Source organism: Lemur catta, chromosome 16 (genome assembly GCF_020740605.2).
Source record: "Lemur catta isolate mLemCat1 chromosome 16, mLemCat1.pri, whole genome shotgun sequence".
In the NCBI taxonomy this organism is placed as follows: domain Eukaryota; kingdom Metazoa; phylum Chordata; class Mammalia; order Primates; family Lemuridae; genus Lemur; species Lemur catta.
The window spans coordinates 31,372,007-31,948,722 of NC_059143.1; the positions used below are offsets into that span (position 1 = coordinate 31,372,007).

Consider the following 576,716-nt stretch of genomic DNA (forward strand, 5'->3'; position numbering starts at 1 on the left):
AAAAAAACATTCTGTTTCGTGTTATATTTAAATATTTACTCAGTTATTAATGTTTTCTCATTATTTTACTTTTAAGGCCAAATTACTTTGTTGTTTCACCTTAGCAAATTGCCATTTGTAAGCAGAATGTTGTTTTGAAAGGTCAGTTTCTTTCTTCCCTTTTATTGCAATCATTTTGGGTGAGAATCCAGTAAATATAAACTATATTAGTTTTTGTTTGTTTTTTAGAAATGGTAAAAAAATTATTGTTGCTTTCAGGTGACTGATTATATACATAGAAAACCCAAAATATCTTGTAAGTTATTCAGAGTAGTAAAGTAGCTAAGTTATTGGGTACATGACCACATGACCCCCTTGTTCCACCATAAGGCAACATTTCTACATGTGAGAAAAAAATATGGGGAAAAGATTACATTTAGCAAAGGAGAAAAAGCAATAAAAAGTTTGCAAGTGACTCCTACAGAGCATCGTTCTCATGGTCATTGTTGCAGAGGTATGAGTTCCCATCCTGAATGTGTAATAAGGGGGCAGGCCCCAGCTGGGAGTGCAAACCCACCTGACTTAATACATAATGAGTGTCTTTTCATGACCCAGCTTTCCTGGACCTCATCTGAAGTCTGGTGGAAACAGTAAATTGCTCATTTTCATTGCTGACTAGAATTCTATTGAATGACTATCCAATGGTTTGTCCATTCTACCGTCAATGGACAAATAGGCTGTTTTGTTTTTGTGGCTATTGGGTTAATATTTAGAATTGTGAGGTCACATGTAGGTGTATCATGCCTAGAATTTGAAGTTGTGTAATTCCTTTCACTACATAGAATACCTGGCCTAGGGTGAATGATTTGTTTCTAGGTCTCTGTGGCTCCATCTCCTCAATTGAATTCATGAAATCATGGATCACATATCCTACTATGTTATTCAGAGATTTAATTAATTAATTGGGGTAATAACTTTGATCAATTTGTATATCTGCAAAGCTAGAAATTTCTACTTATCTTCTTGAAAGACTGTAAAATTAAACTTATATTTGCAGTGAGCTTTGAAAAATTGCAGTGCCAAGGAAGTGCTAAGTTGTATTATTATGCAGGAAACATATTTGGAGCTGGTGTATAAATTGTGATAATCCCAGAATCTTTCAAGGAACAGAGGGGAATGGATAGATCTGTTTTTTAATTGGTTTGGACAGCTGTCTACACAGCTGCATCCTGGCTATTTATCTTTACCCAGTCACATGGCCCAGGACATCTGTCTGTGCTACTTCCTACCCCTGAGAAAACTAATGAGGTCGTCAGATACACATTTTAGCCAGAGCTGGAGAGGATCAGCCAACACTGGGATGACTGCTGGTCTGTTTTTTTTATTACATTGTAGGCACATGTTTTGTAAAATATCTCATTATTTTTAGAGTGGCAATTCCAGAGCCTATGACACGGAACACATCTTTTGTTTGGAATGAGCACAACATTTGTTTCTCAGTTAGCCTCAAATGTTGGCTACTGCCACTTGAAAAGCTGAATTTTGACAATGAAAGCAATTGGCTCTCCCTCTACTGGAAAGGACCTCCCTTGTGAATTGGTATAAATCTGCTGGATGAAGAGACCAGGGATGCCTCCTCCAATTTGCAATAGCTGAAAATGCGGCATGCTTATCTCCACTCCGGCACCAAAATCCTGACCCTTAGAAATTAATTAATATCTGCTTCCTTTGTTCTCCTCACCTGCAAAATGTATCTCCCTCTACCCCTCTTACCCATATTGCTGGCCTTGGTCCATCAGCTCTTCCCATCTAAATCCTGTTCATCCTTTACAACCAGTCAAAATGTCACCTCCAGTTTTGAGCCTTGTCCATTCCCTAAAGTATGTTCATACTCTTTTCCTGCAGAGTTTCCATCGAGCTTTGTTTTCAGTAATTGCTATTTGTGTTGTGTGCCCCCCTTCCTTACTAGCAAAGAATGCTGAGATAATGCCTTATTCATCTTTGTGTCTGACATGTTATAGTATCAGTGAGTAACAAAGTCCTGATATTTGTTGAATTATTTTATATTTCTGAGTGACTTATGGAAGAACCCACTAAAATCATTACGGAAGTCCTTTGTGTAAATATCCTGAAAATATATATAATTTAATTGTTAGAGTATTCTTGGGCAGATAAGCACACTAAATATTGCCATCTGCAAAATAATTATATGATTATTATAAATCTGGCAACTGAATGTAATCCTACTCCATCAACACCAGGGACAAATTTTAGACTTAGGCCAGGAGATGAGCTGCAGAGGCACAACTCCAAAGAATATAAATGCAGAACGGCATGTTTCTGGAAAAAATTTATGATCCAAGTAATGTTGCAGGGACAAGGTGTTACTGAAAGACTTTCCCTAGGTGTGTTTCTCTGCATATTTGAGCTTATTTGGAAAAATTCATTCAGATGGGTCTTTTGGTTCTATCCAAGTTTTCTGGAATGGAGATGGTCTAGAAAATGAGACAGTAATATGTTCTTCATAATTATATAAACAGCTATCATCATTGGAGCAGGGTGACATCTCAATGGAATCAATGCTAGGATACCCTTGAAGCAGGCTGTAGAAAGTAGAATGGATAAAGGGGGGGTTTCCTCCTTGTCAGAAATAAAAGAGGTTTGAGGGTCTATATTGAGAGTGGAGATGGGGAGATGGTCAAACATGCTTCCATGTGTTGAAGATAAATTACCTCCCCCCACATGCACACATACCAATCAAACATATATAAAATATCAAACTATATGGTGACAAACAGGAGGGCAAGGGAGGAGAAGGCCAGGAGGAAGGCTTTGGTAGGGAGAATCATGGCCAATGGACTTGGAAACAGTGTTCAAAGATACCCAGTTCATTTCTTTTTCTTGCATTTTATTTCCCTTATTCCACCCCCCAATGCTTTAGAAATCTTTGCTAGATTTTCAGTCTAGTGTTTACTGTTCTGGGTGGAATAAAGGGAGGAGCTTGAGATGAGGGGAGAAGGGAGACCCATAGCAATGTGGACCAGGAAAGCAAGAGTGGTCCAACAAGGGAGGCTGATTAGAGAGACCAGAGACGGATAGCCAGCATGAGTGCTCTGTTTGCTGAGTCGGACTCCTACCCAGAAGTACCTGGGGATAGAGCTGCCTGCAATGAATCAGTGCTGGGGCTTGAATGATAGTGACTGGGTGTTAAAAAGAGGATGATATGAAGGCGGGGCCACAAAACCAGAGCAGATAGAAAGACAAAACTCTGGGAACAATGGCCATCCACTCCTTTTCTCTTAAATAGCCAGGCCATAAGTAGGGAGCCTGAGACCATTCAAGGAGGAACTAATATGATAATATGTTTTGTTGACTGCAAGAGGGCAGGTGACATCTCAGTGAGACTGACATTGAAATAGACTGGAGAATGGAAAAAAGGGGAAAATCGGGAATATTTTTCTTTTTGGTGGGTCTGAGAAAACATTAGATGAGCTATGCCCCAGTGAAGATATCTTAGCTCTTATGTGGGGAAAAAAATCAAAAAAACAGCAACAACAAAAACTCATCAAATATTTAGGCAATATGTAATAAGAAGACCATTTGCTTCTTCATTGCCCTGTTCTGGAGGATCACATTTTTTATCGTTTGACCTAAAGCGGTTGTTGGATTTGCTCAATTGAGTGGGAAAATCTCTGAGAACAGACTTCCTCCTGGCTCCTACGGTGGCAAGCCACAGCTCATGTGTGACCTTTGCGGTTGTATTGTGGTGCTTCCAGCACAGGCCCTGGCTGGGGCTAGCAGGCACAGATGCTCTCTACTGAAAGCACTCAAAAACACAAAGCAAAGATGGGCCAAAGCAAGAGGCTCCTGGCTCTGCACATGTTAGCAGGATGAAGGTGGAAAATTAGACATAATTGCCTCCATGTCATCCAAACTCAATGACATGAAAAAACTACATACAGATTTTGTTTCCCTTTTTGATTGTTACGGTTTTCAGAGGCATCTGTGAGCACTTGTGGATATTGAAAGCAGGATACCATGGTGCAGTTTTGTAAAGATTTTGTCTTCTAGTAAAGCACTGAGTTTGGAGTCTGGATACCAAGGGCTTAAATCCTGGGTTAGAGTGCCATTTCTGCTTAGTAAATGTGTTACCATGGACAAATTGCCATAATTTTGAATCTCAGTTTCTACAAATGTAACATAAAATAGTAATATATTTTACAAAACAAACCAATGCTGTTGCTCATGTTCTCATGATCAAAACACTTCAAAACCATCAGGCACCTCCCTGCCTGTAAGACAAAGTCTAACATCCAGTGCTGAGTACTGGGAACTTTCTGGTCCTCTCCTTCTCTCTCCTATCTTGTTTCTCACTCCTTTTCCATCCCTACTCCTCACAATGCCCCTCTCTCTCCAGCCATCTTTCCTGCTTTCACCTGACACCATCATGCCACCCTGTTTCCTGCCTCCTCCCATTTGTTTCCAGGGTTCTCTGTGCCTACAGTGGGACTTTGCTTCCATTTTCCTTGGCCAACTGGATAATTCCAGGTCTATTTTGGAGCCTCAAATCTTACTTATTTCATTAAGTAGTCTCTCCACATTTGTTTCAAAAATTCCCAAATAGAAATAACCACTTATTTGAGTTCCTTGTAACTTAAGAGTTTTTGTGTTCTAGTGTATAACACAGAACTTAGCACAAATAAAATGCTTCATGCTTTTGTTGAATGGTTGGATCAATGAATGGGAAGTGAGAAGCCATAGGATCATATATTCATGATACAGAAACAAGTCGTACTGTTCACCAGTTGAGCACCACCCTCATGCCCTGGCCTTCCACACTCACTATAGCATTTTCATCAAGATTAGGGAGCTGGCGCCATCAGGAATGCTAAGAGAAAATGTGGGGCTTGAGTCAGTCCTTGAAGGATGATGATAGGTGCAAGGGGAAGTTGAGGGAGATCATACAGGGATGCCAGCACAAGTTCACATGAAAAGTCACAAAGATACCAATCTGGATTTGCTTCAAGGCAAAATTGTCGTTTGCTAACTCACAGACCTCTGGCTACTTGGAAGTGCCCATCAGAGTTCTGGCCACTGCTTAGATGAGGGGTACAGAGCCTGCCACTCACAGAACCCTCCATCCCTCACATTCTTACTCTTTTCAGGACACTGCCATCCATTCTTCCCTATTGTAGGTGAGAGCACTTCTGTTCCTAGCTAACTTCAACACCTCCTCCTGCAACCCCAGCTCTTTGGTCTGTACATTAAGGTGCATGAAAATGTTTTCTTTTGCATGAGCTATGAATGTAACAAAATTGCCCTCTCCTCACACAGAGGGAGAGAACAGTCTAGACCAGAGGTAAGCATAGCAATAGTAGGGCAGGGGGTTGAATAATGCCCACTTTCCCCCCGCCAGCCCTCCCCTGGCCTATGTATACATACGCATCCATGTCCTGCTCACTTTAACCATGTGCATTGCCTGCCTGGCCCTAGAAGGCTTTGGAGATTTTATTTCTGACTTAGAAGGTTTGGATATTGTCCTTCCAGGAAAATAAAAAATGTTGGAGAGGAATAGGTGATACATGAAGGAAATAAATTTTTCATGAGAACAAATAGATATTGTGAGTATAATGTTTTTGTTACCATTTACACAATGTTCAAATATATCTTAATTGAAATTTAAATGCAAATGTTAGAAATTCCTGCTACATATCTTTGGAACTCCAGATTCTAGATATCAGAACCTAAAATCTGGTTATTATCTACACCATCCCACTAAAATGAACTCAGTGCTTCAGAAACAGACCATGGACAATGTAAAGGTCTCCACCAGTGCACAATTCCATTTTCTAGGATTTGTAACAAATCCTTGTTAAAACCAAGGCTATCTTTTTACAAAGCCAAAACAACTATTCAAGTTAATTTCCAAATACATCAGTTAAGATATTTGCCTTACAAATTAAAAAATCAACTTTTGATGAACATATTTGAACCTCCCCTATCAGCCTTTTGGGTATTACATGGACACATCCTTAGGAAAGTGTGTGCATTAAAGGAAAAAATTTATTCTTGTAGCAGCAATTTATCAGACCACGATAACAGCATTGGGATTCTTGACAAAAAATATCTAACCAAACCCGGGAAACAAATGATGCATGAAGCACAGTGAATTCTCCAGAGGTCTCAAGTATTTGGAAGTATGACCTTGTGTGACCCACATCATACTGAATGTCTGTTGGGGCAATGTGCACTTCTTAGTTTTATTTCTGATATCTAGAAAAGAAAAACACAAATCCATCTCTCAAAATCCAAAAAGCAGTCATGTGTATAAGACAGGATGCTTCCATTACCAAAGTGTGCTTTCTTATTCAATGAAAATCTCAGCTATATTTTAAATTATATTTACTCTTACAGAAGTAAGGAGTGACATACTTCCTTTCAGACTTGGATTTACTTTCATATGGTGAGAATAGATTTTTGGGTTTTTTTTTAACGTGAGAGTCACTGAATGTACTCGGCAATTTATTTTGGTCAGGTCCATTTGCCTGTCGTTCTTTTTCCTTGAAATGAGTGATGTTGGGGATTCAGACAACATATTTCAAGCTGTAACCAGGTTTCACAATGTGACTTTCCGTGGTCTAACATAGACTATGTGCATACTTCAGTTTTAAGTAGCTTGTTTCAGAGTTGGGGTGCCAGCCCAAATACCATATGTTTCCTAGATTCCTACTTGCCCACTGTTTGTAGAGAACAAAGATATTTTTGATTTATTTAAAGAGTAAAAACTGGCTTTGTGTAAATATTAAAATCTAAATCTAGAAGCATATTTTATTGGTCTGTTACTAGTAAAGCAGTTAGGTGTCAGAGGTCCCCAGTCATTGGGAGGAAATTAATTTAGAGGGGAAAAAGTGCATTCTATAACTCTCTAAAGCTGGATGTTCCATGAAGAATGGGAATTGCTTTAAAGGGCTGATGGAAATATTCATGTCAGGGGTTAAAAATACTTAAAACTAGAGTTTGGAAATAGAAACTGTATGCCTGGGGTGATCTCATTCTACTTTTCTCAGCTACCGCTTGGAGCTGGAGCTCTTACCTCTGAGTGGCCTCTGTGTTATATTTCCTTGGATTCCTTACTCCTGGGTTTTAAACTCTAACATTGAATCTGACTGCCCAATACATCTCTGTGGGTTTTTTTAGTTTTACTTCCATGTGCAATGGAAAAGATACCAGGCCTGGAATCAGGATTCCAGGGCCATCCCTTGACAGTGTGTGATCTTGGGATGTTACTCAGTTTTTTAAGTATGGTTGTTGTAAGAGTCGAATGAGTTAATGCATGTAAAAGCATAGCCTACAAAAAGGTGGAAAATATTTAATATCAATATTTTGGGGCCAAGAGCAGTGGCTCACACTGGTAATCCCTGCACTTTGGGAGGCTAAGGGGAAAGGAGTGCTTGAGGCCAAGATTTGAAGACCAGCCTGGGCAACATAGTGAGACTCTGTCTCTACAAAAAACAAACAAAAAAGGCTGGGCGTGGTGGTGCATGCCTGCAGTCTCAGCTACTTGGGAGGCTGAGGCAGGAGGATCACCTGAGCCCAGGAGTTCAAGACTGCAGTGGTCTATGATCACACCACTGCACTCCAGCCTGGGAAACAGAGAGAGACCCCGTCTCTAAAAAAAATATTTTGGATTGCAACACCCTGTGATAGGGAGTGGGTGAAGTTCAGTAAGGTGACACAGAAAGGAGGCATAGTCAGTGACTTCTAAAAAGTGGGATCTGCTTTTTCGGTTAACATTCAACCTAAAGGTTGTTTTCTTAGTGCCACAGGTCAAAGTTATGACAGTGTTTCTCAAAATATAGTCCACAATCCCATAGTACCCAGAATGGGTAGGACAGCAATCCCTACAAGTGAAGTTATAAGAACAAGTATTTCCATTAGCAGTGGTCACTTTTTACAAAAGGACACCTAAAACTATATTGCTCCATAAAAATGTATGGCAATGTTAGAATAAACATGAATTGTTTCTTGACTCTTACTTTTGAGCCAATGGCATTAATGTAACCTCAGTCCTTCCCTGACACAAGTGTATCCTTTTATTAAGCAGAAAATTATTATGAACACTAAAGAACTAAAAATATGATTGCATTTTCCTCCATTTTTCATGATTCCTTTCAGCTGTCAAATTTGTCATCTTTGCATTTCTTATATTGACTTGGCTTTTCTGGGAGAGGAGGTTTGCATCTGCTTCTGTTCGGGAGGAACGATGTGCAGGCACCCCTGCTTGGGACAGTCCATCACTCAGACTGTGGCGGGGCTGTTCTCTGCCTACCCTTGGGCTTACCTGTAGGAGAGGAAATGACTAGGCAGCCTCTCAGTGGCAGTGGTACTCTGTCACCTGCTCTGACATAAGTGTAGGAATGCTAAATTTCAGAGCTAAATACTGTAAAGATGAGGCTCAGCTGTGTCAGACAACAAAAGGCTGCTTTTGTGCCGGAGTGAAGCCAGGGAGTGGCCATTTCACGGTCAGGTTCCTCCAGTTGTCTTAACCACTGAATTGTTGCCAACTTGCAAAGATAAGATGAATTGCTAGGAGGCTGACTTGCACATAGTCAATCCAGTCAGCCATACAGACACAGGCAGTGTAAAATGGGAGTCAGCGCTGCACACTCAGCTGGCAAGCGATGGAGGGTTCTGCAGCTCCAGGTCATTTATATGAAATGAGCCCCACGGTGAAGGGAAGAAGAAAACTGCTTTTCAGTCAAGAGCACTGACATCTGGAATTTATAAGGATTTTAAAAGGAAGCTTGAAGAATGTCTTGTCCAACTCCTTTCTGTTATATAAGGAAACTGAGATAAAGGGAGATTAAACTGGCCAGCATCACTAGAGATAAGGAGAGAACCAGCACTAAAATTCAGGATTCCAACCTCCAGTTTAGTGCCCTTATTGTACCCAAGGAAAGGTGCTCTGCATTTCCTTTCAAAATTTTCTTTTCCTAAAGTTGCAGCTGAGGAGGTCTTATATTCTACTCTACCCCAAAGCTTGTGTGACTCGATGAATGTGTACATAAGAGGTGGAGGAAAATGTCAGCCTCACCCGATATCCATGAGACAGTCATAAGAGGGGTAGAATGTTCCCCTCTAGATGGGAGGGACGCTTAGTCATTAGTTTATAGTTTAGAATTAGTCTCCATTGTACACATAAAAATGTTCTCAAAGATAGTTTCACTCATGTTTACCACTGAGAAAGATAAGGTTTCAAAACTATCATGGATGTCATGTAGTTTTTATATTAATTAATTGTCACCTAAGTGATATTCAATGCTAATAATATTTCTGAACAGTGGACTTCATGATGTTCAGTAGGTAGAATTGGGAAGTGGATGATTCTGCTATTATACCAGGACTAATTAGACAGGAGGAACATCCTCCACTTATAGATGAACCCTAGTCCATCACTTCATAATACATTTGCAAAAGAAAAAGCTTTTGCCTTTGCATGTTTATTCCTATAATATTTTACTTACATAATCAGAAAATAAGAAACAAAAACAAAGTCGAACATATGAACAAAACAAGTAAAAAATCCCTAACAAAGTAAATACTGTATTTTATTGGCCACAGACATTTTTTTTGGTAATTATGCAATATGCAAACTTCCCTAAATTTTTTTGGGTTACTTGAAAAACATTATAAAACATGAAAATATTTGAAATCGCATTTATTTTTCTTTACGTCTATGTTTATCAAATCATTGGGTAAAACAGGTATGATTTTAACTTCTAAAATCTTATGATTTTGATTTCTACTTACCTATTTAACAAAGCTACATCCTCCATTATATTTAAGTTCTTCACATTGTCTAAGAACCTTAATTAAAATTTCACAAAGGAATCAGAAAAATTGATGAATACCTATAAGAGAAAAGTTGTACTTTCTCCTGATAACTACTACCATAAACTTGGGAGTTTTTAAGAAGGGGGGGAAACCCAACCAAACAAAAAACCAAGAATGACTTTTCTAGCCATGCTGCTATACCTGCATTTATCATAAGTGTCAGAATGCTATCAGCGATAATGTCTTACTGAATAAGCAGGTAGCTCACCCAATCTCCATCTCCACAGCACTTAATAGATTTTGCAGGCACACAGATAAATCTCATTTTATGTTATGTTTGGTCACAAAAAAGAATTAGATTGTGTTGTTCTAAGGGGCATGAGGATATATATCCATTGTAATCATCTGTAAAAATTACTTTAAGTTGAGCCACTATGAGCTTGTTGGGCACATTCAAATTCTGGGTAGCATGTTTTGGCCCATTTCATGCTGAATTGAAAAAAAAAATTTATACCTCTGGATTATTTGCCACCAGACCTTTAGAAATGAGACAAATTTGTGGATTTTCTTCCTGAGAAGCATATTGCAAAAGAGAAGTATTGATTTTATTTCATTCAGGCAAAATTGGTTATTTATTTTTACTTATGACCATTATAAAACAGGGCTGAACTGCCTTGTTATGATCAAATAAGAATGATCTATAATGTTTTCCTGAGTATTGAATAGAATCCAAACCATATTGAGGTCAGCAGTGTTAGACAATTTCCCAGCATTGAGAGGTGGCAATAGGATGAATGTAGCTTGTGGACAGCATGTCTGAGTCAGAGAAATAAACTTTAGCCATGCATGCACTTCTATTAGGAGCACAAAAACATCAGGAGCCTCATTTCTGACATGATAATGACATGGACTTAGATGACCACAATAAACTTGTAATTATTTTTCAGTCAATTGGTCTATTTGATGATTCCTGGAATGAAACACTATCTGCTGGCTCTACATTTAGCAGACACAACGCACACAGGTGCAACTAAATAAAGCAGTATGTTAGTGCCAAATGCTTTTGACTTTTGATACCCCAAAGTAGCAGTTCCCAATCTTTTTGGAACCAGGGACCAGTTTCATGGAAGACAATTTTTCTATGGACTGGGGGTTGGGGGTGGGGATGGTTTTGGGATGATTCAAATGCATCACATTTATTGTCCAGTCAACCTCTCTGCTAATGATAATCTGTATTTGTAGCCACTCTCCAGCGCTAGCATCACTGCCTCAGCTCCACCTCAGATCTTCAGGCATTAGATTCTCATAAGGAGCACAGGTTAGATCCCTCACATGCACAGTTTACAGTAGGGTTCACTCTCCTATGCGAGTCTAATGCCACTGCTGAGCTGATGGGAAGCGGAGTTTATGCAGTGATGCAAGCGATGGGGAGTGGCTGTAAATGCAGATGAAGCTTCACTCACTCACCAACCTCCTGCTGTGCAACCCAGTTCCTAACGGGCTACTGACCAGTACCAGTCTGCAGCCCACGGGTTGAGGATGGTAGCTCCAAGGGACAGCAGATCTAAAACTATGTAAAATAAAGTTTCATACAGATTCATCAAATATTTATAGAATATCTGATTTTATAATTCAATACTGTAATATTAAGGATGATGGAGCAGAGGCCTATTACTAAGTCTATTATTTTTCCCAAGTCCCAAATCAGAACTCCAGCCACTAAGCAATACTGGTTTATTCCTGGGTCTATTGTAGATATCGTGGGAAATGACTCAGGGAAGTCTTTATCCACATTGCTCCTTCAATCTGGTTTGGTTTTACTCACTCTGTTCTCTCATTTTAGGGATCAGTCTCAGTGTTACCCCTTAGAAAGCTGCATTGATGCTCTTACCATCCATCTCTCTATTACTATTTATTATAGCATCCTGCCTATTTTTCTCCCAGCATTTAGGAAGAACTCTAATTATTTTTCTTATATATTCATCTTCAGGTTTATTTCAGTCTTCCCACCATTGTGAAAGTTCCCTGAGGCAGGGTCCTCATCTGTGTTGTTCACTGCTCTCTCTTTAGAACATGAACAGTGCCTGCAGCCATGTAGTGGCTACACTTAATATTTGATAATTAAATAAAAAAGAACTGGGAAGAAAAAAGAAAAAAAATTAATAGTGTTTAAAGTTCAAAGGGGAAGAGGTCAAGGATGTTCATTGGGATAATAGTATATAGGCTATATATTTACCCCATAGAGACATAAAAAAATGCTTTGGTGGTGGGGGCAGGGGTAGTGGATGAAGGAGAGATTGAGAATACTTGGATGAAATCAGAAAGGCTTGATCAAAGAGGTCTGTGGTAGGCTGAATAAATGGCTCCCAAAAATGTCTATATCCTGATCCCTGGAACCCATAAATGTGTTACTTTCCATGGCAAAGAAAACTTTGCAGACATGATTAAGTTAAGGATCTTGAAATAGAAATGTTATCACCATTTATCCAAGTGGGCCCAAAGTAATCGCAAGGGTGCTTATGAGAGGGAGGTGGAAGAGAGTGAGAGGAGGAGATGTGATGACAGAAGCAGAGAGAGAGAGAGAGAGAGATTTGAAGATGCCACACTGCTTGCTTTGAAGGAGCAGCTATGAGTCAAGGAATGCAGGTGGCCTATAGAAGCCAGAATTTGTAAAGAAATTAATTCTCCTTTAGAGCTTCCAGAAGTACCGTGACCCTGCCAATCCATTTTGGACTTTTAACCTCCAGAACTGTAAGATAATAACATGTGTTGCTTTGAGCCACTATGTTTGTGGTAATTTCAAGAACAGGAAACTATTATAGGATCCTAGTAAAGATGTGCCTTAAAGGATAGTTCCTTTTCTCTTTTTAAATTAATGTTTGAATAAAAATAATACATCCTCATGGCAGAAACTTGAAAAATGCAGAAATATATACAAGAAAGTAAAATTACTCTTTAATCTCATTACCCAGATAAAGAAGTATTAACATTAGGTGCTTTCTTTTCATAAGTAGACTTTTGATCAAGGAAGATAGGGAAGGAGAATATTAGAGCTGACACTAAAAGCACTTTGCCGTGTTGAAATACACACTTAGTTAATTTTTAAATTATGTCATATTTAATTTGGCATTACATTCTTAGCCCTAAATGTGATAGAAGTCAGTGTGATAAAGAAAAAGTATTAGGGAAAGCCCATATCTACTACCTCCCATTTACCTGGATGAAAATCCCTTAAGAAGGCTAAGGTATAGCGGAGAAAACATCATCTACTTTGTTCACTTACCATGACGTCCAGTTTCAGGGGTCATGGTGACCATCAGCCCAGATTTACAGATTGCAGCCTACAGGCTTGGTGCCCTGCTCTGTCTGTAACAGGCCGTGTGACTCACAAGTCCTTTCTCCTCTCTGAATCTGAACTTAGCCACAAGATGTGTGTTAGCTTATTCTCAAGGCCTTTTCTGGCTCTAACTTTTAATGCCTCCATTTAAACCTTTCTAAAAACCTATGTTCTTTCAATTTTTGTTGAACTCATTTTGTTTTCAAAGAACTTTAATGAGTACTCTTCTGTTTCCTCAAACCACATGGTTGGTGGCTTTCATTTCTGAAAGAATTAAAGACAGAAATCATAGCTTGTGGGGAGACATTGAAGAGATTGTGAAGAAAGGTTTACCACAGAAATTTATCAGAGTCAACATCTTCATCTGATTATGAACTGGATACATTTTCAAGTGATCCTTTATTTCTTATGATTTTGTTCAGAGAGAGTCAAACAAGTCAATAGATTGTTGAATTTGGTGATAATGTCTCCTCTATCTACTATAGCATTTAATTTACAAGCCTGGGTGTGGCAGAAGAAGCAAAAACTACAAATCTACAGTAATCCCCACTTACCTGTGAGGGATGTGTTCCAAGACCCCCTGTAGATGCCTGAAACTGCATACAGCACTGAACCCTGTATATACTATCTTTTCTCCTACATATATATATACCTATGATAATGTTCAATTGATAAATTAGGCACAGTAAGAGATTAACAACTACTAATAATAAAATAGAGCAATTATAGCAATATACTGTAATAAAAGTTTTATAACTCTCTTTTTCTCTCAAAATGTCTTATTGTACTTCACTCACCCTTCTTGTGGTGATGTGAGATGACAAAATGCCTGTGTGATGAGAAGGGAAGTGAATTACATAGGCATTGTGACATAGTGTTAGGCTATTCTGGATGGTCCTTGACTGACAATGATTTGACTTATGATTTTTTGGTTTTACCGTGGTGTAAAAGCAAAGCTGTTCAGTAGAAAGGTGTACAATACTTTTTTGCAATGCTCGGCAGCTACAGTGAGACATGGCTCCCTGACAGCCATGCCACCATGAGGGTAAACAACTGAGCCTCTACAGTGTACTGTGTTACCGGATGATTTTGCCCAACTGTTGGCTAACATAAGTATTCTGAGCACATTTAAGGTAGGCTAGGCTAAGTTATGATGTTCAGTGTTTTAGGTAAGCACTGAGCTAGAATTTGAAGACACACTGCCATTGGGAAGCTCACAGTTTAATGGTACCACAGCCACATAATAAATAAGAGCATTATAATATGATAAGAACCAAAGACAAACATGGGTAAGGCACTATGGATGTATGGAGGAAGAATTAAATAATGGCATATGGTAAATTCAGACAGCATTGCATATGAGAAGTGATACTTGAGCCCTACTTTGTATGATAAATTGGAGTATTCTGGAGGAAAATTATTATGGGAAGGGGTTTAATCCTAATAGAAGCTGAGTTTGTATGTGTTTCAAAGTAAGTTTTGCAATCAATTAACGGTGTACGATTTTATTCATTTAGTTGTTGGTGTTCATGGAGTTAGGAGAGAAATGGAAGGGCATACATTTGGAAAGGAGACAAGAGCCAGATTTTGAAAGACATCTGTGTTCCAGTGTAAGGACGATGGATTTAATCCTTTAGGCAGCATGCAGCCATTAAAACTTTAAAGACCAAGGAGGAATGAGATGATGATACACTTTTTCAAGTTTTAGAGAGATCACTGTGATAGCATTGTTGATGGTGAATTATAGGTGAGAAAGGCTATTTTTAAAGGAAATGCATAGGAGGCTGTTTACTTCAAGTCCAAGTGAGAAATGGAGAGAGTTTTAGCTAAGACAGCAAAAGTGATGATGGAAAGGAAAATGTAAATCTGAAAGGAGAAAGTTTAAGTTCACAGATGCATGTGAAGTATAAGACAGACAGAGATGTCAAGAATGACCATATTGATGGTTAGAACTTGGATTAACTGTTTTAATTACTGCTGTTATTAATCAAGGTAGGGTATATAGATATGGCTTGGATTAGGAAGTGGAGAGAGACATTATATTCTGCTTTGGAAATGATGACTGTGAGGTGGTTAGCTTACCTACATGAGGAAAGTCATGTGCCAAGTGCTATTATAAATGAGAGACTAAGGGGAGACGTCTTGCATGACCATGCTTGCCTGGGGGTTGGTAGCCTACAGGAGTTAGATGCAACCTAGATAGTCCACATACTTCACTGGAGGTAGACATAAAAAGAAGGTTCAAGAAGAAAGCCTTGTCTTCCATTAGTGGAAAGAAGTACCTAGATGCTCCACCTACATTTAAGTAAATGAAAAAATAAATGTGATAAAATATAAACAATTGATGAATCTCTGGAAAGAGTATACAGGAGTTCCTTTTAGTTATTCCTAAAATTTGTATCCAAGTTTGAAATTATATCAAAATGAAAATGTTACCAAAAAAATACTCCATAACTATGTCAACAGAAACACTACCAAATAATTACTCATGAATGATTTCAAATTTAAAATTTGTATAGGGTGGAGCAGATTGACCAGGTTGATGAAATATGCTTTTTTTAATTGAATTCATTTTGTTAATGTTGCCAATATAAGATTTTACCTTCAATCAGTTTTCTGATATGGATTAATGGAAATCTACTTAATTTTGTGGTACTGTGAAATTTCCTAGTCTTCTAAAGTGAAGAATTAAGCGAATGTGTTTTTATTTCAGTAAATGGATTACAACCAGACTTTCTTGTGAAAATGTACGAAGGAACGGAGGGCACAGGTAAGCCAACCAAACTGAGGAAGTACAGCTATGGGAATCTAATTTCAAGGCTGTAAGTTTGACAGTGTTAGATGAATGTTCATATTAACAGAACTCAGCTCATTTACAATCTGTGACTTGGGGCTCTTACTTGGTATATGCCATAAAAAATGACATAGCCCATTTTTTTTTTGGTAACAATTTCCCATTTCCTTTAGCTTGAGAAAATGTATTGGAGCCCAAGGGCTTAGAGAAGAACCACATTCTTATCTGTTTTCTTTGGGAGGACATGTACAGAGACAAGTTATTTTAGTTCCCTGAATGTGGCCATAATGTACCAGTCAGAAGGGTTTTTATGGGTCTTCCAATATAAGATAAAGTGGATTTTGTTATTAGAATATCGGTTCCAGTAAAGATATCTCTTAAAGTTAGCCATTTAAGATTGTCCTCTGCCATTTGGCCTTTAAACACAAATATATATTTGAAAAAAATCCACAGAATTAATTTTTAATGAACTAAAACATCTGAAAGAACATTTTCATTTAAAATTACTGAGTTTTCAAAGAGAATTTTAATAATAAAAATTTTATTTTATGTGAAAGAATTTACATAATTTATATCAGACCTTATATTTCTACTTAATAATCTCATCTTGTGGTTGGCTGTTTGATATAATTATTTTATGTACAGATTTTAGTAACGTTGGCAGGTTGCATAGCCCAACAGTGTTATTCTCTTAAGTTACATGGCTTTGTGTGAGTTATGGAATCATTCTAAGCCTCAGTTGCCCCCAAGTGAAGACAGTAACAGAATGTATACCGTCAGTTCATTTTGAGTATTGAATGAGATATGAATGAGATAATGCATGTGAAATATTTAACATGATGTCTAGTCTATTCTAAATGGTGAATATATGTGTTATTATCTTCAGATGAAAGCTTTAACAATTTCATGCTTTCTGACTCATGTATCTATTAATTTTGTGGCACAGTAAATCAAAATAGTCACATTCATCAATGGTCTGAACTGAGCCTTTTTTATTATTTGGCCAATCTAATTAAATTCATAATGTCATTTTGTATACTAATCAATTAATCATATAGAAATTCAGTATTTGTTTTTGAAAACCTCCTGTATGTCTTCTGTCTTAGCCATTGTAGAGGATACAATATTTATGTTTCTCCCTTAAGGTTATTTATTCTTTTAGCTAGGAACTGAAAGCATGGGTACTGTATGAGTGGTTCATGATGAACTTATTACCTTTCTCAATTATTTCAATTCTATTTAATTCAATAAATAGATTATGTTCTATTTTCATTTGTGGGGATATACAGATTATAAGGCTCAGACTATATCCTTAAGAGTCAATCTTGTGGGGAAAACAAATAAATGATCATAGTATAGTGTTCTATGTAACACAATAAAAGAACATAAATGTTAAGACGTAGCAGATGGTAATGGAGAAAAAAAACGATCTGTTATATCTAGTAGTTTGAGAGGGCTGGAATGCAGAGCTTGAACTAGGATTTGAGGTATGTGTGGCTACTCAGACTGGAATTCCAAGTAGAGGGAGAAGCCTATGTAAATGCATGGAAGAATGAAATAGCAAGCATGTGCAGAAGAAGAGCTACTTGTTATTTGGTTGCAGAAGAAAAGTATTAAGTGGATGAGGAAAAGGAAATGGAAATGGAGGGTATAGGCAGAATCACACAATACAACTTCCATTGCCACCAGATTTCTTTATGGGAAATCTAGTTCTCTTTTCTCTCTGGACTTATAATAAAATACAAACACTTTTTCCCAGCTGTTCTTTCCCATTCCCCATGAGATGATTACGTATGTATTCCATCATGGGTGATTTCCTTGGGTGGAGGGATTAGGGAATGGAAATCTCCAAGCCATAAAGCATCCTTTTCCAAATGTTCCACTGCTTATCCCTAATGGAGCTTCCATTCATCATTCCAAGAGCTGCAATGACTACTCCTATAGGACCCTGAGGGTTTCTTATCCCCTTCAGCAATTCCAAGTCAACTCTTGGTTTTTCCTCAAGGGGTCACTGAGGAGCTTCAGGTGGTAGCTGCTTGCTACCCTGTCATTATTATTCAAAACTTCTTGTTCTTTCCTCTGAGAAATTGGCCCATGCTGTCACACTCCTTATACTCCTTGTTGATGTTTAGGTTTTGTTTTTTTGTTTTTGTTTTTTTTTTTCATTAGTAGCTTAAGGAAAGTTCTAAAGTTATCTAGAGGTGCCTGCTAAAAGGATGACTTCTTAGCAACACATAAATTCAGTGTTACAGGGTGCCTAGCCAAAGCACATGGTTCACTTGTAAATAGTAGTTCCTCCATTCACAGAGGGCATAGAAGCATCTGAATAAATACCTGGGGCAGTCCCAAATTTCCTGGCTTTCCCTGAATTGGACAGAAAAACAAATGTAGATTTCTGGGCCTCATGCTTGACTAACTGAATATATTTCTCATGTAGGGGAAATGGATTTGCCTTTTAAACAAATGCCTAATCTATAGTGATTATTTTTCTTGCTAAAATTTTAGGAGCTCTGATATAAAGTAAAACATTTGAAGATACGGTTTTGAAAGTTGTGCTTTGGGAAGATTAACATGCTAGCATAGTACAAGATAGATTATATCAAGCAGAAACTGCAGGCCATGATGGACTTAGAAAGTTATTGCACTTCTAGAACAGGTCTATGGGCACAGGGACAGTTATTAATCTGGAGTTTGGGTGAATACGTGGCTCTAAATCATGGTAATGAATAGCGAAGATTGTTACACAAATGTGTTATTTTGAAGTGCTTAAAAGACATCCTCTAGCATAATAAACCCTGCCTCATCATTAAGAAATACTGAAGAGATGGGCATGTACCTTAACTTAAAAGGGCCAAATGTTCCCCATGAGTGTTGACAAGAAATTGGGAATTGAATATGACCATCCAACTTATCCAAGAAAGATGTGCACTGAATTAGTAACATAGAGAAAGCTCACTCTTGCCGTAGTTGTGAATGCGACCAGATGGCCAGTCACACATGCCACCGAGAAACACTGAAGTGGTTTTGCTTTTTTTTTTTTTTAACCAACTAGGTTTTGATTATTCCAAGATGAAAGCTATTATGTAAAAAGTTCATTGAGTTCATTGACAATAAAACCAAGAGAGAAAGCACAAACAAATAAAAATTAGGGTTTCCATGGGGATAGGCACAAAGACAAGACGGTGTACAGATCTGCTCTAATTACTCAGGTAAATGTGATTTTAGGATACAAAGCTGAAAGGGCCTACTGAGGCTCCACTGCCTTTCAGTATTCAGAAAAAACAATAATTTAGAGAGGTCAAGGGACTGTTTTTTTAAGTTTGCAAACTAGTTAATGACAAAGCCAGAATAAATGCTTCATTTCCTGAAGGCTTTCTTGTGTCTTTTCACCTACATCACAAAAGTATTCCTATTTTCTTCAAAACTAATACATGCCATGCCAACCTAAACATGTGCATGTTTTCTATATTATTGATTTTTTTAAAGTAAACTTTTCACCAAACTACAATAGATTCAGAAAAATAACACCCAAATTTTAAGTATTCTAGCTGGTAAATTTTCACAAAATGCATTATGTAAAAATGATGCAGTGAAGACACGGAATATTATCAGTAATTTAAAATTCTTCTGATCTTCTTTCTCATTGTCTATTCTGTTCTCTCAAAGGTATCTATTATTCTGATATTAACAACAAATTAATTTTCATCATTCTTAAGCCTTAGGTAAAGGAATTACACAGTATATATTTTTCTTTAATTTTTTTGTATTTTAAAAAATATTGTATTCATGAGATTTTTTTCCCAGAAATGTGTAACTGTATTTCATCATTTTCATTGCTATTCAATGTTTTTATTAGATAGATATTTTTCCTAAGTAAGTGCGTACAATATATTTATACATTCTACTATCAATGGTCACTTAGGTTGGTTTCAGTTTTGGCCTATGAAAAGCAATGGTGTTTTGAAATATTTTTATGCATGTCCTTTATAAATATATATCTTTCCCTATTGGCTATATACCTAGAAGTGTAATTTCTAGAATGTAATCCATGAATGCACTTAACTTATTAGATTCTACTAGCTTCCTGGCAGATACTTGTATACATGGACATTTGATTTAAAATAGAACTAGCACCGCAGAGCTGTGAGTCAAAGGATAGTATTTTAATAAACATTATTGAAACAGTTTATACACACACACATACACACACACACACACAGGCATACACATTTTTTAAATGAACCTTGATCCCTACCTCATATTTTATTCAAAAAAACACCAGGTAGATTGTAGTAAATATTGAAGTTTAAGAAATAAAGCTTCAAGAAATTATATCGAAGAATATTGTCATGTATGGCCATGAATTCTGATGAGAAAAAAACTTTTTACAGATTGATTCACTGTAACCATACTAACTCTAAGAGCTTCTCTAAAGAAAATAGAAAGGTAAGCCACAGACTGAATGTATTTACAATATGTATAACAGAAGAAGGGAATAAATCCAGAATGTTTAAAATTTCCTACAACTCAATATAGAAAAGATAGCCTATTAAAAATTAGGCCAGAGTCTGAGTAGGCATTTTATGAAGGAAGATACCTCAATGGCCAAAACAAAAAAATACAAAACTAAAATTAAACCCAGAATTAAATGCCACACTATGCATACACCAGATTGGTTAAAATTCATTGAACAGAAATAAGAGCACTGTGTTCTCTCACACACTGTTGATGGGAGTGTTAATTGGCACAACCTCTTATAAAATCTGTTTTACATTATTTACCAAAGTTATAAAGACTATCCTGAACCTACACCCAATAACATGTATCTCATGAGATAGGTCCTAGAATGCTCACAGCAGCTTTATTTGTAATAGTCTCAACATTAGAACAGCACAAATGTTTTATCAATAATAGTACAGATTAATAATTTTAGGTATCAAATTATAACAATAATTAGTATAGAATGGGTTAGCAGGGTTAACAAACTTTTTCTTAAGGGACGGTGAGGAAGTCATGAGAAAGAACAAACTTTGGGGATGGATAGGGATTGGTGCAATGTTTCTTTCTCTGGATGGATGATGTTTATCCAGTTGTTTGCTTTGTCATAATTCATTGAGCTATACACATATTCTGCACACTTTTCTGTCATAGATTAAACTTCACAGTGAAAATGCTTTAAAGCAATAACAAACTCATCAGAATGTGATAAAGAATTCTTACATTGGAAACAGGTGGGAGATATGGTGGGGTGGAAACAAAACAGAAACCAACTGTAGCTCCAGCACTCATCAGAGTACTTTGAGAAATCTGGTATGAAGTTAAATTCACATGTTGTTTTCATGATGCCTTAAAGAAATCACTCTAATGTCCTGAAAAAATAATGAGAAGTAAATAGAATTAGGGTTTTGGAAGCGGGAGTTCTCTCTGCAGGAAAATATTCCTTACTGATAACAGAGCTTGGCTTGGACAAGGGGTTGGGTGGTGGGAGGTTCTTTTTGAATGGAAATTCAAAAGACTAAGAGTGTCTGATGTTAGCTTTTCTAAGCTAAACCTGTCTTAAATCATAATCCCTCTCTCCATTTCTTAAGGTGGCAGGTTAATTTCCAAAGTAAGAAAATACATAATTAAATCAGCATTATGGAATATTCCTTCTTCTACTCTTAGGAGCAATGAATCTATTCCTAAAGGTCATTCACCTGCCTATTAGTGATCTTTAGGACAGGTTCATCCAAAGCTGGCTAACTGGGACTTGAGGAGGACTACAGTTGAGACTGGGGCAAAGTAAGTTCAGCATCAGGAATATTCTTGCTGTGGACTTTCGGAACCTTTACTGATGTCTGGCTCTTTCTCTCTCAGTCCCCGGGCACATCTTCTTTACTGATTATTTTAACAGGACTTTTTGTCATTCATCTTTCTCTGCAGCAGTCTTGGTTGTTGACCATTTTCACGGACAATTGACTTCTGGACTTGCTCTCTTCTTTGTGTAGCCTCATCCTTATTGTTTTCATTTTTGTTTACATGGCCTCTGGTCTGTTTGTTTCATGTGTACTCAGCTTCCTGTATCTGGCTTCTCACTTGTCATTTAAACTCCTGTCTCCCCTAACTTAGCATGATCACTATAAATGAACATTTATATGCATGTGGCAAACATTAAGTTTGGAGATACTGGTTTTGTAATAAGTAGCAGAGAGAGACAGGAAAGAGGCAGGAAAGGACTAGGGATGAAAATGGCCAGAAAAGAATGTGAATAAATCATGAAAAAAGTGAAAGATACTAAAAAAGAAAGTTGTTTAGAGATGTGATGGAGTGAAGAGTGCTCTGGAAGTGTTACTCAAGAAGAATAGCTGTGGGAGATGAGAAGAGGGCGTTAATTAGAGCAACAAGTGTTAGCAAGGACAGTTTGTAGAAGGGTTATACCAAGAACAAATATTTAAGGATTAATACATTCGTCTGGTGTAAAGCCCAAGTTTAATTTCTATTAATAGCAGAGAATGTACTTTTGTCCTGAAATTAAGCTGGACTTAGGACCCAGAAATAAATGGCAATAAGTCCTCAAACACCAGGGTAAAGCATCATCCCATTGTACACTGTGTGTTAAACTGATTCTAGTATATGCAGTAATGATGTTACAATCAATAATAGAAATTGAGAAAGAGATACAGGGTAGCAATTTGATAACAATTGTCCATTGGCTAGATGATATGAGGAGGCTTGCTGGAGATTAAATGAAAGGACAGGTTGTAGGCTGTTCATGGCAAGCCAAAGCAAAGAATCAAATTGAAATCACTGTGTCACCCTTGACATCCCTAGACTTCATGGGGAGTGGTCTTCTCTCACTCCACTATACCATCACCTGCATGGCTCAATATCCTTGCCTTTGTCCCTTTCTCTTTTTCTTCAACAAATATAAAGCTCTATACTTAGATATTGAGGATATACACAATGACTGCAAGCATAGAACCTACAGTCAGGACTAGTGGTGACACAAAAATCAAATACGTAATTGGTCAATTCATTGCATAAGTTAGCTCTATGAAGCCAAAGTGCAGCTTGCTGAGGAAGTGTATTATTGGAGAGCTAATCTGAACTGGGAATTTGAGGAAGGTAAATATGAATAGTGAATTATGCTTAAATCAGCCTATCTTAAAACTATTAGTGCATACAAAGTGACATCCTTCTTCCATGTCTTCCCAGCCCTTGTTTATACTGTTCCCCACCTGGAACTTGTCCTTTAGCTCTCATCATACATTGCCTGGTAACTTTCTTGGAATGTTTGACTACATATTCTCTGAACAGACTAGAAAGCTGCACGTCTAAGTCACTTTTTTATCTATTCCATGAGAACCCACCATTTATTTTGTGCTCTTGAATATATCACATCACCTTAAAGCAGAGTGTTTTACTAAAAAAAAAAAAAGTTAAAATTAAAAAAATTTGCAACACAATGAAAGATTTGAGGAAGAGAAGATTGAGTATCATCTATTACAGTCTCCAGTGTGTGGTCTAAATAGACTTTAATAGCTGCAGCTAATGTAATTAACAGTGAATTCTGAGTATTTTCTCATTGAAGAGTTATCCAGCAAAAATTATCTGTCCTCAGAACTATAGTGATTATTCAACAAGACTAAGGAAACAGCATATGCAAATTATGAGATTGAATACAACATACTCAAAGGGTGTTAAAAAGACTCATCTAGACTGACACTGTGCACCATCTCACTGCAAGGAAAGAATAAGGCAGTATGATGGTGTTGCAGTTGGGAGACTAGACTTATGATGCAGTAACCTGGATTAAATTCTGGCTTTCTCACACTACCAGCGTGAACTTTCACAGATTACTAACCAACTTCTGCCTCAGTTTCTCCATTTGTAAAATAGTGATAAGTATTTTGCCATGATAAGATTGCTTTGAGAATTTAACGGGATATTACAAGTATATCACTTAGAACAGGACTATACTAATGCACAATATTCTCGCTACAAATGATTGAAACTCAATTTAAATTGGTTTAAATAAACAAACAAGGGGTTTTTTTGGTTTAGATAACAGAGCAGGACAGAGGTGGGGATGGGCTGCAGGTCTAGTGAATCCAGGGAATCAAATTGTCCTTAGGACCACCTCTTCATCGCTCTCCTCTTGCTCCACTGAGTCTCAGCCTCATTCTTCCCTGCTGCAGACAGATTTCTTCTGTTTGTTTCTGTCACGTTTCATCCTACCTTTCCACATCGATGTCAATGGTTAGGAACTACTTTACACATCCATGCTTCAGCAATATACGGATCTCCAGAAGGACTTTGTTTCTCTAATCTTGGTGCTACAGGTCCACACTTGTGGCAGGGGAATTTAGATTGGAATCCCTAGCAAAACTACACAGTTGGAGTGGGGGAAGAACAGTAGCCCCCAGAAGGAGCAGAGAGGTGTAGTCACAGGGAGGAGAAAGCAGCAAGATTGAGGAATTATATATAGTGCTAATAATAGGTGAATGTTAAATAGATGCCAAGTTTCCATTATGGCAGAAACTAATGACAAAGTCTAGGAATCCTTGGGTTAACAAAATGGTGCTTATGGATGGCTTCTTTGTACTAGAAAGGGGAATGAGTGAAGGGAGAAACCCAAGCCAGTTTAGCCATTCTTACTTCTCATTTCATAATTCAGAATTTTCCCAAAAAGGACAGGTGAGAGAATACATCTGTGGTTGGCAGAATAATAGTCCCCCAAAACGTCTGTGTCCTAAATTCCCACAGCACGTGACTATGTTGCCTCCTATAGCAAAAGGAACTTTGCAGCAGCAATTGAGTTAAGGATCTTGAGATGGGAAGATTATCCTGGATTATCTGTGTGAGTCCATGTAATCACAAGGGTCCTTATAAGTGAAACATGGAGCAGGGAGTTAGAGTCAGTAAAGGAGATGCAATGAGGGCAGAGGTAGGAGTGATACAGTTGCTGGCTTTTGAGATGGAAGAAGGGGCCGTAGCCAAGAAATACACATAGCCTCTAGAATCTAGAAAAGGCAAGTGGATAATTTTCCCCTAGAGACTCTAGAGGAGCGCATACTGCTGACACATTGATTTTAGCTATGTCATACACATTTTGGACTTCTGGTTTTCAGAACTGTAAGATAATAATATTTTGTTGTTCCAAGCCACTAAGTTTATAGTGATTTGTTGCAGCAGCCACAGGAAACTAATATAAGATTCATACACGTATTATAACTTCTCCTTTTTTTCTCCCACTCTTCTTCTCTGTCACTCTCCCCAATTTGCTAGGTCTTCCCTATAGTTTGAAGTCTGATGTCCGTTGGCTCATATTTCCTTAGAGTGTGTGGTCACAACTTTGAAAATGAGCTATCTCTGAGAACTCAGGAGAATAAACTAGTCTCTTGTGCTGTTTTTCTTTTTATACCTATGAGCAGTGGGCTTCTCCTCCTTTTAGTAAACACATCTAGTCAAAACCCAGGTTAAAGACAAACAGTAGATGATTTTATATTCTCAGGTCATGCAGCTTAGATAAATAAATTTATTGTGAGTTTTCATGAAAGTTTCTCCCGAAAGATTTGAAATCAGAGGAACCTGTGGGAGGGAGAGGATGGTCCACTACGGGCAGAAGGACGGCACAGAGTTACCATGGAACGAGTTGCAAGCATTCGTGGAAGATGTGGGTTCTTCCTCACTTTCGTCCATCTCCAGCAGGCTGCTGTCAGAGTGATCACAGGATCTCTTTACGCCTCTGTTTGCTAATTTGTATGTAGCTGGCGTGTCAAACAAACAAGGTTTGTGAATGCAATCAGAGCACAAATTTATTTTCTTCTGTTGTCCCAGTTACTTTGCCTAGGAGGTAGGGAGCTGCTTTTTCCCTTACTCTGGAGGAAAACTCAGGCAGATCCATAACTTTTCTGATATCTTAATGTATTCAACATCCTACAGTCAATTTGAGTCGCAAAACACATTTCAGGACTCAGAATGGTCAATTCCATGGAATAGTCAGATTTATTCATAGTTATAGCTACTTTATCTACTTCCCCAGCTGGAGATTGCTGCAGTTGGTGATAGAGATGTGGCAGGTTTTGTTTCTTCTTTTGATCCTAATAAACTTGTAATTTATGAGTCCTCCAGGGTTGAATCTTAGTGAAGGAGGAATGGTAACAGAAGAAGAAAAGTTTTTACTCGGGTGGTATATTTACATGTTGGTTTCATGCTCTCTAAGTTTGGCCAATGTCCAGTGCTAATGTGGGTTTCCAGATAAAGTAGAGGATGCCTGGTACAATTTGAATTTCAGATAAACGGCAGATGTTTTTAGTATACTTATGTCTCATGCAATATTTGAGACATTCTTATGCTAAAATATAATTTGCTGTTTATCTAAAATTCAAATTGACCTGGTATCCTGCATTTTTATTTGCTAAATCTGGCAACTCTATATTTTTAGGGGCTTCCCATTATTATGGGAGATATTTAACTACAGTTCCTTTGATGTGGGTGATTCTTTCTATTCTGACAGAAATACTTTGGATATGATGCTGGGATCTATCTTGCTGGCCTCTGTAGTACCTTATTGGGTAAGATCTAAGACAAGTTCACCCTGCTATTCTGTCATGCTTGGCCCACATTTGAGCTCTAAGAAGCGGCCATGCAACTCTTGCCCTAGTTAATGCTGGGAGTGTAGGTCACTGATTTAGCTACCTCGCCTTTGTCACATTGAAGTTCCACTCCACCAGCCTGAGGAAAGTGGCACAGGCTCCTTGTCTCTACCCCGCTGGGGAGGGATTCACAGCAGAGAAACACCTCCTTCCAGGGAAGAGTTCTCCAAATTTTCTCGATCTCCAATGACCAAATGCTCTTATTCTCTGCACTTCTTTGACTTTTTTGTTTGTTTGAAAATTTACATTGTGTTCTGGTAGCTCGCTTTAGTGCATCTTATCTGTTGTATCTCGGTGCTTTCAACAAAATTCCTAACTTTATATCCTATCTACATAAGAGAAGAGGTTGGAGTACATGATTTCTAGAGTCTCTTTTTGCCCTACTTTTCTACATTACCTTGGGACTCAGTTTCTCCTGTCCTGTTCTGAGTCATTTTTTTGTCCTCTTAGATGTTAGATATCTCATGTTTGCTATACAAATTGGTTCTGATTGTGAAGTTTCTTAGCAAATGTTCTTACTAGAATGTCAGAGTTCTCACCTGAGTGACTACAAGAGCTACAAAGAAGCAAAATTATTTTTAAAATATGCAAGAATATGTGTATCCAACAATGGTGTATCTCTCTAAAAAATTATTTTGTAAAAATATAACCCTCCTTAAAATTCTCTAAAGCTCCCCACTGCTTACCAGATAAAGTATAAAATCCTTAGTAGGGCATTCTTACATTCTATGATCTGGCCCTTGCTGACCCCTCTCATTTTTAGCCTGTTGCTCCTCAACATGTACCTTATTTTTGGCCATTATATTTTCAAAGAAATTAAGCTACTTCATGACTCCATGCCTTTGCTTATTCTGTTCCCTTGTCTTAAATGCCTTTCTTGGACTTACCCAAGTGGCAAAAACTATTCAAATTTTAAGACACAAGTTGAAAAATCACCTGTTCTACATAGCTTTTGTTGAGGTTCCATCATCCCCTTCCCCCAGAGAACTGCAGCACCCTCTTCTCTGGTCATTCTTCTGATGATTCTTACGTTTCATGAATTCTTGCAAACACTTCTGGAATGGCATTACAGAAGAATGATTTTAACTATTACTTACTCCTATTTGATTATAAAGTCCATCTCCCTCCACTAGACTGTAAGTTCTTTGAGGCAGGACCATTTTTTTTCTGCAACCGCTGTAGCTGGTTCAGTATCTTGTACATGGCATGTTCTCACCCTGTGTTGTTCAGAGAGTAAATGAATGGTGTGCGGGATCCGCCTCTGTGTGGTCAGCTTGGGATTGAACACTATGCTTCTGTTAATATTGGCAATAGCTAAACTCTTTAGGGAAATCCTATTTTGAAACTCAGAGTCATTTCATAGCCATACAAGGAAGCAGCTTTTGTTTTTTTATAGTTTTTGGTTATTGGAAATAAAATTTAAAATACTAGAATAAAATAAAATAAAAAAAAAAACCCACCCAGAAGGTAAGGATTGCTACTTTTTGAGAAGATTAAAAACAAGCATTCAACAAGAATTGTTTGAAAAGAAGAAAATGCCAGAAATGAATATATCTCTATAAAGACAGTGTTTTACATTATCTATTAGACCGTTAAGACCATTTTTACAGACAAAAAGGCAATCTTTGTTACTATGATTATAGAGTCCTGATTTGATATTTTCTTCTATATTTTTTGAGCAATGTTTGCAGAGTATCTTAAAAAGTTCAGCGCATTTCCCACTAGGTATTATAGGCTCTGAGTCCATTCTAACATATTACCATTTTTTCTCAATGAAATAATAAAATCATCTCTTTAAAATTTTTATAGAACTTAACAGATTTTATTCTTATTTGATGATTTCAATGTATAGTAGAGGCTATTATATACAAATGGAAGAGTGGCCACACCACATATAAAAATAGGACTCTGACCCACAGCCTGCAGAAATATGCCAAGAAAACCACCCTATATCTACAACAAACAACCCAGAAAGTCAACCTGCTATAAATCAGACTTGCAGGAAGCCAGATTGCTATGTCGAGCAACAATCCTGGAAGCTAAACAGAAGTTCTATAACAATTGGCCCCACGTAGCCAGGTCTTGATTAATAACTGACAACTTCCCTAATTTTTGTCCCTGTTTCCAACTTAGGACCAATCATAGAGAGCCGTATGTGTATCCCTAACCCTAGCATATAGGATGCTCCACTTGTATTTAGCCTGTCTACAGTTTCCTCATGCCAGTAGCCTCCGTCAGGGCACACCTGAAGCCTCCCCCTTTGTCCACTATAAAGCTCTCCTACTCCTGTACCTGTCTTTGAGTCTCTGCCAGAACACAAGTGATAGTGGCTGATTCCCTTGCTATAGCAAGCTCTGAATCAATAACCTTTGCCTTTCTCATTTATTTGGTTTTTATTAATTTTTATAAATGTGGTGCTCATACTTCTTTTTCCCCCTCAGAACATGATAAATATTGGATACCTTAAAATTACTCTACTTTTTTTGCTGTAATAAAGCAATGTGTGGAATTGTGGCCACAATTAGCAGGGCAGTTCCTTTATTTTTAGACTATGGCAGACTATATTTAGAATCTGGTTGGATTCTAATTTAGCGTAATAACTCTTCCCAGTTTTGTCTCTTTTATTCTTCCTGTTCCTGATTACTTAGTCATTAATTGCAGTTTTAATTATACTCTCATCTCTTCCAAAGATCAGGAAACTTTTTGAAAGGAGATGAAAATAAAAGTAGTTAATTGTCTGTTCACAAAAGATCCCCTAATATATTGCATTTTTATGAATCAGCAGTACCCAGTTCTTTCTTTGCAGACCATGTTTGAAAAGTTGCCTGACAGATGAGGAAACTGCAGTACAGACTGTTGAACACGCAAGGCACTAGTGCTGATAGATGGGAAACTGCACGGTAAACTGCTGTGATTTGCAATCTGCAAGCAGCAATAGAATAGAATGCCATTCCAACTTAATTGTTTCCTTGGTAGGTGATGCCCTTGGGATGCTACTATAGCTATTTTGGAATCACCCTAGTCCTGGGAGTTATCATGCGATCTTTTCACTGCTAGTCTGCTGACTTGTATATAATGTTTGATCGAATGAAATGCTCTAAATGCTAGCTAGATTGAGTACTCCAGGCTATTTATACTGAATTAAAATGCTGTGTGAATTTTTCTTTTTCTTTCTGAAAATGTATTTAAGATAAGATGAATCTTCTTTGAATTGAAGTTGTGTGGCAGAGTAAGACCTACCATGGTGCTTGGGTTATACTTCATTATGGTTTGCCCTTGAGAAGCTGATGTAGGCTATAGTCAACAGATTTCATTTAAAAAGAGAAAAAAGAAAAGAAAAGAAAAGAGGGAGGGAGGAAGGGGGAAAGAAAGAAGGAAGGAAGGAAGAAGGAAGGAAAGAAGGAAAGAAAGAAAGATAAAGGAAGGAAGAAAGAAAGGAAGAAAGGAAAGAAAGAAGGAAGGAAAGAAGGGGGATAAAGCAGATATCTAATACTTCAATTGCAAATCAATAATTTCCTAGTTTTGGCAGTGTGTCTTTTGCTATTTCACATCATAAAGGAATTGAAAGAAGCTTACACTTTGAAGAGCGAAGACACATGCAAATGCAACAAAAATAGAGGATTCTATACTTTGTGTTCACCATGTCCCTTCTTCCCTTTTAATTCTTCAAAACACCTGCACGTGCCCTCCAGAAACAAGCACCTCTCTCTCTTGAGGTCTTTACTTCGTTGATCTGGCTACTGAGTCATTCAGCTCTCTGATCACAGTGCTCCCTCATGGGCAAGGCAACAAACCCTAAACCTTTTCATCCTTCTCCCCAAACCCAAACTTAACACTTTCCATTCCGTGGAGACATGACCTTATGAATGTGGTTCCAAATCAGTTTATACTGAAGTGTTTAGGGGATAATCCAAGTTTTACTCATTACATATTAATTTATATTTTAACAGTAAACTCTTGAGAAAGGCTATGTTTCCTCTTAATGGGAATTTAAAGCCCTATTGAAGGCCAGAAAGGGAGAGGCTGTTCTAAGAGGCTGTTGGCATGCCCTCAAATGACATTATGATGGGCCTTCTATGTTACCTGTGCAAAGCCCATCCTTGATCATAACCTCATTCAGAACCAAATATGATTCCAGAAAGTCTGAAAGGTTTGTTTCTCAAAGCTTTGTCTGCTAAGAAACCTATAGAATGGTGAGAACTGTGGTTTGATATATTCATATTCTCTCTGTTATTTCCTTCCACTCCATCTCTCGGTATTTCTTCCAAACACTATAAGTCCTTCCAAAAAGGGACTCTCTGAACACACTCATCAGGAGCTAAAATCTTGTCTGTTCCCTGTTCTAGACACATTTGGGTGAATACTGGCTCACCCACCCCTAGCATGGTTTATAACAGAGGGCCTAAAGTCTTGGTTGTAGAATTAGGACTCAATTTCAGTGTTTCTGAAATTTCTGATTTCAGAATCTAATGTGGGTTTCCAGATAAAGTAGAGGATGCCCAGTACAATTTGAATTTCAGATAAACAGCAGATGTTTTTAGTATATTTATGTCTCATGCAATATTTGAAACATTCTTATGCTAAACTATAATTTGTTGTTTATCTAAAATTCAAATTGACCTGGTATCCTGTATTTTTATTTGCTAAATCTGGCAACTCTATATTTTTAGGGACTCCCCGTTATTATGGGAGACATTTAACTACAGTTCCTTTGATGTGGGTGATTCTTTCTATTCTGACAGAAATACCCTGGACATGATACTGGAATCTGTTTGCAGGCCTCTGTAGTACCTTATTGGATAAGATCTAAGACAAGTTCACCCTGCTATTCTGTGATGCTTGGCCCACATTCGAGCTGTAAGAAGCAGCCATGCAACCCTTGCCCTAGTTAATGCTGGGAGTGTAGGTCACTGATTTCTAGAGTCTCTTTTTGAACTAGTTTTCTACGTTAACTTGGAACTCAGTCCGTCCCTTGCTATGTTTGCAGTGTGCACTGCACCTGTCTGGGAAATCAGGGTGAGCTTTCAGATTCCTCCTGCTCCCTCTCTGTTCTGTTCTCTGTCCTTCTTACCCTGCACCAGATCTGTGGGATGCAGATCTTCCTTTCAAGCTACGGTTGCTGCCACATACTCTGTTTTGACTTTGAGTCATGAGCAACTGAGGTCTAATCATAAATCTGCAGGTTCATTGTATGACCTGGGCTAGTAAATTACTTACATTTTCTCAGTATTATTTTGTGGTTATTTATCTTCAAACTGGAGCTAATAATACCTACTTTATAGGGTCTTTGCAAATATTGAAAGCGTTGTGAAGTGCATAGTCTGCTGTATATGTTTGGCATTCAATAAAATTGTTCTTCTGGCTTTGCTTTGTATCTTGCTGAGCTCTTTGATTCTGAAGACAGATAAAATTAACAAAGCATCTTTTTTTTTTTTAAGATTGAACTAAAAGTTTACAAGGTTAAAAAGCATTAACAAATTATAAAACTGGGTCAAAGAACTACTCTGATTTTTCTGAGTCATTACTGAATGACTTAGGGTATTTCAATATGCTATGATTGGATTTATAGGTGGTGCCCAAAGGATAACTGGTCTTTCAAAAGTGGCAGACTATGTGTGTTCGATTTTGAGGAGTAAAGAACGAACCACTTGATCCAAAGTTTTTCCTTTACTGACTGTGAATCAGCTAGAGTCAGGAGTGGGTGGACTCCTGATTTATTGGCTTCAAAGTTTTGAAATTGGTGAAGTTTGTCTTTGATATCCTGGCCTCCTCTTTCTGATTATTTTTTTCTGGCTACCCTTTCTTTCTTTCCTTTTTTTTTTTTTTCATATGTTCAGTGGCCTCATACCTCTTCTCTTGCTTCTTAAAAACTCATTAGAAATTGGTAGCAGTTATTCAAATACTATCCATTATAAATCACTTGTTTCCTTCCCTCAAGGATATTTGCATTTTTAACTTTGTGTGTAGGAGTAGAAAGAAGATTTGTCTTTGATTGAAGGGATTTGAGCCATTTTCAAGCAGGGCAAGAAAATGTTTAGAGTAAAAGAGAAGCCCTTTTCCAAATCCCCGAAATAAGCCATCAGTAATGTTCAGGTTTGACATTTCTTTTTTAAGGACGTGGATTTTTGAATCTGTTCAGTTGAAAAGATTGGAAGATTTGGATCCAATCATGGATGCTTTAAGAGCTATACATACCCCTAAAAAGACCAAAAGAATAAATTCCAAGACATGTGGCAAAAACATACTGTTATGCACAGCATGTCCAGATACAGAGCAGCACAGCTGTGTTACAGTTTCAATAACTGTAAAATTAGGGTAAAATTATTAAATATGAAAGCATAAGACAACAAACATAAATATGATTGAAGAGCATGTCATGCCTATGGGACTGAAGCAGGGGAAGTTTCATGAATCAGTTATCAGCATGTCTTCCTAAAGTATGGACTTTTGAGGACGTAAGAATAGATCTTCTTTCTTTTCACTTGAGGGTAAGTGAAAAGAAAATAGCTTGCGTTTTGCTGCAATAAATATCATTTGTTTGGGTAATTTTGGCAGTAAAACTACACAGTCGCAATAAATGCTTTAATGACCCACTGTAGTTTTTTTTGACACAAAGAAATCAATTGTTTCCAATAAAAATACATTTAATAAATAGAACTCAGTATTTTTAGATGAGCTCATTTAGATGAGTTTGTTTACAGTATTTGGGACAACCCCTCCCACATGCACATAAAATTGCATCAGTTATTGTTAAGGATAAAATTTGTATACTGAAAGGATAAACCCTCAATATGATTAAATGGGATTTACTTGTTGATTTTTATTTTAAAGCCTTATTGTTGGTTTAAGTGTAGTCTTTTGCTTTGATTGGAATTGTGCTTATGTGGATATATCTGGTGCATATGCTTATAGGTATGCAAATGAGTCTTAAGAATCTCACTTAAATTTGAAAAATGCAAAAGTACTTTTATTTATAAATGTGTGTAGCAATAAGTCAAAGTTTCTTAAATAGATAATTAGCCTATGGAGTGGAAATGTAAGAATATGAATATTTATATTAAATCTCTAATTCTTTCCCTGCTATAGGCATTTGGTCACTAACCCCAGGTAGCCAAGACAATTTCTAAACTCTATATATCAAAGAGGTACAAATGTGGGAATTTTGATTTAAGACAGCAGGTAAGGCTCATTATGAACTCAGGAGATTTTAAATATTCTACTCCGTATTTGTATAAACATCTCCACAAGTAATTGTTTATATAAAGAGAGGGCATCTTAGTCCATTCCTGCTGCTATAACAACATACCACAGACTGGATAATTCAAAAGCAACAAAGTTTATTTTTAACAGTTCTGGAGGCTGGGGAATCCAAGATCAAGGTGCTGGCAGATTAAATGTCTGGTGAAGGCTCCCTCTCTGCTTCCAAGATAGCATCTTGTCACTGTGTCCTCAAATGGCAGAAGGCAAAAAGACAAAAGGGCATGGCAGGTTCCCTCCAGTCCTTTTATCAGGGCATTAATCTCATTCATAAGGGCAGAGCCCTTATGACCTAACCATTTCCTAAATGCCGCACCTTCTAATACCATCACCTTGAGGTTTCAGTTCCAATATATAAATTTTGGATGGCACATACATTCAAACCTTAGCAGAAGGTTAGTCATTCCCTTATTTGATATGTATTGAGCACACTATGAGCCAGGCACTATGCCAGGCATTCAGAAGACAATGGTGACTAAGACCTAGTCTCTGACCACAAGGGGTGCAGGATTTAGGGAAAGACTGACAAGAAAGTGGTGGTTACAGAAGAGACGGATGTTCTGTGATGAGGCATCATACATCATCAGTGCAGCTATTGTGGGGAGTCGTGGAAGTTATCCAGGAAGAAGGAAAGGTTAAAATGAAAAAGAAGAGGACAGAGACATTGGAGTTATGGAGAGGGGTTTAGACAGAGGGAAAGGATATGCAAAGGCCCAGAGGCAGGGGAGAATACAACAGATGCAAAAAACTGGGTAAAGTTGAAGGGCCGATGGTAAACTGAAGCTGATGGGGACAATAAGGGCAAGGTCATGTGAGACCTTTACACTGACCTAAATAGTTCAGACTGCATGCTGAGGCAATGGAAATCATTGAAGGACATTAAGCAGGGAAACAATCTGAACAGAATGGGCTCTTAAAAGAGCACTCAAGCTGCAACATGGAAAATGGATTTTTAGGAATCTGAAATTAGAGTAGAAGATAAACCTCTTTGAGACTGTAATTTGGGAAAGAGTATTTTTAGCCTAAGATAAGATAGTCCACTATTAGTGCAATGAAATGCACACATTTCAGAGACACTATACATGAAGGTAGAATCAGAAAGTCTTTGTGAGAGTTTGAATGAAGGGAATAAAAGAAAGTAAAATCAAAAATTGATGCTCAGGTTTTTGATTTAGGTAAGTGGGTTTATAGTGGCATTATTTATTGAAATAGGCAGGTTTTAACATAAATTATTCATTAGTCAGGGTAATTATCACATTGACTGCCACACTACAAAAAAAATTTTCCTTGGGGCCATGGTGTTTTGTTATGAAAATAGAATAAAAACTTTAAAAACAAAATAATCCTTTCTGACTTAATGAAAAAAAAATTTTTTTTATTGTTTTCTGTGTGTGAGTTATATGCAACTTGAAAAAATAGTTCTTGGGGTTCCCAAGGTAAAGAGATGTGTGAGTTACTTGTGCTACACAAGGCCCCAGGCTCAGAACTAGCATGAGTTAAATACTACTCACATGGCAGTTAATGTATTAATGCTAGATGCTATTTTAAAAAAACCCAAAACTCAATGGCTTAACAAAATGGAAGATTTTGTGTTGTTCACCTCATAGTTTGAGGAAGAAAAGAAAATTTACCTCAAATTCACTCAGGGATCTGAATTCCCTCTCTCATGTCATTATACTGTCTCAGGGCCTTTCAATTCCATTTGCATTAGGGGAAGACAGACGTGTGTGTGTGTGTGTGTGTGTGTGTGTGTGTGTGTGTGTGTGTGTGTGTGTGTGTATACTTTAAATTATTTTATGCCACAATCTTTTAACAGAAGATATTGTTATCCTGATGAATACAAAAGTGGGATGCTATAATTAAAAAAAAAAGCTTAAAACATGCGGCAAGTATTAGTGATGAGGCAGCAAACAGAGAGAAATCTGGTATCAAGAGATTGGGAAAAAATGCCTCTACATGTTATGTGGTAGCAAAAAGTTTGGAAAAAGGCTGTTTCCTGCAATAGCTTGAGAAGCAGACCGTGTACAAGTGAACTGGCAGCTTTAGGTAGAGTGGTCAGTTGTGCATGCCTGTGCTTAGTGGCTGCCTGGGGCAAGGTGGTGAGATGCAGAGGAGACCTTGGGAAAGGCTTGGCCACATTTTTTAGCAGAGAGAGAACAGAGAGAGGCCAGTAATTTGGGAGCTTGCAGGGTTGGGGAAGTTGACTTCTTCTAGACCCCCAAGTAATAATACCTAAAATTTCAAAAGGTATTAACAACAAAGGCTCAGTCACATTTCACAATTGAATATTCATGGACTCAGGACAAAGGTCAGATTAAAGATGTGGGCTGCTTATTCAGGGCTGATGCCTTCAAGGTGATCACCATTAAGCTGAGAGAAAGGCATGTATGTAGCAAAGAAAGCAAACATATGAAGCAAACCTGAGAACTATGTTTCAGAAAAATCTTTTGGTATAATTATTGCTACAAGGAGAAGACTGGAAGCAAATTGATTTTTGAGAAGAAATTGTTTTCTAAGAAATGAAAAAGCTAACATGGGTGTATACATGCATAATGAGTGCGATGCGTACCATCTATGGGATGGACATGCTTGAAGCTCCGATTCGGGGGGTGGGGAAGCAAGGGCAATATATGTAACCTAAACTTTTGTACCCCCGTAATATGCTGAAATAAAAATAAATAAATAAATAAATGAAAATCCACCTGTTTGCAACATAAATTATCTTTAGTATTCCTACTTTCCAGGAGAAGAAGGTGGGTTTTTAAAGTCCATAGAGCACCCAAGTATGTGAAAAGGGAGGAGACTTTTGGACAGGTGGAAAAACCACATTTTCCCCTCCCCATTGTGTCCTAGTGGGACCATGTGACTGAGTTCTGGCCGCTGGAGTGTGGCCTGATTCAGTTGCCAATGTAACTAAAAATTAAAGACCACAGGATAGATGAAGCTTAGAGTGGGAAAGCAGTACTAAAAGAAGAGCCCGCCCTCTGGAGTGGCTAAATAACGTTCACTGACTGTGATGCACATGAGCAGAATATTTCCATGTGCTAAGCCACAGGTGTCAGAATTTATCTAATACCACAGCATCATTCAGCTTTTTCGATCTATAGGTTTAACAGAGAAAATGTCGCTTTCAGGTTAAAACATTTCGAATCTGTAACCCATCTGGGATGTCCAGCATCCAGCATGTAGGTATATTTGAAATTGCAGGAGTGGACAGCATCACCCAGGAATTGGGTGTGCAGTGAGGGGGAGAAGGGAGTCATGGGTTTGACCCCCTGAGGAACTCTGTCATTTACAGACAGCCTGCGAAGGGTGGTCAAAGGAAGCTACTAAGAGCTGGTCATGGATATAGAATGAAACCCAGAAGCCTATGTTGTCACCAAAAATATGGGCAGCAGGTGCTTCAAAGAGGAAGCTACCCACCATGCAAAACTTTGCAGAGATGTCAAAAATGGTAAGAGTTGAAAAATACCCATTTGGTTGAATGAAGCTATTATTGATGATCTTTAAAACCAACAGTTTTATAGAAGTACTGAGGTGGCTCCAGATTTTGGAGGGCTGCAGCCTGAGTGGAAAGTAAAGAAGAGAAAATGTGTGAACAGTTTTCAAGGAGCTTGGATAAGGGTGAAGAACAAGGTAATGCTGTAACTAGAGGAATGTATAGGGAGGGTGAAGGCAGGGTTTTAATACATGAATGGCTAGGAAATGGGTGAATGATCGACAGACAGCTCCTCATCTCAACAGGGGATGATAGGGAATCCCGTCTTACACACATTCTAACTCTAACTCCATTTTTAATCCTAGAACAATTTTTACACTTTCCCCTATATGCCTACAAAGTTAGATTATAAACTTCTTTACTTCAGGGGGTATCTTCTATCTCTGTGTGTTCCCCAGGGCTAAATGGACATTGAACACACAATAAGAGTGTAATAAATATTTTATTGAAACTTAACCACAATAGACATTGAGATTGCTTGATGGGAAATGAGATTCTAAAGAAAACTCATGATATTACATTTCAGAAATAGGAATAGGATAGAAATTAGAAAACACAAAAATTATTTTCAAGAATTGTAATGGAATAGAGAAAATGTTTAGAATATTCTTTTGTAAATATTTTTAATGTTATTAAATAGTTTCCAGGCCACTAGCAATTCCTACAGTACCAGAATATAAAACTGCATAGTAATATTATGTCATAAAATACTTATATATTCTTATAATTGTATTTTTCCATGTTACCTTTTTAATTTTTTGTTTCATCTATTAATCACATTAATGCTAATAAACTATTAATACTAATAATAAACTATTAATGCTAATAAACTATTAATAAGAGCACCTTCACTTTTATCATGTTTAACTTTCACATTAGGCATCTAATCCTGATACAGCCCAGGAAGGTAGGCCAGGAAGATATTATACATTTATTTCTACATAGTGACAGACTGAGATTAGAATTCAATTTCTCTTCTTCCCAGTCCAAGGATTTTGCCCTATATAAGCTGAATAAATACGTTTGTGCCATTTACGTCTCAAGTATTTGGTTGCATACAACCTTGCAGGTTTTGTGTTTGCCTTCTTTTCCCTGGTTTCTCTGAATTTTGATATGTTTGAAATGAAAGATAATTATTTCATCTAAATAGAAATTACTGTTTAACACACCCAGCAAACATCTGTTTGTTAGATGGCTTATAGATAGTGAAGATTTGAAGACTACTTCCATCTGAGAAGCCCATTCAGGTTGTTTGAAACCTTTTTCACTTCACAGGGCTAGCACTTAAGGTCTTGGCTCTGTGTCCAATCTCAGGGACGTGAGTCTCAGGGAACCACACTGCATTTGCTGAATCATAGAAGCACGATGGCTCTTATTAATAACCTTGTTCAGTGGCTAGGTGGGGACTAGTAAGTAGGGTAGGGATACTCTCTGTACCCCTGAAATCAACTGATGCTGCTTGTTGTCTATAACTGTAAAGCTTCTCTGGTTGTTCTAGCCACAGAAGAAAAGTGACAGTGGTAAAAGTAGTGGATCAGGAAGACAAAAAAACTTCAAACTACAGGAAATTTTAATCTTTAGAGATTGTCTCAAAATGGATTTAGTTTAAAAGAAGATGTCAGGTCATGCTACTAGCTAAAGTGATAATGTGGTGACTCTACTGGTACTATCTTAGCACTGGTCAATCTGCATTTTAATTGTCTGTTCTGTTGTCAAGTTGTAATTACTGACCTGTCCTTCTCATGAAGATAGAAAAAAATATGCCTTTGGAAATAAACAGAAAAGAACATGGTCGAATGAGAAATTCAGATAAGTGATACAGAGCTGATGAGCTTGCGCCCAATACTGTACTGTAAATGGCCTATTCTTGGTAATCAGATATTTTCAAAAATTATTTTAAAATTATGAAAAAAGATAATTAGTTGTCAGCTGGAGATAGTTCAGAGTTTTTCAAGGCAATTTTGAACTAAGTCTTGTACACAACTTCAAAATACTTTGAAACTATCCTTAAATTCTAGAGTTAATCTGTCCCAGAGAATATTATCATTAAGTTTCCAGGAGAGGAATGCCCCTTAGAAATATAGCCCCTGGTTTCCATTAAAGAGATCTGGACTGATTAAAAGTTGTGTGTTTTACAATTAGATCCACCATCAGATGGCTATATATACTTTTGAGAGGAATCATTGAACTTTTCCATATGTCAGTTTTCTCACTTATAAAATAGGAAAATAATACCTGTGCTTTTTGCAGGAATCCTAATGTGTGAAATGTACATTTTCAATGGAATAAATATTTAGGAAATATACTATCATTCAATGATTCAAAGTTTATCCTTATTATATCCTTATATATAATTATATATTATAATTCACTAGCCATTGTGGACCCGTGGTACTTTGACATGTGGTACACTTTTCTTTTCTTTCTTGTTTTTTAGATTCTATTTTCAAAATTGGCTCACAGCTTGGATATATTTGAGTAAAGCAGCTCTTCCTTATGTCCCCAATCATATGGCTCTTGAGCATATAGGGAAGAGTGTGAAAGGAGAGGGTGGGAAACATTACATTAAAGATTCAAACTCCTTAGAGTTTTCTTGGTATTTAGCATTATTTTTAAAAAGAAAAAAAGGAAAAATTGTCAATTAAAGCATCTTCTGTGGTCAGATTTACCTCCCTGAAATTTTTTTTAACTTTCCTAAATTGCCACTGAGGAATTAGGTTAGATTAAACTTTATTAATTTCTCCTGAGTTTTGATTGAGTTTATATACTCAGTCTGAAGTAGGCACTTGTCTTTAAAGAGAAAAGGCCCCCCATCCATGCTTTGTTTCATTGGTTGCCCTGTTTCAGATTCTGTTTTGCATCTATGTCACCTGTTAAATGTGTGGACTCACAGAAATGATCGTTGAGGGAACGCACCCTGTTTGGGTGTAAGTATCTGAGGGAAGCAAACGTACCAAGTGGCATTTGGTTTCCTAGATAATGGTGCCATCTTCTTGGCACTGATGGAGGCAATGAAATATTCATGAGTCTCTTAAAGGCTTTTGGAAAGAATGTGTGCTGGAATGGAACATTAATGAGCCAATCTCTTCTGGTTTCATGCCAGGCAGGGGGCTGTTAAATAATTAAGGTGTGACAAGCCAGAGTCTACACAGGAGGAGGTGGAAAGAATCAGTCGTTCAGCATTGGAAATGTTCCCCTGCCATATTGAAATGAACACCCATCTGGTCCAAATTCTTTTATGTTCCTTGGAGTATTCTCTTTAAAAACCTCTTAGTATCCAATGCACTGAACTGTTTTGATAAAAACCTGCTGTGGGAACATTGAACTACTTCTAACATGTTTGAAAATCATTCAATTAGCCTTTATTGAGTGTGATCAGCATTGTCTTATGCACTGAGGTGAAAAAACAGGACAATTGTACCTCAAGACTCCTACCTTCCAGTGTCCTCAAACTAGTTGGAAAGCTATGGAAAAAAATACTTTGTGATCAATTGTTAAACTTTTTAGAGGTTGTAATGATTTGGGGAAAGACACATTAAGAACTGTTAAGTCAAGGAAGTTTTCATGGAAGATGAAAGATTTTGGGCCTTGGAGAAGATATTACACTTGCATGAACAGAGGAGAAAATAAGGATTTATCTTAAATAAGCAAATGAGGAAAAGTATAGTGAAAGGAATGCACAAAATGTGAAAAATGAAAATATTCTGTGATATATTATCCATAGCCCTATAGAAAATAATGCCCCTGTTTTTCACACACTAAAATATATAAATGACACAAGCATATGTCCTAGAGGAAATTTTGAGCTGATTGGGTGAAGTGTTAACTCACCAGGGTGTAAGGACTCTGAAAGGGAAGGTGGTTTCCCAGCAGATACTGACTCAGTCTTTCAACAAAGTAGACAAATTGAAGTCTGAGGAGATTTTATGTGTGTAGATCTTTCATATCAGGTCATGAAAGCAGGCATTTTCACAGTCTTGCATTAATTATGCAGTACCTCATGGTTCTTTCATAAGTGAAAGTATTCACGCTGCTTCCCTTGGTCACTCATGTTATCTTCAGAATTGTTAGTCTCTGGTTTTTTTTTTGCAAGGCTGGGCTTTTCAGATCTTTAATGATTACATTTGCCTGTTTATATTTCTGCTTTCATTTAAACAACTGCTACTAGGCACCTACTGTGCATAGAACGCAAGGTTTTCAAAACCCATCTCTCTCTCTCTTTTTCTCTTTGGCTTACAATCTAATAGTTTACAGAAAAATACAGGTATAAAAATTTATAAAATGTCACCCATAATCTTATTAAATAAATCATAGCTAATATTTTGGTGAATTTTCATTTAGCTTTTTTATCCTATATTGCATGTATAGATTATTTATTTTTTACTTTCTAAAATTGTCATCCTTTCTTATGTACAGTTTATGTTCTAATTTTTCCACCCTTGTGGTAGATTAAGAATGTTTTCAAAATATACCTAATTGCTACATAATATACTATAATTTATTAAAATATTTCTTATTGAATACTTATATGTTTATATTTTATTACTGCCATTAACATTTTGATAAATATTATTTCAGTATATCATTTACTTATTATTTTCTCAGAGAAAATTCCCAGATGTGAAATATCTGTTTCAAAATGTATCGGTATTTGTAGTGATTTTGGCACATATTACCAAACTTTCCTAAAAATACCAATTCATCGTCCATCCAATATATAGGAAGGCCCATCTATTTCATAAAGGATTCCTTGTCAACGTGAATATGATCTTTTGAAAAGATCTTTGCCAATTTGATAAGTGAAATTAATGACATTGTTTTTGCTTGCATTATTTATAAAGTTGAACATTTTCTCATTTATTTCATGGATTTTGTGGGGGCTTTCTATTTGTATGAGTTGTTTCTTCATGACCTTTGACTACTTTTCTATTTTTATAAGTAGGATTTACTAACTATTAACAACAATGACTGTTTTTTGAAGTCCCCATAAAACTTCTAACAAAGACCAATTTGATTTGAAGATTAATGAAGAATTATAGCCACAGCTTGTTTATACCAAACTGCATGTAATATAGGAAGAAAATTAAAATCTCATGACTTTTCCTTTTTTCCACATTTTAAAACAGGTTCAAATTACTAGGCATAAACTTTAGAGCCTGATCATTTCTTCTAATAAGTAGGCGTTTTCTGTTCTAAGACAGTTTTGTCTGTCACCTGGGCTAGAATGAGGTGGCGTCAGCCTAGCTCACAGCAACCTCAAACACCTGGGCTGAAGTGATCCTCCTGCCTCAGTCTCCCCTTCCCGAGTAGCTGGGACTACAGGAGCACACCACCACACCCAGCTAATTTTTTCCATTTTTAACGTAGAGATGGGGTCTTTGTCTTGCTCAGGCTAGTCTCAAACTCCTGACCTCAAGCAATCTTCCTGCCTTGGCTGCCAGAGTGCTAGAATTGATTACAGGTGTGAGCTGTCTTGTACCTGGCCAAATAAGTAAGTTTGATTTTCAAACCCAAGGTCCATGTTTATTGGCCTTTATTGCTTTATAGCACACAACCTACCACCTGGTAAGAGCTGTTGAAATTCAGAGAGACTTTTGGGAGGAAATGCCTGTTTTTGTGTTTTTTTGTGTGCGTATTTTGTTTTTTAAAAACAATAAAAGATACATTTCATTATATTAAAAAGGGAGAATTTTTCTTTAAATGCATGGAAATATTTACTAAACATAATTCTAACTTGGGGTCTTGAGCTTGCTCATTCATCTCCCTGTGTTCTACAAGCCAGAGGCAAAAGCATCATTCCTTATAGGTATAATCTTACTTCTCCATTGCATTCTTCCTCTTCCCCCAAAGTCATCCATAGCTTACAGTCCATTTTTTTTTTTTTTTTTTTTTTTTTGCTGATCCTTCAGTATAAAAATCCTATGGTTATCTGGTTTTTTTTTGCTATATCATTTGCAGCTTTAAAAATTATTTCCTCAAACAAGAGAAAGGGGTATTCTGCCCTCAAAATACTTTGCACACTTTCTTAAGGGCATCTAATTTGTAAAGTTAGGAAGAGGGAGTCTTACTCTTCTAGAATGGCCCAAATCATTCAATATAATGTGGCAAAGAAATTCCAATTTTACCCTCTGTCTAATTGTCTAGAAAAAAATATATACAAGACAATAGCCATTTGCAAAGTTGCCAGATGATCAATTGGTAAGAGAGGTATTTTGGGGGTGATGTATCTATTTATTCTTATTCCATGTCATTCCACTCATTAAAGCAACGTAGAAGGATAAGAGAATGAAATCAGTAGTGCAGGAAAAGAGACAAATAGAGACAGATCAGGAAAGGATGGAATTAGCTCATGTAACTGCAGGCTGAGGTTGCACATCTAGCTTTAATCATCTCACTGCTAAAAGCAAAGCGGGAATATGGATCAGCTCAAGATTCACAATGTCCAAGAAATCAAACAAGCTGATCCAAGAAGTAGGGCTTTTCCTGATGCTGAGATATAGCACATCTTGTGTTGATGGAGCTCATTGAAAATATCCCTTTTCTATATCTATTAACAAGAAGACTTGAATAATAACTTGATGCCAGGTGGACACTCTGACTGCAGGCAAAATAATTGGGGATACCATGCATATGATTTCTTATGATTCTACATTTTCCCTTATCAAAGACTTTTCACACTGTAAGTCCTTGCATAGTTTCCTGTTTTCCTTGCCAATTGGTATACTCCATGATATCTATTCAACTATTCTATCCTCATTGCCTAGTACATAGTATGGCAGTAATAAATATTTGAGAACAAAGAAATGAATGAATAAATGATAAGATAAAAAGATAAAAGACATTTTAGGATGTTAATGGGCTGAGACATGGTGCTTATTGGAGCTGGTATGAGTGACCCAGGAAGGTCAGCACCAGGTTTGGTTTAATAGTGGGTATATCAAGTTAAAAAGACAATGGGAATATTGAACAAACCTCAGTTAATCAAATGACTTTCTACTCTGTATTGCAAGTTGGGCCAGCTCAAGGGCAGTTCTGGTTCTAAGGGTCAGTAAATTGACATGGCACAACTTAGTGAAGCAGTTAAAGTTAATAAGCATTGTTCTTAAATTCTAGAATTCTTGGGCACACTAATATGTTCCCATTCCTGGGTGCTGCCTATGCCCAGAAACAGTGCCTTTAGGCTTAGCGTGAGTGTCTGAACCCTAACCCTCAATTTTGTCCTCTGCCTCACTTGAATTTTGCTCACCTTTATTTATTATTCCTTTATCCAGAACCTACATTTTAGCAAGCATTTTCTGGATAATTGAAATAAAGTGAAAGAGAGATCTGCCCTGCCCTCACAAAGCTTGAATTCATAGGGAAATAGACAAAGTTGAAGAACTGAAACTTTCCTATAGCATATGGGATAATTTCTTGGGAAACCTAGTGGGCTTCTAGCAGTTGCCTCTTTACAAGGCTGAGTATTTTTCCACTTTGCACTGCTAACTCAAACCAGAGCCTTACTTGCCCCTAATTGAACTTGTCATGCCAGGCTTTCTGTTTCTTGCCTTGAGAATCAGCCTTCCAATCAAGTGTCCTACCAGTCTGAGGATCATTTCCAGCATGCCAACCACTGTCCTAGCGTAGGTCATTCTCCATCCTCTTGGCCTGTTCTGTTTTATTGCTGCCGTAGACAGTATGGTTTATTGCACTTGAAAGCTAAGAAGAATTCAGCAGAACTCAGTTCTGATACTTATCAGGAGTATGACCTTGCAAAATTATTTAACCTTTCTGATCCGAGATCTGTGAATAGGAATAATAATGCCTTTCTCTAAAGATTTCTGTGAAGGTCAAAACAGATGAAATATTATTCTATCCCAGTGCCTAGCATAGCAGCTCTTGTTTCCTTTCTCAGTTTCTGAGAACATAAGTCTAGCCAGTAAACTATGCCTGAAGGAAGGAAGTAGAAGCCTAGGAAAACTGAAAAAGAGTTCAGAATTTGTAAGCTGGAATGATTTCCCTAGAAAGTACCCTTATATAATCCATTGAAAGCTGTAATTTATTAGTAATGTTTGGGATAGAGTCACTTATCCTTTGGGAAATGTAAATGATAATGTAGTTCGCATAATCATCAGTGTTCATTTCTTGTATTTATTTCACACTTCAAAATACAGCAACCTAAACTCTATAGTAACAAAATTATAATAACTAATAACCATGATTATGAATTGTTTTGAACTAAAATCTATCAAGATCCTTGTTAGCCCATCTCTGCATAGCATTCATGTAAAATATTTAGCAATTAAATACAAAATTTCAGGGGACAAAAGCTTTGCCCCAAAGGAGAAAAAGATAGTTTCCTCTCATTTTGGGGGGAATTATGCCAATTTCTGTGTGTATGTAGTTTTGAATAGCACTAAAGTTTGGGGTGCGATTGCACTCTTGTACTCTTTAAGTGTTGATTTGCATTTGGAATCTTTCAGCTGGTATAGTCTAAAGTGGCAATTTAGTTATATTTTTATTCAATCAGCTCCCCACACTTGCTCACACTTGCTGTTCCTGGGGCTATGAGCCTTTATTAAGGTTATAAAATGCTTCGACCTTCATCAAAGGCACAGTGACTTCCCTTGAGGTCCAAAGCATTAATGATGAGGTGAAATGCAAAATCATTATCTGAGGGCAGCATCTCCCCTACTGCAGAAGCTATTCAAATCATCCAATTGAAAGGCAAACCTATCCAAAAGCTAATAAAGAATTCTCCCTGGCAGTTGAAATATTGGACAAATTGCTTTTCAGCCTATGATAGGATGTTAACTTGGTGACAGCCAAATGATGCTGCTGGTTCCCTATATTCCACCTTTTTAAGCTGGGTAATTGATGGTCTTTGGGTCCAGAGGTCAACAGTTGTTGGTGAGTTTGCAGTAAGAAACTTCACCATGGAAATGGGCCAGTGGTGAGTGTTTCTGACTTGCCATTGTTTCAGCATCAAAGCCTCTAAGAGAACAGCCATGCTTCATTTAGGGTTACTGTTACATTTGAATTTAACAGTTTATGAAAATGTGTAAGTGCATTGGTAGAAAATTAAATGCTGACAACATGAGAAAATGTCACTCATGTGAAAATCAGTTTATAAAGACTGGGTCTCATTTTCTTCCCTTCAAAAACAAAGCAGTGTGCACCAACGTATGTAATACTCATGGGTGATAGTGGTGGCAAATATGTGTCTCTAGCAAAACCAATCTGTTTATTTGATCCCAGATTTGAAGACTATAGTAAAAAGAGGCCCGTATATTTGAGAGCTAGATAAATCATCAAAATCAATTTTGACCAGCCTTTATCCTGCCTTGATATATATCAACTTACTCAGTTGTTGCACTGTAAAAGAAAAGAAGGTTGTTTATGAATACATCAAAATTCAAATTCCTTACTGTCAGTTAGCATGTTTATAGCTAAGCAGGTGTTCTTGGGCTTCTATTGCATAATACAATGATTTGATATGTACTGTCAGAAAGACAAAGAATGTCCTAGTTAAAAGGGATCTAAATAAACAACTACTTTATGGGTACTTATCTAGTTCAGGGGTCCATGAGAACCTGGATCTATATAGGCAGAAATGTAGGTTGATAATTATTTTTATCATTTCATAAAACTTGCTAGAAATCATACACTTACTGATTGATGTAAGGATGAACTTTATTTTCTTTTAACACTGTTATCAGTGTTCTCAGTATTATCTGGCAGCTCTGATTGTCAGTAAAGTAACTTATGGGAAGTACATAGAACCTGAGTTTTCTGTTCAGGCTAGAGAACTAACCTTAACTCTTAATGATTATGTAGTTCCTGATACTGCCAAAACATTTTTGCATATAAATTAGGAAATAAAGCATAATGCATAGAACACTGGACTGAGAATCAGAAGACCTGGCTTCTAGGAATGACTCAGACAGTTATCTATGACAAATTTTTAAAGTTATTTTAGTTGCCTAGGTTCTTAAATTTTCATCATACCAGATAACCACTAAGGCCTCTTCTAAATTTGAACTTCATGATAAAATTACATTCTTTGTCACTGAATGTGCATATTACACACAAGGAAGACATTAGACAGGCATGACCCTGGAATTACGTACACTGGCACTTTGGGCATATTGAAGGTAGGAGATCTGCTTCCTAAAGACTCAGCAATCTGTTTCCTCACTTTTGGGGGAGTAAATATTTTTAAGGGCACACATGAAAAAATTACTAATAAAGAGAATTTTAAAGTAAATTGATCTTGAACCTACTTAGACTGTAATTCCCTGTGAAGACTTAGGGATAGAATTAACTACAGACTGGGCAAAATTTTGGCAATGCCTTCTTAAGACTACTTCTTGCAGGGAGCGTTTGAATTCCAGTTTCTCATGGAAAAGAGAAGTGAAAAGGGTAGCTGAAGGACTAGTGGAGCTTATGTCTGTGTCCCTCAGTATTTCCTACAGGATAATCCAGAAAAGAAAGAAAGAAACAAAACTACCCTTGAACAATGCACTCAACATACTTGAAGATAGAGGCTGGCTTAATTTCAAAATAACTGTAACCAAAAAAGAAAGAAAAATGAACACAAAAACATCAAACCCCTAGCAAATGATCTCTTCTGCTCCTGCCATTGAAAAAGACGTTGAGGTCAAGCAAGAGCAGTCAGAGGAAAAGCTCAAGGAAGAAACAAGAGGGAAGCTGTAACGGGACTAAAGTAGAGCCAGAAACAAAGACTGGAAAGAGTAAGTAGTTCAACGCTAAAATGAATCTTAGTAGAGCAGAGCATAGGTAGCGGGAAAAGAATTTAAAAGCACATGTCAGCCACTTGACATGGCAGTGCCCAGGAGCTTCTGGGGAAGAAAAAGACCAAAAGTGAGAGAGAAGCACCTTTTGACAGTTTAGTGACAAGAGGAAAAGCAAAATGGGAAATCTTACGGCTCTACAATATGAAAGGGAACAAAAAGGAAAGTGGAGGACATCAACCATAAAATCAATAAATAAAAATAAAAATCAGTAAATATTCTGGACTTTGATACCCTGATAGAAGAACATGCCATTGTAAGTATTTATTAATTTTATGAACCACTCCAAATCTACAGAATAAACAGAAAAAAGATGAATAAATCTATACAAAATTACTGTAACATATCAGAAAACATGATTTATCTTACTTCAGCTGATAAAGACCTTTTTCTCTGTAAAAACATAAAGCCATTCTTTCAGTTTCTGGTTTAACATGTAAGAAACTTGGAAGCTGCTGAAAAATCAACTCTCCTTAGATCCAGAAGAGAAGTAAGGTCACTGGGCAAACCACTGCCCCCTACATTGAAGAGACAGACAGGCTGGATACAGAGAATCAAAACTTCAGAACAGAAACCCCTGAACAGAAACCTCCACTAAAACCAGTGTAGGGGTAGAAAAACATGAAGTGTAATTGATGAATTGCTGGAAGTTCAGTGTAGAAGTAGAAAGTAGAATAAGCTGGTTGATTATTATATAGCTAATAGATTGAAAAGATACTATCAAAAACTAACAAACCAGAGAGGAAAGTGTCAAAATAAGAAAATAGAAGACAAAGGAAATGGTAAAAATAGAAGTTAACAAGTTAGATTATAGAAAAACAGAATTTGTGAGTGTGTGTGTGTGTGTGTGTGTGTGTGTGCACAGGAGTGTGGGGGAACATGCCTGTGGGAGGTGGTTCAGTGAGAACTGGGCTGTGTCTTCCTTCAGACTTGAGAAAATAGTATGGAAAACACAGGTATCACTAATATAGAACAATTTTGTGTGTGTGTGTGTGTATACACACATAAATTTTTCTCTGTCATTCATTCCTTTACAACTTGAAATTGAGAACATATGTGATTTTCATTACATGAGTTGTGATTACTTACACTGAAATGGCAAGTGGAACTAACACTGTGCAAAGCCCAAGCACAGTTGTGTTTGTCTCTGTAGTAGCGATAATATGATTAAGGGAATATAGAATGTGTAATATATGGGCTAGCCACAGTGCTGGTGGCAATAGGAAAAGAAAGGACATTACTCTTGAGAAAATGAGAGATATAATCAATGCTGAATTTCTTCAGCTATGTTTGGGTTTTAGAATTATATTCTTAGAGCTTTCTTAACACCTACTATTATTAAAATTCTTTCAGGGGAAAACACTTCAATATAGTGAGTCTGCAACACTTAGTGTACCCTCACACACCCTTTTCCATGAAGCACTCTCATAAAATGCTTTATTATCAAACCATTACATCTTAGCGGAACAAACATTTTAATTGGATGAGTTGACAAAAGGTGAGTTATTATCTTATAGAATATTTTCACAACCCAATGCTGTGCACAGTTGCTCTTAGGGTTGAGATTTTTATCTTACATATCAGAGCCCTGCCTGTCCCAGACTTTCAAAATATCTAAAAAATAAATACAACAAAGAGTGAACAATTTTTCCTTTTTAACAGTTTTTATGTAGATGCAGTTTTTCCTGCTTTCAGCACATTACAGGTTGTCAATTCCCTGTGTTGTTTACATCTCAACCCCCATGAACAAAGGAATATACTAGTTCTACAGGGCTAAGTTTAACTTATTTTTTCCTAGTCAGAAAAATAGTTTAATTATTTCATAAACTTTTCTCATTTAAAACAAATTTATCCTCTGTCTTTGATGCTCACCATAAATTGCAACCATGTTTCATTCTAATATATTCTATTACTGTTTGGCTCCTCAGAAGATTTAAAGGATGCCAATTTCCTGTACAATTTATCAGAAAATATTTAGCAATTCTGTTTAGAGCAAACTTATAAAAATACAACTTACAAAAGATTTATCACAGTGTTTGCATTTTAGCATGTTTCCAGAAATGGTAACCTAGTTCCTTCTTGCCTTCTTTCGACAAAAGTAAGTTTAATATTAAATATTAACCCTCCTCCCCATGAAAAGATAGATATTATTTATTTAGGATGGATCTGTTATAAAATTATTTATAGATTTCATATTTTCTACAACGCCTATATAAGGATCATCCTTCCTTATTTGATTTGTCTTTCCTTATAAATTTTATTTAGTAGCCCTGTCACCTGCTCCTGCCAGAAAAAAAAGGACACTTTCCTGAGTGGGAGAGGGAAGATGCAGCTTTCTTTTGGCATCTCTTTCTTTGTTTCCCAAGGAAAAGATATCTAAGTAATTTGTTGGGACAAATCCCAGGGCATGCACATCAATCAGATGAAGACCAGTAAGAGCAAAGACTGAGATTTCCAGAAGACTGTAACATCAAGAAGACTCAACACTGTAACTTCCACTCTTACCTGAATCTTCAGTCTCCCAACCTACTCTATGGATTTCAGACTTGTCAGCTCCTGTAATCACTTAAAATCCTTACAATTCCTTAAAATCTCTCCCCCTCACCCTTTCTTTCGCTCTGGGTATATGAGGGCTATCCAGAAAGTATCCAGCCATGCAATATGAAAAATAGAGACATTTACTGAAGAAGCTGTAAGATACAAGAAACATTGTACATAGGACAATGATGCCTCAGTACCCTTCAAAGTAGGCACCTGGGAACCTCACCTGGTTCTCCCAGCGTCTCTTAACCTAACCTGTACGCGTTCAACATTCTCAGGTATTCTGCTTGTTGCAGGCTTTCCCCAACATGGATCACTTTCAACAGATACTCGACCATCTTTGAAGCATTTGTGCCACACTTTTATTTGCACTACATTGACTGCATCATCCCTGAAAGCCTTCTGAACCATCCAAATAGTTTACGTGCAGGAATGTTCAAGCTTAACACAAAATCTGATGCAGATTCCTTGCTCTGCTCACTCAGTCATTTCGAATGCCACGGCCACACAGCACACATGCTCACTCAGTGGCGTCCAGCGCCCCACTGACTGGTACAACAAAGTTGTCATTGTTCGCATATGCGTATTACAGTCCACTCGCCTTGGCTGCCAGGTTACATCCGTGTCTCACAAACTTCTCCTTATGTTAACAATGGCTGTATAATTTCCCGACAGCCTATATATATATATATATGTATATATATATATGTATATATATATATACACACATATATATATATAAATAATCTATCTATCATCTATCTATATATCTATATATCCTATTGCTGCTGTTTCTGTGGAGAACCCTGACAAATACCCTTGTTAATGGCTGTCTCCTATTTTCTCCTTTAATTTGTCTTGCCAGCCCTTTCATTTATATTCTTTTTATCTCATCTTCTTAATTGAGTTCTCTACCAATAACGATCTGGATTTTCCCTCAGAGGGAAGGAATCCCAGGTTATGAGTCCAGAGACTCCAACGTTGAGTCTCATATGTGCCTGGCTAAAATAAAGTGATCCTCCTCCTGGTGTGTGCAGCTCCCTTGAAGCCACAGGCCTCTTTGGATAAAGCCAAATATCATCGAGTAGACCTTTGTGTCCTACCTGACTTGCCAACATATCCTAACCCTTAAATTTGTTGGGAGTTGAGAGGGGTCAGCTCTGTGTGGTCTTAAGCTGTATAAATCTGGTTCCAACACAAGATGGGACCTCCCTGGGCAGAAGATATGGAAAAAAGCAGCACAAAATCTCCTCTGCTGATCGCTCATATTGTGCCCACCACCATGTTGTGCTCACTTTATTATATTGTTTAACATCATTAAATTTGCACCACAACCCTGTGAAGTAAACATGGTTCTGAGAACACTTGAGATAACACAGCTTTTAAGTGTCCGAGCTGCAACAGACACCCACTCCCATAAAGAAACATCCCCCTCACAGTTGTCCCTGTTGGTTGGTCTAGTGGCCAAGGTAATAGGGGACCCACAGACACATGAGGAATGAGGACTGCCCTTAAATTTTAAATCTCTGCAGGTATTTGTATTATATTCTTCTAAAAATGTATATACTTCTAAACACATAATAAGGGAGACCGACGTCCACTAAAATCCATGTTCTTTCTGAATTACAGAGTTGGGTTGAGATTCATCTGTCTTATTGGGGACCACTTATTTCAGCCCTCTTTGCAACAAAGCATTGCCACGTAAATTAATTCATACCTGACTTCATAAAATTTAGATGTCTTGCCATAATCTTTTCTATCTTTTTACTGGCTAAGATGACCAGAGCACGGCTGCTCATGAAGCCATTTTCTGCTGATGGAAAAGACACTGTCCCCATGTATCTCTGAATCATGGCAAGAGGGGAGCAGCCCACCTGCCAAGAACATCTACCTTGGACTATTACATGAGTAAGAAATAGACTTCTTTATTTCTTAGCCACTGAATTATTGTTGAGTTTCTTGCTATAGCAGAATTCCTTAGTCCATCCCAACCAAAGTGTATCCTATTTATATTTTTAGTTAAATTAATGAACATATAGCATTTTACTACATACAAATATAGTATCCTATAAATAAATTTGTTTCATTGGTGAACTTATCCTGATGATTAAGTTGATATCATTATGCATAACCAAAATTAAATGTCAAGAGAATAAATTGAAGGAAAAAAGATTATATCCAGTTGGTGGGTGGTCAATGTGTAAAAAAAGAAACTGGTAATTTTTAACTGATTTTTTTCCTTCCAACTCTATTTAAAACTAATGTGTGGACTTAATACCAGCTCAGATATTTACTCACTGCATACAAGCTGGAGTATTTTTATTTCTTTGCTGCCCTTCATTGTAGCTATGTCTTAAGTTTATCTCAAGCAAATTATATTTCCAAAAACATTAAGAATAAAAAAATTGAAGACAAGCATATCCACCATTTTCTTGTTTATTTAATTTATATCATTTACTCAACTTCTCTGATGGCCTTTAACATAGCAGACCTTCTTGATTAATGATCAAGTTGGTGAAGGCTTGCTGAAAACTGGGCAATGGGATAGATGAATTATCATAGGCATTTATAGCTTTATTTGACTGTGACACAGTTATTTTTATGAAAAAATATTACAGAAAGATGTCTTTCCAAACTTAACTATTTTTTTACTTCCTCTCATAACAGATTAATTTAGTGTCTCAACAATCCACTTAAATTTGTTTTCATGATCTTAGAACAGGTGGGCACATATTAGGAAATGTCAAACTCCATCAGCCTGACTGAATATAGATGTTCCATGTGGTGATTTTCCACATAGTGGGAGGGAAAAAAATTGATCTGGCAAAATAGCAAAGGCAGTAGTGAGTAATTTCAGTCTTCATCTCCCACCTTACCCCAACTACCCACTTTTTAAAAAACTTATATCCTCTACTTTTCTCTTTTCATGGTCCCTGAACTCTCGTCTGTGAGATATAATTTGTGAAAACATCCATTGGATCCTATTATATTTTTAATGAAAACCCATTGCACTTGAAGAAAAAGATAAAAAATCCTCAAATTGGCTTCCAATGAGCATGATTTGTCCTGTGCCTTCATAACCTCCAGCTGTGGTTCTATACATTATTATCATTCCTAAGCCACAGTGACCCTTGTGTCGTCAGTTTTCTTAGGGCTCTGAGCGCTTTCCTTCCCTAAAGCCTCTCACATACTGTGCCCTTGGCAGGAATACTTTTTTCTCCACTCTACGCTATGCTTCAAGCTAAATGACACTTGCTCAAAAAGGCATTTTGCAACCTTCTAATAAGTTGCTCTGTTATAACTGAGCATGTATCAGGATTGTAATTTATTTTTGTGTCTGATATTAGTTTAACACTTGTCAATTTCCTGCAGTGAATACCTATTGGTTTGTCTGCTCAGTATTCCTTCCTATTTTCTTTGAGCAGAAATACCTTTGTGGAAACTTCTTCCCCCACTCCACCTATGTGATTGCTCCCAAAGATGTCTTTTGTATTACACAATTGTATTCCCACCCCAACTACAATTGTCTAGTAGAGTGATGGGCACCTAAATCCGAGCACCTTCTGCTAGTCACAGCTGGTTGAAATAGAGGCCAATCGGAATTTTTTCCATAGGATTTTTAAAAACTGTAATTATCATAGTAGTCAAGCTTTCCTCAAGTAGAACTCTGGTGCCATTAGCAGCCTTGTTCCTACAATTTGGAGAAATAGTAGATGTAGACAATGGAAGAGAACAAGGCTAATATGCAGAAAGAATCAGAGATTAGAAGGGAATTGAGAGTACCAGCAGTGTTTGAGTGCCTGGGTCTAGTTCTTTCAGAAGCCAGGTTATAACTCTGATGTTACACATAGACTAGTTTTATGAGATACTCTAGTGTCTAGTTAGTTTGATTTGGATTGCTGTTACTGATAATCAAGATTGCTGATTATTAGTTGGTCTTGGGAGATGTATGTTTGACAAAGTCACCATTTGTGTGTCTGGACAATGTGCCCAACGTTTCTTTTTCTTTTGGAACAGACATTTTTGTGTGATTTTGTGAAGGAAGCTCTATCTACTGAGAGCATATTAAACTACAAAGGATCCATATACTAATAATCCAATTTTTTGTTTCTTCATTTCTCTCTAGACCTTGAATGTTTGTATGAAGGGTTTTTGGTTGTGTTTTAGGTTGAAATATGGAAAATATCTGGACTGTAGGACTTTGTTTAGATACCTTGATTAAAGCCAACCATTCTAGATTTTTTACCTTGTTATTTTTCTTCTATCCTCCCAAAATGTAAACTCTTATTTTAAAAATATGTTGAAAGAATATCTTTTTAATAACATGTCTGTTGCTGATTTGCAGCATTTAAGATTTCCTAAGTTCTGTTATCTTAGGTATGGGTAACATAAGAAGCCAGTTATTTTGGTATTTCTTTCTGAGATTATCCTGCTAATGGAGGCTTCAGGGATCCAACTGGGTAATGTAAAAATGTAGGCTCCCTGTGTCTCAAAATTTCCACCCTAGGACCATACTCTTGCCACCTCACCATATGCTTAGAATATTTCAGGGAGTAAAGACAAGTTGGAACAACATTTCCTACAGTTTCACCATGATTGTTTGTGCAACAGATGCAGGCAATCCATCAATGCCAGGAGAAACTGAGAGGAAAATGCTCTCATGACCATAGACACCAAAACACAATCTTAAAATTCACTCTTAAGGCACTTACAGTGTGTGCCAGTGTGCTGGAGAGAGAATCTGTGTGCCCAGAGAGGGAGAGTGAAGTGATTGGGAGACTTTGCATTGGAACTCAGGGCCACCCTGCCACAGAGGAACAGAGCATAGGGCAGAATTCTTTTGGCACCCATGGAGGGATCAGCCCAGCCTGGCCAGAGGGAAATCTCCTGCCCTAAAACACAAATTCAGGCTAGTCCCACCACAAAGGCTGCAGTACTTGGGCAATTCCTGTGGCTGTGCCAACTCAGAGCCAGTGGACTTGGGGGTGCATGTGACCCAGTGAGACATCAGCAGCAGTGTCCAAGCCTGTAACTATGTTACCCCTCCCCCAACTCCAGGCCATGCAGCTAAGGGAGAGTCCTCTTCTATGTGGGGAAAGGAAAGGAAGAGGTCAGAGGACTTTGTTTTGCAAGTTGGGTACCAGCTCAGCCACGGTAAAATAAAGTACCAAACAGACCCCTGAATTCCCTGATGCCAGGCCTTAGTCCTGGGTGGCATTTCTAAACCCACCATGGGCCAGAAGAAAACATGCTTCCCTGAGCCCTTGGGCTTTGAATGAACATCATAGGTAGCAATGCAACAGTCACCACGGGCAGTGGGTGAGGCTAGGCTGGCTTCATGTGTGACTTGGCACAGTCCTACCTGTGGTGGCCACAAAGAAGTGCTCACATCAATTTTCTGGCAACTCCAACAGACCAGCACAGAGACTGAGTGAAGAGAGTAAGAGACTTTGCCTGGTAATCCGGGGAATTCTCCTATACCTTACCCAAGTCCACCAAAGTGGTACCACCAGGAGCCTGCAAGAGTCATAGCATTTCTGGGCGTGGAGCACACCCAGTGCTGTTATGGCTGCAGTGACCAAAGACTTAGATCCCAACACTCAATTCCCTTTGAGTATCTGGAAAGCCTTCTCAAGAAGGACATATTCAAACAAGCCCAGACTGTGAAGATTAAAATAAGTACCTAATTCTTCAATGCCCAGACATCAACAAATATCCACAAGCATCAAGAACACCCAGGAAAACATGACCTCACCAAATGAACCAAATAAGGTACCAGTGACATATCCCAGAATGATGGAAATATGTGAACTTTCAGATAAACAATTAAAGATCACTGTCCCGAAGAAGCACAATGAACTTCAAGACAACACAGAGAAGGAATTCAGAAGCCTATCAGAGAAATTTAACATAGAGATTGAAATTTTTAAAAAATGCAGAATTCTGGAGCTGAAATATTCAATTGACAAACTGAAAAATGCATCGGAGTCTCTCAGCAGCAGAACTGATTAAACAGAAGAAAGAATTAGTGAGCTCAAAGACAGGCTATTTGAAAATACACAGGCAGAAGAAAAAAAAGAATAAAAAAGTAATGAAGCATGCTTACAAGATGTAGAAAATATCCTCAAAAGGGCAAATCTAGGAGTTATTGGAGAAGAGAGAGAAAGATTGGGGTAGCAAGTTTATTCAGCAAAATGATAACAGAGAACAATCCAAACCTAGAGAAAGATATCAATATTCAGGTACAAGAAAGTCATAGAACACCAAGCAGATTTAGCCCAAACAATACTACCTCAAGGCATTTAATAATAAAGCTCCCAAATATCACAGATAAAGAAAAGGTCCTAAGAGAAGGAAGACAAGAGAAAGAAATCATGTATAAAGGGGCTCCAATACATCTAGCAGCAGACTTCTCAATGGAAACCTGATAGGCTAGGAGAGAGTGGCATTCAAATCCACTTTGACAGCTAGCACTCTACCAAGCAGGGGAAAAGACCATCCCTATAGCTCAGGGGTTTACATCTTTGGATGTTGATGTCTGGGAATAGTTTAAAAGACTGAGCAGTTATATAAAATTGAAAGGTGTTCAAGGTATACGCATTGACCAAAAAATATAGAATCACTTCCACCTTTGTGAAAGCGGAACATACAAATCCAGTGAAATTAGTAGTCTTTTTTATTTTATTTTAATAGATTTGGGGGTACAAGTTGAATTCCATTACATGTGTATATTGGTATAGCGGGCAGTCTGGGCTTTTGGTAGTCTATTTTAGGGATGGCACTTGAGACGGTCCTGCCACTGGTTTAAGAGAATGAATAGCTGCCTAATGTTGCTGGTAAGAGTAACAGAATCCTACCTCTGGAACGATGTCCTGTGTGCCTTGAGTGGATCTTTCAGGCAAGATGGTGGTCAGGGCATCAAAAAAGCAACATCAGAACTACAAGTTTACAGAACAAATGCAAGCAATGGTTTTGTGCCTGCTTACAAATAAAGGTGTTTTCATTATTTTTTTATTTTTTAAATAAACATTGTTTATGAGGCAAAATATGGTAATAGACTGGTTCTCAAGGTAATGCTGATTTTAAGATTGTGAGTGGAGCTAACTGTCATGGGCCTTCATGTATTTCAGTGGCTCTTACTGTCTTCAAAAAGAATCCACGAGTTAGACACAATCAAATTGGCTTCAGTAAGTTTCCAACACTTATGAATGGTAACTTTTAGTTTTCTAAAGACTTTAGGTGACCAAGATGAGAGAGATTTGGAGGAAGGGATTTTCTGCTACTTAATTCAGAGTTTGAAGGCAGTCTGCTAAAGGCATGTACCCCAAATGTGTATGCAGAGCTCACGCTAAAAATGTTATGTTTCTTCAACAAATATGTAGAGTTGAGGATGGGAAATCGAAGGGCAATGACTAAGAAAAAAGGAGATGTTATTAAATGAGAATATGGATTTGAGTAGATAACAGTAAAGTGTTTTTGAAGCACTTTTGAGAAGCTCCTTTTTGTAGGAGGAATATCAACACCTGGGAAAGTGGCGTTAAATAAATAATGCTGCCAAAAGCACATCAGGAGCTTAGATGCACTATGAGCACGGAATTGCAGAGCTGAATTAATGAGGACATCTTGTATTAAATCATTTGACAACCTGGATGCTATTTGTCATTGAAATGCAACTTAATATACATTTTATATGCTATAAAATGCTCACCTTCAGATAGAGTATATTACAATGTGAATATATATATATGCATGTGGATATGTGTGTTTTTCTCAGCCTAATTCTCAACGGGGATGTGCGCTGTCAGAAGGATTCACCCTTAGATGTTGGGCAGAAAAGGCAGAACAATTATAAGCCTCCTGCACGTGGCACCTGGCAAACTACTAAAGAATTCCTACTGATGGGGAAGGCAAGAGGGCTCCTTTTGTGGAATATGGAACCCCTTTAACCCACTCCCTCCTCTCCACCTGTCCATCTGAACACTGTTGCCAGATTCATCTTCTCCAGTTTCCAGATTTATCATATCTTTCTCCAGTTTATAACCCTGCAACAGTTATCTGTTTCTCACAGATGAAATTTAAATACCTACACCTGGCAGTTCAGACCTTGCAGGGTATAGCCTATAGAAGGCCTTTGCCCTGTATAAACTAGGGATTTTGATGTTTGCTACACTTGCCTTAAACTTGCTTGGCTGTGCTTTTCTCAAGCCTTTTCACTCTGCTTTGCAAAATTTAATTCTGAAAAGAATTAAAGATTTGTGTGTGTTAAAGAGAGAGAGAGAGAGAGAGAAAGGGAGGGAAGGAGGGAAAGTGTGGCTCTTAGTTCCCAGTTTCTGGAAGTAGTTTTAGGAGAAAAGAAAGAACAAAACTATAAAAACCTTCCTTTCATAAATAAAAATAGCTTGCTCACAAACTCTGTCAAGGCATTCAAACGCAATTTATATAATCAACATGGATTCCAATTATCACTGTGCTCGATTACATTAGATAAAAACAGTTTGCGCAATATAAATTCACTTGGCTCTCCCTACTTCCTATTTATAGTTAGGGAAAAGCTCTCTTTACCTTAAATGGAAAGTGGATGTTCTAGTATCAGAAACTTTATCAATGTGCCAAGGAAGTGACATTGTAACTTACTCCTCCTGAAATGATCAGTTATCCAGGCCTCAGTTGTCCCACTGCAGTGAGAAACATTTAAAGGAAGAACTAAGAGAAATGTCCAAGGAATGGAGGGAAAGAGATTTGTGCAAAGGAGGTTGGCACTGTGCCCCGTTCATGGTGCCAGCTATTCCATCTGTGGCCAGGCTGAGTTAAGGTAGGATAAAAAGTCTGTGCTCTGAAATATGTGCCTGTCAATGCTTCTCTTTCCTTATTTTTCTAGTGAGAGATGAATTGCAATCTCAGACTAAGATGACAATGTTTTTACTCTATCTAATCTAATCTATAATTGGGGAACACTACATTTATGGAGGTTTACTATGGTGGCATCAGCAAGAAAGGCAGCTTTGAGCTCAAGAATGAGTCTGGGAAGCAGAGGTAGAGAGAAATGAAAAGAAATGGCATCTCACTCCTTACTTTCCCAACCAAGGATTTTGTGTGGTTGGAATTGCACACCTGGCCAGAGGGCTGCTGAAGAGCACACCTGAGAGTTATTTCTCTTTTTTCATTTAGTACTTCCAGTTTGTTTCCTAAAATCTTGGGTTATTTCCACATTTCGCTTCCCTCTCCCCCACCCCCTCAGGAGCCTTGGTAAACATCAGACACTCAGTGGCAATGGTGGCAGAGAGGAGGAAGCCATATCCAATCTCATGTTACCCCATTTCTCAGACCTTTCGTTATGGCATTCTCAGTGGCAAGATTTGGAAGGCCACACTTTGGTGATAGATGTGGCATTTGCTCATGAGAGGTAAGAGTGTGAGGCCTGAGGGAAAACAACTAAGATTCAAGCAGTTTAGGAAGACACTGCAGTTTGTTTGTATTTGTTCAAGTCAGTTTACCAGGTTAGGGAAGAGGACAGGACCTTTAAGTAAACACTGATATAAGAATAAATCTTCCTTTGGCCAGTCAACTATCGAAATCTCTTATGAGGATGTAAAACTTTCACTTAACCTTTTCCTATTCATCTCTAAAGGAAAAATTAAAGGAAAAGAGTTGCTAATTTTTTGGGTCAGAAGATTCCAGAACACTGAATCAATCATGTTTTCTAATGGGTGAAGTTACTTTTCCTTCTTTCTTTTTTTTTTTATCCTATTACATTTACTCCAGAGAAAGAAATTTTTTTTGTGTTCTCTCACTCTCTCTCTATCAGAAGAGGCATGATAGTGAAGAATATGTAGTATATGATGCCAAATAATGTGGTCCATTGCTTTAGGATAGTGGTCCCACACTTTGGAATGTCATGAATCAGTCCTGTCTCAGGGACTCACACTTCCTGATACTATTTTGCCAACTCAAATATATACCTATATGCAAATAAAAATAAGCATACATGCCATCTATCATCATCATAATTTGACAAAAGATATTTTACACCAGAAAGGTAATAAAACACTCAGGGTTTTAAAAAATAATAAAATTAGCTTTTAATGAAACCTTATTACCAAATTTCTTCTGGTCAGGTGAGGATGTCATCATTTTTGTAGTAGAAGGTCTGAAAAAGGGAAGCTTATTATTTACTGGTGTTGACCCACTTATTTAAGTCTAACTCTAAATCATGTTTGGCATGGAGACTGGGGGGGAAACAAGAACGGCTGTTCATACCAAAGCTCTCTACGTCATTATTATTTTTTAACAGTTATGTTGAGGTATAATTGCCATACAACAAACCGCCCATATTTAACAGGTACACTTTAGTAAGTGCACTTTGACTTATGTATACATCATGAAACATCACCTCAATCAACATAGTAAACTTACTAAGCCAAGATATTTCTTTGTGCCCCTTTGTAATTCGTCCCTTATCCCCAGGCAACCACAGTTTTTTCACTGTAGATGAGTTTGCGTCTTCAAGATATTTACATAAATGAAATCACACAGTGTGTACAGTACTCTTGTCTTTTGGTTTGACTTCTTTCACTCAGCATACTTATTTGGGATCCTTCCATGTGGCAGCATGTCTCAGTAGTTCATTTTTTATGTTACTGAGTAATATTCCTTCATATGGGTAAACTCCGTCTTATTTATATATTCATCTGATGAAGGGCCTTGGGTTGTTTCTATATTCTGGCTATCACTAATAAAGCTGCTGTCAATATTCATGTACAAATCTTTGCATGGATGTGTGCTATTTTTTCCTCTCCAGTAAATACCCAAGAACAGATTGGCTAGATTGCATAGTAGGAATATGTTTAACTTTTTAGAAACTGCCAAACTGTTTTTATAAAGCGCTTGTACCATTTTGCCTTTTAACCAGTACTATACAAGAGTTCTATTTCTTCACTTCCTTGCCAGCCTTTGGTATGGTCAGCATTGTAAATTTTAGCTATTGTAATAGATATGTCATATTTATTATGGTATTAATCTACATTTTTCTATGAGTAATGATGTTGAATATCTTTATATATGTTTATTTGCCATGCTTATATCTTCCTTAGTAAAGTGACTATTAAATCCTTGGCAGTTTTTTTGAATTTGGTTGTTTGTATCCTTATTACTGAGTTTCCAGTATACTTTATATACTTTTGATAAAAGTTTTTTAACAGGTACATGCTTTACACGTTTCCTCCCAATCTATAGCTTATCTGTTCATTCTCTTACCATTGTATTTTTTTCCATTTATTTTTTATTTATATATATTCATGGGGTACAAGTGCAATTTTGCTATATTGAAATATTGTATTGTCTTGAAGTCAGGGCACCAGTGTCCTTCAAAGAGAAGTTTTTAATATTGATGAAGTCCAATTTGTTGATTTGTTCTTTTATGTGTTGTCTGTTAATGTCTTATCTAACAACTCTTTGCCTGATCCAAGTCACACACACACAAAAATCCTATGTTTTCATCTATTTGTCTATCTTAATACCAATATAATACCATTTTAAGTATCTTGAAATCAAATGGTGTTAGACCTCCAAATTTGCTCTTCTATTTCAAAGTTATTTTGGATATTCTAGGCCGTTTGTATTTCCATATGAATTTTAAAATTAGCTTGTTAAAATTTGCACAAGATGTCTGCCAAAATATTGATTAGGAATGTGTTGAACCTCTACATCCAGTTGGGAAGATTTTATATCTTAACAATAGTCAGTCTTCTGATTCATGTATAAGTTCACTTCATTTATTTAGATTTTCTTAATTTATCTCAGTAATGCTTTATAGTTTTCAGTGTGCAGGATTTTTATATATCTTGTCATATATTTCCCTAAATATTTCCAATAGTTCGATATTATTGTAAATTACATTACTTTTAATTTTCAAGTTTTGATTGCTTGTTGCTAGAATATAGAAATGTAATTGAATTTTTGTGCAGTTACTTTGTATTCTGAAAATTTTACAAAGTCACTTATTAGTTTTGTAGCTTTTTAAAAATAGATTCTCTTTCTTTATCTAAATAGATAATATGGTAAGTTAGGTTTGTGTCTTTCAAAGGATTCATTCATTTAATTTGTCAAATTAATTGGCATAGAATTGTTCTGATGTCCCCTGTCACTTCTGATATTAGTTATAATACATTGTTATTTATTTAAGTATTTATTTTACTTTTGGCTTTGTTTTGTATCAGTGGCTTAACTGTGTATTCCACCCCTCTAAAAACAAAACAAAGCAAAACAAAAAAACCTTACACGTTAAATCCTTAACACTCGATGGCTTAGAATGTGACCTTATTTGGACTAAGGTCCTTGCAGATGTAATTAGTTAAGATGAGGTCATACTGGAATAGTGTGGTGGGCCCCCAATGTAGTATAACTGGTGCTCTTAGAGAAAGAAGAAATTTGGGCACAGACATGCACACAGGGAGAAAGTTATGGGAAGATAAAGAGAGAGATTCGGGTGACAGCAGAAGCCAAAGAATGGTGATGATTGTCAGCAAACCACCAGAAGCTAGGAGAGATTCATGGAATAAATTCTACCTGACAGTCTTCAGAAGGCACCAACCAGAAGGCACTGACACCTTGATCTTGAACTTCTAGCCTCCATAACTGTGAGATGATAAATTTCTCTTATTTAATCCCCCTAGTCTGTGGTACTTTGTCAAAGCACCCGTAGCCAACTAAAAAGTAAAGTGGGAGAGTAAATCCAGTTCTTATTAATCTACCTTGAGCAGAAGCAAGTATTGATAATTAACTCTGATTCAAAACACACAGTCTGGATTTAGTAAAACCGTGCAATTTGTATAATCAACCGATAAAAGTTAGTTAACAGACTCAAGTTTGGAAGAATGCCAAATTGAGGTTCACCAATTCCTTTCTTATAGATAGCATTCAAAGGATTCTGCCTGAATGCAAGGATCCAATGCCAGAATGCTTGGAATGAAGTCTGACTGAGGAAAGTTCACAGAGCAACTATATGCAATGTGATGATGAGACAGGGAGAGATAGAAAAGCATTGCTCCAAAATGCGAGGAAAAAACAGGTAACTTGGTTTGCCTGTTAGAGTAGGGATTTCAGGAAAGACCCTAAATGATAAATGGGAAAATAGAAATAAGTTGTACCAAAAAAAAAAAAAAATCAAGATCCTTGATCTGGTAATGATGAGCTGGAGAGTCCTTGTGAAGGGAGACTGTCATCATCTTCCCACTATGAAGAGTGGCATGCCATGGATATTATCCCTAGGGATTGGGGCAGATCCTCAAGCTACAACCTAGAACCTAGACCAGGAGCTATGAAGAAATTACCTTTAGGAATATTTCTATAATGCAGGATTATTTCCATAATTCCACAAATTATTTTATCACTTTGTAGGAGTTTGCTAAGTGGTTACCATTTGAGGTTTAAAGAACAATTAACTTAGAAAGATGAATAAAATGGGCCAAGTTTTGAGTATTCTGTAACAAAGTCCTGTTTGATAATGCAGCACACGTTTCATGAAAAGATAAACACTTTAAAATTAACCATTTCTTCAAAAATCCATGGTAATTCTGAAATTAATTGTTCCAGGTCCTCCTTTGGTCTCATTTGTGCTGCAACTCATGGTTGATTAATCTAAGACCCTTGCTTTCAGTTGTCTTTTATTTTCATGTGTTTTTAATAGTAATATTTATCTAATAGAATATTAAGCATGTGATGACAGGCTGATATAAACAGAAAACTTCACCTTGCCAAATAGATCCATTGCATGCAAACCACTACCTCCACATTTTTAATTCCTTGCAAGGACGGAGTTCATAGGTTAAAAATGATGAGTCCCTAGAAACATTAATTTTAGTTTCTTTTTTTTTTTCAGCTAATTGAGGCAAATGACCCAAGTGTAAAATTTGCGAGCAGCATAGGTTTTATTTAATATAAAAAGCTTTCTTATCTATAGAGAACAGCAAAGAGAGCCTTTGGCACACACATTTGTCTATGAAGCAGTAGTTCTTCATGGGCCTTGGCCTTTGGGGAGTAAAAAAAGCAGAACAAAGAATAGGCATCTTGAATTTTGAATAGATACACATTTAGTTGCAGTTGTAGGTTACCTACAGGCAATGCGTCTTTAATTCTTTCTCCTTATAAATTCTAATTTGTCCTCCTGGGATTAAAATAAAAAAAGGATTAATGAACATTTTCAGGGAAGGAGATGAGGCATACTCCCTTACCATCTTTTCTTGCTATCACACATAACCTCTCAGCATCTTTCTCATATTTTCTGGTTAATTTAACCTGCTAATTTTTATTAACGACAAAACCCACTGGAGAAAAATGCAAATAAAAGGTCAGAGCTTTCTCTACTTTGTTATAAAGCCATTTTCACGATGTATTGTTTTTCTTGGGCATTTTATTCTGTTGAAATTAGGTGTTTAAGTTTTGTCAGTCTCCAAAGGGAATGAATGTCTTGCATTCATCTCTACAAATATTTATTAAGTGTCTGTGTGCATCAGCTATGTACAAAATCTTGGAAACACTAAGATAAATAAGACATAATTCACTGCCTCAAGGAGTGCTCATCCTAATTGAGGTGACAGATATGTTTACCATTAACAAAATGTAACAGAGAAAGAGCTTTGTCCATGGAGGGGAAAAAATGCTGTGAAAGCTCAGAGAAAGAAACACTTTTTCTTTGTAGCCTTTGTATTCCAGTTCACCACCACTTAACAACAACAAAACACAATCTCATGAGTAATGAACTTGAATCTAAAAGACAGCTTTAGAGACAGTGAGTTGACATTTTACAATTTGCCCCAGGAAGATACCCTGAGTTTGATTTAACCATATTTTGAAGATATAGTCAGCTCAGCCTTGAAGGATTCCAGAGAGCCAGTGCAGTTGGGAGTCTGAAGTTAGCCTCAATTGTAGGCTAAAACACTTTGTTCTGCACACATCCTTGCACCTATATAACTTGATACAACTTTAGAAAATTTATTATCTGGACATTATCAGAGTTGCTCTGGGAAGAAGTTTACTATGAGTTTTTGAGAGAAGGAGATATCGCAATTGATGACAAATGACTAGAGAGAAGATTTTAATCTACTTTATTTGTTTCTTATATACCCTTTGGAGATGGTTACGTGAGTAAAAATGCAGGTGAGCAAATATACTTGTTTTTGGTGCTCCTTCAGGTTTATTGATTTTTTTAAGAAACAGGCAAGAAAGAAAAACATGGCTAGCTAGTAAATCCTTTGTTTCTTAAAGATATTTTTACATACAACATTTAATCTGTTTAAATGCATCCAATTTAGATTTAAAATAACAGGGTAATTTCTCCTGTAATTATATGGGATTTATTGATGAGTGGGGATTTACAGAGTTTGGTAAGGTATTAGAGCAATGATTCAGGGTACAGAGGCATTTTATAGTAACAAATGCTCAGAACCTTACTAATAATGATGATATTATTGTGGTTGATGTATGAGTGTTTTTATAAGAATTTCTTTAGCTTCATCAAATTCCTCAGAGAGAAAGTAAGGACTACTGCATCTGCAATTGTTATAAAGTGGGTTGTTTTAGCAATATTCTTCAACTGCTTGCTTTAAAAGAATTTCAAAATCACAGAAAATTTATAACAGAACAAAGAGCTCCTTTATACCCTTTACATAGCTTTCGCAACTGTTAACATCTACCACATTTGCCTTAGTCTTTTCATTCAAGTCTCAATGATATTCACAGTATCCTGAATCATATGTTGCATTTAGTTGTCATGTCCCTTTGATCTCCTTCAATATTGAATAGTGCCTCAGTCTTTCCATATCTTTCATGGCATTGCTATTTTTGAAGAGTGTAGGCCAGTTGCTTTGTTGAATTCCCTGTAATTCAGATTTGACTGACTGAATCCTCCCATGTATGAGGCAGGTATAGTAGGGGGAGAGAATAGAATGTCTTTGCAGGAAAAGAGGGAAGCTTTCAAAGATCAGGATGGTCACATCAAAAAGACAAAGATGCCAGCTTGAAAGAGGCTCCATGGATTTCCTATTTGCTGTCTCCTCTTTCCCCCATCTCAGGCTAAATATTTAACCCTCAGAGATACCTTTCTTGACCACCCTGTCTGAGAGAAGCCCCTCTGTCTGCCCTCCCTTCCAGCAACTATCTGAACTATCTGGCATACTATCTGTTTACTTGGGAACTTGTTTTTTAAAAAACAATGTGTTAGCTTTAATAAAAAATATCCAAAACAGCTGTAGAAATCTGTTCAACATTTGCCGAAGACCACTCAAACCTTAAACCACCTATTCATCTGACATTAATGCATTCATGCAAGCAGTTACCTTATTTATAAAATTAGGAATTTAAGTAACTAAATAAGCTGTGATGCCTTTTTTTAATTTCAGAATATTATGGGGGTACAAACGTTTTGGCTACATAAATTGCTTTTGTAAAGTTATAAGGGTGCCTATCCCCCAGATAGTATGCATTGTACTGTTAGGTGTGATTTTACTCATCCTCTCCTCCCCCTCCCACCTGCTTGATTTCCGATGTATGTGTTTTCCATTCTTTTTTTTTTTTTTAAGCATATTACAAGGTACAAATGTTTAGGTTACATATATTGCCTTTGCCCTACCCGAGTCAGAGCTTCAAGTGTGTTCATCCCCTAGATGGTGCGCACCGCACCCATTAAGGGTGAATATACCCATCCCTTCCTCCCCGCTGCCACCTGCCTGACACCCGATGAATGTTACTACTAGATGTGCACTTAAATGTTGATCAGTTAATACCAATTAGATGGTGAGCGCATGTGATGCTTGTTTTCCATTCTCATGATACTTCACTTAATAGAATGGGCTCCAGCTCTATCCAGGATAATACAAGAGGTGTGAGATCACCATTGTTTTTCGTAGTTGAGTAGTACTCCATGGTATACATAAACCACATTTTATTAATCCACTGGTGTATTGATGGGCACTTGGGTTGTTTCCATATCTTTGCAGTTGTGACTTGTACTGCTATAAACATTCTAGTGCAGATGTCTTTTTTATAGAATGTCTTTTTCTTCCTTTGGGTAGATGCCCAGTAATGGGATTGCTGGATCAAATGATAGTTCTACTTTTAGCTCTTTGAGGTATCTCCATATTACTTTCCACAGAGGTTGTACTATTTTGCAGTCCCACCAGCAGTGTATGAGGGTTCTTATCTCTCTGGCATCCATGCCAACATTTATTGTTTTGGGGCTTTTTGATAAAGGCCATTCTCACTGTAGATAAGTGATGTCTCATTGTGGTTTTGATTTGCATTTCCCTGATGATTAGAGATGTTGAGCATTTTTTCATGTTTTTTGGCCATTTGTCTTCTTTTGCAAAGTTCCTGTTCATGTCCTTTGCCCACTTTTTAATGGGGTTGTTTGATTTTTTCTTGCTATATAGAACTCTTTCTGAGTTAACTATATAATAGTTCTATATAGATTCTAGTTATCAGCCCTTTATCAGATGTGTAGCATGTGAATATTTTCTCCTGTTCTGTAGTTGTCTTTTTCTCTTGTGATAGTTTCCTTGGCTGTGCAGAAGCTTTTTAATGTGATCAGGTCCAATTTATTTATTTTTGTTGTCACTGTGATTGCCTTTGGGGTCTTCTTCATAAATTCTTTGCCTAGGCCAATGTCTTATTATAAGAGTTTTCCCAACATTTTCTTCTAGCATTCTTATAGTTTCATGCCTTAGATTTAAGTCTGTTATCCACTGTGAGTTGATTTTTGTGACAGGCGAGGGGTGCAGATCCTGTTTCAGTTTTCTGCATGTGGGTATCCAGTTTTCCCAGCACAATTTATTGAATAAGGATTCTTTTCCCCAGTGTATGTTTTTGTCTGCTTTGTCAAAGATTAGATGGCTACTTCACTTAGAAGAATGGTTTCCAGTTCCATGCAGGTTACGACAAGAGGTATTAGTTCACCATTTTTTATGGCAGAGTATACTCCATGGTACACATATACCACATTTTATTAATCCACTCATATATTGAAGGAATTCATTATTTAACTCACACTGCTAGAACACATCTGCCTGAGGGGAGAGGTCTTGTTTGGAATAGTTCTTGACCATAGGACTGGCTACACAAGTTCACATACACTTCATAAATAATGAAGGGAGCATGACAACTTTGTTTGGTACCTCAGTTTTCTCCTCTATTACGTGGCCTAATAATTAATGCCCTACTTACCCCAAAGCATCATTATGAGAAATAAATAAGATATATAAATGGGAAAGTCTATTCTGGCATGAGAATAAGGTATTATTTTTATTACTATTGTTACCAAAATCACCATCGTAGTTGTTACCATCATTGCAAAACCAATTAAAGTCACAAAATTCATTTTTCTCCTCATTCTTGTCAGCATCATTTATGTGAGGTGAATCATGTGGCAGCTGGATGCTGTAATCATTTCTAATGTTCTGTCTTTGGGGATATAGATATACCATTCGATACTTGCCTGAAAACCAAGATTATTACTGTCATATTTTCCCACCACTGAGCTATGCCAAGGATGTTTATGTGTGTTTTGTTGCCTTGTAAACAGATGAACAGATCCAAAAGGAGAACTGCAGTGGCTGTGCTGGGATGAAGGGCTGGCTTGCTTTTTAAAAGCCATCAGTAAGAAATATGGGGAAGCACGAGAACTGGTTGTAAATGGAATACATCTGAGACAGGAGCAATCTGTCCTTGAATGAGGCAGGCTTCTGTAAACCAGCAATAAGAAGAAATGGGTGCAAGGCACAGGAGACACATCCAAACATTAAGTTTTAAGAAAGTTGGAACAATCTGATCTTTAAAAAAGATATTTAAAGGATGAGATTATTCTAAAACTTTTCTGTTTGGTCAATGTGGTATGAGTTTCTCATGGCTCAGTTATTTATTTATTAACTTAAATAGCAACACTAATGATGTATGCAATAGGTACCAAGTCTTGATTTCAGTGTTCTGGAGGCCATGAGCACAATCAGTCATACATCAAACTTCAAGTATGAAAGATGGCATAAACATTTTGCATATACGATTAAGTCCTTTGTATTAATAGTTTGCAGAGTGGCTTTGTGTAGATTACCTTATTGGACTCCCAGAACAAGTACTAGAGGTGTACAGGATAATAAATCCAAGGCTATCTAGGCAAAATGACTTCCTCATAGTCATTTAGTTGGTAGGTGGTGTAGTCTAGATGTAAATCAGGTCATCTGCCTCTCAAACCAGTGTGCTTTCCACTCCATCACACAGGTGCTTGTTGTCTCAAGGTGGGTGGCATGAGTAGTCAAAACACAGACATGATGTTATGTCTGCCATGTGGCAGGTGTATATAGTTTTGTGTCCTGTTTTTTTCCCCACCTAACAATTTTGAAAATTGGAGTGTTTTATGTAACCCCAAGTGTTAAACTCACCTCTTTCAAAGTCACCTTCTTCTAGCAGACATTTGTGCAAAGGAGAGTTTGCCAGAGAACGGTGACTGAGTCAATCCATTTTACAGATACTGCTTCTTGCACATGCTTGCTGCCCCCCTAGTGCCAGCACTTCCTGTGCAGAGGCTCAGTAGCTGGAAATCCAGGGCAAATCTCCCCTGATGCAGTGCAGCCAGCACTGTGCTGACCTCACCAAAGGGGTCATGCAGAGAAGGGCGCATTTCTTGACCCCATCTGTGAATTTTCCTTCCCATTGCACAAAGGAGACTGTGCATGTACAACCCACTTTACTGAAGGTTCAGAGGACAGGGGGAAGGGTGGAAAATAACCTGGATGTGGAATAAGGCAATTCCCAGAATCTAAGAGAAAGAAGGAAAACTGAAAAGCTTCATGTATTCACCATTGCCCTGATTTGCTGCACTCTCCTGAAGTGTGCTCTCCCCAAGAAGGACACAATACCTTAAGGCATCACATTTCCCAAGGTCTGTGCTCTTCATTTTCAGAAATGCACACATTGAGGTTGGGTGAAGGGTCAGATGGAGCTTGGAGGGGGCAGTGTGTATTTCTCAGGAGACCAGTCATGCCCAGGGGTGGTGAGGCCTCTGTCTGGTCTCCTGGGAAATCTTTGCTAGTGTCAGGAAAAGAGAAACCTTTTCATTTCTCATCTTTCTCCAGCCTTCAAGTGGAGAAAATTAGATCAAACTCACCTAGATACAGTTATTCATGTGAACATACACTCATGCACAGACACACAGTACAAATAATAATTCTCACATTGAAGACAATGTAAACCAATTTTATAATAAAGAGGCATTTCTTTTTCCTAATGCGAATAATACACACAGCTTCCTCTACCCATAATGTAGCAAAAGCTTTACATGTTCTGTAGAAGACTATCAGATATAATTTCTTCTTTGCACATCTTTCTCCACTTCAAGACAAGTCCAGGGCATACTGAGTCATAAGAAATGCAATTTAATAACTATACTCTTGAAACAATAGGCCATCTCTCCTGAAATTACAGTTTTTCTTTACCTTGAGACAGAAAAATGTCTAAAGCATGATATGTTTCCTCTCCAAGTGCCATTATTTATGTAACCATTTACCAATTGTTGGCTATTTATGTTGTTTTCATCTCTCTTCCTTATAAACATATCAACCTTTAAGAATTCTTTCACTAGCTTCACAAAGAAACAGACATATCAGAATTAATAAATTAAATGGCAAACATAATGAACAAGTTTTCAACAAACCTGAGTTCTGATTTTTACTATTTCATTAACTACCTGAGGAAGTGGATTTTGGTCTTTTGGAGTCTTACTAATTGAGGGGAGGTATATTCAAGGTTAAGAGGTTGGCTTTTACTAAGAATTTGGGTAGTATTCCTAGAATTCGGTTTCCTCCCATTTTCATACTTTATGTGGTTGTCTCAGAACTGTCACAGCAATTTCAAGGGCGGAGAAATTTTAAAGCCACAGTGTCAATCATATTGTAATTAGCCAAAGTTCTTGTAAGGGAGCAGAGATAGCTGAGAAGCCAGGTGAAGCTGGTTCTTGCCTGTGGTTATCAGCCCCTCTAGTTAGCTTCTGCTTGAGGGTTGTTTACTTTAACACCTGCATCCAATCTGCAAGCCCCTGCATCCAGTCTCAGCCTTGCCTCCTACTCTCCTATTCTAACAAGCCTAAGCCTCAATAGCTCTTGTATTGCTTGTCCCATCATGGGCAAGGTACCTGTTCTGAGTGACCTAATCTTTTACACACCTCTAAGTTATTGAACTATCTGACTACATCTTGAAATGCTGACGAGTGAATTTTGGCTTCTGACACTAATTCTTCCTTGAAAGTCTTCTGGTTAGTTCTCAAATTTCATCCTGAGAGAAGTAATGAAAAATGCCTTCCAATATGCTAACATTCATTTTTGGCTCCTATCATCCCTCCCCAGTCTTTTCCCAAGCAAAGGTTACATAAGTTCTGATATTCACATTGGAATCCAGCCTGTGGATGTGTGCTACAAAGCAAAGTTTAGCTGTGCTATCATTTCCATTGGAAATTGAACTATTTCCAGACCACCATTGTCCTCACCAAAAATGTCACAGTGAAAATTATAGGAGCAATAAAGTAAAGTTAAAATAATTTAGAACCGAGAAAGATGAAAAGAGAAATCAATAGTTACAAAAGCACATGAAATGACAATGTGATGAAATGGAAACAGATACAGATTCTAATATCTAGTCAACTGTTATTATAGTACTGCAAGTTATGTGAATCATTTTACATTTTGCACTTTAGAATCTTCAGCCATGAAATCAAACAGTGGGATCAGAAAATTTCTAGTGTCTAAAGAGATCTTGCTGGTATTGTTTAAGCAGCTTATTGAGATCAGGTGATTCCTGAACTTTTCCAGAGCCACAGTTCTAAACCTCTAGAGACAAGAAAGCTAAAATATGACTGAATCTCTTTTTTTAAGGACAGGATGTGCCTATATAGTACATACAGGATTTTTCCAAGTCCCTGAACAAGGAAAACACAGCCTAAGCTTTTGAAGTAGGGGTGTCTTGACTCTCAGAGGAAAAAAAATGACAGTTGAGAAAGGTAGTTATGAAGATAACAGACAAAAAACAGTCTGGATAGTTATTCATCTAATTGAAAGGCAGGGAGGTTGCGGTGGTTTAAAAATTATGTCCACAAATTATTTGATACTTTTACCTTCAAGAATAGAATATGACAGGATTTATGGTATGTCTCTTCTGATTATAAAAAGATTGAGTCTCTCTCTCTCTCTCTCTCTCTCTCTCTCTCTCTCTCTCTCTCTCATCACTTATTTTGTGGGAAGCCAGCTTCTATGCCAAAGCTGATCTATGGTGAGGTCCTTGTGATGAGGTTTTGGCCAACAGCCAGTGAGGAAGTGAGTACCTCAGTCCAACATCCAGCAGGGACCTGATGCCTACCTACCAACAGCCACTTGATTGAGCTTAGAAGTGGATTGTTCTCCAGTCAAGCTTTCAGTTAAGGCTGCAGCCCAGCTGACATCTTGACTGAAACCTCATGAGAAACTCTGAGTGCAAATCACCTATATAAGCCACTTGCAGGTTCCTGACCCATAGAAAATGGGAAGTAAAAAATTTTATTTTGAGGTGCTAAGTTTTGGAGTAATTTGTTATGTACCAATAGGTAATCAGCACAAAAGTGAACCACAGTCCTTCTCAAAGGTGCCTTCCATTTCTTTGCTATCTCCATTTGCTAAAAAGTAAAACCTACAACTCCAGGTCTGATCTCCAAATTCAATTTCAACCTATTTTTCCAAGCTTGTCATACATTTCTATATATACCCTGAGTTGCCGTCTAACTGAAACTAGACTTTTTGCTGCAATTATGCTTTCAGGCTGCTGAGGCTTTTTATGTGGTTTTTCCTAGGATGAGAAAATAAAAATAAAACAAATGAAAAACCCTTCCCACTGAGCTAGAGCTATCCAGAGTTCAAAGCACATCTAATTTGCAGTATGTCCTAGAGTTTAAATATGTTGTCCATATCAAATAAAGCTAAATTTGAATTCTAGCTCTGTTCATTGAAAGTTGTATGATCTTGGGCAGGGCTCTCCACCTATGGTGAGTTGTATAATTATTTCATTATATATTACAATGTAATCCTAATAGAAATAAAGTGCTTAGTAAATCTAATGCGCCTGAATCATCTCAAAACCATCCCTCCCTCCTGAGACCATGGAAAAATTGTCTTCCATGAAAACGGTCCCTGATGCCAAAAAGGTTGGGGACCACTGATCTTGGGCAAGTAACACTTTTACATCTAAAAATATGGATAATACTACCTACATCAAAGACTTGATGTATGGATTAATAAGATAGTAGTTGTAAAACACTTAGCAGTGCTTGAAGTATAGGCATTAATTAACTGTTTCTTATCAATATTATTGTTATTCTCTTCCTCATTATCTACACAGGCTTTTGTGTTTGCTGAATTCAGATACAATCTCTTCCTTTTTGAAATATGATTGGACTTTTTTTTGCTTTTCTTTAAGGTAACTTATTAGAATCTTTTCGTTACAATTATTTTTACCTCCTGCTAGTTGTGCATAGGGATGGTATCTTACCTCTCTAATACTTGATGTGACTTACATGTAGTAAATAACTACAAATAACTCCATACTACATGTATTTGTTGAATTGAGTTGGACATTAAGCTTTGAAATAAATTTTAAAAATAATATTGGCTCCTAAATATTTTCAAATCTCTCTGAAAATGAGATCACTCAAGGCAGGTGGGCATTTTATATTCTTAAGATCTGTATTGAAAGATTTTTTTCTCTTGCTACCAAGAAAAATGAGCATAATAGACTCTAGAATTACCTAACTGTGAAAGAAGTCAGGTCAGTCAACTATTTGAGCACAGTTTCTTCAGCTTTTATTTCAAGATGTTTAAATTCCCTTTCAATCTGACTTCTGAAAGTTAGACTTTCCTTATATATCATCTGTCTTTTGTTTAGGTTCAATCTGTAGATAGAAAATGAGACTGACTTTTTAGTATTTCAGTTATTTTGTACCTTTCTGGTCTGTATTATAAGAAAGCATTTTCTTGTGGGCCAAATAAAATCGACTGTTTAAAATGTTCGATTTGATCTCTTTTCTTTGATTTTACAACATGAGAAGTCTGGCATGCGGATTTAATGATTCAGATAAAATCCTAGTGTATTCATACAAAAACTACTTTTATGTGTGTTCTGGTTCCTGAGAAGACTGAAAGCTTATGTGCTACTCTGAGAAACAAAGGGGAAAAAGCCATTTGAAAGGTAGTAAAGGTTTATTTTATGTCCTAGTCTCATTTATGCCACTAGCTGTGATTACCTTAAAATCTTTATATATATATAATAATAAAACGCAAAGAAAAAAATGGGTTTTTTGTCCCTAGCAAATTGTGCTGTTTATTAGCCACATAGGTGTATTGACAGAATATATTAAAATCATAAATTTTTTGAGAGCTGGAAGAGAGCTTGGGGATTATCTTATCTAGTGATTCCTAATCTGGGGTGCCTAAAGAGCTATTTTAAAATATTTTTAAAGCCTAATATAAATTATACATTGATCTATGATATAAATATACACAAAAATACAATTTCACAGAAAATTCAGACCAGAGAAGTAGGAATAATAATCGAAGAAGTTTGAGCTGGTATTTTCTGGTCCTTTCCTTTTTATAGATAAGGAAATTAAAGCTACATGTTTTAATTATTTTCTCATGGTGACTCAGGATGCTGGTATCAGGATTCATAAGCCATTTGCTAATTTTCATTCTGTATTGTTTTCATGTTATCTTCTCAGTACAAACTATCCTAAGATTGAACTAATTCTTTGTGGTCAAACTAGTCAGAGCCTTATGGGCTCTATACATGGGTCAAACAGTGCCCAGGTTAAAGTTTTCAGAGAAGCAGACACTTATTTTAGTTGCTGGCTTCATACCACCATGTTTATAACTCTCTCTGATGGTCATTTCCATCTGTTTTTTTAGTTTTTTTTTTTTTTCTTGGTCTGACTTCTTTAAATTTCTGTGTTATACCTTTCCTTTCTGTGCAGGTAGAACCTGCCCAGTCCCTGTCTCACTTATTCGCATTCAAGATTATCATTATTATGGTTTTTATTGTAATCATAAAATATTTACTAAACATCTACTATGTAATAGCCATTTTATTAAATACATTAAACACATACTTCTTTGGAAGCTAATAACAATTCCAAGAGGTTCTGGGAAATAAGTTTTATACAAATTAAGTAGCTTGACCGAGCTCACTTAGCTTCTGAGTATCTGATTCAGTGTTATTCAGTCATTCTGCTTCTAAAGTTGATGGATTCGCCGTCCAAAATGCAAACAACTTGGATATAAAAAATCATTTTCGTATCAATATCAAGCTTTTCAAAATCATAAAGTAGATAGAAATTGTTTTTTGTCATTCTCTTATTCATCATTTCCTCTCCTTTTATACCAATTTTGTGTTCACTACATCAAGACCTTGCCTAAGCAAAGTCCTACCTTTCCATCATGGCTTATCTATTTCTTATAGCTTTAGAAAAACTCTCATAGCAGCAGTCAGATTGAAAAGGATCTAACAATTTAACAATGTTTAACAATAGTTTAGCAATTAATAGCTTATGATAACTTAGTGCACCTTTCTTAAAAGGCTATCTGTATGTTAAAAAAGATATGGCATTGATTCAGAAGGATTACTGTAAAATAAATTTGTGTGGGATAACATTATAGAGAATTATATGTCAAATGGGGGAAATAATTTACAGTAACTCCAAGTCACATGACATAAGCAGTTTTCTCATTCATGCTTCCAGCCACATATATATGAGGTATTGCAGAGGGAGGTGTATATTAGGTATTAAGAGAGTTTCATCATTGATAAACAGATCACTGGGTCTGTAATTAGGTGACTTGGGCTCTGGGACTTAGTTTTTTTGTTCATTTATTCAATATTCTAGCATTTGTTGATAAACTATAAAGAGGTGAACACAGTCATGGCCCTTGTGTTCACAGATCACATAGTCTCAAGTGGGAAATAGAGATCAACTGAACACTTACATATGTGAAGTAACTCAGAGGTAGCCTTGTCAAGTGAGTGGCTCTGAAAGAATAGACCAGAGGAACTTAACCCAGCCTGGGGTGGTCAGGGAAACAATGGGAAGCCATTGAAGGGTTTGACCAGATGAGTGACAAGGGCTAGAGATTTACATTTTATTTTAGATGTATGTTCTCAACCAACACCTTACTTATCCTTTTCTCCTGTAGTCAGACTGCCTTAGGATTTTTTTCATTACAAGCTGATTTTTTCTTAATTCTCCATTTGCCTTTTTAAACATTTTGTACTATGAAATATATCATACACATAAAATTATGTATATAAGATCAACATAAAAGTTGAAATATAAAGATGGCTTAAAAAATATTAATTACCTCTAATTTAGTATTCTTTAGTGTCTTTGTCTCTTCCACTTCCTCCTTACCTCCTAGATGAAATAATCCTGAATTTTATAGTAGTCTTTTGCCTTTCTTTATACTTTCACTACATATAACTGCTTCCATAAATAATGCAGTGCATATCTTTGCCTATTTTCAAGCTTTTTATATATGTGTGTGTGTGCACATATGTGTATGTATGTGCACACACATGCATATATGGCCATGGGCAATACAACTCTGAATGAGTTTAAAATTCTAGAATAGGCCAGGTATTGTGGCTCATGCCTATAATCCCAGCACTTTGGGGGACTGAGGCAGGAGGATCACTTGAGGCCCGGAGTTTGAGACCAGGCTGGGCAATATAACAAGATGAAAAATAATAATAAAAAATTTACCTGATGTGGTGGGACACTCCTACTCGGTAGGCTGAGGCAGGAAGATTGCTTGAGCCCAGGAATTCAAGGCTGCAGTGAGCTCTGATCACACCACTGCACACCAGCCTGGGCAACAGAATGAGATGCTGTCTCAAAAAATAAAAAAAAAATAAAATAAGATAATAGAATTATTTTGTTCTCGGATTACTTGCAAGTTTTTTAGATTCTCAGACTAATCCATAGACCTTCTTTAAGAAAACAGGTTTATAGCTTACATCAAAAGATTGGTAGATAGATGTGATATATGTATATAAACTGAAATATTACATTTAGGTGTATATAGCTTTTTTATTATCCTGCTTTAGCCCCATTTTTTACTTCGTTTACCAATTATCACATAGGATGAGATATGCTATATTATAAATGAATAGAATTATTAGCAGCTTCTCTGTTTACCTAGAAACTAGCTTAAAAATTGTGGTTAAACTGTTATGTTATGCTGTGCTATGGCATGGTATTAATGTGTTGATTCTCTGTCTCATAATTTTTCATTCTCTGTTACTTAAATTATTACCAGCTTATTTTTTAAAAAGATTCTAATTATGCTCTAAAGCACAGTAGAAGTTTATTTATCTAGAAATCTATAGACCAACTTCAGGATAGCCATGAACTCCATGAAATTATATATGACATGTACAAGTCTCTGTCCCTGTAGGCATAGTTATAGGTATAGATGTACGCACCTGTATTTCTATAAGTATAATGGTAGGTGTAGTTGTGAAAAATGAATATTGTTCTTGCAACTCTGCTCTTTGTTTTTTCTTCCTATTCTGCTAATTCTACGTGATCCCTCTAAACATGTTATTACCATTTCTCCTTCCTCTTCCTCCCCTCAACAAACCTGATTATCAGATATTATGATTCACAAGACTTAAAATATCCAAATCAAACCTGTCATGATCTCAGAACTTGTTGCATCTTTCCTCTATGACAATAGTAAATCTCCCAACTGTTCTCCTGTCTGTTTCCTCTCCCCCTGGTGCTGCTGTCTTGCTTCAGCATTCTCATAAAACTCCTGGAAATTTACATGAATTTAAGAAATATCATACAAAATTTTCCCTAATGAGATAATTGTATTTTACTTCTTTTTTTACTTCATATTCCTTATCTCACTTGATCTTCACAACAAGAAAATTGGTAGGGTTCACTATTCTAATTTTTAAAATGAGGACATCAAAGCCCAGAGAATGTAAAATGTTTTCATGATAAAAATTTAGTTTCTGATATACCTGAAAATATACCCCACATCTCTTGACTATTAATCAAGGCCTAACTGCAGGCCTCTGTTTAGCTTAGGTGGTGGGGTTAAACCAAGTAATCTATAGTACTAGAAAAGACAATGTACATATAATAAGAGAGCCTAGATTTAAGTTTCTGCACTGCAACTTACTAGATTTTTAATTTCATTCAAATAACTTCTCTGGATCTCACTTCTTCATTTGTTTTTGTTTTGTTTTTTTTTTTAATTTTCTGGAGACTTCATCAATTATTTCTCAGGTAATCAGTCATCATATGCATCCTTCTTTATTTGAAAACAAATACCTTTAATATTTGGTTATTCATTGACTCTACTCCTCTGCTAGATGAGAAGGTAGTCACAATCAGAGAAGACAGATGTGTGAATAACTCCGTCCTGCTCTTTGGCATTGTGGGTAAGAGCATTTGTACTTCCCTGAAAGAAAAAAAAGGAAAATCTCCCACAGAATATGTTTCTAGGCCTCATTCTAGCCTTTGGCTCATATGACCCTGCATGTAACAGCATTCAGATCTGTAAGGAGCAAAGGGAACCGAATGACTTGGAACAAGATTTTGACGGGCCTGTCTTCTCCAATCCCCGCTAACTGCTGATGCTGTTTTCTCCTTGTGAATCCCTCCGCACTCATTCAATTGTGCCATCGCCAACTGCTCTCACTGGCAGGGCCCTCCGAGGCTTCGCAGGCCACTGCTTGTAACGCTATGCCAAATGGATTGCAGGACGGATGATTGACGATCAAATAAGCATCCTGCCTTGTGGCAACACAAACCATAACTGTTATTATTATGTAGGGAGCCTTTCAAAACACCATGTTAAATAGCCCATGTGAAAGGAAATTAACACCAAATTACTATTAGGAGCTACTTTTAAAACAGATAAATTGAGGGGCCATGAATGCCCACTTCTAATCAATCACCAAGGCTTCTCATTTCTCTCTCTTCCATGCCTTGTTTAGTGTAGTTACTTATCATTTAGTCATTAAATTCCTACAAAAGCATCTTAACTGGATTTTTTGCTCCTGGTCTTGTCCATTTTCCACACTACCGAATCTTTCAGGAAGGTTCCCTGTATCCTTCACAATAAAATTCAATTTTCTTGGCATTACATGAAATATCTTCCCTGAGGCAAGCCCTTCCAAACTCTGCAGCTTCATCCTTTTTCCCATTCCACTGCTCACCTCACACACAGCTTTGTCAGTCTATTGGTAGTTTTTTCAATATCTACATCTTTGTTAACAATGAAGAGTTAAATGCACATTTTTAATGAAATAAATCATTTTCCTTGCAGAATTCAGAGTTAGGTATTTTGCAGGAGGTTAATTTTTGGTTAAGCCTGAATGTGTGCAGTTGCTTTCAAGCATGAAGCACAACTCATGGAGAAATCATGTATATTGAGCACTGTATTGGGCTAAATGGTGAAGCCAAAAAAAACATATCCATGTCCTAATCCCCAGAACCTGTGAATATTAGCTCATTGCAAGAGTAAATATTCCCGTATGTCTTAGTCAGTTTGGGCTACTAAAACAGAATGCCATAGACTGGATGGCCCCAAAAACATAAATTTATTTCTCACAGTTCTATGGCTAGAAAGTCCAAGATAAAGTTGTTGGCAGATAACATGTCTGATGAAGGCACTCTTCCTAGTTGGCAGATAGCTGTTTTTTCATTGTGTCCTCACATGACAGAGAACACAGAGAGAAAAAGCAAGCTCTTGTGTCTCTTTTTATAAGGACATCTGTATGGTCTGAATGTTTGTGAAGCCTTCATGAATGGGATTAGTGCCCTTATAAAAGAAACCCAATAGAGTTGCCTTGCCTGGACCACCATGTTGAAACCATAGTTAAAAGATGCCAACTAGGGGCCAGGTGTGATGGCTCATGCCTGTAATGTTAGCACTTTGGGAAGGTGAGGCTGGAGCATTGCTTGAGGCTAGGAGTTTAAGACCAGCCTGGTCAACATAGACAGCCAGGTCTCTACCAAAAAAAAGTAAAAAATTAGCCAAGCATGATGGCACATGCCTGTAGTCCTAGATACTCAGGAGGCTGAGCCAAGAGGATAGTTTGAGAGCAAGAGTTTGAGGTAGCAGTGAACTACTGTGATCATGCCACTGCACTCTAGCCCAGGCTACAGAATGAGACCCTGTCTCAAAAACAAAAACAAAAACAAAAACAAAAACAAAAAAAAACAAAAACAAGACAACCAAAAGCCATCTATGAAGGAACAGGCCCCCACCAGACACCGAATCTGCTGAAGCATTGCTCTTGGACTTAGCCTCCAGAACTGTGAGAAATACATTTCTGTTGTTTAAAACCTGCCCAGTCTATGGTATTTTGTGATAGAAGCTTGAACAGACTAAGCTAGGCACTAATCCCATTCACGAGGGCTCCATCTCAATGATGTAATTACCTACTAAAGGACCCACCTCCTAATACCATCACAATGGGTGGTAGGATTTCAATACATGACTTTTGAGAGGGACACAAACATTCAGCCCATAACACTATATATAATAAAAGCTGTGATTAAGTTAAGGATCTTGAGAGGAACCTCTTATCGTGGATGATCCAGGTGGCCCCAACTACAATCATATGTAAATTTAGGAGAGAGGCACAGGGATATTTGAGACAAAAGAGAAGAAAGCAATGTGACAGTGGAGACAGAGGTTGGAGTAATATGACAAGCCAAAGAATTCCTGGAGCCAGCAGAAGCTGGAATCCAATGAATGGCTTCTCTCCAGGAGTTTTTAGAGGGAGCATGGCTCTGCTGACACCTTGATTTCCAATTTATAGGCTCCAGAACTTTGTGAGAATAAATTTCTGTTGTTGTAACCCACCACGTTTGTTCTAATTTGTTACAGCAGCCACAGGGAGTGAATACAAGCACTTTAGTGAGATGCATAGGTAACTAAGAGTGCACAGAATCAAGCAGGCAGGATCAACTGAAGATCTGCAAAGCATTTAAATGATTTCTCTGATGTCAAATTATCATCCTTGCATTAGAGGTAATTTAAAGATCATTTAATCACACATTTTATTTAACAGAGAGGAAAGCTGAAGACCACTGAGGTTTAGTGGCTGCCCAGAGCTGTAGTGTGGTGAGTGGCAGAGCTATGGTAAGAGTTTAGGTCTCCTGAGGCCCCTGACCCCCAGGGTTCTCTTCACCAGTCCTCACTGCCAGTTGGTTGAAAATGGCACCCTTGTTCAACCTAACTCTATTTGCAATTATAAAATGTTGAAATATGTCTAAGTCTCTAACAAAAGAAAATTTGTTTAGATAAACTACATTATATCCAAATGATTAGATATACTGGTAAGCATTAAAATATTCCAGTCATTCAAATGGATATAATGAAAATTTAAGAATGTACATGGAATTGAATTCACAATATATTATTAGGGAAACAAGCAGTTCACAAAACAGAGTCCTGGGTACAATTTCACTTTTGTAAATAAATCATTAAAGAAATATACAAAATATATATTTGAAAAATTATATACCAAAGTGTTGATTGTATTAATAGTTGTCTGTGATCACAGGGTTTGTAGATGACTTTTATTTTTCTTTATATTATTTCATTTCATAATTTCTCTGTAATAAATGCATTTTGATTTTATAATAAAAAGGTTTTTCTTCTTAAATTTCAAGGAATAGCCATTGTGTACCCATCCCTCAGGTGCTGTTTAGAAGATCAGAAATAGACAGTTGATCTATAGTTTAACTGAAGATTAGGTTGAGGGGTTGGGATTCAGCACTATCTCAAGGCAAGAGGTGCAAGAAGAATGAACGACAAAGAAGCAAAAATAAATGTGAATGGTAGATGATGAAGAGGGGATGCGACCAGGTACACTGGCTAGAAGATGTCAAGTTTAAGGATGGACCTTGGGTCTCCTCCTTGTTAGCTGGCTGAATTTCATGATTTGTGTTGTCATTATTAATTCTAACAAACAGATTCTTTTGAAAACCCAATTTTTTTCTCTAAGTCAGATCTCAGACTAAGTAGTCTGTAGAGCATCCAGGCAGCATAGCCTGAATGTCACAGAGATGAGCCTTCCATTAAGACTGGAGTCTGCTGAAGCCTGACTCGGCTCACTAGGGAAGGGAGGCCTGCAGTGAGAGTAAAGAGTTAGGAGAGGTTTGACCTGAGCACAGGAGAAAACTCAGGCAAGAAGCAAAGGTGTGTGCAGGTCTTTGTCTGTATTTGTGTGAACTTCAGTCCTTATACCCTACTGGCCTTAGAAATGTAGGGAGGTTAATTTTTCAGTGAGTGTTGACTTTTGAAAGGGAGAAAAAGGAATCAAAAATACTCCAATCTGAGATTAGAATGATAAGAAAAGTAAATCCTTTAAGAATATAGGATGCTTTATGTCTTGCCCTGTAGCAAATTCTAGCTGTACTTATGGCTGAAATAAATTATATTCATAGCACCTTTTGGGGAGTATAAATTGATACAATCTTCCTGGGAAATAATTTGATATATTTAGCAATTTGTCGTAACATTTTGAGGAAATAATTTGAAAGACAGATAAAATTGTGTATAAATATATCATCCCTATGATATTCACAATATTAAAAACCCAGAAACAGATTAAATGTCTAAAATTAGATGAATTATTAAATAATATATGGTGCTTACATATGAGAGGCTATTCCACAGTCATTTCGAATCATATTTATAACTAATTTAAGTAAAAAAGGCAAGATATAATGTTACATACATTATGTTAACTATCCATAGTTTGTAGACATACATGCATATAATATATACAAAATACTTTGAAGGACACTTTTTATTCCGTAACTTTTTAAATGAAGTTATGTATGCCACTTTTCAAGAACCTATTTACTGTATAGTGAGATATATCAGTACTATCATATGCATCTTTCTCTTTGCAAAGTAATTAACATCTTATTTTTTCTATATCAAAAGTTCAGATTATATTGAACATGAAGTTACAGACTAATTGGAAAAATGTGGAAGAAAAAACATCAAAAAAACAAATTTTCTTTTTTTATTTTAAAAGAATGGCATATACAGATAGACCTCACTTGTTTCCTCTATGTTTTAGCAACACATTGCATATTTAGTATGGTGATAAATTATTATTTATAGGTAATTCTATGAATGCTAGGGTAGTTATGTGTAATTCTTCATCCAAAAGAGACAAAAACTGAAATACAAAAACACCCTAGCTGGTCTTTCTTAGGGGGATGATTTAATAGTCATGCGCAAACTGAAGTGGTAAAGATTTACATCAAGTACCTACATTACAATTCCCCACATTTCAGATGATAATTTAAATCTTTACCTTCTCATGGAGTCTACTAGTATAACATGGAAGTACTTGGGCATAGAGAATGTTGCTATCATTGTCAGTGGCCTGCTCAAAAGCCATCTTTCTACACTGACACCAGCTCTCCCTTGCTAAGAGAACTCTGATTTTTTTCAAATAACCACTCTCTTCCATAGGATATATACTTTTTAAAAAAGGTTAGACCAGAAAGCAAATCTTGATTTGCCCAAATCAATCATTGTGATAACATTCCCTTCACCAATGACATGTAACCCAATTCTGATCGATGAGATATAAGGGTGAGTCTGCAGATGTTGCTTCTGGGGAGGTTTCTTAGCTCTTAAAGTAACACGGAAGGAATAGTCCTTTTTTTCTTATGGATATAGACATGAGGAGATGTGTTGCCACAGCTATCTTGCAATTGGGAGGAAGCTGGTTGAGCATTAAGGATGGCAGAGTAAAAGCTCAAAAGTATGTGAGTCCTTTAAGACACTTTTTAAGATACTGAATTAACCATATAGGAGCCACCATGGAGCCATCCTACCTAGTACTCTTGGTTATGTGAGGTAACAAAGCCATTTTACGGTTTAAGTTCTTCTGAGTTGGATTTTCTGTTACTCAAAGCTAAAATCATTTCAACTGATACAATAATGGAAGGTAAAGAAAATGTTTGTTGAATTGAATTCAGTGAGAAATATGATGTTAGGTCTGTGTTCCACAAATCGACACAAAGGGCTAGAAGGCAAGTTAAGAGAGATGGTCATAGGCCTGTTCACAAGGAAATTTAGAAACTGCATTAAAGCTTTGCAGTCATATAGAATCATATTTATAAAGAATTTAGTAAAAAAGACAAGATAGAATGGTAGACTCCATGAGAAGGTAAAGATTTAAATTATCATTTGAAATGTGGGGAATTGTAATGTAGGCACTTGATGTAAATCTTTGCCACTTTATTTTGTGCATGACTGTTAAATCATCCCTCTAAGAAAGACCAGCTGGGGTTTTGAACAAGGAACTGATGAGATTGGATTCTGTTATTTTTAATTCATTTTTTATGCCTCCAAAATTATTTTCTCTAGCCTACTTGGAGTTAAAACTTTATACATAATAAAGCTGTTTTACTTCCATTCTTTCTATCTTTTCCCTTAGCCATTTGTCTTCTTATTGATCTTCTACAAGGCTTATGATCTTAACATTAATCCTATTAATTCAGCTCTAGACGTTTGACCTTATTTCTATTCTGTTCTTTCTTCTATTTGCCCCTTGGCTTTGGCTATGCTTTTCAGGGCTTTTAGTCTCTCCAGATATTTTAAATGTATGAGGGGTCAGCTTGAAGGCTGCATTTAACAAAGTGAATATGAACGTAATTGAAGAATCCCTTTGCAAAGTAAATAATTAGTCTTGAATTAATTTTGCATGTAAATTGAATTTCCATACTTGGGATTAACTTTTAGAAAGGCTACTCTACAAATAAATGTGTTGTTTCCCATTTTCAGTTGTCTTAATCTCTTTTTCATAATGTGAAACCCTTCGATTCTTCTCTGAAGAAAAAAGAGTTTCTTTCTGTCCCTGTTTTAAGGACCATAAATTATCTTCATTTTGTTTTGTCCAAGGAACCATGGCTGATTGACTTCTAGAAGGTAGAAGGATAATATTTGTTTTCGAAACAGACCTATGTGTTCTCTGCCAAAACACATATCTGTACAGTTATGGTAAGACTTCCCTATCTTTCTAGGGAAATCCCAGAGCACAGTGGTATTACTTCAACAACACCATATAATTTACATACTAACTTCTTTAGAACACACTAAATATATCATTCTGTGATATATTTTAATGTATATAATCTCATTTATTCTTCATACCAATTTTTGAAATAGACATTAATATTATGCTCACTTTACAGATTAAGAAATTGAGGCTCACAGCTCAGAGAGTCTGTAACTTGCCTGACCTTGTACTGCTTATTTGGTTGTTTAAGATTGTTAAGACTATTCATTCTGAAACCAGTGAACGTCAGGTGTTAGGCAGTTTTGAAAGAACAAAATGAGGAAAAGAAAACACCCAAAATGGAAAGAGAGGAGTCCCAGGGAACATTAATTTTATTATCTTTCCACACCCTGGCTTATGAAGCAACCTTTCCCAAGAGCCATTCTCTGTGCAGTCTTTTCTTCTGCTCAGAGAAGAAGGTGCTACTTGGAAATCTACACATCCAGTTTAGAGACAATTAACACTCTTACTTTGTGGAATTATCCAAATCATGAACATGGTTTGTCTCTCTAATAATTTAGGTTTTCTTTGATTTTTCATCATCATTTCATAATTTTCATTAGACAACTTCTATGTGTGTGTTGATAGATTTATACCTGTTTCATTTTGGGGGAACATTTATAAATGTTTTTTTTTTTATTTTTTTTATTTCAGCTCATCATGGGGGTACATAAGTTCAAGTTATATACAGTGTCCATGTCCTGCCCATCCCCCTGAGTCAGAGCCTCAAGCGTGTCCATTCACCAGACAGTTCGCCTGGCACTCACCATGTAGTCATACCTCCATCCCCTCCCCCCCCACCTCCCCGAGTCAGCACCCTCAAGCATGACCATTCCCCAAATGGTGCGCAACGCACTCATCATGTAGGCATACACCCAACCCCTCCCTCCACCCCCCATCTCAATCTGATATCTGATTGGTATCTTCCCTGATGTGCATTTAGGTGATGATCAGGGAAACCAATTATCTGGTGAGTACATGTGATGCTTGTTTTTCCATTCTTTGGATACGTCACTTAATATAATGGGTTCCAATTCTCTCCAGGAGAACCAAAGAGATGTCGTATCACCGTTATTTCTTATAGCTGAGTAATACTCCATGGTATACATGTACCACAGTTTACTAATCCGTTCGTGGATTGATGGGTATTTGGGTTGTTTCTACATCTTTGCAATTGTGAATTGTGCTGCTATAAACATTCGGGTACAGGTGTCTTTGTTATAGAATGACTTTTGTTCTTCTGGGTAGATGCCCAATAATGGGATTGCTGGATCGAATGGTATGTCTACTTGAATCTGTTTAAGGTATCTCCATAATGCTTTCCACAGGGGTTGCACTAGTTTGCAGTCCCACCAGCAGTGTATGAGTGTTCCCGTCTCTCCGCATCCACGCCAACATGTTGTTTTTTAAATTTTGGTTCCCACTATTTTGTATATGCAAATAGGATTGATTTCTGTGTGTTAATATTGTATCCTGTGATGTTACCAAACTCATTTACTAATTCTAATCTTTTTATAAATTTCTTGGGGTTTTCTATGTAGAAAATCATGTTGTCTTCAAACAGAGACAGCTTTATTTTTTTCTTCCCGATAATAGGCTTTTATTATTATTTTTTGTTTTGTTTTATTGACTTACTGCAGTGGCTACAACATCCAGTACTATGCTAAGTAACATCGACAAGAGTATATATATATATTCTTGCTATATCCCCAATTTTAGAGGAAAACAAAAAGGCTTTCATTATTAACTATTATGTTAGCTGTAGGTGATTGTAGATGTTTTTTTTATCAAGTTCAGTGTTTTTTTAATCATGAATTGCTGTTATTTTTTGTTAAATATATTTTTCTGCATCAATTGATATGTTTATACAATGGAATACGTTCATTAATTTTTTTGGTTGTTGCTTTACCAGCCTTGTGCACCTGGAATTGTTCCTGCTTGGTCATAGTGTAGAATTATTTGTATACATTTCTTAATTTGATTTGCTAATATTTTCTTGAGGATTTTTGTGTCTAAGTTCATGAGAAAATTGTTATGTAGTTTTTTGTGATTTTTTTTTTTTTTTGGTTTTTGTATCAGGGTAATACTGAACTTAATAAAGTGAGTTGGGAAATGTTCCGTCTATTTTTAGAAGAGATTGTATGAGATTGGTGTTAGTTCTTTTTTTTAATTTTCTATTTCATCATATTACAGGGGTACAAATGTTTAGGTTACGTATATTGCCCTTGGCCCACCGGAGTCAGAGCTTCAAGTGTGTCCATCCCCTAGTCGGTGCACACCGCACCCATTAGGTGTGTATATATCCATCCCCTCCTCCCCCATCCCATCTGCCTGACACCCAATGAATGTTATTACTATATGTGCAAGATTGATGTTAGTTCTTATTTGAAGATGTGAAACAATCTGGGTGTGGAGATATTTTTCCCCTAAAGTTTTTATATTACAAATTCAATGTTTTAAATTTTTATAGGACTGCTCAATTTATCTATTTCATCTTGGCTAAGTTTTGACAGTTTGTGATTTTCAAGGAATTGATCTACTTCTAAGTTGTCAAATTCATGAGCATAAAGTTGTTTGTAATATTCTTTTATCCTTTAAATGTCTACAGGATCTGTTGTGATATCAACTGTTATTCCTGATATGGGTGATGTGTGTCTTCTCTCTTTATCTTTGTAAATCTTGCTAGATGTTTATATTATTGATTTATTTCTGAATAACCAACTAGCCTTTTGCTTCATTAATTTTCTCTATTATTTTCCTATTTTCAAATTCACTGATTTCTGCCTGTAACCTTATTTCCTTTCTTCTGCCTGTTTTGTGTTTACTCTGTTCTTTTTCTGTGCTCTTGAGGTGGGAGCTTAGTTATTGACTTGAGAATTTTCTTCTTTTCAAAAACTTGCATTCAGTGTCGTAAATTGCTCTCTCAACACTGCTTTAGCTGTCCACACAAAATTTGATATGCTTTTTTTTCACTTTTATTCAATTTAATGTATTGTTGGACTTTCTTTGGGACTTCCTCTTTGACCTATGACTTATTTAGAAATGTGTTGTTTAGTTTCTAAGTGTTTGGAGATGTATTTGTTATCTTTCTTTTATTGATTTCTAGTTTGATTCCAGTGTACTGAGGGAACACACTCTGTATAATTCCAATTCTTTTATACTGATTAAGGTTTGTTTTACAACCCAGGATATGATCTACCTTTTTGAATGCTCTCTGGGCACCTGAAACTAATGTGTATTCTACTCTTGTTTGGTGGAACCTTCTACAAATGTTATTTAGAACTTTCTGGTTAATGGTTTTGTTGAATCCTTTCACACTCTCACTGATTTTCTGTCTAGTAGTTCTATCAATTGCTGAGAGTGGAGACCCTAACTATAAGTGTAGACTTGTCTATTCCTCCTTTCAGCTCTAGCAGTTTTTGTGTCATGTTTTGAATCTCTGTTGCTTGGTAAATATACATTTAGGATTGCTCTATGTTCTCAGTGGATTGATCAAGTTATCATTACATAACGTTCTCCTTGTTCCTAGTAATTTTCTTTGTTCTGAAGTCTACTTTATTCAATATTAATATAGTCACTCCTGCTTTTTGATTAAGGTTTGATATCTTTTTCCATTCTTTTATTGTTAACCTATCTACATCATAATGTTTGAAGTGAATTTCTTATAAATAGCATATATTTTTTTGTTTTTGTGATTTTTTAAAATCCATTCTGCCAACTGGTATATTTAGACTATTTACATTCAAATAATTGTATTAATTTATTTGGGCTGCCATAACAAAGTACCATAGCCTGGGTGGCTTAAACAATAGAAATTTATTTCCTTACAATTCTGGAGGCGAGAAGTCCAAGATCAGCAGGTCTGGTTTCTTCTGAAGCACTTCTCTTTGGCTTTTAGATGGCTGTCTTCTCACTGTGTTCTCTTTTCTTTCTTTTTTTCTTTTCTTTTTTTTTTTTTTTCAGTTTTGTTTGTTTGCTTATTCCTGTTCTGGATTGTCGACTTCTACAGAAACCAGTCTAGGGATATATGAGAGATAATAAAAATACCCAGAGAACTTATCACATTGTCATTTCTCAGTTCCTTAAGTTCCTAGCTATCCTCCTCCTTCTAGCTTTTAGAGTCTCTTTATCAATATCTGACAAAGAATTTTCAGGATATTTTATATTTAGAGGGGAACATTGGGGAATAGCAAGTCTATACCGGCTTGTTCTAGAAACAGAAGTCTCCCCAAATCCTTTTTAATCAATACATGTCTGTTGAGAACTATGCCTTTCCATCCAAAGTTTCTATAATATGGGTCACCATTAGTTCTTATAATAGCTGTTAAGAAGTAACACTAACCAACCTTATTTCTGTCTCTGCCTTAGTGTACTGTTTTAAAAAAATCTGTGACTTAGCCCCTTTTTCTGGACAAGAAGAGATTATAAAGGACATGAGAATAGGGAATAGGAAGAACCTATTATAAATTGGGAACCTCAAACCTGTTGAGAAAGGGAATACCTACTGCACACCTAGGAAGGGGTTAGTTTTATAGGATGTTAACCCACCCTTTCTGAGCACCGCTGTATTATTTAGCTTGTATTTGTCATGTATTTTGTCTGTTTTTGTTTTCTGTTCTCCCTCAGTATTGTAAAGGGATAAGGTTCTCCTGGAAAATATCAACCCACCTAGGCCATGCTAAATTACAGAACTAGAAAAGAAAACATAGAGACTGAAGATACAGTGAAAGATTAAAACACTCACTTTTCTTCCTTCTGCTGAAATCAACAACAAGGTCAAGCTAGAAGCTCAAAGAACTCAGAGAAAAAAATCTCAAATGCCAAAATCTCATGATTTTCACAGATGTGATTGCTATGTCCCCACCCACCTCCTGCATTCTATGCACAACCTCTTATGGGTTGCTGCCCTTTTGTCTCTAGAACAATGGTCTGCTGTCATTGAGCGAACTCATCTTATTTCCATGAATGAGGTTTGATGTCTTTATCTTTTCTTCTCCTTTCCTTGTCTCTACAAGCTTGACTGGCTTCTCTGTTACAATAATGCATAACATCACATAAGTTAATATAACACAAGGAAGTAATCTCACCTTGGTCAGTTTCTGCAATTCTGTTGATTCTCCAAGAACGTGACCTCACTGAATGGGGGGAGGGTAATTGAAGTCAGATGCCATAACAGGCAAAGGATTGATCTTTGGAAACCCAGAATATTAGGAAAAACTGCCAGAATGACCAATCAAATTGTGATAGACTGTAGCCATACTTCCCTAGATATAAATTTAAAAATTCTAAAGAACTTCTTGGTCTGAATAAACTTGGTCTCTTTAGAAAAGGGCTTTGTAAAATTCTCTGTAAAGAGAAAGGGAAAAAAATGTGTGGTCATTGCTGTAAAATGAAAGCATCACATTTCTCCAGAGAGTGACCAGTTCTTTTAAATTTTTATTCAGCTAAGTAAATTATAGGTATTAAATTACATAATTGCTAATAAAATAAAATAGAATCATTGTATTTTACTCTTTTCTCCTTCCAACCTAGTCTCTGGAGTCAGAATTGCTATTTTAAAAGGCAAATAATTATTATTTCATCCCACGGTTTGAGTCTCTTTTAACAGCCTCTCATTTCTCTCAGGGCAAAGACCAAACTCATAACCCTCACCCAAATTGACCCACCCTGTTTTATTTCCAACTTTCCCCTCTCTTATCCTCATGTCACAGAGCCTTTTTCTCCTTTCTGTCTCCATAACTCTGCTCCTTCCTACTACTCATGCCCCCACCTGGCCAGGACTGATGCCCATGCCAGTCTTACTGCCGGAAACAACAAACACCTTCCCTCTCTCCTTGGCTTAGATAAGTGATGTTTTTGTTTGTTTGGGTTTTTTTTGTTTTTTTGTTTTGTTTTGTTTTGAGGCAGGTTCTCTGTCACCCAAACTAGAGTGCATTGGCATCATCATAACTCACTGCAGCCTTAAACTACTGGGCTGAAGTGACCCTCCTGCCTCAGATTCCCGAGTAGTGGGGACTACAGGAGTACACCACCATGTCCAGCTAATTTTTCTATTTTTTGTAGAGAGGGGGTCTCGCTTTTGCTCAGGCTGGTCTGGAACTCCTGAGCTCAAGGGATGCTCCCGCCTCAGCCTCCCGGAGTGCTAGGATTACAGGCTTGAGTCTGTGTCCAGCCTCATTCTTTTTTTGCCAATTCAATCCTCTTGTCTTCCGGGAAGCCCCTGACCCCCTCAACCAGGTCAAATCTTTCTATTGTGGACAATATTTATATCCCATAACTCTCCTACATAGCTGTGACTAATTACAGTCCCAATTTTAAAATTACAAATCTAGTTATTTCACTATCATATTTCTCCCTGTTTAGACTGTCAACTCCAAGAGAGAACCATAACTGTTTTAGTAAAATTTTGTCCCCAGAGCTTAATGCAGTATTTGACACAGAGTAGGTTTTCAGAAAATGTTTTCTTAATGTATGTACAAGTGATTTAGTTCATTACATTGATTATTGAGGCGTTAAACAATACCAAGTAGAGTGTGTGGCACACAAGAGTTCCGAAATATCAAGTGAATGATACATGAATAAATGATTGTTGAATTATCTGTGAGTCAATTATTTGCTTGTGAATTTGTGGGTTATTTATCATTGTAGTTTGACTTTTAGGGCCGTATATTTACTATAATAGAGTTCCATTTTTACTTCCATTGATAGCTGAAAGTATACAAATAATTTCTATTATTAGCCTATAAAAACCTAATAAACTCATAAGATATGGTATATAATAAATTATACAGTGTGTGCCAAAGGCCTAGCTAAACCGTTCAAAGAAATGTCCATTTTCTGTGTCCTGATCCCAGCCCTATTTTATATAGAAACTGCTGAGTGCTCAGAGAGGTGAGGGACTTAACTGACCCAAAGTTACAGAGTCTGTCTGTGATTCAGGCATAATGTGAACAGAAAACTCTTGACTCTATAATTCATGGTTGTTTTGAGCTTGCTAGAAATCTCCAGGGTATTGGCACAGTGATAGTGCTTTTATTTCTCCCTTTACCTCTTTTACATCCAGCATTTCTCACCAATGCTAAACTAAAAACCTTTGGCAAACTCCTCTTAATTGTCGCTTTTTCTCCCTTGTCTAATGCACTGTCCTGGAGGGCATGACTTACAATGGCATTGCTTTCAGTGTCCCATTTGCCTATCCTAGAAAGGGAGGTAAACTGTCCTCTTATTTTATATACTTTAAAGAGACACCATGGATCTATTCTGGAAACCATATTTTTCATTTTATTTATTAGCTGATTTTAATTACACCTCTAGAGAAAGCTGAATGATGCCCAAATTGCAACACAGACAGTACACAGCATAAATTATTGTTGTCATCTTAGTGGCATAATGGATGCACCAGAAAAATATTTTTTTCCCTTCTTTTGAGATCACATTTACCAGAAATGGAAGACATAGTCATTCTAGCAAAATTTGGTGTCTGGAGTTTCTAACATCTCTTGAGCTTGAAGTTGTCACATGTCTTTCTTCCTTCTGCCTCTTCTTTGAGAGGCAACGAAACATCGAAAGAACAGTTTTTCACCACTGGCATTTTTACATTAGTTTTTGACCTATTAAGTCCCTAAAGAGTAGTGAAGGGCACTTAAAGGATGACCAGAATGAAGGTGAGGAGGCCGGACTGACCTCGCACACCTGGAGACTTCTTTCTCGTCCTCAGTTTTTTCATCTAGAGGAGAAGACTGAATTGTTCTAATTTATATGGTTTCTTGAAGCACCGTTAATCTATTATTTAATTTAGCTTTTTGTTTAAGATACAAGGTTAATTACCTTGGAATTTTAAAAAAGTGGATGGGATACAAATCGCACTGACATTATCGTTAAAACTTGAATGAGGTTTTTCAGGGCTGAAATGTTGATTTATTAATGTGCTTTTTTCATAAAAATTAATGATTTGGATCAGTATTTTTGAAGGAAGACAGCTACAGCAGGGGTGTATGTGTGTGTGTATGTGTGTAAAAATATGGGGAATTAGAGGCTGAGCTAGACTGAAGCAAAAGGATGAAAGAAACAGGATATCATGTATCCAAGTGAATTTTATATTAACTCTTGCTTCCTACCCTGCTTTGGTGGTCAATATCTATTTATTCCCCTTAGTATCCTTTCATCCTATGGCCTCCGGTTCCTTTGTTCTGTCCTGTAAGTCCGGAGTTCCCAAGAACAGTAAACTACTTAGATCTATTTACCTCCAAAATGCTGTATGAATGTTTGGTCTAGGTTCCCTTCTTCATCCTCAAAATTCACATATTCTTTGTCTCTTCCACCACAAGCCCCACTGCTCAACTTTTAAAAGCAGCAATTAGATCATATGACAAATACATTTATGTTGATATTTTAATTAGATGACTAAATTCTCTACTTTCTTACATTTACATTTAACATTGGGTAGGTGGCCTAAAACAATGGCTGCACTTTTGCCATCTAACCCCAAGCAGAAACTCCACTGGGAAAATTTCAAGACAAGTAGAAGGGTTTAAGAGCAAGCTGAAAGTAGAGAGGACTTAGGCCAGGGAGTTTTGGGGCTCCATCTTAGATTATATAAAGATCCAAAGAAGAAGAACTATGACTTTAATTCATATAAAGATAGAATGCTTAATGTTAGATGTTACATGTGTAATGGGGAGCATTACATTTTGAAATAATTTTAGATATATTTCCATATCTTGAATTTTTTTTACCCATCGTCTTTTATATACATATTTTACACACACACACACACACACACACACACACACACACACACACACACATAAACATCTTTATTGGCATGGGGTTTCCGTCTTTTGAAGAACAGAAGCCCCCTAAAACAAAAGAGTCATTTCACATCTTTGACTATCCCAATTCTGTTTTGTTTGTTTGCTTATTTGCTCATTTTAGGTACCAGCATGCTTGTAAGGTTACTTAAAAGTCTGCTCCCCATCCAGCAGATGGCTTGTAGAAGAGAGACAGTAATAAGGCAAGCAGGTCAACATATTCTTCCTAACTCCCCACCCAAAGCACTTCAGACTGAATATTGGTGTGAGGTTGCTTGTAACAACCACAGGGAAGTTTGAGAACACTGAGGCTACTGATCAACTTCCCCATGGCTATGGACACACTTGGTGTTTACAGCCAGTCTGCATTCTGACTGATCTGTGCTTGTATGTCACTTTTGCCAAGAAATACTAGGAGTGATCTGGACTTCTTGGGGCATCTGCACATGAGATAGACACAGGTAAGAGAAGAGAGCTGGAATAGCTTCACTGAGGCACTACTCAGGAATCCCCATGGCCTCTTTGTGTCATGCCAGGTATCCCAAAGAGAGGCAGAGGTGCTGAAAGAGGTGGACAGGAAGGACCTTGAGTCAGGATAAAGAGCCTGTGTTGGGAAGGAGCTCAAAACCCAAGGCAAAAGGGCAAGTTCATGGCCTCCAGGAGAGAGTGCCTGTTCATCACGGCCCATTTGCCCATTCCTGACATACCTCAAAGTCAACCAGTCCAATAAATAGAATCAGACCAGACCTTTGATTAAAAAGATCATAGACGATACAGAGGATACTGCAGGGCTTAGAAGAGGAGGAAACTACTGCCATGAGGTCACGTAAACCACACCTTTCCCCTATACTCAGATGCAATTTTGAAAAGGAGAATAAAAAGAGCAGAACTTTGAAAGATCAAACACTGCCCTGAGTATGCCAAGCAGACAGAGATTGTGTTAAAGAGATTTCTTAAATTATTGCCTTAGATTAGCAATAAATTACTGGCCTGAGCTAAAATGTAATCCCTCCTGCCACCAGTTACCCATTAGTCAGGGGCTCATGAGAAAGAGCAGATGAGTTATAGACAAATAGAGCACCTGTGTGTTCCTTGCACATCTGAGCATGCTGTGAATGATGTGTGGCTCAGCTGCCCATGATCTTTCTTCACTGGTATTTTCTACAGAAGTTCCCAGGTTCAACTAGTGCCAACTGAACACAAAATAGGATATCTTAGAATGCCATTTGTCTCTGATCTGACAAATTATTTTATCATGGTGATCTATAGGATAAGTTAATGAAAAAATACTGTATGTAGATAGATGATACATTTCTGAAAGGCAGAAATTGTATTCATGCTTACCTTTTGGTACATAGTAGGCATTAGTCACTGTTTAATAAATTGTATTGGGTGACTAGACATTTGTCTGCAATGAACACTGATGCATATTGCTCAAAAGTTTCTTGTCACTTGCTTGACAATGCAAGCATATGTACATTGTAGTTCTTTGAGCTTTGGGGAATTAGATGTCCTAGTTCTGGTTAGAATTTTCAGGGATATGATCAGAAACAAGATCCTGACATTTTGGTCTTATACCAAAGACAATGATTCAATAGCCCTTGGGCAGAAATATCTAGGTTTTATTATGGAACATTTCCTTTTGGTTCATCCATCTAGAAAAAGGACCGGTTTAAAATAATGCTTGAAGTCTGCTCCTGTCTCTGCTGGTGATAACTATGTCAAATTCTTTTAGCCTGTGGGTAATAGTTTACAGACCTCCTTCCTACTACAGAATAAAATGGTTGAACTTGGTAACTGGTCCCTAATCCAAATCTCACTGAGAATTTCTAAACTACATAAATTATTTACCAGGATTCGGGGAGTATAAAGAAAGAGATTGAGTAAGGGAGAAACGAGATACAAGACTCTAGAGCCAAAGGCAGACAAGTTGGCAATGAAAGATGAAAATTAAAATTTGCAAAGACTTGGTTGTATTAGAAAATGTACCCCACACTATCATTTAGGGATAGGGTAATCATCAGGTTTTTGAAAATGCAGGCTGCTGACAGGAAAATAGGTGCCAAATACCACGTTTCCTAGCTTTCGTCTTTTGGCAAACAGGAGAGTCACTGAGGTAAGGCAGCATTCTCAGGGCCTTGCCAGGCCTGGAAGGGTTCTGGGAGTCAAGCAAAGAATGTATTGGAGGTGAGTGTGCCAATTTTATGGGACAAAAGCAGAGGATTAAACATTCTGAACCAAAACAAGAGGAAGAAGCAGAGACCGGCTCTAAGACTGTAAGAATCTTGTTAGTTTTATATTATCTCCATGTTTATTCTTTTTTCTTTTATTTTGGCTTTTCTTCCTAATTTTAAGGCTTTAGAATTAACAAAAGATATAGTGGATTTGGTTTGGGAGCAATAAGGGGGGGGGGGGGGAGAAAACTGGCTAGTTTGTGCCCTACTCCATAGAACACTTGGTTTGAGAAAAACCCTAAGGGACAGAGTGGCTACAGTTACTAACAAAAGATAATTACAGGCCAAGTTCTTTGATCCTAGGACCTAGCAGCAAAAAAACAAAAGAGAAGTCTATGTGGGTTTGAGAAAGGGCCCTCACCCCAAGCAGTAAAAGGACCCACAAGTATAATATTCTGAAAGTCTGATTTTTAGGCTAATAGCTAAAAATCCATAATCTCTAAATTCTCTTCCCACTGGGTCTATATCAGTATGTAAAATGTGTCTCTCTTTCTCATCTGAGATTTTATAATCCCATTGTTCTTTCAGTAGAGTGAAACTCCCAGGTAAATGTTAAGCTATAAGGAAGTCAGGGCCCGTGTCTGAGCGAATCTGTTCTACATTCTCAGAGGTTAGCAAGCACCAGAGGCATTGTGAATAAAAGAAGTGATTGAATATTGAATGATAACTATGCCCCTCAACCCTCTTATTCCTTAATTTATGATAAACACTGCTCCAACCCAGGAAGATTGGTTGGATGGATTCCATCTCATGGTTTTCCTCTTAGCACTTGTCTGTTAAACACTCAGAACTGTCTTTTCCTGTAGTGTGTTTTCTGCGCTTGAATTTAAATAAACCAATTCACACAATGGGGAAAGTGAATGAATGGGCAATTTCATTCTACATAATGATCCATTGTAAAACAAACAAGAGAAAAGCCTCTAACCAGTTGGCATTTCATGTAAGGGGAAAGAGGAGATTTTGGCAATATAGGGAGAACATAGGGTCTCTGGAGTCCTCAAGGCTTGTGCACTGCAGATGGTCCTGATGCAGGTGAAGTGATCCTAAGAGAGATTCCTCATCAGGGAGCAGGGTGCCCTTTTATGAGTATATGAACCACCAGTTCATAGCAGCTGCTCTTTTCCTGTTACAGAGACAATATCCTTTTGCTACAGCCCGGTGACTTCCCTGTGATAATTTTGCCAAAGCTTAACAGGGGCAGAGCACTGTAAATACAGAGATATTTTATTTCAGCTCTCCAATGACCCACAACCCATTCTTATTATTAATAATTCCTCTAAATTTTATCTCTGGAGCATTCAAGTAGAAGCATCATGACTTCTACACTTAAGGAATGACCAGGCTGCAGGTTCCTGTTCTGAATTGTTTCCTAAGCTTCTTTGTTATTTACTGAGATTCCTGAAATGCAAACAACCACAGTGTTATCAGGCAAAGGCAGATCCCCTGAGCCTTTTATCATTCTGGCTGCAATTTTGCATATTTCCTTTATAACCGGACAGCATACCAAATGAAGCTAGACTCTTTAAAGGGAAATGAGGCAATTGGAACGTCAATTTTATTTAGTCATATATTGTAAAAACTAAACAGCATATCCGGCTGATTGACAAAATCCATCCAACTGTTAAAGGCAAAACAAAACTATCTCAAGAGGTACAGTTATGCAGATCTTGCTTTTACCTACTGGCAGAGATTTAAAGAGAGACAGACAAACAGAATATTAAAGCAGAATGCTACATCTGGAATTGTCCAACTGATAAAATTCAGAGAGAGAGAGAGGGAGAGTGAGGGACCCAAATGCAGGGATATCATGTCATATTTTCTCTCTTCTTCTTCTTCAATGAGCCTTTTAGCTTCTTCCACAGGCTGTCTTTTCGCTTCAGTTTCTTTTCCATCAAGGATGACATGGACTCTTTCTTGCGGATTTCCCTCACTAAGCCATGAAAGGCATCATCGATACAGAATCTGAGGGCTGCAGAGGTCTCAAAAAAACCACAGTTATATTCTTGGGCCAGACTCAAACCTTCTTCTGTAGAGACCTAAGGGAAAAAGAAATGATATTAAAAAGAGACAAAGGAAGAGATACTTCAATTAAAAAAATATATATTCTCTACTAGGACTGCAGGCCCCCATTACATAAAAAATGTAAATGTGAGAATTTGTTTAAGGAAGATTCCTAGAATTTCTGAACTTAAACAACAAATGAGAAATTAGAATCTCTAGAAAAGACAGCTGATTAAAACTGATTATGAATGAAACTAGAAATTAGCCCTCCAGACTTCAAAAAAGCAATATAGTATAGTGGTCAAAAGCATGGCTATAGATTAAAACTAGTTTGTTTCACTACTTCAACTACTTTTTAGCTTTGCAAATTTGAGTGAATTTCCTCGTAGTCTCAATTTCCTCATCTGTAACAGGTCATAATAATACCTAACTCAAAAGCTCTTTATTATTAGATGAGATCAACTGTAAAAGGTACATGAACAAGCCGGACACATATTTAAAGCTCTACAAATACTATTATTATAGTTCAGAGCTTTCCTTTAAGAATAATGACAGGGTAAAGTTGTTATAAAATTTTAAAAAACAATCTTCTAGCAAAAGAAAACAGAAACAAAACACCACCATTATGATAAATAAGCCTTTCTCTAGCCAACCTCTCCAGAGCAGGCTTAAAAGCTCCATGAGTCTTTTGCAGCACTTAACCAGGTTGTGGTTGATGCTGTTGTAACAGATCTTCTAGAGATCATAAACTGACTGAGGTCAGGAACATGCCTCATTTATCATCCCTTTAGAATCTACCATAGCTCTTGATGCCTAAGTCACCATTAGAGATATTTGAAGAATTAAAAGAATGATTAATAAAATTGCCCAGGGTTTAATAAGTATTAACTAAGATATCAAGATAAATTACACATAGTTATTTAAACAGTGAGTGGATTATATGTCACTGAACTGATGCTAATATTCCCATGCTCCCATAAAGCCCTACTGGATTATCAGTCTGAAACCATGAGTGACTAGGACTCAGACTACAATGAGTGGAACTCCCAGCCCACCTATGTGGAATATGTGGCATAACTAAGAAAAAAAAATTTATTCTTTTAAGCTGTTGACATTTTGCCACTGTTTGTAATTAGAGCAGAAACCAACTTTCTTAACTGATGCACCACACTATATGGCTAGTAAATAGCTGAGCTGGGTGTAAAAATCTGTCAGGTCTATCTGATTTCAAAGATAAATCCTCCACTCTAGTCTGTGATAGATTAACCTCACCAAGGGCTGTTAAATAGAGATGAATAATTGTCATGTTTTAACTCTATAAGACACATAGTGCTTGGACTCTTTGCTTTTTCTTTTATTCCTGCTGGTAAACACACCTATCCTTTTTGGAGCTCATTTCTATCTTATAGTAACTTAAGAAATGCAGCTAAAACAAGTAACTAAAGCTTTTAAAGTCTGTCTTACCAGCAACTGAGCAACGATACAAGTTTATGAAGTAACTTGACTGATTTTTCAAGTTATCACAAGTGATAATCTTACCACATAGTTTGATACCACATAATATGGGTTACCATTTATTTTTTGGTTGTCCATCAGAATTTTCCCCACCCAGAAGCCAGTGATGTGTATTTTACATTTTTCTGTAGCAACACAAGATTTCTGGAATCATTCTCTACTAATCAGCTTTCATGAGGTTATACATAAACTAAAATAGCCTCAAAATCTCTGTAGCTTACAAAAATACTTGTTTTTTGCTCACACTGTTCCTTAGTAGCTGAGGAGTAGACTATGGCTTCTCAGCTCTAGGCTGTTGGTTGGGTTCTGGTTTGTTCCTCCTATTCTCTTATTTTGGGACTCAGGCTGAAAAAGCACCTCTTATTTCAGAATTGATGTTGCCACGATAGAGGCAGGTGTACAAGAAGCAGTGAAAATTCTACCCGCTTCCCAATGGCTAAATGACATGTGGGAAAACCTAAAGTTGATGAGGCAAGATGTATACTCAGCTCACATTGAAGCATGGCAAGACTGGAGAGAAAACAAGGAATTATAAAGGAAAAATTGAACCTATCACAATCAATATAAATGCAATATGCTCTTCAATTTAAAAAGACAAAGATTGGCCGGGCGAGGTGGCTCACGCCTGTAATCCTAGCACTCTAGGAGGCCGAGGCGGGTGGATCGCTCGAGGTCAGGAGTTCGAGACCAGCCTGAGCAAGAGTGAGACCCCGTCTCTACTAAAAAAATAGAAATAAATTATCTGGCCAACTAAAAATATATATACAAACAAAAAAAAAAATTAGCCGGGCATGGTGGCACATGTCTGTAGTCCCAGCTACTCGGGAGGCTGAGGGAGTAGGATCGCTTAAGCCCAGGAGTTTGAGGTTGCTGTGAGCTAGGCTGACACCATGGCACTCCCTCTAGCCCGGGCAACAGAGTGAGACTCTGTCTCAAAAAATAAATAAATAAATAAAAAAAAAAAAGGACAAAGATTGCCAGACCAAATTTTTCAAAAATCACTTTCAGTTGCAACAATTTACATGTGAGGAATAGAAAGAGTGAAATTTGAATGGAAATTTATACAAAAAGAAAGTTGGTGTAGTGACATAAATATCAGACTAAGTAGACAGTAAATAAAAACAACCATTAATTAAAGGAAGGTATTTTATAATGATTAAAATATCAATCTGTTAGGAAGGTATTTTACTTATAAACTTATATGTACTCAAAAATATAGCCTAAGTTTATATGAGGAAAGAGTTGATAAAACTAAAATCCAAAATCTTAGTAAGATATTTTAACGTATCTCTCTTAGCAATTGAAAGAATAAATAGGCAAAAAGTCAGTAAGGATATAGAAGATTTGAACAAAACAATGAACAAAATTGATCCAATTTACAAATATAAGATGCTACAGCTAACAAGTGAAAAAGTTATATTCTCTTCAAGTAAACTTAGAGCATTTATAGAATTGACTTCATGCTAAGGTCAGTCTCAAAACATTGTAAGGAATCAAAAACAAACAAACAAACAAACAAACAAAAGAATCAAAATCACAGCATATTCCCAAATAAATGGAATTAAGCTAGAAATTAACTTAGAAAACCCTAGTAAATTCCCAAATATTTGGGGGAAAGTGTGTTTATAAATAGTCAATATGTCAAAAAAGAATTTATAGGAAAATTTTTAAAATTTGGAATTGAATGATAATGAAAATGCAATAAAACTTGTGGGATTATCTAAAGCTTTGGTCAGAATGATGTTTATAGCATTACATAAATGTTTCAGAAAAGTATACACACTCAAACTTAATGATCAAAGTATGAACTTCAAAGAGTTGCCAGAAAGCTCAGTAAATTAAATTCACAGAGAGTAGAAAGAAGAAAATGATAAAGACAGAAATAAATAAAATAGAAAACAGTCATGAATAGAGAAAACTAAATACAATATGAATTTTTTTGTAAGGATGTCAAAATTGATAGAGCCTATTCAAGACAGATTAAGGGTGAGGAGAGTGAGGGGGGAAGGGGGTAAAACCTTACCTATCAGGTACAATGAACACTATACTGTGTTGGGCACGCTAAGTGCCCTGACTTATTTATTATACAATGTATACACGTAACAAAAACATTTCTATCCCCTTAATACTTTGAAATTAAAAAAAGAGAAATAAGTCACAAATAATATTAAGAATGACAAAGTGGGCAGGGTACAGTGGCTCATGCCTGTAAACCTAGCACTTTGGGAGGCCAAGGCAGGAGGATCACTTGAGGCCAGGAGTTCAAGACCAGTCTGAGAAAGAGAACCTCTCTCCTCAAAAACTAAAAAAAAATAGGTGGCGCTAAGCACATGCTTATAGTCCCCACTACTTGGGAGGCTGAGGCAGGAGAATTGCTTGAACCCAGAGTTTGAGTTTGCAGTGAGCTGTGATGATGCCACTGCACTCTAGCCTGGGTGACAGAGTAAGACCCTGTCTCAAATATAAATAAATAAATAAATAAATAAATAAAATAAAAAAATAACAAAGTAGATATAACTACAGAACCTACAAACATAAAAAAGATAATAAAAGGACATAATGTTTGTCCTAATAAATCATAAAAATCAAAGGACAAATTCCTACGAAAACAAAAATTTTAAAAACTTAACACAAGAAAAAATAGAAAATCTGAATTATCTACACATTAAACAAGAAATTAAACCTTTTCACAATTAAGTCTTTATGGACAGAAGCTGCCTTTGATGAATATGTATAGATATATGTACCAAAAGACATTTACATAATTGTTCATAGCAACATTATATACAATAGCAAAAACAAGCAAAAACACTGAAAGCAACACAAATGTTATTAGTAAACTTGATAAATAATTTGCTTTATATTAATATAATGGAATTATGTTCAATGTAAATGGCTGACACACTATTATGTACAACTTACATAAATCTTACAAACATAATAATGTTGAGTGAAAGAAGTCAGATCTAAGGAACATTGTTAAGAAATTTTTTTATTTTAGTATTAGATTTTTTTATTTTAGTTTCAGATTTTCAAAATATGGCAATAGAGATTTTCCGTACACCCCACACCTAGTTTCCCCTATTGTTATATAAATGTGCCACATAATTACATTTTTAGAAAGTTTAAAAACAGAAAAACTATTCTTTAGTGTTAGGAGTTAATATAGTGTTTCCTTTGGGAGGAGACACAAGGTAGTCTTCTGGGTGCTTTTATTAATATTTATCTTCCTTAATCTATATGCTAATTTCAGGTGAGTTCATGTTGTAATTTATAAAATTTTATACTTATAATTTGTGTACTTTATCTGATACTCTAATTAAACACTCAATTACACAATACATTGTATAATGTGCAGCACCCCCTTTGAATTCAGGGCATCACTGTCCTCAAGTACAGTGATATTTCTGTAGCTAAATATTGTAACATACAGGGTATGTAAAATCTCTAAATAGACTCAGATCATCAGATCATGTTTTGTCACAAAATGAGTTGAGTTTGGTTGGTTTTGCAAACAAATTAAGAAAAACGTTTTACTTTTCATATTAGTATAGATTTCTGCAATCTGTTGATTGTGGACTACTTGTATTACTTTTCGGTGAGAAAGTTCAATATCAAAAAGATTATAAATCATTCCAAATTAGTGTATAATTTCAATGCAAATGCAGTCAAATCCTGAAAACTTTTGCATCATAACATGTCATACAGGGACACTAAAATATGTAGGGAAGAATAAAGGTACAAGCAGGAAAGAAATATTTGAATTCTAATAAGGAGGTGAGGAGAAGAATAATAACAATGATGTTGGTCTCCCCTGATTGAGGCTCTCCTTAAAGCTATAGTGGTTCAGGCAGTGGGGCATTAGTTAGGGGCTGCAATAGAGAACTTAGAAACAAGATCAACATATATATGGGAGCTTGATGTATTATTGGGGTGGCATTCCAAGTCTGTGGGGAAATGAAGATACCGTCAATGGTGCTCTGACATTGAGTTATCATTTTGGATTATTTTTGACCAAGATGTATTGGGGTTATTTTCACCAGCACAAGAAGGTAATTTTTCTTTGGGGAGAGTAGAAGTAGAAAGGGTTTGGAGTTAAGTTCTTAGCTACATCTATACTATTTTTTACACATTTGAAAAAATATATATGTTTATGTGTATATATATATACATATATATATGGATAGTACATTTAAACATGCATATGTATATTTCTCTATATAAACACATACATATATTTATGAAATATTTCCTAATTATAAAAAATGTAAGCATCACAAATAAATCATTAGAGACATCAAAATTCAGTTAAAAGTCCAATGTAATAATCAAGCTCAATCTGAAATAAAATTAGCAAGCATATTCCATGTTAAGATTCTTATTGGAATGATATACAACAAAACAGCATCTTTAATAGATGGTATAACTGCATATTTTAATATTGGTATGAGGCTGAAGTATATTTAAATCTGTGCCTACTCATTACTTTGATAAGTAATGTAGGAATCATGAACCTTCTGATTCAAAGCATGAAATGTACTTGCACATAATCTTAGATTCATTACCAGAATATTAATTCTATGTTATCTAATTGAAGACTGACTCAGTAATTTTCACATTTGTCATAATGAAATCTAAATGGAAATTAAATATAGTAAAATATTTGATCTCTTCTCTATTTCCTTAAAAAACATTCTTATTAGATAAGTGGCCTAAAATTTTTATTTTTTAAAGAAAAATACTAAAGTGAAAGCATCCTTTAACAATAAATTTCCACGTTCCAATACAATTTCATCTCACCCCAGTATTGGCAAACCATACATTTGTCATCCCTACCTTTGTCCTTGAAGTTTATATACGATAAATTTAATGATAGAACTTGAGTCCAAACATGGGAAAAAAAAAAAAAAAAAGAAAAGAAACAAGCTCTACAAACATTAATATTTACAGATTTCTGAGTTTTATGTTTAGTAATTATGGTCAGTTTGAAGGCCATAAATATTGTGGCAGTATCATAGGGAGTAATTTTTAGAACTACGGCAGTCTGCTCTTGGTGCCTGGTGTTCCGACCGGTTCAGAACCAGAGTGTATGACAAGAAGTAACAGCTTCTATGCTAGGGTTTCAAACCAGGGTAATTAGCATATTCTTTTAATATATCTTGTCTCTCCAAATATAAAGTAAAATTAAATACTTTAAGTCACCAATATTCATCCACATGATATGGTAACCATTAAGAAAGAAGCACAATGTTATTACAGAAGAGAATTAGATTTTCTTATTTTTCATATGAGGAGTTTCAGGCCCAGAAAGGTTAAGCAATGGTTAGAACATGGTTTAAGGTCACACATCTAATTAAGAAAAACATCCATCAAATTCTACACTCTCTCATTAAATATTGCTTCCAGACCTTGCTGTTTCTCCTGGGGTCTTTCCAATTCCCTTTGTTAATATTCCATGTATATATGTAATTGATTATTCTGATGTGAGCTTTTATAACTTAATTCTTCAATAGTCAACAAATGGCATGTAATATTTTATATTTCCATTTACATAAAAAGTAAATTTTAAATACAGAAACACTGGGGGAAAAGAAATGTTACGGGAAGATTATTTTAGGGCTAGGGAGCAATTGATGCATCTACCATTATACTACACGGCCCCTCAATTGCAAAGAAGGAAACTTTGTGATTCAATGTGCCACCTGGAGGCCTTAGAGAGCAATGGCAAGAGAGAAGGAATAAAGAAAAATGTTTCATACGAGTAATAGAAAATTTCAATAACCCAGGGGTGCCATCTTTTTAATATATATGACCTTTTTCACCGAGGAAGATCACCATGTAATAGGCCAGGTGCTCCCTGAAATGCCATTTTCCATCTGCCAGAGGAGGCATTAGAACTCAGCCACAGCTGCGTGGGGGGTTGATGAGGCTACTGGGGCAGGAAGGCAAGCAGGGCCTCTTCTGGTCCAGGCCAGCTGCTTGTGGGAAGCCGCAAGCATGCTGGCCAATTAGAGCTCCAGTCCCAACAATCTGCTGACTTCAGGAGCTTCCTAGCTCTCTACATCTTTTTATCTTTTACCTGAACTCAGTAAAAATAAAATACAATAAATTAAATTAAATTATTGTAAAGGTAGTCGGGGTGGTTGCCTAATAAGCTATATAATTCTTAACCGCACAAAAGGAAACTCAGACTGCTCTGCTATAATTGGTAACCTTGAGTGAGGAGAGATTGGCAGAAAGATGGGTCTGGCTCTCCCAGCAGAAGCTTTGCAAGCAAAATGTGTTAGTGGCTAAGTCCACTAGGCGCTGTTAAAACATTTAGTGTACCGAGTGAACTCCTTGGAGTTTGTTTTATATTTTTTAATATCTTCTTGTCAGTGTTTCATGCCATTCTTTCCCATGGAGCTATTAATTTTCATTATACAACCTACATCATCAAAGTAGCAGGAGTCATAGTGTCCTGGGAAATCCGAGACCAAAACATCTTACTTGTTAACTTGAAGGAAAAGCAGCCCAAACTTAGATTATTCGATTTTCATTTTGTTTAGTTGTATGATTGATTTTGATCAGTTTTAACGATACGAATGGACTTGTCAGTTTTCTTGACCAGTGCTAATGAAAATGCTATTGATTTATTTAACTTGATTTCTTCACTTATCTGATCTGAGAGTGATTTTTTTCAAGAGATCATCTTTCTGTTTAAAGGTAAGTGCTTACATATCACCTCAAAGCCCTTAGGGAAAAGCAAAACAAAGCAAAGTGCTGGCAAGATGTCCCACCGGTAGCCAGTAGCTGCAGTCACTGACACATGGGAAACCTTTCTTGACAGATGAGAGTGTGCTTACATGTGTTCCTTCCCAGTGTGCTCTCTCTGCCCTGCTATTTTCCCCCAGTTCTCTTTCCTAGATGGGTGAACGAGTCTGTAGTATTAAGCTGAAGCTAAACTGGAGAAGAAACGTCAGTTTCTTTTTAGTGGATCCCTCTAATTTTTAGAAGAGATTATGTTGGAGCCTCCTTCCTGTATATTATCAAGGAGGAGGACAAGAATCCTCCATCCCTTCTTTGTGGTAAGAAGAAGAAAAAGTGCTCCCAGCCTTGGCTTAAAGAGTCCAGATTCTCACCTGGGTTCTTAGACTGGGACGGGGTAGGGACTGGGGAAGGTGAGGGTACGAGTCAACAGAGACAGTCTGGTTGTACATTTGTTTCTGGCTCTCTTTGGAATGTGGAGTATATTTTACACCTCAGGGACCACACACCTCCACACGGACCTTCCCATTTTCACACCTTTGCATATTGCTTTTTTCCCATTTAGAAGCCTTCAATTTTTCTTCTTTACCTCTTCCAGACCTACTCAAGGCTTCACAAGCCAAGGCAGTCTATGGTGATCTTGGTGCTCTCTGCTTTGCTGGACAACTCATCTATGAGGGAAGTTCACAGGCCTTACAATTTAGTTGTTTTATCTCACCAACCAAACTGCAAGGTAGTGGAACAGAAAACATATTTTGTCCTTCTTTTACCTCATTGTGCTTATAGTCGCAAACTTTGCAGGTGGTAGGTACTCATTAAATATTTAATTTTGATGATGGTGGTAATGGACATCCCATAAACACTCATTGGTCACCACAGAGTCCATTATAATGAGTCCATTAAACTACAATTCCAGAGGCCAGGATATGGTTTTCAAATTTATTTTTTCTCTAATGTAGCCTTTAGCAAATGCCTGACGAAGTCTTCCCACAGTGGGTAAGAGTATAGATTCTGGAATTAGCTTACCAGGATCCAAATTCAGGCTATACCACATTTTAGCCATGGGCTCTTGGACGGTTGCTTAGACTATCTGTGCTTCAATTCCTCATCTATACAATTCTACCTTATAGAATTGTTAATAGGATTCAATGAGCTGTTACTTAGCTTTTCATAACACATAGTTCCTGGCATACTGTGTACACCCAATAAATGTTTTTTTTTTTTCTCAATGTTTTAAAAGAAGGCAGACCATCTAAAATTCCTTTGGATCACATTTTGGCCCTGTTTAATTTTTTTTCTACTTCTCACTATGACCTACAAACCCTACATGATGTGACCTCTGTTCACTTCCCTAAGCCCAATTCACACCACTGTCCCCTCATTCCTGACACCCCACCGTATACTTCCACACATGCTCAGTGCAATCTTCCTGCCTTCAAGCGTTTGCATATCTCGTTTCCTTTGCCTGGAATGTGATCCCTCCAGGGTCTCCTCCTGCTGTTTTCTTCATGTTCCAGCTCAGATGTATCACCTCCACGGAGAAACCTTGCCTAACTGTCTCTCAAAATCTTTCTTCCACATCCCCAGTAATGCTACCCCATTACCCTGCCTTATTTTTTTTTTTTTTTTAGGGGGAGTACACCTAATTACTCTCTGAAGTCATTCTACTGATTTGTTTATATGTTTATTTTCCACCTCCTTCCAGTGTAAAGTAAGCTTAGTCATTGCAGGAAATGTGTCTGTCTTGTTCACCTCCGCAGCTGGTCTCCAGCATAGTGACTGGCACTTAGGAGGCACTCACTCTTTGTGGAGTGATCCCACTGGAACCCAGGCCGTGGAAATACAGCTGGGGTTACAGTAAATAGAGGAGCTGGTTGTCAATTGAGGCAACAGAAAAAAACGCAAGGAAAATTCAGATCAATGAAAGTGGCTAGCACTGGGTACAGCACTATGGTGGCTTTTAAAAGTAGTATCCAGCCCTGTCCTAGTGGTTCTCAGCTTCCTGAGGGAGGGAGCCTTAATCTGAGACCTGAATGACAAGTAGTAATTATCCCGGTTAGAGGGAGGACGTGGGGTGTCTGGGGAACAGAAAGGAGTCTCAGGTAGAAGGACTAAAAAAGGCCTAAGGCAGAAGTGATGGTGGCACTTTTGTGGGATCATCAGTAGTTAAAGTGGTTTAGACCAGAGCACAAGGGAGAAAGGAGTGCATAATAGCACAATCAGAAGAAATTAGTGAGCTTAAATCTCTAATTTACTTAGATCCATATGAAATTTGTTAGGAACCCATCAATTGAATAATCAAAAAAAAAAAAAAAAGCCTATTTCTTGAGTGCCTACTCTGTGCAAGGAAATGTAATAGGTTTTCTCTCTCCTGCTGTTCTGGAGAGATATTGATTGAATGGAGAGAAAAGCAGGACATAATAAATTAAATGGTGTAGCCAGTCTTTCTGAGGCACGAGATGGTAACGGCTCTAGGGTAAAGGGTTTAGACTGCTTTGTACAGGAGACATTTGAAGTCTCAAAGGCCTTGTGCTTTTCATCCGAGAAGCTCTGGTGTGCTGGGGGGAAAGGTTGCCATGGCAGCCAGTAGTTGCTATGAAGGAAAAAAAGAGAAGGTTAATGCTAAATATTTTGCTTACAGCAATATCTGGCTTTCTCTTTGAATTTTTCTCCTAAAGACTTTACTTTTACAATATCTTGTTAAAATTATAAATCAATAGACTTAGGCAGTATGTATAATATATACACACACACACACACACACACACACATATAAATGCAGGAATATGCATGTGGAAGTATACATATATGCATGTGCACGTCTAAGGATATTTCCATATATTTGCACTAATAAATAAAATAAATGTATTTGATGTATATTAAATCAATGGCTCTCTTGAACCTTCAGGGAATTGCTTATAATGAATAGTTAAATTTTCCAAGTGGCCAAAAAATTTACTCTTTAAACACCAAAAAATATTTCAGTGGTTAATTTATTACATTACTAAAGTTATAATAGGTAAAAATAGAAGGAGAGAACTTATGTATTATACTTATAACACATATAATAATTATAATTAATAAATTCTATAACTGTATGATGTCTGGATTTCCTGGAGAATATATGACTGTGAGGGCAAGGAATATGGCATTGCCAGCAATACCTCAGTGCTTGGCACATAAACCTTACTCAGTAAACATCTTTCCTATTTCTCCATTGAATGGATAATGAATAAATGGATAGAAAGATGACCTAGGAGGAAACAACTCAGAAGCTGGAATCTCACTTGAATTGCTGAAGGTTTTAAGTTATTTCCATTAAAATGTCCATGCAATCATTTCAAATGTCAAAGTGTCAGATTGTATATGCTCTCAGGATAGAACATGTGCCCTGCAGAATCTCTAGACACGAAAAATAAAAAAAGAAGAAGAAGAAGACAGGGTCATGATGCTGGCTTGAATGGGATCTAGGGATCACGGTGGCAGATGACTCTGATAAAGTCCGAAGGAAAGCCCAGGGCCTCTTATATCTTTTTGGATCTTATTTGGGAAAAGCATGCCATGAAAAGAAGGATGAACCAGAACAAAATAAGTTTGACATAAGTTCTAACCCCGCCATCGACAGAAGGCAAAACTAAAGCAATGTTCGTTATTTTCTGATCTTACACACAGGGAGCTGGACTTTTTGAAAATGTATATGCCTGTGCTTATTGGCACCACTATAAATTTAGATTTCAATCTTAGCAAAGCCATCAGTGCTCTTTTCAATCATTTTACTTATGATCAGCCAGTGCCCTTTCCTATTCCTCATTTAGTTCTTCAAAGCCTTCCCTTCTTATCTCAGGTCCCTGACCCCATCCTCATTTTCAGCAGATGTTTGCACCCTCTTACTTCACCTCACTGAGGAAATGAAAGCATCCCCAAAGAATGACTTTAACATCCTAGACTAGCACCTAGAAACTCATCTGTATCATTAGACATCTTATCCTGTTCTTTCTCCTCTCAAAGAAAGGTTACTTATTTCTGTCAAATCTGATACCTCCATCTGGGCTGAGTCACCTTTTTTATCTACTTCAATCCTGCACCATTAGATGTCCCACTTCTGTCCCATATTTTCAGCCTTCCTCTCTAACAGCCCCTTTTGTCTTAGAAAAATATTCAAGTCTCATCTATTTTTAGAGTCAAGTTCAGTTACTTTCTTATATCCGTCCTCCCATTCACTATCAAATGTAGATCATTTGGGAAAATATTTCTGTAAGGTTAAAACAAGACAAAATGGAGCTGGGACAGGAAAGTGATTGGGAAAAGGATGCACAATTTCAAAACAAAATACATTGTAAATTTATTTGCTGGTTTCTCTTAATCACTTCTAATTTGCACATCAAGGTTCACAATTTGTACTCTTCCCTGCTCATTCTCCTAACATGGTTTGCAAAGGTATAAATACTATCCTTGCTGCTAAACCCAATAGATGCTTCCAATGATCTTTTACCATCTGCAACATCTAACAAATTGACTAGTCCCTTCTTTAAATTCTTCTGACCAGGCATGGTGACTAATGACTGTAATCCCAGAACTTTGGAACTTAAGAGGTCAGATCACTTGAGGCCAGGTGTTTGAGACCAGCCTGGGCAACATAGCGAGATCCTATCTCTACAAAAAATAAAATAAAATAAAAAATTAGTCAGGTGTGGTGCCATGTACCTGTAGTCCCCGCTACTCAGGAGGATGAGATAGGAGGATCCCTTGAGCCCAGGAGTTGGAGGCTACATGAGCTATGATTGCACCACTGAACTCCAGCATGGGTGATAGAATGAGACCCTTTCTATAAAATTAAATAAATAAAAATTAAAAAATAAGGTCTTCTCCTTTGAATCGATGACTCCTCCTTTCTTGATTTTCTAACCTCTTTCTCCTACCCTTAACTGATGCATTTTGTAATTATGTGCCCATGGATTCTGTCCTGGCCTCTGACCAGGACTTACACCATCAGCTCCCCTAGTTGTCAGGCCTTCAGGCTTGGACTAGAGCTACACCCACCAGCTTTCCAGGGCCTCCAGCTTGCAGACACCAGATGTCACCTTCATAATTGTGTGAGCTAATCCCTCATAATAAATGTCTTTCATATATCTGCATATATCCTATTGGTTTTGTTTCTTCAGAGGACCCTAATACAATCCTAAAATCCAAAGAGTTCAAAATTGCAATGGCCTTTAGGGTCATCTTCAAACCACCAAGTCATCACCTATGTCTCTTCTACAACATCTGTCAAGGGCTACCTAGTGTCTGCAGGCACATACTTATTGCACATTCCTCTGTAAAATGACCATTTCTGTCAAAGTTTCTTACATTTTCTGAGAAGAAAATTAAAATTTTAGCACTGAAATTGTTCCTGGTAATCATGCACTTCAAATTGCTTCTTATATAAATTAAGTAAACTAAAACAATTTGGGAGTACCCAAATTTCCAAGATTATATAGTTCTTTAATATTGGAATTGGTGCTAAAACCCTGGACTCTCTCTGTACCTCCTTACCTGCCTCTTTGCCTAGAACACAGAGTCAGTGGGGCTGAAGAGACGGTGCCTGGGACAACTGCATTTTGGTGAAGAGAAAAATGGAAGAAAAGTTGCAGAAAAGAGACTTCCTAGGACAATCAGACTTTTATTGAGATGCGGGAGGCAGGGATAAAGACTGCTGCCATTTTTCCAAGTTTACTTGGAAAGCAGCCGAGGACCCTGGACATCTGGAGCTGGGGCTTTCCCTTTGTTAAATCCAAGTTTACATTTTAAAATGTACATTCTTTAAATTTCTTTTATAATAGAATGTATATTTGCACGTTTTCATCCTTTTGGATTTGGAAGATATGATATATAGATTCAAGTGGCTGCACAGATGACAGCTTACCCCTCTGTGGCCTTAGAAACTCCTTCCATTTGTTGCTTCCTAAGCCCAGTTGCCTGATCATTCCCCAGGTGAACAAAATGACCTGCCTCAGTGACTGGGCACACAGCGTGCCAGCGTAAGGAAGGTGATCTTGACAAGTCTGTTAAGAAGCAGCAGCCTGAGACTGCATCTCCACTCCGTGACACCTGTTTTCTCTTCCAGATTCTGGTCATGTCAGAGCACCTGGCAAACAACACTATCACTGCAATGACTTGTCAGCTCACTGACATTATCTATGCTTTATCCTCTGCAGAAGCAGCTGAGAACATAGCCTGCATTAGTCAAAACAGCAGGTCTCACTGAGATACAAAGGAGAAAAACATACTATTTAAAGAGGGTGGTTTCTGAAATCATATAACCTGAGTTCTAATCTCAGCTCTGCCATTTACTAGTTGAGTGACCTTAATTGAGTTACTTAGCCTCTATAATGCTCAATGTTTCCTCATCTTAAAATGAGGCTTATTAGAGACAGGATTGATATAATAAACAGAAAGTCTTTTGCTAATTGCATGTTAAATGTAATATTATTTGCACTTTTTGATTGTTTATTCCTTTAATACATATGACTCGCTTGTCCCCACATATAAATCATGCATCTTGATATGAATGAGAAGTTTGATTCTTGTCTTTCTGACCACCACCAGAGGGAGGGGACTTTCTGTTACCAGATATTCTGATACAGTTGACTCTGTTACCATACCTGTCCTCAGAGTGGTTAATCCTCCTTTGAGTATGTTTTATTGAATGAGACAAAAAGCATTTTACTAAAATCAAAAGCAATTACAGTAACGTTTAATCGTTGAAAGCTGAGTCACCTTTTTCCTTCAACCCGTCGAAAGCCATAGATAGATAACTGTTTCAGTTTCCCTCTTCGTTTTCCCTCAACTTTCTCCTGCATTTCCTTTAAAATTCCTTGTTCTCCTCCATTAGCCTATTTTATTCTTTTACCTTTTCTTTTTACTCTTTATGTCTTCACTAGTCAACAAATATCCTGCTAATCCTTAAGGCTTGTCTAAAATGATTCCCTGACCCCACTATGTGAAGTGTTTGTTGATCCTCCGACTAGGTATGATTTCTCCCTCTTTATAAATCCCTAAGCATTTGGTTTTTATCACTTGTCTTTTACTACAATTAATACTTTTGTTATTCTTACTAAGGGTAAATTTCATGAACACAAGGACAGTGTTATTTCCGTTATGTCTCTTGAAAATAGAATAACTGTCAAATTGACTTGAAAAACCTGACTCCTGTTATGTCCTAAAACTATTAACTAGCTAACTAATTGTTTATAAAGTCCTTCTCTTCTCCCAATTAATGAAACTTTTTTTCTTAGGAATTTCAATTCTTCTTAGTTTATCCCCTCTCATAATATGTAACTATCAGAGCAACCTGAATTTGCTCTTGAGATCAGATGTTGGCCCTTCACAATGGTATCTGATCAGCAAAATCCCAATTCCCTTGACAAATTGTGATTCTCTGAAGTGAAAACCATGCTGGGTAGAGATGTCAGCCAGGAAATCATGGAATCATAGTCATTAGAGACAGCACTATAAAGTATACCAGACATCATTGTTTCCAAAACATTCCTGTGAGAGGGACATCCAGATCTTTCCTATGGACACTTCAGTAATGAGTTTATTCACATATGAGAGAATTCCAGGCCACTTGTATATAGTGTTCCCTGGGAGAAAGTTAATAATTAAGAAAAAACTTTTCTACCTAAATTTTCTACCTGTTAGTCTTATTCTAGCCTTTATAAACACATCCAGAATAGCTCTCCCCGCCATTTCCTTCTGTATGATAACTCTTCTAATATAAAAAAAATGTACATTATGTCTTATACTCATTGTTTACCACTGAATTGTATTCAGAAAATTGTTCTGTCTTCTTTAAGAAGACAGTTTTCATCCTGCAGAATTTTAAATTAAAAAAATATGACTTAGAAGACAAATAAGTAGATGGCTCCAATTTTGTTTGTTCTTATAGAGTAATGTGAGACCATAAAAAGTATCTATCTATAAAAAATAAATAGTAGCAACAACAATAAAACTTTAATTGCAAGATTATTACTTTTCTAACCACAGAGGATGTATAACTGCTTGACCACACCACCAGACATTAAGGGTTTTTTTTTTTTGGACTATCCTTACTACTCTCTCTGCTAGGATAAGGGTGAATAGTTGGGCCACTGACCTTTAATTTCTACATTAAATAAAAAAGCAAGAATATAGGACTGAAAAATACCCTTGTGAATGTCAATAGCAGCACTATCTGCTTTCTAGGAAATAACTTCCTTCAATGACTTACTTCAAATCGATTTTCCCTAGGATGTAGGTTCTTATTAACATTGGCAATGTTTTTGTTGATCTCAGTCAACCAACATGGTATGTATGTAAACAGTAGATCCTCGATAAATATTTATCAAACTAGAATAGTCCAGATGAACATCAACAAGATGAATTTCATAATAGTCATGTGTCGCTTAACAATGGGGATACATTCTGAGAAACGTGTTGTTAGGTGACTTCATTATCATGCAAATGTCATCGGGTATACTTACACAAACCAAGATTGTGTAACCTACTACATACCTAGGTTGTACAGTATTGCCTATTCTCCTAGGCTGCAAACCTATACAGCATGTTACTCTACTGAATACTGTAGAAATTATATGAAATTAATGGTAAGTATTTGTATATCTAGACATGGAAAAAGTATAGTAAAAATATGACACAAAAGACAAAAAATGGTATATACCTGTATAGGGCATTTACTATGAATGGAGCTTACAGGACTGGAAGTTGTTCTGAGTGAGTCAGTGAGTGAGTGGTGAGTGAATATGAAGGTCTAGGACGTTACTATACACCACTGTAGACTTTATAAACAATGTACAATTAGGCTACACTAGATTTATTTAAAAAAATTTTTTTTAATAGTAAATTAACCTTAGTTTCCTGTAATATTTTTACATTATGAACTATTTAATTTTTTCTAACTTTGTGACTCTTTTGTAATAACACCTAAAACCCAAACACATCGTATAGCTGTACAAAAATGTTTTCTTTCTTTATATCCTTATTTTAAAAGCTTCTTGTCATTTTTATTTTTAAAATGTTTTGTTAAAAAAGGAAAACACAAACACACAAATTAGCCTAGGCCTACACAGGGTCAGGATCATCAAGACATCACTAGGCAATAGGAATTCTTCACCTCCATTATAATCTTATGGGACCACTGTTGCATATTCAGTCCATTATTGACCAAAACGTCATTCTTTGGTGCATGACTGTATATCTGCTTTTTCTGTATCTAAAGTGGGTGGCAATAAATTGTTGGAGGAAGGAGAAGATGATCTAGATAAAATAAATAATGCTACAATGATGAGGAACACAGTGGAACTCAGAAATGACTTTTACACACAAGTTTCATTCTAAAGGAGGTAGGCTAAGTTGGTGCTCTGCAAAACGAAATCATAACATTGACTTGGGCCAGTTTCCTTATCTACTTGAGATAAAGGGAGAGGACTAAATGATACTTAAGGTTACTTCTACTGTGAGCTTTCAATGATTTCTCCAACTTGTCATTCTTTGCTTCCCTCTGTGCCTGTTTACTCTCTCCTTTTGAATCAATCTTTTTATGTTTCATTTGCAGGCATAGAATCAACATTCACCCAGATGGTAACCACTCCCCACCCTCTGTACTGTATGCCCTAGCCACTTAAAAGTATTTGCACTTTCCAGAATATATCATTACGTCTGCCTAGATACCTCTGCCAGGAATGTACACCATCTCCTAAAGATTTAACCTCCACTTTCTTTGAAGTGAAACATTGTCTTCACTCTTTACCCATATATATTCCCAGATACCTTATGGATTATATACCCTTTTTTACCCATGAGCAGCAGTTCTTGAGAACAGATACTATCATGTTCACTTTTTATCCTCAGACTTTAACCATAGCAGGGTTTTAATAAATATTTGTTGAATGAATTGAATTTGAAAATAAAATCATAGCATATAGCATCACTAATGTTATCTTCTCATCTGTAAACTTGTATAAGGGATTTTTGGGAAAATTTTATTTTTTTTAAATTTATTTATTTTTATACCTTGTATAATGCTTAAGTCAGGGTCTTTGGTGTGCCTGTCACCAGAATAGTGTTTATTGTACCCAATAGGCAAGTTTGTATCCCTCAATCCCCCTCCCACCTTACCCCCTTCTTGGTTTCCAGTGTCCATTATATCTCTTTGTGCCATGTGTACCCATCATTTAGCTCCCACTTATTAGTGAGAACATACGGTGTTTGGTTTTCCATACCCTAGATACTTCCCCTTAGGATCATAGCCTCTAGTTCTATCCAAGTTGTGCAAATGACACTATTTCATTCTTTTCATGGCTCAGTAGTACTCCATGTGTGATGTGTGTGTGTGTGTGTGTGTGTGTGTGTGTGTGTGTGTGTGTGTATGTGTATAAACACTTTATCCACTATGAATCGATGGGCACTTAGGTTGATTCCACATTTTTGTAATTGTGAATTGTGTTGTGGTAAACATTCAAGTGTGGGTGTCTTTTTCGTAAAATGACTTCTTTTCCTTTGAGTAGATACAAGCAGTAGGATTGCTGGATTGAATGGTAGGTTTACATTTATTTCTTTGAGGAATTTCCATACTTAGAGTTACTAGATTTTCTACTAACCTTATATCACTAAATATGTGCCATCTCTGAAAAAGCTATGAAGTATTAGCATAAATAATTAAAACAAAAGCTCACTTACCAAACTAATTTGCAATGCAGCCTTATTTAGTTTATAGTGTTTACTTGCTAGCTGATTTGAGAAATTTGAGAGTCCATTTATCTAGCTATCTTAAAAAGTCATTATTGCCTTAATATTTAGGGGCCCTCAGTCTAGCCTTCACCAGTAAGCTTCCCTGAGCCTATATTTCCTTCTCAATGGGGGCTTGGAATATCCATTAATTCTGACATTAGTTTCTGTATCTGATGCTTGGAATGCATAATGAATATATTTGCAAATTAGTGGGGTGAATATTTTGCAATTATAGAAGCAATTAATATTTTATTGTGTCAGAAGAAAAAAAGTCTTTCAAGAACCAGGCATACAATAATAAGAAATGCATGTCAGTGCCTAAGCTGTAACTATATGTATAGAGAATCATTTCAGAACAGTAATGCAAATGACTCAATTCATGGACAATTTAAGTATAATAAACTTTAACTTGGAACATGTCTTCATCTTCTCTGAGACTAGTTGACATACAGCCTGCCCTCATGAAAAAGGAAATATTTACTGTCTCCCCAGGTATTTTACAACATTAAAATTCTGTTTGTGGCTTTTGTAAACCTCCCCTGGAAAATTACAAGTGAGATTAAAAGAAACTCCAACAGCCTGCAGAGGAATTGATAGATGACCTGCCATATTTAAGACAGCCGACTTTCTGCTAAGGTCAACCCTCACATACTGAGAGGACAAAAGCAAAACACAAGGTCTAGGGAGAGCAGAGAAGCTGAAAGAACAAAGTGTGTTGACACCAGTGATTTCTAGCCCTAGACTAAGGGGAAAGACTATTCTTTTATGTATGTGTATATACTTAGACACATAAATGTTTACTTGCATATTTATTTATATACATACATATGACATATGTATATATATACTAATAATATATGATATATGTATTTATACTAATAATATATGTAATATAGTATGTAGTATGTGCATATATAATATAACCTCATGACATAAAATGCAATGATTATTCCATGTCTTTGACTTATCTTTATAAATTTCTGTTCCCCACCCTCACTGATCTAGCTGAGTTTGGATATTGACCCTTCCAAAAGAGTTTGTCACAGTGATACTGGGATCAGCCCAAGACAGACTTTAGTGGGGAGTCACCATTAGCAAAATTATCTAAATCAGGATGGCAGGCCCAAGTGTTGGTCTTGAGATGGCCTAGCAATAAATTGCCCTCTGGTTGCCAGAGCCTGCCAACCAGCAGTCATTAGAAGTTCAAGGTTTCCATGGATACCTCATTCTGGGCACAGGTGAAATAACTCTTCAGAAGCTCTTTGCACAAACATGATTGCCGGGAGTTCAGTGGAGGTTAGCCTAATTAGTTACTACAATGAAACACGTTTCTATGAACAGTTTCCAGGGCTCACTTTAATTATGGGACAAAAAGGAATGAAGAAATGGAATTGTGGAAGAAAGTAAGATTTTAAAACTCATGTCTGATTTTATTGCTCCTCCAATGCTATTGATTAATCCCCTGTTGTCTAAAAGAAATTTCCCAGATTTTTGTTTTTCATGGATAAGGTACTTTCCAAAATTGGGGGTAGGTTGAATTGGATTCTACAGACATTTCAATGATAGATATGTATTATTTTTGCCTGCCCAGAAGGCCCTCTCTCCTCTTTTGAAATAATATCTCAATTTCTCTTAGGACCACTACCCTTCTCCATTTCTCAGCTCAATAGTTTTCATGGGATTGACCCTATTTATGGCTTTGGAGGTAGGCGAGTAACCCAGGCCTGGCTATTCAGAGAACTACATCTCTCTATCCAAATGTTGGTTGTGACATTAGCAATAGACCTAAACAAGATAATGAGAGCCCTCCCTGGGAACCTTGCTAGCATTCTTAGGAAATAGTCATGTTCCTTGACAGGAGTAGCTAAGATTGTGAAGTGTAAGTGTTTACCTAAGAATAAAGCCAATAAAAAAGTAAGAAGAGGAAAGAGAAAGAAATATTTTGATGATATTGAAGTCTGAAGCTATTAATAGTCATGCCTGAAGACAAGTGAATTGAGTTTCCCAGTTATAGGAGATAATAAATTCATATTTTGTGACTTTTCTTTTTGTTTAAACTGGTGCCTGTGGGTTCTGTAACAACTGTATAGGTTCTGACTAATACAGTTGTGAAATTTTCATTTCAGAAAATAATGTACTATGATGTAAAACATTGCCAGAAACCCCTTTCTAGTTCACTAGGGTTGTCAACTGCAGTAGGCATTACTACAACTACTGTAGGCATTATTGTGGAAAGATCCCACAGTTGAAAACAAAGAAGATAAGTTTCCAATGGCCAGTTCAATGGTGGCCTGATTTGTGGCACTATATCTTCATATTTTGCATCAAATTTCAAGGACTGGCAAGGTATTATTTAAAACAGAAATGTTTTAAAATAGGCTAAAAGGAAAAAAGAAAATATTTTTCTTGGCACACCAGAAATTGGTGAGGAAGATACTGCACTTCACTGTACCTTCCCATCTCATATGACTCAGAGGGCGACTCTATCTGTGATTCCTTGTAAATATGATTATATCTGTAAGAAGAGTATGCTGTTTCCTAACTGGATACTGGATGTTTTCTGAACTACAGTATACACATACTACCTTGCCCAGAACCACTGGACTCTGGGGAGTAAACCTTACAGAAGGAGCAGAGTGTCACAGTGGCACAGAACTTCAGTACTGGTTTCCACAGATCTCAGACAGTCATGGCTGAGATTCAGAGGTTTTCTTGTACCCTAGCCCAGAAAGTGCAGTTTTTGGCTGTTGATTCAGAGACTGCCCCAGAGAGCCAAAGATTGAGGTGTAGGGGGTACACAGAGAGCACTGGGTAAGTAAAGGAAGGAAATGAAACTGCCTTGTGGTTTCTTTAATGTTAGAAATCATTTGGGCCACCTCCTGAATGACCATTGTCATTGCCAAAGACCAGTTGGTAGGGCAGTCACCAGAGCCAGCAGAGAAATCACAGTGATCTAGAAGCAGAGCTCACTATCTGGGTAGAAGCAGATAACAATCCCTTCTCCATATCCTCCCTTTTTACTACGCACATATATGCAACTTCTGCAGTGATAGAAGGTTGATGGAACAGGAAGGGAGAGTGAGAAGAAGGTGAATTAGCATGCATCGCTTTGTTATGACTCTGTGAAAGCTCAGCCCAAGTTCTTGAAGATGGGCCTCTGAACTAGAGAGTGGCACAAATAACACCTAGACTTGGTTAAATACTTGGCAGAAATGGAACAGCCTTAAGCTGGAACAGACTAAAAATACAAAGGGTGTGATTAATATTTTTTTGAAAGAGATAAAGATTTTGTTAATTGGCAATATTAAATTTCCTACTTTTCCATGTCTGTTCACAATGGGTAGGTAGGGTCTTAAAAGCACAAAATAGATTTCAGTTATGTCTGTGAGTTGAGATTGCTCAATACAATCTTCCCATCCAAGCACATGCACTCAAGGAAAAAAGGAAGGAAGGAAGGAAGGAAGGGAGGAAGGGAGGAAGGGAGGGAGGAAGGGAGGGAGGGAGGGAGGAAGGGAGGGAAGGAAGGAAGGGAAGGATCAATCCATTACTACCATCATTTCATTTAAAAAGGGGACATTTGCAAAGCAAAACATCAAATGAAGAGAAAAGAACTATCCGTTTATTTTCTATTTCATGGCAGAATGGCATAAATTTCATCATGGACCAGCATTTGGACATAAAATACGAGCTTTCTCATAGTGCCTCTATGATTCACAATTATTTACCTTTTCGGTACCATCTTCCACTTTGCGCCATACTCTTGGCTCAGACTACACCAAAATATGTGTTTATTTGTTTGTTTATTTTTATGTGCTTTGCTAGTTTTTCCTTCATTGTTTTTGTACTTGCTTCTCTCTTAGCTAGAATTATCTTTTCTTTCTTTTTGGCTTTAACAACCAATAATCATATATCAAGACAGGTGTGAAACATGAGTTTCATTGTGATATCACTCTTGACTCCTCCAAGACAAGTTAAATGCATTCTCTTATGTTCCTTGTGCAATTTTCTATGACGGTATTTATCACATTTTTATTTAATATTTGTTTTCATATTAATTTCTTTAACATAAAATTAAGCTCCTTGAGGGAAGAGAAGACACATACAGTCATGGTTAGAAGTATGAATTCTTACGCCTACAAGTCATAATGAAATCTTATAAACATGAATTCAAATCCCTGTTCAAATCCTGGCTCCATTACTTACCGATTATGTGGCATTAGGCAAATTACTTTACCTCCCTGAGCCTCAGTTTAGCTCATTTTTATCTATTTTTACTCAGAATTTAGTATTACCACATAGTATATATTTAATATATGTTTGATTACTAATAACATGAGTGAATTGATTTGGCCAAATACATTGAAGGTGTTAAGACAGCCTGTATCTATCATAAGAGGAAGAAGTCACCGACTTAGAAAAATTAGAAAACTTAGAAAACTTTCTTGTTTCTTTTCCAAATGCAATTATGTTATATCTGTTGTGATGCAGCCTAATAAATAGGGTTTGGTGCTTACTGACTGGTAGCAATGCAATTCAGAGTATTTTCCTCTGTCAAATATGAGCAATACGGGAGTGCAAACAATCGCATTGACCTTTCAGGTGAGGCAGGAATTAGAAATATTGACACATTGCCCTTTGCAAATTTTTGATGGCTGTCAGTCCCTGTATGACTTGTTGACATGACATTTATGCCAGGTCCAAAAAAATATAAAAGAGCTATAATAAGGTCACCACTTAGTGATGGCAGAAGCAACTCAATGCTGCTTCTTGAGTTGCCAAGAAGGGGGTTGGTCAATGACTTAAGAGACTGAAGGGAAGTTGGAAGTTATCCAGTTACAGGACTAGGGATCTCCAAAAGTTAAGTGCCTCACCCTAGGTCACACAGCAAATTAATTACAGAACTAACACAAGCCCCCAGGTCTTCTGATACCATGTTCGATGCCTGATGGAACACTAGAATGATGTGGTGAGCATTTCCTCTTCCTTTAGAATTTCTGCTTGAATGTCACTGTCTTTGGCTGCACAAAATACCTGGCAATGGCACACATTTATTTACTGTTCTCAATGAGAGTCTTTTGAGCTTAATTTTTTTTTTCAAGGCAAGTATCTTTCTCCTGAATTTACTTTCTTCTATTCCAAACATGAACCTCTTGCTTAATTATAGCAAGAACTCCCTCAGCAGCACCCTCAAGTCCCCAACCTTTTGTTCTTTCGTACATGAATCCAACAAACTTCTAGGCTGCCTTGAAGTATATAAATCCTGCTTATGATACTGTGACTTGATTAAAAATATATATTTGGTCTATACTCCCAGTTTCTGGCACAGAGCTCCTTAAAACCCTTGTAATTTCCTGAGCAATTGAGTGCCAGGTGCCTCTTTTGTTCTAGTATCTGTTCTTTGACCTTGGTTTCTAACTCAGTGCTCCTAATGGAATTTCCTCAGACATAAGAATGTCTTTTGTTCTAATGAGATAACTCAGGGGCTCTTGGATCAGGTCTTGTCACCAGAAAGACCAAGCCATGATTAGAAGCTCGGAAATTTTAGTCCCATCCTCATCCTCTGGGAAGGGGAGAAAGGCTGGGATAGTTGGAAATAATGCTGTCATTACCTTTGGGAAGTTCTCTATACATGCTGCTGTTGCCACGCACCAGGTCTAGTGAGACCTTGGAGAGCCATGGGTCTGGGAGCAGGGTTGAGAGTGGAGACAGACATGTGTATGTTTAAAATTCTCCTCTTGCTTGAGACAACTTACCCTCCAGTGAGAACTACAGCTGTAAGCAGTATTAAAAAGGCCTGTTTCTTTACACACTATAAATATCTATTCATCCAAGGAAAAATAAAATTGTTTTTAACCCCCTTTTGTGCACAGCAAAGACTAAATATTGGCGTTTTCTTAATGAACATTTATATGCATGCAAATAAAGGAAAAGTCTTTAAAACTCCTGATATTTATGAACTTATCATAAAGTTTGATGCCTAACTGGCTTCTGTGATTCACTAGAAAACAGATTGAAAGGAAATCAATTCAAACCAAAGTAATGGAAGGAAGCTCTTTGCATATGCTTGGAATAAACAATAGAAAGCAAAGCAGTAGCATTGAGAAACAATTTAAGGTAAAAATATCAGGAATATAAACTGATGAATGATAAAAGCAATTTCTTTTCGAGATCATGGATGTGGAAGACTAAGGTATTAACAGCAGTGGATTTCAACAGTTATCCCATACAAAGACCAGCAGACTGAAATATGCCCCCCTTTAAGCAAATTTGTTTTAAATACTTTATTTGGTGCCAGGTCTGTACTTTATACTGGGTGAGCAAAATCAAATATAATCCCTGTCCTCAATGAGTCTATAGTTTAGTGGTAAATCACATAGTAATTAATTATTGAATTTAACATAAAATAGCAACTACAATAAGTGCCATGAAGGATAACCACAAGAAGCATTAATGAACATGCAATTTTGAATATATGCAAATCGAGTAAGTCAGAGAAAAGATCCTGAGGATGTAATAATTGAGCAGAGAGATGACAGATAAGTTGGCTTTAACTAGATTTACCATGTCTATAACACAACAGCTGAACTGCCCCTGTATTTTCTTCTCTAAAATAATAATTATTTAAAATGATTTACAGGAAAATGTCTTTCTCTTTCATTTCACTTGGTTTTTCTCTAAGTTCTAAGTGCAGCACAAAAGAGGCTGAAGAAAACTTTGGACCTCTCATGAATGAGATTAATGGAATTGACAGTTTTACCAATTCTGTGAAAAGCAATTAATCAGTGTCATGAGGAGCCAGTAGCTTAACACTTTTGTTGAACAAAGTTAAAAAGATATTTCCAAACTTATAAAAGTTCAGAGAAGAAAAGCAATTCAGATCATTTACAAAATACTTTCTCTCTCTTAAAGTCTCATTCAAGGCCAATTTTATTTTAATGTCTATATATTTAAATGATAGACTCAGTGGTGGTTTCTGCTCATTCCTTTTCTTTTTTTTTTTTTTTAATTTGTCTTTTCTTTGCTCCCCTCATTCTAACTGCAAGGGTGACCTAACAGGGTCATTTTTCCAGACAGTGGCTAATAATTTGACTATCGGGGAAAATCTCAAGCCAGAAAGAGGTTTTTCTCTCCTTCCTTAAAGAGCAGCGTATTCTCACACTGCACCTCAGATGGACAGTATTAATTAGTTCCCTTTCTGTGAAAAACTTATCCTCAGCTAAAAATTAAGACAAAGCATAGAAATGCCACAATTTCTTTTTCCCTAGACTGTCTATGTGGCACAGAGACATCTGGTTAATCAGCTCGTCACACATTTTCTCTGCACAGTATCAAGTGTTTACATTGACTAGATTGTTTTTAACCAAACCACATGAATAATTTGACAATATGGAGTGATAGTCTCACTAAATTTGTTTATCCGCTTTAAATATCAATATTACCATGAAATATTAGAAGGAAAACTAGATTTCTAGCTAGGAGTCATTTTATTCTTATCTTAGTTATCTCACAAGTAAAACATGTTTTAAATGAGAAGCTTAGACTAGATTCTGAAATTCCATGATCTTTAATACGTAGTGACAGAAACAGGCACCATGATGACCATGTGTATGTTCTTCTAATGACACTTTATATGTAACAGTATGATAGCTGACATTGAGACTTACAGTTGTATTATGTCTTTGAGCACATGGCATGTTCTCATTTATATTTTTCTCATTGCAAAGGAAGTAAGAGGAGTAGAAAATGATATTTTTGATGAAAATCTCAATTTATATGTAAATCAGGGTAGGCTAGGTTATGTTAAAATAACAAGGACTCCAAATCTTGAGAGCACAACATGACAAAAGTTCATTACTTACATATACAATCTTCATTACAGATTGGCTAAGGGCCCTGCTCATTGTGGCCACTCAAGAATACATCATACTGGAAGAGCCACCATCACCAATAAGGCTAGTCACCATGCTAGAGAAGAAAAGAGCTCTGGAGGACATTGTAGTAGTAATTAAACACTTTCACCCAAAAAGGACACACATCATCTTACTTACAATTCACTGGCCAAAACCAAACACATGACTTCACATAATCGTAAGAAAACCATGAAGGGTAAATCTACTATGTGTACAGAAGGGAGAGAGCCAAGTATATTTTGGGTACAGCATTAATAAATGCCATGCCCTCTTAGAAGTAAGCAGTGACTTCAGCACCAAAATAGATTCCCAAGAGCCACCTGTGGATTTCCTCTGTGCTAGATTTTCTAAAGCCATTTCTGAGGGCAGAAGAAACTACACACACACACACACACACACACACATTCTATTTCTCCTTCCTAGTACTATTCAGTAAAAAATAAATAAATACCAAAAATCTGTCACAGAATTTTGAGACCCATTAAAACAAAGTTTAATGAGAAAAGAAATATAAAAAAAATAAATAAATGAGAGAAGTTTAACACTTAAGGCAAGAAGTAAATGGGATAAGAATAGGAGCAATGCTTTAAAAGCTTGAACGTGGGTTCAATTTACTTTTGTAATGAAAATGGACAGCTGCCAGTAGTCTGGGTTTTGGGTCTAGAGTATAACAGTATAGGAAAAGGGCATGAACACAAAGGAAAGACTCAGTGTTAAGACTAATGAATTCTGAAGAAAGGTGTCTCCAGGTCTTAGGCAAGTGCAAACATGTAAACAGTTAGAAAAGAGATGATTAAAAGGACCAAAACATATGAGGATAAGTATAGCTGCCAATTTTTATTAGATTCATTCATTCTCTCTTTCTGTCATTCATTCAGCAATTATTTACTGATGCCCTGATATGTGCTAACCCTATAATTGGCTCTGGTTACAGAATATGCAAGATAAACCCAGACCCTCTTTTCATGGAACTCCTAGGCTTAAGGGAAAAACATTAACATTATCATAACTAATCTTTAACCTTCATTGAGTACTACTACAAACTGATGAACTCTGTGTTCATTGAAAATTATAAGAATGGCCAAAAAACATATCAAAAAATGCTCAACATCCCTAATCATCAGGGAAATGCAAATCAAAACCACAATGAGATACCACTTAACTCCGGTGAGAATGGCCTTTATCAAAAAATCCCAAAACAACACATGTTGGCGTGGATGCGGAGAGACAGGAACACTCATACACTGCTGGTGGGAATGCAAACTAGTGCAACCCCTATGGAAAGCAATATGGAGATACCTTAAACAGATTCAAGTAGACCTACCATTTGATCCAGCAATCCCATTATTGGGCATATACCCAGAAGAACAAAAGTCATTCTTTAACAAAAACACCTGTACCCGAATGTTTATAGCAGCACAATTTACAATCGCAAGGATGTGGAAACAACCCAAGTGCCCATCAATCCACGAATGGATTAGTAAACTGTGGTATATGTATACCATGGAGTACTACTCAGCTATAAGAAATAACAATGATACGACATCTCTTTGGTTCTCCTGGAGAGAGCTGGAACCCATTATACTAAGTGAAGTATCCAAAGAATGGAAAAACAAGCATCACATGTACTCACCAGAAAACTGGTTTCCCTGATCATCACCTAAATGTACATCAGGGAAGGATACCAATTGGATATCAGACTGGGATGGGGGGTGGGGGGAGGGGATGGGTGTATGCCTACATGATGAGTGCGTTGCACACCCTCTGGGGAATGGTCATGCTTGAAGGTGCAGACCCGGGGAGGTGGGGGGGGAGGGGATGGAGGTATGACTACATGATGAGTGCCAGGTGCACTGTCGGGAGAATGAGAACGGACGCGCTTGGGACTCTGACTCGGGGGGATGGGTGGGACATGGAAAATGTATATAACCTAAACTTATGTACCCCCATGATGAGCTGAAATAAAAAAAATATATATAAAAAAAATAAATAAATAAAAGACCTCTTTTTGAGAAAAAAAAAAAAAAAAAGAAAATTATACAAAAAAGTAGAAAGTACCAGTTTTAAGTACTTCTTAACTATATCAATATTAAATATCTTATTAATTCTCATTATAAAGAACCTCATGAAATAGTACTAGTACCATGTCCATTTACAGACAAGGACACTGAGGCTCAGAGAGGATTAACAGTTTGTCAAAGTTTCTGCAGTAGAGTCTAGATTCAAATCTAAGAATTCTGACACTGTATCTCATAGTCCATTATTGCACTACAAAAAAAGTAATAAATAAGTCCTATGTGGAAGTTTCAGTGTGATGAGAAGTCATGGGGAGGGGATTAAGAAAGGAAATAACATTATCAGAGTTATATTAATATTTTCAAAATGCAATGATCAATATGTATATAGAATACTTTAGGAAGTCTAGAGTAGAAGAAAAGGAAAAAATAAATTATTTAAGTATTTTAAAAATATATACTAGTGGATTGGATTAGAATAGTAATAGAAGAGGTGTATAAAAATGGCCAGATTCTGTACATACTTTGAAGATGTTGTTCACAGATTACATGTAGGTTGAAGAAAAGAGAGGAAAAATTGTTCCTAAGTTTGTGGCCTGATCAATTGGGTGAGTAATGTGCTATTTACTGAAATGGAGAAAAAAACATTTAAGGAGAAGTTTGGGGTAGGGAAAATAAAAAAATCTGTTCAGAAATCTTTCAGTTTGAAATGACTTTTTAAGTATGCCAATGGAGAAGAAGAAACTTAAGTCTGGTAGTGGCAAATACATGTTTGGACTTTAGAAAAGAGAAACAAGGCTGGAAACATAAATTTGGGATTGAACAGCATATAGGTGGTGTTGGTGTGTGAGTGTAAATAAATCCCTGGGATTTTCAAGATTTCCAGATCAGGAAAAGGGAGAAAAACCAACAAAGGAGATCAAGAAGCAGTGGCCAATACAACAGGAAAATAACCCGGGGAATGTGGAATCCTGGAAGCCACTATGGAATGCTTCTAGTTGCAAAGGAAAAAAAAAGTGATCAACTGTGTGAAAAGTTGCTGATAGGCCAAGTAAAATGGGATTTAATATGATGGAATTCATTGGCAGTATTCATATTGTCATTTAGTTAAAAGGCATCCATCACCTCTGATTTATTGGAGACTTTAGATACATAGCTCCTTCCTACAGTCTTATTCTATCTATGGAAACTGCTGTTAACAAAAAATTGAATTTTCAAGACTTACCCCATTGAAGAAGCTGGTTATATTCTTCTAAAATCATATCCTTAGTTTAAATAGCCAGCAGCAGATAAGCAGTGGTGTCTGGAACTTTTAACTAGTATGAACTATATAATGTTTTGCTATGTAATAAAATAACCATAGATAGGTAAAAATGTATTTCACAAAATGATCACCAATAAATAAAGAACAGTGGCACCATTCTAACTCCAACTTTACCCACTATTTCTCTTATTGATCCTCACTTGCAAATTGGTTTTCAGGAAAACTTTTTGTTGTTGTTGTTCTGTTCTGTAGCTACCATCAGGAACTTTGCTATTCAAAGCCCTCATGCTGCCTATGGCTGACTGCTGTGCTTTTAGAGCAAAGGCACAGAGAGGGACTGATGTACCCATGTACTCTAAAATTGTATCATCAAGCTCCTTAGCTAATTAGGTCTGGACTACTCCCTTCAGCAATCAGAACAGGAATTATATGCTCATTTCCTCTCTCATAGTGTCACCAAAAGAAAAAAAAAATCTTTACAGAAAATATGGCAGCTCCAGATGGTGACTTTCCATCAATTAAGCGAACAGATAATTTTAGTTAACCCTTGGAAATCTTACTGTCATTATTTTTCCTCTCTTTTTAATCTGTTAACTGTGTAAAAGATCTTAGCATACCATCACTAATGATTGCTTATGTATGAATATCTATAGGACTTTTCACAAGGATGTTATTTCAATATAAACTTACACTAAATATAAAACTGACACTTAAGAAAGACCAAGACATTTTCCTAGTGATCAATTTAAATAACTTTGGAAAGAAAAAATTACAAGCTATGTACATGAAGTTATCTGTCATTTTTAGAAGCCATTCTATTCTAGGGCTCTGCCCATCAGCACCAGGCTGGTGACTCTGCAGTCAGCGTTACCAGCTTTCTCACCCTCCACACAATACCTATGTCCCTTCTCTCAAGTCCTAAGTGCTAAAGATTCCCTGTAGATTGACACATTCCAAATATCTAAGACTGAATAGCCAATTTCTTATTTTACATATTTTTCTTAGCTATTTTGTAAGCATCTAAATGCTCTTGAGCTCTTCCACCAGATAATGAGCAAAGACAGCACACATACACGAAGAGGCAATCCATTTGACTACTTGTCAGTTGCAGCACTGAAAAATCTATTTCCCCCTGGACAACAGATTGGTTATGATTCATTAAACTCATTGACTTACTATGAACTCTTTTTGATTTCCCTAGGTAACCCTCTCCCCCACAAAAATGTTAATTGAACCAACACATTGTAAAAATCAGAAGTTCGATGAAGATCTTTTTTGATTCCAAAAAATAATTTTAATGATGATACCATGTTTTTTCAGATTGACCAAGACAGCCTAAATAAAGTTCCCCTTAGCTTGACTGAACTTTAGAAGGGCTCCCTCCTGCCTATAAGTCCCTGATCTCCTTTTCTTAGAGCATTCACTTTAGAAAACTTGCAATTGTTAAGTTTTTTATCTACCCTTTTGAGATGTAAATGTTCTACAACCCAGAAATGTCTTTTTTAAGAACTAGTGAGCTATCCCATTGAAATATAATCATCAAAAAAGATAGGGGAGGGGGCAGAGCAAGATGGCCAAATAGAAAACTCCGGTGATCATCCTTCCCCAAGAACAGCCGGAACATCAAAGTCAACAACTATCCATGCAAGCGATCACTTTCAGAAGAACTAAAAATCAAGGGAGCAATCATACTAATACTTGTTTTAACATTATATCAAAGAAAGAGGCACTAAAGAGGGCAGAAAAGACAGTCTTACATTGCCTACCCCAACCCTCTCTCATCCCCTGGCAGTGCCACACCAGCATGCCAAGTGGAGAGAGAATCTGTGTACCCAGAGGATGGAGAGTGAAGCAATTGTGAGACTTCACATTGAAACTCAGAGCCGCTGTGGCACAGGGGAACAGAACACAGGACAGAATTCTGCTGGTGCCTACAGAGGACTTTCCATTTTTAACAAGTATCCGGTGCAATTTTTTACAGTATCAGAGAATGAGCTGGGAAAGATTTAGTAACAATATAAATACAATTCTCATCCTACAGAGTTCACAATCTGTTCAATAAATAGAAATGAAAATGCCACAGAATTAGTGAAAAAGTAAGGGTAACAGAGGTTCTACGAAAGGAGAACTCAATGTGATTTGGAAATGGTCTATAAATAAGATCATCAGTTAACACTTTTGTGAAACCAAAAGTTATATTGTACAAAGAGCAACTCCGACTTTGCTACAGACTGCTCCGTGACCTTGAGCAGGTTACTTAATAGCCATGTAACTTGGATTTTTCATCCATGAAATGGGGAGAATAGTTGAGTTTACTTGGTGATAAGACATAAGAATAGCCAATAATTATAGGGTACTTTTGATGTGACAGTTGTAAAATGCTAAATGTTTTACATGTGCTAAATCAATTAATTCTCACAACAGCATTAGGTGGCATTATTGTCATCCCTATTTTACATATGAGGAAACTGAGGCAAAGAAACTTGATCAAAGTAATCACCTCATAAGTGGCTGACCTACAGAGAAAGTAGTCCAAGCACTAGACTTTACTGCTTGCTTCACTAAAATATCTGTGAAAGTGCATTCAAACTGAAAAAAAAAATCAAATATACTGGAAATAAGATAAATATAAAAAGAAATGAATGTCCTCTATGAAAAAAATTAAAACTGGTTGACTTCTGAAATTTCTGATTTTATGTATTCTGGTATGTAGGCGGTAATAAACATAAACTGTATAAATTATGTTTTCCTGACATTCCTTGCAGTTTCTGCATTCTAAAAGATCACATATTTGTCTCCCCCCTTCCTACTTATTTGAAAACTCTGCTTAAATTTCTAGATCAGAAGCATAATCTCTTGATGAATGTTTCTCTTATAATGTTAAGAAGGACAGATGGAAATTTGTGCTTTTTCTCCACTGAAAGCAAGAGAGAGAAAAGCTAAGAGCTGTGAACCTTTCCTTTTGTTTATTCTGCCTGGCCACTGGCCCATAGCAGCCTCTCTGATTTCTCCCTGGGAGCCTCAGCCGCAGCTACTCTGAAGGTCAGGGCTGTGCTCCACACATCTGTCACCATATTCCTCATGATTTTTAGGCAGCAGAACCCAGAGGGATGGTAGAATTGGGCTGGCATATTGATAAATATTGATAGATGTGTAAAAATATACTAGTGCTTATCATCTAGTTCTGCTATTTTGAGATTTCTGTTCTCTGACTCTCTTCTCTCTTGCCCATTGCTTTCCAGTTATTTGCATAGCTGTTAACACTCATCCTGAAAAATAAGCAAGGATAAGAGAGTTATGCAAACTTAAATTAATCCATTCAGTTACAGTTGAATGCAATGGTCTGATGGGGCAGAGCTGGAAACTACAGACATCTGCCATCTGACTTTTGATCCTAGAACAATGGGTAATTTTGCTCTCTTTTTTGCATTATTCTATTCTTAGCATTTTTTTCTACTGAGCCAGTTTTTCTTTTGCAATGACAAATAAACTATTTAGAATAACACCTTGAAAATAATATTAAATATTATCTTCAAGTTTCAGAAAAATGTTAAATGTTCAATATCTTTCAAAACACAGGAAAAATGTGCAGTTTCTTTGTGTGTTCAATATTGATTTTTATCTGGATGCAAACATTTGATCAACCCTAGGAGTCTGGAAGACAGCCATTTAACCTTCCACTTAATAGACATTAAGTTGGGGTGCTCAGAAATTGTTCATTGCTCCTATAGATTATTAACAACCTTATTAATAGTTAGGAATTATTGCTCATATATTTTTAAGTACAAATATTTATTGAACGACTAATATGCTCCTATTCTCGAGTGTTATATAATGTGTTACTTGGCTCTAACTAAATTGTTACACTACATAACAGGCAGCAGGGTGATTCACTTTTAAAAAAATATAGACATTGATCATATATAACTTCTTATTCATTCATATATATGGTTGCCTACCTGGCGCATATATATAGATGTCATGTCATATACATAGATACGTGCAATATATGACAATAGCGCTGTATGAGTGTAAGACAATTCAGACAAAGAAAGGAATAACATACAAAACACCATACACACTAGAAAATAAATGTTACGAGAATATCTTAATATTTTTGGAGGTCAATGTTCATAAAGTGGATCATGGTAACTGAAAAGCAGATAAACTCTAGCAATTATTCTTTTAAGCCCAAGCACAATGTGGTCCAGATTTTCTTGGTGGGGAATCTAAATGCATCAATGATAGGACGGAGAGCCCTAAATATATAGCACAGGGAAGATGGAATCATATATCTACTGGGAAAATTTCAAATAAAGTACCAGAGATAGACATAGAACCAGCAAGATCATTTCTAGGGAGCCTGGAAATGTAATGATCTTAAGAAGCTGATAACAGAGGAATTTGGGAAATAGAACAATCATTGATAGGTACAGTTATATATGAGCAATGACGAGTCTAGTGTTCATTCATCACTCCCCTCTCTCAAAAAACCTTTTTTTTTAAATCTTGAAATGAAATAAAAGACAATGGCCAGAGAGTGCTATGGTTTATGAACCAATATGGTAGATGTAGGTATTCTTGGGTTGAATCTTTGTTCTGCTATTTTCTTTAAGCTATCAGGCAAATTACCTCATTGCCCTTATTCTCCATTTTCTCTTTGCTAGAATGAGAGCAATAGCACTACTCGGGGTTGTTATATGAATTGAATGAGGACATTTTCCAATACGCTTTGGATAGTGATTGACTGTAAACTCTCAATAAATGTAAGATTTTTTTGGTAATAAAACATTAGAATTACCATTAGTCCACCAAAACAGAGAATTTTTTAGGAATAGAATGACTTTATTTTCGATGTTCACACAAACTGCAATGCTTTTGTCTGTCAATAAAAATCCTAATTATCCTTCAATACTTAGTTCAAATCTTATACCTTTCATCAAGCTTCTCTCAAATACCTCAGTAACCATTAATCTCTTTTGAATTATCCTAGTATTCTCAGGGAGTTACATAAAACTTTAACAACATGATTTATACAACATAGATTGTGCCTTGAATTCAGACCTAAGCTTAAATCCTTTCTCCATCATTTCCTGGCTACATATCATTAGACATCTAATTATAATTGATCAAATATTAATATAAGGGATTTCCCAAGCTCCAAATGAGAAAGATGCGCAGAAGTTTTAATTTTTAAACTATGGAGTTACATATTCAATTATAATATTTAATTTTAAAGTTTAGTAATAAATTTAAAAGCATTTGTTAATTAAAATATTAATTTAGATATAACATTATTTTCTCATATTTTATAAAAATTATTTATCTCTCAATCATCTTTGGCATCAATATCTTATAAGTAAGTCATTTGTAAGGTCATCAAACACCATTTTCCAGAGCTAGTTGAGACACCACCTTTTTGAATTTTTGAAAGATACTGTTGATGGACATTTTACTTCAAGTCTCAAGTTTCATTTGCACAACTTTGGCACAGTTGATTTTTTAAAAATTTATCCTGTAGGAATAGCTGTGATCACAATGATTTACTGTTTTGGGTTTTTAAATGATCTTCAAAAGCCTTGTTTATAATCATCTCCAGTATATAGAGTTGTGAGAGCATATCCCCCAGGAATCATTATTAAACTCATGCTAAATTTTTTTTTTAATTTCAGCTTATTATGGGGGTACAAAAGTTCAGGTTATATATATTGCCCATGTCCCACCCATCCCCCCAAGTCAGAACTTCAAGCGTGACCATTCCCCAGGCGGTGGGCAACATACTCATCATGTAGGTATACACCCATCCCCTCTCCGCACCCCCCACCTCTGTCCAATACCCAATTGCTGTTATTCTCAAATGTGCACTTAGGTGATGATCAGGGAAACCAATTTGCTGGTGAGTACATGTGGTGCTTATTTTTCCATTCTTGGGATACTTCACTTAATAGAATGGGTTCCAACTCTATCCAGGAGAACAAAAGGGATTCTATATCACCATTATTTTTTATAGCTGAGTAATACTCCATGGTATACATATACCACAATTTACTAATCCACTCATGAATTGATGGGCATTTGGGTTGTTTCCACATCTTTGCAATTGTGAATTGTGCTGCTATAAACATTCGGGTACAGGTGTCTTTTTTATAGAATGACTTTTGTTCCTTTGGGTAGCTGCCCAATAATGGGATTGCTGGATCGAATGGTAGGTCTACTTGAATCTGTTTAAGGTATCTCCATAATGCTTTCCACAGGGGTTGCACTAGTTTGCAGTCCCACCATCATGCTAAATCTGTTGGTCTCTTTTTAAAAAAATTTAAACCAATTCTACTTCTATAAACATTCAGCACAGCTATGACTGAGGTTGTTTTAAGCTAGGGTGTGTTTCTCTACATCATTTTATTGTGTAAAAGTAATTGAGAGAGTGATCCAAATTTTGAGCAATATTGAAGGACTCAATCATAAGGTTATTTTTTTATGAGAGATAATTTCATATTTGAGCATATGTGGAATAAACCTATATTCTTTATTAATTAAATTAACTTGAGAGTGTCAGAAAGAGAAGCAGCAAGACTGTAAGATACCCAAAATTATTAAATATGTGTGTTTGAATTAACACAGTCATATAAGATAACCCATGTCCTTTTCTTCTGTTTTTAATTGAATACATACAGTTTTTCATTCAATATGTCTGTCAGCTACCATACCAACCCCTGACAAATTCTACAGTGCTGTCTTAACCAAATTAGGTGTGTACCTTCAATTCCTTGCTTTACCATTGAGTTATAACATGGAGAGCAATATTGTGTCCCAGTTACTCTGTAGGTGCTTGCCTAGCTAACCTTCTTTGTCAATAGCCTTAGTACTGTTTTTGTAGTATGTGAAAATGAAGCCATATTATGCCTTTATAATAAAACTTTTGCAAATAAACAAATATTTACCTTGCATGATAGCTTACTGTCACCTGTCAGTGTCCTCTTGACCCGTTTTCCTTATAGTTCCTCTGTTTTTGTGCATTTGGTTATAGTTTAGTAAGTCTATTTTCCTGAGATTGTTATATCTTAATTCTAAAATGCTGGACCAGACTTAGAGAATATAAGTGCATTTTATTGACAATTTCAATTTTTATTGTTTTAATATACTTTGTTGCAAATATTTGCTGATTTCTACTCTTTCAATCCATTCCTCTTTCTTTTCTTAATGGAACCAGATTTTCTTCGATGGTTCAATCTTTCTTCTGTGTTTGACCTATGTCATTATGGTGCTATTGATTCCAACTATGATTCCAGAGTTGCTCATCTGACACTGGCGTGGCCGGTGAAAGTACTGCCTTCCACTAGCCACAGTAATTTGTTCAGGGATGGGAATGTGACTCAATCATAGCTAATACGACACTATGAGGATTTTGATGGACTCTTGGGGAAAAGATGTGTTTTCTTTTTCACTGGCCAGGAACATGGAAGGATATGACTTTGGATCTATCATAGTTATCTTGTTTTCATGATGGGAAAATTGATCTGAAGATGGAGCCATAACATAGAAAACAGCAATGGATAGAGAGAAAATAAGTCTTGCTGGGATATATTTAACCTTTGTTCAAAGTATAAAAAAAGTTATCCCCATGTCTGCACTTTTCAGTTATTAATTCAGTGACTTCATCGTCTGCACTTCCTTTCCTTCCTTAACCCAACTTTGAGTGTTCTTTGATTTGCAGCTGACTTAACGCTCATGTGGAGGAAGCGTGCATGGTATTCATGATGTAAATGCTTAGTGGCATCAAAGTCTGGGGAAAGAACTGAACCATTTAGTCAATTTAATTTACTTCTTGCTATTCACAACATCAGTAATCTCAGTGTAACTAGGCTCAACTCTCAATGCTATTGCTGTATTCCAATCTGTCCTATCTATTCATGTATAGTATTATTTATAATAAGAGTAATAAAAATCAAAAATTTCATCTTCCATTTGTCTTGTGTGTTATATAAATCAAAGCCTTTTCGTGTTCATTATCTATTTTAATCCACAGATGATTCAATGAATTAGGGCAGGTAGCATTTACACTTTACGAATGAGAACAAGAAGAACTGTATAAATTGCATATGTCTAAGTTCATGTACTGAGTCCATAGTGAAGCCAAGCAAGCCAATTGTAGCTGAAGAACCTTTTCATTACACTGCCGTATTCCACAGATTGACCTTTGTGTTTTATAAATACAAACACATCCCAAATCAATTTATTTTTAATAATATGACATTGAACAATTGGCTTATTAATGTCAGCTTTATTAAATGGTCAATTTCTACTCTTTCTGCCCTCCTGTGAAAAATTGTTTTGAAAGTCATGTTTTGTTAACTACATTTTTCTCTCCAAAGTAATAGCTGATTTATGAGTATTCTTATCCAGATACCATGGGAAATACTGAGAGTTAGGAAATGCTCCCTCCCACAAACACCCTCACTGTTAACTTAGAGCCCTCAAAAAGAATGTGTTTCAATCGTCATGCTTTTATTAGTTTTCATTAGCTTCCAACTCCTTTTCAGAATGGGTTGAATTGACTCTCATATCAAACCAGCTAATAATAATATGAGTGGCTCTTTTAAATATGTAGACTATAGGAGAGATCAAATACATGTAAAAATAAAATTTCATCTCTTGAGTTTAATTTTATCCATAAGATGATCCTAATCAAATTTTTTAAGGTCTTTTCCCTATGCTGCCCACACTAATTCTCCATTTAAACTTGACTATTTGACTTCTCAGTTCCTTGAACAGGACATGGGCCTTTTTAACCATTCCTCATAAACTGCATTTATCTGTCTTCTCTATCTAAATGTACTCAATCATTTAAAACCAGCTCAAATCCCACAAATTCCTACTCCGTGAAGCCTATCCTGACTTTTCAGCCAGTCATCTTTATTATCTAGACTCTTTTTGTTGTTGTTTAAGGGAGAGGTCTCAGCTAGAGAAATAAATTTGGGCAACTTTAGCATATTGATGCTAAACAAAATTGTGAAACTAAATGAGATCACCTAATAATTGAGTGCAGTTAAGAAAAAAAAAGAGGTTTGATGACTCAGACCTGGACGATCTGAATTTAGAAGTTGGAGAGATAAAGAGAGAGCAAAGGAGAAAAAAAATTAAAGAGGATCAGACAGAAGATCCAAAGTAAAAATTCAAGTGAAAAAAAAAAAAGAGTATTGCAAAGAGGAAAGAGTGACCAACTGTGTCAAATACTGCTGATGAATCATGATTCATTTTTACTCCTGTGCTTTTTCTTACCTAATAGAGGAAGATACAGGTATCAAGATTAACCAAAAGATTTCTCGAATTTTTTGGTTTCACATTTTCTGGGACAGCCTGATAACTTTTGGGAAAGCCCTCTCCCATATCTAAACACCTTTGGATTTCTCATTAGCACCCTACAATTAGTAGTTTTTCTGATACTGTCATATGCTTAAATTTTCTGTGCTCCCAAGTTTAGCACTAAACTTGAGTACAAGAAAGGATACAGCACTCTCATAAGTATACATTTCATTTTCCTCCAGAGAAACAGTTAACTCTCCTTGTTGAAGGTGAGGCCAGGCAGCATGCCCAGGTATCAGGCTGCTATGCCACACACTGCCATTCAGCAAGGACTGCACCAGGCATAAGGAGTGCAATGTCCTAGTCATGGTTCTTACACTGACTTAGTAACATCAGACAAGTGACTTCATCTTTTCAATCATTGGAATCCTCATTTTCAAGAGGACTATCAACCTATACCAAATCAAACAAGGCATTTATATGATATCACATTGAAAAGTATAGATCATTGAATAATCAAATGCATGAAAATAATGGATTTGACTAATTACCTAGTCAGTTTTGCATTAATTACAATGCTTGCTTCTACATCATTCCTTGCAAAATTCTCCTAACAGTTTTTTTTTTTTGATAATGAAGTACAGAAACATAAGATAACATGAGCTTTTCTGTATAAGGTTAAGATAGAATTATGTCTTAGAGACACAGTTTATATCTCTGATTTCTACTTCTAATTTTAAAAAAAGAAGAGATGCCATATCACCATTATTTCTTATAGCTGAGTAATACTCCATGGTATACATATACCACAGTTTACTAATCCATTCATGAATTGGTGGGCATTTGGGTTGTTCCCACATCTTTGCAATTGTGAATTGTGCTGCTATAAACATTCAGGTGCAGGTGTCTTTTTTATAGAATGACTTTTGTTCTTCTGGGTAGATACCCAATAATGGGATTGCTGGATTGAATGGGGAATGGACACGCTTGAAGTTCTGACTCGGGGGGGATGGGGGTGGGGGGAGGGGATGAGTGTTTACCTACGTGATGAGTGCGATGTGCACTGTCTGGAGAATGGACACGCTTGAAGCTCAGACTCGGGGGGGATGGGGGGGCATGGGCAATATATATAACCTGAACTTTCGTGCCCCCATAATAAGATGAAATAAAAAAAAAAGATTTCATATGGTTGTCTGTGTACAAACAGCTGAAATTTAAAAAACCTTCAAATCCAGTAAAGGTGATGGAATTGTATGGTGTATTTTTATTATAGGAAATAGTTCACATTATGCAGTAAAAGCTGATTTATAACATGTTATTTATCCAAAGAGGAATAAAAAATCTTTGAGGCCTTCTTTCCTAATTTTTCTTTTAACCTTATGAGCAAAACTACATAATAAAAAAATAATGAAAATAAATGTTAAATAAGTTGACACTGGTGGCATTTCTTTTCCTCAGAAAAATCTTTAATATGTAAAAGATGGTTAAAAAATGGACAATATCATTTTTAATGTTTAAAACTAAGGAGAGAGCCAGGCAAGGAGACTCACTATCTGTTCTTGACCCTAGTGAGCTGGGTGTTGCTTGAGAGGTCTTACATGGGTTTTCTTATTGGGTTGTGTCTCTCATGAGGTGGATGATATTATCCTTGCTTTCCAAAGGAGACACTGACTTTATATAGTTAGCATGTGACAGGATTTATATACAATTCAAACAGATGTCCATCTGTTTTTTTATGTGCTTTTAAAAAATGTGGATGGTTATTACCATGTCTTTCATTTTTTTTTCCTTTCATGCATGACCTTCTTCTAAACTGAATTCATAGTTCCTCAGAATCATCTTCTGTTCCTGTTCTTTTACCTAGTTAATAAGACTAGTGCCATTTGGGTCTTTTAGAATACTCTTCAACAACTTTCCCTCATATTGTTACACTGAGTTCTAACAAGGATTCTTTGCTTGGCCAAACTTTAGTCAAGGTTCTGAACCTTCTTCTAGGCCCATCCCTATGCTTACTTGTAAAATCCAATTTTAGCAAGAACTCAGCTAAGTCATTTTGGCAAGAATCCCCACCCTCCATATCTGATCATCCTCCATATTTAATCAGGTTTCTCATCTTCCACCATCCCCAGGTGATGTCTGAGCGCTCTGGCCTGTCATCAGCAAGAATCCTATTGAGTTGGTTTAGCCAGAATGCCCCCTTATCCCTGATATCTTAGTAATTTTCCATCCACTGACCTCCACCATGCCCTTTGCTATAAATTCCTTCTTTCCCATACTGTTTTTGGAATCGAGTCCACTTCTATACTGAGGTCTTTTTTCTCTTATTGAAGTAGTTTCTGAATAAAACCTGTTTTTACTGCTTTAACTACTGTCTAGCTCTGGGTTTTCTTTGAGAGTTCTTCCAGAGAACTCAGTTACCAGAACTGCAATAAAGGCTTAGAATGAAATGAATTGCAAAGATTACTTGACACCTGTTTTGTAAAGTATCTAACTATGGTCCTGCCTCCTTAAGCAAAGACAGGAAAGTTCAGGACACTGGAATAGCAAAGTAAATTGACTTATAATAAAAACAATAAAATAAGTTAAAATTCCTTTTTTTGTGCACTTCTCTGCTAACTGATCTTAGATATCGCTAAATCTACTAAGATATCGCTAAATTTACTCATTTGTAACATGGAATAATAGAACTTTACAGGGTTTTTAAGAGAATTAACAAAGATGAACAGTGCCTACAGAGAGCATCTATACAGTAGGACCACAGGAAATATTCTTGTCTTTACCTGCTCCTTAGCTTACTTTGTAGCCATGTATAAGATATGAAAAGGATTTCCACATAATCTAAAAAGGAACTCAAGGTCCTAAGGAAGGTCACTCAGAGGATCAGAAAGCCCATAGTTACAGACTGTAGTACTGAGAGGAAGGATAAAATACATTTACTCCATTGGTCACAGTCTTTTCTTCACTCAAAACACATGAAGAAATCACACTTCCCATGTGTTATTCTGAGCTCTTCAGCCAAAATATCGTCTCTTTCTGTCCCACTAGAGGAAAAAAAAAATCAAAGGACTGAATGTGAGAGTGATCGTATTATGGAGATTAATTTACAGCTCTCTATTTTGTTAAAAGTAATCAATTTGTAAACTTGGGCGTTGTACTAGTTTTGGTTAGAAATCATGGGGAAGGGACCACAGCCAACCTCAGCTTAGGTAGGTACAAGACCACCAAGGTTTGGTACCGTTGCCCGGGGTCACTCTTTGGCCTTAAAGCAGGGCTGTCCCAGAAGTTTTCAAAATAAGTTTGCCTCTTGCTATAAATTGAATTAACATGGGTACCAAGTGTAGGAAACAATACATAGGTTGCTAGTGGGAAGAGCTAAGGACTTTACTTTTTAGTGAGGCAAATTTAAATGTTTTAGAAAACATTAAAATGGTAAAGCATTGCCTACAAGATGGCAGCTAAGTAACAGGAATTATGATACAATGGAAATTGAGATCTAGATTAAGTTCTGTCTCCATCACTAACTAGCATTGTGAGTAGAATGTAACTTAGATGTCTGATTCTCTGTTACTTGTATTTGTCAAATATTTGGTTTATATCATCTTCTATATTTCCTTTCAGGTCTATAAATTCTGTTATTCTAGATCATAAATCTTAACTTCCATGATGATATGTAGGCAATTATATAATAACGTGGAATATATAGTTTTAATTTTTAATTCTTTGATCTTTTAAACCATTATCCCAACAGAACTTTGGCCTGTCTTTTCACATATATGCTTTGAAATTGTTTTGTCTTCAATCATTCAACATTCATCACTGAGTACCCCATATGTGCCAAAACTGTTCTGAATTTGGCAAGCCCTAAAAATTTGTCTCAAGAAGTTTTCTTTTGAATCCTTTACTGCTAATTCTGAGTCAAACAAAAAGTTCTAGGATTTATGAACTTAATATTATGGAAAATGTTATCCCACAGTCATGCAAAGTTACACTGAAAGAATTTCTGGCAAGTAACAGTCCCTCCCTTATTTTTCATGTGTTGAGATTGTGTATATTTGACGAAAGCTAATTTACTTTAATTCAATTTCCAACAGTTTATTATACTATTGGCTTTTTCTCCTTAAAGTCTATTGAGCTAAAATAAAGTATTACAAAAATGAATAGAATATAGCACATAACCAATAGATGTTAAATTGGAAAGATAATTACAGATCTTCAATCAGACTGTCCCTTCTGATGGGACTATAAGAAAGCAAACTTGTCAAGGGACATTAAGTTGTGCCTTATGTTCTATTCTGGCACACTTTCTCCCCAACCCCTCCCCTCCACCCTTGGCACCTGGCTAATTAATGACTACACTGCATGTTGAAAATTGAGTTGCCACTGATTTCCAGACAATTGCCTCAGAAAAGGGTTTTGTTTTTATTCACAAGGACTTAATTGAATATCTCCTGTCCCTGTGTTAGAGGGAGCCTGGTGATAGCTGATGCAGATGGAGGCGTAAAGAACCCTCCCCTCAGGATCTCAGCATGCTGGGGAATCATTCTAGAGGATTTTCACAGGTCTTTAATCATAATCAACCCAAGGAACTGAAGCCAGTCTCATTGCATAAACTGTTTATTTTAGTTTTAGTGTTTGTTTGTAATTACTTGTTATCCTCAACTACTGCCACACTGTCAACATATTAACTTCAGCAGTTATCAGGACAGAATTATTCCAAAAAATAAATAGGATACCTCTGTCAGGCCTTCAGAGATAGAAAGCAGAAATGTAGAGTGAGTTAAATGAAATTCTATCCCTTGGTGGAGTTGGGGCAATGGATTCAAAGGCAATCCTTTTCATAGAATTGAAATATAAGTAGGTGTTAAAGGTGTTTCAGAATAATAAGATTATAGAATTTCTTGGAATGGAATTTATAAATAATCTAGTCAAACCCTTTATCCAAAGCAGAATTTCTTACTATTGCATTTCTCATAAATAATCATCTTTCATATCCATTTGAACTCCCAAATAAATAAATCTAAAAAAATACTGAATTCACTTACTCATCTTCACTGCCACCACCATAACCCATGCTACCAATATTTTCCAGTTGAACTGTTGCACTGTCTTCCTAATTGTTACTGTCTTATTCTCTTAGCCCCACTGAGCTATTTTCCTTTTAGCAGTTAGAGTGATCTCCATAAAGGAAAGCAATCCATGTCCTTTCTTTTCTTCAATGATCACTTTTTGATGTTAGAATGAAGACTGAAATCTCACAAAATCCTGCATGATTTGGATCCTGCGAAACTTGCTAGCTTCATCTAAGAACATTCTTCCTCATGTTTCATGTCTTCATACATATTGGCTTTCTGTTGGTTTCTCATTTGCAATGAGCAACATTTATATTTAAGGCTCATGTGCTTCCTTGCCTTTTCATTTGGCAATCTTCTTGCTAGAACATCACCTCCACACAGGCAGCCTGCTCAGTGTCTCCCAGACTAACCTAATTCTCCCACAAAGTGTTATTATAGATCTTGTACCTGTCTTTCATTGAGTTTTTCATAATTGAAATTTAAATAATTATTTTGATATGAGTTTTATAAACCCCGCCCCAGCTAGGCTATTGGCTCCATAAATTTGGGGAATGTACCTGCCTCAGTCACCACTATATCCCTGACACTGCGAAAAGTAGCTGGTTCAATAAACATTAGTTAACCGAAAGAGTGGATAAATAAATGACATACATTTTTAAAAAATCATTACCAACTACTATTTTGTGAGATAGGTCATCCCATTATTGGGACTACAAATTCCATCCTTTCTTCTTATTTTGATTCTTTAGAGTTATACACAATTGGTCCTGTATACATTTGAAGATAGCATAATCCTCTAAAGCATTTATTGTTATTCTTTAAGCTGACCTTTATTTGTAACTTTGTCTACTTTACATTGGATCTGGTTTCAAATTCTAGCTGACAATTTCTGTGTTACATTTATTATGCACATGGACTTGAACTTGCTTAACTTGCATGTGGAGGTAAACTTCGGAGCCTATCTACTCTTAAGGTAATTGTTCCTGAGTTGGTTTGTAGGACATTGCATTTTTACTTTCCCTCCAAACTCTCTTATGTTGTCCCTTAGTTTCCTATATTGGACATTTCCCCTCTGACTATTTCCTAGTTTGTGACGAATTCCACAGTCCTATCCTTTATTCTATTCTATCAATTTTGCATGCTTGGCAATTTCATCTACTCTCATAGGCTTCACCAGCACCAATTACTGAAGGCTGTCATTCCCTATCTCTTCCATACTCATCTCCTGAGCTACAGAGGGAATATGCTTGATTTAAACAGCTATTTGAAAGTGTCTATCATGACGGTCTGTTTTACCATATGCAAAAATGTTAACTAGATGCTAGTACTATTAGATATAATTGTAATTGTTGAACACTGTATTCGAAGCATGGGAAATCTGGTCTCTGTTCAATATCACTTTGGACATTCATATGCCAGGGTTTATGGGGCTTTGTCTGCAGTCTTGACCATAGTCCTATTATTTATTTCATGATTTTTATTGGACTTATAAAAAGATTAAAAAACAAGCATGTAAGCAATGCAAGGAATGCAAATTGTGAAGCCCATATGCCGAATATATGGGATATCAGAGTCAAAATTAGACTTGAAAATAGGGTCAAAACTAAAAGCATGAATTTTAATTAGGATTATAATTAGGATAAATGTTAAGTCTTGTACTTGGTTCAAAACATCATTAAAAATGCCAAGATACTTGAGATCTCATTTAAAAACCAGTTCATGTAGAATGGGGGAGAAGTTTATTAGATTGCATTCTCAGTAAGATCAAACAGTGATATGGTATAGTCACAAAAAGTAAATGCAATTTTAAGCTGAATAATAGAAAAACTCTAAAAATAAGAACATCAGAAATTACATTGTTCTTGGCATTGGAAGATAATATCTTTAGTTGTATGTGCACTTTTAGGCATTGCATTTTAACAAAAATAGTTATGGAAGTATGCACTGATATGGAAGATCAATGAGCAACACTGTCTAGTATCAGTTCCTGTTTGTTCACTGATATGATAAAAATGAAAAACTTTGCTAAAAAGAATAAGAGCTAAACGAATGGAGACATTAATTATTTTGTAGACAATTCCTGGAACTTAGGACACTATGTTTCATAAAGGGGCTCTTCAAACCACATCTAGGGGCCTTCTTGCTGTACCATTTTTACTTTGTTCATGTTCAGGATTAATTCTCCTGATATTGCTGAATTCATAGATATTTTACTCCTTCCTCCTTTTCTTTTTATGTAGGTTTTCTAGAATCCCCAAATCATGTTATTGTCAGGCAATTTGGTATGTTATATCCTATTTATAAAACAAAACAAAAATCTCTAACATGGTTTCTTTTAAGCTTTTTTTTTTTTTGTGGCAGTATACCATGTGCTTTAGAATTAGATAGACCTCAAAGAATTATGAATGTGCCACCTACCAACCCAATGGCCTTGGGCAAGGCACTTAACTTGCTAAGTCTTAGCAAGTACCACATTTGTAAGATGGAAATAATAGTGCCACTCATTCCTTCATTCACATATAATTTTAATTAAATATTAATTAACAACTACTCTAGACATTGTACATCTATTTAGTATTCAATAAACATTAACTGATTTACTTATCATTAGTAACTTCCAATGACTTCATCATCTCAACCTATTTTGTATTCAGGTATATTTGCTTCTTTGGATAAACTAAACTGAATAAACCAAATTTTCTCAGTCTCATGTTGTCCAAAGATAGGACGTGAGATCCACATTATTTAATACTAAAATGGAGAAGATGAATGCAAGTGCATGCTACCTTTGAATTCACAAATATTTCTATCTTTTTATCTACAGAGACCAATTTTCCACTTCTCAAATGGCCCTTTCTTAATTATACATTGTATTCACGTATGAATAATATAGCAGAAGAGATGTTTGTGATACTGGATCTTAATAGGTTGTCTTTGTTATTATATTTACCTCTTTAATAAAATTTTCTCTCAAATTATACTTATTTGAGACTTATTTTCATGATCTACTGGAACCTAGGCCCTGAAAGGCATAGTCAGAGACTGCATTAGTAATTTTGTCATGTATATTGGTGATGATCCATACGGGTAGAAAGTAAATTATTAGTCTGTATAGACTCAAATAGTATAAAAACAATTCTGTAGGCAACTGAGTTCAAAGATATTATAAGGCCATAAAATTAATGTTATTTAAGGTAAAAACAAGTCAAGAAATGTAAAAAATAAACATTTGGTTAAAAACAGAAACATCTGTTATTTCTCAGTGGGCTTTTGATCTGATGTATTATTCTTTTCTCAGCTGATTAAATAATATTTATTTTTTTAAGTTAGCCTCAAGAATGGCACATAGCTCACTTGAAGCAGAAGTTTGATATTCTGATCACTTGGAGCTCTTATATTGGTTTGAAATAGCTGACCTGGTTTGATCTCCATAGGGTATTGTTTGTTACTGAATACTATATGGCAGTGTGAGTGTGTTTGCAGTCAAGTGTAAACAATGAGAACTTTTCATTTCTATGCAGCTTTCCTGTTAGTTTGCTGTAAGTGGAGCAGGAATTTAGTATGCATTCTTTTAGCCATTGTGGTATTATAGGATACAAGGGTTGCCTTGGCAACTTCACCTAATTCACGCAATATGATGTAACGGAGCGTGTTTTATGGGGCAATTAATACATGTTTTGGTACATTTCAACCTGATGCTATTTCCTGCCCAGGGTATTTATTAATAGTCCCATAAAGCATTTTACAAACAACATTGCTTTGATAAAAATGGAAGCATTAATTTTAAAAACTCAATTTCACGAATAACTTTGTTTTAATTACTTTTCAAGAAATGTTTCCACTTTAAAAAATAGAATCTGTGATGTTAATTAGCATAGGACTAGACCCTGTCTAGGATGGAATACAGCTAAATGGTGAGGTGTTATGATGCTTTAAAGAAAACAGCCTGTTAATGTCACAATTTTTGTTACATGTAGGCCTAAAAAGGAAAGATGAACCAAAGGGGTTTGATGCATTGTTATTAGCAAATGAATCAAGCCACTTATAAGTGAATTGAAGAATAGAGTTACAGATGGTGGATTATATATCACAAAAAATGAGAATAAGCTTTTAAAGTCAGTATGACCCAAGGGAAATTTTTATAAAACATCAGCATTTTTGGGATAACAAAATACATACAGATCAAGCATAAATTGTACAAGAAAGAACATTCACTCCAACATGGCTTAAGACTTATAGTCTCAGAAAATTAAAGATAAATGCCTTCCATGTATCCTCAAGCTTTTATCCATATCTAACAAGATATAAATGACTAACTCATGGCCTTGATCCTCAAAGTAGGCGTCTAGTATCAAAGGCCACTGTGACAAGAGCCAACTGTCTCTACTCACCTGAGTTTCTTTACCATCACCAGCTGACCAGAGCTGATAACCTCTAATTCTTGTTTTAATTTTTAGGTAAGGATGGGTTTAAAAACCTGAAATTTGTAATTTTCTGTTTCCTGAGATGTTCCCTAGTCAGGAAAGGGACATATGAGGCAGGATATTCAAGGTTCTGGGCAGCGTGAGGACATCAGAAAGGATAGCAAGGGTCCTCAACAAAGAGACTTAAAGATTCTTGAGGCAATTTTCACCAGCACAGATTTTTTTTTTTAAAAAAAAAGCAACAGCAAAACCAACAAGAGAAAACATCTACTTTTCTCTGAATGTAAAAATATGAGACTAAAGACCAAGGTTCTGGATCAATGGTTATCATTGTTTTTTATGAGTTATATCTATTGGTTTTATTACCATATTAGAAATCAAAACTAAGACTTTTTTATCACATTAATTCATTTAAAAAAATAATGAATCTATTACCTGTTAACATAAATAATTTTTATGCAAATGCATTTTCCAGAACAAAACAAATTTGTGAGAAAAACAGTACTGTTTTACATTTCCACAAATCTTATTAATATTTGGCCAAATATAAGAAAGTTGGAGGAGCTTGATGTCTATTTTTTTTTATTTAGTATGTTGCAATATATTGCTTAGTTGAAGGGCATGAAGACTATCTGGACTCACAATGTTGAAAAAAAAAGGAGTATTTTAATAGCCTTTCCAGGTAATTGTGGATATTTTTCTTTGCTTTAAAACCCAAACTTGACTAAAAGTAAGTGGCAGTGTAGAATTTGAAACTATGTGAGTAAATGCCATATACTTTCCTACATTTAAATCCATTTGTCTATCTTGCATTTTGAATGAATCCTGTACTCATGCCTGATTTTATAACATCATGTATTGATCATTTAAAAAATATTGGCTCACTGAGCCATGCAGATCTTACAAATGTTAGTATATTGATTAGATAGAATATCAAAAGCATCACATTTATTGATATCACTTTGCAGCTCAGAAGAGAAATCTTTATGGATAGTGAGGCTGCAAAGTCAGGGTGGCAGACATAAGCTTTCAAAATTTCTAACCCTTACTCAAACTTTATCTCTGACTACAAATACTGCCAGTGCTTTCCCTTGAGGGAAAAGGCTTGCTTTATATGTTTTTGAGAAATTGTCTACCAACTTCGTAAGTCTGAATACTCATAGTTTGTTTGTCAATCACGCTTTCAGTTAAAAATAGTGTTGTGTGAGAAAAGCCACTCTTCTACTCACCACTCAATCACACAAGTGCTTGTCCCAAAGACGACTACTGTACTTCTTTATGTCACATAAGTGCCTTATGTGGACTTCTCATTTCCTTGACAGAATATTAAAGAGACATGTAATCAAGGGTGATGATTTAATAAAAGTAATAATTTTTACCGAGTCATCAAAGATATTCTTAAGTGAAACTGTCTTTTTAAAATTTAGTTTTATTTATTTATTTTTATTAAGCCTACATGGCCATGAGGAATACAATGATGACTAATACAATTTGTCCTACTGCTTTGATTTGTGCTAAGGGTACAGCAGCTTTACCCACATTTGCTTTTATGTTATCGGTGTAAATGTCAGCACAGTGAAAGAGGCTAGCAGCAACTTAGTATTATTATGAAAATAGCTTTGACCTTATCGTATTTTAGGGGTCTGTGGACCACATTTTGAGTGCAATTATTCTTAACACTTTGCAGAGAAATGAGGCTAAATTTACTTGACTTTAGAAAGTAAATGGCTACTGTATTTGCAAATGCAATCGTTATAAAATTTTTTAATATTCCTCTAATAGAGAATCATTTTAAAAGATGATTCCTAGGATCATTTTAAAAGATGATTCCTAGATGATTTCCTAGGATGTATTTGTAGAGGGTGTGTGGCATTGAGTTATAAATTATATGGGAACTGTTCATGTTTTCTTCCTTTCCTGTGTTGACTTCATTATCCCTGTGGTATTGGCCTTTCAATTATGTGCCTCTGAGTCTTTCAATTATAAATTTTTTACCTAAAATTTAAAAAATAAACCCATCTTACTCTGGGTGAGTCATTTCTCCCTTACAATTTTCTTGACAAGACACAGACCTTAGGCTCTTTTGTCTTCTTTGAGAATACGTCATACATTTCATACATTTTAAGCAGCTTTGAATAAAGTGTTTTGAGAACACTGTTGATGTTTTAAAGCATGACATCTGAAAACTGTATCATAGATCCTGAGTCAGAATAAGAAAATAAAACAAAACATTTCTAGTCCTTGTGTTTTTGTTATTTATGGAAACCATTGTCCCTTAGAAGCACAAAGGCTAGGGGTAAGATTATTTTAATACAATAAAATATTTCATCTGAAATAAAATAAATTAGACATGAATTTGCTTGTGAGCTTCAGCAGACATTGGTGTAGGTAGCAGTCAATGCCAAAGATGTTAAGGAAAGGTTTTTGATTATGCTGGCTTATAGAGAAATGAAACGCGACTCAAGCCTGCTTCTGGCGTATGTGGATGAATATTAGGAAGAGCCCAGCAGACCCTAATGAGTTGTTGGTTGGCCAGCTAGTCAAAATTCTTGGTATGCCAGAATAAATATGAACAAAAGATTAATGAATTCCTGGAAGACTTAGCTTGGCATCTCTCAATGTTGTTTTGCTCAATGGAGCAAAAGCAAAATCATTTAGCAACTATTCTCTCTTCTCAGAGTTGCATGAGCTAACCAAAAAGAATGTTACTGCTGGGAAGAACTAAAATATTAACATGAGGATCTGCATCACAGATGCTGGATATTTAACATGCTTGAAGCTCTGCACTCAGCTAAAACACATCAAGGGAATTCGGAAAATGATATACTTCATAGGAAAGAGAGATTATGTACTCATGCAAAGAACATACATAGAGGACAAAGTCATAATTTTCTGTTGAGATCCCCTCATACTATGACTAAAGGGGACAGCCATGGTTCTTTATTTAAAGAAAAAGGATGATTCTATATTTTATTTCAGTATAGGTGCCATAATAAAAATATCTCCATTTAAATAAACTTAAGTAGATATCATTTGAACTGACAAGTTGGCATTAAAAAAAAAGAAAAAAGTGAATTCAATATCTTTACTTGATGAGTAAGAGGAAAAGGGACAGTTAACAAGCTATCAGATAAAAGTTTGATTAAACTGAAAAGTAGGTCACTCTTCAAAACACTTTTGCCCTATTTTGTAAATACCAGAAAGAATGGTAGGACGTGGAATTTGTTCATGTAAATCATCACTATGTGTAAAAATTCATCAAAGGCTGAGCTCAATAAATAATCTTAACAACGCTAGCAATAACCAGGGTATATTTCCACTGTTCTATTTAGACAGGCTCTCTATCATTAGTAGTAACTCAATTTATTTTATTTATTTATTTTTATTTACTCTAACACTCTATTTAAGGATGCATTTAGGCCAATGATAAATGCCCAAGGTGATGGATACCCCAGTTACCCTGATTTGATTAATATACCTTGTATGTCTATATAATATTTACAAATTAAAAAATTAAAATAAAACAATAAAAATCAGTTACTTAATTTAAAATGACATTGAAACCAAAAATGCTAGCTTCAGGCTATAAAGAACTGGATTTCTCAAGCTTCTTAAAAATTTTTAAATTTATTTTTAATTATTATGGGTACATAATAGTCACATATATTTGTGGGATAAACGTCATTTTTTAATACAGCCATACAATGTGTAATAATCAAATTTGGGTAATTGGGATACTCGTCACCTCATGTATTTATCATTTCTTTGTGTTAGGAACATTCCAATTCCACTCCCAAGCTTTGTAGCAACACATCAATAAGAAGATAACTTTATTTAGAATGTATTTACATTGGAGAGAAATTTGTATTAAGTTTGATCTTGTTTTCAAGGACCTTACAATACTGTTGATATAGAACAGGCAAAACAAAAGTAAGGGTCATATTGTATTATGTGACTAATAGAAACATTAAATTCAAGAAATAATTTTGATTATATTGTGTTTTAAAAAATCATCTAAGTTGGGTCATAAAATTTTAGTGCTGAAAAATAATTTAGAGTAAATCTCAGCCAAATCCTTTATTCAATTTAAAAAATTAGAGATAAGATTAAAAGACTTGACCAAGTTTTATAATCAGAGATAGATTTAAATTCAAGTTTCCAAAATCCCAGTGTTATTTTTTCTCTGTCATACTAAGCACCCCATCATATGTCACATGGACTTTTGTCAAGCAAGGCTTCATTTTGAGTCATGAAGCTAGAAAATTTCATATAAATTCAAAACCACATTGAATTATTTACTTAGTCATTAAGAGACAGTTCTATAAAAAAGACATCTGCACTAGAATGTTTATAGCAGCACAATTCACAATTGCAAACATGTGGAAACAACCCAAGTGCCCATCAATACATGAATGGATTAATAAAATGTGGTATATGTATACCATGGAGTTCTATTCAGCCACCAAAAACAATGGTGATCTAGCACCTCTTGTATTATCCTGGATAGAGCTGGAGCCCATTCTACTAAGTGAAGTATCACAAGAGTGGAAAAACAATCATCACATGTACTTGCCATCAAATTGGTATTAACTGAGCAACACTTATGTGTACATATAGCAGTAATACGCATCTGATGTCAGGCAGGTGGGAGGGAGGAGGAAGGGATGGGTATATTCACACCTAATGGGTGCAGTGCGCACCATCTGGGAGATGGACATGCTTGAAGCTCTGACTCGGGTGGGGCAAAGGCAATATATGTAACCTAAACATTTGTACCCCCATAATATCCTGAAATAATAAAAGATAGAGACAGTTGTAAATGAAATCCTGCAGCTCTCATCCACTGGGGTGCTTGTTCAACCTTTCTCATGTCACCTGTAGGAGGCTACTTCATAGAACTGATCACACTACTGAGCCTAAAGCAGGTTCTGTATCAATCTATGTGTAACAGAATAACTGACTAAATAAAGAGGGAGAGAATTAAAGAATTTGTAGGTTAAATTTAATGAGATGTTTTGGAGCCATATTAATAAATAATGGGGTTCATTGTTGTGAGTTTTTACAAATACTCTTGTCAAAATTAGTAAGAAAAAAAATTATTGCTTGCCTTTACAGTACAACTCCTCTAATGCACTTGCAAAGTAGTCTAAGAAAGACATGCTCATTAGTGGCTCATTACTTAGCTGGATAATTGCTGTTCATATCAGCAACACAAATCACAGAAAAAACTTATTAAAGTAACCTATTAATTTTTTTTTCTGATGAGCTTCATTATACAGTATCTTCTCCTAATTAATGTAATCAGTATCATAAAAATCCAAGATGAAAGAGAACTATTAGGTCATCTGCATTCAACTACCTAGAAATAGAGAGGCTGTTCTCTGCAATGACCAGTCCATTAATCTCAAGCAAGAAATCCCATTGACCTCACTATAAATAACTGCTTCTCTTTTAAAAAGCCCTACCTGTGACATTAAATCTCTTTACTTCTTAGAAAATTTCTTGGATTCTTTAAGAGAAGAATAGGTACTAAAGTTCAGAGCAATTCTTCTTTATGAAACTTAATGCCTTCTCAGTAACTCCAATATGAAGCCCCTAAACCTTAAGATATGAACTCTAAACTTTTTCCTTTGAATGGGCTTAAACATGGTGACCCCAAACTAGCTTTCTAGTTTCAGCTTCCTAGATTTGCCTACACTCTTAATTTGAATCCTAAGTTTCAGATTAATCTTTTTAATTGTTATTTCTCCAAGAAGTTTTATAATTTCCATCTTCCTGCCTTGACAATCATGGGAGTACAGATATGGGGCTTCCCTCAGCTTGGGTGTCTTAGTGAGTACTGTGTAAAGTAGAACTATCTGCCAACTTGAGATTTACAAGACTGTAAACAAGAAATCAAGTTTTGTTGTTTTTAGTCATTGAAATTGGAAGAACATTTTCAGCATAAATTAATTCATCTTGAATGATAAAAATGATATATTTGGCCTTGGGAATCTTGTTAGACTCTCCCCATTTCTTTACTATACCTCTGTTGTATGATAATATAGAAAATAATTAATTGTGAATAAGCTACTCCTAAGAACTTTATTTTCTCAAAGACAAGTGGAATATCTTATTTTGTATCCCTAGGGTCTAACACAACATCTGGTATTTAGCAAGATATTTGTTATGGTCTGAGACATGAGAAATGACCGCCTAAAGATGGAATTGAGCCAAATCAGGAGTCTTTATTAGCTGGGCAGCGACTACCCTCGCACCGCCCAAAGGCAGCACAGAGAGCAGCAGTGAGCCTTCGAAACAGAAAGTTTTTATATTGTAAGTTTGTGGGTGGAAAATTATTAAGATTGAGCAAGCTCGTGTACAAAAAGCCCTGAGTAAGCATTACATCATTTTCTTATCTTTGGTGTAACAGGATCTGGGCAGTTTGGACTCCGGGCCATATCTTGTTCATGCAAAACATGGGGGTTGTAATTGCTTCATGCAAAACGTAGGGGCTGTAATCATTTTACCCAGAACATAGGTGTTGTAGTCACTTAGGAATTTCTGTGTTGGGGGTACTATCTTGGGCAAGCAGGAGCAAGCAGGTTTTACAGAAGCAGAATGTCAGGTTAATGATTTTTCAGTGCAAAACTCACACTCTAACAATCTTCAATACATTTTTGTGGAAAGAGATAAAAAGAAAAAGAAAAAGAAAAGAAGAAATGAAAGAAGAAAGGATTGACGTAAGTCTCTCAAGCTTTTCATGCTGATTGCATAGACAGGTTTATTCCAGAGAGTTTGTGACTTGTATTTATCTCTACCAAAGAGGAAGCCACTCTTAAAAAGCCCTTCAGTAGTTTTAATGCTGGAATCACGCAGAAACTATTTTCCAAAATATGAATTCTGTAAAACTTTCAGTGTGTTCACAGGTTATATAAAATATTTAAAATTTTACATTTCCAATAGATGTTGATATGTGCTTTAAAAAGCATATTCTGTTTTATGTGCATGGCCACCTCAATGAATATTAGATCCTGAAGTTAGGTTCATGTTACAATCTAGTTTAGTCCAGATGAAATCTAAGTTACTTCGTGGCAAACTGTACAACAGAAGGTATAAAAGAACCAAATGAGGACTCAATTCATTCAATTCAAGATGGCTGACCAGAGACACCACCAGCCAGAGCATCTCTGTAAGAAGGAGAAGTTTTAGATGAAAGAGAACAAGTAAACAGATAAACATAGATCAGAAAAGGCTCAGAACGATGGGTGCCTGAACATACAAGAGACTCCATGGGAAGAAATTGTGGAGCAGAACTGGAAGGAGAAAGGCATTGGCAGGGATTAAGCCCCAAGAGGGTTGGAGACGAGCAAGAAGAGTAGGTGGATCAGTTAACCTCTCCCTCCCTTCAATTTCAGACTGCTGGGGGGCTCCTGAGCTTTTGGAGAGTTCTTTTACCAACATGTGCCAGCCCAGAGACTGCTGCCATGAGTGAACATAGAGTTTCTTGTGGACAGGGCACCAGGCTCCCAGCTCCCCACTCCCCTGGGGTGCCTACTGGCCCACAGACCCACGTGGACAGCAGGTGCCATATTGCTTCTCTACCCACCAGGCACCTCTGTCCTCCCCAGGGGACCTCAACCCCTCAGGTTCTGTCTTGCTCACACAGACATTTCCCAACTCTGGCCCAGACTGCAGGAGCCACAGGGGTCCACTTGGTTCCAGGTGATCTGCATGACTCCAGAGCCCCGTCATTCTGGGCAGACTGCCTCCTGGAAAGAGGTTTGGAGATGACCAGATGGTGAATTTCCCTTTGCCTAGATTCTTTTTACCCCCGTCCCCTCCACTCATGGCTGCTGAGAGAGACAACTGGGCCAACCACACAGAGACATCCACAGGGAATGGGTTTCAGACTTTTCCTTTTGGGGTCCTGCAGCAGACTGAGGGGTGCTCAGACTGTGAGCTCCTTGCCCACCAGCCCTCCCTGGTGCTTCTTGCCTGGTGACTCCAGCAGAGCTGGACACACCCCAAGGCAGAGGGTCATGGGAGAGCTCAGCTGGCTTGAGGTCCTGCCTGCCTGCGGAAGAAACCATGGAATAAGGGAGGGTGGAAAGGAGCGAGGCCTGTTCCAGACCACCAAATTGCAGGTCTCAGACAACCCCACCACCACACTTAGACTTTCTGGTTGAGTGGGGCCACTTCAACCCCTCCCTAGCAGCTTTGCCCAGAGATGCAGAACAGACTAAAAGCATTTGGAGAGCTTGAGGGCAGGCTCACCCAACCCAGCTATGCCCAGCCTCAATTGCCTACCTCCCCCAGCTGAGGTGGAGAAAAAGGACACATCTGGAAGTTCTGGGGCCCCATCCCACCACCTGAGGTATTAGAGTGCTCCTCTGGAGGAACTAGAGCTGGTCACAGGACCCAAAAATAAGATTTCAGCTTGTTCCTCTTGGCAAGTGTCACCTACTGACAGGGAAGTCAATTTGCATGCCCTTTTACTGCATTTACTGACTCATCATACCGGGTGTGACTGATGCTCATCTACAAGCACCACCTCCTGGCTCAGAGATTAAACTGGGCCTGTCACTATCTAAACAAAGGAAAATCCAAAGGTAAGAAGCAAGAGCTGCTCCAGAAAAGAAGGAATCAAGGAAAGAACTTCACAAGTATGAAGAATCAGAGTGAAAGGAAACACCCAAAACAGAGCACCAGCTCTCTAGCAAAGGATACCAACCAAAATCAGAATAATGAAATGACAGATGAGGAGTTTCAAACACAGATTGTAAGAAAGCTCCATTAAATGCAAGATAAAAGGGAAACCAAACACAAAGAAACCACAAAAACAATGCAGTAAATGAATGAAAAATTCACTAAAGAACTTGAAATACTAAAGAAAAATCAAACAGAACTTCTGGAAATAAAAAATCCATTCAAAGAATTACAAAACACAATGGAAAGCCTTAAGAATAGGTTAGATCAGGCAGAACAAAGGATCTCAGAGCTTGAAGACAGCACCTGTCAATTAAACAAATCAGTTACAGAGAGCAGAGAAATAAGAGGAACAAGCAAAGCCTACAAAAAATATGGGATTCTGTGAAGAGGCCTAACATAAGAATCATAGGCATCCTTAAGGGTGAAGAATAAAATACACAAGGGTTGGATAATTTATTGGAGGGAATAATTGAGGAAAATTTCCCTGGCCTTGCTAGAAATCTAGGTATCCAGGTGTAAGAAGCTAGCTCAAAGGACACCTAGGAGATTCATCCCAAGGAGGCAAATACCACAGCACACAGTTATCAGACTGGCCAAAATAAACACCAAAGAGGCCCTCCTACAAGCCATAAGGTGAAAAAGCAGCAGGTGACTTACAAAGGAAATACCCATCGGACTCACTGCAGACTTCTCAACTGAGACCTTACATGCCAGAAGAGATTGAGGCCCCATTCTCAGTCTTCTCAAACATATAAACGCACATCCTAGAATTTTGAATCATGCAAAACTAAGTGTCATATATGAGAGGGAAATAAAGTCATTTTCAGAGAAACAAACATTGAGGGAATTTGTCAAGAATGTTGTTCAAGTAATATTGTCACCAAAACACACATAGATAAGTGAAATGGAACAGTGGGGAACTATACAATTTAGAGTTAAGAGATCTATTATCTAGTCCTGGCTCTGTCCATAACTAGCTATGATATCTGAGCAAGTCTGTTCAATTCATGCCTCTGTTTCTTGAGTGTAAATAAAAGGCTTACATAACTTTGTTCCTGAGAGCTCTTTCTATTAAAAAATAGTATAATCCCATACAATAGTATAATGTGAGCAGCAGGACATGGTCCTATGACTACTGTAACTTAGCTAACATAAGAATTATAGTATCTCAATTATTTTTTAAAGGCCTCTACATTTGCCTTTTATAAGATCAAAGAAAACCAGCAATAAATAAACAGAAAACTCTGATTTAGCTAAGAGAAGAGGGAGGGGGACCGCCTTGGTTTCACTGCTCACTGCACGTCAGGTAGCTGAAAGCATAGCTAGAGCAGTGCCTCACATACTTTAATATGCATAAAAGTAAATGCAGAATTTGGTTGAGACATTTCAGGGAGGGGCCTAAGAATCTGTGTTGCCAATAACCTTGCAGAGGAGCTATATTGCTGGTCTGAGGATCAAACTTGAAATAGCAAAGATCTAGATTTAAGTAAAAGATTTTTACAGTTTTTCTGACTATAATCTGGCTCTGAAGACAAGAAGATAGAGCTTGATTGAACTACTTATCCAAACTTGGTCAAGCCAACATTAGCAGACCACACACAACCTGAACTCATCTGACTCTTTCAGAGCGGGCACCCGGGACTCATATTTGCAGAATGTAGGGGAGCTGCCGGGAGAAAAATGGGGATGGAATCACATAAGCTTTCTTAACAGGTCTGAACTCACTTTGGTAGGTAGAACATTCACAATTTAGTCATGCTAAAATGATCATTTGGTTCATTGTGTTTTCAAAGTTGATTCTTTTAATATTTTTCATCTAGTTAAATGGTTTCATGGAATGAAAGACAATGGATTACATTTGCAGAGTTTTGTTAGCATAATGGGAAAGAAAATCCATTTTGTGACCAGTTTGATCTGTAATAATTAGTTTCACAATTATTACCCAACAATGTCTTTGAATAATTAATTGGAAAATGTTCATGTAGGTTTGAAATTACTTCCATCAAAAGGTTAACATTTATTAGATGTCATAATTATGATATGTACTAAAGGAGTTTAAAATAACAGATTAGAATAGCTTTTGAAGGAAATTGCATTATAATGGATGTAAAACTGTATTGAAATTCAAAGTCTGTAGGCATCAGATTTTTGATGAGTGTCGTTTATCTTTAAACAGGGATTGAGAGTTGGAGCTTGGTCCAGGGGAGTGAGGGAGGACAAGAGCCATTGAAATCTGGGCTTGAAATTTTGGTTGGCCAAAACTGTAGCAATATATATACAATAATTGTATGATCTGAGACAAGCCACATAACTTCTCTTAACCTCAATTTCCTACTATAAAAAATGTTGATAATAACACCTATCTTTCAAGAGTGTTATTAGACTAAGAGATAATATTTATAAAGTACCTAGTACAGTTCATGCAAAGAGCTGGCATCCAGTAAGTCATCATTTATAATAAATAATCATTTGCATGCTTATTATGGAAATATTATTTCTTATGCTACATTGTCTGTTAAATAATATATAATATGAATAATTTATTTAAATATGAAAATTGCATTTATTTATAACATATATTAGAGTAGATATTATTAGAGTAATATATTTATCATATTATTTGGAAATTGCACAGGATGAATTTTTACTAAAAACAGTAATCACTACTACTAATAAAACATCTGCTTAATATGCTCAATTGTTAACATGAAATGAGATACTATATATGAAACTTCTTTGCAAAAATATATCGAGTATGATATAAATATGAGTTATGAAGTTTTCAACCAGAATGAATTGGCCATACCTTACCTGACACACATAGTCAAGATACTGATGTCCACAATGGGCAAAAACCAGGCAAGGAGGATTCGTAAGGGAGCTTTATAATTATACTTTAGTCTGCTCATGCTTCATATTACAATTGGTTTTATGAAAAATATTTTAAATATATAAAATATGATTCTTTTCCCCCAAGAAATTAGAAGATAGGATTCACACATGAAGCAATTGGATCTTAAACGGTAAAATGTATGGTGCTAACATTTTGTGTAAGTAAATATGTAGAAAAGAATGAACTGTTTGTATAATAGAATCATCAAATAAGTCTTTGTGGAGATCATAGATTCTAATTTTTGACCTTGAATGTTAGGTTGGACTTGGAAAATTTGCTGCAAGCATCAATGGCTCATGTCCACTTAGCTGAGGATATCAAAAAGCACAGACACAGAGCAATGGGCAATAAGCACAGGACTCTGTAGCATGCCACTCATTGTAGTGAAGAGTGGATCCTTGCAAGGTATGGTCAATACAGTTGGGTAAATGATATGGAACAGCTGAATTAGAATACAGCAGCATTTGAGAACTATGTGATAGAACGGTGCATGATATAGACAGTATATTCAGTGAACAATTAAAATGATTTTTTGTAGAAAGGATTGGAATGGAGAAAAATTCAAGTCAGAAAGGATATTGTAGTCAGCAAAAGGCTCATAAATATTGATTCTTTAAAATATGTTCCTATTTCTTATCTCTACACCAAGTGCTAAATGTCATGAAAATATTGTAAAGAGTTAAGGAGAAGACAGAGAACCATATGAATGCTATACTAATACATAGAGGAGAAAAATCATTTGTTCAACAAAAGGAAATACATCTAATGGGTACGGTGCTCACGCTTGAAGCTTTGTCGTGGGTGGGGCAAGGGCAATATATGTAACCTAAACATTTGTACCCCCATAATATGCTGAAATAAAAAAGACAAAGAAAAGAAAAGAAAATACAAATGAAGACAGAGGTGGTAAGAAACCCAGCTCATGAGCAAAAGTGAGATACTCTTATCTAAAGCAAATGTTTTTCTTTCTGCCTTACATGATGAGATTATACAGCTGAAATTGGAGGAGCTGGTAGCATCCAAATCATGGGAGTTACCAAATTTGTATTCACCAAGTAGCAGGATTATGCAAAAACAATGTAAATGCCACAATCCTTGAATTTGTATTCCAACTCTTAATGCAGAAAACCCTTAGTTCCGTTTCATTAAAATCACCAGAGATTTGAAATACCATGTAAGCAATATGTCAAACATAGAAAATATTGCACTTCATAAACTGTTTATTTCCAAAAACTAACTTGTTGAATCCTTGTTATTTTAGGTGTGGTTTTGTTGTTTTTCTTCTTCTAAAGCAGGCCTGACTTGTGTCTTTATGATGTATTCTTCAGCACAGTGGGGTTCTATTGAACATTTTTTATTTAAATAAAGTACATATTCATGCATAACTCATTTTACTCTACAAATATCAATTAATGCTAACCCTAGGTCTTAAAAGATGCAGTGCCTGTTTTACATTAGATAGGAAACAAAGGCATCATGAACATGTACAACTGGCATGCTTGTATACATTGTCTAATTCCATCCACCTGTTCAACTTATTCAAGTCAGCAGAGAATTCACTAAAAACAACAGTAGAAAATGAAGAGAAACATGTACAAAAAACAAAGGAAGTGACAGATGACAAACCTCAAATGACTATTTGGTTCACTAATATTTTTAACCAAATTATCTGAACAGTTTAGTGAAACTGGATGTTTTCCATGTGATACCAACGTGAGTAGAGTACAGTCATCCCTGGGTACCCATGGAGGATTGGTTCCAGAAACCCCACACCCACATGCATCACTTCATTCAACTGGATTCAACATAGTACTCAACATGGGACAAATTCACGTTTTGCCACTATGCTTGGCTAATTTTTCTATTTTTAGTAGAGAAGAGGTCTCTTACTCAGGCTGATTTCAGACTCCTGAGCTCAAACAATCTTCCCATCTTGGCTTCCCAGAGTACTAGGATTACAGGTGTGAGTCATTACACCCAGCCCAATCCTTGCACTTGTAACTCCTTCGACATAGAAATCAAAACAAACTTAAAAAGTAATAAACTACTGTGAATAATTAAAAAAAAACTTCTCTGTTCACCAACCATGTCCAAAAGAATATACTAAAATTAAAACACACCCTGCTTTTAAAGACTTTGGAATTACGCCAATTGGTGCACTAAGACACAAACAAGAAAGCCAGTACTTCCTTGTCAAAAACAAACCAAGGCAATTAAGGAAGAGCTATTGTCTGCTGTACAAGTTAATTTTGAAGAAATAATATAAGTTATAGGTGTTATAAATTCTCAGAGGAATTCTGTTTTGTTTACAAAGGTAGATAGAAAAGGTGAGCTAGATTGTCTGTCATATCCTCTCTCTCTGACTTCCTGTAGGATTCAGCCAATGGGTAATCAGGAAAGGGAGTGGAGTGAAAAGGGTGACATCATGCTATTTATTTACATGGCTCTCTTCCTAATAGGTCATCTGGGTTTGCCTTGACCTCTTTTTGAAAGTGCAGAGCCTATCAAGATGGTCCTCCCTATAAGACTTCTCCTTGCCAGATGCTGGAATAAAAACAACTGTGAGATACGATGCTGTCCTTTCTGCACCCTGCCCACCTTTATATATAATCTCTTTATTCTTATCTGAATGTGTCCTTTATTTCCTTCCAGGACCCAGACTAATAGAGAAATCTTTATGTAACTAATGGGAATTGGAACTGGGCTCTGCAGAACAAAGAGGATTTGAGGAACTGAAGTAGAAAGAGGAGGAGATTTAAAGAAGGGGTAAAGAATAAAATACTACCTTAAACTGTGGCATCAGAATGCTGCAAGGTGGATTTACATGACTATAAGTAGGTTAGTTTTTATAGAGTAGACAGTTCATGCTGTGAAAATGTGGAAGATAAGGCTGTAATTATTACTTTAAAGTAGTGATTGTCAACCAGGGATAAATTTTGCACCTAAGGGATATTTGGCAATATCTGGAGACATTTATTTATGTTTGTCAAGAGGATACAGGAGGTGCTACTGGCATCCAGTAAGTAGAGCCTGGGAGCTGTTAAAAGTCTTACAATGCACAAGCAGCCCCCCTCAGCAAAGAATTACTCAGCTTAGAATGTCAATAGTGCCAAGGTTGAGAAACCCTACTTAACAGTCAATTTTGAAATACATTCTGTATCATTTGACTGTTTGCCCTTCCATAAAATTTCAGCCAGGGAGGGAAGGTTCATGCGTTCATTCGGCAAATACTTACTGATTATTTACTATATGCACAGCACTGCATGAAGCACTGTGATACAATAGCATGTAAAAAGGAATACAATCCCTCAAAGAGCTTAGAATCAAATGGAGGAAGAAGACATTAATCTACATGAACTACATTAACTATATGAGTGAATGCAAAATAGAATCTGTGTTAAATATGGCTATTAAAAAATAGGACTTAAAATGGGAGATGGGTCTAGCCAATGAGATGGGAAAATAGTTACCTGAATGAGAATTCAGTAAGAATTAAGTGAGACAGGAAGAAAGCTGAATGCAGAGTAGATGGCATGTACAGAGGCTGGAGATAGGATGAACTGGCTCACCCCATCCATGTATGTATTCAAATTGCAAAGTAAATGGTTTCCTTCTTAGAGTATTTTTATGTTATGGTTGAATTTTTGTTTGAAACTGTTTTCTCTGTAACTAGAGAATAAATTGTTCAGAACCAATAACTGTTTCAGATTCCTTTCAAAGTTTCTACACCTAGGGGGAATGCTCTATAAATAGCCCTAATTATTATTAGCTCAATGGCTAATTGTGCACAAAATTTAGACCCTGAAGTTATTTGGCAATTTCATTCATATTAATGAAAAGTTATACACATATTGTTGGAGACAGCTGAGGGTGGCAGTTCAAAAAGGAGTTGTCCCAAGTCTCCACCTTATATTCTAGCTTGTTTCATCTGCAATGCTTGGCTCCAGTGCTTTGTAGCACAATATGAACAGAGAGACTCCACAGCACACCAGGCACATGGGTGTAAAGCACACCAAACAGAGTAGCAGGAGAACTGTGCCCTGCCCCCACCTCTGCTTTAATTGCTCCATGATAATCAGAAACTTCCTAAAACTGTGCATCTAGCTTCTTTATGCTAAAGGTTTACTAATAATATCTTTATTCTACATTTTTAGGGAAACAATGACACCATGTCTTTGAAACCACACTAACATGATTAAAGTACTATGCAAATGTAGACATACACAGCAATTGGAAAATAAGAATTGGGAATTCATAGCATAAAAAGCATCCATATGAAATACAAAATGCAAAACACTGGCTAACATCCAAAGAGAATATCAACTATAATAAAGTCGGTAAAGCAGGCATTTACCCTTGGAAGCACAGTTCAGGCAGGGGAAGGAAACTGTGTGATATCCACTGTTGACACTGTGCCTGGGAAGGCCATGGAGGGAAGCCTATCTGGGGAGCAACCCCAGAGACTCTGGTAAAGAAATCAACATCCAGCAGGTGACAAAGTGGCATAAAGTTCCTGATGCCAGCCTCAAATCACAAAACTCTAAAGCTGCTTTGTGATAGGTAAAGACAAAAAATACCCACTTCCATCTTTAGTCAGAGAAAGCTACATGACCGCTCCCGCTGCTGTGGTACTTTACAAAATAAAACCTCTAACCCAGCCAAATTTAACTGCAAGGACATTTATCAGAAAATGTCTCACACGTTTGCTTCAAAGTTATGGAGCTGGATGTGGCCAGTAACTAATCCCTGGCTAATATTTAGGCTTTAATGTTACACAGCTTGGCTGAACTTGTTATTTCCCTGTATCTGCTTTCCACAGGCATTTATCAAATGCCTACTCTTTGCAAAGCACTTTGATAAAAATTGTAGGAGCAAATGTTAGGTGATTAAATAACTGCTAATACAAAAAAGCATATTTAGATATAAATAGCATTGTAGGTTAGTCAAGAGATCAAGCTTCTACTTTTAATTTGTGTCTAATATGCTCATGCCTGAGGCTGGCAACTTATCTCTGTATACCTAAGTCTCCCAGTTGTGAAAAGAGAATATGGATTAGAATAAAATAATAATAGTAAGCACATCTATATTTTATGTGCCTATTATGAATCAATCCTACATCAGAAGTTTTTACATTCTTCATCTTAACATTCACAGAAAATGTTTGAGATAGATGTTCATATTTAATGGATAAAAAAATGGGGTGAATTCACAAGGTCAAGTTTACAAAGTGAGAAAGATACAGACAGACCTGCGATTGAAGCCCATGCTCTCCCTATCACCTTATCCTTGATAAGTTAATCTTGATAAAAATCATGAGAAAAATATTAATTTTAGTACTACCAATTGCATCTAGATTCATGAGTTTAGGACTTGTGAGAAAGATTTAAACTTTCAACGCTCTCCTTCAACATATAGCATATTTTTAACCTTGAATGTTATACACTGAAAGAAGTGAAAGTTGAGTTGATAAATTCTCTTGGTTTAATTTCGTACACTCACAATTTAAAAGCCAAAGAATGGGTGGAAGGTTGTAACTGACACAGTAAGTCAATTAGACTGTTACAAAGATTAGTCATAAACAAGGAATGACTTATGAAGATGTGTGTGACTTTCATTACCATTGTCCCTTCTTTCTTGGAACTAAGTCAATACGAGGGTGCAATATTCATAGCTGTTCTTGACACTACATTTACAATTGTAATAGTAGACACAAGATTCATACCCTTGCTACTTTTCAACCTTTTTTCTCAAAGATGCATAAAATTATATGGTAATCTAAGTATTAAGCAGAAGAGATAATAACTGACATTTCAGATCTAATAATGCATCGTTATAAATCAGATAATTTTATATCTCTGCAGATATATTAATCTAAAAATCCATTTGAAGCAGTGGGAATTTAATAATGATATTCATTTCAAATTATTCTCCTAGGCAAATCTCTAGCTATAGCTAGTTTAAAACCTGTTGTTTTTTATTTTTTCTTTCAATATAGGGACAAAGAACAAAATAGAAAGATTTTGATAATGAAGAAAAATGCAGAACACATACTATCACAGCTTTATTTATAAAATTTCAACAAATTATTCTATCCCTGATAAAAGGTCATATTCAGAGAGCTATATTCATGAAGTTGAATTAATTTCCATTTCCAAACTAAAAAGAAAAATAGTGGAAAGGACCAGTCTCATCAAATCCATTAATTGCAGGAATTTGACATTTTGCACATATAACCAGTTCTACAATTTTGACTGAATTCATCAGTGTGTTTAGTCAAATAATATTGATGATTTAGTCAGACTTTGTTAATCAATTTAATGAAAAATAATGGTTGCTTCAGCCTTTTAAAAAATAATTGATAAAAGTAATTTTCATAAATATATGTAACTTATAGAAAGAAAATGAAAATTAATAAAAGTGTATGGGGAGAATGGGACAATGAAAAGATAAGAGGAGGAAAAATATATGAAGCCAAATTCATTCCATAATATATTAAACATAAGCTAGAGGCAGATTATGAATTTTGTTCTAAACTTCCAACAGATAGTAAGTGCTAACAGCGAGACAGGGCCAACCACATAATTCAGTGTCTTTATGATAGAAATTATTAATAATTGATTGCTCAATTAATACCAAATATTTCTAGTACTGGGATCAATGAGAAATTTTTCTTAAAGCAATAATGCATTGGATAATGTCCACTAAAACATACTTAAAGTGTACATTGTTAGTAAACTACCACATAACTTTAGCTAGAATATATTTGATTAAAAATATGTAGGCAAAGCATTTTACAGGAAATTATAGTACAATTTTACTTATGTACAAAAATGTACAAACTATGAGTAAATCAATTCTAATAATATGAAAATAATATCAATAGCAATAATAGTAGCAAAGATAAACAGTTTTTATTTTATGCTCTGTACTGTTATGTGTTTTATATCTATAGATATATTAATTCATGGCAATCTCTAGGGAAAATTATGATAGACTTTCAAATGGAGTCCTTACGTGGTCCCTTCTCTGTAGGTTGAATTCTATTTGATTCTTCAGCAAAATCAGTCATGGTGGGGGAGTATGAGAGAGTGTAAAAAAGACCCTCTTTAAAGAAGTCTTCATAGTTTTTGTCGTACAGTTCATGGCTGTAATTGGAATAGTTCATCCAAAATCTGATGTCTAACATATTTTGTATATATGTTGTTAATACATATGTGTGTATATATATTATATATATAAAGATCACAGCTTTTTAAAACACAATTTTTAGAACTAAGATTACAAAGTTAAAAGCCATATTAATACTGCAAAACACACATCTCATAAAAAGTCTGGATAGTGTGAGATACCAGAAAGTAATACTATTACAAAAGTCAAATTATTCTATGATACCTACCCAGGGTTAATTAGTTCTCATTGGAGCATTGATCTGTGTGATTCCCATGTCTCCAGCTTTAGGCTAAATTGCAGGGAGATCTTAAGTCAGAAGTGGCTTCTGGTACTGGGGAGCATGCAGTGGCAGTTGAGGGGCAAGGAGAAGGTCCATGATTACCTGCTGTTGGGTTGGACTCTTCAAATCAACACCACCTCTCTGGCTATGTTTCATAAAACTCAGCATAAAGGGCAACCAAATTCAAAGAAACTTAAGGAAAACTATATATAGGATAACAAGGAGAGAGAGAATGTAAGTGGTATGTGAGGTGAGAAGACCTGGATTAAAAAATAATTAAAATAAATAAGAGTAAAAGTAGCAAAAGCAAAAACAAAAATATAAAGAACATGTTCTAATTAAGAGGATTAAAAGATCAGAAAACAAATCAATGGTAAAGTTGAAATGAAAAAGTTAAATATAAAAATCAGTGGGTTTAAGGACCTATGGCAATAATTGAAAAGTAAGAGAAAGAGAACTGAGGAAAGCTGTGTTTAAATAACAGTTCAAACAATGGGAAGATGAGAAACATAGATGAGGAAAATAGAGGGTTAAAAAATTACTAGACGTAAACAAGGAGTGAGAATTTCTAACACAGTTTTTGGAGCTGTCCAGTGTTCTTTCTTGGCAGATACTCCCACTCCAAGGTGATACTCATGGACAGAATTTAGGGACCCACTCAACTATCGCTTCCTTAAGGATCAGGCTCATAAAACCACTAGCTAAAGTGGTAATGACGTGAGTTTCTAACATAGAGCTACAAAAGTTGCTGGGTTACAGAAGCAACTGCCACTAATCCAGTTTGGTATTGCCTGGACCACTGTTTTCCTTTCACAGTAGTTATTTGGAATGGCAATTTGATTGGCTCTCCACCTAAAATGGTCAGCATAGTCATAATTTCACATGACTCACATAAATGGACACCAATGAGAAGTCCATCCAAAAAGGCTTCACCCCGTTGTGAAGGAATTTTCCAGTGAGGAAGAGCTTCCATGAATGACCCAGGGGAAATAGCACACTGCCTGTTCAACACACTTGCTGAATTAAAGATTAAACTTTGAATCCACAAAGAGTATAGAACCAACCTCTACTGGAACTATATAAAGGCAAGAATTTGTTAATCATCTGGAAATGAAAACAGGGTTGCCAGATGAGATTAGAATTCAGGGGTCTTCCCATGTCATTCTGCCTCACTTGTTTGATTGCCTGTGGAAATAGGTGCTGGATGCAGAAAGATAGGAACACTCATACACTGCTGGTGGGACGGCAAACTAGTACAACCTCTATGGAATTGGTATGGTGATACGTCAAAGAACTAAAAGTAGAACTACCATTTGATCCAGCAATCGCACTACTTGGTATTTACCCAAAGGAAAAAAAGACATTAAAAAAAAAAAAAGACATCTGCACTGGAATGTTTATAGTAGCACAATTTGCAATGGCAAAGATGTGGAAACAACCTAAGTTCCCATCAATATATAAGTGGATTAATAAAATGTGGCATATGTATACCATGGAGTATTACTCAGCCATAAAAAATGGTGAACTAACACCTCTTGTATTAAGCTGGATAGAGCTGGAGACCATTCTTCTAAGTGAAGTATCACAAGAATGGAAAAACCAACACCACATATACTCACCATTAAATTAGAACTAATTGATCAACACTCATGTGCACACATGGAAATAACATTCATTGTAAATTAAGCAGGTGGAAGTGGGGAGGATAGTATGGGTAAATTTATACCTAACAGGTACAATTTACACTATCTCTGGGATTGGCACATTTATAACTTTGACCCAAATGGTACAAAAGCAATTCACATAACCAAAATGTTGTACCCCTGCAATTTTCTAAAATTAAAAAACAAATTCAGACAAGACAGTGAAAAAAATCTGCTTCAATCATAGACAAATTTATAACAATTGCTTTTTGGTGATAGTCTGGTGGGTTTTTTTTTTCCCCCTTTCCAGGACCATTAAATGAATCAAAGCTGATCAAGACCTTCACTTAAAAACAGAATCATTGGTTCACCAATTTTACTTTCTTCCAGAAAGTAATTGGTAGAAATGGATTCTTCTTACTATAGTATTTTCTAATTAAGAGCACAGAAAAAAGATGTAGAAACTGAAAGTGCTTTTCCTCATTGCATAATGGAATTCAAGTGTGCTGACCTCCTGACATGATGTATAAGTGTAATGATTTTAAAATTACTTTTGCCTGCTGAGTTGTATATTCTAGCCTGGGACTAACTAATTATCATTTTAAACTGAACAGATTTTGTAAATGAGTGTGCTTTGATAGTTTATTCTTTTCTTTGTGTATACTATGAAAGGCAGGAACAGTTTCTCAAATAAAATGAATTAAACATCTGTGCTTAGGATCATCTCAGTGTTAAAATACTTGTTTTCTCATAAAGATAGTTTTATATCTAGACTAGCAAATGCTTCAGAGGAAGAGCAATTTGAAGGACAGTAGGGAGCTCTCATATTTCATAAAATTAGCTCCTGTTTTTATTATTCATTTCTATCAGATTTTTTCTTCAGAGTGAAGAATCTTCCTCTTTATTAGTATTTTTTTTTTTAATTTAAGTCCACTGGTAGTTGGGATACATTTGCCTTGATAGAGATGGTTTATCAGATCCTTCCCTCTAACTGACAAGAAGTTAAGAGCATGCTCTGTGTAGGGATAGATGTGGGGTTTGTGTGAGACCTTAAAGGAGAGTCCCAGTGAGCAGGAAGTGTGACAGAGGGTGAAGGCAGAGGAGAGAGAACTGGAGGCAGGAAGAACTTTAATGAGGTTGACCTTTGTGAATCATAACAAGTCTCACATGTGATCCAATTCTTGCAGGTATGGAATGAAGGTGTATAAAACATGAACTGAACTAGGATATGGATGTTCAAGGAATGTTGACTATTGTTCCTCTCCAACTCCCTAGTGTCAAATAGACATCAAGGTCAGGGAAATCACCTGCGTGGTTAATCCTGCTCCCACCTCTTGCTGCCTCACCCCCCCGCCCCCACTCCCGTTTTTTTTGCAGTGGCTGTGACCTTACATTGATCCCCTGGCTTCTAGACTGCTTACTTGGGAGATCAGACTTGATACTCACCCAGTTTTCTTCTGATCCTACAAACACTCACACAAACCCATGTCACATTGAGTATTATGTCTCCTATTGGTATACTTGATTTTATTTTCCTAGGTCAGATGCAGATGCAGGGAAGAAAGCTTCAGGGCAGGCAACCACCAGCAGATCAGTTTTACAGGAAATGCTTAAAATGGGAAAGAAAGGAAGAATCAAGGAGGAGGTCGGTAGAGAGACAGCTTATCGTCCAGTGTGTGTCACTAGATTTGGCTCTTACTCATTCAGTGGTTGGTCCAAGTTAGAATGAACCCAAGCATCAGACTTAATCTTGAGACTGCAGAAGCAGCAAATGCTCATTGTTTGAATGAATATGTGATCAGTTTCCAAATAATGTGAATACCAAGTGGAAATTGTTGATGAAATAAACTTATGTGCCAGTCACTTTTCTATTCCACCCACAAAGTGATAAAAATAGGAATTCTACTTCTTAGATTATATTATTCAAAAGGTGATTCCCAAGCAATTCCCACTGTCAGAACATGGTTAAAGTGAACTCCTAATAAACAATACTGTAAAAAGGTCCTGAATGCCAATGTTGTCTTTTATTTTATTTATTTCTTTTTATTGAACATTTATTTGTACATGTTTATAGGGCACATGTGATATTTAAGTATATGCCTAGAATGTGTAAGGATCAAATCAAAGCAATTAGGATATCTGTCACCTCAAATGTTTATCATTTATTTGTGTTGATCTTCTCTTCTATTAAAAGCTACTTTGAAATATACAATATATTTTTGTTAACTATAACACCCTAACTGTGCTATCAAACGTTAGAAGTTATTCCTTCTATCTAACTGTATGTTTGTATCCATTAACCTGCCTCTCTACCCCTCTGTCCTGACACCCACTCCGTTTCCAGGATCTAGTAATTATACTATTTCCATGAATTCAACTATTTTGAGCTCCAACACATGAGTGAGAACATGAGATATCTGTCTTTATCTGCCTGACTTATTTCATGTAACATAATGATCTCCAGTTCCATCCATGTTGCTGCAAATGACAGGTTTTCATTCCTTTTTATGGCTGAATAGTATTCCATTGTGTAGATATGCCACATTTTCTTTATCCATTTGTTAATGAACACTTAGGTTTATCTTTGTTATTGTGAACAGTGTTGCATTGAACATGAGTGTGAAGGTATCCCTTTGATATACTGCAAATCTTGTCTTTTAAAAGAGAAGATAAACTCTATCAGCAATAAAGCTACTTTAATCTAGATAGCATTTTACAGCACAGGTACATCCACATATACTATCTCATGTAACTAAAATGAGTAAAATAGCTTGAACCTAATATCATCCAGCTTGAAAGTCACGGATAGGCTCAAACTACTTCTCTTGAGTCAAAATCCCAAGTTATCTCAATTTCTTATTAAATGAGAAAAGTGAATAATGTATTCTTATTGATTGGTTCAGCTCAAATCAGTCTATATAATTCAACAACTACTCAGCACCACTTCTGTGCCTAGCAATTTGGTATATGTTGATAGGAAGAAAAACAAAAAAAAAGGGGAGGGCATATAGGACATAGAATCGTTCTCAAGGTACACTCTTCCTGGGGTAAAAAGGTATGGGTTAGAGAAAATAGGACGGGGGAAGAAACATTATGTTGTTATTATTGTCTTCTAGGCATGGTGTTATCTATTTTTTATTTTATTTTATTTTTTTTTGAGACAGAGTCTCACTCTGTCACCCAGGCTAGAATGCAGTGGCATCATTATAGCTCACTGCAACCTCAAGTTCCTGGGCTCAAGCGATCCTCCTGCCTCAGCTTCCTGAGTAGCTGGGACCATAAGGCACATGTCTCCACACCCAGCTAATTTTTCTATTTTTGTAGAGTCAGGGCTCTCACCCTTGCTCAGGCTGGTCTCCTACTCCTGAGCTCAAGGGATCCTCCCACCTTGGCTTCCCAGAGTGCTAGGATTACAGGCGTGAGCCACTGTGCCCAGCCTGATGTTATCTATTTTAATCTTTTCAACAATCATTAAATATATATATTGCTCTATTTTACATGTAGGGATTGCAAAGAGATATTATTAAATAACTTGCCCTCTGCCCAACCTGATGAGCAGTGGACTCCATCACCCTGAAGTCTTCCCCTACCATGCTTTATTTTTTCCCAGGGATTATAAACAAACAAAACCCAAAAACTCACTTACCATGAAATTCACAAGGAGAGGAGCATAGGATTGGCTGTTTTGTTCAAGGTTCTTCCCTGGTTTCTTCATGGTATAGTTGTAAGTTTTCTAGATTGAGAATCAAAAGGTCTGCAATCTAAATTTGTATCTGCTTTAAACTTATTTTGTGGATTTGAACAACTCATAAACTCCACAAACCTTTATTTTCCCATCTATAAATGGATGGTTTGGATTGGACAAACCCAAAGGTTCATCTTATTTCCAAAATAATGCTTTAACTGAGCCTGGTCTGTCCAAATGAATTATATTACTAGATATTTGTAACCCCACTGTTTATATATGCATTGGGGGTAGAATTTTGTTATTCTCTCTCTCTGACACACACACTCTTCTACAATGATTATGGTAGTTTTCAAAACTCCTTATGGAATTAAAACAGAATTATGTATATGAAATTAATTTATACTAAATAATAAAGAAAAGGAATTTGAATTACATAAATTAGATGTTAAAAAAACAGTTGAAAAAATTTAAATATATAATTACACAACAAAAACTATACTATTTTCTCAAAAAATCACACTCCAATAAATGTATTCAATATTTTGTCCACTTAAATATGTACTTACAAATTAAGCTAAAAGCAGTTGATGCCATAGTGAATTCATTACATCCTTTAAAATGTTCTTGACATGTTTGACATAAATTAGTCCCATAACAGACATGATTGTTAAACCATCTAAGCACAAAACAAAATTTATTTAATTTTGCTGAATGAGCTGGTCAAGTGGAAGTCTTTAAACTGTCCTCATACTACCCTTTGACATAAGGAATCAAAAGATTCCACTTGAAGAATCATGCAGTTATAACCCATGAAGCTTCCAGTTACCATCTCTCGCTTTTAACTACTTCTAACTAAAGTTTCAGGTCAAAATGTTTCTGGATAAGTCAAAAGATCTAATGTACAACATGAGGATTATAGTTAATAATAGTGTATTGTATTCAGGATTTTTGCTAAGTGAGTGGAGGGAGGGGGAAGGAATGGGTGACTACCAGATAACGAATATGTTAATTTGTTTCACTATAGAAATTATTGTACTATATACGTGTATCTTATAGCATCATATTGTATATCTTAAATATACATAATCAATGCTGATTTCTTCTCTGAGGTACTGAAATTCATAGATTTCATCACACAATCTTGCTTCCTGATTATACATTCCATTGCACTACTCTTTAATTGCTTTGTATATTTTAGTTACTTTTTCTTTTCTTCAAGCAGATTTAAAGCTTACTAAAGGCTGAGTTCATGCAATATATATATATATATTTTTTCTATTACTTTATAGGACTTATGCTAAGTTTTGCTCTGTGAGGAGTAAGTTTCCAGGAAAAAAATCCTTCCACTTTTTCAGCTCTTATGAAATATTTCCTCAAAAGTTTATTTTGCGATATCATTTTTGGTTAGAACATACGATTGGGTGGAACCCTAATGAATTTTTAAAATAACATCTAGAAGTTCTTCTAATAATAATAATTATATTTATTATTAGTGCATATTGATCCCAAGACCCCAGGCTGTATATTATATAAAACTATTTCTAATTCTCCCTGGCAATTAAGGGGCATTATGCTTAAGTTTATGGATGAGAAAACTGAAATTCAAACAGGTCGAATAACTTGTCCCTGTTCACATAGCTACTACGTGGCAGTATTAGTACAAAATATTAAAACAGCTTTGTCTCAGTCCAAAGCCCCTTTTATTCATATCACCCTGTTTTTCTTATAGACAATGTTGCCTTTTTAAGTTTATAATATCTTCTTGATTAAAAGCCTCAGAACTTAAAAACCAAAACCTGCTGTTTTACTTCCCTACCCTAAAGCCCATGAGTTCTGATTAAGCACTAGAAAGTTTGCCTCAGCTGTTATTTACAACCAAAAAGAACAAGCATTAGAAACAGCTACATATGGTATTGAAACTGGCATGCGCAACTTTCTCCCACTTGAGAAAAAGGAGCTTGCCAGAGCTAGTGCATACCTCACCTTGCAGAGCAACTTCCGGCAACAAGACGTTCATGCCAGATGGGTCCTGGCAATATGCATCACAACACCCAGCCCATAATGACAAGCGAGATGCTAACATGACAGAAAGCAGTGAGCTAGTAAACATATTAAAAACCCTCTCGCATCCTAAACCAATCCCTTGCACACTGGAAAATGAGAAGAGTAAAATCCCAATAAACCAAATTAACAAAAATCAAGAGAGGGCCAAGCTCCATGTCTGACTTCAGCTGACCCCCATTAGAGGGCCATTTCTTCAGAATCAATAGCCTTAATGCATAACTATAGACACCCACTAATCAATGGAAAGTGATAAAGGAAACAGAATCAATAAACATTAGAAGAGCTAGAGAAAATGAAGAACAAAAAAATACAGTGAGAATACTGGACTTTGCTAAAATGAGAGATGGCAATTACTTGAGAGCCATGTGTTTTCTCACCAATCTAAACTATTTCCTCCAACAGAAAAAGCTTATGTCTTGGAATGACTTGACTTTATGTGCAGATGGTTAATATTACAGTGTGACTTAAGGACTTGATTGACCTAAGAAGTTCCCTCAAGGAAATTCCATAGTCTGAATCATAAGACACCTTGTCACATGAAAGTATTATGTCTTCATGGTCTCTTGTAAGTGCTCCTGAGAGGCTAACATATCATGTCATTGTCATGGTAACATTTGTTATGTCATATCCACCATTTAGAAAGTACTTAATACTAGTGTTGCCAGATAAAAATCAACATCATACAATACTTGGGACTGAGAGAATGAACATACAGAAAGTGGCCAGACCATATATAAAAATAAAACGCTGACCCACAATCTTCAGCAACCTTCCCAGGAATCCAACTGCATATCTGCAATAACCAGTCCAGGAAGTCAGCCTGCTGTAAGTGAGACCTTGCAGGAGGCTAGATTGCTATCTCTAGTAACAATCCAGGAAGCCAAACAATAACTTCCATAAAATCAGCCCAAATAGCCAGCACTTGATTAATAACTAAAAATTTCCCCAATTTTTGTCCCTACTTTCAAATTGGGATAAAACAGGAAAAGCCAATTGTGTACCCCGAACCAATCATATAGGAAGCCCCCTTCTGGTTGGCCCACCTAACAGCTTCCCCATTTCAAAAGCCTCCGATCAAGGCACACCTGAAGCCTTTCCTTTTTTCCACTTTAAAGCTTTCTCCCTCCTTTGCCTGCCTTTCAGCCTTTGCCAGATTGCATGGGATGGTGGATGGCTCTCTTGCTCTGAATAAATACCCTTTGCTTGTTCTTATTTGTTTGTTTTCATATATTTCCACAGCACATAGTTATATTAAAAACATTATTTATTATTTATGTGAAATTTAAATTCAACTGGGCATTCAGTATTTTATTTGCTAATTATGGCAATAAATGCCATACATACTATATGCCAAGAACTTACTGCATGACCATACTTACTAAACCACACTTACTAAATGGCAATGCTTACTATATGCCAAGAACTGCTATAAGAGTTTAACACACATTGCTTTCAACTCTCATAATACTCGGGATTAGATATCATTCCCAAATGGGACAGCGGTGGCTTAGAGACATTTATTAATTTTCTCTAATGCTAGAATGAGATACTTAAAACATTATCTTTCAGATGGCAGAGTCCATTCCCTTTACCATTAGACTACCCTCCAAAAGTTAAGACTGGCATGTCCACAATGAAATTTGCACAAAATTCATGTTTAACAAACTAGGCTACAAGCTAGAGACCAGGCAGAAATTGGTACCTCAGGATGCTAAGTGTAAGGAACACAGATGATGTGCTAGATTAGGGAGAGGAAGGAGATGAGGGTGAATGAATGATGTTAATGGCATGTTTCAATAAATGCTCTGATAAAAACATGATTTAGAACAATCAAATCACAACCATGATCATTATGAGAGGGATATCAGAGAAGCTCATACACATTTTCCTTTCTCTCCAATCCCTTGTTCACCATAAACTTGTAGAAAAACAACCTTCAGTTGGCATTATAGTAGTTTCTCATCCATAAAACATAAACTATAATAAATCTTGAAGCTTCTTTAGGTAAATGTGTACTTTTTAAGTTAAGAAATGATAAAAATCTTACTGTTTTCTAATTTCCATTCTATAAAGAGCTATATGATGAATTTAGGTGAAATGTGATTTCTAGAAAAAATATTTCTTGCTCCTGATGGTTTGCTTCTTTCATTTAACAATGAAAATATATCACCCATAGTTTTCATTTTTTATATCCAGAGACCTGAAATTATGGTCAATTAATTTTAAGACATCTAAACTATGGGTTTCAGTTTACATACCCTAAGCTTACTGTAAGATCTGGCCTTCTCTGTACATTTTTATAGCTACCATTAAATAACTGTATTACACCAATGGAATAAGAATATTAATGTTGCTTGTGTAACATTTTCTCTTCCTATTTGACTTTCACATTTAATATTATAAAATATGTATATGTTTCAAGGATTGTATAAGGAAGAAATCTCTTTATTTTTGTTAATTTAGCCCCCAGTTGCCCAAGCTCTGAAGCAGCTGATTTATAACATAAGTCATACTGGATATCTCTTCTCACTCAGCCCTCCAAAGCTTTGTCATAAAGCTCACATCACCCATGTCTTACATATTCTGCATCCTATATTCATCTAATAAGTTATTTTAAACATAAATTTAAGACTTCACATTTATTCCTGCTAAATTTCATTTCTGTGGAGTTTTCCCATTGTTCCAGGTAACTTCCAGGCAATTGAGGTAGGTACAAAGCATTAATTTGTTGGGGGCTGATATGCAACTAATTTGCCTGTTAATGACATTTGTCCCCAGGGGAAAGCATCCCTTCAATATCTTTGCCAGGTTCACCTTCTGCTGTGATGCAGGTCTGACTGCCATTTTTTAATTTTATTTGCATTCATTAATCCATTAATATATATCACTCACAATTTAACTTAGTTTCCATCTTGTGGAAAGTGTGCAGGAATGTTATCACACTGTCTAGGAAATAAAATAGCCTTAAGTCTCATATTATCAATGTCTGTCATCCTCTAATAAAAGTGTATAAATTACCTAGTCAGAAATAGAAGATGCAAATGTAAATTACTAATATGAAATATTTAATTTTCCCCAAACCATCATTTTATTGAATATAACAAATATATTCAATATATTTTTGTCTGCATAAGAACATTAATTTACATATATGTTCATTATAGGTTGTGGGGTGACTAGAAGTCTTATAAATATGTTGCTTAGATGTCTGTCAAACACAATTGGCACAGCTGGAACTTTAAGAGAACACTAATCTACTTCATCTTCCTACCTCAAGCTGAGATAAATTTTTAATCCTTTATTTCAGGAAGAAATGTATTGCAGGATGAGCATCCCTAATCCAAAAATTCAAAATTCAAAATGCTCCAAAATCTAAAAGTTTTTGATTTGCCAACATGATGGCACAAGTGGAAAACTCCACATCTGACCTCATATGATAGGTCACAGTCAAAACAACGAGGATGTAGTCATCCCAGAGAAAATGTGATCAAGAAATAGAAGGAGACCAGGTCCTCAGGACTTCAGTTGAGCCTCTTAGCATTGTAATTTGTTAAAGCTGCAGGAAAATTTGGAGATAATTTTTTCTAACATCATTCTAAAGAATAAAAAACTAAGGCCCATTCAAGTTCAGTGACTTTATCGGGTGCTCATTGATTTATAAACCAGTGATATTTTTATTATTATGTTTTTGTTGGAATCAACCAAATTCAACATATTTATTTACTACCTACTATGCACTAGGTATTTTTCTAAGCATTGGGAATATAATGGGCAATAAGGTTTAGTCTCTGTAATCAAATAACCATGACTAGTGGTTAAGGCAGTCAGGTAAACAGGCAACTCACATAAAGTGTGGTAAGTGCTACAGTTGCAGTAAAAACAGCTATGGGGAATCCAAGGAGAGACCGTACTTGTCTTGTGGGGAACAATAAGAGAAGGACAACATATTGGACTAAAAGCATCATTCATAAATATTCCTTATATTAATGAGTACATGCCTCAAGCTCATGAACTTTAAAATCTACTGTCTCACCCTTTCAGAAATCCCTAGCTGTTTACAGGTATCTCTTATGATCTTCTCCTATTTCCACATGAATAAGGTATCAAAAGAGAGCAATACAATATTAATCTCAGGATAATAATTTGGAGATCAAATATATTTTTATGAAACTCTTTGATACTCTGGCCAAGATCCTTTACAGGGTATGAACACCTGCCTGAAAATTTGGTACACAGAATTCAGACACACAGAGCCGCCCACACAAAAAAAGAGTGAAGTAGGAGACTTTATACATATCTTCAGAGCTCCAGATTCAAAGCACAACTCTGTTCATTTATCATTTTATTGGCCTCAGTGACATTGGAATACAGCAAGAGAGCTCAAGCATTCTTATTTTAGAAAGTTATTGTCACCCATTTCTATAGAATTTTTGCAGGTATATAACTGAAAATTGAATATCAGAAAATTATTGAGGTTTGTAGCAATGAGTGCAGAGATAGTGATGAAACAGAGTCTCTCAGTTTAAGAGAAGTCTCAGAAAACAGATTAAGTTTCCCAATGGATTTGGTGTATCAAGTAGCATCTGGAAAACCAGGAGTTACTTTGGTGAAGAAAAAGGATGAGAATATTTCTACAAGAGGAAATATATTGCCTGTTACAGGGATAGAAGGTGAAAATTATTTCAGAAATATTAAAGATATAGTATCTAATTTATAATTTAAAAAGTGCCAGATACACAAAAGGAATTCAATCAATATGTGATTATTAATTATATGGAAGGACAGTGAAATAATCAAGGATAATATTAAGGTTTTTGGTAGGGCATCTTAGTGGATATGACTGCACTTTGTTGTCCTGAAAACCTCAGAATGTTCAAGGGCAGATGGTGAGTTCAATTTTGAATGGCTTGAATTTGAGAGACATGTAGATTATCAGCATTAAAAATTTGGGTATACCGGATGGTAACACAGTAAAAAATCTTGATGGTAATATAGCTTTAGTAGTGATTGGCATATTGAAGACCCATTCTGTTGGTTGTCTATTTGCTCTTATTTCCTTAGCTGTGCAGAAGCTTTTTAATTTAAACAAGTCCCATTTATTTTTGTTGTTGCTGTGATTGCCTTTCGGGTCTTAGTCATAATTGTTTTGCCTAGACTGATATCTAGAATAGTTTTCCCTACATTTTCTTCTAAAATTCCTATTATTTCATGTCTTACATTTAGGACTTCTATCCATCTTGAATTAACTTTTGTGAGTGGTAAGAGACATGGATCCTATTTCATTTTTCTGTATGTGGCTATGCAATTTTCCCAGCACCATTTATTGAATAGGTCTTCTTATCTCTAGTGTACATTGTTGTCTGCTTTGTCAAAGATCAGTTGGAAGTAGGTATTCTCTATTCTGTTCCATTGGTCTATATCTCTATTTTTGTACCAATACCATGCTGTTTTGGTTACTGTAGCCTTGTAGTATAATTGGAAGTCTGCAAATGTGACGCCTTTAGATTTGTTCTTTTTGCTTAAGATTGCTTTGGCTTTTTGGGCTCTTTTCTGGTTCCAAACAAAGCATAGAATTATTTTTTCCAGATCTCTGAAAATGACATTGGTATTTTCATGGAGATTGCATTGAACCTGTAAATCACTTTGGGGAGTATGGATATTTTAACAATGCTGGTTCTACAAATCCATGAACACAATACATTTTTCCTTTTTCCTTTTTTTTTTTTCAGACAGAGTCTCACTCTGCTGCCCAGGTTAGAGTGCCGTGGCATCATCCTAACTCACAGAAACCTCAGACTCCTGGGTTCAAGCAATCCTTCTGCCTCAGCCTTCCGAGTAGCTGGGACTACAGGTATGTGCCACCATGCCCGACTATTTTCTATATATATGTATATTTTTAGTTGTCCAGCTCAAACAATCCACCCACCTTGGCCTCCCATAGTGCTGGGATTACAGGCATGGGCCATCGCTCCTGACCACATTTTTCCATTTGTTAGTGTCTTCTGCAATTTCTTTCCTCGGTGTTTCATAGTTCTCCTTGTAGATATCTTTCACCTCCTTGGTTAAGTATATTCCTAGGTATTTTGTTTTCTCTATAGCTATTGTAAATGGTATTGAGTCTTTGATTTGAATCCCAGTTTGACGGTTACTGGTATATAGATATGCTATTGATTTACATACATGGACTTTGTAACCTGAGACTTTGCTAAATTTATTTATCAGTTCCAGGAGTTTCTTGGTGAGTCTTTGGGATTTTCTAGATATAAAGTCATATCATCAGAGAAAAGTGATAGTGTGACCTCCTCTTTCCTGATTTGGATACCTTTTTTGTTTTCTCTTTCTCTTGCCTGATTGCTCTGGCTAGGATTTCCAGCACTATGTTGAATAGCAGTGGTGACAGTGGGCATCCTTGTCTTGTTCCAGTTGTCAGGGGGAATGCTTTCAACTTTTTCCCATTCAGTGTCATGTTGACTATGCTTTTGTCATATATGACTTTTATAATTTTGAGATATTTTTCTTCTATTCCTAGTTTGTTGAGAGTTTTTATTATGAAGGGTGCCAGATTTTGTCAAATGCTTTTTCTGCATCTATTAAGATGATCATATTATTTTTGTTTGTACTTCTGTTTATGTGGTGAATCACATTTATTGATTTATGTATGCTGAACCATCCTTGCATCCCTAGGATGAAGCCTACTTGGTCATGGTGGATTAATTTGTTGCTGTGCTGTTTTATTTGGTTTGCTAGTATTTTATTGAAGATTTTTGGCTCTATATTTATAAGGGATATTGGTCTGTAGTTTTTTGTTGTTGTTGTTTTGTGTCCTTTTCTGGCTTTGGTAGTTCTAGGCCTCCTATCCTATTATGAAACTAGGTCACAAGAAACCAAAAGGAATAGTTCTTGATTTAGTGCCTGTGTTTGCCAGTGCATCTAAATATATTTTAGATTCAGATAACCTGGATCCAAATTTCAGCACAACCCCTCACCAGATTTAAGACCTTTGCAAAGTTAGAGCTCAACTTACAGAGTCTCAATTCTCCTACGGGTAAAAGTCAACTCAGAATTTTTTTGAGCTAACTGTGATGATTAACTGAGATGATGCAAATTAAGCATGCAGCACAGTGTGTGGCATACAGTAAGCACCCAATATAGGTATTAATTATTATTAATATTTGTGTTAGTACAACTGAAACACCAGTTATCTTCCAGTTTGAGAGAGGACTTCAGCAATAAGAAAAACATGAAAAATCTTCTTCCATGCAGAACCCTGTAAATCATACAGTGAATCACAGGACATTTATCCATCATTACCTCATATAAACCTAAGCAGAATGATATCTGTGAATAATCCATTTCCAACACAATCCAGCTTGAGCTGAAAAACATCAGGGAGGCAGGAAGTATGCTGCATTCTCAGTTGAGTTAATAAGGAGCTGTCTGACCCTGGGCAAGCCATTTAACCATTTCAGTTCTCAATTTTCTCATCTATATAATTAGGACTGCATTAGATAAACTCTGTCTCCCTTAAACTGTGATAATCCATAATTCTTTTGCGAAGTATTCTAAAACTAAAGCCCAAAGTTTATTTCCCTTCCATTTTGAAATATTCTAGGAAGCATAATTTTTATTTAAGAAAAAACACCCCAAATGCATATACATGTGTATGTGTGCATGTGAATAAATATGACAATATGAATAAATATGACATTATGAATAAAATGTTAATGACTCTATTCTGGGACCACACAGGGATGCTTAGAGAAGAAGATATCTGGCAATGATAATTCTTTGGAATGCTCTCCCTTTTACCTCTCTATGTTTAATTTGTTATCAAAACAATCAGTTAACATCTGGACAGGAAATTCAAAATGCCACCAGTTTTGAATCATTTTACCCAGCAGCATGGCTATCACTCAATTTCACCATTACCCACATTATCCAAATTGCTTGAACATGTTTATGCACAGTTAATGGATTGTATTGTAAAGAGTAAGGTTGGCTTGGACGTAAATCTGATGGCAGACCACACTTGATGATTACTGTGTTAATAGCCTTTACACATGAATTCCTTTTACACGTCAAGCAGACTCACTGCCAAAGATATTCCTGAAAGATGGAGTGATTTCAAAGGCTTGGGGCATATTATTGAGAATGGATGAAAAATAGTTACACTTTATTTTCTAGTCAGAAAATCCAATGTTTCTAGAAAAAGTTAAAGATGAAGGATACTTAAATAAGAAAAAAAAATCATGACAGCAATATGTAGAAGATGCAATATCTACCTCTTGGCTTTCCTTTTGCCTTCATGGGAAACCAATTAAAGTTTTTTCCTTGACAGCACAGTTCAGGAACCCCATCTATCCTTTAGTTCTGGCTGCAAGTCCAACTTTTCCCAGGATGCTTCCTTAACTCCTGGCTCCCATACCCAATAATCTCATCCATCTCTGAAATTACTGTCATGACAACACATTAGCCATTCTGTCTATGGTGTTGTCCCATTACCATTACACGTATTGTTTTCTTAACTACTCTATAATTCTCAGAAGTCAGGAACCAGGTGTTATATACATTTTTTATATCCTCCACATTGCCTTTTACAGTAGTGTATACATATGAGGTGCTCATGAATAAAGAAATGAAGAAAATAAATGAATCAATAAACTAATTGGTAGTGCCAATGACCAAACAAAATGTTACCTAATCTTGTTAAATTGATCTCACCTTTTTATTTAGATTATTCCAACATTCCAGTCAAATGAGACTACTATTAGTCCAATGTCCCTGACCATTCTGAGGTTGTTTTTCTCTTTCTTACCTCTGCAGAGCCTCTTGATACTTTACACTGTGGTGTGCTTATCATTTTAAATGTAGCTTTTTAATATGGAATCTTGTTTAATCTCACCAACAGGCCAATCATGTATTTAAGAGTCCTAAGTTTGCCTGTAGGTTGTTTTAGAATCAAGTATTACAGAATAGGACATCAAGAGCTTATGTGTTTTGAATGCAGAACAAAACAAAAGAAACAAAAACAGAAAAGGTGGAAGGATTCTCAAAAGTTGTTCTTACAATAGTGATATCACATCTTATTTCTAGAAGCAGTGATAGGCATATATGGAAAAATTCAAAGGCAGTTGTTTTCAACAATTTTTTTATTTTTACCTCTGCATTCTTAAAAGACAGGTAAGGATCTTGAAAGGCAGAGCACTCTAACTCCTGTGAGTATTGTTTGCTCTGTGAGGATACATAGGATCCCATGGATGGCTACAAAGTCCTTTTTGATCTTTGCGTCTAGACACAAGGGCAGTGAATCAGATTTCTAGTTAGAAGTAGCCCACAAGGATATAATAGTGCGGGTTACCATCTATTATCACCCTCAAGGCTCCACCATGAAGTTCTATTCTTTAAATTAAGTCATTAAATGCTGAAGACAGCTATTAAAATACAAAGTGTACCTTAACACAATAAAATGGTAGCAGATTATGACATAGTTCTCTCTCATTTATAGTTTAATCCTTTTAGCTGAATTAGCTAATCATGTTCTTTGCTGTTGCTTTACAGTTCATGAGCATGGCTCTAAAACTTAGAAAAGGTCAGTTTTGGTAGAAATTGAAGGTAGTAAGAAGAGAAATAATGAATTTGGCATATAGAAATTCAAAGATTAATGTCCTAGTGAACTCAGATACATGATAAAATATTAATGGGGACCTGAACAGTTGAACTGGTGGGGTTAAACATGGCGTTGGAGACAGATTGAAGTAATGGGAATCCTACTTCCTGATGTTCAGGCTTTGGGGCTTCTTCCTCATTTCCACCATTTATTTGTTGCTCAGAGATGTTGTTGAGAGACAGGGATGAGAGTTAAAACTGAATGGCAATAGAAGTTCATTTCCAAATGCTCTCCTTTTCACAGACTTGCCCTCTATTATGATCACCTGCCCTCTACAACTTTGTTGCCTCTGCCTTTAAAATTTATACATTGTAAAATTAAGTGAACTCAATTTTCTTTTGAGACTTTAAGAATTTTGTAATGACGTGAAATACATTTGTGATACCTGTCTTGTATGCATGCTTGAAGTTAGTTATACCTTCACTATAGGTATAAAAGTGATCAAAAATAGATCTATCTGGTAAGCCATTTGGAGTATTTAATGAATTGGTGTTAGATTGTCACAATTGAGGCTGCTTTTTTACAAGTAACAAGCTACCATATTTTCTTAAACTCTGACTACATACAAGTCAGAATCTCATCCTAGTCACTGCCATAAACTCAGACTATGTCTAAATATAGCAACTGAATCCATCATTTGAAATAAATTAATACATTCTTTTTTCTCTGAATTCCTATGACTTTGTCATGAGTATTTATTTTCCAATTTTTGCACGTTAAAAGCATAAAACTTGAAATAAACATACATAGAATCTTATACCTGTACAGATTACAAGTACTATAGAATCCATTTTCTTACCTATAACTTTATATTTTTAGGTCCTCCCCTCTAATTTAAAGCTATCATTATAATTTTAATTTTGCTTTTGTAACAGAAGTTCTGGGAATCTGAGGGTTCACTCATACATCTGCATCTCATTCAGCTATTAAAGTCTGTGTGTATGTTCAAAAATTTTAACTGATTGTATGGGTTTTCCAGCTGTTTTAGGTTCTGCAAAAATGCAATTCAAGCATTTTTTCAGCATTTTTTCCTTTATCTCTGATCTGTGTGTTCAAAAATAGTTTGCAACAAATGTTTAGAGAAAAATTCTGGGTTTATACTCTGATCAAATTTGCACAGTTCATTCTGTGCAAATGAACTTTATTTTCAAATTGTAGGTTCTATATAAACTATATTTAAAGGAAACATCCTATTCCTTTTCTACTTTCTCTTACTTCATATAACTGGTAGTTTATTACATTGCTTGGTCCTTCATCTGTATCATAAAATTAGTAATTCATTATATGAACTTTTTTAAAAAAACAAATTGTTCTCTAAACATTTGCTCTGTCTCTGCAATTAGGTTGTGAATTCTATGAGGGCAAGGACTGTGTCTTATACTACTTTGGTTCCCTACCTTCTATAGCCCAGAACTTACCACAAAATATACTTTTATAGTTTTCTTACTAATAAGGATCCCAATTCTTCAGTCAATAAGTCAGAGAATAAGATGATATAACTTTTGTTTGACTGTCAGGGACCTATGTATTATTCACATTGTATCCCTATAGCTCCTTGCTTAAGATCTTTTAAGATAGTAAGCATATAATAAGTAACTGGCAAGGGAAAGATCTTGCATGATTATGAAGGAAGACAAATGAGAGGCAAAATTCCACCTCACCTTCCCAATCAGCACAGGGTGAGAGCATTCCTGTGTGGGGCTGTTCTGAGCCTCCTGCCTTACCCAAGATGCTTCGTTGTTAATGTGAGTGCTTACATCTTCTTTAGGGTCTTAATAGTTAACTGTGAACTCAGATTGGCCTTTGGAACTGAAACAAACATAATTTTCTTTCCTTGCATATTTTCCTGTCCATGAGACCAGACATACAATTCAATAATACTGACAATAAGGAAAATAACTAAATTACTTGTTCTGGGAAATATTTGCTTCTGAATGATAAGACTGGGACTCAACTAAAATAGCTTCATATCTAGGCTAACAGCTTGCTTATCAAAAATTTGCATTAAGCCCTTTACCTAGCTGTAGCCATCAATCCAATACTGGCGGGTCATACATTCTGAATAAACCCTACCATTTATGTTTTCTGCAAGAGCCACCTTACAATCACACAGCCCAGGCTCCCAATCCTACAACTACACTCCTTTTACAGCTCCTGTTTGAGATGCTAAGAGTCTATAAGGGTGATATTGTCCCTTACTGCAGTAGGTATAAAAAACTTTGATTTACCTTATTATTAATATCAAATTTTTATGTTGAAATTTTGGGAGACTCAACAGTCAACAACTGCCTAAACCAAGTAGATAGGAAATCAGTCATTAGAATTACATGTTATAATACATGTTCTCATTTGTAAAACCCAATAAAATATTTTGCAATACTATAACATGTCTATATCAAATATAGAGATTTCAAAATAGTTTTTACATTCTTCAGATAACAAGACCTGGTGGGAGTTTGCTTTTTTTTGAGGTTAGATTATTGTACAGAAACTTTTCTTCATCAGGGAATAATTCTGTACCCTTCTAACAATTTTATTTAAGAATTACCATCTCGAAATTTATAAGAGATTAAGAAGTAAATTTTTATTCCAGAAGCACTGGGAAAGGGCAGAATAGTCACTCAAGATATACAATTATAAGAGAGGTTAACCATCTCTGCTCACTGCTATAATTCACTAAATGTATCACACAATAAAATTCTGTGATAACTCACTTTTCCTGACAAAACCTGTAATGAGAACAGAAAATGGAATAAATTCATCTATTCACTTGACCCAACATGTAAGTAGAAAGGGGGGAAATGCCACAGAATTACACCTTCTAAAAGTCACCATTCACTTGTAATCTCATGGTTTTCCTTAGACTGCTTAGTTATATATCTTTTATAAATCTTACCTCTCTCCCATTTTAAAAAGTTCACAAAGTCTAGTCAGCATTTTAGATAATAGTTATAGAGTTTAACCTAGGGAAACATAGTGAATCCTGTTTTTTCTATTGTTTATAGCACACAGCTTTCTAGCTTGCTTTGGAGTTATTAATTACGTCAAAGGCTACAAAAGGAGGATGACATGCAAATATTTGAAAAATATTGAACTATACGTAGATAACTATTCAAGCTAAATCATAAAATTAGTGAAATCTGAATATTTTTTAAAAGAGCCAGTATGTTTTTTCTGTCTTTGTTGAGGGTGATTTCAGGAGGAACACTGGACAAAAAGTCAGAGCACTGTTCTAGCCAGATTCTGCCTTGACTTCTATGTCACCAAGAGCAAGCTACTTAGAAGCATCAACTTTCAATTTTCCCTTCTTTAGATGAAAGGATTAGACTAAAAGAGTGGTTTTCCTATGGTGGGAGAGGGGAATTTTTGCCCTCTCCCCCAGGAAGACATTTGGCAATGTCTAGAGACCTTTTTGATTGTCACAACTGGGGATAGAGGAGCTATTAGCATCTAGTGGGGAGAGGCCAGGGATGCTGCTAAACATCCCGCAAAGCAGGAGGGGACCATCAACACAAAACAGCATTTCTCCCAGAATGTCAGTAGTTTCATAGTTGATAAACACTGGATGAAAACATCTTGAAGATCCCCTTTCCAGTTCTATGATTCTAACATCCTTGTCCACGTAGTCCTCTCCAGCTCATTTTTTATATCAAATCACACATTTGTGGATAACAGTACTGAGGTATTTGTTGTAAGGTAACATTTTTCATCACCCTGGTATTATTTTTTTCTGACCTAGTTTAATGGAACCTTAGCGAAAGAGGTTATATTTAAATACACAAAACATGATACAAATAAATTACTAGAAAAACTGCATATTATTATAGAATAAGATAGGACAAGACATTTTAGATGAAAGGCCTCAATCCTGCATGTGTCATTTACAACTGTCCCCCACACAACATAGCCAGCCTTTGGAAAAGGCCTCCATACCTCACAAAATAAGAATTGTGCAATGAAGTGGCCATGCCCCAGGATGTTTTTGTATCCATTGACATGAAAGGGGTCTTTACTTTTGCAACTAGAGTGTATGGGATGCTTTGATTTGGGGCAGGTTGCAGGCCAAAAGAAATTTATGAAGGGAATTGCATAGTATCCAATAATGCTCAAGACGCTGGAATGGAAAAAGAACGTATGGCTAAATAGGTAACAGCAAAAGCTGATGTAAGAACATTTACTAAAGACTTTAAAATCTGGAGCTCAAGTAGAGCTGATTTTGACATCAGGTGAAACAGATGTGGAAAGAGAGCCATCACCATGCCTCTGTATAAACACCTACACTGCTGTGTAAGTGTTCTTAGGAGTAGAAGCACTTTGCACTCTCACAGTGGGCCCCAATACCAGTGGGCTATTTTAAGGGGATTTACAAGAGGAGTGATCAACAGGTATGACTACGCACAAGAACAGGAGAGAAGAAGACAAGTGGATGCTACAACGTATATGCCACAAACAAATCCCCTGAGAAGAATTCTGCCTCATTAGAATTTATTTTTTATAAAAGACTAATTGGGATATAGCTCACATATCATAAAATTCACCTACTCAAAGTATACAGTTTAGTGGTTTTTAATATATTCACAAAATTGTGCAAACATCAACACTATGTAATTTAAGAATATTGTTATCATACTCAAAAGAAACTTTGTACACATTAGCAGTTAATTCTAATTCCCCATTCTCCCTTCTCACCCGCCATAACAACCACTAATCTACTTTCTGTTTTTATAGGTTTACCTATTCTGGACTTTTCATTTAATGAGAATCATTATATGTGGTCTTTTGTGATTGTATTCTTTCATATAGCATGTTTTCAAGGGTCATCCATATTATACTGTCATCAGTCCTGTATTTCTTTGTATTGCTGAATAATATTCCATTGTATGGATCTATTACAATTATTTTATCATTTAATCAATTGATGGCATTTTGTTTATTTTCACTTCTTGGGTATTATAAAGTGTGCTGCTATAAACACTTATGTATAAGTTTTTTTGTGTTAACATATGTTTTCATTTCTTTTGGGTATATACCTCTGGGTGGAATTGATGGGTTATTTGGCAACTCTATGTTTAACATTTTGAGGAACTGCCAAACTATTTTCCACAGAGGCTACACCATCTTACAATCTTACCAGCAATACATGAGAGTTCTGATTTCTCCACATCTTTGTCAATTCTTGTTGAGCTTTTGCCTTTTTTATTTTTGCCTTGTTAATGGGTTTTAACTGGTATCTCATTGTGGTTTTGAGTTACATTTCCTCAACAACTAACAATGTTGAGCATCTTTTCCTGTGCATATTGGCCATTTAAAAAATATTTGGTGACATGCCTATTCAAATCCTCTGCTCATTTTTAATTGGGTTTTTTTCTTCTTTTTAAAATATTACTATTACATATATCTGTAATATGATCCAAATGACAAAGTGATGTTGTTACTTATGAAGCCAAACACATTTCATTATGATAAATACCACTTAATACAACTGCATTCATCAAAAAGCAGAAATTAACATTTGAGATCCCTGGCTTCAAATTATTGCTTGTCAACTTGTAGTTCCAATTCCATTTTTTGTGAGTCCATCAAATTATTTAGGTTCACCTTGAACTATTTATTCAGTGTTCCATATTTATCTCCTCCCCTTCCAGCTACTCTCAAATGATATATGAGTATGGGAAAGGGGTTTGAGTCACCTGATAACAGGGAAAGGAGGTTTTTTATCCCATTATTGGGTGACATCCTCTGAAATATACCTGGCCTTAGTTCCATCTCTGGCAACTACTGCTAAGAGACTATGATTTGGGCAGTAGCAGATATCTATCTTTCTGCCTAATGTCAGGGCCTGCCAGCTGACTCAACTTCCCCTTATCCTCTGTGTCCCTAAGTATCTGCCATGTATTTCACGGGGTACTTATTTCAGACTCTCAAATCCACATCTTTACTGTGACATCACCAAGTATCCCACCACAGTATGCTCCATGGCAGGCAACCTGGTTCTCAATGGAGTATTCACATGATAGCATAGATTAAGGCTCAGGAATACAAGAGACCCTCTCTCTGTCTGACCATGATGTTTCACTAATTAACAATTTGATACTCTTCCTATATTGGTTTGGGGTCACTCATTTTGTTGAGGGATGCTGCAGTGCAACTTTCTTTAGAGCTTCTAAAAATAAGTGTGTCAAGACTCTCTGTCCTCTATTTCCATCAATTTATCCAATATACTTCCTCCTCTGCCCTTCACTAGACTCCTGCTAAACAGGGGCTAAAAGGAAGGTAGAAAACTTGTCTCTTTTCAAACATGGTTGGCTTTTAATACAATTATCCTAGAGCATGGTAATATTTTAAATGCCCAGAGTTCTTTATTTCTGTCTGTATTCCTGCTACTACAATCTTTATCCCACCTTCCACCTTGGTAGTTGGATATTTATGCCTGATGGGGGAGAAGGTCAAGCATGTTGAAAAACAAAAGAGAGAAGCATATTACTTTTTCTTCTTTTTAAAATATTACTGTTACATATATCAGTAATATGATCCAAAAAGACAAAGTGGTGTTGTCACTTATGAAGCCAAACACATTTCACTATGATAAATATCATTTAATATAACTTAATTCATCAAAAAGCAGAAATTAACAATTTGGGATCCCTGGTTTCAAATTATAACTTGTTTACTTGTAGTGCCAATTTCATAGTTTGTGAGTCTATCAAAACCTGATCTAATTCTCTCAGGTTCTCCATTTCTACATTTTTTGCTAATATATTTTATTATTTCCTATGCATCATGCACTGTACTGTACAACCCAACATCCAAACTGCCTGAGCTCGAATCTGTGCTAGTCAACAGCAGTGACTCAGCCTCCTGAGGAAGCATCATTTTTCATTGTAATTTAACTCTATTGTGGGTTTATGTAAGTTTCCTAATAAGATTATGAAATTTCTGAGAACAGGGAACAAATATTCTACTTTTTTTTATATATTTTCAATGACACCAATGATTAGGTTGGGTAAAATGCTGGAGAGCATAAAATACATACTGAATAATCTATTACCACTTAGAATCTTTAAGTCCTTACAAAGATACAAATTTTGTATTTGCATTTGCTGTTTTCCTCTGTTTCCCTTGTTTCGGGGAAGTGGTACAGCAAAAAGATGAGGTATTAATATTTCATCCAATGAATTGAGCAGAAGCCTAACTGTAGGCTGATATTTATAGATTGTGATCATCCTCTGGGCAGGGGTTATAGAACTTACTGTGTTGATTTGCTAATAGCATAAACTCTCCATTATAACTAAAAACTTTCAGACAAGTATACTTAGTTTGGCAGAATTTTCCTCCTTTTGACTTTTGGGATTCAAGGGTCTGTAGGGGTGTATGTATATTTATTCTAGACTTCTCATCATTCAAAAGGATACTTTGAAAAATACTTTTTTTTGATTTGGTGATGGCCAGAAAGATTTTTGAACATATATATGCCGTCACAGTCCCCAGAAGTACTTGTTTAAAATGCAAAATCCTAGGTACTATTCTAGATTTACTGAATCAGATGGAGTAGTGAGAAATCCCATCTGCTTTTGAAAACCAAACAAAATACTTTATGGTGCTTTTTTTGGGCAAAAGGAAGTTTCTGGACCACTGATTTAAACCTTGTGTGGTTCTTTGGGCATCTGTAATGTTATTGTGGATTCAGTAAATTCTAAGAGTATATAAAGCATCAGACTGAAGTTGCCCATAACATAGGCAGTGTAAAAGGAGTTCAAATCATCCCTAATTGAAGCTTGATAAAATCAGAGGATCCTTAATCCAAATCATCATTATTGCCATTATTCTTCCATTAAATATGCCAGTATTTAACCATTCCTGATTCTCTTTTTGGTGTTCTTACAAATGAGAAGAAAATTTTCCCACTCTGCCTTTCCTGGTTTCTGTAGTTTACTAAAGAAAAAAATTATGTTATGACAATAACAAAGAATTTTACTGGACCTCTTATAAAACAGTAAAAAAAAAATCTTCCAAGTTTAATTTGGAAACCAAATATATTCCCTTGGAAATTCCAGGAATGGAGCTCTTCAATTTCTCCCTAAATTAACTTTAGGATATTCAATGGAAAAGTCCCCACTTCCTCAGCTCTGTTCCACTAGTGCCAGGTGAGTCACTTTCCCAGTGCAAAAGCTTTGCCTATGGCTGCAAATACTTCGGTCCTAGTCTCAAATCATGATATAGAAAATTCTGTCTAATCCCTTTCAGATTCTCACCAAAGTGTGTGTATTTCAAGAATAAATCTAAACAAATTAAAAGGAAGCAGAAATAAATAATTGAAATCTATGAACTGGGAGACTGAAGGCAAACTAATTCAATCAGGTACTGGGTCCATAGAAGAGAAAAAAACAATGCTTTAATATCATTATGAAATTGTCCTGGGGAACTAGCAACTCTATTCACAAATTAAATAATCAGACCGATAAAGAAATGGAGAAAAGCTATATGAAGGTGATACTGTTAAACAGAATCAGTCAGCACTTTTGATAACTCCCTGACCCAGAACACACTAAACTAACACTTTTCTATCAGTCACTCACATTTGCCTTCTGGTTGCTGTGCTTGTCTCCCTTTTACTTGAAAAGCCTAAAAATCATCATAGTAGATGCTGAACTTGGTATCAACATTCAAGGTACCCACACCACTAATAATATTTCCAATTTTCTTTTCAATTTCATCTTTTTCCACCTTATGCCCCCAAATAATTGAAAAAGTTTTATAAATTACAAATCCACATGAAACCCCTGTGTACGATAGTCATATTGTTATTCAACCCTTTCTGCTGCTGTTGTCATTAATGGAGTAATTGGTGTTTCCAGTTCATGCTCTGCATTTGGGTATACTAGGAAGGGAAGTCAGAGCTACTGTTCCTTTGTGGGAAATAGCCAGACGTCTGGTTCCTGTCTCCAAATAAAGGAAGCATAGGGATGGAATTAAAAGTTCTAAGTCAGTCTGACAGTTTTCAAAGAGACTCACTCAAATTGAAATTCTTGGTATTTTTAGGGGGAAATTCTGTGCTATTTGTGCCATACCATTCAATCTGTTTCCATTGTAAAGAACCATGGTTCTTCACTGATCCTGAGTCTGTACCACTTTCTTAATTATTGCCTAGCTAGAAATTCCAGTGACTTCAACATACAGGCTCAACACTTTCCAATTTTCCACTAAGCCTTACCAAGGCAGGTCAAATTTTAGGAGCCTCCACACATACTGACAGGTGGGAACTACCATAGACCCCACTCACCGTGTGACCTATGTGCCCACTGTCTTTGTCTATCTATGGAAATTTTTGCCTAGCCTGAAGCCAAAAACACCTGCTTTACTTAATAAGTAGACCTTCTGCTGCTGTTTCGGGACCTGAGTATTCCTATGAACTTCAGTCTTACAGACTGGATGGAGTCCATACCTCATGACTCATTCTTATCAGCTCTTATTCCCACCAGGTTGGACTTTGCATTTCATACCCAGAACTGGCTATATATAGCCCACTTTCTAACTCAACACCCCACCTGAGTCATGAGCATTGTTATCTATTCTTTCTGATGATCCATCACATTAGACCCTGGCATGCTAATACTGATCCTAATCTGATGCAAGTTTTGAGGACTGACTGTTGCATACCTGGCCATCCCTGTATGCCCCTAGGCTTGATCTGCTGGGTCTCAATCCACTTCTGTTCCTTAAGGACCTGCTGATGAAGTCCCTGTGTGCCTCAGATCCAAGCCCATCTGCTACTGTGATTACCAACATAGATAGATTGAATTTAAGTCCTTAACAGAATTTTTCCTTGTGGTCTTCACATGATATATCAGGACACCTCAGATAAATAGGCAGATGGAAATGTATAAACCTAATACCATGAAATTGAACATATGAGGCTGTCTCCAAATGTATGATACTTTCCAGATATCAGTCACTCATTCATTCAAGAACATTTTCCTAGGTCCTCTTATAGAATAACAAATAGCCAAATAGTTAAATAGTCAAAATAGTCAAATATATATCTTCCATTGTGTTATTTTTAAAATATAAATAAGAAATTAAAGTCCCAAGAAGGAAAATGAGACATTTAGTCCAATAAATTTTTAGAGTTGGCTATCTGAAGCTTTGGTTATGCAGGCTACTTGAGGTGACTGCTAATATGTCGAATATAGAATTTAGAAGGACTAAATCTTACTCTGAGATTCCCCAACCATTCCTCCATGAAACTACAATACACTCTGCATACATTCTTAGCCCTATGCAGCCCTAGACATCCTAAAAAAATGCAGATCGGATGCCTTCCCAAATAGGCACTTTTGCCAATTTCTTCAGTCTGCATCCTCTGCCTGGAATGTCCTTTCTAACAATTTCTGGCTGGGGAAGTTCTGCCCTGGCATTTGTTTTTCTGTGGTGCTCTCTCCTCAGAGAGGCTTATCAGCAAATCCAGATCCTCAACTTGGAACAACCCAGCACACTCACCTATCCTTTTCTTTCCTGTAAAGCCATCTCACCTTAACGGTTTATAGAAAAACGATTACCAGAAGATGCCTTGGAACTGGGTAGGTGTTGACTGTGGTTTTGAATCAGTTGACATGAGCAGCTGGTTGGTTATTTCCTTTCGTCCCTGCCTAGTTAAAACATTCAAATTAACAATGTATATTTTAAAATAATGCACATGTCTCATTATCATCCTTGCTTAAGAAATATTTAATTATTAAAAAGGACAACAAATGTACATCTATCCCAAGACACCCATAATACTGATTAATATTTGTAAAACAACTGAAAATATACCCACTCCCAGACAAGTGGTCTATGAACAGAGTCAATGCTGTAATAAACCATGAAGAAAGAAAAGTTTATATTTCTCTCTCTTTCAGCCCCTTAACTCTCCATTAAACTACCTTCCTCTGATACCTCTTTGATCTATCTCATCCCCAGACCACGCCGCTGCTCCCCCATTACGCACATTGAGAATGGCATGATTCTCCTCCATGTTCTAGGTCTCATGCCCTTGATCTGGTCTTCAGTACCATTCATCATGAGCATTATTTCAATATTCATTTTGTGCTGAGAGGAAAAGGGCAAAGAAAACACACTCTTCTCCCAGGGTCACTTTCTCCTTTCAGATGACGCATGGATGTGATTTTGTAGTAGTCTGTAAAAGATGTGTCCCACATTTTTTATTCTTAATATTTACCCACGGTATTATTTAGTTCAGCTGAATAATGAATTGACCCACAAATTTAAATTGTTTTTTTTCTTCTGTATTTAAACATCTCAAGGCAATTCAAAGTCCTTATTATACAGTCATGATTTTGACATTCATCTTACACTGCTTTTGCCTTATTTTGCTTGATTGCACCCAGGTCTGTGTCATCAAAGGGCACTTACTAATTGAATATCCTGACAAATTTGAGTAAGCTTTAAAAAAATCTCTGTTTTATATTGGCAAAATTGAGCCATCATTTGTTCAACGTGCAGTATTCTTTACTGCTCCTCGTAAAACTGCTCTTTACCTTAATTGGGAGGGAGGCTTCTTTATAATCTCTCACTGATTTGCTTTTGCTTTTTTTAGCACTGTCAACTCTACTAACATGAGAACATTAATTAAATGTGGCTGGTGACAACAGGCTTTGTGGGGATTCTGTAAAATTCATATGTCCTATGTCAGTGATTGACAAGTGAGAGTGCCTTAGAATCATTGAGCAAAACACAGTTTGCTGGGCCCTAATCCCAGATTTCTGATTCAATAAGCCTGGGGTTGCTCTAAAAAATTGTTTTTTCTGACAAGCTCCCAACAGATGCAATTGGTCTGGGGACCACATATTGAGAACAAAAGTCCATCGAATTCAGACTCATTAGAATCTAATTATAATCACTTAGTCCAACAGGCAATCAATCAATAGCCTAAATAGTTCAGGTGATTATAAAAACTTCCATCACTTCCTTCATGGTTCTCAGCAATGTCTGTACATTAGAATTATCTGCAGAGCTCTGAAACCTCTGAAACTCCAAATCAATTACATTGGAATTTCTAAGGTTGGAGCTCAGACACCAGAAGTTTCTAAAATGCCACAGGTGATTCCAATGTGTACCCAGTGCTGAGAAAGAAGTACTGCCTTACTTTAAGGAGTATCTTTTCCACAGGTAAGTCAATATCAGTAAGGCTGAAAGCGGAAGGGAAAGATGAAGTTTGTCTTAGCAATTTATACCACATGATTTATCAACCTGAAAAATGTGCACAAGCAGATTTTTCTATGTATGCTTTTTTAACCAATGACTAAGTAAATCCGCCAATTCTCTGCCTAATCACGCACCTTGAGAAATGTGATTCAAATCAATAGTCCACTCAATTGTCTGTTTCTGTCTTTTCTTTCTCAGTGGGATCTCTCATACTTGTCCCTTAATTTTTATTTCCATATTCAATAACTTATTAAAAATAACAGCTAATATTATGCTGGTCCTGTGGGAGAGGATAAAAGGGATAAGTTCAGTTTGAAACCCAATTATAAAGAAACTGAGGAAATGAAGGCTGGCTTAAAGATGTCACATAATTTGCTCAAGGTCTTATGGCTAGTAAGTGACAGACATAAAACATTATTTTTAATTTCATACATTCTTTCATAAAAACAACTATTAAATGAGTGCTTGTTATATGCTAGGCAGTAGTGTAGGCACTGTAGACACTCTTAACTGCACTAAATTAATGAATATTTGTTGAATAATGCTCAAGCATATGGAGGTAGAATATAAATGAGACTCACGAACAAATAGCTCCATCTTTGTTAACATCAAACCAAAGAAATATATACAGGTATACAGGCCAAATTTCCTAAGCTAATACAAGAAAATCAACTTTTCTGTCCTTGGAAATAATAGTTTTGAAGCAGGAAGAGGCTATATGACATAGTATAAAGAATACTGAATTGGGAATCAAAGAAAGCAATGGTGAGTGAGCTGTGGCCCTGGGAGAACACAGTGTCACTGTCTTGGTGATAATTGCTGAGTTTAACTTGGAGGGCGCAGCTTTAGGTACAGAATGGCAAATGAAGGCTGATTCTTCATCACAACATCATTCCGCTGAGAGATGGAAGGGAGCAAATTATGAATCAACATAACCCTGCTCTTGTCTCTGAATTATTGAGTATGAAACTAAAACCTTGGAGAGGCTTAAACAATCTATCAGCTGCTAAGCTTTCGTTAGGAAATTAACTCGTGATATGTAATGGTCTTTCTTATACATTTTAATTCCTTTTAACAGTTTAAATAGAATTTGAGTAATAGCTTCTTAATGTTCACCACAGAAGGTAACTAAATCTTTAATGGACTCCTGCTGCAGCCTGCTTAATACTGTAATTTAATTGAGGTATATGTAAAAGAAGTTTTCTTCTTTTTTTTATATTTATATTTGCAGATTTGTTGAGGATCCATGTTTCAGTTAAACTGCTTTGCATAAACACAACTAATATTTGTATGTGACTGAAATGAGAATCTTTACAATAGAAGGTACCTTGTTTTTGTCTGCATTGAAATCTTTAGATGTAAAGATGTGAGATTTTAACTGAAAAAGTGATATTGGCCTAAGTGCTTAATTTTTACTCACATATGTGTAAGACCAAGATCCTATTTCGTGTTTCCCCAGCCCTGCCCCTGTGAAGCCACCATTTTGCCTGTTCCTGGTGTGCAATACATGTCTCCCTTTAATCAGATCCTGGTGTCAGAAGCTTCACCACACCATGTTATGAATCATGAGCGCAATTGAAACACAAAACAAAACAAAACTTTCCTTTACTGGAGGATTTGAATTTCTTAGGCACCCAAATGTTAAGCTGAAGTTCTAATGATGTAATTTTGCACACCAAGCCATAGTTGGAAGAGAAGAAGCGAATCCAGGTGAGGGACGGTTTGCAGGTACAGAGAACGCTCACTTAGGGCTCCCTGGTCCCCTGAGGATCACACCACATAGTCAGGAAGCTATTCCTCTGAAGTTGAACTGATTATGATGGCCAGTGTGTGGTTTAATAGTACATTTACAGTTTGAATCTAAGCAGGTAGAAAAGTTGAGAACCAGAACAGCAACCACATCACAGTGACTGGCACAATCGTCTCTTCTGCACGTTGCTTTCCTATCTCAACTCTCCCTGTTGCTACCGTGTCTGCGGCCTCTTTTCCCCACTTCCCTCCATTCATTTAGTCTTTCTCCTTCTCCCCATATTTTCCTTTCTTCCCTCTGTAGCTTTAACATGCCATTCTTGTCCTTTGAGGACAAGTGACAATGCAAACAGTCTTGTGTTTCATTTTGTTTCAAATTTTGGCTCTCCTCTTTGGGCATGTTAATTTATTCTTTCTAAGCCCCAGTTATCCTCTTTGTTGAAAAGGAAAAAAGGGTAATATGCTTACTTCATAGAATTGTTGTGAGGCTGGAATAAGAGAGTACATAAAGAGCATTAGCACTTTACGTAGGCCAATGTACTAGTAGGAGGTGGTGTGCTGTTGCCGATGTCTTTTGCATTTCTCCATGAATAAAAGACCTTTGAATATGTGGAAATACAAAGATGCTTGGTAGCATGCAGGCACAATCTTTAGTGGATGCCAGTTCTGCACTCGTTATCAACACATTGATTTTATGGGGCTATGCTGTTGTTTACTATAAAGACATACTTTAGAAGTTTTGTAAAAAGAATATAATTGGAAACCAGGAAGATTTTTATTATCACTACAGATAGCTTCAGGGAAAATGGAAAAAATAATAGACCCTATCACTGACCCATGTTGGTCTCCTTTATCCATCTGTACCCAAATATTCCTGTCCTGTGGTTTTTTTTTTTTTTTTTTGTCCTTCCTTCTGGTGAAGAGAGTGATATTAACCAATTTAATCTTAACAGAGTTCTAGGGCTACAGTGCATTGACTGACTCTGCTGTTTGCATTCCAAAGGAGCATGGAAGTGAAGAATACTGTATGCCAAGACTTAATCTTAGCTGATGTCATTTATCAGAGTAGAGTTCAGGAAGGAGATGGCTTGGCAAGGGCTTCCCATAACCCTTGATATCTCCTGAAACATCAATAGATGACTGGAGGCCAAATCACAAATCCAAAACAAAAAAGTGAATTCAGTTAGTCACTGAATTATATTAGAGTTAAAAAGGTTAGAGCTAGAAAGGTCTTTACAGACCATTTGATAGTTCAACACTCTAATTTTTACTGTAGACATGAGGTTTCAGAGAAGTGACGTGACTAATATATCTCTCATTAGGGTAGGCGAGATTATATAACTCAGTTCTGTTTCCCAGTGCAAGTTTTTTCACTGCATATTCAGATACTCATAATGCACTCTGAAACCCAACAATAATTGAACTATATATGAAACTTTTTTTTTTCAAGAAACTACACTTTTTTTTTTCAAGAAAGTACATTCATATGGAGTTATCATTTTTAGGGGAATAGAAAGGGAGTATCTAGGACCTGACAGAAAAGGAATGAGGTCTTAAATTAACTTTGTTTTCAATTTCATGCCTCTTTGCTCTCTTTGGTTTTCACCACTTGTGGGAAAAGTAATCACAAGCAGATGAGGGAAAAAAGCAAAAACCTTGAATAACATTATTACTGAATATTGTAAAGTTAGTAAATAACACTGTGAAACATATTTCCGGGTAATTTTGAGAAATGCATCCTTCATGTTCATTTGTTTAGAGATCCATATTTATTTTAGTACAGTTTTTTTTTTCCTAATAAGTAACAGCCAATGGGTCTGGGAAATACACTGGTAAGTAGCAGTATTATGCTCTTTTTTTTTTAAAATGAGTGTATTTAATTCTTTGTTTTTACAAAATTTAATATTTTGTGAAAGTGAACTACTATCACATGTATTAAAATATTTGAAGGTAAATTCTTAGGAAATTCAGAGATCTGAACTTTTTAAAACCCTGCTAACCCTGGCAAGAGCAGTGGAAATCCAAGCCCTTAGAGATATACCCCTCACGGTGTTAAACCCCTTTTCTAGATGAACTATTCTCTGTACTAAAGAATGATGGGGAACATTAGCCATGGAGAAAATTTATTGTAGTTTGCAATGCGTTTTTCTTTCACAAATTGTCTTAGCGACTCTATTTTTCCACAGCATTGAAGGAGTAAATAGTAATTCTACTTTTCCTTTACCTTCTACTACCCATGGGAAATATCATTTTTAAAGTTTCAATTTGTATGACAGAGATAGACATTTTTGAAACTAAAGACAAAAACCATCAAATTATTAAAAACAACCAAGACAGCTCAGATATAGGTAGAAGTTATATGATTAGGATAGATACATATATATACACATGCACACACACACAAAGTTAATGTGATTTTCTTAATATTCAGTTATGTTTTGATTAATGTTTTACACCTACTCTATGTTTGACCTGAGGGAGATATTTTTTTTAAGTTGACTTTGAAATTGCAAATATTATTGTTATTTTTATGCTTAACTCTATTATTAAAAGTTCTTCTTATACAGACTTCTCAGCAATTCTCCTGTTTGTGTCCTACCTTCAGTTCATCTCCAGAGATACCTGAGACCTTCTGGAGCTCCTGTGACATACATAAATCAGTTTCTTTCTTAGTTTTTCCTACTGCTAGCTTAAGATGTGCTTTCCAGCTTCCAAACTTTTATTGCTCATTTCATCTTATCCGTTCTCTTGATCTTTTAGGTTTATCCCTTAAAAAAATTCCCCCTTACTATTGGTTCAGTCACTTGTTTAAAAATGCCATTAATATCTCTTTGTCTAAATTCTTGTGTAAAAATCCAAGGCTCTTCATGATCCTGCATCGTTGTCACTCTCAGCATCCTCGCTGTCTGCACGTCTTGCCTCCAAATGCATGCGTTGTTCCAGCAAGTGACTTGGAATTCTTCAAATTGTTTATGCTCCTTCCCTTCTCTGCATGCTCTTTTCTCTTTATTTCTTTCTTTATCTAACTAATGTCAGCTCTTCCTTAAAATCTCAACTCAGCTCTAAGAAGCATTGTCAGCACAGTCAGGCTGGTTAGGTGCTCCTCTTCCGTGCTCCCTGTTTGTAACTTTCCCTCAGCACTTTCAACATGATGCTCATTAAGGCCCATTAGATTGAGAGTTTTCCAAGGTTTAGAATTGTTTTTTGTTCATGTCCAGTAACTGATACATCATTAGTGAGTGAGGAATGTTTATTGCATTAATGAATGACTATCTCACATTTTTTATTGTATTCCAGGCATAGGGATGGGTCATTTCACAGCACTTGTTCATTTCCATGTAAATGTTTTTCACATTATGTAAAAATCTTATTCTCTTCTTGATACACAATATAAGCATTTCATGCCTTTTCCAAATTAGCCTCTGGTTACAGTTTACACCTCCTGAGTGCCAATGAATTGAGGTCACTTTGGGCCCTTGCTTTCCACTTGATTAATTTTTAACTATTTGTTTTCTGCCATTCAAATTTATGGCTGGGCTGTAAAACGGGTCAGTATTCAAGGATGGGAAATCATCAGCTACTGAGGCATTGAAGATACGAAATTAGAGGCAGTGCTGATCCATTCCCTCCACATGTGACTGACATCTGTCTGCGAACACTTATAGGCCAGAATATGAGGATTCTGGATCTTAGACTGTGTCGTGCGACTATATATGTTATGAGGCCGACAATTTTCCATTCCTTTGTGTTTTCTATTTAAAAGTAATTTATTTTTGTGGCAGTGTTTGGTAAATTTGGTGATAACCAGTTATTTATATCTGGCATGGTGGCCATATGCTTCAAGTGCTTTGACCTGGAAGGAATCAACAGTCCAGTTAAACAACCAGGCAAGTCACACTGATGCTTTACACTAAAGGTACTGTTTGGCTGGTGGAACTGACTAGGTAAATCAGCCATAGGAAGTGACTTTTTTCATGTCAGCATGATAAGAGGTCAGAAGTTGGTATCAGGATCAGTGGGTCTAGTTACTGGCACTTTTTAGGTGGCTTGACTTCAGTCAATCAGTGAAACTCCAAGGTTTGATTTCTGCTTCTGACAAATAGTGTAGTTGGAGGAGCATAGTCTTCAGTAGAAGAGGACCACAGTCTAATACTGAGCATAGCGCTTTATTCAGATAATTAGCTCTGGTCCCCAAATTCCTCTTACATCTGTGGGAATGCTGCTTTGTAATTCTAGTAATCTATGGAGAATTAGGCACATTTGTAGATTTCTGACATGCATTTCCCCCACATGTACGTATTTTTTGACAATAAGTAGGAAGGTTGACAACAAGAGGGTCATTATATAATCACCATGTGTTTTGCAAATAGGGGCTTCATTGACAGGACTGTATCTATCTCTATCACTGGTCTTAGCGAGTAGGCATCTCATCCCAATATAAGTCACACATATAGTAAGCATCTCCTTTGTCACAGAAACTGTTCTAGGTGCTAAAGACACAGTGATGAATAGTACAAAGTCCCTCATGAGCTTACATTTTAATTACATATATGGGAGTATATGTATATAAGTGCTGATTTTCTTCATGCAGAAAAAAATACTTTAAAAAATCATAACATTGAAAAGCTATATTTATGCTATTATGTGCAGAAATTTTGTTGCAGGAAAAGAAAGATTTTATTTTGGAATTACACATAGAGGAAAGTTATACGTTTGTTTGCCTACAGCATTTTTAAACCAAATAAAGATTTCATCCAGGAGTATTTGGATAAAGTCCTATTTGGAAGGAGTGTGATAGCAGGAAATTTGATAGTGTGATATCTTCTTCCTTGAAAAGATCTCTCCATGATTTAAAAAAAAATTTACACATTTAATATATACAAATATGATATGATGATATATAAAAATATATATATATTTGTATACCTTATATATTTATACCAACAAAATCATTAAGAATTTAAAAAAAATTCTCACTGTATATCTAAATACAAATAGTTGTATGTTTACAAGTTACAGAATAAGAGCACTTCTGAATCACAAACAAAAAAAATACATTGGAGTTTGAAGTGGGGTAACTGTGAGTGTGTGTGTGTGCGCGTGTTTGTGTGTGTGTTTCTGGTTACATTTCAGAACCCCAGGCCGACCTGGTGTGCTAGCATATGTAAAACCCTAAATGCTGCACAAAACACTACTAAGGCTAAGTTAGTTTTGTTCCTGACAATAAAGCCAGGAACGGAGGAAGCCGGTGATCTAATATTGCTTAATGGACAATTACACAGTGCACAATGTCATTGTAATTGCTCTGTAGTTAATTTGAGGTACTCTGTATTTGTTCCGTCTATGACTATGTTAATTTCCTTGCCAAACATTATCATACTTCATGTGTAAATCCTTTGTTACAGAAATTGGACATTAGAGCCTCAGCAGGACACAGCTTTTAGATAGCACTTTTGCAAATTGGCTACTGTAGGTGAATGCTTGAGGTTTCTCAGATTTCCTTTGCTTTGTCCAACATAGGAGAAGAAGAGCAAATCTTTTCTCTCAGTGGGATGCCTCAGTTCTATTTCCAGAAATAGATGAATCTGTGAATATGTAAATAATTCTTTAAAGAAACATTTTGTGATTCTAGGAATATAAAGAAGGAAAAGTTTTCATTCACATCTGGGGTAATCCCAAACACCCAGCAGATTGACTCCCCAGAGTTACTCTGTTCAGTGACTGTTTTTTCTCTTTAATACAGCTACTACTTCTAAAAATTGGGTCTTCAAGATCATGAGTCCAGCTACTGTTATTTCTGATTAGAATCCCCAAAGTGTTAACGGGACCCCTAAAATGATGTGGCTCATTTGCCGCAGAGCAACATCCTTCCCACCATGTGTGATGCTATACATTACAGAAGTCGGGGGTCATTCAGCCTTTACAGAGCATAAAGAGTTTGCAAGACAATAAACTTCTGTGTGATAATCCAAATAAACCCAAATTATAGATGTCACCACACTAAGGACTGCCATATCTTAAGACATAACAGCTTAGAAAATGTTCTTAAAACTGCTGTCAGTTTAAAGACAGAGCAGAGCAGTGAATCTCGAAGGCTTTTCCAAGAAGATGTGGGTAACCCCAGGACCTAAGCAGTCCCTCCTGGGAGCTGACAACTCTTAAACTTTATATATCTTCTGAGGTTACCTGTCCCCATGGATTGTGAGTTGAGTTCTCTCAGCTTAAGGAGTACAAATGCTCCAAGGAAATCACCCTCTCTGTCCTTCTTAATGTCAACAGTTAAGGTCATAACTCTGAAGAACCCCTGGCGATACTAGTCAACTGAGAAAAGTTTCCTTTGGAAATCTTAGCATAAAACCCTGAAATAAATGAAAGAATCTTAAGATCTAACTTTCACCACGGTTGGCAGATTTCTATCATATTTTCTCCTCATCATGACTATTGACATTATGCAGACCTCTCAGATTGTGTCATTCCAGAGATGCTGGATGTCTCATTCGTCCTCAGTGTCCATTCCCCAGTCCCACACTCATTATTAGAAGTGTTTGTTTGACCCTCTTGGAGAGTCTTGTCAGTGCATCATTATGTTACTTTGAATAGTATAAGAATTTGGTAACCTGTTATTATCCATAGAGGGCAGGATAATTTGTCAGATGAGTAAATTGCCACCTGGAAAGAATGTAGAATAGATAACATAATGTAGAATAGATAAAACTTTGGTTAAGGAAAGTTAGAGAATTTAAAAACTTACAGAGAATAGGCCTGTTTATTATAGTTCAACTAGTGGATATCAATGTAAGGACACCTTTGGACTCTCCCTCAACAGTTTTCTTCCACTTTACAGTCAAGATTTTTAAAAGCCTATCTGCACTTAAAAATTTATCCCTTCCACTGTGGTTCACTTTTTAACCAATTGGCAGAAGCTTCTACTACAGCTTCCCACTGAAACTGTTCTCACCAAGGTTACCAAATTGAATGGCTTGATAGCCATTAGATCATACCATTGGACTAACTCTAAAGTCAGTTTTGATATTGAATTGCTTCTCTTGCTACTCAATCTTAAGTCAAGGTAACAACTGGCTATCAGAGGTATGGCTGGCAGCAAGATAAAATGAGAGTATTGAAATGGAAGTGGAAAATAAACAAAGATAAATAACTCAAAAACTTTATGTGCTGCTTTTGTAAGTAACATTCATTTCAGAGATGACAAATTGCACTCTATTACACCCCTAATAAAAACACCAATTACTAATAGAAACAATACAGGGAGAGTGCTTAGTTAGAGAATAGTCAATCAGGGTTCACAATGGGAAATATATTGAAAATATTAAAAATATATTTTCATGAATCTTTACTGTTAGAGGAGAGGGCTGGTGGAATAGCAACAATATACCATTCATTTTCCTATTGCAGGATTTTCCATATGGATATTAAAAGTCAACAACCAAAGATACTTAAGATAAATGCAAGACTTTTGAAAGATTTAACACTTATTTTCATATATAATTTCTGTGATTCTAAGTCAAAAATTAGTCCCATAGCTTTATGGTACCAAAGCTCCTATTTTTATAAACTTCACAGATCTGAAAAGGACCAGTCATAGAAATAAACAGATTACATTAGTTAGTTCTATGACATGATCATGAAATGATCTGAGTACAAAATCTCACTGTCTTCTCTTTAAGAAGTGTTTTATTAGAAACCAGGATGTGTGATTATATTAATTCAGTGTATTTCTTCTTCAAAATGAATTCTTTTCAATTTTTCCTTTAGATGAATTGGGCAATAAAGGCAAGTAGTAATCTTTGATTTACTATTGCCTGTGATTTTCAATGATAAGCTGCTGATTGAAGTATACATTTCAAAAGTATAAATTTTGAAATGTATTTCCATTTCTGTTAGTTGCAGTATTTGCTTCCCATCAAAAGCATCATAAAATCTTCATCAGACAACAGAGGAATGAATACTTTAAACACATCTTATTGATTGTATTGTGTGCAGAATAACAATATAATGAGCATAATAACAATTAGTAGGGTAAAAGTAGACTCTAAAAACAAAAATAATGATATGCCAGATATCATTATTGAGAACTCAATCCATGGTAGCCACTTTGATTAGCATTGCTGCTATTAAGGTTGCTCCAAGCTAATCAGTAAGCTATGGTTCTAAAGGTTTTTACTTCCCCCCCCTTTTTTTCCTTTTATTTATTTATTTTTTATTTTGGCATATTATGGGGGTACAAAAGTTTAGGTTATGTATATTGCTCTTGCCCCTCCTCCCCCCACAAATCAGAGCTTCAAGCGTGTCCATCCCCTAGACAGTGCACATCCCACTCATTATGTATGTATACACCCCTCCCCCCAACATCTGCCCAACACCCAATTAATGTTATTCCTAAATGTGCTCTTAGGTGATGATCAGTGAAAGCAATTTGATGGTGAGTACATGTGGTGCTTATTTTTCCATTCTTCGGATGCTTCACTTAGTAGAATGGGTTCCAGCTCCATCCAGGAAAATACAATAGGTGCTATATCACCATTATTTCTTATAGCTGAGTAGTACTCCATGGTATACATATACCATATTTTATTAATCCACTCATGGACTGATGGGCACTTGGGTTGTTTCCACATCTTTGCAATTGTGAATTGTGCTGCTATAAACATTCAAGTGCAGATGTCTTTTGTATAGAATGTCTTTTGTTCTTTTGGGTAGATGCCCAATAATGGGATTGCTGGATCAAATGGTAGGTCTACTTGTATCTGTTTAAGGTATCTCCATATTGCTTTCCACAGAGGTTGCACTAGTCTGCAGTCCCACCAGCAGTGTATGAGTGTTCCTGTCCCCCTTGGAGTTAAGATGAAATCAGATTCTGCAATTGAGGTGAGCTATCAAATGTGTGCTACATGGCACTGGTCATAACAAATTTTAATTAGTGTATCCGCCAAAGCATGGGTGTTTTATTTAAGTTGATTTAAACAACTTCTTTAGAACTAGGATTCCTTATCTTTAGCATATGCTAAACTTTCCAACTTCACTCCACCTTAGAGATGGGTTGTATTATTTATATCATTATAACTGTAGTACAGTGTGGCTATTTGCATTGGTTTCTTTCAAGAAGATAAAGTAGACTCACCATTGAATTTACAATGCCATAGATATTTAATTTCTTGACACCCCTGTCATGGTGAAAGATCTATGTTCTTGAATACTTTAATTAACTGGGGTTGCTAACTGAAGAAAGGTGCTAATTTTGCAGTGCTTCTACTAGGAAATCAGCGACATGTTTCTTTTATAATGGGTTAGTGAATGAGAAATATGCCTCAAAGCTAAGGAGAAAAGTCATTTTGTGATGGACACGTTATTGACAAGCTTCCTTTTAAAAATGTATACTGCCATCAAACATTTATACATATAATCACAGAAGATAAACACACATACTCTATCTCATGTAACATAAGCAGGCATGTGTGTTGACAACAAAGGGACAGAGAAATGTAGAGAGAACATTAGGTTGTATTGTTATTTATACTTTATTACAATGACTTCTTCAAGGAGGGATAAGAATCACAACTCAACCAGATTTCTCTTTGCACTATGAATTTGTTTAGTTTTGTTTTGTACAAAGGGCATGCATCTAAATAGATAAACCCCCTCCCAGCTCCTCCAAATGTTCAGTTTCTTTGAGTGATTAAATATATCCATATGTTTAGGCATCATGGTATTGTGCATTATACTATAACACAAGAAGCTGGGTGATTTGGGCATCATTTCTGGCTATCATGGAGATGACCTCAGGAACATCATTTGACTTGAATAGTTTCAATTTATAAAATGAGTGTTTTAAAATACTTTACAGCCATATTGCCTTTCAATTCTAAGTGTCTATATTCTTTTTGGAGGACAAAACATGGTTACTCTTTATTTGAACTAGTCCTCACTATCCTATTATAAATAGCTTCCAAACAGAAATTTTCATCAAAGTTACCAGCAGAAAAAAGCATTTTAAAACACACACAACAATGAAAATTTTAATTTAGTTTTTATCTTGTTGTATTTAGGTTTATTTTAATAATGTTTACTAAATGGCTTAAACCCTATTTGGCAAGAAACTTAGTTTTTGTAATTCTTTAAATGACAAGTAAAGAAGGAAAGAAAGAAGTAAAGATGAAAGAAAGGGAGGGAAGAAGAAGGGAGGGAGGGAAGAAGGAAAGGAAGAAGGAAGAAGAGAAGGGAAGGAGAGAGTCAGGGAGGGAGGGACTTCTTAAGAGCCAATAAAAAGGACCAGAATAATCATCATGTTAGGTATTTACTATGTCATAGCCAAGGACATTAATATAGTCCGGTATTTTAGATCAACTTAATCAGTTCCACATTCTCTCAGCTATATTTCCAAATCTGAAAAGAATGTAAACACCAAATTAAAAAAAATAAAGATAAATCATCTTATCTCTGCCTTATTAAGCTTCTATAAACACAGAGCTGTATGAAGGATTAGAACATTGGCTTGGGGTTCACACATGCCTCCTCCAATCTACACTCTGACTTTTCAGTTCTGAAACCTGTAGCACTTCTTACCTGGAACACTAATTCAGCCCTAAGTATATATCCTTCCTTGCACTGCTAAAAACTCTTTAATATGTGTAGGCCCCCCTTTCCTGGCTCAAGTTTGTGCTTTTTCTGTAAAATCTGGACCAGAGCTGGAGTTACTATGATTAAGAAATTCTCTTGAATTAATGTATTTGAATACTAGCTTAATTGGAGTCCATTAGATTATACAGATTCCAAAACTATGATTTTGAAAAAGAAACTCTGTTCTCAGGATATCTTGCTGCTTCAGAGGCAATAATTCAGCTTAAGTTTAAGGCTGATATCTCCATTCCTAAAGGGTTTTGCCCATATTAAATCTTATCTGCCATTGTGCTGCCTGAATCTTTAATGTTCAGAATCTGAAATTGCTTTGAACCTAAACAAAGCGCAACACTTGAAAGAGTAGTTAAAGAAAACATCCAATTTTGTTTGAGAAATAAAGAACCTTTAAAATTATGTATATAAAACATGCATTAGTGAGAAAATGCTTATAAGAAAACTAAGAATACCTATTTTTTCTTGAGATAAAATTGGCTAAATAAAATTACCTGAAATCATGTTGCCTTATACAGAGATCACCCAACTCATTCTTCTTTGCCTTGAAAATAAATCTGAATATTGAATTCACAATGTTGCATTAGTAGACCTCCAGATGGGTCCATTTTTAAAGTGGTCTAAATTAGGTCTGCTGAAATGGGAGAACTAACACTGATTGTCTCTTCGTATTACCTCAACCTCCACGAAGCTTTGAGGCAAAAAATCATTTCTACAGCATGATGGCCTTTATTGAAATTTTAACACTTAGAGATAATCAGTGAACCCTGAAATCCAAAGTCCAAGGCATTTGGAGCCCTCTCATTGACATCAGGCTCTTCAAAAGCTAACTAAGTCCATTTTGTGCAGCTGTAATGAAATACCTTAGACTGAGTGATTTATAAATGATATAAATTTATTTTTCACAGTTCTGGAGGCTAGGAAGTCCAAGATGAAGGCATCAGCAGATTCAGTGTTTGGTGAGGGCTTGCTCTTTGCTTCCTAGATGCCACCTTCTTGCTGTGTCCTCACATGGTAGAAGGAGTGAACAGCTCCCTTCAACTTCCTTTATAAGGGCACTAATCTCATTCATGAGGATGGTACCTTCATGACTTAATTACTTCCCAAGGGCCCCACCTGTTAATACTACTGCAGTGAAGGTTAGATTTCAACATATGAATTTTGAAGGGACACCAAAATTCAGACCCTAGCACTTTCTAATCATTAAAAAATGGAGTTGGTCATACCAGAAAATGAAAGATATTATTAATGAAATACCGCCTATGAAATAGGTTTTTGCATGCACCTGCTAGCAAGGAATTTCCAAGTATCTATAACAAATAGGGAAGGTAAGAAAAGAAATGGGAGTCACAGACAGATGCATTGACTTCATTCTGTCGTGGACTGGTGTACTGCTCCCTCCTTTTCATTCCTCTTTGATCTTTTTTTTTTTTTTTTTTTTTTTTTTTACTCCTAGTCAAAAATCATTCATAAAAATATTGATTAGCTCACCAGATTAAAACGATTGACACTGAAATGTGAATGAGCAATAGAAGAAATCCCTTCACAAAATCATTACATCTGAAAGATCAAATTTTAGTAAAAGTCATTTACCAATTGAGAGATTGTAAATTATGTTCAGGACAATGAGCATGACAGAGCTCTTTGTCTATGTCAGAATGCTGAAGGTACTCAGCAAAATAGCCCAGCTTAGTTGATCCCTTGCAGCTGCACATCATTCCTGTCACCTTCCTACATATCCTGTGGTGTATATGACACATGAAAATGGGGAGAAGAAGGGACACTGGCATAGACAAAGCAGGGAATGCTTTGTAAGGTAGCTGGCAAAACAAAAAGGTTTTCCATCAAAAGGCACTGACAACACAGACTATGAGCTTCTTGGAGGCCAAATTCTAGCAGAAATCAACAGAAAATCCAGGGGAATCCAATCATCAGCAGGACACGTGGAAGGATTTTAAGCACCAGTAAAGACAAATGTATCTAAGAGGCGAGCAGCATATAATGGTCATGAAAGAACCTCAATGCTTCTTGGAGGAATAGATTAACAACAATGTAGTAAACAAAATAGTCATCAGTAGAACAACATTTTTTGTAAATACATTTAGAAAATACTCATAATGTATATGGGCTAGGCTATGATAATTAATGAAATAGATCTTGAGTATTTTTGATATTGGTAAATAGAGACTATAAAATCAATTCGAAAAAGGAAATAATGGGAGCATCTTATTAGAGTCAACATTAAGACACTTTGCAGTTACAATTAATTTACAATTAAAATTAAACTGTGCAATGTGGGAGAAATCATACTATAGTATGATAAGGCAATCACATTTCTTGAAAGGTGATTGACTTTTCTGCACATAAATACAGTTTTGAATAATTTGTGGAAGCTAGTTAGTCTGAAAAAGTTCAGCACTAACCATAATTGCTTTATGCATAGAGAAGCAGCTTTAGCAGAGGGATGAAATGCCTTCTGGTTTTGCCCCTACAGGTAGTTAGTGCAAACATAAATGCAGGTATTAATTCAGTCTCTTCTCAAGTTATGAATATCCTAGTTTGGAAGTGGAAGCCTCAAGTATAAGTAGAAAGAGAAAGCGTGAATTCCCTCTTATTCCTAATGAGGAAATCTGCAGATAGTTTTATGATGAGGAATTAATTAAGATTTGGCATTTTAATGTCATGCAATCAGATATAAGAACCAGATATAAGATGTGAATTGAAAACTTCTTTCAGAGCTCTTTCACCCCACCAGTCTTTATGTTTTTTCCTGTAGTAATTCTTTTAGTGATTGTACTGCCTTATATCATAATAGCTAGTACCTCAATCATACCCTTTGCATGGTTTACAGCGGTTACCAGTTGCTACCAATTAAAGATATCAGATAAAATAGAATTTTTTCTATTTTATGACATTGAGAATAATAAACATGGTTTTTAAATTGTTGATATTGAACCAGAATTCCCTGAAAATAAAACATTTTTATATTTCCTCTACATTACAATCTTAGGAGCTCTGATTGAATTCCTTTCAAAGACATATTTTTATTTATATTTCATGTTTTGTCAATCTCCAAATTTGAACCATTTGGGGGTAATAATATACCAGAACACAGACTTCAACATTAAAGTAACAGTGCTTGTGAGAAACACCAAAATGAAAAAGCCACTAAGTAATAAGGTGAATGGACTCATCTGATTGAGTACTTCTGCAAAGGGCTTTAAATGAATTTCAGGAAACCTGGATTCTTGTCCAGGATTTTCACTCAATAGTTTTGTGACCTTAGAAATGTGTTTGCTAAGTCTCAGTTTCCTCTTCTATTAAGTGCAAAGTCTGAGATCTCTATTAACTGACATAAAGAGATCTCTCAGTCACAATGTAGAGCGCAAGTTGCAGAACAACGTGTACTTAAAGAAGTATGAAAAGGCATACAAAAATATATTAATATAAGGGAATACATCAAACTAATAACAGTGTGGGGTGGAAACCAGGAAGATGGAGGGTGGGGCAGTTACAGTAGAAGGCAATCAAAGGTAGACTTTAGATTTGCTGCAACAGTATCACTTTTCAAAAAGTAGCTTGTTTTCATGTATCACTTGTGAGAAGGATGGGTTTATCTTCCATCTCATACTTAATCTATGGAGCTGAAGATTTAGGAATTTTTCTTTCCTTCTCTTTGTCTGGCAGGTCTCTCAATGGTCATTTTTTTCAGAACATTATCCTGACATTCATTTTACAGAAAAAGAAAAGTTAGTGGTTCATCATATTTTGAAACAACTTTATTAATGTTTTTAATGCAGCTGTTGTATTCTGTTTTTCTTTCAAGCCATGTTTCTCTGCTCACCCTCTCTTGGAATAGAACATAGGACGCTTCCTTTAAAAATTTCTTGTCCCTATGACTAAGATTTTTCATCCACTTGACAGCCAGAGGAATGCGCACATCTTAAATGAACCTACTGCTCCAAAAACTCTAGATTTACTATAGGTACTGATATTAGAATCAGGAAATAATCAGTTGACGCAGACATTTAAAAACTAAAACCACCTTTGCTGATCATATGTATTTGTTTAAAACTATTACTTATTGCATGAATACATCATAGAGTGGAGAAAGCTGTGGAGTGAGTGTCATTAAATAGATATTGGGTAACCCAGAGGACACAGTCATCATAGACAGGACATATATTGAGAACAAGAAGAGACCAGAACAGGCCCAAAGTCACCTCAATGGAATCTACAGTTTATGAGGTAAAAAATACCACAAGAATTCAGTGGAAGAAAGTATTGTAAGATCTCACTCAACAGCAGTAAATCCTGAGGAGTTTTGAATGCAACTACTTTCAAAATAAAACTTAGGTTTTGCTTTTTTATTTTTTTAAGGTGTGCCTTAGTTTTTTAGGGCTGCTGTAACAAATTATCACAAACTTAGTGGTTTAAAACAATGAAAACTCTCACAGTTCTGGAGGCCAGAAGTCTGAAATCAAGGTGCAAGCCAGGTCTTGCTCTCTCTGAAGGTTCTAGGGAAAAATTCTTTCTTGTCTCTTTCAGCTCCTGGTGTTTCTTGGCTTGTGGAAGCATAACTACAGTTTCCACCCCCATTTTCACGTTGCCTTCTTCTTCTCCCTGTGTCTCTCTGCCCTTTTCTCTTTTTATAAGAACATCAGTCATTGTATCTAGGGCACATCCTAAATCGAGAATGATATTGTCTTGAGATCCTTAATTATATTTGCAAAGACTTAACTTCCAAATAAGATCACATTCAGAGGAATTGGGGTTAGGGTGTGGACATATCTTTTGGGGGGAAGTTTTTCAACCCACTACAAGGTGTGTGACATCTGACCAACAAGAAGGCAGGTTCAGTTGTTCACAAGGGAACTCAAGCCCTTGTCAACATAATGACGTAGTCACAAAGGATAAGCAGTTGAGTGAGCTGAAAATGAATAGAAAGGACCAAGTGATTTAATGCGAGATATATTAATAAGTTTATAGGCTAGTTAAGATGAAGAAGCTCAGAAATCCGTGAGTAGAACTGGCTACTGGGTCACAGCACATAGCAGGAGGTTTGATCTGATAGCCAGTGATTGAGAGATATAATACCAGTCATGTTAAAATTGGGCAGTGTTTCTCAAATAGTGGTTCATGGGCCACCTATATTATTATCATCTTGAGTGCTCATCAACCTGCATTATCTATAGTTCCCCCCATGTACACAATGAATCAGAATCTTTGAAGGTAACAAACAGGAAGCTTCACAATTAATGCTTTCCCTGGATAATTATTATACTCACTGAAATGTGACAACTTTTGATGTAATTAAAAATTAACATGCTTCAATGATGGGGATCAGTGTGTGAAACAGAAATTCTGGCTGAAGGGAGATATCAAGGAGTTGAGGTGCCCTATGTGTCAAGCAAGTCCCTATTGTCTACAGCTCCACATGTCTCCTCTACATCCCTGATGTCTTTGCTGTTTCTCAGCATTTGAACATTTATTCACTAGACTTGAAACACCATTCCTCTAGTGCCTGTTTATGAAAAGGCTCCCCAAGCTTCAAGATTCAGTTCATACTGGTTCTTGCCCATAAGACCTATAGCAATCACCTGTATTCTGACTCATGGGCAAAGGTGTGAAGTAATGCAAACCTGAGATGCATTAAAAGCTCAGCTTTGGGACTTTCATTTCCTCTTGGAAATATTATGCATTTCACTTGCCTAAGATTTACATGTGCAGCTTGTGATTGGCTGAAGCTCAGCCACTATGATTTGCTGACACCCAGGTATTTGTTATACAATATACTCCTATGTTAGGCTTTCTAATTGTTTATGTATTAAGTTAGCTTGTAGTTCATTACCTAGGGACTCAAGGTACAGAGGGAGCCTCAGGACAAACTTAGTGTAATTTAACACATTTAAAAAAAATCTTCATAAAAGTACATATTTCCTCAACATTGCATTACATATATAATTCCATATATTATTAAATTGAGAAAGTTAGTATAATAAATATAAAGCTATATAATTTAAAAACAATTAATGAAATTGAATTAATGACATTAAAGAAAGTGACCCACCAGAAACTAATTAAGTTAATTAGTAACTAAATCCTATTAATAATATTTAATGTCAGTTAGTACTTGGAGGATGCATTATATGTCTTAATTAATCTAATTATATGTGTGATTAAGAAGCTTAAGATTATTTTTAATAAGATGGTCTTCATTCTATAAAATTTAATGGTATATAATTTGGGGGAAATTTCTGCTTCTCTTAGGTGGAAAATATCATTATAATACCTCATATGTGACAGGTACTGTATAGTCACTTAATGAGTTTTAAAATTAAAATGATGTCTCTGGGGTTTTTCTTTTTTTACAAAGCCTACCTTACAGTAAGGAATCTAATTGGGAAGTCAGGTTAATAGTCCATGCTATGACAGGCAGACACAGGCATCTGTTGAAATTAAGTTAATGCCCATATATAAGTAATTAGGATTAGGATGTGCCAGGTTAATATTGCATAACCTCATTGTACCACATCTTTCAGTAGAAAAGAAGCTAAAGAGCTCACCTGCAAATACCTTAGTCAAAAGGTTTCTTTTCATGGTATTAGGTATGTCTATACCAAACCATCCATCAAACCATCATACCATCATATTCCTAGTTCAAACTTCTACTATAGACTTCCCTAAAGGGATACATGTTCTATTAAATAATTCTCTCTCTCTCTCACTCTCTCTCTTTTTCTCTCTATCTTAAGATCAATGTTGATAGTATTTTCAATAACAAGATGTGTATGGGATAACAGTGATTCAACTTTGTAGGCTGGGTCAGAAAGGCTGGAGAGAAAAGAAAATCTGAGGTGTTGGTGAGAGGGGAAAAGTTACGAAATTATATCACAGAGAAGATAGCAAGAGATGGAACCAGAAAGCTGGTACAGGGGATCAATCTTTAACAGTTGCTCCTAAAGTGTGAAAGACAGAACTCTGAACATTACTAAAACTCTTTTAGGAGATCTGTGAGGTCAAAGCTATTTTTATACTACTGTTAAGATTTTATTTGGCTTTTTCATTGTGCTAGCTGATGGTACAAGGGTGATACTGGGTTTTTACTGATGGTACAAGGGTGATACTGGGTAAAACTGCTGGTGCCTTAGGATGAATCAAGGTAGTAGCACTAAATTGAACTAGTACTATTGTATTATTTGTTGCCGCATGTTCACCGTATGAAAAAACACATTTTAAAAATAAAGTTGATGAAGCAGTAAACATTGTTAATTGCATTTGATACTGATACTTGAGTTTATATCTTTTTAATAATCTGTGTAATAAAATGAAAAGCATGCATAAAGCAGTTCTGCCAATGTGTGACTGTCCTGGATTAAAGCACTTACCCAATTGTTTAAGTTATAAGCTAAAATAGTTACATTTTTATGGAATGCCATTTTTGCTTGAAAGAATGATTAACACACAAACCACTGTTATTCAGACTTGAGTACCTGGCATACACTATCCTGACAATTAAGGAAGTGAAACTTTCATTTCAAGGAGAACAACTGATAATATTTGTGGCCAATAATAAAATTTGAGCCCCCAAGCAAAAGCTGCAATTTAAAAAATTCATATCCTCTACCATGTGCTTAACAATCTCCCATTTCTAAAAGACTTCTAAAATAAAATTAGTAGTAAAATTAATGAGTCTGATAGTTTGATATTGTATAATCAGATGTGTCACCATTTGGAAGATCTGTATAATTCAGTGAACCAATGTTTCAAAAGACCAATGCAAGATATTACAAAATCATGCAACTTTTTGTAAAAGGTCAATTTAAACTGCAAGATAGCTCAATTAATTTTAATGTAAGAGAATATAAAATTTCATTGGCATGGCTTTACATCCACTGTAACTACTTTTTAAGAAAATACCACTTGTTGAATTTTGCTGTGTTGTCAAGCAATGTCCACAACGACCTGTAAGAGGTATTAAAATAATCCTCCCTTTTCTGAGGTTGGGAACAATTCAAACAGAGTAGAAGCCAGTCATAACTCTGGAATAGGGTCCTACAAGTCTTTACAGTGCTGGGGACCAGTCCCTAGTTGCTGGATCTTAGGGAAGTTAAGCAGGGTCCCAGGGAGGGTATGAGAGACTGAGGCAGCAGTGGGCACTTGGGCAGGAGTGAGACCTGTGATCTGGGACATAACTATTAACAAATGCTATAAGAGTATTTTACAGTTTAACAATAGGTATATTGTATCACTGTGTACCAGTAACATTAATCCTATCTGGCTAAAGAAGAAATTTGTAGACAAATAAAATACAATTCACAAAAGAAAATCAAAATAATAAATAAAGTGAAAAAATAAGTTACAAACTGGCATATACATATATAACATAAATAACAAAGAATTAATTGGAACGTATAAGGAACTCCTATTAATTCAATTGCAAAAAGTAGGTAACAGTAAAAATTTGGGCAAAATGTATAGACGATTGACAGAAAGGGACACCAAAGGTACACGGAAAAGTGCCCCACTTAATCAGGAGAATTGAAAGTCAAAAGAATGAGATAAAATTTCACACTAGTTAGACAAGCATTTAAAATCTAATAATTAGGATGTAGAAAGATGAATATATTCCAGAGGGCATATAAATTGGTACGGTTATTTTGGAAAGCAGTTTGTCAATACTCTGTAAAACTGAAAATCTGCATGTCTCCACCCAGGTCAGTTTCACTTTAAGTCATGTCTACTAGGGAAGTTCTCATGCATGTGTTTGAGAAGATGTGCATAGAAACATTCATGGCAGCATTTCTGATAATGCAAAAAACTGGGGGAAACATTTTACAATAAATCAATAGATAAATTTCAGTATATTCATTGCTTGGAATATTATTATATAGACATTAAAATGATTGAACTAGATTTGTATATATTAACATAGATATCAAAATGATAACATTGTGTGAAAAAATAGCAAAATGCATGCATATATATAGATATAGCTGTATACCTATAAACCTTTCCTGCATACTGTATATATGAATATATATATGTATATGTGTTGCATATGATGTATTTAAATGTATTTAAATGTTATGATAGGTAAGGCAATCCATACTATTTCTAGGTGCACACATTTTCTAAGTGTAGAAAAACGTGTATTTATGATATTATGTCTTCTCAGAAAGAACCAGAATCTAAGGTAATGATAAAAATGATGAGACCAAACAGAACAGCTAGGAGGCTGGCTTTAAAAGAACAAGAGATAAAGGCTGATGAGGAAGAAAAGAAGAGCTTACATTTATAAGCAATATTTTTTTCTCTTTATTAAATAAAAGTAAATGAGGTTTAAATATATACATAGCTTCTTATACATATCTTCTCCCAGGAGTATTTTCATTTTAAGCCTTGTCTCTCTCCCGAAATAAAAGTTTGTTTTTCTAATATTGAATCCCAAGTTTCGATAAGCAGGGGAGGATGTGTTTTTTGGTTGAGGGCACCCAGACAGCCTGAATGCCCGTTACATACATTTTATGCTCTGCCCATTATTATGGCTCTATTTGCCATCTGGCAGGAACCAAATAATGCAAGTTTTCTTTCAGTCTCAAAATAAAAACCAAATCCATCTCTCATAATGTCTCATCTCTACACAGACACATATAATACTAAATATGCCGCAAAACAGAATCATAAAACTGCTAAAATCGTATTACATTAATGTTATTTATTATAATGTGGTTTTCCTTATAAGAAATGTTTCTTTTGATTACAAGAAAGGGATCTTTTTTCCTTGATTCTTTCTAATTGAAGCAGATTTTAGAACAAAAGAAAGGATAAATCTTAATTGAAATAGTAGTATGATATACTTAAGGTCTCCAGTGATGCTACTGAAATTATTGGTTTCTTAAAGAAAAACCACCCCTTATCCAACTTATGTCCTGCAGCTCCTAATGATAATTTTAATTGCTGATTATTCTCATTTTGGAATATTACTGATAGATTGGAAACAGATGATATACAACATTAATTGTAGTGTATGGAACACTGCATTTCAAAACCTGTCTTGCCTGCCCTAGATTTTGCCTGATAATTATGAAAATAGCTCTGTTTCCTTCATTAAGAAAACCACTAATGAAAACAATGCAGTTTTTCCTATTATTCCTGGTCTTACACAATACTCAAGGCCAGGACTAGCCAACCGCCAACCTTCCTACCTGTTGTCTGTCTCTGTCTCTTGTCATTCTCATCATCAACCACAGAGTCTGATGCCTTGGAGGAGGTACTTATTAATTTTTTAAATTGCCTTTTCTTAGCATGGTGATGTTATATGCGGTCATTATCTCAAACTTTTTGCATTTTCCTAACTCTTTCAATTTGTGATTCATGATAAAAAGAAAAGAAAATTATTTGTTTCTCTATGTTTAAATAATGTCTTCCTTCAGAAAAAGACTTTTCTCTGATTTTGTGGAAGGTAGTTCTCCCTCAGTTAAGTGCACAGACTAGTTGTGCAGAGGGATATATAAACAAATGGTTATAGTGTAAAAATGCAAAAGCAAAGGCACTGACAAGCATAGAGGTCAAAACAAGAGGGCACATCAATGTGTGATATTCAATGAACAACTAAAGGTTTAGTATGACAATAGTTTAAAATTCAAAGAGGTGGGAAGTGGTGGCATGACAGAGGTGAACAAGGGCCACATTTAAAAGGGAGAGGGCATTGGAATTTATTCTGTAGTCTGTAGAAGGGATATCCCTTGTCGAGTACAAGGGATAAAGACATTATCAATTTTCAGACAGACATTTGGAGAAAACCACAAAACTCAAAGCAGAAACCTATCAAGGGTACTTGACACAGGCTGGGAGGAATCCAGCATAACCATTATCTCATCTGTATGGAACTGACTCAGCATTCCTCTACCTCTGCCATCTGTTAAGATGGTTGGTTACTGCCTCCACCAGTCCCTGCACAGGGCCAAGTGGGTGTATTATTGACTGTTATTGAGAGTAGTAGGCATTCAGGAGCCAGGTCCTGGCATAAGTAGCTCACCCATCTTTTAAAAAAATACTTAAAATTCAATCCCACTCATAGGCATTTAAATTAATCTACTGTCAATTTTGAGCAGCTAGTTGTATGGACAAGGGCTACAAGGTTGAACCACTTTAACAGCAAGTCTGCTGACCAAAGAATGATTATGTCATTATATCATGAGGTTGAGTTCGACTTCTGGCAATAGCCATCCAGGTAATTTTGAACAGCTCTTCTACTGAAACAAACTATTAGAACTGGAAAGACTACAAAAATAATCTATTTAAAGGTGCTGGTGAGCTACTAAGAAAGGAATTACAGTGACAGATAAAGGAGAAACAGCAAAGTTAGAGGGGAGCCAACAATCTGGAGCAGCTTTGCCTGCACAGGTGTGTGGGCTTCCACTGAGAAGCTGAGCAGAGCCTTGAGCCTCGTGGGACAGGCATCAGAAATGGTAGCTCAGGGCCTGCCAGGGAGGAGAGTGGCTGGAAAGCACCCTCCCTCTCCCTAGGATTTGCGTTGGGGCCCAAACACACTTACCCTAAAAATAAGAGTGAATTAGGAATAGATGAGACCTCCACAGTGTCTGTAGCCCAGTTTCCGGTTAACTTAACTCCTGGCTAGATTATGTTGATGTGGGATTTTTAGTCTTCTTAGTTTCCTGCTAGAAGTGAATTTAATAAGTCATAGTGACCAAAAAAAAAAAAAAAAGCTTTAAAAAAATAGAGGGAGACACTAAGTGGATCCATAAAAAGTTATCCATCACAGGTTTTTAATGATCGTGCTTAGTGTTTCAAGAAAATAGATGATTATAATTTTAAGCAAAGAAGACAAAATATTTTTTTTGGCCAGAGAGATAAAACAATTTATTTTAAAAAGGATCATGTTACATATGCTCATTTACCCGAAACATTCATCATTGCTTTATGTTGGGAGCATCTGAAAACTTCGAGCTATTCTGAAATACAGTAAACTATCGTCAACTATAGTTGCCCCATTGTACCACTGAACATAAAAAACATGATCTCAAGGAAGTAGTGAATAGAATGGTGGCTACTAGAGATTGGTCAGGGTGGTGGGAAGGGGTAATGAAGAAGACAAAATTTTTAAAGAAGAATTCCTGGAATTAAAAAATACAGAAATTGAAATTAAAAATTCAGTGCATGAGTTCAAAACTGATTAAGTATAAGGTGAGAGAGAAATAATAGCACGAAGAAAGTTCGGAAGAAAAATACCCAGAATGAATAATAGGGAGAAAAAAATGATAGAAAACACAGAAAAGAACATAAGTGTGATACAGGATAAGATTTTAAAAAGATTAACATAATTCTAACTGGAATTCCAGAAGGAGAGGAGAGAATAAGACAAACGTAATATTAGAAGAGATAGTGACTAAGAATTTCTCATACTGGATCAAAGAAAAAAAGCAGTTATAAATCAAAAAGCACTAAAGATACTAACTAATAATGGAGAGAAGAGAGAGCAAAAGCATGTGCTCAGATTAAACTGTTGAAAACTGCAGACAACAAGAAAATCTTAAAAGCATCTGGGTAGGGAAATGTCGTCTAGGAAGTGTAGTGAGGAATACCTTCAAAGTAACAATTAAATATATCTGACTTTCCAACACAAACAATAAACAACAGAAGAAATGGAAGTTATCATCAAATTCTTGAAAGAAAGTAACTGCCAACCTGAACATACATGGAATGTTGCAATCAAATGTATATATTCTTATAATATGTATGGAACATTTACCTAAACTTATATAATGGAGTGTTATAAATCAACACTCTATAAATTTCAAAGAACTAAAATTATACAGAGTATATTCATTTAAAATAATACTATAATAGAAAATAAGAAGGAATTCAATAAGAAAATGATGGTGAGTAATTTATCATATGGACGAAAATTAAGAACTACACTTTTGAAAAACCCCTGAGTCAAAGGAGACATCACAATTGAAATTATAGAATATTTTGAACTGGATAATAATAAAAATACAATATATAGAAATTTAGACTAAAGCTATATAGCTAAAGTCTTCCTTAGAGGGATAATTATAATATTAAATGCATGAATTAGAATAGAAGAATGGAAGAAAATCAATGTGCTAAGTAAACATCCATCTGAAACATTCTGAACAGAATAGTAAATTAAACTTCAACAAACTAGAAAGGAGAAATTGTCAAAAAAAAAAACCACAGAAAAAATAAAACAGGAAAATTTCAGGATAATCTCACTAATAAAATAATGAAACATAAAGACCTGGGTTTATTCCAAAAATATATGATAGATTTTACAATTAAAAATGAATCAATGGAATTGATCATTAATAAAATAACAAAACCTAACTTTTATGCTTTGAAAAGACTAATATAACTAAAAAATACATGTAAAGACTGTTCAAAAAGAAGAGCAGCACAAATAAATTATATCTGGAATTTAAAAAGGGACATCATTTCAGATTCTAGAGACTCATAAGATCAGAAGAGGCTATTGCAACAAGTGTATGCCAATAAATTTGAAAATTTGATAAAGGCAATAAATCACTAGAAAAAATAAAATTTATCCAATGAGTGCAAGAATAAAAAGGAAACTGAATAGTCATATAGCTCTTAAAATGTTGAATTCATAATTTAAAACATTACCACAACAAACAGCAGGCCCATAATACCTTATGATTGAATTTATTCCAAAACTTTTAAGAAATGACATCATTCTTACACAAATTATTTCAAAGAACAGAGAAAGAAGAGTTTTTAACTTATTTTAAGGCCATAATAACCTTGCGACTAACAGTTGACCAGGATGTAACAAAAAATAAATCCAAGTCAATCTCACTCATGATCAGAGATTCAAAAATTCTAAATAAAATATCAGCAAACCAAGTCCAGGAAAATGTAAGGGATCATACATAAAGACTTGAGTTAATTCCAGGAAATCACAGTAGATTTCAAAAGTAAAAACAAATCAATGAAATTCTAAATTTAATAAAAATAAGGAGATATTTCATATGATCCTCTCAATAGAAAAATCAAAAGCATTGATAAAATTTAACATTCTCTATGATAAAAACTCCTAGCAAGAAATTATTAGAAAAAAATTCATAATTTTATAAAAGTGTTTCTGGTACAGTAAACTTATATAATGAAGAAATGTTTAGAGCTTTCTGTTTAAAGTCAGGAATGAGAAAAAGATGCACAATTTAATTTATTTTTGACATTTAGTTCTACAATTCTACTCAACATTGTACTGGATATCCTAGCAATAAATCAAGAAGAATAAAAGATATTATAAAGATTTGAAATAAAATAAAACTTACATTATTTATAGATGACATCACTATGTATGTAGAAAATGCTAAAGATGAATTGTTAAAATGAATGTGTGAATTTAGTGAGGATGCTAGATGCGGCAGATTGTTTTTTCCAAGATGGCTATAACAAGATCTCCCATCCAGCATGCTTTTCTTACCATGTGATGTTAACAATCCTCCCATTGAAAGGTGGAGCTTATGTTTCCTCTCCTCAAATGTGGAAAAAATTGTAACTATGGAGGAAGTGAATTGTTGTACGACTGGGTCTTCATATGTGATTCAGCTTCTGTTTGATCCTCTTGAGATGCTCGCTTTTGGGACTTAAGCTCCACGTTGTGAATGAGCCCAGAACATGTGGATAGGACACATATCGGAGCTTTGGTAAACGGCTGCAGCTGAGATTTCAGTCAACAGCCAGCATCAACTGCCAGATAGGTGACTGAGAAAGCCTTAGAGATGACTCTAGTCCCAGACACAATTTGACCACAACCATATAATAAATTCTGGACTATAACAGCCTAGATGAGCCCATTTACCTTCTAGAACCCTGACAATGATTATTGTTTTAAGACAGTAATTTTGAAATGATTTATTGTGTAGCAATGGATAAGTAGGTCAATATAGAAAAACAAATTAGCAAATAAAATGTAAAAAGTGATTTCTGTTTATAAAACCATACAAAACCCCATCAACAAATGAGCAAAGGAAACGAACAGAAACTTTTCAAAGGAAGACAGAAGAATGGCCACCAAACAACAACAAAAAAAAATGCTCAACATCTCTAATCATTAGAGAAATGCAAATCAAGACCACAATAAGATATCACCTAACCCCAGTGAGATTGGCCTCTGTGAAAAAAATCCCAAAACAACAAATGCTGGCGAGGATGTAGAAAGATGGGAACACTCTTACACTGCTGGTGGGACTGCAAATTAGTCCAACCTCTGTGGAAGAGAATTTGGAGATACCTCAAAGAGCTAAAAATAGAAATACCATTCAATCCAGTAATAGCACTAAAGGCATCTACCCCAAAGAGCAACAGACATTCTATAATAAAGACATCTGCACTTGAATGTTTATGGCAGCACAATTCACTATTGCAAGGATGTGGAAACAACCCAAGTGACCGTCAATTCATGAGTGGATTATTAAAATTTGGTATGTGTATACAATGGAATATTACTCAATTATAAGAAATGACAGTGACCTAGCACCTCTTATATTTTCCTGGATAGAGCTTGAGCCCATTATTCGAAGTGAGGTATCACAAGATTGGAAGAATAGGCTCCACATGTACTCGCCATCAAATTGGCACTGACTGATCAACACTATGGTGCTCACACGGTAGTAATATTCTCCAGGGATTAGGGGGTTGGTGAGGGGTAAACTCACAACTAATGGACGCGGTGAGCATTGTAGAGGGGAAGGGCATGCCTCTAATCCTTGTTTGGATGAGGCAAAGACATAAAATGTAACCAAAATGTTTGTATCCTCATAATATCCTGAAATAAAAAACTAATGAAAGATGTACAAGTTCTCCTTAGAAAAAACTATAAAATGTTATGGAAAATAGTAACAATTAAATATTTACAACGTTCATTGATTAAAATAATATTGTAAAGTTGTCAATTATCCCCAAGTTTATCTATATATTCATTGTAATCCAATCAAAATACCAATAGGTGTATGTGTATGTTTATTTGCATGTGGAAATTGATAAGCTAATTTTAGTGTTTATAAAAATGTAGAAGACAAGAATAGAGAGCAAAATGTTAAATAAAAGAAATTAAATTTGAGGCCTTTCATTACCAGATATCAAACTTTGTTAAAAAAAAAAAAAAAAAAAAAAAAACTCCTGCAACTGAGACATTGTGTTATCAATACAAGTATAGACAAATGGAGAATGGAACAGAGAAGAGAGTCCAGAAATGCACTAACACACACATGGCCAGCTGCTTTATCACAAGAGTGACATTGAAAAAAATAGAGTTAGCAACATCTCTTTCACAAATGGCACTGGGTCAAATTGACTGTCAAATGGACATTTAAAAAAAAGTTTAATTTCTACCACAGGAATTCCAATGGGACTGCAAGTATAAATATGAAAAGTAAAATAGAAGAAACCATCTAGAAGAAACCAAAGGAGGCAATTTTCACAAGCTTGGGTAGAAAAAGATTTCCTAAAATTGTTTCACAGAAAGCATCAACCATAAAAGAAAAGATTGACAAATTGTACTATATTAAAATGAAGAATATGTGTTGATCAGTGGCATAGAGTGGGAAAAATATGTGCAACACATATTTCTGACAAATGATCCACATCCAGATAAATTGTCAGAACGCCTTCACACTTCTAAGAACAAGACAACCTAATAGGAGACTGGCAAGAGTCTTGAATACGATGTTCATGAAAGAGGATATAGAAATCAACACTCCACATTTGGAAAGGGGCTCATCTTCATTAGTATCCAGGGAAAAGCGAGAAAACCACAAGAAAGTATCATCACATGCAGAACAAAATGTTTAAAATTAAAAAGACTGACAAGTTGGCGAGGATTTGGAGCAAATGGGACTCTCATAGACTCCTGGTGGTGGTGTCAATTTAAACAACCACACTGGAAGACAGCTTGGCAAAATCTACTGAAGTTGAACATATGCACATCTTATGACCCAGCAATTCCACTCCTAAATATAAAACTAATAAAAAATAGTTCATGTGCTATTCAAACAATAAGAGGAAGAACATTCGTAGCAGCATTATTCATAAGAGCTCCAAACTGGACACAACCTAAGTGTCCATTAATGACAGAATGGATAAATAAATTGTCATATATTCATACGACAGAATATTCTATTACAATGATAATGAATGGGCTTGTAAAACCATGGATGAATCTCACAAATATAATATTGACTGAAAGAAGTCAGAAAGATAGAATATTGTTGTAGGATTTTATTTATTTAAGGTACAAAAATAGGGCAGATGAATGTGGTGTTAAAAATCAAGACAGTGGTTTCCTTGGAAGAAGATGGGGAGAAGTTATTAAGTACTGATCTTTAGGGTAACCAAGAAGGGGTTTTAATGTGTTGGATTATATTTCTCGATCTGCATGGTGGTTATACAAATATATTCACTTTGTAATAGTTAAGCTATATACTTAGTATTGGCATGTATTACTGCCTGTGTATTCGTTTTTGATACAAAATAAATGTTTAAAATATATTATGCAAACTTCAGGTAGTTTAAAAGGGGGATTATCCAAGAGTCTCTAATGAAGACATTTTTTTCAGAATTTCTTGATGCTGTGGCAGAGTGCAATCCTCTTTAGTGGGCCATATTAGATCGGGTTTCTTAACTGTACCTACTGTCATTATCTCCTCCCTTTCCTTCCTGTTTAAAAGTAGGTTTAGTGGATAAAATCATATAAAAGTGGTCCCTTGTAGAGAAGAGGAAGTAAGCTTAGTGGGAAACACATTGATGTGAGCATCAGAAGACCTGATGTGGTTTTCTCTGCTTTGTGCCTGACCATCTGTTTGACTGTTATTTCTAACCCTTGAATCTTCCTCTTTAAAAGGAGGTGGATGCAATTACATTATAGCTAAAATCCCTTCCAACTCTAACTCTCTGTTTCTACCTCAGGGTGGTTCTGTGTATTGTGGTAGTGAGCATAAAAGAGGTCAGCACCACCTGAACCTCAGTTTGCAGCCACTCAATCCAGCAGTGGCCACGGAACACGCCTGTATACCCAAGACACCGCTGGACTGTGAGAAGAATTTAAGGGGATTAAAATAAAGAGAGACTGACTTGGAGGGACTTACAGCATAATTTAGAAAAAAATTAAAGATAAACATGCTCGGAACAAAGAGTAATTATAGCATCAAGGTGAGGTATTTGATATGTACTAACGGAAGTCATGCAAAGAAAAATTTCTCTCTGGAATGATTGTGCTGAAGGCATGGTAGCAGATGTGTGCTTTGACCTGGGTCTTGGGAAATAGAGAAAATTAGTGATTTGGGAATATTTAGAAAATATTCCTAAAGGCATAATATTTAAATGTCCAGCATGAACATAGGCAGAAAATATAGTAGAATATACACGGAAAAATGTTTTTCCAGAGGTCAGAATAGCTACCTTCTAGTGATGAATTAAGGATAAGGAGGTTTAGCAGATGGAAGCCCATTGATAGGAGCCCTCATTTTACTTATCACCCTTCACTGGATTTTATAATTTGGAGACATAATGGCCCTAAAAAAAGATGGATACAAAATATCAGTTATATAGGAGGAATAAGTTCAAGAGATCTATTGTACACCATGGTGACTAGACTTACTAATATAGCGTATACTTGAAAATGGCTAAGACAATAGATATTAAATGTTCTTACCATAAAAATTATGAGAGTTAATACATATGTAAATTAGCTCTATTTAGCCATTCCATAAGGTGTACAGATTTTTAAAACATCATGTTATATACCATAAATACACACAATTGTTTTGCATCAATTTAAAAAATGAATTAATATTTTAAAAAGGTAAAAGAGAAAAAAGATGAACCAGGTACCAACCTTCCATGAAGAATAGCAGCAGAGAAACCCCAACCATTTTAGCATCTACTGCACAACTAGGGCACTGGCAGGCAGAACAATCCACTTCCAGAGCCAGCATGAGCAGAACCTTGTACCTCCTGCCTTTTATCCAGTAGCACAAGGAGACCTAGGCCCAGAAGCTCTGCCCTCCCTCCACACAGGACTTGGCTCAAAGACACTGTCGGGGCCAAGAAAGTTCTTTTTACTCCTGCCGATAACATTAGAGATTGAGCATGAAGCCCCACAGCCCTGGAGGAACAAAACAGACTAGAATAGCATTGTAAGGAGTGTGATAAATAAATTGTCATTGGAGGTAAAGCCCAAAAAAGCAGGTCAGAACTCACATGCAACAATAAAGAACAGATGAGTAAAAATAGCAGTAAATGTGATAGGACTATCCTTCAATTCATAAGGTTTTTTAAAATTATATTTTTGAAGCAAAAGATGAACACCATCTGACATGGTGTTGTATGTATGCAAAAGAAATGGTCCAGACAATTATACCTAAAAGTGAGTAAAAGGATCTAAATTGGAGTAAGGTTTTTATACTTAACTCGAAGTGGTAACAGACTGAAACCAGTAGGCTGTAATAAGTTATATATGCATATGGTAACACCTACAGCAACTACTAAGAAAACTACATGAAACACTATACTCCAAAACATAAATACATCAAAATGGAATTCTAAAAATATTTTCAAGTTATCTACAGTTAGACCAACACAGACACACACACACACACACACACGCACACACACATGCACACACACACACACACACACACACTGGAGAAAAGAGAAACAGAAGAAACAAATAGAAAAAAATAATAAAAAGGCAGATATAAGCTCTAACCTATCAATAATTATTTAAATATAATGACCTAAATAAATCAATTGAACGGCTTTGATTAGCAAGGTGGAATAAACAAGCAGAAATCAATTATATCCTGGCTATGAGAAACTCACTTTAACATAAAACTATAAAATTTTTAGAAAAGAACATAGGACAAATTCTTGAAGACCTAGGACTAGGTGGTACTCTTAGATTTGACAAGAGGAAAAAATCAATATGTTGATTTCATCAAAATTAAAAACTTTTCCTTCTTAAAAGAGCTTGTTAAAGGGATTAAAAGATAAACTACAGACTAGGAGAAAATATTTACAAGTCACATATCTGTCAAAGGCCTAGAATCTAAAATATGCAAAGAACTCCCCAAACTCAACATTAAAAAAACAAATTAGAAAATAGTCAATGGGCATTATAAAAATAAAAATAAACATTATATTAAGTGAAATAAGCTGGGCCCAGAAAGAAAAATGCCACATGATCTCACTTATATGTGGGATCTAAAAAAGTTGAACTCACAGAAGCAGAGAGTAGAATGGTGGTTACCAGGGGCTGAGGGGGAGGGGTTGGGAAAATGTCAAAGGATATAAAATTTTAGTTAGGAGGAATAAGTTCAAGGGATCTGTTGTACAATATGGTGGCTATAGTTAATAACAATGTGCAATTTCTTGAAAATCATTGAGAATAGATTTTAAGTGTTCTCCCGACAAAAAAAATGGTAAGTATGTGAGATAATGCATATGTTAATTTGCTTGATTTAGCCATTCCACAATGTGTATATATGTCAAAACATCATGTTGTACATGATCAAATACATGTAATTTTCCTTGTCAATGAAAAAAGTAAATACAAAAAGAAAAGAAAATGGTCAAAAGACATGCACAGACATTTTTAACTGAAGTGAATATTCAGGTGGCAAATAAGCACATGAAAATACGTTAATTATCATTAGTCATTAGAAAAACACAAATTAAAATCACCATGAGATATCACTGAATACTAATCAAACGTCTAAAATGAAAAATAGTGATGACGTCTAATGTTTGCAAGGGTGAGGTTGTAAAATAGCACAGCCATTCTGGTAAATACTTTGGCATTTCCTTTTAAACCTAAAATGGAGTTACCATAAAACCCAGCAATTATACTCTCAGCCATTTATTCCAGAAAATTGAAAACTTATATTCATGTGGGAACTTGTGTGTGAATGTTTATAGCAGCTTTGTTCTTAATAGCACCAAACTGGAAACTACCCAAATATCCTTCAAAGGGTGAATGGATAAATAAGCTGTTTTATATCCAAACCTGAATACAATTTAGTAGTAAAAAGGAACACACTATTGATAAACAAAAACTTGGATATAACTCTGGAAATAACACTGAGTGAAAAAAGCCAATCTCAAAAGGATGCATACTAGATAATTTCATTTATGTAAAAATCAAAAAGGAAAATAATTATAGAGATGAAAAATGAGCTGGTGGATTAGTGGTTTCCATGGGTTAAGGATTAGGGTAGGGAGGGATGAAGGTAGGGATGAAGATGGCTACAAGGAGCTACACGAGGGGGGGTCTTGTGGGAATGGTGCAGTTGAGTATCTTGATTATGAAATACATGATAGAACTGCATCAAATTATACATATACACACATGCATGAGTACATGTATCACTGGTGAAATTTGAATAAGCTTTAGTTTAAATCCATGTCAATTTCTTGTTTTTCATATTATTCTATAATTGTATAAGAAGTTTACATTGCACATTCTAAAAGAAGGGTACAGGAGATTTTTCTACATATTTGTTCATAAACTTTCATTCATCTGTAATTATTTCAAAATAAAAACTTTTTAAAAGTTAGATTATGGAATTTCCTAAACATGTGAATGAATAAATTAAAAATGCACCCAACAAACTAACAACTGTTCCTGATTCAGACTATTTGTAATTCAACCTATAGGTATCACTCTTTTGGATTTACAGTATTGCCTTCCCTAATAAACCTGTATCTGTATCTGTACATATAACTGCATACACACACACACACACACACACACACACACACACACAGACATGGTCTGATTTATTGAGTGCAACAAAAAAGCCTGACTGCTGAGATTTGAGAAAACTTCTCACAAATGTCAGAATGTGAGTGGGCCAGGACACCCAGGGAAGGGCATGGAGACCTCATAGGATAATACAAAATTTAAAACTTTACCCACTCGGTATTTATTGTATTTATTTCCTTTTGGACAACTCTTTTAAATGATCGGTTTTAAAAATGGTAAGAGATGGGTTCAGAGCAATTTTGTAGTCTTGGCTTTCATTTTAAGGAACCAATCTGATTCCCCGAACAGCTTTGCTTTCCTCTTTTCTTTAAAAAGAAACAGGCTTATTTCCACAAGCTTTCACTGACTTGTCAATTTTACAAATGCGGTCAATGATCCGTGAAAACCAAACAATTCAGTGTAACACAATTTAAATAAAAAAGGGAAGCAAACAGTTACAATGTCAGTTTAATCTGGGCAGACACAACCTCTGTTCCAATGAAACACGAAACTATCAAATAGAAGGCCATTTAGTTGTAGGTGAACAACAGAAACAGTGAAATTTAGATTTTTTTTTTTTAATAAATTTGCCTGGAAAACTGGATTTAATCTGTAATACTTTCATCACTGTTGTTTTAATATAAAAATCGATTTTTATGTTTAAAATTATTTTTACATTTTAAGCCTGTGTATGTCTCTTTGTGTTTATATATGTATATGTATGTATATATATTTTTTCTTTGATGTCTCAAATATTTCATTTAAGACCTTTACACAACTTATAAGTTCTAGGCTCTCTCTTATATTGCCCAAAGGATAGAATTATCCTCGTATCTTTTCATTTTATATTCTCGCCCACTGATGCTCTACCTTTAGCATAGTGTACTCTAGAGTTACCTAGAGAATTTGTTAAATTTGTTAAAATAGGTGACTGTGTCCTACACCCAGAGTTTTGGATATAGTAGAACTAGGACGGGGTCTGAGAATTTGTGTTTCTACCAAAATTCACAGATGATACTGACTCTTCTGGTTTGAGGACCACTTTTGAGAACCACAGGTGTCGTCAAAGATGAGTGTTTCCATGCATTTAAAAATTAGTTAAGCTTTTTTGGAATGGCCAATTATCTTTCCTATGTGTTTCTTTGTCTATCTCCAGATTACTCAGTTTTACTTAGATCATGAACTAATGAAAAAAAAAAAAAGCAGTGATTTCTCCAAAGCTCTTTTATGCATATTTCAATTATGAAAGAATTGCTATTCTATGTTTCACAGCTGAAAATTAGTAAAATAATTGTAAAAATGATTTTGCAAATCCATGCACTGAAGCCCATACACTTAGGTTACCAGAAAGCTCCCTGGCCCTTCACCCAGATAAATTACTCTTACTTTTCAAACAATTCTTACATAATGTTATACATCGGACTAGCTAGTTTCTAACTCATAAAAGAGCAGATTAAAAGAATAACAATAACTCAAAGACTATTGCAATAATCTAGATGAGGGATGGAGATAGTAGCACCTAATGTTTATTAAACCCCTACTCTGTGCCAAATTCTGTGCTAGATAATCTACCAACATTATCTCATCTAACCCATCCAATAAACTGTGACAGGGGTTTACAATTAGCCTATTTTATAGAAGTAGACATTGAGACAGAGTTTGGAGTGCAAGATGTCTGTTAGGCATCAACACTTGTGAAAGAAAAGAAGGAAACAGGATTGAGCAGAGGGAGAAATTGAAAATTAATGCAAGTTCCATAGAGCCTTTCCCCAATGGGGCGGGGGGGCATGTGTGGAGTAATATTTTCCTGTCACAGTGGTCTCTATTGGGCTGAAATGGTTGAAAATTTATGCTCACACTTCACTGGAAATGGTTTTCCCAGGAAGGGTGTGACCTCAGGCAAGAAAGCTTTGTGTAACTGAGGCTGAACCTGAAGTGTGCTGACTACTCCTACCCCTGTGCTAGACAGGAATTGCTTCTCTGAGGAATCTAGGTGTACATCTTGTGTGTCATTAATTTGTCCAAGGACACAGTAATTGTCTGAGTAATGATTCAAACCCAGGACTATCTGATTCTTTTGACCATATAGTCTGTTACTTTCTAAAATATGTATACTGAATATATTTCTCAACAATGGCATGGGGAGTTCATCATGGACACCCACTGGCTTGTGTGATAATGCATTGATGACCTCAGGTACCGCTGAGGAATGTAGCAGAGACTCTCCCTACATGAAATGTCTCTAAACCTCATTGCAATTTTGTTACCTGGCATCCCATTGCTGTGCTGTATGAGTCTGGAATCTGTGAATAGTTAGCACTATTGTTTTCACCCGAGTTACCATCATTTCTCATTCTGATGATTGGAAGAGTTTCTGAACTCATCTTCCTGCTTCACTGTGGCCCTACCCAATATGTCTTAATAAAAATGCATTCATCCCACAACTCTGCTCAAACGTTTTAAACAATTCCTCTTCACACTTCAAATAAAATCCAAACTCCTTACAAAAGTGCTTTCAAGACCCTATATAATCTGATCCTGCCTCCTCACTAGCTATGCTGGCTCTCAAACATGCTGAGCTAAATCCCACGATGATTTTACAAATGCTGTTGGCTCTTTCTAGAATGCTCTTCCCCCAAATTCTCCCTGCACTCCAGGTTTCTGCTCAGTGCCATCTTTTTAGAGAGGCTTTCCTGACCACCCTAGGGAAGTGAACTCTCTCTCACCCATTCCACACTGGTTTATTTTCTTTTCTTGCTCTTTTTACTACTTGATATTGTGTGTATGCATATATATGTGTGTGTATAATTTTATTCATAGCACCACTTTTGCTTTGTACACTTGGTATGTTCAAAGTGTAATTTCAGATTCTTACAGATAGCGACTTTATCTATCATGTTTACCCTTGTACTCTCAGATTCTAAATGAGTACCTGTTACCCATGGCGTGATTGCTAACTATTTTGTAAATAAATTGAATGAAAAAACTACGGTAGTAAAAAAATTATACACACACGCACATATACATATATACACACACAAGAGTCAGAAAACTGATTTGGGTTCAAATCCCAGTTTTATAACCTACCAGTTTTGGTAAATTATGTAAAACTATAAGCTTTGTTTTGTTTTGGTTTTCATCTCAGTTGGAGTTAATACATTCACATTTGTTTAATTAAATAAAATAACACATAAAGAAAATGCCATGAAAAGGAAATACAGGTATAAATAATCATTGGTTGAATTTGAGTGTTTATCCCCATAATAGTTGGTAAATTACCAAATCTTTTTTTTCCTTCAAAAAATAAACCCACATCATTTGGAAATGTGTTTATATGAATTACCTAATGCACTGATGATAACCAAGTGCTACTCTTTGATTTTTTAAGTTTGAGTAGTATTTGCAATTAATTACTGCATTGAAGCATATCCAATACACTCTGGTACATATTTATGTTTTGTCTTTATTAAATATGTCTTCAAGACAGGAACTGTCTATGAAATTATTCTGAGGATGCTTGCTATGTACATAGCAGGCAGGTTGATCTTCCCAATTCCCCACGGAGCTCTCCCTACTGCTGGTGCGTACCCACAAGTCCCGAAATTTATTTCTTCCTCTCTAGATTCATTCTTTCTTGTCCTTCCTAAAATAACTGTCACTGTTCACCTGATCCTTCCTACCTGGTCAGAATACTTCTCCATTTAGCATCTTCCTTCCTTAAGTATGCTGCCCACAGGATCTTTTTTTGGTTTTCAACAATATTGTACTTATGGATTATGCCCTATTGTTCAAAATTTAATTTTATTGTTTAATATGGTTTTCTACCTACTTCATATGCATAGATTATGAAGAAAGTGGAGAGACCTTGAGCATAAGGACTGGTTTATTCATTCCTTTCCTGTATTCCAAAACCATCATCACCGTGCAAAGATAAGTAGGTGCTTGATATAACTCTACATAGATGTTATGCTTTTTACAAATACAGCAATTTCTAATCCCCACAGCTCCAAATACTCCTCTCAGTAAAGAAATGAAACTATTTTCATTAGATATCTCAGTGAAGAATAAATGAAGGGCCTTTCATGATTTCATGAATTCAACACTTCAGGAGTTACTGTGGAAAGCAGAGTTTCAGGGCCCTAAGCTGAGATTAAGCTGCAAGTATGCTGTCAGGACTGAGAGGTTTGTGTTGGTTTACCTTCAGGATAAAACAGTTTGTGGTTTGCAACTGACGTAAAACTTTTATAATCTAGTTCCCAAGTCCCTGAAACTTAATTCTATTCATAGACCATTTCTATAACGCATTGCACAATTGGTCAGGGCTTTGCAAAAACGGAAAACAGGAATCATCTTCTTCCACTCCCCAGTGTGATGGCAGAGACTTGATAAATAGGGACAAAGACTACGGAAGCTCAAGGATCTATTGTTATCCGGGAATTAAGAAAAGTGTTAGAACAGACTTTGGACAAAATTGTTCAGCTGATTAGAAAACAGTGCTTTTTAGGAGTTTTGAACTTCATGTCTTTACTCTTATTTTTCCTTATTCTCTTTCCCCCAACTTTCAACTATTCCTGGCTCATCCAGGTCCTGGAGCATCTCACTCCACACCCAAAGAATTATCATTCCAAACCCTCCTTCTCCCACTTGCCAATAAAAGGCTAATATCCTACAGCTGAGCTGATACAAAAAACCAAATCCATGATAAAAATAACAGTGTTTGGGAGGCCAACAGTAAAACATAGTGAGCTTTCTATTAAGAACACACTGGGTTTTGTCTCTCAAGTCTAACTAGCTGTGTGATCTTGAGCAAGTTATTGAATGTATTAAACCTTCAGTTGACTCACAGGCCAATAGGTATAAAGAAGCCTATTTATGGGCTTGTGGTGAGGATTAAATAAAATGTGTTTACAGTGTCCAGCACAGAGCGTTGCCAATACTAAATGCATCATTAGCATTATGAGCATCAAGGTGAATATTGTTCCCAGATAAAATACTAGCCTTTAAACAGAGTCTTTCCATATTTTAGCTCAAGGAAGTGCATAATGATAAAAACATCATGCACTAAAACTTGGGTTTTGTTTTGTTTTATTTTTTGGTAGAGAGGACCTTGGGATTTCCCCAAATATTAATACATTAAGAATATAGGTACCTACACTAGCAAATATGGAAAGAAACAGCTTTAATCATCAGTATTCTTTTTCAACCTCTTTCAATGTAGACTGACAAAGAAGAAGAATTACCTAATGAGAATCTTAATTCTCTGCCTCTTATTGCTAAACAAAGGTACCAGCATGGTTCTGTCTTTGAAGGTTTAAATGTATTACTCTAGCAATCCTCACAAAACTCCTTAGTGCTGTGAACCATCTAGGTGTCGGCATCTTTATTTTTGTTTATTTTATTTTTGTTATTTTTAGATGAAAAAGCAGAGACTTAACCTTTCAAATACTGCTGTAACAAAGAATATACGTAATTGTTGTTTTAGTCTTAACTTTGTCACAGACTGTAATAGTTTAGTCAAGTCAGTTTCTATCAAGATATTCATTTCTCAAATATCCTCATTTTTCAAATGCTTGCCTTACAACTGCATAGAGCAGTTATAAGATTAAAATAAAGTGTGAATTGAAATAATTTTGCAAAGGAAAATCCACTCTGTAGTTTTGGGAATAATTATTTCCATCACAAACACCACAGCCAGAAGCCAAATTTGCACATCAACACTTCGTTATTGAAGACACTGGTACATGAGCTTTTTACAAAGATTATAATTTGTGTTTTCATGGTTTTGGCACATTCTGTGACTATCATGTTTACAGTACTTGCTTTTATCATCGAGGAAAAGTCTGTAAAATCTGCAAAATTGCTCAGCTTAATGTCCTTTTTGGGTATTTGTTTCAGTGATGTTTGTGATGCTTGTGATTCACTTAGCTGCTAATCTGAAAGGAGCAGCTAAATGTCCAGGCTGGGAGGGGTCCTGATGAACATCCGTTTATGAGAGCCCAAGGACCATCTTTGAACCTAGGGAAGCAGGGCCTGGGGGTACCTGAGAGCAAATATCAGCCAGGTTTGGACTCATGAAGAACAGTCATTCTAGAGAGAATATGGTTAACTTTGGCCTGAAAACGTTTCCCAAATGTTCTGAAATTCACTAGCTTTTTCAGTCACTTATAGCTCTCCAGAGTGGAACACAATCAGAGGTTTTTGTTCACCAGGAATTCTTAGACTTATAAAGTGGTCATGTGGTCATGAATGGTCTACTTCTTAGGATGCTCTGTCATACTACCTCCTAGAAGCCCTAAGAAAAGTAAAGCTGTCCCATTCTTCAGAAGAGTATCTGAAAGGTTCAGCTACTAAGCCTATATCTCTCTTTTTTCCTTTCTGCCAAGTATCTGAGAATAGATTCATATTTAACTGGTAAGATAAACGTGAATTCTTAACCCATAGAAAGGCAACCATATCATAACTAAACATTTCATTGGAGAAAGGGAAACAGCAAAGCAATATAGCAGAACAGGTGCAGAGGAGACAAATATTATAGCTCCTAAAGTAATAGTTAGCTGCCACTATAAGATGCTTAGACTCTCAAGTAAAATATACAAAAATGTCACCACAAAAATGCATTGCACTAAATCATAGGAATATGTCTCCCTGTTAAGCATAAATTTATAAACATTGGCTCTATATGAGATCTTTTCACTTTAAGAAAACTTAAAATACATTAGACATGAAAATTCAAATTTATAAAACACTTAAAATAGGATAAAACGATTTGCTTTAGAGAAAATTCCTACCTTAGCAAAGGGTTTTACTAGCAGACTAAGTAGCTTAAAAATAAATCATTAACTGGAATAACATGAACTATTAATATTAAAAGCCAGTTCAAATTTAAGGTCAGTGCAAATAAAGATGAAGCATCTCAAATTATAACTAAACAACTCGATTTACAGAATTAGATTTATAAAAATTTGATTTGCATGGAACTTCTTGGTAATGTTACTTTGTGCAAAGTGAGTCAGAGCAATGGAATTGTGAAACAGTTTCCATGGTCCCTGAGCCAGGACAGCTGATGTATCATTACCATGTGGAGATCTCAGGGAGGAAGCCATCATAGTTTGCCTATCAGGTGCTGCCCAAGAAGTAGTGTTTGATCAGATAAGAATAAAATATAGTGAACTATGTGAATTCTGGTAGTGAGTCGCAATCTAAGCTAGACATAGTTTTTTTGCCTTATCGATTTTGTTTGTTTGCAGGAGTTGTGAAATTCTCTATGCATCACAATGATATAGCAGGGGCAGGTTGGAAGAGATTGATGGTATATAAGAATAATTTCTGATTCAACCTGAGAATTAGAACAACCTAGTAGCTTGTTCTACTTCTGGAAGGAGAGAAGGATCCTACTTTGTTTATCTACTGCTGCATGAAAGATTACTCCAAAACATGGTGACTTAAACAATTTCATTTTATTTGCTATTAATTCTCTAGGTCAGAAATCCAGACAAGGCTCAGCTGGGAGATTTTTCTGTTGCATTTGGCTTGGCTTGGGTATCTTATGAAGTCACGGGTAGATTGTGGCTAGTGTTAGAACATGCAAAATGTGGTGTCTTGGCAAGGAGAACTGCAAGACTGGGTCTCACTTTGTCAATGTGACTCTCTCCGTATGGTTAGTGTGGGCTTCTTTACTGGAACCCGTGAGTGAACAGTTCAAGTGCAAAGACAGAAGCTATAGAACTCTTAAGACCCAACCTCAGAAGTTATACCCAATCACTTCTACTATACTCAGTATGAGCCCAGATCCTAGGGCATGGAGGAGTGGTAAAGACACTCTGCAAAACAGCATGTGGGATGAGAAAGATTTTGGTAGCCAACATGATCCACCACAAGACCACAGTGATTTCTTAGAAAAACCACGTGCATCATTTCTTTCTAATAATTCTCCATGTGAACCTTGGAAAGCAGCCATATTTTGTACCATGTGTCCTCGGGGAAAAAACAGAAGCTAACGGATAAAGTTGGCACTCACCTGGCGATACTGTTCCAGGTCAATTTTGTTACCCACCAACACCAGAGGAATTTCACAGGTGTGGCGGACCTGAAAAATGAGCTCTTTAAACTTGGCAGCCTCCTGAAATGATTGGCGGTCAGTGACGGAGTAGCAGATGATGAAGCCCTCCCCACCTCGCATGTACTGCTCCCGCATGGCTGTGAATTCTGCCTGCAGAAAAAGAACAAAATTCTTTATGGGCTTTGGATATAGAGAATCAATGTGAGATCTAAATATATCATTATTAAATTTGAATATTTTAAGCCATTATGAGTGTTGCTATTTAATCATAGAAGATTTGATTTAAGAGATCTTGGGAGAATATGTTATATAGCAAATTTTACTCTTGGACTCTTAGGATTTATATATAGACGATGCATTTTTGATATTTTTAGTGACCTCATTTTAGGAAAATAAATCTAAATTTGTAAACTCTAAACATTAAATTTCTTTGAACCTAAGGGATTCTTTACATTACATAGTTTAGATGTTTTTTTATTCCATACCCCTTGGAATAAGTTTTTTTTCCTAGAAACAAAGAAAAAAAATGTATGATCTAAAGAAGTTGGCTTCACTTTACAAAAGAGAGTAGGTTTTTGTAGAGACTCTGCCATAGGTTCTCCAAGGGACCTGGGGAACAAAATAATTTTCTGCTCAAAAATATGAAAACAAACTAGAGTTAGACCTTGGTTATCCTTGTGAATGGAGGAAGTTATTAGCATAGATAATTACAGATGCCATTATAAGTTTGGGTGTTAGATTTATCTCACAGAGATGTATAAACAAAAGGATCTGGATTGCTGAGTGAAGGGTCAGTTTCTACATTCTACTGGTTCTTTCATATTCTTCTGTCCCTGCTGAGGAGGGCAGCATTACATTCCAGATGGTACCAATGCCCCAACCTGGGAGATAAGATATTGCTTTATTAGCCTTTCACGTTGCATCCCACCTGAACTACAACTCCTTGGTGACTGAAAAGTCAATATTTTTGTCTGAATTTCAATCTGGAAAGTTCCTTTAAGTCTAAAATATCTGTATTCATTCATTCTTATTTTGAATCTACTATTACAATGACAAGGGCTAACTAGAAAAAAGTAATGGAAAATATAAAACATAACTCTAGCTGTGGAACAAACCACATTAAACAATAAAAGAACAAAAGAACATAAGTAACTTGGACAATTTGTGCTGTAAGAAATGTAGAAAAGAAACTTTAGATGGGCTTCAGCTATATTTGAATAATTGGAGAAGATATGACTTCACATAGCACAATGTTTACAAGAATTCGTAAGATGCACCGCTCAGAGTAATTGTCCAAAGAAATGTTAATTTGGTTTAACATATCTTGAAAGATGGAAGCATTTAGATAGGTCCAGAAACTTTGGCATACTTAGGTGCTTACAAGTCCAGAAAGAGTGATAAATTTAATAAGGTCCTGAGTTAGTTGGTGAATCTCTTAAATAATTTTCAATACATACAAAATAAATGCAAAACAGTATCACTGGGTTCAACCAGTCATTTCAAACTTGCAAGAACTCGATCCCAGAGAGGAGAGGAGATTTGTCCAGGGATAGATAGCTACCAAATATAATTCAAGAAATTCATATTACTTGATTCTCACTGTATCAATTTACTTAGCATTAAATTTTATTTTAACTCAATACTAAATTTTTCCATGTAAGTGAAATATACTAACATGGGAGAAAAAAAAATTCTACTGGACCTCAGCTTCATCCCCAAGTCAATATTGGGTTATAAAATATCTGAGGTCTCTCATAATTCTGACATTCTTTGATTTTGAAACCCTGCATTTCAATCAGAACCCCATAGTTCATAAGAATCAACTAGAAAAATACGGACTGAAAATGCTAACTGATGTTTTCCAAACTTATAATTACATTTGTCAAATATTTAACAGAAATGATAGAATTATCTAACAAATACATTTGATCTTGAGGAAAATATAGATTTGTTAAATCAATTGTACATGATTAAATAATGAAAATGCAAACTAAACTGGCAAAGATATATTTTACAATTTAAAGTTCACTCTGTTTTCCAAGTATTATTTTAAGCTTAAAATTATTTATTTTTATCTAGTGTTTTTGAAAATTAACAAATACACATAGAAAAATATTCAAATGGAATAGAAGTATATAGTATAGAATATAAATAGAAGTATATTCAATTTTCTTTTCACCTCAAACTTCCAATTTTTCTTCTCAAATGCATCACAGTTAATAGTTTCTTTATCTTTAGAGAAATGCCTATGTACATACAAGCATGTACATATTCATTCTACCTTTATACATCTTTCTGTACTCAAATGGGAACACAATATATACAATTTTCATTTTACTTTTAATTAAAATTTAATAGCCTAATATACATTGGAGACCATACCGTATTAGCACATATAAAAATATTGCTTATTCTTTTTCATAAAGGCATCATAAATCCTTTTATGCATGTACCATAATTTATTTAACTATTTGTGTATGGAAAGGCATTTAGATGGCTTCCTTTTATTACTATTACAAATAATGCTGTAACATATATTCTTAAGCATCCATATTACACAGGATTACATGTACCTAAGAAGTATTTCTAGGTCAAAGAGAATATAATTTTACCTTTAAGAAATAGTGCCAATCTCACTGCCAAAGACATTGTATCAATAATACTTTCTCCAACATTGTATAAAAGTGACTATTTCCCCTCATTCTCAACAATGCTGCTTATTGTCAAATTTTTCTACTTTTACGAATTTTGGGATTGAAAAATCATGCTTATTTTATCTGTATTTATCATTTATGAGCTATATTTGGCATTTCCTGTGTTTTTTATCCATTTTATATTTTCTTCTACATATGGATTTTATTTTGTCGTAAGTAATGTAGTTACTTTTTATTTCAGAATATTATGGGGGTACAAACGTTTTGGTTATGTAAATTGCTTTTGAACCATTTGGTTAAAGTTGTAAGTGTGCCCATCCTTCAGACAGTGTGCATTGTACCCATTAGGTGTGAATTTACCCATCCCTCCTCCCCTCTCCCACCTGCTTGATTTCCAATGAATATTATTTCCATCTGTGCACATAAGTGTTGATGGATTAGTTCCAAATTAATGGTGAGTACATGTCATGTTTTTTTTTCCATTCTTCACCTAGAAGAATGATCTCTAGCTCCGTTCATCTTAATACAAGAGATATTAGTTCACTATTTTTTATGGCTGAGTAGTATTCCATGGTATACATATATCACATTTTTTTGGAGGAGGAAGTTGTTTCTTTTTATTTTTCAATTGGAGATGTATTTTTTAATTTGAACTGGAAAAAGATCTTTTTTATGTGAGACATGATAAAAAGAGCAGTACATTTGACAGCTTCAACAATTACTATACCATAAAGAAAAGGCAAACAAATCTGAAAAAGTCTAACAACCTATTATGAAGACAGGAAAAGTCCTGAAAGGTAAAATTCACAGGGAACAATGTTGGATGGTTGAATGACTAAAGGTCCAATAGTGCTCGGTAACCAGACTCAAAGTCACATTCAAATCATATTACAAATAGATACGTCAAGGCCTCACATCTGATCTGAATTGGAATCTCCAGGTGTGAGATTCTAGCATTTGTATATTTAAAGATCTCCTTGCATGTTTTGCTTTGCACTGCAATGTAGGGGAATGTGACTGTCTTTACGCTCAAAAGCGGTCTTTAAGATGTGGAAGCAGAAAAAGGGAGTCATAGTACATGACCTCTAGGCCTATTACACACTTAGAGCATGTCTTTTAACAAATCACCTGACCTCTCAGAGCCTCAATTTCCTCCTTTGTTAAAGACCGATTAGGACACACACTTAACCTGGCTTACAGGGATAGAGAAAGGATCAAATGAGAGAAGAGATGTGAAAAGGCTTTGATGAATTTTTAAAATACAATACAAATTAAGCCTATTATTATCTCTGGTACAAATCCAGCGGAATAGAACCTTTCACTGAGAGAACAGGAATGTAATCCTCTTTTAGCTGCATTAAATATAAATGTGGCAGTATTTTTCATATATGCTTAATCAGAAAATTATTAAGCATTTTTTTTCAAATAGGAAAATCTTTCCTCCAATGAAACAGATATAATGAAGTTATCTCAATTAATGGGGAGTATACTTTCTCATGGCTGAACTTTTCCACAACTCTTCACAAAATGTGTGTGTGTGTGTGTGTGTGTGTGTGTCTTACTTAAAGGTGCACTGCAGGTGATAGGGCCCAGAGAATTAAGCAAAAGCTTTGTACTATGTATCAACTTAATAATATATGATACAGAGATTGCTTTAAAAGGAGAAATGCTATGTTCAACATGTTGCTTCCGTCTTCATTCACTTATGAATTAAAGATTCCTGCACTTTCGGTTCTGTGTACCCTGAATGTTAATATTGTCTTCATTTGATTCCTGCTATAACTGAAACTTGTTGGTTAATTATTCAGGAATGTTACTAGATTCCATTTGCTATCTGTAAGTAGCAAAGTATCTATGAAACATATCCTCTACATAAAATGCTACAAATACAAGCATTTCTAATACCTTCAAAGCTATTTTCAGTACAACATTGCAGTTTGATCAGTTCCCTTTGATATACTTCTTTGTATTAAAATGGTGTGAGAATTTTCTCAATTCTGAAACTGAGTAAAGGATTTTTGATGAATCTCATATTGCAGCTTCTTGATTAGCAGATTAAGTATGTTGAGCAGGTGTTAGGAAACATAGAGACTGGACCAGCTCACCCATTGCATTCAAATAGTGGTACTACAAGATACAAGTGCCTCTCTATTTATAAAATGCACTAGCACTATATCCAGACCAGCTTTTTAAATGCCCTTTAGTACAACACACACATAACCATGGTCTATACTGGCCTGAATGTCTTTTTGGCATCCCCGTGATAACCATGCCTCCATATCAAATATATTCTAGGGCAAAAAAGTAAATCAAAACGTAAGCCAGCCATACATCTAACACCATGCCAAGTGGTAGAATATACAAGAAATAAAAACAGTCTGGTCTGACCGGGTTTGAAAAACACAACTAGGCCAGGATAAAACAAATGAATAGTGATGAAATGTTAAATGAACCTGTGGATTCAGAGAAGGGCAGAGGTAGTCTACAGAAGGAAGTGAAAGAGGGCTTTGTGAGGGAATAAGGTATAATGTTCTTCCTTAAATTTATTATTTGGACAGAACTACTCAACTTTCATGCAACCTCACTTCCAAAGATTATGTATTGTTACGCTTAAATAAACTTTCATGGTCCAAATTCAGCATTGGTGTGGCAGTTACACATCTAGGGCCTGCTTACCAGTTAATAATTCAGTTTTTGGAGGTCACCAAAGGATTGATATGATTGTTATATTATTTTATTTTGTTTGTATCTTTTAAAGAAGGAAGAATTAAAAAAATATATTATGATTAAAGTCTAGTTATCATAGATTTACTATAATTTATGCAAAGCACAAAGATTGAAATCAATAGAAGTGGTGGTTCTTTAGTCACAATCTCAAACCTTAGACTGGTTAAAGATATTCAATTGAAATCAAAATGAACAAAGAGCTTTTATAAATTCTAATAATATGGGGGTCAAAAATTGTGCCTAGAAAATAAAATGTAGTTTAAAATACTATTTTATGGTTTTTAGAGAACATAATCATCACCATTATCCTAAGTTTACCTATTATATGTCTTTCAATATTTGCCACACATATTTTTCAGAATGCATTATGTCACGAAATACTGCCTTTACTGTGCCCAACTCATTCATCAAATATTTATTGAACACTTATATATGACAAGCATGTAAGGTTTGAGATGGCCTAAAATAATACATGTAATAAAACAAAAATATGGATAGCTAAATAAGGAAAAGAACAAACAGAAATTAGAACATCAAAACCAGGATACAGTGAGAAGACAGAGTTTGATCTACAGTTTGACTCTGAACTTCTAGACAACCTGAGCTACAATGGAAACATAGTCAATTACATCACTTTTGTGGTCAGTAACACCATATTAATTTGACACAAATCTTCTCTAAGCACTTAGAGCTGATGGTAATTTTTCTTCTGAGGTTTGAGATAAGAGACGGCACTCACTGTGTCAACCCAACAGGCTCTGCAGTTGCAGGTTTCCTAAGACTAAGGCTATGAATGTGTTTTTCAGTGTAAGTTTTGCCAGTGATACCAATGGAAGGCTCCAGTAAGATAACAGAAAAGTTATTCCGTAGAAAATTAAACAGTATGTTAAGAATGAGAATGACATCTAAAATTTTTAAATTTTAGTGCCTGAAAAACTAGAAAGGGACTTGATTCTGATGCTGGCATTGAATGGGGGCTGAAGGGTGTTTGGAATTTAGCTATAATGAAGATGGATCCTGGAAAAGCTCTTACCTAAATACAATTTGAATAAACATTAAGGTTGCAATGCAGGACCAGCTACATAAGTTTTGACTCCCAGTGCAAAGTGAAAATGTGGGACCACTTGTTCAAAAATTATTAAGAATTTTGGGACAGTAACAGTGGAACATTACACCAAGTAACTCAGGGCCCTTCTGAGCATGGGCCCTGGGAAATTGCACAAATTGCCAGCTCATGAAGCCAGTCCCATTGCAATGGTATAAGCAAAAGATAACACCCAGAAGCACACGTGAGGAAAACTTCAAAGGCTCCCTGGGCAGGTGTCCCAGAGTAAGGAACAGTGGCAATTCTGCTCAGAAGTAGTCACTTCTGACGCATCCTGATCCCAGTGAGGAACACCGGACCCCACAGTGATGGATGTTCTAGGTGTTGTGAGGGTGGAGTTATGGAGAAACAGAGGGCACAGGGTGGGGGACTGGAATATACACTTCAGATGGAAAATGATGTTACAAAGAGAGGCATGGGTATGGCTCGTGTAAAGGGGTCGCGCGGTCCTGTTGCCGAGTGAGATCAGATTGTTGAAATCCCTGACAACCAGGTTTTGAGTTTGAGATGACAGGAAACCAAAAACTCAGGAGATTTTCTTCAGGAGAAAGTAACAAGTAGGGAACCCCATTTCAGTAGGATTGGTTTGGCAAAAGTAGGGGTCATACTGGAGGGAAGGGAAACTGAGGGAAGGAGAAAATCTTGAAGGCTTTTGCAGTAATTCTGAAGTATGGTTCGACAGAGGGAGAAAGAAAAGGGGAAAATCCTCGAATGAAAGGTCACAATAGGAAAAAAAATGGAGAGGAAATAAAAATGTCAGACATATCAAGGAAGAAAGACTTGAAGTCCAGCAGTTTGGGCATAAGAGAGACAGGAAATGAAAGAATGACTTTGAAGTTTCAATCAGTAGTGTTGGACAATAGGTGGGACTTTGCACATGCCCTATATTTAGATATAAAAAACATATCCCTCATTAGATATGAAAAAAATCAAAGTAGAGAGATATTAAATGACATGGCCAAAGTCCTAGAGCTACCAGTAGGAAATCCAAGATACATAAATACCACAATGTCTCTCCAAGGAAGGGAAGAATTAAATTAAATTAAATTAAATTAAATATGGTTCTAGCTTTTATAGCTCTGGAGCTGGTAAATGGCAGTTGTAATGTCAGAAATAAGCTAATTGAGAAAGTGAAAAACTTAAGACCATCATGTCTTAAGTTATTTATAGATTTGTACTAGTCCCCTTAGAGTTGACCCTAGACATGTAACTAGAACTATCCAGAGGTAACTGGAAATTTGGCTTATGTGAAAGATTAAAATCTGATTGAAGTAGTGATAACAGTCAGTCTCAGTGGTGTTAGGTAGGGATCAATCCTGCAGGTGGCAGACGCAGGCCAGGAAGGTGGTTCCTAGGGGTGGAGAAGCAGGGGACCAATCAGGGCAAGAGACTGCAGGAAAATGCAGAACACCTGATGATCATTTGGTACCAGCCCACACCTCCTGTAAGCCCTCCCCTGACCAGGCCAATAAAAGGAAATCACCTAGGAGTCATCAACATCTCTCTCCACTCTTGGAGTCTGACCCATTCCTCTCTCTAGAACGCATTTTCACTTTGGGTAGCTTCCTTCCTTACTTTCACTTTCTATAGTTTCTTTTCTGTGATAAACCGTGTGGGACTGCTTTGTATCTGTGATCATCCCTGTCATTGGCTCAACTCGGTACCAGTACTTACTCTCAAAACTGGGAACTGAGGACCAGGGAACAATGAGATAGACCTAAGAGGAGGGGAAATCTTTTGGCGTGAAAATGGGATCAGGAATTAGGTTACAAATTTAACTAGCCTTGGTCAGTTTAGGGGGACAAGATTTTTTGCCATTTTTGTTTTTTGAGAACTGAAGTTTGCCTCATTGAGATTATATTTATCTCTTTTAAAGGAGATTTTATGAAAATAGTTTTGACAGCTGTCTTCTAGTTCTGCTACCTCTTGCCAAGCATGCTCAGTACTTAACTGTTCTCAGATTTTGGCACTTACAACGCTTTCTTTGTATTGTAATTGCATGTGTTCTACTCTCATTCCCATCACTAGGCTCCAAACGACCTGAGCATCATATTCTCCAAAGCACTAGGGACAGTGCCTGGATCAAAGCCCAACAGATAATTATATTATCATTTGGATAATTACTTACTTTAAGCTAAATGTTTTTAAGTATGTTACTATTCCCTGGATGATATACACTTTAAGGAGAGTGAGGTTTGGAGGCTGGAGAATGAAAATAAAAGGAAAGTGGAATACAATCCTTACACTAAATGATTAAAGCTTTTAGTGGCATATTCATTCCCATACATGAAAAGCCAGGTCTAGTTTAACTTTTAGGTAAACCTATATACCACTGAAATCCACATCAGTTAAAAAGCAATTTAATGTTCTTTATTTCATTCTCCAGCTTTAGTCATTTGTCTTATTTTAAGAAGGGAGGAGGAAAGATGAATCTTACTGTCTTCGGATGCATCAAAAGTTTTTTTCCTGTAGAAGTCGGTTTGCCTTTCCCCCTTCTATTTGACTCGTACTTTGTCAAAGACTTAAAGTTTCATGGCTGCTATGGGTGGTACAAATCCACTAGAAGATGTTTTTAATCACAGCTGGTTTTCTATTTATTCTGGAGGTCACTCATATTGGGAGCTGTCTTCGTGCTGATAAAACCTACAGGAATGCATCTTGGAAGAAGCCGGGACAACTGTGTTGTGAAAGGATTTCATTCTCTGCTTTATAATCATTCCCAATGTGATACTGAAAGGTCAAATCCCAACAAAAATGTGAAACAAGAAAATCTACATGACAAAGTTGTAGTTGCTAATTGAGTTAAAGTACATGATAGGATACTACTATTAATAAGAAAAATAAAATGATATTGAACAGATACACACTCTAAAATGTCTGACTATACATGATAAAATTTATATTTCTAAAGGTTGAATGAAAAATATAAATTACTATTTGTTTCCTCCCAAGTAAAACTTCATCTTGTTTTGCACTAGTTAGAATGAACTGTCTCTAGATTATTCTAAAATTTTAGAATTGTATTGAGAAGCCAGCACTCATCATCATACAAATGAGGAAACTGATGATGAGAGCAGGTGTTTGTCCTCCATAACGTCAGAAGTACAGCCAGGAAGAGATTACAAGCTTTCTACCCATCACAAAGTGCTGAATATACTTCATCTTCCAACTTAGTTATTCTTCCCCAGTGGTTTATCTAACCTCAGGGTCTCCCTTTTCCAGTCAATCCATTGATGGGGGAAATCCCTCCATGTCCATCTGATTAATTTTCTTTAAGCACTGTATTCATTCCGCAGTCTTTCTGTCTCCAAAGTTTCAATCATTACCCATTTACTTTCACATCAAATCTATACTCATCCTCCTGATTTTAAGACCCTATACAATATGATGGCATGCTATATATCTAGCTTTATCTGTAATTAATTTTGAATATACTCTTTCTAATGGGATCAGTTCTCTCATGGCTTGACCATATAAGCTGCATCTGTCACCATTGTGCCTTTATGGACATCATTCCCCGTACTTGAACTTTTTCTAGCAAATAGAGAATTTAGTGATTATCAGGTGCAACATTTTTACTTTGCAAATGAGAAAATCAGGGCCCAGAAAAGTAGTGATGAGATCATTTTCTCATAGCTAATTAAAACATAGCCAGGTCAGAAAACAGGGTTTTCTAATTCCAACATTATATGGGTATCTGTCCTTCCTTTTCAGTGATCCAAGTCTCACACATTGTTCTTAGTCAATTACATTCTTTCTTTTTTTTAAGAAATTATGTCTAACAAACTCAGCCCTAATCAATAATTATTTTTTGTATATTTTCATCATTTATGAACCTCAAAAATTAGCAATGAATTATATATTTTTCATTTTCTTTTTAAGGAGTTAGATTTATGTCACCCAGCAAATTTTAAATATTCTAGGGGTAGATTTTGAACATTAAAAAAAAATCTTTAATTAAATTTCTGTAAATGTCATTTCAAGTAAATTGATATACTTGTTCTATGGAGAATGTATATATTCTAGAACAGACATAATAAGTAACCTTCTGATAGTAAATGAGTTTGTGAGGACTTATAAGGCACATCTTCCTAGATAAGATTTTTAATAAAATTAGAAGGACAAATGTTTTAAAATTTATGTTCCTAAAGGATATATCTATACAAGCATAATTGGCAGAATTTTGTCAAGGGAGCCAGTATCTTTCTCTTTCTTTTAAATAAATTGCATCGGTCTATGTCTCTGTTTTTGTGGCAGTACCATACTGTTTTGGTTACTATAACCTTATAGTATAGCTTGAAGTCTGGTAAATTGATGCCTCCAAATTCATTATTTTTGCTTAAGGTTGCTTTGGCTATATAGGATCTTCTCTGGGTCCATGCAAGGCATAGAATTACTTTTTCTAGATCTTTAAAAAATGATGTTGGTATTTTAATAGGGGTTGCATTGAATCTGTAGATCATTTTGGTTAGTATAGACATTTTAACAATGTTGATTCTGCTGATCCATGAGCATGGCATGGTTTTCCATCTGTTTATGTTCTCTGCTATTTCCTTCCTCAGTGTTTCATAGTTCTCCCTGTAGATCTCTTTCACCTCCTTAGTTAAATATATTCCTAGGTATTTTATTTTCTTTGTTGCTATCATGAAAGGTATGAGTCTTTGATTTGGTTCTCAATTTGACTGTTGTTGGTGTATACGAATGCTACTGATTTATGTACATTTATTTTGTAACCCTAGATTTTGCTGAATTTGTTTACCAGTTCCAGTAGTCTCTTGACAGATTCTTTGGAGTTTTTCAGATATAAGATCATGTCATTGGCAAAGAGTGATAGTTTGACCTCTTCTTCCCCATTTCAATGCCCTTGGTTTCCTTCTCTTGTCTGATTTCTCTGGCTAGGACTTCCAGCACTATGTTGAAAAGAAGTGGTGATACAGGACAACCTTGTCTGGTTCCAGTTCCAAGTGGGAATGCTTTCAATTTTTTCCTGTTCAGTGTGATGTTGGCTGTGGGTTTGTTGTATATGGCTTTTATCATTTTGAGGTAAGTCCTATCTATGCCAACCCTATGGTTATAAACTGAGCTCAACACTCCTGTGGGGAGACACCCTGTTTTGGGAACTATACCCAGAGTGCTCCTTACTTGGGCCAAGTAATAAAACTCCCTTGCTGTAACCGACTTGACTGTGTCTGTTGGGCTCATACCTGCCCAGCAAACAATGCCCTGTTTGGGAGGTAGCAAAACTAATAGCTCTATTTGTCATAAATGGTCAGGAATGGAATGTGGAACTTGTAATTTGGATTGCCCTTTTTCATCACCTATTGTTAGGCTGACAAAGTTATAAACAAGCCTGAAGTCACAGATCATTTCCTACCGGACGAAATTGTACTTATCTCCTAAAATGGTTTCCCGATGCTTAATTCAGTATTACTACTCAAAGAAAATATCTGTTTCAAATTTTAAAATTTTGTTTTATTTCATATTGATTCCAAATACTTGTTCTGTATTCCAAGTAAAAAATATCTCTATAAAATTGTTTTTTAAAAAATCTGCTGAAGTAACATTAATATTCACTTCCAAAACCTGAACTGCAAGCCTGGTTACAAACACAATTCTCTCTTATAACACAATGCTAAAGAGCAATGAAACCTCTTATAGCTCTTGGCACATCATATAATATAGAAAACAAAATAAAAATACTTTAGTTTTTTTCTTCAAATTTTCCTAAGTACAATAACAGGGTGAAAATAATGACTCGAGCCAAAAGGACTTGCTTGAGAGAGTTTCATATATGTACATGGCACTTTACATTAATCTGACCATTCTCCTAGTGTTTACCTGAATGAAAGTCTGATAGGTATAAATCATACCGATTTAACATTCTGAGAAGAAGCCAACATTGGTGTTTTAATGCACTTGTGCAAGCTAATGTAGCTGAAGCTGAATAACAATGGTCTGGGAAAGATATATTTTAATGTCTCTGTGCATTAGTTTATGCAGCTCCTTGTGCCTTAAATCCTCTTTTAATTCCTCAAGGTTCACTTTAAATGTTGCAGGTTACATCTTCTCACATTTCCATTCGAAGGAGAAATGCTCTCGCAAATTTTCAAACTCTCACGTGATATTTACATATACACACATATATATAAATTATATATATATATTACAATATATACATATATATATCTCCCTAGACACACACACACAGACACACACACACACACACATATACACATACATATCTCCCTATTACAATCCTTTCCTCACAGAGGCATTGTATTATCCTTTTTTGTCTACTTGCTTTTCTATCTCACTGCTTAATGGCCAGCTACCAGGTCAAGTGATATATCTTATTAATGTAAGTAATGTACCAGCAGAGTGCTAAACATGGCACTTAGTAGGTCTTCCACAAATATTTAAGTGAATGAAAAACCACATTTTATAGAAAGTCCTTAACAGTGTATATGCCTCTTTCATAAGCTTCATTTGTTTAAATCCAACAGTATTGAACAGTATCAAGAATTCAACTTTATATATTGGAAAGAATATATATTATTTTGTAACATAGTCCTATGTATATTAGGAAAATGAAGCTCGGGACCATTCAGTATTTTGAACAAAGTCTTATGGTTAATGAGTGGGGAGATGAGGATTTCATTTTAACTCCACTTGCCTCTAATTCTGGTGCACTCCTCACAGCATCAAGCTGGTAAGTTTTCAGACTCTTAGACCAACAATGCCATTTGTTTTATTGAGCAAAATCCCACTGTTCTAAGATTTTATATGCAACTGCTCTGATAGTGAAAACCAAGGTCCCATTTATTCCTAGTTTATATCCTGGAAAATTGTGTTTTTAGTGCACGTTGTTTGGTTTACTGGCATTATGTAGCAGAGAGGGGTTTAAACAACATTTAAGAGGAAGAAGGAATAGTTTGATCTTGAACGTGGGGAAGGGATGCCCAGGTTGAGATTTTACAGAGGCAAAAGAGAAATGAACAAATGTTGTATTATCACTTTAAACAGATTTTTCCTTTTTTTGAGACAGAGTATCACTCTGTCACCTAGGCTAGAGTGCCACGGTGTCAGCCTAGCTCACAGCAACCTCAAACTCCTGGGCTCAAGCGATGCTCCTGCCTCAGCCTCCCGAGTAGCTGGGACTACAGGCATGTGGCACCACGCCCCATTCTACTAAGTGAAGTATCACAAGAATGGAAAAACAAGCACCACATTTACTCACCATCAAATTGGCACTAACTGATAAACACTTAAGTGCATATATAGTAACAACATTCATCAGGTGTTGGGCAGGTGGGAGGGGGGAGAAGGGGATGGGTATATTCACACCTAATGGGTGCAGTGTGCACTGTTTGGTGGATGGACACGCTTGAAGCTGTGACTTGGGTGGGGCAAAGGCAATATATGTAACCTAAACATTTGTACTCCCGTAATATGCTGAAAAAAAAAAAAAAACTTAAGAAACACATACACACACAAAAAAATAAACAGATTTGCATGATGGGAGCCAAGAACCACTGTCTAGGAAGATAATAGTTGGACTGTACATAGAATATGAGGAAGAAACTGTCAAGCTGCTGTGATTTGAGGGACACTAAAAGCCATTTCCTTGCCTAAAAATACTTTCCCAGCTGACCTCCTCAAGCCCTAATGTTACTTATTTTTTGAGTTAGAGCATCAAAAATTTCTGTTAGCATTCAAGTCTGTTTTCTAGGAGGGAGGAAATCCTCATTGTTTGCTGTCCATGGAAACAATGTGAAGTAGTTGATCAAATTAGCAAGGTTAATACATTTCTTAAAAGAGTGCAAATTCCAGAATCATGCATGTAAACAGATCTTTCTAAAACCATTCCTTGAATCCATTGTTCCTGTTGCTCACTTACCCATTTGCAATGCCAGCTACAAGGATCATGGGTAAATAAATACTCAGAAGGTAAAGAATAATCTCAGGATGCCACAGTCCCACATGCATAGCACTCTGTGGGAAGTAGGAAACTCTGCCTGAGACTCATCATGTGAGCCTGAGTGAGTAACAGTCTCCTCAGGCGCAGTTTCTTCATTTTTAGAAAAGGTGATCCCTATTCTCCCTATCAGTGTTGTCGTGGGTTAGAAGAAATCATATCAATTTTCTACAGGGAGAAGTGATAGAGAATGTAGTGTATTATTATTTGCTTTAAAATACTAATATCTAACATGACACATTTAAATAGAATTAAGAACATTATTGGTCAGGTATTATTCTGTGTACATTATATGTACATACTTGTATATATCATTTCAGTTAATTTTAAAAACAACCCTATGAAGAAGGGCCTAATGAACTAAAGAGGAGAGAAACTAAGGAACGAGGAGGTGAAATAACTTGTCCAAGATGACACGGCTAGTTACTGGCAGAACTAGGATTATTGTGATGGGCAAATTTGTTTTATCTGTCTCATTTTTATTAAACCAGCTCATAAAAGAATAAGCTATTATCTTACTGGTATTGAAATCCTTGAAGTACCATTTATATATAACTCCTCAGAGAGTTGTTTTATAGTTGTCATCTGAATTGTTCAAGTTAAGAAAATAGAATGTCAAATACACTGATTTACACTGTGCCTTTTCAAAGTAGAAATACAGTTGTCCCTGGATATATGCAGGGGATTGGTTCCAGAACTGCCAGTATATACTGAAATCCATGAATATTCAAGTCCCACAGTTGGCTCTGAGGGACCTAGGTATCAAAAAAAATCATCCCTCCCTAGTAGCTAGTTTTGCATCCTTCGAATACTGTATTTTTGATCCACCTTTGATTGAAAAATATCCTCAGATCAGTGGAGCTTCACAGTTCAGCCCTGCATTGTTTAAAGGTCAACTGTAATCGCTTAGAACCTAGAAACAACAATTGGTCACCCAACAACCTCTCCAAATGGCTTGGCATAAGGACTGATTTTCTCTGGTGTACAGTCTAGTTGTTGCTGCAGGACTCAACTCCTATAATTTTTGAATCAGTAGAAAGTGTGCATACACCTCCAACCTCTGGACAGTGGAGGAGGTGTGGACTCTCAGCATCAGAACTCTCTTTGCTCAGGAGTCCAGTGGCTTTTTTTACTTGTCTCCCAATATATTTAACATTAAATCAGATTTCACAGTTATGTGTAGTCTTCCTCTTCCTTTAAGGTTTAACTTCCTAAACCTTTAAAAATAATCTAATTTTTCTTGTTGTTGTTGTTGCTGATTGTTTCTCCTGATCTTCAAACCAAGAAAATTATGCTGATAGGGACAAGTTTGCCCGTAAGTCACTACTTTGGGGCTCTTCCTTGAGCCTCTGAGATGCTCAGAATCTTTTTAGGTCTAATACTCACAGATTCTACTTAAGGTTCATTTACTGGATCACACTTATTTCCAAGAAAATGTACAATTTATAAGAGCCAATGTTTTCAACCATCCTAAGAGAGAGATTATATCACTTCTGGAAAGTCTCCCTCCATTAAGCCATCTAGGAGAGACAGGAAGGCAGTTACAGAGATTAAAGGAGTTCTGAGAGTGATTGTTTCAATTATTGCATCCTGAAAAAAACTCAGGCATAAATTTTTAGTTTTTACTCTGTTTTGTTTATAACATAACATTTCTCAAAAATTTCCATAGTAATTTATTACATTAATGAATGTGGCAGAATTCTTTCTAATTTTATTTTTTTCTCAAATGTAATTTCTTTACATCTAATAACTTTAGTACTTGTACTTTATAACATATTTTATAGGTACATATTGATAATTTAACATTAACTTAATTAAACTGCTCATTGATATCTATTCCCTAAGAGTTTTTCTGCAAATGGTAATGACATTCTACAAACACACATAGTCAATAAGAGAATCTCAAGCTTTTTTTTTTTTTTTTTAACTTCTTTGCTTTTCCCATGGAAGAGAAAATGTTGGGTTATCAGTTTGACACTCATTTAGGCACAGGGCTCTTCTTTGAAGAGGCAAAATGTAAGCTGGCAAAGATTAATTCTGTTAGAATATTGCAGGCTGAACATGCCTCTGAGCATTTGAGCACCAATACTGTGTGAATTGGATGTAGGTCTGTAACACTGTAAACCTCCATTAGCAAAAATCATGGGTTTTGTTGCTCAGTGTTTCCCATGACAGAATAAGCATAAACTTATTTCAATTAAGTAGTCATAAGGCTACATTTAATTTGGTCACTAATATAATTATGTTGTATGAGGTGTGGTCTTTCTTTAACTTCTGCTCTTTCATCTTTTTTAAAACATGCATGCATTTTATTTCTTTCTCAGACTTGTGCAATGATTCATTGCATGATGTCTATTAAGGATTGTGTTTATTAAGATGTGTAGGCTACACACAGCAAATCCTACAGTAAGATAAAAATCAGTCTATCAACAAATAGGAGGCAAAAAAAATAGTCAAAACATTATTGAACAAATTTCAAGGTAGTTATATCATTTGAAATATTTGCACGAGAAAATTCAGAAAAGAGGAATGTCAGGTAAATGAAGTTGGTTGAAGAACAAGCAATGATTTTCTAATTTTTTTTGTTTGTTTAAGTTCCAGTTCTTTTAAAAAAATCATGCAAAGGCAAAATTTGAATGCTATGAATACCTTGCATATTTTATGTACACTCTTATAAAACAGAACTAAAATATTTTAGGTATAAAATTAAATAAACTGACCATGGTATGTAGACACTATAAAGAATATAGAAGTTTAGTCTGAAGGGATACAAGCCTGAAAGCTGACATGTCATTTTTACCAAAAAGTTGAGCTTGTAGCAAACTCTTAATGTAGACCAGTGGTTATCACAGCTTGCTGGACCATATAATTTGCTTTTATAACAAGTTCCCAGTTGATATTGCTAATGCTGATCTGGGTACTCCACTTTGAAAACCACTGATGTATTATAGCTGATGTTTTTCTACATCCCTCCTTTTTGGTAAGTCTGTTAAAATTCTATTAAATACAATACAAAATTATTGTGTTCAAGAAGTAGTCTACTCCCTTTTAGACCCCAGTGAACCTAATATTTCCCATCAGTTATTAAACTTGTTTATCAGATAATTTTAAAATACTTTATTTAATAGTATATAGGCATACTATACCTATAACTCATAGAGATTTCAAGTGTCAAAGACCAATTATTTTTTCTTATTTGCTAATTGAGATAGAACACAATATTCTCTCTAAACTTTGTAAGAAGTTCTACAATTTGAATTTTGCCAACTTTGTTCTTGTTAAGGGAACTATGAAAAAACTAGGATCTAGGATATACCAAGGATAAAACTATATTGGCCTACAATCTCAAAAATATCATTCTTGCTGCAGAAGGTTTAAGATAAGTATTCTGTCTTTTCAGAAGAGATGTAAATGAAGGTGGAATTAGTGAGTTAGGATCCAAAGATAGTAAAGAAAAAAATATGCGGAGTCAACATTAGCTCTGAAAGTCCCTTATTTAGACTTCAATTACCTGACTTAGGCTTTTAAAAGCTCAAAAGATTTTCTTTTTCTTTCCAACTTGGTTCCAGAATTTCTTTGTCTGGCAAGAGATACTTTAAACTAAGAGATACTTTAAAAGAGATGCTTTTTAAAGAGATATTTTAAAAGCAAGATGGGTCAAAGAAGAGAAGAGATATCTCTCTTCTCTCTCACACATATTTCTATGTGAAAAGTACGGTTATGAACCTAAGGAGACACTATAGAATTTCCAGCTGAGCACATTAGGGAATAATTTACTGAAAAGATAGATTTGTATTAGTTTTTGATCCAAGGATTTAGACATGTGAATATGGGGAAAACTGACCTTCAAGGGCCCCCAAAAGTATTAGCAAAGACAAAGATGTTGGAAACTGAGATGCATAAATGAGGAATGGCTAGTGGTTCCATTTGGAGAGAAGGCTTAAATGAGAGCGAACTGAATCCCTTTGTCTTGAAAACATGGTTGACAGCTGGGATTGATTAATTCATTTGTGGAGCCCAGGTCAAATTGTTTGTGGATGTTGTGATAGGTTGATTATTTACAATTCAATGAGTGAATCTTTCATTGCCCATGGCTGAGCACATTAAGAAAACGGAATTGAGTTTCTTCAATGTTTTGTTTTGGATTTCCTGTATTAACCTCTATTACTTCCTGTGCAATTTCATGTCTCTGATTTTGCTTGGCATATTAGAGGGAGCAAGTCTTTTTAGACATCACCTGATAAGGACTGAGCTTAATAGGAACTTTAAAAGTTACAGATATAAAAACGAAGGCTTTTCTGTACTGAGAGTGAGGCCATGAATCAGCAACACTGCTACTATCCCAGCATAGTAAGCTTGAAGCAGGCGTAGGATTAGATGCAGAAAAGTGAGTGTAGCACATGGACTATGCTCAGCCTGAAATGGATCAGGATAGAAAGCTGCGGAGGAACTGAGAATTGACAGAGAACTCCCTGTTCAATGTTAATAGTAGCTGTAGATAAAATGTGTTTGTCAACAGAAGAATAAAATGTATATAGTTCTTCTTCTAGAGGGTAGGTGGTATCAAATATACCATATATCAATACTATATCCTTCACCTAAACATCTGAACTAAATAACTCCTCCAGGGATAGTTTATATGTATTTATATCTGTGTATGTGCCTATATGAAGTAGATGGATTGTACCTAAGTAAACAAAGTCAGCAGAACTACTTACAGACTGCAGTTTTCAACAGACTTATTTCTGGCTCAGCATGATACACCATACATACCTCCCACCATTCTAAACGTGGCACACATAATATGCTTTTAATTGGAATGAATTACATTTAATCTTATGCAGAGGTATTGAGGCATTTGTGACATCTTTAAGCATAATGAGGAATGGAAAACAAAGATGGGAATAATTTCCTTAAATAATACAACGTCCTGACATGTTCAAATGTTCAAAGCCATTGGCAAGCTTAGGTAGTTACAGGGCCTGATGTTTGATATTGGATCTTCCTCGGTGACACTCTGAGTTCTGCAGGAACACAGGCGAGTTTACCATTCAGAGTAAAATGCCAGTGTTCATCCTAGGGTTAGGTGTCTTATGAAATTATCAGTCTAAGAATGAGCCACGTTGGATGGGAGGATGATAATGGAAGTCAGAACCCAAAATATAAGTTCAGAAAGTGCACACATAATTCTAGATAATGGATCTGGGCAGAATGTAAACTAGGGAACATCCCACTTTGCCCAAGGAGTCCTGGATTATGCCTGATTGTCTTAGTTATTTGGTAATACATCCTTATCTCCTGGAAGTGTCCTATTTGGATGATAAATTATATGATCATCCTAATCAGAGGAAAATCAAGAGAAAAAGACTTCATTTGGGGCATTGCCCCCTCAGCTGGAGCAAACCCAAAGCAAACAAAACGTTTTGAGAGCAGGACCCTTCTCCCAAGGCACCCTCCAACCACCCACTTTCCTCCCCACTGTACTTCAAGAAACAAGTTAAATCCCAAAGTACAGGAAAGGAAATGAGAAAGTCAGAGAATCCTGACCACCCTGGGAGGTTAGAACTCTCGGAGCAACTCTTCTCTTGTTAAAGCTTCACTGGTTTTTTTCAACTTACTTTTCAGTTCTGATTTCCCACAGCTCCACTTCCCATCTGTGCTTCAGCCAGTCACACAGCTGGGGAGAGATTAAAATAGAGAGTGCCGCAGCCATACTCACAACTAAGAGCTCTAATTAGGGGCCCTGCCACAAAGACCAGGGCTTCCAAACCAAAAAGAACTGAACTATACCACACATCTTCGGCTTCAAAAGGGGTATGTGTGTGGTAGGGGGTGTCCAATGAAGTGGCGATCATTCCCTTTTGACATGAGGGTGGTAGCAAACTCTAAATAACAAACAGAGAGACAGGCTCTCAAAAAGAAAAGATGTAAATTTGGGACCAGAGCATTGCAATGGACATATGCATGCACAGTAAAACTATGTGCATATTTAGGGAGGTATAGGATGACAAAGGTTTTTAAAGGAAAAAATGGTTTTGAAATAATTATTCTTGGCTACAATGGTCAATAACAAAGGTGATGCCAATCCAAGGTTGGACAGGCAGTTGCAGGACAGATGTCCTTGTAGAAGTATTGTTTTGTGCAGAGTTCCTATGGCCCTTGTGCCCGGCTGTGGTTTTTGTAGTGTTTTATTCATTATCAGGTATGTAAGTGTGAGAACTCTCTTCTTATGGCCTGTCCTGACTCTACTTATCTGGATTTTCTTAACATTAGGGACTCCATTTTGATTCTGACAACTTTCATAAAGAATATGCAGAGAGACAGAACTACATGGGACTTGAGTTTAGTAATCTGAGATTTGTTTCTGCAGTAGTAAGAATATTTAAAGAATAAATTTGGTTGAATAAAAAAAGAAACTGTCACTGAATGTCTACCCCAATTGATCTGCATTCTGATCTGTTCCTGAGAGGAGCACTTTTAGGGTTTGGAATACACACACACACACACACACACACACACACACACACACACACACACGAAGGGAAGAATAAATATCTGCTACTTAAAGTCACATGATGGAAGAATCATCTCTTAGCAGGTCTAATATTTTTTAAAATTAGGACAATTCATGCATAAGATATAAAAAATTAAATCATATTGTAAGGCTTATACCACAAAACAACAGTTACCTAACTTCTCCCAACACTTTATCCTTCTGCATAAATTTTCAATTACTCGATACTCAATTGTTTATCTTCTTTTAGTTAATAAAAATATTCTTAAATTTTATTAAAAACAAAATTATACATAAACACATATATCATCTATAATATATAAAAAATAATTTAGGCTACCACTAGCTTAAAAAACAATATATTACTAGGACTACTGAAGTTTCCTATATATTGCTCCCTAAGAACAAGACTCATTTTTTTGAGGTAAATATCATCCTGCATTTTTTTGTTTATCTTTCTTTTCTTTTCTTTATAGGTTTTTAATCTTTTATTTTTTACTGCATTACACCTCCACTTCTCAGCTTTCCCAGAAACCCTACAGAATCAAGCACATTGTTTTTCATTATTATCTTCCTCTGCAGATACCCAGGTTGTAGTTTCCTTCAACCTACAGAATCAGTCCCACTCGTCTGTTCACTTTGTTTCTTCCAAAACATGTGGCAATCTCTCATCTGTTGTCCTCTCTTTTTGTCTTTGTGAGTATGCAAATTTTTGTAATATGTTTTAAGGGAGAGAGAAAATAGACATGCTGACAATCTGCCATGTTTACTTTTAAGTCATTATATATCATTTAAATATATATTTGAATCTCTCCCAAAAGTTTTATCCTTTATTACGATATCGACTCATTTTAAAGGGATTCTAAGAAGTAACAATTAGAAAGGAAAGATATTTTATGGAAGAGTGAGTCATCTCAGTGGCACCTAGAAGTGGGTGACATACACGTGAGGCCAGTCACAGCTGTTGCTCTGGGAATATGGGAGAGCAAAGAGGATATTGTCAAAAATATGAGGTACTTGTAGAGAAGCCAGAGCTAGTTGGATTCCCGTGACCCAATGATTCTGGCCTATTAGGGGGCAGGAATACTTAAAAGGACACCAGGAGCCCCACATTTGGTTAAAATCATTTGCTTTTTACAGAGTCACAAAGACATGTGCCATAGAAGGGCCCTGTTATCCTCTTAAGCAATGCCTGCGAAGCTTGGTATATTTCCCACAGCCATTTTCACAGCAAAGTTCTTCCAAATTTAGTTGTGATGCCCAATGTTATCCTTTGCAAACCACAGGGTTTATGACCTTGAAATTCCTGAGGTCACAAGAAAAAATATCTCATAGAGAAGAATGTGAAAGGAAAAAAAAATCAATAAAAGTATCAGTTTAAAAATATAGTAAATCAAAAATCTAGATGGTATCAACTTTCAAAAGAAACCAGAAACATAAATGTCAAACTTTGGCCTAGATCATGTTCCTAGTGAAGCATATTCTTCCTTGTTCAATTTGCAGACTCCTCCACAAGTTTTATATAATGTAGACCTAATTGGGTTTTAGTTTTTGAGCCATCTCTTATTTGCTTGAAGCTGAATGTGTTTGGGATTTTTATTTTATTTTTATTTATTTTTTATTTTTTAAGATTTAATGATATATGCATGTGACCACATAGCCTTTTAACTCGTTTTGCTCGTGCATCTTTATGTCCTGGTCTCCAGCTCATACAGTGATCAGTGCTTTCTCCATGTTCTACCTACCAGAAAGGACTTTCTAGAGTTGACCTGGTTCATGGGAGGATGGAGAAATAATTGTAGTCACCTTCTTTGGTTTTAAAAGCACTGATGTATATGTTTTGCCTCTATTATCTTCAGTAATTTAAAGACTTCCATTATATTTCTTCTCAGCTTTATCTTTTCAAAAATATAAATCAGGTTACATTTACCACCCATTTTCATCCTCAATATATTATTTTTCCTTCTCTCTATAGTGGATATAGGTCACAATACTGAGAAAGCAATGGGTTGTATTTTGCTTATTAATACTTGTGCTATTGGGCATTTCAAAGCATTTTTATATCAGGCAATCTATTGTATGTGGCACTCGGGGAGGCCAGGAGGACATACTATTGTTTCCATGTTAGATATAAGGAGGCCAAGATAGGATACATGAGGTCATATTTTAATACATTTCTGAAAGAGTCAAATAAGTTGTGATTAAATCAGAAAAATGGTTGAGTATGATAGTTCAAGCTGTTTCGAAATAGAGACCACAAAAGCTGTTTCCATAGACTGAAATCATTCAATAGTACTATTGTCATTTCACCCAAGGGTTACTGCTGTTGGAAACCAAAGTGTATGCAGAAGGGCAGTCACTGCAGAGTCCAGGATTCAGACAAAACATTTAACAGACAGATGAGTGAGAGAACAAACCAAATACATAAGTGATACCAGGTTGATGTGAAGCTAGAGGCCAGTTGATCATGATGGCCCATGAAGAACAGTGGCTTGATTAGGAACTGACCTCTTTCTTGATGAAGATGCTCTGACACTCTCTCCAGTTAAGTTTTAAAGAGGATGCTGTCAGGTTAGGGCTTGAACATAAGGTTCACAAGTCCTTCCACTTCTCACCTTTTATGATTTCATGGCTTTTCCATGTGAAATAACAAGTCAATGTCAGAGCAGAGGGTAGGTTCTCATTCTCTGGTTATATGACTGAGTCTGTGCCCCAGATGTTCTGATGTAATTTGTTTGGTGATCTTCATGATGTTTTTAATTTTAATCATCTTTTTTATTGAGATTTAATTCACACACCATAAAACTCACCATTTTAAAGTGTGCAATTTAGTGGTTTTTAGCATATTCACAAAGCTGTATGACCAGCACCACTAAGTCCAGGACATTTTCATCGCTCCCCCCATGTCCTGGCAACCACTGATCTCTTTTGTGTCTCTAGGGATTTACCTATTCTGGAAAATTGAAATGAATGGCATCATACAATATGTAGTCTCATGTGTGGCTTTTTTCTCTTAGCATGTTTTCAACACCTTAGGGTGTTTAAAAGCTCCCCCAGGTGATTGTAATGTGCAGGTAAGGTTGAGACCACTGCAAAAGGAAACTCCTCTCTCCTCAAAATTCAGGTGAAAATTGAATCTCTGGGAGATCAAAAGGTTTAGGTTTACTTTGAGTTTTGAGGTGCTCCTTGACATCCAAGGACAGATCTACCTAGCACCATAAAAGCCATGCTAATCTCTATCCCCCCTCCACATCCCTGCTGGAGGACACTCGTGATTAAAAGAAATAGGTCAAACCCCCAATAATCTTGCCAACCCTGGCTCAGTGCCCCAGAAATAAGTGGTGATCGCTAAATAAGTCCTTTTCATTCTCTGTGTGTCTCCCTTTGCTGTCATTCTGCTGAATCTTTGATCACTTAGGCATGGAGATAGTGTATCTGTAACCTCCATGGACTATTCAGGCTTTGTGGCATAAGATGAAGGTTAGAGATACATGAAACATTCACTTGAAGTTTGATTTCCTCTCTGCTCCATTTCATCAGTTTGAGATACAGAAAATCTAATCACAGATTGATCTTATTAAGGCTAATGACCTGATGATTAACAAGAGAAATGCATCAGAGGTCCAATTGCCTGTTTTAATTATTCCGAGGAGCTGTACCATCAATGGGCAGCAGGCAGCAGTCTCTTAGAGGGGAGTTTGCTTGCACCTGGTGCTATCTCCATGATTACCCTCTTGGTACATCGCAGAGAAAATATATCCAAATAGCTCAGATGTACTCCATGTCTCATAAGTTGCAATAGGTAGTACGAGCAAAGGTGAAAGGTTTGGTTCTGATTATGTGTCACAAATTGCAATGGAGTCCTGGTATCACAGAAGGCTGCTAAGAGAGAAGATGAAGGCAAGCTGTATAGGGGTCCATTGGCAGGAGACAAAGTAAAGACTGTTGCAAAAGAGGGAAGCTCTTGAGTCTAGCCTAGGAAATTCAGTAAAGATCTAGAGGACTGAATGTTTACTGAGGATTCACGCAAAGGCTATTTGGTGTCTGGGCTGTTCTGTGGCCAGGGCCTTTAAGGACAATAAACAAGATCTGGCTTCATACTGTTAATCAACATCAGTTAAAACGTGGAATAATTCTAAATGATATACACATTAGACATTTTATGTTCATTTAAAACATACAAAAGTATATTCATCTTTTAATGTTTGATAATGAGCCAACACGCCCCCTTTTTAAAATAAATCTGCCAAATGGAGTTATATTTTTGCACAAAACATCCATAATGCATCATTCATGCTTTACATTTTGGTACCGTTAGAGCGGAGCAAGGATTTAAGACACTTGTGAATCTAGAATCTATAGGAGTTCAGAACTGTAGATTTATAAATGCCAAATTTTTAAACTGTCTTTCCAACCTCTATTTCAACAACAATTTGGGAGGGGAGGGATCTGAGACTCAGGGTTAACATACCATTTTAAAACACTCAACCTAGTCTAAGCGTTGACTCTTTTCTCACAGTATTTTATTAGTTAATGTAATTTACTTAAGATAATTACAAAATTATGTACAACTGGTATGAATTTGTTGGGAAGAAAACATAACTGACTCTTAGTAAGCCTGTTGGGAAGAGCTGAAGTCCAGGTATAACAGAGAATAATCTTGCTGCCAGCATTTCAAGAACTGGAGACATTCATAATTATGATTTTGAGAAGGAACAGCAACCACTAGTTTACCCGGTGGCTGAATTAAAGAGGAGGCTGGTAAAAACCTGGTAAAACAAGAGTGAGGCTTTGGAATCCAGGGATTGCCCACCTTTTGCAGGACAAAAAGTAGTCTATAAAAATGGGTTTCTTATAAAGGCTTTATTTCAAGATCGGCAATTTGGGAATTTCCCAGGTTTATAAATTTACTAGATATTTTCTGTTTTTAAGTGTAATTTTGCAACAGAAACATTGCAATTCTCATCCATTGTTCTATATAGGGCTGAAGGTTTTGATCTGTTCTGCTACAAAATATATAGAAAATTATTGACTAAGGCATTTAGCCTTCTGGTGCCTTCATATGTAATTCAGAGACTAGAAAGGCCCTTTCAGCTGGTTCCAGGTGCTGGGATAAGAATGATGCTACCTCTGATTAATATGGAAGTGTCAGCCAGCCATGAATGAGCTCATATAATCATACATTCCATACTAATGGTATATAAATAAACCAGGAGTGGTTTTCATGAAATTTGGGGAAAAGCATTTTTATAACAAAATTAGATGAGGGAAACCTGGATAGGAGTCTGTTGGTGGAAAGTAAAAGAGGTATCAAACACAATATATAATTTGATCATGAAAAAATACTGAAATGTCAGATCATGACTAGAACACACAGTATCAGCAAGTTTTTAACACCAGACATTTCCCCAAATCTTATTTCTGCATCTAAAATGACTCTAGAGTCCTCTTAATGATTTTCCTATATTTATTGGCTCCTTTCAGTTTTTTCTCTACACTATTCTAGGATGAACATTTAAAAGTACAATCCTAATTTTGTTACTCTCCGTCTATGACATCCCATTACTCCTGGAATAAATTTCAGTCCGATTAACCTGGCTTGGTATGGTTAGCCTGACCGATTTAGCCCTGTTTTGGCACATGGTTTCCTGCATACCCCTGTCTGAGCAGTACTGGGTGTCTCTTAATTTGCTAACTTGCCACTCTCTCCCCTGCTACAGACATACCCACATGTCAATTCCTGTCCCTGAAATAGTTTTTATTTTCCTCCCTGTCTGTCTCCTGAATGCAAGCTCATGTCTCAACTTACAGCCTTTACTAATCTCAACCCTCCAAAGTAGGCTGGGTCCCTTTGCACAGTTGTATAGTAATTTTCATTTAGTTTTAGTTTTATATCTGCTTTCTGCACTAGACCAAGCTCCGTGAGTTAAGTCCATCTCTGCCTTGTTCACACACCTGCTTGTGTCCAGCTTCATAGGTAAACATCATAGCCAAATAAAAGTTTGCTAAATTATTTTTATCATTTATAAAATAATTGGGGACTTATTGTTTGATTTTTGAATTGCTTAAGGTAAAAACTGCCTGAACATTGTCAATATTAAAATATATTCATTTTAAGGTAACAAATAAAATACCTTTTCATGAGACTTTTTAAAAAATTAAAGTAAAATTTCTTTTCTGATTTCAGAGATTAAAATATATCTAATAAGTCTGACAAGTATTGCACTATTACTCTTAAATTCTCCAGTTAAACAGTTACAGCTTTCACTCTAGATCCTAAACAGATACTAACTTTAAAATGACCGTTTTGTGACTTATTGACAATTTTCATATATCAGTCTCCTTTCTGGGATTCACATGTTCAGAGAATTTCATTCTGTCTTGAAGTAAACAGAAGACCCAGGCTAGATTGTTGTTATTTTCCTAACAGGCCATGGGGACCAGTCATCTGTCAGATTTAGGTCACCGTACTCCATTTAGACTCATTCATGTAATGAAACTGGTGCATTAAATAAAAGTTCATTATTTACCTGCACTATGAGCCATTGCTTAGAGGTTTAAGTGTTCCAAAGAAAATCAACAGCCTGGTGAGGACATTACAGCTTATGGAAAATAACTGAGTCATTTATTATATGCCTAAATTTGAGACATTTCTGTGATGACATCTAGGGACATCACCAGGCCTGTGGAGCCCTTGAAGAAGCCATCGGCTTTTACCTAACATACACTTAGTGTAAGTAAAGTTCCAAGAAGAGATGAATGAGACTGTATATACTACCAAACAGGTAATGAGCTAAAAGAGGATTTTTTAAAAAGTAAACAATATCAATAACAGTCAGAAATGTCATTTCTATAGTTTAATTGGAATCTCTTAAACCCTCCAAGCTTCACTCTTCTGTGGTAGATTCCCAAGGGCACAGAATCTTCATAAAGGGCTACTGTTCTGAATATCATCTAAGAAGGCAATGTAAGAATTGTCGCAGAAGTCCCCGTCACCTAACATCATAAACACACTTGAGTGAGCAAAACCCTTACAAAGCATGTCAAATTGAGAAGATCTGGGGGAAATTCTCTGAGTTACTACCAGTATTTTCTGTAGTGCTTGTAAATGATCATGAATCCAAGCTGAAAGTTATGGTGAGTGCCAGGCGCACTGTCTGGGGAATGGACACACTTGAGGCTCTGACTCAGGGGGATGGACAGGACATGGGTAATATATATAACCTGAGCTTTTGTACCCCCATGATAAGCTGAAACAAAAAAAAATAAATAAAAAATAATAATAATAATAAACAAATAAATAAATAAAAGAAAGAAAAAAAAGATATTGCCCAAGTATATTTTTTTAACAGGCCCTATACTAATGATACAGGCTAGCAGATATCCGTCAAGATTATATACAGTTTGCCTTTGTCAGCAGATATATCAGTCAGCATGTTTGTTCATTTGTTTGTTTTTCATAGTGAGGGTCTTGCTTATTATTCCCTCTGTAGAAGAAAAATCATCTTCCTGTTACTAAACATGCTTTCAAAACATCATATATTTGCATATTTCTAACCAATCAGCTTTCTTCTAAAGTTTATTTGAACGTTTAATATTGTTTGTTAGTTTTTTTTCTTTGTTTATTATTTATGCTTCTGAAGTTTCTCCTTGTCTCTTGGAGAGTCTGATTTGTAGGATTAAACATGTGGTGCCATATTTCAAGACAATATTATTCACGGGAAGAACAGAGGGTATAGCTCTGGGGATTAGTTTAAGTCATTCTGGTTTATAGGGTTCATACAAAAAAGAATAAAAAATGGAAAATAATAAATATTATAGCCACTCTACACCCAGCTAGCATTTACCTTAATCCTCTACTGTAAAAGCAAGTATGAAGTGATTTAACTTACACTGCCTTTTCTTCTCTCAAAGTTTAATGAATGTCTGGTTAGAAATATTATTAAAGTTGTTATCAGTTACTCCAGACAGGGGGTTTTGGAAAATCGGCTGGTCAACTTATTGCTGGATGTATCAACTCAGGTTCAACCCAGGAATGCTGAATTCCTGATATGATTACACTCATTCTGCAAGTTCTTATCAAGACTTAGCTAAGCCAAGCTTACTCTAATACTATCTTCTGCTAACTGACTCCCAATTGTAACCACACATTTCTCCTAACTATAACTAGAGCGCAAGATCAAGGTAGTAGTAGAAAGGGCACCTAAGACTGAGTCAAGAGAACAGTTGTGCAGTTGTGGCATGATCACATTGATCTATTGTGAAGATGTGTGACCCCCTCATGAGTGACTTGACCCTATAGTTACATTTTATAATCATATCCCGTTAGCCACCAGGTATGTGACTGTATAGGCTATATTTTCTATGGTCTCACCAGAGCCACAAAGTAAAAGAAGCAATAATTCTTCTTTAACCACCACAACTACTAAAATGAAGTCATCTGACATTTTGACACCAATTAGTAGAACAGCCTCCCCAAATGGTATTCTCTCAGAGAGGAGAGATGATATGCATGTTACATAGCACTGTCCCTAGAGTTTCTGTAAATAAAACGGTCCCATTGACTTTCTGTAGTTTAATGAGAAGATGATGTTTGGCTGGATTTAGTTCATTATAGCTTTTTAGACAAAAATGATTATCTCACCTGTATCTTGCCTAGTTTCTTATTGTTCCATAACTCAACATCTTTTCTCTAAATTTTGATATGAGAAAAAAATGAGAGAAATGTTCAGGGGTGAAAGTATTGGTAGCTATAAAAGCAGACCTCTACAATACTTATACATGAAATCTGCCCAGTATAAAATAGTGACTCATTCTACCAGGAAGCACTTGGGTTTCCCAGCACAGCAACTTGATTTTGAAATCAAAGTTTGATATCTGCAAAGAAAACTAATAGCACTTTGCAATTTATTGTAAATGGGACTTCCCTGTATTATAGTAGGAAAATACAAAAAAAAAAAATGGCAAGAGGAAACCCATTTAAAATGGTTTTAAAGCTATTTTTTATCATTTGAGGGACTCGGTTTATAAGCCCATTAAAAATATTATTGGTAGAAATGCATTTTGAATTTCCATTAGATAAGATATTTTAACTTTCATTTGGAACTTGAATTGATTCAAGATGAGAGAAAAGCATGTTTGGATAATATATATAACTGCCAGAGCCACTCATAGAAGCATTATGTTTAGGAATGAAAGTGTGTTTATCTGAAGAGCTGTTGAGAGTCAGGAAGATTTGCTTCAAAGTAGAAAGCAGGGTGCAAAATTTTTGGCTTAGGATCTTGGCAGGAAAAACATGTCTTTTGGTTTCTTAGGGATACCAAGGATACTTATTAGCCTAGTGGGTGGACTAATCTTTTAGCTTCCAACTGTCTTTGTAACATAAACCCTGTATTACTGTGAGAAGTCTCTGAATGTGATATTCATTATCATTTTCATTTGCTTTAAAAAGAATTCAGAAGATGCTAGTATACAAATAAACCTAACAAACAGTTTCTGGATAATCCTACATAAAGTGGCTCAAATTCTATTGATTAGAAGAATTTTCTTACTTATAAGGCACTTAATGGCTCTGGGGCAATATACTTACCAAATCTTTTGGTCGCAGTTTGTCTCCAGTTGCTCATTATCGGCATGCTATTTACCTGAAGTTTGTCTGGGGAATAACCCAAGTTCCTTGAATGAGAGCATTTAAAGCAGCTCTGCTGCCTAATTGCAGAATTGATTTCAAATGGAGAAGTTTGGTTCCCCCAACTCCATCTTTTTCTGATTATCAAATGAAATGCAACACACCTGCTTTCCAGGGCCTTTGAAGATTCTTAAAAATAAGAATAGGTTTAATAGAAAGTAAGTTCACCAGAAGTCTTGAACCAGAAAAACCCAGGATATATTATTTTCTTCCCTAATTGATTAGAAAGCCTGCATGATTAAGAAGCACCTACAATATAGCTAACAAGACACCAGACATGGACAGCGACATAAAAGAAGACATAATCCCTCATTTAAAGAGTTTTTTAATCTTATAAAAGAAACTAATTGATCTATTTAAATTTTGATTAATTAGCTATGAAATATGTGGTATGTTAAAATTAAAGGAGGCAGGGCACATTGGCTCACACCTATAATCCCAGTACTTTGGGAGGCCTGGGTGGGAGGATCACTTAAGCCCAGGAGTTCCAGACCAACCTGGGCAACATAGCAAGATCCCATCAACACATGCACACACACACACACACACACACACACACACACACACACACACACATACACACACACACACACAATTATGGGAGGCCATTTACACTGGGTCCCAGAAGACCAAACCAAACAAAAATGTAGGTTCCATATAGTTAATCTGAACTCTGAGTGGGCCAGTTTTACAAAACAAACAAATAAACAGAGATTCACAGCAACCGATAAGAAAGGCTTAGGCACTTGAACTAGCAAGATAAGAAAGTTCCCTCTGTTTTAGCTTTATAAAGAAAATAACTCTGAAGCAACCGATCTCCTTTCCCTTTCTCTGCTTTCTCCAGCCCTTTTCTTCCCATAAAGCCAGTCTCCTCTGCTCAGCTCATGGAAACACTCATTCTGTTTTATAGAATGAGGCATTGCCCTGTTCCGGAATCACAAATAAAAGCCAATTAGATCTTCAAACTAAATTTGTAATTTTGTCTTTTGACAACTTATAAGGATTTTGTTTTTTCTACTCAGGTATTTTTTTACTGCATCTTGTCATGTCTCCCTTTCCTAGGGGCTGTAGATCATTCCTCCCAAATTCATGTCCTTAGTTGTAGATAAGGCTTTTTCCTCTTATCACCATATGTTCTCATTTTGCTGACCCGGATTATAAAGAGTAGAAGTATGATCCAGAAAGAAGCATCAAACTTTTTCTTTAAGCCTTGAATTTGTTTTGAGAAGCCAGTTTTCTGTTTCTTTTCCTCTGAATCCTGTCCTGAACCCTCATAGCTTTCCAGATACACTGGAGGCTCCAAACACACCCAGACTCCCTCTCACTCTGTGACTATCCCTCCAAAAAGAACACAAAAATAAGTTTCAAAATCATAGTATTGCTATATTCATGAAGGAAGATAAAAGAAATTAAAGGAAAAGTTTTTATAATATCTTTGGTTTTGTCATCAAAATGTCCTATTTCTAGAAAGTCTGTGATGGTAGGCATTATTATTGACATGTTTTTATTTTAACAGACTACGCAAGATATTGGAGGTTGTGTGTATAAATATACTTCCTCAGTAATATTAACAGTGTGTTGGGAGATTTATCCTCTTGATTTATCCTGCTCTGATTATCATTTTGCCTGAGCAAAAATAGTTGATTTTCATTCCTTAATTGAGAGTGATCTTAATGACACATTAAGGACATTTTCTCTTAACCAACCAGTACATCTTGCCTCTACTACTAAGTTGCAAATTTCTTGAAGGGAAATTTTTTCAAACTTGCTTGAATCTGTCATAGCTATTAGTACTGTTCAGAGAATACAATCAGTGTCCAATACAGAATAGTTCTGTTAAATGAATGGACAATCTGATTTTCAGAATGATAGAATGTTACAGCACAAAATGTTTTAAATAAGATTTAATCCAAGCCCCTTATTTAAAAAATGGGTAATCAAAAAAACAGTAAACATTTTGTATAACTGTGTCCCTCCCTCCTTCATGACATAACTGTACTGGAGTTACAGCAAGTGATATGGGCTAAACGTATTGTTCTTGCTAAGCTGATAATTCATATAGATGCCAAATAGAATACAATATTATTATTCATTTATATAATCTAAATTTTTCCCTAATTGATCAATATATAGACAATGTAACTCAAGGAAAAACCACAAACAAATACCCCTAATGTTTAGAATTAGGTAAGATAAAAACTCTTTGTGCAAAATATTTTAAAGGATGTAAAGAAAGACAAAAATATGTTGATAAACAGACCTTTGTATTATACTAATAGCATTCTTGGTTTTTTCAGATTCTTCCATGATTTTACCATTGTGAGCTTTTGCCATTGTGAGCTTTTGCCAGTATTCTGTATTGGTTTTCAACTATGTTTCTTTTAATCATAATATTGTGGACACTGGCAAAAACATAATACATGAATAGCAAGCACTACCGCTCACAGCCCATATCACTATAGGATTTCATGAATGACTCATGGGCATAATGCTAGGACTACTCCAGATTTGTCATATAGAAGCCTTATGACCTTGGATAAGCCACTTACCCCCCCTGAGCCCCAGTGTCTTTATTTATAATTTGAGGGAACTGAAATATGTGACCTCTAAAACTCCTTCTAATTTTTTATATCCATAATTATAGTAATTTATATGGATATTAAGTGGAAATATTTATACATTAACCGCAGAGTTTCTGCCGAGGACTATTCTTAGTGACAGTTCTGTGTGCACAGTGGCTCAGTGGTAATTATAGGATGCAAAGCTCTGGCATTGTCCACCACAAAAATGGGAATACCGAAGGAAATGCTTTGAATTAATGGCAGCCAGTAAGCTGAGAAAAGAATGATGAGATCATTGGCATTCTGTTTTTCAGCTATTTCTATCAAAAGCATACTTTAGAGAATCTTGGTAGTCATTTTATGTAGTACTTTTATGCCAAGTATAAATCAGTTTTTAAAAAATTTGGCAGGTTTAGTCTTGAAATTGCCAAGTTTCAGCTAAAAATATAAATGATAAATATAAGTCTTAATGTTCTACATATCACACTGATGAGTAATTAGATGCTTAAAGCATATTTTGATAAGGACATTCACTATGAGAAAAATCTTAGAGAGGTGATATGGTAAAATATATGGTAATGAAATTTGACATTTCTGTCTTCAGTTTTGAGTCTAAAATCTTTCTTAACATGTGCAAAAATAATAGCGTAAGTTCTTCAAGGCCAGGAACTGTGGTGATTTTCTTTCTTTTGTATCAATATGGAACAATTATTGCAGGATTGTAAACCTATGCATGTTCTATTAATCATGTTGAGAATGTGAGATACACACATACAGACATGTAAAGCTATATATATAATCTCACACAGTTGCCTCTTAAATACCTGAATTACTAAGAACATTGTGATTGACTTCTCTAAATCTTTTGTAAACCTTTTACAGTTCATGATCTAGCTAATTTTTTCCACGTGAGCTGGTAGAAATATTTACCCTTAAACCATGCTTTAAAAATAATCATCTTGTAGAAGTTTTTTTTTTAATTTGCACACTATTATTTGTCTTTGTTAGCAGAAAATATGAATGGTAATTTATAATACCTTGATAGTTTAATGATGTTATTATGGATATCATTATTGCACCTAAGTGTAGAAATGCTTTGCTTTTATAGCCAATGGTCACAGATTTATAGACTTCGAAAGTATCTGTTGTGTTTCATCTTGTATTTTAAAATCATTTTCTCTTCCTAAATTATAAGTTCTAAGTTTATTTTACCATTAAAATATTTGAGTCTTAGAAACCCACTTCTGAAATTTGGGTTCTAAAAATCATAAACTGGAAAAAAATAGATAAATAGCATGTTATATCAGACCCTAATATGAAATAGACTCAGAATGAGAGCATCCTTTGTTATGAGAGAGTTCATAAATTATACATGGTTTTTATTTTTTTTTTTGACACTTGTTTTGGCTATCAAAAATCATTTTTATTTGGTTTCTGGTTTTGTTGAGTATAGTGGGTTACTTTCTTGATTTGCATATTTATTTATTTATTTGTTTATTTTTTTTGAGATGGCATCTTACTCTGTTGCCCAGGCTGGAGTGCAGTGGCATGATCATAGCTCACTGCAGCCAGGAACTCCTGGGATCAAGCGATCCTCCCACCTCAGCCTCCTGAGTAACTGGGGCTACAGGTGCATGCCACTATACCCAGCTTTTATATTGAAACCATAGGCAGTTTTATAAGCATGTTTTAGGACCAGTGTGCTAAAGAAGTGCTAGCAGTTTGTAGTTTGGATGACTATATAAATTATCATTTAAACTGAAACACTGTTGAGTGAAATGCAGTGATAAAAAAAAATTAACAAGCATTAATTTCTGTACAACAGGTACCAGCAAAGAATCCTTGGAAAATCAGGATGTATGCTCATCCAATTTGCAATAATATTAATAATGAATTGTTTTCAAGCATCTCAGATCCAATACAATGGATCACCATGACATTGGCCCATTTTCCCAAGGTCAAAGGCTATTATCAAACTCTGTCAATTCAGGATTTGAGTATAGCTATAAACAGACTCTTCTCATATTTAGAGCTGGATTGGCCTTTGTTGAGTCTCTTAATGGCAATGCTTATAATATCAGCTTATACTTCAATATCTGGCTATTTTAAAAAACAAAATTATTTTACTTTTCCCTCACATATTTCTCACTGTATGGAAAGCCCTTCAGATAAAGCCTTATTCCCAGAGTTAGAATGTTTCTGAAAATGTATCTTTCTTCTAGATGCACTGGGTGATACCTGCATGGAGGAATGTGAAGGGTGCATGAAAGGAATACACGTTTTAAGATTACAGTTGTAGGAGACCTGTAGGACTCTGGTGTTGGGTAGGCAGCAGTGAGGCAGAGGACACTGGAGGAAGTAGAAAGAAAGTAGTAATCTCTCCACTTCCTTTGTGTCACCATCCTAGTGACAATGCATCTTACTGAAGAAAACCCTTGGCAAATTGAAGATTTGGAACATTCCTAAAGCCCACTTTTTTGTGCATTTTGATTTTGATGTGACATTGCTCATAATGCCTCTTAGTAAATTAATCAGCGTCTGTCAAATAATCAAACCTATCAAAATACAATAAAAACTGACTGAAGAGATTGGACATGTGCGTTGACACTAGGACATAATTACAGAGGAGCTAACCTAAATATCCCTCTACTGGGACCTCTTGATTATCTCAGAACTTTATGTCCAGTTTTGAAAAAATTTATAGCTCAAGTTTTATTAGTTTGGACCCTAAAATATCCGTAACCACTTGTGGAATGAGAGATTCCTGAAGAAAGGCTCATGTCCTAAAGTATTCCCTGTAAGGATAAGCCACAAACTGGGGGGAGGGGAGGGTGAGTCAAATAAAAAGAAAAAAGAAAAGATTTGTGGCTAAAAAGCTATTTGAGATTTAAGAGAAAAATTATATGAAATTCAAGCTAGTAATAATTCAGAAAAATCACAGGGTTTTAAATCTTGAAGACACTTTAGAGATCAAGTCTAATTCTCTCATTTCACAGATGAGTAAATTAGGTGTAGATTGGCTAAGGGATTTGCTTTGGGTTCAGAATTGGTCAGGGGCTAAACCAAATAACAAATTACAACTGTGTCTCCTATTGTTCCATAATGCTTTAATCCGTGCAGTAGCCAGATTTGGGGCAATGCCTAGGTCTAGGAAATATCAATGAATGGATATATTAGTATGTCAAAAAGAAGAATCTTGGGTGTTTGGAGCATTGTGTTTATCATTTATAATAAGGATGAGGATGATTCAATACATTTATAGTTAAATTAAGCTTACTATGTATATTTGGTTAGAGTTTCACTGAAACACACTTATAATTATTTTTTAAAATCTCTTCTATTTTTGATTTAGATACTTCAGGTATCAGAGACAACCCATTATTATTATGTGTATATTTCTACCATAGTCATCCTCATAATTTGCTGCTATTTTCAACCTCAAGCATTTTGAAGGCAGAGAATCACTTTTATTCTATTCTGCCTTTTCTTGACCTGTGGCCGTCCTCTGTACACACTAATGGATTCCTTAAGAGAAGCGAAATAAGAAAGAGCTTGAGTGGGAATGTGAATGGATTCTAGTCACAACTGGCTCAATAATTTAGCCTTACATAAATCACATAACCTCAATGAGCCTCAAATTTTTCCATTTATAAAATGAGTAATATAATTTTTTTTCAAGGGATACCTCTGGGACTAATAGACACTATACAGAAGAAATTTTCAGCCCATTGCAAAAATATCCATTCTAATAACTAAAGCTTTCTGAGGACTGTGCTTATTTGCTTCCAGAAATAGAATTCTTGACCAATGGAAGGGGTTAAACATAGATTTAATGATCATTTAGTGGGAGAATTGAGCATTGAAAAATAATTGAAAAACTGAAAGAATGGTTAGGGTAAAAGTCCTTTACAATCTGAGATTTGATGACGCCCAACTGTTTTCCCAAGGGATTACTGTGGCATTTCAAGGTTTTGTGTAAGCATGACGAGGTACAGGACATAGTACCTCAAAATATATCACCTTGAAAATGACCAAAGCAGAAAGATCTCTCTGAAGTTCTCCCACTCTCTCTCTTTTGAAGATCCAAAGGGAAGACATGTTGCATAGAGAGGTCACAAAGAATCTGAACAAACAGGCATTGCTAAGTTCCCCTCAGTTTATTACCATTAGGTTAATATCCTTTTTTTTTTGTCCTATCATACTTGGCATGACTGTCCATTCTTTGTCAAACCTAAGCATAAAAATACCCAGGTTCCCTGGGTCTTTGGGTCTTCATTTTGGAAAACTCTCATATAATATAAAACTTTGGTTAAATAAATTTGTTATGTTTTTCTATTGTTAATTTGTGTTTTGATATAAGTGCGTCAGCTATGAGCCTTGCAATGGGTGAGGAAAATATATTACTTTTTCTCCTCTACATGTGCAAACATAAAACACACTGGGACTTGGTCTCCAATATTCCACCAAGAAGACCATCATCCTACTTATTTTTATAACATTTTATTCAAATTCTAGGTGGTGACATTGATAATAGCTTTCCTGTCTACCTCCTGGGTTTGTTGTAAGGATAGTAAATTTCAACATATGTTGAAAATTAATAGTACTAGCATAAAACAAGGTGATATTATTGTAAGTATTTCAATGGTGTTCTCTCCTGTTCCCTAGCGGGACATAACTTCTGTTAACTCAACTGTATAGACCACTTCCTGCATGTGAGGGCTTAATAATAGTTTGAAGCCAACACATCACCATCTGTTTAGCCTGATGTACTTCTGACTATGTTTGGCTGCAGTTGAGGCGAGCTTTGAAAAATATTTAATGGTATGCAAATTTAATAGCTTTATCTTTTTAATCGTGTGTTTGCAAGTTTCTCAGGAATGCCAGATATTAGAATCTCACTCTTAGATTTATCCCTCATCACTCACCACTTCACCCACAAACAGATAATATTCTCCAAATCTAGCTGTACTGAAATAAAAAAATGCTTCACTAATACGCTGTATTAATCAGCTATTGCTGTAGTAATGCAGCTTGCCAGACCACCTCAAACTTGGAGTCTTAAAGCAACTAGTGTTCGTGATTTTTCTAGTTTGCAAGTCTGTGTGGCAGCTGGAGCAGATCTGCTTCAGGTTTGCATGGGCTGGGCTTTGCTCCTTTCACTGGGTTGGATTTAGGTCTGCCCCACAGGTTTTCTCATTCTCCAGGAACCAGCGGCTTCCGGCTGCATGCTCTTCACTTGGGAAATAGCAGAAGTACCCTTAGTGCCTCTAAAGACTTTGGCCCAGTACTAATAGATTGTCTCATCTGTCTACGCTCCGTCGGCCTAAACAGTGATATGGTCCAGCCTACATCAGTGGGAAGGAGAAATATACTGGCTATTCACCACTCCACTAGCACCACAATCCGCACCAGGTAAGTTCACGTAAATACTATAGACTGAGTGAATATTCAACCAATGAAGGATTTCACTTTGTACCAGAGAATAATTCCAGTTGAGTATTTCCAGTCTGCAGCCTTGTATTTCCCAGAGCAGCCTTTTTTTGGTTTGTTGCAAACCCCCTATTATATTAAGTAAAATTTAACTTACTCAGTGTTCTTCCAGTTAGGCCTCTAGTTCCCCTGATAAACAAGTATACTTCCCCTTAGACAAGACAGCCCTTTCAAATAGTTGAAATAATTTTCCCATTCGCTTCAACAGTTCCCCACCCCATATGTTCCTTGTCTAAATATCCCTGAAAACAAATGAGTTTGTTAATACATAGATTTCAAGTAGTCTTCATATACCTCATAGAAGGTGCTCACCTATTTCCTGCAGCTTGTATGCTACCAATATTCCAATTAATGGAGTTATTTTTAAGTAGTTACATAAAACAATGTAAACGTTTGAATTATGAAAATCTTTAAGTACAAAGGAAAATGATATATAATTGAGACCTCTATACCTGTGCCCTAGGTTTTCAACCATTAATAATTTCCTACATTTAATTGGAACTTTAATAAACCATAAATCATTACATGTCTAGTTGAAATCCACTTTGTATCTCTCCCCTTTCCAAATTCCTCCCCTTTTCCCCTAAGAGGTAGCCACCACCAGCTTAAACACTTTATAAAAATTTATCACATTTTAAGTCACAAAGTAAAATTCTACATACATCAAATAATCAATATCCTCCAGACCACAGTCTTTGCAATTAGAATATAAATCAATAAAAATTATAAACAACATATGCATGTGAAAAGAATGCCTACTCTTGTATTGATTGTAGCGTTCTATTTAAGTTAAATGTGTTTTCAAATCTCCTACAATTGTGCTACTATTTGATCCAACATTTGCTGACAGAGGTGCATTAAAAATTTTCACTGTATATGATCATAGATTTATAAATTTTTCTTTACATTTCTCTTCATTTGCCTTCAATAGTGCAGATTAGCATTTTAAAATATTTTCATGCTTTTTTATTACAACCTGGCACTTTTACACCTTAATAATACTTTTTACATAAAATCTATTTCTGAGAGTAATACAGGTATACCTGCTATACTTTTTGCCTATATTTTAAAAAATTCTTTGATTTGTTACCTTCATGTATCTTTATGTCTCTTTTAAACCAAATACAGGTTACTGTTATTCTTTTATTGAATATGACACTGAAAATATTTGCCTATTCCAAGAAGGACAGATTCATTTCCATTTATTCTGATTCCTGATATTTATATATATACACATATATATATAATTCTTTCTTTTTACCTTGTGCTTTCTTTGTTTAATATTCTTTCTTTTCTGCCTTTTATTATATTAATTTTTTATTTGTTACTTCCTTTCCCCTCTGTTGTTTTTAAGTTATATGGTTTGTGTCTGGCATTTAATATATGAGTTTATATTTTAACATGATTATTTTAAAAGTATGAAGTTAAATAAGATATCTATCCTTCTTTTAAATACAGTAAAGACTTTGAAATGTTTTAACGGTGATACCTTTCCTCACAACTTACTTATAATTGTTGTGTAGTGTTTTAGTTCTATCTTAATTCTTATATCACAAAAAAAATATTGCTTCTCCTCCTCCTCCTGCTCTTCCTCCTCTTCTTCCTTCTCCTTTCCTACAGGTTTGCAAACTAATGTATTAGATCATGCTAAATCTTGGTTATGTCACTTATTTCATGGAACTGTCTCCTTAGCCTTGGTTCCATGAAAATATTTGCTAAGCAGACTTTACTTTTTATATTCACTTAAAATTTTCTAATAAAAAAATCTTTGTTATATTAGGGTCTAGGACAGAGGTTTAGCATATCTAAGGAAGAAAAATCAAGTATTTCACTAATTTTATAATTTCATTGGCAATATGACACCTATGTATACCCTTTTATATTTAGAAAATTGAGAAAATTTTGACATATTCTGGCTGATAATGAGTAATGGGTCACATTTTTATATCAATGTCTTTCTTATTTAATTCTTGATTGCTATCACAAATTTGTCCTTCTTCTGTTTGAATAGTTAACCTTATCTTCTCTTTTGTGGTAAATGCATTTGAGGTGAGGTTAAAACGTAAAGTGGTCTCAAAGATCTGAGAGATTTAAAAAAAAATCACCTACCTGGCCAGCAGTGTCCAAGATGTCCAAATAAGCTGGCTCGTTGTCAATCCTAACCTGGGTCTTATAAGCATCTTCTGAAAAACACAAGGCAAAATCCATTTAAATATATTCAAGAGAAAAGGAATGATTTATTTTTAGATTTCATAACAAAGAAGAATTTCTAAATAAGCTACAAAGTAAGAGATATGATACTCAAGTAACATATATAGATTGAGAAGTATTTAACTCAGAAAAATATAGTAAGAGGAATTTCTGCTTAAAGTGTAGCCAGGTATAATTTCTCTTTCATCAGGAGAGTTTAATGATCCAAGGTACTCTAGTGATGTTATGAAAAGAAAAACTCATAGAACAAATGTATTAGTTCTTTCCTAATCATATGCCACAAAACTGCATCCTAATATTATTATATAACGGTAAAAGACTAAAAGCATCTTCTAGAAGATCATGAACAGGATAAGGATGTTCATTCTCTCCTCTTTCATTTAATATAGTATGGGAAGTTACAGCCAGATCAATTAGACAAGAAGAAAAAATAAAATCATTCAAATTGTAAAAGTAGTAAAATTCTCTTTGTCCACAGATAAAATGATCTTATATGCAGAAACCTTAAAGATTCCTTCCCCCATACCCCCACATGCAAAACCTAAATGAACTCAGCAAAGTTGAAGGATATAAAATCAACAAGCAAAAATCAACCAGATGCATTTCTGTAAACTAGCAATAAGCAAACCAAAAAAAATTAGGAAATCAGTTCCACTTACAGTATCAAAAAGAATAAAATACTTAGGAATAAATTAATCAAGGGTTATAAGCAACAGAAAATGGACTAAGACAGTAAGAAGCTAAGAAGCAACAACAGAGAGATCAGCTAATGAGACACTGGTAAGACATTGCACAGAGCAGATAAGAAAGAAGGGAGGAAAGAGAGAAGGAAACGTAAAAGAGATAAAGAACTCTGAGTGGAAGGTTGTAATGATAGGCATTGAGGATGAGTAAAAATCGAGATATTAACATAATCCCTAATTGTACTGCTGTACAATATTCAAAGTATTTAATTTGAGGAATATGTCTTCCCCAAGCTTAGGATCAGGGAGGAATAAGGACAGTGAGAATCAGGAAGGGATAAAGCTGAGTGAGAAGAATTTTATGGTTTGGGATGAGCAGGATCTTAGGAGTTTGTGTTTTTAACTAGTGGGACTTTGGGGAGCTAGATGGTCCCATAGAAATGTTGGATCTGATGTATTCTCATAAGAAAGCTGTGGCCAATAAAATAGAATTTTCTGGCCCCAAACTCATGGAGTCTATTAGATTTGAATATCTCTTTAGCTTTCATTTGACTTGTATATTTTGATATGTGATGCTCACCCAACTAAGTGTTTGCCTTGACAATAGAATGACTTGCATATTTTACATTTCTACCCAGCGACATCAATTTTCTTCAAGTTCTTGAACAGAGAAACATAGTTTTATTTGCAGTTGTTATTTCTCTCAGGAGGAGACTAGGAAGTCATAAACACATTTGCTGTGCTACAATTGATTAGCCACTTCTATTTCTTTTCTTTCAGAGGTTTTGGTGACTAGACTCTCGGATTCAGAGGTCATATTGAGCCTATATTCTAGTGAGAGGCAACATACATGCAAAGATCAAGAATATAATATGATATGGACATAAAATATGTTCAAGTTGTTAAGAGATCAGAAGGAGAAAATGACAAAGTCTATCTAGTGGGGAAGGCAGTTCAAAACCTTAAAGAGAGATTAGTGTTTGAGTGGCTTATAGGGTGAATAGGATTTTTCCAGATGGAAGAAAAAATGAGGGACACCCCAAGTAGCTATAGTCCCTCCTCCTGAGTAGTGAATTCTTAGTGAGATGAAAAACATAAATTTAACTGAAGGTGACATATGAAATCTAACATTGTAGGAAAACAGATTTTTTTTACATGATTTTAACGTTAAGAGTTTATTGTTCTAAAGCAGTGTTTTTCTTAAATCTATTTCAAGTTAACTTTTGTGTATGGTGTAAGATGAGTCCAATTTCATTCTTTTGCATATGGATCTCCAGTTTTCCCAACATCACTTACTGAAGAAACTATCCTTTCCTCATTGTCTGCCCTCCAGGTGCCACAGACACACGTGTCTCCTGTGGGTCCCTGGGCAGGCAGAACTGCTCCCTGACCACAGCTGAGAGAGGCTCGAGCTGAATTACAGGGCTGCTTCATGACCCACAGTTGTATGGAGGTTGGCAGGCCTCCATCTGGGAACATGGACTGGGGTGTCTCCCACCAGACTCTGGGGCAGGAGGGGCCACTCCTCATCTATGGCTGTGAGGGACTGGTGCCAAGTTATACGGTTGTTTCAGGGTCTGCTATGGGATCCAGGTCAGTGGACCTGCCTCTGGCAGCATACACAGATGTGTCTCCCAGGAGGTCCCTGGGCAGGCAGAGCTTCTCCTGGTCCATGGCTGAGAGTAGCAAGAACCAGGTCATGGGCTGCTTTATGGTCCAGGGCCAAGGTCAGTGGGCCTGTCGCCTGAGACACAAATGGGCATGATTCTTCCCAGGTACCTCAGCAGATGATACTGATGGCAGGATGAAGGCCAAACAGGACTGTAGCTGAGTCCATAGGGGAACAGGGCTGTTTCTGGGTCTGTAGGTCAAAACGTAGTCAGTGATGTTGCCACCTTGTCTTGGGCTGCCTTCTTAAAACTGCCATCCTCAGTCTTGGCCTCCACTGAGGTTTCTCAACTTTCAAGCCAGATCCCAAAACTCCCGTCAAGCTCCCACAAAGCCATATGTGGTTGGCTGCCAAATTACTGTTGCTGTGGGGAATATGAGTGGGAGATCTCCTATCCTGCCATCTTGCTGAACATCACCCTCAGCAATTCAAGATCTTCCTTCTTTTTTAACATCAGCATCTACAGCTACAGATTTCCCTTTTAGCATTGCTATTGCTGCATCCTATAAGTTTTGGAATGATATGTTTTCATTTTCATTCAAGTCTAAGTATTTTCTAATCTCCCTTGTGATTTCTTATCTAACCCATTCAGCATTTGAGAATGTGCTGTTTAATTTCCACATATTTGTAAATCATTTAGCTTTCCTTTTCCTGTTGATTTCTAGTTTCACTCCATTGTGATTAGAAAAGAAAATTTATATGATTTCAGTATTACTTCTTACTTATACCTGGAAGGTGAATAAATGCTTTCTGGAAGAAGTAGCACCAAATTTGAGTAGGAGTTAGGAGAAAGGGGAGCAAGAGAGGAAAGAAACAATTAAAGCCCTAATTCCAGATGTTAACAACAAATTCTATTTGCCAACAACAAATTTAGACAATTTCAGTGTGGTTAAATCCTAGAGTTTAGAGAAGAGATGTTGATTAAATTTAAGAGATAAATCAAACTAACTTATGAATACATTCAAAAGAATCATGTTTTTGAGTGAGGCATCTGAAGTCAGACTGCTTGGGTTTGAATCCTGGCTCCACCACTACTGTCTGTCTTATTTTAGGAAAATCACTCGATCTCTCTAAGATGTAGATTTCTCATTTTAAAAAAAGAACAAAAATATTTGTATTTAACTTACGGAGTTGTCCAGAGAATACAATGAGATAATATGAAGAAGTGACTCAAAAGACTGCCTTGTATGTAATAAATATTTTTAAAAAGGGTAAATATGTCCATTGTTATTAAGAAATTTGGACTCTGTAATAATTCCGTCACCAACTGTGCATGTTGGAATGCTCACTCCGGCAGACATGTGGTGAGTGAATTGTGAGGTGGAAGCCTAGAGGCAAAAAAAAGAGGATTAAATAGATATTTCTTAATTAAGGTGAAATATAGTGGTGTTTTCACTAAGATAATGGTGCTAGGGTTGGAGGAAAGCTGGCAGATTTACAAGAGGTTTAGAAGGTAGAAACTATTGCATATAATGATTAATTATACATGGAAACAAGGAAGAAGAAAGGTAAAAGAGAAGCTCTCAGATTTCTGTCATTTGTGGTTGGGCAGATAGTTGTGACATTTCCTGAGAGAGGGAAGACAGAAGGATGACCACAAGTATGATTTTGGAAATGTTGACTTTGCCATGCCTGTAGCTCATTCAAATGAAGACAATGAATAGGTAGATATCTGGGGCTGAGGCTCTGGATAAAGCTCTGAGAGTCTTCTTTCATTACACGAATTTATGTTCTTATGCATGCCAGTCCTATTCTACATCCTGGAATCCACAAATTCCTGGAGTCTGGCTGCAATCTATGTTTTGTTTTATGTTTCATTTATATTACAAGCAAAGCACAAACCGAACCACTGTGAAAAGCTTTTAGATTATCATTGGATTTTGGCATAAGTCAGTAATTATTCATATGGTTGATTTTGAGCCACAAATAAACAAATGAATTATCTTCAAAAACCTTTGATTTAGAAAGTAGTAATGACAGCCACAGGAGGTACTTTTTCAATTTGTAGTGCTGAGTACCTCTCACAAATTGGTTTTTTGCTAGCCGCTGGAGATATGAAGACATACACACACACACACACACACACACATACACACAGAGCACACACAATCATTGTCTCTACTCTCAAGGAGTTTGTACAGTCATGGTGGGAAACACATATATAAACACATATACACAGTGGGATGTTAAGATTCCAAAATTTATAGGGCATAGATTCTACCTTCAAGGAAATCTATTCCTTATGATTGTGCTCCAAAAGGCTGAAGTTATGTTAAGTATGAATTGCAGAGTATTCTAGCTAGTATGGTTTTAGCAACTGCCAGCCATTCTAAATCCATTCCGTATATGGTCAACCATACCATTTTCCTGTTTTCTATTCCACTGCTCTTTGTACATTCACTGATCTTCTTCTCACAAAAGAAATCTTGTGGAATTACTTGCTATTTTTTGAAGATGCATAGGGTTGTTTTTCAGTTTCATAGGGAAATAAGAATAGTTACTCTGAACAGGGCTCTGTGACCCGAGGATCACAAGTGAGTCTTTCAGATTTCATGTTTGTTTATTTTAAACTCAAAAGCCCAAAGCAGAGCCTGCTGAGGCCAGGGGCAAGCTGAGTAATCTAGGCGAGAACCACTCTGTGTGATTGTCTGAGTGCCAGATAAACCCAGCACATGAAATGTGTGTCAAATAAAAGCTTCTCTTGGGATCAGAAAACCCCTTCAAAGAGCTTGGATGAGAATTGGCTGGAAACTAAAGCCAGCCCTCTATCCAAGGTTTTTTTTACTCTTTTGAAAAAAGTGTCTATCAGAATACACATTCCATTGTGGGGAATCTAGGTCACCTGCCTGGCCTCCATAGAAACTAATCCTTTTCATTTCCTCCCTATAAACAATCTTTGTATTTCCATTCATCCACTCCCTTTGAGACCACCCATGCAGAAATGCACTGTCAGAAATACTCTCTTGAATGCATATAAACACCTCCCTGAATTTCAATCATCTGCCTATAGACCCAACCCTGAAGTGAGCTTATTTATCTTCCCAAGCAAGAGACTGAATGTACACAAAGCTTTATCAGGCAGAAACCTTAGCAGCTGCCTGCTATATTGTTTGCACAGAAAAGCATACTGGGACCACATTCTTGGAGGCATCTACCACCTTCAAATTCATCTCAAAATACTAATGTTTAATTTGAGACTGTTGTTTCTCCTAATTAGGAGATGTCTTCCCCTCTCTTGCTCTCCAGCAGAATTTTATAAGAAGAAATCACTGAAGGCCTATATTAAAGCCTCACATCTATCACTAAATATCTATGGTAGGACTGGCCAGCCACTTAACCTCATTTGTAAGATGAAGATAATAGTGCATGCTAGTCAGAGGAGTTCTCTAGGAGTTCTATGTACATCAACATAGGTAGCACATATGATTAGTGCTTTTGGAAAAAGAAAGCACAGTTCAAACTCAAGGTATATTATGTTGTGATTTTTATTTAGCATTGCTTCAAATTAGCCATGAAACTAAACTGAAATTAAATCATTTCTGCTGTTTATATTTATCCATGTGGAAATACTTTTTTCCCAACAAGCAAATCATAAAGAATTTGGCAAGATATATTTGCATTAATAACCAAAAATAAAAAAGTTGTGATTAATTCAAATGGTGTAAAGGTGTTCTGGATAATTTCCCCCAAAGTAACTATTTTAATTCCTTTCTAGAACAAACATATACATTAAATTATTTTAAAATATTTTACTTATAAATATAAAATTGGGGTAATTTAAGACCAACAAAATATATAACTGAGAACAAATGTCAGAAAGTTATTGTTGAATTTTCACTAAATGGCTTTACGATATCTTAAGATAATTGAATACGTCTTCTATGGTTTACTCCAAAATCTGAAATATACAATTGGTATTACAGTGAAGCCATTTTTCTATAACCCTGAGCTAGCATACATCTCCAAGATATTAATCATTGACCCAAATTTTTTCAAGGCAATAAATAATACAAAGACTCAAATAATCTATTTATAAGATCTTTCTCAGAAGAGTACTTAAATGAATCATCTCAGTTTTGTGTATGTGTCTGTGCCCATGTGCATGTGTGTATAGGGCAGAAGTACCTTGAAGTATAGCATTCTGGTCATTTTTTCTGGACCAAAAGTTAAATCATGGCAAATCAGCACTGATACAAATCTAATGTATGTATTAATGTATTAATCAATAATTAATTCAATATATATTTGAGTATGTAACAGGTGCTGCACAATCTGGTGGCCACAGAGTCTACACTGTTGAAAAAGACAGGTAGTTTCTACCCACACAGAATTTGTAATCTTGGGGGAATACATAAAATCAAAGGCAATTGCACTGTTTTTTAATGAATGCTACATTAGAAGTTCTTTGAAAGGTGCTTATTGAGGGAGACAGCAGAGGACACCCAGGGGAACTGATATTGAACTGAGGCCAATCCTTCAAGGGTTGGGGCAGAAAACAGAATTTGGAAGGAGGAAGACTGGAAGAATTCTGCCAGGAAGAGAGAAAGGAAGTTGTCTGAGTTCTGATGTAACCCTTGCTTTGAACTTAAACATTCACTGAATGTTTATATGCTTGTTGAGTCTATATGCTTTTTGGCTTGTAAGAGGTTTGGAAAACTGGCTGAACTGAGCTTGTGGAATAATTCAGGGTAAAGAAGAACACCTGTTCCTACTATATAAATAAAAGCTAAAGACAAGGGTGCTACAAGAACATAAGCCCTGGAAATTCACAGGAATTATGAGGCAGAGCTTGGATTCCCCCCCCCCATTATAATATTGAGAGTGAGTGCAGTTTACTTAGGTCTGTGCAGGATAGGAGCTCTGAGATGATATCTAAGTTACATAACAATTCAGATCTTTCCCCTAGACATATAAACAGATCCTAGTAGGGTAGTTGATACCAGCCAGCAACCCCCTGCTGCCCCAGGAGATACCCAATATCACTGCTCTGAGATATTTTAATAGTAGGTGTCTAAATGAAACCTAAAACAAACACAATGATTAGTGGAAAAATACTAAAATTATTGTCTCTGAGATTGGATACAAGTACTCAGTATCAATGATTTTACTCACTTTATGCTGGGTGATTCTTACCTGGTCAGTTAGGCAACAAAAATTCTTGGTGTGAAAAAAAAGTTTAGCAAGGGAAAAACATCACTATTCATGAAAAATGTTGTTTGGGTATGTAGAAAAGTCAAAGTAGCTATATGAAAATTAGATTAAATAAATGAATTCAGTAAGTTTTCTGGTCAAAAATGTCAATATGTAAAAGTCAATTTTATTTCTTTGTATAAGAAACAAAGAGGAAATTAAATTATTTAATGGTGTTATCATAATATCAAAATACCAAATCTCAAAGAATAATCCTTGCAAGAGTTTTGCAAGACTTCTACATAAAAAGCTGTAAGATATTATGAGAAAAATTTAAGATCATCTAAATAAGTAGAAGTATATGCTGTATTTATGGATTGGAAGATTCAATATTGTAATGATATCAGTTTTCTCCTAAGTGATCTATAAGTGCATACTAAACAGATTTGGGGGTGGGGGCAGAGATTTACCAGCTGATTCCAAATTTATGTGGAAATGAAAAGGGCCAAGAATGGTTGAGACAATCTTGAAAAACAACAACAAACTACCATATATCAAGACATACTGTCAATCTACAGTAGTTAAGACTGTGATATTGGCATGTGGATTGAAAAATAACCAGAACAGAGAACCCCCACACTAATAAATCCTTTTTTTAGATGACAGTTGGCATTTCTGAGGGGTAGGGAAAAATCTTTTCAATAACTAAAACTGTCAACTGGGTATTGAAAATATTGGAATGTGACTGCTGCCTCATAATATACACAATAAGTTCTAGCTAGATTATAAATATAAATATGAAAGCAAAACAAGAACGATTATAGAAGATACTGTACAGGAATGCTTTCATGGGTTGGAGTGGTAAGTCTTCTTGAAAACAAAAAAGTAAAAAAAACTCCATAAAGTAAAATATTGACAACTTGGAATGCATTTATAAAAATTGGGCTACATTGAAACAAAAAATTTGTTGATCAAAGGCATATTAAGGGAATGAAAATGTGAGCCATATTGTTGAATAAAGTATGTGTAACAACACAAGGCTCATATCCAGAATATGTAAAGCATCCCTACATCATTCAGAAAGAAACAACCTTCTTCAATGAAAAGCAGGCAAGAGATTGAAGGTTGTTGTGTTTTTTGTTTGTTTTTTTAGTAATAACAACTAAAAGCTGTTTATTTTTAGTAATAAACTAAAAATAGTAAATTATTGTTATAGCAAATAAACTAAAAGCTACATAACCTGATTAACAACCAGTAGAAAACAAATTAAAATGATAATATGGTGCAAATGTTCACCTAACAGAATGGCAGTTATAAAAGACTGACAATATCAATATCAAGTAGTGGTGAGTTTGTGGAGCTATGAGAACTTTCACACTACATATGGAGTGTAAAATGGTGTAACCAGTTTAGAAAACTGTTTGGGACTATCAACTAAAACTGATCATACACATAACCTATATGGTAGGCTGAATTATCTGTCCCAGTTCTTCCCTGTATTAATGTTACATGTCTACACCTGAGTCAGGGCCTCATGGTGGGTGTAGTATACTTCCCTGCTCTTTGATTTTAGTCTTGACCATGTGACTTGCTTAATGAAATGCTAATGAATGTGATGTGAGCAGATGTGAGCATGAAGTATGTATGTGCAGTGTGGCTTGGGCTTTTTTGATTCTTCCATTGTCATGAGAAGAATATTCCTGGAAAACCCACTGGTTTCAAAAGCAACATAGATGCCAGTCTGAAGCAAAGTCAGACAGTCCAACTCATTTGCAGGTGTGTGAGGGACAAATAGATGTAACTATTGTTACCATTCAGATTTTGTGGCAATTTGTTACATAACAAAAACTTCCTAGAACATCTTATTACAAGCAATTTCACTCCTAAGGAATGCATGCACATGCACAGTTATACAAGTGAACAAAAGAAATGAATGAGGGTATTTATATCAGCATTATTCATACTATTCCTAAACTAGAAACAACCCAGAGTTCATCAGTAGTAAGATGTACAAATCAACTCTAGTCTACTCATACAGTAGATTATTTTTATTATGAAACTAAAAAGTGCAGCAAACAAAAACATAGTTCAATCTTAGAAACATAATATTGAGTTAAAGAAACCATAAATAAGAAATGATAAATACTTGAGGTGCTGGATACCCCCAAAACCTAAACTTGGTCATTATACTTGATCATTATTCATTGAACAAAATATCACATGTAACCCCAAATATGTACAAATATTATCTATCAGTAAAAAAGAATACCATGTTGTATGTTTCCACATACATAAAATTCAAAAATAAGCAATCAAACTAAGCTATATTTATTGCAAATACTTTTCTAATCAGGATAGAAATTTTTTCAGGTAATTACTTTGTGATAAATGATTGTGTTATGTACTTATTTGTATTACACTTTTTTAAAAAGTTTTAAAAAGGGAATGCTGCAAGTTACTCACCTGTAAGAAAAAGGGAAAATATCTGTTTTCTCTAGTTGTTCCTATTTTTATGGCAACACAATATTTGCACAACATTAACCCATGACTTAACTAATTTTTATGATTTTCTCTTTTTCCTCTAGTCTATATTAATTTTATCTCACATAATGACAACTTCCAGATATTTAGTCTTCATATTCAATAAATATGTTTCTGACAATGCTGATGAATATGGGCTATGACGATTGAAATTGGAATGATGTCAAAGGAACTTTCTGTCCCAGATATCTTTCTCATTGGCCTGGCAGGATGTCCCAAATTTTGCCTCTTCTCTTTCATACCCTCTGGTTAAGATAAGCCATTTTATTTCCAGGAACTCCCTATTAAAATGCAATAAAACTACAGGAGAAGTAAAATATTAAGCTATTATCATCCGCAAACACCTTACCCTGAGATTACTTTTGCACAAAATTAGCTGTCACAAGAGAAAGCAGAAAGCAGGGCCTGAGGGGATGATCAGCAGGGATGATAAAGGGAGCGGAAAGGGAGGACAACACTGCTAACAGGTCTAGGGGCAGAGACTGGGAGAGGACAAGTGAACAAAGGAGCAGCAGGCGGCGTTATGTACACCTGAAAACGAGAATGGACCCCAGGTCGGGGCAGCAGCCTGTTGAAGAGCTTTGCTTGCTTGGGAGAAAACAGTTCATTTTGTTTCCTTCTCAAAATTGATAACAATTGTTTTTTTAATGTCTAAGGTTGCTGAGTATGGAGTTTACACCAAAGATAAATTTGACACAGGGGAACATAATACGTGGAATTCTAGGCTGGACTTTGTACAGTTGAGCAATCTTTAATTTGTCAGCTTCTCTAAGGGCTGCAGAGATAAAACTTCCTCTACAGATGGAGGAAGAAAGGTGTGTGTTTGTAAGTGTGTGTGTGTGTGTTTTAGGATAATCGGCTAGAGTAGGGCTTTACAAACTTTCCTATACATACAAATTTCCTGAAGATCTTGTTAAAATGCAGATTATGGTTAACGCTGGGGCTGGGATTCTGTATTTCTAATAAGCTAAGCCACACCCATGCTACCGGTCCAGGGCCTATAACAACACTGTCCAACAGACATAAAATACGAGCCACGTATGTAATTTTCAGGTAGCTATACTAAAACAATAAAAGGAAATGGACTAAATTAATTTTAATATATGTTATCTAACTAAATTTATCCAAAATATCATTTTAATCTCTATAAGCTAAATATGACACTATTAAAATATCTTACATTATTTTTCTTTTACAAAGTTTTTAAAAGCCACTATGTATTTCAAATTGTTTACACAACATATCAATTTGGGCTGAGTCACATGTCAAGAACACAACAGCCATGTGGCTCATGGCTACTGGATTAGCTAAGGCAGATCTAGAGAGAGAGGATTGGTTGTTATCTCCATAGACTCAAAATGTAAATATAGGATATTATTTTGCAGTCATTTGTGGCCTTTTTGATTAGAAGAGATGAAATAAAAATTTCAAATACAAGTCAATGACATGCCTATTTATGTTGCAAACTCATACTACCCTTCAAGTAATTATTTCATAGTTTACTTCCTGTAATTAGTCAAGGTTCTCTAGAGAAGAGAAACAGAAATAGTAGGATATATAGAGAGATATAGATATAGATAGATATAATATGTATATACATATATCAGGCCTTCTATATTTATATGTAAAGAGAGACAAAGGTTTATTATAAGAAATTGGCTCATACAGTTATGGAGGCTGGAGACCCAGGAGGGCCAATGGTACAGTTCCAGTTTGAATCTGAAGGCCTGAGAACCGGGAGAACTAATGGTATAAGTTCCAGTCCAAAGGCAGGAGAGGACCAATGACCTGGCACAAGCTGTCTGGCAGAAGGAGTTCCTCTTTTTCAGCTTTTTTTCTCTATTTAAGTCTTCAATTTATTGGATGGGGGACATCCATTTTGAGGAAGTCAACCTGCTTTACTCAGGCTACATATTCAAATGTTAGTCTCATACAGAAACATCCTCACAGACCCACCCATGATATTGTTGGACCAAAGGTTTAGGAACCTCATGGCCCAGTCAGGTTGATACACAAAAGCAACCATCACACTTCCCTACCAAGCCTTTCTGCACTTGTCCAGTGGGAAACTGTTACACCTGCTCTTGTACTTCTACAACACCTTGCACATAGCTCTCTTAAAGCACCTTAACCATTTTGTAGCATGCCTTAATCATCTTTGCATATGCATTCTCTAACATTCTGATGGGCACATAGTAAGTGGTCAATAAATTCAGTTTACTTTCTTCTCGCATTATGTCTAGCACTCTGCTCAAGTTTTTCAAATGTGATAATTTGCACAATGCATTGTGAAGTATATATCAATATGTCCACTTTAAATATGAAAAAAGAGAGAGGTATTAAACTTTACAATCACAAAATTAGTAGGAGGTAGTTGGGAGACTAAAATAAGACTGTTAGACATCAAAAGCTGCTCTTTGTTACACCTGCTGTTTTCTAAAAACTAATCAAATGAGTGAGGTTTACTTTCAAGATTTGTGCTGTTTCTTAAAAGAATTTAGTGAATATATAACTCCCAAATATAGCCCAAGCTTAAATTAATACTCAGATATAGAGAGCTGAATAGAGAGCTGAATCTTCCCTAAAACCAAGATTAATAAAAGACAGGAAAAATCATTGCAGTGGACAACTGTTAAGTTTTTAGCCACCCAGCATCTTTTGATCCCTACACCCTGTTACTGAGACAGAAGCAGCAACTCACTTTCTCAGCCTCCTTTGCATAGAGGTTACAGGCTTGTCACCTACGCTTTCTCAATCAAATATATTCAATAAAGTCCTTGATTCCAATGTGAATCACATGAGGATTCCTATGTCACGTGTATTTGAGTTTCTGGGAAGAAGATGGCAGAGTAGTTGCATGGCAGTTTCCCTGCTGGACTGGTGCAAAAAGAGTTAATTTTAGACCTGGTTCAGGTGTGTACCCTCAGAATTCACTTCTCTGTGTTCACTGGAGGTTATGTACACAATGCATGCCTAAGTTCTCTCCAATTTGGGGCACCTTGAAATTATCCTAGAGAAATAATTGACCACAATTCTTTAAAAATGGCTTGAGTTTGGCCACCCAGCAACCTGGTCATTTCTGTGAAAAGGGTTTCTCCCAGACCTAGCTCCTATTCCCTCCTCCTGCTTTATGCTTCTGCACCATGCAACATTTGGTTTTCTCTTCCCCATAGCAGCAATTCTCATTTATAGTCTATGTGTCACCTTCAAACATCTGGTCTCCATTTATGTTTCTACCACGCGGTAGGAACAACCCGATGTTTCAGAGCTGCGCACCAGAGCAGAAGACAAGGACACGCAGCTTCTGATTGATTGATTTTTATAGTACATTATTCACACTTTAGTTTTTCTTTCCCTTCTGAGGCACCAAATGTAAAAGATGTCTGCTGAGTCTGGAGGCTATGTGGTTGTCATGGGTTCTCTCTGCATGGCTAGGTGCCACCAGCAGGTCCTAAGGGATGCGTATCTTTTCGTTTTCCTTGTTCTCCCTTCCCGTTTCCCTCTTATGTTCAATGTTATGGCCAAATTTGGAGGAAGAAAGTAATGGTGGGAAGTAAACAGAAAAAGGAAAAAAGAAACTGACCTGGAATTCTTCCTTGATTAAAAGTTTGCTTTGTTCCACGTTTTTATGCTAGACAGACCCAACTTATAATGTTAATCTTGTACCCAATGTGCACCATCATAGATTTCACTTACTCAAAAAATATTTTGAGCACCTTCTACAAATTTTGTTCTAGAGAATAATATAAACAAAACTGACATCATCACTGACCTCATATCTTTATAATCTAAAGAAAGAGAACCTAAAATAATAAAAGGTGATAAATACTGAAGCACAGTTTTATTAATTCAAGGTGTTCCCATCAACTCTTGGAAAATAGCCAGTGACTCTGAGAGACAGACATGTACGTAATAAAGATGAGGCAAAGGTATCAACAACTGGGATTTAAACATGCCTAATGCTCATTGACATAGAATTCTTTTTTTATACCCCTGTCTATTATATTGAGGGGGGCGGGGAGAGAGAGAGAGAAAAATAATTACAGTGAAAAACAATTGAAACTTTTGATTGTTCTGAAACCCTCCAAGCTACTGTACAATGTAGCTTGCAACAAGAATCTGACAGTTGTAGCACAATACATTTCCCAAACTTAACTTCCAAGCATTTGTGGCTATTTGTCCTATGTTCCGAGGACACTGGATTGTTTTGTGTTCTCTTAATAAACCAAAGCACAGCATGCTTTCATGCCACTGTTTTGCTAGGAATGCCTTCTTCCACCTCTCTATCATGCAAAATGCTGCTCATTAACTTTAAGGACCAGTGAAATAGTATCTCATTTGTGAAAGTTTCACTTACCTGTCTTTTCTGAATAATTAATATATCTCCTTTTTGTAATTCAAAATCAATTTATCACATCTCTATAAGAACACTTTGCTCCTAAAGAAAGGTGCCTATAAATTCTTCTTGCCCTTACTCTCTTTTTAGTTTTGGCTCTTCTGTTTTGAAACATAACCCTCTTCATTTCTCCCTGCTCAAGTGTATAATGCTCTGTTTGCTCCACAAGCCAGGCCACAGTAGATTGGACTAACTGTAGGCATCTAATTTTAGATGCTGAGTTGAATTGATTTTCTGGAAGTAGGTGTTAGATTTTTTTAAAAGCTCCCTTGGTGATTCTACTTTGCAGTCTGGGGTACAAATCACTGAACTAGAGAAGTGAAGTCATACACTGCATTGAGTCAATGATATTCTTTTCTGAAGAATTAAACAAAGAGATATAGAAATTAAGTTACCAGGTACTAACTGCTAGGCATAAAGTTCAAGTGAAGCTATATTGTGCTCCCAATTTTGCCAAGTGAATGTGCTAAAGCTTAGAAAGCTGCTCTGCTGGTCTATTATTGTATCTGCAATTAACTCCTCTTCTTTCTTTTTTGGGGGAAACAATTACAAATATCCTATACTAAAACAGGCAAGGTTATAGAACTTGTATAAGGTAATATAGACCGAAAGTGTTCGATTATTGCAAACCAGGTTAGTGTAGGGCATTTGTTGTTGAGAAGACATGATTTGAGATCCAGTTCTACCATATATTAACTTTAACTTTCCTTACTGAGAACTATTAGATGCAAGGGCTTTACACAACTAAAGAAGAAAATAAGTGTCAATTTCAATTTCTCCTCCCTACCCCTTTCCCAAGTCTCAAGGAAAAGTGAATTTACAACTTCCTTGTAAGGCAACTTTGCTATTATTACTAATTTCAGGAAGTTCTTCACTTTTAACTTACATTTCTTTGTATGTCTTTTGGGCTAATCTCTGCTTATGCTATGATTGTTCTGTAAGCACTAATAAAAATATTCTTCACTATTTTGATTAGTTCATATTAATCAGATATTCCAAATTCAGGTTCTCCTTTTTAAAAAATGCTGACACTTCTAACTATATAGGTTGTATATGGTACAACCTTAGAAGGTCACATTTCCTTAAACTCCAGTGTGAAAGAAACCACGCAGAGGTATGAAAAGCAAAGGCCCTAACTATGAGGAAAGGGGAGGACAAGTGACATATTTACATACAAATGTGCATGGCCCATACACTAGCAGCTAGAAGAAGTATTGGGATAGTCATGGGGCAGGAGAGGGTGTTTCTACTGCAGAAATAGAATCAAACTGTCCAACATGGAAAGTTAAGGGGAAGTTCCAAAAACAGAGATGGCCAGATAATTATAAAGTGATCTGAGAGTAGAAATTGAATGGGAAACAGTACTGGACCCATAAGAACACTGAGGATTTTATCAGGATAGTTGAATGTTTCAATTTCACTTCTATCAAACTCTAGAGAAGTTAAGATTTTCAAAAGATAGAAAAGACAATAAATATATCCAGAAAGAAGGTGATAAAAAGAGGCATGTGTAATACCGAAGAATGGCAAGGAGAGCAGACTTCTTTAACTTCTTATTTCCTTGTTTAATAGGAGAATCGTATTGAGAATCAAAAGATAAAACTAACATTTGTCAAGAGAGAATAAAATCCCGAGGTATGTGATTATATTTTAAGGGAGTATGGAGCTACTCCTATGGAGTAAAAATCTCTTTTTTTCAGATTGATGGCATTTTGGGATCCTAAGAAAATGTCTGAGTGGCATTTTGAACCATCACTGCAGGGAAATGAGCTTCAGAGAGGTGTCTGATTTGCAATCTCAGTTGATAAAATGGAGAAGTGTAACCTAGGAGCGAAGATGATTGGAGGGATTAGAAAATGTCTGAATTACTCTGTTCACAATGATAAATGGCAGATTGTTGTCAGGATGTGGAAAGTTTTCTAGTAGTTTGCTATGAACACTGCCATTTGCCACAATGTATTTTCCATTTTTATTAATAAATTTAATGCAGGTACAGAATAATACATGTTCATATGGGAAGATGGTTAAAAATTGAGAAAGATAATGAATAGTTTAAATGATATAATTGGCATACAAAAATATCCTTGACAGGGCTAAACAAAGAACTGTTTGTAATAGCGCAACACTCAATGAGATTGATGCAATTTTCTGAGCATTTTGTTTTTTCCTTCTTAATGCCTATGGACAGGATGAAGACATTTGAGTTCAAAATAGCAGTCATGATAAAATACTTTAGGAGTTTTCTATTGCTAAGAATCCCATTATAAGTCAAAGAAGTAAAATATTTACAAAAGCCACACAAACTCTCTTGGGCTACAAGGGGTTACATAGGGAAAGTAGGGCTATCTGCCTTTATTTAGAAAAACAATCGCTACTGATGAGGCTGTAGGTGGAATATTGTATTCATTGCAATGTGATACCAATCACTCTGAGTGATATGTTGATAGACTGTGATATACAACGGAAACACAAGGGTTGTATCTATATTTGAGGCTTTGCTAAAGAAGACATGATTAAGAAATGGAGGCTGTTCAGCCCAGAGAAAGGAAAGCCATGTAGTGGGTGTTTTCTTCAAAATTTTTAAGGGCTTCCATGTAGACAGAAATTAGACATTTTTTTGTGTGACTCTAAGGGAGAAAAAAAAAAAAACCAAACAAATAAGTAAAGTGTTTAGTGAAATTTCAAGGAAAAATGTGCTAGCTTAATATAAGGGGGGATAAAACATATAGGCAATGGACTGCCAAAAAATAGGATGGATTTTCTTGAAAGAAAATGAGTGTAGACAAACATGGATTGTAGCCAGAGGAGATGTGGTAAAAATGTTCAAACATATGATGGGTTCAAATGTTAGGCTGAATATCTGTTAAGATTTTTTCCCATCTTAATATGGAGGAATTACAGAAACAGAGATAGGAAAGATAATTAAAAAGATATTTGAGACTAGAAGTTGAAGGAGAAACAGTACTTCTAAGGGCATTTGGAATTTTATCTGGAGACTTAAAGTTTTAATTTCACTTCTTTTAATAAAGGAAACTTTAATTTCCTGATTTTCTCTTTATGCTTTAATTGTATGCCTATTTGTAAAAAAAAAAAATTTTTATCAAAGGGCCTTTAATTAGCTAACATAGGATTGAATATTTTTAAATTATTCTATTTTGGGCCTGGCACAATAAAGAAAATAAAGAATGCCTCCTCTCTCTGCTGGTTGAAATTTTAGAACTTCAGGAAGCAGAAACAATTCAAAGGGTACCCCTCTGTATCAAAGATACTTTAAAAATTTCATGTATTAGCGACACAATTATCACCCTCTGCCTGAAGATGGACCTCTTTAAGGGGCAGATGACAGAAAAAACTTTCTGCCTGCAGCCCCCAGGTGAGCCCTTGCAGGGACAGGTGCCCCACTGAGCCAGCAGAGGAGGGGGTATTCTACGCCATTTAATCCTTCACTTAGGGTAGAAATTATGATCCATCATAACATCTGGAGTAAGCAGAATAATGCTGCCTGCCCCCCGAAAAATGCAAGAATCTTCCAAACCTATGAATATATTACCTTACATTGCTAGGAGGAATTGATGTTACATGCGAATTTCATGTTGCTAATCAGTTTACCTCAGAACAGAGACGGATTGGGGATTATCTAGGTGTGCCCAGTGTAATCCAATATCCTTTAAAGAGGAAGAGGGAGGCAAAGGGGAGAATCAAAGAAAGATGTGACTAAGGAAGGAAGGCTAGAAAGATGCCATGTTGCTGGCTTTGAAGATGGCAGAAGGGGGAGGAAGACACAAGGCAGGCAGCCTCTAGGAGGTGTAAATCTCAGGGAAACAGATTTTCTCCTAGAGCCTCCAGAAAGGAACACAGGCCTGCTGATCCCTTGATTTTAGCTCAGTGATACCTTGTCAGAATGCTCCTTCAGAACTGCATGAAAATTAAATCTGTGTTGTTTTAAGTCACTGTGTTTATGGTCATGTGTTCTGACAGCAACAGAAAACTATACAACATCCAATCAGAACTTTCCTTTGCTTTATTTAGGATGCAAAGATACACATTTTAAAGATCAAACAAGTAGAATTCTCTTTAAGGCAATTTTAAATCAGAGATTTCCCAATGGTATTTTTCTTCTCTTATTGGTATATGCATAACTTATTTTTTTTGAGTGAAAACACAAAGACCTTTACCTTTCTTAAGAATGATAATCAGAGTTGATGTGTATTAACCTTTTGGAAAAAAAATCTTTCATATTAAGGATGGATGTCATGCAGTTTTTTGTTTCCTAGCAAAAATTCACTGAATAAAGATGAATTTCTTCAGTGCTAATGACATCTATTTGACTTCCATTAAATTGACCCTGGTGCTAGTGTCTGTAATAATTAGAAAGAAAGGGAGCTACAATTCTTCAATAGTCTATTCTGCTCAACCTGCCAGCAAATTGATGACTTGAGATTAAAACCTTTGTCCTTCTGATGCCAGAACTTTGTTCCTCTCCACTCTATCATTCCTACTGTTTCTTCCTCAGTCACACACAAACACACACACACACACATTAATGTTTCTGTTCTGGACCTACCCAGATTTTGAAGAATGGTCATGGTCCAGAATAGTGTGTCTCATTTCCAACTTTGAAAGGAGAAAATGTCTAAATTCCCCTCTTCCCAAAGATATTCAATATAACCTCCTTCAGAGGCAGCAGATTCTTCCTTTCTCTGCCTTTTTTTTTTTGTGATCCATTCACCAGATCAGGAGAAAGATCTGGGTATGCTCAGTATTGATGCTTTTCCTCTAGAGTGGTTCTTTCTACTGCCAAGGGTAATACCCACATCCTTTAATTACCAGTAGAGGTGACTATTGTGATTAGTCTTGAGAACTTTTCTGCTTAAAACACTACATCTATACGAAAGGGGCTTTCATTTCCTGCCGCTGTTTATAAATCTGCCTTTGAGGGTGGGGGATTCTAATGAATAAGGTTTATAATAAAAATATTCAATTGTTGGAGAGTTTTTCAGTTTCTGTACCCTAGGCCTAGGTCAACATGTCTGTTGCAGATAGACACACTGTCAGCCGCTCAGCTTTCCCTGCTCTGCTTAGAATGAGTTTAGCTCATTCAGAACAGTAGTTAGAGATGTTTGATGGAAACATGATCCATAATCCTTGGCTTGTAATATGTTAGGGTATTTGTAGGTATTTCAAGGGGTGCTATAAACATCTTTAAAAATAATTTTCAAAACTTTTTTTTTTTTTAGTTACCATGCGACACATGGCAGGACTTCCCCATAGCAGATTTAATCCACTGGGAGACCTCAAATGCCCCCAGTGTGCCCTGTGCTTTCTGGGAAGTACAATTAGTCCATTGTGCTAACACCGTACTTTGCTCCTATACTGATCTTTTCTCTAGAATGGATAAATGACCTTGAACCACCTCTGCTTCACACATCCTCCAGGTCTCAGGCTAAGAAGTCCCTCCTCATTAGAACGAGACCATTGATTAGACTGAAGTAATAATTTACCTCTCACTCACTGATTGTCTTTTTTTAAAATATTTTTAAATTTTATTTATTTATTTATTTTAGAGATGCAGTCTCACTAAGTTGCCCAGGCTGTTCTTCAACTGCTGAGCTCAAGGGATCCTTCTACCTCAGCCTCTGGAATTGCTGGGACTACAGGCATAAGCCACTGCACTCGACTGTTTTTTTTATTGCAATTATTTATGTTAGTTATTATCTCCATCTCCCTATTAGATTATTAGATCTGCAGGCCCAGCGACAATGCTTTGCTCGTGTTTGAATATCTTCACAACATTGAGCATTGTCTGGATGGCAGAATATGAACCAAACTACCAAAGAGAAGGATCGAGAAGAGGAAACACAATTGTGCCAGAACCTGGAAATATTTTTGTGTGTAGCTCTAAAATTTTTTAGCTGTGGGGCCTTTAAACAAATCACTGCTGTACTCTGAGACTCAGCTTCCTTATATAGTGATTTCTGCTCTAACACTAGCTTTAGAAATGCAAATCTGTTCCAAAGTGATTGATATATTAGGGGACAATTTGAATATAAGTAAATCTCATGTTCTTTTGGCATAATTTTGTCCTTGAGAAACACCCAGATGAGCTGAACTAAGCAGGAATAGAATACACAGATACATTTACACATACGCCTCAGACATCTACCAACTACCATATATTATGAGCCTCGCCCATCCACATCTGGTATTACAGTTTCTGTCTAATTGTCTTGCAATTGTAGAAATGAGATCCCTATTTTCTTGCTGGCTGTTGGCTGGGGGGCCACTCTCAGCTTCAAACAGTCACCCTCAGAGCCTAGCCATGTTGTCCTCTCACAATACGGCAGCTTACCTCTTCAAAGGAAAAACACAAATCTCCGTCTTTCATAATCTCTGACTTCTAGATCTTCTATTTAAAAGTTCGGTTGATAAGATTAGTCCTATTCAAGTTCAGGATAATCTCTCTTTCGGTCAACAAAGAGTCAACACTCTGGTCACACATTCAAGAGTCACTTCCTTCTGCTACAGCGCTCAGAAATGTTTCGATCAGCACCCATCTTCCCACCACAATTAGCTTGTGATTAGGGACTTTAATCACATCTGGAAAATGTCTTTACCTTTTCCATACAGTGTTACATTTTGTTGGAGTGATATCATATTATCTTTCCAATATTTTATTGATTAGAAGCAAGGTACAGGTTCCACCCACTTTCAAGGGGAGGCTTTTATACAAGGACCTGAGTCACTGCATATCATCTTGGAATTCTGCCTATCATAAGAGAAGCTCAATTATGTTCAGAATAGCAATGAAGTAATACTTATTAGCCCCCTTAGACTCCCTTGCTGGTAGGGGTTTAAATATGACTCCCTCATGGCAATTTGTTAGATAAGGCCAGAAAAACATTTAAAGGAGGAAGAGTTGTACTGCATTTCTGTTTTGGCCTTTGTTGTTCACCTTTCTTTTTTCTGTCTCAAATGTAGATGTAATGTTTGGATTTGCTGAGTCCAACTTTTATCCATAATGATGATAATCACAGAGAAAAGTGGAATAGAATTCATAAGAATATTGGACCCAAGTGCCTATTTTAGCTGTCACATAATTTCTGTATCCCATGCTTCCAACTTCTTGATAATATGAAAATAATTCCCCTTTCCTGATTAAACCCTGTATTATGGGTCTCTGTTACTCACAGGTAAATAAAACATAACTGGTCACACATTCATGAGTAATTACCTTCTGCCGTAATGCTCAGAAATATTTCTATCAGCACCCATTTTCCCAGTACAATTCACTTGAAATAGTACAAGGAATATTTTTTAAGTTCCCTTGTGGACTTTCCAAGGCTGTAAAAAAATAAAAGTTCTTATCTTTAACCAAATATCAGATATTCCTTCCATAAGAGGGAGTGAGCATCTTGTAGGACAGCTAAGTAAGAGAAAGTTATAGAATAGTAGAGATTATGACATAGAATTATTGAATCATGGAGTGTCACTACTCCTCAACTCTTCACCTCCAATGTTTGAGATTGTTCTATTTCATTTCATCCGATCTGGTTTCAAATCCTGCTATGATTAAGTCTCGGTATTCAAAGCCTGAGGATATGAAATTTGATTATGGAAAAGAAAATATTAAAAGCTGGGTAGTTATTATAAAGTTGATTTACAAAAATGGAGTGAACACTATTAATAAAAAATAAAGTACCATATCTTTCTATTTCTACATATACAAATAGTTGTTTACAAACAGAATATTTTAAATATCTAAAATATTTTTATCATCCCTGAGATTAAAAGACCATATTTTGAGACCATGAGATAATGTGTTTGAATAAAATTATAGTGAGAAAACATCCACTTGCCATTATAAGGAACTCACTCCATTAATGCAAAGTAAGTCCCACATTGGCAGTGACAACATTGCCCAATTTTGTGGCAATGAGATAAGGTCAAACCACTTAGGAGAAGCCAGTTAGATTCTGGGAAGATGGTGGTAGCATAGATTTTGAATCTCCCTCAATTATCCCATAAAAAATGTCCCCTAGAGCAAAACCATCACTCAAAGTATCCCATAGACACTCAAAAATGAGTCCGTTGCTTTACTGAAAGCAATAAGTCACATGGTGTCAGCATCTGTGCAAGAGAAAACAAAAGTAAACAACACGAGGTTTGATGCACCTGAAAACTAGTACTCACTCAAAAGGTTAGAAAGCCAACTGGGGAACAGCAGCTACAGCTGGGAAGGATTTGCTAGTGCAAAGGCATCCTCAGTGTGAAGGTATCCGGGTAGACTGCTACCCCAGAGCTTTCAAAGATCATCAGCAAAAACTCTTTCCCATAACAAAGGCCCACACTAAGAAGAAACTTTAGGAAAAAAGAATTGAGACTACCAGGCTTAGTAGAGGCAAAGGAAAAAGAAGGTTTAGATAAAAGTAGGGGAAGGAAACAAAGACAGAAGCTCCCAGAAAATAAGCCTTGAATAGAAAATTGTCATGTATCATGTCTGTAAAATATTTTTTAAAAAAACAAAACTATCTTAAATGTTGTTCTGTCTAAAATACTGGGAAAATTAATTTCATGAAAAAATACAAAACAGGATTGAAGCCAACTTTTATACAAATGTAAATTTAAAAAGAAAGAATAAGGATCAAAGTAACTTCCCTGTAGGTAAGAAAATCATGCTAGAAAGACAGCTCACCAAACATTTGGAAATGTTACTAAATGTTCTTTAAATGAGTTAAAATGCATTAAGAACATAATGTAAGATATTATATATCATAAATCAGAATTAGGAGAACTCAGAAGTTCTCTTCTTAGAGCTTTCTTAGGAAAGAAAAAATCATGTCAAGTACGTTTAAATACATAAATTCATGATAATATAAAAATCTAATTGGTCACCTTTGGAGAATACTAGAGAATCAATTCATTATTTTGAAAAAAAAAATGGCAAATAATGGGAAAGACTCAAGCAATTAATTATCTTGCCTTTTTTTTTTTTTTGGCAGACCAAAACACTTAGTGACCCAATAGCATTAGGCACGTCATTTCACTTTATAAAAACATTCCAAAAAAATAAGGAAATTAGAAAAGATAGAGTTAGGATATTACTATTTTAAAACTCTTAATGAATAAAGAAGCCAAGCATTGATTATCAGTGGCTGTTAACAACACAAAAGGAAGAAAACTGGATATTATATGTTTTGGATCAAGGACGTCGTAACACCACATATGAGGTTGTCTTCCCACAAAATATCAAATCTGAATCTGATTAAATCCTTAGATCTGGCTACAGATTTGTAGGAAACTCTTTGAATTCAGACAAATGCATTAAAGTACACAATGGATAACACTAGAGGACAATTACATGTTATTTAAAAAAAAATTACGAAGAAAGTGATAGGGGACAAATTTATATATTATCTATGTTATTTTACATCTATTTATAGATATGTAAGTATACATATATGTATATATACACATGTACATATGTATAGATTATATGTACACACCCACGTATAGGGAAAGGGTGGAGAAAGCAGGATAAACTATAGTGACCTGGGTGATAAAATTATAAAGAAAATTAGAAGTATTATTTAACAGCTAAAATGAAGGCTACTTGTAGTGGAGAGGGCAAAAAGAGAACTTTTGAGATGACTGCCAAGTTTCTACCTTATTGCATGAATGATGGTTACAAGGATGCTTTCCCTTATAGTAATTCATTAAGCTGTACAGTGTTTAATGTTATCTTTCATAACCAGGACTAAAAAGTTTAAAAAAAAGAGCTATAGTAGATTATTCCTTTTATCCAGAACAATTTATTACATTATGAGATATACCTTATACCATTCAATATCAAACCTCTGAACACATCTTATATTTCCATGAGCTGTGAGAAACAAAGGTATATCTTTGTGTAAAGAGATATCTTTGTGTAAATCTTTCTGTCCTAGAAAAAACTATTTTTTAAAAAAGGCCATAATAGCACCTTGATAAATAAGACAATATACTCTATTTAAACAAGCAGTATCAATTTAATTTTTATTATAACAAGTACATAAAGGACTCAGAAAATTTTATTTTCTAGTTATGGTCCTTGTGGAGCTCAATTTCCTAATTGGTTAAAAATATAAAGATTTGTGCTTGTCTTGTTAAAGTTATGCTGGAGATCAAATAAGATGTTCAATGGAAAACATGAAAAAGCAACTCAAAGCATCATATTATCAATAGGAAATGTGGCACACTCCTATTACTTCAAATAGTACAATTCTTAAATATTTAGTTTTTACTGCAAAATATAAATTAGAAATCAATCAATAGAAATGCCAGTAAAAAATCTGAAACTTATCTAAAAATAACCTAAGGTATTTCAATTCTCCATGTCTAAAGTAGAACAAAATATAGTTAAATATACATAAGGCAGTCATAAACATTTAAAACATTTTTTAAAAAAACGTAATGTTGTTTGTAAAGAAAGATAATAATTCAAGAAAGTGTCAGCTACATTTTTCAGACAGTGGGGCTGACAAGCAATGGATGGATCATTTAAGACAAAATGACCTGACTGGAATTTGTACTTAGACAAAGCTTTTCTTATACATTCTCATGCCCTCTTTGCAGGGCCAGAAAGAAGCAGACTTCCTTAAAGAGTTAAAATGCTTCCACTTTCAGTACAAATGGAGCAGAAAAAGAGAAGTGTCAGGCAACAGAAAGTTGGTCATTGGTGTAGTTCAGAGAATTAAGGCAGCTGGAATATTTTCACAACCCATCCCCTTTTCTTCTTGGAAGAGCCTGAATATTTCCCTGGTCTTATTAAAGACAATTTTAGAAATGCTTTTCTGCATCATTGGATGCCATTTTTAACCAACCTAAATCTTATGAAAATTTATGTTTAATTCTAAAACATGTTCCACCTACCATCGTATTCCAATTAAAGCGTGACATTGACACATCCCATACCCCCGCCTGATGGAGTGTTGAGAATGCACATAATCTCACATGCTGGTATCTCTCCAAAGCAGGAAGCCTCTTTTACTTCTAATTTGCATGATGCATTCATTTTCAAATTAGTCACGTGATTAATGAACATCTTGGAGGGTGTCCAGTTTTATCCACTATGTCATGTTCCCTTTATTCCCATCACCAGACTCAATTAACTCTCCCAGCTATTGCCAAATGGTTGCACACAGTATAAATTATGCTTGTTCATTTGTTCCAGAAAACAATCACATCCACTGCAATTTAGAAATTGTTTTCCATTGGTGAGGATAATTAATTGTTAAAATGTGTATCAGCAAGTATTTCCCTTTACTACATAGACCAAACCTTCCAACTATTCAATATTCAATATTTATCACATTCCAAACTTGTGCTCCAAGATCTTCATTTCGAGTCCCCGAAGAAAACACTGGGAGTTTGTATCTTATAATGAGCTGTTGTTGTTGAACTTGAATTAGACTGCAGTGCTCCAATAGAAGGGATTTAATGTAAAAATGGCTTTATAATGAGGAAACTGAAGACTTACATTATTGTTTTCTCATCATCATACTTTATTTCTCCTCACAGCTCAATTGAACTCTGCAAATTTTTATTCTTTGAACATCTAGTCATAATATGAAAATTAAGCTCTGTTTTTCTGCCTTTCACATCATCTCAATTTAATTGACAATTTTTCCAACTCATGCATAATCCAGAAAGAAACTATTATATTTTCTCTGCAACAATTTTGTTCAGGTTTGAGTCATTAATAATAATTACATACTTTTGAAAATCAAATAAAATAGTTTCTTTTAAAGCTGGTTACACTATCAATGGAAGTCTCAGTATTTCTGTTTCACAAAGAAACAACAGTCATTGAACATCTTGGGTTTAAAATTATTTGTGGGTGTGCTACCAGTTTAATTGAAGAATTTTAAATTTATAATTTGAAGATGTACTCACATGTACACATCCTGGTGCTCTACGCAATGATGAACGTTTGCAACAATAAAATAGAAGAAAAAAATTGCAGACAGGTAATTGTGCTGTGGTTGCAAAGTTTGTACATACTTGACATTACATAATTTATTAAGAAATATGGGAGAACAATTGCTCTTCTAACCATAGCTGTTACCAAAATACAAGTCCGAGTGCTGAAGACACTAGCCTGACATAGACATAAAAGGTCCCTGTTCCTGTGATATACAATAACACCATAAATGCATGTTCAAGAAAAACACCAGATACTCATAAGTGCCATACAGAAAATTTTATAAGGGTGATATAATAGAGTGAGAGGTTCTAAAGATAAGACATTTAAAATAATATTTGGATGACAAAAAGGAGTCAGCTATGTGAAGTAGTTGGAAGAATCCTCTGAGCAGATGAAAGAACTAATGACAAAGGCACTAGGATCCGAAGCAAGCATGGTGGTTTGTTCAAGGAATACCATAAAGGTGAAGGTGGCTAGAGAATAACTGTCAACAGGGAGTCTGGGACAGAATGCAGAATGAGATTAAAGAGTCAGACAGGGCCACATTATGCAACCAAAATTGACAGCCAGTGGTGTTACTCCAAGTGCGATGCCAAGCAGGGGACACAGATGTCCTTCTGGCTGCTATATGGAAAACAAACCAGAGTGGGACAAGAGAAAGGAATGAGGAGGGGGCAATTTCTAATATAGATTGAATAGTGTACCCCTACCTCTTATTTTATTGTCTCTCAAAAATCTTAGATTAAGGAGGACTTTAGTGGAGAGGAATAACAGACAAATTAAAATCAACCAAATAGGAGTTTTGATCCTGGAAATAAAATATTTCTAGACTTAATTGAAGAAATCTACATTACACTCCACTGATATGAATTTGAATTTTTTATCTGTGTTCATTGCCCCCTCCACACCCATAAACAGTCCTCTCCCTCGAGAGTTATTTCAGCTTTAATTCCAGTTTTATGTGTTCCTAGTGCTTTTTGAGACATCTTAAACTGGAGGGATCATTTTTGCCTTCTGAAATTCCAGAGCAATTATTATAAAGGCCATTTCCTTGCAATATTGAATAAAGCAATAATAATTTCTTGTGCCTCTTAAAGATATTTTTGTGTTTTAATGGGGAGCATCAGTATTTTGGTATTAAATTAAAAGACCGCATAAATTACAGATGGTAAGATATTTATGGTCAGGATAGCTTTTTGGTGTTCCTGGAATTACTACAGTAGGGGACTATTTTTCCTATGTCTGGGTTCAACTCAGTCCATAACCCAAGGCCAGCATTAAGAAGAGTTCAGCTGTGAGCAATGTAATTGTGAAAAAGGGTTAATATTAAAATTCAAGGTTCTTCAGTGCTCATCTCATTTCTCTGTTTTAGATGGTGTGACCTAGGATATAAATTACCGTGTACTGAGCATTATTGTGCAAAGGTCAAAACTATTTGTTTTAAATTTACTGGATAGCAAAGCACTGGAAAAGTACCTTATTGCCTTCAGCTACTGCTTTTCTTTATTTCTTTGATTCTATAAATCAAAACTACAGTGCTCTTCAAATGGGAAAAGTAATTTCTATATGTGAACTTTTCAGTGCTGCATTCTAACTTGAATTGATATACAATAGAGCTGTCTTGTTTAAAACATAGCAGAGATCACTTATTCTGGGAGATTTGTATATTATACTTCTGAGGATCTAAGGGAAAATCGTAAATTTCCATAATTCAGTTAGACTTATGGAAATAGAAATAGTAGCATCTGTATTCCTACCATTTCTGGCATTTTGAGTGTTGTCTATATTCATTTTATTAGTTTTACTTTTTATAGTCTATCTTCTAAGGATAATGTACCTAAATATATGCATTATGTGTTAGTTTATATGTAAATAAATGTTATCATGTATTTCTATGGTATGATTATAGAGACTAAAGTAATTTTTAAATCAGGACTTATCAAAAGTATATAAAGTCTGTCACATACATTATCTGAGTCAATCCCTATCAGAACCCCATATTTTGATAAGACAGACAATATTAGGTACATTTTTTAATTGAAGAAACTCTGGTCCCCAAAAGGTAAGTAACCTGCTAAAAACATATAATTCTGGAAAAAACTCAGTAATATAGAAAGGCTGCACATTTATTACAATATTATTGATTTCATAAACATTTGAGTTCTTCTTCTATCACATAAACTCCAATATCAGTTTACAGTAAGCCATAGAGGGGGAATAAAAGCATTAGCATATATTTTTTTGCATTTCAGAAGCTCATCTCTAAACTAATCACTTTGTTTTCTTCTTCCAAAAATCAAATCCTCTCCCTAAGATTGAACATTTCCTGTGTATAATGTACAATAGATTCATATTTTGAAAAGCTGTGACATCACTCAAATGAGTAACTATTCAGTGCAATGACTTTAAAGGAAACAATCACATTTTAATACCTAATTCTGTTACTTTTGTTTATAAACTGTTATACTATTTTATGATCAATCAGAGTGGTTTCTTTGTGTTTTTAAAAGCAAATTAAATATGATATATAGCTAGCTAGCTAGTGTGCAAGTGTGGGATGAATATAAATATGTATCAATGATTTTCACTGTCCTGGTGATATTTAGTGATATTGTAGTACCCAGGGAGTAGGACTGAGAATTACTGCTCTTGCAGTTTCTGATTCCCAGCAGGGGAAATATTGAACTTTCATTATCCACTGACAAAATATATTGCTCCTAGTCTTTACAGATGAGCTCAGGAAAGGAAAGTACAACTCCAACAGAAAAACATGTTATCATTTAGGGCTAAGACAGCAGGGGTATTTTTGTTACACTGCCAGATTTTTTGAAACATTCCTGTATCCTAACTATTTTGTTATGTATTATATGGTCCCAAAATATTAGGATTTTGTGACTTGTCTTTTCCTTTTGAAACACTTACTTTTGGTACTATCAAAGTGACCATCTGTATGATCTATTATCCCACTGAAATTTTTAGTATTTAATGCTATGAACTTGAATACTAGACAAATAAGCATATTAAAATTATATGTGGATAAAGAAAAAGGTAAACTGACAAGGGGCCTGGCATCCTCCTCTGGGAATGCCTTTTATAAACTGGGTCCTTTTGGTTTCTTCATGGTTCATCATCTCTAGGTTGAGTATGTAAAATATTGCCATTATTGAGTCATTAAAGTTCTCTTGAGTTGTAAAAATATACTATCTAAATCTATTTACTAAGGAAAAATTGAGTTATTCAGGGTTCCACTATGGGGCACAGCACTGGAATTTCAAAGGAAAAGATCATGAAGCCAGTAACCACATTCATAAAGACACGGTTACAATCCAAGGGAAGCAGAGTGTCAAGGAACTTTTCCTTGAAGAGATAATACTTGAGCTGATTTTTGAAGCAAAGATAGGCTTTAACTAAGCAAAGCACAGAGAGCAGAGTTAGAAGTCGGTGTGAAGCAAGGCATAAGAACATTCTTTAGACCCATAGATCACTTTGTGAAGGAGCACCGCAGAAGGAAAGGCATTGCAATTTAGTACACAAAGAAAGACAGTATTTCTTAAGTGCAAAGAAAGAAGAGGAGAGAATGGTGCTTAAGAGGCTTAAAAGGTTGTTAGAGTAACCGAAGTACAGCTTCAGAGGACATATTAGTTTTTTTATACTAAATTCCAAGGAAAGTCATTGAAAATTTTTAAGCTGAAAGTAGGATGTGTACGTGTGTATTTTTGTTCTGCGACTGTATATGAAGATATGATCATATTTGAATTCTCAAAAGACCACTCTGGAGATTTTCTTTCTCAGATGGAAAGCTTTGCTTCTTTCCCAAGTGTTAGGAAATAATTAAAAACAAACACACATTTATTTATTTCCTTTTTTAATTTCAGAATATTATGGAAGTACAAATGTTTTAGTTACATGAATTGCTTTCGTATGGCTTAAGTCAAAGTTTTAAGTGCGCCTATTATGCAGATAGTGTACATTGTACCCATCAGGTATGATTTCACCCATCCCCTCTGCCCCCTTACTGTTGAGTTTTACTTTCATATGTGCACATAAGTGGTGATCGACTAGTTCCAATTTAATGGTGAGTACACGTGGTGTTTGTTTTTCCATTCTTGTGATACTTCACTTAGCAGAATGCTCTCCAGTTCCATATAGGTTGTTACAAAAGGTATTAATTCATTTTTTATGGCTGAGTAATACTCCATGGTGTACATATACCACATTTTATTAATCCACTTATGAATTAATGGGCACTTGGGTCAATTCCACATCTTTGCAATTGTGAATTGTGCTGCAATAAACATTCAAGTGCAAGTGTCTTTTAGAAAAATGGCTTTCTTTCCTTTGGATAAATACCCAGTAGTGGGATTGTTGGATCAAATGGTAGGTCTACTTTTAGTTCTTTGAGGAATCTCCATACTATTTTCCATAGAGGTTGTACTAGTTTGCAGTCCCACCAGCAGTGTGTGAGTGTTCCTTTCTCTTTGCATCCACACCAGCATCTGTTGTTTTGGGACTTTTTGATAAAAGCCATTCTAACAGGAGTAAGGTGATTCAATTTTGATTATTTACATGACTCTGACTAATCCAATATTTCTCTCCATGGCCTCATTTCATGCTGAGTAAAATACATATTGATAGGGACACCTTTGATGTGAAATGTCAAAATGTTTTTCTCTTTATTCACAGGAACCATGCCAAAATTACATTAAAATTACATTAGTTAAATTAAAAAGCCTTAAGCAGAATCAGCCATGGCTGATAATAAAGGTCTCCATTGAAGAAGCCATAACTTAGGAGGCAATTGTTAAAAGCTCTGACTTTGGGGCCAAAAAAACATGGATTTGGATCCCAGTTGTACCAATTTACAGGAATTAACCCCTGACTTTCTGTATTTTTTGGCAAGTTGTATTATCTGTCTCCCACACTGAAATATAATAATCTCCGTGAGGGCAGGGACTTCATTCTGTTCATGACTATGGCCCAGCTCCAAGAATAGTGCCCAGCACACATAGTGCTTATTCATTATTAAAGAATGAATGGATTTGAGTCAGAACATTGATAAGTAAAGTGACCTGAAGGAGTCAGAATTGCCTTAACCTACAGAACTCAATAGGAATAAGATTGTGCTTCCATATATAAAAAAAGAAGGTCTTATAAAAAGGGGATTGATTTATTATGAACGCTGAGAAAACAGAACTGTTCTTTTGATTATTTCTGGAATTGATATATATTGTAGTGTATTTGGGGGCTAAGAATAAATTGTTGTAGTCTTCAGCACAAGACCAACATAGTCTTGAAGGATGTGTTAAACATTCTTATCCTAACATTATTAAATTTTCAGTTCTCTTAACTTCTTTGGACTGATTCGATACCTAATAGGCAACTTTTATATCCCCATGTAAGACAGCTATCATAGAGATGATATGCTGCTTATGCACAGTTTTTTAATAGAGACTTCATATGGTAAATTGGATCAAGATTTCTAATTACGATTTGGTCTCCTTTATGTAGTTTGGCCACAGGAAAAATTATGATAATCACAAGTACTTTGAGTAATTCCAGTTGTAGTGGCAGTAATATCTCAATGTAAGTTAATAAATTGGCATTATTATTGCCTTGCTATCTTTCATGGATAGATTTTCTGGGACTTCAAAGAGGAGCACAAATTCCAGGTGGCTTTTTCCTGACAGTTTTCCTTTTTACCATTTTTATCTTGTGGTTCAATTGATTTCTACTAAGGAAATCACAATATTCATTTTTTTCTGGAACAGAGTGTGAAGTAATTATATCTGCATTATTTCACATAGCCATCATGGGAAGTAATGTCATCACCTCATTTTTATAGATGAAGAAAGGTCAGCAATGTATGTTAATTTGTTCAAGGTTGAAGGGCCAGTAAGTGCTTTAGTCATTCGCTCATTCAATTTATTGATCATCTGCTATGAATCAGGCACTGACCTAGATTTTTGGGAGACTTCAATGACTAAAATGGCATTTATTAATATATTCTAGCTAAAGAAGACAGATGTAACTATATTCTAAGTAAGAAGGTGATATGTGCTATAGGAAAAAAATAAATAGAAGAGGGTGAGTGGAATCAGGAGTTCTGGTGGTAGTCAGTGCAAGCCCTATTGAGAAGAGGCATTTGAACTCTGAAGCAAAGACCTGAAAAAGGTAACGAGCTTAATTCTGTGAGCATCCAGGGTAAAAGTATTCCAGGAAAGGGAAGATCAAGAACAAAGATGCCAACATAAGAAATTATCTTGCATGTTCTAGAAATAACAAGAAGGCTAGTGCTGGATACATTAAAAGCCCTGACTTCACTACACACAATATATTAATGTAACAAAATTATACTTTTACCTTATAAATTTACAAAAATAGTTGTTTTAAATCAATCAAATGAATGAGGGAAAATGGTAAGAAATACAGTCAAGTGGGCAAAGTGTGTCATGCTTCAGGTCTTTATAGGCTTTTGTCAGTTATCTTTTACTCTGAGTAAAATGGGAAACTACTGGAGAGTTTTGAACAGAGTGACATAATCTAGCTTATTATTTTAAAAAGATCACTCTGCTGTAGTGAAAATAAACTGGGGAGTGGGGTAAGAGTAGAAACAGGGAGCTAGAGTAGTAATAAAGGCTGGAGGTTCTGGCTCATATCAAGATGATAGCAGTAATGGTAGTAATAAGTAGATGGATTCTAGATATATTTTGAAAGTACAGCCAACAGGATTTCCTGAGGCTGTGATGTGTGGAGAAAGAGACAAATCAAGGAAGAGTAGACGGTTTTAGGCATGAGAACCCAGAAGGATAGAATTACCATACACATAAGGAAGGCTATAAATGGAAAAGGTTTTTTTTGATGGAAAGAACCTGAAGTCATTTTTGGACAGGGTAACTTAAGGATGTTTATTAGGCATACAAATGGAAAAGTTGAGTTGGAAGTTAGATACACAAGTATGGAACTCAGGAGAGAAATATGACATGGAGCTATAAATTTCAAAGTTGTAACATGTATATGACACCCAAGGCCAGACACTGAATACAATCACCAATGAAGGGATGGTGGATGGAGACAATAAGATCAAGCACTGAGTTTTAGGGATACTTCCATATCCAGGAGAAGAGGAAGAGCCAGACTGAGTCAGAGAAGCTGTTAGGTTAGGAGAAAACCAAGAGTGTGGTATCCTGTATTCCAGGCAAAAAAAAGTAGATGGAATCCAAGTGGTAGACGCTATCAAATGCTGCTGGTAAGGTAATATGGAGAGAGTGGAAACTGGCATTGGAAAAACCACTAAAGAATCAAGGCAACCTTGATGAAAACAATTTCAGTGGAGTGATGAGATTGAAAACTGATTAGAGTTGGTTGAAGAAAGTAGTAGAAAGGGAGTCTGGTGGTACAGTCAACTCTTTGAGCAGTTTTACAGCAAAGCAGTGGAGAAATGGGAAAGGCACTAGTGGAGGAAGCAGGATGAGAAAAGGCTTTTTAATTTTTTTTTAATATTTAGGATGGAAGGAAAGCCCATGTTTTATGATGATGGGAAAAGATACATAAAAAAGAAGAGATTGGTCTGAACAAGATTCTTGAGTGGGAGATGGAATGAGATCTACTGAATGCAAATGGTGGTATTGGCTCATACAGGAGCATTGATAGGTCATCTACATTTATAAGTGAGAATGCCAAGTGTGGGCTCAAGAGTGGTGGGTAGCTTCAGAAGTATCTTCTGGATGGGAGTCTTTGGAAATTTATCTTCTGGTTGTTTCAGTTTTCTAAGTAAAGTAGAAATCAAGGTCATTGGTGAAAATGTAAAGATGGGAGGAGAAGTTACTCATTTTAGGGCAATTGCAGAATGAGTTATCTATGACCTGAATGTGTTTTCCAGGCATTGTTAAAAGCTCATTTAAAATTAAGCATAATACATTTAGAGTGAGACAGTCATGCTTAGTGGTCCCAATGCAATTGCATAAAAAGCAAAAGTTTGGCTCTACTCTGGGTGACACTTAGTTTACTACACCAAACAAGAGGGCCAAGGGGTCTAAAATTATATGATCGTAGAAATCTAATTTAGGTAAGAGGAAAAAGGACACCAAAGTTATTCATGCATTCTTTTATTCAACAAATGTTTTCATCATTCCTAATAAACCATGTACTGTGGTAGATCCTGTGTAAAATTCAGTAAACAAAGGCAGACATGCTGCCTGCCATCATGGAACCTGCATTTCACATGGGAAGGTGAACAACAAAAAAGATCCACAATTTTTAATTCAGAATTTGATAAATATGATTAAAGAAGAAAGCCATGTGCTTATGTAAGAATCTGTATCTTATGCATATATGTGTGTGGGGATGGGTGTATGTGTATCTATGGGTGTGTTTATATGTTGAGCAATTAACTTACGTAAGGAGATCAAAGACCTCTCTGATGAGGTGATGTGCAAACTGAGACCTACAGGATGAAAAACCTTGTTATGTAAAGAGCAGAAGGAAGGCATTCAGGGTACAGAAAAGTATATTGGCAAAAAACTAAGGGCAGGGAAGAGGTTGCTTGGCACAGTGTGCCTGGTGCATAGTGAGCAAGAGGATGTTAGAGGATGAGTCTGGAAAGAAAATCAGCAGCCAGCATGAAGGCAGAATTGAATATCCCATCTATTTTGGTCCATACTAATTATCTTTCTATTCTACCATGTTCAGATATTCCAGAGTCATTAATAAATATAATTCTTCAAGTTCAATTTATAAGTTTTGATTTCCTTCAAGAGTTATACTGTAGCACTTATTCTACCCAGTTCTATCCTCCCTTCTCTAGACCCCATAGCTATGCCTTCAGTGCTGCTCTGTAGACCACAGCTCTGTGGTTTACCTTCTAGAATAATTGGATACATTAATCTATGCTAATATATAAATGATGCCTAATGGCTTTGGGCATTAACTCTCCCCTGAGAATATACATTTTAACAGGGATTTTCTAGTGACACAAAGGAGTGACTCTATTAGTACACATTTTAGACACTGAACAGGCCATTTTATGTGATCCAAGCACACTATTTCTCTAACTTCTTTAGTTTAGAAAGTTTTTATTCTACCAGAGATACTGAGAAGTGTATACTTAATGTGGTACATTTGTCCCACACTGGTCGTGAGGCTGTCTGCAGATGAACGGTCCATACTGTTGATGTACTTTGCCACGTATATGAAGTCCTTGTTTTTTCAAGCTTCCCAAATCATTCAGGAAGATTTAACTCTATGTATGGCATTTTATTGTGTTTTTTTTTTCTGTAGAGCTTGTTATAGTCCTTAACAATTGCTGAGAAAGAATATAAATCTTTCAGATGAGTGTATTACACAGTATTCATGGCTTGTAAGTGAAATTGGAAGTCTAAAACACTAAAATAGGTAAAGCATTCACAGTTGAGTCAATTACAAAAAGACGTGTTCCTCGAAAATAGGCTATGTAAGTAGAGCTGGAAACGTGCTGGTCTTATGCATTGCTGGGCACTGTGAGAACTCAATAAATGTATGGGAAGACACATGATAAAGTGACAGTGGATTCCTGTTTTCTTTCTGAAGTGAAAGAACCCCAAAGAAACAATTAGATAGCTCCTTAAGGCCACTTTACTCTAAAAATTGTGTCCTGTATTAATATAATGACCTCAGGTCATTTTAATGCAATGAGAAAAAAGGAACTGTTGGACTCCAGATAAAGAGGATCAGCTTTTAGAGACAATAAAATAAAACTAGGCAAGAAATCTCAATGAGGAAAGAACTCTTACCTATTTTGTGCACCACTGACTCCTGTGCTTTGTACAATGCCCAAAACATAAATAAATCTACTGTATGCTCAACATTCTGCTTAGAGCTAGGGCTACACTAGTAATTATATGTTGGTTGTTCCTACCTTCATGATACTCTAATTAGACAGATAATTATCCAAACAATTATTTAATTACATAGAGATAAGTAACATTAAAGAAATATTCAAGATTCTGTAAAAATGCATTATTTGAATGCATTATTTGATTTTTGGGTAGTCAACAGAGGCTCTCTTAAGGAAGCAATATTTAAAATTAAACTTGACAGAAGAGTATGAGTTAACCAGGCAAAGATGTAGGGTGGAGAGGTGAAAGCATTCTGGGTAAAAATACCTGTGAAGACATCCAAGACAGAAAGGGGCTTGTCTAGTTTGTGGATCTAAAAGAAGGGGGAGGTGGTTGAAGCCCAAGAAGGGAGTGGCAGGTGGCAAGTGTGGAAGCTGGAGACATAAATAACAGCAAGACCCTGAGAGTCTTCACTTTATGCTTAGAATTTTGTTTTTCATCCTAAAAATAATACAACACTGGGGACTGTTAAAGAATAAAGTAGTCCAATTTATGGCTTTAAAGATATGTTTTGGCTCTGTGAGGACACCAATTTGAAGAGCTCATCCAAATTGGAGATGGGGGTCACTTAGAATAAGATTACAGCAAGTAAGGATGAAGGTGCTTTACCATGATGAAGAATCCTGGAGGAAGTAAAAGTCTACCAGAGAAGATCAAGTACTGGTTACAATTGGGACACATTTATTTAGTTTTTTTCTGCCTTGGAACTATCTAATGGAAAAGTTAAGTAAGCTATCAGTAATATTCATCTTTATCTCAGAGGAGAATATAAAACCATAGATACCTAAACCCTTACTCAACCCTACAAGATGTTTACAGATCTGGTCCCTGATAATGTCTTTAAGTCTCTCTTGCCACCCTGTGTATCATGGCATCTATGTCACCCATAGGACTTCTGGTTCCTAAAATGCCCCATCTCTATCACATGATGTGCTGTCTTGTCGGGGGGCCTTTTTTTTTTTTTTCCTGGCAATCCTTCCTCTTCACTTGCCTAATTCCTATGCATCGTTCTAAAATCAGTTCAGATATCATCTGCTCTGCACTGTCAAACAGTCTTAAGGAAGGCCATTGTTTTGGACTGAGCTCCTGCAGTAAGCCCAGCAGACCAGACCAAACCAAAAGGAAGTCACTCATGCTAAGTGCCACAAAACCAAAATGAAATTTTAAGGAAGAAGATAGATCCCATAACAGACCAGTTTTTCCTGCAAACAGGAGATTCCAGTCTACCCTAGTTAGCTTACTAAGGAAGTCCCCTCTGCTTTAACCCTACAGAAAAATAAACTGAAGTGACTGATATTAACAACTCAGGTTTGTTTATTTTTTTTAATCCATTGTTCTGTTTCCTTGTCCTGGTCTTACAAAATAAATCCACTGTCCTGTCATTGCCTAGCGGGAGCTCTCATTCTATTAATATTTTGTAGAATAGAGGCTGCCTCGAGTCATGAACTATGAATAAAAGTTAATTAGATTTATAACTAAATTTATTGTAATTTTGTCTTTTGACAGACATGTTCCCTGATCCTTCAGGTCAAATGAGATATACCAACGTTACCCTCCTTCAGCACTTTGTGCTTTTCTATTCATAGTTTCATTTGCCTATTTATCTACACCACCTATCTGGGAGTGCTTTGAGGGCATAGACTATGTTTTTATCTCTATATATCCCATGTTTAAAATGATACCTGACACCCACATGTACATATATGCTTTTAACAATAGTGGGAGGTAATCACTAATTACATACACAACTTAATCAAAGTTAAGATACTCTGTAATTAAAAGAAAATAAATCTTTCAGGATTCAGAATTTTCTATCCAGTGCCAATATATCTTATTCAGGGCAAACTAATTAAAACTATATCTTGTTTCCATCTGTATTCATTTGCCAAGTGAAGTGATCTGGTTGTCTATGCTCACAGTTTGCCTTCATGTGATTACCAATAAACACCAACAGAAACAATTCTCAACATAAGAAGATATCATTAAACAATAAGTTGCACTAAAATATACAGTCAACAAATTAGAATCTGATATTTATATTCTTGGTTTCAAGGAAAGGGACCACATATTCTATTGCAGAATAAAACTCAACAACTCAATTTTTAATTCACATTAAATTAAAATTATGTACAATAAGACTTTTAACTTCAAGCAAGTTACAATGAGACTAACATGGCATAGCAGAACAACCTGTCCTAGGTCATTTTCTCAAAAATCTTCAAGAAGTCCAGACTGCTTTGAAATGTCTGCTTAAAGGAGCAGTTCTGAATTCTAGAACATATGGCAGGAGTTTCTTGGCTTTCAAAACTATGTAAGAAATGGTGATCTTAGATCACAGTGAACACAACTTAGGAGAAAGCCAGGAACCTATCTCTTCATCTTTTCAAAACTCCTTCAAAGAAACACTTTGCTGCTGTCTTACAGTAACAACTGACTTCAAAGATGTTATAAATATTTGTGTATTTGTCTTAATTCCTCTTCCTAAATTGAAAATCCCTTGAGTGTTTAAACTGTGCCATTTTAATCTTTTTGTTGTTCTGGAGGACAAACAGAATGCTTTCCAAAGAGAAGACATTTAAATTTTTGCCAATTGAATTGCATCATACAATGGTCATCTCTAATGATTTATTGTTAATTAAATATGGCATATGTGTTTTTTGGGAATAAAGGGTTAGACATCAGGTCTTTGGTTAAAATTTAACTTATTATTTCCATAATTATTTTGTTATGGAAAAATCAAATTGTACTTAGCACAATGTCTAATGCTCAGAGATACTCCATTTCAAGATTAAATTAAAACTTGGATTTATCTAAATTTAGTACCTTTATAAGGAAACTAATTTAATTTTTACATGAATTCTTTTCACATGGAAGAATAGAACCAATATATTTAAATATCCCTTTCATAGGTGTCTTCTGTGGATTTGCAGAAGCTGAACTCATTGGTTACTGACTTTGAGACTGTTACCAATAAGTGACAACAATCACTTCTTGGGAGGAACATTGGTACTAAATAATATCCCTAACTCTTTTCAGTGATAAAGGGATTCTAAGTTGTCAGAATTGAAGTAGATTTGAAAGAAGAATAATTCTAAGCTGAATGTAAGGGAGAAAATAAACCATATAAATCCCTCAAATATTTCAGAGAAAAGCGATTTAAAAACCTCAGTCAGTAGGATGACAAACAGATCTGGACAAGGATTGAGAAATATTTATTTCCTATCCAAATTGTTAAATAAGTATCCTTGATAGGTGTTATTCTGCTATAATTTGTATGATTTTCAAGTTGCACTAGTACGAATTTCCTTTTGAGAGGTCATTAAGTCAGCCAGACTGAGTTATAGTTATGTAGCTGAAGCAGGTGAAAAGTAAATTATTTGGTACTTTTACCTTTCTCAAACAGGATACCAATGGAAAATTGTTAAACAATGTTCCGATTAGAAAGGCCAAGAAATGAAATGATGGGAAAATCGAATTGAAAGTAATAAAGTATTCTATGTTTCCATTTTCAAACTTCTTCTAAAGCTATTTTATTTATAGCCAGATAAAGGTATGATTTCAGCTATCTGTTAGTACCGAATATCCAGCGAGCTTAATCTCAAGTGATGGATGTGCCTTGTGGCTTTCTAAAGGAGTCATCATCACATACTTCTTATTTTTTCCTCTTGAAGGAGCCATTTATGATTTATTTATTCACATCTCCTGCCCTATTCAGGCTATTAGACTTGAGAATCTGGTAAACAAGTAGCCAGTTTTTAAGACACCAATATATAGAAAGCTTTAAGAATAACAGAAAGTACTAGACAACAGAGTGAATTTATGATTTCACAAATGATGTATTATGGAATTTTTCAGCAAGATAAAAGATTCAGAGCTTTTGCCTGGAGATTTCTCCTCTTCTATAACTCAGAGTGGGTGGTGCAAAGCTACCAGCATTCTAGATTTAAGACATTTTGAAAATGGGCTTAGAGAATTATCAGCACGTGGTTTCAGGTAATCACTTTATAAAACTTTACAAAGTGATTATCTTCTCTTCAGAAACAAAACTCAATTCCCTGAAGAAGTCCTGCTCAGTTAACAATATGTCAATCGAGTGTACTTACATCTTACCAATTCACTTCAGCTGATGAGGTGGTCTTAATGAATTACCAGACTTTTAAAAATAAGCACATTTTTTTCAGCAATAGTACTCAAGCAAATATTCCTTCTTTGCAGGAAGGAACACAGTAGTATTATGTGTAGGCTAACATAGTATATATGAAATAGGACCTTAAATTAAAATTGCTTGATAAGCAGAATGAAAACTAGACGGTCTTACCTATGGGGGGTGAGGACAGGAGACATTCAGATTGAGGGAATAAATAGGGTAAGTGACGAAGAGTAGTTAAAGGAGCTCACTCACCATCCAGGCAAGCAGCCAGCCACACGGGGTCTGGCAGCTATATATATCCTCCTCTGGGAGATAACTCATGATGTGTTTTCAATTCCAATATGTTCCTAGATAAAGAATACCATGGCAGACTCTGCTTGAGAATTCTCAACCCATTCTTTGATTCAGTTTTTTGAATGAATAAAACAATTTTAAAGACATCTTTTGTGCTTTGAATGAGGGAGAAAACTTATTCCCGGGTGCAATGCTTTTGTAATATATTATAGTAGAAGGAAAACTGGGTAGGAAGAATTAAACATGGCTAGATTTGGGGCTATAACAATATTTTGGCAACTTAGATGTCAGTTTCCTCATCTTCAAGATAAGGATGGTGGATAAAATTACACCTATATCTAAATACCTTTCCAAATGCACCTTTAACATGGTTAAACTAATTCTGTAGAAAATCTAGAAACTGACAAAAGTGGGCAAATGACCAAATACTATATAATCACATCAGTTTTATTATCCAGAACACAGTTTTTTAAATGCAAGCAGATATCTATTAGTAGATACTGAGATCGACTTAGTGCATTCCAGCCGTTATGTATCAGAAGGATATTCAATAGAACATACCAGAATACATGGCAAGAAACAAGGACAAATACTGTCTCTTGAAGCTTTTATTATATTATGTATTATATATTTATGTGTATGTAGTCTGGGTCATAGTGTACATTATATTTCTTATTCTCAATCAACATTAACAATATTTGTAAGCCACATATTTACAGTGTCTTTCTTTGGGCTAAAAGACAAAAGTGACTTTACTCACCTATAGTAGGGTCATGATAATCAGGGAACTGATGACTAATAAACTGCATTGTCATTGCTGAAAGAAAAAAAATTAATTTACTTTAATAACAGCTCTCCAATTAATCAATAAGTTATTCACCAGTGTAATTCACCAATCTTTTAATAGGTTCTGATGAGTAACTTATTTGTATGAGTGACTAATTTAATTTCACATGAGTCACAAAATGATGACAATAAGACATAATTCTGGAGGGAAAAAAATGTGCCAAATAATGCCAGATAGTTTTCAGAAATAAATATGTTCAAATTTTAAGTGCATTTAAATAATCATTGCATTGGAATAGACATAAGAAAGTTCTTGAACATAACTAGCTGTAGAGTCCCTCTTGACTTGCTCTGGTTAAACTGTGGATAATGATGGGGAATATCTTTCCACAAAAGGATCTATCTATTCTCTGGGACTTAACTTTTTTATCTAAAAAGTAAGGAGACATTCTCTGAGGTTCTTACTAGCTATCAAGCTGTGTTATTAAATGATTTTTTTGCCATTAACTTTTCACAGTTAAAATTATTTCAGTTACTTTTATTTTGCCTAATCTATGTTATTTACAACCTTTGTTCATTACCTTTTTCTGTAGTTCTAAATTCTCCACACTATTTCCAAATCTATAATTTTATAAAACATTTGCAATGTTTCTACTGTAGCTAGTCTCCTGATGTGAATTTCCAATATTAAAAGATAAAAGAAAGGAACTCTGAAGTAAAGCAAAAAACTTGAGGAAAAAATAGGATATAATAATTCTCTTTCTTTTTTTCTCACTTCTGCACATGTTTGTGGACAGACTCTTTCCTTGACTGAACTTTATTCAAGATCCACTGAGCCCTCTCCTCTACTAGATCTCAACGTTAGACCCCACCCTTGCATCCAAATGGAGCCTGGGTAGCCCAGTTGTAGTAAGATTCCCACTTAGTCAGTCTAGAGAGAATCCCCCACCCTTGTTATCTCTGATCACCCTGGCCTACCTTCAGCAAGAATCGTGTTAAAGTCAGTGTAGCAAAAATCCTCCTGCCTTTGCTGTCTCCTTTTAGTAATTTTTCATCCACAGATGGAATCCCTTCCCCCTCGCTCACCTTCCTCCTCCCCTGCTCCTTGCCTATAAATCACCACTAGTCCTTCCTGTGTTCAAAATTTTGCCCAATTCTATACTCAAGCTTCTTCCCCCTATTGCCATAGTCCCTGAATCAAATTTCTTTTTACTGCTTTAACTACTGTCCAGCTCTGGTTCTCTTTAGCAATGTTTACACACTTTAGGAAATGTTGAAAGCAGGGAAGACTCAGTTAAATTCAACAGACATGTACAATGCCCTAGTCTAACCCTGCTGAGAAATGCAAAGAAATGGCACTGATCCAGTGGAAGAGAATTTCTGCTTTATACTTTAACAATTGTTTACCTCCTGGCTTTGCATTGAGAAAAGAAGTTTCTGTATGAATGTATTACTCAATTTGACAGCTTTGGGTAAATTTTTGAAATGCAAATGAACGTTCTTTATAGATAGCCTTAGGAGTTAGAATATTTCAGGTAAACAGACTAAAAGCAACAAGTTTATTAGGTGGATATCTAGGAGCATTTGAAAAAGTTTTTTTTCTGAGCTTTAAAATAGCAGTTGCCTCTATCTCTTAGTCCCTGACTAGTTTATTCCCAATTAGAACAAAGGTCAGAAACCTGGCCTCATGTGAGCAATTAGTTTTGGTTAGTCAGTCATTTCAACTTTAATAGCTTAGATTCAATAAATTTAAAACTAAAATGAGGATATTCCCACTCTACTCCATTCAAAACAGAGACATACTATTTCCTAATGTGATTAAGAGCCTCAAAGTCCAACTTATGGGAGTCACTTATTTAGGCTAATAGTCTTAATGTCTTTAGACCCTTTCTCTCACATATCTTTCATTCAAACATCATGAATTTTGAATTTTACCTTCAAAATATCTTTCAAATGTGTTGATTCTCTTTGCTATTACTCTCATTCAAATCTGACATTTCTTCTGAAAATCTCTGTTATATTAGAGTCAAAACTGTTTTCTATGTAACTATTTTCTTTTCCTTTCATTAGACCTTTCACAATGGTACCACACTTATCTTCTTTTAAAAAAAATCATATCACTCACATGTCAGCTGCTATTAGGATAAAGACCATAATGTTTAACATGACATGCTAGCATATGTGGTCTTTCATAAAACATGTTCATCTTATTTTTCACTCTGAATTTATACCACTGCCAAAATAGCTACTCTTCTTCTCAAACTTACTAGAGTACTTTCCATCCATGAGCATTCCTGTATCCTATGGCTCAGAATGACCTTCATCTTCTTCACTATGATATCATGCAGACAAAGACTCCCTCCTTGACCAAATTTCAGTCAGGCAACTCTGAACCTTCCCACCTAGACCTTAACTTTTGTGCTTGTGTTCATCTTGATGGGGCTCAGAAAATAGTACACTTTTCTCTAATTAATGTGCCCTATGTGAGTTGATTTTTCAGCAAACCTTCAGAAGACAAAGGGGAAGTTTTTCCCTTTGCTCCAACACCATTAAATCTGTTTAACACAAATCTGCCTTCCCCTCTCTGATGTTTCCTCTTAGTTAATTTTTCCATCCACTGACCCCAATCCTGTTAGTGCTTGCTGTATTTGAAATTAGGCCCAGTCCTATATTTAAGTCTTTTTTTTCTCCTATTACAATAGTTCCTGAATAAAATCTGTTTTTACTGCTTTAACTACTGTCTAGCTCTGGTTTTCATTAGAAATAATAACAAAGATTAATATCTCTGCTCAGATGCTGCATACTATTCAATCCACACATTTAAATTCTTCATCTACTGGGTGTCAGTATATGATAATCATGGAAGCTATCAAGAAGCATTGGAAAACATTGTATGTAATTATGATCTAAGTGAATTATCATACATTTGGGAAGAAACTGTTAAGGCTGAAGAAGTTTAGAACAAATGTAAGGAAAATATACATAAACATTGTAAGAACTGGTAGGTATATTTGGATGTTAGCCTTGAGAGCCATAAAACCTATATCAGAAATAGATAAAATCAGTCAAGGATTTAACTGTTACATTTATTTATAAGAATACCTAGCGTATATTTAAATGATGGAGTTTGTGCTTTAATGGAAACCTGCTGCTTATTGTATAATTGAAAAAAGTTCTTTAATTCTCAAATCCTCTGACCTACCACTGAGACAGAACCAAGGAAAAGGGAGCCAGCTGAGCTTTGTTCCAGAAATTCAAAACATAATTTTAGAAAGATTGATTTGCGAAAGTTTCTTTTGTGTTTTACAAAGTAGATATCCTATGGGACATCTATCTGCCCATTTCCTTTGGGAGAGATAGTATGTAAACAAATAATTTTTGAAAAATCTCTTCTAAATACCTATCAAGTTCAATGTTGGAGAGAAGCAATCTGTTAAATGCCTATCAGTCAGACTGGGGACTGAATTTTATTTGTTTTATGATATACAGGTTTTAGATTAAAACTAAATGATATTTGTTTTATTATATATAGGTTTATACCCTCAAAATGTCTGCCACTCCTTGCTAAAGAGCAATTCTGCAAGGAGTTCAAGTATCAAAACTCAGTCTCTTTGTTCAGAGATTTTAATTGTATTGACTTTATAAGAGTTTAATATTAAATAAATTTGTTCTAAAAATCTTATGAAAATAATGGTCTATGTCTCCCTCCTAAAACATGGATTTATTTACACACAGGCACACAATATTGAGAGATAGGTAAGGGTCAATAGGTCTCAAGTAAGAATACAACCCTAGCAAATGCCAGCGTAAATCAGGGAACTCAGCCTTTTGATTAGAATGTGGGACATGCATGAACAATGAAAGTTGAGAGCATTTGGGAACTTCAACCTCAAATTTGCCTTTTGTGTATTTCTAATGTTCAGCTTATATATCCCCTCCTTGTCATTTACATGTTTTTGAAATGGAATTACTTTCTTGAGAAGTAATTTATAAAGTTCCTAACACCTGAGTGTGAATGAATTTGACAGACCAAGTTGACAAGACCTTGATGGGCATGGCCAGTCTGTATTCAGTCCAAGTATTTTCAGGGAAGACAGGAAAACAGACATGACAGTACTGGAGATACATTTCACAAATGTCTGTCCTAGAACTTACCTTGGCTGTGGCTTTGCTGTTCTATAAAAGATAACAAGAATCATCTTTGAAAATTTCAAGGAGGGCCGTGCGCGGTGGCTCACGCCTGTAATCCTAGCCCTCTGGGAGGCCGAGGCGGGTGGATTGTTCGAGCTCAGAAGTTCGAGACCAGCCTGAGCAAGAGCAAGACCCCTGTCTCTACTAAAAATAGAAAGAAATTATATGGACAGCTAAAAATATATATAGAAAAAATTAGCCAGGCATGGTGGCGCATGCCTGTAGTCCCAGCTACTTGGGAGGCTGAGGCAGGAGGATTGCTTGAGCCCAGGAGGCAACAGAGTGAGACGCTGTCTCAAAAAAAAAGAAAAAGAAAAGAAAATTTCAAGGAGGAACAATCTCACAATGCACCCAGGACACCACTTCTGTTCTATACACTTAGGAAATCTGCTAAGTCAACACATTCAGAACACATTGCAGTATTTATCTGTTGTTTCAGTAATGGGAAAGTCTTTTTTAAATATGTATTTGAAACAGTTAAATGTTCTACAAGGTACTGAAATTCTGGACCATATAAGGATGGATTTATTGCAATCAGACATTCACGCACAATCAGAATCATTAGCAATCTATGTTTAACAGTTCATGTCTCTGAGACTGTATCACTGAACTCAGCAGCAGGCCTTGGGTATTAGACGGGAATAAGAATGCTGAGGGAGGAATGGGACAATGGGAGGACAGCACAAGAATTGGGTGGATATCATGAAGTATTTTAAAATCCTTCATCAAAAATAATTGTGTGTATGAATCAGGTAAATACTGATATTGGTCTATTGAGTGTTAATATCAAAGTGAATTACAGTTATCATTTGTTTATATGAAGATCACTCATTTTTGTATATGAATTTTAAACCCTTCTACCTTGATAAATTATTTTATTATTTCAGTTATTTTTCATGATATTTTAGGAGTTTCTCAGTATACTATCATTTCATCTACACATAGAAATAGTTTCCGGTTTTTATTTTCCTAATCAATTTGTCTTGCTTGTACTTATTGGTTAATTAATTCAGGGCAATATTAAATAGTAGTGGAGATATTGATCACATTTGACTTTTTCTATACCTTATTGGGAATAATTTTTTTAACGCTAAAATACTGACTTTAGTATTGTGGTCCGTTTATATATTTTATCATATTATAGAAATATGCATTTCTACTCTCTTGAAATCTTTAATAAGGAATAGAAGTTGCACTTTTTCAAAGGTTTTTTTCAGCATAACAGAAATAATCATATTTTTTCCTAAGAACTATTAACATGCTGACATATTAATGTACATTCTAATATTAAAACATCTTTGCATTCCATATCTGAAATCTATTTGGTCATGTCTTATTGTCTTAATGATTTATTAGAATCTATTTACTAATATATTGTTTAGGATTTTTAAATTATTATCCATAGGCAACATTTGTCTGCAGCTTTTATTCTTTTTTATTTTTCAGTCTATATTTATCAGGATTAGGTATCAGTGCTTTTCATTCTTTATAAAATAACTTAGGGAGTATTTATTTTTTGTTCTCTGAAATAATTTATTTCACATTGCAATTATATGATTTTCAATCTGATTTTCGACAATGTGTGAAAACTTATTTCATGATATTTTAAATTTCCATTGTATCACTTATTAATAGTATTTTCTCTTTACTATCTTTTGTTTGCTGTCTTCCTTTTCTATTTGCCTAACTAATCTAATAGTTTGTCTATATCATTGATTTTTTTCGAAGAATTATACTTTTGATTTATTACTATAATTGTTTTTATTATCCATTGATTTTATTTTCATTGCCTTTCTGTTTTTGCCTTTATATTTTCCCTAGTTGTGTTTTGCTTGTTTGTTTTCATTTTTGTTATCTCAGTTTATTTATTTTCATTCTTTTTTAATTTTTTTTTTTTATTTCAGCATATTACAGGGGTACAAATGCTTCGGTTACATATACTCCCCCTGCCCCACCCTAGTCAGAGCTTCAAGCATGTCCATCCCCCAGACAGTGCGCACCACACCCATTAGGTGTGTATAATATACCTATCCCCTTCTTCCCCCTCCCATCTGCCCAACATCTGATGAATGTTTCTACTATATGTGCCTTTAAGTGCTGATCAGTTAATATTAATTTGATGGTGAGCACATGTGGTGCTTGTGTTACCATTCTTGTGATACTTCACTTAGTAGATTCTTTTTTTTTTTTTTTCTCTTTTGAGACACGGTCTCACTCTGTTGCCTGGGCCAGGGTGCCATGGCATCATTATTGCTCACTGTAACTCAAACTCCTGGGCTCAAGCAATCCTTCCACCTTGGCCTCCCAAAATGCTAGGATTATAGATGTGAGCCACTGCACTTAGTGGATTTTCATTCTTTTAATTTTTGTTGATATGAATTGTACTCTGATCTCTATTTTAAATGTATGTTATATATTCTAATGTTATTATTCGTACATTTTATAATTTTTGTTTCTATTTTTCCTTTCACCCATGAGTTAATAAATAGAATTAACTTTTTAATTTATAATTGGAATGAACTTTTTGCTTTTTATTTTAATTTCTAGTTCTGTTGCCTTTTGATAAAAGAGCATTGTTTCTAATATGTCTCTTTACTGATTTTTTTTTTTTTTTTGAGACAGAGTCTCTCTCTGTTGCCTGTGCTAGAGTGCCATGGCATCAGCCTAGCTCACAGCAACCTCAAACTCCTGGGCTCAAGCAATCTTTCTGCCTCAGCCTCCCGAATAGCTGGGACTACAGACATATGCCACCATGCCCAGCTAATTTTTTCTATATATTTTTAGTTGTCTGGCTAATTTCTTTCTATTTTTAGTAGAGACAGGGTCTTGCCCTTGCTCAGGCTGATCTCGAACTCCTGACCTTGAGCAATCCTCCCACCTCGGCCTCTTAGAGTGTTAGGAATACAGGCATGAGCCACTGTGCCCGACCCTTACTGATTTTTTTGTCTTAATATATTATCATTTTTTTCAATGTACCAGTAGCTTTTGATGTATGCCTCAATAAGATCTACTTTATTGATGATAATCTTAACTTTTTATATTATTATATGCTGACCACTGTTCCATCCTGTATTGAGAATGATGTATAAACTCACTAAATATAAATAATTGCTGAGTTATTTATTGCACAATTATTCTTAACTGTAATATTTTCATTGTGAGTTGTGCTTTATTATTAAAAAGTATCATTCTTTATCTCATTTAATAATTTTTGCTTTTTTCTGCTCAAAGTTGTAATCACTATTTTATCTTTTTTTTTTTTATTTCAGAATATTATGGGGGTACAAACATTTTAGTTACATGTTATGACTTTGCCACACCTAAATTTATTGGTTTTCTCTTGCCAGTTCTTTTGCTTTTGCCATGTTAGATCACTGTGTTTCAGGTGGGTCTTTTGTATATGGCACAGTGTTAAATTTTTAGAATTAATCTAAAAATCGGTTACTTTTAATAGGCAAGTTAAGCCCATTCACATTCTTCTACCCATTTCCCTACCCATGTTTCAGTCTAAGGTTTAAAATGAAATATAATACATCTTCATTGTTAGATATTTTTGCCACATTTTTTCCAGTCTTCTCTTGGTTGGATTAAGTCTACTTTTTTTTAAAAGAAACTTCTTACAATAGGATCCATGGGTATGGTAATTCCAGTGTTGTTTCCTGTTTAAAACTATCTTTCTACATCCTTGATACTTGCAAGACAGTTTGGTTGGATATAAAATACTTGGTCTTTACTTTTCTTCTTCTTTCATATTCATGAAAATTATATTTCCTGTTGCCTTGCCTCATATATAGCTTTTTTTTTTTCTTTTTTTGAGACAGAGTCTCACTCTGTTGCCCAGGCTACAGTGAGTGCCGTGGCATCAGCCTCGCTCACAGCAACCTCAAACTCCTGGGTTTAAGGGATCCTCCTGCCTCAGCCTCCCGAGTATCTGGGACTATAGGCATGCGCCACCGTGCCCGGCTAATTTTTTCTATACATATTTTTAGTTGTCCAGATAATTTTTATCTCTGTTCTTAGTAGAGACGGAGTCTCGCTCAGGCTGGTCTCGAACTCCTGACCTCGAGCAATCTGCCCGCCTCGGCCTCCCAGAGGGCTAGGATTACAGGCCTGAGCCACCGCGCCGGGCGGTATAGCTTTTGAGATGTCTGATACAAATCAAATTTTCAAAACCGTATGTACTGTTTGATCTGTTTTCCTGGAGGTCCTGAGGATTTTTTTCCTTTGAAGTCCAATAGTTTAACTAAGGTGTGTATTGAAGTTGATAGTTTCAAATGGGTGGGTCTTTTCAAAAAGTAGATGCATGTTTTTTCTATTTTCTAGAACTTTTTATTGGATTGTTGTTTACATAGTTTCAGGTTTTTTTTCTTCAGGGATTGTTGAATTTCTTTGCCTGGGTTACATTTGCACCAAATTTTCTGAGACCCCTTTGGGTTTTTTTTTAATCATTATTAATCACATATTCATTTTCTTGGTTGTTTTTCTGCCTTCTTCAATGTCTCCTCCTTAATTTTAATTCCAAACTATTTTCCCACAGGCACCTTGTAATTTGTTATTTCTTTCTGAAATGATTTTATCTTTTCCTTCAATTCTTTCATATCAGTTTATTTGTTCTATTTTAAGTTATTTCTGCACTTAGTGTTTGATTTTAGCTCTACACATTTATTTGAAAATATTTAATTCAGTTAAGATTCTTGTATTACATTTTACTGCTATGTTAAATTTGGGGGGAGGAATTTTTATTAGCTTAAATATGTTGATTCACAATTTTTTTGTTTTCTTCTTACAGTAGTTTTATATCAAGTTTCTTTCATTTTTTTCTCTATTTGTAGCAATTACATACCCAGAGTTACTAGGTTAATGGTGTTGACTTTGTCAGATTAGTTAAGTGCAATTTTTTTAAACTGTATAATATTGTCAGGTAGAGGGGGTAACAAGAAGTATTGACATGTCTTGTTTCTCTATCTTTTCACCAATATCGTCCATTTTTTTCACTACCTTTTTAGTATTTCCTTCACTGGTACATTTCTGAGGAGACATTCAAGGTCTCCACTGAATTCTATACAACAATTGGCAGAAGAATGAAGTGAGAGAATTCACAGAGGATTGTATGACAGGATTTTTAGGGAGGAAAGTGCTATGAATATTGTACATTACTGTATCCAATATTGTATTATCAGAGCTCAGTTACTGGCTCTTTGTAACTGCTATGAGGCTGCAGTGTATGTCAGGAAGAAAATGGGTTTGGTAAACACAACAGTCTTTAGCGCGTAGGGGAAGAGGACATTCAAAGGAAATGTGAAAATGTCAAACGAAAGAGAAAATAAAATGTAACACTCTTCCTCCAGAAAAGAAAAATCATTCTCTGAAAAACTAACAGGAAAAGAAAAATCATTCCCTGAAAAACTAACACAGCTCTTAATGCCACTCTGTATCTTATGAGCTTCTGTAAGGGATACTTCTAAAATTACTGAATAAAGAAAGCATCTTTAATTTTTGATGAATGCCACAAGAAATTATTACAAGAAATGGCATTTTTTAAAAAAATTTTGTAGTTGTTATAATCTAAATGCTAGAAATCTATGCATGATTTTATAAGCTTTAAAAATTAATTCTCTAAATAGGAATGTATATGAAATGATGGGTTAAGTGTTTCTTCAGGTCAATTATGTGGCCTTCATAAAAGGTTTGTCCTATTCTATGCACATAAATGCTTCTCCTTATGACAGTTTGTCATTTCCTCATTTTATGGATACCAAGAAAATGTAGTGTGTATAAGGACAAAAGAGATTTGATTAGAAAAGTTGAGTCACTTGTAATCTTAATAAAAGTAATTAGAGATGAAAATAAAGAATATTTGGTGGACTCAAGTGGGCCTTGTTTAATAATTTTAAAAATTATTACAATTAGTAGATGACCCTGGGATAGCAAGTAAGAATACTTCCCTTACTGTAGAAATGGACATTTACTTATTACTAAGCTGTAGATACCATTAGGAAGTACCTGATGGGTTTTACATCAAAGGCCCCTTTTCTTTATTAGTGGCCATACCATTAACATATGTTATGTAAATGTAGTGCTTCCCAGGACTTTATAAAATATTCATTAAATGCATACAATAAATAATGGCCAAAAGCATCTTAAATGTTCATACAACCATAGTGGTGAAAGATTAAAAACAATCATATTTTTTAAAGCAAGACCATTTTTTGGGGACCCTTTTTTCATGCATATATTTTTATTTAAATTTCCATTTTATTATTCAGACATTCCCATAATTTAGTATTTCATTTTAAAGTTAAATTTAAATCAACTGCTTCTTGTTTTGCATAATTCGGTATTAAATCATCAAATTTACCTCTCTGAAAAATATGACAATATTATATATCACCCTCCTTGGAATGTCAGTGGCATTTGGCCAGAGGCAGAGACTGTCAGTTATGAAAAAGAAAAATTATAGAATGAATGGAGCTATTTCCTACAAAAAAAACCCCAAAGGATTAAAATACTGCATAAAATCATACAACTCATTATTACTCCTCCCACCCACACCCACCCCTCCAAAAGGAATTTGATATTTATGTAAAGCACTAAACTGAAGCATTTTAGAGAATAATTTAATCTAATAACACAGAGACAGAGGTTGCCAAATCACTGCTTTCCCTTTAGGAATCGATGGCCTGTGAGTGAAATGGGGAAGATGAGATTGGGAGACGGTTCACTGAGATTTATTTAGTCCCATTCCTCTTGGTTTTTTCCTCTTGCACCTTGAAAAATTTACTTAAACTCTCTGTCTTGACTTTCTTGTTTGAAAAAGGAGAGGAAGGAAGAGAAATACTTAAAGCTGCCTCCAGATTGAGCATTCTACAATGCCTCTTTCTTCATCTCATACCACTACCATCATCATCTTCATTCCTTCCTCATCCATTTAAGATCTGGTTCTTTTATCTCTTTTTTACATCAGTTCTCTACCTTAGTCATTCTGTGTCAGTCACATAGGCATCCTATACCTTCCAGCTATCTTCCTTCCCAAGAAGGGGCTTTGTGGTTGCCCTCTGCCTGGAGAACTCTTCTCCAGATATCTGCATGGCTTGCTCTATACCTCTTTCAGATTGTTACTTGTTACTCACAGGGTGCCATCTTTGGGAGGCATTCCATCATCACTGAACTTAAATCAAAGCCCATTCTTCCTCACTGGAACTCCCTCTGTCCCCTTGCTGACATTCATTCATTCATTTATTCAAAAACATTTATTATGTGCCAAACATTGCTTAGGCGCTTGGGACAAATCAGTGAACAAAACAGATAAAGACCTTTGCTCTCTAGAATCTTCCATTTTAGAGGAAGATGGGGAATTGGAGAGGGAGACAACTAATGAAAATGCACACACATTTGCATACACATGAATAGTATGTTAGATGGTAACAAGGGCAATGAAATAAATACAATTATAGGATCATTATTAAAGTTTGAAAAAATATTACAGCAGAATGAAATTCTGCAGCAGGAATTGAATAGATATACAATTTTCAAGATAAATAGGAACAATGTAACATTTTCTACTATGGAAGAACTTGTTCATGTAGTTTTTTTGAAAGGCGAAAGATTTGTACGATCTGAAGAGAAACCAGAGTATCATGTAGTTTTTAAAAGGATAATAGTGAGTATTGAATTACTATGACTTTTATGTCCCAATGGCTATATTTATAAGAAATTATATGATTTTTATTTAAAATGTCATTATTTAAAATAAGCCAAAAATTATATCTTTTAAAACAATTTAAATTTAGGATAAAATTTTTAGGTATCAATCTAAAAGCATACAAGTTGAATATCTCATTTAACAAAATTCTGTGAAGGAGGAATTTAACAAAAACGTCTTAAGATTTGTATATGAACTTGGTCAGGGTTACAGAACTATCAAGGAATCCAACTGGTTGGGTCTTAGGACTCCAAAGCCAGACTCTTTCCATTGTGCTAATTGGTTCTCATTAATTCCTTTCTCTTAGCTGAAAATGTGTGTTCTATCATGAGTGGGCCATTGATATTTGCTGAATAATAACATATATACATAAATGTTTATTTTTTGAATGAATAAATAAATGAATAAGTCTAAAATTACATTTTGATTGAAAGTCAAACTCAGGTAAAAATGGTGACAGCTTTTTATATTTTCCCATCAGTACTCATATTTATAAACATTTTCTAATATGCATTGAGTTGAGGGTTAGAAATAGCACCATAAGAAGCCATGGAATGGGATATTTCCCAAGGAGGACATGCCCAAAGGAAGCACAGCAGTAAAATGCCCAGGCAGCCAGTCTATTGAGCAGAGTGAGACAGAGATGGATGAGTGGGAATGAATGCCCTCAAACAGGAGTGATGAGATCCTTTTAAAGCCAATGTAATAGGGAGGTACTAAAAATAGTGGTAGAAGAGGGTCTTTATGGAGTTTGGCAAAGACTTCTTAGTTCTTTTTGCAGCTTTTAGTACTGAAGACATTAAACCATGAGGTATATTGAAAAAAATGCTGAATCAGAAATTGGATGAGAGGCATCTAATGCCACCTTTCCTTCCTTCCTTCCTCCCTCCCTCCATCCCTCCCTCTCTTTCTCGCTTTCTTTTTCTTTCTTCTTTCTTTCCTTTCCTTTCTTATTAAGTCTATGCATTTCTAACATGAAAGGGATTCTCCTCTGTTTTCTTCAGGGGTACTACAGGTTCTAAATTTCTGTAAAAGTAATATTTAGAAAGGACTATTCAGCACTGGTAGTTTGGTGCCTTCTAAATCAAAAGCATAATTTAACATATTCATATGAGGATCATGAAGCTCAGAAATCCAAGCAAATGCCAAACCTATGCTTCCAGGAGTTAGGTTTTCTAAACCAATTATTATTTTCTTAGCCAATTATCATTTTCAAAGCCATTTTAATTAAAAGGTGGACAGGTAATCTCAGAAGGTAATTTAATTTGTTCATTTAGTCATAAAACAATTACTAAAGGCCTGGTATGTCTCCATGTTCCTTTGTACGAGTGCACATGGGATGCAGATGGCTGAGAAGGAAGGAGTTGAGATTTGGGGGTTGAGGGAGTGATTAGAAGATGGTACCATTTGGTTGGGACAATGGTGTTCAGCTAAGCAGTTGGATAGGAGAAGCAGCCTTCATTTCCCCGAGTGTTTCTCTGTCTGTGGAATGCTCCCATTTACTTTCTCTTCCACCCCCCATAAACCCACTGCTAATGGAAAGAAATTGTGCTTTCCAGGACTTTAAAAACTCTATTTATCTTCACTGACTGATTCTCAAAGATGATTGATGAGACACAAAAAAAGCAACGGATATTAAAACTCAATATTACCAGTCATTACTTATTTGCTCTATGCTGACAGTTTATTTTGTACTCAATGAAACAAAAAAGACAAATAGACACTTTCAACAATACTTTCTCAAGTATTTTATCATTTAGGATAAACCCCATCTCCTTAGGTAAATGAAACACTGTTGTTGTTCTGCGTACCTATACCAACATATGTAAATACATCTCTCTCTTCAGCTCCATTCTTAGAGCATAATAATTAATGGAGACAATTATTGGAATTTCATTCACATGAATGGGTGATGGTATCTGCAAACAATTCCAAAGTGATCAAGTTTTAGAATATGTGTAATTTGTCAGGAGAGTTATCATAGACATTAATATCTAGTCTATACAAGAATTTATATTCTTACTGTTTGCCCAAGTAAGAATTTACTCTGTCTTAACACCCTGATCCTGCAGTGAAAACATTGTCTGGCATTTCAGATAATGTTGTCTATTAGTTACTCTAATAGACACCAACATGTACCTGGGGCTGAAGGTTTTTCTTTCCCATGTTTAGAAGAAGATTCTCAAAGTGTAAGAAATCTGTGATTTAAGCTTTGCTGTAATATTTGTGTACTTCCTTTGTATTTTCTTTTATTTGATGTATCTCCATCTTCTAAGAATTTCATAATGACTCTTTGAGAATAGGCATAGGCTAGTCAACTTCCTATCTTATCAGAAGGGCATGAGGATCATGAACAACTTTCTCCTGCCCCATTATATCTTCCTCCTTTCTGTCTGAAATTTCTCCTTTTGTGCCTTGTATCTTGAATGCTTCTGGCTTCCTGGACTTACTTCCTTGACAACTTTTACAGTCCTTCATGAAAAAGACTCTGAAAATGGGGCTTAGACCACACCCTAAATAAAAGGCACACTTTCCATTGCCTTACCCAGATCATATCTGTTTACATTAATAATGCTAATAACTATAATATTCTTTATAATAATACTATACTTTTGTAGGAGTCCTTTTGATTTATACATTATTTTTAACTATATATTTCTTTTCCCAACATATGTGAAATGACATAAATCTAAAGGCAAGGGCTAATAGGCTGGGTGTCAGAAGCAAGATTTAGGGCAATCCTGACAGGGTAGAACATGAAAACAAACTCAGAAAGAGAAAAGGTAACAGATTAATGCAAAAGTCTTGCGTTTGGTCAAATAATCAGTTTTACAATTACAAAAGTACAGAATGAGTTGGATCTGTTATGACATCTGTTCCAATGAAAAGGATGTAGACGTTAGGTTCAGGTCTACATAATTACCTGACACAACATAAAATTTGAAGGATACGTACTGTTTAGGGTAGATTATGACCATATTATTAATTTTAACATATTACCTGTTGGTTCTCAATGTTGGATTTGTTATGGTAACATGAATAAATCCACTGAATCGATCAGTCCCTGGACTGGATTTTATCCTGCTTCCATGATATAAAAGCTTCGGCCCCACACATACCCTGAGATGAGCTCTGTCCACAGCTGGGCTGCTTCTGCTGGTCTCCAAACACTTGATAGGCTAGAGCCTTAGCTCCTGGAGACTGTAAGCATGGTGGCTAGCAGCCAACACAGGGTCTTGCTCAGTCAACATTTACAGAATTCAGTCATGCCTATTCTGCCTAGGGCAGTTCTTCTTAACATATGGTTAAATAACCCTTAGGGTTCTGAGGGGCCCTTTCACAGGGTAAATGAGGTTCAACCTTTTCCAACTTATCTTTATAAAGCTGGGTTATCTTCATGTATTCAACCAAAACAACATACTTTAGCATATTGAACACAGAAACAGAAAAACATAACTGCCTTTGAAACTAGACATCTTTGGAGATTTTTAAAATAAATAAAATAATTCTGTCCTTCCCACTTAATGTTTCTTTTATTTTGAAAAATATACATTATTTAGAAAATATTACTTGTAATGCATTTTTATATTAAAATAAATTAATATTTACTTTAACTTTTAAAACATTTACATTAGTGCAGTTTTATAAAATTTCAGTTTTTATTTATAGTATGGTAGATGTCCATAAAAATAACCATACATAAACAAAAACTCTTTGGGGTCTTTAATAATTTTCAAGTGTATAAAGTGATCCTGAGACCAAAAAGTTTGAGTACAGTAGTACATCTAAGGAAAACACCCAACCTACTAAAGAAAAGTGGGCGGAAAGAGCTATTATTATTCGTACATCAATTAATAAATATTTCAAAAGCCTATACTTAAAGATGATACAATTTAAAAACCCAATTGGACAGATTATCAATATTACTTCAGATCATTTCTTTTTTCTCATTTCCTTTTGTTTTCTATCTTCTCTTTTCCATGTCATATATTCATGGCTATTGTACTTACATATTTTCTTTTTATTCTTATCATCTTTCCCTTTTCCCTCACTGTCTTTCTTGGCACACCTATTTCTCCCTCTCACTCTTTTTCTTCCTTTCCAAAGCTTGCTGTCATTTTTTTTTTTGCTTCATCACGATCTTAACTGCACTTGATATCAAATATGGAATTGAAAATTAATACTTTGCTTAATCAATAAAGTTTTAGTAAATTTCTGCCAAATCATTCCTTCTACTCTCACCTCAAGATAGCGAATATTAAAGTTTTGATGATTATTTTTGAAAAACCAAAAAAACACCAAAAGCAAATTTTAAGGCACACTTTAAGATAATGTTTTCATTTTTCTTTAGAAACACTTTTTAACATTTTAGAAACACATTAATAGACAATAAAAGTAAAAATAAAAGATAATTACTTATGAACTTGGAAACGAGGAGTCATTAAATGAGAAGAGTAAGAAAAAGGAAGAAGTTGCTGTGACAAGGTCTGAAGCCAGGGCCCAGAGAGACAGGATCTGCCAGGGAGACACTCTCTGCAGTGGGTGTGGCGAGAAACTTTGGGGCAATTTCATCATGGATGTCAGCTCTGAAGTTTGCTCTTGCTCTGTGTTGAAATTATACTCTTTCTGTCTCTATCCTTTAATAAATTATGTGACACAAAGACATGGAGGAAGAGAGGAGGAATTCTACTGTTTAAACCCATCATGGAGTGGAAGCCAGCTGGTCAATGAGGATGGCAGCCCCAGGAGCTGAGAGAAGAACTTGAAGCACATGAGGTCAGTGAAATGGCTGCAGGTGTGGGTTGACTCGGGGAACGTTATGTCACCCTTGGAATCACTAAAGATACAAGGGAATGTGTCCTGACCTTCACATAGTGACCCATGCAGGGACTTGAGCCGTTTAATTGACACTTGACTCTTTTAAGCCAGTTCTTTTAACTCTGATTGTGTTATGTTGGTTGGTTAGTCTCATCTTTCGCCAGACTCAAAGCTAACTGAGATCAGACACCGTGGCTCCTGTTTCTGTTGTCTATGTATTTTGATGATATCATTTTAAACATGGCACTAAGTGTAGCACGTACGCAGTAAAGATTGGTGACTGACCCGCCACTTATATAAATAAATGCATCAAATTTTTCAAAATTAGTAATGCAAAGAATTAGATATTTAGGTTGTGAGATTATATCCAATTGTCAGTCTCATAAAATGGCTAAAGAAACAAGAACTGGAAGATTAAGACATTTCCTGTATACTTACGTGTTGTGTGGCTTTAGGAAAGTTAGTAAATTGTTCTGGTTCTCAGTTGTTTTATCTGTAAAGTAGGTTAATAATAATATCCCCACTATTGGGTTGTTATGAAAAGTAAGTGAAACAATACATGTAAAGAACTTAAACTAGTGACTGGACAATTGTAAGTTTTTGATAAACGTAATTTATTGAAATTTGCTTTTAGATTCCTATTTGGAATGATTTCTCTTTTTCAATATTGCATTGTGGTCTCAGGATCCAACTAGCTAGAAAATGATGTTTTCTTAAACCACAACTCACATATGTTCTTATAATGCTGACCCATCTGTTTGAAATATTACATTTCAATCAACTGGTGTTTTGCTTTCATGAGTACACCTTGTTTGATAGTCCTTGTATTATCATGGGAACACCAGTTGTTCATTTTTTTGCTGTTTAATTAATGAGTTAGTGGAGAAGAGAATATAATCAATTTACTGGTTTCTCAAATGATTTCAACCACATGTTACATTGAATTGAAAAACAGTTTGAATCCAGAATACACACCCACTTACTTGGTTAGAGTTGTTTTCTGTTGTTTGTTCCTCTTAATATATAAAATATAGCACTGGTGGTATGGCTCTGCAGCTCTCTGGAGCAAAAGTTAAATGAATTACGAAGAGACAACTAGCAAACCAGCACTGACATAGTGAAACCTGGCTTGTGAAATTCCAAAGACAGGCTGTAGTTCCCTTTCATAACAATGACACAATAAGAACTGCCTGGAGGTCATCCAGGGTTTGATAGGAAGATCATTGAGCAACAGTGTCAGGGGAGCTGAGTTCTCATAATGGGTAATGCTAGCTCATTAAATTAATTCAGACGAATCACAATAACCATTCTAGCTCAATTTCCTTAACTCTAAATCACACGGGCTATATTAGATATGTACTCTTTTTTTCCCTGTACTTTTATTCAACAAATGACTGCACCACAGCTAGGGCCTCTGTTAAGTTTTAGAGATACCAAGCTGAAAGCGGTAAATCCTGCATTCAAGAAATTCACAGTAGTATGAAGGATAAAAGTTAAATAGATAATTACATCACTGTGCACTAAATGTTATGATAGTTAATCACGGGTTATAATTTAGGCAAAGAAGAGGAATGCACTGTAACCTTGGAAATGAGTAATGATTTATCTGAGGAGGCAGAGCCATCCTGAACCTTGGAGAGTGAATAAGTGTTGATAGTTAATAATGCCTATGGGGTAGGGACTAGAGGAGACTTCCAGGCAAAGGACAGCATGCTTTAAAGTCCCAAAAGCTCAGACAACATGCTACTTTCAGGCATTCTGGTAATTCAGGGTGGATGCTGGAGAGGAAATCCAAAGTCATATCACTAAAGGCCCATTGTATCATGCTAAAATTTTAAATTTTCTCACAAAAGCAACAAGTAATGGAGAAGGAACTTTTTAGATGAGAGTGACATAATCAGAATTGCATTTTGAAGACAAAACCCACTAGCAAGAATGAAGGAACAGACAGGAAGTGGCATTACTGGGGACAGGGATACCTATTAAGAAACTGCTGTGGGGAAGCGAGGTCAGAAATGATGAAGCAGCAGGTGAGGTGGGAAGGGTGAGGGGAGGTGGAGAATGGAAATGATAAATATTACAGGAAGAAAATTTGGAGGGATTGGAGACTGAGTGAATGGATAAGGTATGGAAGAGAGTTATATTTCTGGGTCGATTGTGTGGTGATCTTTGCTGAGGGAACACAGGAATGGAAGCAGTTTGAAAAAAGATGATAAATTTCCATGCAGGATAGGTTCAGTCTGAGGTGCCTGTGGGTTTATAATGGAAAGCATCCACCAAGAAAATAGATGTATATGTCTAGAGATCAGAAGATAATCCCTCAACTTGTTTCAAATACTATTATAACTTAACTTATTAAAAAAACACTTAACTAAGAAAAACATTTTTTAGTGTTAACCACATTCTAGCCACAGTTTAAATCTAAATAATTGAATGAATGAATATTAAGAATTTGATACATGCATTGCTCTTGCTTTGAAGTGGTTCATTAAATTGGAAGGGAGATAAGCCATGTTAACTAATAATTAACTTACAAAATAGGAAATCAGAAATGCCAAAAGAAATGTTTAACTTTCAACTTTTTAACATTTTAGGGTACCCTTCAATCACCTTTTTCCAGATGAAATTTGCTTCTATTATATTATCCATGGTGTTTATGTGATGGAAAATTCTAATTTGGAAACAGATGATGAATATTTTCTAACTCCAACCTTTTCAAAACCTTCTTGAGGTTTATCACATAACCTCCCATATAGGAATTTCTAGTCCCCATCCCCTATTGGATCAATTCCAAACTCCCTAGTTTGATGCTCAAAAAGTCTTCCTAATTTGTTAGCCTGAATCCGAACATAAAACTGTGAAGTCCAGGGGCTGGTTTCCGGTACAGCCTGCTCTTTCCCACACTGTTGACTTAGCCCCAGCCTCATCTCTAATCTACTCATTCCTTCTTCTCTACCTAAACTCACAACATTTAGCTCAGTTTTTCTTCTTCCCTGAGAACTTCACTGAACCATCCAATCTTCCATGACATCTAATTACCTTCAGCATTTATTTCTCTGGCTCCCCTCTCGCTCTTATATGTCTGTTACCTCAATTAGCCTATAAAGGTGAAGCTGGGGAAAGTGGCCAGGGGTAAGCAGGAGCTAACAGTATATCTTCCCTACCAGTGAAGGCACATTGCGTGTTTTCTCAAGTCTCAGTATACTTTTAGATAGACACTGTTATTTGTGGATGATTAAATGAGAACCATAGAGGTTCCAGTAACTTGCCAACACCCCTTAGCTTTCAATGTGGAGCTGGAAATTAATCTGGTCCTGCCTGGTGTGTGTTCCTCCTCCTCTCACCTATGGCTATAGTATATGGGGCATGGGGTTTTGAAGTCAGGGTACTAGGGTTTAAATTTTCATGCTGCTTCTCACTAGCTGTGTAGACTAATTTAGTAAATGCTTTCTAAGTTTTTGTTCAGTTTTTTACATACCTTATTATAGGTAGAGTTGTGATCAAGGAGCCCCAGGTCCTTGTGCAGAAGTTATCCTCACTTTATAAACAAGGAAACTGAAGCCCAGGGAGTTAAAATAACCTGCCAAAGGTCATATAATGAGAGACACAACTGGATTTCAATCCCAGGCAGTCAGCCGGCACTCTGAATCCTTATACTAATCATTATGACTGTATAGGAAACTATCATCATAACCCCCATTAAGCAGCAGTGGTTTTCTCATGTATAAAATGAGTATAGGATGGTTTTGAGGATTAAAAGGGATAATAGGGGTAAAACTAAGCACAATGACTTGCACATAGAGTAACCAGATAATTAATGTTTGTTGTTATTGTCATCATTTTATTGTGCTGCAGGGGTGCTGGAGGCACGGATTCACTATTTTAATCCCACCAAAGATTGGTTCTGTGCATATTGTTACTGCCTCAGAAGTATTTGTTGAGTTCATTATTTAATATGTTAGTTGCTTTGAAAGCTGGTGAGGAGGAAAAAACGTATATTATCAAATATTAACAGGTACATCAGAATAGTATCAAATTATTTTAGATTAAATCTGAATGCTTGATTTAATCATATTTGCCTGTCATATAGTAAGCCAAATGTATTTTGGACCCTGCCTCATCGGTTTTTGTCATTACTCCCTTTATGATACTCTGATAGTAATGGTGGCCAAGGCAGGGTTGGACACATTGGAACTCTCTGACTGCAATTCCATCCTGGAAAGGAAAAAGCTGTGAATCAGCCCTTTGCTGTAAGTTAGCTTTACTTTGTCCCCACGTCCCACTTCCATACAGCCTTGCTGTAAATGTGTGCCTGTGATTGCACAGGTGACAAGGATAGAATGTGTACCTGGGTCAGTAATTAAATAGCCCCTGTGGAAAAAAAATGAAGGACCTGAAGGTGGACAGAATGTGGAAACTCAAAGAATTCCAGGATGAAATCCAAAGGTGTTTTTTTTAAGTAACTTATAAATGTGTTACTAATAAGACTAGGAAAATTGTTGAATCTTAGCTATAACTTCTGGGGACCAAATTGGATGATGTCAAGAAATATGTTTAAATTAAAAAAAAATGTAATAAAGAAAGGTGGTTTTTATGGGCCCAAGAAAATTAATTGAAACATAATTACATTGTCAGGGTTCATTCAGCAATGACTAAGGGAGAGAGAAATGGTATCTGGAAAATAAGGATTTTAATAATCAAAAAGACAGACTTAGGATAACCTGGGTAAAATTTTGCACAGCCCTTTCCAATTCTTGATAGCCTGTTTCATGTCCCAAAACTCATCTGCTCTCCTAGTCTGTTTGCTTGGTACCTTGATAATGGAAAAGGTTTCCTGGCATATCAGAAAAGAAGTTTCTGATGATTTGGAAAAAAATGACTCTTATTTTAAATCGGATATTCTAGTTTCTAAATTATTACATTTTTAAAAAAAATAACTAGGGTGAATTAGTCTCACAGATTTTATCATGCCCATGGCACATTCATAAAAGTTTATTTTCAAACCTGCAAAGTCAAGAAGAAATCCTAAATCTGTTGAGATGCCCCCATGGTGATATCTGTGGCTTTCAAGCTGCTAACCATTTTCGTCTACACTGGAGTTGTCAAATCTAGCTGTGCATTGGATTCACCTCTGTGTCTGCTAAATGCATCAATCCATGGATACCCTTCTAGACCTATGGAAGCAACTAGGGGCTGATACATCGTTATTTAAAAAGCTCTTGAGCTGATACTGATGCTGCATTTACTATGCCTACTGAAATACCACAAGGCCATATTTATGGGAGACGAGTGGCCTGATAAATCAGTGATTGCTTCTCAGTTATTTATGTAAATGACAACCTCAAAAAACAAGAAGAGAGCTAGCCCTGTTCTTCTTATGAAGGAAAGCGGTGCAAGCAGCATAATTCTCTTGGCCTTCCCCATACAGCCTCCTCTAGGGCCACGTCCTCTGGGAGAGCTTGATGGATGTCTGGTGATGAAAGCAATGATGAAATGGCACTGGGACGGCAAGATGGAAATTATGGTCGTGGGTGCTTGACAACTCTGTGACAAAGGCTGAATTAGAAGCAAATTAGTTAAGACAGTCTCTCAACTTTGAGTATATCTGCCTCTAAATCAGAAGAGGGTGCTGCCCAGGATGTTCTTCAAGTTATCCAGAAAATAATAAAAAATGATTAAATAATAGATTCATGATTATACACAAAAGAAAGGATGCATGCTACATTTTTTGTAGCTTTTTTAGTAACTCCTTGAATACAGAGATAAAAGAGGTTCTCTCTTGTGTTTGAAAAAAAAATGATGTCATTTAAAGTATGGCATGAAGAGAAAATCTACAGGTCTGACACTAAATAAATGATATTACTTAATACCAGGGATGATACTGGAGGACCTGTTATGAGATTTTTGTACATCTTGTTGGTCTCTAGGAGGGAAAGCTTTGGATTCAAAGTAACATAAAAATTCATAGACAAACTAGACAGAGATGTGAGTGCAGAGAAGTAAGCTAAATGAGCCAGGGCGGCCAGATACTACAGGTGTTGGCAAACAGAACTTTAAGGGTATGGGTTAACAATAACAGCTAAAAATTAGGATCCTATAAAAGTGAACTCCATACCTAAGCCCTCAGCAGGTCTATCAATTTTATTGGCTTCCATGGTGTACGTGGGTAACCTAGAGGTAAGGGTTTACATAGAGACAGAGTCAAGTCTTATCTGCAAAAATGAGCCTATATACATGGTCTGCCTACATCTGTTCATATTGGACAAGCAATAACTGGCTATTATTATTATACATGCAGAAGCCTAAGCTTAAGAGAATTTTTTTGCACAATGACATATTTAATGGTAAAAATCAGTTTTTATACCTTAAAAAGTTACTGATAAAGACAAAGTCTAGTGTATTAAAGAAATGGCTGGAGCTCTTTGGAAAGTTAAGCCATTATTGTAAAACCCACCAATACCAGAGCACACTGAATCTGAAAACCAGCAAAAGTAATATTCCTCCCAAGACTGTACAGACACTGTCATCAAAACTAATAAACATTTATTGCAAAAGATTATTGAGAAGCTTCCCGGAGCTGTTTTCTCCCAGGGAAAAATGTACTTACAGGAACCATGGTTTAAAGGAAACTCTATCACCCATCATATTTTAGGCTGAGAAATGACCAATAGGGGACAGTGTAAGTGGTGGCACTTATGAAACAAGAAGTAGGCACTTGACAGCCATTTTATTACACTGTGAGCGTATTGAAGAAATAAATCATAAAGGTAGTGAAAAATTTGGGTTTTTGAAACCTTAGGCTTGGGGAAAAAAGCCAAACCCGATGGAGACCATGAAGATGGATTTTAGGCACTGAATACATCTGAATTGCTCCAGGCATCAGTAAGGACCTGGCAGTCATGGTCCCCCAGGCTTTGCCGGCAGGAATGACCTGGGCAATAGCTTTTTATTATTATTTTTTTAAATTTCAGAATATTATGGGGGACAATAGCTTTTGACTTAACCAAATTGTTATAACCTTTGACTTACTTACCATTAGCAAACTAAGCAAACAACTGGCCTCATTTCTACTGCCCATTATGCTTCAAATGTTCATGATAAACGTTTCTTTAATAATATTCATGAGTTTATGGTTTTCTGTAGTCTGAGTTTTGAAAAATCCTGCTTGTTCTTTTTCTTATGATGGAGGTTAGGTAAGCAAGCCTAACCTTCCAAGGCAAGTATATAAATGTGGGGTGCCAATGGAGACTATTTGTAGATATATTGAGTTATCTATTTATTATGGCCAGAGGAATAACTAACAGAATGAAATGCTTATTCATATTTGTTACATCCAAGTTTTTTTCCTGTGCCTTCTCTTGTTCCATGATATATTGTTCTAATCAGCAGACCTATTTTCTGGGCTCTTTGATACCACGATCTTACTTATTGTTCGAGTAAAATCACAGAAGCCTCTAGCCCTTGGCTTTCCCAATGTGAAGCACTATATATAAAATGAGTTACTGCAAATAAGACAAGGGCCAGTGCCATAAACCTGTCAACCTCATCTCCAGGATTTTCTTTCCAAATAGCACTACACACTTTCTTAATATTACTTCTCATTGAAAAAGGGCAAACCTCTATTAAAGTTAGGCATCTATGAATCTCATGTCTCAACACATTCTCAATAACGCAAAGGAATTGGAAATGCTAAGCATGGATCATTTTGAATTGTTTTTTGGTAAGGATCCATCCTGTGTGTGTGTGTGTATGTGTGTGTGTGCACATGCATTACACTGGCATTCATTATTTAGTGAGCATGAAAAGTGGGAGGTGTTCAGTGTAGGTTTAAGATTTGGTGGTAGCGCCCTGTAGCTTTCCACTCAAACAATTATGGGGCAGCAGATGTTGATATTTTCTCTAGCAATGGAGCTAACCTTCCAAGGGTTGACGCTTCTTATTTTTTCCTGTATCATCTAGTGCAGAGCCAGATGTAGCAAATAGCTTGGGCCAAGAACTTAGAATTAGCTCAGAAGGCAAACATCCTTAGAAGGATTTTGGTGTTTCCTGCCTGGGAAACACAAAATACGGTATTGGATTTTCTGGATCTGTATGAGAGGAGGCAATATGCAATGAACAAACAAAGCAAATCAGAACTTTATTGGGAAGATTTTATTTTTGCCATAGCATCTTGTCAGTTTTTACCCCTCAATTAAAGTGATAATTAAAATGAGAAAAAGTGAAATGAGTAGTGGTTATCTGGAATCACAAGTTTGGCTATAACTTTATTGATACTAATGTTGAAATATTCTTTTATTTTTTGGTATTTTAGATAAAAATAATTACTTGAATGTGCAGTGACATAAAAATTGCCTTTGCATATATGCAAGGAAGGGTCAAATAAGTGACCAATATGAGAAGCCCAGGTGTGAATTATTAGCCTCAGACATAAAGGTTTTACATTACCTTAAAGAGCGGTCCAGCTTTGGCTTCACTTGGAAGCTTGCAGGAAATGCAGACACTAAGGCTCCGTCCTAGATCTATTGAATTAGAATAGAATTTTAGCCAGAAGGCCAGATGCCTTGGCTCATGCCTGTAATCCTAGCACTCTGGGAGGCTGAGGTGGGAGGATCACTTGAGTCAGGAGTTTGAGACCAGCCTGAGCAAGAGTGAGACCCCCGTCTCTACAAAAAATAGAAAAAAATTGGCCTGGTGTGGTGGCATGTGCCTGTAGTTCCAGCTACTTGGGAGGCTGAGGCAGAAGGATCGCTTGAGCCCAGGAGTTTGAGGTTGCTGTGAGCTAGGCTGATGCCACTGCGCCCTAGCCAGGGCAACAAAGCGAGACTGTCTCAAAAAACAAAGAATTTTAACCAGAGGATTTAAATGCACGTTGAAGTTGGACATGTACTGCTCATGACACTTAGAAGATTTGATGTGTCCGTGTTTGTCATGTTTATATATGTGACTATATAGGACATACACATAAGAATCATTCATAAAACATCACACTATCACTGAAAATCACAGGCTGTAAAAAAAAATAGCTAGTTCATTGCTCAATACATTGCAGCCTTGAGCCTATTACTAATACTTTCACCTGTCTCCTCCAAAACCACTTGCTCTAAATCTTCAATATGCCTGCCGCTTCCTACGGGCCTCACACCAAGGGCAAGCTTGCACAGGGCTGTAGGCTTAAGGAATATATGAGAATGAAGTTTCTTATGTATTTTTTCCAAAGAGGGATGACATGACAACTTCTGCAAGATAATAAGAGCAATTGCTAGCTAGTGTTTATTGAGCACATACAATGTGAAAGCCTTTCTTGCAAGAGTTTTTATGCATCATCTCATTTATCTTCATAATGACACTATGACATGGGTATGATCATTCCCCTGTTTTATAGATGCCAGTAGTGAGTTTCAGAAACTTTTAATAATTACCTAAGGTCATATAGCTAGCACATGACAGAACCAGGATTCATACAATGTAACCACTGTATTATTCTTGTTTAGAGTAAAGCATTCATATTATAGGGATTTAACATTAGCTCAAGCTTGAATAATATCAGGATTTAATAAGAATTATCATAAACAAGACATACCTGAGGAATTGGACTAGGATAGCATCATTGGGTTAGAAATATGACAGGAAACAGAATTAAGAGTCTACTGTCCTCTCAACCCATTTAGATCTATTTAATTCAATTTACCATCTTGCATAGTAAAGTTCTAACGCAACTGATGCATATGCTGATGACACTGATGAAATATACCCTTTCAAAATTCTGTAAACACTTATTGGATTCAAATTACTTTGGCCATTTACTAGCTTGAATTGTTCTATTGCCACAAAAAAATGTGAAATTTCTCCAACTACATTGTGAGCTCCTTGTGTGGATAGGAACCATTCCTACAGTTTTTTAAAAAATTCATAGAATGGATTGCATTTGTCCTGCCTTTAACTTTGGTTTAACATGTTTATCAATCAATTGACTAGCAGAAAACTCATGATTACAAGGGATGCCCAGAATAGGTCCAAGGATTTAGATATGCACACCAAATGGAAACTAAGCTACGGGTAACTCCACCTCAGAGGCTAAGGAGTCTATCTCAGAAAAGTACCAGGAAGTTTGAATCAGGGACAATTAGGCTTAAGGTATACTTTTTATTCCCTTTGTTAACTGAAGTTTATCCATGACAACATAGAGTATTCACTAAATAATTAACTTGAAAAGAAGATCTGAGAGGTAGTTTTTAGAGAGCAGTAGAATTTTAGATCTAAAGAAAACATTAGAGAGAATAGTATTTCAACTTCTTGAATCAGAAATCAGAGTTCATAGAAAGAAGAGAGTTGCCCAAGGTAGCAAAGCAAAGCTCAGATTAGAGTCAAAGTCTCCTAACACTCTGTCTAGTATTATTACCCCATATGATGCTGTCTCCACAGCCAAGCACATTAAGTGTTATGACTGAGTGATAGAACTTCCTATATAGGGAGGAGTCTGAATGCTGCTAATCTCTTTATGAGTGAGACACTTGATTCCAAGTTTCACATTATGGTCATACTGATGCCAGAATAGTCCAGCAAATAAAATTTGCTTGTAGTTGAATGCCCAAGTGGTTAGCAGTGGAATCAGGAGATGCTCTGAGAGAAGTTAAGAGAAGTAGTAATGTCTCCCTATTTTTCCAGAGGGTGTGTTATTGGGTGTAGTGTTCACTACAAAGCTAGAGCCAATAACTTGGTTCTTGCCAGTGATAATAAGTCCATTGAGGAAAGCATTAATAAACATGTGAAGTATTCAAAATATGGGCACATATCAATAAGATAAAATGCACCCAGGGCATCTTAAGATAATTTAGAAAAAAGTGAATGACTAAGCTAAAACACAACAGCCACAGATTTTCTCTGTCGTGTATAGTAGGAAAAGGATCTTGTGGGTGTTAGCCTGGTAGTCCAATTCAGCCCTTATTTGGCCATATCCTATATATAAAATCAGACAATCCAGGCTACTCCAGCATAGGAAAGCATTATTATTTCCCCTACAGGCTATAAATGAATATAGTAGACAGCAGGTGCCCAGCATTTTTTGAATCATTATCATAGGAACTAAATAGTTGAGTATGGCATTCCCATAGCAAATGTTGCCATACACTCAGTTAATATATTGTAACAATCCCTCTGACTAAGAGGTATTATGATTCCTACTTTATTTATGAGGAAACTGAGGCTCCAAGACACTGTAAGGTAACTAGTAAAGTGTCACAATAACTGATAAATGATCAAAATAGAATTTGATCTCAAGTTTGCCAGATTCCAAAATCTAGTACTCTCAACCATTTTATGCTGGCTTATTTCTGGCTCCCTGAGATGTTTACAGTTTCTTTATTGTTTTTTCATGATAATAGTTTTGTGTCTATTTTCTAAAGACTCATGTGAAATAATGATTTATAAAACTATTATTTCTCAATATTTTCTCAAACTTTTTTGTTCCATGTAAAAAACTTATTCATAGAAAACCCAGGGCTCTCTTGTCCATTATAAATAAATAAAAAGCAAGGGAGATTTGAATCTTTATAAGGGGTCTATATGCTACAGGAAAATTCAAATGTCCTGAATGTTTTATATGAGTTACTAGGCAGATATTTGAGATATGAATGGATGAAAAAAAAAAAACTTAGGGCATTTTTGCTGTGTGATGTATTATGATGACTCCCTCACTATCCCTTAAAAAAAACTGAGAGTAAATCTTTATATTCTGCTTTAAGACATAGAAGAGGAAATTACTTCAGATGGCCAGCTGTGACTCAGTTACAAATAAAAACAGTTATTTTCTTCATCTTATACATTCTATATATCCCTGTATAGTGTATCCTATAATCTATATTCCCTAGTGGCTGAAAAGATTTTCCTGAGTTTTATTTTCTATAGTTCATAATATAAGAATTATGAGTCATTATGTGTCCTAATGTTCTATTCAAAATAAATATTGAATATGCATTCTCAAATTACGTGCATAGCCTCAGAGACTCTGATAAGCCATCTCTTGTCCCCATGAGAACCACTGAGTTGGTGAACTCCACAAGACCAAGACCATTACCTTAACTGTCCTCTCTATCAGCCTAGACTATCTAGAACAGCACTGGGAAAAGTTATTCCACTTTTGATAAATATTCATTTTACTTGACAGAATAAAATGACTACATGTTTAAATATGGGTTAGTGAAGCAGTACCAACTGGGTATATGAAAAGGGAAAAGTAAATTCTGATATGCTAGTAGGGATTCAGAGTGGCATATAAAACATTGATTAGACAAAGGCATTCTAACTCTAGTACAATATAGATAACTTAGAGAGTGTGTAGCTGCCACTGTAAATGGACTTTATTGATAAAACAATTAGAAACTTGTTGGTATTCTTAAAAGGAAAAGGCTATGGACTTACCAAAGTAAAGGACATACTAAAAAGATGGTTCTGGTAGTTATATATATATATGTGTGTGTGTGTGTGTGTGTGTGTGTGTGTGTGTGTGTGTGTGTGTGTGTGTATACACACATACATACACACATACTTTGAAGGTTGTAACCAGGGCAAGAAGCTGAAATCACAACAGACCAAATTTAAGTCAAACTATTCAAATTAAATCATGCCTGGAATCATGTCTGTCTTTATAATGCTGTTCAGTAAATATTAGTGAATTTCAATAAAAAAGAGATAATATATTTTACAAATTTCAGTATGGAATGATTATCTTGTACAATCTACTGTAGAGGGGGTAGTATAAAGTAAGAGCCACCATATTTTGTGATTGAAATTTTGTTCCCAGCCAGCCATTAAAAGCACAGGGTTCTATGCCTTCAGTATGTAAGAGTGTTAACCAATACTGACTAACTTGTTTGGCTCCACTGATGACTTTTGAGGCTAAAGAAGTAGTCAACCTTTGATGTAGATGCAGGAAACTGAAATATAAGATCCACTCAAGATCTTTCCATTTGCATAAGGAATAATTTTGGGATACTGATAACCCTAAGCCACTGGGACACTTGATAAAAGTCATTTATTTTACTCTGTTTCTGAAATTAATTTTAAGTTTGTTGGAGATGTTTTACAGACTCTTCTTTAGTAATATGTTCCAATAAGGAATCCAATCCAATGCCTTTAAACTTCAATTTTGACTCATAAGTTAGTTTCTTTTGTTTAGGGCATAGCTTTTACTGGAAATATAAATAACATTTAAATAGGGTATAGTTCTTGAGTGATGGTTTAGAAGATTCACAAATAATAAGGACTAAAAAACTTTTCTCACCATCAAGGATTACAGACTTCTTTTTTTTTTTTTTTGTTATTAAACTGACAACTAGGCAGACATGTTAAGTCCACAAGTCAAATGTGGGCCTTGGGAATGACAATAGAAATGTCTATTAGGCACCCACAAGAGCTGAGTTGAGTGTGGTGGAAAACACAGGCAGGAGTAAAACCTCATTCAGATGCCGAGTCCTCATTACACAATTCCCATGTCTTGAAATGAAAAGTATTTTAAAACTTCAACTACTTATTTTGCAGATGTAAAAAATGTACGTCCATAGAGGCGAAGGGATTTGGTAAGGAACTTACAAGCTCAGCAGTGGCAGTACTGTGAACAGAAACAAGATTTTATGACTCCCCTAACAGTTAATCAATAAAGTCTGATAAATTAATAGATGGATTACCTCATAAGGTGACCACAAATTTGAGAACATAAATAAGTAGAATATAATCTTAAATTTGTTGAAGAAAAGTAAATTAAGGCAGGAAGAATGCTGGCATCTTCTTAACACTAGAAATCTCAACTTACCATAAAGTTATATACCAGAATATATAATAAACTAATAAAAACACTTGTTAAGCATTGGTTTCAAGTTAGAGTAATGCATGGCCTTTTCAGAAGAGAGTTAAGTGCGTTTATTATTGGTGAATAGCTTATTCCCCTGACTGCAGTAGCTCTAAGTAATGTACATTTTGGAGGTGACAAATCTTTTTTTACATCCTATTACTAAGCAATGCACATTTTATTCAGATAACACAGGAATTAAATAAAGAGATGCAATTTCAGATAGAACACAGTACTTGGGATCAGTAGATGGCAGGCAGGTCCCCATAAAACATTTAAAGGACACTAGAGCAATATGATTTCTCAAGCAATTTTTCATCTGGGTTCATGTAATGTGTTTTAACACAGAGATACATTTTATAACAAAGTTCTGAAAGAACAATGGTTCTTATAAGGACACTTTTTTTAAGAGTCACAGAGCATCAAATTCTCCTGCTCATCAGGGCAACTGAACAGATGTCACTTTATATACAATTTAACCAAAATTTTCATATCCTATAATCCTCACAATAACAACTCAAATAGGTATTTATTTTACTGAAAGGTATCAAGTTTTAACTAAGTTTCCTCATAAGCTCTGTCCTGCCCCACTTTCACTTTTTCTAAACACGCAAAGTAAATCACCAGATAGCAACTTATTTCCTTTTAACGGGGCATTTTTTTCCCTATTTTTGCTTTTATTTCTCTATGCTTTCCTTGGGTGAATGTTCATCAGTAAAACTTTCTGGGTTGTAGGGAACACATCTTCAAACATTTTCACATGCACAGGTAATCAAAGTGGTTTATCTTCTTTATTCACTTGAGTAAATAATACCCCTATTCCCACCAACCACCCCATTATTTAGTTTTTAAAATTGGTATATATTGTATAGACACACTTACATGCTATTAGAAATTGTGTGGTAAGTAACAGCAAAGGGACAAAGAAAATAAAACTAGGTAACTTCCACTTACTACAATCATAGAAAGTTTTATAGAGAACAAAGCATTTGAGTGAAAACATGAATAATAAATAAAATTTAAAAAGGCAGAAATGGCAGGTGGAAAATCTTAGACATCCAAAGTATGATGTTGGAGTGGAAGAAAACGCATGTTGAAGGTTTGTTTAGTGAGTAGCATTTATGTTAAGGCTATAAAATTATGTTCATATCATTATTTAATTGTGGTTTAATTGCATGAAAATGGATTTTAACTTATAGGAATATTTCTCAAATTTGAGACTTTATGGATTTCCAAAAAAAATACTTTAGTGATCTCACACCACTAAAGAGTTCAGCTGAATTAAAAGTTGAGTGCTGCAGATGCAATTGAACACTTGATGCATCATCATTACAATAAAAAATATAAGCACATGCACTGAAACCAAGTGGCAAGTCTGGGTTACAAAGTGGCTGTTCAGAATGATCTAGAATAAATCAATCTTATATTGATTTATAATTATCTATTTAAATTAATCCACAAAATAAAAAAAATCCATAAAAAATACTTTATACCCTGATAGCAAGGGTCTGTAAACCTCAATTTAAGAAGCACTCTTTCATAGGCAATGTAAAGCCATTAGAATTTGAAAGCACCATCAAATTGGTACTTACAGAAGAAATATTCTAGAGAATTTCATCTTAAGAGACACTGGGGAACTTTTAAAATAACTCATTCATTAGATTATTCTATCAACTCTCATATAGCTAAGGCCCTAGGTTCTGTTTAGGTACTAGAGAGACAAAAATGAAGACATGGTTCTGTCATAAAGAAGCCCATGGTCTAGTTAGGGAAAAGTCCCCTTGACATGCAAGAATAATAAAATATGGACGTGCGATGGTAGAGAAATTGACAAGCATTGCCATTTAACCTAGCTTGGGGGCCAGAGAAGACCGAATGACTAGGCTAAAGATTAAGTAGTGAATAGAAACTATGTTTAAGTATGTGTTTGGGTATATGAGTGTGTAGGGATAAGGGTGGGGCACTTAAAGAAGAAAGGGCAGTGTGAACACATACTCCTTTGATACTGCTACAGTGAAAATTTTGAAGCAGGGGTTGTTTGGCCATGAGACTGGAAATGTAGAGAGCAACTAGATCCCTGTGGTTGGCGGTAGTAAACTGGTGTTAAGGAGCTGACTTTGTCTTTAACCACAGTGAGCTCTAGGACCATGAGAAGCCAGGAATGACATAATTGACTAGGCATGTTAGTGAGATAACACTGAGGAAAATAGCAAAGAGGGAAGAGAGATGACTGTTATAATATTATTCAAAGTAATGATGAGCCCTGGGAATAGAACACTGTGATGGAGATGGATAACTGAAGATAAAAATTGCATTCAAGAGTTAAAATCAGTAGGACACAGACTGGACATGAGGATTAACTGAAAAGTGGAAGTTAAGTATAGAATATTTTCCCACCTTCTGGGATATATATCAATTGAGATTGAGAATATAGGAAGAAAATACTGAAGAGAAAATGAGAAATTTAGTTTTTGACATGTTGATTGTGTAGGGCCTGTCAGAGAGCTGAAGACTCTATTGGGAGACCAAATATAAACCTGGAGTTTGGGCAAATGCTGTGGCCTATAAATACAATTTTAAGATTCAATAACTTTGTAGTTGAAAAATTTGATGATGATGTGTAAGATAGATACAATTTTATTGAGCTATTACAGGGGCCCAGGTTCTCTCCAAAGTTCTTTAAAGGACTTATCCTATCTGAGACTCACAACATATCTATTGGATAGGTAAAGATGAATAAATTACTAATTAGTGTCAAGAGGTAAATTGCCCAAGTTCGGACAGGTAGTTAGGGCTGGAGCTCAGACTCGAGCTCAGACTCAAGCTCAAAAAACCTGAACCCAGGAAATTTACCCATGACCAGTCGGCTATCCTACCACAATATACGGCTTCTCTGAACGAGTGCATAGTGAAAAAAGCTGTGGGCAACAGCAGAACCCCGAGGAACAACAGCATTTAATATTTTATGTTTATTACTTTGTGAGAAATTGAGCCTCTGAGTGAGACAAATAGACAATACTTCTCCCAAATATTCACAAAACTTTTTCCTCTCACTTCCTTCTGATTTCAGCACAGATGTCACATCCCCAGAGAGGACATCCTTGAGAATAAGATAACTTTCTCATCACTGTCTCCCTCTCTTGTTGTGTCTTATTGTTGTCACATCACTTCTCATTAACATTATATTATATTGCATTGTATTATATTACATATTTATTCTAAAATGTAAGTTCTCCAAGTCCCTCCAGTCAGAACAGAGCCTTGCACAGAATAACACTATAAAATATATGCTGAAAAAATTTTCAAAGTAAGGAAAAAAAATGTTTATAGCAATGTTGCACATTGCTAGGGAAAAAAAGGTAGATGGGAACTTGTTCCCTTCAGAAGTTTTCTTCAATTGGGAAACAATTTTCCATGGCTCCATTTAAGAAATCCTATCACCACACTGTCACATAGACAATGTGAATTAGAGGAATTGATAATCAATATATTATAATCACTTCACCGGATCTGAAAGCTCAAGAATGCAAAGGAAAGCTATCATCACAATTCCTCCTTCTTCACTTCTTCTCTTTCTTAGAAATATTTCTGGAGACAAAATCGACTGTGGTCCTCTAATTTCTTCATTTACATCAATTCAAAAAGTAATTATAAGGGTGATGATTTTGATTCTACTCCATAAAACAACCATAAGTTACTGAGTGCCAAGGACTGTGCTAGATACCAACAGCAAAGTGCCATTTGAAAGAAAGGAACATGATGGGTTGACTGAAAGATCACATTTGTTCTCAGGTCACACAGGGTGTATTTTTAACCAGAGTGAATACAGCAGGGAATAAAGGAAGCAGCTTTTATTGATCTTGTTATTTATATGAAAACATGAGTTGCCTGTTTACCACAGTGTTCATTAAGTGCATCAGCTATTATGTAGTGAATTTCTCCAACACAATGAATATATTCAGCTGAAAATTACCAGAGCAACCCTTTTATGGAATGATAATGCCTGGGAGAAATACAGCAGTAATCCAACCAGTTAAATGCCTGCCCATAGATTCGGGTATTGCTGTAACAGTCCGCATGCTTTCTGCAATTTTAAGCCAGCTCCCTATTTATTTATCAGCCTATTTTCCATATACCTCCAGTTTTATCACCCCTTAAACCCTGTAAAAGAGCTGGCAATTAACCTTTTCTTGTCATGCTTGCATAAAATGTAACTCTGAAACAACTTAGTACAGGAACAAACAAGAATACTGGCTTTTCTTGGGATTTTTATTACTTCAAAGTGAAATGTGTATTTTTACGCAATAATTTTCTGGATTGCTCCACCTCCGTGAAAGAAATCTTGTAGACTTTATTCTGTTACATCTGTGCAGAATCAGAATTTCTAATCTAGAGGCTTGTTTTAGCAGTTCAGTTTCTCTGAGATTTGGAAGTAAATATGTGTAAAAAGTCCTGAAGATCCTCCCTTTCAAAACCATCTGGGTGTCAGCCTTAAGTTTCTTTGATCACTCTGAGTTATTAGTCTCATGTTTTTATTTCAATTCTAACCTGTTATATTATCCCTGGATATGTCAGAATAAATGCAACTAGATCACAGGTTCTTAATTTAGCAGGTTTATGAATTTGAACAGAACAAAAGGAAAACATCTTGATTTTTAACTCTGACAGTTGGCATTTCCTTCCATTGTTAATATACTTAACCAACTGGAGTGCTATTAGCACTACCTGTGGCTTTGTCACCAGTACAAATGAGTGATTTTTAAATCATATCCAAATTGTATAGATATCTCAGGAGGTTGCTTGAGATGATTACCACTACTTTGAAATTGCCATAGTTATTTTCCATTCTGATAGATTTTATGCAATGTATACTTAAAGAAACATTTACATTACTATATCACATTTATTAATACTTTGACAAGTTATCTCCATATAATTGGTTTCTTTTGTAATTTTACCTCTTATATTTTGTGTTTAAAGGCATTATTCTGAGGAGCAGTCCTACAGACTTCATCAGATTCTCAAAGGGGTCTATTACTCACAACCCAATAGGTGGATTGGGGACATACCTTTTTGTTCACACACTTAGTCTTCTTTTGAATCAGGCTATTATCAAAAGAATTGTCAGTTTTATAGAATATTCCTTCATACCTCTAGGTTCTGATTTGTAGTATTTTCATTACTGAGCAGTTCACCAAGAAAATTCCAGAATCGGGATCTATCTTCTAAACCTTTTTCCAAATCAATTTGCTTATGATACTGTTGACAGAGTAACAATTCATCCAGTCATTTAGGGATAAGTGTTCTTTTGAGCTTTTTATGACTACACAGAATTGCATAAAGGAAACAAAGCATCACTCTTGGAGATAAATAGAAAGAAACTCTTCAACTCCTCAGGAAATTGCAATTGTAATGTTTCAGTGAAAAACAAAACAATCAATTAGCAAGCTAGTTATCAACTCCAGCTAAGTAGCTAGGATGGATTGCTGGTCTACTTCTTACCCGGAGGACTTTAATTTTTTCCCTCACGCCTGTTTCTTCCACAAACCTTTCTCTTCTTGTAAACTTTTCTTTTCATTTCATCCGCCTATTCTGAGTACTATTTCCTCAGGCTTTTTGCACCTTCCCATATTTTGCAAGATGGTAACTGATTAATCTCTTAATGGAATTGACACTAAAGAAAAAAAAAGGTAGAAGAAACTCTCTTCACATCCTCTTACTCTGCCATTGAACATTTGCTGAACACTTACTAGGTGTGAGGCACTGTGGGGAGAGAGGAGTAAAAGGATCCTCCTTCTCCTCACGGCCTCTCAAACACTCTTGCCCCCTCTTCTCTCTGAGCCACGCTCCCCACAGAACTCATGTGTTTTAGCACATACCAGAAGTTTCTGAATTTTAAGAGTGACCCTAGAGTAAATTGCTATTTCTAACTAGAAGTGTGACAATAAGTGTGGGACTCCGCAGTGGGCCACACTCCAGCTGTCCGAAAAGCGGAGGGGCTTTATCATGGCAAAACTTTAATGCCTCCCCATGTCCCCAGTCAGATGACAGCTCATCATCTCATTGGTTAGTGTCTGGCAGTCCTCAGAGACCCACCGAAGATTTCTCCACTTGATTTTTGTTTTGTTTTGTTCATATGTTAGTTTTATTCTGACACCTTTTAGAACTCACCCCACAACTGTTTGAAAGATAACTGTCATATGCTAGAATTTTCACTTTCCCTGCTTGAGTATGTCCTTTCATCACAACACAACAGCAGGCAAATGTTAAAGATGTTCAAAGTTGCTAATATTTTCTTCCATTGGATGTGTCCGGTATAACATTTAGGGGCACAATATCATCATCTTCCTTTGTGAGGCTAACTTCCAGCACAGATTTGTAACGTATGTTATTACAGACCTCCGCTATCCATCATCGACGTATAACTCAGGGCCCTCATCCAAAGATAATACAGCCTGTTCATCTTAGCCTAAATTAAAACTTTGCTTCTGTAAACACAGATTAATTTTTGCAGATCTCCTCTCATGTGCACTAAGCTAGGTGTGGAGGTGGATACAAAGATGAAAAAGAATATGGACCATGCCATCCAGGATTCTCTCCCTCCAGCCATTCAGACTTCAACTAACCATAAAACATAAAACTAACCATACGACATAAGAGATTTCTAATGGCATTTAAAGAACTCTTGCTGCACATAGGAAAAATTAGAAATAATTTGTGGGTTTCATGGATGCCTCATGAGAGAGGAATGTCTAAAATGAGTCTGGAAACACAGAAGGGCAGACGTAGAGGTGAGTGAAAGAAAAGGTAATCGCCAATGGCATAAAGGGAGGAACACCTGAGCTGCATAATCTGGTGTGATTGGACCATAATGTCTATGAAGGAAGGGAAAAAGATGGGTAGTTTTACCTAAATATTAGATGGCTTCAAAAATTAGGTCTTGTTATTATAGATTCACAATTATAAACAGTAACTTTATGAAATAATCTTTTACTATTTAGAGGCACTGTAAGAACAGTGGCAATAATTAGAAAGTAGAGATTAACTAAAATACATTCATTTAGTATTTAAATTAAAATATCACAATCAAACCACCCAGCAATTAACACACTTAACTCCTTTGTATAATATCTTAACTCCTTTTTATATACCTCTTCAGATTTTTTTTGCATATGCTTTCATTCATACATTTGTATATTTATATATATGCATACCTGTTTTCAAGCAAACATGAGATTATGCTGTATATGTTGTTTTGTAACTTACTTTTTTCAGTTAATAAGTCCCATCTTTCCACTTCAATAAATGTTTATATTATCTAAAATTAGACTGTATTCAATTTTCCCCAATAAGCTACCCTTCATAACTCCTTTATTGGGAATCCCATCCAGAATTGTGCATTGTCCCTTATTGTTTTGTGCCTAAGACTCTTTTAATTTTTTAATTTTTAATTTTTTTTTTTTGAGACAGGGTCTCTGTTGCCCAAGCTGGAGTGCAGTGACTCCATCATAGCTCACTGCAGCCTTGAACCCCTGGGCTCAAGCAACCTTTCTGCCTTAGCCTCCCAAGTAGTTAGGACTAAAGACTTGTGCCACTACACCCAGTAAATTTTTTTTAAGTATTTTGTAGAGATAGGGTCTCACTATATTGCCCAGGCTGGTCTTGAACTCTTGGGCTCAAGTGATTTTCCCACCTCGACCTCCCAAAGTGCTGGAATTACAGGCATGAGCTGCCATGCCCAGCCAAGACTCTTTTTAAAACACAGTACTAAAATGTATCTTAAATTATTTTTCTTAGTTTTGTTGCTGTTTAAATCCAAATATATTATGTTTTGGCATCATGCTTACCAAATAAGAATATTTACATTCCCTGAGTATATTTTATTTTTAATTCAGTAGCTCCGCCTCTTTTATTTCTAATGTGTCTACCATCACCAATAAAAAATCCATTCTCTCACATTGATCTATACATGATACAAGCAAAATAATACTACTTTTCCCTCTAAAGAAGGGCTACAAACAGTGATTATGAAGAAAGTTTGTTGGCATCTTCTTTTTGTGTTTCATGATTGACTTTCTTGACAAGAAATTGACTCCTTTGTACTTGTTAATGTTTAACTAGTTCAGAAACTATGAAAGTCATAGATATAGCCAGTCCTGAGCGTACTGAATGCATACATACATATCTTATGTTTTATAAAGACATTTTTACAGAAAATTAAATTGAATTGTCTTAGGGCACACAATTTGAAGCATGCAGTTCCTGTAAACTTTGCTTAAATATGTTGCTTGTTTCTCAGGCTAAATACACATGCATATTATTTCAGCATAGTTTAAGTATAGTTGGCATTGTGGGTGCCACCTTAAAAATTACTACCATTTTGCTTCTTGCCAGAACATTTCCTTCTGGGTCCCCCCTTTGCCTAAGAAATCGCAATCTTATCAAATGAGCAGAAATGCCCTTGCCTTTTTCAAGCTGTACTAGACAAAAAAGAAAGCGGAGAAACATGGGCTTTTTGAAGATAATTGAATTTTGTATGAATCCAAAGCTCATTTCCTTTCTGGCTTTAGTGAATAAAAGGATATTTGCAAAATCCTGCAATACCAATTGTTGTTTTTTTATCATTTTAACATAGGGAGCCAATTTAATAAAAAACAAGCCAAGATGAAGTACAATTAAGCATAGGCCTGGCTCTAGAGTGCGGTTGGCATTCCTAGACAAGTTCTATTTTGCAATAATATCTAAGTTCTATTAAATTTCCTCAGCTTTATACTGCGGCACTTACAGCTTCACGCTATTTGGATTGTGAGAATATATTATTTCTTCTTTCTAAAAAACATAAAATAGTACTGAAACCCAGATATATAGGATGGTGGCAGAAACAAGGCAGTCCCCAAAGCGTGCTGACTCTAATTTCTACAGTTCATTAAGTGGTTATGAGAGGTTTCTTTACTATAGCTGCATAATGATAGCCTTCATTCTCTGAAATTGATATATTTTTTTCAGTCAGTATTTATTGAGCATCTACTATATGCCAAGCTTGGAATATAGCAGCAGTGAACAGAAAGGAAAAAAAGAAAATTCCTGCCTTACATAGTTTCTATTCTAATTAGGTGTGTGTTGTGGGCCAGGGAGGGGTGTAGGGGTGGCAAGAATGAAACAATAGGGAAGGAAAAAAAGGTAGAATATGAACTATATTGGATTTTGGTAAGTGCTACAGAGATACCTAGAGAATGGATTGAGGGTGGTCAGTTGCCAGGATAGTCTAAGAAAGAAGGTGACATTTGATGAAGCCCTGTAGATATCTGCAGGGGTGTCTCTTTCTAGCACTTGATTCTTAAGAAGGCAGGGAAGGTTCATGTAACTAGAATGGGCTGGGCGTGAGTTAAATCCTAAGGGAAGTACAGAATTTTGTTGCTTTGTCACAATATGGAAAGTCAACGATTGAGTCTTTTCTTTTTAAGAGGCTCAAACACAAAATCTTCATTTGAATCCCAGTGACCTATAATTTTTGTTTCTTCACAGACATTGTCAGAGCAAGGCCTGGTATGTGGTGCAAGGAAATAATAAAAAAAAAAAATGCCTAAGAGTGTCTTCTGTGGGTAGCTATTGAGGAAGCAAAATTATGCTTTGCATATGTGGATGCTGATTATATAATAAAAGCTTACCCAATAAGTGTCCATCTATTAGGTACCTAATAGCATCTAGTTCAAACTCGCATTTGGGGCTGAAATTCCTTGCTTGTGTCCCTGACCACATGGCCAAAGTGTCCTCTCCTTGAACACTTTCCTCTGTGGCACTTTGTTTTTGCGTAGCTTATTTTCTAAGGAAATACTTCATGTTGAGTTTGTCTGACCCTTTGTAACCTGGGACCCTATCTGTTTTATCTTTATTGTCTTTTTGGTGAGAATACCATAATGCCAGAAAACTCAAGTTTTGTCCAGGATGGAACACTAACTAGCTTTACTGCTATGATGATTCATGTAACATCTTTTGGATTTAACTTGTAACATTAGCAATATAGCAAATCGAGTCCTTTTTAACTGACAGCCCATCACTTATTTGACAGCTGTTGTGTCCCCCATCTGTCCCTGTGTCTATTTCTATAGCCTGAACAAAGTCTATGTACATTTACACATATATTCTTTATTAGACCATATTGGAGATTGAAACAATAGTGTTTAGAGAAGGCAGTTGGTAGTAATTTTTTTAAGAACATTGAATTTTTTTTTTTTTTGAGACAGAGTCTCATTGTGTTGCCCGGGCTAGAGTGAGTGCCATGGCGTCAGCCTAGCTCACAGCAACCTCAAACTCTTGGGCTCAACCAATCCTCCTGCCTCAGCCTCCTGAGTAGCTGGGACTACAGGCATGCGCCACCATGCTTGGATAATTTTTTATTTCTATATATATTTTTAGCTGTCCAGATCATTTCTTTCTATTTTTAGTAGAGATGGGGGGTCTCACTCTTGCTCAGGCTGGTCTCGAACTCCTGACCTCGAGCGATCCTCCTGTCTCGGCCTCCCAGAGTGCTAGGATTACAGGCGTGAGCCACCGCACCCGGCTTGAATTTTTTTTTAATGGGATTATGTTTCCCTTCTCTGTGTAAGGTGAGGCAAAAGTTAGATGCTGACTTCTCATGAGCTAATTCAGTTAATTAATATTGCCATCAAATCCTCAAATTTACTGAAACAGCGTTTTTCTAACAGACAATCTTTGCTTCTTCCAAAGACATTTTCTTCCTAAAGGGATGCTAAAGAAAGAGAATCTTTCTATATCTGGGCCCAGTTTCATAGTCAACCCAGCATATTGCACATCATGGACAGTTAAGCTTTCTGCTTTTTAAGTTATTACTGTGAATAACAGTAATTACTATGCATTGTTAAAATTTTCTAATTTTAACCTCCCTGGCTGAGATTTCAAATCTCTCAAATAGTATTTCAATAGTCTCTTAGTAGTCTGGCCCCATAACCACATCTCAACTCTCCACAAACCTAAATCCTCCACACTGAGGCTGTACCCACCCTGAATTCTCCCTGTGCCAGGCGCATTTTTGTCTCTGTACCTTTGCCCAAGCCTGGAGGGAGGGAAGGGTCTACTCATTCTTCCCGACTAGTCTTCCTTCCATGTATAACCAAATTTCCACCTTTGTAAGAAAACCTTTCCTGATCACTGTCATGTGTTTAAGTCTATAATTTACAGATTTCAGAAACCCTAGAATCTATTTTTATGGACAGGTCCCCCAGCCCCAAAGAATCTGTAAGTTCCTTTAAACTGCATTGATCTTTGCATTGTGCACATGCTAAACAACACTGGCTCCAGGTACAACCTGGCACAACTTACTGCCTCCTGGAGCAGGCGCGGGCAGGAGCACCGGCGCAGGAAGGGGACAAACTAAGGAGAAGGCTCAGGGGCATCCTAGGCTCTGGACCAGGACATTAATGTCCTCAGAATTGGAGTTTTGGACCCAGGAGAACGAGAGGCATCATCTCAGATTTTCTTTCTTAATATTCTCCCAATCGGTTTCTCTCTGACAGTGGTCCTTTCATCTTGGCTGCATCAATCTTCTGTTCAGGGGAACTACAGAGTCAAGAGGGGCCAGTGTACAGCCCAGAGGAGCAGAGAAAGGAGCAGGGACACTGGAAAGGGTGTGCCCTGGCTGGGCTGCAGGATCCACACTGTAATTAAACATAATTCTTGTGACAGAGGAGAGCCCTGTCAGATAAATTATGTTCTGTTTGGATACTTAGCACTTTCACTCTTGGGCAAACATCAAAAATAATTTCTTTCATTTAAAAAGAAATGTCTTGCAGTTGCTTTATAAATAATGTTCCAAGTGGTATCAAAATTATTTATAGAAATAGAGTCTCTGTATTTATAGAAATACAGAGTCTTCATGGCCTCTGCCAGTTGCATTCCCTCTCATTCTCCTTCCCTTCCCTCCTTTCCTTTCTTTCCTCCTCCCTTCATCTTTTCTATTCTGTTTTCCTTACTCCCTACACCAAACATCTTCCAAGTACCGGTTTTATTCTGAATAGTAGAGTAGGCTAAGCACAGAGCAGGCAAAGGCAAGGCCACTCTGTTTAAGATACTCCTAATCTATTGGAAGGTAGGGCTATAAATCGAGAGTGACTATAGCTTGCGCCAGGGATATCTTTTGTCCCTGTGGATGAAGGTGTGATGAGGGGGGAGGTTGAATACAGTAGGGAAGGGGATAGGAAGGAAGGGATGGCTTCTTTGAGGAAGTGCTATGATATAGTGGCTGTGCAGAATGAGAGGTGGCAATGTCTTTTAAAAATTATTTATTTTTAATTGACAAATAATAATTGTGCATATTTATGGGGTACAATGTGATTTTTTTAATCTATGCATAAATTCTAGAAAGCTTTGATCAAGTTAATTAGCATAAGCATCATCTCACCAAATTTTTTTTGTGTTGAGAATGTTAAAATCTCTTCCTTTAGCAAGTCTGAAATATGCAATACATAGTTATCAATTGTCATCACCATATAGTATAATATATCATGAAAAGTTGTTCCTCTAGTCTGGGACTTTGTACCCATCGATCAACATCTTATCCGTCCCCATCTCTTTCCTTACCTCACAGCCTCTGGTTAACTACCATTCTATTCTTGGTTTCTATGAGAAGGACAATTTTAGATTCTGGCTATAAGTGAGATCACACACTGTTTGTCTTTATGTGCTAGCTTATTTCACATAGCATAATGTCCTCTAGTTCCATCCAGGTTGTCATGAATGGCAGAATTTTCTTCTTTTTTTAAGGCTGTATATTACAAGTTGAGTATCCCTTATCCAAAATGCTTATGTCCAGAAATTGGACATTTTCAGATTTTGGAATATTTTCATCTACTTTCTGGTTCAGCATCCCTAATTCAAAAGTCTGAAACCTGAAATGCTTATTGGAATGTCATATTGGTGCTCAAAAAGTTTCATATTTTGGAGCATTTCAGATACGTTACATTAGGAATATTTGATCTGTGTAGACATTATGAGTGATTCAACAAAAATGTAAAGGATCATAAGAGACCACTGTCAGCAACTATACACCAATACATTGAATCACTAAAAGAAATGGATAGATGTTTAGAAACATGAATTTTACCAAGACTGAACCAGGAAGAATTATATACAGGGTGGAATACTATACAGTCTTTAAAAAGACGGTGCCTTTAGAGGGAGTTGTTGGGGAACTTACATGTAATTAGGGGAGCAAAACTTGGCTGCAACTGCAGAGGAAAGTGGGAACATAGCTTAAAGGCCTTATATGCCTGCTCTGAGATTCACATTTTCACAGGAAGGCTGGGGATAAGGACCTCATGTCACTCCACAAAAGGCACTCTAGAGCTTCCCAGAACACAGGCCCAGGGGCTACCTGATGAGTCAAGTAAAGCATGCAAAGTCTGCCCCAGCAGGGACTGCAGGCACACAGTGGGAAACTGAAGGACAGTCAGCCTTCGGACGAGATCATGCTATGCCTGGCACATTGCTCTGGGGAAGGAAGGGAGCAAAAGCCACACTCAATGGCTTCTCAAAGACAATTTTGAGGAAAAGCAGGGTTAAATACAGTTCAGTGAGAGCCCAAATCTTTCAAGGCAGGGAGTATATTCTGTTCATCTTTGATTCCCAACAGGTGGTACAACAGCTGGCCCAGAGTAGGTATTCATAAAATACTACACAGACGAAAATAAGATACATTATCTTTAAAAATAATTATGATAGCATGTGGATGTGTTACAATATTTACTCTCTTGAGCATTGTGTGTATATATATATTAATGTAGCTAATCTCCTACAGTAGGAGTAGTTTAGTAAATAAATGAAACTAAGTGAAAAGTTGCCTAGTCTTTATCTTACATAAATGCAAGAGATAGATTTTTACGGATACTTCTATTACATAAGTTCCTCACAGTGAAAGTGCTGGTATAATACAGGACAGGCAGAGAAACAGGATAGAGAGGGAAATATACAAAGTTGAAGCAAATTATTCTATCACAAATAATTTTATGATTTTCATTAACAGCTAATAGCAAAATTCAAAATGAATTATTCATGAAATTTGTCCACAAATATTTTCTTGAACTTAAACTGAACTTTGATGAACACAGTGCATTTGGTCAGACGTATTTATCATCATTTCCACAGTTTCCATTCCACCCTGCTTGGATCGTTACCAAACAGCCCTTGAATTAACTGAATTCACAGTAACCAACCAAAGGAGACCTAATGGGAACATCCATGTTCAATGTTCTCATTCATGCAATATTTGTTCCTGACTGAGGCAATCCAAGGAGGTCCACGTGAAAGTGTTAATTGTGGAAAAATACGTGGCAAAAGTTTTGTTGTTGATTATTTTGGGAAAATATAGAATAAGGGTTTACTGCAAATACAGTTAACTAAAAATTAATCTGTGCTTCTCCAGGTAGGGGTGTGTGTGTGTGTGTGTGTGTGTGTGTGTGTGTGTGTGAATGTGTGTGTTTTAAATCAAGTTTTCAAATGCATCCTCTTAAATTTAAAAGTAAAAAAGAAAATGTATTTTCATTCGTTATTTATTTTAACTTATATAAGTTAAACACTTACTCCGATGAAGGCATGGGCCTCTGTGCTGTGATACAAGACAAAGAAAACATAACCACTGCCCTCAGAGTGCTTATCTACTCATTTATGGGGGAGAGTAGATAACACATGCAAATCTTAAGACAGAGGCATATATCATTTTTTTGTTTTTGTTTTTCTTACCAGTCTCAATGAGTTTCACTAACGCCCTTGGCTCATGATCTATCCTGGCACTTATATCGTGAACTTGTACAGGGTTATATAAAAAATAAGCAAATTACAGCTGTTGAGGAAATTAAGTGCTGAATAATGCCGCTTTCTCCATGGCCCCACTTGGAAATGCCTTGCTTCTGGTAAATGTGGTCATAAGCAGTAGGTCCTAATTATCTTCCTCTGGACCCTCTCCTGTGACGGGGCCTGGGAGCCACATGTGCCTCATAGCCCTTCACCTTAAACTGGATTGTTCTCCAGAAATTAAAACAAAATTGGCTGTTCAGTTACCTAGCAGGAGGAAGATATGGTACAAAAGACATTGCATTGTATGCTCCAAAGACAAAGATGACCTTTGGATTATCTGTTATTTCAGATTCTGAATGCTCTTGGTGCTATCCCTGCCTGTGATAATTGAAAGAAGATTTCATCTATTTTATTTAACCTTTCCTTCGTTAGCAATATTTAAAAAACTTCTGATGAGTTCATTTTTCCTTGGGCCTTAGCTACATCTAGATTTTTAAGCCCTAGTGACATGTACCAAAGTAAAATAATCTCAAGCATTGAAATATTTCCAAGTATTGACATCCCAAGTCATTTGTCACTCCACATGTATTACTTCTGGATAATTTTAATGGTAGTTATGGTCAAACGGGTCACAAAACTCTTCTGTTTATGGCCTTTAATACAAACACAATATTAGGAATATTCCTACTTTCCAAGTTATTAAGATCTTCACCACCTTGGTAAATTGTTAGAGGACACAGAAAGAGATTATTTGGCTTGAAGATGCCCATCCAGTTACCTCACCCCAGGAAACATGCTTTTTAGCAAGGGCTCTATAGAGATCTAACTCCTTAATTTCAAAAATTGAAGCTCATGAAGTTAGAAGACTCAGGGTCCAGTGTTATTGTAAGAGCCAAAATCAAACATTTATTTCTTCATCTTTAAAACAGAGTAATCATATCTACCTGATTAGTTCACAAAATTATGAGATTTGAATGAGATATCTGGAGATACCTTTTGTAAAAAAATGCTCTGATTCCCTGAAATCTATTTAACTAAAATGAAATTTGTTATCAATGCACATGGCAGAATAGATTCTCACTGAATATGGAGTGTACATGTTTGAGTGTGTGAGATTTATAGTCTCAAGATTAACTGAGGGTATTCTGGGAACATTTTAAAGACATATTAAGTCCCCCTTCAAAGACCAATGTGATTGCAAATCAAGAGGACCATGATTCCAAATATGGGCCCCGTTTTGACTATTGTAAAAACAGCAGCTCAGGATGCAGGCAACAATTTGTGTCCAGGTTCTCAACATCAAGAAATGATAGTGAGGAAACATAGTATTATGAAATTTCAAGCAATATAGTATTATTAAAGCAAGGAATCATAGCTGGAACTTATATCACATAAAGGGTCTCTTATTTTGACTGTTGGGTCAGTCTGGAATGGTCAGGGGAATTGAATGGTCAGTTCTTGAAAGGGACAATTTAATGAGATGATTGTCTTCACTAAATATTAGCTAATGTTAGCTTTGACAAATGCATAATATATTTTTTATATGTGAGCAAGGTTATAATTACTACACAATAGCTATTATATATATTTTTTAAAGAATAAAATTACAGTGTAATACCATTAATGCTTATTTTATTAGCTTGAGTCAAACAGAGAAACTTCTTGAGGAAGCATGTGAGTAGGTGGGGGCATTTTATTTTTGAGAGCTGGAAAACATCTTGGGTTAAATTAATTAGTGCTTTCATTTTTTTAAATTATAGAACTAAGCCCCAAAGGAGTGACTGTTACTGTGGTATTTCTTGTTAAATTGTGTCACTGTCAATCAAGGAAAAATGCTCCTCTCCCTGAGATGATCGGAGCCAGCCATAACTCCCTCCCTACTAACAATGGCAAAACCTAACAACCGATTTTCATTGAGGAGATGGAAATGTGCTTTCCTGATTTTCTGTAGCAAAAATCACATTTTGGCTATATCTTCAGGGAAATGTGTTTTTAAAAATGTTTATTACCATCAGCAATTTATTGTTAATTTATTGTTGGCTCTTTTACTTATTCCCTCTCCGTTTTTAGTAACTGGAGGGTGTTGGGACATGTGCTTCCCAGAAAGAGCCACATTTAACTATATGACAAGGGCAATAGAGAAAGAATAACCTGGAGGTGATGGAGCCTATCAGCATGTGCAAGGAAATGCTGTCTTCTGAATCGAAATTTCCAAAGGAGTCAGTGCTGTGTTAGCTCAGTGGAAAAGACATGAAATGAACACTTGGTTTCTGCATGAATTAATTCCAGTATTTTGGTTAAGGGGAGGTGTAAGAGACAGAGACATCTGGGGAACAGGTGAAAGCCATGCAGACTGCTGTGCCACTCAGGTCAGTCCTGACACCGACCCTTGGAAACACTACAATTTATCATCAACACACGATATTCATTTTCACATTATATTAAGAGATTGTATGCAAGATGAGCTCCCGAGGTCCAGGAAACATATGTGTAAAATAAAGTTGAAAACGGAAGCCAGAGATGGGACTGGGGTGAGGCAGGCATCAAATATTAGGGGCAGGGGGCTGCCAAATATTCAGCAATCAAGAAAATTATTTTAACACAATATTTTAAAATTCACAATTAATGCAAAAATCTGTGAAGAGCAATGTTTCAAATTAAGTATTAGTGTTTTTCTTTCTTTTTTATTTTTTTGCCTTAAGCTTCAATATGGCTCTCCATGGCTATGATGGAACATATCGTAGCCATGGGAAAATTAAAGGAACCAGAGGGAAATTGAATAATTATATATGCTCCTGGCATTGAATATTATAGGACTGGTATTAGAGAGGATGAATATTTATAAAATTTGTGTTGGAGAGGGACATGAAATGCTGGCTTGTAAATCATCTTCAAATTCACCTCTCTCTTGCTGTTAATCATCTCACACTGCAGACCAGTGGCCATATATTGTGCTATATATTGTCTTGTTATCTGGTTCTTGATAGAATTACAGATTTTTAATTACTTTGAATTGAATTAATTGGCATCAGAAAGGCTGAAAAAAGACTTTCAAGATAACTGGTATTTGATGATACAGAAAATGGTGTTGAGATTTACAGGGAAATATATTTGGGGAAATTATGTTGAGAACATGCCTGCCTTGTTTGTAGAAAGGCTTCTCAGTTAATTAATAAGTTAATATAGATATTGTGGAATGACATAGTAGTAAGTAACATCAAAGAATAAAGAATAAAAATAAGTCAAACTACCAGACATAAATTGATAAGCTGTTCTTTCCATCGTTTAGGAAAACTGAGGTGGTAAATATGGTTTAAAAACATAGAAAAGGACACCAATAAATTTAAAACTTACTACTTAGGAGAAGATTTATTTAAATCACTAGCTCATGTGTAACAAAGTAAACTTCATTTTAAATTCAATGTAATCATTTTATCTAAACCAAATGGCATAAGGAAGATTATATCTTTAGTATCTACCCATGAATTTATCTGCGGTGTGACTCTGTATGCTGGCTGATTTGATAAACTGAGTAATATTTCAAAGATGCAGATTCTAAGTATTCACTCAACTGCCACGATAATTTGATTGGACAAGATATTTAACATTATTATTTCTGGAAAAACTATGTACATAATTTGGATGTTAAAAATCCAATATTTTCCCTTACTCTAACATTAAAGATGAAGAATCTTAAATCAGAGAGATTTGGTTGCTCAGTTCTCTGTTGAAATATCCTGACTTATTAGGGGACAGTGGACATTTATATACAACAATATCTACATTTACAATAATTAAAACTTTGCAGAGGTGTTGATAATCATAAAAATACCTCTTACAGAGTACACATTCAAGGAGTAGAACAGCCAGCACAGTGAGAATATTTCACATTGGAATGAAAGATGGAAGGAAGGAAACTGAGGAAAGAATGTAAATGCTAATTTGTCAGCAACTATTTCCTTGGGGACTGTCAGGAAGTCCTGGAAATTTTTTTTTTCCTAATAAAGATAGTCCAGCAAAACAGACACAGATGAATTGAATGGAACTATAAGATGTGGCCTATTTGAATTTCCATGGTCCATATGTTAGCGATTCATACAATTGAGCCAGAGACTATGTTCTCCCTTGTCAGGTTATTAACAGTATCCCTTGAGATTTAGAAGGGTGATGGATGTCCTAAATCCAAAAATGAGTCCGTATTTTCAAGAAGATCAAAGCATGCTCCTAGTATCACAGAAAACAATTGTGAAGATTATTTCATAACATGTCAAATTCCTATTCAAGTGATAATATATATTTATATTGTCCACATCATTCAAAGAGATGTGCTAACAGATACATGGGAACAGGTTATGCACATATTATGTTTTGATAACTGCTTGAAAGACAGTCTTGTTTTCACATCTCTCTTTTATCAGCCTATAATAATATATAAAATGGCTTGAAAATCATGTTAGTATGTTTGGTGATTAAAGACATTTAATAAAACAACCAAAATTACCCACTAAGTTGAGTGGTAGGGACTCACAGGTGTTTATTCTTTTTAACTTCTAGCTTACATATATTCTTTTCTATGCATCAATTATTTCATATGCAAAAACTTATATAAAAATAAAATCCCAGGAAAATCACTTAATCTAATTGATAAAATCATTTGTGCCACAGTTGCTAGGATAAGAATATTATATTCTAAATTTTGAATTCTCTAAGAAAGTGTGATGCTAAAAATAAAATCTAATGGATGGAGAAAAGAGTGTAATGTAATAAGGAAATGAAGAGAAATGGAGAAACCAGCTTCATGCTCAGGAAGAGATGTGCCTTTAATTCTACCCAGAGTTTTAGCTGTTGTTTAGAATTAGGAGAAACTCATTTTAACTAATAAATATGTGAGTGTTCAGTACATCTTTAGCCCTCACTATTCTGAGAAGGCAAGAAGGCAATCTGGTGTAGAATAGGAATTCCCAAATATTGCTTCACAATGTAATTACATGGGGAGTTTTGAAAATATCTCAATGCCCAGGTTGTTCCCCAGACCAAATAAAATCCAAATTTCTGTGGATGATACCCAGGCATTAGTATTTTAAAACTTTCCCAGGTGGTTCTAATGTGCAGCTGTGTTTGAGACCCCTTTGGTTCTCAAACTTGAGCTTACATCTGTAATACTTGCTGGGCACCACGCTGAGAGCTTCTGATTATGTAGATCTGGAATGGAGTGTGAGAATTTATATTTCTAACAAGTTCCCACATGCTGTAGCTATTGAGGACCAGGGAACCACAATTTGAGAAGTATTAGCATAAAGCATAGAGCATATAAAACTAAGACTTTAACTTAAAGGAGTTTATATCATAATGAAGAGACAAGACATACACAGAGAAGTTTACACAAATCAGAATATGTTAAATGTTATATAAATAGTATAGACAGCAAAAGCTAGAAATAGTGAGGGGAAGAATAAATTACTGTGGCTTTGGATGTTTATATCTTAGTTCTTGAAGAATAAATTGAGTTGAAATAGGCAGAGAAAATTCCAACAAGTTAGCAGAAATGATTAGGCTGTCTTATGAAAAAGTTAGGTAGAGAGGCATAAGGTTTATTTGGGAGACAATAAAAAGGTCTCTCTGCCTGTAACAAAGAGTTTGCACAAGGAAATATTAGTTCCTCATTGGGAACTACTTATTAAAAGTCAGTGATAGAAATTCTAGTTAGAAATCTGAATGAAAAAGCAAAATTTATCCACCATACAGTAAAGAAGCTCTTAAAGACCTCAAAAGTGTCCCTCCCTCAGCTCTTTATTGCAATGATCTCCAAGGGTAGGTTTCCAGCCAGGCTCCAGTCAGCTCACTGTTCTGTAAATCAAAACCAAAGTCCTGTCCTTTGGAAGACCATTTATCACTTTCGGGAATGAGGTATTTTTAATATCAGCAAATTAAGTACAAATGGATATTAAAAACTCCAACAGATAATTAATCAATAAAGGTGGAAGGAGAGGACCTTATTAGTTAGATAGAGATTAGCTAGTGCAGCTCAAGTGCTAGCTATAAAATTTGAAAATTAAAAATGATAGCATGTGCCAGGAGTGACAGGCAGCAGTCAGGGAGATGTGAAACATGTGACCTTCGGTGATAAGCTCCAATTGAACAAAAAATACTGAAGCTATCCTGAGTCCCCTAATTCTCCTTTGAATTCACTTGATTCTAAAATCTCATAATCCATGACAATTTCCATATAAGAAACTAAACAGAGGCTTGCAACGCTGGAAGTTGTATTCAGAAATCCTTCTCTGAGTGTTCAGAGTGATTCCAGGTAGTGACTTCTTATGATCAAATTAAGAGTTTTCAAAAAGTGCAGAAACATCTCTCTTCCTTTCTGGGAAGGACTGGAGTCTTAGAAATCAGAAGCCACCTTTTTCCTCAGGAAATCATTAGTAAAGTGGGGCCTTTGATCCCCCTCCTTCTAGCCCACTTGCTCAGGATTGCATGAATATTTTTACCCTTGACAAAAAGGGAATAGTTGATATACATAGGGAGGTAAATAAGAAATGCTTTGCTGGGAGTAATGGGAAATGAAGTCGTCTCAGCCTTGGACAAAATGGAGAAAACATAAATCTTCAGCCTGGATGAGACTGAATAGGGATTTTTTGAAAGACGTAATAGCAATACAAATCACAACAATGACAATAATTAGAGCTCATATGGAAATGCCAGGTACTGTTCTCAGAACTTCATTTACATTATTTCATTGGCCCTGTAGTCATTAATGCATTGGGAATGTATCATCATTCCCGTTTGACAGAGGAGGAAACAGATTCAAAGGTGCTGAGTAATGTGCCCAAGATCATAACACTGCTGAATGAATGAGCCAAGATTTGAATGCTGGTAGCCAATGCCATCAAAACAAACCCAGACTTGGAGGAATGAACAGTTGTGTTGGTATTTAGGATGAAATAGAGAAAAATAGAGAAACAGGAAGGCAACATCTGGGCTTTGTACGTAAGGAAACTCCCCATGGTACTGGCATATGACTACAAAGAGAGGAGGGAATGGCGTTTTCTGATTTTCTATTTTGGTTCTAGGTAAATCATATAAGGCAAATTTATGTGGGAGAGATACTCAGGAAAGTGAGCACTAACGAGGTCAACTCTGAAGCTTTGGTCATTGTAATTTCCTGATTACCTGCCTTCCTTGTCCATTAGGACACAGTTTTCTGAAGATGCTGGCTGGAGCTAGTTTGATGCTATGACTCTGGCATCCAAAACCATGGCTGGACAGCTAGAGCTCAATACATCTAAACTGTATATTAAATGAATGAATGATTTGGTTCAGACCTCCTTAATAGGGTGATATTTCTAAGATTACTTTGATCTGTTAATAAATTTTCATTTACTCTCCTTCCATTTAGAATATGCAAGTGTAGGTTACCAATTTTAAATCTTACATCTATTAATGTTTCCTTGCTCACCTACATTATTGGTTTTATTAATATAATGAAGAATAATAATTTCAGACATTTATCAAATTCCTTAAAGTATGTTACTTTTTTACTTGGATTATTACATTTAATGTTCATATAAATGTTCGTATCAGCCCTGTAGTTAAGGTTCTGTTTGGAAAATTCTTGCACTCACAAGAACATAAACATCTGAAGATCATAAATACATGTCTGTTTTATCTCTCCATAACATCAAGAACCATGTATATTCTTTTGCTGCATAGGATTAAAAGGACAATCTTGGAGGTTATTTTTCTATTACTAAGAGCTTTACATAGAATAATCCATTTAAATTGATGGCAAAATCATTCTTGGCTTGGGCCAACAACTCTTTCCTATCAATCATTAAATGCATTTGGCATTTCTTTCCAAATATAGTCAGAATCTTATCATGTCCCATCTCCACTGCGATTACCCTGAATATTAGAAGATTACCTTGAATATTATTAGAAGCCACTGGCAAGGATGGTATTATTTTCCATACTTTAGAGATGAATAAATGGAAGCTTCATGAGTTTAGGTGACTGTATTACATTTCATTTATTCACTAGAAAACTACGAGAGCAAAACGGAAATTCTAGTTGCAGAAGACTGATAATAAATAATAACATAATAAATTATTACATTAGAAGGTAGTAGATGTGATAGAAAGAAAAAAGTGAGCCAGAAAAAAGGAGATGGGGCTGTAGTAAGAATGGGAGGGTTTCAATAAAATAGGCCCATTGAGGCAGAAACAAGAGAGCTATGCTTGAAAGAGATGAAGTAAGCCAAGCAGATTTCTGGAGAAAAGTATCCCAGGAAAAGGGAAAAGCTAGAACAAAGGCCCTAAAAGGGAAATGTGCCTGTCTGACATATTTTAGGAACAGCATGGAAGCTGGTATTTCTGTAACAGAGAGAGGAAGAGAGATGTTAGTGGGGTATGAGATCAGAGAAGGGACTTCAGCTTTTAAGAGTGCTTGTGAGTGGAACAGGAGTTATGGTAGGGTTATAAGCACAGAGACGACAAGATCTGACTTTTGGTTTAAAAGGACCACTCTGGCTGCTGTGATAATAAATTGCCAGAGACAATAGAAACTTGGAGAAGAGTTAGTGCAAAACTGCAGACATAGGCAACAAAGGATGGTAAATTGGACCATGGTGGTAACAGTTGAATTTTGAGAAAAGGACACTTCTGGGTATACATAGAAGATAAAACTAAAGAATTTACTTATAAATTGGATGTGGAAGTGTGAGGGAACGAGAAGAATAAGAGATCAGGCCGATGTTTTGATAAGAGATCAAGAGAGCAATTGGAAATACAGAGTTGCCATCAATTGGCTTGAGAGAGGCTGTGAGTGAAACAAGTGTGGAAACAAGATCAGAGCTTAGTTTGTAACAATTCTAGTTTGAAATTGTTGATAGATCTCTAAGTGATATGTGAAGTAGAGAGTTGAGTAGATAAATCTGGGGTTTACAGTGGAAGTCTAGACTGGAGATGTTAATACAATGTTATAAAACTTTATGAATCTTTTCTTAGGTGAGATTTAACCTTAAGAAGATGTACAAAAGAAACTTGTATAATTCTATGGCTCGTCACAAGTGAACACCCACACTATCACCACCCAGACTGAAGCAAAAGCATTTCTTGACTTCAGAATGCCCCCGTGCCCTTCTCACTCACTGCCTCCTCCTTCCCCCAACAGGGGACTGCCTGGACTTTATGGTGATGCTTTCCTTTAATTTATGTGTGTGTGTGTGCGTGTGTGCATGCGTGCACATATACATACAATTTATATAGTAATATATATAGAATTTTGTATGTGTGTGTGCATATATAAACGTGTATATATGTGTGTGTATATATATAATATATATATAATATATATACACACACACATATAATATATATACACACACATATACAAATTCCATATATATAATTAATCTATCTATATAAATTCTAACACAATTGACTCATTCACTTATACTGATGAATATTTACATTTTTAATTTGACGTTATTAGGCCTAACCCTGCTATAAATATTCTGACCATGCCTTTTTGTCCATACATGTATGCATTTTTATTGAGCATATATGAGCTGTCCAGAAAGTATCCAGCCATTGTTAATATAAGGAGAATGGTTACGTGGCTGGATACTTTCGGGCAGGTGCACGCCCCACACACACACACACACACACACACACACACACATCTAGCAGTAGAATTGCTAGATCATATGTGTAATTTATGCATTTCTTTATCTTCATAGTGCCAAATCAATTAGCATGGTAGCTGTATGAATTTATATTCTCATTATACCCTAGTCCACAATTATTATTATTAGTCTTTTTACTTTTCACCATTTTAGTGATGTCTAATTATGGTTTTAATCGAGACATAAATTTAATTTAATACGAAGATATAAAGGTATATAAATTATATTCAAGCCATGGAGCTGGATGAAATACCCTAGGAAATTAAAGATGAGAAAAGGTCAGAGGACTAAGGCTCATGCCCTCCAACACTAAGACATCACAAAGAAGCAGAAGAACCAGCAAAGTCACTCACTCTGTAAGCGGCAGAACTGAATTTCAGTGGGTGGCTATCCATCTTCAAAGTCCATGCTGTTTCAATCACGCTGGGCTGCCTCAGGATTACACTCAAGAAAAATGCAAATAAGCTTAGAGAGGCAGACAACTTGCATGCTTGTCACAGCAAAGTATTTTATGCAAGACTGTTTCCAATTTGCTGTTCCATGATGATGTAAGTGGGAGATATATATATATTTTTAAGGGCAGAAAAATATTAAAGCCTTTTGTGGAGTGGGTATGAAGAAAGAGTGAAAGCAAATGTTAAATTGTTAAACCTCTTTCATTGTGACCAAGCAAATAGAAAGGAATGAGTAGCTAAACAAAAGAAGGAAAAGTTCTTAATCCTAGAGAGGGAAGTTGTTTTTGTATATTTGGGGTTTTTGTACCACATATTTATCCAAAGGAAAGTAAACCAGTATATAAAAGATTTACCTGCACCCCAGCACTATTCACAATAGCTAGGACACGTAATCTACCTAAATGTCCATCAATAGATGAATGCGTAAATAAAATGTGATATAGATACACAATGGAATATTATCCAGCCATAAAAAGGAATGAAATCCTGTCATTCTGGGCAACATGAATGAGCCTGGAGAGCATTATGTTAAGTGAAATAAGTGAGGCACAGAATGATAAATACTGCCTGTTCTCACTCCTATGAGGGAGCTTAAAAAATTGAGCTCATGGAAGTAGAGAGTAGAATTGTGGGTCTGAGGAGCTGGGAAGGTTGGGGAGGGGACAGGGAGAGTTTGTTTAACAGATACAAAGTTACAGCTAGAATGAAGAAATGAGTTCTGGTATTCTGTAGTATTGTAGGGTGAATATGGTTAAAATAATTTATTGTAATTTTCAAAAAGCTAGAAGAGAGGATTTTGAATGTTCAGAACACAAAGAAATGATAAATGTTTGAGGTGATGGATATGCTAATCACCCTGATTTGATCATTACACATGGTATACAAGTATCAAAATATCACTCTGTATCCCATAAATATATGCGATTATAATGCCTCCGCTAAAAATAAAGGGGAAAACCGATGTGAGGTGATATTGCAAACTTCCGGTACTCTGAATTTACCTAAATACAATCCCTGGGTATTTTCCTACCTATTTCAATCCTAAAATGATGGTGTTGAAATAAAGTAAGACATCTTTAAAAAACAAACAAATAAAAGATGATAGGCAGGAACCAATTAGCTAAAGATTTTACAATTTCAGATAAAAGACGTGTCCTTTTGCATCTAAATAAAGGATCTGATTTCTTCCATTAAATAAAATCTGTACGTGTGGGGTTCATTATTAGCTTTTCTTGCAACCACTAAATATCACTCTTTCCATTTAAATGTAGCAGTGTTGTTTCTGTGGAGAACAAAAGAAACATCTTATTACTCAAAATTCATTAAAAGAGTACAGTCCGGATTTAAGCCCAGTGTTTCATTAAAAGCTGTAGCCCCTTTAATCAGGCCCTTTGTGGGCTATTGTAGCAGCCTGTTGTCCTCAAATCCTTTCTCTAACAGGCAGTGTTTTGTGTGTGTGTGTGTGTGTGTGTGTGTGTGAGAGAGAGAGAGAGAGAGAGAGAGAGAGAGAGAGAGAGAGAGAATGAATACAGGTCAATTAGGATGAATAAAGGGATTGTTTACTAGGGTACCTAGCAAACCACTGTTATTATTGTCACTGAAATTACCACTCAAGAGACCAAAACTGAAGCTAATCAATATAAAGATCTAGTGAGCAAGCGTAGGAATACAGCAGGTGCATATACAATGGGAGGTTTACAATATGAGACCCAAATTGCATTTTCCTAGAACCCATCTGAAAAATCTTCTGTCACTACCCTCTCCCCTGCTACAGAGGTAAGCACCTTTAGGTGGAGGTGTGGAAGGATGGAAGGAAGGAAGACATGCAGGCAATGGTTTTAATGAAGGCATAATCTGTGGGCACTATAATCTCCAGTTTTTACTTAATGTTTTCTACCCAACAACTCTCTGAGGCAATTTTATTTAATGCCCTTAATGAGAAAAATGAAGACTCAAAGAGGTTAAGTGACCAGTACAAGGCCAAATTCTGTTAAAGGCAAATAAATAAAAACAAAGCTATCCATTTATTGTAGAAACTTTATTCAGCAGTTAGTATGTGCCAGGCTTTGTCATTAATATTCTATGTAATACTCTAATAGTTATTATGCTTATTCCCATTTTACAGATGAGAAAACACAAATATGGATTTTTCTAGGCTACCCAAACCTCCAGTTCACTGTATTCTGTCATCATTTCTACACTGAGGCCTCATTGTACCAATCAAGGGGGGATCGAGAGCATAGGGTGGTGAGTGGCAGGGTGGACAGTGGTTCATGGCCTCAGCTCTGGCTGTGGCTATGTCCAGCATGGCCATTGCAGGCCCTGGGTTCTGGAGGGAATTACCCTCTTCAGGCCTCACTGTTCTCATCTGTAAATTAGAGATAGTTGCCATGCCTGTACTGCTGGGTTTGGTGAGATTTGATAAATGAATGCATATGATGCACTTTGAACAGGGCCAGGTATAGGTGAGACTCAAAAATGTTAACTCATACTTTGTTATTCACTGCAGGAAGAAATTGAAAGAGTAATAGTTTGCACAAAGCAAAAATCATTCCTTCGTTGTGAGCACACACAAATTTATGCACAGATAGGCACACCTTTATGTTGCTCATTTTAATGCATATTAAGAGGAACTGTGGTCTGGTAAACTTCTAAGGATTTCTCATCCATTCAGTACCCAAACACTGACTTCCATATACAAGTGATCTTCTGATCAAACCCACCCTCCCTCCACCACCAACATAACTTACCTAACTACAGTAGTTAAAAATCCTTGTCTGGTGTTTCATGGTGAGACCCTAAGTTTTCTACATCATTTCATTCCAGTTCAATTAAAAATTTTTTTTCCTGGGACTGCAAACTTCGTGTTTTCTCTGACTCCCCTCTCAATACAACATCCCCAGAGAAGCCATCCACCCTCCCCTCCTACCCTTCAGCTTTCCATCCTTCACACGTACCCCAGGGAGAATCAAGCACACGCTTTTATCTCCCCAATACACTTGGCAGTTACAGGCTCCTGAAATGCCTGAGCGTGTGTGGGGACCAGAACAGGTCAATATTCTCAGGCCAATTCTGTGGTGTTAGCTGGAGTAGGGTTATGGGCAGCAGGAAGGGCAAAAGTGATGATCTTGTACAATTGCCAGCAATGGCACTCTTAGTTGGTACCTGCTGACAAACCAAAAGGACAGATGGCACTGCTTGGTCACTGTCTTCTGAAAGCTGGCATTTATGAGCAAAGTTTGAATGATTGAGTTGAAATCATTGACAGGCTTTGCAAATTTATTGATAAGAGAGTATCCTGCATGCATGTAAGTAGTGCAGAGGACTGTCATCCGTCAGTGTGTACAGTCACAACTCCACAACACTGCAAACATACACACGCACACGGAAGCAATTAGTCATTGGCAGTAGCCAGATCTCCAGGTAGGAGAAACAGATTTTATGCTGGCTTATAGGAGATAGCATGGCCTACTGGAAAAATTCGTGCTCCAGGAAGTCAGGAGACTCTGGTCCCACTGCTAGAGCTGAACAGCTGAACGATGCATGGTAGGTCATTAAACTTCCTAAGCCATAGTTCACATTGCTTTCAAATATCACATGTACATCACATCATTGTAACTAACACATTGCCTCACAATTATTTGTTTATGCATCTTTTTTTTTTTTACAACAAGTAGACAGGGCAGGTTGTGTTTTATTCTTGGTAATGGTTTTGGGCTTTTCATCAGTCTAGGCACATGTGTGCATGCACACACACACACATACACACATACCCATTCACTTCTTATTAAATAAATGGACAGGGAATGTATTTTCAATTTTTGACATGTAGTTTTCATCAATTACTCTATAATGTATATATTTAGAGAAAATATGTTCTCTAAAATAGATCAGCACCTAATAGATTTCAAAAATCTTCCTGACATGTTTACCACTCTGTTTACTTTCTCCATATTGGCATGATCCTCATTTTCCATAAGTTCTTATAATTACAGGGTTACTTAATTTTCTCTAGTTGAGGGAATTGTCATCCTTTCTCTATGTGGTCAAGACCTCAGAGGGTCCCTGAATGGACAAGAACAAAATGAGTCTTTGGTGCCTGCATTCTGAAATGTTTGCTCAGAACTTCCAATGCCTCCCTCTACCCCATGTAATAAGGGTACCACTCCTTGTTGTTTGTGTACAAAGTTAAATTTTTAAAAGTATTTTGATGTAGATGATTTCATTTGACGTCTAAAATACATCGATGAAGATGCAGCTGAAGTTAGAACTCAGTTTCCCTGTACTGTCTCCTCAAGAAATAAAATTAAAACTCTCAGGGTGAAAAAATGAAAATAGTGTAAGCATTGGACTTAGTCATACAAGTGTAGGCAGCTTGGGTTCACCATTTAGTATCTCTGTGTCTCTGGCCATATTATGTGTGTGTGGGCATGCGTGCCTCAGTTTTCTCATCTATAAAATGTAGACAATAAAGCCTTCCTCACAAGATCAAGGTGAGGAGTCAATGAGGGCAGGTAAATATGATAGACTATTGGGCATTAGGGCAGCAGGGTGAGTGTGTAAAAGTAAGGAGCCCAGAAACGGGGATAGTTTAGGGATTGCCACATGCTCATTCATCTCCAGTTATAGTTAGTACTGACATAGCACGCAGTACAGACATACAGCTGTAGTAACTCTCTTTCATCAATTTAAAATCTGTAAAGTGAATATAATCTTGGAAATATTGCCCAGTCAACACCCTTTGCCCAAATTATGCGTTCAACCATTACTTGAATGAGTACCAAAGTACTTTTTTACTGAGCCATATGTGGGCCTCTTGGCTAATTCTTGCTGACAATATTGTAATGAGTGATGGTCTGAAGTATAACTGGGGTGGCAACAATTAAGGGTAAGAACAGAATCTTAAAATCTTAGTTTTTTTTCATTTCCGCTTTTTTTTTTCTGTTGTCATTGCAAATACACAGGGTCAGGATAACACATGGTCCTGATGTGACCATTGTTCAGCTTTGTCAGACCCAAAGTTCTGCTAATAACATGAAACACAGAGCCTCAGAGACAAGAATGATGCACTTGGTCGTTTGCCTTGAATCAATTCATTAGATAAAGGCTGGACTTTCTACCTGCTTGCACCAATTCACTGAAGTTGGGATTCGTTATGTGCTGCTTTCTGTTTCCTCAGAAAATATTATTATTGCTTTCCTTTTATAAAATCCTGCTACACAAAACTCTGAATTTACAAAAGAGACAAATTGCAAAAAGCTATGGGGGAGACTATGTTTGCTTATTTTACAAATGAGTTTTCTCTTTCCGAAGAGTTCACAATGGATGCATTCTAATAAATTCTTTGTTTCCTAATACTTTTTATGTTTTCAACTTACTTGTTTTGTGTAACGTTTCAGTTTCCTAAGGCTGTGGTGCCCAATCTCCGTGCCCTGGGCTGGTACTGGGTCCGTGGCCCGTTAGGAACTGGGCTTCACAGCAGAAGGTGAATGGTGGGCCGGCGAGTGAGGCTTCATCGGTATTTACAGCCAATTCTCATTGCTCGCATCACTGCCCGAGTTCCACTGTAGGATCAGTGGCAGCATTAGATTCTCATAGGAGCGCCAACCCTCTTGTAAACTGCACATGCGAGGGATCTAGGTTGCGCGCTCCTTCTGAGAATCTAATGCTTGGTGATCTCACGTGGAGCTGAGGTGGTGATGCTAGCAGTGGGGAACAGCTGCAAATACAGATTATTATTAGCAGAGAGGTTTGACTGCACAATAAATGTAATACGCTTGAATCATCCCAAAAGCATCTATTGTCTTCCATGAAACTGGTCCCTGGTGCCAAAAAGTTGGGGACCACTTGTCCTAAAGTATGTATTCAGCCAATTTCCAGGGAGATTTTTCCAGCTATCCCCTAAAAAAACGCTAAGTTACCAGGATCCCTTCACAAAAAATTACAAGCCCTCACATTTCCTTTTCACCCCTGTACATACTGTGTCTGTTAAATTTCCTTCCTCATTTCTTCCCATACTTTCCCTACTCAGCCTCAGAAAAATCCTCCTCATATTTTAATACACAATTTAAATACCATCTCTGCTGTGGTTCCTTTCCAACTTTTGCATCCAGATTCAGCCATCCCTTAACTCTGAGTTTCCACAGCTCTTACATTAGAAGTCTAATAGAAACTTATCGTTTTTGTAGTACTCATTAGAATATATTTTCTGCTATGAGGGGGTGCACTCCCAAAAGGGCACGGATCATTTCTGAAATCATAGTTATGAATACTCCTCCCCCCTCAATGACTTGTGTAGTGTTTCATACATATTTCACTTGAAAATGTATACTAAGACAAAATTTCACCAAAATAATTCCCACATATGTCCCAGGGACCAGAGAAGGGCATGTAGCTTTGATATGATATTTGGATACTCTATTTTTCCTGTGAAATTTGATGGAAAAACAATTTAGCATTAGAAAACATGGGTTAATTTCTAGCCCTTACTTCCTGACTTTCTGACTTCTGTGTATTTTTGGACAAACCTCTTGACAATTATGTACCTCAGATGCCTCATCTGAACATAGGGAATAGATGACTTACTCACCTCCTTAAATGATTATATTATAAAATAAGGTCATAAAACATGACAGGTAAAATGTATTTTGGAAAAGAAGATTGTATTATTATTGGATAAGATCTGCTGAATCATTTGAGTCTGCAATGGGAGAACCAGACGTGAATGCAGAAAAGCAAGCAGCAAGTCATCATGCTCTGCCACTGGGGAAGAGCCATTCTGTATCAGACTACAGAGACAGAGGAAGGTCAATATTTAAAATAGTTGGAAGAACTTGTTTAGACTCCATAGAACTCTTAAACTATGTCCTTGAGATTTTATCTATTCTTTTTGTGTGTGTGTGTGTGTGTGTGTGTGTGTGTGTGTGTGTAAGGGGAGGGAATGGGGGGAAGTAGAACAAAGTAAGACAGAAGGCTAAGAAAGTGCCTAAGGTACATCAAATTCATTAGATAATTGGTTTATTTTTTGTTTTTTGTTTTTTTGTTTTTAGATGTAGTCACAATTTATGTTCATATAAATTTGTGTTCTGCAAATTTATATGATGTTATTTCATCAAATTTATATGCATATATATTTGTGTTCTACACTTTTTCATTTGATATTGTTTTATAAGTAGTTTTCTCATCATGAGTAATAACTTTATTATTTTTAAAATAAATTTTATCATGCGTATATAAGGTATACACCATAATAGAGGATAATTATAGATGGTAAAATAGTGAAGCAGATTAACGTATCCATCATCTCACAGAGTTACTCTTTTTTATTTTGGGGCCAAGGCAGCTAAAATCTATTTATTCAGCAAAAATCCCAAATACAACATAATACTGTTACCCATAGTCCTCATGTTGTACATTAGATCTTTGACTTGTTCCTCCTATGTATCTGCTAATTTGTATACATATTTGTTACTTTATATGGTCCAATTTTGATTCAGTTTATCTTGTGCAAAAATTAGAGAGTAGTGGAAAACAGCTTACAAGGGATCAGGAGGGCTACAGTCTAGATTTGGATTTGCCACTACCATACAAATAAACTTGGCAGGTCCCTTCAATTCTCAAGTCCCCAATTTCTCCATCATCCAAATAGGGAGGGGACTATTTCTTGTGCATCCCTGCTTTCTCTGAAGTTGATAACACTCTGGGACAACACTAGGTACAATTTTTAATTATATAAATGTAAGTACAAGTATATATTTTATATTCATACAGAATAGAAGCATTATGCATAGTGTTTAATTAGATTAATTTAAAGATTAAAGAGGCATAGATGTATAAATGAGAATAATAGTCTAGATGGTTAAGATCTTTTCTAAATATAACTTTTAAGATAGAGAGAATGCATTAAATAGCCTTGTTTTCTTCTTAATAGTGATAGGTAGAACTCTTTGCTCTTCTTCCTCAGGGTGTTAAACATACTGGAGTAGAGTTAGATGAAACATCACAAAAATCTATAACTTATTACCCCCAGTGACCAGGTATAAATTATTTCTCTTGGCTTTAGTTTTTCCATCTGTAAAAATGGAAAAACCTACTCAGTTTGTGGTGAGGACTGAATATAAGCATGAAATAGAGGTATCCATACCTGCCACACAGCAGGGCCTCATAAGTGTTCACTTGCTTCACTTTTCCCCTCTGTAGTAGCTAGTATAGGCCTGCGCATAATATGTGCTCAGTAAACTGTATTGAAATTTCTCACACATAGCACATTTATTCACTGACATATTCTAAATCTTGTAGGAATTCTTATTCCAGTAAAGCTGCAAATCTTTTCCAAAGTTCTCACTCACAGAAGTATATTTTAGTAAAATATGGATTAAAAAAAACTAATTCTCAGTAAGCATAGGAATCTCCAAAAGCTCCAAGATTTTATTCATTTAAAAATTATAGTCACAGCAAAATGAGTTTCTCAACCATGTTTAAAGCTAACTCAGACCTGACTCTCAGAATTGGAAACAGGTGATAGCTTGATGCATTTTCTTTAGTTTCTTCAGAAGAGCTGAGCTCTCCTGGGAATCCTTTCACACAACCCACTGTACAGGGGGATGCACAATCTTTTCACACACCTCTGTTGATCTAGATCTTCAGCTACATAAAAAGTGGCTTTAAAAAAATATTTAGTTCATTTTAAAGCCAATATTTTAACCTTCAAGAGAAGGTTAGTATTGAGAATCAACACTTGAATATTTACATACTGATAGCGTCAGCTAAATCATAGAAAGAAAGTCCAAGGACCTGATGTAATTTGATCATTGTGATTCCAAACACTTCACCATAAGGACAGCATTTTCCAGGTGTGGGATTGTAGTGTGAGCAATATTCTCTGGAGTAACAGCAAAGTCTGCCATTTATATAATCAATACAATTGAACAATTTACCCTCTTTTATTCTTCACCTCTGCGGAGGGTAAGCTGGCCATTCCTGTCTTTTTATCCCACCTTGTACAAAACAAAGGTGAGAGCAAGCCAGGCCACTCTGGCAGCCACGTATTATGTTGGTAAGCCCTTGTCATTGGAGTGGTAACAATGATCAGTCAGTACAAATAATACTGGGGGGACATCAAAATAGGAGACATTAAATCACTATTACAATATCATAATATCACAAGAAATGTGTATTGCTGGAGGATGTTCCTGTCCAAAATGTCTTCTCTCCACGTTCTATTTCCTGTGAAATGAAATGAAGTGGGCTAAATACTAGTCACTCTATTTCCACATCCCCCAAGCTCCTGATGAAACAAGAAAATACCAGGCCAGCAAAGGTAATACAGGGGTGCACTATGTGACTACTGCAGCATCTTCCAGACCTCACAAGCTGCTGGTGGCATTTTCTGTTGATTGGCCTCTTGCCTGTTTTTCAGATCTGTTTCTGTCTCATCTCGACATCTTATTCTCACCTTGTTTCTTCTTCCTTATTGTGTCTGACTGACTATATTCTTCTAAAGCATAACTCTATTTTATGTAAGAATATGTTCTCTTTCTCCTTCCTCCTACTTTCCTTCCTTCCTTAAATTCTCACCTATTTTGATTCCTTCCTTCTCAAACTATTATATTAAAAAAAGGATAGCCTTTAAAAAATTCCTCATTCATATACAATTGCAAAGCTTTTCATTTCACATTTCCTTCCTGGAAGAGATGACTAATTTTTCTCACCTTGACAAGCATTTAGCTACTGACAACATCCAGAGCTACCTATTTCTTTCCTTTTTATGGTAATTCCCTTTTGGGGTGGGGAGAGTCAGGAGTGCTCAATTTTATGTGGCTTTTGCTATTTTTCTGACCTCTTTACCTTTGCTGTCCATTAAAGTCACAGTCTCTTTCCTCTTTTGTCACTGTTCTGCTTTCTCATTCCTGGTGGACCCAGCACCAACGTAGTTAGCTTTTTAGTTTCTTCTGCCAAGAATGTTGTCTTCAACTTAATTTTTGTTTTGTAAAGCACTAAAACTATTGAATTACTTTCATTCCTTTTGTCTATGTTAATTCTAATATTTCTTGTCTTTTAATATCCCCAAAGATGTATCCCCAGTGTGGATATTTCATATTTATATAAAAAGCTATATTTATCTGTTTATTTTCTAGTGATATACATAGCTCCAAGCTATCCAACATTTAATCAGCCTCAAACACTACTACATATCTATTTCTTTGATTTGTTATATTTGTACTTTTGAGTTCCTCAAGAACTCCAACCACTGACAACTTGTTATTTATGTACCAAAACAAATTTACTAATTTTCACATTAATTACCACCCCATACTTCTTTATTCTTGCAGCTTTCTCCTTTAATTCAGTTAACCACAAAGTTTAGTTTGATCACCTGCACTGGACATACAATGAATATGTTTCTTAAATCACTGTCACTTTCAAAGACCAACTTTCTTTTCAGTATTCAAAGCCCACACATGCTATGTCACACCATCGACAAGGAAAAGGAGACAGGAACCTCCTAATAAAAGGAACAAGCACAACAATCAGCACTGATAATCCTGAGTATGTATCTGTGTTTGTACCATTGTGTTTAATTGAGTATTTGCAGCAGTTCTTTCTTTATGTGAATATTTTTGAGAACAGGAGCACACCTCTTTCATATCATGGCTATTTAATAAATATTGCTATTACTAAGATTTTTTTAAAAGGCATATAAATTAAGAGCAAATACCACCCAGCATGAAATCAAAGGAAACAATTATCCCTTTAAAGTTCTGTATATCATCGCTGCTGTCTTTGCATTCTCCTGACTCATCAGCATCGCTCTAACAGTCCTGACACTTTTGAACATCCTGCGAGACAGACACTCTGTGTTTAACTGCGAGAGCTAACCCCTAACAGCATCAACGATATCATTTTTTTTTTCACTCTATAGAGTTGCCTCTATAGAGGTCCCTGCTTCCCCGGCATTTGGTGTGAAAACTTACCGCTTTTACCAACTCCCCCTGCTCCCAGCATTACCACCTTGTACTCTCTGGACCCGCCTGATGCGCTGCCCGGAGAGCAGCTGGCTTCATTTTCTACCTCCATCTTACCCGAGGGACTGGAGGAGAAAAAAAAAGAAGGAAAAAGTCACCCGTGTCAGGTGGTTGCTCGGATATTAACAACTCTAAAACTGTGTCAAAGGAAAGGTTTAGTGCGAGGTAAGAACCATCAGCGTCGGGCTGACTGCTGGTCCTCTGCTCGAGCGGGTCTCATAGCAACCACTTCAATTGCTTCCAATAAAAATCTGGCTTTTGCATCCCCCCCTCCTTCCAATCCCTTCACTCTTTCACGTCTCCCACGATCTCTCTCTCTCTCTCTCTCCCTCCTCCCCCACTGCTTTTTTGTTTTCTTCCCTCGTCTGATTCAATTTCTCTTCTTCACTCTCTGTCTCTCTCCTTTCTCCTTCCTGCCCGCCCTCCGCACAATCGCAGTTGTTAGAGGCACACACATATGTGACTCCTTCCAGGCTGGGCTGCTAGAATGGAGTGAATCTGAGACTTCATGGGAGATGCTGTGTCTCACAGGCTGACTAGCTGAGGCTACACTTTGAAAGACACTGTCTTCTTTTAATCAGAATCAATTAATTAATTAAGAAGGATTTCTATTGCATATGTCCTTGTTTCTTACCACCATCCTCTTGCAAGCTTCTCTTTCTGGGAAAAGGGAAAAACAAAACAAAACAAACAAAAACAAAACAAAACAAACAAAACAAAACAGTAACTCAAGGCGCTTAAGGATGGGTCTTTAGTGCTGTTGAAATAATACCCGGCCAGCAGCAAATGTTTCAGTTCACTTGACAGTTGCAGTTCTAACACAGAAAGGTAATTGAATTAGATCATTCTGTTTGGACACAGATCATACTTGTTTACACTAAGTTATTAGAAACAACCTAAAACACAAGGACCCTGTCAAGCATGAAAGAGACAATTGATAAATATTTTTACTGACAATTGTGGTAGTATAAAAGATCACAGAAGACTATTTTTCCCTGTCCAAACTCCTATCCCTTATTTGATTTCTGCTAAAGCTTTGGGGTCTTTACTTTTCTCTGAAGAACTTCTAAACTATAGAGGTCTTAGGATGTTTTCAATAATTCCTAATTGTCATAGTTAGATTGTGTCTTTCAACCAAGATCATCATGTTCTGTTTATGGCTTATTTTCTGATTATAAAACGTGAATCATGATGAGATGCAGTCAAGTGTTTGGTGTGCATATTGGCTCATCTTTCTATCTAGATTTTAAGCTCTCCTAGGAAATGAGCTATATTTAATCCATTCTTTATGACTCTGTAGTGTATGATCACGTGCTGAGCACTGAGTAGCCACTCAATATATACTTGCTGGTCATTAAAGAGACTGCACATTGGCATACTCAAGAGCACAGGCTTTGGAGCCAGATTGCTTATATTCAAATCTGGGCTCAGCCACTTACAAGCTACATGACCTTGGGAAAATTACTTTACCTCTCTGTGCCTCGGTTTCTTTATCTATAAAATATTTAATTAAAACCATAATTTATTAACTGAGCTAATGTTTGCATAGTGCTTAAAACAGTGTTGGTCAAGTTATAAGCACTACATAGTGCTTAGCATATACATAGGTATATGATATTATGATTATTTTATTATTATTTTGAATCAGTGGTGCTGTCAGTTCACTGTTTATAAACACTTACCAGAGAAGAAGAGATCATCTTTTCATGTGTTTGTTGGCCATTTGTATATCTTCTTTGTCAAAGTATATGTTCAAGTATTTTGTCTATTTTTATGCCAAGGTGTTTGTTTCCTTATTGAATTTTGAGAATTCATTATTTTGGACATAAGTATTTTATCACATACATGTTCTGCAAATATTTCCCCCTAGTCTGTGGCTTTTCTTAGCAGTATCTTTCAAAGAGCAGAAGTTTTAAATTTTGATGAGTCCAATTTATAATTTCTTTCTTTTATGGATCATGCATCAGGTTTAAATGAAACCTTGTCTAATGGTTCTATTCCCAATTCTCTTTTCATCTTCTCTACCCTTTGATTGTAAATTCACTCACTGTGGTAGATCAATTGATCACCTTTCTGTAGGCAACCGCCAAGTTTGTAACTCTGGACCAAATTTTCCCTTTGAACTGCAGAAGTGAATCTAACTGCCCCCTTGATGTTTCCATCAAAACTCTGCTTGTATCTTCACCTCAGTATGTCCAGAAAGACATCACGCTCATCCTCAATAAAGTCAACATTATTTTCCATCTTTGTAGGGAGCATCCCCACTCTCCAAGTTCTAGCTTTAGTTCTATCTCTTCTAATATTTGACCTTCATACTTGAAACAATTCCATAACTTTTCCTCCCTGACCACAAGCTCCCGGCCTTTCTTCTCTTTCACAGTGTTCAATTCATCCTGTATTGATATCAGCGAAATCTACCTAAGATGTCAACCTGACTGACCCTTTTGTACACATATTCATACATCAGATGTCTAAAAAGTACAACCCAAAATATTAGAATAGCACATAGGGACACAAAGCATTTATTCCAGTCTCACGTTCCAATGTAGCCCTCACACTCTATACAATAGAGACAGGCAATGTGGGCTACTTGCCTTTCCTCCAACAAAACTATCATTTGCATGATTGGATCTAACAAAGAACTAGGCTGTATTATAATTATCTCGTAATTGTTTAATTGAAACTGTATTCCTCAATAGAAATGATATGAATAAACAATAGCATTTCGCTTCAAGGTCTTTCTGATTTTTATTTGTAGTTGTGCTGCCGGAATTCTTATGACCTTGAGCAAATCGTGTGCCTCTCTAGCTATCCCACCATCTGTTACTCTGTTTTCCATGTCAGCCATTCTGATTTGGTAGAAAAGCATCGGAATTGTCATGACAGCTGTGTCCTTGGTCCTGTTCTTTATTTGCCACATTTATTTTAATGCTGATTAAGAGAAAGGAATACATGGAAATGTCCCATCACAGTAAACAAATGAATGGTTTGCCAAATATGAACGAACACTACAAAAGGGAAATTCACTGCTGAATTGTCTTCCTTCTCAATTGTCAGTGTTTATCTATTGACTCATACGAAAGTTGGTAGGATTTTTCCCTATTTATATGCAAGAAAAAAAAAACATAAAGTGTAGGGAGAGTTTTCTAGCTATAAAGCCTCTTTGTCTACCTCTTCTTTGAAATTTTAAGGCACCTCACCCTAGTTCCTTCCCCTGAATTACTAAGGGCAAAAAATCCTCCCTATGAGGACTAAATTTTGAAGCATTCTAATGCTGCTGGTTTTCAGCTTTAGTTAGTAACTTTTGTTAGTTTGACTATCTTCTGCCTCGAATAATGCAGTCAAAAGTCTGTGTTATACGTTTGTGTGTGTTTGGGGGTGGGGGAGTATCGCCCAGGTATATAAATGCTGATGAAAATGGAGCCCTTAAGAAACCAAAATCATTTCCTGACAGATGCTTTACACTCAGGAAAAGTATTAAATGATTGGAGTCTGCATTCGTTTCCTCTAACCTACCCTGGCAATTGCCATCCTTTTTGGATGGCACATCATTCCCTTTGAGTGCTCATCTCCATCAAATTAAGACTCAGGTGTTCGGTGTTTATTCGTAGCCACTTGACTCGCTGAGCAGGGTCCAAGTACACTCCACTTTGCCTCCATGTGCTGCTGCTGTTCACCTCCCCAGTCCTTCTCAGATGGCAAAAGGGAAAACTAATTTAACAAGCAATTCCCTCAAAAGGAATGCATTAGCTCTATTTGTGTGGATGTCTTTCTAAACTCCTTTAGGAAGTTGTAAGGCAACCAATCAAGGTTGCCTCTCTCTCTATAGAAGAGAATTTCAGAGCATCCTGAGTTCTTTTCTTACCTCTCCAGTCATTGGCAGATGGAGTTTCTCATGCCTTTGTCTGCAAAGCCACGTTTTCCTTCATTAGAGCACTTACTGTATTTATTACAGTGATTTAGTTACCTTTCACACCACCTTACTAAAAAGTCATGACCTCTGCTATATTCAATTTTACCCCTGTAGGATTTAACACTGTCAACATAATTTCAACAAATTATATTGCCTTTTAATGACCTAATTGTTTTTTATTAGCAATTCATGAACTGAGCAACATCTAGTCTACAAAATAGGCAAGAGCTACACTGGACATGGCAGTTTTTGGAAAGCAGCTTGAGCAAGAATAAGGAAATAGCAGAGTGCAAAAATGAGATTCATTAATGTAAAGTTAAGCAGGTTACTTTAATGGGTTAAAGCTGAGGGAGCTTTCTTACCATGCTGACTCAGTTCAGCTGGGCCTCTTTTGATTAACTGATGTGAATCTCCTGGTTTTTCCTTCCTTCATTTTCTTTTTCTTTTTTAAAATTTCAAAATATTATGGGAATACAACTGTTTTTGGAAACATGTATTGATTTTGTTATGCTTGAATCAGGGTTATAATTGTGCTCATCACCCAGATACTGTGCATTGTACCTGTTAGGTAGGTTTTTGCCACCATCCCCTCCTCCCTACTCTCCCCTGCTTGATTTCCACTGAGTTTTACTTTCCTTTGCACACATGTGTGCTCATTGGTTAGTTCCAGTTTAATAGAAATACATGTGGTGTTTGTTTTTCCATTCCTTAGATACTTAGGATAATAGTCTCCAGTTCCATACAAAGTGTTGCAAAAGGCCTTAATTAATCCTTCTTCATAACTGAGTAGTATTCCATGGTATACACATACCACATTTTGTTAATCTACTCATGAATTGATGGGCACTAGGGCTGATTCCACATCTTTGCAACTGCGAATTGTGCTGCAATAAACATTTGAGTGCAGATATATTTTTTATAAAATGACAAATTGCTAGATCAAATGGTAGGTCTACTTTTGGTAGATTGTTTATTTGCTATGTTGATTATTTCCTTAGCTGTGCAGAAGCTTTTTAAGTTAATCAAGTCCCATCTATTTATTTTTTGTTGTTGCTATGGTTACCATTGGGGTCTTCTCCATAAATGCTTTGCCTAGGCCGATATCTAAAAGGCATTTTTCAATATTTTCTTGTAGCATTCTAATGGTTTCATGCATTATATTTAAGTCTTTTATCCACCTTGAGTTAATTTTTGTGAATGGTGAGAGCTATGGATCCTGTTTAGATCTTCTGCAGGTGGTTATCCAATTTTCCCAGGACCATTTATTGAATAGGGCTTCTTTTCCCCAGTGTACTTTGTTGTCTGCTTTGTCAAAGATCAGCTGTATGTATATGGATGGTTTTATGTCTAGGTTCTCTGTTCTGTTCCATTGGCCTATGTCTCTATTTTTGTGCCAATACCATGCTGTTTTGGTTACTATAGCCTTGTAGTATAGTTGGAAGTCTGGTAATGTGAGGTCTCCAGATTTGTTCCTTTTGCTTAAGGTTGCTTTGGCTATTCAGGGTCTTTTCTGATTCCAAATGAAGCATAAAATCATTCTACCTCTCACTGACCTACTCACCAGCCCATACAATTAAAATCAAAATATGTGTGAATACTTCTAGTTGTGGGACTTTCTTACTGACATCTTATTAAGGTTGAAATACCTAGGAAAAAATCTTAAATATTATCTAAATAACTTGCATTCATTTATTTATTCATATAACATAGATACTTTCATTAATCGTAGATTAATTTTCACATCCTCAAATTGATTCATTCAACAACTGTGTTAAGCATTTTAAAAAATGTAAGAAAACACAATATAGTCCATGAGTTCAAACTTATTATACCTTGGTGTGGGAAAAATGCACCTGTGTACCGGGCTCTGGAATAAACAAGAATATGGCAAGTAATTGAATAGATGAGTGAGCAGAGTATGACAGAATTGTGGGAAAAGGAGAGACTGTCTCTAAATACAAAGACAAAGTAAAATGTCAAGGAAGAGGAGTGCCTTGGACTAGGGTCTTAAGTAGGACTTCGAATGAAGGAGTTTACCAAAATTAGGTGTATTCAGAGTTTAGAGAATAGGAGGTATTTGGTTAATAGTAAATTGACAACATGTAATTGGTGCATGAGAACATAGAAACACAGTCCAAAAATTGGGTTATAGATAGGTTAAAGAAAGTTTTAAATTATAGCATATTGAGTTTGGATTTCTTTCTTTCTTTTTTGTCTTTTTCTTCAAGCAAAGCATGGTACCCACTTTGAATCAGAACAATGAATAATATAGATGTCTGATTAGAGAAAAATGAAGGTCTGGCTCAAGTTACTTTTCTTCCATTAAGTTTTATTGGCTTTCTCAAATTGTAGTGATTTGAAACTCAGCTAAATTTCCATATTTATTATCATTTGAGTCATTAATTTGACACTTAGCATTCCATAATTTACTAAATTGTAACCTGCTTGAGAGAGGAGCTGCTGTTCCATTTTGTTCTTTATATTTCTTCTGGTTCTGGGCCCAGGTCCTGATATGTTGTATGTGATCAATAAAAAATTGTTAAGACTTTTTTGCTCAATATACTTCATAGTAAAATCTGATATAGTTACTACTGAATGAAATTTTTTCTGTTCAGTCAGTCAAAATTGACTTTCACCATGTAAGGAAAAAACTATTAGGCTAAGGCTGTTTAAAAACATGGACAAAAACATTTAAACTATAGGAAACAAAATTACTTTATAGTGGTAAATTTCAGGTAAATATTACACAAATTTTCCATCTGCATTTTATTAACCAGAGCTTTCAATCATTTTTTTATTTTACATGTGTATAGTATAACTATAATTAATATATGTAGTGATGACTTTGAGGCTATGTAAGATCCTATAATACAATGTCTAAGAGATGTTAATGTTGTTTAATATAATTTTGATACAATCTATTTATTATAATTTTATCTCATAGATAACAGTTTATTATCAATTTGAATTTTTGAATATTTTGAATATATTATTATGTTCAAATTCTGGATAAGTAAGAACCTACTACCTCAATGCACAAAATGGAACTGTATCAGACTGAATAGGTAATCAAGCTTTTTAATATTGTGTTTGGATAATTTCATATTCTGCTGCAAATGCCAGTACACAGCCTTGCTATTTACATTAAAATAATTGTTTTCTAGCTTAAAACTTAAAATAATACTACATATCAATCACAGTCCGTTGTGAAAATCTGCTTTAGCATCCCCTGAGAGATCATAACTTAGAATCGGAGGGTGCTTTAGATATACACAGTATAGCCTTTCATCTGGGGAAGATATCCCATAATCAATAATTATTGATCTATTCTTTGAGTACTGAGTATCAAGGAGTTTACCACTTTACAAAATAGCCTACTATGACCTCCTACAATAGCAGAAAAACACTCAGATTTTGGATGAAGGATAACCTCATTATGACCCTAACTTTTTTTACCAACTTACTAATAGTGTGATAATGCACAAATATTTTTATCTCTCAGAGATTTTATTTCCACATCTTCAAAACAGAAACCTAATATATGTGTTTTTTTGTGAGATTCAAATGAGATGATGTAAACTCAGTGTCTGGGAACACCATTAATGATAGACAATTTGACATTAGAAGCTTTACTCATTTGTCAAGTACCTTCCAAGGAAGAAAGAAATGGAGCTTGGGGTGGTCTTGGTCATTCTAGCCCCATAGAGTGTTAACATGAGTTAAGCTAAAGACAGGTCCATGTGGGAGATGCACAGTTTCTCCCAAAAGCGTGGAAGACGGGACATGTAATTTTTTGGGAATGCTGTTGTGTCTGGTGTGTGCTATGTGTGGGAGAGTGGCAGAAGACAAAACTGTAAAGACAGTGCGGAAAGTAAACTGTGATGGTCTTTTTTCCTACCCCATTCTGAGAAGTTTAGACTTACCCAGCAGGTGATGTGAATACAGGTATGGTTTTTAAGCAGAAATGTAATATTAACAGGTGTGTGATTTACAAAGCTTGCAAAGCTCTCTCTAGAGGTAGTACGGAAAGTGTATTACAGTGAGGAGAAGTTAGGGGCTAATAAAATGGCCAGCTGGTTCCTTTAGTCATCCAGCAGAGACACGACAATCTAGACTAGGTGAACGAGGTCCATGGCTGAGGAACTGAGAAAGGGGAATGTGACCCCATATCACATGACTTAAGAAAAATTGGCAAGTGTTTGTACCCCAGAGGTACATGGGAATAAGAAAGGGACAAAAATCGAAGATGGCTGAGGTTTTTTGCTTGGATCACTGGCTACACTACTCAGGTAATAGTATCATCTCTGTGGTATCTCAAGATACAGAACTGAGAAAGAAATGAGCAGGATAAAGTAAAGAGGGAGATGTGAATGATGATTTAAATGTTGATCTGCTTAGATATGTACAGAAAGTTTCAGACCGTAGATTATGAGCTCAGAGGAGAGGCTGAGACTTAGAGATATAGATTATGTATGAGGAAATCTTCAGCTTATTAGTGGCAAATGAAAACACAGCAAGCGATGAGATTCTCTATGTAGGGCTTGCTGGAAAGAGAGGCAATCAAAGGATGCCTTTATGGAAGGGACAGATGGACAATAATTGACAAAGATAATATTTATTAAGTTCTCTGTTCAAGATACTTCGCTAAGAATTTTTTGTGCATTTTCTTATCAAATCTATGAAATAATCCCTTAAGGTCTACATTCCTATTATTAAGAGGATAAAGAGGAAACACAGAGACTTAGGAAAGCCATGACGAGAATAGACTCCAAGCAAAGAAAGCCTTAAAGAAGCAAGTGTCGGTCAATGCTATCAAATGCTTCAGATTGGTCACGTAAGAATAAAAGTAACAGTATGTCATTCCATTTGAAAAGTAAGAGCTTATTAGTGGACACAGAGCAATCTTGGTAGAAAAGTGAGAGTGGACATCAGATAGTAAGAGTTGATAGAATGAGAAGGAGTGGTGGAGTTAAGCATAGACATATATACTTTTCATTTCAAAGTCTGATGAGAACAGAAAAGAGTGGGATAAGATCACATATTGTCCTTGTTGAGGATATGACTTCAAATGGTTAGAGAATCAATGAGGAATCATTTTTAGGATGTGGTGGACACAATAGTCATATGGAGCAATTGTTACTGTAATTATGCATATATATTTGATTTTTTTGTTGATACATCATAGATATACATATTTGGGGGTACATGTGATAATTTAATGCATGCATATAATTTGTAAAGATCAAATCAGTATAATTGGGATACCCATCACTTTAAATATTTGTCTTTTCTTTATGCTAGAAACATTTGAATTATTCTCTTCTAGCTATTGTGAAATATATAATAGATTATAAACTATAGTCACCATACCTGTCTATCAAACACTAGGTCTTATTTCTTCTAACAAACTCTATTAATTATACATATAGCTTAAAACTAGCTCTATATAGCTGCATATAGCTTAAAACAAATAGCTTGTCCTACAGGTAGAGAACAGGAAATATCAAGATTTGTTCTTAATTTTTACAATGATTTTTTAACAACCATGCAACTTTTTTTAAACAAATACAATTCTTGCTTATTCCTGTAAGGTTTTCTTTCTTTCTTTCTTTCTTTTTTTTTTTTACTATATTTTATCACAAGTCTGTGATAGATCTTGACTTTTGTATGTTAGTTTTATTGCTTTCTTTTGCTTTCAGCTAAAAACTCTCTTTTTACAGCCTATTGTAAACTTTCCCTCCCTTGGATTCAATCATTCTTGTCCTATTATCTTTTGTGACTGTAAATAATTTGCTTTGTTTATTTTGTTACCTTGATGATATTTATAGATCATGTCATAAAGAGCTTACCTCAGAGACCTCTCTTTTGTAGACTGTATAAATTTCATCCCTTATGTCTGAACTCATATGTCTTATCCTCTAATCCTGGGATATATTTTGTTGACCTTCTGATTTTTTCTTCCTCTACTCACCTCTGCAGCTTTTCGACATTACATAGAGAAATTGGAGTGGAAAGCTAATGGTTTGAAATGATTCCTAGAAAAGAGCTTAGATATAGCTTCCTTAACATTCTACCCAAAATATTTATGAAGATGGAAAAGATAGAAAACCAATTTTATTGAAGACAAAGCCAAGAAAAAATAAGGTTCATTAGAAAAAAAAATTACTGACATTTTGGTTTTTAGCATGCTGAAATCTACCAAGTCTGCTGTCCCAGACACCAATAGGGAGGCACGTGAAATTCACGCACTTTCTGCACCCTTCCCTGATTGAGATGAAAGTCTGCACCAAACAAAACTGGGAACGGATTATTCCACCATCCAGCTGCTGAATTTTGAGATGATCAGGAGCCCACTACCCTATTACCTTTTTTTTTTAACCTATTCATAATTGTAATTCACAGAAAATGACAGTTTGCCAAATACATGACAGGAGTGTGGATAGTTATATACTGCACTCTGGAAGGTTAGTCTTAACAAAACCAGAGAAACAAATAACCTAAGGAGAAGGACCTGTTAGATATTGTAGATTATCTAAGTATTCCCATTCAGGGAACTAACGGTGGGGACCAAGCAGCATGGAGAAACTGAGGTTCAGATAGATTCACACATTTTGAAATGAGCAAGCAGAAAGGAAGCTTCTGAAAAATGCTGTGGCTCAAGAAAAAGCAATGTTATCATGATGACAGAGGGAAAACAGGCCTCTGAAAAATGTTAAAATTCAGTGCTTTTTGATCCAAAAGAATATTGACAAATTCTTAATAGTATATCAGAATATGGCCTCTATAGAAAAGTAGAAAGTTATTTTCTAAAGAGAGGAAAAATGCTATAGAAAAGTAGAAAACTATGTAAAAAGCAGGATGGCCAATGAAAGTATGGCAGTGGGAAATACAATGTAACAGTCGAGTAATGCATGTTATTTAGTATCAGGTATGGGGACTGGCACATAGCAGGTTCTCCATAAATATCAGTTGCTATATGTAATCATGATAGACTGATGAAAAATAATAGGGAGTACTATTGGAAAATGCAAAGAAACTTCTGTTCTAATAATAGAGTTTAAACCCAAATTAAGAATGGCAAAATCAGATTTGACAGTGTTGAAAATTAAATCAGTGATGTGGAGGAAAAGCTTAAGAACTTTTCCCAGGATGCAGAGGAAAAAGGCAAGTTGACAACAGTGATGAAAGAAATGATAGATCTGGAGGGCGCTGGACTGTCACCCAAATCATTGTTAATAATTGTTCTTCTCCTTTTTCCTCTTTGAGAAGTGGAAAGTGAGTACACTGGGCATAGTGCTGGATTTGATACAAAGTACCAGCTAAAATCACCAGGTCAGAAGCCTGTTGCTGTAGGAGCAGGTATAAGACAAGCAGGAGGTAGATGTTTTTCCTCTATTTAATTGCTATGTCTGTTCCTTAGGGAATAAATATAAGGAAACTCATCTTAGAAAGAAATCAAAACAGAAACCAAAAGGGACTAGTTTGAGAAGGAAATCCAAAGACATCAATAATGTGGAAACAAATGAATCCCAGCAAAAATAAGAGAACCCAAATCAGACACGAGGGAGGTCAAGCCAGGAGAAATTAACTGACTTGGTGAATGCCATGTTTAATTAGGTGCCTCCAAGTGTTATACTGGAGTTAGCCCTTCCAGGAGCCAACCTTGACTCAAGAGGATGTGATTTCCAGAAAATAATTATTTATCTCAGTCCAGATAATTAATTTTTGTGTCAAAGTTTGATCACACACATAAGGTCTTATTTTCTTATTGAGGAAACTTCATTAAGGTTCCTAAGAAAGAGTGTGTTGATCTAAATAAAGATGGTAGCCAGCAAGGGATCTCAAAAAAAAAAAAAAAAAAATGCAAGTCAGTGGAAAAAGAGTTACCGGAGATCAGCTCGTGTACCTTATGTGTCAGATCAGGAACTCTTATCACTTATTTGAGTAATCTCCCTGTCTGAGGGGAGAGCTCTAGGAGACATCAGAGCTGCTGTTACCTTAACACTTAGATCATGTTAATTCCATGCCCATCAAGCATCATTCTGCTTTAAATTTGCCCTTCTAAGGAGATAATGTGAGTCTACAACTCAGGAACAAAAGACTTTGGCGGCCACCCACCCAGACCTACTTCCCCATCTTGCAACCTGCCCCTCCACATTCCAGTTTTGCATTCCTCCAGCTTCCCTTGAGGCTTCAGGGACTGGGAGACCAGGGCAAGCTAATTCAGTGTTCTACCATCATGATTATTTCAAAGAAGTGATTTATATTGATATAAAATCTTTTCTTATCTTCTACTTATCTTCATTCTGCCTTCTGAAATGAGATGGAAATTCAGCAGCTCCTCTTTGATGAGAAAGTTCTTTGCATCCTTTAGTGGAGCTACTACATCTTCCTTTGCTCTTCCTTCCAGGCACAACAACACTAGTTTATGTAACACTTTGTGACATAGAGTAAGACTTTTCAGCATGCTAATTGTCCTCATCTAAAAGTCTTCTAAACTCTTCCTGTTATAAAAAACTTAGATATCTGTCTGTCCACCCAGATAACTAATTTAAGCGTGATCCACCTAGGAATAAGACAGGAGAAATTCATGAAAGTCACCTGCAATCATAGTACCCAACAAACATCCTGCACTGTTCTATATGGCCCCAAATCCCAAATGAAGTAATGATTGGGTTTAATTGCTGCTTTACATATGTATGGCACAGCCTACCTTTATTTCCAAATGTGGATTTGTGCTTGGATGTAGAAATGCCTCCAACCAACTTCCTGGACTGCAGAAGCCATGAAATATGAAATATTCAGTAGCTGTGCATTGCTCCTTGCTTTCTGATGCACTTAGTGCATCTCATAAACACCCCAAAATAGACCTGAAATGTAAAGTGTAGTGGATTTTGGTGGTTAATCTTAGTCTCCAATGGGAGATGACATTGGCAATTCCAAAAAAAAATAATGTGGGCTAAATGTTAGACAAATTAAAAAGTAAGATGAAGTCCTTATTGAGATTGGTCGGTATTGATTCATTGTGAGTCTAAGTACACACGTTAAGCCTCTTAAAGCATCAAAAATGCTGTTGATGTATTATTGGGTTTGCAGAAGAGTATACAAGAGGAAAAGAATTACTATTCCTCAAGAATTACAGCCTTCAATTCTCTTCAGGCTCTGAAAGCAATAATGTTGGCTAAGGACTGCGGCAGAATTATCATTAGGTATCTGTTAGAAACTTAAAGTACAGAATAAGAGTGTACCAACTTGAACCCCAACTGGGCTTTTACAGACAACAGCCCTGGAATGTTTGGACTTTCAAGCAAGAAAAGGACCAGTTGAACGTAACTGATCTAAGTTATTCTTCGCCATGAACAAGTTTAACAGAAAGTGTCTTATGAATCACTTTGAAGATTCTACACCTAATAAAAAAAAAATAATGTCTTAGAGCTACAGGAGTGTTGAGATATTGTCCGAGAAAAATTTCCTACCTAATTAGGAACCCCCACAGCTGGGCCTGCTGTGTCTGCTTGAGTCCCTTCAGTGACAGACAGCAAGCCCAGTCTTCAGCATGAATCCCAAGTGCTAGTTATGGCTCAATTAAGGGTTTGGCACCAGAAGACAGGGTTTAATTCTTAGCTCTGCCATTTACTATAAGGATGAAACACTCTGTTTTAGAACTTCCATTGTATAATTTAAAAATCTATAAAATAGGAATAACTCCCACCATAGACTGTAAAAATGTAGCTGGGTTTTGTTTACTCTAAAATGTGAAACAGATATACAGTATATGGTTCTTAGTTTTCCCAAAAGATTATAATGTGTTAAAATAAATTTGGCTTCTTTGTGATGCCTTTCCATTTGTTTTAGTTAGACTGTGGGCAGCAACAGAGAACAAATATAACCCTTTTTCTCATAAATAAACATTCAGATCATCGGAGGCAGTTCTCTTCTGCCAGATTAGTTTTGTCTTTTGGAAGTCAAGCGCCCTTAGTTACTACCAGAGTTCCTCTTGTGAGACACACTCCCTGTTACACTGCTGACCTTCCTCTGTGTACATCATCTCCACCTTGTCAGTGATGCTCTTGCAGGGTGGGCTGGAGGGAGCATAACACTTCTGCTCTCACTGAGCTCTCCTGGATCCAGTGAGATGACTCTTCTTGGAGACAAAAATACTGTGCTTTTATTGAGACATCTAAAGCATATTCAATATGGATTCATGAAAACACATTATTTTCCATGTATTTTTTGTGCATTTGGATGTTCATTTAAATTTTCCTTTAGTTGTTTATTTTGTGACTGTGCCTTATTTCGCTAAATGGATGGTCAATCTTTAGAGGCAGAGATTACTCCTCTGAGCCCTTAATGGCACTCGGCCTGTGCCGGGCTGAGTTAGGTGCTCAAAGAGATTATGTGTTCAATTGAGTCAAATTAAACTGTACCTGAAACTTCAACAGACAGCAGGCTAGCTTCTGTCCCAGCAGCATCCTAGAGTCATTATTTGGATATTCTTTTTACACAAGGTAAGAAAATTAGAATCACAGAAAAGGAAAAAAAGGGAGGGAAAGGTTTGGCAAAGATCTCCCACCTCCAATATAATTAATGTATGTTCAGTAAAAGACTGCACTATGAATATTCATAGTGTCCGTGGAAGCCACACAATAGCACTCTCCTTGCACCAGATGAAGGCTTAGGACAGGCTAGCCTCTCTTTTAGAAAGTGGGTACATCTTGATCAGAATGTGTTAATGTCATATGTTAGCAAATGACTATTCCTTTAAAAAGTCCACTTTGCAAAGGGCCCCTTGATGGCATCTGGTCTCCCAGAACCTTCACTTATTTCCAGGTCATGAACCACTGGATTGAGAGAGCATGGGGCATGAGGAGAAAAAGGAAGCAAAACTTGAAGAGTTTGGAGTCACTACTAATTGAGGAAGGTCAAGCAGAAAAATAGTGAGCATCTGGCAATGAAGGTCTCAGGGATAAGCAAGGGTTTGATTTGCAAAGCTTGTGTCTGCCGGGAGCACTGTGCAGGGAGCATTCTGCAGGAAGTGCTGATTGCATGGGGTGCAGCTGCACTTGCTCCAGCATCACTGTGAGGGAACCCTCTTCAGAAGATGACAGTGCTGCACGTGGATCTCGGGCACAGCCTGCCCTTCTGTATCTTTTGGGCCGCCCTTCCCACAAATGACAAGTATTTTACCTTATTCTCTGTGTATATACAGTACGTGACTTAGAGCCTTCATTCTCGTATTTTCTTTTTCCTCCTTTCTTTCGTTTTCCTCTCTGCACTCTAAATCCATGCATTGCAAAATCTTTGGTAGCAGAATTCACGATATTTCCATCTAACCATGGATCGTTTTTAAAGCAGTTGAAGACTCTCTTGTCATGCCCTGTAAATTTGGAGGATGTCTGTAGAGTAAGGTGTGCATAGGTCAGCTATAAGACACTCAAGAAATAACCCCTTCTGCCCTCTTACATCAGCAATGGCAAGGAAAGCACTTAGGAGTTTCGCCTCAGTGGAACACCAGGCTGCAGTTGCAGCTGAGGGAACATGTGGCTTTCTGAGGCAAAAGGTCAGGTTGGATTCTCCAGCTTGTGATTTTGAGATTAATAAGCCCCCCAGGGAGCTCTGCTGAAGAGGATTTTGGAGATAGGAAAGTTTTCTTCAATTCAAGAAATCAGGCTGCTTAGAGCAAAGCCATCTCCATTCTAAGCTGTCACCATAATAGAAAATAGACTGTCACTTCCAGCTGCCAACCCAAGGCTTTGGGGGAAGATTCAGCATTAAAAAGTGTTTACATTTTCAGTTGAATACAGCTGATTTTTATAAAATGACCATATTATGCATGCTGTTCTCTCCAGTCCTGTACTTCAAAAAAACAAAAAAGGAAAAAGAAACAGAAGAGGAATCAACTCTATGTGCAAACAGGCCTAATTGGAGTTCTCCTCTGTCATTTGATCATTCGAATAAAAATATTAGCTCTTTAAACATTTATCAAAATTATACTTGTGCACAATTTACAGATTCTAATAAGCCCAGAAATGCTAGGGAAAAAAAACAACCCAAATCTTAAAGTAAAACAAAAACATATTTTAAAGAGGACTTTGAAAATTCATAACACTAGAAAGGGCCTTGTTTTTCCATGAAACCGTGTGAAGCCAACTGACTGTCTGGAAAAAGTCCACCTCAAACTTTGTGGTAACGTATGCCACAGGTGAATGAACTGATTTTAATTTAAATACTTCATTACCATTTCTAAATAATGAGTTGATGCAATGTGCATTTAATTTGAATAGAAAACAGGAAATTTTGAATGAAAAACAACATTTTACTGTGATGTACAAAGCATGGTAAATTTTGATTGCCAATTTGCAGATGGAAACTATTTCAACAACTTTTTCTCATTTTTTAATAATCATCTCTCAAGACATTTCTGAAGTGTTTTGAATGTGCACAGCACATTTTTTTTTCAATGATACCACTTTAAATATCAGCCTGTGTCCTGTGGTCACATGTCCACTTATGTAATTTATGTATGAGTCTGCATGCTTGCCTAGGACTATCTATTAGCTGAGATTGTGTGGAAATCTTGTGTAGATTGGTCTCACACAAAGAGCAAATGGTCACCTTGATGGGGGATTTGAGAATGCTGAAACAGAAAATCTTACCTTCAAATGTCTAGTCCACATGACATCACTGTGTTGCGAAGGTGAGTGATTTATGGAGTCACAGCATGTTGGAGCTGAACGGGATTTTTAGGAATGGTTTCTCTCCTCATTTTAAAGATTAAAAAAGAGGAATCTAGAGAGACTGGGAGCATTTGTCAGGCTCATCATCTACCTTCTTAGTAGCTGTGTTGAGATCTTGAACCCAGGTAGCTTGATTCCCAGCTTAATGAATACTGGACTGCTTTGCCCTCCCTTCCTAAGTTCTATTTATAAAATTTGAATTTTACTAAAACAAGTTAGATTCAGACACCAGTTCAATTTTATTTTCTTTTGCTACTTTCCTAATTGTGGACTTGCTATTGGGGTCTACCAGAGACGAGGATTGAAAGTTGGAAGTTGTCCCAATTAGAAAAGTGGGGGATGGAAAGACTCCACCAAGACAAAGTTTACTGTGCCATCTAAACACATCATTGTAAAGCTAATAAGAAAATATCAAAACAAATATTGAAACTGCTATAACTCTTTCAGGACTGTGGCTTCCCTGTTGATGCCATTTCTTTTTGATCATACCTCCTCGATTCCTGACTTCCTAGTCCCTAGAAAATAATTCTACAATGAACACGAATGGCAAGGAGCAGATTCTGGTTCCATTTATATGCCAATTCTAGTGGAAATGAGTTTCCCACAAGCGGAAGCGTAGTCCAGACGGAGATGGCACAAGTGCTAGAGGCTTCTGATCAGGTGTTTGTCTCCCATTTTTTTGATAATGAAGAGATCCTCCCCCACTAATCTGATTAAGTGCATCACAGTTGTGTCTGTTTTGGTATTTAATATAAAATATCATATACTTGATTAATGTAGTTGGGAACATGGACTGATTGATTTTTGGTGGGTCAGAAGTTGAATGATTGGAGACAGGAAAAAAACTTGATTGACAAATGCACTGAATGTGTCCAGAGGGCAAAATTCTGAATAAGGTAAGGACTGAGGAACTAAGCTAGAAATAGAAAAAAAAAAAAAAAAAAGATAAAATTTAAATATATTAGTCAGGAGGTAGCTTGTGCCTCTATTAATATGCACCTTCTCATTTCACCAAGGAAGAACAGTGAGTGAATGGAGAAGTGACTGGTGACTGACAGGGGGTGTGAGTAGGAAGAGGAGGAAATCGGCTGCAAAGATATGTAACATATGTGGGTCCTATAACCAAGGAGTGAACAGCCCAGACAAAGCGATAATACTTGAATAAAGCAATTCTTGACAATGCTCTAAGGAGACCATTAATTGGTATCCCAAGAGAGAGCCCCTTAGATGTCATCGTGGAAGAGGATGCATTTGATTGGGGACATGCACACATAGAGAAGCTATAGAAAAATTTGTCCAGACACAGAACTTGAAAAAAGTGGTGATTATGATGCACACCTGGCTCTTAGCCAGATATTGCACCTACTCTTTCATTTAATCTTCACTTACGTGTGTATGAGCTAAGGATTAACATCACCTCAATGAAAACCCTGAGGTCCACAGATGTTTAGTAACATACCCAAGGCCAACTGTGGCAGGGATGGAATTCAGAACTTGGCTATTGTCTTCCAATTTTACCTAAGGGCTCCTCATGCTTTTCTACATGGCCATATTATAAAAAGCAAAGAAAGGCCACACGTTGTCTGAGGGTTCTCCTATGTGCTGTGGCATAGTAATAGAGGTGCCACATTGCAGGGGTGTGTTCCTTTAAAGACCTTGCCCAGAACTTGGAGGATCAACTATTATAGAGTCTCTGTACCCCTAGGATCTCCCCACTCACTGAGAGATAATCCTTCTTCCTCATGAGTTTGGCACTGATTCATGCAGATGAGAGGGACTCCCACTTTCTCAACCAGTAGAAGATTTATTTTTGAACTCTTTTATACACTTGTTCTTCTGTCACAGACAGCCTACTTATGCATGTGATCTCTCATTTGGCTCCTAATTAAATACATACAAATTCAAAAGTTATACATCATGTCACTGTACTAAGGAAAAGAGGTGCTGGGTATAATCTAAAGTCCATCAGGAATGTAAAGTTCAAAAATCCCAGGATAATTACTTTCAAGTGTGAGTTGGTCAAAGATGTCAGTGTTGAATCTAAACAGCAATGCAAAGGAAAAATATCCATGCAGTCACCAAGCATATGAGGTCTCAGGATGGTCAAGTTCCAGTCTGTTCTTCCAAATTGCGTTCCTCATTACCCTGTTGATAGAGATGGAAGTAATAATGACTGAATTTAGAAAGAGCTTAGAGACAAGGATGAAAGATAACTAATTCATATGAACTCCATGATCTCCCCATCCCACCCATCTGCGCTTCCACCTCACCCCACTCCCAGCAGTATCATTTAGTGTAGCACCTTGTGGGAGCTTTTCAGAGGCTTCTTATGAATTATAGAACTTTCGCATTTGGATGTTGCAACCAAATTTGGCATCATTTAGAATTTTAAAAATTTCAATTGCCTTAATTATAAGAAGTTCATAAATATAACCTTCGCCTTTTAAGATGGGGGAAAATGATTTCTAAATTGAAAAGGAAAGATAAATTATTTTTTCAAGAAAAATATAATTACCTGCCTCTCAATCCTACAGGCTCATAATTACATTATCTGGTGTGATTATAAATTAATTGGATTGACATTTTTATGAGTAGATTAAAAGTCATTCACTCAGGTGAGCATTATTCTTTAAAGTAGTCCCCGTAGAATACCATTATAGTTATTACTGCTATTCATAAGGTGCTCCAATATTTAAGCGTCTCTTCTTTTGGACTTATCTTCATATCCAGTTCACAGAGAGCAAAAATTTCATGAATTTACTGTGTTCAATATTATTTATTGTCCTACTTTATTCCAAACAAGGTACTTAATGAACATATTCCAAACAGTGTACCTAATACTTTAAGGAAATTGAGATTGTTTTTTTTTTCAGTAAAGCAGCATCTTTAGACTAAGTAATAAATATAATGGGCTTGTTGGAACTTAGCAAGTTGAAGAGTCTCATAAAAACAGTTCAGAAGAAAGAGATCTGAACAAAATCCTGGAATTTATTTAAGATCTAATTCATGTATTTTAGCTCCTGACAAAGTTGGAACATTGCCAAATTTAATTTTGTTCCTGAACTTTGTATTCCATAGCTCTCTACAGAATTCTGTGGACCCCCTGAATTTCTGTTATTGAGACTCTTGGCCCTTCCCAGCTCAGCACTTTGCACGTAGCCTGTCGCTTTCATTGTGCTCATACTGCTCTGGTCCATCACTCTTCTGATGTCTCCCACAGTGCTCTAGAAGTGACATGTAGCTTCCCAAAGTCCTCATTTGGTGGTGGTGGGGGGAAGAACTGTTAAAGTTAAAATCCTAGATGGTAGGATCATAAATGATCAATACATGTGACTAGTGAATGTAGGGCCCAAAAGAAAAATTAAAATTTAACAGAAATAATATTAACTCTTATACCTATATATATATTTTAAAAGTGCCTATCTGAAAGTATGTATCAGCAGAGCAAATTGAAAACAAGTCTTGAGAATTTTGTTGACTATAAGTCACACAATATGACTGCTATGAAAATCAGCATTAATTTACATTATTAAATATACAATCTAAGTTAGACTTTCCTATATTCTACACTCATCTGCTCATATCTGATGCACAGTGTCCAGTTCTGGATAAAATATTTTAAAGAACATTAATATATTAAAGCAAAGCAAATCCACAGGGGAATGGTCAGGATAATAAGAGGTCTAGAAACCAAGACTCATGATTAAGAGTTATAGTAGGTGAGGATGTCATTAAAAGAGAAAGCTGAGAAAAATAAAATAGGAGAATGTCAAATATTTGAAGCACTAATATGTGGACAGAACACTATTTGTATTGTGAAAGCTATTGCTAATCTGTCCATTTTGAAAAAATATTTAGCCAAAGAGAGGTTGCCTAGCAAATTGAGTTGTACACAATGGAATCAGATGACTCTGGGGGTACAAACTCTCCCCTAGGGAAGCTGTTCACATAAGTACTGTAGAAATCCCTGTTAAGGATTCTTAGAAGGGATTCTAATACTGCAGATAAGGTCGGCATTGAAGGTAGCCATTGAAGTTGTTTCTCCCCATCCTGAGATATACACGTAATAATAAGAGAATCAGAAAATGGACTTCCTAAATAAAACCTGAAGTTGTCATTAAATAATCAATGCTTTTGAGACATTCTAATTTTTAATATGGAAAAATTATTTGTTGATGTCCAGGTACAACATAGAGCAAACTATCAGGGCAGAAATAATTTGCTCTTCCCATGGTGTGTTTGACTGTGGGAACTGTGTCACACCATGCAGTAACTGTATCACAACCTCTGGCTACAGAAGACAACAAGGACCCCTGAGATAATTGTCAAGGAAGCTTTTAAAATGGATTGCTATGGGATTAATGCCTATGTTTCTTTCCTTGTTCATGTGCCGTGCTAAGCACATGCCATCAAGGCCAGGGAGATAAAGCGGACTTTATTTGTTGAAATCCCAAGCCACATTCATTCTTGTATAGCTCCTGAAAATAAGGGGAGACACCTACCATTTCCCACATTTATTTTTATTTTAGAAACGTTCATCTAATTTAACTGCCACCTGACTTTTATTTTCCTTCATGAAGGAATGCCAGATATGATAAGGATCCGGTAAGTTAAAAGCCACTTTCAGCCTCATTGTTCCTTTGTGTTAACAAGGCCTCATAAAAGCAGATGGATTGCCCGGGCCAACTTCTTTCCATGGCCATCCAAAGACAAACACTCTGTGCTTTATCAGCTGAAAAGGAAATTCTTCATTTTTATCAGAGAATAGACTGTAGTTGCTTAGTTTGAAATAAAAATCGATGACCCCATTTGGCATTGTTTAAAAAAATCTTTTTTTTTTTTTCCCTAAACCAGAGAGAAATAACTAGATGTCCCAATAATTTCCTCTCCATATAAATCCTGAGTTAAACAGTGAATGCTAACTCTTGGCTAACAAGCTGAAAGAAGATAGAAGTGTAGATTCTACATAAGCTATCAGGAATTTTAATGAGATCATAAAACTAAATTCCTTCATTATAATTATTTCAAATGAATCATAAAAAGTTTGTATTCCAAGTTTATACCCAAAGTCTTACCTAATAGAAGGTACTTTACTAGCTAACGTTATAATCTTTCACAGACCTCAGACTTTCCTTCCCAGACTTCTCAGGTTCTGCCTCCCCTAATGCTTCTGTTCACAATGATCCCTTATCCTTTCATTATATGCTTATACTAGTTATTTGAGAATCATATATTGTATTGCCCTGGTATTTGACTCGTACATGGATCTATCTTGTTTTTTTAAATGGACTGTAATATTCTCAAGACTAGGAGCTATGCTGGCCTGGTGTACTGTTTTGCACCCAGAGATGCTCTATGAGTGAGAAAATAAAGTGAAAAACAGTGAACACACTCAGGAAAGGTTGTATACCAAGGTAGTGGGAGTCTCAAAGTTAGAAACTAAATTGCCTTATTGATGAGCCCAGATTCTTTCTCCTTTATCACTTACCTCCCTTGTATCTCACTCCCAGGTACTGGAAAAGATTAAAGAATTATTTAACTTATGTAATGTCTTAATTTCTCTCACTTCCTTATTCTCTGCATTTAAAAAAGGGGGGGGATTCATCATCTCCTGGAAAAAATTAATGGCAGAATTTTAGATGTTATTATTATTGGAGAGATGTTTTGAGCATATGGGGACTTTCTCAAATATCACCAGTTATATAATAATACAAAGAGCTGCCAATTCAGCTTATGTAAAGCCAGTCTCTCCAGGGAGTGTTCTGGGATGGTGATAATGCTATTTTGTCCAAGCAAAGTGGATGCCTCTGCCCTTGGGGAATCCACACTTGGACAGAAAATGTACGTCATGTATAAATAACATGTTTATCATTCTTTCTCCCAAAGCCAAGAGGTACATTCTGGCTTTCGAGTCCCTGCATTTTGGCTTTATCTAATGTATTATGGTGAGAGAGAAACTTGTAGACATAAAGAGAAAAATAAATTCTCTATTTGTTCATTAAGTATTATTATTACAATGGTACAATTTCTGATTATTAGACCTTAGCTAGTGATGCGGAGATATATAGTATTATATAAATTTTATAATGATTTCCTGTTTAATCACTGCCTGTGAATTTATAAATACAATTTGTGTTCAAGCTCTCTATTCCACAGTGTAAAAGTAACAAGGAGGAATGCAAAGGAACCATGAGAAAATGCCCAGTCTTTAAGGAAGTGAGAAATTTCGGGACATCTCTTGGCATTAAAACACATGAGACAGATGAAAAAGAAAGATAGAATGTCATCGTGTATCTTAATACAATTGTGTATATGTATAATAAAATCAGAATAGTTCAAACAGGAGATATGGTTGTGAACTAAAATAATTGGTGAGAATTAATGAAATATCTCTTGGAAGACAAGTGTTTCAGCTGTCATTACTATCCAATTTCTAACAAATTATTTTCTATTATTATTTTTTTAAACATTGGCAGTAATGGAAATGATAACAATTATAATATTAATAGCTGGCGTGTTTGGAGTTTACTATATAGCACTGGTCTAAGTGCTTTTAAATCTTTAAAAGATTTAATTCTTCACAGCAATGCTATATGCTAAGTACTTTTATAAGGCCCAATTCACAGATGAAGAAATTGAGGCAGAGAGGGGTTAAATAACTTGCTTATAATCACACAGCTATTCAAATTTATGGCCCTCACCCACTGTATAATATTGCCTTTCTCATATATCCAATATTTCTCCCTTTCTTTGACACATATTTATTAAGGAGGCACCTAATCATTTATTTTTATTTATGTCCTGATAGTGAAAAAGAATCAGAGAAAGATATAGGGCAGCTTACAGTGAAAGAACTTACGGTTAGACATTAAACAATTAGAATACAAATGGCTTGATTTCATCAATGACAGATTATAAAATGGATTCAGTGATTCCTCCAGGAACCATACTCTTGTGTGCATGAGCTCTTGCTAGCCTGATTGCCAGGAATTAGCCTACCTCTAATGTTTCCCAAGTTTCTGTGATTGTCCACAGATGCTACCACATGTACACTCAAGACAGGCTTCTGGTGTCTATATGTTTTTATTATTACCTCTTTTGATGATGATCCTCTTAAAATTACTTTCTCCTGAACACAGTTTTTCTCCAGTTATCACCGCTGGGCCACCAACACCTAATCTACCCCAGTAGGCCTAAAATGACCAGATTGTCCCATTAGTCCAACAACTTTTGGTGGAATTCTGCTAACCAAAGCAGGTATAAAATAGAAATCTATTGCTAATGGAAATAGCAGTATTTAGACCTTCCAGGACTGCCTTCCTGTCTAATACTCCATGTAAACTCAGCTGAAATCCTCACCAGCAATGCCCAGGATCTAGCATGCCCTATAAACAAGGCTCAGCTAACATGTTTCAGAAAAAAAGACAGTGTTTGTCCTTCACCCTGTTCAAGACCCATCTCTCAAGCTCTCATTTCCTTTCATAAAATCGATTCCTTCAGCTGATGATGAACAGCAGAAACTTCCACTCTCACAGGATTATTTTATTGGCCTGGAACATTCATTAGGATAATTAAATTATATCAAAACATAATAATCTATTACATTTAATACATCATAAATGTTAGTTTTAGAATACGGAGCATCACAGGTCCAATCCAGTTACTTTTTCTGACTCCTCCATGTGAAGGGAAACTCATGACTTTTTGCCACCTGGAAAGATTGGAGATGGATGGGCAGAGATGTCCACTCATTTTTCCTACTCAAGCAAATAAGAACTCATGTATATTCGTCAGACATAGGCAAGAAAGAGATGGGAAACTCAAACAATGTAATTAAGGAAGGTTTATTAAAGAGACTTCTTACAAAGTTGAGCAGGATTAAAGGAGGCCAATAGGGAATGGTGAAGCTAGTGGCAGCAAGATATCCATGGTAAGTGGAGAATGCTGTTATGGATTCACTGAGACCTGAAGGTGAACGAGATGCTCACCGCTCAGGGGACAGAAACTCAGCCGCTGCTGTGCCACCACTCAACTGCAAAGGAGAGAGCTAAGGGAATAAAAGCTCCAAATTTGTTCATCCTTGTCCTTCTGAGCTCCTGCTGATAAGCACCCTTGGATGAACTCAACCAGAACCAAAGGGCAAGGGGGGCCCAGCTGATAAAGTCTAGGGGAGTCAGCACATCATAAAGGCAGGAGAGTGGATCTGGAACAACCAACAGGGAATATGCACTGAAACCCATGATTCAGCACAGCTGGTAGATACTCTACAAGGGCGGTCCCCAACCCCCGGCTGCCGATCGGTGTGTCTGTGGCCTATGGGACTGTCTGTAGAGCTCCGCGCCATCACCACGTGCCATGTCCCATGGAAAAATTGTCAACCATGAAATTTAGGAAGGTGGGGGAAGGTGAGGGAGGGCTTGCATAGCAGGAGGTGAGCGGTGGGCTGAGCAGCGAGCAAATGTGTTTACAGCCACTCACCATCACTTGCATCACTGCCTGAGCTCTGCCTACCCCCACCCCGACCCCTGGAACAATTGTTTTCTGTGAAACTGAAACCCGTTTCCAGTGCCAAAAATGTTGGGGACCCCTGCCAATATACAGAAGTGTAGATCTATGCAGATGTTGCTTCCTGTCCCCAGAGTTAAGGACCACAGAGGCAGGGCTCTGCTAAGAGGTTTTCCGAGAATAAGAAGCAATAGTTTACCTTAAAAGTAAATCCTGACAGGTGTGGTGGCACACCAGTCCCAGCTACCCAGGAGGCTGAGGAGGGAGGATCGCTTGAGCCCAAGAGTTTGAGACCAGCCTGGGCAAAATAGCAAAACTCCATCTCTAAAAACAATAAAAACAAAAACATATTAAAAATAAATTTAAAAATTACATTTTACCTTTAAAATGAATTTGCTGAAGAAGACAAAGCTTCTTGTAAGTTTTTGTTGTTGTCATCATTAATCTACCAGATTTCCAAGAGGATCTTAGAAGCAAAGCACCAAAATTGAAGTGGGTGTGGTAATTCTAAAAGAAAATCTCAGCTAAGGAGACTTGTAGAAACTGGACATGGATTTTAGTTCAAGGCATCCTAGAAAACTAAAAATTTAATGAGTTATTGATCTTATTTTATTTTATAATAAGTAAATCAGTTTGTCATGAAATACAGACCTTTGTCTTATGATTTTTTAAATCAAGAGCAAGATAAGAGCAATCATCATTTAGAATAGCAACCAGGCAGCAATGTTTTATACTAATTAAAGGAGGCCAAGTAATACACAGACCACTGGACAGTAGGGGTGGGTGGGAGGCATCAAGAATGGTGTAGGAGCAGAAAAAAGGAGAGCTGCCGGGTCAAGTGCTACACTGAATGGAAATAAGGATTTGGTGATTTACTGGAAAGTGGGTTTGATGATGGGGGAAAAACATTTACAAATACATTGTATTTAGAAGGCAGAATAAGGAAGATGATACAGCAAAGATGGAAAGGAATCCTCTGCAAGACCAGAGATGTGTTCATTTGAAGATGTCAGTAGCTTAAATCTATACTTACTCATTTCTATTTAATGATATTGATGGAAAGAGTTGGAAAAGAATTCTGTCTCAGATGGACAGATATCTACAATGGTTTTATCTGTGGTGCCAGAGATCAGGCTCTTGATAGACATCAATAGCTGCATTCACACACTTCTTTTTATCCCCATTCAAAACTCCTCGAGAAAGGGATCTAGGCTGTGTCAAGGACATGCCATCAGGCCACACACAGTGTGAAATCATCACAGAATAAGACTTGCCTTTTATCTGCCTCAGGATTAGGAATAGGATTGTTGATAGGGGTATGAGATCACCTGCACATTGTAAGCAACCAGTAAATATTTGTTGAATGAATAAATGGATTCTGAATTGAAGAGATCTAAAAAAAGTATCAACTTTTTAAAATATTTATAAGAGGTGTCAAGATACCAATAATAAATCTTCCATATTAAGCAGATACTGAGTGTCTACTCTGTGCTGGAAGAGTTTCATGAGCTAGGGATAGTATAGGAACAAGAAAGATCTAATTCCTGCCTTCATGGGATGGGACTGCATGGGTACAACTTACTTTGCAAAGGCCTCAACTCTATAAAGCTGAAAGTTACTGAGGAGTGGACAAGGTAAAAAAGATGGAATAGCCTGATAAGTTCTAACTCTGATTAAAGCTTGAAGGGAGGAAAATAAAATAATATTTGTGAGACTTCTTCAAGATCTGGCCTAGTATACCCCAGGAGAAACACAAATGAGAATTTGGATAGAAGCCTTAGCCAGGAATATATACTGTACTACACTATAGTCTTGATGAGAAAAGAGACCACATATGTCTTGTTTACTGTGCCTCCCACCTCATAAATCCTCAGTAAATATTTGTTTTTGAATAAAATAACAAGCATGCATTTGTGTGAAAGAATGAGCAGTTAAAACATTTTGAAAAAAATTAACAAAAAGTGGTATTTTTCCCAATACTAAAATATTTTATATCTCCATAATTATTAAACAACAATATGTTTTGTAGGTTTTAAGATTTTCTATCAAATCTTCTAAGATATAAAATATAGGAAATTTCATATATGTGTGAAATTATGAAATACATTTTAAAGCATCACATGACTTAATATTTAACACATTACATCTTATACCACATACTGAAGGATTTTAAGATAAACTAAAATGTCAAAGTAAAAAAAAAAAAGAAATCATAAAATACAGAGAAAAAAAAAATGCAAGTGAATATATTAGCATGCTTGTTCTTGATGGTTCACATTAACCTAGGGCCCCTGTGAAACAGCCCTGACTTTCACAAATTACTTTTTACTGTTTCAATTTTGCCTCTGGCTTATAACATTAGAAATAAGTGATCTGTAAGAGTTATGACCACTAGAGGAGAAAGGCATAAAATATTCTAAGATGTCCAAAACATTAGATTCCTTTTGTCTAAGTCAGCCAAGAAACCTAAATCATTTGTAGTTGAGTTTCGAGAAACATTGACCATCAGATCTTTACTGAAATAGAGTGAGCAAATTTAGAACTTGACAGAGTCAATTTCATTTGGGTATAAGACTTACTGCTGTTGTTTTACTAAGAATATTTCACTACTTTTTTTACCTTGAAAATTTCCTTGAACTCCTTAAAAATTCACTTCGATGTAAGTATGTTATTTGTTGATTAACTAATACACAGCTACTACTGTGTGCAAAGCTCTGAATTAGTTACTGGGGTAATGGAAATAAAATGTAGGCTAAAACCTCTAAAAATTCCTACCACAAAAGATCTTAAATCCAGGGAAGATTTTTAATCTCTGAGACCCTGTCCAGACAATCACTGTCATCTCCTTATAAATGCAACTTTCAAACCAGACTTTCTTTCCAATATTCTGGTGAAGCTTTGGGTGGTACCTTGAGTAGACAACTCAGACTTATTGAAACTTCACAGCTACGTACTTAGAAGTTCCTTCTTCCATGGAAACCCACCCTAAAGCTGGTCCTTTGTGAAGTTTTCTACCTGGACTAAAATAATCACTTAGCATTTACCAGTGTTTCATATCTTTGAGTGACAACAGCTCAACACTGTGCCCACACTATAATTTTTGCCCAGCAGTAGAGGTCATTTGTATAATAATATAGAAAATTTTGTTAAGTCTACAAATTTTAGGGCATGATCTTGACCTAACATCTCAATTATCCTAGTCTTAATCATAAGTAGAGACAACAGTCATCATAACTACTGGTTTTCAACCATGGGTTTTTCTACATGTGTGTGTTGTCTCCACCCATTGGCCAACTTCCCATTTATCTAATCTATGTAGTCTTCTAGTTTTCATTTTTTGTATATTTACTATTCACAAACAGTCACATAAGTGTTATACTAGTATAACACACAGTGGTATTACATATAGTGTTTTTAACAAGTATATCATCTCTGACTTTTCAAAAGAATAAAATCTATTAATATATCCTACCAAGAGAGATAGTCAAGCAAGATTGCAATAACAGTACATCAGCGGAAACAGGAAAACTAGAGGTACTGAAGACTGGGGATTCATTTTTTAGAAATATCCATGTTTGACACTTTCCTTCCTCCTTTTTGCTAAGGATGCTTGCTTTTAAAATTTCATTTTTTAGAAAGACAGGAACTTTGTTTTAATTAATTATCACACACTTTCTTAGAAGGGAAAAATGTGAATAATCACAAAGCAGTGACTTTAGAAATAAGGGTTATGTAACCTTAACATAAAGGACTGAGATGCTCATTAATGGGCAGGTGGAGATTTTTGACAGATTTCAGGTAAAAGGAATCATATTTTACAAAAGGAAAAATAAGGAGAGAAACAGTAGAGCTTTTTACAGGAGTTTGCATGGAGCCTATGTTATGCATAAGTAAAGAGAAGCTCAGAGAGTTTATGTAAAAGGCTGAAGATGGCAGAACTAGTACTAGACTTAAATTAGTAAGCAGGTTTATCTGAATCCAGAATCCATGTTCTTCTCTACCTTACTGCCTCAGAACAGAAGTCATTTATGGTCCATATTACAAACATATAACAACAAGAGATGCTTTCTTAATTCCTTGTTGCTATTTGTGCTTTTTTAATTTTAGAATATTACAGGGCACAAATGTTTTGATTACATGGATTGGTTTTGTACGGCTTGAGTCAAAGTTGTAAGTGTGCTCATCACCCAGATAGTATGCATTCTACTGCATTCTACTGGATACTATCTGGGTGATGGATTACGTATGATTTCAACCAGCCCCTCCTTCCTCCCTCCCACCTGCATGATTTCCGTTGAGTTTTACTTCCATCTGTGCACATGAGTGCTGATCAGTTAGTTCCAATTTAATAGTGAATGCATGTGGTGTTTGTTTTTCCATTCTTGCCATACTTCACCCAGGAGGATGGTCTCCATTTCCACTGAAATTGTTGCAAAAGATATTAATTCATTTTTTATGGCTGAGTAGTACTCAGTGGTGTACATATATCACATTTTGTTAATCCACTCATGGATTGATAGGCACTTGGGTTGATTCCACATCTTTGCGATTTTGAATTGTGCTGTAATAAACATTCTAGTGCGAGTGTCTATTTGATAAAATGACTTTTTTTTCCTTTTGGTAAATACCCAGTAGTGGGATTGCTGGATTGAATGATAGGTTGGGCTGTTGTTTACAGATCCCTGTGCTAGAAAGCGTTCCCCCTTTCTAGAAGTGCTAGAAGATCCCCTTTCCCTAAGTCGGATTTCCTGGAAGCAGAGATTGAGACATGGACTTAGGTGCATGAATTAAAAAGGTAAGGGAGAGAGGACAACAGGATGGGGAAGAGGAAGGAGCAGAATAGGATATGGTCTCAGGCAAAGTCCAGCACACTGACCCACTTCAGGGAGGGAAGTGCCTCTGAAGCAGAGAAACCCTGTGGGGTTATTTCTTTATCAGCAGAAGTACAGGCTTTTGCACCCACACGCCTCTTGCTATGGGCTGCTGGGGCCAGGGGGTGAAGTGTAGGGAGTTCTTAAGCTCTCTAGCTAAAAGGCTCCTTCCTGTCAGCCAAGGGTAATTCTCCAGAAAAGGGTGCAGCCCACATTTTGTTGGAAGTATAAATTAGTGTAAATGCATTGGAGGAAAATTTGATTATGGAAAAACTAGAATTTACTAACCCTTCCATGCCTGTGATAGAATGTAGTCTCATGGCCTTTCCCTCTCCATGTGGCCTCTCCAACAGGGAAGCTGGACTCCTTATAAGAAGATTCAGGCCTCCCAAAGCCCACTAACAGAAACTTCCAGGCCTGCTAGAGATGTCGGCCCAGAAAGAATGGGCCCAGTGTCACTTCTTCTGCTTTGTATCTAGTGAAATGTGTGCCCAGCCCAGCCCAGATTCAGTGTGCAAGGGTGGGAGTCCTCATCCCTCCCAGGAAGCTGGACCACTGGGGCTATCTTTGGAGACCGGGTGGTGCAGGTGGCCTGCCAGCCTCTATGTGATCTGTTCTCAGACTACCTCTGCTTTCCCTTCCATCTCATTCAGTCCAGCCCCCCACTGCACCATGATGGGCCAAGATGCTCTGAGGCACAACTCTTACAATTACAGGTCCCTGTGTCAGCGGGGATTTTCCCCAGATAACAGATGGTTTAGCCCTTACTTCTTTCAGGCCATTGCTCAAAGTTCACCAAAAATAATACCCTCCCTTGTCACAATCCCTATTTCCACAGCCTGCTCTATTTCTCTTTATAGTACATTTACTCACTTGACCTATGATCTACTTGTCTCACCCTCCCTGGAATATAATGCCACAAGAGCAGTGAGTTTGACTATGCGTATTTTGTTTATTGCTGCATGCTCAGTGTAGAGAATGCCTGGCACATTTTAGTTGCACAATAAACACTTGTCAAAAAGTAGATAAGTTTGAAATTGTGCATAGTATTTTACCCCCCAAAATTTCATTTCCAGTATTTATCCTCAGAGAATAATAGAATAAGTGCATGTATAAACACAGACATTAATATGTGTTTTTATAATATATCCTTCATTTACAATTGAAATTTTTTATTGGTATCTCCAATGATAAAGTAATTAGTAATTAAACAAATTATTTCTATCTTTTTTTATTGACATTGAAAGCTACATGCTTTAGAATAGATAAGGCACATCAAAAGGGAGCGTATATAATATCATTTGTATAAATTTTACATGTATGTATGGACACACACATATATGCAAGAGAAATGATACATGGAAGAATGTTTAGAAAAATAGTGGTTAACTCTGTGTGATGGAGTTTGGTTGATTTTTACTTTCTCTCTGATTGTTTTCTTTGCTGATTTAATTTTATTCATGAGTATATATTATATACACCATAAAATAGAAACTATAAATTCAACTTACTTTTGTAAAAAGTAGTCCAACTTAACTTGTACTTTATCTATGAAGCCTATTGCATTTTAAATCACCTCCAAACCATTTAATAGTTGACTGTTGTTTCATTGTGTCTTTTATGCCCTTTTGTTCATTTTCTTTTTGTCTAAAGCAAAGCCTTGTATTTCTAGATTGTAACAGAAAAGTTCTGCTGTAAATTAGGCTTCCTCTAGGGTTACATAGTAAAACCTTGAATATTTTTCAGTGTAGCAAATAAAATTGGCCACAAAAATTCATTAACTACCACCTTTTTATTAAAGGAAGACCCATGATCTGTCTTAGTTTTTATAGAGCACCAGATAGAGAAGCATAATTATGCGATGGCTTTCCAGAAACATTTTATTGAGACATGGGGAATTGATAGAATTAAAGTTACTAAGTTAGAAAGATTCTACAAGGGAAATATCTGTTAACCCAAAGCCTATCCAATCTTCTCTTTGTCCTTGTCTTAGAACCATGACTTCCTCTTGCTCATTCACTTAGGGTCTCCAGTTACTCATCCACTGTGCCATGAATTCTCACCTCCATGAATTATTAGATTGCCACCAGACACCCCCTCTCACTTTGATGATGCTGTACACTCAGTATTTTTTAAATAATTGCTGAATTCGGAAACATCTCTGTATTTTCTTCCAGAATTCTGTATTGACTAGTACTACCTACCACTTATATTTAGAACAGTTTAGAAATTTAGCTGTGGAAATGCCTTGTATTTGAGGCACAGTTATATTTATTACACTTCCTCCAAAAAATGACTCACTCTTGTGTCCTAAAGCTACTTGTGAAATATTCACAGCAATATCATAGTTTTATTATTTAAACGATATAATACGTGTGATGCAGGGCACAGTACACAGGAAGCTCTCAATAACTGCTAAGATATACGTTTAGCTCTCTCTCCCCCTCCAGAGAAAGTGTATTTTATAAAGTATGACTGAAACATACTGAATTTTGATATAAATTTCCAAGAGAATTCCTGCAAAGTAATGGCTCTATTTCCACCAGTTGTAACAAAGAACAGAACAAAGATATTCTGTAGCAAAAACAGGTAAGTATGAGAATTAGATGGCTATGGAAACCCACTTACATTCTACCTCCAAAGAGCAATTCAGGCTGAGCTTTGACTGCTTTTCATTCACCACAGTAAACTTTCTGGGCTTCACTCAGTAGTGACAGATAATTCATCACATATCACAATAAATATGAACTTACAGTTGGAGATCAGGATGAATGTTATTCTAAGCAACAGTGGTTGAATTGGCAAATTACTCTTCACCATAAATAGAGTAACCTTGGGAAGTTGTTGAGCCATAAAATGTGCATCACAAAGACATCTGATACTTGAAAAAGAACCCTGAAGTAACTGGCAAAAGGGGGCCATCAGTCTTCCTGATCGATGGGTACAGATTAATCCTGTTTGCTGGTTCATAGCAAATCATGTAACACCTATCTTCTCCTACATGAAAATGCTACTCCCTACCTGTCAGACTTTCTCTTTAAAAACATAGATTAATATTCCTCTATGGCTACTCATAGTCTCTTTCTCTAACTACATCCTATTTTGAATATGTCATGTTTTAAGGCCATTTTAAGGGGACTGCTGTGTATTAGACTTTAGTACACCTGTGTGAATTGTAATTATAGCTTATTTATTTGTGTTATTGGCAAACTTATTTTCTCTCTGATATATTTAAAATATTCTATTAAAAATGCTAGGAAGTTCAGCCCAATATGAGTCTAAACAATAGTTATTAACTACCATTTATTTCCAGGTTAATATCAAAAATCCATTAAATTTCAATTTTCATTTTCTTAGGTTTTGAAAGTCAACATCATTATTACCCAAAGGCCACGTTTCATAGTCTAAAATTACATCACCCTACTAGTAAATATAAATTTTATAAATATTAATTAAAACTGCATCTATACATTCAAAGCAATCATATATTTCAGACCCAATCCTCATAAACATAAGGATTAGCTTGAGAAAATATTTTCACTAGTGATTTATTTAAACTTTCTCAAAACAGAGAAATCATCAGTCTTGCGTTCTTTTTTCTGGTATACTTCTTTCCAAAGCAGCAAATAAGGATATCTAATGTTTTTCAAAAGTTTTAAAACATCTAAATTGAATATTCAAATACCTTTTTTTTCATTGTCTTATGTGTTTTGGATGTGTTCTCACTCTTCTGTGACTTGTTGGTACACAAATATCTGTATCATTTATTTGATAATTAATCCCACATACTATTTTACATCTCTTATGTTGTCTATAACCAAATAAAATGTTGCTCAAGGCAAGTACAGTTTACTTTGCTACAGTTGGTGACATAATAGCTCTAAAAATTATCAAACACCTTCATTCCATAGACATTAGCAGGGAGATTTAAAAAGTTTAAATGAGCTGCATAATATCATTTACAGTTTACATTATTTTAGGCAGTTCTAGAAAAAAATGGATATTTAGCTTCTTGCTTAGTGTTCTTTCTTGTTATTTCTTAGGCTACTTATCCATGAGTTGGATGGTTAGCTCTACTTACAGAGACTTCAACTTATGTTTTAAAAATAAGGCACTCAACCTACCTGCCCTTGCCCAGAAACTTTGCCTCTTTGCTTTCCCGGCACTATCTGAACACATGAAACACACAAACACCCTCCCCACCCCCCACACATGCACCCCATGTTATCTTATTGTCATAATTTAACTTCTTTATAAATTGACTCCCCCAAAATGGACTCACTAGTGCAATATACTTACCACTACCCTTAGGCATTTTTGTGAATTTGCAAATATTAACTTTGCTTTATTTCTATTGCTTTGACATTGCTCACTCACTAAAACTTTCCAAGTGTCAGGAAATAAGTCCAGTCAAGGTAAAATAGAACTCCAAGTTCACCATGGTCAATTCCAAGGAGAAGAGAGAGATGTTGTGGATAAAATCATCTCAGAATTTGTCATTCTCCACCATATGTAATGTCCTGTGTGTGGTTGACTTGGCTTGATTTCAATTTGATTTAAAAATAGGATTTTTAGTAAACCACTGACCAAGTGCTTACAGTTGTGCATTAGTTGCCCGCTGACTTAGCTTGGCCAAACTTCAGTCAGGCTTCTCTGTTCTCCATGGGTCCCTAAACTTTAGCTTGCTACCAAGTCTGAGCAAACACTGAAATACAGAGAATCCCCTTTTAATGACTCATTCTAAAAATTGGCTGACCACAGCTAAAAGCACTTTCTGTCAGGCCACCCTGACCATGCTGTCTGTTCTCCTCCACTCGCTTGGCAACTTCCTCATAAAGCCTCCCACCATCCTGGCTTGATTCTGCCTATAAAGAAAAGCCTGTTTCTGTTTGATTGTGAGATGCTTGCAAATCCTGAGTGTTCTCTCTAATGTAATAGCCTCTTGGAAAAAAGGTTCTCCTTAATCTAAATCTAGATTTAGTCTTTTTTGATGCTATTAATAGACATAGATCATAGAGGGAGAAATTTCCTTTACTATGTGACATGTCATTCTTCTATAAAAAGCAGAAATCTAATTTCATTATATTTTTTGGTGTTAGAATACCCTGTAAATTAGACAAATCTATATTTTTTTCATTCTTAATTTATTTAGCATACTCACGTAATAGTGTTGGTGTCTGTGGGTTTGTAGTAGAGAATGCAGAGGTATTTTGAGCAGCTGTCAGCAGTGTCACACTGTTAACCACCGAGAGGCAGTGACTGTAGGGAACACTAATCAGAATTCATATTTCAAATCCAAATTTTATTTTTGAACAGCAATAAGATAGGCTATCTCGGGAAATTCAGTGCAACTGAAATCAGTATAACTGAAGTCTGGTGTCTTAATACCATCTGAAATGCACTAAAGATAGCTGCTTCAGAACGATAAGGCTTGGAATATGGTTGCTTGCTCGAACCTAATGTACGAAGAATAATAAAACTGTTTCATGGGGAAAATAATGCAACATACAGTGAGATAAGAAAAGAACATCAATGTATCTAGCATTAAGAACTCCACATGTCATAACATTATTATTATTAGAACAATGTACTATTATATCTTATTTAAATACCACATTATTTCCAAAGCAGTTGCTAACAGATATGATTTTCATTTTCCTACTGACTCTATGCTAAGACTTCAGAAAACTTTAGAGCCGTTTTATAAAGTTATCTTCTTTTTCAAGAGATAGGAAACGAGGCACAGAAAGGTTAATTTTCTCGGGAGGCAGTATTACAGATTGGGAATGTGCACACCAACACTCTTTCTTTCACTTGCAAAGGGAGACTCAGTTTATTGAGTTTTACTCAATTAGGTACTGATTTTAATGGTATCTGAATACTATCATGCAAGCATTGTAGAAATTCTAAAAGATGGGGCACTTGATATGTTGGCTGTATTTTTATTTATTTTTATTATATTTTAGGAGAAAATATATAGGGAATATCATTATGGATGTATTTCAACCATTTCAACTTCTACACCTATAATTTTGGAAAATCAGCCACAGCACAATGAAAGGGACAAAGAAGTATAAACAATACTGGAGTTTTCATTTTGTTTTTAATTGAGTTATAATTTATAATCAATACAATGCACAATTCTGTGGTATTATAGGTTACAGACTTGTGACTCTCTTCCTCTCTAATCATATATATGAAATATATGTATATATAATAAGAAATAAAGTGCACAGTAGTAACGTAGTGTATGTATACACATTTATAAAACACACAATAGTATAATATACAAAAACATGGAGGCAGAATAACACAACATATTTTAAGGACACAAGGAGAAGTTAACTTCGATGGATCAGGCAGGATAAGGAATTAATGAGAGGAAAAACTGAAGGGGAAGCTTAAGGCTAAAAAGTAGAGAGTCTTAAAATCAGATTAAGAAATTTAGATTCCTTCTTGCGGTTTGTTAAGTGAAACTAATGATAGATTTTGGTATGCTTGTAAACATGCAAATTTAATCTAATGTGGATATTCTGGAAGGTCCAAAGTGGCAAAACTGAAGCTCTTTTAGATCATTCTGAAGGGTATTGTACATAATTCTTTTATGAAATAATGAGAGCCAAGGAAAACAATGATAGAGTTGACTGAAATTCTGAGTCAGAAGGAGGTTCAAAGACAACCTCCAACACTCACCAGTTAAGTAACTTAGGGAAGTCACTACTAGCCTTCTCCAAGTCGCTGTTGCCCCATCTGTAAAACAGAGAAATCAATGACTGTTTCGTTACACTGTGATGAGCATTACATAGGATAACACATACAAAGTTCTGAGTACATGGAAGAACTGATAAATTCTAAACAGGGAGAGAGAGGAGATTAGGGGGCATTTAAAGAAGAGGAGAGATGAGAATTGAACTTTGAAGATGAGCAGACTTTCAACAATTAGGCTGTACTTAGAGGACTGTCACCCAGCATGTCCTTTAGGAGGCCCTGAGATGCAGGCACATGAGGATATCCCCCTGTCCCCTTGCTATTTCCGTGAGGAGACCTAAAGAACTAGGAGTGACCATCCCTTACAAGGCTTCAAGTTGCCTAATGTGAAATTCCCTCTTCAAATTTGTCTCTTTATCACAATTTAATGTCTCTAAGCTAAAAATATTCGAGGTTTGAAAATACAGGAAAATTATACGTAATTTCCTCATTTTGGAGATTGGTTTTAAGTTGGCCCAGTCTAGTTTCATCTCAACGTCTTCCTTACTCACATATCTGGCGTTAATGCTGACTGTCATCTGGTACCTCAGTTGAGAATTTGGTTGCAACACCTACACACGGCTTATGCAAGTGGCCTGGACTCCAAGGGAACCACTGGTTTCCACGAGCAAAGCTCCAAGAGAACCAGGTGGAAAGTGTATTGTCTTTTATGACCTAGCCTTAAGTCCCAGAATGTCATTTCTGCCATAGCCACAGGACATCCTAGATTCAAGAGAAAGGAAAGCTCTTGTTCATGGGAAAGAGACAATGTCACATTAAAAGAAAAGTATACAAGATGAGAAATTTTGTCACAGACATCTTGGAAAATACAATCTGCCTCAGTTTGCCTTCTTATGCTAAATCATATTACTACATTTGCTGTGGATGTTTAATATAAAATTCTTGGAACATTATGAGTATCCAATAAATATTAGTCACCTTCTCTCTTTAATAGGCAATAAAGTAATTATTCATTTATTATGTACTCATTTATCTTTGCTTATGTTTGATCCAAGTCTTAGGAAGCACTGAAAGTCTCATGTCTTGTATCATAGTGATTACCTACTTTATTTTTGAAATCACTTTTATTGTTATATCAGTTACATATTACCTTAATAATGTATCTAAAACAAGCACAAGACCTCAGTGACATATGATAAATTTATTGTTCGAATGTCTGGGGTCAGGAGAGAATTGGCTAGGCAAGTTGGCTGGTCTAGGCTGGGTCGGCTCACATGTTTGGCTATTGGCTGGCTGGTGTGTGAGGCAAATGCTATGACTTGGCTCTACTCACCTGCAGTGGTATGATGATAAACTACTTTTCAAGGAAAAAAGAATAGGGAAATGGGGAGGGGGTGAAAGCTCTAATTTATAGCATTTGCTCATTTCTCTAGGATAAAAACTCCCACCATGGCTGATTTCAAACTACCAGTGGTTTAACAACCGACTCACAAAATTCCTGAATATTTAGAAATGAAGTCTTGCAAGCTTGTGCAAATTCACTCCAGCACATTACCATAATCTCTCTCTCTCTCCTGAAAACTAGCTTTAGCATGTCGTCATGGTGATGGCAGAGGTACAAAGGGGAAAGCCTCCATACACAAGCCTATTTCAACCTCTGCTTGGGTCATGACTGCCACTTTCCCATTAGCCAAGGAAAGTTGCAGAGTAGATTGCAGTGTCAAGAGATGTGATAAGTTCCCCTGCTCACGAGGAGAGGGTCCTGCAAAGTCACATGGCAACAGATTTAGATACAGATTTAAACCCATCAGCCATCCTTGTTATCTACCACACTGGAGAGTCTCGTATTTTATTTAAAAAACATGCTTTTTGTATTTGTATATATATTAATTTTAAAACTGAGGCAAAACGTACTAAAAATGATTTCATGATTTGACAGTATAGATTCTGGCCAATCAGAATCATCTGCCTGACACTTTCATTTGGTGAAATCAGCTTGCCTGAATTTTTCTTATTATCAGCACATACATTCTCTTATTGGTATGTGTTTGTGCATATGCAAGAAACTCCAGAAGTAACATAGAAAGTATATATGTTATTATTTCTGTAGCTTGAGATAGTATAATTTTGTTTCAGGTTTGAGGAAATTTTCTTGATAGTCAATCTGGAGAGATAGTGAGAATGTGGAAAATCTAATGAAAGGAAGGAGAAGATGGGTCTGCTGTTAGAGGAGCAAAACTGGTGATGGTCCATGGAGATAAGTTTTGTAATACATTGTCAATCATAAAAAACATTTTCCCTGTTGCTGTGACCATAACTGATCCACAAGTATTTCAATGCAGCTTTTTTTTTTTTCTTTTAATCTTTCTCCTCTCTTTGCTCCTACTTTTCAATCCTTAAGAAACAGAGACAAATTTCTTCCTGAAATGCTTGTGGAAAGCAAGGCTTTGCTTTTGTAATATGGTTTTAACTGAGGGGCTTGTCAAACTGAATGGAATATAGAGTGATTCAAATGTTCTGACAAGGGCATAGAAAGCAAAGAACAGTGCTCTGTGGTTTGCTAGAAATTCATCCAAAGAACACTTCAGCTGTTCCTATAGAAAAAAAATTGTGTATTATAAATCACTAATCCCTCCTATTTATATTATAATATAAACCACCTCCAGATGAGGGCACAATGAATTAAATAAACTCTCTTTTCATAATAAATAATAAGTTGATACTTAAAAGATGTTTCCATCAAAGTTTCTTAGGAAGTTTATTTGCATCAATTGACTCAGCATTAGTTACTGATTGGAAGGCTGGTGCTATTACTCTTCTTACTTTGTGTTACTGAATTTTATTTCCTCCCTAACTGATGTGTTTTATTTTTGTATGTTCCATCAGTATTCTGATAATTTAATAATAGAATTCAAAGGATGTAATTGATGTAAAGTATTTAATATAATGGCAATAGTAGAATAACTGCAACATTTATAATATGAATCAGGGTTTTATTTCCACTAGGTATACTTTTCTTCCCAAGGTTTCTTTTGATTCTTTGACATTTTATTTAATCATGCTTTTTATGAAAGTGTTATTATTGAATAATTAGTTCCAAATGACTTCTTTGACTGTTGAGAACTCTGCTTTTCTTTCAAGATCAATTCAGGCCCAGATCTTTTAGGAAGACCTCCCTGTGTAACATAACAGTTTTTTTCTTTTTAAATTTTGAGACTACATCTATGATAGGCCTCAAAATTATATATAATATATTTCAAAGGCTGAAATCTGAAATTGCTCTTGAACTAAACTGTAATTTTATGAAATAATGAAAGTCAGTTCTGATTTCTGCTTTGGCTTTGGTAAAAGCTCATGTCTGACTGAAGCTCCCACTGAGAACTAGAAGAAATAGAGAAAATATTTTGAAGAAAAAATTGTCTGAAGGCATTAGAGTGCTTCTATGCCTTCAAGATCAGAAGAGCTAAGCTTTTGGACAGAAGTGAAACACAGATAGGTGAGCCTACCACTCGGCGCTGTAGTTTTCTCTGAAGTATATTCATATTCAAAAGTGGTGGTTCAGGAGCTGAACAGAACTTTGGATAGTCTAATAAGATGAAGGAAACAGCAACTGGAGTTCAGATCCTACCCAAGTAGAGCACCCAACTGAAACACCCCAAGATTTCACGGGGCATTCTAAAGCCCTGGACTGTGAGATTTAGTGTAAAAGAGCATTCCTCAAAAGAGTGTATTCAATCGTTAATTAGTTCAATCCTTGATATAAATTATGGCAACTATCCCTAGTCCAACTATATTCGGGAAATGAATTCCTACAAAGCAACAGGGTAATATCCACTCACAGTCAGGTGGCTGGAACACTATTCCTTCTTCAATAGCTCTCCAGATGATGGAGATTTTATTAGAGTGTGCTTTACATTTGCTAATGTAGTTGTACCAAACGTCCCATATTCTAAGGTGATCTTTTACTCTTTCTTTTCCTTCCCCATGCATGCCATCATTAAACACCATTGATACAGAGCCACCTGTGTATACAACACTCAACCATACATGGTATTTATGAGGTAATTTGGAGAGAGATGACAGCAGGTAAATTTGGAACATTCCCAGAGGATGCTCATTCTGCATTCAGAGAGATTCCAGATATTTTTGAAGAGTTTCTTTTTCTAATTTGCATTATTTCTAAATACATTTCACATACTTTTCCAAGTTTCCTAGCTGTATTGCAATATGCACATTAATATTTAAGCTTATGTCAGGTTTAGATATACGAATGAATTAAGAGGCATAAATTAAGTGCACATTTATGTGATATTTTATAAAAGACATGTTATCGTGGCTCCTTAGCTTTGAATGAGACAAAGGAGCTCAAAAGGCTCTTTCCTTGTTGACCTGCCACACTTTGGAGTATCATTTGCACCTTCCTTAGGCTGCCCATGACAGCAAATAACTATGAGTGGACTTTAGCAAGTAAAAAAAAATGATCAGTTAATTATTTAAATCGTATAGCAGATGATTGTTTATTCTCAGGATTGTAAAAAGCATCTATTTCAAATATAGCCTTTCTAAAATTCTCTGTGTGAAAACCTCTAGTTAGTGGACAGTCATTACTTCTGAAAGCTACTCATTCTGTTTTGTACAGTTCTTGAGGTTCCTTGAATATCTCAGTATCTATGGTAGGTAGATTTTTGGTGCCATGATTTTTGCCCCTTAGTTTTACTCCTGTTGTTACATTACAAAAGTAATTCTGCAGATGTAATTAAAAACAAAAGAGGAAGTCAGAGATTAAAAGCATGAGAAAGGTTCAACAGAGCATGTCAAGGAAACAGAGATCTCAGTTCTACAACCATAAGGAACTAAATCCTGACAACCTGAAGGAGCTCGGAGTGGATTCTTCCCTAGAGTCTGCAAATAATATCCCAGCCTTGTCAATACTTTTATTTCAATGTTGTGAACGTCTGAATAGAGAATCCAGTTAATTCGTGCTATGCCCAGACTCTGACCCACAGGACCATGAGATAACAAATGGGTATTTTTTTTTAAAGCTGCTAAATTTGTGGTAATTTGGTCAACAATAGAACAACAATATATATTTGAAGTATGGAGGATCTTTGACATCTTCTTGTTCAACATTCATTTATTCAAGAGAAAGTTGCTATAGCTTGGATATAATGTTTGACTCCTCCAAATCTCATACTGAAATTTGATCCCCCGTATTGAAGGTAGATGGGGGTGAGGATTGGGTCATGGGGATGGATTCCTCATGAATAGATTAATACTCTCCCTGGAGGTGGGAGATAAATGAGTTCTTACTCTATTAGTTCCCAGGAGAGATTATTGCTAAAAAGAGTCTTGCAACTCCCCTCTACCTTGCTTCCTCTCTTGCCATGGGATCTCTGTGCACATCAGCTCCCCTGTGCCTTCCGCCATGAGTGGAAGCACTCTGAGGCTTTTGCCAGATGCTCAGTCTCCCATCCAAATCAGCCTTTTTTGTTTCTTTATAAATTACCAAGCCTCACATAGTCCTTTGTAGCAACACAAATAGACTTAGACAAAAGGGAACTCCAGAGAAAACATTTGCCCAAAGTCATAGTTTATTAGTGACTCTCATTTACTAGTCTCCCAATCTTTTCTATTATCTTAATTTGTGGCTTTGTCCATTAAATTTATTGTAACAACTCTGTTGTAAGCAATGAAGAGGCAGAGAAGTTGGGATCCTCCTGCAGGTAGGATTACTATGTTTTTGAGCTACTCCTATATACTGAGTACTGTGTCTGATGCTTTAAATTACTTATTTTATAAAATTTTGGTATGTAATAAGTGAATTATGACATGTACACAAATAAGAATATTATAAAAATATCGTAAGTATCAAGCCATATACAGAAGGTATTTGCTAAAAGTGAGTTCATAAAAAGGAACGTTAACTTTCAATGAAAGGAATAAAAGAAAGTTCTATGGAATTGGTAACACTGGTTTTGGGACACAAACATGGTGACAGTGGGCTCCATTTCAGCTGCTCTAAATAGTGCTGGATGTTCATACTGGACTCTGAGCTGCGTGAAAATGGTGCAAAGAACGATCAATGCTTGGCCTCAAGCAATCCTCCCACCTCAGCCTCCCAAAGTACTAGGATTATAGGCATAAGCCACCACGCCTGGCCTGCTGTTATATTTTTAAAAGTTACATTAAGACATTGGAATGCTTCTAACCTTTTGTTTTTACACACAATGCTAAAATCAATAGTCCCATAAACCTATTCTTTTGCACATTTATAGTTATAGCTGCCATGTCAATGGTTCTTGTCAGGGGTTGTAGTCTTGACAGTCCAATGTGCTGAATACTGAAATTTTAAGTCACATTTCTAAGTTCTAGGCAATTTATGATTCCTATATTACAAAAATTACAGAAATCACTTTGGTAATGGGTTTTGACTAACAGGGAATATCTATACATCATGTGAGACAAATTACGACCACTATATTTATCAGATATTGTAGGGAAGAAGACTCCTCAAAAATTAAACATTCGGGTAATGGAAGCTTACACTTTTATATATCAATGTACCAAAAATAAAGGTGAATTAGATTAGAAACCTTTCTAAAGTATATTATACATTTCACTGTTTCTGAAACACAGTAAACTAGAAAACACTTACATTTTCTGCTTACAATCTCTTCTCTCAAATAGTCACCAGAAACCCATAAAACACACACACACACTCACATCTACCTGCTGATACTCTCATTTTTGTTTCTAAATCAAGGATATCTGAAAGAATATTTAACTGAGCATTTGGCTAACTGGGGTTCTTATACCAGTATCCTGAATCTTTTTCTTTAGACAAATTGGAAACCTTAAGCCAGTCATTCATCTGCCAAATATCTGGGTCTAAATTTCAAAACTAGATGAAGTCTAACATCCTTGTTTCTGCGGTACAATGATTCCATAATGCCCCGAGTCACTCAGTTCGAAATTCCAAAATTATTGCAGTCTCCTTCCTTATGCAGATGTTTAATCATTCATAAAAATTTGTTAAATTCCAAATTCACTATGTTTCTCAATTTGTGCTTTCTTTAAATCCCACTGTAATGGTGCTAATTCAATCCCACATTATTTCTTATGTGTATTAGTGTAATAACTTCTAAAAAATTATATATTTACCCCTGGGATTATCTTAGCATTTCAATTATTTTTTGCCACTCTTGGTTTCTCAGAACAATAATTGGGATTTGCTTAGGCAGATGATCTTATGAAAGTATGATTTTTATTTTCTATCTTATAGAGTTAAAATCTATATGTTATTGATTAATCATCATTTTATGTGGACATAGTGTATATATTATATATTTTAAACATTTTAGGTTACTACTGGGCTTTAAATTCATTACATTGATAAAATGAATGTTAAAATACATGCTTTTCACTAAAAATAAAGAATGTATTATTGTAGGTGCCTTGGGAGGGAAAAAACAATATGATATTATGAAAAAATTCACCTCATAAAAGAAAGTCAGTGGGAAAGAAATGAAAGTCAAATTAGTTTATATATGAAACAAGCTGAAAGGCCTGTAGTCAGCTGGATTCTATAATTTCTAGGTTATTTCAAGATAGATATATGTGTATTTTAGGTTGTTTTAAATCTGTCTGCCACATAAAGCCAACATTATGTGCAATAAGTGGCTTTACAATTAGAATAGTTATATCCGTATCTGAATAAGAAATTGTATTTTTTGAAAATTTACAAAGTGCATGTTGTATTGAAAATGTCTAGTTATAATCTGTGCTTTTGCTGCCTATTTTTGATAAAAAGATGGTTCTCTTCTTATTTTAGATAATAAATAAATGATAGTGGAGAATGGAGAAAGTGGCATTGGAGTTGTAGAGCTGAGCTAGAATGATAATAAAAGATTAGTCTTTTTATGAACATGTGCTGACTTTAGTCTCTTCTCCTATACTCACTAGTTGTGTGATATAGGGAAAATTATCTTACATTTCTAACCTTCAATGCCTTCATTTGATAATAATATTAAAGACTATAATAAGTTTTATTCTGCTATGCTAAGTATATCCAAAATAATAAAAAGCATTTTATGCAATTCTTGGCACAATGTTTTCATCATCATCATCATCTTCTTTATTTTCTGTATGTTTGGATTATGTTGGTCCATGTCATATATTCTTTGTGATTTTTACTATATATCTATTGTGAGACTTAAAAAGATTTATACTTGTGTGTGTGCATCTCCCTATAACCGTGTGTCTAGCCTTAAGAATATTCTCAACAAAATGATTCTTCATAATATTCCTTTGTACTTTTTTACATTCATATATTACCCCAATTCGTTAGCTCCTTCTGGGTAAAGACCATGTATTGTTCATACTTATATCCCACAGAAAAGTAAAAAAAATGAGAGTAAACCAGTATTAACAGCATTTAATTGTGTGTCATACAGTGTAGTTAAGCAGTTTCCAGACATTTTAAGATATGTGCTATTAATTGTTTCTGAAATATTGAAGATTTAATTAAATCACTTAAATGCTAAAGAGCTGGTAGGCAGGGTCTTGGGCCACAGACACAGGTCTCTTCCTTCACAGAGTAAAGATATTCTATGACACTCTCCAAATTCTCCCCAGGATTGAGAATGCTGCCAAGTACACAATAGACATTCAGTAAAAATTATGGCATAAAACAAACATCTTAAGAAACATAGCCTGAGTATCAGATTCTTTATGAACTAAAGTTAGATTCATTGCAGGCAAAAACATGTCTATTTTTTAACTTCTCAGGGGAAATGGTTCTTTGATCTGAATTGTAATTTTAGTTCATTTGACTCTTTTATGGAAATTTTGTAGAATTATATCTATGTATCATTAGTAAAATCAATTGAGCTGAGAAATTAATTTGGCTGATAACATCACAATATGTCCCTATATTTCTATGACAAGGTGATGGGTATAATGAACTGAACTCTGCCCATATTTTTTATTATAGATATTACTACTTTTGTGTTTGTAGATATTACTTCCAGAGTCAATAATAACTAAACCCAGTAGTAATTTATGAGTGCCATTTTCACCATAGGTGGGCTCTGGATTAAATCCACCACCCTAAACTCAATAATTGTTGTGCCAAAGATAAGCCTTGAGGAAATGCCTATTCATAAGGCTGGAAGTTATCTTTAATATATGATGAGTGCATTGCACACTGTCTGGGGAATGGACACGCTTGAATGCTCTGACTCGGAGGGATGGGGGTGGGGGGGAGGGGATGGGGGTATAGCTACATGATGAGTGAGATGCGCACTGTCTGGGGAATGGACACGCTTGAAGCTCTGACTTGGGGGGGATGGGCGGGACATGGGCAATATATATAACCTGAACTTTTGTACCCCCATGATAAGCTGAAATTAAAAAAAAAATATGAACCTTTCTATTGCTAGTTCTTGTAATTTGTTCAGTGCGTTAATCATACTAGTTTCCAAACAAGCAAATTGGATTATTGTAGTACGATGGGCCAAATAACTGTTCTGAGAATTTCATTTTTAAGTTATAAGCTGGAACCACTTAGAATGACATTCTTCACTTGAACCAACAGTCCCATCTGTCAGCATGGACTTAAGTTACATTCAGCCATTGAATTAGAGACCACCAGGAGAGAGGGCCAATTCAAATTAGAGATAATTTAAACTCAAAAACAATTTTACTGTTAAAGCAGTCACTCTCTAAAATGCACATTAACTGAGACATAGATGAAGAAATATAAACTAATTAGTGGAATTGAATGGTTATTGATTACCTAATAAAGTTTGGAGGTTGCTCTAGTGTCCTGAAGTGGCTCAACCTACCATCCTTCAAAGGACTTCAAACGAACTTAGGCTAGTTTTTCCTTTTTTATGAATTAATTGTCTTTTATTTATATACCTTAATAAAAAACAGACTTTTTAATTGAGGTATACAAATGCATGGAATTATGATTAATATAAATGAATGAGATTAGAATTTAGATTGTGGCAGACCCCTGGAGACAGAATCATTAAATCAAAAACCTTAAAGCATCTGCTTTGATTGAATATGGGTTTCTTCACATTGGTGTTGTGCCTCACGTCGAAAGAATTGAAGCAGGCCTCTAGAATAGGTTACGATGCAGTTTGAAAGAATAAAATATCTGTGTGGATTCATGTCTTTTCCCCTATAAATAAGCATAGATATCTAATTACAAGTGTCGAAGTCAAGCTGCTGTATCAATAAAAGAAATAAGGTTAAATTCCAAATCAATTGTTCACTAGGATTACTGTGTGAAATTCTCTAAAACGTCCAGGAGATATGCCTACCTCACGGAAAAGTCAATTCCTGAATCAGAGACCTAAAGCTCTTAGAGTTGAGTAGGAACAAAATAATCAACTGCTATTGAAGAGAAGATCATCACATAAGAAGGTGCCTGTGCAAGTATTGGGACATTATTAGTGTTGTAAAACCACTAATCGTTGCTGTTATTTTTCAAATATAGTTTTGACACTTAGGAAGAATAGTGCCTTCAGTTAAGGCAACAAAATCCACAATTTTGATGTCCAACTGTACGTTTAAATCTAAACCAAATCCTGGTTAAGAAGGCAAACATCAAACACAAGAATGCAGTGCTACCAGATCCAGTTTCGCAGAGTCTGAATAGGTAAAACTTTGCTCAAAGTGATATATCACATCACTCAGTGCTTATTAACACAAAATGATAAATTAAAGACAAATCTGGTTTCCGTTTGTCCTTCGTCTTTAGTGCCTGGGACATTTTTTCAAATGATCATTGGTTCCTCTTCTCATTCTGACCCTCAGTAGTCACCACTTCTGCCTTCATCTTGTCCCGCTGTGTTGTTCCGATGACAAGCTCAGACAATTCCCAGGTGTCACACATCAACTTTGTGTGTCCCACATCTATTTTAATAGCTTTGGTCAGTTTTTTCTGGACTGAATTCTCCTATTTCTGACATTCTGTTCCCATGCATTCCAATCCAGCTATTCTAACAGCATCTAAAATAGGAATGTTTAATCAGAGTTTCTAATTTTGAACAACCTTGATAACAACTAATTTAAAGGAGAAGAAAAGGCTAATGAAGGAAACTCACTGAATACTCAAAATACTGACCTGAAACCAGTTAAATCTGCTCCTCACCTGCAGTTCTCTGCTTTTCTGATGCTATGAAGCCCCCTCTTAGTCATCCACTCTCACACTTTTGGTTACCTTTGCCTCTTACCTTACCCCCTTTTAATAGTTTTAACATACAACGTGCATTTTTGAAAAAAAAAAAAAAAACCAACAATCACTTGGAAACATCCCGTTTCCTTAAATACCTCTATAGTCTGCCCATCATTTTCATTACTGATGCTACCTGTCCTGTGCCTCCCTCTCCTCTTCCTCCTGGAACACTGCAGCAGCCTCCTCTCTAGCCCCTTTGTCTTTGGTTCTCTTTCCACCTTTGTCACAAGTCTCAATCTGTCTAGTACAATGATGCCAAAATTATCTTGCAAAATTACCACTCCCAATATTCCACTATTCTTCTAAAAAAAAAATGCAAACTCCAAATGGGTAATCATTACATTCTTTTCACTCTATAAATCTCTCCATGACACGACCTCCCATGAACTTATTCATACCTGATTTTCAAACTTTTTTTTCACTCTTACACTGTATATTTTAGTTAACATAAAAGACTTACCAAGACAGGTGCATATTCTATATTTTACAAATACAGCGCTTTTGTCTGCATTGTTTCTTCCACCTGCTATGTGCTCCTATAGTCTGTTTATTTCTAAATTTTTCACAGACTTTTAGAGATGGTTCAGATTATACCTTTTGCTTAAAGCCATTTCTGTTGCACCCAGTCAGAACTCAGTTGTAATGCATTTTGTCTATATACATTTGTCTATATGCATTTTGTATATATCTTGTGATATATTCTTTTAAAAATAAAATTTCTTTTTTTTTTTTTTTTGAGACAGTCTCACTTTGTTGCCCGGGCTAGAGTGAGTGCCATGGCGTCAGCCTAGCTCACAGCAACCTCAAACTCCTGGGCTTAAGCAATCCTACTGCCTCAGCCTCCCGAGTAGCTGGGACTACAGGCATGTGCCACCATGCCCAGCTAATTTTTTCTATATGTATTTTTAGTTGTCCAGATAATTTATTTCTATTTTTAGTAGAGACGGGGTCTCGCTCAGGCTGGTCTCAAACTCCTGACCTCGAGCGACCCACCCACCTCGGCCTCTCAGATGGCTAGGATTACAAAAAATAAAATTTCTTATTAATAACACATGGGATTTATATTTACTGGAGGAAGTGGAGAAAAAGGACAAGGAGAGGAAGAAAAAGGAAGAGGAAGAACAAGAAGAAGAAGCAGAAGTTCAAAGAAGAAAATAAGGCACCGATAATGCCCAGCATCCAGAAACAAATACTGTGAGAATTTTGATGTATCCCTTTAGTATTTTTAAACAGTTTATATAAATGGCATTTAGGAACAGAGTACACATGTGATTCATCTTTTAGGGGCAACCATGCCCTACCTCCACCTCACCCAGGTGTTGAAACCAAAGCTTCCTCCCAAGATTCACTCTGCCAAGGCTTTGGGCCAATGCAAGTGAAGTCTCTTCTTTCCAATAAAAGGAAATGTGGAAGTGAGGAATTAAAACCTCTGTCAGGTGAGCAAGCTTACCAACTCAGCAAGGCTTTGTTTTCTCCTGACCCTTAATGTGCCAACCCATCCTAAAACATTTCAGTGGAGAATAACTGCTCTTATGAGAAAGAAAACTATCCTTAATATGGCTTGCAAGTCAGCCCCAGGACTCATTTAAGTTCCTTGAATACATAACGCCTTCCAAAGGCAGAAACATTTTTTTTTATGATTTACCTCCTGGTGGATTTTTTGTTTGTTTTTCATCTCCAATGTCTCCTACATTGCAGAGTTATCTTCTATATCCCAAATAAAATATCACTTTCATCATTCTAAATTAGGTCTGCCTATTATGGTTTCATACTGCTATGTTCTCTTTTAGGGTTTATTTCAAATAAAGCATATGAATTTTTTGATTAATTAATATATTTGACCTCCAATACCATCTAAGCTTTATTGAAACTTTATTTATATTTGGAACAAATCATCCAAAATGTTCATCAGTGGACTATTTTGTTTTTATATCCTCTATGCATAAGACAGGCACATGGTACATGCATCATAATTTTGTTAATTATCAAGCAATCAAGCTGAGATATATTTCTATTAAACCTGACATAAAGTAGGAGTCTAAATAAATTAGGTTAATTTTTTATACCACTTGTAGTCTTATTTTAAAGATAATCTCTAAGGATGCCTCTAAAATAGGTTTAGGAAAAGCAGCACCAATAGAATAATATATCCTCTCAAAGGGAGCTCTCTGAAGGCTTACCTTTGTTTTAAGTTTGTCATACGTATTTAAAAATATCATTGATTTCTGATAACAGTGTATAAAAAGTTACGATTTTGATTTTCTATGCAGTCTCATTTTAATTTTTATCACACTGGCAACCTCAATGTAAGAGAAACTTGTTTGTGCATTTTGAGTGCTTTAATTTACTGATGATGCTTTCCTAAAGATAAATCTAATTTGAACAAGACTGTATGAAACTAGAAACCTTAACTACTATGAAATGATAATAAAAAGAGATGCCACATGCAGGTTAAACTGACAAATGCTTCAGAATTCCGCGAGGAGACAGGTGTAGTCAAGCTTTGTCGCCTTCAGTTCCCAAGATATTTTACAGTTTTCTAGACTTGTCTGCCTGAGCCATAAGTTAGGAACCAGATTATATCATTAAAATTCAGTCAGCATCTTCGACTATAATTTCACTCTGTGTTTAACTCAAATCCTGGGTAAAACTTTTGGATGCCACTTTTGCATAATTTGCAAATGTTCCTTCTTGCTCTCAGAGCTGCATTTTCCTATCTCCTGCTCCCAAATCACTGCTAACAACAAAAAAGACTAGGAAAAAAAATGATAAAACATGCTCATTTGAGAGCTAAGTCATAATAATATACCAGGTAGTAATATTCAATAAATTTTCCACACTTTCCATTAACTTTTATAATTGGGATAATCAATATAAATACAGGAGGTTGATAAAGTAAGTATAGTCCACATAATATGCACAGAACCTCCCTCAGAGAAAGAAAGAAAGAGAGAGATTATACTTTCTGAAAACCCATCATAATAATTCTTGCTCATCTCGGAGACACCTAGATGATTATAAGACCAAATGAGTTGAAAGCTCCCCAGCTGCCAACCATTGCCAACAACTCATTGATGCCTTCCACAGATGGTGCTGCTGTTACTCCATTGAGAACTATATGAACCATTTATACTCCTGCCGGCACCTCATTGGTTGGATTGAGGAACAGAATGACAAACTAATGTACTCTGTGACAGGAAGTCATATCTTTCCTAAGCAGCATCAAAACAGCCTCTTTACTTGAGCACAACTGTTTATAATGCTGAAAATTAACGATGTGAGAAAGAACCTCAGAAGACACTAATAATAAAACTGTGGAGGGATATAGTCTCGTATGCAATAGTCCGAGTGTATGTGTATGTGTGCACATGGATGTGTGTGTGCAGGAGTTTGTGTATGTCTGTATAGGAAAGAGACAGAGTGACAGAAAGAGACAGAGACCAGAATAACAGATTGACATTGAGTTCTTCAATGGCAGAGACCTAATACAATCAAGTTTTCATGCCAGCCACTGTGTTGGTACATAGGAGGTTTTTGAAATAAAATACGGTTGAAATGATAGACCACAAGATAATTTATAGGAAAACAGAGACATTATTGGGTCAGTAATTTACCACAGATAATCACAGCTTAAGATAACGTGGTTTTGTTGTTCATAAAAAACACTTTAAAAGCCAAGAGATGAATGCTTTGAGTCTGTAAATTGGGACTTTTATATGAGTTTTATATGAGTTTCTTTGAAATTAGGCTCCAATAAAAGCAGCGTAAAATAAACATAGCACTTCAAGAATTGTTACAAAGAGTTATTTTAACTTTGAGCTGTCTGCATTTCAGTGATGATTCCCTGGTTAAACAATTGTAGTGTGTTAAGTGAAGCTATTATCACTAGGAACTTCACAAATGAATATAAACAGGGTATTGCCCCTCAAGACTGCTTTTTAAAAACCTGTCAAATCTTCTTTCTTTCCATTCTCCACTGAGTGAGTTATTCTGACACTGAACAATTTGTGTATCATGTACCTTCATCTTCCAGGCTCAAAAAAGGTAATAATTTTCTGATTTCAGCTCTGTTGAAGAGGTATACTTAATGTGTCAGGTGTTAAGTAAATTGATGAACATTACCAACTCTGGTTTATAATTAGTAGAAAATGATCATAGAATCATTGAATCTTAGAGTCGGAAATGATCCATAGTGATCAGTTTTATTAAGGAAGCAATTTATGCAAACAAAATCTTAGACAGGATCACAATGCATGAGAAGATGGGTATTTGAGTAGCATATATGTATTTGATTTTTAAATAATGATTATTTATTTGTTATAAAGCCAACCATAAGAAGACTGAACGATTTGTGAGGAATGTTGTGCTATGGTAACAAACAATTTCACAATCTCAACAGTTTAACAAGCAGTTTATTTCTCATCCACAATGTCTGCTGCAGTTCTATAGAATCTCATAAACAATTGTCCTCCACGTAGTGGCACACTGGTTCTGCTACTTTGAATTTTTGGTTCTATTATATCAACCTTAGGCCAACTCCATGATCACCACAGCAAGTGAAGAGAAATTCAAGATGATTATCAGCAACAAAATGCCTCTGTGCCTAAGTGACACATCACTTTTACTTCCAATCCATTGAATGAAGGAAAAATAACTGGATATGTGTGGGCAATAGAAGTCTCTATCACAGAAAAATTCTAGAATTGGTATTACTTTGTTAGTCAAAGTGCATGTTCAGATAACTTTTATAGATACTGACAAATTATTCTATAAAGATAGTGTTAAATATTGTGGCATCATTCCCCAGACAGTGCTCATCGCCCTCATCATGTAGGCACGCTTGAAGCTCTGACTCGGGGGGATGGGCGGGACATGGGCAATATATATAACCTGAACTTTTGTACCCCCATGATAAGCTGAAATAAATAATATAAAAAAAATATTGTGGCATCAAAATACATTTTAATATATCGGGTAACATTCTTATTTAAAAATCCTGGATACTTGTACATGTATATTATTCCTCATGATATTCATTTTATTAATTTAAAAACATTTTCATTGATATTTAATGATACCACATTAATTCAATAGATTTATTTTAAGAGATTTTCTCTTTATAATCTTATTATCTTAAAAACAGCTCTATTTGTTCAAATATTTATATTGTTAAAAATAGAGTAATTTTCTTCAGAGAGGTAGAATAATTTAAATAAAATATACTGTGAATATTATATACTATAATGCATAGTATATAATTGTAAGCTATTCAAATACAGTCATGCATCACTTAATAACAGGGATAGATTGTGACAAACGCATCATTAGGAGACTTTGTGTGAACATCACAGAGTGTATTTACCCAAACCTAGATGGTATAAAGTTACTACATATCCTAGACTACAAACCTGTACAGTATATTATTGTAATGAAGACTGTAGGCACTTGTAACACAATGGTAACTATTTGTGTAACTAAACATATCTAAACATAGAAAAGGTACACTAAATTATGGTACAAAAGAATAAAACATGGTGCACCTGGATAGAGCATTTACCGTGAAGGAAGCTTGCAGGAATGGAAATTGCTCTGGGTGAGTCGGTGAGTGCATAAGTGAATATGAAGCCAAGGATATTACTGTACATTACTTTAGACTTTATAAACATTGTACACTTATGCTACACCAAATTTATAATTTTTAATAATAAATTAACCATAGATTACTGTAACTTTTTAACTTTATAAACATTTGAATTTTTAACTTTTTGACTCTTTTGTAATAATACTTAGCCCAAACACAAACACATTATACAGCTGTGCAAAAAAATTTCCTTCTTTATATACTTATTCTATAAGCCCTTTTCTAATTTTAAATTTTAAGCTTTTTTAACTTCTTCACCTTTTCTGTTAAAAGCTAAAATACAAAAAGGACATTAGCTTAGGCCTATAGGGTCAGGATCACCAACATCACTGTCTTCTACCTCCACATCTTGTTCTACTGAAAGGTTTTCTGGGGCAATAACACACATGGAGTTGTCATCTCCTGTGGTAACGATGCCTTCTTCTGGAATACTTCCTGAAGGACCTGCTTGAAGCTGTTTTACAGTCAACATTTTTTGTTTAATACATAGCAGTACAGTCTGAAATAACAATAAAAAGTATAGTATAGGAAATACATAAACCAGTAACATATTATCATTATCAAGTATTATGTACTGTATATAAATGTATATACTATCCTTTTATATGACTGGCAGCACAGAAGTTTTGTTTACACCAGCATCACCACAGACACATGAGTAATGTGTTGCACTACAATGTTACAATTGCTATGACATCACTAGGTGATAGAAATTTTTCAACTCCTTTGTCCTCTTATGCGACCACTGTCATATATATGGTCCATCATTGACAGAAACATGCTTTGGGGCATATGACTACAAGTATTTGTCATAGTGAATAATAAATGATCTGTTTTTGCAAAAATTTTCTAATAGATTATTATTAATATCCTGGAAAGATAGTCATTTTGATGTCTGTGTATTATTTGATCACATTACTAAACTTTTTATTATTTCAGTAGTTTTTTAGTGAGTTTTATTAAGTTTTCCAGATGCACAATTTTATCAATCAAGAATAATGGTTATTTTATCTTCTTTATCTCTTTTTACTTTTTCATGACTAATCATATTTGACCTGATCTTCCACTAGGATGTCAAATAATAGTAAATATCCTTTTCTTTATTCTCTGATTTTAGTGATCTACCTGCTCAAATGAATCTAACATTAGTTTGGAGTAGATATTTTATTCACATTAGGAGCACATTCTCTTACTGTTAGATTTGTAAATGATATAAATGTTATTTATAAATATTTTTATAGAATCTATTATCCTGATCACTTATTTTTTCTTCTCTGAAATTTTAATATAATGAGTTATATGTTTTCTAATATCCAGTCTTTCATTTTTATAAATATATATGTTTAATTCTATAAAGAACCACCAAGTTGTTTTCCAAATTTGTTGTTTAATTTTATAATTTTCTGACAGTGATGTGTAAGACCTCTAGTTGTTCCAAATTTCCATTAACTTTTGCTGTTGTTAATTTTTTTATGTTAGCCACTTGAGCACCTTACCATCTCATTCATGTCTCTTTTTGTGAAGTGTCTCTCCACTATTTTAGCTGATTTTAAAAATTAATTGTTTGTTATTGAAGTCTAAATGTTCTTTATATATTCTGGAGGAAAATGTTTCGTCAGATATATGTACTTGAATATTCTTTCCCACTCTGTGAATTGATTTTATGCTTACAATAGTGTGTTTTGAATAGAGGGAGATATTCATTTTGATAAATTTCAACTTATCATTTTTTCACTTATGTTTTCTTCCAGTAGCTTTATATTTGTATTTTTATATTTAGGTCTATTATCTGTTTTTAGTGCATGTTTGTTTATGGTATGTGGTAAGAGCCAATATTTGTATTTTTTTATATGAGTATTCAGTTATGGCAGTCCCATTTTGTTTTTAAAAATATGTCATTTCTCGCTTTGAATTACCTTAGTATTATGGTTAAAAAAAGAACTGGTCATATACATGTGAATCAATTTATGGACTGTTATTTTGTTCAACTAACTCAAATGTCTATTTTACGTGAATAAAAACATTTCAAAAATTTCTGTAACTTTATAGTAAGTATTGAAATTTCTTTTATTCTGTGTATATGTATTTGGTATTTGTTTTTGGTTAGAGCAATTTCCAGTACTAAAACATTCGATTTTTTCTGATAATTTTATTTCCTCTGTTGAGTTTCCTGTTTATTCATTCAAATCATATTTTTCCTTTAATGATTTTAACACATTTTATAATAGCCACTTTAAAACTAGTAATATCTGGGTTATTTCAAGATAGGTTTTTATTAACTATGTTTTTTTTCTGAACTATGTATCAGATTTTTGAATTTTTATTTTATACCTAATTTTTATTGCATACTGAACAATTAATATAATATGTTGCAGAGATTTTGGATTAAGTTACCTTCCTCTGAAGAATGTTGGTTTTTGTAGTAGGCAGTATAATTAGTGAGTGCTTATCTCATCCTATTATAGGCTTAGTATAATGATTTGTTAGGGCAGGTCTTTGGAAAATCAAACATGTTTCTCTAAGCCCTCTAACAAGACGGTATTCAAACTACAAACTCTGTCTGTATTGTGTATCTTGTAAGTGCTTGGTTTAGATTTGGTTAGAGTGGATCTAACATAGATACTATTCTAGAGTATGATGCTTGCTCCTGAAAGAATTTTCCAGAGTCTCAAATGGATGCCTAAAATGCTAATGAAGTGCTAGTCAGTTCTCTCTCCACTCTGTTTGAAAATCCAATGCCCCTCAGCATCACTAGACTGCTGGTATTCCTGCTCTGCTCTCATCTTCGTAGGCTATTCGTTAGTAACCCTTAAGTGGTCTTGCTCTGCACACATGCTGCTGAGCTCTCAGCAAAGGGCTCATACAAGGCCCAAACAGGCTTCTGGAGATTACCTTGCAAAATTCCTTCCTCTCTGCTGTACTGCAGGTCCCAGGTGCTTCAACTTCCCCTCATGTATACCTGTGCCTCCTCCACTCATTGGTTAGCCTATGGCTGTGTTAGGCTCGGATTCCAGCTCACTATACTGAAGTCAATTAGCTTTCCCCAAGGAGAGAACTGGAACAATTTGGAGATTTATCATTTCAGTTTCCCTTCTGTCAGGGTTTGTAATCTTACTCTGCCTGTTTTCTGTGACCTTAGCTCTTCGTCTCTGGTCGCTAGGTTTCCAATCTAGAAAATTAAAGCTTTAATATTGATTGATGTCTAAATTCTTTGCCAGTTATAATCTTCCATGTGTCTAGAATATATACGTTACCTTATTTGTACATGTAACATTTTTCAGGCTTATCAGTCCCTAAAGCATTTTCAATGAAACAATAAAAATATTTGTAATAATAAACCATTCACAAACATACATAATCAACTTACATAAAATATAAGTCAAAATAATAGATTGCAACTCCTTGAAAGCTGTGCCTAAAACTATTTAATGATAATTGATGAGTAAGTTACTTTAAAAATTGATAAATCATTCCCACTAGCAATGTCAGTATTCAGTATTTGAGGCAATTATTTAGAAGGCATTACATCTAAGAGTTTGAAGAAGCTAATTCCCCAGTTCCTGGAGTGTCCTTAGAATGGAATAGCAGAAAAATCTCCTCATAATCATAGTAATTCAGCCTCATTTATCCAAGAGTATAATAATAAGAGATGTTTTTGCACCTGGATTCATACCTGGTATAGAACTTACAATTAAGAAAACACTACCTGCATTATTCAAATATAATGAATTAAGCAACTAGGTCAAAAACCACTATCTAGAGAATTTTTTTTTACTTTTTCTTTAATGCAAAAGCTGTAAAATTATTTCTTAAAGAATTGATGTCAATAAAAATTTTAATCAATTTTAAATGTGTTTAAAAATAGTCCACTACTATATATTAAAGTGAATATGTTTATAAAATAACTATAATTAAATACTGCACACTACCTAAAGTATGTTGAATGTGGGAGAAATTGTTAGCAGTTTGTGAGTATATTCAGCGATTAAATGACAAATAGATTTGAAAGGAAAGGTTAAAATGGTGTATTTCAGTTTGGATGATAAAAAAATATGCTAACTTTTAAAAAATTGGAAAATTGGTGTTTTAATCAAGCTCCCCTTTCTGTTTAACTTTCAATTAATTATAGAATGTAGGTAACAAGATCACTCTTCTCTATGAGTCACTTCTGGATTTAAGGGCTTATTTTTATCCAAGAAAGTTGACTATATATTTACTCTTTAGAAGTCTGGGTACAAGAGGTTAAATTACCTTGTCCTATGTGTTAGCATGTAAATTTCATTGGAATGAAGTTTCCAGGTGTGAAAAAGTATTAAGGGTTTCAAAAGACAAGTGTGTTTTAAAGACTTGGAAATCATTAGGCCGGGCGCGGTGGCTCACGCCTGTAATCCTAGCCCTCTGGGAGGCCAAGGCGGGGTGGATCGCTCGAGGTCAGGAGTTCGAGACCAGCCTGAGCGAGACCTCGTCTCTACTAAAAATAGAAATAAAAATTATCTGGACAACTAAAAATATATATAGAAAAAATTAGCCGGGCATGGTGGCGCATGCCTGTAGTCCCAGCTACTCGGGAGGCTGAGGCAGGAGGATTGCTTAAGCCCGGGAGTTTGAGGTTGCTGTAAGCTAGGCTGATGCCACGGCACTCTAGCCTGGGAAACAAAGTAAGACTTTGTCTCAAAAAAAAAAAAAAAAAAAAAGAATAAAGACTTGGAAATCAGCCTAATCTCCCTTAACATAGGGTTGGAGTCTTTTTTTCTTTTGTAATAGAAATGAAATATAGTTGTCTTTCAGTATACGCAAGGGATTGGTTCTAGGGCACCCATCATTCCCTTTCTCACAGATATGGATGCTCAGGTCTCATATAAAATGCATAGCATTTGCAAATAAGTTACACACACCCACTCATATACTTTAAATCATCTTGAGATTACTTATGACACCTAATACAGCGTAGATGCTATGTAAATAGTTGTTACAATGTATTACTTTTATTGTTGTATTGTTATTATTTTTCTAATATTTTTGACCAGTGGTTGAATCTGCTGGTGCAGGACCTGAGGATATGGAGGGCCAGCCATTTACACAACCTGGACTAAGCAAAGGGATAGACAAATGGGTCAATGCAACAATATAGAAAGCTCCTAAATAGACCCATATGGATATGGTCAACTGATCTTTGACAAAAACAACAAAAGGAGTATACAATGGAGACAAAGTCATCTTTTCAACAAGTGATACTAGAACAACTGGATATCCACATGCAAAAACAAAAAAATAAATCTAGACACAGATCTTATGCCCTTCATAAATATTAACTCAAAATGGATCATAAATCTGAACATAAAATATAAAACTATAAAACTCCTAGCAGATAACACAGGAAAAAAAATCTCAATGGCTTTGGGTTTGATAGTGACTTTTTAGATACAACAATAAAGGCATGATCCATAAATGAAATAATTGATAAGTTGGACTTCATTGAAATTAAAAATGCCAGCTTTATGAAAGACATTGATTAGAGAATGAGAAGGTAAGTCACAGACTTGGAAAAAGTACATGTAAAGACGTGTCTGATAAAGGACTGTTACTCAATATGTACAAAGAACTACATAAACTCAACAATAATAAAATGAAGAAACCTTAAAAAATGGGCAATAAATCTGAACAGACACCTCATTAAAGAAGGTATATAAAGGCAAATAAGCATATGAAAGGATGCTTAGCATCATCTGCCCTTAGAAAATTACAAGCTAAAACAATAGTGAGATACCACTATATACCTATTAGAATGGCCAAAATCTAAAATACTGACCACATCAAATGCTGGTGAGAATATGGAGCGCTAGGTACTCTTATTCATTGCTGGTAAGAGTGCAAAATAGTACAGCAACTTTAAAGACAGTTTGACAGTTTATTACAAAACTAAACATACTATTACCATATCATCCAGAAATCACTTCTTGATATTTACCTATATAATAATAATAATAAAAACCTATGTCCACACAAAAAATGGTACACAGATGTTTACAGCAATTTTATTATAACTGCCCAAACTTGGAAGCCATAAGATGTCTTTCAGTTGCTGAATGGCAAAATATACCTTGGTACATTCACACAATGGAATGTTATGCAACACTAAAAGAAATGAGAGCTCTAGCATGGGGGAAGAAAAAAAACAAAAAATAAAAATGGGGGAAACTTAGATGTATATTTCTAAGTGAAAGAAGCCATTCTGAAAAGATCACTTTCTTCATGATTCCAACTATATGGGTTTCTGGGAAAGGTGAAATTCTGGAGACAGTAAAAAGAGCAAGGGTTGTCAAGGTTTAGAGAGGAGGGAGGAATAAATAGGTGGAACTCAAAGGGTTTTTAAGGCAGTGAAGCTCTTCTGTTTGTTATTATAATGGTGAATACTATCACTATATCTTTGTCATAACCCACAGACTAAACCCTAATGTATACCTTGGATTTGAGTGCTGATACATCAACGTAGGTTCAGTGATTATAGCAATGAACCACTCTGGTGTGGAATGTTGATAGAGGGGAAGAATATGTAGAGGAGATAAGCAATATATGGGAACTCTCTGTACTTTCTGCTCAACTTTGTTGTGGACCGGAGACTTCATCCCTAAAAAGTAAAGCCTCCTTAAAAAAAAAAAAATATATATATATATATATAAACTCTTCAAAAGAAATGAGTGAAAATATATATGGAGAGATAGTTGTGAAAAATCTGTTTTAGTATAAAAATATAATAGGTGACTACCAAACTAACCTAAGTCAAATAGAAAAATGTTAATAGCAGGTACTAAAAATGTCTAATTGATTCTTAGATTCCATTAATTGAAGATGTTTGTCCATTATTAAAGTAGGTAAAAATTACAATATAATCTGTGCTAGTCAAACCACATGAAAGGTATGTCACTTTGAGCTTGTTCCTACATTTTCACATGAATATGCCAAGTAGTTCCTACCAGAGTAAGAGAAAGAAACACAAAGTTAATTATAAAACCCTTGGGCAGAGTTGACATTATAGACTTTGTGTCACCAACAAAACTGCATATTCATTGGGGAAATAGTCAATATTAGTCAGAAAAAAAAGAACACAAACCTGAGATAAAAGAGAATTCTAAAATATTCTTGGAAAATATGTGTAATTAACAATATATTAGGCTGAGTGTGGTGGCTCAAGCCTGTAATTCTAGCACTCTGGGAGGCCAAGGCGGGAGGATCTCTTGAGGTCAAGAGTTCAAGACCAGCCTGAGCAAGAGTGAGACCCTGTCTCTACTAAAAATAGAAAGAAATTAGATGAACAACTAAAAAAATATATATAGAAAAAATTAGCCGGGCATGGTGGCGCATGCCTGTAATCCCAGCTACTCAGGAGGCTGAGGCAGAAGGATCGCTTGAGCCCAGGAGTTTGAGGTTGCTGTGAGCTAGGCTGACGCCACGGCACTCACTCTAGCCCGGGCAACAGAGCGAGACTCTGTCTCAAAAAAAAGCAAACAAACAAACAAAAAAACCCAATATATTAGTCTAAGTTTGGTTAGCTATGCAGTGATAGCAAATAAACTCTCACCCAGAGTCGTCCAGCATAACAAAGGTTTGTATCAACATGTAACATCTAACATGGATGCTGCTGATAATATTCTCCAGGGCTACTTTCTTCCACGTGGTGTTTCAAGGATTCTGGCTCTGTAATTCAGAGTCATTTGCTTCCAGGTGCATGAAAGAAGTAAAGAAAGCACCTGGAAGACAAGAATTTTTGTGACTAGACCTACTTCCACCCACAGTCCATTGGCCAGAATGAGTTATGTGTCCCAGCCTAAACCCCAGGGGGAGTGGGAAATGCAAGCGTCCCATGTGCTCAGGAAATCAACAACAGTATTTGGCTACAACACAGCATTTTGTCTGCCATAAACACCTCTCTGAACCATTTTCCTTAGTAAACAATTTATTGATTTATAATAATTTGGCCTTGTACAGTAATTTGTTTCTAATTTTTAGAATCCCATTCATCTATGTCATAATAATATTTGCATTTTAAATAATTTACAAACTCTTCAAAGTATTTCATTTATATTATCTCAGTTATTCTGATAACTACACTATAATTATCATGTTGGCACATCAAAGATGTCTTAAGCTATTTATGAATACATAGAATATGGAAGTCCCAGAAACTGTGACTTGTACTAATGTTTTTCAACTGTTCAGGAGGTTGCCTCCTGCACAAATCTGTTAGGTTTGTTTGTTTGTTTTGTTTCTTTTTATTTACAGAACTCTCTAGGAGACTGTTCTACCAGATCTTTTATTAATGTGGTATTCACTTTCACTAAGATGTCTTCAGGAGACTTGGGTAACAATTATTTCTTTAATTGACTCTGGGATTTGGCTGATCATTTCTTCCTGAAACTTCCTATTTTCCCACTCAGAAGTGTATGACGTGCACGACTTTAACATTTCATTATAACCACTTTCTCTCAAAACAAATGTAGGTGCATCTCCTCCTTATCAGGATTACTTTGTATTCATTTGAATGTTTGGGATTATTCACGGTTCTGTTGGCCCCCAGAGACTCATTTACTAGTTGTGCGACTCATGTTTTTTAAATCTTTTGTTTTCTCCTCCCTTTAGCCTATACATTCTTTTGCTTTTCCTTAGCATGTTGTCAGATTCCAACTTGACCCTTTTCTAAGCTAGCGTTCTTAGAGGTTTTAATGTCACATGACACATACGTACGTTGGGATTTCTCTCTTATCACCTTGAATCTTCATAGTTTATCTGTACTTCATTAATCATTTAAATTTCTTCAACTCTAATTTTTTGTCCATTAATACCTTTCAATTTTCTGGAGCTGCTCTACATCACCAAGATTTTGTTTAGTATCTAACGATTTTCTTCTATATTTCCTTAACCCCAGTTCGTATCTTTCATTTCCTCTAGTTACTCCTTGTCTCCTTGGAAACCATGATCAAATCCTTTCACCAGCCAGGTCTTAATGTACCTTTACCAGGGATTTGACTATATGAAGTCACTTGCATTTATCTTATGTTATTCTGCAAGGATTCTTTGTAAATTATTCTGTGTGTGCTCATGGGCATAGAGAGAAGTAAAAGCCATTGGAAATCAAGAAAGGGTAGAGAGGAGTAGAGGAAGGTAAAAACCTACCTAACAGGTACAATGAACAGTATTTGGGTGATAGGCATACTAATAGCCCTGACTTAAGCATTATAAAAGCTATCCATGTACCAAAAACATTGGGTACCCCTTTAATATTTTGAAATTAAAAATAAATAAAATAAAATAAATAGATTGTATATAAGGAGAGTAGAGGCTACCTCATTTTGCCATGCTCCCGTAGATGTTCTCACACAAAAACAATCAGTGAATTCAGTAAAATCTGGCATTATCATAGTTCAATCTATGGGAAAATATTTCTATTGCCCTCAAGGGTGAAGATGAGTAAACACCGTTTTCATGGATGTGGACATCTATAACAGGAAAAACCAATAGCTACCATTTTTACATGGCTTTATGGGCAATGTGATAGATCAGATGCGGGGAGAGGAAAAGGAGAAGGGAAAAATTATAGATACACATATGATGCACCTGCAGAAGACCTCCACTCAAATAAAGGTGAGATTAGTGGATAGGTGGTCAGCAGAAGTTCCTGAAGCAGGCTTGTAATGGCAAGCAAGAGAAGCACTATTTATTGCTATTCACATTGCTCCGAATTGATCAAGTTTAGTGTGAATCAAAGAAAATTATTTTTACCTACAGATGAGATCCTGGGGCTCAGCCAGTTTAAATAGCTTGCAATGTTATTTAGCTATTTAGAGAAACTTGTTTTCTACCCTTCATACCACGACCTCTTTGTGCTGTGCAGCTGCTCAGCCTCTGAACTCTCCCAGGAAACCTTTCTCCAGTAGGGGGCAGGCACGGGAGAAAAGATTTGCATTTTTGAGGATTCATTTGGAATTGCCTACACCTGAAGTTGTACTATGTAGTGCACAAAAGATTCTCTCCATGCCTTATCCCAGCCTTTGAGTCCTGTATCTGGAGCTCTGGAGCAGGAGCAATATTCAAAAAGAGCAGAACATCTGCAGGAAAAGTATCAGGTTTCCATGTAAGAAGCCTATCTACTCAATAGACAGAGCAAGCAGTGACAAACATTTTTCTGATTGTCTCACTGCAAAATTTAGACTTTTATCATTTTTCACTATCTCATGGAAGCATAAAGATATTCTATGTACACATGCATCCAGTTAAAATCAAGGAAATTTGATGTCTTGGCTAATCTGTTCTTCTTAAAATACATAATTATTAGCAAAAGTAATCATCAATTACCAATGAGATATACCAGAGAAAGACTGGGTTGAGGTAACAAGATGGGGTCTGGATTGGTATAGACAGAGCTTGAATCCAGCCTGGAACCTCGATTAGCAGCCCCGTAATTGCTGAAGAGTCATTTCGTCTCTGGGAACCACAGTTTTCTCATCTTCAGATAGGAATGAATACATCTCCTATGTAAGGTTGTTGTAAAATGAGGATGTATATAAAATACCTGGTTTAGAACTATCTCTCCAGGTGTTTGTTCCCTAAACCCTTCTTTTAGGACTCTCAGACATCTCCCTCTTCCTTTTTTTTGAAATATTCCTGTTCAATGTGTGCAATGACTGTTCCATCAATCTTCAAAGTCTATTTTGGATTCTGTGATTTCCTGTGAAAATGTTTTCTACTATACTTATTTTTCCTCAATTTCTAAGCAGAGATAATGAAGTTATCATCAGCTGACTGCATACATAGGATTTATTTTTCAAATATAAAATTCTATTGTTCTGTGGATTCATGAGAAGGAGAAAACACAACAGCAGCACGAGCAAGATTCTTTTAAGTTATAAAATTATATTTTTATGTTAATTAAAGGTAATGAAAACAGGATAGCAAGGAGATTTGTGACAGCAAAGGAGACTCGCGATAGCAGAAAGGGGCAGAAATATATTCAAACACAGACTGACGGGGAAATATAGATAATGTTCCTTCACGTGAGCCTTGAGCATAGTCAGTTTGTTTGAATAAAATTGTCACCAAATGCGGGTTTCAATTGTCATTCGTGTTTGATAAAATTAGACCCTTTTTGGCACATACTTAGTTTACTCAACTAAGTCACCAACTCTGTACATCAAAGACACAGGTCAAAAAGAGTCATATGGAAAAGTGGCAATGACAAATGACCTTTCTTTTCTAATGCAAAACTCCAAAAATGAATAAAATCCCCAGTTTACACAGAAGGTAGTGGATATTTCTTTCGCTATAAGGCTTCACTTCCCTGTTGCAGCATGAATAGATTTGTGAGGTTTTTGTTGTAGTTGTTGTTTGTTTTTTAAAAGAAGGATGCTCAGGAACTGCTCATCAGCCTATTTGACTACATTCAATAAACAATTCATCCTCTAATATTATGTCTGTAAAAATAAAAGAATTCAATCAGAAGTGATTGTTTTTATAAGCCTTGGGTGGGAATTTCTCAAAGATTATTCTTTGTGTATGTCATGACTATTTCATAATAAAGCACTAACCAGACAGGCTGCAGTGTTCCTGACAGCCTATTTATTGCTTAAATTTTTTCTACTGCTCCAATAAAACTTTTATTTCAAATAATCACTATCAAATCATAGATCCTCTGAGTAAAATCATTCCTGCAGGTCAAAGGATGATTATTTTAATATTGTGGCTGCCAACAGCTACCACTTACTCTTCAAGCATGATGAGTTTTGTTTTGTTGTGTTGTGTTTTTTAAGTCTTTTCCCCTCAAACTTGTACATTGGCAATTATCTCTGTCGATGGAAAAATCAAACTCCATGAAACATTTTAAAGAGATTTATATGAGTGACCATGGCCTGGGGAAAACACAAGCCCAAGAAGTCTTAGAAAGTGGTCCTGAGGCCATCACACTGCAATTCTGTTTTATATACTTCAGGGAGGCAGAAGTTTCAGGCAAACTCATAAATCAATACATGGAGGTTATACACTAATTTGGCCCAAAAAGTTAGGATATCTTGAAACACAGGCTTACAGGCCATAGGTAGATTCAGAGATTCTTTAATTTACAATTGGTTAAAGGAACAAACCTTTGTCTAAAAACTTGTAGTTAGCAGAAAGGAATGTATAAATTAAGATAAGGATGCTGTATCAGAGTCAGGTTGCCAGGAGCAAGCCACAATATACTGGGTAAAAATGAACTGTTTAGCAAGATCGGTGGCCTCCAGACATGATTTAACCCTTGTCTAGCATGGCCTTAGGTTCTTTTTATAATCTGGTATGTTATTGTCACAAACAGTCCATTCTATCTGTCTTATAATCTCTATTTTAAAATTAACGCTGGTATGGAGCTGTGTCTAAGCCCCAAAGGGGAGGAGGTATAATGATACGTCTGACCTTCCATCCCGTCATAGCCAGGAACTCAGTTTTAAGGTTTCTGAGGGGTCCTCTTGGCCAAGAGGAGGAGGGGTGGTGCTAGGATTTTATTTTTAGTTTATATCTATCATATTAGAAGACAGACCACTGAATTTGAAACATGATGGTGGTGCATAATACAAAACTGTAGCACCATGAAAAGTCATAGTTACGGAGCTGTATCTATAAGCTCCTTCCTTGGCCTTTTAATAAATTTGAACTTCCCAGGGAAGAATTATCTGTGTCTTCCTCTCTGGTCATGTTATTACAATAAAAGTGAAATTTAATTGATGTGATGATTTTTATTTATTAATACATCTTTTGAAAGATTACACTGAATATTCTAACATGGGTTTTGAGATTTTCCTGGATTTCACTATAACCTACTTAAATTTGGTTGGCATAATTAGGTTTACTGAGAAGCCAATATCAATGAACAATAACAACCAAAATAGTTGCTAAGGGTTTGTATTATCAGCATTGTGGAAACTGCCACAGAGGGAAAAATTATTCTCCTACTTTGAAGAGATCTTTGTGAGTAGGAAGCAAATTAAGAGTAAGGCCAACTGCATTGCTAAAAGAATTGGAAAAGATACTCACGTGAAACGGTTCTGGGGAAGAAAGCAGTATAGGCTGCAGTTCCCAGGAGAGGGTTTCTTAGAAGATGCATAGGATTAGGTTAATCAAAGACAAGGGGCAGGAAGGTTAGAGGGAGGTGTGGAATGAGTAAAGACGTTGAGTTGCGAGTTAGTTGGCTTTAATTTTGAGTGAGTAGAGGAGGCAGTTGAGGTTTTCTAGCTAATTCACAGATATTTATAGTGGAAGAATGAAAAATGAGATAAGATACCATAGAGGCCATTTAATTAGTGCAGAGCATTTTCATTAAGTATTCTATCAGATTGAATCCATACATGGTATCTAAATCTACATCCAGTCTTAATATAAATAATGGAAACATTAATTAGGGTACAACTAAAATAAAATTAACTATGATGGGGTAAACCAATCACTAGTCTATTAGCAAAAAGACTGAGATTTTATCATGATTCTATTATTAACTAGGTGTATGATCTTGGAAAATTTTATTAATTTTTCAGTATTTTAATTTCCTTATCTATGAGAAAATTAAAAAGAATAGTTTGTAATATATATTCTACTTGCAAAAAAAAGGAATTAATGTTAAGTTGTCTGACTATGCTAAGTAAAACAGCATGCTTTGCAAATAAATTATCTCTTTAAAAAAATAGGCCATGTATGAAGATTTTTTTTTTTAAATCCTGTAATTGCTACCTGATTTGCTCACATGAAAACTTAGACATTTTCTGTCTCAGTCCACATCTCTGTCTATCTCCTTTCAAACTTAATTTCCTTCAGATGATTTTAGCCTATATTTTGAAGGATAATCGTTTATATTCATCTCTTCAAAAACGAATGGCTTCTATGTAACAGAGAGTGCGTTATATTCTGACAAACAGTGGAAAAAAACTCACATGATTCTATCATAGAGTGACAGATTTTTATATGTGGGGAAGCAAGGCAAAATGAGATACAGAAATAATATACATCAAATTAAAATTAGGAAATTGCACCAAAGAAACTGGCAGAAACCTTTCATAGACAATATATTGTGTGAGTCTACTTACACAGAATGGTCCAGGAGAGTCTGTCTGAGTAAGTAACGTTTGGGGTGAGACCGAAATATTGAGAGGGTCCAACCATGCAAAGTATTAGGGAGAGGGAATTTCAGGCAGATGGACCACATGTGTGGAGCTCGAAAAGACCTTAGCATGTCATAGAAAATGAAAAGTCAGTGTGGTCAGAGCAGAGTAATGAAGTAGGAGAATGACCTCAGGCAAGGCCGAAACATAGGCAGCATAATGATCCAGCAAGGATTGATCCATGTGGTTCAGATGAAACTCTCCTCAGTGTAAGTGTTAGAAACCCAACAAACTAGGCAAAGTGATAAAAGGGAATATATTAAGCAAGTTGTCAGGGCTTTTCCTCTCTCTCTCTCTCTCTCTCTCTCTCTCTCTCTCTCTCTCTCTCAGGGCTTTTCCCCTCTCTCTCTGTCTCTCTCTCTCTCTCTCTCTCGGTTTCTCAGAAGGCCAGCTTTACTCTGTTTTCTTTCTTCTTAATCATGCCATCCACATGTAGTGAGAAAGATGACCATCAGAAACTTTCATCTTTCATCTTCTTTGCATTCTCAGGTGAGGAATTGTTCTACTTTTCATTCTCTTCAATAATGGTATTCATTATTCAAGCTTTGGTAATGTATATTGATAGAACATTTGTTTTGGCCATGAAGCTGGTATGCACCGATTGAGCAAACATGACTCAAGTAGTATCCGTGATGGAGTTGGCCCCGCCTGAATCACATGGGCTGAGATGGAAGGAGGGGTGGATTCCCCATAAGAGAGAGAGAGAGAGAGAGAGAATCACAGAAACTGCTGCCGTAGATGTTCGCTTTATGGAAAGGAAATCAGATTACATTGTAATGAAATAGAGGGACATAAAAAGATTTTAAGAAGGGAAGTGCAAGTTTTCAAATCATGTTTTCATGTTCCATTCGTTGGCTTCAGTCTGAGAAATAGATCTTTGAGGAAGCTTGACTTCTATGGTGCGGACTACCACAAAGCAGATTGTCATCACTGCCAGCCATACAGAAGATAGCAAAGCTCCCAAAATGTTTCAAAGTGTGATTTGAGATCATGCTTCAGCTGCTTCATTCGTAGAAGAAAGTTTTACTTGTGACCTAAAGGCTGTGGGAATGCACATCAGGATTACAGATGAGTTTTTTAAATAAAAACATTTTAAACTATGGGAATTGGCCTGGGGAAAAGTCTTTTATAGTGAGGAAAGTGCCCATTTCTTGGGTGGAAACTAAGCATTCAGGAAGGAACATAAACAAGAAACAAGAGGCTTGAATCCAAGATGCAGGGGAACTCCTCACACCTACTCTGCCTCTGACTAGTAAGAAACCTCAGTACATTATCTGTTGCTTATAACAGAATACCTAAAACTGGGTAATTTCTTTTTAAAATGGAATTTATTTCTTACAGTTTTGGAGGCTTAGAAGTCCAAGGTTGAGGGGCCGTATCTGGTGAGAGCCTTCTTGCTCGTGGAGACTCTCTGAAGAGTCCCAAGGTGGCACAGGGCATCACAGGGAGAGGGGCTGAGTGTGCTAGCTCAGGTCTCTCTTCCTCTTCTTATAAAGCCTCATTTTCTCTCCCAGGATAACCCATTAATCCACTTATACATGAATGGATGAATCCATTCATGAGGCCTCTGTCCTCATGATCCCATTACTTCTTAAAGGCCCTAGCTCTCAATACGGCCACATTGGGGATTAAGTTTCAGCATAAGTTTTGGAAGAGACATTCAAACAATGGCATTAAGTATGACGTTTAACCTCTCTAACCCCATGTATCATAAACCATCAGGAATGAGGTGGAAATTAAATGTGATAAAGCTTTTAGCATGATTAACGCAGTAGTGAGCACAACATAAACAATTAATAAATGTTCCCCATCATTATTAATTGTTAAATAATATATTCTAAGAAATATGTTTGTATTTAATAATCCCTAAAGTCTCTTTTCAGGATGAGAAGTCATAGATTTTATATTATTTATTTTTTTCTGTCCTTCAGCACCCACTTTGTGTAAAAATTTACATAACTTTTATTAACATAAAATAAAAAATACTGTAAAATCACCATAAATTCAAAGAATGCATTGAAGAATGTTGATTTTTTATTGTAAAATTTTTTGTGGAATTCACTATCCGTTCTTTCCTTTTAGAGTTCCTGTATCATCCACAAGCCCTACCTTATTATGATACACTGCACACCACAGAAATATTAAAATTATGTAACATGGAATGAGACACTGTGTGTGTGATGTAATGGAAAAGGTATAAGACTTAGACTCTTACAGACTTAGTTTTCTGTCTGCTCTACTACATATTAATTATGAGATTTTGAATAAATTACTAAATTGCTTCTGTTAAGCATTCTTATCTGTAATAAAAATGGGATGGGAAGATAGATGTCTAGTATTGGCATCTTTGTAGGACTGGCATAGGGATTAGAGATATTTTTAAAGTCCCTAATGCAAAGATTCAATGAATTATGGCTATTAATACTAGGTGTTGAAGAATTATAAGTACTTATAAATGGCTCTTTCCCTCAAGAATATTTCAATCTAGATATGAAATAAGGACATATACTCCTCTCTCTCCTACATCACTGAATGGAACCTCTGATGTTAGTCAGACCATTGGAGAACTGATATCAGGCATCATGTAGAAAATAAATAGTGCCATGCTTGGCATTCTTCATTAGTACCTGTAGCTATCAAGTAATGGGAACACCATAATGATGTCCTCTGCTTAGTTAGTGTTATCTCTGGGGAGTTCAAAGTAATTTGCAGGTGGAAAATTAAATGATGCAGTTCAGGATAAAATTGAATTCCAAATAGTTGTTAGAGAATTAAAATGCAATTGAAACAGAAATGCTAATCAGGCATGAATCAAAGCATGTTCATACTGAACTGTGAAGAAAACAATCAACCTATGCAAGGGATGTCATTTTGGTCCTATAAGAGCCTCTGTGACATATACTTATATCCTGACTTATTGCAAGAATGGTGGAGTGGGGATAATGTGATGAAAAGCAGAAAGAGCTTTTCTATTGATTAGTTCTGTAAATTTTGAGATCATAATTTTTCCCCTCTGGGTCCCACTCCTTATACAATACTATTCATCCTTTACCCAGTGGTAAAATTATAACCCTAATCAGATCTCCAATGTCTCATCTCACTCCTTTAACAGACTCTGATGCTCTGGTGCAAATGGAAACTGTGATCAAAGTGAACTGATACAACAGACGTCAGAAACATAGTCCTCCTTTATTCTGAACGCTGGAAAGAAATGACTGATTTTGTGGAAGCCCCTTCTACCACCCTTTATAAGATAGGGTATTGTGGAAATCATTCTCCTTCAAGCTCCATGAGGCAGAGTTCATTGAGTGTTTGGAAAAAGAGGTCTCACCTCACCCTGTTTCTCTTTGTCTCATTTACCCTGTATGTCAAAATGCAGGCTATCGTGGCATCTCTGCAGCTGTGGCTGGCCATGTTCAAGGGCAAGGTACATTGCATTATCCCTCTCCTTTGCATCACTAATTCCAGTAGTGCTTGCTTTCAACATGACCCTTCATCCCCAAGGTACATGATTCATGGCTAAACAAAAACACTCTGTAACCTATTGTAGTTCTTATAAATTAAAATATACACATTCCAAGAAAACTCCTTAAATATGAGTACAGAACAACACAGAGCCTTTCCTTTTTTTTCTTTTTCTTCTCAGAGGTTACCATAGATACCAGTATTGCAATGGCAACTGCTGGCAAATTCACCTAATTGGATTTAGATACGGGTAGAAAAAAAGTGCAGTTACCAACCTATAGGCATGTGGTTTTATTGCAAAATAGTTAATTTCCCTCAATTATTAGTGAGATTTTCTATAGTGCCACGTGTTTGCAAACAGCTTTCCCATTTATTTTTTCTCATTATGCTTATAATAACTCTCAGTGCTGTCTCAGCAAGAGAAATGTGTATAGAGTGGAGGGGAGGTGTGTGTGTGTGTGTGTGTGTGTGTGTGTGTGTGTGTGTGTGTGTGTAGAGAGAGAGAGAGATGGTGAGGGCAGAGTTCACAGTAAATATTCCAAAAAATGAGATAGAGAGAAAAATAAAAAAAATTGCAAAGTCCCTTCCCCAGCATTGGCAACACACACTCTGCTTTATTCAGTTGAATTTTCTGGTCATTTGTTGGACTCTCTCCCTAGTAATGGCATCTGTACCCTTAATCACTTCAAATGTATTAATACATCCCTTTTTGAAAAGGAATAAAAGAAAATGTGGTGATTCGAAGGATCACAATATGATTGGGATTTACCTTTTTTTGTTATTTTTGTTGTTGTTGTTCAGGGAGTCATCTTTCTCCAACAAATATTTCAACCTCTGCCCAGTATGAATAAAGCACTTAAAGTGCCAGAGCCCCCACTATACCCTGGGAAGTTTCTTTATCAGAACCCCGGTAGATCTCACAGTTAGGGAGTAGTTCACTGACATTCATTCCCTCAATATACCCGTTTTCAGTTTCTTCATGTTATTCAGCAAGTTAATTATACCTTTTTAAGTCACAAATAATTCAGCTTTTTCCTCTGGTATTTACACCTGTAGAGACTTGTAGATAATTATCTTTTTTCAATTTTATTTATTTTTTTATTTAAGCATATTACGGGGGTACAAATATTTAGGCTATGTATATTGCCTTTGCCGCACCCGAGTCAGAGCTTAAAGCATATCCATCCCCCAAGTACTGTGCACCACACTCACTAAGTGTGACTATACCCATCCCCTCCTCTCCACACCCACCTGCCGGACATCGGATGAGTGTTACTACTATACGTACATATAACTGTTGATCAGTTAATACCAATTTGATAGTGAGTATGTGGTGCTTGTTTTTCCATTCTTGTGATAGTTCATTTAGTAGAATGGGCTCCAGCTCTGTCCAGGATAATACAAGAGGTGCTAGATCACCATTGTTTTTTGTGGCTGAGTAGAACTCTATGGTATACATATACCAAATTTCATTAATCCACTTATGTATCGATGGACACTTGGGTTGTTTCCACATCTTTGCAATTGTGAATTGTGCTGCTATAAACATTCTAGTGCAGACATCTTTTTTATAGAATGTCTTTTTTCCTTAGGGTAGATGTACAGTAATGGATTGCTGGATCAAATGATAGTTCTCTTTGTAGATCTTACCCTTAAAATCAATAGTCTTTCTTCCCTGGACAAACAAGAACATGTTCCCCATTAGACTAAGTCCAGAATGCAGATAATTGAAGCCAGGATCTCTCTCTCTCTCTCTCTCTCTCTCTCTCTCTCTCTCTCTCACACACACACACACACACGCACACGGACACATATACACACACAGTGGAATAACAAAGGAAGAATTAGAGAAATAATTTGATGTCCTTAACATTTGAGAGTTCCTATTCATTTTATTTTGTTTTAATTTATTTTCCCCTTAACAACTATTTCTAAACCATACTACAGGGAGATGTGGAAGAGTATTGTTTTAAATCTAATGGTTGATGGCCAATTGGCATAGAAAAATGTAGGCACAAGAAATAAAGCAATATTTTATATAATTCAATGACAAAAGATCCATGTTATGGCCTTAGTTCCTTGCTTTCAAGTCTCCTTTGGTAAATTGATTTTTCTGGGCTTAACTTTCAGAATTTGGTCCTAACTTTAATCTAAAGCTCAGCTTTGGACCCAGACACCCAATTTTTTAAATGGTACCTTCTCGCAGGAGTCTCCCACCCAATTCTCCTCGCTTTCTAGTGTCTAGCTCCACTAGCTATTCCAATCACCCCAGAAGTTGGCTCAGTTCTAAACATGAATATAGCATGCACCAGGAAGCTGTGCATTCTATTCCCTGTTAGAAGCCATTACTGACAAAGTATGCTGATTTTAATTTAATGTTTCCTGAATCACATTCGTCCTCTTCCACTCACACAGCATTATAGACTATTACAATAAACTCCTAACTTTTCTCCTCACCTCCGCATTTCACTTAGTTCTTCATATAGGTATCATTACACATGGATAATAATCACAATTTTGTGTATGTAAATAATAAAATAATAAAAGAGGCTTCCAGTGATTTTTACTGCCTTCTAGACAAATTCCAAGTCCCCACACAGCAGCATGACAGAATAAAACTTCTCTATTAAAATGTCTTTTGTTAAAACCTTTCCTTATGTCTATCCCACATGTAATAGTTGGCAAAAATTCCACTTCAGAGTTAAGAACCCAGATCAAAAGTCTATTTTTACAAATCCTCCCTTGACTTGAGCTGGAATTTGGTCACTCTCTCTGTGGCTTTTCCCTAAATGCTGTATCTTCCTCCAGAAGAGTATCAGAGTAAATGAATGGGTGGATGGATTAATTAATTAATTAAGTGGTTTGTTGTACAGAATCTCCACAATCACTTGTATTGCAACATTCTAAAATTTTTAACCTCAGATACTGGAGGAAAGTCCAGACTAATAAAGGATAAGCACAGTTACATGGCATGAAACTTACAAACAGCATTTCTAATAATAATAATAATAGTCAAATTTGTCCTCAACTCCAACTTTATATCAGTTTGAGCCTCACAAAAGCCCTTGACATAGGCAGATAGTTATTATATTACCAAATATAATGATAAGGCAAATGGTATGGATCACCTGCTTCAGCATCACATGGAATGCTTATTAAATGAAAATTTCTGTGCCCCACTCCATAGCTATGAGTGAATTTTAGGAGGATAGACTCTTGGAATCTGCAATATACACTCTTTCTTCACCCATGTGATATTTATACATGCTAATGTTTGAGTATCATTGGAATACGATATGATGGTTTAATAGACTGATTGGATTCCACACACAGGTCTGAATTCTATTCATTCACAAGACAAGAAGTCCTATGGTTGACAGGAGTTTACTGAGAAGTAGAATAGGTTGAATGATGGGCCATGAAAATCAGGAATTAAGTGTGTGTAGAGAACACAAAGAGAAAAAATAGCTGATGCTCAGGGAATCAGATCAGGGTCTGAATCCAAAGTTGGGTTAACCAACCTGATATCAACAGAGTGAGAAGGCTCAAAATCACTCCAGAATTAATATTTTGGTATTTAAATTATTTATGGTTATCTGTTTTGAGATCATTATCTTCATCTTTATATGTCCACGAGAATACTGTTCTTAAAGTGGATTTTTTTTTAAGTGGAGTCTTCATTGAGATTTGGACTTCCATAGACTATTTTAGTATTCAAGAAAAGAATGGGCATTTCTGATAATACGGAAATAAACATTAAAGCAAATCATGTGAAGATATAATCCTCCCTGGGCCCACTTTAACCTATAGCTGGGAAAAATAAAAAAAATAGATGGTTTAGGTTTCTGTTCTTTGCATGTATTTTGAAAGGAACTTCTCAGTGAAAACCATCTCTTGCTGAAAAGAACTTTCTAACTAACTTTGGCCAGGGAGAAAGCTTTTATATGTCTTTGCATTTACTCTTGTGAGAAGTCAGTCCAATATCCCATTCTGCCATATATTCTCTGGAACAAAGCAAGGTTAATAACGTCATGGATATAAAATGTGTTTGGATCTTTTCCAAAAGAGAAAACTCCATTCTTATGTTGAAATAATTCCAATAACTTCTATTTATTTAATTACTGTACAGTTTAAAATAAATCTGTCTTTAAACATGCATCTTTTTCAAAGATCTGGAACTAGTTTAAGACTTAAACCTTATCTTCCATAGCTAAACACCTCAAATTCCTTCTGGCTTTCATAAAACAGTTTATCCAAGATTTCACTAGCTGCATTTATTTTTCTGGAAAGAATTCATCTCCCATGATTAAATCAATGCTCTGGATGTGATTCAACTATGAGAGAACAATGGAACTTGAATGCACTCAATTTAAGTAGTCCGGTTATATTTTTATAACTAAAATTGTATTTTCTCTTCTTAGAAGCAGTTATGGCAATGCTAAAGAGCACAGGCTTTTAAAAAAATAAGTAGATGAGCTTAGGGCTTAATCATGGCTTCACCCTCTTATTTGCTCTGTGCATTTAAGCAGATTGCTTAACATTTTTGAGTTACAAGTATATTACTTATGTGATGGAATTATTTAATGAGTAATACAGGATTATTTTCAGAGGATAAAATGAGAAAATTAGGTAATTAGAATAGAGTGAGTCCTCACCTTAGCTAAAATCCTTTAAAAATTTGATATGAATTGTCTCTGAACAATTACCTAAAACCCTTTCTGGACAAAAGCATACATTCCCTACTCATAAAAGCAAAGAGACACTGAGGTGGGAATCTTGATGTGTCGGAGCTCTAAGTATTTGGAACTACCGTAGTGCTGAAATTGGGAGCGATGAGAGGATGTGACTCAGGACATCAAAAGGAAATGAAGTAATATATACAGAAACCCTTTATAATTTATGAAGGTTAATAAGTACAGTAGCAGTGATTTATCTGCTTCTTTTCCTTTTTTCTTGTTTTAATTTAAAACAATTTTAGTTTAAGATACTTTAAAAATCGATGGGTTCATTTTATAAAGCTGAAGCCCTCATTAAACATTTCTCTATTTCCTACTTCTCTTATCAGAGGTAACCACTATGGTTAATTTTCCATGAATTTTTGAGTGTATGTTTGTATGAGACTATCTTATAATTTAAATTTTAGCATATCATTCATACCACTTAACAAATACTACTACTTTCCCTTAACAATATATAGGAAATCTCCATGCCATTACACAACAGTGTACTGTTTTATTCACTGTCACTTTAATTAACAAAATTAAGTTTTAGAGACCTTGTTGTTTCATAAATATCTTATTAAAAGTTTAAATGTTCTGCTTATCTTATTGACGAAGTATTGAGGTAAACTTATATTTACAATGCTAATGACATTTATGCAAATTGGGTTGACATTTTGAATAGAAGGAACCTAGATTTATCTCAAATATATGCAGTTGTGATTAGCTATTTTCCATAGTAGTGACAGTCTGAAAACAGAAAAACCTACTGCATACTGTCAAAGCTATAAGGGACCAAAACCTTGACAAAGTCTCATTAAATTTATTCCACTGGTTTGGAAGTAATAAATGAAAAATAACAAGAGACAGCCCTTTCAAATAACTTGTAGTTATTATAGGATTATTCAATATAATAAAATAAAATCATATTCAACCTAAAAATATAACAGCTATCTAGGCTAAACCTTCCTATTAATATATATTCTCTCTCTCTCTCTCTCTCTCTCTCTCTCTCTCTCTCTCTCTCTCTCTCCCTTGGGAAAGAGGTAAAAGACCACCCTGCCTTAAGATGCAGGTAGTTTGTGTTGGTCTGTTTGTCCACTCACAGGCAGAGATGCTCCCTTTCTATCTAGTGGCTACCTAGGCTGTTCACTGTAGTTATTTTGGTTGGATTAGCTTTTATGAGATAAATCTGGTATCAATTCACTTCAGCCTTAGAGATTTTTGTTGTTGTTGTTCAGGCAAGCTGGCTCTGTTTCCTTTGATTTTTTTTTTTCTCTCTGTACTTTGGTTAGGGTAGTTTCTATTGATCTACTTTCAAATTCTGTGATACTTACCTCTGTCATCTCCATCCTTCTGTTACACCCATCTGATTCATTTAAAAATGTTTATTCGTCAAGATTGAATATACTCAAAATGTACAATGTGATTATTTTATATAAGGATATATTGTGTAATTATTACCACAATCAAATTAATTAACATATCTATTACCACTCTCACTGAGAATTAGATTCCCAGAATCCATTTGTTTTCTTTTCAGTTATTGTACTTTTCAGTTGTAAAATAATTCCTATTCTGCTGCTAAAATTTCCTCTTTTCCTTCATTGTGAGCACATTTTATTTCATACTGGAGCTTAGTTTTAATAATTGACTTAAAATCCTTATTTACTAATTACAACATCTTGGAAATCTCGAGGCAGGCCTTTATTGATTATCTTTTCTCTTGAAAATGGATCATATTTTCATGCTTTTATTCATGTGGTAAAAACATTGGATTATATTCTGAAGTAAAGTATAGATACGGTGGAGGAGATAGGAATGGAATCAAGACTTCTCCAAATAGGCTTTTTAAATTTGACTTTGACTTTTAATTATGTAAGTATTTTATATATTCAAAAATCAAAACAGGAATAAAGCAAACCTTAAGATTAAATAAATAGAAACAAATGAACATATATAAATAAATGTGTATGTGTGTGTGTGTATGGTGGTAAAATCACTTCAAGTGACTTTTTAGCAGTCCTTGAGAGAATATATTATGACAAAAAATTGCAAAGTATTAATAATTTTAACTTACCTTAGCTTTATTGTTAATAATATTAATTAAAACATGACTGTGAAACTATTTTGTATGTATTGCAGGATGAACCAAATAAATAAATATATTCATATTATTAAGGAACTAAAGAAGAAATTATATTTTGTGTTATAATTTTATGGAAAGTATCAATGTATATGTCCTTTAGAAGTATCTATTTCCATCAAAAATGTCTGGAAGCCAAATATCACAACACATAAAGAGATGTGAGATATAATAAGAGATTAAAGGTGAACAAAGTTAACCATGCACTATGTGAACCTAACTACCTATTTATTTATGTGCTTTATATTATAAATTAAGAATGGATTCAAAGAAGCAGATGAGTAATGAGAGCTGCACGAGCCAGTGGTGGGTAGCTTCACAGAAATGGTCTATCTCTAGCTGACATTAAAAGGATGTGTTTAATTTAGAAAGAAAGAGCCCAATCAATAGTAGAGACTACTGGACAGGAAACAAAAACAAAACAAAGTGCAAAACGTAAGAGATAATAAATGCCATCAAGTAATAACAATATGAGAACTAATATATTATTACACACACAAAACCAAGCTCTCTACATGCAGTTTCTTTCTTGCATTGTATAGCCTTGCACTGTTCTGACTTCTGCCCCAAACAATGGGTAGAGAGGGGAAAAAAAAAACTAGTCCATTGTCTGCATCCTAGTTATTCGTTTTTATTTTTTATCTAATCTGTTTTAGCCTATAGAGTACTGCCAATTTGTTTATCTAACCACTGCTTGGATTGTGTCAGCCCCCCTTCTCAAACTCTTAAATATTTTTGTTGCCTATGGAATGATATACACAGATCTTATCCTGGTATTCAAGACCTTCATTGATCTATCTCTCACTTACCTTTCCCAGAATATCTCTTACTTTTCCCTAGCTGTATCCTGATCTTCAGGCCAGACTGATTTTCTTTACTGGAACACAGTTAGTTTTGATGAGTTTACTTAGAGTGCTTCTCCTATATCCCAGTCTTCAAAATTTCTCCAGGGATTCAAAGCTCACCTTGGTTTTCATCTGATTTTTGGAACATCCCATCTGGAAATGACTCACTGTTCAATATGTCTAAATTTATTTATTGCATCCCTCTAGTCTTTTAAACTTATATTACTGTACTCTAGTTAATTTTGAATATATAGGATTCACATCTGGTTCAGGCAGAAACCATGCATTACTGATAGTCCAGGACTAAACATTTAGTTTGTACTCAACAAATGGATGGGAATTGAACTAAATCAAATTGAATACATCATGCATGAGCAGATGTCATGGCCTGTAGGATCCATTTATGTGCAAAAGGAAATTACAAGGGCAATTGCTCATTTTATAGAAGTATTTTCCATGATCTCAACAATGACTTAAAAACTTACTTTAGCATATTATCCCATGGAGTTTCCAACAGAATAGAAAGGTGGATATTACTATCTTAATTTACAGTCGAGAAAACTGAAACTCAAAGAGGTTGAGAGCTTGGTTGAAGCTCCCACAATTAGGAAATTCCAAATCTAAGCTTCCAAATCAATGTTTTCTCATTTTAAGACTTGAGTTCCTTCTAACAGACAACTGTGAGACATGCCTATCAGGTGGTGGTAATTAGGGAAAACAGTACATATAATCTTTCAATCTCTCCACTTCCCCTATAACCCAGTAAATCAGACCCATGTATTTAATGAGTATTTCTTAATCTCTCCCCACCCCTTTCCATACAAACAGACATAGACACTGGTGTGCTCATGAATGCTGGAGCTCCACATTCCACATGGGGTCCCCCATGACTCTAGAGAAAGGGGGAGAAATGGTGAATGTAGTAGTCACCCAGTGGCTTCTCAAAACCTCCAGGAATTAGATTTTATTAGTTTAAGATTTATTTACAAATATTTGATGTCACATTAAACATAATTCCTTTTTTACATGAAAATGTACGTAAAGAGTTTAAATCACACAAGTTTGATGGTTGGATTTTACTGAAAGAGAAGCAATCGATGGGCAGAAATTTAACACAAGTCCAGAGAATTTTCACTGAGGTCTCCATAGAAACCAGATCCTAAGTGTATGCTGGCATACCACAACTGTAGTGTCTTTTTTGATATTATGGATATTGATGAGCCCTCACAGGTTCAAGGATCTTAACCTTGGAAAAATTGCTTATTCAAATGATCTGCAGTCTTGAAGCTGCTGAGTGAGCCATAGCTTAGCCTTCCTGTGAATATTCCCAGGGCATCCCAGGCTGTTCTCAAATGGAAAAGTTGGTGGAAGTGCTCAGCTTGCAGTACCCTACATCCCATTTCGATCAATTCCCAGATGGAAACAGGATCTAAATTATGTTGAATCATCTAAACATTTGAGGAGTGGGAACACACAGTTGTAGTATAGATCTCTAAATATATAAGGTGAAAGATAATGATTTCATGATTTAATTCATTTGGTCCATTTGTTATATACATAATGTGTTTATATCCACAGTTGAGTATCCATGACTTTTAGTCCACATTTCTTAATTACCTCCATCAGTACTATGCTATTGGTAGCAGTAAGCAAGTACATACAGGCCAGACTAGACATGGATTTATGGCTAAGATACAGTGTACAAGGATTTCTGGGGAGAGTTAATAGAGCAAGAATTTTTATGCAACTAACATGACTTCAGGAGGTAAAAATTAAGGTGAAAGCTTAAAGGTGTCTGTTCAAACTGAAAAAAAGAAACATGACTCAGGAGATCCCACGTTGGTGTCTGAGAAGGGCCAAAACAGTGTGACACAGGTTGTGAGTAGGTATGCTAAAGTAGAGTCACAAGAAAGAAAATACAAGGAGATAATGAAGAAGGTATAGTCTATGGATTCTGGAAGGAGTCTGCATCCAAAATGTGAAGGGGAAAAGTTAAACCTAGGAAAAGGAGATCAGACAGGGAGACTTGTTAAAATACTGTTGAATCCAGGTTGATTCCCACGTGTAGGCCCATAGAAAAGCATAATCATGGCAGGAGAAGATGGCCCCAGCCAGGTGTTGCCTATTCTTTACCTTGGGGTTAAACACACACAGAGTATGAAAAAATGAGAGTTGATGAGAATGCAGTGTTCTCCAAAGAGAGCAAAATTTGTAGAGCCAGGCCTGGTGATTGCAGTTTAGCAGAGCACAGATGCAAATCCTAAGCTGAAGTCTTAATTGTTTCTAATTATTTGCACGTGTGGTTTGTCAAACACTTTACAAACATTTTGTCCTAAAGTCTGCAAGATAGGTATTCATTGCACCAGATGAGGAAATCAAATCTCAGAATAACTTGCTTAACATCCCATAGCTAATAATTGAGAATGATGGGGGTTCAAGTCATGATCTGTGTGTTGGCAAAGTTTACATTTTCCAGCCATACCAAGCTGCCTCTCTCTTGATAAGATTCCTAGCTATATGATTAGAGGTAATTTTCTGAAGTTAATGAGAACGTGGAGAAAAGAAACAGATATTATGACAGAAAAGATGTTTACATATAATAAGGCAGCTGCCGACATAACAAGATAAACCTCTTAAAATACAATAGTAAAGAATGAGAAAAAGTCATAGAGGGCTGTAATGCTGCTGATGAAGTGTTACTGTAATTATTAGTAAAACGAAAAATATACTCTGACATCCCTAGAAACAGCATCTTCTCAACAGATATAACCAGAAAAATGTGCATAAACATTTCAAGAACTGCAAAATAAATTTCTTTTCCTACCACAATTAAATGTTTGACTAATTCATTCCTTTCTAGATTCTTTAGTATTCTTTTCTAAATTATGCACAATTCTCTTCTTACGTTTCCGTGAAATGTGTAAAATTTAAATAGCATGCTATCTGATCCGGAAATAAATATGCTTGCCAGGATACTGCCTGAGCTCTGTTGCCAGTTGTACTTTCAACTCATGATTTCAACATCCCCTGGTTTTTCTTTCATTACTAGCTTGCACAAATAAATTGTCCTAAATTTGTGGTTTAAAAATGGTATTTGGGTCTTCCACTTACGTAAGAACAAGAGACACTTCCAAAAATTCAATAGCATAAGGAAGGAGATTCTGCAAAGGGAAACAATGATAGCAAGCTTGGTAAAGACTGAAGGTGTAATGGTCCAAAACAGGCATGCTGGATGAGCAATGTTGCTAAGAAAATGTTGGAATTTAAGGCTGGGAGAGTAGAGTGGAAAATCACAGAACTGGTAGTCACTAATATTCTAATGCACTACACTTCCAACTGATGACTTGAGAAAGTCATGTTACTTCTTAGATGAGCTGTTTTGAGACTAAGAATTGATATCAGTACCAAACAAACCCCCAGTCTCAGTGACTTTAACCGCAGTGGATTAGTTGGGAGCTCATCTCCACATTGCAGAAGTCAGGGTAACAGAGCAATAATTTTATCTGAAACAAACATTTCCAAACACCAACAGGGCAGAGGAAAAGGATAATCTGGAAAAGCATTTCTGGCTCTTAAATATTTCACATAAAATGACAACACTTTTTTATACATTTCATTGGTTGAATAAATCATATGGCCTCAGCCATCTTCCATTTTTTTATGTTGCTACAGTAGAAGGAGCTTGGAAATCGGAGAGAGCCCTGCTGGTATAAACGTTATCTTGTAGCATCTGCCTGATAAACACACTGCTGGGACCGTAGACATTAGAGTGCGGAAGCAGTGCTCTACATGAATGCTTCCCTTTTTAATAGGAGTTCCTGCAGTACCCCGTCACCACCAGAAAGTAGAATTATCTCTTGGAGGCATCTGAAACCTATTAGTCTTAACTTAATCAATCCCTCCTGACCCTTGGAAGGGAGCAAAAACCAGCCAATGCAATTAAATAATTTAGATTACCCAATAATCTCGTTAATTCCCATATGTACCACACCATTAAACAAAGCTCCCTCATTAAAAGACATGGACAAAGTCTGTTTTCATGGGAAAGAAGGAAGCATGTTCCATCACTGGGAGCCAATGTCCAGGAATTCAGTGCCTCTCTGGGATAGAAAGCAGTGAAAGGGCTACCCCGACACACTGAATTTGAGGAAAGAGGGGTAAGGCAGGATAGTTCCTCAAAGGAATGCTTTTTTTTTCTTCTTTTTTAACAGTTTTATTGAGGCATAATTGATACAAAGAACTGCACATATTTAATATGTACAATTTGATGAGTTTGGACATATAAAAACACCTGTGATATTGTCACCACAATCATGATAGGTGAATATAGATATATTCAGCACCTACTAAAGTTTCCTTGTGTTTCTTTTACTTTGGTTTTGCTTTTTTTAATGTGCGGTAAGAACACATAACGTGAGATCTACCCTATTAACGAACTTTGAAATGAACAATACCATCTCGTTAACTACAGGCACTATGTTACACAGCAAGTCTCTAAAACTTACGCATCTAGCATAACTGAAATTTTAGTCATTGAGCCACAACTCTACATTTCTTCCTCACACCAGCCCCGGCAACTGCTATAGTATTCTTTGTATCTATGAGTTTGCCTGCTATAGATACCGCATATAATTGGAATCATGCAGTATGTGTCCTTCTGTGACCACCTTATTTCAATTAGCATAATGTCCTCCAGGTTCACCTATGTTGTTACGAATAGCAGGATTTTCTCCTTTTTTAAGGCTAATTCAATATTTTAGTAGTATTAGTAGTCATGATAATAATTATAATCCTATATGTGGAAATGTTATACATTTATATTTATTATCCCATTAGATCTTTAAAAAATAAGTGTAAGACAGAACAAGTTACTTTCTTGAAGACTTTTAGAGATATTAAATTACATATTCATATGATTAATGTATGTGATAGCCCCAAAAAACAACATACTTCACATATACAGAAAATAAAGAACTGAGATATACACATTAGCAAGGGGAGAATGGAAGGAGACAAATTCTGATTTAATAGCAGCCATTCATCAAGATATACTGTCACTGCACCTCTCCAAATTTATAACTAAGCCTGGGAAAATATATGATATGAAGTTTAATTTTCAGTTTCAAGTTTTCTTTCTACATGCTTAGAATTAGAGATGGAAATTTAAACAGAAGGATCATTTTTCAGCAATCTAATGAGATTATGTCTTCTTGGGGGAAGACATAGTTACCTACATATATATTCACATACACACATGTACCTGTATAGAATAAAACCACCTAGTATTTGAAACACCACATCTGTCCCCTTCATTTTTTTTTTTTGGTTAAAGATCAGAATCCAAAGAGATATAAAAACAACAAACAACTTTCAATTTAATTAGTATGCATAGAATAATATTCAAATGTGGCGGCAGATCATTCATTCACAGGCTTCCAACATCTAGCTATCACATACGTTTGTAACTGTATCCGCTCAATTACTATAAATTGTTTGATAATTTTTGACAAGCTACATGCTTTCTTTTGCTTTATCAATTTTTGTCCTTGCATAAATTTCTCTTAATATTCACCTATTTAAGTTTATCTGAAAGTCACATTTTCAATGAATATCAGCAAATTTTTCGTTGTAATTGCTCTCCGTTTTCTATAATCCTCTTACTTCAGATCATTATTATGGCATGTAATACACTTTGCCCTGCACTTTCAGTCTTGTACATACACATGTCTATTTTTTTGTGTGTGGAGCCCTTGAGGGCAGGTACTATGCTTTATTGATCTCTTAATCCTGTCAGTTACAAATTCTACAAGCATTTGTGTGTCTAATACTTTCCCTGATTTAAAATAAATTCCCATTGCTCTTCTGGTACACCACTTGCCTCCAAAGTACCCTTCCCTCACACAAATTATACGTGCTACTTTAAAGACATCTCTGGATCTTCGTGAGACCAAACGGTTTAGATCTAGGTAACTGAACAATTTAAAAATTTCAGAGCATGACTTTAGCTTCTCAGAGAGAGGAATTCTGATGACTCATGATATTGCCATGATAATTCTGGCCAGTATTTGTAATAACTTAAGGCCAGTGCTTTAGTATTGGGAGAAAAACCCAAGTCATCTGATCTGTTCTTCTAATGCTACAGGCAGCAAATGTCTGCATAACACAAAGCTGGTCTCTACTCACCCTGAGATTCAGGAATGTTTGGAAAACATGTAGGAGTCTTACAGGGGTTTTGACAGTATTATTTTTATATGATAACACAGAATCTTCTAAGAGAAAATTTGTCCAATGGGGGAAAAATTGGACCTATAAACTTAATCTAAAAGCAATGTATCAGGGATGGAGGAGAGGTTTGGGGAGTGGAACTATTGTTATTACCACAAAGGAGAACCCATCTGGGCTACTTTTGACTGTAGCACCTATGGGCTTATCCCTGAGCAAGGGCACACATAACTCGTGGCCATGGCTAACAAGCACAGTGAAAACTGCAAGACTCTGAAGAGAGCAATCTTTATTTGGAAGCAGGAGAGGGAGAATCTCTAGGACCCATATTATTTGACACAACATTAAGGGATAGAGAATTCTTCCTGATTCTAAGAAAATCAGAACAGCAGTGTGACATCTGGACTCTGGAAAACACCAGTCTGACCACTGACAATGCTGGGGGTTCAGCCTATGGAGCAACTTTAGACAGGAAGGCCCCCATCGGTTGTCATGGTATCACTTCCTGCAGCGCTGATGCAGCAGCTGGAGAAAGCTCAGGTGACCTTATGGAGGCATCACTTGACACCTTGAAGCTTCCAGGGCAAAACCACCAGGAGAGATGCTGACAGCAGAGTGGAAGATAAAGAAAGGCCAGTACAATGAAAGCTGTACTTGTGTGCATATGGGCGATACTCAGTGGGAGCTGCTGTAAATAGACGATTGTGTGGAGTTGGGAATGGATGATAGGAAATCAATTGATGATTCTGAGACCAGAAGCATTTGAGGGAGAAATCCAACAACTACTGATTATGACTGTAAGTATACTGTTAGTTGTCATCACTAACTAGTATGGCTAGCAAAGTAATAGTCTTTTAGAGATGAGGAGACAGAGGTCAAGAGAAGTGAATTTTTTACAACTAGTGAGTGAGAGCTAATGTTTCCTTCCCCATCCTTTCTGCATTATTTTCTAGAGGTCTTATTTTCCATTCTGACTTACACAAAGCATCAGACACTCCTGTGCTGCTCTTCCTCTGGCCAGGGACCTGACTTCATGTTCTCAATAATGCATCCGTTTCTGAACCTCTTATGCTACATCAAACTAAACTATACATCAAGCCAAGATCTTATTTGTGATAATGCAAAGAACCATAGATAAGTTATGCATGTAGTCTGAAATATGAACTATCAAAAGACTACATGAATATTGCCTGTGTGCCAACCCTGCTGTGTGAAGTGGTGTATAATGGTCTGATTTATATGCCAGCTGATTCTACTGTGACACTGTTATTTACCAGGCACCTCACCAAAGTCTTGTTATCTATACAGTGAGGACGTTAGGTTGACTGGATCTCTATGATCTCTCCAAGTCTTAAAACTCTATCATTTGTAGCCTAATTAAAGTTTGAGATTTTGTAAGACAGCCCTATATGTTTGCTGCCACTTTTGGGAGCTTCAACATTGCAGGATGCGACAGTGGGAACTGGCCATCCCTTACAGCAGAGGGGCGATCTCTGCATTTAGTCACCTTGAAGCTCACAGAGCTGAACCTCCCTCGGTTGACTGGTAAGCCTATATGGAACATACCATGTTATTGGTAACATTGTCATCTCTTAGAAGTTATTTCAAATCACAACACAACAAAAGGAGCAATCTTGTGTCCCTTGGGTGAAATTTCATTGTGTCCTACTTTGCATCGAGTATACCAATGACAAATTTAGCCTTTTCATTTTCATCCTTAGGGATGAGTTGTCAGTTTAAAGGAGGTGGCAGTCATGTTCCAAAGGTCAGGCACAGTTTCTGGGAGTATATTATGCTCAAGATTCAAGAGAGAAGGTCCTGTATGCAGTTTTCTTCAAGCTATTTTTCTCTCTAGTTGGGCCTTCCTAAATTAAAATAAAAGCTAAAATAAGAGTATACATTTGGTTTTTCAGCTACTTGCTCACATTTCTTTGCCAGTCTTTCCTGATGGTGACTGATTAGGGACACAGGCCTTGAAAATGTCCAATTATTAAATTGCTAAATACATTTATGAAAAACATCCCAGAAGAAGATTGGAGACCAAATGACATAATGAGGAACTAATGAGGTGACTGGTTCTCCCCATTCATTATTAGACAGCAGAAAATCCAAATAATTTCCTGGTTCTAGAAAATCCTACATTCTGGATACATTTCCTTTTATTCCATGCACAAAAATAAAGGGATCTTGACTACAGAGGCATAACTCATAAATAGCTAGCACAATTTCTGAAAGTTTGCTTTTAACATTTACAGGACTGGTTTCTTCGTTCATATGTCAATTTAACAAATGTTAACAAAGTACTCAGAATGTTTAAGACACTGTTCTAGAACCTTAAAATAAAAATCCTCAGTCATTGCTATCATGGAGCCTACATTCCAGTGGTCTGAGACAGAAAATAAACAAATAAATATCTGTTTTCCCAGAAGAGAATAAGAGATATGGAGAAAAACAGAGTGAAGGTGAAGATGTGGCAGGAGACAGGGTTCAAAGAAAGCCTCGCTAATGCAAGGTTATTGAGTAGATATCTACAGGAAGTGAAGGAGCAAAGCCCACTGGAATTCTGGCGGGGAGGGTATCCAATACAGACCGGCAGTACTTGCAAAGGTTATGAGAGAGCAGTGTGTTTGATGTGTCTTAGGAGTAACAAGTGGCTGAAGCAAAGTGAAGAAGAGGGAAAACAAAAGTGGTCAGGGAGGCTCCTGGGGAGGACCATTGAGGCCTTGCTGGCCATGCTCAGATGGGAAGGCTGTGGATGTTTTTTTGGCACAAGAATGACATGATATAGCTTATGTTTTAAAATGATTCTGGCTGCTGTGTGGAGAAGATTTTTTGGACAGTGCTTCAAGAATGGAATCAGAGACCATTAAGAGGCTATTGAAATAGTCCAATAAAGAGTTGATGACAGCTTGGAGTAGGGCAGTAGTGCAGGCGGTGAGTTATTTTCACGTGAGAGGATATGCTGATGGAGCTGGTTTATTGTGAGATCTGTTTTGAGTGTACTGAATTTGAGATACCAATTAAACATCCAAGTGGAAATTCAGAATAGACGGAAAGAAGAAAATGACAATTGAAAAATCTAAATTCTTAAGAGAATGAGAAGAACATTACCTACATCTCAAAAAAAATATGCTTTAAAAATCACTGTAGTATGTTTTTGAAGGATAAATATAAATTTAGAAAACAGAAAATTTAGGCTCAAATCAACTCTCCTCCATTTTGGACAAGTTATGTAATGAATCTGGTCAATGCATTGTCCTCATATGTAGAATGGGTTCAAAAATAACTATATAACAGATATTCAGTTCCAGTTTCTACTACTTATTATAGATCTGTGTTAAAAAAAAACAGTAACAACAAAAACCTGGGGAATTAATTCAATCAATATTTTTCCTAGTATTTTCAGTATTTTCTATATATCTGATATTATCATAGAAATTGGGGGTGAATGAAACAAAACCCATGATATAGTGTTAGCTTAGAAGGATGTGAGATTTCAGTCAGCCCTGGGTTCCATCCTACTGTTGCCACTGTGTGGTTTTAAATTAGATAACATTCTGAGATTTACCTTCTTCATCAGTAGAACTAGAGGAATATTACCTACATCTTGTGTTGTGCTGTGAATTCAGTGAGATGATATAAATTAGAAAATATATTATTAAGTTTTAACTTTGAATTTGTTAAATATTTAGGTTATCTACTATCACTAATAGATACTGGGTGGGGATACAGCAGCAGGTATCACAGAAAGATTCCCCATTAGGCAGGAGTATAAGCTTTAAATATCAAAGCTCAAGTATAAGGTGGTGGTATTAGTACTAGAAGTAATAAAGCAACAGCAGCAGCACCAATATCGTCTGTGCTATCTGCAACCTGGGTCAGAGGAACTATTTGGGGATGAGAATGATACCGATTTCCCATCGAGGATCGTGTGTCTTTACGTATTCTTCCTTGGGTAACTAGACTATGAATGTCGTGGATGATAAGGCAGTACTTTCAGTGTACTCCTGCCTTTTCTCTTTGAAACATGTGGAGTAACTATTTTTTTCTAATACTATTCCTAAATTTGATTCAAATCTGACACCTATGGTGGCTCAAACTGTCATTAATTAAATAGATATTCATTGAGCTTATTGTAAGCAAAATCCTGACCTATCCACTGTGAAAAAAATAAAAGATCAATAAAATACATGTTTTGTTCTTGCAAAGGCCTTATCTTATAATGGGAGAATAATCACATATTCTCACATGGTCCCAGTAACCACTGATGCATTAAAATTTAAATCATGATACATTTTTAATTGATGCTGTCAAAGAGCACTATACAGCTTTGAAAAGGAATGAGGACTGTATATGCAGTCAGGAATGATTTCCAGGATATATTGTTAAGTGAAAATGGAAACTGGGGAAAAATGTGTATTGCATGCTTTTAGTCCTCTAATAAAGAGGTAATGTGAATATGTGTGTGCATGTGTGTGTGTGTGTGTGTGTATATATATATATATATATCTACATTTAACAGAGAAGAATTACACCAAAACTTTTAAAAGTCATTATATAGAAAAGAAGGGAAAAGGTTGACTATATAATAGAAGATGGGCTTCTGTTAAGATATTCTCATTGCAAATTTAACTTTAAAACAATGTAAACATTTCCTGTAAGTATAAAATAATATTGAATTATAAAGAAATTTCTTTTCTTTTTTTTTTTTTTTTGAGCCAGAGTCCCACTCTGTCACCCTGGCTAGAGTGCTGTGGCGTCAGCCTAGCTCACAGCAACCTCAAACTCCTGGGCTCAAACAATCCTCCTGCCTCAACCTCCCAAGTAGCTAAAACTACAGGCATGAGCCACCATGCCCGGCTAATTTTTTCTATATATTTTTAGTTGTCCAGCTAATTTATTTTTATTTTTTAGCAGAGACAGGGTCTCCCTCTTGCTCAGGCTGGTTTTGAACTCCTGAGCTCAAACGATCCGCCCACTTCGGCCTCCCAGAGTGCTAGGATTACAGGCGTGAGCCATCGCGCCCAGCCGAAATTTCTGAAAAATAGAATAAAAGTAAACAAAAATGTAGTTAAATGAACAATGAGTTGGTGGCATAATTATATGGGAACTATCTCAAATGACTTTTTAAAAGTAGTCATGTAATTATACATATGTGGGAAGATGTACCTTAAGAATAAAAGAACTGCCCCCAAAGTATAATGTTATTAATTTTCAGGCATCATATTTCTGGTAGTAATGTTAACATTGTTATTTTTTGTTTGTTTGTTTTGGTTTGGTTATAATTGACTTCTATTGTATGTTTTTTCTGAATAGCCTTATTGAGGTATAATTTACATATTATAAACTGCACACATTTAAAGCATACAATTTGATACATTTTGGTACATGTATACACTCATGAAACTGTCACCACAGTCAAGAAAATGAGCATATCCGTCACCTCAAAAGTTTTCTCCTGACCCTTTTTAATCTCTCTTGTTCACATCTCTCTATACTACTTTCTCCATCTCCAAATAAACATTGATCTGCTTTTTATCATACTATACACTCTGCATTTTACAGGCTGAGGGATGACTAGCTTTCTTCACCCAGCATAGTTATTGTGAGAGTCATACGTGTTGCTACACATATCAAGGGGTGTTTCACTTTTATTGTTGAGTACAACTCCACTGTGCAGCTGTACCACAATTTACTTATCCATTGACCTGTTGATCCATCAACCTGATGACATCTGGGTTGATTCCAGTTTTCCTATTACAAACAAAGCTGCTAACAAAATTCATGAGCAAGTCTTGTATAAATATATGCTTACATTGCTCTTGGGTAAATACCTAGGAGTGCAATGACTGGGGCATGTGGGAGGTATATGTTTAAATATTCTTTTAAAAAGTGACAACCTGTTTTCCAAAGCAGTTGGACATTTTACATTTCTGCCAGCAGTGTAGGAGAGGTCCAATTCCTTCACATTTTTGCCAGCACTTGGCATGTTCAGACTTTTTAGTTTCTGCTACTATAATAGGTGCACACTGAATCTTATTGTGGTTTCAATTAGTATTTTCCTAATCATTAATTCCCTTGAAAAATCTCCTCAATGTTTCTGGTTGCTTTTGGCAGGCCAGCATTCTTAAAATGTATTTGCATGCTTAAATGTAATGACTAACTCTAGCATACTCAATAAAATTAATCTGAGTTGAAACAAAAATATAATGGCAACAAATTTTAGTTGCATTCCATTTAAAAGACCATTTTTCCAATGATCACCATAGAATAGTTCTGTACAGAGTGGAGCTATAAAAAATTCCTGATCCTCCAGGTGGTGGATCCCACTGGTATCATTCACCTTAGCTGGTGTCTAATGAGAATGTTGCAGAAGTCCCATTTTGTCCTTCTCTTTCAAGAAGATATAAGACTTCCATTTACATACCATTTTATTAACTAAAATCTATCGAATACAAGGATGTGAGAAAAAATTAAAAAGAAAATAAAAGGCAGGGAAATAAAATAAGTAATGAAAGAGATTCAAGTGAGAAATAAGATAATAAAAGAAAAAAATGGAAGAGTAAATGAAGGATGGTGATTGAAAATAGTGGACAAAAAGTAAATAAAATATGGAAAAGTGAATACAATTTAGAAAGAACTCTAAGAGTGTGGGATTGAGCCTCTAAGAATCTAGCGGAGCCAACTGATAAGACCCCTCGGAGGAGAGGTGTGGTGCAGAGGGAAGAGTGGGGTATACCAAAAAGTCCTTTGGTTTACTATGGATGCAGACTTGTGTCAATTCCTAAACTCCTAGAGCCTCAGGTTTAGCTTCTGTATTATAGGGATAATGATACCTACCTCAAATGATTGTTATGAAGATTAAACAAAATAAAATAAATTGTACGGGAGATCTTGGTGCTCAGCCACTAACGTCCCTAATGTATGCCAGGAGGTCTATCAGGGAAACTTGAAACCTCAGATAGCAATAAGAGAAGCCTTATCACAGAGTCCACTGGCAGAAAGTCTGAGTTGAAATGGGGTGGGCAAAAGCAGCAATTTATTTATGTATTACAAACATGGGCTTACAAACATCATACAGAGCTGGCACAAAGGAACACACACCATCGCCTACACCATGCTTCCTTCCAAATCACTTCTATTGAGTTACAACATCAGAACAAGTCAGTTACCGAGTTACACAGGTCTTCAAACATGTATACCTCCCCATTAGGGTGGCTAGGCTGGCTAATCAGACAAACAATTAATTTACATGTTTAATACAGTGCAGGATTAGTAACAGAATTCAAGATATTCACATTGATATAGTAATACATTATAAAACAGTACAATTTTCAGAAATGATGAGAGCACATATCTCCCTGGCTGTTTCAATTACTTTCTTGTTTTATTTTCTTCATTTTCTTAAAACCAGTTGCAAATAGTTTTACTCAACTTTTCACACTCAAAAACACTTCAAATTTTAAAAGCTAAAAACTATTTACAAATTATTCATTGTAATTTTAAAAGTATTTGTTGTTGGTTTTGTTGTTCCACTTAAAAAAAAAAAAAAAAAAAAGATCACCCTCTTCCAACCACTACGCTTTAGCTGCTACCATCATTAACTTCTGGCTGCTGCAAAGAATTCTTAAAATTGACTCCTCATAACTTTTCAGAGCTCCAAAATCTATTATATTCCATGGCCCATGATACAAAAAGTACATACATAAAAAGGCCATTTGACTTCCCCAACTACACGCTGACTACAGTTCCCTTCAGGTTGCTTTCACAGAAATGCTGAGTGGACCGAGATGCTCTGAGGTGACTTTGCAGTGGAATGAAGACAATGATTGGGGAATATTCTTTTTAAATCTCAAAATCATCTTAAAGCACACGAAAGAGGTTGATTTTCAATCTTTGTACATACAGAATGTAATACATTGTCTTTACATTAGGCATAGTCATAAAAAGCATGTTTAAGTTGTTTGGAAAATGCATTTTCATAGAATTTACAAACACTGTGATATCAAACACATTCTCAAAAACTGCTAAAGTACTGACACAAAACCTGACTCAAAAGATAAATTTTTCAGTAGACTTTATTTCTAACTTGCATATTTAATAATTCAACCATACCCAAGTTCCACTCATACTTCTCTAAAAACTCAAATATACTAACAATATCCTCAAGGTAATTCTTTCCAAATAATCACAGGGTGCTGCTATACTCTAATCAGTTTTGAATGAATTTCAGAACCCTGGTGCTGAAAAATGGTACAAGACACAAGTCTGTAAACTGTTCTACAGACAACAGCTCAAGACAAATTAGCCTAGAAAAGATAGTGAAACACATTCTGTGTTGTGCTAATTTGACAGCCTAAGTATTTTTGTGTGAACATATGTAAATTATATTAGACTTGTTCTAACTATTTTTTAGTCTTCTTAGTTTGTTGGGTTAAGTAACACTTTCTATGTGATAATGTATAAAAGTTCACAGTCTTTTCTTTTTCTTTTCAAATAGTAGCTTAGTCTTTTCTGGGAGAGAATAAGTTAAATAAAGACTTAAGTGGCCATGCCCACTCTGGGTACAAAGGATGGCCGTGAAAGTACATTTGCACACTGTACACAATTCCTACAAGAAAACTGCACTTCTAACTGGATTTCTAGCTGAAGTTTCTTTATCCGTTAGCTAATTCGACAATTTCATGAAGGTAAATAGGGGTTTCTTAGGCCACACCGAAGCTTGTGACAGGCAGTGAATAATTCAAGGCCATGGTTCTTATGTGAGATTATATTTTACAATATTTTGACTCACATGTAACCTCAGGGGGGAGAAAAATCATATTTCAGCCACAGTGTTTTCAACTCAGCCCTTTGATAAAATAATTTTTCAACTTGTTCACTGTCCTTTTGAAATGCACCTAAGTTATTCCTCTTATGATGAAATTGTATCAAATAATCACAAACCAAAGAGAAATGACCAGATACTTTTATATGCAGGACAATCATTTACACATGACATAATTACTAAAAACAAACTAGAGAACATTTCTTTAATATCTTTGGATTTAAAGAAAAATCGATTTCCCCAACCTGAAGAAAAATGGATGAATTTTCATAAGAGAAGGCATGCTTTTCATTTTTAAATCATAACAATCACATGGATTTACTGTGACATGTTCCGATGTAATTGTCACATTTATAATTTGGGATTCTGGTGCAGTATTCGTAAAATGCTTGGCTATTTCTATTTATATCACTGGTAACCTGCAGGGGAAATTGAATATCTTATGAAAATTTATCCAACTCCTCTAATAAAGGGGGAAATTATCATGGTACACATTTACAGTTCCTTTCTGGTCTACTAATTCAATCCATTTCTTAACAACAACAAAAAAAGATAGCTTGCTGTCACAAGCTTGCAATCCAGTATAGAAAGAAAGAAAATTTCTCCTTGCCTAGTAAAAATCCTTAAGTTCCAACTCATGGCTAGGATGTTACCCGTCACAGAGCATATGCCACTTGGCAATTTGTCTCCTGGGGTAGTCACAGATCTCTTTCCAGTGTTCTCCACCGGTTCCTTCTGCTGCTGCACCCAGGACCAACCGCCCAATCACCTCATTTCGGGACCCCCTTTCAGAATCCAAAACCAGAAATTCAACACTTATTTCTTCAAGACCCTCACAAGGAATATCAAAGACAAACAGCTCATTGAACACTGCATTGGGGGTGCATTTCTTCACATGAGTTTTCTTCTTGGAGATTCTCTTTTTGGCATGGTACAGGTTCACTTTGACGTAGGGATCTGCAATGGCACATAACAGGCATTACAACGACAGAAACAGGGTGGAGAGCTGATCTCAAGATAATGAATGGTGTCTTTAGAGATCATGTCATGTCAGTAAGATATGGTTACAATGAAAATGAGTCAGAATGAAGGGAAAATATGGGGAAAGCCTGGCTCTCTCTTGTCAACAAAATTGAAAATAAAGAAGAGTATGTTATATAAGGGAAAGCAGTTCTAAATCAGAGAATACAAAAGGAATTCTAATCACAGGAAAAAGGAGGGAACATAAAAAAGGAGAAAGTAAAATGTTCTATGGAAGCATTCTGATTCCTTATAACTCAGTCTAGGGAATTGAATAGAAGGAAAAAAAGTATTAAACAACATCTAACCTTACTGAGTTGTATGACTCTGAGTAAGTCTCTTTAGCTCTCTGACTTTGGACTCCTTTTTCTGTTAAATGGAAATCTTAACTCCACGATGATTTTGTTTGTTTGTTTTAACTTTTCTCTAGTTCTTTAATCACCTGCTGGATTAACCTTTGTTTCCCAATGTTGACCTTCTCTATGTCACCCCTAGTGAGTGGATTTTAAGATCATGCTACCTTGTCACAATTATTTTTGCCTTTCTCTGGTTGAGCCTATGAGTTAATTTCAGCTTTCTAATCTAAACCTTAATCTTAATCTTAAACCATGTTTTCAACTTCTATCATGGAATAATAATAATGATGATGATGATGACAGCACTAGATGGATATTTAAGGAAGTATGTATTTCCAGTCTTCACAATGCCCCTCAAGGGTAAGCATTAGCATGTTCAGTTTGTACAATTTAAGAAATATGCCCATTAATACTATGCTAAGAGATGGAAAGGTTAGGATCTGAACTCAGATCATTTTAACCCATAGATCATGTTCTTTCTCATCATATTATACAACAATAATTTAGTATTTTGCTTTGTTTTGTTTCATTTTTGTAAATTAGTCACAAAACAAGAAACTAATTCTTAAAGCAGATACATAAAGAATTAGATGGTCACAAAAACCAATAAAAGAATAAGGGTAGGTGAGCTTATTTAAAATAAAATAAATTTTAAATTTTGTTTAATTAAAACCTCTTTTCCTGAGCCTTCATTTTATTCCTATCTCTGTAATTTCAGCAATGACCTCTCATCTTTGCATTTATCACTGCTTTCTGCTTCAACCCTAATCAATCAGACATCTACCATGTACTAGCTTTGGCTCAGACCATAGAACTATGTAGATTTCTTCTTCTTGCTGATGGATTTGGATTATTATTCCAATAATTGGGATCCATTGAAACAGTCACATCACTTGTGATTGTGAATAAATGGTAAGACAAAATCATAGGCCAATATTAGTCGTTAACTAATTTGCTCGATATACTAACTGCTGTACACTGAGCCTGAGCATTTCAGAAACATTCTTACCTGAAAGTCCAGACACATCAGATTTAGGCAGGTGTCGCGCTTTTAAGACAACCACAGTGAGGGTATTGGTGGTGGACTGATAGCAGAGAGAGATCAGTAACTCACCCCGTCCTGAAGACTTCTAAAGAAAGAGAAACGCGGTATAAGTATTTTTAGTTATTTCTTTTAGTTTTGAAGTTTGTACTTTCATCGAAGTTTTTAAAGCGATATAATAGCATTGTCATTTAAATGTAATGTTCCTGCTCATTTTTACTTTAACATGCTAAGGAACCAAAGAGTGACTAAAAGCTTTTGTGCTGCACCGTCACTGCCTAAAAACAACTGCCTGCCATCTTGTGGTCTTTATAGGTACTACATAATGTTAACGTTTGCTGTGAGTTGGCCACACCCATTACTTAGAAAGGTTTAGGTTATTTAAATTATACCCCATGTGGGAGTATGTTTGGCTTTTGCTTTTTAATGATATATCTACTTTTTGAAGTTATTAATAGTTATAAAAATGACTTAATTCTTTGAATGAATCTGTATAGAGTCAAATGACTCAGTTCAAGTCTGATTTGATTTCAAATTCTTTGGCACTGACATTATTGGAATTTGAATTCAGATCAAATGAGATTTAATCTGACCTCCACCACTATCCTGGCCCAGAGGGATGAAAGAGTTAAAGTTCTCTGCCTCCCTTAGACCTGCAAGTTTCTGTTTAAGCCAAAGAGTGAATTGAAGTATTAGAGAGAATTGACTCTGAATTTTTAATACATTGTTTTTAAACAGTGTCATAGAGTCCTTCTTTGCATGCTACTTAAATTTAATTTGTACTTTAAAGACACTAGATGACCAAGAATTCAAAGTAGAAATTTTAACTGAAAGTAACAAAATGTTAACTTAGGGCTTGGTTATAACTAAGAATTATGACAGTGGCAGAACTAAAACTGCAATGTATTTATACAAAAGCTGACATAGGGTAGCTGTATGAATAAGTACTTCAAGGAGAATAAGAGTAGGAGACAGATCTTTACTCTCACTGTGCCACTAAATAAGCCGGGTGTCTCAAACAAGCCATGTAATGTTTCTATACCTTGACTTTCATTAATTTCAATAGAAGGAAAGGAAATGGTCAAAATGAGCTCTAAAGTTATTTTCAGCTCTGAAACACTATGATTTTTAAAACATAAATTAAAATGTTTATTGTATTCTATAAATTATTCTATATTTATTGTATTCTATAAATTGTAGGCACAAGTTATTCTGAAGTACCACTGTTAGAATCAATTGAGTTTCATATTTAAAGTGGAAATAAGATTAAATTTGTTTAATTGATACGTTATCATTTTCTAATAAACTCAGAACTACCAGAGTGGTATAACTATGCAGGCAGAGTAACTCACTTCCTGTTATACAACTTAGAGATGGACATTTATAATTGAATATGATATGATGCCTCCTCCTTGAAAAGCAATTCCATGGAAAGTCAATTCAATTTCCAAATCCTCAGGAAGAATTGATTTAATTTTAAATTTCAAATTCAATTATGCTGACCTTGAAACCTCTTTGTTAACTTGCTTATGAATAATAAATATTTGCCTGTATTTTAAAGTAGCAGTCTTTGTCAAAATACTTATGACAGAAATTAACATTGTATTATTTAAATATCTACCTATAAGGAATGCCTATTTTATATCAAAAATATTTTCAGTATCAGTTGTGGGTTAAATTTTCTTTCATCTGCTCTATTCCCTTGCTCTCCATTTGATTATAATTAATAATAATTAAACATGGTGAGGATGATATCTACAAGCTTATCCTTTTAATGAAAATCCCCTCGATACAAAAAAGCTACATAAAAGATTGTTTATAAATACTTTAAGCACTCAAAATGAATTACCCTAACATTTCTCTTGATGATCTCTCTGTTCATTAACATTTTTCCATCAGATAATTCAATTCCTGAGAGAGGAATAAGGACTTCCCCAATGATATCATCTCTTGAAAACCTGTCAAAACTCAAGATTGTGAAGTGCAAGGCCAATTCTTGGATCTGGGTGTAGGGGATCCCATAAAATGTAAAGGTCTCATCAAAAGCTGGATCCAAGGTCTTTCTCAGCACTCTGGTTTTCACTTTATGCTTCTTCTCTGGGAGGATTGTCATTTTGATGTATGGGTCGGAGGTCATCGACTGCTCATCCATGGCTGGCAAGCCACAGGCTTCCTTGATATTTACCACAAATGCTTTTTTCTCGAAGTTGTACTCTAAGGAAAAGAAGAGGGTTCCCAGCTTCTCTTGTTTCTCTTCTGAAGTAAGGGAAGTGCTGGACTTTAAGCTATCAGGGGAAACTGCTTCTTTTTCTCCTTCTAAAAAGAGCTTTGGGGTCACATTCTCCAGATCAGAAGGGCTGCCAGCTTTGAGGTTGGTTTTGGGAAAATTGCCATTGAGATCTCTCTTCTCAAGATCTAGATGCAATGAATTCTTTGGCACAGCTGATTTATTCTTTACTTCATTTTTGTCATCTGCTCCAAACTTCTTTTTGCTATTTAGGTTTTCAGGGTAAATATCAACTCCCTTAAGCACATGCACAAACTTGTAAGGAGGAGTCTTGTTAGACTTAGATGATTTTCTCTGACAGCAGATCCATGCAAAGAGAGAGACTGTGAAGACCAGGCCAAATGCACTGAAGATCCCCACAACTGTGGGGATTTCATCTGAAAAATCAAATGACCAACAGCATACATTAAAGGAGCAGAGTTGGAGATATGAGCCTATTTGAAAAGCATAATAGAAATGGCAATTGCTTTAGGTTGGACAGATTGAATTACTTTCCAACTATTCTGGGTATGAGTTATGTATATATTTCATAATAACTTCAGGTATAAAAACATCCCCTGTGTAACACACAGAAGATATACATGTATGATAGAAACTCTTTCATTTCAGTAGTTTTTCACAAATAAAATGAAAGATGAAACTAGATTTGGGTCAGATATGGGAAGATGCCTAATGACCCTGACCTATCTTTGTTTTCTCAGATAACATGAGTCAACTACAACATGATGGGTCAGTACTAATTTCATATTTTTATTGACGTTTTGAGGCTTTCCAAAAGCATCAATTCTTACTGACTATAGGACACTAAATGCACATTCTTCAAATACTAAGTGTTTCTGTAGTCTTAGTAGTTCTTTATTTGCCCAGGATTCAAGAAGCAAAAATCTAGTGACTCAGTGGTTCATGCAGTTTTAAGAAATTATGGAATATTATACCCCATACATCTATTTTAAAAAAAGAAATAATGGAACATTATCTGCCATTGCCACAAACTCATCAAGAATTTTATCCCAATTATGGAACAGTGGTAAAATATATACATTAGGGGAAAAAAAAAAACAAAAAAGAGCAACAGGATACTAACATTATATAACTTATAACACTACCTTGTATGCAAAACCAAAATTCCTCAGTAAAACACTGAATTATCCAAAGTACAAATCAATTACACTTAAATATGATAAAAACAGAACAATGGTTATAAAGGAATCATCTTTCCTTAACATTAAATGAGAACAGTGAGTATAGATAATTTGGAGTTCAATTTTATCTATAACTGATGTTTTTCCTAGCACATTCCACACGGAACATGATAATCAAATTGAAATTGGCATTATTTCCTTGAATGAGGGCACATTAAATTGCTGATATAAAGTAACATTGATTATGCGTGAGGCTTAGCATATCTCATATGTAAGCATATTTCTTGAAAAAATGATTATTAAAGTGTATAAGTAAAAGAAAGATTGCTACATTTGGACATAGTGCATCAATTGAGTCAATATTTAATATAACCAAAGTGAATATAACTAACATAATATGTGCATTTAATTACCTTCTAATACATCTTTGATTCCAAGTAGTGAATAATAAAGTTAAAAAGTCCCAGTCCAGAAAGGGTTAAGACTTTTCTAAATTACCCCAAGAAGACCAATCTTTTGTTACTTTCCTTCCCCATCCCCCCAAATCTTCTGCCTATCTACTTCATCTTCACAAAATTGAACTCAAAGAATAAAGATTAAGAAAAGAGAAATATCTAAGAAGATAAAAAAGCAAACAAAATGATAGCAATAAAAAATTCTGTAGTTTATTGATGTAAAGAAACTGAATCAAGTAAAGATGAAATAAACCTTTGAATTTCCCAAATAGAAAAAAATACAGTGAATGCTATGTAAGGCAAGAGCTAAAGATAATCAGCTAAACTTAGTATCAGCTTTTCAGTTTTTTCTTCTATTCAGGTCTTTGTGGAAAAAAAAATGTACCCCACTCCTGGACTCTAATAATCCAAGGCCAGGGAGGAAAAGCAAAGTCATGAACTGAGGCAGTTCTTCAGCCAATGTAAGAACAATAAAAGCAGTAGAAAATGATTGTTTTCTAAATAGACGATAGCCCATGCTAGAACATATTTTCACTAGTACAGTCTCTAAAAATGCCTCAGTATTAGAAATTTTCAGATTTGAAATCAAGAATTGGGAATCAATACCACAGCATAATCCCAATAACTCATATAGAAGGCTTTGAATAAAACTCATATATGAATATAATGTCACAAACTGTCTCTATTTAATACATATGTCAAATGGCAAAGCATTCAGTGTAACATGGAAAGACACCTACTTTCTATACATTTTCTACAGATAGAATCCTAAGCTCTTGAGAGCAAAGATTGCAGTCATGTTAATCAGTTTAATAACAATTACTACATACCTCTAGATATCATCCATACTCACAAACTTCCATAAATTTCCATGAGTTAAAAAATACTAGCAAAGTAAGTAAAATTCTGATCCCTTGCCTTTGGAATATGGTGGGACCTAAAAATATTGCTTATTCTACAAAGTACACTTAATTTTGTTTACTGAAACAGAGAAAAAATATCCCTGGTGTCAAAAATTTGGTACAGGAAAGGGAAACTGACTTGGGAAATTAGAGCTCTAATTCAAGTTTCCAGCAGTTTTTAGCTAATTGTGCAACCTGCAACACTCCCCTCATCTCTCTGGGCTTCAGTTACCTCACCAATGAAATGAAATGGGCTGAGCCAGTCTTTCTGAAAGTCTCTTTAACTCTACTATCATATAATTCTGTGTCTTTCACTAGTAACATATTTCAAGAATACAAGAAAAACATAGCAGAGAAAAACATCCATATGGTACACTCTGTAATAAAATATACATCCCAGTCCTCCAACATACAAGTTATTTGGTACCAAGATGAAATCCCTACGTAACCACTGATATATTTGGCTTTTCCTAATAACATACAGCTTTACCTACAAACGAGAATCACCTACAAAGTAAATGAAACCAACATATGAGGGACAGACCCCTTTTCCTTTACTTAGCATATGCTGTAATTTACAGAGCTACCCAAACATTTAGGAACTTCTTGAAGGTGAACTCTCACTAACAGAAGACAATTTTAAGGAGAAAGATACCCAGAAAGGGGAGGAAAAAAAAACAAACATGCCCTCCCCCCCCCCAACACCCAAAATCTCAGAAATAAGCCACGATCGCGTTTGCTGTTCTCATTTTCCTTTCAAATTAACTACCTAGGAAATCTATATTCAACATCCAGCGCGAGTAGGGGATAGAAAAAAGCACAGCCCACCCCGGAATATTCAAGAAACCACCGCAGCCCTAAGTTGGGTAACTTGCTTACCAAATTCTTCCCGGCTGTTAGCGATCGGAGCCATTTTTTACTGCGTGTTCTGTCCGAGGTGCTGAACGGAAAACTGCCTGGCTTGATGCACTGGCCTGGATCTGAAGCGCCGGCTTTCAGAGCGCTGGAAACAACAGCGGAGAGCCCGGGGGACCGGCGCCTGGAGCAGGGAGGAGGCAAAGAGGGAGGTGCACTCGCCCGCGCACGGTGATTTGCCACCCCTGTTCCTGTTTTGGCTCTTCTGAGAAGCTCGTCTCCGAGACTCCAGACGTGGCTGAAACCCGAATTGACGCAATCCTGACGCTACAGGGCTGAAATCAGCACCTGCCCCCCTCCCCTCCTCCCTTCAACCCTCTCCTTCCCTCCCTCCTTCTTGCTTCCTCTCCCCTCTCTTGAGGATTCAACACATACTCATCAATTATTTTAACTGTTAGGCTACTAGAGATTAGCTTTGCTATTCTGTGGGGTCGCAGAGGCACACGGAGATGAGCCCCACGACGGATCCCTGTCAGCTTCTAAAAGAAAATCTCCTGATCACCTAGGTGAATAAAAATGTGTCTCTGAGTTATCAGAATGGTATGGTTTACAGAGGAGAAATTTCTGCATCAAGTGACCAGTTGCGAAATGCAAGAATGTATTTTCTTGCTCTCTAAATTTTTCTTTGACGTATTAGACACGTGATACTTATGATTAGAAAACTTGTCTGCAAATTGATCCATTTGAAATAAGGTAGTTTTTCCACTATAATCCCGTATTTTCCAATAAATTATTAGTCTAAACTAATAGACTAATGCTGATGCTGTTGCACCTTGCTGATCTGTCAGCTTTCTTCCCTTTAGTATCTGACATTTGACCAGTTAAAGCACTTAGGAACAGATGGGAATAATCCCTTCTATATTCAGACCTCACTCTCAGTTATGACTTTTGCATATAATGAGACTGTTTCTGGGTTGACATTTATGGTTAAAAGCCCTGGCTTCTAATAGGCTTGTGCAAAATAGTCACAACAATCATACCAAAATCTAAAATAACATCGATTATTATTGGTTATTTTCAAAGGAAAACATATATTTCTCTGAACTAATGATATTCCTGGAGAAAAGGAACTGGGGAAAATATGTTGTCTGATTCTGATTAATTTGAATCTGAAGAGTGATACCTTTTTAAAACAAATGTTTAGCAATTTTCCAACAGAAAGAACTCAGTCTGTAACTCCAACTGTCAATTATTGCTCCTCAAAGAATTCCTTTGCTCTGGAGCTCAATAAGCAAATGGCATTCAGTGTGTGCTGGGATGGGGGAGGAAGGGGCACTGAGTAAGCCTCAGAAAGCTACTGTACAAGTGACAGGTTCCTGCACATTGGCAAGCAGCCGCCCTCGGCGTCAGGGCTGTGTCTGGGGAGAAACTGGCTTCAGTTCTTTGCATCATGGAAAATTTTATTATATAAACCAGTCTCTTCTTTCCCTTGCTACGTGCTTCCACATACTTGACATTTTAGCGTTCTGCTAACAGATTTTTTTTTAAACTTTATATCTTCATGCTATGAAAACACACAAACTAGTTTACTGTATTTAATTTGTTTTCACTGTCAGGGTCTGGGGTTGTATCCTTATCATTCCACTTTATTCAGATTACCTGTTTAGTCACTTGTGCATGCACCTGGTGGGATTGTTCCTAGGAATAAACATCCATTAGATTAATGAGACAGTGGCATTTATTTGTGATGCGTATCACAGGTAGAAGAAATACATGGTGTGATGTGTACTAAAGTGTATGCTTTCGGGCTGAGTTATTGCTAACATATGGTTAAACTCATTTGTTGTAAACATAAGTGTATGGTCTATATAAATTAGTGTCTCATCAATTTTACCTTCAGATGGTAAAATGCTATCATCTATAGCCCGTCTAGATTGTTTAAACTCTATTTCTACAGAACCCCACCCCATCCTCTGTTGTCTCATTTCTGAGGACACATTATGATAAGATTATCTCTTGCCCAGAGCTAATGCTATTGTGGATGCAGTAACTATTTCGTTGCTTGTTTTATAAGCAAACTGAAAAGAAATGTTATTAATTAAAATGTCTGAAGTTTCCCTCATTTTCATTTGGTTAGTAACAATTTAGTTATAATCCAGTCTCTTTAGACAAGCTTCCAGCAGCTCCAGATGAGGAGTGGGCAGCAGACCCCACGCTGAAAAGAAAAAAAAAAAAAAAACTGTAGGTTTCTTATGATTGAGATTCACGCCCTACCACATTATTGCATTGTTCTTTTGGGATCCATCAAACAAATAATCAATGCACTGACGCGCACAATACCCGCTCTTGCGGGGAGACTTGGGAGGAGGAGTTGTTGCTAGGTAACCACTTTTCCGCCACCCAAAACACACAGCCTCAAACAAGTTCCTGCTTTGGCAAACACAGACTGTTCTGTACAGGCGGCAGTGTTTACTTCAGAATGATTCTTTCGCTGTTAAAGTGGTTCAACTTTTACCCTACTTTATTTTTTTTTAATGTCTGCATATACTTTGAGAAAGAACCCTACAATTTAATTTTAAGAAATCCAGTTGAATTTAAATGTTATTGATAACTCATCATATGATTGCTTTTATTCTATGTTATTCATTTAGTTTATTTTAATTAATTTATTATAGAGTTTGATTTAATAAAGTTTATCTAGTTTATTAATTGTATAATTTAGTCTATATTTTTCCATTTCCTTCTTAAAAAATATTATCAGTGAATGTATTTAGAACATTCTGTTAAACAAAAAGTTTCAATCAGTTTTGAAAATGTTAAAATGATGTTCAGTAATCGTTAGTAATGCCCAGATTAGTAATACAAAAGCATTTTACTGGTATGTAGGTGGAGTAGATTGAAATATCTGATAATGGAAAATGGATAATCGTTTTAATGTTCCATATCATTCCATTAAAAATGCTGGCTCTAATGCTAATGGAATAGATTTATATTACAAGCACACCCAAGCCGAAATCCTGCAAGACAAATTCTTTCCCAGTTGGTGTTGCAGAAATCCCTTTACCATGCACATTTCTACATTTGTTTGTTTTCAACATATTCAGCATTTATTATGTGCTTTTAATGGCTTGGGAATGACTGTGAGCCCAAACCAAAAAAAAAAAAAAAAAAATTATAATCTTCTTTCCTTTCTTCTTTCTTTCAACACATACGTATTAAACATGTACTACTCCCAGTTTTTTGCTAACTGAGGGATTTATATTGGTCAAGATGAAAAAAAAAGACCTTTGCCTTCGTGGAGTTTACAGACTACAGGAGAAATTGACAACTCTTCCTCTAGAATTGGAAAAAAAGAAGCTCATTAGATCATAATTACAACAATATTTCTTTTGCCTGGTACTTTCTTCAAAGCCTGGCCAGCACAATTCCACAGCCATCATGCCTATCCCTTTCTGTCTGTTCTTATTGACCCTTACTTCATGCACATGGATTCATTATGATTCTTAAATATTTTGCTTTCTTCCATTCCCTATATTTATCTACAACTTTTTTCTCCTTTAAGAATCAGCTGAAGTTTCATTTATACTATGAAGTTTCTGACTTACCGGCACCTATGGATGTCTTCTAACACTATCTCTAGTGAAATCTTTTAAGCCAGCTTGACACATTTTGGATCCATATACCAATAATTCCCAAAAAAATAAACCAAAGATCTTCACTAATGCTAACCCCTGATATTCCACAAGTGTCTCATTTGTTTCTGATCTTCTCTGCACCAATTTTTTCTACATTTGGCTTCATTTTAGTTTCACATTTCAGGCCTGCCTTTAAGGTACAGTCTTTGAATCAACTTCTCTAATTCTTTGATCTTGGTATCTCAACAAGAATTTGACCTAAAACCATTCTAGAAGCTTTTCCTCTTTCAGTTTATCTTGAAGGAATTTCTTGCTAGCTCCCCCCACCTTTTTCAATCTATCCCTCTTTTAGCCTTCCACTAACATTAAAAAATTAGGATAGAAACAGTCGAAGTATACTCAGTTTTCCATTTTAAATAATAAAGATTTAGCAAATGATTAATTATTTGATAATATTTATTTTCAAAGTATAAAGAAACCCTGGTACAATTGACAAGGATTAGTGTCCAATAAATCACTAGATAATATACATTCTAACATAAAATAAACAGGCATAACAAAAAACAAGAAGAGTAAAGCTAAAAATGATAATAAATATAACACAAAAAAGTAAATAGAGAAAGTAAGTAAAATTTAACTATCTAAGAAGTCATAAAATATTCGTAAATTCCAAGGTAAAAGATCTTATAATGTGTTAGAACATAAGTTTAACCATATGGTATTCACAGTAAAAATACTTAAATGAAAATGACTAAAAATACTTAACAGAATATACAATGATTTATTAAAAATATGGAAATAAAAACATTAAATGTAAGTTTGAAAGCCAAGAATAAAACATCAAAAGAAAGAAGATGTTCATGTTTATATTGTGAAAGCATATATTGACAATAAAAAGGTTTTTAAGTTTTTAAGGCTTATGCACCAAATAACTTACCATCAAATACAGAAAGCAAAACTGTGATAAGTACTGAAGAGAAATAAACAGAAACATGACTGCTGAATATAGAGATTGTCACTTCCTCCAGCCACCTACGGATCATTTTAATTACAGGTTTGGACCACTTATCTGGGGTGGGAAAGTTTTACTGCCAGTTTTGTTTTTTTTTAAATTCATGCTGTCAAAAGAAAATAATTTTTAAAGCATGCAAACTGTTGGAGAGCAGGAAAATATCCGCAAATATTTAATGCAAGATTACTAAATATTTTAAAAAATGTGAGAAAATATAAAATATATACTATTCTATTAAAATATATGTATCTAAACATCAAGAAACCATAATTTTCAAAGATTATATATTAGAATACCATTGAAAAAGGTAAAAAACTGTGTGTGCATATATATATATATATATATATATATATACACTTGTTTTTTGTTATGCCTGTTTATTTATGTTAGAATGTATATATACCTCCAACAAACCAACAACCCCCTCACCCCCTCACTAGTACATGTTCACCACAGAGAAATTGTTATCCAGGGCCAGGAGACTGCATGTATGATTATATACATGACATACACGATAGCACTGTTTGTGGTAGCAGGGAGTTGATGGCAACATATAAATGTCCATTGCAATATGAATGAATAAATTGTGTTAGAATTCTTCAGTTAAAAGCAAAAAGCTATATATATGTGTGTGTGTGTGTGTGTGTGTGTGTGTGTACATTCTAATGCTTTCCAACATCACCTACATTTTATAAAATATTATGTTGAAAAAACAGAATTAGAGTTACAGAAACACATCATTTGTGCAAAATAAACTCATATAAACAAATATCACTACATATTTTTCCAAAATGAAAATCATACACAGGCTTTTCTTCAGATTATACTGGATTGATTTGTGGCAGATCTGCCAAGATTGGAAAGCCACATAAAATCTGTTTGAAAAAGTTTGTTATATAGCATTTATGAATTGATGTGGTAACTAAAGCTTCAAGGGCCAAGATCCAAGAGAAACAACAGAGGTGTGAGCTGAAATTTTGCAAGTCACTTTTCCTCTCAGGGAAATGACTGATTCTTGAAAATGAAACCAAAACAAAACAACAACAACAAAAAATAGAAATCAGTTAAAGAAACAAAGGTAAAATCAGAAATGCAAGCAGATAGTTTAGCTATCTCACAGGACTAAAGAAGTAACACCTGGAGATAGGCAATGCCTGGGCAGCTAGGAGAGTAGGGCCCGGGGTCCTGGAAAGGAGGGAGGTGAGAAGAAATGGTCCCTCGTCTGAGTGATTTTACATCTAAGTCACCTGCTCAATATTTCAACTTTGCAGACAAAGATGTTTGGAAACTAACCAGAAAGCCACTGAAAAACACAGTCATGGCTTCGGCTGACTCATGTGGTTGAGCAGACAAAAAGTATGCCTTATTGTCCACCATTAAAAAGAATTGTTAGTAATCACCACAAGCTCTAGTTAGGCCTACTGAAGAACTACATCAAGGAGAAAAGATAAGTCGGAAGCAGAATGAACCTTACAGAAACATAACCCAGGCTCCATTTAGCTTACTTCCTGAATGGATTAATGTAATGTATTTGCCCACAAAGGCAGCCTACCAGAAAATACTTGAACTCAATCTAAAGAAGATAATATCATCTAGAGCTGCTACAATTTTTCATACAGAGTGTCCAGCATTTAATCAAAAATATCAAGGAGAAAATACACAATAAAAAATAGGCTCATAGATTAATGACCTGGATAACTGTCATTAATATTCATAAAAGAGATAAGATGGAGTTAATTACCAGAGAACTAGAATTTAGAAGACTCAGACTAACATTCTAGACCTAGAAAAAATATTTTTTTGAAATTAAGAAATAAATGCACATAATATACAGAAGACTAAATAAAGTAGTAGACACAATTAGTGAAAAAGTCAATAAATAACATCCAGACTGAAACATAGAGCACTAAGGATATGACAAATTCAGAAAAGAGCTTAAGAGACATATGAGACATGCTAAAAGGTAATAACATAAGGGTAACTTGGCAACCCAAAAGTGAGGGGAAAAAAATGAGGTAAAAGCAGTATTTAAAGAGAAAATGACAATGAAATTTCCTAAGTCAATGAAAAAAATTAACTCATATATTCAAAAAAACTCCTAGCAGGATTAATAGAAAACCACATAGAGCATCATAGTTAAATGACTAAAACCAAAAGACATGGAAAAAATATTAAAAATGATCAGAAAATAAGGCATATTACATTCAAAGAGCAGCAATATGACTCATCTGACATCTCAACAGAGATGACAGACATCTGAAACAATAGAACAACTTTAAAATGTTAAAAGAGAATAACTGCCAATCTAAAATTTTATGCCAGCAAAAATCAACATGAAAGAAAGAAATTTCTAGAAAAGCAAAAACTGAGAGAATTCCTTGCCAGCAAATGTTAAAGAAAAGAAGGAAAATTATCATAGACAAAACTCAGAAATGCAAAGCAAAACAAAAAACGTGGAAAATAGTAAATGTGTCTAAGTATAAATGGATATTAACAACAAAAATGTAGGGTAGTCTCTAAAATACAGAAAGAGCATAAATGTATGGCTAACAATGATTCTAAGGGTAAGAGGGAGTAAGCTGAGTTACAATGTTTTAAAATCTGGCAAATGTTAAAAGTAGTATCTTATACTTGATTTGTAATCTCCAAGATAATTCTAAAATAAAAAATAGCAGGAAAAAATGTATACCTAAGAAGTAAGTGCCAGAATGCTAATAAAGCTAAAAGAAAAAAAAATGGAAAAGAAAAAAGTTGTCCAAATAGAACATAAAATGACAATTTGGAAAACATTAACCTAAAATATCATTACATTACATAATAAGATGTATTACATAATTACATTAATTTTGGATGGACTCCTCCTAAAAGGAAAAATAAGATGTGCATGGTGGTATGTGCCTATAGTCCCAGCTACTTGGGAGGCTAAGGAGGGAGGATCTCTTGAGTCCAGGAGTTCGAGGCTTCAGTGAGCTATGATCATTCCAACCTGGGAGACAGAGTGAGACCCATCTGTAAAGACAGTGTGAGACCTTATCTCTAAAAGGGAAAAAAAAATATTGTCAGACATTTTTTATATAAAAACACAACTCGGTGATTCTACATTGCTTACAAGACCCAAAATTTAAAAAGCAGAAAACATCAAAGTAAAAAGATGAAAAATTGAAAAACATACTTCCTGTACACCAACCAAAAGCTGTGTGTGTGTGTTTATGTGTGTGTGTATTAATATATAAAATGTCACATGGAATATATAAAGACATTGGAAATGTTAAAAAGGGGCCGGGTGCAGTGGCTCATGCCTATAATCCTTACACTTTGGGAGGTGAGGCAGGAGGATCACTTGAGCTCAAGACTTCAAGACCAGCCTGAGTGATAGAGTGAGACCCTGTCTCAAAAAAAAAAAAAGGATATTTTACTATAGTCATATATGATATAATGATAAATTTGTCACTGTATCGAGAAGACATAAAGATTCTAAATTTGTGTTAATGTATACCCATTAATATAGTTTCAGTATAAATAAAGCTAAAGTTGGTAAAGGTATATATAAAATAGGCAAATTCATATTATATAATAAATGAAACTTATCCAGACTTTCTCATAACTGATCCAAGAAGCAAGCAAAACTCAGTACAGATATAGAATAGCTAAGCAAATTAATAAATTTGTCCTAATTATCAAATACCATACCCAGTAATCTTTACAGTGAACCCAGCACATTAAGCAAAACTGATCATGCAGTTGCTATAAAACAAGTTTCAAAATATCTCAAAGAACTTAAATAATTTAGTTTGTTCTCTAACCATGGGGGCTTTTAGCAAGAAATTAGTACAAAAAGCTTACCAGCAGCAGGCATCTGAAAAATGCAAACTAATTTACATTCAATGGATAATACTACACACCCACTAAAAGGCTTTGGGAGGGTGATACCAACTGTTGATAAGTGTATGGAACTACAAGAGGTCTTATTCACGGCTTTTGGCTGTTTACATTGATACAAACATCTTGAAAAAATGTTTGACAGCATCTACTAAGCAGAACATAGACACATATTATGGCCTTGCAATTCTACACATTGCTAATTCTAGATTGAAATGACTACATACATGTACAGGAATGTTCATAGTAGTATCATTTGCAGTTGCCAAAAATTAGAAAAAATGTCATCTTTCCTGTCAACATTAGATTGGATAAATAAGTGTATAAAGTAGAATACTATACAGAAATGAAAAAGAACAAAATGCTTGCATATATAACAAAAGTGAACTTAGTAAACATAATGTTAATTGAAAGAAACAAGACAGAAAAGAGTACATTCTCCGTATATTCTTATTTAAATTTCAAAAAACAAGAAAAACTAATCCATGCTGATAAAACTCATATAGTGATTACATTTGTAGGAGGCAGTAACTTGGATGCAGCACATAGGAGGCTTCTGGGGTGTTAATATCCTATATCTTGATCTGGGCAGTAGTTGTGGAGGATTTTCTGTTTGTTTTTAATTCATTGAGTTGTTCCATTATATAATAATTTGTGTTCTCCTCTATATGTATATTATATGTCAAAAAGTCGACCAAAAAATGTGTGTATATGCTTAACATTGCTCCACATTTTACAGGGATAAATGTACTTCCAAGGACATGTATAAACAAATTAGTACAGATGCCTGTAAAGGAGGAGAATATGACCGGAAATTGGACATAATGGAGGAAAATAAATGAAATTAGAGATGGACTGTGCATCGATTTATAATGCACCTGTGGTTATTTTTTTTCAAAAACCTGAATATTTTTCTGAACAACCTTTTTAACTTTTCAACTATCTACTCACTTTAAGTGATCCGAGTCAAAGATTTGTACTTACGCTTTGGATTTATAGTAACGTTAGCTCTGAGCTAGTTCTGTCACCAAGATATAAATATTATAAACTTTGATGATTAGTATGACGATGGAAAGGAGCAAGAACAAGCTCTGCATAGAGATTACACAAATAAAACGTATATGAAATTTGAACTTCCAGGCCGGGCGCGGTGGCTCATGCCTGTAATCCTAGCACTCTGGGAGGCCGAGGCGGGTGGATCGCTCGAGGTCAGGAGTTCGAGACCAGCCTGAGCAAGAGTGAGACCCCGTCTCTACCAAAAATAGAAAGAAATGATTTGGACAGCTAAAAGTCTATATAGAAAAAAATTAGCCGGGCATGGTGGCGCATGCCTGTAGTCCCAGCTACTCAGGAGGCTGAGGCAGGAGGATCGCGTAAGCCCAGGAGTTTGAGGTTGCTGTGAGCTAGGCTGACGCCACGGCACTCACTCTAGCCCGGGCAACACAGCGAGACTCTGTCTCAAAAAAAAAAAAAAAAAAAAAAGAAATTTGAACTTCCTGAACTTCTACATAGAGTATACATTTCTAAATGTTCTTCCCCATGGCCTCCACATCATCAAATGAAATGAAAAATATAAAAGTCCTGGATTTTTCCTGGCAATCCTAGGAGCTCCACAGCATGTTAGGAGTTAGATTATGTATATAATGCAGGCAGGGGTAAAGTTCAGGGAGCTGGATTCACTATGTAGCATCAGATTGGAAAAGTAAGGATGTGAAGTTCTAGAACTCAATGACCTTTAAGCTTCCTTTCAATTATTAGACGCCATAAAACTGTTCTCTACCCCAGAGAAAATAGCTCCAATCTCCACATCATGGAACTCATTCTGTATCAGGTACCACCCAATACCAAAAGTCTGCATGTAGCAATGAACATGCCCCCCAAAATTAAATATGCTTTTGCTTCCTCACAACACTCTTTTCTTCATAAATGTAATTCTCATATGCTTGTCTTTTTTCTCTCTTCCCTTCAGAAACCCATACCTACTCTCAGGTGAAAACTAGTAAAAGTTGCTCATAGTGCACTGTGAAATAAAATCCTTTTGCGACTTTTCATGAGAAGATATATATTTTAAAGATTGTCACCTGTGAATACAATCAAATACCCTTTTATACTCCAGGAAACTATGAAAGGAGTGAAAATCATGTGTCAGAGCCTCTAAAATCATGTAATGATTATGCTGCTTTGTCTCTTTCCACAGTATCTGTCTTTGGAAAGCAGGACGCACACTCATAAGTAATATTGGAGAAATTAAGGTCAAGGTTTAAAGGTATTGATGTGATAGGGGCAAGGAGAGAAAAAGAGAAGAAATTGAAATATTTAACTTAGGAAATCAGTTGATACCTGTGAAGATATCCATAATGTAGAGAAAGAAAAACTCAATGATAGCTTAATGGGTCAAACCACAACTATTAAGATGTTATATTTTTAGGTGACAGTGAATAATATTAGTGAGAAATTACTGAAATTAATGTTTCTGTTTTGTACATTTTCCTGATCCCTTCCATCTTTTACTGGAATTGGTTTTTTTTTTCTTTCAGTTGAACCATAACCTGCTTATTAACTCCTGCATTCAACCACATTTAGCCCATTTGATGTGCAGCCGCAGCCACAGCTCCCAAAATTGCTGATTAGTGCTACTGAAGTCATAGAAAATCATGAACTGTCACCTTAACATCTAAGGCTAAATTGTTGCCAATGTCCAGGATAGAGCATGGGCCAAGGAAGAAAGAAAAAAACACAGAGAAAATAGTAAAGGAATGGGGAAATGAGAGAGAAGATAACAAGGTTATAGAAGAGAAAAGAAAGAAGTTAGGCACAGAGATAAATGAGAAAGCAAGCAAGGAAGGAAGGATGGAGGGAAGAAGGGAAAGAGGGAGAGAGGGAAAGAGAGGAGGAGAAAGAGAGGGAGTAGCAGGAAGAAAATAAAAGCCTCTTTTGAATAGAAAATGAAAATATATATAATTTAGTCATTTACCACCAAACATCTGGTTAGTAGTCCCAGAAACGTGCTTCCTTTTGACTCGTTCTGTTGTTAGTAGTCTCCTTTTTTTCCATCTCCTCCTTTGTCTGTTGTCTTTTTTATACTGGAGTTTATTTTTATGACACTTTATAGATTTAATATTTTAAATTATTATAAAGCAAATTGACTTTGTGTATGCTTCTGTGAATTTTAATACATACATAAATTCATGTAATCACTACCATACCCAGAATAAAATTCTATCACCCGAAAAAACTTCTCTTTTATGCCCTTAAGAATTACACACTCCGCCTATGCATAAATCCTGGCAACCACTGATATGTTCCCCATCCCTATAGTTTTGTGATTTTTGGAAGTTTGCTATCATTGGAATCTTACAGTATGTATCTTTTTATTATGGCCTTCTTTCACTCAGCATAGCATATTTTGAGAATCATTCCAGTTGTTACATATGCTAATAATTTGATCCTTTTTATTGCTAAGTAGTATTACATTATATAAATCAACCACAGTTTGTTTATCCTTTACCCAATAAAGGACATTTGGGTTGCTTCCAGTTTTTATTTATTATGTAGGACACTGTGACAAACAGTCATATCCAGGATTCTGTGTAAATATAAATTTTATTTTTCTAAAGTAAATACACAGGAGTGGGATTGATGGGCCTTGTGGTAAGTTTATGTTTAATTTGATACAAAATTGCAAAACCATTTTCCAAAGTGTACAATTTTGCACTCTTGTCAATAAAGCACTGGCATTTCATTTGCTCTATGTCCTCATCAACAGTTGGTATTATCAGCATTTTTTATTTTAGTATTTCTACTAGGTATACAAGTTTTGTAGTGATATCTCACTGTGGTTTAAATTTGCAATTCCTTAATGGCTAATGATATTGAACATCTTTTCATATGCATACATACCATCCATATATTCTCTTTAGTTAAGTGTTCATGTACTCTTAAATATACATACTTTTTAAAATTGCCTTGCTCATTTTATTATTGCTGAGTTTTGAAATTTCTTTATATATTGTGGTGTAACACAGATATACAAATATATAGATATACTGTGTTGGATGTGATTTACAGATATTTTCAACCAATCCACAGTTTGCCTTTGCATTGTCAAAAGTATAATTAATCATTTTTTTATGTGTTGCTCTGTTGGTATCATTTCTAAGAACTATTAACCTAACCTCAGTCAGGAAAACTTTCTTTTAAAATGTATATTTACTTGCATTTATATTTAGATCTATAATCCATCTGGAATTAATTTTGGAATAAGGTCTGAGGTTCAGGTGAAGGCTGACTTTTGTTTACATATAGATTAGCAGTTGTTTGAATACCATTTACTGAAAGGAATTTCCTTTCTCCTTCAAATTTCCTTTACACCTCTTTCAAGATTAAATGATCACATTTGAATGGATCCTCTACCATGTTCTATTAAACCATCCTTTGCCAATACCACACTGTCTTTATTACTGTAGCTTTATATTAAGTTTTAAATCCCTGTAGGGTGATTCTTCAAACATTGTTCTTCCAAATCGGTTTAGCCATTCTAGTTCCTTTGGCCTTCATGTAAATTTTAGAATCAACTTGTCTACATCTACAAAGCTCCAGCTGGGATTTGAATTGGTATTGTATTAAATTCATAGATCACTTTGACAAGAACTGACATTGTTACTATGTTGAGTCTCCCAAACTATGAACTTGGTGTCTTTCCATTTATTTAAGTCTTCTTTTCTTTTCTATTCATATTTTGTAGTATTCAGGTTACAGACCCTGTATATATTTTGTTAGATCAGTGCCTAAGTATTTCATTTTTGGTACTATTGTAAATTATATCATGTTATTAAATTTGGGTTTCCAAATGTTCATTGTTTGTATGTGGAAACACACAATTGAGTTTTCTATATTGATCTTGTGTCTTATGATCTTACTAATTTCAATTTTAAGTTATGCATGGTTTATTTTTTATTATTCCTTGAGATTTTCTGCATTAAAAATGACATCTGTATTGTCTTTGTAACATATATATAAATCCAAAATTATTCCAGAATAAAAAGTTTATTAAAATTTTTTTTCAGAGTAGGTACATACATCAATGTCAGGCACTAGCTTTTAATCCTCTTATAGTAAGGTAGGACAAAAGCCTATTTTAGAATATTAGTCCCAAAAGTAAAGTGTCATTAATAGTCTGATTAACCCAGGATCAAGCAAAGGAAAGTATGCAAATGACTTGGCATCATATCACAAGAATGGAAAAACAAGCAACACATGTACTCAGAATCAAATTGGTACTAACTGATCAACACTTAGGTGCACACATGGCAGTAATATTCATCAGGTGCTGGGCAGGTGGAACGGGTGGAGGGGATGGATAAATTCACAACTAATGGGTGTGGAGTACACTATCCTGGGGACGGGCACACTTGTAGCTCTGGCTTGGGTGGTGCAAAGGCAATATATGTAACCAAAATGTCTGTACCCCCATAATATTCTAAAATTATAAAAAAAGAATGGATTAAAATATATGAGTTTACATTCAAAGAGAAAAATAAGCCTATAAACAAAAAAGCACAATAATATGAGGTAAATTCTATAAATGGACATGCACATTTACCCATTCTAATCTATTGATGATTTGATTTGAAAGCATTTTGTACTTTGAAGGGGTAAAAAGTGACGTATTTAAAGTAGTTTTAAATTATTCTAACCCCTTTGTAAGAGTAAATGAATTTTATTTCATTCTATTCCCAATATCCTTCCCAATTCAATCATTCATGTATCATGTCTAATTTACTCAGAAATTATTAAATATAACAACTAGTCTTCATTTATTATTATTAGGTCATTAAATATGAAATGTCTGATTTCAAATCAAAAGTGTAGTTTATTATATTAATATATCAAGCAAGAACCAGTACAGTTAATCAAAGTATGCGCCTAAACTATTGACACAGTTTTGACATCTTGACGGTAGCTTGTTTATGCCACTAGCAAAGAAGCCAGGGGAGCGAGTGGCAATGAAATCATGAAAGGCATTTCCCACACCTTGTTGAGAATTGAATTTTTTTTTTTTTTTTTTTTTGCAAGAAGTGGTCTAAAGCCTGGAAGAAGTGGTAGTCTGTTGTTGCAAGGTCTGGTGAATATGGTGAATGACAGAGAGTTTCCAAGTGAAGCTTCTGTAGTTTAAGCAGCATTGCTTGTGCAACAGGTGGTCAACTATTGTCTTGCAAGAAGATTGGCTTGTCTCTATTGACCAATCTTGGCTGCTTAATCACAAGCATCCTCATCCTTTCACCCAGCTAGTTGCAGTAGACATCTGCTGTAATCAGTTGACCAGGTTTCATGAAGCTATAGTGGATAATACCAGTGCTGGACCACCAACCGGACACCATTAGCTTATTTTGATGAATATTTGGTTTTGGACTGTGTTTAAGCACTTCATGTTTATCCAACTATTGTGCTGAACACTTGCGATTGTCAAAAGAATCCATTTTCAGCAGTGGTCCTTGGTACAGAAATGAAGAAAGAAAAATTTGTCTTTAGCATTTCTCTATTCATTTTCTACATTTCTTCTTTTTTATTGTTCCTCATCCTTCAGGTACTCAGGACTCCTAGAATTTACCACTCAGTACCCCATATGGAATTTGCCCACACCCCAAACTTAGCTTCCCATTCACTTTTGTCAACTGGACTTTTGAAATCATGTATGCTGCTTGAAATTTGCAATAGGGTTCTGTAATTTTCTGTATGCAATAGCAAGTACGTGGGCCTGACTAAGTCAATGTCACCAGCTTTGAAGAATGATGTACAATAAATGAAATACCTGTTGAAGTGACTCCCTTTACTGCAGGGATGCTGACTTGTTGAGCTCTCTCAGAACTGGATTATTAAATGATTACAGGGCATATTGCAGGGAGGTAATGCCCAGATCTTTTGAGCCAAACACTTCCTTGTGACGTTTTCTGGGCATGTTTCAGGATCAATATCCAATGTGTTCCCTTGTCACAGGCTGCTTATCCATCACACTCGGCACTAATTCCCCATACAGATAAGAGCGTCCTTACGTAGAGAATCAAAAACTAATAACATTCTCATCCACTCAAAAATGCATTCTGAACTGGGAAAGGCTGTTGATGAGAATTCTCTCTTTCCAAAGCACATCTGCACATGTGTATCTGTATCACAGCATGCTTACTCTATGCAGTCTTGCATTTTGGCTATTTCTAGATTTCAAATGGCCTTTGTGTGCTTGTGCATAATGTTTACTTGCCAGCCTGGACAACAGCTTCCATGTGTAACATGGTTCTTTGTTTGTATCTGTGCATGTACCATGAATGTACATGCATTTTCTCTTCTCAGCTCTCTGTAGATTTAGCTCCAATCCTTGCATCATTTTTATGGCCCCTTGTGATGTTGTGATGTTTGCTTTCATTCACTTTTCATCAGTGTTCATTGGAATTTCACTCTGAAGTAAAGTGTCAGAAAAATAAAAATATGTTCTCTGCTCTAAATATGCTCTGCCTATTTTTCCACATCACGAAAAGTGGCATGGATAGAACTTGCATTCCATCCTTAACCTCTTCTATATGTGTAGAACCTATTGTGTCTCTCACTTACTCCTGTTATTTATTTTTTATTTTACAAACAATGTATTAAAAATCTTACACTGGCTTTGTCCTGTTTCCTTCAACCTAAACTGACACTATCATTTCATGTACATTAGCAAAAGTTTCCAAAACACAAACCCAAGCATTGTCATTACAACTAGATGGTAGGAAGAGTTTGAAGAGTCCATGAGTTTGAGCACAGTGGTCATAAGGCTCATTTTATCTTTAAATGGAGCAGAAAGAGATAAAATGTAATGTTAAAAATGAGTTACAACATGAAATTTATAAAATTCTATTGGTTGGCAAGCCTTACTCTTCATATTTAATATTTGCATGAAAATATTAATAATTTCATTTTATAGATGACAATATTAAGGCCCAAGCATGAAGAGTAGTTTAAGTTTTCCCTTTTGTTGCTTACCTAATTACTCCTAGAAAATGAGTCACCTCCAGAAAATGAGTCCCACAGAGGTTGAAGGACTTGATAACTTACTGGAGACTATAACGCAAAAACCTGATAAACTGAATAAATTAGGTTTATATTACAACTGTATCTATTTTTGTTAATCCTTTGACCTTGAAACCATGTGCTATGTTTGCCTGATGTTGGACTCTTCTCTAACTTGACACAGGCACTCTGGTAGCAAAACTAACATGAGAGTGAAAAGAAGAGAATGAATCAAATGTGACATTTAAAATCTATTGAAAAATGTCTGGAACTCTTTGAAGATAAAACCCCTAAGAAAGGATTATCTGTTCTTTATGGATTTCACACACTGTAATTTCCCAAAGATTTTTAATCAATTTACTAATATCAGGGCACAATATGTTTGAAAGCAGTTAACAGACTAACAGTAAGAAATAGAAATTCATTCATCTATTTTTGTAAAGAACAGTGCCCTTTCTCTCCTAATATAAATGTTTTCATTATTTATTGTCTCCTCAAGCACACTTAGACACATGACTCATAACTGAGAGAGAGTCCTTTATACATGTTGCATCATCCAATGGCTTTGATTGAGGATGATGATGCAGAATGTGTAAAGTGCCTGCATCAGTCAATGGAGCTGCAGACAAATGACTGGAACTGAGTGAATCATCAAGTGTAACTTCTGGATTCTATGAGAAATTTCAGTCCCAAATGTATTAATGTAACTTCCTCTCAAATAGCTGTGGATTTTAATATTAGTCTATTAAGTATGAAATGTCCAATTTCCTTAAGTACTGTTTCACAGTTGATATCTCTGACATTTCACTTTGACATTTCTTGTTTCATTTTCATTGTGAAGGGACATCCTAATTTTTCCAAACACATGGTTTGGCTTGTGATTATCTTCCATTTTTTTTTTTTAATTTTGTGAAACCATGGATAAGTCAAAAATTGGTGTTATTTTCGAGTATGAGTTCCATAGTGGGACTAGTGCTGCACAGACAGCTTGAAATATCAACAAAGTGTTTGGGAAATATGTAGCTAATGAACACACAGTACATTGATGGTTTGAGTTCTGTTCTGGTGATTTTAGTCTTGAAAATGAGCCATGTGAGCAACCTGAGACCAAGGTGGATAATGATGAGCTGAAAGCTACAGTGGAAGAGAATCCATCTAAACCAAGTGTAAATTAGCAGCAAGGTTTGATGTTACTATTCCAACAATATTGGACCATTTGAAACAAATTGGCAAGGTAAAGAAGCTAGATAGATGGGTTCCACATGAATTAAACAGGTGTCAGAAGAGAAATCATCTTGAAGTTTGCCTTTCTTTGTTGTCATGACATAATGGCAAACAATTTCTACAACATATTGTTACATGCTGAAAAACGGAGTCATTTGACAATCACCAGTGTTCCACACAATGGTTGGATAATAATGAAGTGCTAAAACATGGTCCAAAACAAAATATTCATCAAAAAATGCTTTGGTGGTCCAGCGCTGGTATTATCCACTACAGCTTCATAAAACCTGGTCAATTGATTACAACAGATGTCTACTACAACCAGTTGGGTGAAAGGATGAGGACACTTTTGATTAAGCAGCCAAGATTGGTCAATAGAGACAGGCCAATCCTCTTGCAAGACAATACTTGACCACATGTCACACAAACAACACTGCTCAAACTACAGAGGCTGGACTTGGAAACTCTCTTGTCATCTATGGTATTCACCAGACCGTGCACCAGCTGACTACCACTTGGTCCAAGCTTTGGACTACTTCTTTCAAGAAAAAATACTCAATTCTCAACAAGCTGTGGAAAATGCATTCTGCAATTTCATAGCCACTTACTCTCCAGGCTTCTTTGCTGCTGGCATAAACAAGCTACTGTTTGGCAAAAAGCCAGCAAAACTCTGTCGATAGTTTAGGCACATATTTTGATTAATTGTACCACTTCTTGTTTGAGATGTAATAAACTACACTTTTGATTCAAACTCAGACATTTCATATTTAGTGACCTTAATAATAGAATCACATAATTTAAGAGCTGTTAAGAGACCTCAAAGATCTTTAAATTCTCTTCTTTAACTTCTAGATGAGGAAACAAATACTCAGTTTAGTTAAGAATTTTGATACAAGGTCACATGGTCACATAGCATGGTAGTGGCCAGTGTGAACCATAATCCTTTTCTGTTAACATTCATTGTCATGTCCTTTTCAAAATATGCAATACATTCATTCACCTGTCTCTTTTATTGCTCAACATTCAAGGATGTAGAAAAAAACTGTAAGTTATGTTACTATATTTAAAGTTCTAAGAAAATACTGGAAAAAACACATTTTTTTTCATTTTTCAAGATATTTGAATACACTGATGACTATGTACTTCAGAAAATTAGACACCATCAATAATTAATGTTTAGTATTATGAAAGAAAAAATAAAACACTTCCTATGTGATGAAATCAACTGGGAGAACCCAGACCCCTGCCTGATATTTCATTAAAAACTGTCCCCATTATCACCGCAAATTAAAATGCTCCTTCTCGTTATAAGCGTTCTTCTCCCATTGCTTCTCTGCATGCACTGATATTTATGGGATCAATATGTAATTTAGTATCAGTATGTTTAATCATAATCAGCCAGAGTGCTGTGTTTAGCTGAACCTATAAAATGTACTATAATGATTCTAAAATGTTTAATTTAAGAATCACTGCCTCTGTGCATATGAATCAGAGACCTGTGTTTAATTATTGATAGCAATTAGTACACAGAAGCAGACAAACACCATCTGGTGGTAGAAATGCTACTATAGCTGTCCTCCTTTCACTCTTGGTTCTAAAGTAATGCATCATTGATTGGATTTCCCCCGATGGAAAATTGGTTTTCTTTCCATACCCCAATTACTGGCATTTCTGTTGCTTTAATCCCCCAAATATCAACAGCCCTTATTCTCTGAGCTAAGACAAAGCCATCGGAACTATGTGGTGGTCAACTTAATTTAGGCATCATAATCAGACCCCAAAGAAAATTTTCAATAAGAATTCCCCACCCTGAATGCATCCCATGAATAAAAAGAGTGATGTTAAAGTGATTGAACCACAGGGTCAGACATTCAGAACTAAAGCAGTGCTCAACATGAAACCCATAGTAAATGCCAAACATTAACTAATTAGGTAAATATTTTATTCAGAGAAGAACAGGTGCATGTGTGTGTATGTGTGTTTGTGTTATGATATATGATTAAGGCCGGCAGCCTTCTTCTATATAATAAAGTTTAAGAGAGTTTCTGAAATGAGAGTAGAGGTGATGAGTACTGTGACTACTCTTACAGGGACCTGCCATTGCCATCTCACTAGGGCATAGAGTACCTTTGTATACCTACTATTTCCTCAGCAAAACTGCCTAAGCCCAACATGGGATTATGTCATCATGGCCCCAGAGCTGACTCCTCTGTATTTCTTGTTCTTCTTCTTGTTTAGCCCAGCTCATGTTCTCCATCATAGGGCTGAGTCTGAGGCAGCCCAATCTTCTGGGCAGTTACCTCCAGCATGGAGTATCCCCATCCAGAACTCCTCAGACCAAGTTTTACGGTTTGTCACATGGACCCCACTTCAATAGGCATACGGGGTAGAATTTGCACTTGCCATTTCCATCTCACTGAGCAGACTATAGTCCAGAAGGGGTCTTGCCACCCAGACACGCTTCAGCAGCCAGTGACAAAGTGCTCAATAGTTTTTTATGAGCAAGGTGCCAGCAACTGTTGGAAGAACTTCTGTGGGCCAGGGACAAAGAGCACTGCACCAGAATCAAGGTGACAGTGGGGTTTAAGAGGAGTGATCCCAAGAGTGAATGAAGGTTTAAGAGTGATCCCAGGCTCTGATCTGAAATCTCTGACCACATCTAATTTGGATATCTGTATCTTCACATATATGGGTTACCTTATCCATTTGAAACTGATGTGTCCATTGGTGGAGGTCAAGCCAGGGAAATTGAATCAGTGAAAGCAAAATAATAGGAGTCAACTACAAAGTCTAATGAGCAGGAGAAGGGAGTGGTGGCAGGAAGTTTCAGGTTGCATTACAGTCCTGGGTGATGTGTCCATTCGCAATGTGAGGCCCAGCCCCACAACCCAGAGCACTGAGGAGAGTTGGATCTTGGTACACATGTAACTCAGCTCTGCCCAGTGTGTGTCATAGAGTACAGGGGCTGGGCCAAACAAAAAGAAGAACACAGAAGAAAGAGGAGTCAGTTCTCGAGCCCTGGTGACATATTCCCATATTGGGAAGAGGGCATGAGGGAAACTCAGAAGACCCATCCAAGTTATTGGGGATCAGCATAAGACCTAGTCTGGAAGAAAGTCTGGGACAGTGGGAAGAATGCCTGAGAATTTCCAGAGGAAGGGAGGAAATCAATGCCCAAGCCCAGGTATCTATTCTAGGTCAGTGCATCTAAATCACATGCCATAAACCATGCAGGACTATGGAGATGTCTCAGACACCATGTCCAAGGTGTTAGCCAAGCAAGGGAAATCTGGGCACTACAAACCAGCTTTTATCTTCTGTATCTATTTTGCATAGCAAGTGCCTTCTATCTATTTTGCATACATAATAGACTTCCATGAAAGATTTCATTTGAAGAAAGTGTTTAATCAAAACGAGCCTCTAAAAATTTACTTGACTAGATGACAAGGGTGATGAGAATGCAGCATCTCAGGAGCAAGACCTTGTCCTGCTTAGGTGAGGAGTGTGTTTTACCTCCAAGGATCGATGATGAAACTTACGGCTTCAGCTGCTATTACGACAGGTTCAGAAACTGTGGCTATCTAGGTGGGTATCTATAGGTGGCTATCTAGGAAAAAGATGGGTAAGGAGACAGGCAGGGGCGGCTGAGATCTACAAAACACTCTGCAGTGCAGAAAAATGAGTCAGTTGCCTACATGGGCTGGTATCTGCTGTGCTTTCAGAAACTAAGTTTGGAAAACAGGTTTCTGTTTTAAGTGGTGGAGGACTTGATCAGACCTTTGATTTTACAAGGGGAGATACATGGGTTCTTCATCCAATCCACTGATTTAATCCAATTTCTGTAAAGATGTTAAAAATATCACAGATTGCTACACTGTTTTCTTTATACATCATCCCTGAACTATAGATAATTGTAGCTACAGCTGTTCATGAAATATTCATTCATTTGCGCATGGCTTAAGAAAAGTCCAGACCAATGACATAATTGCAGTGGGGCAAACTTGTTCAAAAGGTCACCCATATATTTCTCCAAGAAAATATTCTGGCAGAGGATCTGAAAAGATAATTTTTATCATATAAAATAACAAATTGAGCCAGGTCCTTGCTGCTGGGAAGAAATTCTAATTATGTTGTTCCAAATATATGCCAAAGAAGAGAATGCATTTTTTACGTTGTACAAGCAAGTCCTTCTTGGTAACCCCTATATTTCATGACAGAGCCCCCTCTACTTAAATAATTTCTATAAACTGCCACTGCTATGACCATATAGGAGTGGGGATTTGGGGATTTATACAGTATATCCATGTAGCAAAAACATTTGCACTTCCTTAATATTTTGAAATTTAAAAAAAAAATTTAAAAGGAGAAAAAAAATTGGGGTGTGGGGACATTAACATTCTGTCCATTGCAGCAAGAATGACATGAAAGTCTTTTGTTCCCCTTATCAAAAAACTCCTTTTATATCTATGTCAAGAAACACATTCATTACACTCATGCAACATGGTCATTTGACTGGTTGCAGAGAATAAACTTCTCAAACTTCAGATTGAAGTTTCCTGAGTTTGGAGGGGGAGATAGATATAAATCAACATATCTGGTAGCCTATTATAGTGGGGAGGGAGTTTCACTAGTGTGGTAGAAACAGCCTACCAGTCCACCAAACTTGCAGGATGTTTATTCTTCTGGATACATAACTAGATGACATTCCCCAGGTTTCCTTGACATTAGACTGACTTTTACTGATGTAATGTGAGTGGAAAGGATGTATGACACTTCTGAACCTGTCCAATAAAAACCTTACATGACTTGATGCAACTAAAGACTGTGACTTTGGAAGCTACTGGCAAAGCTTGTGTGTTTGAATCACACTTAGAGGAAATTGCCCACCAATTAGGAGCACCTATTTTAGGCATTATTTGAATGATAAATAAACTTCTAAAATATTTTATCTATTATACATTTTGGCATTCACGGCAACAAAAACCATTACTTAATTAATATAGCTAGGATTCAGAAGACTTGAATTTTCGTATGGGCTCTACCATTAGATGACGATGAGGTTTAAACTCAGATGAGGTATTTAATTTTTGCCATATCTCAGCCTCGTCATGTGTATAATGGCAATAATGATGCTTTTTCAACTCATCACACAGGATTACAAGAGAGTCCTAATAAGATAATGGATCTGATAGTACACTGCAAACCATGCTGTGTGATGTGAGTGCAAGGCACTATAAAATAATTTGGGGTACTCAGGTCTCTGAAGTGACCAGTAAATTGAATTGATACATCCACTCTGTGAAGAACAGATCTTGTTTCTTCTACATATGAATGATTTCCTGCTCAGCTTCTGAAATTCTAATTAGTATAGATGAAACATCATGATGTTCCAAAGAGAGAGTTAGCACATGGTTTCATACAGCCCCGCCTCTCACCCAGCAGTAAGGAAATACTCCCCTGTGCACGATTGCTCTAGGTAAGGACTACATTAAAAATAAAGGTCATTTGTAATCTAGTCTACAACTTCACGCAGGCCTATGCCACATTAATCTCACTCTCTATAGTAGTCATACAAATGAAAAATACCCAACATTGTGATGTGAGCACTCAGCAATATGATGCTCAATTGGTCCAATTCTGAAAACCCAAAGAAGTATTTCAAATTCACTAATCCACTTTTCAATTTTTTCTTTTGTTTGCATATATAGAGTTTCCTATATAAAGTTAACATTGTGTTTTTCAGGACTTTTTGATAAAGGCCATTCTCACTGGGGATAAGAAAAAAAAAACATGTGTTTTTAACCTAATGAAAAATAATGTTTATTTAAATTATCTGTGGGATTTTTAAAAAGTTTCCATACCACAAATGACCAGCAGATTTAAAATCCATGCTGTTACAAATTATGTGATGGAGAGTGACACATTGTTTCTTTACAAACTAAGTTATACCTGAGGCACCACTGACAGTGTTCCAGAACCTCACCTCCCTCATGCCAGTCCCCACTCCCTACTCACCTCCTTCTACAACACCCCTATGGTGCCCCAAACTCCCAATTCTTAGAATTCTGCACTTTCAAGTATATACATGTTTTAAGCTTTTTTTTACTTTATAAAAAGTAAATCATGTAATATGTAATCTTTTGAAGATGACTATTTCCACTTAAAATTGTATTGCTAGGGTTCATCCATATGATGGTACATCACTGTAGTTTGTTTTGATTGTTGTACACTGTAGTGGGGAGGATAATAGCAAAGATGCCCCTGTCCTAATCCTCATAACCTGGGTAGAGGTTAAATTACATGCAAAGGACAATTAAGGTTGCAGATGGAATAAAGGGGATGATATGTGGAGATTATTCCAGATTGTCAGGTTGGACCCAATGAAATCACAAGCATTCTTACATGTGGAAGAGGGAGGCCAGAGAAGGCATGTCAGAATAATTTAGCAAGCTTTCTCTATTCCCCAGAATAAATAAAGCATGTCAGACAAAGACTCTACTAGACATTGCTGGCTTTGAACATGGAAGAGGGCCATGAGCCGAGGAATGTGGGAGAATTCTAGAAGCTAAAGAAGACAAGAAAATGGATTTTTCCCTGGAAAGAAACACAGCCCCGCTGATACCTTGATTTTAACCCAGTGATGCTATTTCAGACTTCTGACATCCAGAACAGCAAGATAATAAATTTCTATTGTTTTAAGTCACAGAGTCTGCAGTAATTTGCAACAGCAGCAATAGAAAACTAAAACAAGTAGTATATAATTGAGTGACTATAACATATTTTACTTTTCTACTCTCCATTGAGGGATGCCTGTGTTGTTTTTGTGCCATTGCTATGGTGAATAATGATTCCGAGAACATTTTTGCACACATCTCTTTTTGCATATGTGCAAGTTTTTCTCTTATTTACTTAGACATGAAATTTCTGTATCTATGGGTTTAAGAATCATCAAATATAAAAGATAAATTCAAACTATTATCTAAAGTGGTTGCAAAACTCTATATTCCTATCAACAATATATAATAAATTATGTAGTTCTACATCCTCTTGGCATTGTTAAACTTTTATTTTATCTTTTTTTTTTTTAACTGAATAGGTTAAAATACCATCTCCTTGCAATCTTGATTTGCAATTCCCTGATTATAAGGAATGTTAATCATTGTTTTCTGGTCAATGTGTTCTTTCTTACAGAAATATTTGAGGGGTTTTTGGCCTATTTTCAAATTAGATTATTTTTATTATTTATTTGTTAGAGATTTTATACAATTTTCTACTAATCTTTTGTCAGTGATGAAGACTAAAATTTCTGAGGACTGGCATCACTGAGACTATTTTAATATGACAGTATCATTCAATAAAAATTTGAGATTTTAACATATTTTCCTCCAATACCTTGAAAATTGTGTCCCATGTTGCATCTAATGTGATCTTAAAAATGTCTCTGCCTTTGAACATGATCTATTATTTCTCTAAACTTTTGAAATTTTTGTGGTGCCTATAGTATACTTACATTTCATTATTATGTCTGCTTATTATTCATTATTGGTGCTGCTTCTTGGCACTTTATAAACACCTTCAAACTGATATATGTCATCGTTTTTTTAATTGTATAAAATTAATCTCCATTATTTATTCAAGTCTTTGTTCCTTTTCATTTTTATTTTTCTCTCTTTCTGGAACTAGCTGTATGCTAGCACTTTTGCTTCCAGCTTCTATATATCTTAGCCATATTTTTATGTTTCTTTAATCTTTTTATTGAGGGGAAATTGATTTTCTAAATCTGATCTTTCAGCTTGCAAATTCATTCCTCAGATGTACCTCATGTTTTCGTTTAAAAAAAATGTACTTTAGCCATTAGAGTTTACATACATTTCTGTTGAGGTTTTTTATGCTTTCTTGAGTTTATTTTATGTTGTTAATCTTCACACTGGTATTGTAAAGTCACTAGCATCCCCAAGTCGCTAGCTGAGATGTAATTGCCCAACTGAATCAAAACACTCTAACTTGTGGTCCAATTTTAATCTTAACTCTTCAAAGGTACATTTGAAATTTAAAGGTAATACTCAGATTAACTTATAATTGATAGAAGATGTGGGCTAGTAGATTTTGGCAAAGGGTACTACTTTCTAATTTCTTGACTAATTTCTGAGCCATCGAAGCTCTCCCCAAGAGGCACAGCGTAGTAGGAAATATTTAGTACTAATTTCTCAAAGCCTGCTGAATTAAGGGCCTGATTCATTCAGACTTGGTCTAGAACAGGGCCTGACTCACCCACAGCAGAGACAATATTTGCTTAATGAAGCAACGAGTAGACACCACCTGAGAATAATACAGTTTAGTGCTCTCCACTTCTGTAATTAATCAGAGCGGAAAGCTCCCAGATGAAAATAGAAACTCCTGTGTCTGATTTTCCTGATATTTCTAAAGCTGCGTGGGTGTGTCCTGAGAACATAACGCTCACCTCACTCTGGCGTACTGTAGACTGCAGTGCTTTTAAGAAGATAATGCAGTGCGGAATATCCCCAGTACATCCTTTCGCTGAAAACTCTTCACTACAGACCTTTAACCACACTGCTCAAAAAAGCTGATTTTCTTTTTTGAAGTAGTGGGGGCAAGACTGAAATGAGGAAAGGCGGAGGGGAAGTTAAAATTCAACAAGGCCTTTATGTAGAAAAGAGAAAAAGGTGTTTGAGTCCCTTGAATAGCAAACACCAAGACAGAATTAATATGCAAGAATTTTATTAGACAGATACCTATGAGAGGAAATGGGAAAGGAACCATAAAAGGCTGGTTGCGCTGTCAGAGTATGATACAAGGCTGACTTTGAGTTAAGGAGAAGGGGAAGAAGAAGATGGGATATCAGCGTCTGAGACCACCATACAATCTAAGGAGTGTCGGACAAGGCCTTCAAGGAATCCTCAGACCAAGTCAGCATCAAAGGAGCATATGTCTTCTAGAAACAGGTCTGCTTTGGAATCCCAGCTGAACTAAGGCACCAGCTGGGAGCAGCCCCTGAGAGACATGACCTCAGTGCAGAGGCAGCGATGGGGATCAGGGCTCAGCAGCCTGAGCCCTCAGTTCGTTTTGTTCTCTGCGATTTGAAGTCTGCAAAGCCCTTTCTCGTAACTGCCACAAGCCCCAAGGTGTTTGAATTTCCAATTTCTGGTCAATCGATGGTGGAAATTTTCAAAGTGGTGAATAACGTGGTCAGAGTGGAATTTTGGAAGATAATATAAGCATCACAGTTCTTGTGGATAAAGAGGCTATAATGCATGTAAGCGTTTGCCTCTAATAAATGTCAACTAAAGGATTTCTTTCTAAAACTTCTGTACTTACATGAAGTTGGTGAATAGCTCTCTATAAAAGCAACATTTCTTGCCTTCTAAAATCCTTTTATGGCTCAAGATGCCCTAGTATTTATAACATCAGTTTAGACCAGAGGTAGGGAAGCTTTTTCTGCACAGGGCCAGAAAATACCTATTGTAGGATTTGGAGGCCAATTGGTCTCTATCACAATTATTCATTACGATTATTGATAAGGAATGAGAACTGTATTCTTATTTATTTATTAGACTTTCATCCAAACTTAGCTCTGAATAGATTATGTTATTGCTTCAAGAAAACTTAAAACACTAGCCCTTTTGTCCATAAGACCACAGCAAAAATCCCGATCAGTGAGAATAAGGACTGCAGGAGGGGTAGCAGGGAGAGGATACCCTGAAGGAGGATCACCAGACTGGGGAGTTGGCAAGTTCATTAAGAAACAGAATTATAAAATACCTCCTAAGGTGCTTGGATATGGACGGAGGTTTGTAGTATGCCATTATATGCACAGATTTGTACTTACATGGGTTTAAATCATAAGTGGAAAAAATTATTTTAATTGAGCTATTTAGACAACACCTACAGCAAAACCTAAAGTAAACTGTGTGCTGCATTACACTTTCCAGGGCACCATATTTTAGTGAGTGCATTTTACCTTTATGATAATTATCACACACTTATGTTTTATGGATAATGCCCTATAGCATAATGCTTGGTCTACTTTGCATAACTATGATGATTTGTTCCCCCTTCTTAGTACAGCACAAATCTTTTTTGTCCTTAAGCAATTGATCTTGTTCTCTAGTGGGCTGGTTCAAAATATTGGGACTGTACCCAGGGCATTGTTGTAGACTATGAGTCATCCAATAATAATAAAAAAAGTGCATGTTCTTCACTTTCTTTGATTTTGTTTTTCCTACTCTCTAGCATCAATAGCTAAACATCCCTTTAGCTAGCTTTCAGTTAATTAAAAAGCCTGTAGCAGAGTACTGAGTGTGCCCACAAGAAAACCTCAAGTAGTGCAGATGGCCCCACCTCTGCACTCAGAAACAGAAAAGTAGTCCTCTGAAACAGCTGTGGGCTGGGAGGCTCTGAGTGGGCTCTGCCTTCTGGCATGCAAATAAGAACAGTGTATCTGACTTGCATTTCCAGTGCTCAAACCAACTATTGCTATGGTAAATATCTTTTCAGCTGCAGGAGTGTTCAAAATGTATTCTCTGCAGCTTTATAATTTTTTTTTTTTTTTTTGCTGAAGTTACATGCTATCTGGAATGATATATATGCTACATATTCCCCAAGAAAGCTGTGGCTGCATGTATGTGGGTATAGAGAGGATGTAGAAGTTGAAGAAAGAAAACGTGGTACCACAGACGTTTTCTAAGAGCTCCCATTTGATTACCATAATAAAACCCTAAGGTGTGGGATTAGTTGCACCTTTACTCATTTTTCCTCCAATTGGTCATATACCAGAATTTGGGAAGATTCTAGCATCCTACAACTTAATTGCAATCGGCCCTTACCTTACTATATTGTATAAACAATAAATATTGATTGAATGTAAGTGCATTCCAATGTATTCCCCTGCCCTCAATCCCGAACACAAAGAACCAAATTATTAAAGGGTATAGAACTCAATTCTCTCTTTGTGAGCACAAGGAATCTTGCTGTAAAAGCAAACTGAAAATCAATGACGCCATGATATTCCTAAGGGTCTGTTACAGGAAAAGAGGTCTCAACCCAGAATCAACAGATACATATAACTTTGTGGTATAGTCTCTTCATACCAGTGATTGAACTACCTATTTGGATAATACTTTCAAATTAGTGATGAATTGCACTATTGCCAGAGGAGATTGTTCTCATGATTATTTCATCTCTGTATAGGTAACTTACCACTTCCTTCTACATAACAAGTGAACAAACTCATCTCATTAACAATGAATAAGGTGAGATGGTGTTCATCACCCAAGTACAGGGACCAATAGCTATTCTTAATCAATTAACTCCTAGACTTCTCTTAATACTCTAATTAACTGAATTTCCGTTATCTGAGTTATTATGCATGGATGAAAAAGCAGAATTCTTTGGGGCCAAAGCATGCAGGCAATGTTAAGCTCTTATCTCATAGAACATGGCTTAAATATACTCTAGATAATAAATAATTAAGAAATTGATAGGAGCAAAATTAATTTTTGGTTTTATGGGGCAGAATGTGCTTATGTCTATAAGAGAACCATCTTCTGCTGACAGGGATTATTACACTTCATTTAGGAGCCAATAGTGTAGTTACAGTATTTATCTATCACTATAATAAGAAAACCACATCAGCTTTTATCCCTAATTACAATTATGGTGCCTTTTAGTCAAGAACCAAAAACAGATTTTTGTTTTTAAAATGCCTTTATTTTTAACGCTTAAATTAAGAATGCATTGAAATGCAAGTTACTGTGTCAAGATGCAGGGTGGAAAATACAATCACAATTTATATAACAAATGAGTAAAGACACATTATCATTACAGTTGTTAGTAGAAAACACTTTGCTAAAGACCTTATTCTCATCTCATTTAAGGACTATACTATAATTTTACTTTTAAAAGATTTAAATACGAGGTGAAAAAATCCATGATCCATTTCAGATATAAGCTAATTAAATAACTATTGTTCAGGAAATGGTCTTTACATCTGGATATAATGAAGCCACCCAGGAAATGCTACTTTGAAAATAATCCTTTATCTTAAATGTAACACAAATTTGCTTAGCAGGAAGATCTCTCTAATAATCCTCTTTCTGAATGAACAACCAGTTTTAAAAAGACGTTGCATAAAATTCTACTGGTAGATCTCCAGTGGGTTATTAAGTAATGTTAAATAAGAATTACGAGAGGCCATTGTTTTGGACTGAGGTCTTGCCCTAGGCCTCAACAGACCAGAGAAAACCAAAATGGAGTCACTCAGGCCATACTACAAACCAAGCTAAAACTTTAAGTGCATAGTTCCCAAAATGGACCAGTTTTGCCCCAAAACAGGAGATCTCAGTCTACCTGAGTCTGTGTACAAAGAAAGCTCCCTCTGCTTTAACCCTTACAAAAAAAGTAACCTGAAGTAACCTGGTGTTAACCAATCAGATTTTTTCTATTGTTCTGTTGCCTTGTCCCCACCTTACAAAATCCTCTGTTCTGCCATTGCCCAGTGGGTGCTCTCATTCTATTTTCTAGACTAGAGACTGACCTGATTCATGAACTGTGAATACAAGCCAATTACATCTGTAACTAAATTTGTTGGAAATTTGTCTTTTGACAGTCAAGATTTTCTTGGCCACACCCTTTACCATTTGGGGCAGATTCTCTCCGTGGCAACTATGAGATTCTATAGCAAATATCCTTATTTTTCTTCTAGATCAAAAGTAAGATTCTTGATAGATGTTTTTTAATTATTAAATCAGTACAACAGGTCTTAAGATCTTAATTCCAGCTCAGAAATATTTTCTGATTTTTATAGTTTATGATAATTTTATTAATTTTGATTCCTACACACAAAAGTAGAATATTCAATTCTAAGAGATGATACATTCATGAATGGATTTTTATTTACAAATATTAAAAATTTCTACTGAAATTTATGGCTAAATTCACACATGAGAACTAAGTGCATGACCCCCACTTTATGGTTAATGAACTACCCTGGTTATCTGTGTTTGGAACCAACTGTCAGAATGCTGACATCATGGCTGTCTATGCCTTTTGGTCAAAAGGAAGGACCCTTAAAACTGGCAAAGCTCTGATGAATATAATTTGTCCTTGACCAGTGTACTTCTCGGTGCTCATTGTGAGAGGGTAAGAGTCCAAGGCCCTGATTAGTGTAAAAGGGAGCGATAGAACTTTAGAACACTGACCCACAAGGCTTCTGGAGCTCGTAAGAAGACATGCACTTGTTTTCAGATTTTACACAGACTATACCAAGTAGAGATGTTTTTCAGAATAATGAGATGCACTAATATAATTTCCAAACGAGCTCACAACAGGCAAGAGCAATGATTACACAAAAGCAAGAATTCTTCATCTTTGCTTCAAGTCTTCTCATGAACTCTTAAAAATTGTATACACAATTGTGTGTGTTTGTATTGTGTGTATGTCTATGTCTAGAGAGTTCATGGCTTTGATTAGTTTCTGAAAGAGAACTGGCACCATTTTTACCACCATTTACCTCTGAACTGGGTACAGATCAATGGCCCAAAAATGAACACTTAGCTTTTAATGTAATGGGGAGAATATGGCTGGAATCAGATAGAACTTGTTTTGCTCCTGTGATCCGACGTTTGCCAGTGCCAGAAAACCAAGCTAATCACTTCAGCTCAGCGTCTCCAGTGCAGGGGCTGCTAGCAAGTAGGATGTCTTTGTGAGTATTACAAAAAGGAGCACTTTCCTCCCACTGAGGCAAGCCCACCCCAAGCACAGAATGGAGTTCAGCCCCATGTGGCCGTGTGACTTCGTGAGGGTACAACCTACATTCATATTAACAGCACAGGAATAATTTGTTCAACGCACTTTCACTTATTATGTGTTGGGGCTAGTCCTAAGCACTGAGCAGGCAGGTGTCTGTCAACAAATCAGACAAAAAACCACTCTCTGGGAGCTTATATTCTGGGTGGTGGTAATTGGTTGAGGGGTAAGGTAGTAAAGAGGTGTTAATGAAAGATGGCTTTTAAAGGTATTTAAAGGATGCCTTTAAAAGTGAAAGAAAGAGAAAAAAGAGAAAGAGAAACTATATAATTTATTAGCATTCTCCTTGATATACAGTAGGGATTAGATCAGCTTTCATATGTTGAAATTGCAATATGGAACATTATTGGGAAAAAGCATGTTTCAATTCTAGGAAGTTCAAAGTGTTCTCATATGCCATTCCATTGTAAGTGGTTTCAACTCATTAAAAGGACACACTGCTTTAAATCATACCCTACAAACAATTCAAAATGACAGTTTGTACCCTTCATGCTTGCTTCAAAGCACCCAAGAAAAGATCTGAAGGTCTAGAGTTAGCCAGCTCCACCATATGAAGTGGGACTCTATTATCTGTGTACAAAAAGGAGGAAGGGACTCAGATTCCAACAAGTCACCTTCTTCAGCCTCATTGACAGCACCTCCAGGCTAGTAGACAAAGGTTTAATGTCTTCTGGGATAAGCAATCCTTGGTGACAAAACATTTGTCTTCCAGTTTTATAAGGAGAAACTCAATACAGCTGTCAATCATTTTTTGGAAGAGAAGAGAAGAAAGTGCATGGAATAACTTGTTCATTTTGCTCCTAAACCATGATTTTCTTTTCAAGACTGAAATCCCAGCCCCACTCTATAGAACAGATTTGCCTGTTAGCAACTTGATAGGCTCAGGTGGCTACTCATTTCTCATTTTTCACAATAAAAAAGTGGATAAGACTGTCATTACTTTTATTTTCATTTCTTCTAGAAGCTCTGGGAAAAGAAAACCTCCCTGGAGACTCATGTAAGGTTAGAAAGACCACAGACTTTCCTATATTGCTGATCCACAGTTGGAGAAAAAGAAGAAAAGAAAAGAAAAAAACAAACAAACAAAACAGGTTTGTCCTTGTTAGCTTTCTATCTTGGAGCCTAGGTGTAACCTGATCCCTTCCTGGGAAGGAAGGGAGCATTACTGCACTTACCCCAGTTCATTGAAGATGAAGATATTATGCTTACGAAATGAGGCTTTATTACTGTTTCCATTTGGTGTCCAAATCCCAGGGCAACAATAAAATTATGATTATAGATGTGCATGGGTCGTTCTGCTGACCTTTGGACTTCCCAGCACAACTGACTGCATTTTCCCTGCATAGTAATAAAAATCCTCACCTTGTCTACTATTGCAAATATGTAGTTTTCAATCCAGAAATTTTTGTTTCTGTCACAATCATTATTATTTGGTAATATCTTTAAAACCTCCTAAAACCTGGACTGTCCCAAGATCATCCCTGGAGGTTTATTCAATTAAAAAACATTTATTGATTGCCTATTATGTGCAAGACACTATGGGATATAGACAGATCAATAAATGTGGTCTGTAGCCTAGAAGAGTTTATAACCTTTTTTGGTCCAAAGTTTCAGAATTCTGCCAAATTTATAATTGCTTATTATCCACAAAAGGTGAAGTAGAATCCAAACTTAGTCTTATGAAAAAATGCAAAGCACATCATTACATTTTTCTCATTTCTCAAAAAGTATTTTATTACAGTTACAGTTTTATAAATAAGAAGAATAATTCAGTATTTAGATAAAACCCCATTATTTTGCTATGCCGTGTTTACTATTTGGATGCAGGGGACCGTGTAGATTTCTGTTGAGAGTTTTATTATTTCAGACAAATGTGTGAAGCCATATACAAAGTTAAAGTGTCTGTTTGCTGTTAGTTTATTTGGAAACTATATATAAAAGATTTGCTTATTCAGTCAACAATGTGTATTGAGTCTCTATAGCATGCTAGGAACCATGCCAGCCACTGCAGATACAAAGCCTTTGAGAACTTTCAGAGTGTGTTCATTAAGAGCATGTTTTTTTCCTGAGATTAATTTTAAAATACAGAAAATTAACTTAGAATAAACAGGTAATCCACTTTCTTTCAAAGCCCTCTCTGGGATGGCCCCGACTTCTTTTTAAACTCTATTTCCAACTGTAAGGATTTACGTACCACATACTTCACTCAGATTCAACCATCTACAAATTCGCTACCTTTGCTCTATGATCCCATTTTGTCCTTCGGTGTTTTCTGTCTTGCATACAACTGGCCCTTCCCTTATCCCGCATCAGTAGTTCCACAGCTCATTCATCTATCAAAGTCTAATGCAATACCACTCCTCTACAACTCTTGTCCCCAACCCCTGGGCCATGGGCCGGTACCAGTCCATGGCCTGTTAGGAACCAGGCTGCACAGCAGGAGGTGAGCAGCAAGCAAGCAAACAAAGCTTCATCACCACCTGAGTTCTGCCAACCCCCTTCTGTAGAAAAATTGTCTTCCATGAAACTGTTCTCTAGTGCCAGAAAGGTTGGGGACTGCTGCTTTTACAAAGAATTTTAATTTGTATCTCATATAATGGTTCATCGTGCTCTGTTCAAATTGCTTATGAATACATACACTTAAATCATTTAGTAGTGTTATTTACACTAGTTATATCTACTAGATGGTGTACTTTCTCAGGAGAGGATTCATGTCTGATTACTCAGAAGAGCTCCTTGACTTGGAAAGCACTCAATAAGTATTTCCTGAAGCAGTCAATGATGCTTTCAAAGCAGGACTTTTCTAACTTTAGTGCGTGCAAGAATCCCCTGGAGAGCTTGTGAAAATAAAGCCCACCCCACACATTTAGTAGGTCTGGGATGGGCTACAGTAATGTGCAGGTCTATAAGCCCCTGGGTAGAACCCCCCCCACCACCACACATATACAATTATCAGGGTGGAGTTAGCTTAATAACATTTTTCTTGTGGAAGCAAGTATAAACTGTAAACTAAAACCAGCCCATTTTAGCAAAAAGTCATTTTAGGTAGATGCAACAGCATAAACAAAGGTATTAAGGTGAAAGAAATAAACATTGGATTAATTGTTTGTATCAAAACAGCTAAAGCGGTATTCTCTTGGCAGTGATTAAGATCACATAATACTTCTCTCTTTATGCACGTGTTATGGTAGCAATTCTTCACCATTATCATGTATTATCTTTGCCATCTTGAACCTGTCCAAAGGACATTAATATACTTTATTAATTATCAAACATAAATGAAACAGAAAGTGAGAAATTATCATATATTGTCATATAACATATTAGCATGAAACAAAGAAAATGACAGTAACGTGTTTAAATCACATTTGGAGAAAAAAAGAATGAATCACATATACAGAAATACACTGAATCGTTGGAAAGATGTCTGTCTAGCTCTCACATAAACTCTCAGAAAGTTGATCTTCATGACAACTGGTTGAATTATCCATGTATTTTATTGTGCAAAAGCAAGGATGACTGATATTGGGGGAATAAAAAATAACTTAAAGATCAAATTGATTTTCCAAGCCAAATAATCACTGTCTAATTATTGGTTGAAGTTAGCAAGGAAAGTAGCAGGAAGACCTTTTCTTTACAAAGATAACATTTGACATTGAAGTATAATGAAGAGGTAGAGGGCAAAAGAGGAAGTGACCGAGGGGACCAATATGCAGTTGATAAGTGCTGTCTGTGCGTTCATTCCACCAGCCTTTTAGCATTTACACTGACAGTCTTTATTAATGAATGGGATACTATTTATTCTACCAAGTGGAGACACTGTGATGCTGTGCTCTACAGACAGAACATAATTCATATGTGTTATAGGTTCATTGCATTTATATGTGCAATAGCTTGTTATAATTGAAATATTAAAAATTTTAATCTGGTAGGCAATTTCTTACTTGCTGTTTCTTGCTATCCTTGTAATTAATACAGTTTATTAATATCCTTTGGACAGCTTTGGGATGGCAATTCTCATTTCTAATAATGCAGTTCTGGATAATGGTCACTAAGTAATTAATGCTGCTGCCATTCACTCTTGTTTTTATATTTGTCAGAAGAAAATGGAAACTCCTCACTCTTTACTGGAATAAAATCCAATCGTGTATCACAAAGGAACAAGCTTAATCTTTCAATTTTTAGGGGTAATCATCTGTGGTTTGGTCCCTTTGTATAATAAAAGGCAGTATCAGCAGGAGGCAAAGGCATGATCACCTTGGAATCTTACCTGTCTGAGCATGTGGGGAGGTCTTCTGGACCCACATAGAAATCCATTAGGAGAGGCAACCCAAGGGAAGAGTGTCCAGAAGAGTGCAAGCTTTGGTCAAAGAAAAAAGAAAAGTGGCAGAACTGGGCGTTCTGAGCATAGCATTGTGTATAAGTCAGGAGAGTATGCAGCAGAAAGCCCTTGAAGTCTTAAAAGAATTTACTAGGGTGGTAGTAGGAATTTGATAGATTAAAAACTATAATAATGATTAAAAGAAGCCTTGAAATCACTATACATTTACAGGACAAAATAATACTGCTTTTTAGCACAATGAAAGACTTCACAACACAGTGGAGGAGGAGACTTTTCTGTATTTGGAAAAATTATCAGCTTGCCTCAGAAAGAGCATAAAGATGGAACATCTTCCACTGGGATTGGGCAAGAAGCCAGGGAAGACATCTCATGTGGATGCCTTCATTGTGGATGTCGGTGGCACTAGGCACTGGGTTGTATGACAGTTGCATGTTCAATTTATTTTAAAAATTGTCAAACTATTTTCTAGAATGGTTGTGCCAAATCCTCACCAGCATTTGATGGTGTTATGACTATTTTAGTCATTTTGATAGGAGTATATAGTGATATTTTATTGTGCTAATTTACATTTATCTGATGTCTAATGATGTTGAAAACATTTTCACATACTTATTTTCAGTCTATATCTTCTTTAGTGAAGTGTCTCTTAATGTTTTGGGCCCATTTTCTAATTAGATTGCTTTATTTGTTTTTACTGTTGAGTTTTGAGAGTTCTCTCTATATTGTAGATATTATTCTCTTGTTAACCAATGGGAATGTTTGGTTTGATAATATTTTTCCCCATTCTGTATCTTGTCTTTTCATCCTCTTAATAGGGTCTTTGGCAGGGTAAACTTTTTAATTTTGATGAATTTTTCTCTTTAATGGATTGCATTTTTTTTTTAATATGAAGGGAATGGGAGTGAGGAGCCGGGTTCAATTTCTTTTTTCTTTTTTGAGACAGATGCTCGCTCGGCCACCCTGGGTAGAGTGCAGTGGTGCCATCTTAGCTCACTGCAGCCTCAAACTCCTGGACTCAAGTGATCTTCCCACCTTGGCCTCTGTATTAATCATTGGATCAAATTGATATTTCTAAAGCAAAAAGTATATGAATAAAGTATACAAAATCATGTGCTAATTTTAGAGCACATCTGTATATAAGAACAATAAAATATCTATTCTACTCTCTACTTTTTAAAGTGGAAATGTCATATTGTGAGAGAAGCATCCTCTGGCCACCCGAGTTACTTCTCACTATTATCACTCATTATACTTCTGTTTGTTTCCTTTTTTTACTATTCCAACTCATAAAATTCATTTGCTTGTTGATTTGTGGACTGTTTACTGTCATATCTCCAAGGACTGCTACTGTGAATGTCACTGAGTAGATGCTCAACAAATATCTGGGTGCTGGCAGGCAACAAATTGTTGACAATAGTGATCACAGAAATAAATGGCACAGGGAGTCTGTGTTAACTTTCTCAGATTTTGATCATGGGCTTTCTGCTAGCACCAAGAAGGTGCTGTTTTCCCACATGGGCAAAGTGGTATATACTTCTCTTTATGTTATAGTGTGGGAAATGAATGTTAATTACATAAATCGTGCATCAGCTTCCTTGCTTCTTTATTGTACTCAGAGGTCCCTGAAGGAAATACCACCAACTTGTTATTTTGTTGATCTAACAACACACAATGTTGCAGTACTAAAAATTAGTTCTAATGGATGAAAAATTAAAGCATTAGGTGGAAACCACTTGAAGTAACCAAACTGAATGGTACAAGCAAATGTGATCTGATTTTGTGCCTTTTATTTCCTTCCTCCCTCTACCTACTCATCCTTCACTGTTACTTCTCACCAAGGAGCAAGCCAACTTTCTGGCTCTATTTTTCTACAACCAAAGAATATTTGAATTTTTATTTAAATTTATCTCTAGACTCCTGATTTCTACTCAGAAAAGAAGTCTCACATGGCTGGAGAACAGAACCACCTTTCCCATGCATGGAATTGGGCCCTAGTATTTGTAAGGAACAAATCAGTCCTTGACAACCAAAATATGACCCCTTCAAAGTGGTCATGCTTTCAGCTAATATTTGTAACATTAGTGCTTCTTTTAGAGGTTGGTAATTAAAAATAGCTTCGAAAACATCACCATTCTTCAGGAATAATAAACCATTAAATCAGAAATGTTCAAAACAAATGGAATAATTCTCTGTTTTTCTCTTGGTGGGTGATATTCAATGACTCAGTGTGTGTGTGTGTTATGTGTGTGTTGTTATTCACCTGCCTATACCTAGAGTTGAAGTTCTTCTGTCATTTACATTACGACCATGATTTAGGAATACAACTGACCTTTTTGAACAAGATGAGTTTCAACTGTGCAGCTCATGTATAGGTGGATTTTTTCCAACAAATATATTGGAAAACTTTTTGGAGATGTGTTACAATTTAAAAAAAAAACAAAAACCAAAACCCATAAACTGTATAGCCTGAAAATATAAAAAAAAATTAAGAAAAAGTGAAGTATATCACAAATGCATAAAATATGTAGAGATTATTCTATTTTATCAATTACTACTAAATGGACTTATATTTAAATTATGTTTTTGCTTAATGGATGTCTTTGGGCCAAAAGTTCAAGTTGCTTTCCCATGCAAAAAAAAAAAACAATCATTTCCTAAAGAATGAATCTAGAATACTCCCCTTCCTTTCTATACTTCTTCAGGTAAATCCAGTTCATTTAAAATAAATAATTTATTACTGAGTGTCTAAAATAAGTAAGGCATTTTGTTTGGTAGCAATGGGATAGGAAGAAGAAAAAATGAGTAAAATATAGTCCCCATTATAAGAAAATGAATAAGGAAAAATGCTAACAAACATCAACTGGTAATGAAATGAAGAAAGATTTTAAGGCAGGATTTCTCACCTTGCCTACACATTGGAATCACCAGGGAGCTTTATAAATTACTCACATGTGGTCACTGTGCTCAGAAATACTGACTTAATTGGCATGGGTTGCAGGCAGAACACCAGGGGTTTAAAAATCTTCCTAGGTGTTTCAAATGTGTAACCAAAGCTGAGAACCACTGCTTTATGAAATAGTTGATACTTGAGATAAAACCTTGATGGATGGGTAAAATCATGATAAGAAGAGACAGGGGTGGAGATAGGAAGACATTTGCGAAGAAAAGAAGGCCTTATGTAGCAAGTAAGTGGGAGATAAAATGAAAAATGTGAAGTAGGGCCATACTCTGGAGGGCCTTGTAGAGCAGACAATAAAGAACCAGAAAGAGCACTTAATAAAACCTAGGATACTCAGGTTTAAGTCCTGAATGTGTCACTTACTGGCAGTGTGAATTTAGACTATTCACCTAACTTCCGAATTCTAGTTTTCTCATTTGTAAGATGGAAATGATGACTATTTCTCAAGGCATATGGAGGTATTAAGCATTGTCGTATTGGTCAGGGTTCTCCAGAGAAATAGAACCAGTAATATACACATAGGATTTATTATGAGGATTTGCCTTATGTGATTTTGGAGGCTGAGAAGTCCCATGATCTTCATTCTGTCTGCAAGCTGGAAACCCAGGAAAACCAGTGGTGTAGCTCAGACCATCAGAGAGCCAACGGGGTAAGTCCCAGTTGAGAGCAAGAGATGACCAATGTTCTAGCTCAAGTAGTCAGGCAGAGAAAGTAGATTCCCTTTTCCTCTACCATTTTGTTCTTTTGATCTTTTTAGATCTCACTTGTTCTCCTACTTTCCCTGACATGGGCATGAAAATCAGTGTTCTATAAGTTCCCTTGTCATTGCCATCTCCCAACTGTTATCAAACTAAGCATCACCAGGAGGTGAAGCATTGGAAATATTATCTGTAGAGGCAAGTAGATTAGGTAGAATATCAGTGCCTAAGTGGATTGAAGACTTCCTCTTTCACCATCCCTTCTAAAAGGGATGGTCTAGGATCAATGCTCTTTCACAGGGTCAAAAGGAAGTAAGATTTTGCTCTGTCCCATGGGCATTTTATTAACCATGTTTTAAATGTGAGGAACAAAGATATCAAGGACAGATGGATGTGGCTTCTCTTCTCCTGACACTTCTCATTCTTCTTGGGATTCCTGCCAATGTGAGGACCAGTAGATGCTTTTATGCTCTAGTCTGATTCTCCCGAAAAAGAAAAAAAAAAATCTATCTTAACCAAGATTCTCTAAAGTGAGAACACAGGACAACCCACTGAAGGGCTGGAAAAAGAAATTAGAGTTTTTATATACCTTGACTTTTATGTCATTTTTTTTTTCATTTCTACTTTTTGGATCTTTCAAAAATGTTGGTAACACACAATATTGCATGTGTATAATGTTAAATGAAATAAGATAGATATATTATGGTGCAGGCCACACCCTCCATTCTCATCTCAAGTGATATTGGTACATACTAAAAAAATAAAATGGCATCTTTTTGGTCTGAACCAATTCTTCTTTGGGCTTTGGGATTGGCGCTTTCTTACTCCTTTCCCCCAGCTCTTCTTGCTGGCTGACATGCTCTGCATTAGCTTTCTCTAACCCAGAAGGTTCAAATCTGGCTCTTGTGGAAAGAACGAGACAAACAAAGCCTTTTGGTTTGCTCTAGCTGTAAGTTTATGTGGCTTACCAGAATCAGGCCAAAAGATTCCTTCACCAGAGAAGTATTTTGGAATTGAAATAAAATCCTAAAAGCAATTAAGATTTCTTTCTGCTTAATCATTATTGTTTCAGTCCATGGCCCACTCAAACTATAATAGAGTTTAATGAGGGACTATTTATAGATATATGAGTTGAGGGAACCGAAAGGGCTGGTGCAAGTACCCAGGGGCTAGGGAACATGAGAAGCTGTTATAACACTAACTGAGGGGGTACTTGCATGTTCAGGATTCTGTTCCCTTGGCCAAAAGCCTTCTTCAGCTCATCCTGACCTTGATGTGAAGCACAGGTTTAAGAGCAATCACAACATTTTACCCCTTTGGGTCCTATTTTATTATGGAAAGAGAGACTACTCTCTAAGCTCTTAGAAACTCATCTTTATTTTATTATTATGAATTGTGTTCTAAGTAGTACTCATAAAATATGAGAAATGTCTATGCCTAGGAAAGAGTTACATTTTCCCTTAATGAAATATGAAAGTTCTGACTATTTCTTCCCTCCCTGTGATTTACTTTTCCTTGATCTAAATGGAAAGATTCCTAGGATTATTTAAAAATTATGTATTAGTGATACTAAGTTCTTAAACCTTTATATTGATGACAAGATTTTAATTAATCACATATGGATTCCCCATTCTGTCCTGAGGCCTCCTCTGTCTCAAGACAACAATGTCTCAGATTACCCTAAATTAATCAGCTGAAATTGTCTCAGAATAGGCTCAGTTCAGGCCAAATTCATTGTAAACATAACTGTGCTGAGACAAATATAAGTCTACAATGGCCCCCATTTTATTGGCACTATGGGTATTCCTTTCCATGGCATAAACTAAGATATACTAGGAAGCCCCTTTCCTCACATTTCAAAATATCTCTTCCATTAATTCATGTCTTATGCATACCAATGTACTCTTAAGAATTAATTCTTTCAAGTAAGAATGTCTTTTGTTAAAGCAAAGTTCTCCAAAGAGAATAGCACAATAGTCTTTCCTTTAGTTACTGCAGACATCAGAGCCCACTGAGAGACTGGACAAAATCAAAACAATGTGGTTAGATTGAGGGTGCTGAGAAAGAAACCTTGGAGACATCAAGTGCTGCAAGGAAAACAAAAACAAGAAAGGAAGGAAAATAGAAGAAGAGATGTCTAAGAAAACAAAGACACAGAACTCTTTGGTTGTACTGGGCTACATGAGGGAGGGTATTCTACTTTCATCTTGCAACTCCAGCAACAGGGGAGGGCCCAGCACGTGACCACTCTTCGCTGCTTATTGGATGATGTAGGAACTAGGCCCTGCGTGCATTTCACATAAGTACTTGTTTCCATCTTCTCATTTAAAATAGTACTGTATCTTGAAATGTTCAAAAGTAAATTTCTTCTTTGTGTTTATTGCCTTACAATAAACATTTGTCACCTAAACACACACTTAGAAATGCATATGCCATCCCCCACCCCACTCCACACACACATCTATTTCATGAGCTAATAATTACCCTCTCTATATGTGATAAATTATTCTATTCTATTCTATTCTATTCTATTCTTTGTGTTCCAGTCTATATCATTCCTTCCAATTCTATTACTTTAAAGTAAAAAAAAATAATACTGAGTGATACAAATCACAAAATTATTTATGGTCCTCCAATGGATCATGGGTCACTAAACAGATCACTCAATTTCAATCTTATGGGTCACTCAAACCTGTGGTTTGAGAAGCATTGCTCTAAAGATCTCAATGTGTCCTTTGGTAGTAAACACCCATATCCTAAGAAGCCATGGTTCTTCATTGCAGTATTGTCTGTTAACCAGACAGAAATCAAAAGCATGATATTTTTGTCTCCATTAAAATAGCATAGCTACAAATGCTAATCAAATTGGAGCATTTCTGGACTCTGAGCTTCACCAGAAGGTTTTTAGAACTAAATCTGATGTTCATATGAAAGAGCTGCTAGTATTTAACTATTTCACCTCGCATTGACAAGAGGACTTTGAATAAACCTAGGTACATCAAAGAAAATCATCAGCTTCTCTTTAAAAACTTGGCTGATTCCTCTAAAATGAAATTTTCCCCCCATCTTACGGCAGTAAAATGCAGAGTTGGTGGAAAAGTATTAATATTCCATATACTGTACTTATGAAAAGCCATAAGCACTTTGCTCAGATTTCAGGAGAAGAAATTTCCTTTGAAACATAGATCAATCATTTTATAAAAATATTTCATATTGCCACCTTAGAAATTCAGAGTCAGACCCTACTCTCTTACAACCGTTATTGAAATTTCTGACTAGGGCAGAGCTTGTCCATATTCTCTTTTGCTTTGACCATCTACTGTGATGTATCCCCAACCAGCTTGTTCTCACAGACCCTTCAGATGCTCTGATTTAGTAAAATGTATAACCAAAATGGCGCCATTTACTTTCAATGGAACTTCATCTTTAGGCCCAAAGAATCTTTGCTTTGCTGGAGGTTTTATGTCTTTTAGTTTCTGAACTAAACAGATTGAGGCAAAAATGTATCTTCATCTCTCATTTATCCACAAACCTCAGGGTTTGGTTGACTGAAATGTAGTGTGTGTGCCATTTGTAGAACACCATTTTCCAAGGAATTCAGAATGAACACAAAATAGCTATAATGAGTATTTATTACACATTAGCTATGGTTAATTGTCTTGAAAAAGGTATATGGCAGTAATTTACTATCTTTCTCCAACAAAATAACACTTACCCACTCCCCTGCTCCCCTTCCAGAGTGTCTTCTCCTACTCTGAAGAGGTAAAAGCCTTGTTTCAGAAAATGCTGTGGTGCCACACATTCCTGCCTGACCACCCTGTCCCCAGGCAAGGTGATGCCTTGGCTGCACCTGAAGTGCTGGATACTGACTAGCCCTCTCCCTGCTGTCCTGGCAGGTACCACCTCAAGGGATTTTCTTGTGTTTGTGTGTGTGTGTGTGTGTGTGTGTATCTGTGTAAAATGTAAAAGAATACCAGAGTATTTGTTTTCTGGACAAATAGTATAGTTTAAATTAAGTCAGACTGCAGGACCACTGTCCAAAAATAGGAACATCTCAGAATTTACTTATTTTTAAAATGTATTCTGCATTCCTCTACCAGACTGTAAGCACAATGAAGTTATGGATCTTTGTGGTTTTAATTTATTTGTGATGTATTCTGCAGATGTAGAATAATCCTGATATTTATTTCTAAATATTTCTTTATATATATATATAAATCAAATGATGATTATTTATCTTATAGTTAGTAAAATATGTTGTTCCTAATTTGACTTTTAATTATTATATTTTAGTGGCGATTACTTTTTAATTTTTATAAAATTTAGTCTATCAATCTTTTCCCTTATGGTCTCCTCAGATTTTAACTGCCTATGGTATTCCCCCAAAAGCATAAAATCTTGGCTCAGCTTTTGCTGTTTCACTTCCTCCAGTGTGAATGTTGCTAATGTGTGAACCCAGCCAGCTGCATAGAACCATTCAATTATCCCAGGCTGGAAGCACTTATAAGGTGCCCGGCATTGCACTAAGCATTGTTGGACATACAATATATGTATAATATAGAAACACATTACATTTTTCTGTTGCATATATAACGAATAAGTATCCAAAGTGATAATATGAAAAAGACTTAAAATTGATAGCTCTTATAGCTGTTGATGGATGGTCAAATATAGATTCTCAGGTTCTATGAGTTCAGCACACAAAAAAGGATCACAGTGACCTAGAGTGAGATGAACAGTTTAAATTAAATCTTAAAATTGTCTGAAGGTCTAACCTAGCAATGAAATACAATAATTTCAGTGCACTAAAGCAATAAACTTATAGTTCTCAAACTCCTAGAAAATAAAAAGTCCATGAAATACAGTGCTCAATGACAGTGTCTGAACCTTTACAGGGAAGGAGGAAAAGAGGGAGGGAGGAAGAGAGAGAGGAAGGAAGGAAGGAGGGAAAGAGGGAAGAAAAGAAAAAGGAGGGAAGGAGTGAGTGAAGGAAAGAAGGACAGAAGGCGGAAAGAAGGGAGGGAGGAAGGAGAAAGAAAGGGAGGAAAGGAGGGAGGAAGACAGCATCCAGAAAAGCCAGCTAGATTTCTGTTAATTCATGTAAAATTTCCTTAACAGTTCCCACTGTTTTGCATATTCTAGCATAAGCAATGCACCCTGTCCTATGATATTTATATTTTCTCTGTTTGTAATCCTTGGTTTGAGAGTAAGATTCATGGTTGTCAGGTCTCACACATCATGCCCGCTTATCCTCAGAAATCTGAGAAGTTATGCTGGAGCATGAAGTTGTTCTTTTTGGCTCACCATCAGCAAGAACGGCTGACGGTCTAAATTGTTATGGGCTGCATCTTAAAAGGACAAATGAATATCAGTCAACGGGCTTTCTTCACTTTTCTTGGAATAGTTCTTAAGTGCTTGATTGAAATAGCTGCTAAGTTACCAAAGTTGTCCAATCTTACTGTGCATATTGAAGATAATAGCTACAAACACTTACAAACAATAGAAATGATGTAATTGATAGAGCACAGGCCTGATATTTGTGGAACTGTATATGTCTTAATGTTTTGCTACATGTGTAAGGTAAGTCCTACTACGGTGGCTTACCCTAGAGTATAGTGATTAACTTTTAAAGCAAGACACAATCAAAATGTAGTTAGTATTCCTCATGACAAGTTATTTAGCAAATACTGAGAGAGAGTGTAAGAGTGAGAGAGAAAGAGAAAGAGTGAGCAGGTGGTGTGCTATGTTGCTGAAGTTGTGTCTACTGAGATTTGCAGGTGCAAGATGGCTCCCTGTGCTCTCTCAATGGGATATACCTGGGCATGAGCTCCCTGATCCTACCTAGCTGGAAACTACTCCAGCTCCAACCAAGGACCTTGGTGGAGTATGTACCCTCTGTGCTTGCTATCCTACCTCATGCTGTTGCCTTGACCTCTTGTGTGGCTCCCCATCTCACCAGAGCACGTCTGGCCACCTGCACCTTCTTTGTAGCTTATGCATACAGCAAATTTCAACCTTACAGTTGTTTTATCTTCTCTGTAGTTGATAGAGCAAACATCTGCATGTCATATATAGAATAAATGGAGCAAATCAGAGACCTACATTGCTAATGCTACCTGTATGAGTGCCGCATATCCGGCAGGTTAAAAACCAGTCACCGGGACTATTTTACTCAGCTGAAGATCTTATTCTAATTGGTTATATCTGAAAATTCATAGAGATTCTTAACATAAATCTCCAAAGCTCTTCTAAGAAGTAGTAGCTAATTGAATGTGAATTGTACCCTTTTATGAGGAACTTCTGAACACAAAGGACTGACACTTGTCACTTAGATTGAATACCCTTTTTACATCCTCTTACAGCTGTTAGAGCACCGTAAAATAAAACAGAACACTCATCTCTTTATCCTGACAAAGTTCTGGAGGGAATTTGACTCATACATGTCATTTTGATATTACTGATTCACCTGTTTACAGAAAGGGACTATGCTTTACTAGTTACTGCTTAAACTTTGTTGTTATTTTGTCCTCAAAAGTTAGATTTAATTCACTCATTTATTATTTCAAATATTCCCCAAACATTTATTTGGTTCCTATAATATACCAGATACTGCTACAGGCAGCAGAGAATAAAGGAAAAAACAATATTCTTTGCTGTCAAGCAAACTCCATATTTGTGAAAATAATTAAAGAAGTATTTCCCTTACTTTTCTATGAATAAAAACAAGTATCACATAAATTTCTGTTTCATACATGTTAATTATTATATATATCAGAAAGTCACACATCAGTTTTTGATAAATCTTTGAGATACGTTGTTTTTTAAATTCAGAGTTTTCTCAATCAAGTTTTATTTAATTACTGTAATACACATTCTTTTAATATATATATATATCACAACTACTGAAGCTCATCTTTTTAAATTACTCATTAAATTAGTTTTGACACTGAATGAATGGACTTCTTTGCAGTGGTTAAGAAGATACTTAATTCTAGAAACATTGATATTGAGGTAACAAAGCAAGAATGGAGGGTAGAAGAAGAACCTTGCTGCTAGTATCTTTCTGTTTCTATTGTGAGCAAAAATAGCCATTGAGCAGGATGTGGTACAAAGTTATACATGAGAGCTAGGAGATAGCACCTTATTTTGACAGGACAAGAAACTAGGTTTTTCACTAGAAGTCCTTTTAATGTGAAGTGACATCACCTACAGAAACACCATTGTTTCAGAGTGTATATTAATACAAATCGGCTTATTTTATACTGGAGTTGCAATAAGCATTAAAGGTAATATTTTCTAATTTAAGAAAACTTATATACTTTACTTTTTTACAAGGACATGCACTTCATTTTATGTGTTTATTTGCTCTTTCTTAAGCAATATGTACTTCATTTTATGTGGTTATTTGCTCTTTTCCAACTATTCATTAATTGTGGCTTTGATTTTGTATTTGGCCCCAGGAGTCAAATTTGAGAGTGTGATGTTGATTTTTAAGTAGTTGTTTTCATTTCCTATTTTGATTAATTTCTCATTTATTGCTTTATGATCAAAAAATATGGCCCATATTCTATTGCCTCTCTCTTTAGATGTATTCTTTGTGCCTAATGCATAGTCATCTCTTTTGAGAGTATTATGTAAGCATGTCAAAGAGGATACATTTTATGGATGTAGAACATGAAATTTATTATGTACTATATAATTACTAAATGACCTTATTAATTGTATTACTTAAATGTTCTTTATCCTTCTTGATTTGACTGGGAACAAAAGAGATCTCCTAAAGCCTCCACTGCTGCTGTCCTCTAAATTTTCCTTGATTTACAGAAGTTTTCACTTAATACATTTTAATGCTATGCAGGTTTGTGACATTCATATCATCATCGTAGATTTTACATTTCACCAATAAAACATGACCTTCTTTGTCCTATTTAGCTCATTTTATCTTGAATTCTACTTTGCCTCTTATTAATATTGCAGCCCTGCTTGGTTTTTGTTTGCATATGCAAGGACTATCTCTGCTCATCATCTCATTTCAAATTTTTCTAAGGTTTTTTTTGGGTTTCAATGCTTTTTGATACCATATAGTTAGACTGTTTTTATTTAAATAAATATGAGCATTTTATTCTGTTTTTAATAGGTGAGAATTTAAGGACTTTTTCAGTATACAATTTTCATCTGCTAGCTGTCAAGGCAAATTTTAGATATATTTTTAAACATTGTCCACTTTGAGGATAGTATCATTTTGCCAATACTGTTTTTATTTGGGGATATAATTACTTGTTTAGTTTATGTAATTTACTACAACAGTAATATTATTATTAATCATTTTGGGGTAAAAGATACAGTGAAAAATTTAGGCTGGTCTAAGAAGATCGTGTGTCTATAGGTAACCAGGGATTTTTAAAGTGTCTTCTCCCATCTTCTCTTGTCCAGTCAATATGGCAAATAGCAATTAGGCTTTATTTAGTTTAAGTTTCTCATGTACATGTTGGTAGCAGTATAAGATGAAAAACAAAGGACTAGAGAAGAAGTTATATTTAAAGAGCACTTGATATATGTAAATAATTAATTGTTTTAGTGAGTATATTTCATTTGGGAGTACAATGAACACTGGAAATTATCTACCCATTAACCTGCCCTGGGGTGTAATACATCCATTCCTGGAAACAGTATTGAGAAAGTCCTTGGTAAGCACAGACACTGGCTTAGCCTGGTCTATATGTTTGAGTGTGCACACACATGCAGACAGACATTGCATACAAGTCATTTGTTCTTGACCTTAAAGATGTTATTGTTCACATCAAACAGGTAATTTTTTAATAAAGCATCCCCCCAAATTAATAAATTATATCTTAGAATATCAAAGAAGGGAATAATCAGGAGACTATTTGAATGAACTGGAACAAGCTCTTCAGAATGAAGATAAATCTGGAGTGAGACAGGATTTTGGAAGACAGGTGGAACACCTGGGGAAGATGTAGTTGCATTTGAACAGGGAAACAGACAGGTAGTGGCAGCCCTCTCCATCCTCTAAACCTGCAGAGCATTTGTTATCTGTGTTCCATTCATTTTCTCAAGTATTTATTACCTTATTCAAATAATTAAGTCCAATTTGAAACACATAATTATAACCAATACACATAGAGTCAATTTGTCATTTAATTACTCAACGAAAGGAGAAAGCTACACAGACGGCAGAAAAAATACTAAAGAATCTAAAAGTACACACTTCCTTCCAACAATAATTTAAATACCTAAAGACATGGCTGAAGACACAAGAAAAACATCTCTCAGAATTCCCACATAAATAGGAATATTCAAAACATACTTCCTATTACTACAGCAATTGCTGGTACTATATTTATGGATGCTTCTAACATTACCCAGAACAAAAGTGGAGCTCAGTTCATGTTAATAATTGCTTTTTAACCTGTGGGCTGGTGAGGGTCTGCATTGTCGCTTCCATTTTGCCTCTGTTAACATAGATCTAGCATTATCTCAGATTGCTTGCCAGTGTGCAACCCATTGTTCAGTCAGTCTGGCCTTCTTCCTCTCCCCAGCACAGACTACAACCAATCCTACCTCTGTATAATCATACACAAATCTGCTCATTAAGAGGACTTTTTTTCTTCCTTTCATAATTATTCAAATCCTACCAGATGATAAGATTTTCAAAAACCATGACTAATACTTATTTATCTCAGTATATAAGAAACAATCTTTAGTTATTCTGATTTTCAGTGAAGTTGATTAGTATCGATTCACACTAACCACAGCACTAATCTCATCAACTTCTTTATTCAAATTATCAATCTATTTTATCAGGACCCATCAAGGGTGTCTCTCTCGTTAGCTTTGCCCTATTTCACTAGGCTGTTTATTTAAAGACAAACACTATAAAGACAATAATCTTGAGCCTGTCTTGTTAAAGGTCAAGTATGTTGATATAAGTTGATGTTGAATCTCAACTTCTGAGTCCTAAAAATATTCTGGCAAAGTGTCTTGCACTAATGTGTATTCTTCTATTCTGATGTTCAGCTCTGCTCATGTTTTTCTCACCCCTACCTTTGTTCCTTTATTTATTTCTGACATTTTGTTGAGTAGAAAAATACACACTATTTACTGTGTGCTGGGGCACAGAAACCTAATTCTAAAAAGACTCAGTCTCTATACTCACAGGGCAAAGTATGGTGAGGGAGATAGGAATACAGACAAATAATTATAATTTTATATTTCAGCTTATCTAAGAGATTCTCAACAGGTTGCATTAAATTAATTCTAAATAGATAATGACAAAGTGCACGAAAAAATTCAAGAAAATTTCACAGGAAAATAAAGTTGTGAGCTGAGTTTGAAAAATTAGTAGGAATTTACCAAGTTAGAAAGGAGATGCCAAACATTTCAGGATAGGGCATGAAGGTATGAGTATGTTCTGTCAAGTTAAACATATCCCTTACTTGGAAAACCCAAATAGTTAAATGTTAAGAGAATATAGAGTCAGTAGAGCAGACAATCAGGAAGATAATTAAAGAGAGAGATAAAGCTTGGAAGTTTGGTTCAGTGAATCACTTTGACCAGTAAGTTTCATTTTCATGGAAGTCTGCAGACTCTCCTGATAGATCTTCCTCCTTTGCACATTAGTATCCATCTTTGGGAGTCATCCCCTTTCCTTGGCCCACTTGTCTCTGTGTTGTGCCCTTGGAGGCGCGGTGGAGCTCACACAACATACCTTCCAAAAAATAACTCCCCCGTCTCTACTCAAAGACATAAATTGCATGTGTTTCACTGTGTATTTAGGTCTCACCAACTAATATTTGGCCACACTTGAAACCATAAGTCATTACTGTAATCTTGAGTAGGAAGCAAAAGTCATTCATGAGGACAGAAGAGAAATCCAAATCCATGGTGTAGTTGATGGTTGTAAGGAGTATCCTTAGACAAAAATGCCTCACTATTTATGCATACCTTTCCACTATAGTGGGGTCTTTTATTGCAGAATATAATAACTCTTGGTCAGTATCTGTGACAAAGTAACTTACCTGACCGATTTCCCCTCTGATCAGTAGACTTTCTGCACAAGTGAGAAGGAACCTCCATACTTTGTTCATGCTCTTCCGTTAACCTAGTCTGCCCCCTCTGGCATTTCTTCCTGTTGAAATCTCACCATCCCTTAGGCTTAGGCACCATATCTTCATCAGGCTTCCTACACGGAAATGTGGTTTTCACTTCCTTAGGGAACTTATTGTGTTCTGTCTTTTATATTTAGGTACTTAATTGCATCCTGATCTGGGTGGTAAGTTCCTTCAGGTCACAAACTGTTTTCCTATTAAACATCATTATGCCTCACTGAATCTGGCATTGGGCCTTACAGAGTCAAATAACTCAAACAAAATTAAATTTGGTCTTTGTAGGGAGAAAATGGTAAAAAAAAAATTATATAGGAAGAGAAAAAAAATGTGCCTAATTTACAAATTATGAATTGCTACTCTGAGATTCAGCATTCCTCTCCCAGTCTAAGATATAAATTTCCTCTGCTTGGTCCTTTTGTATTTAATAAGCTAGAAATGATTCAGAAAGCTTTATGTTTTGTAACCACTAAACATGGGGACTACAAGGCTAATGTGTTTCCCCAAACCCATCAGCAGCAATAAAGGAAAACACAGGTGCTCAGTAAAAAGAATGCCCTGGCCAAGCCGTCAGGGCTTAGAGATCCTAGATCACAAATTGTATTTTGCATGAACATTTTTAGAACATTTTAGAGGCACAGTTTGTATTTTTAAAGGTCAGTAATTCCTCACCAAGATTCCCATGTCAGCCTCAGAGCAGGCTTGACAAATAAGAAAGCTGAGCCCAAATTCAGATCACGCAACAGGGTCATGAATTCAGTCCTTTTATGTCTTCTGCATGTCAAAGACTTGCTGGTCATTAGTGTATTTCTGCACTAGGCACTGAGGAGACCAAAATGCTAAGATATTTCTCTACCAGCAAAAGAAGAAAATGAACTTTAACCAGCAATAAACTTTTGAATGAGAGTACAGTATTCTTTTAATTCAAATAGCTAGCTGGCAGATTCAACTATCTTAAAGTCGATCATTATATTCCCATCTGATAGAGTCTAAAGTCTGTTTCTAATATATATTAAAAAATTACACAATATCCAACTAGTGAAACTCATAAAAAAGGAAAATTTCCAGTTGTCCTTATACTTTTACATTTCAAATATCTTCATTTTTTTCAGTTTTATTTTTAATTCCTTGTTCATATGTAATGTTAAATTTTATATATATCATAAATATGATGCCGGCTCTGATAGATAAAAATATCTCAGCTTCTGTGCTTAAAAACGTTCAGTTTGCTCAGATACTTGGGGTATTTACTAGGTAAAAGTGACAAGTAGGCAATGATCTACTCAAATATAGTGGATACATATTCAAAGCAGAAGTAATGATAGCTCACCTATATCCAAAGCTGTGTCATCAGCCGAGGTCACGGAAAACAAAATTCTTGAGAAAGACCAGACAAGGATGGATTAATTAGGATTAGTAAAAGTTTTCTGGGCAATGACTCTGGGATAACTTTGGGCATAAAAGGTAGCATTATAAATAGCATTAGCCTCTGCTAGTAGGTTTTTCTTGGGGGGAAGATGTACTAAATGTTGATGTCCCCCCAAATTCTTATGTTGAAGTCCAAATCCTAGTGTAAATGTATTTGGACATGGAACTTCTAAGGAAATAATTAAGGTTAAATCAGGTCCTAAGGTTGGGGGGGGGCAGGTCTGATAGAATTAGTGCCTTCGTAAGGAGAGACAGCAGGAGTGTGCAAGCTCGCTCTCTTTCTTTCTCTCCAAGCCTGCACAGAGAAGTCATACAACCCCATAATGACATGGTGGCAACCTACAAGTCAAGAGAAGAGGCCTCAGATTGAAACCTACCTTGCTGGCACCTTGATTTTGGCCTTCCTAGTTTCTGGAACTGTGAGGGGAAAAAAAATTCTCTAGTGTTTAAGCCACCCAGTATGTGGTATTTTGTTATGGCAGCCTGAGCAGACTAAAATGAGGGTAGTGGGTGGGCATTTGTGGGAGGGGTTCAGAGTTTAAGGATAATTTCCAAATGTGCAAAATATCAAAAGATTTTCTGCTCAGATAAATGGCATTACTTTATCTTTCTAGATTTAGTTTTCTCATCAGCAGACTGAATTAGATTAACTCCAAAAATCTGTTCATGATGTCAGCTGTATCTTGTTATCATTGTGACAGATTGTATGTCCCACCAATGCTTACAGCAGTATCTCTTATTCCATATGCTTTCTTTAAAATGTAACTTTGGCACTTTTCCATCAAGAGGTAGAAGCTCTGTTCCCTCCTCATGGCTCTGGGTGAGTTTCGGTTGTAGCAGATGTGATCCTATGCATTTTTCAATAATAGGTGATACAGCTTCCATCAGATTCCCTTAGTATAATCTCTTAGAATCAACTGCCAGGCTGTGAAGGAGCTCAAATAGTCACATGGAAAGGTCGCATATAGTTGACTATCAGGCTCAGCTCAGGTCCTAGCCAATGACAAATACCATTTAGCAGACATTTGAGTGAATGGACCTTCAGACGGTTCAAGACTACAGCCATTAATCGTCTCCAGCCACAAGTCTTTCTAGTTGAATTCCCAGACATTGTGAAAAGAAAAGCCATCACTTCGGTGCTCTTTCTGATTCCTGAACCAAAGAATCCATGAGCAAAATAAAGCAGTCATTACTGTTAACCACCTACATTTGAGGTGGTTTGTTTTACTGTTATAATAATTGGAACAATTAAAAACTTCAGACATGTTAGAATGTTGTTCGTTTCATTGCTATTGTTACTGTAACCACTGAGGTGAACTGAGTTTGAAAATTTAAAGTAAAATCTGTCCAGTAATAAATTATGTTGCTTGGTTAGGATGTTGTAAGTTTCCAACATTAAAAATTTTCAGGTTGGAAGTAAATGTCTGTCTGTCTTGAATGCTACAGAAGGCTCTCCTGCCCTGAGGACTTGGCTTGGTAGTGAGGTTGCATCACCTGTGCATTTATGGTGTCTAGCCAAATGTCTGGCACAGTGGTTCATACTTGCTTATTGAATGAATGCTTGACTCTAAAGCTGTCTCTGCACTGTATGATTCTATGATGAAAAAGATGGCAAAGACTAGATTTATCATCAATAACAGCAATAATGACAGTAATAATATCATCAGTAGAACTAACATTTCCCGAGTGATTTTTGTGTGCTGGGCACTGGCTAAGTGCTTTACAGGACTTTCCTACTCATCCTGATAATTTCCCCTCTGGGATAGCTAATATTTATTCTTCCTGATTTATAGATGAGGAAAATTTTTCCCTAAATTAAGGATTTCCACACTGCCACTAATATAGCATGTAGTAGCTGATTTAGAACCCAGGCTATCTGGCTCTATAACCCATGTTGGATCTCTTTGTAGTATTTTCTTTACTAACTAGTAGGATTGAGTCATAAGGTGAGAATGTAAAACTCTACCCTGCCCATTTATAATTGCAGTAATAGTTCACCTACTCCTTTTGTGTAATTTATACCCTGATTAGCAGCTCTTACTTATAACCACTTGGATATAAAACATGGGTCTCTGAGATGGCTAGCTAATCTAGCATTCCAGTGCTCTGTGACCATGGAGAACAGCGAGATTAACCAGCAACCCACACAAAGACTAAATTGATTGCCTCAGTTGGCTGGAAAACTTAGAAAACGAACTCAGTCATCAATCACCCACAATAAAACTAGTAATATTTTATCCTTACATGGTAATTTCCTCCTCAGTCTCCAGCCATCTCATAATACAGTCTACCACTAATTCTCACAGCAAGCACCCTAAGAAGAATCCCATCTAAAAGAGGAAAAAAAAAAAAAATACATAGGAATGATCAAATGAATGTCATGTCATTGTGGTAAAGAATTTAATCACATCTCTTATTTTAGTTTTTCTGAATAAAAATGAATGATTACTGTCAATTATGAGCTAAATCAATTAAAATTGAAAAGCTGAATTTTAAAGACAAAAAAAGCATTACTGGATTCAAACAAACAAATAGCAATCAAGATATAATTGTTTGCTTCTAAATAATATCCTCATGAATCTGAGGGATAACTGGTCCAAATAACAACAGAAAAAAAATGTATTGGAAACAAAGACAAAAAGAAATCCTGAGAATTTTGCTGCATTAGCAATGGGGGAGACAGGAGAGTGAACAATGGCCAAAGAATCATATGATATAGGTCAAATTCCCAGTTATGGCCCCAACTCCCTAATTATCTATGAAAAAGTCACCTATTTGGGGGGGGTTCAGTTTTCTCATTTTCAGAATGTAATGGAGGAGATTTATGAATATTTACTCATTTTTTTTGGAGAGGCAAAGTTCTATGATATTCAAAATATTAAATCTTTATGATCTAGTTCATATTCAAAACCAATTGTGTTTTAGGATAAAATCTTTGGCAGTATAACTTCTTTCCTGCTTGAACTGAATAGTGAAAGTGATGTTAATACTTATCCATTGGCCAGTAAGAATCTTAAACCAGGGCTTGGGAAGCCAAGGTTTTTGATGTTTGGAGAGAGTATTCTAGAAGGGAGTTTTTCTCAAAATCAAAGTTAACTAATTGTTCTTTTTTTTTCTTTCTCCCTCAGAAAATTTCCTTTTTGTCTTCTGAAAAGATTTTGAGAAATGAGATAATAAGAAATTATAGAGCTTTTATTCTATTGAACACTGACCTAAGCATTTAACAGGTAATAGTTAATTAATCATAACAAACCCATGAAGCTAATTATATTATCGTCCCCATTTATAGTTGAGAACACTATGGCTTCAAAATGGCAAGTCATACATCTAGCAAGTAGGAAAAATAACATAACATAAATTTGTAAAAAAACATTCATGAGGAAATAGGTTGCTCTTCTTTGAGTTTATGTGTTTTGGGTTAAACTATTGCCATCACACCCAGAAAATCTGTCCCCTAATATTTTTCTGGATTACCCTTTTCTTATCTTTACATTAGGGGATTAAATCCCAATATTAGTGTCTAAACTAAGGGTCAGAAAACGTTTTCTGTGAAGGATCTGATAGTAAATATTATTTGCTTTGTGGCTTACAAATTGTCTCTATCACAAGTACTCAATCTTGCAGTTATAACATGAAATCAACTACACACAAGTAAGTGTGGCTCTGTTCCTGTGAAATAATGACAAATACAAATATTTTCCTGTGCCCTCAGACTCTAGCACAGAGCTCCTAAAATCCTTATGATTTCCTGGGTGATAGGAGTGGCTTTTGCTCTAATCCTCCATGAGCAAATGAATGGGGCTAGCTACAAGGAGAACCGGGCCATGATTATGACCTTGGAGTCTTCAGCCCCACCTCCATTTTCGAGAGAGGAGAGAGGGGCTGGAAATGGAGGTAATAACAGATCATGCCTATGTGATAAAGCTTCCATAAAAATTCCTAAACTATCAGGGTCAGAGAGCTTCTGAGTTGGCAAACACATCACCAGCTGGGTAGGTAGTGCACCTTGACTCCATGGGGACAGAGGCTCCTGAACTCAGGGCCCTTCCAGACCTCTCCCTGTGCATTTTTTCATCTGTCTGTTCATCTGTATCCCTTGTAATAACCTTTATTAATAAACCTGTAGGTGGATATAAAATGTTTCCTGCAGATCTGTGAACCACTTTGGGACATTAATCAAACCTGAGCACAGGGTCTTGAAAAGTCTTACTTATAACCAGTTGGTCAGAAGTGTAGGTGACCACCTACTGCTTACTAGTGACATCTGAAGTGAGGGGCAGTCTTGTGGGACTAAGTCCTCAACCTGTGGGGTCTGATGCTGTCTACCTGAAGATAGTGTCAGAATGGAATTGAATTAAAGGACACCCAGCTGGTGTCCTCTGGAGAATCTGCTGGAGTATTGCTTGGTGTGTGGGACCTGGTGTCAGAAGTTTGACGGAATGAGGGAGAGTAGCAAAAAATCACTTTAGCTGATTTTTTATGTATCTTATTGTTCCATAAAACTTTATTTATAAAAGCAGGCATAGACTCCATTTGACCTGACTTGTGGGTTGTGATTAGTCTTACTCCTGATCTGTACTATATCTTCCCCTCCAGACCTCATAATGATGTTTTTCTTTTTATAATTGTGTTCAAAACTAAAATAGATGTCAGTATTGTCACCTCCAGTTGAAATAAGAGGACACTAATTTATTTTAAGCAAGTGAAATATTCATCAGTAAAAGAATATTTCCCAGATTTTGGTAGCCATAGCGATTCACACTGACTCCCCATTGTGTTGTCTCCTCCATGTTCTTGTTGATGAACTAGCCGTGGAACATCTCCAAAAGGGAAGCCCAGAAAAAGATCTCAGAGGTTTCTGCTCCAATGGGAGATGACATAGTGATCCATAATTCTCAATCCCATATTCTTTCCTTGGGTCAGTTCCATATTTTATATAAGATTTAATGACTATAACAAACATGGCTCCTGCTTACTCATTCATCAATGGGTTCAAAGATACTTTTATCCTGCTCCTCTAATTGTCAACAAGAAAGAAGGGAGAGGTAAAGACAATTATTGGTAAAAATGGAGGTGGTAGGAAAAAAACATTACATTTGTTGCTTTCATCACACTCATTGCAGTGAAAAGTGATAATTTATGAGTAAATTATCATGCAAATAATTCATAGGATTTAGAGGAACAGTGTGCCCTTATTCTTGGCACTTTCGCTGAGACATTTTTTCAATATGCTGAGAACTTTAACAGGGCCATATTCTTGTCGACTTCTGTTACTCTTATAAAATGAGAGAAAGCCGGGCATGGTGGCACATGCCTGTAGTCCCAGCTACTCGGGAGGCTGAGGCAGGAGGATCACTTAAGCCCAGGAGTTTGAGGTTGCTGTGAGCTAGGCTGATGCCACGGCACTCACTGTAGCCCGGGCAACAAAGTGAGACTCTGTCTCTAAATAAATAAATAAATAAATAAATAAATAAATAAATAAATAAATAAATAAATAAATAAATAAATAAAACGAAAGAAGTTTTGTTTCTTGCTGTAACAGTACAGCTGATAGCACATTAAGTATGCCACTGAGAACAGTTATAAAAGCTGGGTATTATAAATACAACAGCTGCTCAAAAGGACTGGAGAAGAACCAAAACAGTCAGGACTAGAGAAATGAAGATTCCAGGGAGAAGGGAAATGCATTGAAATGAAACCAGTATTCTCTGCTGCTTCTCTTTGGAATATTTGCCAATTTCCTGCAGGTAAGAGGATGAACAGAGCAGTTACACACAGCAGTGGAGTTCAGAGCTTCTAAGCAGTCAGACGTAAGTGGCTAAGATGAGGAAAAGAGAGCTGCAGAGCCCAACATCTGTGCATGTTGTTCTCTCAAGGCATTTGCTGCCTCCTAAGCCGAACATGCAGAACCAAACTCAGTGAAACAAAACAGCAAGCAGCTGCTAAGGAATTAAAGACCTAAGTAGAGAATGCAGTAGTCTCAAGGTTCCAGGAAGAGAAAAATTGAATTCAGGTTTTCACCAAGTAAAAGAGGCTAAGATAAATACTTTTCAGACTTTTAGTTGTCTACTTGGAAGGGCTAAACCCAAGGAATAAGAAAAACTGGAAATAGACCACCCTCTTCTTGATACAGCCCATACTCTGTTGTTATAGAATCACAAAAGAGAATGAGTAGGATCAATATATAAAGTGATGTTGGATGTAAATTTCCCAAAACTGAGAAAAGAGTTCAAGTCTTGGATTTGAGAATTTCAGCAAACTGCAAGAAGTTAATACACTATCAAAAACCCTACACCTAGGCATGTCATAGAAAATCTAATGACAATGAGAAACAAAACAGAAATCTTAAAAGCTTCCAGAAATTAGTATACTACTTTTCTGACTTTTCAACACAAAAGAAGTAAACCAGAAATAAGGACAGAATATATAAAGTGCTGAAACTTAAAACATAGAATTTTCTACTCAGCTAATATTTCACTCAAAAATAAAAGTAAAATAATGATGATTTTTCCCAGAAAATAAGCACTGAAATTAATACTCAGGAGTGTTTTAGGCAGATTGATATTCACCATAAATGAATATGGTAATATAAGATTCAATGATGAACAGTGATAAGGTAAATATAAAGGAAAATCTAAATGAATATTAACTGCTTGAAAAATCATGTGGGATTTAAAATGTATGTGGAATCAAAATATATGACAACGGCTGGTAGAGAGAATAAATGAATTTAAAGTATTATAGAGTCTTTGTCTTATTTATGAAATGCTACAGGGCTAATTTAAGAAAGTCTCCAATAAGTTAAGAATGCATGCTATGAGCCTTAAAAAAATCTTAAAATAATAGCCAAAGATGAAAATTAAACACTTAAATATTAAGTCTAATGATATAATATAAGCCAAATAAGCCAGGTTTATATACTCGAAAGAAGATAGGAACAAGAAATAAACAAATATGCCATCTTGGCACCCCTCTAGATAAGAGATGAGATAATAAAAGGAAATGAGGGGGAGGTGGCAGAGCAAGATGGCCAAACAGAAACTGTTATGGACCAGAGCGAGAAAGTCAACCACGAAAGACTGATTGAAATTTAGTGAGTCTTTATTAGCTGGCCAGTGGCACGCTCTCTGGCAGGGAATCCCACCGAGCTCGGAGTGCGGCCCTGAGCACGGGTTTTGTGACAACTTATATCCCCTTCACCATTGCACCATATGGAACATTAAACATATACACCTTGGGACATCTTAGGCAACAATTTCCAGCTTCAAGGTTATGAGATCATCTAAAGACCCTCCAGTCCTATCTGATTAACTATTTTAAACAATGGAGTAAAAAGCAAACAGGTTCACAGAAGCAGATAGTATCAGTTAGAACAAAGTACAATTTCCTACAACCTAAATAAGCATTGTAAAACTTAACTTTATATAGCTGGGCAGTATTGTTAAATCGACTCCCCCTTCCCTTGGACCTAGGACCTGCCTTACATCACTTTGATTATTCACCCATTGTACTATGCTAGCAGATAATCATCAACACAGTCAATAATCAGGAGACCTTTCTTTTCTCTGCATCTGAGATGGACTCTGGCCTTGCGCCCAACTGGAGAGACCAGAATTTACGTCTGCTTATCACAGAACCCTCCAGTGATTGTCCGCTCTTCAGGAACACTGAATTGAACAATGCACATAAGAAATCACCTTCATAACAACCAAAACATCAGGTGAGTGATCATAGTACCTGATTGTAACATAATAGCAAGGAAAGAGGAATTGAAGAGGGAAGGAAGAAGAGACTCACATTGCATACACCACCTCTCCCCAGCCCCAGGCAGCACAGAGAAAGAATCTATGTGCTTGGGGGAGGGAGAGCTAGGTGAGTGTGGGACTTTGCCTTGGAACTCAGTGCTGCTCTGTCACATTGCAACACAACACAGGACAAAATTCTGCCAGTGCTCAGGAACGGAGCATTTAGATTAGCCCTGGGCAAGAGGGGAGTCCTCCGCCCCATGGTGGAACCCAACTCCAGGTCAGCTTTACCTCCAGCTGACTAAAGTAGCCTAAGGCTGTGAAAAATTTAAGTGGCACTCAGGCCAGGGGGACTGCATTCCTTGAGCAAGCCTTCTAAAGAGAGTTCTTCAATCTGAAAGAAAGGATGTTAATGAGGAACAAGAAATTATCTGAAGGTAAATTCACTGGTAAAAATAAGTACAGAGACAAATACAGAATACTTTAACACTATAATTGTGGTGTGGAAACCGCTCATATCTTTAGGAAAAAGACTAAAAAACAAACCTATCAAAATAATAACAACAATAATTTTTAAGAGAGGCAATATCAAAAGATATAGAAAAAAGAAAAAGTCAAAAAGCGGGGGGATGTAAAGTGTAGAGGTTATTTATTTATTTATTAGTTTTCTCTCTTTTTTTTTCTTTTCTCTGTGATCAGACTAAGGCAATACAAAAGCTACCCTTGTAAACAAAAATATTTGTACTCACATAATATTTTGAAATAATAAAGAAAAATAATAATAATTAGTTTTAGGATTCTACTTGCAAATTTCATGATAACCACAAAAAAACTTATAATAGATATACAAAAAGTAGAAAGTAAGAAATTAAAACATATGATCAGAGAAAATCACATTCACAGTAAGACACACAGGGAGGAATGAATAAAGGAAGCAAATACCAACAAAACTACCATAATTTAAATAACAAAATAGCAATAGTAAGTCCTTACTTATCAATAGTAACATTGAAGGTAAATTAACTAAATTCTCCAATCACAAAACATACAGTGGCCAAATGGATAAAATAAAACAAAACGAAACAAAACAGTAAAACACCAAGACCCAATTATAAGCTGCCTGTAGGAAACTCACTTCACATATAAGGACACACATAGACTGAAAATAAAGGGGTGAAAAAAGATATTTCATACAAATGGAAGCCAAAAAAAGCAGGAATACCTATATTTACATCAGATAAAATAGATTGCAAGACAAAAATTGTGAAAGGAAGTGAGGAAAGTCATTATGTAATGATAAAGGGGTAAATTCAGCAAGAGGATATAATAGTTTTAAATATATATATGCATCCAATGCTGGAGCACCCAGATACATAAAGCAAACATTATTAAAGCTATAAAAAAGAGACTCCAATGCAATAAGAGCTGGAGATTTCAGCATCCCACTTTCAGCATTGGATGGATCATCTGGACAGAAAAATCAGCCAAAAAAAAAAAAAAAATCAGACTTAATCTGACTATAGACCAAATGGACCTAACATTCATTTACAAAACATGTCCTGCAACAGCTGCAGAATACACATTCTTCTCCTTAGCACATGGAACACTCTCAAGGATAGACCATATGTTAGGCCACAAAAGAGTCTGAAAAAATTCCAAAGAATTAAGATCATATCAAGTGACTTTTCTGACCACAATGGAATAAAACTAGATGTTAATAAGAAGAGAAACTTCTGAAACTACACAGAATATATAAATTAAACAATGTGCTCCTGAATGTTCACTAGGTCAAAGAAGTAATTAAGAAATTTTCAAAATTCTTAAAGCAAATGGAAATACAACATACCAAAACCTATGGGATACAGTAAAAGCAGTGCTAAGAGGGAAGTTTATGGCAATAAACATCTATATCAAAGAAGTAGAAAGATTTCAAATAAACAACGTAAGGATGCTTCTTAAAGAACGAGAAAAGCAATAGCAAACCAATCCCAAAATTAGTAGAAGAAAAGAAATAGTGAAGATCAAAGGCAACATATGTAACCTAAACATCTGTGCCCCCATAATATTCTGAAATTAAAAAAATTTAAAAAAAGAAATTGTGAAGATCAGAGCAAAATTAAATAAAATTGAGACTAAAAGTATACAAAAGATCAACAAAACAAATAAATGTATATATTCCCAATAAATAGGATCAAAATATAAAATTAAATAATGACAGATATAAAATAACAAACAGAAAAGTCTAAGTCCTAGGGAGAAATTTAAAAATAACTGTCTTACAAACTCATAGGTTAACAAAAAAATCAGTAGATGTATAGAGAAATTGAAAAACAATATTATCAAAATTGACCTAATTGATATATGTATATGTTATATATTATATAAAGATAGAAAATCTATAGTAGCAAGGAATATTATAAAGCTATATAATTAAAATAGCATGGTAATTGTGTAAGAATAACTAAATAAACCAATGTGACAGAAAAGAGAATCCAGAAACTGTGCATATAAAGATTCCAGATCTATGTATATAGGTCACCTAATAAGACAGATGCAACACCAATTAGGGGGTGAGGGCATGGGAGGCAAGGAACGGTGGTGTTTTTAGGAGTGCTGCATATACTACATTCTGCATGAAAAAAAAAATTAAAAACTCGAACTTTGAGCCCTAACTCAGAAACAAAAATCAACTCCAAATAACTGGTAGAACTAAATGCAAAAACGAAATCTATATAGCGTCTTAATTTTCAGATAGTCTGTCATGACCTTCAGGTGGATGAAGATTTCTTAAAATTTTGCAAAAAACACCAAAGTTAAATATATTGATGAATTGGGCTTCATTAAATTAGGAAAAATTTTAACTGAGAAACATCTAATCACTGAAGCATACCATATAAGACAGTGAAAGTCAAGCTGTGGTGTGGGAGAAGATATCTTGTAATACATTTGCCTGACAAATAACTTGTATCCATAATATATAAAGAGTGCATACAAATCAATGAAAAATACCATACCGACAATACCTCCAAAATAGTTGGTCTGAATATGTACCTCTCAAAAGAGAATGTAGAAATGTAATGAACTTCCAAACAGGTGCTCAGCTTCAGTAGTCATTTTAGAATTGAAAATAAAGGCCAAAATGAGGCACAATACTCAACCAACAAAATAATAAAAATTAAAATACATCAAAACACTGACACTATCAAGTATGAATGACAATGTGAAGAATCACTAATTCTTATATACTATTGATAAGAATGTAAATTTAAAAACCCATCTGGAAAACTGGCAATATCCTCTGAAGCTGAGTGTACGAGGGCTGTCCAGAAAATATCCAACCATGTAATCATTCTCATTGTATTAACAATGGCTGGATACTTTCTGGACAGCCCTTGTATGTCTATCCTATGCTCCATTACCAGGTATATACCCAAAAGAGTGTGTACGTGTGCCTCAAAAGATGTGTCCACAAAGATTGGTAGCAGCAGAATTCATAGTAGCCTCAAATTAGAGCTAACCCTAAAGTCCATGGACACCAGAATAGATAAATGAGTTGTGGTATGTTCATAGACTAGAATAGGATAGAGCAATGGAAAAGAACAAACCACAGCTATACAAAACAGCATGCATGAATCTCAAAGACATAATATTGAAGCAAAGAAACTAGACACAAACACATACATTTCCCATAATTTCATTTATAAAAGTTCAAATATGGTTAAAACCAATCTATGGAGATAAAAGTCAGAATGTAGATACAGAATATAGGATGGTTTGGTGACTTGCAGAGCTAATGAATTAGGAAGTCTTTAGAGTTCTGAAAATGTTCTGAGTCTTTATTTCAGTGGTGATTGCATAAGTGGTTTGACTTTTCAAAACTACTAGGTTATTAAGTACAAAATGTCCAGTTTCCTTAAGTACTAAGTTAGTTGATATTTCTGACATTTCACTTTGACACTTCTTGTTTTATTTTTATTGTGAAGGTACATCCTCATTCTTCCAAATGCATGATCTGGCTTGTGATTATCTGTTAAAATTTTTTTAGTACAATTTTTGTGAAACCATGGATAAGTCAAAAATTCATGTTATTTTTGAATATTACTTCCTTTGTGAAACCAATGCTATGTAGACAGCTCAAGATATCAACAAAGTGTTTGGGAAGGATGTGGCTAATAAATGCACAGTATGTCGATGGTTTGAGAAGTTCCATTCTGGTGATTTTAATCTTGAAAATGAACCATGTGGGCAACCTGAGACCAAGGTAGATAATGATGAGCTGAAAGCTACAGTGGAAGCGAATCCATCTCAACCTACATGTGAATTAGAAGCCAAGTTTTACATTACCATTCCAACAATATTGGATTATTTGAAACAAATCAGCAAGGTAAAGAAGCTGGATAGATGGGTTCGACATGAATTAAACAAGCATCAGAAGAGAAATTGTCTGGAAGCTTGCCTTTCTTTGCTGTCACATAAAGGCAAACTATTTCTATACCATATTGTTGTGTGTGATGAAAAATGGATTCTTTTTGACAATCACAAGTATTCAGCACAATGGTTGGATAAAAATGAAATGCTGAAACATAGTCCAAAACTGAACATTCATCCAAAAAAGCTCATGGTGTCTGTTCGGTGGTCCAGCACTGGTATTATCCACTATAGCTTCATGAAACCTGGTCAATAGATTACAGTGAATGTCTACTGCATCCAATTGGATGAAATCATGAGGATACTTGTGATTAAGCAGCCTAGATTGGTCAATAGAGACAAGACATGACCACATGTCACACAAATAATGCTGCTCAAACTACAGAGGCAGGACTTGGAAACTCTCTGTCGTCCACCGTATTCACAAGACCTTGCACCAACTGATTTCCACATCTTCCGGCTTTGGACCACTACTTGCAAGGAAAAATATTCAGTTCTCAATAAGTGTAGAAAACGCCTTTCACGATTTCATCACCACTCACTTTCCAGGCTTCTTTGCTACTGGCATAAATAAGCTACTGTTAAGATGGCAAAACTGTGTTGATAGTTTAGGCACATACTTTGAGAGTTGTACTGCTTCTTATTTGAGATACAATAAACTAAACTTTTGATTCAAAATCGGACACTTCATATTTAATGACCTAATACATTGAATTGTGCACTTTGGATTAATATCTTTGCTGTAGGTATGTTATACTTCATTAAAAAATAGTTTAAAGCCAAACACACACACAAGAGCATCAATGGGAAAGGTAGTTGCCGGAGCCTTTAGTTGTCAATTTCAGTACAGGTTGACCACTGCAAATACAACATCTTATTGTGCACATTATCTTTTATTTATTTTTTCCTCTCTTCTTTGTCCTGTTCCTTGCTCTTTCTGTTCAGTTGTCTTGCTATTGAATTCTTGTCTATTGCTTTCATATTTTTCCACTATCTCATATTACTTCTATAGTTATTTCCTTTTTCTTCGAATGGACCTTATACTTCGTGACCTGACTGTCCTGCCCACTTTGCAGCAGCCCCAACAAAAGATTGTCCTCAATATATATGCAATAAAATGTTTAATATCCCTGTTCACTTAGCCCAAGTTTTTATGGGACTGTTAGCATGGGAAGTATAATATAACCCCACAGTATGGTTAACCTCCATTTATTTCTCTAGTTATGTGGATTCCACGTTGTAGTCATTTTAAAAGCTTGGAGGAGCCTCATTAACTTTACAAGGCAACACTGGATTTACAGATCCAATATCTACGTGGAGAAAGCAACGCTGCAGGTCCTGTTTTTATTGGAGGTTCTCAGTTGCCTTCCCCCCACCAATACAGATGTCTTTTATAAGATTACTTTTTATGGAACAAAAGCAACAGGAATTTCCAATTAAATGCAGATGGCAAGGTTTCTCTTTCTACAGGCACTCAGGTGCAAGGATGTGCCCCAAAGCATATAAATTTTATGAGGGGTTAATGCAGTTAATGTTTTTTACATTATTTTGAATTTTAATTACAGTATAAACATTGCCCCAAGCCCATGTTTTAGGTAGCATATTTTCAAAACAAATTCACATCTTATTTTAAGTAACCTTTCAAAATAAGTATAAGAAGATGATTACCAGCTCTCAATTATTTTTCTTTTCTGCTTTAACTAGCTCTGCTTTCCAGGGAATAGACAGTGAAATAATTAAATTCGATGCTTCTTGTTGGTATTCAGCTTTGGCTAGTGCTTATCTATAAGGCTTAACTATTTGGAGCATATGATGAAGAAACAACCTGGGACTACAATGCAGTCATCCTTCACTATTTGCAAGTCTAATACACATTAGAAAACAGAGAGAACACTTAATTAAACGCTGCTTGATTGAAAATATATGAGATGTTTCAATACTACAGAATACCATGTGCAAAATTTATAATAGGTATCATAAATAGATAATTGGGTTATGTAGTGAAGTTGCATTTTTTTCAAGTTGAGGTAGTATCTGACACACATATCTCTGTTGCATCCTACTTGCCCACTCTAGAAAATATTTCCAGTTCTCTTTCTGGGTTTATGGTAGAACTGCACTTCCCTACACATTTCCTATAAGTTTTGACCACATGACTTGTTTTGCCAGTAAAATGTAAGCAGAAGTGCTGCATATCACTTCCAGGTGGAAAGAATTAAGAGTCAGTGTGAGACGCCACTTCTTCTCTGTGCCAAGGATACAGCCACGTTCCAGGCAGTATCTGGTCTGGAAGCCTGGATCTGGGAGTGAGCAGGTTACCCAGACAATCTGGGACAGAGAAGTTGTTTCTGTGAGAAATAAACCATTGTGGCTTTAAGCTGCTGAGAAATTTGCTAGTTATGTATGACCAAGTTATAACCTAGTACATCCTGATTGTGACACATTTTGAGACTAGAATGGTGCCTGTTTATCATAGGTGATTAGCAAACTTTAACTTAACCGAGCAGTTGCTGAGAAAATTAGAAAGATGCAAAGATGTGGCATGAATTTGAGCAAAGCCTATAGAAAGTTAAATTACAACACAGAAATCACAAGTCAAGAGTTACTACCAGGGAGTGCTTGTTGCGTCACCAAATAAATGGCACATGTAAGAAGTGGCTCAAGTAATAGAAGCTGAGATTTCAGGCATGTGAGAAATGACTAGAGGGAAGCTCCAAAAGGTTTATTGGAAATAGAAAGAGTTTAATATTGTCCTTATACACTGGTAGATTTTAAAGAGACAAGTATGGTATTCTCAGTGACAGATGGAACTTGAAGAAATGAGGATGTCATTAACTTCGGGTAAATTCCAAGAGTAAGAAACAGGTATATTTGAAAGAAAACAACAATACATTAAACTCAGGAGACCAGAGGGATGTTGTAATGGAAAAGTGTTTTAGGACCAGTGGTGGCAGCTCTTCAATGAAACTCTAGGAATTTGAATTTTATAAGCAGGAGTTATTGAAGTTTATTATTAAGGGTATAAGAGATAGCTGAAGGGTCATATTGATGGGAGCTAGAAGAGGGGGTATACAGAGAAAACAGAATAAAAGCAAGGTGGTTGGGAGACACTTCCCAAAGCACCATGAAGATAATGCTCTTTTGCATAATATAATGGATATTTAGCTAAAGTTTGGTGATGAGAAAGGAGAAATAAAGAACAGTTAAAAAGAAAGACAAAAAATAAGACTTCATTTTAAACATTAGCTAACAGGCTGACAAAACAAATGCCAACAGAGATAAAAATTATGCAACTGAGTCAACCTTCACTGTGTCAATCAAGGTATTCACACCAGTGATTAAATTCACTGAGTACTTTGTTGAGGGGAAAACTCAAGAATCTGGAAGAACCAAAAAGTTCACAGCCATTACGCTAATTAAGAACTGAAAACTAGCATGTCAGAAAGGACAGAATGAGTCTATAGGTCTCAATACAATTGGTTAAAATGATTTCTCTGTGCCCTGTTCAGGAAAATCTTCAGTTAGTTCCAGTAAGGGTCTAGTGTCCCAGGGTCAAAATTTATGATCCAATATCAGCTTCAGCAGATTAGAATTGATTGGGATGAAATCCAAAAGTAAGTTTTGATATCTTAGTGAAGATCTGCTGTAAGAGAAACATTTTCCTTTTGAAGTGTTCAGACTGTGCCTTGTCCATGCCCAACACAAGAATGTTTTTATTTTTCCATTGACAATTTTTCTTAAACATTCCCTGCAGCCTTATAATGAAGACTTAGTCCTCCTCTTTGCAGGAGCTTTTTCCCACCTTCCTTCTTATTTGAGGTTTGGGGTCCTGAAACTCTACCTCCCAGATTGCCCATGGAAAATTACAATTATGCTAATTTATTATATATATCTAATGTATTATATTTTTCTTCCTTATAAATTAGTTCCAGACTTCACCTTTTATTACCAAGAAAAACATTTTTTTCCTTAAAAAATGAAATATAGCTCTGAAATGAATTTTAATTTTTCTCCAACCCCCTTCACTAGGAAAGTCACCACCAACTAGATTTGTTTTGTGAATTTTTAAAATTACTAATATTTTCTTCCTGCCCTATACATGCAGATTTAAAATTGTAGCAATGGCTCAAAATATAAAAAAAAGAAAGGAAGGGAAGAGTAGAGAAATGATGTAAGAAGTGAAAAAGTAAAGAAAGAAACTCAGTAGAGGGTAGAAGAGAGAAAAGCAAGAACAAGAGGGCAAGATGTGAACGTTAATGCATCCTCCATCTTTAAAATTATAGACACCTATTTAGACCATTAAATTCTAAGTTACCCAAGAAAATTTGTATTTAACTGTAATCAAGGTCTTAAAGAAAATACTTAGAATTTTTATCATACAACTTCAGACATACATGATTCATGAGGGGAGGGAATATTTACATTCCCTGTTACCTTCCTTTTTTTTTTGGCCTGAAATAAAATGTTAGATAACCGTCTATTTTTCCAAGGTAGAACACATGGATTGCTTGAGTTGCTACTATGTTGTTGTGGCTATTAGTCCTCTGTTATGTCGTCCAATTGATTTGAAACAATCCCAAGTTCATTTGTGCAGTTAAGAAATCTCAATGTCTCAAAGACATGAAAAAGAGAAAGCTTGTTTTTTAAAATGGGTTTTACCTTAGATTTTTCTTGGGCATTTGCAGACATTCTTTCTTTCCTAAACAAGTCTTTAGACTGCTGCTGCCACCTAGAGAACTGATTTGATGTTTCTCTGCAACCAATCAAGAAAACAGCATCCGAGGTGTCGTTTTTTGTTGTTGCTGTGTACCGGGTGCAAAAGACACAAGTTATATCCTTTTCCTCACACATCATAAGGCTCATGGTTGAGACCTCTATAGCAAAAGACAGATTAACAAGAGAAAAGTAAGTAAATTTTTAAAATATAAATTTTACATGACATAGGAGCTTTCAGAAATGAAGACCAAAACAAGGGAATCTGTGTATTTTTGTGAACAGCCTTGCAGAGGTAGGACTGCAAGACAGAAGGATGTGCTCTAAGGGTATTAAACTGGGGGGAACTTAGCAAAACCTGTTTGTTTGCATTCTTCTCTGTGTTTCTGTCTTCAGAGATGAAACTGTTCTTTTTCTCCTGGCAGACAGAGGGCGCCTCTAGTTTTGAGGGTCTCATGACATGCTTCAGGGGAAGATCAGCTAGGTTTTCTGGCCCCTTATGGAAGAAGGAGTGAGAGAAGGTCAGAGAGACCTTCCTGGTTCTGTTGTTTACTCAAATGTCAAGGAACCATATTTGAGGCATGTGTCTCGAACCGCGTCCTGTTCATGCTTCATAGTTCATGATTGAGTATTAGCCTCATCATTTGTTACTGTAACATACATTTAAATCACTTATATATTTATTACCCGAGCACTTTAAATGCCTGAGAGAATTGAAATCTGGCTTGTTGGGTAAATTGTCCCATAGAATTTCCATAATTGAAAATAATCAATTTCTATAATTGAAAGGGATGGGTAGTCTTACTCATTCCATCTAACAGTAAAAGCAGCCTATTCAAAGAAATAATAAATATTAATAATTCTTTGCATGATAATATCTTCAGAATAATGTAATTCAAATGCATTAATATTTACCAGTGTCTAATCATACTTTTATGGAATCACTTTACTTGAATTTACATGACTTATAAAGGAGGCATTTAACAGATTTCACATGTACCCAGAAGCTACATATCATTTCCACTAAAGATATTTGAAGTCAAGCCTGACAGTCAATGATATCTATCTAAATTCCTTGGTCATAATAGTTAAGAATAAATTCATTTTTGAATTGTTAGAGAAGTAAGCTACTAAAATGGAATATTTTCTGGAATTTAAGAAAAGTGGCCTCTAAGGTTTCATTTTATGTTGGTGTTATCTTTTTGTTAATAAAGATCCTGTGTTGAGAGACCACTGTTATTCACAGAATTCTATGCCAGTCAAAGACCTAGAAGTACAGAGCCCATGATAGTACAGGGAGGACTTACACCATGTGAAGTACAGGAGAGGGACCCAGGATGCAACCCTACAATCCAAAAATACAGAGTCTGCTTCTTACCACAAAGCTTCCTGAAACTGGTAAGAAGGTCAAGCTTTTGAAACTACCTTGCCCATAGTGAAGAACCAGGTTACTTTTTCACTCAATCTGTTATGATTGCTAATTTAAAAAAAAATGCAATAAAAATAAACTCGTATAAAAATGGAACACAAAAACAATAAAGACATACAAAAGGCAAATTATTAATAAATTATTGCAATTTTTAATTATTACATTTCATAGTCATAAATTTAATCCTATAAATCAGTCCAAATATTTCTGTTCACTCTCAATTCCATTACTCATTGCCAATTGGTAGCAAATAGTTCCTGAATTGATATAGGTCCACTGACCACACTTTGAGTAGCATTGTTGTTAGCTTTCTTATTTTTGAATCCAATTTCATAGTGTGATGCCTTTGGAAAATAAATTGAGTTCATGAGAGCAGGGGCTTTTATCACTTTTGCCCAGACTGAAAAGTTTATATATTAATATCTAGCACAGTGCCTAGCACTTTGGAAGTGGAGGTTCAGATATATAAAATAAAGCTGGAAAAGTGAGGGATTTCTTTTTGTAAGATCAATCAAGTCATGCTCTCTTCATATTTTCATATTTAGCCTCAGATCTTGTATAGACAGAAGAGGATAGAAGTACAAAGTCTGGCAGGTATAGTACACTGGGAAGCAACTCTGTACCACGGAAGTGACAGGAAGTGATTCACATAACAGTGTTAAGATAGAGGAAGAAGGTAAACAATCCTTCTGGACTCCTAGGAAGTAGCAAATCCCATTGACAATTCTGTTCTCTCCAAAGTCTTAACCTCTAACTTTACAGTATTTGCTCTCAGGTGGTATCGCCCCTGCCCCATGCCCTACTCACACACTGAGTCCTCTACTTTCTTCTCAATTCTCCTTTGTCATTCCTGTAGAGTCCCCTTTAGACTTTCATTCCTTCATTTATTTTCTTGTTCAAATGAATATATTTTTCCATCAACTATCCTCTGTCTTTGGAAGCTTCAATTTCTTTCACCCTAATGGTACTTTCTGGATAACATATGTTTAAACATCTACCATATTTAAATGTCCCCATTAATCATATGGTTAGCTTCATTTTTCCACCCAAATTTGTTCTTCCTTTAATATATTAATCTCTTCCCAATAGAAGTCTTCACTCTCTCCTCTTCTTCATCTATCATTTATTCCTTAATTAGCTGCAATTTGACTCTGGTCTCTAATTTTAAAGTGAAATTGTGAAGATCACCAGTGACCTCATCAGGTCCCCAAATGCTGGAAATACGTCAAAAGTTATCTTTCTTGGTGTCTCTGCTTCCTCTGCTTGTTCGTCTTGATGTCTACACTTTGCACCATATCAATGTCTAGTGATTGACTTCACATCTCCACCAAGTAGAATATGATTCCATCTTGGATGATGTAGTACACACACAATAAAAATTTATTATTTTACATCCTGTACTCTTCAGTTCCAGATAATTTCATATATTTCTTAGATATTTTTTGTACCTTATATTTACAAAGAAGATATATCCTAGAAGAAAGAATCAAGGTACAAGTTTCCAGTCATGTCTTGCCTCTTTGTTCCAGTACCTGTTTGCCTCCCTAAAGCCTAACTCTTCTCTTTGTTCAGTCTGCTCCAGACCCATGGGTCTTCTTGTTTTCTAGCACATATCACATGTCTTTTTTTCTTTCCTGTTTGAAATTTTCTTTCCCTGGATTTAACTCTTCATCATTACTAGTTTTCTTTGTAGCATTTATAACTATCTGAAACTATATCATGTATTTTTACCTTTTTATTGCCTTTCATAACCAGAATGTAAGCTCCGTAAAGGCAAGAGTTTGTCTTCCTCATGATTGGGGAGTCTGAGCCCTGTCTGGGTTCTCAGAAGACAAATAATTCAGCCTTTTCAGTTGAGAGCTGAAGAAGCTAAAGTAAAAAAAAATAAAAAATAAAAAATTTATGCCAGGTTTCACCTTGATAGAAGTGCTAAAAATAAGACCCAGATTTCATCTTAGTATTAGTCCTTCTATGTATTTCCACTGGAGTAGGCAGAGGGGAGGTATGTGTATATGTATAGGTATGTGTATATGTGTACACCAGGGGATCTAGAATCACACTCCAAACGGCTCCCTGTGGGCATAAAATCATTTGAATTTTTTCTAAGAATTTAAGCATATTTGGTGTTTTAGTTTATAATATATATATGTGCTGGATTTAATTGAAACATTAATCATTGAGTAATGATTTTTTTATTATGATGTATCATGTGTATTCTGAAGACATTGGCATGAAATAATCTGCTATTCAAATCCTGGTTCAAGCATTTACTTGCTATGGATTGAGCAAATTGAGTAAACGTTCTATGCCTCACTTTTCTTGTGTTTAAAATGATGACACTATTGTTTCTACTTTAAAGAGTTTCATAAGAATTAAAAGAAATAAAACTTGTAAAGCCCTTAGAAGATGTACCTGGCACATGGAAAATGGCCAATAAATGTTAGAGACAATTGTGATCTTTCACTGTTGTGGACACATAAATGTGGGGTAAGATCTAAAATTGAAACCTAATATTATGTGCAGCTTTGTCATCTGAAACTGGGAGAGCCCTGACTGGCCTAACCACACATTCCTCTTCACTCTGTCCCCATAAGTAAAGTCCCCAAGCCAAATAACCCTCCTTATCAAGGGGATGAGGTACACTTCTAGTCCATCTCTGAGGAATTTCAGTTCCCTAGCAGCCCACAGAATTATTCAGACAAGCCAATGTCATCCTCCTGTGAGAATCAGTGGCCACCCACCCTCTAGATATTATGATATCTGCCTCTCACAGCCCCTGGTTGTTCACTCTGTTCCCGAGTGCAGCCTGTGTGCCCTGTGGTGTGGGCCTCCCCTGGACTGTGAACATAGGTGACTATTAAACTGCCATCTCATCTGTCCAGTGTCAGATGTCGTGCATTTGTCTATCTCCATGACCACAGGGCCGGAATCCAAGTGGGTGAATAGGAGGTAATTAAAACGGTAACAATATGTCCTGATTTGAGGAATAATTCAAGCAGGTCCTCAAGCCCTTTGATGAACTAGTCTGCTTTCTGACAATCTCATCTCAGCATATATCCAACACAAAACACATGTTCTAGTTGAGCTATTCTGCTTTGCTTCATAGGAGACTTGATCATGAACATTATGTTACATAAAACTAAAATCTGACCATATTTCTGCCCTACTTTAAGTCCTTCTGCAGGCTTTTATCAGGGCAAACAAAAATGCCTGTATTAAAGCAAACTGTGACCTACTTTCCCTGCCATATCCCATCATGTACTTTGTGTTTAAATAATATTAAGCTACTGTTATATTTTTATTTCATTCTTCCATTTTTTGTGATTTGATTTCATCTGCTTAGACCAATGTTCTTGCTCTTCCTCACTTGGACAATTGCAATTATACTTCAAGATTCAGCACACACGTAATCTTTTCTAAGAAAACCTTTCTTGGATTGAAAATAGAACCTTTAGGCCAATGTCCCACATTGCTGGCCATTAAGAAACATCATGGATCGACATCTTCTTTCTCTTCATCTTCTTTCAGTGGGAAACTGTGTCTTATCTGTCTCTGGACTCCCAAGGCCTGGAATGGTTCTGTGAATGACAAGTGCTGAATACCTGCAGTGGAACTGACCTAAACCACTGCTTTCCTCTGCTTGTAGGAGCACTTTTCCCCGAGGATAGTGCTCCCTACTCGCCGTTAGTCCACACACTTCAAGTATTCAACACTGAGCTCAAAATCAGTCTCACATTGGACTCTAATTCGTTCTGTGGCCACATACCATGTTCACATATAATCAATTTTTTAATGAGAAGTAACAATTGCAAATAAAAAGAAAGCTTTCTTTCTTTCTTTCTTTCTTTTTTTTTTTGAGAGTCATATCATCCAGAGACATTATTCCCTTTAGGACGTACACAAAGTTGACTTAATTTCCGTTATGTATTCCAGAAAGATGCATGCTTTTCCAGACATGTCTAAAAAATCCTGAAGGGGTAACATTATCAGAGTTCCCTCTAGAAGTGACCACTTACATCATCTGAATTAATTTAATTTGTTTAAAACATTATTTCATCTGTATTATTGCATTTATATTATTCACTGTCCACATTTTTAAATGGGAATAGTCATGAAAAGTATAAATTATTAATAGCACACAAATATACATGCTTTTTGAAATAAATAAAATTCATAAAAAGCACATACATCTGTAAATGGCCTCGGTGGATGCACAGATGGGATTTATAATTTGTCAACTACATATGAAACCGAATATTAGACATATCTCTTCTCAGAAATTTGTTCAGTGCTTTCCTCAAGTCAATCTTTGCCCTTCAACAACGTTGCTCTCATGTGCTGCTCCTCCTTATTCTTTCAATCTTTTCTTTCCTCTGTCTTCTCCTAGGGCAACTTAGCAATAAAACAACCATATAACTAGTTGCCTTAGTCCATTTTGCTGTTGCCGTACGAGAATACCACAGATCAGACTGAGTAATTTACTTAAAAAAAAGGAAATTTATTTTTTACAGTTCTGGAGGCTGAGATGTCCATGACAAGGGGCCCACAGCTGGTGATGGCCTTGGTGTGACGTTATCCTATTGCAGGAGGTGGAAGGGCAAGAGAGTGCCGGAGAGCTGAAAGCTTTCTAATTTTACCTCATCAGAGCACAAGGCTACTTTTAAGACCCTTTATATCAGGACAACATTGGCAGAGTTACTTTTCAATTTTTCCAATAGCTTTAAAATACGATTTGGTATATGAATGAACTCTGTATAGAAGTGACATCAGGTACACTGGGAGTCATTCAGTAAGTATTTTGATTGACTGGTTTCACCCATTCTTACCACCCCTCTATTTTCTTGCCCTGGGCTTGATCAAACTATTTGGAAAGAGAATGAAATCCCCTAGAAATAAATTAAAAATTGATTTTTAGTAAGGTTTCATGTATTAAGTGACACTCAACAGTGGAGAAGTGAATATTTTTGATATTTTCTCTGGGAATCTGACCTCTTATTTACACATATATATATATCTCCCAGATTCATTGTGAAAAGTCACTGCAATTCTTTAAAATAAGTGATGGCTTGAAATACCTACCAATGCAAAATAAAATAGTTAATTTCAAAGTGAACATTTTCACCTTGTTGGGCCTGCTTGATAACTTAGAAAATAAGAGTTTTGAGACAAATTTGTTTGCTAGAGAATTAAGAGCTCAGGTGGTAAGAAATACCCAGGTATTTATTTTAGCAATATTTTTCTTCACCTCATTTTCCCCCATGAACATGGGGAGTTAGGCATGGCTGATGGAAGACTTTTGCAAATTCTAATCAGTTATATTTTATGTCCTCTACCCATCGTTGTTAAATGTTCTACTTTCTCTGTCTCAAGATCATTCATATGTTTCATGAGATTTAGAGATTCATTTTCTCTGCTTGAAGAAACATTTGTGTATGATTGGCATATCTACAGGTTTAAAATAACATGATTTACTTTATATAGAGGAGCCTGTTGTATCTGTAGAAAAACAGAAGTAAAAACTAAGGATGGGCAATATATCCATTTTTTTCTCAAACTTGTAAATGTTGACATGATCCCATGAAAATGTGCATTGATGTCCAAATTCTGGAATATCCAGTTGTTTCCCAGAAAAATTTAATTTCCTATAATCCTCCCAAGCAGAAAAATTACTTTGCTCTGGAGAATACAATCATGTGAAACTGTTGTCTTTTTCAAGCGTAACATCTGGAGAGTGACTTTCTTTCACCCTCTGACCCCTTTGATAGGAATATGAGCCAAACTCTTTTTACACAAATCCATTCTGTGCAGTGGTTTCTAATTTTTCTTCTTGTAGCATCATGTTTATATGTATGCCATGAACTAAATTAATAAATGATGCAAGGCTGGGTTAATTAAGGTCCTGAAAGCTAGTTCAGGCATCCAGGCAGGGCTATGGAGGTACAAAGCAGAAACAATGAATGACTGTCTACTTCTGTGATATGTGCTTCCAGGATTAGCTTTATATATTAGCATCGGTTGTTAAAGGGCCCTAGACAAGGGCCTGATGCCTGCTGTCTCCTGCCATCGTACCCCATGCATAGACATGCATTTTGTCCATTGGATTATGCCTGAAATTATACTTCTAGACTTATTTAGCCTTTCTCCACCCCCTCCCTTCTGGAGAGTTGTCTCTCAGTGTGGGTGGATTAGAAAGAAGATTTTCAGACTCTGAAAATGGCAATATTGGGGGTGGGGGCAGCAAGAAGCAGTGGAGATCTGATGAGGAAAAGGGGCAGGTCTCCCTGAGGAGCTTCCTCCTACCTCCGTGTCCGTAGCTTTCCGAATAAAGCTGCATTAAACCATTTGCAACTCTGCTATTTTTTTTCAGTGTTTGTTTACATGTCTGTATCCTCTTGTAGCCTATAAATTCTTCTAGAGCAAAAATCATGACATATGGTTTAACCAATAAATTAAATTAATTGTAAAACTTTCCAAGTTTTACTGAGGGTCATTTTAGAATGTCCTTAGAAAACTCTCATAACTATCAGTGTTTAGTATTAAAGATAGAGGGCAAGGGTGTCTCAGGGATTAACTATCCGACGTCTATGCCTGTGTTATTTCCTGTCTGTGGACTGTGTGTGTGTGTGTGTGTGTGTGTGTGTGTTGCAGCGGGGGTGGTGGTTCCAGAGGAGAATGGAGAAGTGATTCACAAAGACAATTTTCCCCTCCAGGGCACCTCAGTATCCAAATTCCATTATTTCAGAATGTCCCTTGAAAAGCCACTCATCTTGCCATGATGAACGCTGATTTGTATTCAGGGCATCCCCATCTGGAATCTATGTCCTCCTCCCTGGCTAACTCTGTAATCGTCTGTCCAAAAACTGACACCTCTACTTTCTATGAAGGAACCAGCTTTTCCTCGTGATGAATTCTGGGACACAAGTATCTCAAAGCTTCCAGGGGACTCATAAGCTCACATTTGTTGTTTATCCGTAGAACACATCCGAGTCATTTCTTGCCACTTTAATGGAAGGTATAATTTAGAGTTAAGAGACTGTAATACCCATAGCTTTTAAACAGATTATTTCTTTGTTTTGGTTATTTTGAGAGTACATATGTTTCAGCTCCTGGGTAAATTATAGGCTTTTAAGGCTTCACATAGCCATTTTGCTTTTAAGCAGACAGGATTTCACCTTTCCTCCTCCTGAGTTTGCTCTCATATTTACAGATGAAAAACAGCAGAGGGTAGCATTTATTTACTTTCTATCAAACGTCAGCCACACAGTAAAGCATGAGAAGCCACGGCGGTGACTCATGCAGTCTTGTCTTCCTAGAGCCTGGCCTCCGAGGCTCGTCTCTGTCACATCAGAGCAAGGGGACAAGAAGAGGAGCCTGCAGGAGGAGTGGCTACGTGAAGTGAACGGTAGTTCTGTCATAACAGTGGTAAAAAGAAAATTGATAAAAATCAAAGGAAAGCAAATAAAAGGGCTGAGGGAAGAGATGATGCACTTTCTACAGAGTCTTGGTCCAGCTTCTCCTGCTTCGAGATAATAAGAAAATTAAGAAAGTAATAACAAGAAATCCACTCTCTTGTTTTTTACATAGTACAAACTGAGAAACTGTCATGTGAATCTGAAGAGCCATTTGAGCAAAAACAATGAATAAAGAGCAATTATATTCATTTCTTTTCTATAATTCTGTCTAATTGATGATAGCAAATGAATGAGGCTAGTCAGAGGGAAGAATTTCCTGAGGGTGGAGGTTGGAAAACATTGGAACTGGATAATAAAGAAAGCATTGGAGTTTTTTTTTAATTTTATTTTTACTAATAGTGATCTTTCTCAGTCTTGTCCCTCTCTGGTGCTACATGACCTCACCATGCTGAACTTCTCACTGTGACTGTGACAATTCAGAAAGAGTCTTGCCTCTAGGCCTCACGCTGGCTGTTCCCTCGGTATGAAATGCCGTTCTACCCCTTGCTGCTCTTTGAACTCCTTCTCAGTCCTCTATGGGGATATTAAAAGCCCATTTCTCAGCAAATCCTCCCTTCAGCCCTACTTAAAGAAGCTGTAGAAATTTGGAGACATCACTTCTCTAAGATTTCATTTCTCCATCTTCACAATTAGCTAACAGAAGTGATCTTTAATACCACTTCTGTTTCTGTTTTCCTGAGTTAATTCCACAAATGCAACAATGTCCATGCTTCTTGGACACTCCTACTACTCCTAATTTTCTAGGCACATTTCCTAAATTCCTTAGGCATAACTTATATCGTGGTTTAAATAAGAGTTTTGCAAGTGTTTAATTACCCAACTTTTCCCTCCATGATACTATGAATTCATTATGGTAGTACCATTTTATATATTTATTTTTCTGTTCCCTAAAACCATACATTTTTAAGGTCTCAAATGTGGAAAAATGAGTGAGTTAAAAAATTTTGAGTTCGAGAGTTTTAGCAGATACGATGATGTGTCAGCACGTGGCTTAATGTTTTATTTTTGCCTGGAAGGGAGAACAGGTAGGGAGAAAAAGGGTTGGCTCAAATATCTTCAAATTTGAACAATATTATATGATTTGGAACAGAAGAATAACTAATGTTTAAAAGGCTCCTGCAATTGGACATAAAGCAGTAAATTTCTGGTTTTAGAAGTGATTCTTCAGGTGTTCTGCGACCACTGTGTTTGAAGGATTCACATGTGGAATAAAGGATTATAAGTGACTTCTACAGCCTCTATTTACCACATTCCTGGAGTCTGTGATTCTAACTACCATAGTCTCTGGAGTTACACATACATCTATGAACATCCTGAGCTGTTTGTTACCCACAGAAGATGTTTTCTAGTGTGTACAAGAATGAGTGCTGATGAACTGAGAACCACTTGGATATGATTGCTCATGCCGGGGGCATGCGGGGCGAGGGTGGTTATGTCTTTGCACAGGTCTCAGCATCAGAATCCTGAGCTCAGCTTGAACTCTCCCAGGAAAGAGCTCTGAACTTTGGGCAGGTCTCCTCACCTACCCAAATGGTTTCAGATTTATTCTTGGGGAAAAATGAAAAAGGTTGAACCAGATAATTTCAAATATTCTCATGGGTTTTAAGTGTTTGTATATTGATAAAAACTGAGATATACTCCATTTCCAAAAATCTCAAAACACGACTATCCAAAGCTATATAAACTATGAACCAATCCTTTACACAAAATCAATCTTTGTTTTACAAAGGATTTCCTTGAGAAAAAAAAAAAGATCACATATGTTTATTTATACCACTTATATTTACGCACAACTTTGCTCTCATGAAACAAAATTGGTCTGTCTAGAGTGAGCAGGAGGTTAGGAGATTATAAACATTATCGTCATTTACCATTATTGTACAGTTTTCTATTTGTAAAATACAGTGATTAAAAATGATGATATTACATCTCTTCCATTAATCACAGAACTATTAATCCATTACTGAGTTTATGTCTGTTCTGTGAAAAATCCTGATGACTGAGAAGGAGATGAAAACATCATGGATGCTTGGGATGAGCTCTAATTGAAAGGGCTGGCTTCAGTGATCTTTATGGCTTGAGGAGGGCTTTCGTTTTATGGCCTGCTTTATTTCCTTCAGAGCTAAGTTTTACTTCATTCTTGTCATGACTTACCTTTCATTTTAAGGATTAAAAAAATCTCTATCAAGATAGAGTAAGAAATAACAGACTCGGGATAGAGACAATATGTGAGGTCAGGGCCAGATCTCAGAAAGACTAGAAGTCAGAATGGTGTCCTTTCCAATACCCGTACCTGTTTCTAGCGTCCCTACCTCTTGCTAAATTGTTCAGTATCTCAAATCATCCCAGGTTTCCATGCCATTGTTAAAAGCGGTGTTATAAACTCACTCAACCTTAGCTACTAATGGTTTAAGTTCTTTAAAATAACAATTCCATTATCTATCTAGGATTAAAGAAATTATAACCATATTACTAAGATTTATATAAATCTTTGCAATTTACAAAGTACTTTATATATATCTTATCTAACTATAAACTTACAACATTCCCTTGATGTAACTATGTTAGATATTATTCATATCTCTTATAAAAGGTAAGGGAAATGGTTCAGAGGGTTTTAGTGACCTATTTGTAGTCACTGAGCTAATCAATAGAAGTTGAATTGAAACTGAGTTTTCCCACCCTAAAACCTAAGTCTTCAAAAACTATTTTTGCTGTAGTTATAAAGGCCAACATAAATGACTTACTTCAACTGGTCTTCTCAATGTTGTTTTCCTTTTTCTTTTTTATTCATTTATCACAAGAGCTTCCATCTTTAGCATCAGAAAAGTCTTAAATTAGAAGAAACACACACACACACAGACACACAAATAATCTTAGGGTCAGACATCCAGTTTTCAGTGATAAATGGCTGAAACACCCAGCATGTCACCATCTATGTTCTTATAGATTTCATGAAATATTACAATAAAAATGACAACTCATCATAACTTGTTGTTTAACAGGTGAAAAAAAATGAGTCCAGAGAATCTAAGTGCCTTGAACAATGTCACATCTAATCAGAAGTAGAACTGAGACAGCAGCTAAAGTTGACAACATTAACTCTCTTGTATATATATTTTTTTAATTAACAAAGTGTTATTCCCCCTCCCTTGAAGTTCTCTAGGAAAAGAATTTCCATGAAGTTCTTTAGTATCCGGTTCTAGTCCTCTTTTTCACTTTTCTTTCTGTCCAAAAAACTAAGAAAAATTCCTAATGTAGTCCAAGTTTGTCCCACTCAGAAATCAATGAAGAATTTTGCCAGGGCTTACTGAGTACATTTCACAGTGATGGTGCTCTGGGTGTGTAGGTTCTAATTGCTCAGACTATCGTGGGGAACACACAAGTGATAAAGGACCATTTTTGTCTACTGAAACTTAGAGTTCAGTATCTAGACAGCGTGTTAATGAAACTCAGCAGCTGTGGAATAACCACATAGCCATGAGGACAAGACAGTCAGAGTGTGGTGGACGCGGAGATAAAACACCCAATCCCCCTTTGAGGGGAGATTTGCTGCCAGCTGCTGGGAATGTGGTCATCGGACAGCCTCCCACCATCCCTTCAGTATTGGCCTAATCCCTGTGGAGCAAGAGCCACCATTCCTGAAATCGTGTACTTTCCACCTCTTCTGGGGAAAATCCAAATCCTATGCCTGAGTAAGGAAGGGATACAAAGGTTCTCACTTCAGCCTGCCAGGGGACGGCTTGATGGGTAATTTTCCTCCAATCCCCCTGCCAAATTGGCTGAGGCCTTTTTCCTTTGTTCAATTCTGCTTTCTCCCCTTTTTCTTCATTGGTGATTCCTGACAAATACCTTGCATCCCAACTCGATGTCAGCATCCGTGTCTCAGCAACCAAACCTGCCACAAAGAACTACAGGGCCTGGAGAGCTGAATATGGCAGCGATACAGGGACAGACCAAGACAAGGACCCCAAACAGAGCTATGATAGCTTGGCACTTTCTGCTTTTATTCTTCTGAATTCGGCTATAATTTTGCCTTTTCATTATGTGTTCCAGTCTTGCAAATTAAAATAAATCACTCTCATTATTTTTAGTATTAGTACATGGCTTAATCTAATTCAAATCAATTTCTGTTTCTAACAATCATAGTCGTATAACTGAATGTAACAAAATGCTGTGTTTCCAGGTACTGATACAAAGTACAATAAAATCTAAAAGAAAATATTAGCACAGCAGGGAAATAAACATAAATGCCAGGATTTTAACCATTTATTCTCCAGCCCCTCCTTCGCTCCCTCCCTTCCATCCTTCTTCTCTTTTAAATTTTTTTTTGCCTCAATTCTTCCTCTCTAGTTTTTTACTAATCTCTGCAACTTATTATTCCTATCCAACAGTCCAGAAAGATTCCCATGGTGCCAGACCAATAAACGGAGTTTCTAAGAGTATTATGTCTACCTCACCTGGGAAATTATAATGGATAAATAGTGCCAGGGCAGCTGAATATGGCTAGTGATGAGTAAATGATTAGTGATTATTAGGAAAGACTTCAAGCATCCTGGAAAGTACAAAATAGCAATTGATTTTTCCATTCCCGATATACTTGTACTCACTAATAATTGGGAGCTAAATGATGGGCACACACAAACACAAAGAGATGTAAAGAATGTTGAAAACCAGGAAGGGAGAGTGTGAGAGGGGAGTGAGGGATGAAAACTAACCTATTGGGTATAATGAGCACTATTCTGGTGACAGGCACACTAAATGCCCTGATTTAAGCATTACACAAGGTATCCATGAAACAAATTTATATCCCCTTAATATTTTGAAGTTAAAAAAAAGAAAGAAAAAGTAATTGACTCTTAAAAGGAAGCTTCAAGTCTAACCAGAGTGAAAAATTCACCAACTCATGGAAAGGCAGTGTGGAACCTTTGACCTAATCAGTGCTTGCAGTTACATGCTCAGCTCAGTGGTGTCCCTGATGGGCTGGCACATGGATTGTATGCTTCTTTTTTGTTTTTTTATTTCAAAGTATTACAGAGGTGCAAATATTTTTGGTTACATGGATCACTTTTTAATGCTTGAGTCATGGTTATAAGTGTGCCTATCACCCAGATAGTGTTGATTGTACCTGTTAGGTAGATTTTCACCCAACCCCTCCTGTCCCCTCCCACCTACTTGATTTCTGTTAAGTTTTATTTCACTCTATGCATATGTGTGCTGATCAGTTAGTTCCAATTTGATAATGAGTACATGTGGTGTGTGTTTTGACATTCTTTTGATGCTTCACTTAGGATAATGGTCTCCGGTTCAAACCAAATTGTTACAAAAGGTATTAAGTCATCCAGTGGGCAAAGTGTATGAACAGAAACTTTTCAAAAGAAGACGGAATAATGGCCAGCAAACATATAAAAAAGTGCTCAACATTTCTAACCATCAGAGAAATGCAAATCAAAACCACAATGAGATATAACCTAATTCCAGTGAGAATGGCTTTTATCAAAAAGTCCCAAAACAACAAATGCTGGCATGGATGTGGAGAGATAGGAACACTCTTACACTGCTGGTGGGACTGCAAATTGTTACAACCTTTGTGGAAAGTAATTCTGAGATATCTCAAAGAACTAAAAATAGAAATATTATTTGATCCAGCAATCCCACTACTAGCCATCTACCCAAAGAAAAAGACATTTTACAATAAAGTCATCTGCACTCAAATATTTATGGCAGCACAATTCACAATTGCAAAGATGTGGAAACAACCCAAGTGTCTATCAATCCATGAGTGGATTCATAAAGTGTGGTATACATATACCATGGAATATTACTCAACCATAAGAAACAGTGGTGAACTAGCAACTCTTATATTACCCTGGGTGGAGCTATAGCCCATCCTTCGAAGTGAAGTATCACAAGAATGGAAAAACAAACACCACATGTGCTTGCCATCAAATTGGTACTAACTGATCAACAGTAAGGTGCTCACATGAAAGTAATATTCACTGGGTGCTGGGTGGGTGGCAGGGGGGTTGTGGGGATGGGTAAACTCACAACTAGTGGGTGTGGAGCACACTGTATGGGGGAAGGGCACGCTTGTAGCTCTGGCTTGGGCAAGGCAAAAGCATTATACATAATCAAAATGTTTGTACCGCCATAATAGTCTGAAATTAAAACACACACACACACACACACACACACACACACACACACATACACACACTTTGAGCTTCCTTAATGTAATGGAGCTGTGTGAATCACAGGGTGAATGTGAGCTGGTGTAGCAGTTTCTCAATTTCCTGTTTCCATGCCAATGACATCTGACCACAACATGATGTAATGAGAGCTGTCTATAAAGGACGAGTTCCCATCCAGCACTTCAGGAAAGAAACTTCAATCAACTCACCGTCTGAGACACACAATCTACCTGCAGGTTGAAATCATGCTGCTGACAGCATCTCAGCTTGCCATAAAGAGTGCTATTGAAAACATGTTTGCTTGGACCAGTTTCAGACTGAGAAAGCCTGCAGCAAAAGATAAACAAACAAGCAAGGACAAGAACATTTTCCAAGTTGTGATGGCTCCTAATTGCATCCCTAAATTCTTCATCTTCCCTTTGGATGCAACACATATGGACTTTCATCTACAAGTAAACTCTCAGAAGACTGGTGTCTACAGAGAGGACTGTTTGATGTGATAAACAGCAGCTCTCCATCAATTCAATGCAAATCTGAATTCTCTATAAAAAAAGAAAAGTACGAAGAAAAGAGAAACTCTGTACAAAAAAGATACTCTGTGCTTGGATGAGGGTCTTGTTGACTGCAAGAATGTGCAAGGAGCTATGCATCACTCAGACTCAGCAACACAGGCTGCCCTCTCATTGCTACACCTCCTCAAACTTAAAACTCCATATGGGTTTCTCACACTGAGTGAGAGCCCCAATATTCAAAGGAAAGAATCACTCTTCTCTGAGTCTAATATAACTGACCTGAGAATTTTACTGTCACAGAGAAAAGGGATTATTTGTCTTCACAATTGCCTGTCAAATCTTCTCCACAGATCAAGAGACCAAAGCAGCCATTCCCAGGATCCTGGTTCTTTACTGAAGCAAAGCAGGACAGCATCATTGGAGCTGATGTGCCACGATCCCTTTGCCTCTCCTATGCATTGCCTCATTGGATCTGAAGGTTGTCATTTTAAAGAAGAGAGGAAAATATTTCAAAGACCAATGATGAAACACATTGCCAGCATTAAGTACATGTAAGCCGAAGTCAGACAGGGGCAGAATAAAAAATGGACAATACAAGATTTACCTGAGGTATTCGCCTTTTTTGTATCAGGAGAGATTCCAGACAGGGAATCAGCTGCACCATCTTCTTCCTCCATCTAGGCCATTCACAATTTCAGCCTTGTGAAGAGAGATCTGCAATTTTGCTCTAACTGAAGGGGTAAATCATTGGTAAAATATATAATTCTTAATGTATTTAATTCTGTTTAGTTCCACTTTTGGTACTATCATCAAGATCAGTAATTTTTCTCTGAATAATGTGGTTAGCAGAGCATTCTCTGAAAATATTGAAAGCTCTAGCTCTGTGTTAAAGGCAAACTTACAACCAAAGCTAGTTAGATAAATAAAGGCAAGGGTCAGGCTCAATGCCCATAATGAACATATTAGTAAATACTTGGAAGATAATACAAGAAATTAGAGAAAAGGAACATTTTCTATATTATATTTTTTCCATATGCTTTATTAAATCGTTTTTCTAGATCTAGATTATATATAATTTATGCTATGATATAAAGTACATGGATTCTGTAAGTGGATATGCACACACATACACTTATAAGCAATGAATATTCACTAGCCTATCAAATATACCTTTTAGTAATATCCATTAGGAGACTGAATGAAAAGTTTACACTTATGGAGGTATCAGGTGCCTAAGATATAGGAAACAGAGCATTGATAATTGTTTTTATTATTTCTTAAATCTTAAAGGTTTGCATGCCTCTTTTGCTTGACCAAGATATTTTGGATAGTGTACTTGGCTAGGATGTTGTAGCACAAATATCATGTGAAATTACTAAAACCAATAAAAAGCATTTTCTCTTTGCAAGTTACTCAAGAGTGGTGTTTGATTTTCTATAGTGTATGGTAATAGAAAAACACTGATATGCTTAAATAAACAAGAACTTTCCAAATGTGAGTTCAGCTCTCTGTAGGTTGCTGTAGCTGGGGAAGGTAAAAGAGGAATAGGGTATAATCAATGCCCTTGATGAGTTCATCATCTCCTTCTGGTGATAAAACTTCACAGATAGAAGACAGTAGAAATCAATGTAAGAGTGTACTTATTCAGCTACGGGAAAAATAATACCATCTTGACATGGGAAATTAATTACTTATAGTTGTTCTTGAAATCCAATATGCCAAAGCACCTAACACAAGAATGAAAAAGGTGAATGGGGTATATTCATCACCCATCTCCAGAATGATCTAGGAATGTGAGAGAATTGAAGTGTTTTAGGTCATTACTGTAATAGCAATGTAAGTGGCATGCTAACTTTTATACTCCAAACGTACATATAAATCATCTAACTAGCTCAAATTACAGGGTATATTGATTTTAACTTTTCATTTCTTTTTTTTTTCTTCTTTCTTTTTCTTTCTTCCTTTTTTCTTGTGGATAGTATCTCTTTTACCTAATATCATACAGAATGTCCTTCATTCCTCAAGAAGTCAAGTATAATTAAGAGTTAGTTTTGAATCTTTGTGTTAAACACTATTTCATAGAAATTTATAACAAGATTTACTCTAAGATCAAGTAGTCAGAATAAAGGAAGAGAAATATTTATTCAAATTAAACATATTAAACAAATCTAAAACTATTAATAAAATTAAAACAATGTTTAAGAAAACATACTAAAGAGGATATCTTTAAAAATTAAGAATAAAGCATGGTTGGTTTTAGTCTATGATTGAGAACAAAAAGGCTTTATCATCAGAGAATGTCTGATGAGAAAACTAAGTCTGCTTCAGTGAGATTTCACGAGTCAATCAAAGTCACACGGTTATGTTATACAGCAGAGTTGGCATTGGAAGTCCAAACATCTGACTTCCAAATAATGTTCCAATGTTGTTCCCATTATTGGCATTTAATTTTAACAGAAAAAAATCCTATCATTCCATTAACTAGTTATGCAAAATCATAAAAGAATAGATCATGTGATAAATAAGTATCTTCTGATGGAATGAGGGACATGCTACTCTAAAATATGGCCCCTTG

General features: G+C 35.9%; 2 protein-coding genes and 1 non-coding gene across 3 annotated transcripts; all 3 read right to left on the reverse strand.

Annotated features, from left to right (window-relative positions):
* Positions 1–78,969: 78,969 nt before the first annotated feature.
* LOC123621982 lies at positions 78,970–79,036 on the reverse strand. The gene has a single exon (XR_006729360.1). It is a non-coding gene; the product is annotated as a small nucleolar RNA SNORD20 (small nucleolar RNA).
* A 19,375-nt stretch (positions 79,037–98,411) lies between these two features.
* RIT2 (Ras like without CAAX 2) lies at positions 98,412–387,629 on the reverse strand. The gene is made up of 5 exons (XM_045527208.1): positions 387,352–387,629; positions 320,851–320,907; positions 279,292–279,365; positions 238,427–238,618; positions 98,412–98,914 (listed from the first exon to the last, which is right to left on the reverse strand). The coding sequence occupies exons 1-5, from the start codon at positions 387,452–387,454 to the stop codon at positions 98,684–98,686; spliced, it is 657 nt and encodes a 218-aa protein (XP_045383164.1). The 5' UTR covers positions 387,455–387,629; the 3' UTR covers positions 98,412–98,683.
* Positions 387,630–479,617: 91,988 nt separating this feature from the next.
* On the reverse strand, positions 479,618–486,504 carry SYT4 (synaptotagmin 4). Its single transcript, XM_045528014.1, has 3 exons — positions 485,690–486,504; positions 483,808–483,928; positions 479,618–482,379 (listed from the first exon to the last, which is right to left on the reverse strand). Exons 1-3 carry the CDS (start codon positions 485,990–485,992, stop codon positions 482,072–482,074), a joined length of 732 nt encoding a protein of 243 aa, XP_045383970.1. The 5' UTR covers positions 485,993–486,504; the 3' UTR covers positions 479,618–482,071.
* Between the last annotated feature and the right edge of the window lie 90,212 nt (positions 486,505–576,716).

What these genes read in the sequence shown, in the direction of transcription:
- SYT4 (XM_045528014.1), bottom strand. Translation starts at nt 485,992, where the DNA reads ATGGATGAGCAGTCGATGACCTCCGACCCATACATCAAAATGACAATC. An exon ending in TCATCAAGAGAAATGTTAGG is followed by an intron (nt 483,929 to 485,689) that starts GTAATTCATTTT and finishes CTCTTTCTTTAG; the next exon opens with AAGTCTTCAGGACGGGGTGA. An exon ending in TGATGTGTCTGGACTTTCAG is followed by an intron (nt 482,380 to 483,807) that starts GTAAGAATGTTT and finishes GTGCCATTGCAG; the next exon opens with ATCCCTACGTCAAAGTGAAC.
- RIT2 (XM_045527208.1), bottom strand. Translation starts at nt 387,454, where the DNA reads ATGGAGGTAGAAAATGAAGCCAGCTGCTCTCCGGGCAGCGCATCAGGC. An exon ending in TCTTGGACACTGCTGGCCAG is followed by an intron (nt 238,619 to 279,291) that starts GTAGGTGATTTT and finishes CTTTTTCTGCAG; the next exon opens with GCAGAATTCACAGCCATGCG. An exon ending in ACCTGGAACAGTATCGCCAG is followed by an intron (nt 98,915 to 238,426) that starts GTGAGTGCCAAC and finishes TTTTTCCCTTAG; the next exon opens with GTCTCTACAGAAGAAGGTTT.